The sequence below is a fragment of the Doryrhamphus excisus genome, linkage group LG1, assembly GCF_037039965.1.
Source record: "Doryrhamphus excisus strain RoL-2023G ecotype Guam linkage group LG1, RoL_Dexc_Guam_v1.1, whole genome shotgun sequence".
Taxonomy (NCBI): Eukaryota; Metazoa; Chordata; class Actinopteri; order Syngnathiformes; family Syngnathidae; genus Doryrhamphus; species Doryrhamphus excisus.
This window is the reverse complement of record NC_136357.1, coordinates 25,544,512-26,040,091: the sequence shown is the minus strand read 5'-3', so window position 1 is coordinate 26,040,091 and position 495,580 is coordinate 25,544,512. Positions and strand designations below refer to the sequence as shown.

General features: G+C 40.4%; 1 protein-coding gene and 2 long non-coding RNA genes across 4 annotated transcripts; all 3 read left to right on the top strand.

Annotated features, from left to right (window-relative positions):
- Window positions 1-62,156: 62,156 nt before the first annotated feature.
- On the top strand, window positions 62,157-72,940 carry LOC131132865 (uncharacterized). Its single transcript, XR_013629240.1, has 2 exons — window positions 62,157-62,883; window positions 72,538-72,940. It is a non-coding gene; the product is annotated as an uncharacterized LOC131132865 (long non-coding RNA).
- A 15,562-nt stretch (window positions 72,941-88,502) lies between these two features.
- On the top strand, window positions 88,503-361,686 carry ntrk3b (neurotrophic tyrosine kinase, receptor, type 3b). 2 transcript variants are annotated; one of them, XM_078792752.1, is made up of 17 exons: window positions 88,503-89,133; window positions 135,726-135,800; window positions 144,133-144,204; window positions 197,611-197,679; window positions 217,828-217,982; window positions 220,229-220,371; window positions 220,490-220,631; window positions 234,771-235,076; window positions 237,443-237,457; window positions 243,824-243,879; window positions 247,561-247,663; window positions 300,674-300,862; window positions 323,067-323,197; window positions 327,002-327,174; window positions 336,704-336,947; window positions 354,442-354,600; window positions 361,097-361,686. In XM_078792752.1, the coding sequence occupies exons 1-17, from the start codon at window positions 88,889-88,891 to the stop codon at window positions 361,280-361,282; spliced, it is 2,463 nt and encodes an 820-aa protein (XP_078648878.1). In that variant the 5' UTR covers window positions 88,503-88,888; the 3' UTR covers window positions 361,283-361,686. The 2 variants fall into 2 exon arrangements, with proteins under 2 accessions (XP_078648878.1, XP_078648880.1); XM_078792754.1 differs by lacking the exon at window positions 237,443-237,457.
- A 55,311-nt stretch (window positions 361,687-416,997) lies between these two features.
- On the top strand, window positions 416,998-420,518 carry LOC144901062 (uncharacterized). Its single transcript, XR_013629248.1, has 3 exons — window positions 416,998-417,015; window positions 417,085-417,148; window positions 420,452-420,518. It is a non-coding gene; the product is annotated as an uncharacterized LOC144901062 (long non-coding RNA).
- Window positions 420,519-495,580: the final 75,062 nt, after the last annotated feature.

Below are 495,580 nucleotides of genomic sequence, written 5' to 3'. Positions count from 1 at the left end.
TCATTAGGCCCATTTAATTTTATTTAATTTTATTTAATTTTATTTAATTTTATTTAATTTTATTTTACCCAAAAAAAATCTCTGACAAATTTCATATAATAGAGCAAAAGCAGGCTAATAAGCAATCCAATAAGCAGGCTAATACTAGAAGAAGAATAATGATGATAGTAATAATAATAGGGTAATTAATAATATAATGATTATATTACTAATATAATAATAACGATGATATATATATGAATATTGTAGATTGTGTGTACTTGTGTACATTTAATGGTGGCCTAAAACTATTGATTATCTCTACTAAATCTGTCCAAAAGTGGGAAAGTTATATCCAGGTTCTTGTTCCTTATTTGTTTTTTTGGATTTTTTTTGAATGTCTACTACATTCATTCATATCATGCATATTGAGCTGTGATAATATTATATAGCATAAGTAGCATGTTTCCCGTCATCACAATGAAGTCGTAAAACCTTGTAATTTCTAGCCATTTCATCCAAAAAAATGAATCTGAGTGCAAAACGAAAGCCTTAAAAGGATGACATCAGGGCCTTGGCATCAAACAGACAACCGATCTGCGTGACTCCTTTGCGACCAGCAGCCACGGTGGGCCCATGCAGCCCAGCACCACAGCACACATTAGCCTTCCACTCGCAGGATAAAAAAAAAAACCCAACAAGAAACGGTAACAAATGCGGAACCTGCTGCGCTGCCACAGGCTTCCTAACAGCCAGGGTGGCAGACGGCTGGAGGAGGGGTGAGATGTCGTCCGCTGCGATGCCAGCGTTTGGAGCCATCTGAACCCTGGGCTTACATCCATCCCAGCAGAGAGAGGCACCAGTAGGGACGCAAATACATAAAAATACTCTCTTTGTGTTTGGAATGAACAAACACAAAGATGGGGGCTCTTTCCCCTTAAAGAAAGTGTCTCAAGGTTACGTTTGGGACGTACCATTTGGGAATTAAAAACAATTCTTACAAAACGTTTTTGAGGGCCAAACCATCAAATTTTAGCGCAGATCTGGAAAGGAATTTATTTTATTTTAGTCACAACCCATGAAAATAGGGGAAAAAATGCTACTATGCTAATGTTAGCATACTAGCAATGTTAACATGCTAATGCTGAGCATGATTGTGTGAAGTGTTTAAATATGTCTACCCACGAAAATAGGGAAAAAAAATGCTACGATGCTAATGTTAGCATACTAGCAATGTTAACATGCTAATGCTGAGCATGATTGTGTGAAGTGTTTAAATATGTGTCTACCCACGAAAATAGGAAAAAAATGCTACAATGCTAATGTTAGCATACTACCAATGTTAACATGCTAATGCTGAGCATGATTGTGCTAAGTGTTTAAATGTGTGTCTACCCACGAAACTAGCATAAAATGCTATTGTGTTAACATTAGCATGCTAACACCTAGCATGACAGCGCTCAGTGTTTATAGATGTGTTTATCTATGAAAATAACAAATAAAGGAGCCCTTTATATTCCGGATGCAAATATGGAATATACGGAATACCAATGATGCTTACTAGTGGAGATTCTAACCCGAGGCGTCCGCCCCGAAGTCCAGAACCCTAACCACTACACCACGGCGGGCTCTGTTTAAATGTGTCTCCCCATGAAAACAGCAAAAATTTTATTATGTTAACATTAGCATACTAACGATGCTAACACCTGGCATGACAGTGGCTTAGTGTTTATATACATGTTTACCCATGAAAAAAATGCCCGTACACCGAAAAAATGCTACTATGCTAATGTTAGCATACTAGTAAATGCTAACATGCTAATGCTGAGCATGATTGTGCTAAGTGTTTAACTATGTGTCTACCCACAAAAATAGCATAAAATGCTATTGTGTTAACATTAGCATGCTAACACCTGGCATGACAGTGCTTAGTGTTTATATACAGTACATGTTTACCCCATGCCTGTACACTAACATTAACGTGCTAGTAAATGCTAACATGCTAATGCTGAGCATGATTGTGCTAAGTGTTTAAATATGTGTCTACCCACGAAAATAGCATGAAATGCTATTGTGTTAACATTAGCATGCTAACACCTGGCATGACAGTGCTTAGTGTTTATATACATGATATACTTAGCACGATTGTGCTAAGTGTTTAAATATGTGTCTACCCACAAAAATAGCATAAAATGCTAACATGCTAACATTATCATGCTAACACCTGGCATGACAGTGCTTAGTGTTTATATACAGTACATGTTTACCCATGAAAAAAATGCTAGTAAATGCTAATATGCTAATGCTGTGCATGATTGTGCTAAGTGTTTAAATATTTGTCTACCCACAAAAATAGCATTCAATGCTATTGTGTTAACATTAGCATGCTAACACCTAGCATGACAGTGCTTAGTGTAGTACATGTTTACCCATGAAAATAAAAAATGGCCTTACACTAGCATTAGCATACTAGTAAATGCTAACATGCTAATGTTGAGCATGATTGTGCTAAGTGTTTAAATATGTGTCTACCCACAAAAATTGCATGAAACGCTATTGTGTTAACATTAGCATGCTAACACCTGGCATGGCAGTGCTTAGTGTTTATATACAGTACATGTTTACCCCATGCCCGTACACTAACATTAACGTGCTAGTAAATGCTAACATGCTAATAATGAGCATGATTGTGCTAAGTGTTTAAATATGTGTCCACCCACGAAAATAGCATGAAATGCTATTGTGTTAACATTAGCATGCTAACACCTGGCATGACAGTGCTTAGTGTTTATATACATGATATACTTAGCACAATTGTGCTAAGTGTTTAAATATGTGTCTACCCACAAAAATAGCATAAAATGCTAACATGCTAACATTATCATGCTAACACCTGGCATGACAGTGCTTAGTGTTTATATACAGTACATGTTTACCCATGAAAAAAATGCTAGTAAATGCTAACATGCTAATGCTGTGCATGATTGTGCTAAGTGTTTAAATGTGTCTACCCACAAAAATAGCATGAAATGCTATTGTGTTAATATTAGCATGCTAACACCTGGCATGACGGTGCTTAGTGTAGTACATGTTTACCCATGAAAATAAAAAATGGCATTATACTAGCATTAGCATACTAGTAAATGCTAACATGCTAATGTTGAGCATGATTGTGCTAAGTGTTTAAATATTTGTCTACCCACAAAAATAGCATTCAATGCTATTGTGTTAACATTAGCATGCTAACACCTGCCATGACGGTGCTTAGTGTAGTACATGTTTACCCATGAAAATAAAAAATGGCCTTACACTAGCATTAGCATACTAGTAAATGCTAACATGCTAATGCTGAGCATGATTGTGCTAAGTGTTTAAATATGTGTCTACCCACGAAAATAGCATCAAATGCTATTGTGTTAACATTAGCATGCTAACACCTGCCATGACAGTGCTTAGTGTAGTACATGTTTACCCACAAAAATGAAAAAAATGGCCTTAAACTAGCATTAGCATACTAGTAAATGCTAACATGCTAATGCTGAGCATGATTGTGCTAAGTGTTTAAATATTTGTCTACCCACAAAAATAGCATGAAATGCTATTGTGTTAACATTAGCATGCTAACACCTGCCATGACAGTGCTTAGTGTAGTACATGTGTACCCACAAAAATGAAAAAAATGGCCTTAAACTAGCATTAGCATACTAGTAAATGCTAACATGCTAATGCTAGCATGCTAACACCTAATATGACCCTCCTAAGTGTTTATATACGTATGTGTCTACCCATGAGAATAACAAAAATGATGCTAAGTATGCTAACATTGTAATTACCGCTTTTATAAATAAATAAATAAATAAATATGTCATAAATATGATGATGATAAATACAGTAGAGTACGTGTTAATGCTGGCGGTTGATGTTAATGTATGACAAAATTTAAAACCATAAACAGTACATAAATACTTCATTTGTTCGTGTATTTGCGCAGCTCTCGTGGTCCAATTCCTTTTCAAAGTGCTTTTCCAGCTTTAAAGTGCCCCCAAAAAATCACTTTCTATAAAGTCGTCCCGGTTTTGCAAACGTACGTGCGCGACTCCTGAGATGATTTGCACGAGTGAGTGCACGCCGGCTGCGGTGTTGTTGTTGTTGTTGTTGTTGTTGTTGATGCCGCGCATTAAATCAAGCACCTAAATGTTTTATACTTCACTTGTGGCCAACGGTGACGGGAGTGCATCAACGTGCGTGCACCGCCGTTGATGGCGTGGAAGAGTTTGCAGATGGCACTCGCTCTTCCAGCAGCCTCGCGTCCCCGACTACACTCTGCAGGAGGGTTTGCTCTCCCTCCGTCTTTTTTTTTTTTTTTTTTTTTTTTTTTCCGCCATTGTGTTTCTCTCAGTGAGTAAACATTGTGATGTTGTCATGCAGGATGTAGCATCACGCCAGCAAGAGCACTCGCAGTCATCCACTCAAATCATGTTTTATGAACACGCATACACGCACTTTTATGGAAATACAAAATGGCCACGGATGCAGACGCCCGTAAAAAAAAAAACGTCTATTTGGACACTCTGACAAAAAAACAACAAGAGGTCGTCAAAGCAAAACAATGACAAGCTAGCAGCATATCATGCACTGACTTGACTGAAGATTGAATTTCTACCAACTTCAATAGTTCAGACTTCTTTCATAATTTGGATGAAAATCAATTCCCATTCTGACAGACACCCCCCCGCCCCCCACGCACACACATGACTATGAAGGCCAAAGCCACCCTGCTGTCATAGCAGGCGTGGGAATTAGAATCGCATCCTGCCGAGATCCAGCGGAATTAGAATGACTGGCAATGCGCTTGGTTGCGGGTTGCGTTTTTTTTTTTTTTTTTTGGGAAGCCATGTTAGCATCAGCACCTGGGAATCGACACCGGGGCCAAACATGGCGGGCCGGGCAAGTTAGAGAGATAGGAAGAATGAGTGACACAGCAATTTCCTTGATTTTCTTCCTTTTTTTTTTACCCCTATCCTCCATTGCAGCTTCTCCTCCAGCTAACACCACACACACACACACACACACACACACACACACACACACACACACACACACACGGGCATTGGCAAACGCACACCAGCTCACACTGTTCCTGGCAGGCAGACCTCCGGCTTGCGGGTTCACTCCTCCTCCTCCCTTTCCCGGATCCGCCACCTCCTTCGCATCAGCCGGCTCCTTCCCGTTCCCCGGGAGCTGTCAATCCCAAACAGACTGTGGAGTGGGTGGGGTGGCGTGGATGACAAGTGTGTGAGTGTGGGGAGCGGAAGGGGGGGGTGGATGTCAATGGACAGCAGGAGGGTTTAAGGTCATCTCCTACTGCGCGGTAAGAAGGCATCACGTCAGGATGGCGACCCCTTTCGCTGACCCCCGACTTCTTCCTCCATCAATGACACCCCCTCGCCCCCTTCCCCCACGCGTCTTCTTTTTCTTTCTCGCTTCTTCGGTTGCTGAAGCGGAGCGCCGTCCACACCAACAGGTCAGGGGGTAGAGCATATGGTGCCAAGCCCGGGAACAAATTCACCGGCCCCCGGGTAGCGAAACAGTAAAAGGAAGATGGCCGCCGATTTGATGTGCATATTCCGCCGGCAGTGGTCTGTGAAGGACCCGGTCCCCTTCCAAAGACCTTTCAGATGGCCGTCAATGGCCCCCGTGGGATTTCTAAGCTGTTACACGTTGGCAGCAGCTCCTGCTGCCCGACCGCCCCCCCCCCCCCCCCATGGGGGCGACTGCACAGTTCCCCTAAACATCTGGCAGGAATGTTGGAAATTCAAGGTCTCGTCCGGAGAGAACCAACGACCCGGCGGGTCATGTGACACGGGGCTTTTATTGTTATCCGAGCCGGAGCGGCGTTCCCAAGACGTGGGGCCCTGACTGACGATCCGGGTCTGACTCGTAACCCTCAAAGTGCTTCTGTGAGATTTTGGAGATGATAACGGGCGTGACAGGAGGGCCTGCGGGACCGCGTCGGCCAAGGGCTGCATATGGCGCGTGTGTGGCGGCGGGAAAACTGCTTTGTTGCAAAAGAGCAACATTTGGCACCGGCGGTCCTGGTGGGAACCGGGAATGTGTGCGAGCTGGGAATGGAGAGAAGTCATGTGAAGGCTCAGTCCAGCGGGGGTGGAACGGGACATGGATGCATTCGGAATCGGATTTTTCAGTTACGCAGCATTCTATTGGGTACTGAGGTGTACTTTGTTCCCATATTAAGCAAGGGGGGGGGGGGTATACAGTATGTACTCGTTAAACAAATACAGTAATCCCTCGGTTAGCGTCTTTAATTGGCTTCCACCAAATATGATTCCTTAATAACTTCCTAGTTAGAGTATAGAAAACCATTTGGCTAAGAAAGTTCCCTAAAAGTAAAATAACCATCCACACATTTACATCCGAAAATAAATGTTGTAAACAGAGGGGGTCCAAAAGGTGGCGCATGGGCCATTTTAAGCCTGTACTTTGTTTTTTATTGGACCTTGGCATATTCTATAAATGAAATGACATTAATAATGCAATATACTACCAGTTCGGTTTTCCACAAATGTTTTGTATACTGTTTCATTTCTTGTAAAAAAACACTAAAATAGAAAAAAATAGAAAAATAGAATTAATAATAATAACTATTATTATTATACTAGTATTATTAAAAATAATAAAAAAATAATTAGAAATAGAATCGTAAAATAGATTTGTTTTTGCTTCTTGTAAAAAATACTAAAATAGAAAAAAACAGAAAAATAGAATTAATAATAATAATAATAATTATTATAATATTATTATTAAAAATAATTAAAAAATAATTAGAAATAGAATCGTAAAATAGATTTTTTTTACATTGTCATACAATTCCCTTTTAGATGATTATCCCTTTTAGATAATATGATTTACTGCACAATTACTTGCCCAGCTCCCGGCAGCACTCGTGCAGCCCCCAGACCATGACTTCATGCTTTGTACGGCTGTATTTAAAAGCATCACAGACGCCAGCGAGACCAGTCAGCAAATACGCAAAATAGAAAAAAATAGAAAAATAGAATTAATAATAATAATAATTATTATTAGCAGTATATTATTATTATTATTATTAAAAATAATTAAAAATAATTAGAAATAGAATCATAAAATAGATTTTTTTAACATTGTCATACAATTCCCTTTTAGATGGACATAATTTGATTTACTGCATAATTACTTGCCAACAATGTGCTGCTAATTTTACATTTTATTTTCATAAACTTGCGTTTCAATGAACCGCAGCCATGCTCAGTGTCGGCGGCACTCGTGCAGCCACACGAGTTCCGTCACTGTGGACGATCTGATGTACAGATACTTAGCTGTGCATACCAGAAAGACAATACATGATAGGCTGCATGCTGCATATGTTTCCCTTGAATGAACCCCAGCTCCCGGCAGCACTCGTGCAGCCCCCAGACCATGACTCCATGCTTGTACGGCTATATTTAAAAGCATCGCAGACACCAGCGAGACCAGTCAGCAAATACGCAAAATAGAAAAAAATTAAAAATAGAATTAATAATAATTATTATTATTATTATTTGTATATTATTATTAAAAATAATTAGAAATAGAATCGTAAAATAGATTTTTTTTACATTGTCATACAATTCCCTGTTAGATGGACATAATTTGATTTACTGCGCAATTACTTGCCAACAATGTGCTTCTAATTTTACATTTTGTTTTCATAAATTTGCGTTTCAATGAACCGCATCCATGCTCAGTGTCGGCGGCACTCGTGCAGCCCGTGACGAGCAAGACGCAATTATTTAGTGACCCAAATGACCACACGAGTTCGGTCGCTGTGGACGATCTGATGTACAGATACTTTGCTGTGCATGATACTGTACATGTTTCCCTTGAATGAACCCCAGCTCCCGGCAGCACTCGTGCAGCCCCCAGACCATGACTCCATGCTTGTACGGCTGTATTTAAAAGCATCACAGTCAGCAAATATGCAAAATAGAAAAAAATTGAAAAATAGAATAAATAATAATAATTATTATTATTCATATATTATTATTATTATTAAAAATAATTAGAAATAGAATCGTAAAATAGATTTTTTTACATTGTCATATAATTCCCTTTTGGATGGACATAATTTGATTTGTGCTGCTAATTTTACATTTTACTTTCATAAATTTGCCTTTCAATGAACCGCAGCCATGCTTAGTGTCGGCGGCACTCGTGCAGCCTGTGACGAGCAAGATTATTTAATGACCCAAACGGCCACATGAGTTCCGTCGCTGTGGACAATCTGATGTACACATACTTTGCTGTGCATACCAGAAAGACAATGCATGATATTGAATGAACCCCAGCTCCCGGCAGCACTCGTGCAGCCCCCAGACCATGACTCCATGCTTGTACGGCTGTGAGACCAGCTGATTTTCACCCAAAGAGAAGAAGATGTGTTAGACGTGAAGTGCTAAAATGCAAGGAGATGGGGTCCGACACTCCAGACGTCTTTATTCCATCTGACTTGTCGGCACCCCCCAGCCCCCCCCCCCAACCCCTTTCCCGTGAAGCGTCAGGTTGCTGAGCATACATTCTTATCGGAATCCCTTTTCAAATTAAATTTAAATGACCCCCTCAGCTCATAAGCAGAGGCTCTCCTGACAACTTAATTCATAATTCAGTGCTGAGCCAGGGCCTTGAGGGCCATAATCGCGGCCCTAAATGGAGGAGCCACGCCACTAAATGGGATGTTTGTTTGCACCTAAACCTCTTTACGGGCTGCAAGTCCACAGCTCAGCACTGTGCCGGCGAGCCGGGGGAAACGCATCATCTCACCAGGAGACTTCCCGCGCAATTTGCTGACCGCCTTGCTTCCGTGTCTCCCGGCGCTTCGCCACATCGCTTCACCTGCGCCCAAAAACCAGCCTTCGGCGCCGCCGGGAGGATCCGCACCTGCGAGCCACGCCCCAGTCGCCGTGTGATCACCGCTCGGTGGCAGGAACAAATAATACGTACATACCGTAATATAATAAAACAAACTAAACCAGAAATAAAGCTGGAATATTTGGAAAATTAGGTGGTGGAAAAATTGTTGGAATATTTTTAAAAATATATAGCATAAATGAACAAAACAGCAGTCATTTCACAAGAATAAAGTCCAAATATTATGTAAAAAAATAAGCTGAAATATTAAAATAAGAAGCCATTACTGCTCATGTTGTAGTATTATGGAAAAACAAGCAAAACAAGCAACAACGGCTGGGGAAATTTTTCAAAATAATGTTAAAATATCATGGAAATAAAAGTCATAATTACATCAAAAAAGTTGAAAATATTTAGAAAAAAAGTAAGGAAAAAATTAATTAATTTGTTTTATTCTAGTAAAAACAAGAAAAAAAGTTGATGGTAGCATAGATTTTTAAATAGTCAAATTAATTCATTTAAAAATAATAATCATGAATTCAAAGTAAAAATGTTTAGATTTTAAATATAAAAAATAATTTAAAATAATCATAATAATAATAATAATAATAATAATAATAATAATAATAATAATTGTATTATATATTGGAAATATTTGATAAAATAAAATAAATTCATTTTTACATCAAAATTAAATAATTATTTAGAATTGTTTAGAATTATTATTTATATTATATTATAAAATTGTATTATTATTTATTATTATATAAATTATTTTATATTATAAAATTCTGATTTTTTTTACAAGAATACAACTTATTGCTCTCAATATTTTGACGTTTTCTCATAAAATGTCTGTTTTTCCCCAAAATAGTTTTCATAATGTAATTATGACTTTGACTTTGAGCTAAAAATGGCCAGTAATTGCATTAAAATATATATAAAACAGACATCTTGGGGGGGGGGGGGGGGGGCGTCAAGATGTCAGCGCTTTGGGCACAAGGAGGTCCTGAGAGTAGGGAGGAGGGAAGGCAGCCTTTTAGTTTCTCCCCTCAATGATGAAGTTGCATAATTGGACAACAAAGTGGGGGGTTCATTTCTTTTTACACTTGCGATGAACATTTAAAAAATATTTATTACAAATAGAAAAAATATTGAAATATTCTGTTATAAAAAATAAAATTATATATATTTATATTATATATGTATATATAAAAAATATTATATATAAAATAAAATATTACAAGTAATGTATTGAAATACTATGTATTAAATGCAATTTGTCATTAAATTGATTTGAGCTAAAAATGCATTGTTTTGCATTAAAATATATATAAAACAGACTAAAATCCAAATGAAATGAAATGAAAATATAATGAAAATGTAAAGAATGACTCTGGAAGAGGTCATTTGGGTTGACGTGTCAGGAAAAGCCTCCACGCCGACAGGAAAAGCAAAGCCCAAAGTGATTTCAATGGCGGTACCTTTTCCAAAATGGCTGTTTGTTGTCATGAGCGGGTGCCAGATGTTTGCCGAGGCCCACCGTGAGGACGCACGCTCACAAAGACAACAACATCACGGACTGTGAGGGCGTCCTTGAATCCACTGCAGGACTTCACTTCCTTCCTTCCTTCCTTCCTCCCTCCCTCCGTCAGGACAGGATTGGTCAGTAACTGCAGAGAAATAAGTTGATGATACAGAAATCAGCTCATTTGCTAAAAATCAAATCAATAGATCCACTGGGGGCGGCGGAGCACAGGAAGTACGAGGTACGCCCGCGGCAACACTTTTAGACTTTTTCAACCCTCGCTTTTGAGCATCTCTTTAACGAAGGAAAAAGACATGGAGGCTGAAGTATAAGTTTTTACTTTTTTCATGATGGTTGTTATCAATTATGGCAGCAATAATTATCTTCTCATAATTAGGACTTTCCTATCCCGGAATTTCAAATTTGTATCTCATAATTATGAGTTTTGATCGCATAATTTCCACTTTTTTATCTTATAATGATGACTTTGCTATTTCATCATTTGGACATTTTAGGATGATATTACTTAATAAATGTCCTATTAAGTCATTTAGACGTTTTAGCTCATAATTTGGACTTTTTAATAAAAGTCGGATTAATAACGGTTTTCCAAATAAATAGATTTATGACCATTTGTCTGAAATATGCGCATTTTAACTGTATTTCATTCAAAGAAATCTTGAATTTTTTTTTTAGCTTGATTTACATTTTTAACCGTAGCACAACATATGAATCAACAAGAAGGGGTTGCATTCAAAGACACCATGAATTTACAAGTTTTTAGACGTTTTATCTCATAATTTGGACTTTTTAATAAGTCGGATTAATAATGGTTTTCCAAATGAATAGATTTATGACCATTTGTCTGAAATATGCCCATTTTAACTGTATTTCATTCAAAAAAAATTTTTAAGCTTGATTTACATTTTTAAGAGTAGCACAACATATGAATTAACAAGAAGGGGTTGCATTCAAAGACACCATGAATTTATAAGTTTTGTGTGTATTTCATGGGCCGTTTCCGAGCACACTTGAACGCCACAAACTGTACTTTAAGTACTTGCATTAAGAGTTAACGTTAGTTTGTTATGATTCTTTTTGTTTGCATTGCTCTTTATTTAGAACACACATACACTGAATGAAGACGCTGTTACGTTCTGAGTGTCCATGAATGCATCTACAGTACAGAGAGTATATGCTGTTGGATATAGAGTACATAGAGTAGTAGCAGTAAGACTTCCTGTAATGGTGGTGTTGTCATGCAGGAGCAATTAGAGGGCTTGGCGTCCTGGCTGGAGGTCACATGGTCTCAGGAGGCGGGGTCACACCGCTGACCTTTCCATTAAAAGCTGCCCCTCTCGCCCTTTTGGGATCACAGGCTCACCTCTGATGTCAGCATAAAGACAGTCACCAGAACAGGAAGTTACATTTGCAATATGTCACCTTGCCTGCCTGCTTCCTTCCTTCCTTTCTTCCTTACTTCCTTCCTTCCTTCCCTCCCGTCTTTCTTTCATCCTTCCTTCCTTTCTTCCTTCCCTCCTTCCCTTCTTTCATCTTTCCTTCCTTCCTTCCCTCCCTCGTTCCCTTCCTTCCTTCATTCCTTCCTTCCCTCCTTCCTTCCCTGCCTCCCTCCTTTCTTCCTTCATTCCTTCCCTGCTTCCCTCCCTCCTTCCTTCCTTCTTCCTTCCCTCCCTCCTCCTTCCTTCCCTGCCTCCCTCCCTCTCTCCTTCCTTCCTTCCCTTTTTCCCTTCCCGCCTCCCTCCTTCCCCGCCTCCCTCCCTCTCTCCTTCCTTGCTTCCCTTCCTCCCTCCCTTCTTTCGTCCTCCCTTCCTTCCTTCCTTCCCTCCCTTCTTTCATCCTTCCTTCCTTCCCTCCTGCCCTTCTTTCATCCTTCCTTCCCTCCCTCGCTCCCTTCCTTCCTTCCTTCCCTCCCTTCTTTCATCCTTCCTTCCTTCCCTCCTGCCCTTCTTTCATCCTTCCTTCCCTCGCTCCCTTCCTTCCTTCCTTCCCTCCCTTCTTTCATCCTTCCTTCCTTCCTTCCCTTCTTTCATCCTTCCTTCCTTCCTTTCCTCTCTCGCTCCCTTCCTTCCTTCCTTCCTTCCCTCCTTCCTTCCCTGCCTCCCTCCTTTCTTCCTTCATTCATTCCCTGCTTCCCTCCCTCCTTCCTTCCTTCTTCCTTCCCTCCCTCCTCCTTCCTTCCCTGCCTCCCTCCCTCTCTCCTTCCTTCCTTCCCTCCCTCCCTTCTTTCATCCTCCATTCCTTCCTTCCTTCCTTCCCTGCCTCCCCCCCTCCCTTACCAAATAAAGTGGGCCTTGCTGTCCCAATACTTGTGGAGGTAGAAGAGGAGTAGAAGAGAACATCGCGAGGCTCAATCATTTACCTTTGGGACTTTTCCACAGAGAAACACATCGTTGTTATACTGTTATAATTATGATAATTATTATATTATACAGGCTTTATGTGAGGAGACACTTATGACTTTACTCTACTTTAACATCTTTAACATGCTGTCCAACCATGGAACAACATATTGCAGTCGTAGCTGTGCTAGTCAAATATAGCATAGTGGCATCTATCTACTTGTTGTGTGCTAAAAAGGAAGCCACAGTGTTTTTTTTTTTGGGGGGGGGGGGGGCAGGGGGGGTTTAGTGGGGTGGCCATGAGACCACTCAGGTCCAAAGACAGCTGCAGTGCCTCCGGCCTTAGCGTCCTGCCCCCCCCCCCCCCCCCCCTTCCCAAAACAGTAAGTCCTCCATACAACCCAAAGACAAGTCAGCCTTCTCTGATGCGGGACGGCGTGACCCCTGTACCGATATTCATACATGTGATATCAATGATATTCATATACGTGATATCACCGATATTCATACACGTGATATCGCCGATATTCATACACGTGATATCGCCGATATTCATACATGTGATATCACCGATATTCATACACGCGATATCGCTGATATTCCTACACGCGATATCGCCGATATTCCTACACGTGATATCACCGATATCATACACACGATACCACCGATATTCATACTTGTGATATCACCGATATTCATACACATGATATCACCTATATTCATACACGCGATATCACCGATATTCATACACGCGATATCGCCGATATTCATACACGTGATATCGCCGATATTCATACATGTGATATCGGCGATATTCATACATGTGATATCACCGATATTCATACACGTGACATCACCGATATTCATACACGCGATATCGCCGATATTCCTACACGCGATATCGCCGATATTCCTACACGCGATATCACCGATATCATACACACGATACCACCGATATTCATACTTGTGATATCACCGATATTCATACACATGATATCACCTATATTCATACACGCGATATCACCGATATTCATACACGCGATATTACCGATATTCATACACGCGATATCACCAATTTTCATACACGCGATATCACCGATATTCATACATGTGATATCACCGATATTCATACACATGATATCACCAATATTCATACACGTGATATCACCGATATTCATACACGCGATATCACCGATATTCATACACGTGATATCATGCTGACTCGTGTCCTCCACATACTGAGCACCTGACTCAAACACCCGTGGGTGTCTAGGCATGTGAGTCTGCCCCTTGTCACCTCTGTCCCGTATGTGCTTTCCTATATTAAGCAACATTTTAGCATGAATGGAGCCATGTTTTCACTTTTTCATGCACTCCGAATCATTACATATATATCAGAATCAGAATCAGAAAAGGTTCATGATATCAAAGGGTAGGACATTTCGGATGAAATGCTTGCTTGTAGTCAGCCGTCACCTGCATGGAAAAATCTTTTTTCCCGATTGAAAGGAATAATTGGATCACACCTGAAGCTAAAGTGCTAACTTTCCTCGTCATCCAAAGGCAGACGGCGTCTGTGACAGGCGGATCATTCTCACAAACGGGAATAATATCAGGCCGCGTCGCTCGGGCTCACTCACTCAACGCTCGGCGGACGGCCATTAGAGGAGCGGCGTTTGCCGTCTCGCAGCTGTCACTTTCGGTCGTCAGATGCACGAGACCGAGCACTCGTCGTGGAAGGAAGATATGATGCCTGACGACAAAGCATCGATATCAAAAGCGACACCTCAAATAACAAGAAGCAGCTGTGAAGAAAACGGCGAGAACAGGCTTTTAAGTCGAGTCGGACGCTTATTTTCCTCATTGGAGCGAGGCAATAATTGGACAGATTTAATGATATCATGGTTGTGTTTGTCATAATATTACGACTTCAAAAATATTCTATGCTACAAAAATGACAATTTTTCCTGATAATATTAGGAGTTCATTATCGGAAAATAGCAACTACTTATTTATTCGTATTTGTAAAGTTTTTCCTCATTTTTGCTGTCTATCTCAAATTCCTTCTTGGAATTTTTTTTGTAATTATGACTTTATTCTAATAATAATTTTAACATTTTTCCCGCAGCCTACAAGAAAAAAAATGTAAATTTATGAGAAAAAACTCCTAAATTTGAAAAAAAAACCCTTATGATGTAGGAAATTTCTAAGAAAAAAGACTTAAATTTACAAACAAAAAAGTTTTACATTTCCGAGTTAAAACGAATAATTTCCTGAGACTAAAGTCAGAAATTTACAAACAAGTTGTAAAGTTACAAGAAAAAAAAACTCCTAAATTTGAAGAAAAACTCAGTTTTTTTACCAAAAAAATTGCAATTTACAAAAAATTTACAAAAAAAACTCACAAAAAAAACCTCACATGACATCGTAAATTTTAAGAGAAAAATGACCCACATTTACAAAAAAATTTAAATCACAACTTTATTTGTCGTTTTGCTAATTTGTCATAATATTGTGAATTTCTTGAGGAAGTGTCTTTAGGAAGCCCAGGCGTGTCCAAAATGCAGCCCAGGGGCCATTTGGGTTTATTGGCTGAATATTTTATTGAACAAGAAAATTGAACAAAAAAAACAACAACAAAAAAACAACAAAACTTTTACAAGAATAATCGGAAATGTAAATATTAATAAATGTAATATTATGAGGAAAATTCTTGTCATTTTAGTTGACATGTTATGAGAAATTAGGTTGGGGAAAAAGTCATAATATTTAATATTAATAATTAATTTAATATAAGACAAATGCGTTATTTTTAAGTCATAATATTACAAGAAAAAACATTTTTTGTAGCTGTATTATAGAAATAAAGTCAAAATATTAAGAGAAAAAAAAGTGGTATTCTGACAAGAAAAATTTTTTCATGACAATAATAAGATAATGTAAATTTAGTCGACATATTTTATATATTTTCTTTAATTTTTTATTTTAAATCATAGTATGACTGAAGAAAAAACATTTTTCGAAGTTAGAATATTATGGAAATAAAGTCAAAATATTACAGAATAAAATGAATAATATCAGGTAAGAAAATGTAGAAAAAACTGTTGAAGAAATATTTGGAAAATGGGGGGAAAAAATATTAGATATTGACAGCTTTTTCATTGAAGCTGAGATGAATGTTTATTATTTGTCATAATATTGTAAATTTCTCTGCAATATTTCAGCTATATGCTTCTAAAATTAATTTTTTCCTCATCATATTTTAAGTTATTATAATATTGTGACTTTTTCTCTGCAAATGTGATTTTTTTCCTTGTAAAATAATTTTGAAAATGGACTTTTCCAGGTTGGCTGTAGTTTTCTTGTTAAATAATGTTTGCAGAATACGGCCGCCCGGCCGCCCGGCCCCGGGACGGGGACGGCTAGCAAGAACGCAAAGCGACCATCCAAACAGCATCTGTCCACGTTCGAGTCTTCATGTGGACACAACAACAGGAGAGGCCATCCGGGAGACGCACCCGGCCGCCACCTGAGGGGGCGGCGTCGGCCTCAAAAGAGGCTCCGCCGCACATGTCGGAGCGCGCCATTACCCGCTTTAACAGCGGTGATTTGTCGGGCGACTCCCGCTCGCACTGCGTGATGCGGCTTTGGGAGTGAGCTCTATTAAAAAGTCATTAAAGCCCAGAGAAAGCACGGCCGACTCCAGCTTCTCGCCGAAAGGCGGCTGTGGAAATTACTCCATCCATCATAATTACACCAACTGGCCACTGGCACTGGGAGGGCCAAGGGATGGCGGATCCCCGCCGTGACCTCACCCAGGCAGCTGCGAGCGTGCGGCGAGGAAGAGGAGGAGATAAAGACAGGAAGAGAGATGTACGTTTGAGGCCCCGGAAGGCAAATAAGGTCGGATTTAGAGAAATCCGCCTTCTACGTACGTCTGGCTTCAGTCACGATAACATCAGATAACAACCTCCTCCTCCCGTTTTAGTCCACAACCTCGTGAAAGCTTCGCCCCGCAAACAAAAATGGACGCCAAATCGAGTAAGGGACGCAATAATTGTCATTTTGGTAGCCATATTGACGTGCTGCAGGGGCCCCTGTCAGATACATTTACATCAGCATCACTCAAAATGATATCTTTAAAAGGAGACGCGCTTCTCAGAAGTCAACTTTTTTTTTTTTCCCCTCAAATGTCAACCTGGCACAGCATCGTGGATAAAAAGGGAAAACCTTCCATATTCCGACTTCTCACCCATTTGAAACAAATCTGGTCGTGTATTGGAAGTCTGTCAGCTTTGATGCTGGAATTTTAGACAGGCAAAAGGTGGCTTTAGGAAGCCCCACGCCGTCTGGAGATTTCACGCTAACGGACGCTCTTTTTCCACTTTGGACTTATTTTCACCCGTTGCTGACCCGACCCTCATGGCCAGTTTCTACAAAGTATCATTTATATCACAGGGGTGTCCAAAATGCAGCCCGCGGGCCATTTGGGTTTATTGGCTGAATATTTCATTGAACAAGAAAATTTAACAAAAAAAAATAAAATAAACACCAAAACTTTTACAAGAATACTCGGAAATGTAAATATTAGTAAATTAATAAATTGGGGTCACAGGGTCACCTCTGATCACCAAAACAGGAAGTTACATTTATGTAATATGTCACCTTGCCTGCCGCCTTCCTTCCTTCCTTCCTCCCTCCCGTTCCTCCTTCCTTCCTTCCCTGCCTCCCTCCTTTCTTCCTTCATTTCTTCCCTGCCTCCCTCCCTCCCTCCTTCCCTCCCTCCTCCCTGCCTCCCCTACCTGCCTCCCTCCTTCCTTCCTTCCCTCCCTTCTTTCCCTTCCTTCCTTCCTTCACCTTGCCTGCTTCCTTCCTTCCTTCCTTCCCTGCCTCCCTTTCTTCCTTCCCTGCCTCCCCACCTCTCTCCTTCCTTCCTTCCCTCCCTCCTTCCTTCCTTCTTCCCCTACCTGCCTCCCTCCTTCCTTCCTTCCTTCCCTCCCTCTGTCCCTCCCTTCCATCCCTCCTTCCTTCCTCCCGTTCCTCCTTCCTTCCTTCCTTCCCTCCCTCTGTCCCTCCCTTCCATCCCTCCTTCCTTCCTCCCGTTCCTCCTTCCTTCCTTCCTTCCCTGCCTCCCTCCTTTCTTCCTTCATTCCTTCCCTGCCTCCCTCCCTCCTTCCTTCCTTCTTCCTTCCCTCCCTCCTCCTTCCCTGCCTCCCTCCCTCTCTCTTTCCTCCCTTCCCTCCCTCCCTCTCTCCTTCCTTCCATCCTTCCCTACCTGCCTCCCTCCTTCCTTCCCTCCCTTCTTTCCCTCCCTTCCGTCCTTCCCTCAACCCCCCCCTTCCGTCCCTCCTTCATTCCTTCCTTCCTTCCTCCTTCCTTCCCTGTCTCCCTCCTTTCTTCCTTCATTCCTTCCCTGCCTCCCTCCGTACTTCCTTCCTTCCTTCCCTGCCTCCCTCTTCCTTCCTTCCTTCCTTCCTTCCTTCCTTCCTTCCCTTCTTTCATCCTTCCTTCCTTCCCTTCTTTCATCCTTCCTTCCTTCCTTCCTTCCCTCTCTTTCATTCTTCTTTCATTCCTTCCTTTTACAAGAATACTCGTAAATGTAAATATTAATAAATGTAATATTATGAGGAAAATTCTTGTCATTTTAGTTGACATGTTATGAGAAATTAGGTTGGGGAAAAAGCCATAATATTTAATATTAATAATTATTTTTAATATAATAATAATATAATATTTTAATGTTTTAATATAATAATAATAATATAATTTTTATTATGTATTATAATATATAATAATATAATTAAGACAAATACGTTATTTTTAAGTCATAAAATTATAAGAAAAAACATTTTTTGTAGCTATATTTTAGAAATAAAGTCAAAATATTAAGATGAAAAAAAGTGGTATTCTGACAAAAAAAATTCATGTCATGACAAAAATTTCTTGTCCAATTTCATGACTATAATAAGATCATGTAAATTTAGTCGACATATTATTATTTTAATAACTTAATTTTATTTTAAGTCATAGTTTGACTGAAGAAAAAACATTTTTAGAAGTTAGAATATTATGGAAATAAAGTCAAAATATAAGAGAATAAAATACAAATAAAAAATATTTGGAAAATGGGGGGAAAAAATATTCGATATTGACAGCTTTTTCACAGATATGACAAAGCTGAGATGAATGTTGATGTTTTTTCACTGTGGAAAAAGTTAGGACACCCCCGGCGTTTGCCGTCTCAGAAGCAAAAGCTGATACGTTGGATACGTCTCAAAAGGTTGAAAATTGTCCGTTTGAAAGCAAGCGTGATCATCATTTAAGAAAACGCTGTTGTCAATATCGCCCTTGGCTTCCCGCTGAAAGAGTTTGTTTTTCCGTTTTTTTTTTCCAGCGAGAAGCCAACCTTTGGCTGCACACACACTCACTTGGCATGACAATTAGGATTATTTTACGATTGTTTGTGAAGGTTCGCTATGCGTGTCTGGTTAGCATTTGTAATGGTGCACGATTGATCCCAACCTTCTATGTGGAAATGTCCTCCAGCAAGACGCCCCCGTGTCTCCTGGTGGGCCGTAGCCTTGTTTTTAGTCAAGAGTCAGCGAAAGGTCGTCCAAAAGAGAAGTCTGCTCATCAAAATCCGCTGTAGAAGAAATGAAGTAAATAGGATTGTGAGTCGTCTGCTTCACGGAAGGAAAAAAAAGCTCTCAAGGATCCAATTGGATTGGATTTTCAAAACAGTCACAAAGGGGAAAAAAAAGGGTTATATTGTTGTTGCTCAACAAGGACTAAATTGCTCCACAGAAGTCCAACAAACATGGCGTCCGCTTCATGTATTATACTGAAAAGCCTCGTACTGAACGCCATAAATCAGCTTATTGTCCGGCGTGCGCGTGATGTGATATTTCTTATCCGCTCGTTTTGCCGTTCTTTGTCACTGACGGACCGGCGCCATGGCGATGGGCGGCGACGGGATGGTGAAGTATTGGATATGTAGTGGAAGTCAGGTGGTAAAAAAGATAAAACTACCAATTAATGGATTGGATTACAACATTGATACGGGTGGTAGGGGTGCACCCAAGACCGTAACCCCTGACCTTTGACAAAAACTGCACCCATTAGGTTAGTCAGTCCTCAGAAAGTAAAAAAAAAAACAACAAAAAAAAGAAAGAAAATCAGCTGTAATTTTACAAAAAATAAAATCAAAAATGAAAAAGTTGTAATTTTACAAGAAAAATACCGCAATTGTATGAGTATAAAGTTAAAATACTAGAAAAAAAAACTTTTAGGCCTTTTGTATAGAGTTGTGGTCTCCAATAGAGCAGCTACAAACCACAGAAAGCTTTCTAGATCTTCCAGAATCTGCACCTATTCCAGCCGGATTTACTTGGATTTCCAAAACGCTCTGTTTTTCAAATTATTCCACCCCCAAAACAACACGCCCACTCCAGACTACTGCCACACCCCACTTTCTATCGGTCCCAGAGAGTGGATGTCCTCCATGAAGTCAGGTGGTAAAAAAGACAAACTACCATTTGATGGATTGGATTACAACATTGATACGGGTGGTAGGGGTGCACCCAAGACTGTAACCCCTGACCTTTGACAAAAACTGCACCCATTAGGTTAGTCAGTCCTCAGAAAGTAAAAAAAAAAAACAAAAAAAAGAAAGAAAATCAGCTGTAATTTTACAAAAAATAAAATCAAAAATGAAAAAGTTGTAATTTTACAAGAAAAATACCGCAATTGTATGAGTATAAAGTTAAAATACTAGAAAAAAAAACTTTTAGGCCTTTTGTATAGAGTTGTGGTCTCCAATAGAGCAGCTACAAACCACAGAAAGCTTTCTAGATCTTCCAGAATCTGCACCTATTCCAGACGGATTTACTTGGATTTCCAAAACGCTCTGTTTTTCAAATTATTCCACCCCCAAAACGACACGCCCACTCCAGACTACTGCCACACCCCACTTTCTATCGGTCCCAGAGAGTGGATGTCCTTCATGAAGTCAGGTGGTAAAAAAAGACAAACTACCAATTGATGGATTGGATTACAACATTGATACGGGTGGTAGGGGTGCACCCAAGACTGTAACCCCTGACCTTTGACAAAAACTGCACCCATTAGGTTAGTCAGTCCTCAGAAAGTAAAAAAAACAAAAAACAAAAAAAAGAAAGAAAATCAGCTGTAATTTTACAAAAAATAAAGTTAAAAATGAAAAAGTTGTAATTTTACAAGAAAAATACCGCAAATGTATGAGTATAAAGTTAAAATACTAGAAAAAAACTTTTTGGCCTTTTGTATGGAGTTGTGGTCTCCAATAGAGCAGCTACAAACCACAGAAAGCTTTCTCGATCTTCCAGAATCTGCACCTATTCCAGACGGATTTACTTGGATTTCCAAAACGCTCTGTTTTTCAAATTATTCCACCCCCAAAACGACACGCCCACTCCAGACTACTGCCACACCCCACTTTCTATCGGTCCCAGAGAGTGGATGTCCTCCATGAAGTCAGGTGGTAAAAAAGACAAACTACCAATTGATGGATTGGATTACAACATTGATACGGGTGTAGGGGTGCACCCAAGACCGTAACCCCTGACCTTTGACAAAAACTGCACCCATTAGGTTAGTCAGTCCTCAGAAAGTAAAAAAAAAAAAAACAAAAAAAAGAAAGAAAATCAGCTGTAATTTTACATAAAAATAAAGTCAAAAGTGAAAAAGTTGTAATTTTACAAGAAAAAGGTCTTAATATTATGAGGAAAAATACCGCAATTGTATGAGTATAAAGTTTAAATACTAGAAAAAAAAACCTTTTAGGCCTTTTGTATGGAGTTGTGGTCTCCAATAGAGCAGCTACAAACCACAGAAAGCTTTCTAGATCTTCCAGAATCTGCACCTATTCCAGCCGGATTTACTTGGATTTCCAAAACGCTCTGTTTTCAAATTATTCCACCCACGACTACTGCCACACCCCACTTTCTACTTTTGTGTGTATCGAGCTACTGGTAGATTATGATCTACTGGTTGGGGACCCCTGACTAGGAACTCAAAGATTGGTAGCGGCTGGTGAGAAGCCAGACGTGATGGCGCTGCCTTCACCTCACCTGCCCGAGGAAGAGCACTCATTGTCGGACACGCTTTGTCAGGGATGTCGCTGGTGCTGTGGAGCTGTGGAATTACAAAAACGAACATCGGTCCCAGAGAGTGGATGTCCTCCATGAAGCCATCTTGGTTATCCAGAACTGGATGGCCTTTTGATGAATACAGAACCTCAAAGTTTTAGAATCACTAAAACTTTGGAGGCTTGGTTTAATGATCGATCTTGCTGAAATTTTACACACATTTGATTGACAGTCCCCTCAAGGCGTGTACCAAATTTTCTGGCGATTTGACTAAACACGCTAAAGTCACAGACCTGACCGTTAAGACCTGAACCTGCTAGACTTTTGGTACTGTTGTCATAGTTTTATAGATTGAGTCTACTACATCATGGGAGGCTTTACAGATGGATGAGAAGGAGCAGAGCAGTGGAGAAAGCCGCTGAATGAAGGATCAGGAGCTCAATGCTGGAGAGGAAGTGGAGTGGGCGGTAAGCGGTGGCGTATTGTTCGATAGCCGAGCAGGAGGAGGTGGGAGGCAGAGCGCTGCAGAGGAGGATCTCTTCTGCGTTTTTGTCAGCCTCAAGTTGAGTCACGTCTACTGGGTCGTCGAGAAAGCAAAACGGGAGGCGGGGGTAAAATGTGTGATGCTAACACATATTTCTATTACCATGCAGTGTCAGTGGTCAGCGTGCGAGGCTTCCTGTTGCCTGGTTACCGGGTTGCGGCGGCAGCAGCGGCGGCAGCAGCGGCGGCGGCGGCGGCGCTGTCTGCGTTTGGATGTGTCATCCTCCCGCTGGTGGGTGTCTGCACGACTTCGCTGTCGCCATGTCTGCTGCCGCTAACAAGCAAGAACGCTCTGACAGGGGTTGGGTGGGGTGGTGGTGTGGTGGGCGGGAGGTCGCTCCCGGTGGCAACAGACTGACGGTGCAACAGGCTACGCCGTGGGGGCTGGAGTGACAGCAGCTGGTGCCGAGAAGCCAGCATTCTCTCCCCAGACCCGGTGCCCCCGCGTAACCCCGCCCATCAATCACCGCTAGCCGACAGCCCCAGGCACGGCTTTGGCCTCTACAAAACGTAAATCTGGCGTTCACCCCCACTTCAGGATGATGGACGACTTGGGACAGAGTGCTGTGTCCTGAGGGCGCGATGGCTTCTGTGGGGCGCCGCGCCTCACGGACACGCGGTGCGGATGTTATCAGCCCATTAAGGAGGGTCGTTATCGCTGGCAGAAGTGATATCAGGTAGACTCACCTTGTTGTCCCTCGGAAAGTCACCAATGTTTACACTACAGTGTCTGACACTCTACTGATTAGGAGCAGAACATAAGATGCTTCCGAAAACTAGAAATGGATGGTCAACAGGGGTGCCCGATAGGGTGATCGCAATCTGTCCATCTAAAAAAATAAAAAACAAAAAATAGAATTTGTAGTAGGAGCTATGTTGTGCTCTGGGTTTTGTGTTTTATTAGTGGGCATCGTCCCGTTGTTTATGCTCGCCTATGCTGGAGGACTTTCCGAGGACTGACTAACCTAATGGGTCCAGTTTTTGTCAAAGGTCAGGGGTTACTGTCATGGTCGCTGGTACTACCGTCCTTGAATGTCAAAAACAGTGAAACCTTGCTACGCATCATTAATCCACTCCAGGAGGTCCGACTCTAACCAAAACTCATGCTAACCAAATCAGTTTTTCCCATAAGAAATCATAGACTGGGTAACTTTCTGAATGGTAGGCTAGCTAACTTCCTACTAGTCTGGGTAACTTCCTGTATGGTAGGCTAGCTAACTTCCTACTAGTCTGGGTAACTTCCTGTATGGTAGGCTAGCTAACTTCCTACTAGTCTGGGTAACTTTCTGAATGGTAGGCTAGCTAACTTCCTAATAGTCTAGGTAACTTCCTGTCCTGTATAGTAGGCTAGCTAACTTCCTACTAGTCTGGGTAACTTCCTGTATGGTAGGCTAGCTAACTTCCTACTAGTCTGGGTAACTTTCTGAATGGTAGGCTAGCTAACTTCCTAATAGTCTGGGTAACTTTCTGAATGGTAGGCTAGCTAACTTCCTAATAGTCTGGGTAACTTCCTGAATGGTAGGCTAGCTAACTTCCTAATAGTCTGGGTAACTTCCTGTATGGTAGGCTAGCTAACTTCCTAATAGTCTGGGTAACTTCCTGTATGGTAGGCTAGCTAACTTCCTACTAGTCTGGGTAACTTCCTGTATGGTAGGCTAGCTAACTTCCTAATAGTCTAGGTAACTTCCTGTCCTGTATAGTAGGCTAGCTAACTTCCTACTAGTCTGGGTAACTTCCTGTATGGTAGGCTAGCTAACTTCCTACTAGTCTGGGTAACTTCCTGAATGGTAGGCTAGCTAACTTCTTAATAGTCTGGGTAACTTCCTGTATGGTAGGCTAGCTAACTTCCTACTAGTCTAGGTAACTTCCTGTATGGTAGGCAAGCTAACTTCCTACTAGTCTGGGTAACTTCCTGTATGGTAGGCTAACTAACTTCCTAATAGTCTGGGTAGGTAACTTCCTAGTAGCATGAGTAAATTCTTAGTAGGCTGACTTACTTCCTGGTAGCCTGAGTAACTTCCTAGTATGCCGGCTAACGTTCTGGTAGCCTGAGTAATGGCTAACTTCCTGGTAGCATGGGTAACTTCCTAGTAGGCCGGCTAATGTTATGGTAGCCTGAGTAATGGCTAACTTCCTGGTAGCATGGGTAACTTCCTAGTAGGCTGGCTAATGTTCTGGTAGCCTGAGTAATGGCTAACTTCCTGGTAGCATGGGTAACTTCCGAGTAGGCCGGCTAACGTTCTGGTAGCCTGAGTAATGGCTAACTTCCTGATTAGGAGCAGAACATAAGATGCTTCCGAAAACTAGGATAGGGTGATCGCAATCTGTCCATTTAAAAAAAAAAAAATTAATAAAAAAATAGAATTTGTAGTAGGAGCTATGTTGTGCTCCGGGTTTTGTGTTTTATTTGTGTCAAGGGAAAATCCGCTGTTGGCGAGAGACGAGACAAGTTCTTTGAGAATAACGAGAGGTACAATTTAATAAAGCTTGCATGCGAGGAGACAAATCAATACAACCTGAGCAGACGGCACCTAGAGAGAATGTCTAATGGGCTCCACGCACGGCCGTTCATTTTCCTCGGTCTACGCCCTGGCGGACCGCATGCTAAATTTGTGCGTGTTACAGGAAAAATGCACAAAATTTTTTACCAATTATCCACAATAACTTTTCTGAGCCTTCTAAAGATATACAAACAGCTAAAAAAAGACTTCACGTAATGAGACACAGCTATTCCATCTTCTGAGAAAAACTCCAAAGAACGCCAACAATGCTCCCTTTACATCACGTGACCTGCATATTAACCGAGCGACAGCGGTATTGTTATTATTATTGTTATTAATTTATTAAATCCCAGACTTTTTTCCAAAGTCATCCCTTGTACCGGCCATTTTAGAAGATTCTGACTCATCAAATACTGTGTTCTACGCCGATATGAACATGGATCCTACCAAAAGAAAGATTAAACTGTCGTTTTTTATGAATAATCGGCAGTCTAACAAGCAAAATATCAGTTCTCAGCAGAAAAAACAGGAAAAAAACCACAAAGTTAGACATGTATCATTCCAGCCATATACAGTATACTTAGCCAAGTATTCAATTATTTACAAATATAACACCATGGTAAATAAATAAAGACAAATAAATATGTCTTCGGGATCAGGCGTTTGGATTGAGAAATAGTTAGCATCGATACGCCCAAGAACTACGTTACTGGTGTAGTGACACCTTACCGCTAGTAACTGGTTGGCTAGCGACTAGCTTAACCAAACACTCGCTCACAATGCGTCAGGCACTAGCCAAAGGTCACGCTACATATTGGAGCAGCTGTTTTTTTTACGCTAGGCGTACGATGTCTGAAACAAATAAACATACCATACATACAATACTACACCATGCAGTATCTTACCATACCGCATTTTATTCCCCTTCTTTGGTACTTTTCTTTCCATTTTTATTTAGCCCAGCGCTAACGCTTAGCTTAGTTCTTCCATTTTTCGATGACCTTTTGCCTCCTGAAAAAAACAAACAAACTGCGAATAAATGTTTTCTGATTGCAAGGAAGAGTTTCTGCCACACATTGTGGGTTCCAACCTCACCAGTCCTAACAAGGTAGAGAGAACATTGCGACTTGGTTATTCTACCACGTCTGGTATATTTCCCAGTGGACATCGTCCCATTGTTTATGCTCGCCTATGCTGTATAAGTACTGGAGGACTTTTCCGAGGACTGACTAACCTAATGGGTCCAGTTTTTGTCAAAGGTCAGGGGTTACTGTCTTGGTCGCTGGTACTACCGTCCTTGAATGTCAAAAACAGTGGAACCTTGCTACGCATCATTAATCCATTCCAGGAGGTCCGACTCTAACCAAAACTCATGCTAACCAAATCAGTTTTTCCCATAAGAAATCATAGACTGGGTAACTTTCTGAATGGTAGGCTAGCTAACTTCCTAATAGTCTGGGTAACTTTCTGAATGGTAGGCTAGCTAACTTCCTAATAGTCTGGGTAACTTCCTGTATGGTAGGCTAGCTAACTTCCTAATAGTCTGGGTAACTTCCTGTATGGTAGGCTAGCTAACTTCCTACTAGTCTGGGTAACTTCCTGTATGGTAGGCTAGCTAACTTCCTAATAGTCTGGGTAACTTCCTGTATGGTAGGCTAGCTAACTTCCTAATAGTCTGGGTAACTTCCTGTATGGTAGGCTAGCTAACTTCCTAATAGTCTGGGTAACTTCCTGTATGGTAGGCTAGCTAACTTCCTAATAGTCTGGGTTACTTCCTGTATGGTATGCTAGCTAACTTCCTACTAGTCTAGGTAACTTCCTGTATGGTAGGCAAGCTAACTTCCTACTAGTCTGGGTAACTTCCTGTATGGTAGGCTAGCTAACTTCCTAATAGTCTGGGTAACTTCCTGTATGGTAGGCTAGCTAACTTCCTAATAGTCTGGGTGGGTAACTTCCTAGTAGCATGAGTAAATTCTTAGTAGGCTGACTTACTTCCTGGTAGCATGGGTAACTTCCTAGTAGGCTGGCTAACCTTCTGGTAGCCTGAATAATGGCTAACTTCCTGGTAGCATGGGTAGCTTCTGAGTAGGCTGGCTAACGTTCTGGTAGTCTGAGTAATGGCTAACTTCCTGGTAACATGGGTAACTTCCGAGGAGGCTGGCTAATGTTCTGGTAGCCTGAGTAATGGCTAACTTCCTGGTAGCATGGGTAACTTCCTAGTAGGCTGGCTAACATTCTGGTAGCCTGAGTAATGGCTAACTTCCTGGTAGCATGGGTAACTTCCTAGTAGGCTGGCTAATGTTCTGGTAGCCTGAGTAATGGCTAACTTCCTAGTAGGCTGGCTAACGTTCTGGTAGCCTGAGTAATGGCCAACTTCCTGGTAGCATGGGTAACTTCCTAGTAGGCTGGCTAACGTTCTGGTAGCCTGAGTAATGGCTAACTTCCTGGTAGCATGGGTAACTTCATAGTAGGCTGGCTAATGTTCTGGTACCCTGAGTAATGGCTAACTTCATGGTAGCATGGCTAACGTTCTGGTAGCCTGAGTAATGGCTAACTTCCTGGTAGCATGGGTAACTTCCTAGTAGGCTGGCTAATGTTCTGGTAGCCTGAGTAATGGCTAACTTCCTAGTAGGCTGGCTAACGTTCTGGTAGCCTGAGTAATGGCTAACTTCCTGGTAGCATGGGTAACTTCCTAGTAGGCTGGCTAACGTTCTGGTAGCCTGAGTAATGGCTAACTTCCTGGTAGCATGGGTAACTTCCTAGTAGGCTGGCTAACGTTCTGGTAGCCTCAGTAACTTCTGAGTAGGCTGGCAAACTTCTTGAATAGCAGGCTAGCTAACGTCCTAATAGCCTGAGTACCTTTCTAGTAGGCTAGCTAACGTCCTAATAGCCTGAGTAGGTTCCTAGTAGTTTGGCTGATGTCCTGGTAGCTTGAATAAATTACAAATAAGTTGGCTAACGTCATGAATAGTAGGCTAGCTAACTTCCTAATAGCCCGAGTACTTTCCTAGTAGGCTGGCCAACTTCCTAAAAACGTGAGTAACGTCCTAGTAGGCAACTTCCATTTTATTCAAGCCTTGCTTTTACGGTTTGTGGTTTTTTTTTAGCATTTGCAGCATTTTTCTTTCGCATTGGTGTTTGATCCTGCAGCATTTATGCGACTGCAGCAATTTCCCATTGCAAGTGTGGTATTTTGTTTTGGATGATTTCTGTGTTTGGACCTTGCTGCGTTTGCCCCTGCCGAGCGCGTCGTAAAAAAGGCTAAAAAAAAAAAATAGCCCTGCATATGCAATCCAGCTAATAACACGGAGGAAGATGCTGACTGTAGCCGCCTCGTCTTTGTTAGCAAATAGATGCTGATGACTCAAATGCACTTGAAGGCCAGCAGCCGCGTCACCGCTGCCATTATAAAAAAAAAAAAAACGTTTGAAATACTTCATCTTGCAAACAAATAGCGGTGACCAGTACTTCCCTTGACTGAATAACTCCCACCGAGATGTGCTCCGAGACTATGAAGGAGGGTTCCCCGCAGCCGTGTGAGAAACGGCCATAAATGACAAGTCCTTTGAGGCCGAGCGCCGCTCAACACATTTACTGCTTCATAAATGAGCCGTCTTTATTTGCGGCCTATTAAGACGCGTCGGCGGCATGATTTAGATGGAGCCAAACTCTCCGGCGTAATGAGATCATGATACAATGGACTCCTTAACATCTTTGGCCATCCTCGTCGCTGTAAAATATGGAGGCCCTCGTCAGCCAATGGGAGCTAATTGCGGTCGATCCGTGTGTTTTCATTTAAGACTTTATTGGAGATATTTTCAGGCTCTGTATTATTTTTTTTGAGAGTATCTTTTCAGTTTAGCGATGACAGATTTATCGTCCCAAGTGGAAGGAAGCGAGTGTCAATAAAGTTTTCATTTCGGTCAAATTCAAACACCGTGTGCACCAGTACAGGGCCAACCACTCTAGAGATCCACTCTACCCAATATGGCGCCCTGGGCCACATTTTATATGATACACAAACGCTATACAAAAGATCATATACGACTACACACAAAACTGTGTACATTGGTGCCTTGGTTAACATCATGAATCCGTTCCGGAGAGTCCAACTCAAACCAAAACGGACTCTAACCAAAACAGATTTTCCAGACAAAAAAAAATATTGAAATCCAATTAATCTGTTCCAGACACCCAAAGCGTTAATAATTATAGTTTTACACGAGTGTCGAGTTGTCGAGTAGTTAGCGCACAGGCCTCACAGCTAGAAGACCCGAGTTCAATTCCACCCTCGGAGTTTGCATGTTCTCCCCGTGCATGCTAGGTTAATTAGCGACTCCAAATTGTCATAGGTATGAATGTGAGTGTGAATGGTTGTTTGTCTATATGTGCACTGTGATTGGCTCGCCACCAGTCCAGGGTTTACCCCCGCCTCTCGCCCGAAGACAGCTGGGATAGGCTCCAGCACCCGCTGGCAACCAAACCAACCAACATACACCTTGCCATTTACTGGAGTAGCAGTGTATGCATTTGTTTGTTATCGCTCCAGGACACTGAAAAACAAACGCTGTTGTCCTGAAATGGCGCCCGCGGCCCACAATGCACTGCGCAATCTCGTGGAAGTGTTGCGAGGTTTCATCTTGGCGTAAAAAGAACAGATGGTACTTTGGATGCTAAACAAGCGGGTGAACACAAGCCGGGGCTAAATTTTTGTATGTTAACCAAAAACTAATGTGCTAAAACCAAGGCGGACGTTAACCCAGGCACCATTGTACTTGATTAAACGAGGTTTAATCAATGACACGGGTAGGCTATAAGATTATCTAATAATAATAATTCAGTTTTGATGTCAAATTAGTAAATTATGGATGGATTAAAATGCGAATGTTTGAAATTTTGAATGTTATTTTTAACATCGTAATTTATAGAATTTCTTAAATACGGGAAAAAAAATAGATTTTAACCTGTTAAGAAATGTCAAAAGAGCCGTAGGTTCCCTAGCCGGCATTAATAGGCAGCTAATTGCCTATTTGTTTTGTCACTTTGAACAAAAATTGGCCCCTGCCTAACTTTAATCTTTCTATACGCGGCCCTCGGTTGAAAAGGTTTGGGCACCCCAATACCCCCATCTATGCAACATGTCCCAAAACATTTGCCCATTCATCCGTGTGGCTGATCTTTTCCCTGCTGGATAAGAAAACAGTTTCCTACAACACAAAAAAAAAAAACCAAGTAGATTTCCAATTTATTCCTAAAAAAAATAAAGCACATGTCACAGAGGAGTCATCAGTGAAATAAAAGCTGCAATAAAACGACTCGTGCACTCTCAGATATGAGCACAAACACAAGATGTTGCGGCATATTGTTGTTAGCGTCACATTTAAACCCAAATTGAATCACAATCGCCGAGTCCACTTTTAAGTAATCAAAAAGCCTCGTTCCGCTTCATTTCCTTTTATTCCGTTATTGCTGATGCATCGCCGCCGTAATACATCTCCATATGCAATCTTTTGCTAAATTTCCCGCGCCATCTGACGGCAACCCGCTGCCAGGAGGGGAGGATGCCGATAATGAAACGCCGACTCCCGCGCGCTCGTCTCGGGCGGGCGAGACGAGCGCGGGAAAAATTGGAAGTGACAAGCGACTCGGAGACAGGAAGCATGTTGGAAAGGATTTCATAGCGCGAGGCGAATGCGTTGCCAGTTGTGTAGCTTGGCTGTGACATGCGGCGAGGCTTCCTTTTCTTTTGATTGGAGCGCGCCGCCGCATTAATTGTGTGTCAGCTTCAATTATTTAGGCTTAAAAAAAAAGAGACGACGAGGCGTGTTCCACATCGTGGCAGCGATGCGGCGTTTAGGCGCCGTGTGGATGTTAAATCGTTTCCATTTTGCAATAAGGGAACATATGTCAACATGTGATCATCGTAGATATTACCCCGCTTACTGTGGACTCGGTGGAAGGCTCCTGAGGTCTTATAGCTCTGACGTAGGCCGGAATTCTCAGGGATTGAAAATATGCCTGAAACTTTGCAAGGTTAACATCATGAATCCGTTCCGGAGGGTCCAACTCAAACCAAAACGGACTCTAACCAAAACAGATTTTCCCCACAAAAAATTATTGAAATCCAATTAATCTGTTCCAGACACCCAAAGTGCTAATAATTATAGTTTTACAAGAGTGTTGTCGAGTAGTTAGCGCACAGGCCTCACAGCTAGAAGACCCGAGTTCAATTCCACCCTCGGAGTTTGCATGTTCTCCCCGTGCATGCTAGGTTAATTAGCGACTCCAAGTTGTCCATAGGTATGAATGTGAGTGTGAATGGTTGTTTGTCTATATGTGCCCTGTGATTGGTTGGCCACCAGTCCAGGGTGTACCCCGCCTCTCACCCAAAGACAGCTGGGATAGGCTCCAGCACCCCCCGCGACCCCGCTGCATGGTTGAGTGGTTGTTATGTGTAATATTCCTATCAAGTCCACATACGATGCATGTACATGTTTTTGTTGCGATAAAAATGCACACTTTTTATTTGTAAGTCCCAGTACAAGAGGGTCTGAGACTCTTTGGTTGCTATATTTTGTGGCCCCACACCTTGACATCCTGACTTGTCATCCGGGATAGAAAAAAAATTTCCTAAAAATTCTCACTTTTTTCACATTTTCTGGTCACATTTTGACCATTGAAAATTTGAAAATTGGCAATTCTGCAATTTCTTTAAAATATTTGATATCTCGCTGGTCAGAGCGCAGACCAGGGTTCAATTTCACCCTCGGCCATCTCTGTGTGGAGTTTGCATGCGTGGGTTTTCTCCAGGTACTCCGGTTTCCTCCCACATTCCGAAAACATGCTAGGTTAATTAGCGACTCCAAATTGTCCATAGGTATGAATGTGAGTGTGAATGGTTGTTTGTCTATATGTGCCCTGTGATTGGCTGGCAACCAGTCCAGGGTGTACCCCGCCTCTCGCTCGAAGACAGCTGGGATAGGCTCCAGCACCCCTAGTGACCCTCGTGAGGAAAAAAGTGGTAGAAAATGAATGAATGAATGAACTGCGTAGCTATTGTTGACTTATCGTTAGCTAGTAACAGTTGTATTTTTACACTCATATGACCGTTGAAAAACACACGCCTGCACGGTTAATGAGGCTTTTATGACGGGTGCAGGTGTAGCTGCTGAACGTACGCGGTGCTCCGACATCGGGTTGTACCACCGAGGGGATTTGTATCTGGAAAACTGCAATAACCGTAAAGGGAAATATTATTGATGCAATTCCGTGCGGAATAATGATGCTGCTGCTGAGGGACATTGATTTCCCATGACCACTTACTCATGTTGTCAATTCATGTGCTGCGGGGGCCATTTGTGCTTCTCGGCAGAGCTTAGAAATGATAATAAAAATAGTGCAGTCATAATAGAACATTCAGAGGCTCGCAAATTGCTCGAGTCCTGTTTTGGGACTGCACAAATATGCGGTCCGTGTATCTCTAACTTGAATAAAAAAGATACACAGCATGAACATCGATGGCACTGTAGAGGAAGATTGGACTCGTTAACAGCTTTTTTCGATGCTAGCATCACACTGTTGTAATTTTAGGATGATTCAACATTGCCGTTTGTTGTGATGTTGCTTGATACAAATGGAAGATAATAAAAAAAAACAAACGTCAATGCTAAATATCTATTTTGTATTTACCAAAACCTGCAGAGACCTGTTTCCAGTTCTCAACAGACTCAAACCTTTCCAAAGAACGGCACTGCCTACAATTTCACAAAAAGTAGCCAAATGAGATGAGCATGTTTGTCATTTGGAACGATCTGAATTGGTAATGGTTTTATTTCATTTGAACATGCATCAGATTACAATTGAATGCATCCCATAATCAGTTCACAGTTCCACATGTGCAAAAGGAGTAGGAAGAAGCAAAGCTTATTAAATCCTACCCCTCCCTGTTACATTTGTTCACTTCCTGCTTTCCATAATACAGTTTAAGGTTTTTTTTTTTTAAATAATGTATTTATGATATGACCATACAATGACATAATGTGTACCATAGTAACTGTCACTATAGTGATATATAGATATATATAGCACATCAATACTGCTATCCTTGTATTTGTAATTTAGTTATGAACTGCGAGATATCAAATTCATTCATTTTCTACCGCTTTTCCTCACGAGGGTGGCGGGGGGTGCTGGAGCCTATCCCAGCAGTCTTCGGGCGAGAGGCGGGGTACACCCTGGACTGGTGGCCAACCAATCACAGGACACATATAGACAAACAACCATTCACACTCACATTCATACCTATGGACAATTTGGAGTCGCTAATTAACCTAGCATGTTTTTGGAATGTGGGAGGAAACCGGAGTACCCGGAGAAAACCCACGCATGCACAGGGGAGAACATGCAAACTCCACACAGAGATAGCCGAGGGTGGAATTGAACCCTGGTCTCCTAGCTGTGAGGTCTGCGCGCTAACCACTCGTGCAGCCCATAATGGGAATAATAGTTTTTTTTCCCCAAACTCATATTGGTACTTGTTTGTATATTTCGTATTATTCATTCATTCATATAGACAAACAACCATTCACACTCACATTCGTACCTATGGACAATTTGGAGTCGCTAATTAACCTAGCATGTTTTTGGAATGTGGGAGGAAACCGGAGTACCCGGAGAAAAGCCACGCATGCACGGGGAGAACATGCAAACTCCACACAGAGATGGCCGAGGGTGGAATTGAACTCGGGTCTCCTCGCTGTGAGGTCTGCGCGCTAACCGGCGAGATATCAAATATAAAAAAAATTGCAGAATTGCCAATTTTCAATGGTCAAACCTCAGAAAATGTGAAAAAAGTAAGAATTTTTAGGATTTTTTTTTTCTATCCCGGATGACAAGTCAGGATGTCGAGGTGGGGGCCACAAAATACAGCAACCAAAGAGTCTCAGACCCTCTTGTACTGGGACTTACAAATACCCGTATGTGGACTTGATAGGAATATTACCCATAACAACCAAATTGGACAAATTGGAGTTGCTAATTAACCTAGCATGTTTTTGGAATGTGGGAGGAAACCAGAGTACGCGGAGAAAATTGGAGAATTTTTCCGAAAAAAAAATTCTATCCCGGATGACAAGTCAGGCTATCGAGGCGGGGGCCATAAAAATATGGCAACCAAAGAGTCTCAGACCCTCTTGTACTGGGACTTGTGGACTTGATAGGAATATTCCCCCATAACAAGACTATTTGCAGGTGATGCCGCTTTGATGCCGGAATAACAAAGTCCGAGAAGCAGGCGTTCTCGTGTTCTATATCCTCCATTTGTATTCAGAGCGGACGTCGGTGCAGGTTTTTGTTGTGGAGGCCGCGCTAATGTGTAGCGTCCACCGAACACCACAGACGACTCAATTGCGTGCACAGCGGCAATGCCTCATTGCCTCGTCTCATATCTCATCCCAAGCAGCCACTTCACTCCCTTTTTTTTTCCCCCCTCCCTATGTTAGTTTTCTCATTACCTCGCCGGCGCGTCCGAGGAAATAACACAGAGCTCTTCTATCGCTGGGAAAAAAAAATGCTCCCCCCCCCCCCCCCCCCTCATCTTCCTGTGTGTGTGCCCGACGGTGCGCCGTGCCCCCGCTATATCGCGTCTGCAGCACCCTCTCCTCCATTCGGCCCCCTTAAATAGGCTATTTTCCCCTCTAATGTTGTTTCCCCTCTTCTCTTTTCTATTGATTGGACAAGCTCACGGGATCAATAGATTGCTGTAGATCACAGTGATTGCCGCGCAGGCCCGGCGACCATCACCCAAGTATTCAACGCCGCCTCCCTATAAAGCATTCTCAATTCCTTGCAGCCGGGGTGGTTATGAAATAAGGGGCTGATAAAAGTGGACAGTGAGGCTTGTTTTGCTTTGACCGATGAATAGGTTAACCGCGGTGGCATGCCGGTGCGCCGTCCGCGGGAACCTGGGGGGGGGTCTCACCTCATTGTGGAGCAAATTACCTTGAATCCATGGTCTCTTTATTGCGGCCCACAAATCCTGAAAGTTGTTAGCGCCGGGGCGGCTGCAAAACAGGAAAAAAGGATGGAAGATTGTACACTAATGGCCTCCGTGATGCTGCCGCTTCTTTCATTCTGTCGCCGTATGAAATCATCTGTCACTGTCGGCAACGTTTTACTGAAAAAGGTCTTCTCAGCTTTTTGTTTTTCTTTTTCGCCACCTGCACTTAAACTACCGCATGTTGTGGGTGAACGTTGAGGAACGCGGCACGGACGCTTACGGTGCAGATGCTACGGGTTCAGCTATACATAGCACTATATTGACAGTTACTATGGTACCCATTATGTCATTGTATGGCATAGCATCTCGTACTTTGTACGTGACAAAAATGTAAGAAAAAAAAACCCAAAAAAAAACTTCTACTATATTAGGAAAGCAGGAAGTGAACAAATGTAACCGTTACTGATTATAAAAGTAGTAAAGTAGATTATAAAAGTAGTTTATGTTATTGTATGGTCATATCACCTGGTACTTCGGTACATGACAACAACAACAAAAAAAAACTATTAGGAAAGCAGGAAGTGAACAAATGTAACAGTTGTAAAAGTACCAGATGGAGGGGTAGACTATATATTTTACACATAACAGTCCCCCTGGTATTATTGTATCTGTAAAATTGTCATGCAATCTGCTATTATTATTTATTATTTTATATTTATATTTAAATATTTTAAAAATAATAAAATATTATAATAATTACAATAAAATTAAAATAATAATTACTATATTATTATTATGTAAAATATGCAAATATAACACTAATATATATAATTAATATAATAATTAGCATTAATATAATAATTATAATAATCATAATAGTTCTAATATTTATTATAATAGTTCTAATAATAATCATAATCATAATAATAATAATAATTATTATTATTATTATTATGTGCTTGTGTTCCTTTTTTCAGGAGCACTTTGTAAACAACAGACCATGTCAAAAAACGAAATTGATAAAACCATCAAAAGGTTGGCTCAGGCCATGATGCCAGGTTGTATGTTGAGTTTAAATGAAATACTTTGGAAAGATTGGGCGGGCCGTATTCAAACACTTGGCGGGCCGGATGTGGCCCCCGGGCCGTAGTTTGCCCACCCCTGCTATAGAACAATGTCGAGTGCATTATTGTCCACTTTTAATGCAGTTCAGCGCAGGATCGGATATATCGACAGTCCGGTTATATCGATATTTTTTCCGACTCCCGACAATTTCGATATAACGAGACTTTACTGTAAAACCATTACCATTACAAATAATACCGCTCATCACTCTCAAAGAACTCGTCATGTTTCAAGCCGGCATAAAATGGTCCCTTTACAGAATCACTCAATAGACGCTAATCATACAAACAAAATAAAAATTAATTAGTTAAATTTTTTTTAAACAAAATTAAATAAATAAATAAAAACCTTAAACTGTATTATGGAAAGCAGGAAGTGAACAAATGTAACAGTTACTGATTGTAAAAGTACCAGACGGAGGGGTAGGATTTAATAAGCTTTGCTTCTTCCTACTCCTTTTGCACATGTGGAACTGTGAACTGATTATGGGATGCATTCAATTGTAATCTGATGCATGTTCAAATGAAATAAAAATGGAATGGATTGAGTAAGGACCTCAAACAATGCACAACGATGAGCCGATGATCGCAATCACGGCCACTCGATGAATGAAATGCTACAATCGGAAGCGCGGCTCTTCTGTTTTTATGCTACTCTAATGCCCTTTTATCGGTTTTACACCTAGAAACACTTCTTAGCAGGTTTTGTCTTGAGACCAGGACTTGAATCAGTTGCTCTCTCTGCCCAGAAACGCTCCCAGCGAGCTTTGAGTGTATTCTTCTTTTAGAATCTCTTCAACCCGCTGACATTTTTAGAACTGCTTTAAAATTTTTAGAGGGTCCATTTACTCTAAAGAATAAGCTAATGCACAACAGCTTGTTGCATTCATTTTGTGCAATGTTTTATGCATCAAAATTTAAATGTACTGTATATAATTCATGGCGAGTGCTTCATATTATATTTATATTGTAAAGGTGTATATGCTGGATGAGTGTTAATTTTTACGGTGGAGTCGATGCTAACACGGCGAGCCTTCCGTTCTCTTCTAATGACGATGAGCTGATCAATGTGTCCTGCCCGGAAAACGTATCGCTCTTCTCCCAAACTGGGATTTTTTTCCTCGCTTCCCCGGAAAGCGGCGTAAAGAATCTGCAATGCAGGGTTGACGCCGGGAAAGCAGCGACAGCCTCAACACGGCAAGAAGTCATGTATTAGCAATGAGATGCAGCGTCTCGCCGCGGCCGTCAGCGGGATGAATGCCGGTGGAGCGTCTGGGATTTAGCTCTGAAAATGAACTCCTGACTCCTTTCATGCCGCATTTCCGCTGCGCTGTCTCCATTTGGGGGGGAAGATGGTTTTTCCCGCGTCAAAACGCCATGGCAGGGAACTATACGAAAAAAAAACGAGCCGCAGTGAATACATCAGCTGTAGCAAGACGCACCAAACAACAACGATCCGGATCGAATCCGGATCTGATCTGATCCGTAGCATCCCGACACTACACTTCAAAAACTTTGTGTGTAGTTTGTGCACACCTGGAGGTAAGAAGGACTGGAAGAAATCCGGATTTCACCAAGTGTCCCTGCTGATTTGTCACTACATTCAAGGGAACCAGAGTACAGAGTGGAGTGGAGCCGACTGCTGTGGCCCAGCAAGGTGCACTGTATTCGGGCACACGCTCAGAGCAGCCGCCGTGACGCCACGGAGGTCTCTTTTGCACTTTGGCGTCTTTTGCTCAATGTTTTTGTTAATATTTGGTAGAATCGTTTGAAAATGGTTCGATCATCCCCCCGGTGTTTGCTAGTTTGAGGACAACAAGATCCTCCTCTACTGCACATCCATACTGTGTAACTATCCCCAGGTCTCGCACACATCTTCACCAATCCTCTTACGTACCAAGGGCATGCAGTCTATGGAACTCGCTGCCAGCTCACACCTTTCCCACCTTACCAAATATGGATATATTTAAGAAAAATATTCATCAGCATTTAGTTGCTATTTTGACTTAAAATAATTAGTATTATTTCGGTCCTTAAATGGAAATTAACTTTAGCTTGGTGGACCGCTTTTCATCAATTCTCTGATGGCAACACCAGGCCCCATAGTTATTGTAAAAAAAAAAAAAACAACAAACTTAGAACAAGCTGTCACGGGCAAGACAAAAAAAAAGGAGTGCTTCATTTGCTCACCTGCACAGTACGAGTAATCTCGACTCAATGGAGAGTTTTTTTTTTTAACTTCATCGGTCATCAGAGAGATTTTTTATGTTCTAAGACAGGGGTCTCAAACACGCGGCCCGCGGGCCAAATATGGCCCGCAGGACACTAGTTTGATATGAAAGTTTAATGTTAGTGCGGCCCGCGCAAGTTTGATATGGATGCGGTATGGTATCATGTACCCAGAAAAAATTATTACGTTTGATTAATGTTCATGTTAAAGGTTAAATAACTGTTAATAGTTATCCTCCCTATCCGTGTGGAAGTGGTAAGTTTTTGGCTATTTAAGTTTAAAGGAAATAACCGAAAGGCTACCGTTTAGGTCGCGAGTTAGCATGTGTCTCGAGACCCTGCAGTTGCGCAATATGTTGTAAATAAAAAGAGTATAAATGTGACTATAGTCGTGTTTTGTCATGTCTACAGGGCTCTAATAATGCTTTGTTCATTTTAATCTGAAAAAAATCATTTGTCTACCCACCAACTATATGTGGTTTCTTAAGTTTTTATTATTATTATTATTATATTTATTTATTACTGATCGATGGAATGTTTTATCAGAGCTTTTCTTGTAGAAAATCGGAACCAAAGCAAAGTTTATTCATTTTTCTGTTTTTAATAAATGCGTTATTTTTTTTTTTTTTGAAAACCCAATGTGGCCCAGCCTTGCCCAGACCCTAGCTCCAGTGGCCCCCAAGTAAATTGAGTTTGAGACCCCTGTTCTTTATCGATTTATCGATACAACGTCATAATTCAGCCCGATATTTCGGCCTCAGAGGATGAATAATTAATTAATCACACAATAAAGGAAAATGATAATTTTGCCAACCTCGATATTTTGCTTTTCCTCATCTCCTTCCTGCAAACAGGCATTAGTGCGCTGGTTCCATAGAACAACGGCATGAACGGAGTGAACCCTTTCGTCCGCCGTGCAGTCTCTTGGAGGGTGGAGGCGGGGCCGCTGGCATACACACAGAGTGCAGAAGAGAGTAACGTAGTAGAAATTTAATTAGTAGATTGCAATATAGTGTCATATATTTTTTCATTGTACTTCTTTTTTTAAAGTAATGTCAATATCTCGTCTTGTAGAACCAATATTGTGTATCTTAGTAATGCCAAAAAAGAAGGTCAAAGACTAACAAAATAAATGTATTATGGATGTGTTTTGTTTCCAGGCTTTTGCGGGCCCCATGAAACGATACGGCGGGCCAAATCTGGCCCCCGGGCCTTGAGTTTTAGGCTGTGTTCTAAGCTGATGTAAATACCTGGGAATACGAGCAGAAATGATGCTGTTTGGTCTCCTGTTCATCTTTTTGGATGGACCTGACCGTTCCAACACTTCTGGGGGAGGGGGCGGGGGGGGCCCCGCTGTTTGTGTTTTCAATCCTGGAAAAAAAAAAAAACAAAAGTACAAACAAGCTACGATGACTTTGACGAGGGCGGGGGCAAAAGTGGGCGCCCCGCGAGGGCGCCAAGTGGGACAAAACATTATTATTTGTGACGTGACACAAAATGGTCCATTTATTGCGGCAGGCGGCGTGCAACGGGGGCACCCCTAATGAGGCCCCATCCATCTTTCTCCACTCCAACAACCGACCGCCACTACAAAAAGGCACCGGAGTGCACCTCCGTCCGTTTTTAAAACAAGCTGCCACTTCAACTGCACGAGCGGCAAATGAGACCCCCGTCCCTGTCCCCTCCTCTCGGGCGGCCCGGACCCCGCAGTAATCAGGTGCGATTATGCTGCAAAGCGCTTCCTCAGCAAAGAAATTGACAAGGACGGGGGGGTGCGAGTGGCCAGGGCATGACGGGTGAATTGGATGTAAGGACGCCCGCACTATAAGAGGCGGGTAGAACCTGAAGAGAACATCCGCCCCCCTCCGAGTGAGAAATCTAACAGAATTCCCGACCTTCCGGCGACTGCCATCGCTCCATCTTGACTGCTGAATAGAAAGACTGGCCTAATTCCAGGGGACATATTCTCTTCTGAAGAAATCTTGTTAGCCATGCAAAATATCTGCTTGGATATTTCAATATTTCATCATGGCCTTGCAGCAGCGAGAGCAAGCGAGCGCTGGATCAGTCGCTCGCTTTTCATCTTGTCTTATTCAAGCACGTCGTCTTTGTGTTTGCTCTTGTTGCCGCTAATCTCTGCATTTTGTTGTCCATTGCTAGCTGTGCAACAATGCCGAGCAGGGGCCATTTTTTCTTCCGTAACTTTTTTTGTTTTTTTTTTTTTATCTCCACATTTTAGAAGAAATGCTCTCAATTAAACAATAGAAATATCCCCGTTTGTCATCTCGTTGTCAAACTTTCTTTTTCTGATGAAAGACAAGAGTCTAATCTTCCATGTTCACGTAGCCAAAGAAGATAATATTCCACGTGTCTTAAAGATCTGACTAAACTGCCGCTATTGGATATTGTCTTTTGAAATATTATAACTGGAAAATAAACGCAAGCTGAGGCAAAATTTTCTTCTTCTATTTTTGTGAGAGGGAGGATACAGTTAGGTTACAAAATGCGCTAGCATGAGACGCCGCCGTGCTTCTGGACGAGACCCCTGCCTGTCTGAAACCTAGCTTTTTGTTTTGGATTCCAGATAAAATATTAAATGTATTTTCTCTGTCGAAAACCGCCGCCCTGTGAACATTATTATATAAGAAAAAAAAACCCTCCAATGTGGAGCTGGTCTTATCAAAATGCAGTAAACAAGCACATCCCTTTGTTACACGCGGCATTAAATGTTAGCAGCACATTCATTCATTTTCTACCGCTTATCCTCATGAGGGTCGCGGGGGTGCTGGAGCCTATCCCAGCTGTCTTCGGGCGTGAGGCGGGGTACACCCTGGACTGGTGGCCAGTCAATCACAGGGCACATATAGACAAACAACCATTCACACTCACATTCATGGAGTCGCCAATTAACCTAGCATGTTTTTGGAATGTGGGAGGAATCCGGAGTCCCCGGAGAAAACCCACGCATGCACGTGGAGAACATGCAAACTCCACACAGAGATGGCCCGAGGGTGGAATTGAACTTGGGTCTCCTAGCTGTGAGGCCTGCACGCTAACCACTCGAGTACTGTGCAGCTCACTATATAAACTAATTCATTTATTCATTTTCTACCGTTTATCCTCACGAGGGTCGCTAGGGGTGCTGGAGCCTATCCCAGCTGTCTTCGGGCGAGAGGCGGGGTACACCCTGGACTGGTGGCCAGCCAATCACAGGGCACATATAACCAAACAACCATTCACACTCACATTCATACCTATGGACAATTTCGAGTCGCTAATTAACCTAGCATGTTTTTGGAATGTGGGAAGAAACCGGAGTACCCGGAGAACACGCAAACTCCACACAGAGATGGCCCGAGGGTGGAAGTGAACTTGGGTCTCCTAGCTGTGAGGCCTGCACGCTAACCACTCGATCACTGTGCAGCTCACTATATAAACTAATTCATTCATTTTCTACCGTTTATCCTCACGAGGGTCGCAGGGGTGCTGGAGTCTATCCCAGCTGTTTTCAAGCGAGAGGCGGGGTACACCCTGGACTGGTGGCCAGCCAATCACAGGGCACATATAGACAAACAACCATTCACACTCACATTCACGGAGTCACCAATTAACCTAGCATGTTTTTTGGAATGTGGGAGGAAACCGGAGAAAACCCACGCATGCACGTGGAGAACATGCAAACTCCACACAGAGATGGCCGAGGGTGGAATTGAACCCTGGGCTCCTCGCTGTGAGGTCTGTATGCTAACCACTCGTCCGCCGTGACGGAACACAAAAGAGGCCAAATCAACGCATCGAATGAGTCCTACCGTGTCGGTGTTGTTATTGCAGCATCACGCCACCCCCACCGCCCCCACCCCCTACTCCCCCCATCCAAGCGCGGCGTCTGCACTTAGGCACGCCCCGTGTGTGTTGTCAGAGAAAGTTGAGCTGAATTAAAGTCGGTGCTTGACGGGAGAGGGTTGGCAACACAGGTGTGACATCTCCACAAGGCAATCACCACATAATGGCAGCAATTACACGCACAGCAAATTGTGGTTGGCATTCAAAAAAAAAAAAAAAAAAAAATCCACTGAATATGTACCTTGTGTGGCTTTTCTGCTCCAGTTCTACTTTGCCGTGCGCGGGTTTGATGCCGCACGTCAGGGCTCCTTCACTCGCTGTGATTTCATGTCTCGAAAAGCCGCTGCCAAGAAAGTCAATCATTAGCAACAGCGTTTTTTTTCCGATGAGTCGGCTTGTTCACAAAGCAAAAGAAAACAAAGCATGTGACGTCACTCGTGCGAGACATGAAAAACAGCTGATAGAGGCAGCTAAGAATGCACGTAATGGGACGCACCTATTCCGCTTTCTTCAGGCTCCATTTCCATCATATTAGCCATGCGGTTGTTATTTATAGGTTATCACATGGTTTGTCTGGTATCAGGCCAGGGTATCATGCCCCCAAGTGTCAGTATCACTGATACTGGCACGCGGGGGCATGATACCGGGCCCGATACCAGACAAACCATGTGATGATCTTATTCATTCATTCATTTTCTACCGCTTTTCCTCACGAGGGTCGCGGGGGTGCTGGAGCCTATCTGAGATGATCTGAGAGATGGGGTACACCCTGGACTGGTGGCCAGCCAATTACAGGGCACATATAGACAAACAACCATTCACACTCACATTCATACCTATGGACAATTTGGAGTGGCCAATTAACCTAGCATGTTTTTGGAATGTGGGAGGAAACCGGAGTACCCGGAGAAAACCCACGCATGCACGGGGAGAACATGCAAACCGAGGGTGGAATCGAACCCTGGTCTCCTAGCTGTGAGGTCTGAGCGCTAGCCACTAGACCGCCGTGCCGCCATTGTTTTCTTTGTAATTGTAGTAATTGTTTTTAACTCTAAAGTGCTAAAGTACAAATAAAGTTGATTTGATTTGATCCATGATTAAGAATGTTAGGAACGGTTACGTTTTTTTAGAACGGCCATCGTGGAATTCGAAGTGTTTTGACCTCAGATGTTCCACCCCAAACAAAGACACGTTTTGGTGCTCGGCCCAAAGAGTTGAAAGGTTTCTAAATCTTCATGACCAAATGTTATGACATTTGGAGGACGGCTATGATGAAGATATTCCCAACACTTGAACCGCTCGGCAGTTTGACCTCCAAAAAAAAAGTGGATAAAAAAAGGAACATTTATTCCCACTGTACTTTACAGATATGAAGATGATTCATTACTTGTTTATCCTCCATTAAATGCTTCTTTGGCTGTTGTGTAACGTTTTACAGCGGAGCGGTATTTTGCAGTAGCAACGATGGGTTTAATTCAACAGGTGAAGTTTTCACTTATCGTAAATGTTGACATGTAAGGTTAGCAGCGATTACATTTTTATATCGACTTAAAAAAAAAGTGTAGTTTGTGTACACCTGGAGGTAAGAAGGACTGGAAGGTAGGATGTGACCAAGTGTACCTGTCGTTTTGTCCTAATGGAATATCATGACAAGCAGAGTACACAGAGGGAGGCCCAGCAAGGTGCACTGTACTCGGGCACACGCAACGAGCAGCCACTGTGATGCCGCGGAGGTCTCTGATGGCTGATGATGTTTTTGGTGTGCATCATATTTGTTTTACCCCCCCCACATCGTGCCGCGTTTGGTACAACTAGCACGTCAAATGTCTTCCTTTGTCTTCATTTTCCCTAGTAAATCATGCAAATCCAATTAAAGGGGCCCTATTATGCTCATTTTCAGCCTTTGTATTGATTTGTGGACTCCTATAGAGCAGCTACACACAATAACCCACACAGAAAACCTTCTAGATCAGGGGTCTCAAACACGCGGCCCGCGGGCCAAATGTGGTACGAGTGATCTCGACTCAATGGAGAGTTTTTTTTTACTTGTCTGTCAGAGAGATTTTTCTAAGACAGGGGCCTCAAACACGCGGCCCGCGGGCCAAATGTGGCCCGCAGGACACTAGTTGGAGGCCCCCCGCCTTGATATGAAAGTTTAATGTTAGTGCGGCCCGTGCAAGTTTGATATGGATGCCGTATGGTATCATGTACCCAGAAAAAATTATTACGTTTGATTAATGTTCATGTTAAAGGTTAAATAACTGTTAATAGTTATCCTCCCTATCCGTGTGGAAGTGGTAAGTTTTTGGCGATTTAAGTTTAAAGGAAATAACTTGAAGGCTACCATTTAGGTCGCTAGCTCTCTCGTTTGCGAATTAGCATGTGTCTCAAGACCCTGCAGTTGCGCAATATGTTGTAAATAAAAAGAGTATAAATGTGACTATAGTCGTGTTTTGTCATGTCTACAGGGCTCTAATAATGCTTTGTTCATTTTAATCTGAAAAAAATAATTTGTCTACCCACCAACTATATGTGGTTTCTTAAGTTTTTATTATTATTATTATTATATTTATTTATTACTGATTGATTGATTTTTTTTGGGGTGGGGACCTGATGCGGCCCAGCCTTGCCCAGACCCTAGCTCCAGTGGCCCCCAGGTAAATTGAGTTTGAGACCCCGGTTCTAGATCTTCCAGAATCTGCACCTATTCCAGCTGCATTTCCTTGGATTTGTGCTTCCTGCCAAAACAATCTGTTTTAATTGATTCCACCCACGCCCCCACCTCCCCATTGGTACCGTGGAGGACAGAGAGGCCAGATATCTGCTGACAATCTTGGCACAACATTGGTTGTGGAAATGCGATCATTACATGTTTTTTTTTGGGGGGGGGGGGATTACCAGATTTCGGTGAGGATGAAAATATATTCATCTTGCTGGGAATCACCAAATACAATAACAGCCAAGCCACGCCCATAAGGATGCCTGCTCCTCTGTGATGTCACAAAAGAAGAGTTTTGCTACGTCCTCTGAAACGCAGCATTTTGAGCCATCCCAAACTTTTTTCAGGGCTCACTTCCAAATGCATAAACCTCATTACCTAAAACCTGGGCATGGTTTTACACCAGAATACTACATTCTAACCACATTTATAGGTCAGGAAATTTGAAAAAGCATCCTCTTTAAAAGCTAAAAATATCATCAAAAACACATTTCATAGAGAGTAATTACAGTTTTAAATGCAGATAATCCCTCGCCACGTTCACTTCATGACATTTGTGACGTAGCGAGGGACGACAGTACACCCACAGCAGTTGAAACACAAGTCTCCATCTTTGTAACACACTTTTGCACCACACAAACTAGGCTGAAATCGGCATCAGATGGGAGTTTTATCCACCACGGGCAGGTTTTATTCAGCGTGTTTGCAGCCTCCAATCAGCGTGGTGACCGGGTGCCGTGGCCCCCAAAGTGCCGGGCACCCCTTCCAGGAGAATCAGCCACATGTTAAGTGTCATGGTTCCACTCCGCCTGTTTACGCCGTACACTTCTAGTCGAGTGTTTTGTTTTGGCGAAAAGCTCAGAATAGGAGGAGGAGGAGGAGGAAAACCCCAAAGCTCAGCCGGCAAAATGGCCTCCTTGCAAGGAGCAAATCTTTTCCATCTCAGAATGGAAGACACGGTCAAGGGCTCTTTGCCGCCCCCCCCCATTACAAGCTGCTCTGCACTTATTGTGCTCGCAGCAAACCAGAGGCAACCTGACTGTGAATTATCCAACCTCAAAATGTCTAAATTAGCGCTAACGTGATTAAACGAGCCCATTAATATTGAACTATAACGGCGCCTGCAGGCCTTAACACCCCCCCCCCCTCCTCATTGAACGGGACACGCGTTTTAGCTCGGCAAATGGCTCCATGATTAGCACCAACATGCTGAAATGCATTTTTTGGGGGCGAGCATTAGCATTAGCGGTTGGTTGGAGGAAGGAGGCGCATTAGTTCTATGCAATTATCAGATAAAGAAAGAGACAGGGGCCTGACTTATCAACATGACCTAAGTGCTTGGCGCACCTGCCACCCCCCGCCCCCCCACGGCCCATCAAAGGAACGGTTAGGGGTGTGCTGTTGCACCTCCAGTGCCAATACGGCCGCCACTTATTGCACATATAGGCGGATGCTCATGGACGGTCACGTACAGGCAGACCAGCGTGACATCCAAACTCAGCAGGCGGGCGGCGGCCATCAGACGAGAGCAAAATGGCAGAGAATAAACGGCGTTGGGGAGGGAGGATACCACGGTCTACAGAGACACTGTTTGCCTTTTCATATCTTTTTGAAATCAGAATGATAAAAATCGATTTCTGCCAGAGCGGCCTGACAATGCGTCTGCGGCCGGTCCTGGGAGGGCCCGGGCACAAAAAAAGGGGGGCGAATGGGAGATGAAGAAGGCCCGGGATAGATAAATAGATAGATAGAAGCGGGGAGGGAGCGTAATGGGCAGACACATGAAGGAGGAGGTGGAGGAAGCATGAGGGAGGGGGTCTGCTTGCAGAAATAGAACAACTCCCCAATCAATTGTGCATTGGAGGTCCCGCTGCGGGGCGGCGGGGGCCTCCCTCAGCGGGGGCCCATGAAGAGGAGGTCATAATAGGCTAATACATTAGATAAATGGCGTTTACTGCTATGGAAAACGTCTCCAACCTGGCTGGAGCTGGCCTGCCGCGCTTGGCTTCGAGCCTCGCTTCTGCATCCCTCGCACCTCACATCCAAATATGGCCGCCCCCGTGCCCCCCCCGAGAAACATCCCGCTGTTAATTGGCCACCCAGAGGAAGCAAAGGCGGAGGCGCGGCGATCAAAACAAGTAGAGATTGTGTGTCCGGAGCTGTCAGATACAATTAACCAGCGCCTAATTGATTTATGATCGCTTACCATTTCATGATGGGCCAGCCGAGCCGCGAGGGGGGCGGGGATTGATGAAAGGGTTTGAACTTGAATTGAGCTGATTAGCTCATTTGAACTTCAATTAGTCGCCGTCGGAATGTCCCACGCTGGTAATTTGCCGGATTTGGGAGTAGATGTTGAGGAGAATGACGACTGGACGCTTACACGTTATTCGTTCGCTCGTCCTCGTTTCATGCTTAGGGGGCGCTAATGATGTAAAAAAAACGTATTTAGAAGGTCGGGGGGAGGGGCACAGGTTGACTTTTAGCCGCAAATGTGTTTTTTTCGAGATGATCGATAGTGCCAGTTGTGGGTTCATTCAAAAATAACAATAAATAAAAAAAAGTAACAATATTAGAGGCCTTCAGACATGATATAGCAGCCCTATAGTCACCGTTACACTCCTCTTACCCAACATAGTGGACATAATGTTAATGTAAATGTGTTCCGGTCCTAGGGAAGCTGGGGGGGGGGGGGGCACAGGGTGACTTTTAGCCGCAACAGCAGCTTGTGTGTTTATTAGAGATGATCGATTGTGCCTGTTGTGAGTTCATTCAAAAATAACAGAAAATTATAAAAAAAACATAATATTAGAGCCCTTCAGACATGATATAGCAGCCCTATAGTCACCATTACACTCCTCTTACCCAACATAGTGGACATAATGTCAATGTAAATGTGTTCCGGTCTTAGGGAAGCTGGGGGAAGGGGGGGGGGGGGGAGTTTTAGCTTGCCGTGGCTAACTGCTGCAAAGGTTGACTTTTAGCCGCAACAGCGGCTTGTGTGTTTATTAGAGATGATCGATTGTGCCTGTTGTGAGTTCATTCAAAAATAACAATACATTTTAAAAAATTAACAATATTAGAGCCCTCCAGACATGATATAGCAGCCCTATAGTCACCGTTACACTCCTCTTACCCAACATAGTGGACGTAATGTTAATGTAAATGTGTTCCGGTCCTAGGGAAGCTGGGGGAGGGGGGGGCGGGTGAGTTTTAGCTTGGCTAACGCTTGGCTAGCGCGGCTAACTGCTGCAAAGGCAGTCCTTGTTTTGATTAGAGATGATTGTGTCTGTTGTGAGTTCATTCAAAAATAACAATAAATTAAAAAAAAATTACATTAGAGCCCTCCAGACATAATATAGTAGCCCTATAGTCACCGTTACACTCCTCTTACCCAACATAGTGGGTAATGTAAATGTGTTCCGGTCCTAGGGAAGCTGAGCGAGCGGAGGGGGGTTGGGTGGGGAGTGAGTTTTAGCTTGGCTAACACTTGGCTAGCTTGGCTAACTGCTGCAAAGGCAGACCGTGTTTTTGATTAGAGATGATTGCGCCCGATGCGAGATCATTCCAACCTGCAATAAAATCCTGTTATTCCGCCGATCAAGTCTGGTGCTTGTGTGTCCCGTGCAGCATCATAGTAGCGTTACTGACACCTAGTGACCAGTGTACAAAACTACACACCATCATAAGAGTATTTTAGACTAATAATAGGCTGCGTTCAAGGGGAAAAACATCATGATTTATTCAGTCTTATATTTTGGAAAAAAAAAAACAAGACAGATTGAAGCGGCGAGGGATTACTGGATTTCTTTTTGAAGACAATATGAATGAAATATTAAAAATTGGCTATGGTGGAGGTTTAAGCACGAGTACTTTTTATGTACAATATGTGAAAAAATGGAAAAAAAAAGATGGCCTGGTGAGTTTTTTTTTTGATCTACTTGATCTATTCGGTTTCCGTGAAGGACATCTCCACGTTGCAGCTCAACCTATTTATCGCCTTTCACGTCGGTTTTTCGTTGACACCTAACGAGATTGCAGGATCTATCGTGTGAAAGGAAGCTCATCTTCTCCTCGGCACTCTTTATCTCCTATCAGATGATGAATAATTAATTCCTTATTCAAGGGAAAAAGGCCGCCATATTGTCTCAGAGCAACCACTTAGAAGCCGCAGATTACCATCACAACGCTAGCCGTCCCACGGGAGTAATCGCGAAGCACAAAACTCCGTGCGGCGTTAGAGCGCCGGGAGTCGGGGCCCGCGGTCGCCGCCGCCACGGCAAACAGTCCACTAATGCACAGGGGAGGGGGGGGGGAAGACATGAGGGAAGGTTGCGCTCGCTGGCAGGTAATGGCTCTTAGCGAGGCCTATTCATTAAACAGAGTGTCTGAACAATAGAGCCGTACGTAATGCATCTGCTTTAAAAATGCTGCATTATGTATGAGTCCGAAAACAGCTTTATATTCGTCGCGGGTTAAAGGCTTTAAAGGTTGCAGAGGGACTTGATTCAGCTCGCCTCGCTGGCGTCGCGTTCTTAAAAAAAAAAAAGGACGCTGATTAAAAGCCACAATAACCCAGCAAAAAGATAATAAATAATATATATGTCATTACTCGGGACGTGACACACACACACAAAATCCCTGCTTCTCGCTCGATCAATGCGTTTTTTTTTCCCCCACTCTCCTGTCCAAACAGAACTCTAATCCTAACAAGTGTCCTCCCAGGCGCCATGGCAACGGCTCCTTCCCCAGGGGCCAGGAGGAGGCCACGTTTGAGCTGTAACGCACGGCGATGACGTAAAGCGACGTCCGTTACATCGCAAAACACACATGATTAGCTTTGATTAAGTCGATGTCAATCGGTCTGTTCGAGATTAGCAGATTCACCCGGAAGTGTCCAAAAAAGTGATGTTAGTAGCAAAGTAGCGACGTAAACTCATAGTCAAAATCGACATTTTCGCCCGTCATCCATCAATCCTGATGTGAGACGTCTTTCGCTTTGCTATGCATTCTAATCAGCGACGTCCGTTACATCGCAACACGCTAAAAAACACATGATTAGCTTTGCTTAAGTCGATGTCAATCGGTCTGTTCGAGATTAGCAGATTCACCCGGAAGTGTCCAAAAAAGTGATGTTAGTAGCAAAGTAGCGACGTAAAACTCATAGTCAAAATCGATATTTTCGCCCGTCATCCATCAATCCTGATGTGAGACGTCTTTCGCTTTGCTATGCATTCTAATCAGCAACGTCCGTTACATCGCAACACGCTAAAAACACACACGCTTAGCTTTGCTTAAGTCGATGTCAATCGGTCTGTTGGAGATTAGCAGATTCAACCGGAAGTGTCCAAAAAATTGATGTTAGTAGCAAAGTAGCGACGTAAACTCATAGTCAAAATCGACATTTTCGCCCATCATCCATCAATCCTGATGTGAGACGTCTTTCTCTTTGCTATGCATTCTAATCAGCGACGTCCATTACATCGCAACACGCTAAAAACACACACGCTTAGCTTTGCTTAAGTCGATGTTAATCGGTCTGTTCGAGATTAGCAGGTTCCCTTGGAAGTGTCCAAAAAAGTGATGTTAGTAAGGAAGTAGCGACGTAAAACTCATAGTCAAAATCGACATTTTCGCCCGTCATCCACAATCCCGACGTCTTTCTCTTTGCTGTGCATTCTAATCTAAAGAAAAAGCACCAAGAAGTACGCTAGCTGCTATTGATTGCTATTGGAGTCAAATGCACCCAGGAAGGAAGTTAGCAAATACCACAGATACGACAAGTCATCATGGATGTACTTCTTAGAAAAACCACAAATGCATCGAAAAACCACAAAACCTTCTCAGAGCTTTTGGGAGGTGCTTTCATAGCGGATAGCTGCCTGTCCCGGGGGGGGGGGGGGGGGGGGGTAGGCGTGTCCCATTTTGCCTCTTTACATCGTCCAGAGACGGGAAGGGCGTGTGTTTATGTGCATGATGGGGAAAAAATTCCCCCCAAAAAACAGAATTTTTAACATTCAAGTGCAAAAAGAAGTTAAACACCGCTAACGGCTAATCTTAAAAAAAAATGCCAGTGCAATGTGAGGGTGAGTTTCATTGAAGATGAGCCTCATTTTGTCATTTTTTAAAAACAATTTTATGATAGAGGGAGGTTAGCGCGCAGACCGGAGACCAGGGTTCAATTCCACCCTCGGCTATCTCTGTGTGGAGTTTGCATGTTCTCCCCGTGCATGCGTGGGTTTTCTCCGGGTACTCCGGTTTCCTCCCACATTCCAAAAACATGCTAGGTTAATTAGCGACTCCAAATTGTCCATAGGTATGAATGTGAGTGTGAATGGTTGTTTGTCTATATGTGCCCTGTGATTGGCTGGCGAACAGTCCAGGGTGTACCCCGCCTCTCACCTGAAGACAGCTGGGATAGGCTCCAGCATGCCCCGTGACCCTCGTGAGGAAAAATCGGTAGAAAATGAATGAATTAATGAATTTTACGACAGGGATGTCCGATAATTAGCGGTACAGATATCAGTATTGGTATCAGGTCTATTCCCGATCATTCATTTCTTTTTGACCGCTTATCCTCACAATGGTCGCAGGGGGGGTGGGGGTGGGGGGTAGTGCTGGAGCTTATCATAGCTGTCTTCAGGCAGGACACACCCTGGACCGGTGGCCAGCAGCTTGTGTGTTTATTAGAGATGAAAAAGAAATTAACAATATTAGAGCCCTTCAGACATGATATAGCAGCCCTATAGTCACCATTACACTCCTCTTACCCAACATAGTGGACATAATGTTAATGTAAATGTGTCCTAGGGAAGCTGAGCGTGGCTAACTGCTGCAAAGGCAGTCCGTGTTTTGATTAGAGATGATTGCGCCTGATGTGAGGCAAACAACCATTCACACTCACATTCATACCTATGGACAATTTGGAGTCGCCAATTAACCTAGCATGTTTTTTGGAGGAAACCGGAGTACCCGGAGAAAACCCACGCATGCACGGGGAGAACATGCAAACTCCACACAGAGATGGCTGAGGGTGGAATTGAACCCTGGTCTCCTAGCTGTGAGGTCTGCGCGCTAACCACTCGACCGATCGGCATATCGCTTTTTGGAAAAAAAAAGCCAATATCAGACGTTCCTAATATTTACTAACAAAGGCTGTTAATGGCGAAACATAAAACCAATGAAACTGTCCTTAATCATGAGGAGTAACATCAGTGTGAGTTACGCAAGTGTAAAAAGAAGTTAACTCAGAGTTTGAGGCGTATTTATTTCTGGAAATTTGTGTTGAATTCCACCTCAAAGCTCCTCAAAGATGCATCAGGAGCAAGACTAATCCCTCAACCTTTTATGAAGAACTAACTCGGCTGGTCATCTTGAGCTCTCTCAGCCATGATGAATAAGTCCTGACATCAATATGGCGGCTTGTTGCTTGTGACGCGCACGAATCATGACTCAGTTCTCTGGAACCCGCATGCGACATCAATGTTTACTCACACGGTGGGAACAATATGGCTGCCCGAGCAGACGGCACCGGGCCGCACAGGGCCACCATCTTCCCTAAGCGGCTTGACTCCTCCGCAAGAGCTCCGCCCGCCATCCTTGACCCGCATGAGTCACGGTGATGGCGTACAAGTGTGCGCACTTGTGGGCAATTTTCTCCTCGGGGGCACGCATGCGCTGCACGGCGCTCACTTTCACACAAGAGGCGAGAGTAAAAGTGGCTGACGGGCAGAGGTAGAGAGACCCGACTGCGATGACGTCAGCACCCCGCTTGAGAGGGAATGGCTTTGATTATATCCTACCATGAAGTCATCATTTGCGTTAATAATAAAGTCAGGAAACGCACAAAATGGCTAAATGGCTGGCAAGGCAAGTGAATAGCAGGCGATGGTCTGCGGGCTGCACGAGTGCTGCCGGCACATGTGAAAGGAACATGAATTCCAATACGTACTGTGACAATTGAATGCAGCAGTCCACACACAACCGTATCAGCAATACAATGCATGATATGCCATGTTAGAATCCATCTTCCCACCCGATGAACCGCAGCTCCCCAGTGCCGGCAGCACTCGTACATGCTGCATGATAAACAAAACCCCAGTTTTCAACTGTCAAGTATGTCGACTCATCTGTGCTGCCATACAAGCTGAACACTGACTACTCTAAAAGTATATCCAAGTTGACTTTCGATGGCGTCGCTTTGAGGACGGCGTGGTATAACCTCCAATTAAAGAGGTGTGTCTCACCGCCTTTCTTCACATGCACGGTGTGGTCGCGCAATCGTCACCTCTCGCATCACCTCTCAGCTTCCAGCCGAAGGAGAGAGCGCAACATGCGTGCTTTATGGTGTTAATAAAATATCACACGTGTCACATGCAGCGTGCCAGCGGCGTGATAAACGATGAACGAAAAAAGCCTCAACTAAAATAAACACCTTGGCGACACGGCGTATGAATAATAAGTCAACTTTACATGGCTGTACATTATAAACTGAAAAGGGCGAGGAGTTCATCAGAGTGGGGGCGTTCCTAAATGGTCTCAAACTGGGGCCCACTTCCAGTCGTTTCATTTTGATTTATTTTTTTTACACTTTTATTTTACTTATGTATTATGTATTAATTTGAACAATTTTTATTTATTACTATTTAAGTCAATTTTATTTTATTTACTTTTATGTACCTTTATTAGGTCTTTTTTTTTACAGAATTATTTGGGTCATTTTATTTTAATTGTTATTTATTTTTAGAATTTATTATGCTTTTATTGAAATTACGTTTATTGTTTATTTTTACAGTTTTATATAAGCTGATTGAATTATTTTTACAATTTTATTATGGACATTTTTTTTAGCTTTTATTTATTTGTTTGAATTTCATATGCTATTCTTTAAGTCAGTTTAGTTTTTATATGTATTTATTTATTTATAATTTTTATTTATTTATTTATATTATTTATTTTTTATACTTAATTTTAATACTTATTTGTATACTTAATATTTATGTCAGTTTATTTTATTTAGAGGTCTTTCTTGATTTATATTTTGTACACTTTTATTTCATCAAACCAAGCAAATGTATTGTGTTTTTTTTCATCTTTCATCAACATGAATACCCGTTATTAAATGTCCAGTGTGCATTTTAGGAGAGTGTATGAACGCATATGGTCAAGAAGAGTAGAAAAAAAAAAAAACATGCAGACATACAAATGATGCATCAATTATAATTAAATATGAAATATTCAAAATAAATCAGTTGGATACGACATATTTTTATGCCATTTTGGACTTGCTGTCTGCGACCCACTTTTGCATCCGACCCACCAGTTGAGAACTGCTGCATGAGAGGGTTTTTTCCAGGATAGGACACCAGTGTACCCATTACATATAATTACCGGACTCCAAGGTGACTTCTTGCACCTTTCCCCAGCTACAAATGTATAATGCGCATAATGGTGTAATGTCCCAATAGTTTTGCCTGTGTAGTCTATTTTCTCCTCCTAGAGTTTGCTTCCTCCGTGAATGATTTGTTCAGCAGGTGCGAGCAGGCAAGTCGTGGCCCTTTTTGCACATGAATATGGCATTTTGTGCAGGTTCCTCGGCTGTGTTGTTGTAGTGTTACTTGCTCACAGGCAAACACTGTGCAGACTCTGAATGATTCAGAAAGCCTGGAGCCAAAACGCGTTGAAGGGGGGGGGGGGCCTGCATGCCCAACATGGCAGACAGACAGCGGCGAATGTGTGGCAACATGACTACGAGGACGTCATACGTAATTGTATCCGTGTCTCTAATGGCGCTCATCAGTTAGCACACTTGCAGTTTGGCCGCTTTTGCCCTTTGGATATAATGAGGTGTCGTTAGCCCACTTGTAGGAAATATCCCCGGGCTCGGTGAAGCTGAGAGAAAAACTGGAAAAGAAGAGACTTACTTGCAGCCAATTCCAATCAATCTGGAATTAGAAAGTGCGGCATCAGCACTGCACAGCAGGTGGACCTCCAAGTCCGCAAGTATTTAGGTGGAAAGTGGGCCAGTTTCTGTAGAGCACACACACACAATGCTGGGTTACATGCGGATTTATGCACTTAATTAGACTTTCATGAACCTGAGCTTGCAGTCATGTGAGGTTGAGAGCCAGAATGCTTCTTGGAATGTTGAAATTCTGCACCAAATGAGAGCTAATGAACATTTTCAAATGCGGTGCCCTATTTAGCGTCAGATACAAATACAGTAAGCAAACAAAGCAAAAGGATGTCATGAGTGCACAGACATGATTGCAAATAATGCTCCCATTTATGGGTCACAGATTATTGCCTGGTTAATGGTGAAACATGCTAAATTACATCCACAAATGCACTCACAGGAGGTGGGCCGATTTCAACAGAAGCTCCAGGAATTTACTATACCACTTGATATGATTGTTGTGACGTCACAGCCGTAGAAGCCATGATCAACATGCAGCAGTGTTTGAATTGCTCTCTCTCGGGATACAAATAAAGTTTTTTTCAAGTGAATATGGCGCTAGCATGTACTTACAGTGTTGCCTTGACAAAACCAGTCCACGGTGTAACCCGGTTCTCGGCCGAAGTCAGCTGCGACCCTATTGAGGATAAGAAAAAAAAAAAAGATAAATGGACAGTAAAAGTCCGCAAAAAAGGTAAACGTGTCATTTTGTATGTAAAAGTACTTGTTGAATCGTTCTTGTTCTCTGTAAATGTTAACTCTCATCTCTGTCCCTTAACCATTAGCTATTTCTGGAGGCTTGTACATCAGGTATATGATATATCTGTCGGTAGAATGAAATTTGCCCTGTTTTTGGCTATAATGGCGATAAGGAAAATGGTTAGCATGCGTTTTATGTTAAGCTACGAGCTACAGCTAAACTTGTAATTGTCGGCATTCTCACCATCCAATCACGGGCCGCCAACCAGACAAAGGCATAATCTGATTGGGTTAATAGACTCGCCAGTCACGCCCATTCATTTTCAGGTTTGGTCAAACCACACGTGACTGTTTCAGTGAGTCAACGCAAAATTGTTTTTTACCCGGCAACAAACATCTGAAATCCGATTGGATGACAGCTTAAATAAGACGCAGAGCACACTGTACTTTCAATTTTATAAATAAAAAATATATATGATGTTGGCAAAACATGAACTTATGACTTTTTTTAATCCAATATTAACATCATTAACTATTTAAGGTCCATTTTAGACAAACAAAAACTTAATTAACAAAAGCCAATTCTTCACCTGTTGGGTGTATAAGATCGGTGTTTAATGATGCATTTTCACAATTATTGGGATATTTCAATTTAAAAAGTGTAAATATGTAATTGGAATATAATAAAAAAAATTAATTTTTATTTTGCTCTGCCAGGGAAATGTGTAAGCTACACCTCCCTTGTTATATGGAATATTATTTGACTTTATTTGATGTGGACGGACCGGAGCAGAGGGGTGCCAGATCTACAATCCAAGGGAGAAGTGGACCGCCAAGGGACAACACCCCAGGCCCGCCCAACCGCAGCATCAGTGCTACAACTACAACAGTGGGCGGGCGGGCGTGCAGACGAGCAGCAAGGCAACCCACCGCGCCAGCCGACACCCGCTGGGCAGCAAGTCACAGCCCCAAGCCGCGGGGAGGCCAAGCAGTCCCTGATACATTTCAATGGTATGTTTGCTTTTTCTTTTGTTAATAGATTACATTACATTATAGCGGTAGTTACATTACAGCATCAAACAAATATGGCACCACCTGGATGAAAAGATTTTGCTTTTTACACGTTGACAAATCCAATCCCATGTCAAAGAGCTGCAGTGTGAATAATTGAGAGTGTGGATGTACGGCCACAAAGCAGGGCGCTGTGATGGCGTCTGGCTCAAACAAACCCAAAACAGCAGGAAAGTTGCTGTTTTTTTTTTTTTTTTTTTTGCATGCGGCTTCGGGACTCTCCTCGATGCCACCTCTAGTCTGCCGGGGACGCGCCATCGTGTAACGAGCCTCATTAGAACACCACGCCATCAGCACATCAAAGACTTCCCTTTTCACACCAGGAGTGGGATCACAATCCTTAGGATAGCTCTGCACCTCAGCAAACCCCCTCCGCCCCTCGCCGCCGTCACATCTCCCTCTCAGGGGGGGGCACGAGGAGGCACCGTTAAAGTTTTGGGTCATTTTCAGATCTCTGCTGCAGAGGAAGATTGCTGATTAATGCTGAATTATGCTAATGAGCTGCAGGAGGGCACACGAGGCCTCTGACGAGCTCAACTTAAGCGATGATGGATCTACTCAGCTAAGATGGCACCGGAGGGGAGGGACAGCCGGCAGAGACCCCCCCAATCAGAATCAGCAGGAGGCTTCTTTTTCTGGGACGCCATCACTCAAACGCAAACTAATTGTGTCTTCATCAGGATGCGTCGCCGCCCTCGCGGTGCGTCAAAGTCACACTTTTGTCGTGTGGACTTGACACGATTTCATATCGCCGTGGTTACGCAACAACAAGTATAACAAATATTTTTGTTGGCCGAAACGACAGAGATTTGGAGTTGAAACCACCTAGCCTCACCACAATGTGCGTTTCTATGCTTTTTCTTTGGCTTTTTGTGAAGTGTACCTGTGCTGGCAAGGGAGAAGCTGTGATGATAACCATAGAGCCAGAAATGGAAAAGGAATAGGTGCAGATTCTGGAAGATCTAGAACAGGGGTCTCAAACTCAATTTACCTGGGGGCCACTGGAGCTAGGGTCTGGGCGAGGCTGGACCGCATCAGGTTTTCCAAAAAAAAAAAAAAATGCATTTATTAAAAACAGAAAAATATACAAACTTTTTCAGTGCTTTGGTTCCGATTTTCTACAATGAAAGCTCTGATAAAAAAAATATATTTTTCTGCACAAAATAAGATGAAAAATAAATAAACAAACCAAGAATAAAGAAAATCAATCAATCAGTAATAAATAAATATAATAATAATAATAAAAACTTAAGAAACCACATATAGTTGGTGGGTAGACAAATGATTTTTTTCAGATTAAAATGAACAAAGCATTATTAGAGCCCTGTAGACATGACAAAACACGACTATAGTCACATTTATACTCTTTTTATTTACAACATATTGCGCAGCTGCAGGGTCTTGAGACACATGCTAACTCGCAAACTAGAGAGCTAGCGACCTAAACGGTAGCCTTCAAGTTATTTCCTTTAAACTTAAATAGCCAAAAACTTACCACTTCCACACGGATAGGGAGGGTAACTATTAACAGTTATTTAACCTTTAACATCTCAACCAGGCTTCGCTACACATCTTAAAAAGAATGCTACAGCTTCTGCTCAGTATCACCTATGATGCTAAATTACTTTATCATGACGTTCTAACAGCAATATGCGTCCCTGGAGCCTCCTAATGACCACCAAATGTGAGAACAATCTCAACCAGGCTTCGCTACACATCTTAAAAAGAATGCTACAGCTTCTGCTCAGTATCACCAATTATGGTAAATTACTTTATCATGACGTTCTAACAGCAATATGCATCCCTAGAGCCTCCTAATGAGCACGAAATGTGAGAACAATCTCAACCAGGCTTCGCTACACATCTTAAAAAGAATGCTACAGCTTCTGCTCAGTATCACCTATGATGCTAAATTACTTTATCATGACGTTCTAACAGCAATATGCGTCCCTGGAGCCTCCTAATGACCACCAAATGTGAGAAAAATCTCAACCAGGCTTCGCTACACATCTTAAAAAGAATGCTACAGCTTCTGCTCAGTATCACCTATGATGCTAAATTACTTTATCATGACGTTCTAACAGCAATATGCGTCCCTGGAGCCTCCTAATGACCACCAAATGTGAGAAAAATCTCAACCAGGCTTCGCTACACATCTTAAAAAGAATGCTACAGCTTCTGCTCAGTATCACCCATGATGCTAAATTACTTTATCATGACGTTCTAACAGCAATATGCGTCCCTAGAGCCTCCTAATGAGCACGAAATGTGAGAACAATCTCAACCAGGCTTCGCTACACATCTTAAAAAGAATGCTACAGCTTCTGCTCAGTATCACCTATGATGCTAAATTACTTTATCATGACATCTAACAGCAATATGCGTCCCTGGAGCCTCCTAATGACCACCAAATGTGAGAACAATCTCAACCAGGCTTCGCTACACATCTTAAAAAGAATGCTACAGCTTCTGCTCAGTATCACCAATTATGGTAAATTACTTTATCATGACGTTCTAACAGCAATATGCGTCCCTGGAGCCTCCTAATGACCACCAAATGTGAGAACAATCTCAACCAGGCTTCGCTACACATCTTAAAAAGAATGCTACAGCTTCTGCTCAGTATCACCTATGATGCTAAATTACTTTATCATGACGTTCTAACAGCAATATGTGTCCCTAGAGCCTCCTAATGAGCACGAAATGTGAGAACAATCTCAACCAGGCTTCGCTACACATCTTAAAAAGAATGCTACAGCTTCTGCTCAGTATCACCTATGATGCTAAATTGCTTTATCGTGACGTTCTAACAGCAATGTGCGTCCCTAGAGCCTCCTAATGAGCACGAAATGTGAGAACAATCTCAACCAGGCTTCGCTACACATCTTAAAAAGAATGCTACAGCTTCTGCTCAGTATCACCTATGATGCTAAATTACTTTATCATGACGTTCTAACAGCAATATGCGTCCCTGGAGCCTCCTAATGACCACCAAATGTGAAAAAAATCTCAACCAGGCTTCGCTACACATCTTAAAAAGAATGCTACAGCTTCTGCTCAGTATCACCAATTATGGTAAATTACTTTATCATGATGTTCTAACAGCAATATGCGTCCATGGAGCCTCCTTATGAGCACCAAATGTGAGAACAATCTCAACCAGGCTTCGCTACACATCTTAAAAGAAATACGGCAGCTCAGCCCGCTACCACCTGTGATGCTAACTCATTCAAACGTGAGGAGTGTGCGTCTTCTCCCACTGATTGGCGATGGTATAATACATTACGCGACATGAAAGAAGAGTTGAATTATTGACGACAATTAAAAAATTGTTATCGAAAACTATTCAGCGGCGCGGATCCATCGTCATGAGGACATGAATTATGCAGCGGTGCAAAGCGGGATCTGGTGTCCTATTTTGGACTTGAAGAACTTGGGAGCCGTTTAATACTAATACTAGTAACTGTGGCGACACGATCTAACAACAGTAGGCCGGTCTCATTAACCGCCGGCAATGCCGGTTGCAATGCACGAGGCCTTTGAATGCAATTAAAGAGTCGCAGCGCCGCTAATAGAAGCGGTGTGTTTTACCGACGACTGCGTGAGGATGTTTTTGTGTTTCTGGGTTAAGGTAACATTTGCACCACATCTCAGCATGCAATTGGGAGTAATAGCACCGAGGTATTGTTTGATACGTGTGAAACAGGCAAATCATTTGTATTTGCCGCGAGAGGCCAGACTTAGGTGAGTCTTCACATCGTGATGTGCGATAATGCTCCTCTACCACCGCCGCCGCCGCCGCCGCCGTCCTTGTCCTCACGCGGCCTTGAACGTGTCCTTGCAACCTGCAGCCTACTAATGTTTAGGAAAAAACTCCAAATATATCATCCCAAATGGGAGTTATCCATTCATCTCCTAAAGATTTCCAGTCTGGGTCTTAAATGTATGTTTGCTTTTACAATAACAGTGTAATGGAACTCATGAATCATTACAGTGCAAGGAATTGTCTTCGCTTTTTGGTTTTTGTAGACGTACAATCATTAGCAACAATGTTGAAAAGAATTCCTCCCAGAGGAAATAATGCAATGTGAATGAATTCTCTCCACGGACAAACTTGGGAAAAAACCTTGACGAGCTGCTTTGTTAAATCTTAATCGATTGTGTAAGTCGTAACTAAAATAACTAACGCAACTAAAATAACGTTTTTTTTTGGAGTGAGGTGTGACACCTGTAATGTTCCATTGATGTTACAAGGCGTTGCATTGGCGTTAATGCGCCAATTAACAGCGTTGTTACTTACCGGGGCGGCACGGTGGTCTAGGGGTTAGCGCGCAGACCTCACAGCTAGGAGACCAGGGTTCAATTCCACCCTCGGGCATCTCTGTGTTTTCTCCGGGTACTCCGGTTTCCTCCCACATTCCAAAAACATGCTAGGTTAATTAGCGACTCCAAATTGTCCATAGGTATGAATGTGAGTGTGAATGGTTGTTTGTCTATATGTGCCCTGTGATTGGCTGGCGACCCTCGTGAGGAAAAGTGGTAGAAAATGAATGAATGAATGAATGTTACTTACCGTGTGGGCGGATGCATGGTCCGCGGAAGCAAATAACCTCCAGGGTCTCCACAACATTGGCTCTGTTGCCGCTGTGTTGTACAATAGAGTTGCTACACATTAAAAGGGGGCATATTATGCTAATCTTTCCACCCTCAAGTTGTGGACTCCCATAGAGCAGCTCCACGCAATAACCCGCACAGAAAACTTTCTAGATCAGGGGTCTCAAACACGCGGCCCCCGCCTTGATATATATGTAAGTTTAATGTTAGTGCGCCCCCGCGCAAGTTTGATGTGGATGCCGTATGGTATCATGTACCCAGAAAAAATTATTACGTTTGATTAATGTTCATGTTAAAGGTTAAATAACTGTTAATAGTTATCCTCCCTATCCGTGTGGAAGTGGTAAGTTTTTGGCTATTTAAGTTTAAAGGAAATAACTTGAAGGCTACCGTTTAGGTCGCTAGCTCTCTAGTTTGCGAGTTAGCATGTGTCTCAAGACCCTGCAGTTGCGCAATATGTTGTAAATAAAAAGAGTATAAATGTGACTATAGTCGTGTTTTGTCATGTCTACAGGGCTCTAATAATGCTTTGTTCATTTTAATCTGAAAAAAATCATTTGTCTGCGCACCAACTATATGTGGTTTCTCAAGTTTTTATTATTTGCCGTTTTATTATTATTATTTTATTTATTACTGATTGATTGATTTTCTTTATTCTTGATTTGTTTATTTATTTTTCATCTTATTTTGTGTAGAAAAATAAAAAGTAAGATATTTGAGAACAGTGGAATATTTTATTGTAGAAAATTGGAACCAAAGCGAAGTTTTAAAAAAAAATTTGTTTTTAATAAATGTGTTTTTTTGGAAAACCAGATGCTCAGTCTCACCCAGACCTTAGCTCCAGTGGCCCCCAGGTAAATTGAATTTGAGACCCCTGTTTTAATGTGTATAATATTTGGTAGCAAAGCCTCTTTTCTTCTTTTTTATTTACAAGGTGGCGGGCACATACGTACACAGGGCGGGCTCACCGAGCTGGGCCGCATCAAAGGCGGTATTATGTCGAAAATCCGCAACTTCAAAAGTGAGCCTTTGAGCGCTTCTCCTCCCAAAGAAGAGCAAACAAGTGAGTTTTCTCACGTTTGGAGCCCTAGAGCCTCATACAGCTGTTAGAACATCACTAAAAACGTGACTTTTTCATCTGAAGACAAGATGCGGCGTATCGGATTTCATCACAGCAGAATGGAAAATTGTCCCTCTGGAGGAGGCTCCTTGCATAACAAAGCCTTGGCGGAGGAACAGTACGTTCTTGTCGGTCGTGTCAGCAGCTCAGCTCATCAAGGTCTCAGCCGGTTAAAAATAGTCTTTCAGCTTTTGCACCTGATGAACTTCTGAAAGGCCACACCTGAAAGGGAAGGGACAAAGGAGAAACACGGAGAGATGGAAGTCTCGCAGCGGGGAAAATGAAGCAAGCGTTCCCATGCAGAAGACCACGACGCCTCCATTCTCCTGTCAAGATGAAAAGCACTTAAAGCCAGTGTTGTTCCAAAGTGGACCTTTTGTTGTCGGCAGCTTTTTTTCTGCTGGGGATTTATCACAAAAAAAAAAAAAAATCAAAACAAACGATAAGCTTTGCTTTTTTTTAGGTCACCGCAGACGGGAACCAATGAAACTGTGATGACAACCATAGAACAAGAAGTGGAAGTGACTGCAATGGTGAGTAGCCACATACTGTACGTGAGTCCTGGCTAACAAACAAACAACCATTCACACTCACATTCATACCTATGGACAATTTGGAGTCGCTAATTAACCTAGCATGTTTTTGGAATGTGGGAGGAAACCAGAGAAAAGCCACGCATGCACGGGGAGAACATGCAAACTCCACACAGACATGGCCAATGATGGGATTGAACTCGGGTATTTTAGCTGTGAGGCTAACCACTTTACCACCGTGCAGCCACCTTTGAAACTCATTCATTCATTCATTCATTTTCTACCGCTTTTCCTCACAAGGGTCGCGGGGGTGCTGGAGCCTATCCCAGTTGTCTTCGACCGAGAGGCGGGGTACACCCTGGACTGGTGGCCAGCCAATCACAGGGCACATATAGACAAACAACCATTCACACTCACATTCATACCTATGGACAATTTGGAGTCGCTAATTAACCTAGCATGTTTTTGGAATGTGGGAGGAAACCAGAGTACCCGGAGAAAACCCACGCATGCACGGGGAGAACATGCAAACTCCACACAGAGATGGCCGAGGATGGGATTGAACTCGGGTCTTCTAGCTGTGAGGCTAACCACTTGCCCGCCGTGCAGCCACCTTTGAAACTCATTCATTCATTCATTTTCTACCGCTTTTCCTCACAAGGGTCGCGGGGGTGCTGGAGCCTATCCCAGCTGTCTTTGGGCAAGAGGCGGGGTACACTCTGGACTGGTGGCCAGCCAATCACAGGGCACATATAGACAAACAACCATTCACACTCACATTCATACCTATGGACAATTTGGAGTCGCTAATTAACCTAGCATGTTTTTGGAATGTGGGAGGAAAACGCAGAAAAGCCACGCATGCACGGGGAGAACATGCAAACTCCACACAGAGATGGCCGAGGGTGGGATTGAACTCGGGCCTTCTAGCTATGAGGCTAACCACCGTGCAGCCACCTTTGAAACGCATTCATTTTCTACCGCTTTTTCCTCACGAGGGTCGCGGGGGTGCTGGAGCCTATCCCAGCTGTCTTCGGGCGAGGTACACCCTGGACTGGTGGCCAGCCAATCACAGGGCACATATAGACAAACAACCATTCACACTCACATTCATACCTATGGACAATTCGCCAATTAACCTAGCATGTTTTTGGAATGTGGGAGGAAAACCGGAATACCCGGAGAAAACCCACACATGCACGGGGAGAACATGCAAACTCCACACAAAGATGGCCGAGGGTGGAATTGAACCCTGGTCTCCTAGCTGTGAGGTCTGCGCGCTACCTTTGAAACTGTGAGTATAAAATAATACTAAAGTGCATGCACCCCTGCTATATTACATGTACAATGTACATAAATATTCCTATTTATGGAGGTACAGTATCTCTTTGGGACGTTCAGAATGTTTCTCTATTCATAGTTTGTGCACATGGGGGTCCCCGCACCCCCATTTAAGAATCCCTGGTCTAAAAGACAGGCAAGCATTTCATGGCAGGGCCACCTTGAGTTTGTATACTCTGCTCCAAAAAAAAAACCAAACCATGCAAATGAATGAGCTAGCGAGAGCCAGCCTGCACCTGAAAACACACTAAAAGCGCCAAAGAGGGACATTTGCATTTCAAACGTGCCAACACGAGCGGCCTCTGTCGTGTTGATCCAAAAACATACGGCGCGCTTGTTTGCGCTCATTTGCGTGGCCTGGCAGGTATTGTTTATTTGCGGCGTGAGCGCTGCTTCCTTTTTAACGTCGCTACTAAAAATTCCGGTCGACGCCGCTGCCGCTAAGCGGGCCCGGGGACGCGCAATTAGAGCGCTTTGATACGGCGATAACGTCCAACCTTTCCTTGACAAGCTGTGGCCGCCATCGTGACGTCTCTTTAACACACTCGGAGGCAAATGTTTTTTCAAGCACCGTTTTGGACTGGCGGGGTCCTCCATGCGTGAGCGCTCTAAACCCGACAATCACCCGCCTCGTATAATAGAAAGCAATTAAGTAAGTGGCTTTGCTCAAATCTCCATTTTAAAAAGGAGCTTTATTAAAAAAAAAAAAAAAGAGTTCCAATTGTGGCAAGCCGCGTGCTTAACCTGACTGGTGGCAGAGATACGATAAGGAGTGTAATCCCTGTGGCGGGCCTGCTGCTGATTAGCTTATCCCGTCAGAGGACGCTGAAGAAAAATGGCTGCTGTCTAGGGGACGACCGAACAAACTGCGGAAAATGCTGCCTAAATTGTTGACACCATTTTATTTTTAATGTTAGCAGAAAATCCAGCATAGGAATAATAATAATAATAATAATAATAATAATAATAATAATAATAATAATAATAATAATAAACGACATGAAGGAATTCTGAGAATTCTGAGAATTCCTTCATGTGCGCAGACCTCACAGCTAGGAGACCAGAGTTCAATCCCACCCTCTGCCATCTCTGTGTGGAGTTTGCATGTTCTCCCCGTGCATGCGTGGGTTTTTTCCGGGTACTCCGGTTTCCTCCCACATTCCAAAAAACATGCTAGGTTAATTAGCGACTCCAGATTGTCCATAGGTATGAATGTGAGTGTGAATGGTTGTTTGTCTATATGTGCCCTGTGATTGGCTGGCCACCAGTCCAGAGTGTACCCTGCCTCTCGCCCGAAGACAGCTGGGATAGGCTCCAGCACCCCCTGCGATCCTTGTGAGGAAAATCGGTAGAAAATGAATGAATGAATGAAGGAATTTTAAGTAAAAGTCTATTAGGATCGAACCAGCAACCAGCAGTTGGGAGTCAACCAGGATGTTACATGGAATGTCAAATATAAAATGAATTCTGACCAATAGGGGGCGACATGGAAATTGCCTATTCATTTTCAGTGGGACAAAATATCACAAAAAATATTGAATGCGAAATATGAGCGTAATTAGCACATTAAATAAATGAGAAATTTGAAATATCGGAATATAAAAAGCGGAAAATGATTATTGAAATGTGTAATTATGTTGCACAATTACATGAGGACTGAGGATCGAACCAGCAAGCATACAGGCGAGGACCACTCTATGACCTGAGCTGTGCTACCTTACTTGAAATAGACCCCCAGCTCCCCCACAAATGGGAGGACATTGAAACTGCCAATTATTTTTCAATGGGGAAAAATGTGACAGAAAATGTTGAATTATGGAAAAATTTGGGAATTATTTGGAAAGTCCTGATAGATAGATCGTTTTGTTGAACGATTACACACGGACTGAGGATCGAACCGGCAACCAATCTACCAATTTTGATGTTCTTTTATTGGCTTGACTTGGTCCGTCTTGTCTCTGTTGTATTATCATGTTGTATACGCTGGTGATTCCATAGCTTGTCTTTTAAATGTCAGGTCCAACCGCCCCGGGCTGGACTGATGGAAGGGTGGCTGCTGATTGGCGCCAGCGTTTATACAGTACACCAGTGGGGGCTGCACTGCAGGCAAGGTGGCTTTTGTCTGGTAATGTTACTTCTGATGTCTCGGTCGTTTCCTGGTCTTGTCTGGTTTTGCTGTCTGGCAATTTACCACGTATGTCCGTCTATCTATCAGGGACTCAAGACGGTCGCTAGCTAGCAAGCTAACCGGTTTGCCTCAAATTTTATTCATTCATTCATTTTCTACTGTTTAGGGTCGTGGGGGTGCTGGAGCCTATCCCAGCTGTCTTCGGGTGATAGGCGGGGTCCACCCAGCCAATCACAGGGCACATATAGACAAACAACCATTCACACTCACATTCATATCAGCAGTTAGCCTAGCATGTTTTTGGAATGTGGGAGGAAACCGGAGTACCCGGAGCAAACCCACGCATGCACGGGGAGAACATGCAAACTCCACACAGAGATGGCCGAGGGTGGAATTGAACTCGGATCTTCTAGCTGTGAGGCTAACCACTGTGCAGCCACCTTTGAAACTCATTCATTCATTTTCTACTGCTTTTTCCTCACTAGGGTCGCGGGGGGTTGCTGGTGCCTATCCCAGCTGTCTTCGGGCAAGAGACAGGGTACAGCCAGCCAATCACAGGGCACATATAGACAAACAACCATTCACACTCACATTCATACCTATGGACAATTTGGAGTCGCCAATTAACCTAGCATGTTTTTGGAATGTGGGAGGAAACCGGAGTACCACGCATGCACCGGGAGAACACAGAGATGGCCGAGGGTGGGATTGAACTCGGATCTTCTAGCTGTGAGGCTAACCACTGTGCAGCCACCTTTGAAACTCATTCATTCATTTTCTACTGCTTTTTCCTCACTAGGGTCGCGGGGGGTTGCTGGTGCCTATCCCAGCTTTCTTCGGGCGAGAGGCGGGGTACAGCCAGCCAATCACAGGGCACATATAGACAAACAACCATTCACACTCAAATTCATACCTATGGACAATTTGGAGTCACCAATTAACCTAGCATGTTTTTGGAATGTGGGAGGAAACCGGAGAAAACCCACGCATGCACGGAGATGGCCGATGGTGGAATTGAACCCTGGTCTCCTAGCTGCGAGGTCTGCACGCTAACCACTAAACCACCGTGCAGCCAGAGAGTTGAAACAGTTGGGGAAAAAAAACAGCTGTATCTCTCCAAACTCTCCCACACATGCACGGGGAATTGAACCCTGGTCTCCTAGCTGTGAGGTCTGCATGCTAACCACTCGACCGCCGTGCCGCCACCTCAAATTTATTTCCTCTAAAACTAAGAAGCCAAATACGCACCACTTCCACATGGAACAGGAGGGGAACCTTTTCCACCATCAAGTGGGAACATACTTCATGACTTCCTACAGTGTTAAGGTAATGTCATGTAAGCTAATGTTTGATGTCATTACCGCCACCTAGTGAGCACAAAGCTACATATCGCTTGAGGATCGAACCGTGGTATTTAGTTTTTAGTGCTTGATTGAGAAATACCAGCCAAGATATTAAAAACGGGAAAAAACGCTGAAATGACTCATCCTTGTGAGTTAGTTTGCTTTTTCGTCGTCGTTTTTGTCGTTTGCTTTGTCGCGACAGAATTCAAATCTATCCATCCATCCATGTCATCACAGAGACGCGTCGTGCTGCTGTTATGAAACCTGCCCTTGCCGCTCGCTGTCAATCAAAGAGTGATGTCATGGTAACTACTTCCATCTGGCTGCTTGGGATTGGCTTCTATTTTTTCCCTTTAAGAAAGAAAATTAAAAAAAAACAAAACACGCAGGCTTGCTGTTTGCCTGCTTCTTGTCAGTGTTTATCTACGGATTACAGCTCGTCTGCAAAACACTCCAAGATGGCTAGGAAACCAGAATATTTCATATTTATATAGAATATATATTCATATTTAACATTAATCGTGCACCGTTACGGAGAACGTGTTCTTTTGGAATACTACTTCCTGTAATTGTCCGTGATGAATTATGTCTTGACCTTTCGCTTCGCTCTTAAGTGTTTCGCCTCTCATCAGCTGCCTGTCAGTGTTTCCATAGCAACATAATGTAAACACACAAGCTTTCTTGTCTGCTCTCTACCAGAGCATTCGTAAGCTAATTTTCTTCACACCTTCAATTGTTGATTGTCATTTGTTAGCATATTCAAGGGATCTTGGATTTCACAGTTTTTCTTCCAAACGAACCTGTGCTGGAAATGCTGCGGGGGGGGGGGGGGGCGGCCATGAAAAAATATTTCACTTGATGGCGGCTACGTTTTTCATCCAACGTTGCTCAAATTTCACACACATGTCGTTTTCAGTCGACCAAATGGGTGTATCAAATTTCACCATGATCCAGCCAAATACCATAAAGTAACAGGTCAACGACCGGGATGTTTTGGTGTATGGCGGCCATGTTTGTTATTCAGTCTTGCTCAAATTTGACATACATGTACTCGTCAGTCCTATAAATGGGTGTACCAAATTTCACCATGATCCAGCCAAATGCCATAAAGTAACAGCGATTGCTTATGCCGCCACTCATTGGAAGACATGCTAGCGTAAATGTTATACAGAGGTCCTTAAAGTTGAAAAAAAAAAAACATTGGATGATTGGTCAATGACCGGGATGTTTTGCTGTATGGCGGCCATGTTTGTTATTCAATCTTGCTCAAATTTGACATACATGTACTCGTCATTCCTATAAATGGGTCTACCAAATTTCACCATGATCCAGCCAAATGCCATAAAGTAACAGGTCAATGACCGGGATGTTTTGGTGTATGGCGGCCATGTTTGTTATTCAATCTTGCTCAAATTTGACATACATGTACTCGTCAGTCCTATAAATGGGTGTACCAAATTTCACCATGATTTGGCCAAACACCCTAAGGCCAAACTCAATTTACTTGGGGGCCACTGGAGCTAGGGTCTGGGCAGGTTTTCCAAAAAAAAAAAAAAACGCATTTATTAAAAACAGAAAAATATACAAACTTTTTCAGTGCTTTTGTTCCGATTTTCTACAAGAAAAGCTCTGATGAAACATTCCACTGTTCTCAAATATCTTAATTTTTATTTTTCTGCACAAAATAAGATGAAAAATAAATAAATCAAGAATGAAGAAAATCAATCAATCAGTAATAAATAAATAAATATAATAATAATAATAAAAACTTAAGAAACCACAGTTGGTGGGTAGACAAAATATTTTTTTCAGATTAAAATGAACAAAGCATTATTAGAGCCCTGTAGACATGACAAAACACGACTATAGTCACATTTATACTCTTTTTATTTACAACATATTGCGCAACTGCAGGGTCTTGAGACACATGCTAACTCGCAAACTACAGAGCTAGCGACCTAAATGGTAGCCTTCAAGTTATTTCCTTTAAACTTAAATAGCCAAAAATGTACCACTTCCACACGGATAGGGAGGATAACTATTAACAGTTATTTAACCTTTAACATGAACATTAATCAAACGTAATAATTTTTTCTGGGTACATGATACCATACAGCATCCATATCAAACTTGCGCGGGCCGCACTAACATTAAACTTTCATATCAAGGCGGGGGGTCTCAAACTAGTGTCCTGCGGGCCACATTTGGCCAAATTTAGTGGTGATTCACCTTCAAGTTACACTTATTTTGTAGAGCTCCTTGTCTTATTAGGTCTGTCTTTTTCATAAAAATAACAGCACAGGCAACACAGCAGGGGTCCATGTTTTGACATATACGTATCTGACATTCATGAAAGGAGACGCTGGGACGAAATAAAGCATAATAATTCATGGAAAGCCGTGCGTACGGGTGCCATATTTCATGCGCAAAAAAGCACAGATGTCTACCTGGCGCTGATATTAGAGGGAAAAAGTCAGCAGCTCACCAAAGTCATTTGGAGAAATTGTCAGGGGAGTGAGCCAACGCGCGCCATATTTCATCCTAATCTGTTCAATAGTGCTGCAATTTAATCTCACGGCCCAGGAGAAGCAGTCAGCTGACATCTTGAACAACACAAGACATTACACGTGTCACGGGCTGGGGGGGGAAAGAGAATTAATGATGGCCGCATTCCATTCCACTTCTTCATCCTCACGCTGCTGCCGCTCTCTTCAGCTTAAGGTGTTTTTTTTGTATTATTCTCACAAAATGTGGACATTTTATGTCCGTACATGGTGCACGTGTGAGGCGATGAATCACTTTGACGGAGAGCATTTAGAGAATAAGATGACAGTACGTACGCTATGACATGAATAAACAGCGTGTAGATTGCATACAATGGAGTGCACGGGGTCACTGGCTTTTCCAATTAGTACATTCATACTTCATATTTTATTCCTCATATGTACAAAATAAGCTCAGCTGACATAAGGAACAATATTTAACTGAGCCAGTGTCAGTTTGTGATGTCTTTTTCCACATGTAATGGAATCGGGATCATTTTACCCGTCAAATACTGATCATCTTCTCAGAAAGTAACATAACAAAACGTGGTTTTGCGTAACTTAGCGTGGCAAAACATAGCATAACATGTCGTTAAATAACATAGGTTAGCATAGTATAGTGTAACATAACATTAAATTAATTAACATTAATGCTTAGCATAGCATAACATTACATAGCATAGCATAAAATGACATAGCATAGGTTAGCATAATACTATATAGTGCAACATGACATAACATAACATAGCTGACCGTAGTATAGCATAAGGTAGCATAACATTGTTAAATAACATAGAATAGCATAGTATAGTGCAACATAACATTAAATTTCTTAGCATAGCATAACATAGCATAGCATAAAATTACATAGCATAGGTTAGCATAATACTATATAGTGCAACATGACATAACATAACATGACATAGCTTACCATAGTATAGCATAAGGTAGCATAACATCGTTAAATAACATAGGTTAGCATAGTATAGTGTAACATAACATTAAATTGCTTAGCATAGCATAACATTACATAGCATAGCATGAAATTACATAGCATAGGTTAGCATCACACTATATAGTGCAACATGACATAACATAACATAGCTGACCGTAGTATAGCATAAGGTAGCATAACATCGTTAAATAACATAGGTTAGCATAGTATAGTGTAACATAACATTAAATTAATTAACATTAATGCTTAGCATAGCATAACATAAAATTACATAGCATAGGTTAGCATAGTATAGTGTAACATAACATTAAATAGCTTAGCATAGCATAACATAACATTACATAGCATAGCATAAAATTACATAGCATAGGTTAGCATAGTACTATATAGTGCAACATGACATAACATAACATAGCTGACCATAGTATAGCATAAGGTAGCATAACATCGTTAAATAACATAGGTTAGCATAGTATAGTGTAACATAACATTAAATTGCTTAGCTTAGCATAGTATAACATTACATAGCATAGCATAAAATTACATAGCATAGGTTAGCATAATACTATATAGTGCAACATGACATAACATGACATAGCTTACCATAGTATAGCATAAGGTAGCATAACATCGTTAAATAACATAGGTTAGCATAGTATAGTGTAACATAACCTTAAATTGCTTAGCATAGCATAACATAGCATAGCATAAAATTACATAGCATAGGTTAGCATAATACTATATAGTGCAACATGACATTACATAACATAGCTGACCATAGTATAGCATCAAATAACATAGATTAGTTTAGTATAACATAACATTACATAACATAGCATAGCATAGTATAACATATTATAGCATAGGTTAGCATAGTATATTCATTCATTCATTTTCTACTGTGTAGGGTCGTGGGGGTGCTGGAGCCTATCCCAGCTGTCTTCGGGCGATAGGCGGGTTCCACCCAGCCAATCACAGGGCACATATAGGCAAACAACCATTCACACTCACATTCATACCTATGGACAATTTGGAGTCGCTAATTAATTAACCTAGCATGTTTTTGGAATGTGGGAGGAAACCGGAGTACCCGGAGAAAACCCACGCATGCACGGGGAGAACATGCAAACTCCACACAGAGATGGCCAAGGGTGGAATTGAACCCTGGTCTCCTTGGCTAAAACTTAATCATGAAAAGTATTTTAATTGGCTAAACCTCATAGCTGAACACAAATCCGAATGTTCCAGCTAAAAATGAAAGATTGTGTGTTTTGTACTTTGCTCCAGCATGTCTGAGCCCCAGCTCCCCAAGCATCGTGCATAAATGTGATATTCCATCTTTAGGTGTTACATGGACTCCAGTGTCTCGCTAACGCCACCGCATGACAGCTTCATCTTCTCCTTGGCTCTCGAGGACGAGAGACGAGATGGCAACGTGACGGACATGATGGACGTCTCATTTTGCCAAAGATCCTTCACCTGGCAAAGCGTTCCGTCTCTTCCCGCCTGGACGCATGTGTCTCACCGCATCGCTTTCCTTTGCCGTCTTGGCCGTGTGACTTATCTTCATCTTTTTTCTGCCTCCTGCCAGGCGTCCTGCTCCTGATCACTGAAACAATGGCACCCTGCAGATTGGTGGAGTGCACCTTGGCTGTGACCCCGCCCCCATCACATGACCAGGGGTTTGTCAACAATTCACTAGGCTATATTTTCTTGGTTATTATTTCAAGGCTTACCGTATGAGACACCCCCCCCCCCCTCGTCAAAATAGCATAGAGTTGAAATATTACCCAAAAAATAAAGTCCAAATATGATGAGATAGGTGACATAATTGGAAAATGAAAAAAACAACTGAAATATAAAAAATATATATATATATATATATATATATATGTATATATATAAAATATTCAGAGAAAAATATGGTATTATAACAAGAAAAAATGTCACAAATTTAAGAAAATAAACTCCTAACATTATTATTATTATTATTAGAATACTGATGCAATTTTAGTAGCATAGAGTTGATACATTTTTTTAAAATTGATTTTTTTATTCACATTAGGAGAAATAAACACATTTTTTTGGAAACAAATTGTAATTTTTGGAAAATTTCGTGAGGAAAATGTTACCCAAAAAAATAAAGTCAAAATATGATGAGATAGGTGACATAATTGGAAAATGAAAAAAACAACTGAAATATAATATATATATATATATATATATATATATATGGTATTATAACGAGAAAAAATGTCACAAATGTAAGAAAATAAACTAACATTATTATTATTATTATTAGAATACTGATGCAACTTTAGTAGCATAGAGTTGATACATTTTTTTAAAATTGATTTTTTTATTCACATTAGGAGAAATAAACACATTTTTTTGGAAACAAATTGTCATTTTTGGAAGATTTTGTGAGGAAAATGTTACCCAAAAAATAAAGTCAAAATATGATGAGATAGGTGACATAATTGGAAAATGAAAAAAAAACAACTGAAATATAAAAAATATATTATATATATATATAAAATATTCAGAGAAAAATATGGTATTATAACAAGAAAAAATGTCACAAATTTAAGAAAATGAACTAACATTATTATTATTATTGTTGTTATTATTATTATTATTGTTGTTATTATTATTATTATATGCATTATAATACTGATGCAATTTTAGTAGCATAGAGTTGATACATTAAAAAATTATTTTTTTTATTCACATTATGAGAAACAAAAAATTTTTTTTGGAAACAAATTGTAATTTTTGGAAAATTTTGTGAGGAAAATTTTACCCAAAAAATAAAGTCAAAATATGATGAGATAGGTGACATAATTGGGAAATGAAAAAAACCAACTGAAATATAAAAAGTATATATATATATATATAAAATATTCAGAGAAAAATATGGTATTATAACAAGAAAAAATATCACAAATTTAAGAAAATAAACTCCTAGCATTATTATTATTATTATTATTATTATTATTTTTATTTATTTATTTATTTATTTATTTATTTATTTATTTATTTATTTATTTATTTATTTATTTATTTATTTATTTATTTATTTATTTATTTATTTATTTATTTTATTATATGGATTATAATACTGATGCAATTTTAGTAGCATAGAGTTGATACATTTTTAAAAAATATTTTTTTTATTCACATTATGAGAAACCAACAATTTTTTGGGGGAAACAAATTGTAATTTTTGGAAAATTTCGTGAGTAAAATGTTATAAAATGACAATAAATAAATAATATTAATAATAACATTATAGATAAAAAGACAGTATTAGGGAAAGAAAATCTGTGGTACAAAGATGATTTAATAAAGAAAACATAATATAATTATAGCATAACAACATCGCTTAGCGTAGTATAGTTCATTATATCACAGCATAGTGTATAGCATAGCATAGCATAGCATAGCATAGCATAGCATAGCATAGCATAGCATAGCATAGCATAGCATAGCATAGCATAGCATAGCATAGCATAGCATAGTTGACTTCAGCATAGCTCAGTATGGCATAGCATGTACGGTGTTGCATAACGGAAGGTACCCGGCTGCCTCACATGCGTCCATTTTGAAAGGATGGACTGTAAAGAATCCTGTTGATGGTTTGGAAGAAGAACGCTATTTCTTTTCAACGCCAACTGAACTCAAAGGCCGAGTTCACGCTCTTCCACTTACACGATAGTGAGCAAGAACAATCTTTTTTTTTTTTTTTCCTCTGTGTCCTCTCTTCCACCGTGCTCTTGTTCTTCCATTTCCAGGCCCCCGCTGGAATTGCCGCGTGTGGTGGCGGCGCCGCTTGTGGAAGTGTGAACAAAGCTCGGAGGAAGCCAGGCGAGAGCGGCGGACCTCTAAGTGAGCCGGAACTCAGTCAAGCGGGACGGCTTGGAAATGTCTTTCTCTTTGAGTCCTCGGGGGAACAGAGACAGGAAACAAATGGGGTCCGACTTGGTTATTTTCTCAAGGTCATCAAAGTGACCCCGCCGTCGCTGCGTTGATGTCGGCCACCTGGATGCTGAACTGTCCACCGGGCTGTCAGCGCCGCACAATGGAAAGTGCCCCTAAATGCCGCCGCCGCCTGACAACTCCGCACGCCGCCGACCTGGCAAGTCATCAGTCGGGCGCTGGCGTGGATATGTCGAACAAATAGACCCTCCTGGGGGATCGAACAGTCACAAAAACATTCAAAATAGCCAGTGAATAATTGATAAGAATATTATGCGTCGGCACGGTCACTGCCAAACGCGCTCGCCTCGTTTGGCTGACGGCACACAGAAGAGTCTGGCAACCCATCTCAGCAGCTGGATGGAGGGTTCTGGCAGATGCGCGCGGGGCGTCCATCTTAGCGCCCAGGCACCCTCGGCATTGTGATGATGATGATCGCCCTAAGAAATTCAGTCGCCTGTAGAACACCGCATCATCTGATACGTTACAATACACCATCGCAGTTGCTCCAACCTGTGGCCATGCGGCGTGGAACCTCAAGGCCGAACAAAATGCACCCAAAGGCTGACCGAATGTTCACCGTTACCACAAATTAGAGTGTAGTTGCTCTACCTAGTGGTGATGTTGGTAAATTACGCACTAAATGAAAGGGTTATATCCTTTGGAGGCCACATTTGAAGACAGATGACGCCCAAACTCCACTCAAAGGCTGTCCGAATGTCCACCAATTCCACAAATTAGAGTGTAGTTCCTCTATCTAGTGGTGATGTTGGTAAATTACAAGCTAAATTAAAGGGTTATATCCTTTGGAGGCCACATTTGAAGACAGATGACGCCCAAACTCCACTCAAAGGCTGTCCGAATGTCCACCAATTCCACAAATTAGAGTGTAGTTCCTCTATCTAGTGGTGATGTTGGTAAATTACAAGCTAAATTAAAGGGTTATATCCTTTGGAGGCCACATTTGAAGACAGATGATGCCCAAACTTCACTCAAAGGCTGTCTAAATGTTCACCAATTCCACAAATTAGAGTGTAGTTGCTGTACCTCGTAGTGACGTTGGTAAATTACGAGGTAAATTAAAGGTTTCAAATATCCTTTGGAGGCTGCATTTGAAGACATATGACGCCCAAACTCCACTCAAAGGCTGTCCGAATGTTCACCATTACCACAAATTAGAGTGTAGTTGCTCTACCTAGTGGTGATGTTGGTAAATTACGCACTAAATGAAAGGGTTATATCCTTTGGAGGCCACATTTGAAGACAGATGACGCCCAAACTCCACTCAAAGGCTGTCCGAATGTCCACCAATTCCACAAATTAGAGTGTAGTTCCTCTATCTAGTGGTGATGTTGGTAAATTACAAGCTAAATTAAAGGGTTATATCCTTTGGAGGCCACATTTGAAGACAGATGATGCCCAAACTTCACTCAAAGGCTGTCTAAATGTTCACCAATTCCACAAATTAGAGTGTAGTTGCTGTACCTCGTAGTGACGTTGGTAAATTACGAGGTAAATTAAAGGTTTCAAATATCCTTTGGAGGCTGCATTTGAAGACATATGACGCCCAAACTCCACTCAAAGGCTGTCCGAATGTTCACCATTACCACAAATTAGAGTGTAGTTGCTCTACCTAGTGGTGATGTTGGTAAATTACGCACTAAATGAAAGGGTTATATCCTTTGGAGGCCACATTTGAAGACAGATGACGCCCAAACTCCACTCAAAGGCTGTCCGAATGTCCACCAATTCCACAAATTAGAGTGTAGTTCCTCTATCTAGTGGTGATGTTGGTAAATTACAAGCTAAATTAAAGGGTTATATCCTTTGGAGGCCACATTTGAAGACAGATGATGCCCAAACTTCACTCAAAGGCTGTCTAAATGTTCACCAATTCCACAAATTAGAGTGTAGTTGCTGTACCTCGTAGTGACGTTGGTAAATTACGAGGTAAATTAAAGGTTTCAAATATCCTTTGGAGGCTGCATTTGAAGACATATGACGCCCAAACTCCACTCAAAGGCTGTCCGAATGTTCACCATTACCACAAATTAGAGTGTAGTTGCTCTACCTAGTGGTGATGTTGGTAAATTACGCACTAAATGAAAGGGTTATATCCTTTGGAGGCCACATTTGAAGACAGATGACGCCCAAACTCCACTCAAAGGCTGTCCGAATGTCCACCAATTCCACAAATTAGAGTGTAGTTCCTCTATCTAGTGGTGATGTTGGTAAATTACAAGCTAAATTAAAGGGTTATATCCTTTGGAGGCCACATTTGAAGACAGATGATGCCCAAACTTCACTCAAAGGCTGTCTAAATGTTCACCAATTCCACAAATTAGAGTGTAGTTGCTGTACCTCGTAGTGACGTTGGTAAATTACGAGGTAAATTAAAGGTTTCAAATATCCTTTGGAGGCTGCATTTGAAGACATATGACGCCCAAACTCCACTCAAAGGCTGTCCGAATGTTCACCATTACCACAAATTAGAGTGTAGTTGCTCTACCTAGTGGTGATGTTGGTAAATTACGCACTAAATGAAAGGGTTATATCCTTTGGAGGCCACATTTGAAGACAGATGACGCCCAAACTCCACTCAAAGGCTGTCCGAATGTCCACCAATTCCACAAATTAGACTGTAGTTCCTCTACCTAGTGGTGATGTTGGTAAATTACAAGCTAAATGAAAGGGTTATATCCTTTGGAGGCCACATTTGAAGACAGATGACGCCCAAACTTCACTCAAAGGCTGTCTAAATGTTCACCAATTCCACAAATTAGAGTGTAGTTGCTGTACCTCGTAGTGATGTTGGTAAATTACGAGGTAAATTAAAGGTTTCAAATATCCTTTGGAGGCTGCATTTGAAGACATATGACGCCCAAACTCCACTCAAAGGCTTTCCGAATGTTCACCATTACCACAAATTAGAGTGTAGTTGCTCTACCTAGTGGTGAAGTTGGTAAATTACAAGCTAATTTAAAGAGTTATATCCTTTGCAGGTCGCATTTGAAGACAGATGATACCCAAACTCCACTCAAAAGCTGTCCAAATGTCCACCAATTCCACAAATTAGAGTGTAGTTGCTCTACCGAGTGGTGATGTTGGTAAATCACAAGCTAAATTAAAGGGTTATATCCTTTGGAGGCTGCATTTGAAGACAAATGATGCCCAACCTTCACTCAAAGGCTGTCTAAATGTTCACCAATTCCACAAATTAGAGTGTAGATGCTCTACCGAGTGGTAATGTTGGTAAATTCGAAGTCAAATTAAGGTGCTACATACTACATAGAGACTGCATTTGAAGTCAGAAGGCTGACTTTCTGCCTGGTGAGGTTGGTAAATAACAAGCTGAATGAATGGGTCGTATATATTTTGGAGGCCACATTTGAAGGCAGACGATGTCCTGAATCTACCTAGTTATTAGGTGGCTGTGCTTGAAGGCTAGCATCCTTAAACCCCTGATACTGCCTTCATGTTGGTATGTGTTACCTCGTCCACAACATTGTCCTTCAATTGTGGTCTACTTTTATGCTCCAATATGGAGTCTAAGGGTCTAAGTGCTGAACCGTGATTGAAAATTGCAACAAATCGATGTCTTTCAACGTCCAAGACCAGGATGTTGAAGGGACCTGGTCTCTGGCTAACGTTTTGCTAGCGTTTCAGGTGGTTGACGAGGTTTTTTGTTAGCTTTCTTTTGCGAATTCAAGTTTTTTTTTATCGTAATGATGTCATAATTCCCTTATTATCGTACACTTTTATTTTGCTCGTCAGCTTGTTGTATCATCACCATCACAGCTTCCTCCTCCGTCCATCACGGTCACCCAGGAACTAAAGTTAGGTGGTGACTAAAGCGTACATCCGGTCATGCTTTTCTGAGCTGTCGTTTTCCCTTAAACATCAGAGGACCCCGCCTGCATGTGATCAAACGTGGATTCATCACCCGAGCTTTGCTTCAAATCCACTCGCTTCCATTTGCATCAACGCGACACGTAGGCGTGGCGTGGATGGATGGCGTAGATTTTTAGCCTTACCTTTGGTCCCCATGGTGCGAGGATTCAAGTGAGCTGGTATGTTCCGGGTCACGTGATCCTTGTGGTCTTGCCTGGGGGATTATCCCCCCCATCCCCCCTCCCCGTGTGAGAAGACGCTGCAGGGTGTACCCCTCGCGTCAGCCGGATGACACGGCGTAATACACCTTGACTAATTGAGCAGCGTGTGCAAACAGCGCCAGCATGGCTAACCCTATATTGCACTATAGCAGCTGGGGGGTGCCGGGGTGGGTGGTTGGTTGGGGGCAGGGGGGGTTTGGTCGTTTCTTTCACTTCTGCTTGGCCGCAGCACAGTCGCATCGCATCAAGTCTTGAGTTAGAAGAGCTTTTCATTCATTCTGCCGTACTGAGCAAGGCATCTTGACGCCGTAGCTGAAATCCTGTTCTCAGATCTGCGTTAGTTGGAGATAATCCGTCTCACTCACAGGAAGCTGATTACACAGCATCAATATTGCACAGTTGTGCCTCGGCTGGCCACAATAAAAGGCCCATTTTCATTTCGGCTCATAGAACATGGGTCTCAAACTCGCGGCCCGCTAGCCAAATGCGGACACAGGATGCTAGTTTTAGGCCCCCGTCTTGATTTTTTTTTTTTTAATTTATGTCAGTGTGTCCCACGGCAAAAATGACAGCCATTTTGTCCCGCCTACACCATGATACAGTCTGGAGGCCGGTTCCGACGCTTCTTACCGGGAGGACCTGCTAGCTCGGGTTAGCTAACTCATTCTTCATTTTCTACCGCTTTTCCTCACGAGGGTGGCGGGGGGTGCTGGAGCCTATCCAGAGGCGGGGTACACCCTGGACTGGTGGCCAGCCAATCACAGGGCACATATAGACAAACAACCATTCACACTCACATTCATACCTATGGACAATTTGGAGTTGTTAATTAACCTAGCATGTTTTTGGAATGTGGGAGGAAACCGGAGTACCCGGAGAAAACCCACGCATGCACGGGGAGAATATGCAAACTCCACACAGAGATGGCCGAGGGTGGAATTGAACCCTGGTCTCCTAGCTGTGAGGAACCACTAGACCGCCGTGCCGCCCGGTTAGCTAACTCCAGGCGCTTTATTTCAGCTAAGCTAAGCTGTTTGTTTTGTCCAAATCAATAAATAAGACGGGTGGCACGGCAGTCTAGTGGTTAGCGCGCAGACCTCACAGTTAGTAGACCATGGTTCAATTCCACCCTCGGATATCTCTGTGTGGAGTTTGCATGTTTTCCCTGTGCATGCATGGGTTTTCTCCAGGTAGTCCGGTTTCCTCCCACATTCCAAAAAACATGCTAGGTTAATTAGCGACTCCAAATTGTCCATAGGTATGAATGTGAGTGTGAATGGTTGTTTGTCTATATGTGCCCTGTGATTGGCTGGCGACCAGTCCAGGGTGTACCCCGCCTCTCGCCCAAAGACAGCTGGGATAGGCTCCAGCAAATGAATGAATGAATGAAATAAATAAGACGCTGTCAATGGTCCAACAACAACTCCGACATTGGATTAGCGGTGAAGCTCCATGCTTATGACGCTGGGTACAAAAAAATGCAGGAAATTATTTGGAATAAAACTGTAAATAAAAAAATTATTTTTGTTTTTTTTTTTTAAACCCTGATGCGGCCCAACCTCACCCAGACCTTAGCTCCAGTGGCCCCCAGGTAAATTGAGTTTGAGAACCCCTGTCATAGAAGATGGCAGCAAAAAGTGTGTATGTTTTTTTTTTTGGCGAGCGGACGTCCATCCCATTCCTTCTCTTCATTCTTCATCCCAAATCTCCATCATATTTCTGACATGATACCCGCTTTTATCTCATGCGATGATCTCTGTGCTGAGAAACAGCGGCCTACAGAGCGGGAGTACATTTCATTTCAAATCTAAACTAAAAGGAAAACAGGCTCCCAATCCAATTTGAACCTGCTTAGCTATCTCGGCCATCTTCAGAAGCTCCAGGGTTCTTCTGTTAAACCTGAAGCCTCAAATGTCGCTGACCCAACTCTGATGTTGTTCTTAAGAAATACTTATTTTACCTCATCCTAAATGACGGAAATTCCAGAAATTGGATTAGAAATTCATCACCTCATTCATCTCATCACTAAATGAAAACGGTGTTCCTCAGGGATGGCTTTTAAGACCCATTTTCATTCATTCATTTTCTACCGCTTTTCCTCACGGCGGAAACAGTGCGTTTGCATGAATATCGAATACGAGCAAAGCGTCTTTGCTCCAAAAGCAAAACGGCCAGCATGCAAACACACCCCAGCAAAGAGGCATCGTGTCGGGGAGAAGCTCCAGTTGATCTGTGCCTGTTTTCTCCAGCGCGACGCATCTGAGACCATGTCGTCTTCCAAAGTCTGTTTGAAGACACGCCACAACACGACTTCCTGCTAATTAGCCTTCAGCAGCTTCCTGCTCCTCTGCCGCATGTGGCCCTTCATGCAGGGGCAAGGACCCCCGTGACGGTTCCCCCACTCAGACGCGATCCCTCCGTCCCGGACGGCAGTTGATAGGCTTGGCATGACGGGGAACAATTGAAGGCACCAGATGTTTCAATACGAGGTTGGCCTTCCCACAGCGAGCGGCGGCGACGGGTGACAGCCGCCCCCCCCCAAAGTCATACTTATGAGAAAAAGGTTGACATTTTACAGGAATAAATATTATATACAATATATACTGGTGGCCAGCCAATCACAGAGCACATATAGACAAACAACCATTCACACTCACATTCATACCTATGGACAATTTGGAGTCGCTAATTAACCTAGCATGTTTTTGGAATGTGGGAGGAAACCGGAGTACCCGGTGAAAACCCATGCATGCACGGGGAGAACATGCAAACTCCACACAGATATCCGAGGGTGGAATTGAACCCTGGTCTCCTAGCTGTGAGGTCTGCGCGCTAACCACTCGAACGCCGTGCCGCCCGACTTTAAATATGTTATTTTAAAAAACACTATGAGAATGTTTGGTTATTATTACTTATACAGGAGGAAATTATTATATAAAAATATAAGTCATAACATTATGAAAGCTGTAATATTTGGAAAATGTGAAACTATTCAGGGCATAAAGTTAAAATATTACCACAAAAAAGCTGTAATTATAAATTGCAAACTTGTAATATTAAGAGGGAAAAAAGTTGAAATTGTAATATGAGGAAAAATAATATAGCGTATAAAAAATATCCCATTGTTTGAAAGTTGTAATATCATGACAAATAAATAAAAAACTAATTATTATTTTAATTATATTTAATTATTTTTAATTTAATTATTTTTAATTTATTTTAATTATTTTTAATTTAATTTAATTATTTTTAATTTAATGTAATTATTTTTAATTTAATTTATTTTTAATAGGCTGTGCTTCTTCCTACTCCTTTCCGGGCTTCACGTAAACAATCTCTACAAATACTTCCGTTGTGTGCATCTCTACCTGCGTTAGTGAGTGAAAATCTTTGATTGAGACGCATGTGTAACCCAAGTGAAATTGTTAACATAATTTATTTATATATACTTGTACACTATATATTTATTTAATACCCTTTCATATAATTATAGGTGCATATATATAGATATATATATAAAGTATAAATAGAATGTTTGATATACAACACCCAGCAACCAGGTGATTTAAATCATGAGGGTTGACTCATGTGATTCTGTGCACCCAATCAGGATATCGCTCCTTGATCACATGACACACACTAACCAATAAATAGCCAACAGGAAGACACTCACTAAAAGACACATGGGGAAACACTTGTGCCACAGGTAGGCTTTCAAATGGAGTTCAAACACTGTTGCATCTAAATGCTTAATAGGCACCAACTACCACTGCTGCGCACTACCTATGAGCATTTTATATATTGTAGATTGAACAGAACTGATAAGTGTTGTTAAAATTAGCTTCACTTAGCTTAGCCGCCCAGCCTCATTGTGTACCTATGAAATGCGCACTACCTATGAGCATTTCTTATATTGTAGATTGAACAGAACTGGTAAGTATTGCTAAAATTAGCTTCACTTAGCTTCACTTAGCTTAGCCACCCAGCCTCATTGTGTACCTATGAAATGCTCATAGGTAGTGCGCATTTTATATATTGTAGATTGAACGGAACTGCTAAGTGTTGCTAAAATTAGCTTCACTTAGCTTAGCCGCCCAGCCTCATTGTGTACCTATGAAATGCGCACTACCTATGAACATTTCTTATATTGTAGATTGAACAGAACTGGTAAGTATTGCTAAACTTAGCTTCACTTAGCTTCATTTAGCTTAGCCACCCAGCCTCATTGTGTACCTATGAAATACTCATAGGTAGTGCGCGTTTCATATATTGTAGTTTGAACGGAACTGGTAAGTGTTGCGAAAATTAGCTTCACTTAGCTTAGCCACCCAGCCTCATTGTGTACCTATAAATTTGTTGTTTTACATAAATTGAGTTTTAAAAAGTTGATTTCAAGACTCAAGTCAGTTGTGCGGAAAGTTTATTGTAAAAATGTTAGCATGTGCAGGCTAGATGGCTAATAATGACTTTCTGGACCCCAGTCTGCTACCTAGCATGTTGCTAATTACAAGCCAGGATGCTAAGTCATGTCTTGTGTTGAATTTGTTGTTGTTTTCCATCACTTGGTTTACATTTTTATTCTAAAAATGTTAGCCTGTGCAGGCTAGATGGCTAATAATGACTTTCTGGACCCCAGTCTGCTACCTAGCATGTTGCTAAATATGACCCAGGACGCTAACTCATGTCTTGTGTTGAATTTGTTGTTTTCCAACACTTGGTTTACATAAATTGAGTTAAAAAAAAGTTCCAAAAAGTTTATTTCAAGACCCAAGTCATTTGTGCGGAAAATTTATTCTAAAAATGTTAGCTTGTGCAGGCTAGATGGCTAATGACTTTTCGGGCCTTGTTTTGTCAAAAACATTAGTTTGAACAGGATATAGTGCTAATGGCAGGCCTCGATCGGCTAACCAGTATGATGCTAATTGCTACCCTGGGCGGTAGCTGATGTTTGGTGTTTGTTTTTGTACTAATTTTAGGTACGCTCAAGCACAAAATTGCAAAAAATTGAGTTTAAAAGTTAATTTCCTGACTCCAATCAGTCGTGCGGAATGCTTATTGCCAGTCCAAAAAGCACAATCATGCATTCTGCTTCTCCACACGGTTTCCAAAAACCGTGCGAGTAGATGGCTCTCTGGGACCTCGATCTGATGACTAGCATGGTGCTAATTGCTATCCAAAAACGAGCCAATTACTTAAGGTACTTTATGCTTCTGAAACCAGTCCAAATTTCATTGTCCAAATGACAAAACACGACTATAGTCACATTTATACTTTTTTTATTTACAACATATTGCACAACTGCAGGGTCTTGAGACGCATGCTAACTCTCAAACTAGAGAGCTAGCGACCTAAACGGTAGCCTTCAAGTTATTTCCTTTAAACTTAAATAGCCAAAAACTTACCACTTCCACATGGATAGGGAGGATAACTAACAGTTATTTAACCTTTATCATAACATTAATCAAACATAGTAATTTTGTCTGGGTACATGATACTCTGGGACCTCGATCTGATGGCTAGCATGTTGCTAATTGCTATCCAAAACGCTAAGTGTTGCGTTTGAGCTAATTAAGGGAATGTTTTTGGTCGAAATGAAGTAACAAAAAGGGGCCATTTTAAAGCAGGTGTAGCATAACGAAGGCTGATTTATTTATTGTGAATTATTCTGGCATGCTACGTCTCGCTAATTAGGAGGATTAGCACTGAACTGAAGGTATTTAATGAAGTAGTGGTATTTGTGGATGTAATTGCAAGGTACTTTATGCTGCTGAAACCGGTCCAAATGACAAAACAGGACTATAGTCACATTTATACTTTTTTTTTAATTTACAACATATTGCACAACTGCAGGGTCTTGAGACGCATGCTAACTCTCAAACTAGAGAGCTAGCGACCTAAACGGTAGCCTTCAAGTTATTTCCTTTAAACTTAAATAGCCAAAAACTTACCACTTCCACATGGATAGGGAGGATAACTAAGTTATTTAACCTTTATCATAACATTAATCAAACATAGTAATTTTTTCTGGGTACATGATACTCTGGGACCTTGATCTGATGGCTAGCATGTTGCTAATTGCTATCCAAAACGCTAAGTGTTGAGTTTGAGCTAATTAAGGGAATGTTTTTGGTCGAAATGAAGTAACAAAAAGGGGCCATTTTAAAGCAGGTGTAGCATAACGAAGGCTGATTTATTTATTGTGAATTATTCTGGCATGCTACGTCTCGCTAATTAGGAAGATTAGCACTGGACTGAAGGTATTTAATGAAGTAGTGGTATTTGTGGATATAATTGCAAGGTACTTTATGCTTCTGAAACCGGTCCAAATGTCATTGATTTGAGGGGGGGGACATCTGTTTTTAGGAAGTGTCCCGACGACAAACGACCTTGCCGGGCAAAGTTAACCGTTTATGAGTTGTTTGCTCCCGCCTGCGGCGTGAAAGTGTGGGTTAATGAAAAAGGTGTCAAATAATAAAAGTCAATAATAAAGTCAAACATGTCATCCGCTGAGTGGATACTTGGCTCAGGTATCCTCGTCTCTCTTTCATATTTTACCAGCATTTTAATTTTATTGGCTCCACTTTTATTAGCTGCTGAATGAACAGCGGAGCAGGAAGTAGCCTTTTCGCTCAACTTAGCGCCTCTTCTCTGCCCGGGAAGCGCTTTTTTTTTTTGATGCTTCAAATGCGTTAAGACAACGCCGTGGCACAAAGAATAACAATGCAGTTTAATCTGATCCCAGATAGGCAAAGCTGCCTCCGTAATCACATTCCTACACCAAAACCGCCCGTCATGCTTCCTCCTCAATCGTCTCATCAGACACCCTTAATCCTCCACTCGCTACTTAAACACCACAGATTATTACCACACACAACTTTCAACATTCTCAAACAAATCTGTTTTTTTCCCGTTTGCTTAACTTCTTTTTACACTTGAATGACGCTTACTTATAGAAGATGCGTAATCCACGAGTCAAATGACCGATATCGTGGCAAAAAAAGTGAAGCCAATCATGGGAAAGGGTATTTAAGGTGGCCAATTGCTAGCTCACCATGGTAGCCTCAAAACAGTCACATGACCTGAATACAAAGCTTGTTCAACATCATGGGGGTCTCAAACATGTGGCCCGCAGGACACTAGTTTGAGGCCCCCTGCCTTGATATGAAAGTTTAATGTTAGTGCGGCCCGCGTAAGTTTGATATGGATGCTGTATGGTATCATGTACCCAGAAATTATTACGTTTGATTAATGTTCATGTTAAAGGTTAAATAACTGTTAATAGTTATCCTCCCTATCCGTGTGGAAGTGGTAAGTTTTTGGCTATTTAAGTTGAAAGGAAATAACTTGAAGGCTACCGTTTAGGTCGCTAGCTCTCTAGTTTGCGAGTTAGCATGTGTCTCAAGACCCTGCAGTTGCGCAATATGTTGTAAATAAAAAGAGTATAAATGTGACTATAGTCGTGTTTTGTCATGTCTACAGGGCTCTAATAATGCTTTGTTCATTTTAATCTGAAAATAATTTGTCTACCCACCAACTATATGTGGTTTCTTAAGTTTTTATTATTATATTTATTTATTACTGATTGATTTTCTTTATTCTTGATTTATTTTTCATCTTATTTTGTGTAGAAAAATAAAAATTAAGATATTTGAGAACAGTGGAATGTTTTATCAGAGCTTTTATTGTAGAAAATCGGAACCAAAGCACTGAAAAAGTTAGTATATTTTTTTTTTGTTTTTTTTTTTTTGAAAACCTGATGCGGCCCAGTCTTGCCCAGACCCTAGCTCCAGTGGCCCCGAGGTAAATTGAGTTTGAGACCCCTGGTCTAGAGGTAGGATACTAAAGCTAGCTCGATTTCAGCTGTGTGGCCGGTACAGGTACTGGACATCATCATCAAGTTGAAGGTGGCATCTAATCCAGTCAGTCAGGGAATTTTGAGGTGTCAAAGTAGTTCAGAGGAGAAAAAGCAGTGTTGAAGTATTCATGCTAGTACATGGTCTCACAGAAAGACAGTTTTTTGTTTTTTTTTTCAAAGATGCGTATTTTCCCCATTCGGGTGTTGGAAAAAAAAATACTTGAGAATTGTGAAGGGAGCCACAACAAAGAGGCTGAAGAGCCATGGGTTGCTGACCCCTTAGCTAACCTAGCATGACCTTGCTGCTAAACTGTCGCCCTTCATATTTGTGATTTTTTTTTAGGGGGGGGGGGCTAGAAAATACAGTATGCTATGCATGGCCCGATTGTCATGACATTTTTTTTGGGGTGGTTTGGGTCACCCTAAAGTCTGTGTGTTTACATAAACTCTATAGCGCCACCAACTGGTGGAAATGTATCTGTTGTAACATCAGATAGTAGTCATGATGTGCTATGGTACCCATTATGTTATTGTATGGTCATATCACCTCGTACTTTGGTACGTTACAAAAATAAATAAAAATAAAAATGAATCAAAAAATTTTTTTTTTAATTAAAAAAATATTACGAAAGCAGGAAGTGAACAAATGTAACAGTTACTGATTGTAAAAGTACCAAATGGAGGGGTAGGATTTAATAAGCTTTGCTTCTTCCTACTCCTTTTGGACATGTGGAACTGGGAACTGATTATGGGATGCATTCAATTGTAATCTGATGCATGTTCAAATGAAATAATACCATTACCATAACACTGCTTAACTTCTTTTTACGACCAGTCCATGGGTGTACCCCGCCTCTCACCCAAAGACAGCTGGGGTAGGCTCCAGCACCCCACTGTGACCCTCGTGAGGATGAAATGAATGAATGAACTTCTTTTTATACTTTTAGGAGTGTACACTTCAAATTACCGTAAGGATACAGTGGTACCGGTTTGACCCTGGAACAGATGATTTTTTTTTTGCATGGCCTGTTGTTGTTGGTGTTTCATACGTATCTTTCTGCCCGGAATTGCACTTTTTCTCGTATGTCGTGCAATCCTTCTTCATATTCGTCCTTTTATGTCGAGAAGACTGCACGCAATGATTGAAATTGTGTCGACGATGCATTGCTTTTGTTGTGAGCCAGTGTGTGTGTGTGTGTGTGTGTGCGTGTGTGCACAGCAGCAGTCCCTCCGTGCGTGTAGCTGTAATCACACTTGACTGCATGCAGCTTCTGCAGGTGTCAGTATGACAGCAGCCGGTGGGAGGGACTTGACGCCCCAACTTCTCATTCGGTGCGTCTCTCTCTCTCTCTCTCTCTCTCTCTCTCTCCATCATCCATCCATCCATCCAGAGCTCCAGTCGTCCTGCTCCAGCCCGCCGAGGAGAGCAGAAGAGAGCACGGCTTCGCATGCAGTCCAGTCCTGGAGCCACCATGCACGTTTGTTGCCACCCACGGGAGATTTTTTACACTTGATGCTCGGGTTTTTTTTTTTTTTAATTTTTTTTAATTTTTCATTTTCTGTGTGAGTGTGGTGTTCTTTTTTTATTTTTATTAGCTTGCCTTGTTTGTGAGGGGGTGCAAGGACACTACACAGAGCATCCTCTGTTCACACGCACCATCCTCCTCCTACTCCTCCGCCTCCTCCTCCTCCTCCTCATCCTCTCGGAAAGAAAGGACCTTCAGGATCTTCTCCTGCAGCAGGAGCAGACATGGATCTATGGCTCGACTCGATGCGGATTTTCCGGTGGAGGGTTTTCTTCCTGCTCAGCCTCCTTTTCCGGGACCACCTGAGCTCCATGCTGGACTGCCCGCCGACCTGCAGCTGCTCGCAGACCGAGATCTATTGCAATAAGTCGGACAGCGGCAGGTTCTTCCCGCTGCTCGCCGTGCAGGACACCGGCGGCAACGGCACCGGCGTGGACATAGCGGACCTGTTCAAGAACATCACGTCCATGTGAGTAGACCCGTGTGCGTGTACGTGCGTGTGTACGTTTTGTGTGTGTGTGTGCGCGCTCCTCCTTGGCGCAGGACTTGCGCGCTTCAGACACTTTTGTGCACAACAGCGATCCAAATGGGTGCATGTGTACGTGCGTGGGGGGGCTGCGGGGGGGTGAGTGGGTGGTTGGTTGGCTGGGGGGGGGGGCGTGCTTGTCCCTAAAGTTGCACCTCTGCAGGCCTCATCATTATCATCATCACCATCCTCCTCCTCCATCTCGGATGCTGCGCCTCTCATCGGCATCCGAGCGCGCGTCCAACTGCTCCGACAGATTGCGCCAAATGGAACAGAAATAAATGGCGCAGTGAGGTCAACCAGTAACCCCCCCCCACACCCTCACATATATATATATATAAACTTGAGACAGATGTGTGTTGTGACACACAAAAAACAAACAAATAGGCACTTGTTGTTTCTACGCGCAAATACACTTAATGGTGTGTGTGTGTGGGGGGGGGGGGGTCTTAAAGCCTCCATCCATCCTCACCACATCACCCCCAAAAAGTGCATGAATCTGTCTAATTTGCGTCTAAAGTGTCAACACCCCCTCATATTCATAAACAGTACAACCAACTCTACACAATAATACAGTATATATATATTATATATGTACAGTATATTCATATATGGACAACTTCTTTTGCTCCATCGTCTTCCCACGCCACTAGAGGGTACCCTGCACCCGCATCCACATCCTCCCCCCCCAACCCCCATCCTTTTTTTTTTTTTTTTAGTCAAGAGGCTGCAGATTTAAGAGCATAAAAAAAGGCTAGCTTATACCACCTAATGACTTATTCATTGGGCAGCAACCTGTTAGCATCTTTTACCCCCCCCCCCCGCCCCCATCCCATCCCGTGTCCACCCTGCTAAGATAAAAAAAAATACAAAGTTTCAAGGAAAAAAAAAGTGGTGTAGTCATTAGTGTTTCTTTTTTTGTGTGTGTTTTTTTTAGTGGAACTCCTAATCCGATTGACTCCCGCCAGGCTAATGGCGCGTGTCACGGTCGGGCTCCGGCGGCCGTCTTGTTTTTCCTTGTTTTCTGCTCCGAGCGAGGATTCTGACCCGCGGCAAAAAGAGACAAACAAATGATTCATTTATGTCTCCAAATGTCACTTCCACTGCTCCAGAAACTGGGTGCGATCAATGGTGGTTTTTTTTGTTGTCGTTTTTAACAAGGTGTGGTTGGGTGTGATGCATTCGGGGGGGGGGGCATGCCCCAAGCAGTGGCGGCCATGTGGATGCATGGCGGATACAGGCCCCAAACAGTGGCTTGGAATTGAAACAGTAATCATAAGTCATATTCACGACGATGCAAATGAGCTAACTATCCAGTGAATGGAGTGAGGTTCCCCGGGGTAGTGAAATTAGCATGTTTTTATTTTTGTTGGACGGTCGCGTCCTTGTCGGTTTAAACAAGTACTCTAGGTATAGCAGTACTTGCATTGTTGACTTTTTCCACTTACCGTTTGATTGGGGATGTATGTTCTTTTTTTGTCGTTTTTAACAAGGTGTGGTTGGGTGTGATGCATTGGGGGGGGCATGTGGATGCGGGGCGGATGCAGGCCCCAAGCAGTGGCGGCCATGTGGATGCAGGGCAGATGCAGGCCCCAAACAGTGGCTTGGAATTGAAACGGCTCATTTGCATCGTCGTGAATACGACTTATGATTACTAACTGTCCAGTGAATGGAGTGAGGTTCCCCGGGGTAGTGAAATTAGCATGTTTTATTTTTGTTGGACGGTTGCGTCCTTGTCGGTTTAAACAAGTACTCTAGGTATAGCAGTACCTGCATTGTTGACTTTTTCTACTTACCGTTTGATTGGGGATGTATGTGTTTTTTTTTTTGTCGTTTTTAACAAGGTGTGGTTGGGTGTGATGCATTCGGGGGGGGGGGGGCAGTGGATGCGGGGCGGATGCAGGCCCCAAGCAGTGGCGGCCATGTGGATGCATGGCGGATACAGGCCCCAAACAGTGGCTTGGAATTGAAACGGCTCATTTGCATCGTCGTGAATACGACTTATGATTACTAACTGTCCAGTGAATGGAGTGAGGTTCCCCAGGCTAGTGAAATTAGCATGTTTTATTTTTGCTGGACTTTCGCGTCCTTGTCGGTTTAAACAAGTACTCTAGGTATAGCAGTACTTGCATTGTTGACTTTTTCCACTTACCATTTGATTGGGGATGTATGTTTTTTTTTTTGTCGTTTTTAACAAGGTGTGGTTTGGTGTGATGCATTCGGGGGCGGGGGGGGGGGGGCAGTGGATGCGGGGCGGATGCAGGCCCCAAGCAGTGGCGGCCATGTGGATACATGGCGGATACAGGCCCCAAACAGTGGCTTGGAATTGAAACGGCTCATTTGCATCGTCGTGAATACGACTTATGATTACTAACTGTCCAGTGAAAGGAGTGAGGTTCCCCAGGCTAGTGAAATTAGCATGTTTTATTTTTGCTGCACGGTCGCATCCTTGTCGGTTTAAACAAGTACTCTAGGTATAGCAGTACTTGCATTGTTGACTTTTTCCACTTACCGTTTGATTGGGGATGTATGTATTTTTTTTTGTCGTTTTTAACAAGGTGTGGTTGGGTGTGATGCATTCGGGGGGGGCAGTGGATGCAGGGCGGATGCAGGCCCCAAGCAGTGGATGCGGGGCGGATGCAGGCCCCAAACAGTGGCTTGGAATTGAAATGGCTCATTTGCATCGTCGTGAATACGACTGATGATTACTAACTGTCCAGTGAATGGAGTGAGGTTCCCCGGGGTAGTGAAATTAGCATGTTTTTATTTTTGCTGGACTTTCGCGTCCTTGTCGGTTTAAACAAGTACTCTAGGTACAGCAGTACCTGCATTGTTGACTTTTTCCACTTACCGTTTGATTTGGGATGTTTAGCTCTGAGCTTCAGGTCCTTTTTCATTTGTCCTTTCATTTCTGAGATGCTGAAATAAAAATGATCCTTTCATTCAAAAAGAGCTGTGGGATTTTTTTCTGAAGTTTCAGATTCCACAAGCTCCACCGATGGTTTTTTTTTTTCGAGGCGAGGTTTCATTGTGGAGATACTTGCCGTCTTAAGGGTATGCGTCATGTAAAATTGATACGTAAAAAAATAATTCATAGTGGATCGTTAGCGCTCGTGATGACGGACCAAGGACGTTTCCTGGCATGTTCTTGCCTAATTTATGCGGAGCGACACAATGCTCATTGCCTAGTCGATTTTTGCCTAGCGCCGAGTACGAGGACGGGGGCCGTTCTGTGTTTTTTTGCTAACAAGCCACCTATTTGCTCTCACGATGAGAGAGAGAGAGAACAGCAGATAACCAAGGAATGGACCGACCCGTTCTGATAATGATTGTTTCCAAATGCGGTAGGAGGCATGGGGGTTTGAAGTGGAGATGGCCTTGATGTTACACTTGAAGTAAAAAAAAAAAAAAAAAAAAAGCGCCATTTTCATTGGGAAGCTGAAGTGTCAGACAGGTTGTTTGTTTTTTGCACTTTCCAATTAGCGCCTCCGCTACTGATGCTTCTTCTAAACCATCAAGCTAAATAGCTTCTTTCTTGCTGCTATTCTCCAGAACAGGAAGTAACTTTTAGGGGGATTTTAAAGAGACAGTGCAGCTTTCTTGACTTTTAAAACTATAACTGATTCGTCATTGGGTGTAACTAACAGGCTACCTATGATCAAACTGTCAACACTGATCCTGATACAGTGGCATCTTGGCATCTTTTAACACGGGAATACAACATTGTAACTACATTTATAGGACAGAAACGTGGAAAAACGGACATTTTGCAGGGAAGTGGCTCATAACTTTGATCCTGGTGCATATACAGTATCTTAAAGCCGGCTGGCTAATAGCTAACAGGTAATAGCTAATATCTAATAGCTAAAAACAAATAGCTAATATCTAAAGCTAACGGGTAACATCTAATAGCTAAAAACAAATAGCTAATAGCTAAAGCTAACGGGTAACGGGTAATAGCTAACAGGTAACGGGTAATAGCTAACAGGTAGCGGGTAATAGCTAACAGGTAGCGGGTAACAACAGTACATCTAATAGCTGTAGCTAAAATAGCTAAAAAATAGCATCTAATAGCTAAAAACAAATAGCTAATAGGTAACGGGTAATAGCTAATAGGTAACGGGTAACAGGTAACAGCTAACAGCTCATATCTAATAGCTAAAAACAGCTAATATCTAAAGCTAGTAGGTAATAGCTAACAGGTAATAGCTAACAAGTAACAGGTAATAGGTAATATCTAATAGCTAAAAACAAATAGCTAATATCTAAAGCTAGTGGGTAATGGGTAATGGGTAATAGCTAATAGCTAACAGGTAATAGCTAATACGTAATAGCTAATATCTAAAAACAAATGGCTAATATCTAAAGCTAATTGGTAATAGCTAATAGCTACTATCTAATATTTAAGAGCTAATGGGTGCTATCTAATATCTAAAAGCTAATATGTAATATATCTAGTAATAGCTAATGGTTGCTATCTAATATATGTAATATCTAATAGCTAGCTAATAGCTATAGAGTAAATCGAGTAAAATGTTCCAAAAAGTTCAATTTTCCTTTACCCAAAATTGCTATTGTGGCCCAAAGCAGATAGTTGACAATTCCGAGAATCCGTGTCTGGAGGCTTAAATTCCCTTTAAACTCCCCTTTAAACTTTTTGACTCAGTCATCCGTCCGCTCTTCATTTCATTTACTTTTTCAGGTCCTGGTGGACTCAACCCGTCGACTGCGCTCTTTGACCAAGACATTTGTTTCCGATACGTCGGCGTCATCACCCTCTCCTTATATTCTGTAGCGCTAACCTCGTTAAAGGGGCCCGCATCAATTTGCTTTATACCCGGTGGAAACGCTGCAATAAAAAGCGCTAATATCACGCCGCATCCCATAATAATCCCGCTGGGATTTATCTGTAGTCACACACATCATTAACATTGCATCATTACGTGTGCGACTTACAAAACGGGAGAAGCCAAATAGGTCCTTGCAGAGGTTTGTTTTATCCTTGGGAAGATAAAACGTGCTAACAATGGCCGACACTTTAAGCCGGTGCAGATATACTCCAGATGGGAAGTGGCTATTTCCTGGCGACTACAAGGTTTTAAATGGCATAAATGCATGAAGATACTGTTATATGGACTGAATCGGCGTGTATATATTCCACCTTCTGCTTGCCGTTTTTTTTTACTAAATAGATTCCAATTTGTTCTTTCCTTCAAGGCTCCTTCAGCTCGTCTGGTAAGACCTTTCCTACTTTTATCATTCAAAGCCACCGATCAGTTATGGTTTATTCATGGAAGAACATGCCTGGTGTCAACCTTAGTTAGCTGCTTCATATAAAAAAACCATCACGCTGCACTATAGGCTCAAACCGGAGAACAGGGCTGGGGTTTGGAATGTTTCAAACTCTTTAAAATGATATTTCAGATGCTTTTGGTGAAATCTAAGATGGTAAATAAATACAGCAGGATATAAAAAAAAAATAGGCACATATTCAATATTTGGAATATGTGAGTTAGGTCACGTAATATGTCACTAAAGCTCTTTAGAATTATATTTTAGAAGCTTTTGGTGAAATCGAAGATGGTAAAAATGGCAGACTATATGAATAATCTCTACATATTTACCCTAGCAGATGACACTTTGGTTTCAAAGATGTGAGTTAGGTTACATAATACGTCACTAAAGCCCTTTAAAATGCTATTTTGGAAGCTTTTTGTGAAATCCTGAAATGATAAATCTAGCAGAAAATATAAATAACCAACATATTCAAGCCATCAGATGTTGTTTTGGTTTGGAATATTGGCAGTACGTTCCACAATACGTCACTAAAGCCCTTTAAAATGCTATTTTATAAGCTTTTTGTGAAATCTAATGTTAAATCTAGCAGAATTTAGAAATGACCAACATATTCAAGCGATCAGATGTTATTTTGATTGGGAATATTGGAGTTCAACCCAGCAAATGGGATTGTGGTTTGGAATATGAGTTATGTCACGTAATATGTCACTAAAGCTCTTTAGAATTATATTTTAGAAGCTTTTGGTGAAATCTAAGATGGTAAATAGAGCAGGATATAAAAAAAAATTAGGCACATATTCAACCAGCAAATGGGATTGTGGTTTGGAATATGTGAGTTATGTCACTAAAGCTCTTTAGAATTATATTTTAGAAGCTTTTGGTGAAATCTAAGATGGTAAATATAGCAGGATATAAATTAGGCACATATTCAACCCAGCAAATGGGATTGTGGTTTGGAATATGTGAGTTACTATGTCACTAAAGCTCTTTAGAATTATATTTTAGAAGCTTTTGGTGAAATCGAAGTTGGCCAATATAGCAGGATATAAAAATAAGCCACATATTCAACCCAGCAGGCTCCAATTTTGGTTTCAAATATGTGAGTTAGGTCACATAATACGTCACTACAGCTCTTTAGAATTATATTTTAGAAGCTTTTGGTGAAATCTAAGATGGTAAATATAGCAGGATATAAAAATTAGGCACATATTTAACCCAGCAGATGGGATTATGGTTTCAAATATGTGAGTTAGGTCACATAGTACATCACTCAAGCTCTTTAGAATTATGTTTGAGAAGCTTTTGGTGAAATCGTAGTTGGTCAATATAGCAGAATATAAAAATAAGCCACATATTCAACCCAGCAGGCTCCAGTTTTGGTTTCAAATATGTGAGTTAGGTCACATAATACGTCACTACAGCTCTTTAGAATTATGTTTGAGAAGCTTTTGGTGAAATCAAAGTTGGTCAATACAGCAGGATATAAAAATAAGCCACATATTCAACCCAGCAGGCTTCACTTTGGTTTCAAATATTAGAGTTAGGTCACGTCATACGTCACTGAAGCTCTTTAAAATGATATTTGAGAAGCATTTGGTGAAATTGAAGATGGTAAATATAGCAGAATATATAAAAATACACATATTCACCCCAGCAGACGGGATTAGTTTGGAATATTTGAGTTAAGTGACATACAAATACATCACTGATGCTCTTTAGAATGATATTTTCGAAGCTTTTTGTGAAATCCGAGTAAGTAAATATAGTAGAACATAAAAATAACCTTGTGTGTTCAATCACGCTGCACTATTGGCTCTTTTGTCCCGTTAGAATTGTGTTGATTGATTTTTGGGAGCGGGAGCTGAAAATACAGCAAATGTGATTTTTTTTTTTTAGAGTTAAACAGAGCATCTAAAAATAACAATCAAAAAATACACTTGCTAATTTGTAGATGACACAGACGGCATCTGCTTACTTACTCTAATTATTCAATCTTGGACGGCGACCAGACACAATCGCACATCTAAATTCAGCTCTTGGCAGTACTCTTCAGCCCTCCAAATATCTTAATAAAGACAAAGTTTGCGCTTGCCAAAATAAGTATCAAGTATAATGGATGGCGCAGGATGACAATACGCTTAATTAGCTCTTCACAAAGCGCCAGCGCAACTGGAGATTTAAGCGCCATTTAATATTATAATGTGTTTAGAGGGCCTGAGTCAATTATGGGGCCCACAGAGTCATGGCAGGCCTCCTCCTCCCGGATGCTACTTGGCTGAAATCTCATCATTCCCACGCTCGATACACTCTTTCATATCTACGTGTTTATCGTGGCCGAAACGTACATGACCCAATCGCGCAATATGTCGCTAAAGAGCTTTAATATGCTATTTTAGAAGCTTTTTTTAATCACGTAAGATGATAAATGTAGCAGAATATAGAAATAACCGACATATTCAAGCCATCAGATGCTATTTTGGTTGGGAATATTAGTTGCGTCCCACAATACGTCACTAAAGCCCTTTAAAATGCTATTTTAGAAGCTTTTGGTGAAATCTAAAATGTTAAATCTAGCAGAATTTAGAAATAACCAACATATTCAAGCGATCAGATGTTATTTTGGTTTGGAATATTGGCGTTAGGTTACATAATGCGTCACTAAAGCCCTTTAAAATGCTATTTTGGAAGCTTTTGGTGAAATCTAAAATGTTAAATCGAGCTGAATTTAGAAATAACAACATATTCAAGCGATCAGATGTTATTTTGGTTTGGAATATTGGCGTTAGGTTACATAATGTCACTAAAGCCCTTTAAAATGCTATTTTAGAAGCTTTTTGTGAAATCGAAAATGGTAAATCTAGCAGAATATAGAAATAACCAACATATTCTAGCCATCAGATGTTATTTTTGTTTGGAATATTGGAGTTAGGTTACATGATGTCACTAAAGCCCTTTAAAATGCTATTTTAGAAGCTTTTTGTGAGATCGAAAATGGTAAATCTAGCAGAATATAGAAATAACCAACATATTCTAGCCATCAGATGTTATTTTGGTTTGGAATATTGGAGCTACGTCTCACAATACGTCACTAAAGCCCTTTAAAGCCCTTTAAAATGCTATTTTGGAAGCTTTTGGTGAAATCTGAAATGATAAATCTAGCAGAATATAGAAATAACCAACATATTCAAGCCATCAGATGTTATTTTGGTTTGAGATATTTGAGTTAGGTTACATAATACGTCACTAAAGCTCTTTGAAATGATATTTGAGAAGCTTTTGGTGAAATCTAAAATGGTGAATATTGCAGAATATAAAAGTATTTAACACAGATGTCATTATGGTGTGGAATATTAGAGTTGGAGGCTGCCCCGGTGGGATTTGGAATATTTCGATAAAAGTATATCTTGGAAGATGTTCAACCTTTGGCTACATGCTAAAAATACGGAAGCAAACGTGCCAATATTCGTATCCATATATTCGGAAAAATTTGTGTGAAAAGGTTTTGTTTGAAAGGTCATCTGCGGTGTGGCGACGTTGGCGTGATGGTGATGAGAAGCAGTCGGACATCTGATGAAAGTCTCAACCTTGGCGTCCGGAATTTTCAAAAGCTGGGAAATATGTAAAGAGGGGAAATGTGTGCAGAACTTGCTAATGTAGGATTTTTGATGGCTGCCATTGTGGATTAATATCACGTCGGGCTTCATCAATGAATCATGGACCAGCCGTCAGATGAAACCGCTCGCTAATGGAGTTGGCTTGGGAAAAAAAAAACTTCTCAGATTGGGTTGTTTTTCCACCCTCAAATGTCAGGACGCCACCCAGCCGGCGCTTACTCTATAGGGGCCCGCCCGGGCCCCGCCCTCGCCATCCTGCCTCCATATTGCCAGGCTCACCTCAGGCGCTTTGCGAGCGTATCATCAAGTTTGCATGAACCTGTCTTGCCGGAAAGTGGGTCACGGCTGCCATCCGAGAATTAGGAAGGAGCGAGCGCCTTCATTTAGATGCTCGGCAATGCGTCGGCGCCGCGAGAAGTCCTGGCCATGTGAGCGACCCAGCTTCTCCCACGCCCCAACCGCCGCCGTTGCCGCCGCCTCCACCGGCGCATCTGCGGGTTGCTGAGCGCCTTAACGAAGCATGCTAATGAAGCACCCCCCCCCCCTTCCCGCTCCCGCTATCAAAAGATGCATTGAGGCGGCCGCAGCACTGAAGGCTTCGCTGTTTTGAGGCGGGATTAAAGAAAGGCCTCGCCGTAGCCTTCCAGGGGCTTTCTGTTGACATTTGTGTTGAGCTTCTGTGTTTACAGTGGCGGCTTACGAGGCACTGTTGCCGCTGTCACTTTTAGACAGGGGAAAGCGCTATGGGGGAAGGGGGGGGGGGGGGGGTACATCAGACGCCTTCAATTTCTGCTGCAATTAGTTCCGTAACAACATAAAACACAAAGAAAATGTGAGCGAAATGCTTCCCTGGCGCATACGCCATCAATTTACATCTATTTGCATGCTGCGCCTTTCACTACTAGCGATCCTTGCTAGATTCTATTAAAGGAACACAGCACTGATTTTTTTTATTTCTAATTAGGTAGCATAAGCTTCACTAATGCAGTGGAACGTTCCACAAGGTTAGACCAAAACCAAAATGGACGTGGGACATAACAGAGACGGGAGGAAGTCAGTCCCAAGTCATGACAAGACAGCCAAGATATTGGTGTTCGGTCACACAATACGTCACTAAAGCCCTTTAATATGCTATTTTAGAAGCTTTTTGTGAAATCTAAAATGTTAAAACATTTTCAAGCCATCAGATGTTATTTTGGTTTGGAATATTGCAGTTAGGTTACATAATACGTCACTCAAGCTCTTTAAAATGCTATTTTGGAAGCTTTTTGTGAAATCTAAAATGTTAAATCTAGCAGAATATAGAAATAACCAACATATTCAAGCCATCAGATGTTATTTTGGTTTGGAATATTGGAGTTAGGTCACACAATACGTCACTAAAGCTCTTTAAAATGCTATTTTGGAAGCTTTTGGTGAAATCTGAAATGATAAATGTAGCAGAATTTTTTAGAAATAACCAACATATCAGATGTTATTTTGGTTGGGAATATTGGCGTTAGGTTACATAATACGTCACTAAAGCTCTTTAAAATGCTATTTTAGAAGCTTTTTGTCAAATCTGAAATGTTAAATCTAGCAGAATATAGAAATAACCAACATTTTCAAGCTATCAGATGTTATTTTGGTTTGGAATATTGGTGTTAGGTTACATAATACCTCACTAAAGCCCTTGAAAATGCTATTTTGGAAGCTTTTGGTGAAATCTGAAACGGTAAATCTAGCAGAATATACAAATAACCAACATTTTCAAGCTATCAGATGTTATTTTGGTTTGGAATATTGGAGTTAGGTTACATAATACGTCACTAAAGCCCTTTTATATGCTATTTTAGAAGCTTTTTGTGAAATCTAAAATGTTAAATCTAGCAGAATAAAGAAATAACCAACATTTTCAAGCTCAGATGTTATTTTGGTTTGGAATATTGGAGTTAGGTTACATAATACGTCACTAAAGCCCTTTAATATGCTATTTTATAAGCTTTTTGTGAAATCTAAAATGTTAAATCTAGCAGAATATGGAAATAACCAACATATTCAAGCCATCAGATGTTATTTTGGTTTGGAATATTGGAGTTAGGACACACAATACGTCACTAAAGCCCTTTTAAAATGCTATTTTAGAAGCTTTTGGTGAAATCTGAAATGATAAATGTAGCAGAATTTTTTAGAAATAACCAACATATCAGATGTTATTTTGGTTGGGAATATTGGCGTTAGGTTACATAATACGTCACTAAAGCTCCTTAAAATGCTATTTTAGAAGCTTTTTGTCAAATCTGAAATGTTAAATCTAGCAGAATATAGAAATAACCAACATTTTCAAGCTATCAGATGTTATTTTGGTTTGGAATATTGGCGTTAGGTTACATAATACCTCACTAAAGCCCTTGAAAATGCTATTTTGGAAGCTTTTGGTGAAATCTGAAACGGTAAATCTAGCAGAATATACAAATAACCAACATTTTCAAGCTATCAGATGTTATTTTGGTTTGGAATATTGGAGTTAGGTTACATAATACGTCACTAAAGCCCTTTAATATGCTATTTTATAAGCTTTTTGTGAAATCTAAAATGTTAAATCTAGCAGAATATGGAAATAACCAACATATTCAAGCCATCAGATGTTATTTTGGTTTGGAATATTGGAGTTAGGACACACAATACGTCACTAAAGCCCTTTAAAATGCTATTTTAGAAGCTTTTGGTGAAATCTGAAATGATAAATGTAGCAGAATTTTTTAGAAATAACCAACATATCAGATGTTGTTTTGGTTGGGAATATTGGCGTTAGGTTACATAATACGTCACTAAAGCGCTTTAAAATGCTATTTTAGAAGCTTTTTGTCAAATCTGAAATGTTAAATCTAGCAGAATATACAAATAACCAACATTTTCAAGCCATCAGATGTTATTTTGGTTTGGAATATTGGAGTTAGGTTACATAATACGTCACTAAAGCCCTTTTATATGCTATTTTAGAAGCTTTTTGTGAAATCTGAAATGTTAAATCTAGCAAAATATAGAAATAACCAACATATTCAAGCCATCAGATGTTATTTTGATTGGGAATATTGGTGTTAAGTCACACAATACGTCACTAAAGCCCTTTAATATGCTATTTTAGAAGCTTTTTGTGAAATCTGAAATGTTAAATCTAGCAAAATATAGAAATAACCAACATATTCAAGCAATCAGATGTTATTTTGATTTGCAATATTGGAGTTAGGTTACATAATACCTCACTAAAGCCCTTTTTAAAATGCTATTTTGGAAGCTTTTGGTGAAATCTGAAACGGTAAATCTAGCAGAATATGGAAAAAAACATTTTCAAACCATCAGATGTTATTTTGGTTTGGAATATTGGAGTTAGGTCACACAATACGTCACTAAAGCCCTTTAATATGCTATTTTAGAAGCTTTTGGTGAAATCTGAAATAAATGTAGCAGAATTTAGAAATAACCATCATATTCAAGCAATCAGATGTTATTTTGGTTTGCAATATTGGACTAAGGTTACATAATACGTCACTAAAGCCCTTTTATATGCTATTTTAGAAGCTTTTTGTGAAATCTGAAAGGCTCCTAATATTATACAAGATAGTACACACAGAAAGCAATGTGGATTGTAAATTAGAAATGGATGGAACTTATCGTTGATGCGGAATTGGAAATAATTTGTGTTTCTCACTTTGACACTCGCACCTTTTTTTTTTTGGACCCCATGGCGGGTTATTTTTCCTCACCATTTAATTGCGGTGAGTGTTTCGGTGCTGGAATAATTTGCTCGGTGCGACATTGTAACATTATTCCGGCCATGGCCTCTTCCCAGGTGAGGCCGTTTGGCCGCCATGGCGACCATCACCGCCGCCTTCGTGTCGCCGCATCACAGACACAAAGCCTTCCTCATCATCATCATCATCATCATCACCATCCTCCTCCTCCTTGTTATTCATGTGGGCTGCTTTTTGTGTTTGGCAAACAGGAGTTGGGTATTATCAAGTAGGATGAGTCACCCTGCCTTGTGTCCTTCATGTCCCTCCTTGTCCCTCATTGTCCCTCCCTGTGTGGACGCCACCGACGTCACAGCGCTCCCACTCTTAAAAAGACGACACTCACGGGGGCCTCACATTGGCTTTTTTGATGCAGTGAGAAGGTAGTCATCATGTAGTCCGTACGGGCTCAGCTTTCTCGGCAATACCACTTTCTACCACGGGGGGGGTTCTGCAACACTAAGCACTTTACTGTAGGTGGTGCCCCCTACTGACAGAAACATCGTATTTCCGCTATCAAATGCGTAGGAGTCAGCTATGTAAACCACTACACCAGCACTGTCAGATTTCCTGTCAGATATCTATGTGAACCACTACACTACCACCAAGGGTGCCCAACTGGAGGTTCTCAGTCGATGGCGTCCACTACTGTACGGACTACATCAACAAAATTCCAGTCTGGACTGGAATAGCCCTGCCAGCTATGTGAACAATTACATGAGCAATAGCCTTCTGCATTCCTTTCACAATCATTTCAGCGGTTCACTGCCGACATCCCACTTTGGCTGCATAACAGTCAGCCATGTGAACCACTACACTACTCCCTCAGGGTGGTTTTTTTTTTTTTTTTTTAGTGCTGCCCCCTACCGACAGAAACGTACAAATGCCTCCAGATGGTCCAAATTCCCACACAGGCTATATAAAAAGTCAGTCAGTCTGCATGGAAGTCAGCTACGTGAACCACTACACTAGCAAAGGCTCCGTGACGACATTCACAGCCGTTTCATTGCATCTCCACACTCAAACACCCTTGCAGCTATGTGAACCACTACACTACCCTCCTCTATGTTTACATGTATAAACCCTGCACTTCCGCTCTAGATGCTAGGACTTTCCACACGAGATCCGTAGGAGTCAGCTATGTGAACCACTATACTACCTTACTGTATGTTTACATGTATAAATCCTGCAGTTCCACTCTAGATTCTAGAACTTTCCACACAAGAGCCGTAGGAGTCAGCTATGTGAACCGCTACACTACCCTACTGTATGTTTACATGTATAAATCCTGCAGTTCCACTCTAGATGCTAGCGTTTTCCACACAAGATCTGTATGAGTCAGCTATGTGAACCGCTACATTATCCTACTGTATGTTTACATGTATAAATCCTGCAGTTCCACTCTAGATGCTAGCGTTTTCCACACAAGATCTGTAGGAGTCAGCTATGTGAACCACTACACTACCCTACTGTATGTTTACATGATTAAATCCTGCAGTTCCACTCTAGATGCTAGAGTTTTCCACACAAGATCTGTATGAGTCAGCTATGTGAACCACTACACTACCCTACTGTATGTTTACATGTATAAACCCTGCAGTTCCACTCTAGATGCTAGAACTTTCCACACAAGAGCCGTAGGAGTCAGCTATGTGAACCGCTACACTACCCTACTGTATGTTTACATGTATAAACCCTGTAGTTCCACTCTAGATGCTAGAACTTTCCACTTGATATCCATAGGAGTCAGCTATGTGAACCGCTACACTACCCTACTGTATGTTTACATGTATAAACCCTGCAGTTCCACTAGAGATGCTAGAACTTTGCACCCGAGATCCATAGGAGTCAGCTATGTGAACCGCTACATTACCCTACTATATGTTTACATGATTAAATCCTGCAGTTCCACTCTAGATGCTAGAACTTTCCACACAAGAGCCGTAGGAGTCAGCTATGTGAACCGCTACATTACCCTATTGTATGTTTAGTACATGTATAAATCCTGCAGTTCCACTAGAGATGCTAGAACTTTGCACCCGAGATCCATACGAGTCAGCTATGTGAACCACTACCCCACTAATGCTTCCCTCACTTCAGCTTTATAATCCCGTCACTGGTGCCCGCCTGCTGACTGACTGTTGGTATGCTCCATACTCCAATTTTTGAGAGCCGGCTATGTGAACCACTACACAAGACGACAGGATGTAATTCAGATTTGACAAAAGTCATCTTTTTTTCTGATTGTTTTGCTATTTTGATGCCTTCTTTGGTAACGTGGGCTCTTCCCAGCCTGGGAATAACGTACGTGGAGAAGTGTAGCTGGGATGTAAACACGGCGGCCCGGGCTGATGAATAGATCATCTCCTTGGCGGAGGTCATAAAGTGAATGTTTGTCTTTTGTGGTGTTTTTGATGCATAGAAGAGCAGAAGCCGTTTTCCCAATCAAGTGAAATGTTTGGAGTTCGAGATGCGCTGTGATGTCGGGTAAACACTCATCATCAATTCATGCCGCCGCATCGGAATTGAGCGTCAGCACTGAGATCAGTGCGGCCACTTATCCTGCTGCCTCTCTCTCTCGGAGAGGGTGGGGGGGGGGGTGTGTCTGACGGCCATTCCCGTTTGGCCCCATGTGACTCCCGCCAGCCCCCCGGAGTCATTTGGGAGCCGCTAACACGTCTTGTTGCTTCTGCCAGCAGCGCTAACACGCCGCCTGTTACAGATGCTCTTAGATGGCGGCGTACAGGTGTGAAATAGGACCACCTAGCCCCCCCCCCCCCCCACACACCCCCGAACCCCCCCGGCTGTTAGAAGTCCTCAAGTATCAACAAACACTCGACTTCACTCAAGCCTCCTTTCATGTCACACAATCTCTGATCCGCTTCTACACCAATACTGTCCTACTGTCCTATAGACCATCTTTGACCGGAGACAGTCATCTGTCCTATAGAGAGGATCTTTGACTTGTGTTTTTGCCACAAGTCCTAGGATGAAGGATCTTTGATCTGTGTTTTTGCTAATTGGTCTTGAGCAGAGTGCTCCTGTCTCGGAGAGGATCTTTGGCTGCAGATTTTAAGGAGCTATACATATAGAGGATCTTTGTCTTAGGTTTTTAGTTCCCTGAAAAAAACAGAGGGCTCCTGTCGGATGGAGGATCTTTGATCTATGTTTTGCTAATTGGTCTTGAGCAGAGTGCTCCTGTCCAGATTTTAAGGAGCTGTACATATAGAGGATCTTTGACTGGAGCTGCTGCTGCTGTCCTAGAGAGAGGATCTTTGACTTGTGTTTTAAAGAAGATCCTTTGAGGATCTTTGACTTTTAAAGAAGATCCTCAAAAACAGCAGAGCACTCCTGTCATAAAGAGGATCTTTGACTGCAGATTTTAAGGAGCTATACATATAGAGGATCTTTGACTGGAGCTGCTGCTGCTGTCCTATAGAGAGGATCTTTGACTTGTGTTTTAAAGAAGATCCTTTGAGGATCTTTGACTTGTGTTTTTTAAAGATCCTCAAAAACAGCAGAGCACTCCTGTCAAAGAGGATCTTTGATTAGTGTTTTTTCCACAAGTCCTACAAACCAGCATAGCGCTGCTGTCACATATAGATGATCTTTGTCTTATGTTTTAGTTCCCTGAAAAAAACAGAGGGCTCCTGTCGGATGGAGGATCTTTGATCCGTGTTTTGCTAATTAGTCTTGAGCAGAGTGCTCCGCTCCTGTCACGGAGAGGATCTTTGACTGCAGATTTTAAGGAGCTATACATATAGAGGATCTTTGACTGGAGCTGCTGCTGCTGTCCTATAGAGAGGATCTTTGACTTGTGTTTTTAAAGAAGATCCTCAAACAGCAGAGCACTACTGTCATAAAGAGGATCTTTGATTAGTGTTATTTCCACAAGTCCTACAAAGCAGCAGAGTGCCGCTGCCACATATAGATGATCTTTGTTTTATGTTTTTAGAGGGCTCCTGTCGGATGGAGGATCTTTGATCTGTGTTTTGCTAATTAGTCTTGAGCAGACTGCCCCGCTCCTGTCACGGAGAGGATCTTTGACTGCAGATTTTAAGGAGCTATACATATAGAGGATCTTTTACTGGAGCTTCTGCATCTGTCCTATAGAGAGGATCTTTGACTTGTGTTTTTAAAGAAGATCCTCAAAAACAGCAGAGCACTACTGTCATAAAGAGGATCTTTGATTAGTGTTATTTCCACAAGTCCTACAAAGCAGCAGAGTGCCGCTGCCACATATAGATGATCTTTGTCTTATGTTTTTAGAGGGCTCCTGTCGGATGGAGGATCTTTGATCTGTGTTTTGCTAATTAGTCTTGAGCAGAGTGCTCCTGTCTCGGAGAGGATCTTTGACTGCAGATTTTAAGGAGCTATACATATAGATGATCTTTGACTAGCAGTTTTGCATTAGACTTTTAAAAACAGCAGATCACTCCTGTCATAAAGAGGATCTTTGATTTGTGTTTTTTTTTTTCCACAAGTCCTACAAAGCAGCAGAGTGCTGCTGCCACATATAGATGATCTTTGTCTTATGTTTTTAGAGGGCTCCTGTCGGATCTATGTTTTGAGCAGAGTGCTCCTGTCTCGGAGAGGATCTTTGACTGCAGATTTTTAAGGAGCTATACATATAGATGATCTTTGACTAGCAGTTTTGCATGAGACCCTTAAAAACAGCAGACCAATCCTGTCACATAGATGATCTTTGAGGCATGTTTTTGTAGTTGGTCCAAGAGCACATCTGTCATGTAGAGCATCTTTGAATTGTGCGTCTGTTGTCGGTCTTAAAGAAATAGTTTCCGTCATATGGAGGATCTTTGACTAGCGTTTAGTTGTGGGTGTTTTCCCACACCGGAGTCCATGACGCCCCCCCCAACCTGTCAAGGAGGCAAATAGAAGATGTGTGATGTTTATTTTCATGCGCTGCTTTTAGCATATATTGTATTTGTTTGTTTTTGAAATGGAATCCATGTGACAGTTTGCAGCAGCACATTCTTCATTGTTGAGAATATTCATGCGCTCCTTCTCTTCTCGTCTTGATTTCCGCATAAAAGCTGATGTCACTTTGCCTCCCGGCATCTCAAAAGCCCAATAATTAACTAACACACTTTCCCTTCCTTGGAGTTTTTTTTTTTTTTTTTTTTTTAAACAGGATCTCGTAGTCTTTCCACTCGCAGCAATAAATGTCAAAGTGTTCTTTTCACAGACCTGCCATCATGGCTGCTTTCACCCTCAAAAATGTGCCTGGCTGCTCTCCGGGTCCGCATTTTCCTGCATTTCATTGCTCAGAATTCCTGAATTACACGTGCAAAAAACGTTGACATTTGCAACAAAAAGGACTGTGGTCTGTAGAAACGCTCCCCTTCTCTCTTTGATGACCGTTGTTCGCTCGCCACGATGGAAGCTAAGAAGCTAAGCCATCTTCCGAAGAAGGACCGCCTGCTGTTTGCCGTACAAATTATTCCGTATTTCCTAAACAAGGGCAAAAAAAAATGCTACTATGCTAATGCTACTATATGGTTATGGTGCTACTATATGGTTATGGTGCTACTATATGGTTATGGTACTACTATATGGTTATGGTGCTACCACTATCTGGCTATGGTGCTACTATTATCTGGTTATGGTGCAAATGACTAACGACAGCCGTCTTGCAGAGTTTGTCTCCAAAAACCACATCAGTAGGTCTCCTACAGCCGCAGATAATTAGAGACCCTGGTGGTTATGCGCACCCAGTAAGTGTGGGACACTCGAAGCTACGGGAATATTTACTAAGTACACATAATCATAAATAAATATATATATATTTGTTTTATGTTGTATTTTCTGACATTTATTTTTATTAAGTTTAATACCTAGTAATAATAATAAGTTCAATATTTAATTGGATTATTTGAATAATAACCATTTTGATACTACTACTACTAATTTAAAATAATTTAAATTAATAATATAATAACGTATATACAGTATTTATATTATATAATGTATTTTAAATATAGATTTTTTAATATTTTGTAGCACGTTATTCAATGTTTTATAATTTATATAGAATTTTCACTTCTTAGTATTCACTTCTTAGTCTGTATTTATTTTATTTTTAATATTTTAATGTTAATATTTAATTTTAATAATAATAATTGAATATTTTACAATATTTTATATTATATAACATATAATACATATGATGTAGTAATGATATTATTGATTAATTAATTAATTAATTTAAAATATATTTAAAAAAAATTAAAATAAATAAACAAATTAATATTATGTCATTTTAAGATGAGATAATTCCATGCAATATTAATAAAAAAAGAAAATGCACCTGACTAATAAACATCACGGCGTCTAATCCGCCAGCAGGTGCTCGTCAACGTGAGCATGCTAATTAGCGCCAGGACACAGATGGAGAAGTGTGGCGTGTGTGCGTGATGGCGGCGTAACCTCCCCCCCCCCCCCCCCCGCTCCTCTTCCATTGCGGCGTTGCGGCTACAAATGTAATTCAATGTATCAAAGGACGCCACGGTCCTCCTCTATGGCTTTCATCGTAATTCATCTCCTCTGACTTGTCTAATGTGCTCTCTAAATGGGAGCGGCGTATCAGGAGCCATCTTGCAGAGGTGATTGCAAGGATTGCGGGGGACAATGAAGGAATTGATTGAAGATTCCTCTCGGGGGGAGGGGGGGGGTAGAGCGCAGGAAGAGGGAAGTGAATTAAAGTCTGCCTGTTAATTCATCCATCAGCCAACATGCTGGAATTGCGTGGAACGTCTGTGTGCTTCATTCCCCCGCCAGCGTCACCCGTGATGAATGGAGTCGCACGGGAAATAGTTTGCGCTATTATTACGTCCGAATTACCCATCCTAAAAGTGTCCTCAGACGTCGGCGCCATTGTCATGTTTAGCATTTTATTACGCCTTGTAAATTTTGACTCTGTGTTTTAACTAAAACGCCGCGGCTACATCGGCTACATCGGGACACACATGCTAAAGCGCTAACAGTGAGTCATAAATTATGTTATTATTAACTGTGGGCCTATAGTCCTAACATGAAATTATTATTAAGTGTGAACATTACAGTCCTGTTTTAATAGCAAAATCAAGCTAGGTTAGCCAATAGCGCTAACGTGAAAGTCTTAAGTGTGGTCCCGCCGTGCTAACATTACAGTCATGTTTTAATAGCGACATGAAGCTAGGTTAGCCAATAGTGCTAACATGAAAGTATTAAGTGTGAACATTACAGTCTCCTTTTAATAGCAAAATCAGCGCTATTGGCTAACCTAGCTTGATGTTGCTATTAAAACGGGACTGTAATGTTCACACTTAATAATACTTTCATGTTAGCACTATTGGCTAACCTAGCTTGATGTCGCTATTAAAACGTTACTGTAATGTTAGCACGGCGGGACCACACTTAATAATACTTTCATGTTAGCACTATTGGCTAACCTAGCTTAACATGAAAGTCTTAAGTGTGGTCCAGTCGTGCTAACATTAGTCATGTTTTAATAACGACATCAAGCTAGGTTAGCAAAATAGTGCTAACATGAAAGTATTAAGTGTGGTCCCGCCGTGCTAACATTACAGTCATGTTTTAATAGCGACATGAAGCTAGGTTAGCCAATAGTGCTAACATGAAAGTATTAAGTGTGAACATTACAGTCTCCTTTTAATAGCAAAATCAGCGCTATTGGCTAACCTAGCTTGATTTTGCTATTAAAACGGGACTGTAATGTTCACACTTAATAATACTTTCATGTTAGCACTATTGGCTAACCTAGCTTAACATGAAAGTCTTAAGTGTGGTCCCGCCGTGTTAACATTACAGTCCCGTTTTAATAGCGACATCAAGCTAGGTTAGCCAAGAGTGCTAACATGAAAGTATTAAGTGTGGTCCCGCCGTGCTAACATTACAGTCATGTTTTAATAGCGACATCAAGCTATGTTAGCCAATAGCGCTAACATGAAAGTATTAAGTGTGGTCCCGCCGTGCTAACAGTACAGTCCTGTTTTAATAGCGACATCAAGCTAGGTTAGCCAATAGTGCTAGCATGAAAGTATTGTGTGAACATTACAGTCCCGTTTTAATAGCGACATCAAGCTATGTTAGCCAATAGCGCTAACATGAAAGTATTATTAAGTGTGGTCCCGCCGTGCTAACAGTACAGTCCTGTTTTAATAGCGACATCAAGCTAGGTTAGCCAATAGTGCTAACATGAAAGTATTATTAAGTGTGAACATTACAGTCCTGTTTTAATAGCGACATCAGGCTAGGTTAGCCAATAGTGCTAACATAAAAATATTAAGTGTGGTCCCACCATGCTAACAGTACAGTCATGTTTTAATAGCGACATCAAGCTAGGTTAGCCAATAGTGCTAACATGAAAGTATTATTAAGTGTGGTCCCGCTGGGCTAACATTACAGTAACGTTTTAATAGCGACATCAAGCTAGGTTAGTCAATCGTGCTACAGGTAGAGAATAACAATGCTAACAATGTGCTAACATTACAGTCCCGTTTTTAATAGCAACATCAAGCTAGGTTAGCTAAAAACATGTAGAGAATAATAATTCCTATTTTCCCAGATTCCTCGACCGCAACCTTAACCTTCCACTGCGCTAGCTAGCCTGTTACCATGGCGATGCAGCTGTTGCCATGGCGCCGTGTGACGGACCCCTCCTGACCCCACGGCGTGGTTGTTTGTGGAAGCGTTAGCGGTAATAAAGTGGAACCGAAAAGTTGTGTGAAGATTTGCAAACGCTGATGGAGGTGCGGCAGATTAACATCAGAGACGGACCGGATGAATACGGCTAATTAGCGGCGTCGCCGTATCGCGCTCATCGCCGAGTCTTTGTGTCACGCCGCTTTATCAGCACAGCGGGGATTTAAAAAAAAAAAAAAAAGCTCACAAAGGTAATTAGTGCACCTTAGGCGTGTCCTCCACCTGACTCTCAACTCCCCTGCACAGCTAGGTACGTAGCGGAGGTCAAAGGTCGCGCAAAATACCAAACATAAAAGTGCTTTGCGTTTATAATGATGTTCATTTTTAACATTAGACGTTAAAAAACGGCAAACTTCTACCACGTAATTCTCAACAAGTCCTTCAAAACAGAAGAACGCTCCTGTCAAATAGAGGATCTTTGACCTGCATTCTTGCATTAGATGCTTAAAAACAGCAGGATCACATACAGGATCTTTGACTGGCATTTTTTACAATAGGCCATGTCATGTAGAGGATCTTTGACGAGCGGTTTTGCAATGCTTAAAGATAGCTTAGTGCTTGTCAAATAGAGGATCTTTGACCGGTATTTTTGCAATCTTTAAAAATAGCTCAGCGCTTGCCAAGTAGAGGATCTTTGACTAGCATTTTTGCAGTCCTTAAAATAGCATAGTGCTTGTCAAATAGAGGCTCTTTGACCGGTATTTTTGCAGTCCTTAAAAGTAGCATAACGCTTCTGTCAAAAAGATGATCTTTTGCTCTTGTCATATTGAGGATCTTTGACTAGCATTTTTGCAGTCCTTAAAATAGCATAGTGCTTGTCAAGTAGAGGATCTTTGACCAGTATTTTTGCAGTCCTTAAAAGTAGCACAACGCTTCTGTCAAAAAGATGATCTTTTGCTCTTGTCAAGTAGAGGATCTTTGACTAGCATTTTTGCAGTCCTTAAAATAGCATAGTGCTTGTCAAATAGAGGATCTTTGACCAGTATTTTTGCAGTCCTTAAAAGTAGCACAACGCTTCTGTCAAAAAGATGATCTTTTGCTCTTGTCAAGTAGAGGATCTTTGACTAGCATTTTTGCAGTCCTTAAAATAGCAGTGCTTGTCAAATAGAGGATCTTTGACCAGTATTTTTGCAGTCCTTAAAAGTAGCACAACGCTTCTGTCAAAAAGATGATCTTTTGCTCTTGTCGTGTAGAGGATCTTTGACTAGCATGTTTGCAGTCCTTAAATACAGCAGTACGCTTCTGTCAAATAGAGGATCTTGGACTAGTATTTTTGCAGTCTTTAAAAGTAGCACAATGCTTGTGTCAAAAAGAGGATCTTTTGCTCTTGTCACGTAGAGGATCTATGACTAGCATGTTTGCAGTCCTTAAATACAGCAGTACGCTTCTGTCAAATAGAGGATCTTTGACTAGTATTTTTGCGGTCCATAAAAACAGCAGTGTTTCTGTCAAATAGAGGATCTTTCATTCATATTTTTTATAGTAGATGCTTAAAAAGAGCAGAGCGTTCCTGTCATATAGGGAATCTTTGACTCATGTTTTTGCAGTGGGCCTTTCATAACAGAATCATGCTCCTGTTATATAGACAATCTTTGACAACAATTTTTGTAGAAGCTGCTTAAAAACAGAGTGTTCTTGGCATATAGAGGATCTTTGATGAGTTCTTGTCGTCGGTCTTTGAAAAAAATGCAGAGAGCTCTTGTTATGTAGAGGATCTTTGACTAGCATTTATGGAATAGGCCCTGTAAAACAGCAGAGAGTCTTTGTCAAATAGAGGATCTTTGACTAGTACTTTTGGAGTCTATAAAAACAGCAATGTTTCTGTCAAATAGAGGATCTTTGATTTGCATTTTTTTTTTTACAGTAGATGCTTTGACCACAATTTTTGTGGTAACTGCTTAAAAACAACAGAGTGTTCTTGGCTTATAGAGGATCTTTGACAAGCATTTATGGAATAGGCCCTGTAAAACAGCAGAGCGCCTCTGTCAAATAGAGGATCTTGGACTACTGTAGGCTTAGGTCTTTCCTGTACTCCGTACTAGCCTGTCAAAGATCCTCTATACAACAGGATTGGTTTGATGGGTCGGATGAAAAAAGGTTTTCAAGCTCTGGCTCCCCCCCCACCTGGCCGAACGTGTCCACGTGTTGGAAGTACCCGAAGTTCCAACTGTCGCTGAAAGGTCGGTGATTGAAGATTTGAAGATGATGGAATCTTTGCGGCGTCTCGGCAAAAGCGGAATGTCAGCATGCCGCAGACGTCGTCGTTTGCCGACCTTGGGCGAGTCAGAGCGGCGACGCCCGACCCTTTTGGAGCCTCTAAAAGGAGCGATGAACTCTGAGCCCCCCCCTGAGTCAAATCAATCTGGTGGCGGTCTTCATTACCAGCAGAACCGAGGAGCTCAGCCATCAGCCTTCTAATATCGCCGTGATCCTCTCCTCTTTTCTTACCTAATTGAATTCCACCGCAGACGGACGGGGGGGGGAGGCCCTTTGGCCGCAGATTTATCGTATCCTGAAATTGGACCAGACTCTGTCTCTCTCTGCGAAGGACGTGCTCCGAGCGTTTAATCCCCGTCTTCGTGATCCCTGGCCGGACATCCAGCGATCCCAGCGAGGCCTTCAAAGTCACCTCTTTTTGGCGTAAGTCAGCGGGGGAAGCAGCAAGGGGGCGGCCTTTATTCTCACATCTGCTGGAATCGGGGGGACGTGTCGCAGGACTGCGATCTATCTGTGGCTGCGGGTTGGAGTGGAGTCAGTATGTAGTCGGAAATCAAACTTTTTTTTTTAATCAGACAGGAAGCGCACAAGTATGCTTCTTTGCATGTAAATAATATTTTTTTGCGAGTTATGTCACCATGGTTACACGGAACGCTATGAAATATACACAGCTAGCGATGGTTGCTACTGTGGCGTTGCACGAGGTATGGAGAGAAAAGCCGGGAATAAGAATAATTCCATGTGCATGTTCGGGCTGTGCTATTCCGGGCGAGTGTTTTCACGCCGTTGATGACATCCCCATCCAGGACGGTGTCCCGCGGCCGCCCCCGTGTCGGCCGGAGAGCCCCCCCGAGTATGGCGGGGCCTGATCTGGCAAGGTGTAATGTTCCGGAAGCATCGGCGCGTGTTGTGAAAAAGGTATGAACTCTTTTTCACATGACTAAGCACAAAGCACGTGTGGCCCAAAAGGAAAATGGCTATAATTAACAGCGCCATTTTGCCAAGTGTCATCCGGCTATGATCCTCTCCGGGATTCAAAAGCCTCCATCGCAGAGCCGCTGAGGCGTGACGCAGGAGCCCGCCGCTCGCACACATCAATGGCTGTCACTGGCAACGGCGTGCCCCCCCCTCACGCCCCCATCTGCACCGCGTAATGAGCGGGGATACATCGGCTCTGGTTGGCTCCGTGACTCCGCCTGCATGCGAGCACCAACGTTTAAGTGGCTCATTTGCTAATGCTAACACGGGGGGCCAGGAGCCCAACGAAGGGGTCGTCACATGACAAATAATGGATGTGGTCTTTGTGTGCCGCCGTCACTTGGTTAGCATGGCGACTGCTAAATGACTCAAACGCCCATGTCTTGCCAAATGCACACTCGGGTTGTGTTCAATTACATTATATTACGTTACATTACACTATGTTTATGTGACACTATGTTACGTTACACTATGTTACAGCACATAACACCATGTTACGTTATGATTATGTCACACTATGTTATGTTCCACCATGTCACGTTATGTTCATGTTACACTATGTTGTGTTACATCGCGAAATGTTGTTTATGTTACACTGCGTTATGTTACACTATGTCGCGTTATGTTTATGTTACACTACGTTGTGTTACATCATGAAATGTTATGTTTATGTTACACTCCATTATGTTACACCACGGAATGTTATGTTTATGTTACACTACGCTACGTTACACTATGTCGCGTTATGTTTATGTTACACTACGCTATGTTACACTATGTCGCATTATGTTTATGTTACACTACGCTATGTTACACTGTCGCGTTATGTTTACGTTACACTGCGTTATGTTACACTATGTCACGTTATGTTCATGTTACATTACGTTGTGTTACATCACGAAATGTTATGTTTATGTTACACTGCGTTATGTTACACTACATTATGTTACACCACAGAATGTTATGTTTATGTTACACTACGCTATGTTACACTATGTCGCGTTATGTTTACGTTACACTGCGTTATGTTACACTATGTCACGTTATGTTCATGTTACACTACGTTGTGTTACATCACGAAATGTTATGTTTATGTTACACTGCGTTATGTTACACTATGTCGCGTTATGTTTATGTTACACTATGTTGTGTTACATCACGAAATGTTATGTTTATGTTACACGCCATATGTTACACCACGGAATGTTATGTTTATGTTACACTACATTATGTTACACCACGGAATGTTATGTTTATGTTACACTACGCTATGTTACACTATGTCGCGTTATGTTTATGTTACACTACGCTATGTTACACTATGCCGCGTTATGTTTACGTTACACTGCGTTATGTTACACTATGTCACGTTATGTTCATGTTACACCACGTTGTGTTACATCACGAAATGTTATGTTTATGTTACACTATGTCGCGTTATGTTTATGTTACACTACGTTGTTTTACATCACGAAATGTTATGTTTGTTACACTGCGTTATGTTACACTATGTCACGTTATGTTCATGTTACACCACGTTGTGTTACATCACGAAATGTTATGTTTATGTTACACTATGTCGCGTTATGTTCATGTTACACTACGTTGTGTTACACTATGTTGCATTATGTTATGTTACACCACATTGCGTTATATTTATGTTACACTACATTATGTTACACCACGCTGCGTTATGTTTATGTTACACTATGTTATCTTACACTGTTACACCACGTTTCGTTATGTTTATGTTATGCAATGTTACCTTATGTTTATGTTACACTATGCTATCTTGCACTGTTACACCTTGTACATTATGTTTACGTCAGACTACATTTTGTTACACCACATTGTGTTATGTTACATTAAATTACGTTACCGTTACATTATCTTGCACCATGTCATGTTATGTCACTACGTGACATTATGTCATTTCCTATATTGCTTATCCTCATGAGGGTTGCGTTACGCTACGCTGTATTCCACCATGCCGTATTACGTTACTCCATATTACACAGCACAGTATTACGCTATCCGCACTGTAATGGAGTATGTTTTTTGCTGTCTTTTATTATGTGACACTGCATGACGCTACGCGACATTACGTTGCCGTACTATGCTATGCTACATTTGTCCACGGACATCTCAGGACGGAATGATAATTTTGTAGTGAAACGAAAGGACGAGGACAAACCTTCCTCGATGTCCATCAGTAAGACAACCAATCCTCACATGGGGCATCGCCACGCGGCGATGTGTCACATGTGCAGCACACAGGAAGTTAAAGGCGGTGAGACGTTCCAGATGGGATGTATTGTAAGAACAGCGTGTATCTCGGTGCTAAAGGTCTGCCACACATTTGCATGCGCTCCGGCGGATCTGGCCGCCGTCCAGCGCTAGCGGATCACTTATTTGATTAAACATGATCACGCTCCGCGGGGCCGGCCCTGCAACCATCGCCGTAGAACTGCTGACAGCGGGCGAAAGCCTCGGGAATCGTGCACTTTTTTGTGTTTTGTTAGTGTTATAAAGTAATGGACAGGGCGGCCATGTTAGCAGCAATTCAAAAATATAAGACAGACATATTCAAGTGGCGACCCGTGGGCCAAACTCAGCACATGAAGGACATCAGATCGGCTGTTGTTATAGACAATCTTTGACTAGTGTTTTTGCAGTTGAGCTTCAACAACAGCAGAGCCCTCCTCTAATGTAGAGGATCTTTGATGAGCGTTTTTGTAATTGATTCTCAAAAACGGCGGAGTGATGCTGTCAAATAGAGGATCTTTGACTTGTGTTTAGAGGTACGGTAGATCCTCACAAGAGCTCACCTGTCATGCAGAGGATCTGTGACTAACTTTTTTGCAGTTGATCCTCAAAAACAGCAGAGCATTGCCATCACATAGAGGATCTTTGATGAGCGTTTTTGTAATTGATCCTCAAAAACAGCAGAACATTCCCGTCATCTAGAGGATCTTTGATGTGCATTTTTGTAATTGATCCTCAAAAACAGCAGAGCATTCCCATCATATAGAGGATCTTTGATGAGCATTTTTGTAATTGATCCTCAAAAACCGCAGAGCATTCCCATCATATACAGGATCTTTGATGAGCATTTTTGTAATTGATCCTCAAAAACAGCAGCACGTTCTCATCATCTAGAGGATCTTTGATGAGCATTTTTGTAATTGATCCTCAAACAGCAGCACGTTCTCGTCATCTAGAGGATCTTTGATGAGCATTTTTGTAATTGATCCTCAAACAGCAGCACGTTCTCGTCATCTAGAGGATCTTTGATGAGCATTTTTGTAATTGATCCTCAAAAACAGCAGAGCATTCCCATCATATAGAGGATCTTTGATGAGCATTTTTGTAATTGATCCTCAAAAACGGCAGATTCCCGTCATCTAGAGGATCTTTGATGAGCATTTTTGTAATTGATTCTCAAAAACAGCAGAGCATTCCCATCATATAGAGGATCTTTGATGAGCATGTTTGTAATTGATCCTCAAAAACAGCAGAACATTCCCGTCATCTAGAGGATCTTTGATGAGCATTTTTGTAATTGATCCTCAAAAACAGCAGAACATTCCCGTCATGTAGAGGATCTTCGAGCAGCATTTTTGTAATTGATCCTCAAAACCCCGCAGAGTGATCCCATCATATAGACAATCTTTGATGAGCATTTTTGTAATTGAGCCTCAAAAACAGCAGCGCATTCCCGTCATCTAGAGGATCTTTGATGTGCATTTTTGTAATTGATCCTCAAACAGCAGAGCATTCCCGTCATCTAGAGGATCTTTGATGAGCATTTTTGTAATTGATCCTCAAAAACAGCAGAGCATTCTCGTAATATAGAGGATCTTTGAGCATTTTTGTAATTTATCCTCAAAAACAGCAGAGCATTCTCGTCATATTGAGGATCTTTGAGCATTTTTGTAATTGATCCTCAAAAACAGCAGAGCATTCCCGTCATATTGAGGATCTTTGAGCATTTTTGTAATTGATCCTCAAAAACAGCAGAACATTCCCATCATATAGAGGATCTTTGAGCATCATTTTTGTAATTGATCCTCAAAAACCCGCAGAGCGATCCTGTCAAATAGAGGATCTTCATTAATAGATCCTCACAGTTGCTCTCCTGTCACATATATGATCTTTGACTACCTTCTATGCGGTTGATCCTCAAAAACAGCAAAGCGTTCCTGTCATGTAGGGGATCTTTGAGGAGCATTTTTTGTCGTAGAAACTCAACAACAGCGGAGCCCTCCTCTTTATGTAGAGGATCTTTGATGAGTTTTGTAATTGTAAGTTGTCATGTCAAATAGAGGATCTTTGACTGGCATTTAGTGGGGGTGGGGGGGTTGACTACTGTTTTTGCAGTCGATCCTCAAACAGAGGACTTACTCTGACTGTTTTTGCATCCGGTGCTTAAAAACAGCATTGTTCCCGTGTGCAGCGTCGCTAACGTTGTTTGGCTGAAGCGTAGAAAGACCTGTGGATTTGAAATTGAGTTCCCGGGAGGTTCCCATGAAGGTTCCCAAGCGGCTGTGGCATGTCTCCGCACGGCTCGTTGACTCCCTGAGTCGGCTCTCTTACACGCTTAACAAAATGTCAACAAGAGGAAGTTGCGCAGCGAGAGGCTAACTGGACGCCCCAGCGGTCCAAGCGGGATTTTTTTCCTGGCCGGATTCGAACATCACAAACAAAAAAAAATAAAAAAATTGCTGCAGGACGCTCTCACTTAATGCCCTTGATGGTAACATTTCAGTGAAATGTAAGTCGTTTTCATTTCGCTTTGATCCAAACACACTTCCCTTTTTGCCCAATGTAACCCCCCCCAGCCCCCCCCGCCCCCACCTCCTCGCCGTCTGTCCTCATTTATCTTTGCTTGCTGTTTATCCCCCTGCTAGGCTGCGAAAATCATTCGTAATAAGGCCACCGTTCCGACCTCTCTTTTACATCCCATTCAAAGTCGGCTCTACGTGTACACGCACACACACACTCATGTACACGCACACACACACACACACACACACACACGTGTTTGCATGCTTTTCATGTTGTCGCTGTCCCAATGACTTTCCATAAGGATTTCATGCAAGCTTGTTTGTGGGCGAGCGGGATAAACAGGCGATGCCCATCAGCTGACTCGTGTCGACATAAGCGGCTGTCGACATAAACCAGGTCAGAACTTGTGACAAATTTTTCTGCATTTTTTTTTTTTCTCAATTTAACGATTTGCATCTCGGAAAATGACATCATCCAATTCCAATTGGTAGATTTTCTTTTCATTTTTGTTACATTGTGACTATTTTGCTTTCGGATCTGTTTTCCGGTTATGGTTTTATTTCATTTGAACATGCATCAGATTACAATTGAATGCATCCCATAATCAGTTCACAGTTCCACATGTCCAAAAGAAGTAGGAAGAAGCAAAGCTTATTAAATCCTACCCCTCCATCTGGTACTTTTACAATCAATAACTGTTACATTTGTTCACTTCCTGCTTTCCATAATACAGTTTAAGGGTTCATTCATTCATTCATTTTCTACTGCTTTTTCCTCATGAGGTTCGCGAGAGGCGGGGTACACCCTGGACTGGTGGCCAGCCAATCACAGGGCACATATAGACAAACAACCATTCACACTCACATTCATACCTATGGACAATTTGGAGTCGCTAATTAACCTAGCATGTTTTTGGAATGTGGGAGGAAACCGGAATACCCGGAGAAAACCCACGCATGCACGGGGAGAACATGCAAACTCCACACAGAGATGGTCGAGGGTGGAATTGAACCCTGGTCTCCTAGCTGTGGGGTCTGCGCGCTAACCACTCGACCGCCGTGTTTTTTTTTAAATCATTCATCAGCGTTCATCTTGAAAATTCCCAACGTTGTTCTCATAACGACTTCTTTTTATTTTGCATAAAAATGAATCATTGTTCTGCAAGAACTTTTGTCCTCAAACTTTTTAGTTTTCTATTTTTTTTATTTTTATTTAATTTTTTCCTTGTGAAATTGTGACTTTCCTCATTCTACTACTACTTTATTTTCGTAAAATGTTTAATTTTGGATTTTTGAACTATGACATTTTTTCATAATATTTGGACTTTATTCTTATAAAATGAGTAATTTTTCTGGTAAAATTTTCTCTTTTTTTTCCTTCTCACACAAGTCGTTTTTTTTCCTCCTAATTTGACAACTTCAGAATCATATCACGGCTTTCTTTCACCGTGTCAAATTGCAGTAACAACAGTGTGTTTTTGTCTTGTAATATTGCAGTATTTCCTTATCAACATGATTACTTATTCTTGTAAAATTGCGACTTTTGTAATGATTTAATTTTGATTTAATTTAAGCTTTTTTTCCTTCATAGAATTATTTCTTTTTCCTCATAACTTTAATTTTTGTAAAACTGCAATAACTAAAAATAATAATTTTTTTATCTTTTTGTGACTTTTTTCTAATAATATTGCAAGATCTTTTTTTCCTGTAAAATTACCATAGTAGTTTTTCTTGTAAAATTGTGCCTTTTTCCCCTCATAAAATGACACCTTTTTATCATAATTGGGCACCTTTCATCTTGTCAAATTCTGACTTTATTGTCATAATATGATTTTGATTATGTAAAATAATTTTTGACTTTTTTTCCTCAGAAAATTGCTATATTTTCTCCAAAAAAATTGATAATTTCCCTCTCATTGAAATGTATTAATCCTCCTTTTATCTTGTAAAATTTTTCTATCAACTTTTGCTATTTTTTTCTGTTAAATTTGATGTTTAAAAATAATTTGTGATACAATTGCAATATTTCATAAAATAATATTTAATAAATTAATTACTTTCTGTGGTAGAATTTTTTTTCTTGTAAAATTCTTTTTAAAAATACATTTTTTTCATCAAATTTTTTTAAATTAAAAAATATTTTAATATTTTATTATATTTAATTAAAATTTATTATTTTTCTGGAATATAGTATACAAATTTTTTGTAAAATTTAACACTTTTTTTTTCTTTTTTCGTGTACCACTGCAATATTTTCCTCAAACGCCAATTCTTCTTCCTGTCGCCACGAGGATCACATCCTGTAGGTTCCTCCATCTTTAACTTGCCCGTTTCCCCACCGCACCAAATATTCCAATCCAGTCTGGAGCGGATGTACGCCGTCTTCCAGTCGACCAATCACAGGTCAGCTGGTGGTCACCTGATTGCTAAAAGTTGTGTAGACAACTTTTGGCGAGAAGCTCCGGTGGCCTCAGAAGCAGGGAACAACAAACAAGCGTTAATTGGAATCCATTTTTAATGAAGGCTGGCGGCCAACCACGAGCGTTCCTGCCAGGAAAGCCGCCATTGGCTGGAATTTTCTGTTGTGTTTGCCTTGACAAGCCACCTGCGGTGCGGAGCGGCAGAAGGATTCCCAATGAAGTTGGAAGGGATGGCGGAGCGTGGATCCGCCTTCCTGCCGACGAGGGTCCCCGTGGCGAGAGAAGCGCGTCGTCTGATCGATGTCAGACGCTTCAATCACGGCGAGTGCGACTTGGCGGCCGCGTCCGTCCTCCGGAATGTCGTGGCTGACGCATGGCCGGGATGGCGATGCGGAAGGTAGATCGATATCCGCACACATTGTGTTTTATTAAACATTCTCCCATTACGGTGGCGGCGCCGGCGTTGTACATCATTCCAATAAAGTCGTAAATCACGCCGACATTTTTGTCGCGGGACGGGGAAAATATGGACGCAGTCAACGATTGGACGGGAGGGAAAGAGGGCGTGGTTTCAGCTACAGGTTGGTCCTTCTCGTTCCTTTCTAGGCCGTAAAAAAAGCATCAATAACAAGAGGAGTTAAAAACAACAGCGATTAACTGCCATTAATTATGAGTTAACTATGAATGATGCCATGCTATACGATACGGCCATATTGTCCAATAATCAGTTTCCCGCTCATCCCGATATCAGCTGATATCGATACCGATATATGGAACACATCATTTCTGTATGCAGTACATGGAGTATCTGTACGTATAGTGTACTGTATGCAGTACATGGAGTATCTGTATGTATAGTGTACTGTATGCAGTACATAGAGTATCTGTACGTATACAGCACTGTATGTAGTACATGGAGTATCTGTATGTATAGTGTACCGTATGCAGTACATGGAGTATCTGTACGTATAGTGTACTGTATGCAGTACATAGAGTATCTGGACGTATACAGCACTGTATGTAGTACATGGAGTATCTGGACGTATACAGCACTGTATGTAGTACATGCAGTATCTGTATGTATAGTGTACTGTATGCAGTACATGGAGTATCTGTATGTATAGTGTACTGTATGCAGTACATGGAGTATCTGGACGTATAGTGTACTGTATGAAGTACATAGAGTATCTGGACGTATACAGCACTGTATGTAGTACATGGAGTATCTGTACGTATAGTGTACTGTATGCAGTACATGGAGTATCTGTACATATACAGCACTGTATGCAGTACATAGAGTATCTGTACGTATACAGCACTGTATGTAGTACATGGAGTATCTGTATGTATAGTGTACTGTATGCAGTACATGGAGTATCTGTACGTATAGTGTACTGTATGCAGTACATAGAGTATCTGTACGTATAGTGTACTGTATGCAGTACATAGAGTATCTGGACGTATACAGCACTGTATGTAGTACATGGAGTATCTGGACGTATACAGCACTGTATGCAGTACATGGAGTATCTGTACGTATAGTGTACTGTATGCAGTACATGGAGTATCTGTATGTATAGTGTACTGTATGCAGTACATAGAGTATCTGTACGTATACAGCACTGTATGTAGTACATGGAGTATCTGTATGTATAGTGTACCGTATGCAGTACATGGAGTATCTGTACGTATAGTGTACTGTATGCAGTACATAGAGTATCTGGACGTATACAGCACTGTATGTAGTACATGGAGTATCTGGACGTATACAGCACTGTATGTAGTACATGCAGTATCTGTATGTATAGTGTACTGTATGCAGTACATGGAGTATCTGTATGTATAGTGTACTGTATGCAGTACATGGAGTATCTGGACGTATAGTGTACTGTATGAAGTACATAGAGTATCTGGACGTATACAGCACTGTATGTAGTACATGGAGTATCTGTACGTATAGTGTACTGTATGCAGTACATGGAGTATCTGTACATATACAGCACTGTATGCAGTACATAGAGTATCTGTACGTATACAGCACTGTATGTAGTACATGGAGTATCTGTATGTATAGTGTACTGTATGCAGTACATGGAGTATCTGTACGTATAGTGTACTGTATGCAGTACATAGAGTATCTGTACGTATAGTGTACTGTATGCAGTACATAGAGTATCTGGACGTATACAGCACTGTATGTAGTACATGGAGTATCTGGACGTATACAGCACTGTATGTAGTACATGGAGTATCTGGACGTATACAGCACTGTATGTAGTACATGGAGTATCTGGACGTATACAGCACTGTATGTAGTACATGGAGTATCTGGACGTATACAGCACTGTATGTCGTACATGGAGTATCTGTATGTATAGTGTACTGTATGCAGTACATGAAGTATCTGTATGTATAGTGTACTGTATGCAGTACATGGAGTATCTGTAAGTATAGAGTACTGTATGCAGTACATGGAGTATCTGTATGTATAGTGTACTGTATGCAGTACATGGAGTATCTGTAAGTATAGAGTACTGTATGCAGTACATGGAGTATCTGTACATATAGTATACTGTGCGCAGTACATGGAGTATCTGTATGTATAGTGTACTGTGTGCAGTACATGGAGTATCTGTACGTATACAGCACTGTATGCAGTACATAGAGTATCTGTACGTATACAGCACTGTATGCAGTACATAGAGTATCTGTACGTATACAGCACTGTATGCAGTACATAGAGTATCTGTACGTATACAGCACTGTATGCAGTACATAGAGTATCTGTACGTATACAGCACTGTATGCAGTACATGGAGTATCTGTATGTATACAGCACTGTATGCAGTACATGGAGTATCTGTATGTATAGTGTACTGTATGCAGTACATAGAGTATCTGTACGTATACAGCACTGTATGTAGTACATGGAGTATCTGTACGTATACAGCACTGTATGTAGTACATGGAGTATCTGTAAGTATAGAGTACTGTATGCAGTACATGGAGTATCTGTAAGTATAGAGTACTGTATGCAGTACATGGAGTATCTGTAAGTATAGAGTACTGTATGCAGTACATGGAGTATCTGTACGTATAGTGTACTGTGTGCAGTACATGGAGTATCTGTAAGTATAGAGTACTGTGTGCAGTACATGGAGTATCTGTACGTATAGTGTACTGTGTGCAGTACATGGAGTATCTGTACGTATAGTGTACTGTGTGCAGTACATGGAGTATCTGTAAGTATAGAGTACTGTATGCAGTACATGGAGTATCTGTACGTATAGTGTACTGTATGCAGTACATAGAGTATCTGTACGTATACAGCACTGTATGTAGTACATGGAGTATCTGTATGTATAGTGTACTGTATGCAGTACATGGAGTATCTGTATGTATACAGTACTGTATGCAGTACATGGAGTATCTGTAAGTATAGAGTACTGTATGCAGTACATGGAGTATCTGGACGTATACAGCACTGTATGTAGTACATGGAGTATCTGGACGTATACAGCACTGTATGTAGTACATGGAGTATCTGTATGTATAGTGTACTGTATGCAGTACATGGAGTATCTGTATGTATAGTGTACTCTATGCAGTACATGGAGTATCTGTATGTATAGTGTACTCTATGCAGTACATGGAGTATCTGGACGTATACAGCACTGTATGTAGTACATGGAGTATCTGTACGTATAGTGTACTGTATGCAGTACATGGAGTATCTGTAAGTATAGAGCACTGTATGCAGTACATGGAGTATCTGTAAGTATAGAGCACTGTATGCAGTACATGGACTATCTAAGTATGGAGTACTGTATGCAGTACATGGAGTATCTGTACGTATAGTGTACTGTATGCAGTACATAGAGTATCTGTACGTATACAGCACTGTATGTAGTACATGGAGTATCTGTATGTATACAGTACTGTATGCAGTACATGGAGTATCTGTACGTATAGAGTACTGTATGCAGTACATGGAGTATCTGGACGTATACAGCACTGTATGTAGTACATGGAGTATCTGTATGTATAGTGTACTGTATGCAGTACATGGAGTATCTGTATGTATAGTGTACTGTATGCAGTACATGGAGTATCTGTATGTATAGTGTACTCTATGCAGTACATGGAGTATCTGTAAGTATAGAGCACTGTATGCAGTACATGGAGTAGCTGTAAGTATAGAGCACTGTATGCAGTACATGGAGTAGCTGTAAGTATAGAGCACTGTATGCAGTACATGGAGTAGCTGTAAGTATAGAGCACTGTATGCAGTACATGGAGTATCTGTATGCAGTACATGGAGTATCTAAGTATAGAGTACTGTATGCAGTACATGGAGTAGCTGTATGTATACAGTACATAGAGTATCTCTACGTATACAGTACTTATCACATTTGTATGTTGATATCAGGCCGATAATTATCGGACATCCCATTTGCTGTATATGTACTGTATATACTGTATACTATATACTATATATACTATACTGTATAGCCCCAGAAGATCGTAGTACTTGTCCATGCTTGGAGTGCTGCTGGCCATTAAAGAAGGCTACAGAGTATCTTTAGAGTATCGAGAGAGTATCTCCAGAGCATCAGCGTGGTGTCTTGGCCCTTGCTATGATCTGCTGTGATGTACGCTCCTGCCGTGCTTGTTTGTCGCGTTCTGTCAGTCACGGCGTGCGCGTGGAGGCGTCGCCGTGGGCATCGTCACCACAACAGATGGTCGTGGTCGGGATGGAGTCTGTTCCTGTTTGCTCCTCCGGCACCTCGCCACCCAGTTCAGGCCTGGGCCAGTTGGAGGGCCCACGGCGAGGACACGCGTGTGAACGACAACACGTCGTATCATCATCATCATCATCATCATCATCATCATCATCACGTAGATCATATTCTATTTAGCTTAGCTGGAACGGCTAGCCGTGTACCGATTGGAACACGTTAGCATCCTGGCAAATTAGCCGACGCTGACCTTCTCCTACGATTTTGGATCAACATTTGCAACTAAAGTCTCATAATGTTGGATGAGATTCAGCTCCACTAGCCTCTCCTTCTCTCTTCCATTGCCGTTGTTCCCTCGCGACACCATCCATGATGTATTTATTTAGATACTTTTTTAATAGTATACATAATATATATTATATACTTTATATTTTATTATGGTACATGGTGGGGCCTTGATGGCCAAATGGATCCACTGTACCTGCAGTACATGGAGTATATGTACATATACAGTACTGGATGCAGTACATGGAGTATATGTACATATACAGTACTGGATGCAGTACATGGAGTATATGTACATATGCAGTACATGTAGTATCTGTACATATACACTACTGTATGCAGTACATGTAGTATCTGTACATAAACAGTACTGGATGCAGTACATGGAGTATATGTACATATACACTACTGGATGCAGTACATGGAGTATATGTACATATACACTACTGGATGCAGTACATGGAGTATATGTACATATGCAGTACATGGAGTATATGTACATATACACTACTGGATGCAGTACATGGAGTATATGTACATATACACTACTGTATGCAGTACATGGAGTATCTGTACACATACACTACTGGATGCAGTACATGGAGTATCTGCTCGTATACACTACTGTATGCAGTACATGGAGTATCTGCTCGTATACACTACTGGATGCAGTACATGGAGTATCTGCTCGTATACACTACTGTGTGCAGTACATGGAGTATCTGCACGTATACACTACTGTATGCAGTACATGGAATATCGGCACGTATACACTACTGTATGCAGTACATGGAATATCGGCACGTATACACTACTGTATGCAGTACATGGAATATCGGCACGTATACACTACTGTATGCAGTACATGGAATATCGGCACGTATACAGTACATAAATTATCTGTAAGTATACTGCACTGTATGCAGTACATGGAGTATCTGTAGGTATACACTACTGTATGCGGTACATAGAGTATCTCTACCTACACAGTACTGTATGCAGTACATGGAGTATCTGTATGTATACAGTACATGGAGTATCTGTAAGTATACTGTACTGTATGCAGTACATGGAGTATCTGTAGGTATACACTACTTTATGCTGTACATGGAGTATGTGTAGGTATACAATACTGTATGCAGTACACAGAGTATCTGTAGGTATACACTACTGTATGCAGTACACAGAGTATCTGTAGGTATACAGTACATGGAGTATCTGTAGGTATACAGTACTGTATGCCGTATATGGAGTATATGTACATATGCAGTACATGTAGTATCTGTACATATACACTACTGTATGCAGTACATGTAGTATCTGTACATAAACAGTACTGGATGCAGTACATGGAGTATATGTACATATACACTACTGGATGCAGTACATGGAGTATATGTACATATACACTACTGGATGCAGTACATGGAGTATATGTACATATGCAGTACATGGAGTATATGTACATATACACTACTGGATGCAGTACATGGAGTATATGTACATATACACTACTGTATGCAGTACATGGAGTATCTGTACACATACACTACTGGATGCAGTACATGGAGTATATGTACATATACACTACTGTATGCAGTACATGGAGTATCTGTACACATACACTACTGGATGCAGTACATGGAGTATCTGCTCGTATACACTACTGGATGCAGTACATGGAGTATCTGCTCGTATACACTACTGTGTGCAGTACATGGAGTATCTGCACGTATACACTACTGTGTGCAGTACATGGAGTATCGGCACGTATACACTACTGTATGCAGTACATGGAATATCGGCACGTATACACTACTGTATGCAGTACATGGAATATCGGCACGTATACACTACTGTATGCAGTACATGGAATATCGGCACGTATACACTACTGTATGCAGTACATGGAATATCTGTAGGTATACACTACTGTATGCGGTACATAGAGTATCTCTACCTACACAGTACTGTATGCAGTACATGGAGTATCTGTAAGTATACTGTACTCTATGCAGTACATGGAGTATCTGTATGTATACAGTACATGGAGTATCTGTAAGTATACTGTACTGTATGCAGTACATGGAGTATCTGTAGGTATACACTACTGTATGCAGTGCATAGAGTATCTCTACATATACACTACTTTATGCTGTACATGGAGTATGTGTAGCTATACAATACTGTATGCAGTACACAGAGTATCTGTAGGTATACACTACTGTATGCAGTACACAGAGTATCTGTAGGTATGCAGTACATGGAGTATCTGTAGGTATGCAGTACATGGAGTATCTGTAGGTATACAGTACTGTATGCCGTATATGGAGTATCTGTAGGTATACACTACTGTATGCAGTACATGGAGTATCTCTACGTATACAGTACTGTATGCAGTACATACAGTACAGTACAGTATGCAGTACACAGAGTATGTGTGTATACAGTACAGTATGCAGTCCAGTACATAGTCTGTGTTGATACGTATATAGTAGAGTATACATGCCAGTGTACAGTATACAGTATACAGTATACAGTATACAGTATACAGTATGTGTTGCTATAGTGTACATATCTATAAGTCTGTTTTGACTGAAGATTGTTTATGAAGTTGCGATGCTTCCTCTTGCATTCTTGCATTGGAACATGGGAGCAGTCGGACCGTCCTGTCTCACTCGCCGTCCTTTTCGTCCATCGTCTCCGTGGAGTTTTGGCGGCCCCTCCGAGCGTCTGGGGAAATGGCGGGACAGGAGATTGGTCTTTTGTCGTTCCTTCGCCTCTTCGTATTTCTTTATTTATTTCCTTCCACGACGCGTCCATATTCATATTCATATTCCCACGGTCCGCGGGGAGCCGTCGCCTTCCTCCTTCGTTGCTGTTTTTGTTGACGGCGGCCAGATGAAAGATGAAATTGGAGACGGCGTTAAATGATATTGCAGCGTAAAGTGGCGCATGAAAACAGGAAGTGCACGCGGGAATTAGGTTCTGTCTCTCTTTTCATTTTGTACCCCCCCCCCCCCCCCCACCCACACGCCGCCTCATATAGCACTATTATAGCAATATTTCACCGGGGTGTTCCAACACACAAAAAAAATTCGCCACAACAAACATGGCCGCTATCAGCTCCCAAATGAAGCCCGCAGGCGGGAATGAAATGTGGAAATTAGCGTTTGTGGAGTCCGGAATCAACATAATCAAGGAGTCTCATACTCCGACACATCTTCACTTGAAATGGTTGTACCGGGATCAAATCACTCCGACTCACTCGAGAAAGTCAGTCCTTTGACTCCGCAACTCAGTTCTTTTGAGTATGGCACACTTTAAATGACTCAACACGACCGAATCAGGAGTCAGTTGTCTTTCTGTTGAGTTTCAAGTCAGTGAATCAAACAGGAGTATCATAGGAGTCATGAGTCGGTGGTGTTTCCGGTGAGTCCATAGATTCAAGTCAGCGACTCAACACGGTCGAATCAGGAGTCGGTCGTCTTTCTGTTGAGTTTCAAGTCAGTGAATCAAACAGGAGTATCATAGGAGTCATGAGTCGTGGTGTTTCCGGTGAGTCCATAGATTCAAGTCAGTGACTCAACACAGCCAAATCAGGAGTCAGTTGTCTTTCTGTTGAGTTTCAAGTCAGTGAATCAAACAGGAGTATCATAGGAGTCATGAGTCGGTGGTGGTTCCTGTGAGTCCATCGATTCAAGTCAGCGACTCAACACGGTCGAATCAGGAGTCGGTCGTCTTTCTGTTGAGTTTCAAGTCAGTGAATCAAACAGGAGTATCATAGGAGTCATGAGTCGTGGTGTTTCCGGTGAGTCCATAGATTCAAGTCAGCGACTCAACACGGCCGAATCAGGAGTCGGTCGTCTTTCTGTTGAGTTTCAAGTCAGTGAATCAAACAGGAGTATCATAGGAGTCATGAGTCGTGGTGTTTCCGGTGAGTCCATTGATTCAAGTCAGTGACTCAACACGGCCGAATCAGGAGTCAGTCGTCTTTCTGTTGAGTTTCAAGTCAGTGAATCAAACAGGAGTATCATAGGAGTCATGAGTCGTAGTGTTTTCGGTGAGTCCATTGATTCAAGTCAGCGACTCAATACGGCCGAATCAGGAGTCAGTCGTCTTTCTGTTGAGTTTCAAGTCAGTGAATCAAACAGGAGTATCATAGGAGTCATGAGTCGGTGGTGTTTCCGGTGAGTCCATAGATTCAAGTCAGTGACTCAACACAGCCAAATCAGGAGTCAGTTGTCTTTCTGTTGAGTTTCAAGTCAGTGAATCAAACAGTAGTATCATAGGAGTCATGAGTCGGTGGTGTTTCCGGTGAGTCCGCTGATTCAAGTCTGTGAATCAACACAGCAGAATCAGAGTCAACTCATTTGAGTCACTGAATCATTACTGTAGAATGATAGGAGTCATGAGTCTGGCGAGTCCGCTGACTCAACACAAGGCAACTGAGTCAAATGAGTCATGTGTCAATGTTTTTTTTTCCGTTAGTGCGTCGACTTATGCCTGTGAATCAACACAGCAGAATCAAATGAGTCGTGAATCAGTGGTGTTTTCTGTGAGTCAGCTGATTCGAGTCAGTGAATCATTGCATTAGAATGGTGAGTCAGCTGCGGATCTGTTTTGTCTGCCGATTCCAATGAGCGCATCAACACAGCAAGAATTGTGAGTCACTGTGTGTTTCCTGTGAGTCATCTGATTCGAGACAGCGAATCAACACAGCAGAATCATGAGTCACTGTCTTTCCGGAAAGTCTGCCGAAATGAGTCAGTGATTCACGACTTAGCAGATTTTCTGTTGAGTTTGCTGATTGGAGTTTGTGAACCAACACAGCAGAATCGTGAGTCGTTGTGTTTCTTGTGAGTCATTTGATTTGAGTCAGTAAATCAATTCATGATTCAGCTGTGTTTTTGGTTCGTCTGCTGATTTGAGTCACTGATTCGACAAACTAGCATCACGAGTCTGCTGTGTTTCCTATGAGGTCACTGATTCGATTCAGTGAATCAGTACAGCTGAATCATCATGAATCAATCACGAGTCTTCAGTGTTTCTGGTCACTTTGCTGTGTGAAGTCAGCAGCATCAGAGGACAGTGATGTCATCATCGGGAGGGCGGGGCACCTGTGAGTTTGTCGGTGGGGTTTTAAACGTCAGCAAAAATGCCGGAATGTTCTTGTCTGTCTTTGACCTTTTCTGTAGCCTAACCTGGGTTTGCGTCACATGGTCTGTCACATGACCTTGTGACATTAAAACGTGTGCCAGCAGAGCAGCCGTGTCCATTGTTGGGATTTTTCATTCCTCTAACACTGTTACTTATTGGTGATATATACAACCAATATTTTCAATATTTCAAATTTAAATACATATATACTGTAAATACTCCTTACTGCGTATGCAATATTACAAATAATCAATTTAATAATTTTGAATGATAAATATATTTGAATTTACATGATCCATCCTATGAATGATGACTTTAATATTTAAAAAAATATATATAATCATAGTGAAAATAAAAAAATATACAATAAAATAATATAAATATATTTTAAATGCAACATAAATACATACATTATTATTAATAATGTCATATTGGTACTAATAAAATGTGATTTGCATTATCCAGTCCATTTATGATGAATAATTTTATTTTTTAAAAATGAATAAATGTAATAATTAATTAACAAATATAAATTATACATCCCAAAAATATATCCTAAAAATACAGTACATGAAGTCACCAGTCAAATACTAAACATTGCAATGACAGTACTTTACGAGCAGTACTTTGCATTCGAGGCTGTACTCTACACATACAGTACAGTACTCACATGTAAAAAGTACTACATGAGCGTGTCCCCCAGTATTCTCCTGAGTTGCCGTGGCAACACGTGCAGCGTGTGACTAAAGCAGAGGGAATTACATTAACGGCCACTAAATGGTGCTAAAAAAGGTGCTAATTGCTTCATCTTTTTTACGTACTATTATATCATATACCCCCCCCCCCACCACCATAGAACCTGAAATATTCCTTTGGTTCCGCTAATAATGGACTTGTACTTGTACAATCATGTTGTAGTATTTATCAACAAGAGTACGCAGAGCTGTCCTCCATCAGGTGCTGGTGTAGCAGGTTGCATCCAAGGAGGCGTCACATGTCCTTTGGTGTGAGGTCTCACTCTCCACTGCCAAGCACTCCTCAAAGGAACCTGATGATGATGATTTCCAGGTCATGAAAGAAGGAACAGCACTGTTGGTGTATAGAGGATCTTTGAGTTCAAAACAGCACAGCGCCCCTGTTATGTTTTTAGAGGACCTGTCACTGTTTTTGCAATTGGTCCTGAAAAACAGCAAAGCACTCCTGTCATATAGAGGATGACTATTTGACTATTTTTTTCAGTAAGTTCTTAAAAACAGCAAATCACTCCTGTCATATATAGAGGATCTGTGACTACCGTTTTTGGAGTCGCTTCTTAAAAACATTAGAGCGTGTCTGTTATATATATGGAGGATCTTTGACTAGCGTTTGTGGAGTTGGTCCTGAAAAACAGCAAAGTGCTCCTGTCATATAGAGGATCTTTGGCTACTGTTTTTGCAAGAGGTTCTTAAAAACAGCAAAGCGCTCCTGTCATATAGAGGATCTTTGACTAGTTTTTTGCAGTTGGTCCTGAAAAACAGCAAAGCGCTCCTGTCATATAGAGGATCTTTGACAAGTGTTTTTGCAGTTGGTCCTGAAAAACAGCAAAGCGCTCCTGTCATATAGAGAATCTTTGACTACCGTTTTTCTAGTGACTTCTTAAAAACATTAGAGCGTGTCTGTTATATAGAGGATCTTTGACTAGCGTTTGTGGAGTTGGTCCTGAAAAACAGCAAAGCGCTCCTGTCATATAGAGGATCTTTGGCTACTGTTTTTGCAATAGGTTCTTAAAAACAGCAAACGCTCCTGTCATATAGAGGATCTTTGGCTACTGTTTTTGCAAGAGGTTCTTAAAAACAGCAAAACGCTCCTGTCATATAGAGGATCTTTGACTAGTTTTTTGCAGTTGGTCCTGAAAAACAGCAAAGCACTCCTGTCATATAGAGGATATTTGACTAGTTTTTTGCAGTAAGTTATTAAAAACAGCAAAGTACTCCTGTCATATAGAGGATCTTTGACTACCGTTTTGCTAGTGGCTTCTTAAAAACATTAGAGCGTGTCTGTTATATAGAGGATCTTTGACTAGCGTTTGTGGAGTTGGTCCTGAAAAACAGCAAAGTGCTCCTGTCATATAGAGGATCTTTGGCTACTGTTTTTGCAATAAGTTCTTAAAAACAGCAAACGCTCCTGTCATATAGAGGATCTTTGGCTACTGTTTTTGCAAGAGGTTCTTAAAAACAGCAAAACGCTCCTGTCATATAGAGGATCTTTGACTAGTTTTTTGCAGTTGGTCCTGAAAAACAGCAAAGCACTCCTGTCATATAGAGGATATTTGACTACCGTTTTGCTAGTGGCTTCTTAAAAACATTAGAGCGTGTCTGTTATATAGAGGATCTTTGACTAGCGTTTGTGGAGTTGGTCCTGAAAAACAGCAAAGTGCTCCTGTCATATAGAGGATCTTTGGCTACTGTTTTTGCAATAGGTTCTTAAAAACAGCAAAGCGCTCCTGTCATATAGAGGATCTTTGACTAGTTTTTTGCAGTTGGTCCTGAAAAACAGCAAAGCACTCCTGTCATATAGAGGATATTTGACTAGTTTTTTGCAGTAAGTTATTAAAAACAGCAAAGTACTCCTGTCATATAGAGGATCTTTGACTACCATTTTGCTAGTGGCTTCTTAAAAACATTAGAGCGTGTCTGTTATATAGAGGATCTTTGACTAGCGTTTGTGGAGTTGGTCCTGAAAAACAGCAAAGTGCTCCTGTCATATAGAGGATCTTTGGCTACTGTTTTTGCAATAAGTTCTTAAAAACAGCAAACGCTCCTGTCATATAGAGGATCTTTGGCTACTGTTTTTGCAAGAGGTTCTTAAAAACAGCAAAACGCTCCTGTCATATAGAGGATCTTTGACTAGTTTTTTGCAGTTGGTCCTGAAAAACAGCAAAGCACTCCTGTCATATAGAGGATATTTGACTACCGTTTTGCTAGTGGCTTCTTAAAAACATTAGAGCGTGTCTGTTATATAGAGGATCTTTGACTAGCGTTTGTGGAGTTGGTCCTGAAAAACAGCAAAGTGCTCCTGTCATATAGAGGATCTTTGGCTACTGTTTTTGCAATAGGTTCTTAAAAACAGCAAAGCGCTCCTGTCATATAGAGGATCTTTGGCTACGGTTTTTGCAATAGGTTCTTAAAAACAGCAAAACGCTCCTGTCATATAGAGGATCTTTGACTAGTTTTTTGCAGTTGGTCCTGAAAAACAGCAAAGCACTCCTGTCATATAGAGGATATTTGACTAGTTTTTTGCAGTAAGTTATTAAAAACAGCAAAGTACTCCTGTCATATAGAGGATCTTTGACTACCATTTTGCTAGTGGCTTCTTAAAAACATTAGAGCGTGTCTGTTATATAGAGGATCTTTGACTAGCGTTTGTGGAGTTGGTCCTGAAAAACAGCAAAGTGCTCCTGTCACATAGAGGATCTTTGACTAGTTTTTTGCAGTTGGTCCTGAAAAACAGCAAAGCGCTCCTGTCATATAGAGGATCTTTGGCTACTGTTTTTGCAGTTGGTCCTGAAAAACAGCAAAGTGCTCCTGTCATTTAGAGGATCTTTGGCTACTGTTTTTGCAGTTGGTCCTGAAAAACAGCAAAGCGCTCCTGTCATATAGAGGATCGTTTTTCTAGTCGCTTCTTAAAAGCATTAGAGTGCGCCTGTTATATAGAGGATCTTTGACTAGCATTAGTGGAGTTTGTCCTGAAAAACAGCAAAGTGCTCCTGTCATATAGATGATCTTTGACAATTTTTTTGCAGTAGGTTTTTAAAAACCGCAAAGCGCTCCTGTCATATATAGGATCTTTGACTAGTTTTTTGCAGTAGGTCCTGAAAAACAGCAAAGCGCTCCTGTCATATCGAGGATCTTTGACTACCGTTTTTCTAGTTGCTTCTTGAAAACATTAGAGCGCTACTGTCATATAGAGGATCTTTGACTACTGTTTTTCTAGTTGCTTCTTAAAAACATTAGAGCGCTCCTGTTATGTAGAGGATCTTTGATGAGTGCTTTCACTCGTGTTGTGTGTATATAGAGGATCTTTACCATCTCTCTTTGTGTGACAGGTCCTTAAAAACAGCGTGCCCCTTGCATATAGAGGATCTTTGATGAGCATACACATATTGCTTTCTGGTTTGTGTCTAAGGTTATTTTAGGCTCCATGATGCATTTGGGGAGGTAACATGATTTGTTTTGTTGGTAACATTTCTGATGGACAACCAGTGGGATACGTTGTGGTGGTCTCCAGCCATGGGTGGTGTCAAAGATGGAGCCCCATGGATGCATTGATTAGAAATGTGGCATTTAGGTTGGAAGAGCGTTTATCACCGAGAGATTCCGCCTCTGCGGTGGGAATTTAACCGCTAAAAAGTGTGCTGGTGTTTGCGGTGAGAGGTGAAGCCCACAAGCTGCCTCTCGGCAAATGCGAGGCAGAGCTTCCCGCCACGGCGCTTCCGATCGCTCCAATAATCCAAAATGGAGCTACTTCCTTCCTAACGTTGGACTTTCCTTTCCCTCTGCAGACACATCGAGAACTGGACGGGGTTGCAGACTCTACGAGACGTGGACATGGAGCTCTACACCGGACTGCAGAGACTGTGAGTGCCATTAACGTGGGGCGCAGGGAGGGGGGTCAGTCATAGAGTGTCTGGCGGGTCGCCGCCCCGCCGCGTTCCACATCAGAGAAAGGACATCGTAACCCGCGCCGCTGCTCCAGCTCGTCTGATGTCGGGCCGCCTGCCGACGCTCTGCTGAGAGGTCGCCGAGCAACGGCGGCGGCCATTTAGATTTGGACACAAACGGCCACACAATGTTTGCTAAAAGCATTATAGCTATAGCTATATCTTTGCTAGCTATTATGCTATATTCCAGCATGCTAATGCTGCAAAAGCATGCTAATGGTTGGGTGTAAATTAGACTTTGTAACCTTAATAATCGTTAGTGGAGTTTGTCCTGAAAAACAGCAAAGTGCTCCTGTCGTATAGAGGATCTTTGACTATTTTTTGCAGTAGGTTTTTAAAAACAGCAAAGTGCTCCTGTCATATAGAGGATCTTTGACTATTTTTTGCAGTAGGTTTTTAAAAACAGCAAAGTGCTCCTGTCGTATAGAGGATCTTTGACTATTTTTTGCAGTAGGTTTTTAAAAACAGCAAAGTGCTCCTGTCATATAGAGGATCTTTGACTATTTTTTGCAGTAGGTTTTTAAAAACAGCAAAGTGCTCCTGTCATATAGAGGTTCTTTGACTAGTTTTTTGCATTAAGTTCTTAAAAACAGCAAAGCACTCCTGTCATATAGAGGATCTTTGACGAGTGTTTTTGCAGTTGGTCCTGAAAAACAGCAAAGTGCTCCTGTTATATAGAGGATCTTTGACGAGTGTTTTTGCAGTTGGTCCTGAAAAACAGCAAAGCGCTCCTGTCATATAGAGGATCTTTGACTAGTTTTTTGCATTAAGTTCTTAAAAACAGCAAAGCACTCCTGTCATATAGAGGATCTTTGACGAGTGTTTTTGCAGTTGGTCCTGAAAAACAGCAAAGCGCTCCTGTCATATAGAGGATCTTTGACTAGTTTTTTGCATTAAGTTCTTAAAAACAGCAAAGCACTTCTGTCATATAGAGGATCTTTGACGAGTGGTTTTGCAGTTGGTCCTGAAAAACAGCAAATTGCTCCTCTTATATAGAGGATCTTTGACGAGTGTTTTTGCAGTTGGTCCTGAAAAACAGCAAAGCGCTCCTGTCATATCGAGGATCTTTGACTAGTTTTTTGCAGTAAGTTCTTAAAAACAGCAAAGCACTTCTGTCATATAGAGGATCTTTGACGAGTGTTTTTGCAGTTGGTCCTGAAAAACAGCAAATTGCTCCTCTTATATAGAGGATCTTTGACGAGTGTTTTTGCAGTTGGTCCTGAAAAACAGCAAAGCGCTCCTGTCATATCGAGGATCTTTGACTAGTTTTTTGCAGTAAGTTCTTAAAAAAAGCAAATCGCTCCTGTCATATAGAGGATCTTTGACGAGTGTTTTTGCACTTGGTCCTGAAAAACAGCAAAGCGCTCTTGTCATATAGAGGATCTTGACTAGTTTTTTGCAGTAAGTTCTTAAAAACAGCAAAGCACTCCTGTCATACAGAAGATCTTTGACTACCGTTTTTCTAGTCGCTTCTTAAAAGCATTAGAGTGCGCCTGTTATTAGCGCTAACGTTAGTGGAGTTTGTCCTGAAAAACAGCAAAGTGCTCCTGTCATATAGAGGATCTTTGACTAGTTTTTTGCAGTAGGTTTTTAAAAAAAGCAAATCGCTCCTGTCATATAGAGGATCTTTGACGAGTGTTTTTGCACTTGGTCCTGAAAAACAGCAAAGCGCTCCTGTCATATAGAGGATCTTTGACTAGTTTTTTGCAGTAAGTTCTTAAAAACAGCAAAGCACTCCTGTCATACAGAAGATCTTTGACTACCGTTTTTCTAGTCGCTTCTTAAAAACATTAGAGTGCGCCTGTTATTAGCGCTAACGTTAGTGGAGTTTGTCCTGAAAAACAGCAAAGTGCTCCTGTCATATAGAGGATCTTTGACTAGTTTTTTGCAGTAGGTTTTTAAAAACAGCAAACTGCTCCTGTCATATAGAGGAATCTTTGACTAGTTTTTTGCAGTAGGTTTTTAAAAACAGCAAAGTGCTCCTGTCATATAGAGGATCTTTGACTAGTTTTTTGCAGTAGGTTCTTAAAAACAACAAATCGCTCCTGTCATAAAGAGGATCTTTGACTAGCGTTAGTGGAGTTGGTCCTGAAAAACAGCAAAGCGCTCCTGTCATATAGATGATCTTTGACGAGTGTTTTTGCAGTTGGTCCTGAAAAACAACAAAGCGCTCCTGTTATATAGAGGATCTTTGACGAATGTTTTTGCTCTTGGTCCTGAAAAACAGCAAATCGCTCCTGTCATATAGAGGATCTTTGACTATTTTTTTGCAGTAGGTTCTTAAAAACAGCAAAGCGCTCTTGTCATATAGAGGATCTTTGACTAGTTTTTTGCAGTAGGTTCTTAAAAACAGCAAATCTCTCCCGTCATATAGAGGATCTTTGACGAGTGTTTTTGCAGTTGGCCCTGAAAAACAGCAAAGCGCTCCTGTCACATAGAGGATCTTTGACTAGTTTTTTGCAGTAGGTTCTTAAAAACAGCAAATCTCTCCCGTCATATAGAGGATCTTTGACGAGTGTTTTTGCAGTTGGTCCTGAAAAACAGCAAAGCGCTCCCCAAACGTTGTCTCATTCCACGGGAAGCCCGGCCTCTACGGAAGGTACGATGTCGCTAGCTCGCAATGCTAACAATTGTTGACATGCTTCCGTTCCCATCCTGCAATCTGAGTCGGCAGCTTTTCTAATCCCCCCCCACCCCCTCCTCCCTTCTCAATGGTTGCCTCCTGACCTCCTCTTCCTCTTCTTCTTCTCGTCAAAAAAGAGAAGCTTATTCTTCGACACCCTCTAAAGTCGGAGCGGGCCTCTCCCCTGATCCCACTGATCCCCCATCAGGGAGGCCAAGTGTAATATCACCAGCCGCAAATTAGCATTTTTCTCATTACCGCCCGCTCCCCCTCCCTCCCGATCCCCGGATGAGGCAGCAGAGTATCCGCCTGCCCTCATGCAAACGCTCCCCGGCTATGGCGGCTATGGCGGCTATGGCGGCTATGGCGGCTACGGCGCCCTCATTGCGTGGCCCAGTCATTCGTGAGGATGTTCTAATGAAAGAGGCGCTCTGTTTATTCTTCAATTGGGAAACACATTCAAATAAAATATCCACAGGAGAGCCATCTTATTGTTGTTATTACCGTGGCTGCTCTTCATGATTTCAAATTAATATTCCGCATTTACATTTCAAATCAGCATCAATGTACTTATTGCCATTTTATTTCCTTTTATTCCCAAAACACGGAACGCTGCAATGCTACATCACCGCAAGCATCCCTGGATCATGTCCATCCTTCAACCGGCCTGCTTTTCTACACGGCTGCCAAGTCTGCAATTAGTAGTTATTAATGTTATATAGAGGATCTTTGACTAGCGTTTGTGGAGTTGGTCCTGAAAAACAGCAAAGTGCTCCTGTCATATAGAGGATCTTTGGCTACTGTTTTTGCAATAGGTTCTTAAAAACAGCAAAGCGCTCCTGTCATATAGAGGATCTTTGGCTACTGTTTTTGCAATAGGTTCTTAAAAACAGCAAAACGCTCCTGTCATATAGAGGATCTTTGCTAGTTTTTTTGCAGTTGGTCCTGAAAAACAGCAAAGTGCTCCTGTCATATAGAGGATCTTTGGCTACTGTTTTTGCAATAGGTTCTTAAAAACAGCAAAGCGCTCCTGTCATATAGAGGATCTTTGGCTACTGTTTTTGCAATAGGTTCTTAAAAACAGCAAAACGCTCCTGTCATATAGAGGATCTTTGACTAGTTTTTTGCAATAGGTTCTTAAAAACAGCAAAGCGCTCCTGTATATAGAGGATCTTTGGCTACTGTTTTTGCAATAGGTTCTTAAAAACAGCAAAACGCTCCTGTCATATAGAGGATCTTTGACTAGTTTTTTGCAGTTGGTCCTGAAAAACAGAAAAGCGCTCCTGTCATATGGAGGATCTTTGAGGATCTACCGTTTTTCTAGTCACTTCTTAAAAACATTAGAGTGCTCCTGTCATATAGAGGATCTTTGACTATTTTTTCGCAGTAGGTTTTTAAAAACAGCAAAGTGCTCCTGTCATATAGAAGATCTTTGGCTCCTGTTTTTGCAATAGGTTCTTAAAAACAGCAAAGCGCTCCTGTCATATAGAGGATCTTTGGCTACTGTTTTTGCAATAGGTTCTTAAAAACAGCAAAGCGCTCCTGTCATATAGAGGATCTTTGGCTACTGTTTTTGCAATAGGTTCTTAAAAACAGCAAAACTCTCCCGTCATATAGAGGATCTTGTTTTCTGGAGTTGGTCCTGAAAAACAGCAAAGTGCTCCTGTCATATAGACGATCTTTGGCTACTGTTTTTGCAATAGGTTCTTAAAAACAGCAAAGCGCTCCTGTCATATAGAGGATCTTTGACTAGTTTTTTGCAGTTGGTCCTGAAAAACAGCAAAGTGCTCCCGTCATATAGAAGATCTTTGGCTACTGTTTTTGCAATAGGTTCTTAAAAACAGCAAAACGCTCCTGTCATATAGAGGATCTTTGACTAGTTTTTTGCAGTTGGTCCTGAAAAACAGCAAAGCACTCCTGTCATATAGAGGATCTTTGACTAGCGTTTTTTTTTTAGTCGCTTCTTAAAAACATGTCCATCCTTCAACTGGCCTGCTTTTTCTACACGGCTGCCAAGTCTGCAATTAGTATGTTGACCAAAGTGCGGCCCGGGGGCCGTTGGCGACCAGTGGCTGCTTTTTTTTTTTTTTTAAATTGAGCCACAGCACAATCTAGGAATATAATTTCAAGCATGAACATGGCAAGATAGAAATATAAGGCATTCAGACGTTGGAGGAGACACACAAGCACCAGATATGATCGCCAAAACAACAGGCTTTTATTGCAGGTTGGAATTATCTCGGGCATAATAATCCCTAATCCCTAATCCTTGATAATAAAAATAACGCTCATCTCCACTCAGTTCCTTTGTGGCACTGCTTCCCAAAATCTTCCAGGTTTTCCATGCTATCATGAGTGCGGCAGATCCTGCATGGAAAACCCTCATTGGAGCTTTTTGTTCATGTGTCACATCAGGATTGTGGATGATGGGCAAAATTCCGCCACCCCTTCCAAAAGTGCACGCTTCCTTGAAATGTTCACGTCCCCATCGGTATTCAGCTCTGGAAATTTCTCGGAAATGGGATCGTGTCCAACCCCACGGAGGCGTGATGGGAAGATAATTGGCGGCAGCTGAGTTTAATTAGCAAACACCGCGTCGTTACGAGGCGCACGCTGATGATGTCAATGAGAGACATCTTTCATTACAACTTAGGGAAGAGCCGGAATACCAAAGCAGGGCAGTGGGAATTCCAAAAAAAAACCCCAAAAAAACAGCCAGCCGAGGATGTACTTTGATTTCTTTTTGGTCCGGGGGAAGGCGTTCGAGTGCATGCGGTGCTCGCACAATCCACTCACTTTACATTTTAAGTTTGCAAATCTTTCATCAAAGTGGATTTCTATTTGCGGCTCAGCTCGGGGGTGCCGCCGGTATTCGCGCAGCGGAGTTCCATTTGGAATTAAAATTGGAATTAGATGAGGCACTGCTGCTCGGACTCGCTGCGGCGGATTCTTCTACGGTGAGAAGAGAGCAGACGCCATTTCACCTTCACCCGCCATCCCGTGTGCCCACTTTCGTCCTTTTTTGCGTGAGAGCTGTGATAGCATCCAGATCTGCAGATGTCCACTCATCTCCACAACTGAGACAGAAGTTGCATGAAAAGGAAGTACTTTCTTAGACGCTCGGGTGCCAACATATGGGCCTGACTCGGGGACAGACCTGGAAAGGAAGCCTGATCAAACAATAACACTTTGCTTGAACTCCCCAAATGCCTGTCAGCCCCCCACCATAGACCAGCTCCCTCTGGTAAGCCCGTCTAGTCACACGGAAGACACCATGTGTTGAAACCCCATTATATAAGACACACCCAATCTTGAAAAATCAATTCTAACAGTTCAAAGAAAACCTTTTTAGCATTGTTAGAGCACTCTACACAAGAATAACACCCCTATAGTCACATTTACCCAATATTGTTAACAGAATAAGAGAAAATAAAACTTATAAAACATAGAAATTGTGCTTATGAACTTCTAAATATGCCTTTTAACATTATTAGAGCCCTCAAGACTTGACATAACACCCCTATAGTTACCTTTAAACTCCTATTAACCAATTTTGTCGACATAATAAGAGAATATAAGACATAGAATTTCTGTTCACAACCTTCTAAATAAGCCTTTTAACACAATTAGAGCCCTCAAGACATGATAACACCCCTATAGTCACCTTTAAGCGCCCATTACCCAATATAGTAGACATAATAAGACATATAAGACACAGACATTTGGCTTCCAATGTTTTAAATACGCCTTGTAACACTAATAGAAACCTTCTCCACATGAAATAACACCCCTATAGTCACCTTTAAGCTCCCATTTCCCAATGTAATAGAACTAATGAGCAAAAATAAGATATTTTTTTGCGACCTTCTAAATAGGCTTTTAACACTATTAGAGCACTCAAGACATGACATAACACCCCTATAGTCACCTTTAAGCTCTTAGTACCCAATATAGTAGACATAAGAAAAAATAAGACATATAGTAGAACATAGAAATTCTGTTCACAGACTTCTCAATACGCCTTTTAACATTATTAGAGCCCTCAACACATGACATAACACCCCCATAGTCACCTTTAAGCTCCCATTACCCAATATAGTCGACATAATAAGAGAAAATAAGACATATAAGACATAGACATTTGGCTTCCAACGTTTTAAATACGCCTTGTAACATTAATAGAAACCCTCTCCACATGAAATAACACCCCTATAGTCACCTTTAAGCTCCCATTTCCCAATGTAATAGAACTAGTGAGCAAAAAAAGATATAGAAATTCTGTCTGTGACCTTCTAAATAGGCTTTTAACACTATTAGAGCCCTCAAGACATGACATAACACCCCTATAGTCACCTTTAAGCTCCAATTTCCCAATGTAATAGAACTAATGAGCAAAAAAAAGATATAGAAATTCTGTCCGCGACCTTCTAAATAAGCCTTTAACACTATTAGAGCCCTCAAGACATGACATAACATCCCTATAGTCACCTTTATCCTCCTATTTCCTGATGTAGTAGACATAATACGAGAAAATAAGACATAAGACATCGGCTTCCAACGTTTTTCCACATGAAATAACACCCCTATAGTCACCTTTAAGCTCTTAGTACCCAATATAGTAGACATAAGAAAAAATAAGACATATAGTAGAACATAGAAATTCAGTTCACAGACTTTATTAGAGCCCTCAACACGTGACATAACACCCCCATAGTCACCTTTAATCCCCCATTACACAATATATTAGACATAATAAGATAAAATAAGACATATAAGACATAGACATTCGGCTTCGGTTTTAAATACACCTTGTAACACTATTAGAGCCCCCGAGACATGAGATAACACCCCTATAGTCACCTTTAAGTTCCAATTTCCCAATGTAATAGAACTAATGAGCAAAAAAAATATATAGAAATTCTGTTCGCGACCTTCTAAATAGGCTTTTAACACTATTAGAGCCCCGTAGACATGAGATAACACCCCTATAGTCACCTTTAAGCTCATATTTTCTGATATAGTAGACATTCATTCATTCATTTATTTTCTACCGCTTTTTCCTCGCAAGGGTCGCGGGGGGTGCTGGAGCCTATCCCAGCTGTCTTCGGGCAAGAGGCGGGGTACACCCTGGACTGGTGGCCAGCCAATCACAGGGCACATATAGACAAACAACCATTCACACTCACATTCATACCTATGGACAATTTGGTGTCGCTAATTAACCTAGCATGTTTTTTGGAATGTGGGAGGAAACCGGAGTAACCCGGAGAAAACCCACGCATGCACGGGGAGAACATGCAAACTCCACACAGAGACGGCCGAGGGTGGAATTGAACCCTGGTCCTCCTAGCTGTGAGGTCTGCGCGCTAACCACTCGACCACCGTGGCGCCCAATAGTAGACATAATAAAAAAATAAGGCATATAGAACATTACATAGACTCTCATGTTAGCACTGGGAGAGTCAGTTTTTTGTGTACTGTCCTGTTCTGGACAGTACTTCCTGTGGTGGCTATTGCCTCACGAGTGTGACATCTAGTGGCCGGCGTAGAGTACTACATGTCATCACAGCATCTTTGATAATGATAATGATATTTGTGATAACAGTTGTTTGTTTTTGTTTGCAGAACCATCATGAACTGCAACCTGAAGGTGATCCAGGCTCGGGCCTTTGCTCAGAATCCGCACCTCCGCTACATGTGAGTAAATAAAACATCCCGCCGCCCTCCGAAGATTTATTACGATGCGTGATGCTGCTCGATGAGTTAGCATTGAGGACCAGATGATGTTGTTGATAGGGAGTGGCTTTGGGGTACGGGGGGTGGGGGGTGGTGGCCATTATCGTTGCCTGCGCACATGCGCCACATCTTAAATGAGACATCCATTATTTGGGCCGGGATAATTGGATTCCTATCTGCGGGGGCCTCGACATGCCGAAGAAGACGCGGCTCCATTTAGCCGCCGCTCGCTAAATGGACAATTTGTCCAGTCGGGGCCCAAGCGCCGGAGCGCCGGAGCGCCGGAGTGCCGGGCGGAAGAGCGAAGTCATTTCTTTAACAAAAGGCTGACGTGTTAGCGTATGACAGCCTGTTATCGCCTTGTTATTTTCCCACACGCAAAACTCGGTGGCGGGTCTTTTACCTGAACATGCTGCCATTTGCAATTTGCAGTTGTTGACCCGGGTGCTTTGCTCCCTTTTTTTTTTTTTTTTTACCCCCGCCCCCCCCGCCCCCGGCCCCCATCATCATGGCTGCTCTCTTGCTGAGTGTGTACCATCTATGTGCTGTATGGGTTGTGTTTATGTAATTCGGGCTACACAATCTACACAACATAGCACTGCTTCCCAGCTGTCTTCGGGCGAGAGGCGGGGTACACCCTGGACTGGTCGCCAGCCAATCACAGAGCACATATAGACAAACAACCATTCACACTCACATTCATACCTATGGACAATTTGGAGTCGCTAATTAACCTAGCATGTTTTTGGAATGTGGGAGGAAACCGGAGAAAACCCACGCATGCAAGGGGAGAACATGCAAACTCCACACAGAGATGGCCGAGGGTGGAATTGAACCCTGGTCTCCTAGCTGTGAGGTCTGCGCGCTAACCACTAGACCACCGTATTACCTCATGCTTCATGCGAATTCAAGACTTGAAATTGCTACACAAAATGGACATTACTTTGACCGAAGATGCTAAGGTGTCCAACCTGAGGGGCTACAGATGTAATCGTCTCGGATGTTTACCAAAGCACGTACGTTTGGCTCTACGTTCTACTAAACTGACCAAAAGGTTGGCACAGTACCAGAGCATGTAGGTTAGGTTCCTTCAAGAAGAGTTCAAGATCATTGACACTTCACTAGTTACAAAAAACAGATTCGGTTCTTGGAAGACTTTCATATGAACAAAACCATGTCCATGAGGGTCTTTGAAAAAAAAAAAACCCAAATGTTCCCTGTGCTTAGACGAACATGTATGTTGGGTTCCTTAAAGAACAGTTGAACACAACAACACGTACGTTCAGGTGATAAAGTCGGCCTTGACTGAGGTTCTTTGAATACTCTTGATAGTCTTCAAGGTTAACAAAAGCAGCTACGTTAGCGTCCTTAATGAGCTGAACACAGGAACACGCATGTTGGGGTAATTGAGACGGTCACGGAACACGTTAAGATCTTTGAAGACTGAAACATGTTTCCATTGCTTAGAAAAACAAGTATGTTGTGTACCTTAAAGAACGATTGTTTACAAGAAGGCGCGCATTCGGGTAATTAGGACTGTCTTCAATGTATACACAAAAAAAAGACATAAGGTTCTTTGAAGACTATTAATTGTCTTCGAAAGTTGACGTAGCCATGTAGGTTAGCTTCCTTAATTAGCTGAACACAGAGATAAATGAGACTGTCTTCAACTCGTTAGATCGGAAAACATCTATGTCGAGTTCCATCAAGTCAAAAATGGTCTTTAACCACGTACGCTAGGTCAACGGGAACAAAAACACAGTTGTTTACCAAAAGATATGTTAGCTTCATAGCATTTGACGTAACCACGTAGGTTAGCTTCCCTAATTAGCTGAATACAGAGGTAAACTAAGACTGTCTTCAACTTGTTAGATCGGAAAACATCTATGTCGAGTTCCATCAAGTAAAAAATGTACGCTAGGTCAACGGGAACAAAAACACAGTTGTTTACCAAAAGATATGTTAGCTTCATAGCATTTGACGTAACCACTGAGGTTAGCTTCCCTAATTAGCTGAACACAGAACAAAAAACGCATTCAATGTTTACCAAAAGATATGTTAGCTCCATAGCGTGTTGCTAGCTGTGTTGTGTTCATGGTTGTGTGTGTTTTTGAGTACTCCTCTACCCTCTCTTCAAAGCCTGCTCGTGCTAGCAGCGTGCTTACTTTAGCACAAATATTTTTTCCAATAGCCACGGTAAGTACGGACGGACCATCAGATTCATGACGTGATGGTACAATTTGGTGTGTATTGATCTCCTAAAAGAAAAATCCAAACAAAGTGTGTTGCTGGTTGGTCTCTATCTGCTGGGCTGACGCTGAGAGCTAATCAAAGTCATCTGCATTTAATGAAACCTATTAATCCTCCCTCCACTTTCATTTTCTGGCCAGACGATCTGTTTTGCGAGACACGAGCGTAAACAAATCAACTAAGTTCTCTCCGATAATTGCTGTGCAGACGGACGGCCTCTCAACGGCCCATCGTCGGGCGGTTGTGGACGGCGGGAGCTATTTAGCGCCATCTCGGCGATGTTAACGGCGCCTACTTCCTGTTGATGGAGGAGATATTAAGCGTTATATTGATGTTGATCGTCGCCGTATAGCATACTTAATGACGTGTCTGTTTATTCATAAATGTGCGCGCTCGCCAGCCACAACGTTATTTGCATTACTGCCAGCAGTTGATCAAAGACCGTGCAGGTGGACGGAATAACGATGTGCCCGTCGCCAACGAGCCATTTCAAACCTCAAAGTTTCCAACTGAATTGGGACTCACCGGGTTCTCATCTCTGGTAACTCGCTAGCCGAAGAACACCTGCTCCGCGAAGAACCCGCTTTTAACTGACTCGGGAACAACAGATGAAAATGATCTTGTAGTTAGTATCTCTGTCTGGTCTCTGCGATATATGGACTGTTCCTGCCAAATACAGACTGATACATGGGTTCTAGAAGGAGACTCCAGTTGCGCTGACTCACAGGTTCTAGAATAAGATTCCTGTTGCACTGACACAAAGGTTCTCGGAGACTCCATTTGCACTGATATACAGGTTCAAAAGAAGACTCCTGTTGCACTGACTCATGGGTTCTAGAATAAGACTCCAGCTACACTGACACACAAGTTCTAGAAGAATATTCCAGTTGCACTGATACACAGGTTCTAGAAGACTTCATTTGCACTGATATACAGGTTCTAGAATAAGACTCCATTTGCACTGATAAACAGGTTCTAGAATAAGACTCCTGTTGCACTGACTCATGGGTTCTAGAATAAGACTCCTGTTACACTGACGTACAAGTTCTAGAAGAAGATTCCAGTTGCACTGATACACAGGTTCTAGAAGAAGACTCCATTTGCACTGATATACAGGTTCTAGAAGAAGACTCCAGTTGCACTGACTCATGGGTTCTAGAATAAGACTCCAGTTACACTGATACACATGTTCTAGAAGAAGATTCCACTTGCACTGACACGCAGGTTCTAGAAGAAGACTCCAGTTGCACTGACACGCAGGTTCTAGAAGAAGACTCCACTTGAACTGATACACAGGTTCTAGAAGAAGACTCCACTTGAACTGACACACAGGTTCTAGAATAAGACTCCAGTTGCACTAATACACAGGTTCTAGAATAAGCCTCCATTTGCACTGATACACAGGTTCTAGAGGAAGACTCAAGTTGCACTGATACACAGGTTCCAGAGGAAGACTCAAGTTGCACTGAAACACAGGTTCTAGAAGAGGACTCCAGTTGCAGTGACTCACAGGTTCTAGAAGAAGACTCCAGTTGCACTGTCTCACAAGGGTTAGACCAAGACTCCAGTTGCACTGACTCACGGGCTCTAGAAGAAGACTCCATTTGCACTGACACACAGGTTCTAGAATAACACTCCAGTTTCACTGACACATAGGTACCAGATGAAGTTTGACTGACTTAAGGATGCTTGACTCAGACTCGGGTTTCACTGACTCACAGGTACTCGAAGAGGGCATTTCACCGACTCACGGGTATGTGAAAAAGACTCGGGTTTCACGGACTCATCAAAGGTGTTCCATTGACTCGCACGCATGGCTGCCTTGCTAGCTGAGCATTCATGGGGTGAGCAAGGACTTAATTTGCTTAATTTTGTCTTATTTTCTTTTGTGTTCCGTGTTAATGATCCTGAATAACTGGAAGGAGGAACAATGGCATAATTACGTCTACTTTTTATGACTTATTTCAAGTTGTTGCATCAAGAGGTGCGTTCATTAGCGCACCACCGCGGGCTTTGACTTCTTTGGAGTTGTCGGCTCCGTCTTTATTATGCAAGGTGGTGTTTTTTCATGAATAACTGACAGGGGCATCGACGGCAGTCATTAAAGGACACATGAAGTCGTTCAGTGGCGCATGTGGTCGCGCATGAGCAGCCTCGGCCTGTGTGGCCGACTGCGCGTTGTTTTCCTTTCCACGCTGGATTAACCACAGGTTCTAGAATAAGACTGCAGTTGCACTGACTCACAGGTTCTAGAATAAGACTGCAGTTGCACTGACTCACAGGTTCTAGAATAAGACTCCAGTTGCACTGACTCACAGGTTCTAGAATAAGACTCCAGTTGCACTGACTCACAGGTTCTAGAATAAGACTGCAGTTGCACTGACTCACAGGTTCTAGAATAAGACTCGAGTCACACTGATGAGCAGGTTCTAGAATAAGACTCGAGTTGCACTGATGAACAGGTTCTAGAATAAGACTCTAGTTGCACTGACTCACGTGGGCTAGACCAAGACTCCAGTTTCACTGACTCACAGGTTCTAAAAGAAGATTCCAGTTGCACTGACACGGAGGTTCTAGAAGAATACTCCAGTTTCACTGACACACAGGTTTTAGAAGATTCCACTTGCACTGACACGCATGTTCTAGAAGAAGACTCTAGTTGCACTCATATACAGGTTCTAGAAGAAGATTCTAGTTGAACTGACTCACAGGTTCTAAAAGAAGATTCCAGTTGCACTGACTCACAGGTTCTAGAAGAAAACTCTAGTTTCACTGAGACATAGGTTCTAGAAGAAGACTCCAGTTTCACTGAGACATAGGTTCTAGAAGAAGACTCCAGTTGCACTGACTCACAAGGGCGAGACCAAGTCTCCACTTGCACTGATAGACAGGTTCTAAGAATAAGACTCCAGTTGCACTGACACGTAGGTTCTAGAAGAATACTCCAGTTTCACTGACACACAGGTTCTACAAGAAGATTCCAGTTGCACTGACACGTAGGTTCTAGAAGAATACTCCAGTTTCACTGACACACAGGTTCTAGAAGAAGATTCCACTTGCACTGATAGACAGGTTCTAGAATAAGACTCCAGTTGCACTGACTCACATGGGCTAGACCAAGACTCCAGTTTCACTGACTCACAGGTTCTACAAGAAGATTCCAGTTGCGCTGACATGTAGGTTCTAGAAGAATACTCCAGTTTCACTGACACACAGGTTCTAGAAGAAGATTCCACTTGCACTGATAGACAGGTTCTAGAATAAGACTCCAGTTGCACTGACTCACATGGGCTAGACCAAGACTCCAGTTTCACTGACTCACAGGTTCTAGAAGAAGATTCCAGTTGCACTGACACGTAGGTTCTAGAAGAATACTCCAGTTTCACTGACACACAGGTTCTAGAAGAAGATTCCACTTGCACTGATAGACAGGTTCTAGAATAAGACTCCAGTTGCACTGACTCACATGGGCTAGACCAAGACTCCAGTTTCACTGACTCACAGGTTCTACAAGAAGATTCCAGTTGCACTGACACGTAGGTTCTAGAAGAATACTCCAGTTTCACTGACACACAGGTTCTAGAAGAAGATTCCACTTGCACTGATAGACAGGTTCTAGAATAAGACTCCAGTTGCACTGACTCACATGGGCTAGACCAAGACTCCAGTTTCACTGACTCACAGGTTCTAGAAGAAGATTCCAGTTGCACTGACACGTAGGTTCTAGAAGAATACTCCAGTTTCACTGACACACAGGTTCTAGAAGAAGATTCCACTTGCACTGATAGACAGGTTCTACAAGAAGATTGCAGTTGCACTGACACGTATGTTCTAGAATAACACTCCAGTTTCACTGACTCACGTGGGTTAGACACATGAAGTCGTTCAGTGGCGCCTCGGCCTCCATGCGCGTTGTTTTCCTTTCCACGCCGGATCAAAAAGCGAAGATGTTTGCATCTTTATGCGGCTCGGCAAAGGGCCCAAATAAAGCTCTTTGAAAAGGTGTTGATGTCAAGATAAACCTGCTTTAAATTCATCTTTAAAAAAAAAAAAAACCTAGCCAGCGGCCTTGTGGGTGATGGATGGTTGCTAGGTGACAGTGAGGATGATGGTGATGATGTCAAAACCAGATGAATTAATATGCACAAGCTTCTTCTTGGACTTCATTGATGTCCGTGCGCTCGGGAACATCAGAGGCTCACAGCGAGTTTTTTGGGATCATCATGGGGCCTGAACTACTAGATTCTAGTCTGGGTATGCCGTACTACGTAGCTGGTTCAGTTCTTAGCCTGATACGTCACCATCGTTATTTCTGGACTGGAACTGATTTGCTCAAGAAGCTTGTATTTCCTTTATTTTGTATTTTATTATGTATTGAAATATTACAAACACAAATCATGACACATTTTTGGACTTCGTGAAATATGCTAAACTTGCTAACTGGCTAAATAATGGAAGAATAAATACACATGATAAGCATCACGCCGAGAGATATTTCAAATATTTTTATCCCAAATTATCAACAATTTCTGTTTTGGACTTAGGTATGCTAAACAAGCTAACTGGCTAGGTAGTAGACCCTAAGTAATATGAATAATAAACACCTCACAATTTAATAGCGATGCTAAACAAGCTAATTGCTACCTAGCTAAGACAACAAAATGAAAAATGTGCCTAGCAAAGAACTGTTTGTTCTTGCTTTTGTTTTGTTTTAATAGCAATGCTAAACAAGCTAATTGCTACCTCGCTAAGACAACAAAATGAAAAATGTGCCTAGCAAAGAACTGTTTGTTCTTGCTTTTGTTTTGTTTTAATAGCAATGCTAAACAAGCTAATTGCTACCTAGCTAAGAAAACAAAATGACAAAAAAATGAAAAATTTGCCTCTTGCTTTTGTTTTGTTTTAATAGCAATGCTAAATAAGCTAGTTGCTACCTAGCTAAGACAACAAAATGACAACAAAATGAAAAATGTGCCTAGCAAAGAACTGTTTATTCTTGCTTTTGTTTTGTTTAATAGCAATGCCAAACAAGCTAATTGCTACCTAGCTAAGAAAACAAAATGACAACAAAATGAAAAATATGCCTCTTGCTTTTGTTTTGTTTTAATAGCAATGCTAAACAAGCTAATTGCTACCTCGCTAAGAAAACAAAATGACAACAAAATGAAAAATGTGCCTAGCAAAGAACTGTTTGTTCTTGCTCTTGTTTTGTTTTAATAGCAATACCGAACAAGCTAATTGCTACCTAGCTAAGAAAACAAAATGACAACAAAATGAAAAATGTGCCTCTTGCTTTTGTTTTGTTTTAATAGCAATACTGAACAAGCTAATTGCTACCTAGCTAAGACAACAAAATGAAAAATGTGCCTAGCAAAGAACTGTTTGTTCTTGCTTTTGTTTTGTTTTAATAGCAACGCTAAACAAGCTGATTGCTACCTAGCTAAAACAACAAAATGACAACAAAATGAAAAATGTGCCTCTAGGCTTTTGTTTTGTTTTAATAGCAATGCTAAACAAGCTAATTGCTACCTAGCAAAGACAACAAAATGCCTAGCAAAAGAAATATCAACACCCCTCAATTATGCTTGTTTGTTCTTGTTTTTGTTTTGATTTAGTAGCCGTGCTAACCAACCTAAGCGCTAACTCGCTAAGTACGATTAATAAACACACGTGTTAGCTAGCGTGCGTTAGCGGCACCTGTTTTGGGTGTGATGTTTGGATGTAATGTGGGTGGTTTAGGGACGCCGGCTCGGCTAAATATTTCCGTTTTAAGTCACTGAACCGACCAATGACTGGTTCTGCATGTATTTGATGTGTAGACAGATCAATGTTTTCACGATGAAAGAATGAGTCACTAAACCGACCAATGACTGGTTCTGCATGTATTGATTGACATGTAGATTGATCAATGTTTGCACGATGGAAGAACGAGTCACTGGAACCGACCAATGACTGGGTCTGCATATAATGTCAATGAGTCAAAAGACTGACCAATGACTGGGTCTGTATATAATACCAATGAGTCAAAAGACCGACCAATGACCGGATCTTCATGTAATGTCAATGAGTCAAAAGACTGACCAAGTGCGATTAATAAACACACGTGTTAGCTAGCGTGCGTTAGCGGCACCTGTTTTGTATGTGATGTTTGGATGTAATGTGGGTGGTTTAGGGACGCCGGCTCGGCTAGATATTTCCGTTTTAAGTCACTGAACCGACCAATGACTGGGTCTGCATGTATTTGACGTGTAGACAGATCAATGTTTGCACGATGAAAGAATGAGTCACTAAACCGACCAATGACTGGGTCTGCATATAATGTCAATGAGTCAAAAGACTGACCAATGACTGGGTCTGTATATAATACCAATGAGTCAAAAGACTGACCAATGACTGGGTCTGTATATAATGTCAATGAGTCAAAAGACTGACCAATGACTGGGTCTGTATATAATACCAATGAGTCAAAAGACGGACCAATGACTGGGTCTGTATATAATACCAATGAGTCAAAAGACCGACCAATGACCGGATCTTCATGTAATGTCAATGAGTCAAAAGACTGACCAAGTGCGATTAATAAACACACGTGTTAGCTAGCGTGCGTTAGCGGCACCTGTTTTGTATGTGATGTTTTGGATGTAATGTGGGTGGTTTAGGGACGCCGGCTCGGCTAGATATTTCCGTTTTACCCAAGCCCGCTTTATCTGGAAAGTGTTTGTCTTGTTAATGGCTCGGGTCTAAATGAGTTATTTTACAATGACGGCGCTAAAGTAAACTTGATTACTGAGGGAGAGCAAGAGAGAGCGAAGTGAATTTGGAGCGCATTGAATTCCATCCCTCCGCCGACTAAACTGATTGACGTCAAGGTAAATAGAAATTGCTCTGCGCCGCACTCGAGCATTAAATCGGCGCCACGTACACCTCAATATTTGATCAGTCCTCAGAATGAAGGCGCCGGCAAGATGCAAACATGAAATCAACCAGCTGACACTGTGTTTACTCTCAAGTCTTGTTGGAAGTCTGACTCCGCGCTCGGCAAAGCAAACACGTCCCCCCAAAAAATCATCCGCCGCCCAAACACTTCATCTCCCTTTTTATGACCTCCCTGCTGCTGCTTCTTCTCCTGTTTGTACACAACGGCCGTGAAAGGGGGTCGGTGTTTTTCTTGGGCTTTCATGTGAGGCCCCCCGGGAAAAGTGCAACGATAACCATAGAACAGGAAACGGAACAGATTTTAGTTTTTATTTTAGTAGGATATATTCATTTTTTTGTCATTAAAAATCTATTCAATTAGCCTAAACTCTAATTATCAAACTGTTTGCTTTTCATTTATTTTTTTATTTAATTTGATGATTTTTTTGTTTTCATACTTCAATATAAATGGAAGAATAGACTTGCCTTCAGCAATCATCTGCGTATTTAATTCAATTTCATATTTTATTGTATTTTAGTTTAGTTTATTTTTAAATATTAACATTTTATATTTTAGCTATTTTGTATTAATATTCAATATGATCTGTTTTCTTCATTAAATATTTATTTTAACTTGATTAATTTAGTTATATTATATTGTATTGTATTATATTATATTATATTATATTGTATTATTTTTGACTTCGTTAATCATCTGTTTCAGCGTATTTAATTAAACTTCATATTTTTTTGCATTTTAGTTTAGTTTATTTTAAAATATTAACATTTTATATTTTAGTTATTTTGTATTGTTTAATATTTATTTTCTCCATTAAATATTTATTTTAACTTGATTAATGTAGATATTATTTTTTATTTTATTTATTTTATTTTATTTTATTTTATTTTATTTTATTTTATTTTATTTTATTTTATTTTATTTTATTTTATTTTATTTTATTTTATTTGTGTCTGTATCTGTACTGTATATAGAGGATCTTTGACTACTTATTTTCAGTCTTTCAAAACAGCAGAGCGCTCCTTTTATATAGGCAATCTTTGCATTTGTGCAACAGGTCTTTAAAAACAGTGGAGCACTCCTGGCATATAGAGGATCTTTGACTGGTGATTTTGAATTAGAACATGTGTTACTGTTATGTAGAGGATCTTTGACTGGCATCTCGGTGATAGGTCTTTAAAGACAGCGGAGCACTCCTGGAGAATAGAGGATCTCTGACTCATGTTTTGACAGTAGCTCTGAAAAATCATATAGAGGATCTTTGACCAGCATTTTTACACAACATGTGTGCTGCTGTCATCTAGAGATAGGGGATCTTTGATTAGTATATTTGCAATAGTACTTTAAATATTGTTAGTGTAGTTCCTAGTAGTTTATTGTAGTATAGTATCGGTCTACTTCCAAATGAAGTCCGCCAACAACGGAGCACTGAGAAGGTCTAAAGGCTTTCAAGGCATTCCGGCGGCCCCGCCCTTTCCGCCCGCCGCCCCGGCCTCGTTTACGTCCCGCCAGTGTCAAATTGAAGGTCAGCGTCTGGATGGCAACTCGTGTCTTTATTCTAATGTGGGGGGAGGAGAGAGAGGAGAGGCCCAATAAATCTGGAGGGAACGTTGTCACAAGGGGAGGAGGAAAGGTCAGTCCATGCTGGGGAGGTGGGTGGGGGGTGCGGGGGGGTTGGGAGAGTCCCTCATTAAATCTTCCAGGCCACATTTTCTTATTGCTAAATGTCACTTTCATAGCGGGGTCAGCCGGCCAGCCAGCCTGAGAACACCTTTAATTAGAGCTCGGCTTCTTCTGTGTTTATCTTGTCAGCGGCTATCTGCTGCCTCTTTGCCGCTCCTTCACACAATCCCCGCTTCCGACTGGAGGATGACGCATATGGCCGCCGTCTTTTTGTCATTACGCTTTTTTTTGCGAGGTGGGTGGGTTGATAAATGAGGACGGTTACTGACAGAAATAACACGAAATGTCACGTACGTGTGCTACTGTACACGTGGGGTCGCGATTGACATGTAGACTGACCAATACCTGCATATAATGATTGACATGTAGATTGATCAATGTTTGCATGATGGAAGAATGAGTCACTAAACTGACCAATGACTGGTTCTGCATGTACTGATTGACATGTAGATTGATCAATGTTTGCACGATGGAAGAATGAGTCACTGAACCGACCAATGACTGGGTCTGTATATAATGTCAATGAATCAAAAGACTGACCAATGACTGGGTCTGTATATAAAGTCAATGAGTCAAAAGACTGACCAATGACCGGGTCTGTATATAAAGTCAATGAGTCAAAAGACTGACCAATGACCAGGTCTGCATATAATGATTGACATGTAGATTGATCAATGTTTGCACGATGAAAGAATGAGTCATTAAACTGACCAATGACTGGTTCTGCATGTACTGATTGATATGTAGATTGATCAATGTTTGCACGATGAAAGAACGAGTCACTGAACCGACCAATGACTGGGTCTGCATATAATGTCAATGAGTCAAAAGACTGACCAATGACTGGGTCTGTATATAATGTCAATGAGTCAAAAGACTGACCAATGACCAGGTCTGCATATAATGATTGACATGTAGATTGATCAATGTTTGCACGATGAAAGAATGAGTCATTAAACCGACCAATGACTGGTTCTGCATGTACTGATTGACATGTAGATTAATCAATGTTTGCACGATGGAAGAACAAGTCACTGAACCGACCAATGACTGGGTCTGTATATAATGTCAATGAGTCAAAAGACTGACCAATGACTGGTTCTGCATGTACTGATTGACATGTAGATTGATCAATGTTTGCACGATGGAAGAATGAGTCACTGAACCGACCAATGACTGGGTCTGTATATAATGTCAATGAATCAGAAGACTGACCAATGACTGGGTCTGTATATAAAGTCAATGAATCAAAAGACTGACCAATGACTGGGTCTGTATATAAAGTCAATGAGTCAAAAGACTGACCAATGACCGGGTCTGTGTATAAAGTCAATGAGTCAAAAGACTGACCAATGACCAGGTCTGCATATAATGATTGATATGTAGATTGATCAATGTTTGCACGATGAAAGAACGAGTCACTGAACCGACCAATGACTGGGTCTGCATATAATGTCAATGAGTCAAAAGACTGACCAATGACTGGGTCTGTATATAATGTCAATGAGTCAAAAGACTGACCAATGACCAGGTCTGCATATAATGATTGACATGTAGATTGATCAATGTTTGCACGACGAAAGAATGAGTCATTAAACCGACCAATGACTGGTTCTGCATGTACTGATTGACATGTAGATTAATCAATGTTTGCACGATGGAAGAACAAGTCACTGAACCGACCAATGACTGGGTCTGTATATAATGTCAATGAGTCAAAAGACTGACCAATGACTGGTTCTGCATATACTGATTGACATGTAGATTAATAAATGTTTGCACGACGGAAGAACGAGTCACTGAACCGACCAATGACTGGGTCTGTATATAATGTCAATGAGTCAAAAGACTGACCAATGACTGGGTCTGTATATAATGTCAATGAGTCAAAAGACTGACCAATGACCGGGTCTGTATATAAAGTCAATGAGTCAAAAGACTGACCAATGACCAGGTCTGCATATAATGATTGATATGTAGATTGATCAATGTTTGCACGATGAAAGAACGAGTCACTGAACCGACCAATGACTGGGTCTGCATATAATGTCAATGAGTCAAAAGACTGACCAATGACTGGGTCTGTATATAATGTCAATGAGTCAAAAGACTGACCAATGACCAGGTCTGCATATAATGATTGACATGTAGATTGATCAATGTTTGCACGATGAAAGAATGAGTCATTAAACCGACCAATGACTGGTTCTGGATGTACTGATTGACATGTAGATTAATCAATGTTTGCACGATGGAAGAACAAGTCACTGAACCGACCAATGACTGGGTCTGTATATAATGTCAATGAGTCAAAAGACTGACCAATGACTGGTTCTGCATGTACTGATTGACATGTAGATTAATCAATGTTTGCACGACGGAAGAACGAGTCACTGAACCGACCAATGACTGGGTCTGCATATAATGACAATGAGTCAAAAGACCGACCAATGTCCGCATCTGCATATAATGTCAATGAGTCAAAAGACTGACCAATGACCGGGTCTGTATATAAAGTCAATGAGTCAAAAGACTGACCAATGACCAGGTCTGCATATAATGATTGATATGTAGATTGATCAATGTTTGCACGATAAAAGAACGAGTCACTGAACCGACCAATGGCTGGGTGTGCATATAATGTCAATGAGTCAAAAGACTGACCAATGACTGGGTCTGTATATAATGTCAATGAGTCAAAAGACTGACCAATGACCAGGTCTGCATATAATGATTGACATGTAGATTGATCAATGTTTGCACGATGAAAGAATGAGTCATTAAACCGACCAATGACTGGTTCTGGATGTACTGATTGACATGTAGATTAATCAATGTTTGCACGATGGAAGAACAAGTCACTGAACCGACCAATGACTGCGTCTGTATATAATGTCAATGAGTCAAAAGACTGACCAATGACTGGTTCTGCATGTACTGATTGACATGTAGATTAATCAATGTTTGCACGACGGAAGAATGAGTCACTGAACCGACCAATGACTGGCTATGCATATAATGTCAATGAGTCAAAAGACTGACCAATGACTGGGTCTGTATATAATGTCAATGAGTCAAAAGACTGACCAATGACCAGGTCTGTATATAATGTCAATGAGTCAAAAGACCGACCAATGACCGGATCTGCATATAATGTCAATGAGTCAAAAGACCGACCAATGACTGGTGTCGCATGTAATGACTACCAAGTAGACGTAGCAAACCATGGCTGTGAGAACGTGATGTTTGTGTGGCGCCCAAACGGGGGCAGGTGAATGATGTGTTATGAAATGTTTGGGCTTACCTGACCCGAGGGTGACAAAGGTGTAGGAGTAATACGCAGGTTCCAAGTACGTCGCTTTGGGGCATTTACTGTAATGAAGCGCTAATTATGGCGGCTGTCATAACAACACGGCGTATGCTAGTGGAGCTGATGAAAAACAAGCCAGCCTCTTTTAGACGTCCGTCACGCCAACGTCAGAGTATTAATAACACATTTATAACGCACTCGTTTTATTAGGTTACTACACCATCATCTGCTTCATCCCTTTAAAACAACACAGCACTCCTGTCATATAGAGGATCTTTGCTTAGTGTGTCTGAGGCACAGAGTGCTCCTGTCATAGAGAGGATCTTAGACTTGTGCTTTTGGAGTCGATCCTTAAAAATAAATACAGGATTTTTGTCAAATAGAGGATCTTTGCGCAGCTCCTGTCATATATTGGATCTTTGACAAGATTGCTTGTGACATCCAGAGGATCTTTGACGACTGTTTTTGCAATAAAACAAGAGAGCACTCCTGTCAAGTAGAGAATCTTTGACTAGTGCTTCTGCGGTAGAGCCTTGAAAACTGCTCCTGTCATATAGACAACCTTTGAGTATTCCTGAATATGGGACTTCTTTCATATCAAAGATATTTGCTGTTTTTTTAGACACCGACTGCACAAACACAAATCAGGGTGCTCCTGTCGTATACAGGATCTTTGACTGTGATTATAGAAGAGTTTTGACTAGTGTTTTTGAAGTAGGTGCCAAATAAAGAGCAGAGCACAGCTGTCATATAAGGGATCTTTGATGAGAGTGCTCTTGTCATATTGAAGATCTTTGGCTATTGTTTCTGCAGTTTAAAACAACAGAGCGCGTCTGTCATTTAGGGAATCGAACTAGAGCTTTTCGGGATCTTTGACTGGAATGCTTCTGTCATGCAGAAGATCTTTGACTTGCATCTTTGCAGTCGGTGCCTAAAAACAACCGAGCGCTCCTGTCCATATAGAGGATCTTTGACTACTAGTCTTTTTGCAATATGTCTTTAAAAAAAAAAAACGGCAAAGCACTCCTAGCATATAGAGGATCTTTCAAACACAGCAGAGCGGTCCCGTATCATAGAAGATCTCTGACTAGCGTGTTCCCAGTAGTACTCCATGTTTGTATAATTTCTTCAACTTCGACTAATCACCATTTTTTTCATTGACTACATTTCTTTGCTTTGGAGTTCGGACTCCAAGTTGGTTAGAGTTCTGGATCACGCTGCAGGATGAACGCCATCGTTTCGCCGACATCTACTCGCTTTTCCCCTGAGTGACTCCCATTTTCCGCCTTTGATTCCTAAAAGTTCCAGAAGCATCGAACTCCGGGGGATGCCTCTGCAGAGCCGCGGCAGGCCAACAGGCCACCGTGGGCTCTCGTTAAATGTTTTTGTTTGCGTGGGCGTTATTGAATGACTTTTGCTCCTGCAAGAAATGCAGAGCAGCTGCTTATCTCCCCTCCTCGTCTTCTTCTTTCTCTATTTAGCGTCCATCCGGAGGAGTTCTCCTCCTACACGCAGGCTGCGCTCTTTAGGAGCCCCGGCGCTGCTCGCTGCTGCGCTTTACAAACACGCGCTTTGTACGCCGGCTGACGAGGAGGAGGAAAGCGGAAGACCTCTGCAGAGGCTCAACAATCCTAATTCGGATTAGCAAATTGCCTGAATGGACTTGATTCAAGCAGAGGGCGCTTTCAAACCGGCGCTCTTTAGTCGAGTCTTTGTGGGAGCACTCGTGCGCACATTGAACCTTTTCCCAAATATCACTTCCATTCTGTTTTGTTGAATTTAGGACATCGTATCTGACATATTACGACAAGTATTTCAAGCCAAATAAGTCAGAGGACGCCAAGTACGGTATCAGCGCCAAGTACAGCGATATCAGCATATGGAAGTCCTACTATTTCATAGCACATTGACTTTTATGTCAAAACAAGGCAATTACACAATCTGTCTGACACCATAAGTACAGCCCTTTCCTTTCCATCCTGGAAAGGAACAATACGACCGATGCCTGGCAATATTAGCCAAACGATACTATGGAACGATACTGGATGACATATTAGTTCATATCATTAGGGTTTTTCAGCCAATGTTGATCTATGTGCATGAGTGATGACACTAACTCTATCCTGTCGGGGGACGATATTAGGGATGTCCCATAATATCAGCTGACAGATATTATGGGCCTGTCAGGGGACGATACTAGGGATGTGTGATATCAGCCAACAGATATTATGGGCCTGTCAGGGGACGATACTAGGCATGTCCTATAATATCTGTCAACCAATGTTATGGGCCTGTCAGTGACTAATACTAAGGATGTCTGATAATATCAGCCAACAAGTATTATGGGCCTGTCAATGACTGATACTAGGGATGTCTGATAATATCAGCCAACCAACGTTATGGGCCTGTCAGAGGACGATACTAGGGATGTCCGATAATATCAGCCAACAGATATTATAGGCCTGTCAGGGGACGATACTAGGCATGTCCTATAATATCAGCCAACCAATGTTATGGGCCTGTCAATGACTGATACCAGGGATGTCTGATAATATCAGCCAACAAGTATTATGGGCCTGTCAATGACTAATACTAAGGATGTCTGATAATATCAGCCAACAAGTATTATGGGCCTGTCAATGACTGATACCAGGGATGTCTGATAATATCAGCCAACAAGTACGATGGGCCTGTCAATGACCAATACTAAAGATGTCTGATAATATCAGCCAACAAGTATTATGGGCCTGTCAATGACTGATACTAGGGATGTCTGATAGTATCAGCCAACCAATGTTATGGGCCTGTCAATGACTGATACCAGGGATGTCTGATAATATCAGCCAACAAGTATTATGGGCCTGTCAATGACTAATACTAAGGATGTCTGATAATATCAGCCAACAAGTATTATGGGCCTGTCAATGACTGATACCAGGGATGTCTGATAATATCAGCCAACAAGTATGATGGGCCTGTCAATGACCAATACTAAAGATGTCTGATAATATCAGCCAACAAGTATTATGGGCCTGTCAATGACTGATACTAGGGATGTCTGATAGTATCAGCCAACCAATGTTATGGGCCTGTCAATGACTGATACCAGGGATGTCTGATAATATCAGCCAACAAGTATTATGGGCCTGTCATTGACTAATACTAAGGATGTCTGATAATATCAGCCAACAAGTATTATGGGCCTGTCAATGACTGATACCAGGGATGTCTGATAATATCAGCCAACAAGTATGATGGGCCTGTCAATGACCAATACTAAAGATGTCTGATAATATCAGCCAACAAGTATTATGGGCCTGTCAATGACTGATACCAGGGATGTCTGATAATATCAGCCAACAAGTACGATGGGCCTGTCAATGACCAATACTAAAGATGTCTGATAATATCAGCCAACAAGTATTATGGGCCTGTCAATGACTGATACTAGGGATGTCTGATAGTATCAGCCAACCAATGTTATGGGCCTGTCAATGACTGATACCAGGGATGTCTGATAATATCAGCCAACAAGTATTATGGGCCTGTCAATGACTAATACTAAGGATGTCTGATAATATCAGCCAACAAGTATTATGGGCCTGTCAATGACTGATACTAGGGATGTCTGATAATATCAGCCAACTAACGTTATGGGCCTGTCAGGGGACGATGCTAGGGATGTCCGATAATATAGGGTCGATCTTGCGGCGCCGTTACGGGGTGAGCTCATGTTTGGGAAGTAAGCGAGGCGAGGTGCGGATCCTCCCGGTGTGCCGCGTACTCGCTCCTGATCAGAGGTCAAACAAACAACAACAACAAAACAAGCCAATCAGAGACGATCGCTGATGATCGTAATTGCATGCAGCGTCGTAGGAGGTGAAGACGATTTTTTTTTTAATGCAAGAAATGCGGTCTACTACTCGCTGTAATGTTAGAGGCAGATCTTGAAGCACCCTTCACCCTCGCCGTCATCAGCTATTTCCATCAGTCACACGGCTTCAGCTCTCAGTCCGTGGGAGGGAATCAGGTCCGCGCAACCTTCACCCGCGTCGCAATCTAGCGAGGGAACGCACCCACGCAGTGGGCAGGAAGTGTGAGTGCGATGTCAGCTGAATTGCTGGCGATTTAATGATAAGAAGACGCCGGGGAAAACTCCACAAAAACTACCGCGAGTACTTTACCTTTGCAGCCTGTTTGAGACCTGTCCACTAGGTGGCACTGTGGAGCTTAGGTCTTCTTAAGTTGAATTAGAATGAGATTTTTCCTAATGAAATATCATGGCGTTGCTTACTACCACAATGCAACTACCAGAAGAAGCAGAGCATAGAGCAGGAGGGAGCCACCTGGCGTGGCCCAGCAAGGTGCACCATATTCGGGTACACGCTCCGAGCAGCTGGTGTGACGCCATGGAGGTCTCCGGAAAACTTTTTGCACTTTTTAAACACTGCATAATATTAGTCTGAATGAGGGTCGCCGGGGGTGCTGGAGCCTATCCCAGCTGTTTTCGGGCGAGAGGCGGGGTACACCCTGGACTGGTGGCCAGCCAATCACAGGGCACATATAGACAAACAACCATTCACACTCACATTCATACCTATGGACAATTTGGAGTCGCTAATTAACCTAGCATGTTTTTGGAATGTGGGAGGAAACCGGAGTACCCGGAGAAAACCCACGCATTCACGGGGAGAACATGCAAACTCCACACAGAGGGTAATCAAACTCAGGTCTCCTAGCTGTGAGGTCTGCGTGCTAACCACTCGTCCGCCGGGCATTTGTAAAAATGATTATTTATTGTTATTTATTTTTAATAAACATTTTTATTTTTTAATATTTTTAGATTTATTTTAGATATTAATAGAAAATTTGTAGATATTTTAAAATATTTTTATTATATATTAATTTTTCAAAAAATTGTTTTTTTCTCATATTATGACATTAAAAAAACAATTGTTATTTTTTGTAATTTTTTATTTTTTTAATGAAATCAATACAAACAACCCTTGTGAGGACAAAACCGTATAATATCAATGAGTGAATATTCCATAATTCATATTCCCATATATATATATATATATATATATATATATTCCCATATTTCTTGAATTTTTCGAGGGCATTAACATGCGGGAACACACACCAAAACTTGAAAGCGATATTTCCTGAGTCCAAAACGCGAACCCCCAAAACGTGGTCCCCTTTGAAGTGTTGAAAAAAGTTACAAAATTTGGTCTCTAAAAAATTCGGAAAACTCTTTAATAGCAACGCCATGAGACGGGGGCGATACACAAGATCGGGTTTATGGGATCATGGTGAGATTTGAACGTTTTAAGAACTTTTAGAACTTTTAAGTTCTTTTAAGAACGTTTTTAAGTTTGTTTTAAGAACTTTAAAGTTCTTTTAAGAATGTTTTAAGTTCGTTTTAAGAACTATTAAGTTCTTTTAAGAACGTTTTAAGTTTAAGAAATTTAAAGTTCTTTTAAGAACGTTTTAAGTTTGTTTTAAGAACCTTTAAGTTCTTTTAAGAGCGTTTTAAGTTCGTTTTAAGAACTTTTAAGTTCTTTTAAGAGTGTTTTAAGTTAGTTTTAAGAACTTAAGTTCTTTTAAGAGTGTTTTAAGTTAGTTTTAAGAACCTTTAAGTTCTTTTAAGAACGTTTTAAGTTCGATTTAAGAACTTTTAAGTTCTTTTAAGAGCGTTTTAAGTTAGTTTTAAGAACTTTTAAGTTCTTTTAAGAACATTTTAAGTTAGTTTTAAAAACTTTTAAGTTCTTTTAAGAGTGTTTTAAGTTAGTTTTAAGAACCTTTAAGTTCTTTTAAGAATGTTTTAAGTTCAATTTAAGAACTTTTAAGTTCTTTTAAGAGCGTTTTAAGTTAGTTTTAAGAACTATTAAGTTCTTTTAAGAACGTTTTAAGTTTAAGAAATTTAAAGTTCTTTTAAGAACGTTTTAAGTTTGTTTTAAGAACCTTTAAGTTCTTTTAAGAGCGTTTTAAGTTCGTTTTAAGAACTTTTAAGTTCTTTTAAGAGTGTTTTAAGTTAGTTTTAAGAACTTAAGTTCTTTTAAGAGTGTTTTAAGTTAGTTTTAAGAACCTTTAAGTTCTTTTAAGAACGTTTTAAGTTCGATTTAAGAACTTTTAAGTTCTTTTAAGAGCGTTTTAAGTTAGTTTTAAGAACTTTTAAGTTCTTTTAAGAACATTTTAAGTTAGTTTTAAAAACTTTTAAGTTCTTTTAAGAGTGTTTTAAGTTAGTTTTAAGAACCTTTAAGTTCTTTTAAGAATGTTTTAAGTTCAATTTAAGAACTTTTAAGTTCTTTTAAGAGCGTTTTAAGTTAGTTTTAAGAACTTTTAAGTTCTTTTAAGAACGTTTTAAGTTAGTTTTAAAAACTTTCAAGTTCTTTTAAGAGTGTTTTAAGTTAGTTTTAAGAAAGTTTAAGTTCTATTAAGAACGTTTTAAGTTCGTTTTAAGAATTTTTAAGAATATACGGTATAGCAATCTACTAATATCATTTCCACGACGTTACACGCTTCTGCACTCTGACAAAAAATGTCTCACTCCGTTCAAGCCGTTGTTCTACGGAACAGGCACGCCTTCCTGTCTTCCACTGTATTGAGATATTATTGTTATTGTGAGCCATGAATCGCATATGGTATGGAGTCGTTTGGTATCCTGACATTCCCGACCATTCCCAGCCTCACCAATTGTATATTTTCCTATTCTTCACTTGGAGGACTTTACTCCTCGATGCTTTTCTTGTTCCTGAAAGTCAGCTTTTGTAAACCGCAACAGCCGCTATTAAGTCTCTCAGGACATCAAACCCATCGCATTAAGCGCTTTGCCCGCAGCAAACTTAACAACTAAAATCCAACAAATCGATGCAGCGAAGAGATAAAACAAAAAGCACTCGTCCGCACGACAGATGTCAGAAGTGACCGCAAAAAAAAAAAAAAAAAAAAACGCTAATGGATAATTTGGGTTTTTGTCGAAAGTGGTTGCAGTGCATTAGCAGCGAGGACACACAATTTACTTAGCTCACTTGGAGCTAAAACGCAATCATATCAATAATACATTTATGGCGATATAGGCCTACTTTTTACTCAGCTTCTCTTTGTGGTCTAACGAGCCAACCGCCAATCCATTCTCTGCCCCCCCCCCCCCCCTACCCTCACCCCCACCCAAAAAAAAAATCACTTATCACAAAGTGTGTACAATACGTGTCAGTCTTTGGGAGCCGCACTCAGTCAACGTCAGGACAGAAAGATGTGGGAGTGATGCATTGGCCCGTGCGGTTTCGTCCCGTCGATGAAGCACCGGGGCTCTAATGACGGATGGAGTCAGACTTTGGGAGGAGATGGAAGGCCGCTTTAGTTGCATCAGACATGGAAGTCATAAAAAAACGAAGTCAAGTGGGCACTGATGGGGTTTGTCCGACCCCTTGTTGATTTTTTTGTGTTTGTTTATTTATTTATTTTTTTACTCGCTGTAGTACAGTCCAACCTCCATTTTGGCATGCTCTAGTTTTGTATGTCAAAAATTGACACGTAACAAAAAATTGCTCTGTGTGGTCTTTAAATTGTACCATGTCCTAGTAAACAATAGTAAATAAAAATAAATGAATAATAATATAAATATGAATAAATATAAAATAATAAATTTATATAATATTATTTATATATTTATATATATTATATTTATATTATTCATATAAATACAAATAATAATAAAATAATAATAAATAATAAAATAATAAACAATAATAAAACAATAATAACATATTGTACAATAAAATACATCATCATCTTTTTTTTAACTCGCTGTAGTACAGTCCAACCTCCATTTTGGCATGCTCTAGTTTTGTATTTCAAAAATTGACACGTAACAAAAAATTGCTCTGTGTGGTCTTTAAATTGTACAATGTCCTAATAAACAATAGTAAATAAAAATAAATAAATAATAATAGAAATTAAATATAAAATAATACATTTATATAATATTATTTATATATATTATATTTATATTATTGATATAAATACAAATAACAATTAAATAATAAATAATAATAAATAATAATAAATAATAAACAATAATAAAACAATAACATATTGTACAATAAAATTAATTGTCATCTTTTATTACTATATTTTATATTTAATTTTTTCTTATAGATTTTTTTGCAATATTATTTATATTATTTTCAAAATATTTTTACTTTATTATTATAACATAATAATATGACCCAACCTAATTTCCCCATAACATTAAATTTTTTAAATTAAAATTTGCATTCACTTAATATTATTTTATAACTGTTTTTTTTAGACCCATCCTATTTAAGGGTCCTGTTGCCATTTATTATTATTTTAATAATATTATTTATATTATTATTGTAATTATTATTATTTTGCAGTATTATGTACATCATTCTCAGAATGCTTTTTATTTAACTCATATAACGTTATATACATTTTACCCAACCTAATTCTTTTATGGCTCGATTTTGGAACGTTCAGAATCGTTCCTTACAACTTTAATCCAAAATAACACAACAACGAACTTTAACAATTTATTCGGTTTTGTTTGTTTCTCATAATATTCCATTTTTTAAGGTACATATTTTAGTCCTTAATATTTCAGCTGTATGCAGTTTCTGTAAATATTAGGACTTCCTGTTCTGAAGTTGGTTGGGGTTTCCTGAGTGGACATCTGAAGACGGAACGTGGCTTGCATCCCAACACGGGATGATACGCTCATACACTTCGTGTGGCGGCCACAGCGGTCCGGAAGGCAGCAGGTGGTTGATGGCGAGCCACGGGAATGACGGGCGTGCTCCAGTTAATCCGCCCTGTGTCGGATCTTCGGGGCTGCAGGGACCCCGTGTCAGCCCGGGCGCCGTGATCAATCGCATCCGTAACATGAAAGTCCGATGCTTCCGCTCGGGCGTTCTGTTGCATCTTCTTCACCTTCACAGCTCGCGCTCTTGTCTTTTATCTTGCGAGTGTTTGGCGTCCAAGGGCGGGGGGTGGGGGGGGGGGTGCTTGTGGCAACGCAGCATTTTCCTCACCTGAACCCTCTTGAGCTGCTGCTAAAAATAGCAGCTCTTAACTTGCCAGGATTGGTTTTGAAGGCAGTGTGAAGGAGCCTGTCTGTAGTGCACTGTCCTCCTATTCCAGGAGTGCTCTTCAGTGGCGACATGTGGCATCAGATCAGATAAGAGCTTCGACAACCCCCGGGCCGTGCCCCGCACCGGTCAGTCGGGGCCAAAAAACTCAATTCGGAACGTTCCAAAATCATTGCCACTATCAACCAAAAACTCTCTGATTTCGGAATATATCGAAATCTGGGCTTGTTAAAGTTTGTTGTTGTGTTATTTTGGATTAAAGTTGTAAGGAACGATTCGGAAGTTTCCAAAAATAATTGCCGCTATCAACAAAAACCCTTCTGCTTTCAGAATATATCAAAATCTGGGATTCTTAAAGTGTGTTGTTGTGTTATTTTGGATTAAAGTTGTAAGGAACGATTGGGAACGTTTCCAAAATCATTGCCGCTGTCAACAAAAACCCTTCTGCTTTCGGAATATATCAAAATCTGGGCTTCTTAAAGTGTGTTGTTGTGTTATTTTGGATTAAAGTTGTGAGGAACAATTCCGAACGTTACAAAATCATTGCCATTATCAACAAAAACCCCTCTGATTTCAGAATATTTTGAAATCTGGGCTTGTTAAAGTTTGTTGTTGTTTTATTTTGGATTAAAGTTGTAAGGAACAATTCCGAACGTTCCAAAATAATTCCCACTATCAACAAAAACCCCTCCGATTTCAGAAAATTTTGAAATCTGGGCTTGTTAAAGTTTGTTGTTGTGTTATTTTGGATTAAAGTTGTGAGGAACGATTCGGAACGTTTCCAAAATCATTGCCGCTATCAACAAAAAACCTTCTGGTTACGGAATATATCAAAATCTGGGCTTGTTAAAGTTTGTTGTTGTGTTATTTTGGATTAAAGTTGTAAGGAATGATCCGGAAGTTTCCAAAAATAATTGCCACTATCAACAAAACCCCCTCTGATTTTGGAATATTTTGAAATCTGGGCTTGTTAAAGTGTGTTGTTGTGTTATTTTGGATTAAAGTTGTGAGGAACAATTCCGAACGTTCCAAAATCATTGCCATTATCAACAAAAACCCCTCTGATTTCGGAATATTTTGAAATCTTGGCTTGTTAAAATTTGTTGTTGTGTTATTTTGGATTAATCTTGTGAGAAACAATTCCAAATGTTCCAAAATCATTCCCACTATCAACAAAAACCCCTCTGATTCCGGAATATTTAGAAATCTGGGCTTGTTAAAGTTTGTTGTTGTGTTATTTTGGATTAAAGTTGTAAGGAACGATTCGGAATGTTTCCAAAATCATTCCCACTATCAACAAAAACCCCTCTGATTTTGGAATATTTTGATATCTGGGCTTGTTAAAGTTTGTTGTTGTGTTATTTTGGATTAAAGTTGTGAGGAACGATTCGGAACATTCCAAAATCATTCCCACTATCAACAAAAACCCCTCTGATTCCGGAATATTTTGAAATCTGGGCTTGTTAAAGTTTGTTGTTGTGTTATTTTGGATTAAAGTTGTAAGGAACGATCTGGAAGTTTCCAAAAATAATTGCCACTGTCAACAAAAACCCCTCTGATTTTGGAATATTTAGAAATCTGGGCTTGTTAAAGTTTGTTGTTGTGTTATTTTGGATTAAAGTTGTAAGGAATGATCCGGAAGTTTCCAAAAATAATTGCCGCTATCAACAAAAACCCTTCTGCTTTCAGAATATATCCAAATCTGGGATTCTTAAAGTGTGTTGTTGTGTTATTTTGGATTAAAGGTGTGATGAACAATTCCGAACGTTACAAAATCATTGCCATTATCAACAAAAACCCCTCCGATTTCAGAATATTTTGAAATCTGGGCTTGTTAAAGTTTGTTGTTGTGTTATTTTGGATTAAAGTTGTAAGGAACAATTCCGAACGTTCCAAAATAATTCCCACTATCAACAAAAACCCCTCCGATTTCAGAAAATTTTGAAATCTGGGCTTGTTAAAGTTTGTTGTTGTGTTATTTTGGATTAAAGTTGTGAGGAACGATTCGGAACGTTTCCAAAATCATTGCCGCTATCAACAAAAAACCTTCTGGTTACGGAATATATCAAAATCTGGGCTTGTTAAAGTTTGTTGTTGTGTTATTTTGGATTAAAGTTGTGAGGAACGATTCCGAACGTTCCAAAATCATTCCCACTATCAACAAAAAACCCTCTGATTTCAGAATATTTTGAAATCTGGGCTTGTTAACGTTTGTTGTTGTGTTATTTTGGATTAAAGTTATAAGGAACGATCCGGAAGTTTCCAAAAATAATTCCCACTATCAACAAAAACCCCTCTGATTTCGGAATATATTGAAATCTGGGCTTGTTAAAGTGTGTTGTTGTGTTATTTTGGATTAAAGTTGTAAGGAACGATTCGGAATGTTTCCAAAATCATTGCCGCTATCAACAAAAACCCTTCTGGTTTCAGAATATATCAAAATCTGGGATTTTTAAAGTGTGTTGTTGTGTTATTTTGGATTAAAGTTGTGAGGAACGATTCGGAACATTCCAAAATCATTCCCACTATCAACAAAAACCCCTCTGATTTCAGAATATTTTGAAATCTGGGCTTGTTAAAGTTTATTGTTGAGTTTTTTTGGATTAAAGTTGTAAGGAACGATTCGGAACGTTTCCAAAATCATTGCCGCTATCAACAAAAACCCTTCTGCTTTCAGAATATTTTGAAATCTGGGCTTGTTAACGTTTGTTGTTGTGTTATTTTGGATTAAAGTTATAAGGAACGATCCGGAAGTTTCCAAAAATAATTCCCACTATCAACAAAAACCCCTCTGATTTCCGAATATATTGAAATCTGGGCTTGTCAAAGTGTGTTGTTGTGTTATTTTGGATTAAAGTTGTAAGGAATGATTCGGAAGTTTCCAAAAATAATTGCCGCTATCAACAAAAACCCTTCTGCTTTCAGAATATATCAAAATCTGGGATTCTTAAAGTGTGTTGTTGTGTTATTTTAGATTAAAGTTGTAAGGAACGATTCGGAACGTTCCAAAATCATTCCCACTATCAACAAAAACCCCTCTGATTTCAGAATATTTTGAAATCTGGGCTTGTTAAAGTTTGTTGTTGTGTTATTTTGGATTAAAGTTGTGAGGAACGATTTGGAACATTCCAAAATCATTCCCACTATCAACAAAAACCCCTCTGATTCCGGAATATTTTGAAATCTGGGCTTGTTAAAGTTTGTTGTTGTGTTATTTTGGATTAAAGTTGTAAGGAACTATTCGGAACGTTTCCAAAATCATTGCCGCTATCAACAAAAAACCTTCTGGTTACGGAATATATCAAAATCTGGGCTTGTTAAAGTTTGTTGTTGTGTTATTTTGGATTAAAGTTGTAAGGAATGATCCGGAAGTTTCCAAAAATAATTGCCACTGTCAACAAAAAACCCTCTGATTTCGGAATATTTAGAAATCTGGGCTTGTTAAAGTTTGTTGTTGTGTTATTTTGGATTAAAGTTAAGAACTCGGCATCACGGCATTGAAGATGTCCATTCCCATGTACGTAAATGCTGCTGCAAGACAGAAACAAGATGGTTTTGGCCTCAAAAAGCTGATTTTAGGTCTTCTGGGACGAGATGAGTTTCTCGGAATCCTTGCTCCACCAGGCAGACAGTTGTCCGACTCCTGCCGGCTCTGTGTACACACACGGCGGAGCCCTCCGACACAGGCGCTGTCAATCAAACAGGCTGTGGCTGGTATTTGAACAAAAAAAGATGAGGATTGCAGAAGCACGGATTGCTATCGCTCCGTTGCTCCCTGTCGCTGTGCCGCCTGGCCTCTTGGGTGGAGCCTCCGGCCTCTGACATGCCGATTCCACGCGGTCTTACATCCTGGGTCCTCTTGGGACTGACGGATGGAGGACACCGCCAATGAAGATCATTTGGAAAAGTTTCTTGTTAGTTTGTCCGCTAAAGCTGCTATGGTTGGTATGATCTTTCTTTTCTTGGGTGTTGTCGTGTTTTCAGTGGCTTCTCCTTCGGTACTCTGGCATCCCAAACCATGTTAGGTTCTTTTGAAGGTTCTAGATTGTCTTAAATGTCCATAAAAATACATCAGTTGGGTACAATGGAGACACTGGACAATTGTATTGTATCCATTGTATTTATTTATCTGCTTAAATTTAACATTTCTACTCCTGAACCGTTGCACACAAAAGAGTGAAAATTGGTGAAAATGTGCACCTTGACTCTGTTACCCGTGCTATTATTTTTCAGACCGCTATCAGGCAAAATATCTTTGCTGGGGGGCACAAAAAAAAAAAAAATTCAATAAAACTTCGCTTTTGTTCCGATTTTCTACAATAAACTTACCACTTCCACACGGATAGGGAGGATAACTATTAACAGTTATTTAACCTTTAACATGAACATTAATCAAACATAATAATTTTTAATATTAAACGTAATAACAAGGTGGGGGCTTCAAACTAGTGTCCTGCGGGCCACAATTAAAAAACTAAATTTTACTCCATGGCGGCCATGTTTTAGCGAACAAAAACAACCTTTTTTCAAATAATCTTGCTTAAATTTGATACCGAAGTGCTTATCGGTTCCCTAAAAGTGTGTACCAAAATTAAAAAATGAAATTTTACTCCATGGCGGCCATGTTTTAGCGAACATCGGTTCCCTACGGGTGTGTAACAAATGTCCTGGTGATGCAACGAAACCACCTTTTTTTTTAAAATAATCTTGCTTAAATTTTTTCACCGAAGTGATTATCGGTTCCCTAAAAGTGTGTACCAAAAATTCGGTGGCGATTCAGCTAAACATGCTAAAGTGAAAGTGAGTTTTTTTTGTACGGCGGCCATGTTTTTTGACCAATATCGCTCAAATTTGGCACATGTATTTTTGTCCAGGTCTTGAAGACGTCTACCAAAGTTAATGATGATTGGACAAAACAAGCTAAAGTAACAGTGGGTCCAATTAATGGGGTTCGATACCCGTACCATACAGTCAACGCTGCATGGGTTTGTGTTTTTGGCAAATATTCACGTTTTTTTTTTTTTTGCTAAAAGTAGTCATCTTTAGTGATGAGCTGATAAGCCTTTTCAATGCTATATGCTAATAGCGGCTAAGCACACTCAAGGTGACATTTGCAGGCTTTTACTGATTATAAAAGCGATGTTAACGTCTTCTTAGGATGATTGCTAACGTCACTTCAGACGTCTCGGAAAGTGATCATTCTATGTGTGTGTGTGTGTGTGTGTGTGTTTGATGCCCAAATGAAAAATTGGATTTTGCAGATCAAGAATGAAAAGGCGCTATGTTTTTTATCAATAATCCGCTTAAAATGCAGAAGCAGAAGGCCTTTACAAGATGTTGTCTTCCACCGCAATTAATTTGATTTTGCTGGAGAAAAAAAATGGAGAAACAAGTCATTGCGTCTAAACAAACATGGCCGTGTAAATGATGACTGATACTTCTTGAAGCGTTACTTTTCAAGTTAAAATCCTTCAAAGACAACCAAGAGTCTTCAAGTGAACCAAACACAGGTTTTACATGCTAGCAAATATGTAATACAGATACCCCCAAAGTTGTATAATCATGAAACAAATCACAAATGACACGCGGTGTCACATTTGGCCCGCAGGACACTAGTTTGAGGCCCCCGCCTTGATATGAAAGTTTAATGTTTGATAAAGATGCTGTATGGTATCATGTACCCAGAAAAAATTATTACGTTTGATTAATGTTCATGTTAAAGGTTAAATAACTGTTAATAGTTATCCTCCCTATCCGTGTGGAAGTGGTAAGTTTTTGGCTATTTAAGTTTAAAGGAAATAACTTGGAGGCTACCGTTTAGGTCGCTAGCTCTCTAGTTTGCGAGTTAGCATGTGTCTCAAGACTGCAGTTGCGCAATATGTTGTAAATAAAAAGAGTATAAATGTGACTATAGTCGTGTTTTGTCATGTCTACAGGGCTCTAATAATGCTTTGTTCATTTTAATCTGAAAAAAATCATTTGTCTACCCACCAACTATATGTGGTTTCTTAAGTTTTTATTATTATTATTATTATATTTATTTATTACTGATTGATTTTCTTTATTCTTGGTTTGTTTATTTATTTTTCATCTTATTTTGTGCAGAAAAATATATTTTTTAATCAGAGCTTTCATTGTAGAAAATCGGAACCAAAGCACTGAAAAAGTTTGTATATTTTTCTGTTTTTAATAAATGCGTGTTTTTTTTGTTTTTTTTTTTGGAAAACCTGATGCGGCCCAGCTTTGCCCAGACCCTAGCTCCAGTGGCCCCCCAGGTAAATTGAGTTTGAGACCCCTGGTATTTAGCAACAAGGGATGGTAACGTGAAACACGACAGATTCATTTTCAGATGATTTAGCCAGGAAATAGAACGAATTTCCTTTTAGTGTGAAAGTCGAGTCATTTAATGACCTTAAAAAAAGTCCAAAGAAGAAGACTTGAGGACGCATGAAGTCTGACACAGACAAGTTTTTCTCTTTTCTGGTACAGATTTAATACAGACGAGCTGTACTTGTAATTAAATCTGCAATGCTAACGATCCAATTAAGTCTGCAGAAGTTAAAGAAAGACTATTGCGCTTTAATTAAGTCATGTCAGCCCCAAAGTAAAACATTAGCACAGCCGTGCCCCCCACCAGATCCCAATGTCCTCTGCTACTAAACACGTTTGTCTGGATTTATCTGCTTCAACTTTGGTGAGGACACGGTCGGCCTGGGTGAGGACTTTTTTATGTGAACAAGTTGTTTTTAATAAAAAAACATGCATGTATGTACACGTAGCCCCAGGCAGGTTTATGCTATAGGATGATGTACTAATACATCACACAATATTCATTTTTTTTATATTTTATTTTATTATTTTCTCAGAAAGATTGAGAGACAGGGAGCACAACTCGTACGGATTATGGCTGCTGGTCACCTGGGTCACCTCCAGTCCCCTTCCCCTCTCCCCTGGTGCAAGTCTTGTGCTCATGTTGTAAAAGTGTGCCTAGTTGTCCCAGTTTGGAATTGTCTTTTTAAAAGAACCACACTACACCTGAATAAAAATTAAAATTAAAATTAAAATTAAAATTAAAATTAAAATTAAAATTAAAATTAAAATTAAAATTAAAATTAAAATTAAAATTAAAATTAAAATTAAAATTAAAATTAAAATTAAAATTAAATAAAAATGAAAGGCTACTCCAAATTGTCCGTAGGTATGAATGTGAGTGTGAATGGTTGTTTGAAAAAAAAGCAGTAGAAAATAAATGAATTACTTAAATTAATTAAAAAAATTAAAATTAAAATTAAAATTAAAATTAAAATTAAAATTAAAATTAAAATTAAAATTAAAATTAAAATTAAAATTAAAATTAAAATTAAAATTAAAATTAAAATTAAAATTAAAATTGTCCAAAGGTATGAATGTGAGTGTGATGGGTTGTTTGTCTATATGTGCCCCGTGATTGGCTGGCCACCAGTCCCCATCAGCCCGAAGACAGCTGGGATAGGCTCCAGCACCCCCGCTAACCTTGTGAGGACAAGCGGTAGAAAATGAATAATAATAATAATAATAATAATAATAATGTGGCCGTGGTGTGCTCAGCTGCCCAAGCTAGCTTCCATTAGCGTATCGCAACAATGCTGAGAAGTTGTTGCATTGAGTGAAAATCCACCTTCCTGTCACCTTGGACTCTGCCTGGTCTTGTTGTGATGCCCCCCCACGGCACCAATGAGGAAGCGTCAGTCCTGTTGAGGTCAAGGTTGCCTCCTGCCGGGCTGTGTGCCAGTTTACCAGTCGCCGTTCTCCATGGCCCCTCCCCAGCCGGCGCCATCAAAACAAGTCAGGAACGGACGGCGGCGTTGTATGACAGCTACGGCGGAGGGGGAACGCCGGCAGCGTGCTGGGAAAGCGGCGTGCGGCCGTGGCAATCATCCAGGCCTCCCCGCGCAGGTGTTGTTCTGTCTAAACACCTCAACGCCTCCTCGGTTTGAGACTGCTGCTGCGTAGCAACCTGCTCCCATCACTACGGGCCCTTGATGGGTGGGGTGAGGGGTGGGGGGGTCCAATCAGCTCAAAGGGCTGGCAGGCTGCCGCCATGTAGAAGCTGATGCACTTTCATTGGCAAGCGGTTGTTAGTCTTGCACGTTGTTGCTTAGCGTTCAGAAGACAGTCTCTTCACTCGCTGGTGTACGCTCCCTGCAGATGAGTTCAATGCATCATTCGAGGGTGGTGGTGGCATCATGGGTCTGGGGGCGCACGAGCGCCGCCGACACTGCAGGGGGAGCTGCGGTCAATCAATCCCAAACATGTAGTTTTATGGGGCATCCACGTAACCCGACACCAAACACTTTCTTTGGAGATGTTGTATACACTTCCTGTTGTTTTGGTGAAATATTTGTGTCCTACATTCAAGCCTGTAGTGTGCACGAGTGCTGCTATGATGGCTTTCTGTAATAAGCAGCATGTCCGACCGGGCCATGACGTGTTCCGATTGGGCCGTGGCATGTCCGACCAGGCCGTGGCATGTCTGACTGGGCCGTGGCATGTCCGACCGGGCCGTGACATGTCCGACTGAGCGGGCCGTGACATGTCTGACCGGGCAGTGACATGTCCGACTGGGCCGTGGCATGTCTGACTGGGCCGTGGCATGTCTGACTGGGCAGTGGCATGTCCGACTGGGCCGTGGCATGTCTGACTGGGCCGTGGCATGTCTGACTGGGCCGTGGCATGTCTGACTGGGCCGTGGCATGTCCGACCGGGCCGTGGCATGTCCGACCGGGCCGTGGCATGTCCGACTGGTCCGTGGCATGTCCGACCGGGCCGTGGCATGTCCGACTGGTCCGTGGCATGTTTGACTGGGCTGTGGCATGTTTGACTGGGCTGTGGCATGTCCGACCGGGCGGGCCGTGACATGTCTGACTGGGCCGTGGCATGTCTGACTGGGCCGTGGCATGTCCGACTGGGCCGTGGCATGTCCGACTGGGCCGTGGCATGTCCGACTGGGTCGTGGCATGTCCGACTGGGCCGTGGCATGTCCGACTGGGTCGTGGCATGTCCATCTGGGCCATGACATGTCCGACTGGGCCGGGACATGTCCGACTGGGCATATCTGACCGGGCCGTGGCATGTTCAATCCGGCCGTGGCATGTCTGACCGGGCCGTGACATGTCCGACTGGGCGGGCCGTGACATGTCTGACTGGGCCGTGTCATATCCGAGCGGGCCGTGGCAGCAGTACCAAATCACGCATGGGTCCATAACATGAATTATTGCATCCATTCAGATGTTTGTGGTAATATTAACCTGGCCCAGCATCCTGTTTACATTTCAATGAATGGTGGAACTACCGAGTGTGTGTTTGTGTGTTTGTGTGTGTGTGTGTTTGTGTTTTCTCCTAATCCTCTAATTCCTCTGAGTGGTTGATTTGATTGGCCACAGGTTGCTCTCACTCCAAACAATTATGTACAAATGAATTAAAGTTTTATCCATCGTGCGTGTGTGGCTTTAATTTAAGACCAGCCACTGCGGAGTCGTCCATTCAAACGTCCAATCAGCCGTTAAACGGCTCCAGTAACGACGGTACAGCAGGAGTACCTCTCGCTACCTTCCAAACCGGGGTAACCACACGGGACCAATTGTTGGTCTTCGTAGGGAACTTGGTAGGACCAATTGGACACATAAAAGTCAAGTCTCAAGGGGACCAAAGCACAACTTTTGAGGGTACCAGTTGGTACCAGACCTGAGTAGGATTCCTTATTAATAAATGAAATAGTGTCAAAATTAGAGCAACTTTCCAAAAAATATGGGTTTTAACATTATTATAGGTCTGTAGACGTGAAATAACACCCCTACAATCACATGTACACTACTACTACGACTATTATTATTATTATTGTTGATATGTAGTATTCTACACTGGGGTCATTACTGTTCCACTCATTAGACAATAGCCATAACAAGAACTGCACAGGAAGCCTTTGTCTTAAAATTTAATCTAAACACAAAAATATTAAATTTTCAAATAAGGAAACCACTTCCACAGGGAATGAGAGGAAAAGCTTTTTTTCACTGGATTTCAACCGTGACATGTCCGACCAGGCCGTGACATGTCCGACCGGGCCGTGACATGTCCGACCGGGCCGTGACATGTCCGACCGGGCCGTGACATGTCCGACCGGGCCGTGACATGTCCGACCGGGCCGTGACATGTCCGACCGGGCCGTGACATGTCCGACCGGGCCGTGACATGTCCGACCGGGCCGTGACATGTCCGACCGGGCCGTGACATGTCCGACCGGGCTGTGGCATGTCTGACCGGGCCGTGACATGTTCCGACCGGGCCGTGACATGTCCGACCGGGCCGTGACATGTCCGACCGGGCCGTGACATGTTCGACCGGGCCATGACATGTCCGACCGGGCCGTGGCATGTCCGACCGGGCCATGACATGTCCAACAGGGCCGTGACATGTCCGACCGGGCCGTGACATGTTCCGACCGGGCCGTGACATGTCCGACCGGGCCGTGGCATGTCCGACCGGGCCGTGGCATGTCCGACCGGGCCGTGACATGTCCAACAGGGCCGTGACATGTCCGACCGGGCCGGGGCATGTCCGACCGGGCCGTGACATGTCTGACCGGGCCGTGACATGTCCGACCCGGCCGTGGCATGTTCCGACCGGGCCGTGACATGATCAGACCAGGCCGTGACATGATCAGACTGGACCGTGGCATGTCTGACCAGACCGTGACGTGTCCGACCGAGCCGTGGCATGTCCGACCGAGCCGTGACATGTCCGACCGGGCCGTGGCATGTCTAACCGAGCCGTGACATGTCCGACTGGGCCGTCATATATCCTACTGGGCCGGGACATGTCAAAGGTCATTACTGATGCCAAATACCAGCCAAGATTCCATGTTCCTGTGTCCTGGGTGTCCATGCCCATAAACTCCTGGGTTATGAATTATTGAGACAGCGTAATGATCATGAAAAGGAGCGATGCTTATTCTTCCTAAAAACCCAAAGTAGCCCCAGCCTACCGATAAGCCGTTTCAGGCGGCAGACTGTGAAACAATGATGTTTTTTTTCCAAGGATTGGCGTGCGATTGTTGTATCAAGACACTCCAGACGACCAAGACTCAATTTATTCATCAAACATTGTTTTTTTTTTTCCTTGAGCAGAAGATCGGTGATAAGTCGTCACGCAGCCCGGTGTCCGACACGGACGCAGCTGGCAGCTTCTCCGGGCGGCGTGAGTGGAATTAAAATGACAAAGTCAGCCGCAAGGAAGGACCTCCCGCCTTGCGAGCAAGTGACGTCGCTGTCCGTGGTCCCGGTCGCTCCCCGTTACATAAAAGAACGCGGCGGCATTCAGAACATGAAAAGTAGCACCGCCGATTCCCGGCTGAGGGGTCGGGCCGCCTCGCTCCATTCGGCCGCACAATCAATTTATCCTTTCATGTAGCACCAGCACCACATGTTAGCGCCGCAATGTGATTGGCTGCCCACCAGTCCATGGTGTACCCCGCCTCTTGCCCCAAGTCAGCTGGGATAGGCTCCAGCACCCCCCGCGACCCTTGTGCGGATGAGAAACGGATGGAAGTTAGAGCATCGAAAACCTGTTTAACTTTCCACATAAGAGTTTTAACAGTATTAGAGACCTCTAGGCATGAAATAGCACCCCTATAGTCACGCTTTCACTCCTATTATCCAACATAGAAGACATAATATAGAATAGGGGCGGCCAAACCTTTTCCACCAAGGGAAAGTTTGGTAATATTTGTTTTATATTTTGTAAACAAACCCATGTAATATTTTGAAATTATTTTTAAAAAGTCATATATTTCAAGAAAAAAACTGCCTCTATGTGAAGTTTGTGTTATAGGCGACAAAGTGTGTTATTAATGTCAACTTTTTCTTCTTCGAATACACTTTGTAAGACTGGTTTACTTTCGTTTGCTTCCTGCGGCGGCAGTCTCATCAATAGTACATTACTGACACCTAGTGGCCAGTACTGAATACTACATATCTTTGAATGCCTTGTGTTTGTATTTGAATCCGTGCTTGAAAGTGCTTAAAATTGTTTGTTGCTTTTGTTTTTTTTTTTAGTTTTTTTTTAGTTGTATTCATTATTTTGCTTGGATGTATTTTTAGAATGTGCCATCGCCCCCCCCCCCCCCCCACCCCACCGACGTGGGCTGTGGTGTTCCAAAAACGCATTTTCATCATGAAAACGTACTCCCACTCAAGTTTTTGCGTTTCTGTCACTAGCATCCCTGCAATGTTCTGATTCCGTTCACGTTTCTTTCCCGTGACAACAGCCTTGACATTTTATCCAATTCCGTGAGTTGTCCATCGCCTTTAACCCCAAACACCCTCGTACGTCTTTGTTACGCGCACGCGGCGGCTGTCACGGCGTGGCTGGCGGCCCATCACTTGAAGATAACAAGGCATTATCTGAAGACGCCTGCACGGTAAATCTTCATTCTGCCAACCTTACCTGCATTTCCATAAATTTGCATCCCCGCGCGCCTAAATGGGACGTCGGAATGCGCCTCCCGCGCCCTTGAGGGGCGCCCATGTCGACTTGTCAAGGAGAAGAAACTCGTCTCTTTCAGATTCCTTTTTTTTGTTGTTGTGTTTTGCGGCTAATGAAACGGGTAGGAGCAGAAGTGGTCGGCAAAAGCCGCTAACGGCGCTAATGCCACTAATGCCGCTAACAACGCTAACAACGCTAATGCTGCTAACGCCACTAATGCCGCTAAAGCCGCTAACGCCGCTAATGGCGCTAATGCCACAAAAGCCGCTAACGGCGCTAATGGTGCTAATGGTGCTAACAGCGCTAATGGTGCTAACGGTGCTAATGCCACTAACGCCACTAACGCCGCTACAGCCACTAAAGCCACTAAAGCCGCTAACATTGCTAACGCCGCTAATGCCACGAAAGCCGCTAACGGCGCTAACGGCGCTAACGCCACTAATGCCGCTACAGCCACTAAAGCCACTAACATTGCTAACGCCGCTAATGCCACGAAAGCCGCTAATGGCGCTAACGGCGCTAGCGCCACTAACGCCACTAACGCCACTAACGCCGCTACAGCCACTAACGCCGCTACAGCCACTAACGCCGCTACAGCCACTAAAGCCGCTAAAGCTGCTAACAATGCTAATGCCACGAAAGCCGCTAATGCCGCCAACCCCGCTAAAGCCTCTAACAGCACTAACGCCACTAACTGCTGCTAACGCCGCTAACAACGCTAATGCCGCTAATGCCGCTAACACCGCTAACGCTGCTAACACCGCTAATGCCATGAAAGCCGCTAATGTCACTAACGCCACTAACGGCAATAAAGCCGCGAAGGCCACTAATGGCAATAAAGCCACGAATGCCACTAATGGCGCTAACGCCGCTAACACTGCTACAGCCACTAAAGCCGCTAACGCCGCTAACGGCACTATAGCCCCTAACGCCGCTAACGCCGCTAAAGCCACTAAAGTAACGAACGACACTAACGCCGCTAACGCCGCTAACGCCGCTAACGCCGCTAACGCCGCTAACGCCGCTAACGCCGCTAACGCCGCTAACGCCACTAAAGCCACTAAAGCCACTAACAACACTAACCCCACCATCATCAATTAGTCAGCATTTTCATTTTTACTTCTCTTTCTGCCTTCTCCCTTTCGGCCATGTTGAATTGTGTAAACGTGTTTTTTTTTTGCTTCTTATTTTCTGTCCAGCTTTGCCTCTGAATACCAGCTCCCACGTATCACATATAAAAAAAAAAAGAGATTCAATCATTCTTGCCGCCCCGGTGGTTGCCACGGTAACCGACGCGCACGATGCCGCAGCAGCCTTGCGAGATGAATAAGAGCTGTGTTGTGACGCAGGAATTACATTTCCACTAAGAAGCGCTCGGGCCTCGGCAGCTGGAGCATGAATCCATCTCGCCGTAACACAATAAAACAAGCAGCGACTCGGGCCGCCGCCAGCGTGTTGATGCTGTAAACAATTCATGAAATGAACAAAACCTCGCAGGCTCTTTATGTCCTTTTCGCCGGGGCGCCGGGAAAAGAGGATGTGGCTTGTTTGGTTGCCGGTGTGACGCCGGCCAGGGTAGTTTGTTTTGTTTCGTGGTGGAAATTCATTGTGTCTTTGTGTATCTTCAATTTGCCTACTCGGACTCGAACCTTGACCTAAATCATCACCAAATTTGGTGCACACCTTTAGGGGACGGACAAGCAAAAAAACATGGCCGCCATCCAGAAAAACATTGTCGAAGAGGCATCACTAATATTATTTGTCTAATGATTATAAACCTCTGAGATATTATATGTATGTATGCTGGCATGTGTGCATAAATATTTCCATTCAAGTGAAAAATGTCACCCCCCCAGGATGAAAATTGGTAGAAACCTGCATTTGTACAGTGTTGTTTGTGCTATTATTTTTCACACAAATACACCACATGGTGGCGCTGTTATAGAACCCCATAAGTTGAACTCACTACAGCCACTAAAGCCGCTAACGATGCTAACGCTGTTAACGCCACTAAAGTCACTAACGCCACTAACTCTGCTAATGCCGCTAATGCTAAGGCTACGTCGAAGCTAACTAATTACCCATAAGTCACTGAGCATTTGTCTAACCGACGCCGCTAATGCCGCTAACACCGCTAATGCTGCTAATGCCGCTAATGCCACAAAAGCCGCTAACGGCGCTAACGCCTCTAACGCCTCTAACGCCTCTAACGCCTCTAACGCCACTAACGACACTAACGACACTAAAGCCACTAATGCCGCTAACGCCACTAAAGCCGCTACAGCCATTAAAGCCGCTAACGATGCTAACGCTGTTAATGCCACTAACGGCGCTAATGCTAAGGCTACGTCAAAGCTAACTAATTACCCATAAGTCACTGAGCATTTGTCTAACCAACGCCGCTAATGCCGCTACCACCGCTAATGCTGCTAACGCCGCTAATGTCGCTAATGCCACAAAAGCCGCTAATGGCGCTAACAGCGCTAACGCCTCTAACACCACTAACGCTGCTAACGCCGCTAATGCTAAGGCTACGTCGAAGTTAACTAATTACCCATAAGTCACTGAGCATTTGTCTAACCGACGCCGATAATGCCGCTAACACCGCTAATGCCACAAAAGCCGCCAATGCCTCTAACGCCACTAACGCCACTAACGCCACTAAAGCCGCTAATGCCACTAACGCCGCTACAGCCACTAAAGCCGCTAACGATGCTAATGCTGTTAACGCCACTAAAGTCACTAACGCCACTAACGCCGCTAATGCTAAGGCTATGTCGAAGCTAACTAATTACCCATAAGTCAATGAGCATTTGTCTAACCGACGCCGCTAACGCCGCAAATGCCACAAAAGCCGCTAACGCCGCTCACGCCGCTAACGCCGCTCACGCCGCTCACGCCGCTCACGCCGCTAACGCCGCTAACGCCGCTAACGCCGCTAACGCCGCTCACGGCGCTCACGCCGCTAACGCCGCTAACGGCGCTAACGCCGCTAACGGCGCTAACGCCGCTAACGCCGCTCACGCCGCTCACGCCGCTCACGCCGCTCACGCCGCTCACGCCGCTCACGCCGCTCACGCCGCTCACGCCGCTCACGCCGCTCACGCCGCTCACGCCGCTCACGCCGCTAACGCCGCTAACGCCGCTACAGCCATAAAAGCCGCTAACGATGCTAACGCTGTTAACGCCACTAAAGTCACTAACGCCACTAACTCTGCTAACGCCGCTAATGCTAAGGCTACGTCGAAGCTAACTAATTACCCATAAGTCACTGTGAGCATGTCTAATGATGATAAAACTTTGATGAAATATGTATTACACATATGCTAGCATGATCTTGTAAGCGTGCATTATTGTGTACTGCCCCTTTAAAAAAAAAGGTACAGTGTTTCCTCCATTTTTTTTTTTTTTTACAGTTGTGTGTCGTGTTCTTCTTTATAATAATACATAAACGTCTTAATTATACTCGCTGTCGTCCATTTGCTGCCGGAAGCAAGCACTGTGGCAAAGACACAAGGCCACGCTGCACGGGCCTGTGGCTGGCTCGCCATGTTTTAATTAACTGGAGCTGTGTTAAATCCCCCTCCTCGGGACTATGTGTGTGTGTGTGTGTGTGTGTGTGTACGGTAGAGGCTCAGTGTTGCACTCTGCCCTGCGTGGCTGTTGTCTCCACTGGAGGGTTTTCTATTGCCGGGCTGCTTCCATCAGTATTTTGGAAAAACAGCTTTAACGAGAGCATCCTGGGCCAAGTCGTGTAAGGATCATTAGCTTGCTAGCTTTAAGTCGCCACATGGAATCATCCAATGGCAGACATAAGAACTTGAACCAGCGATTATCAGGTTGCGAGGCTAACATGTGTCCTGGTAGATGTTGGAATGGTTTGAATGGTTTGGGAATTGAACCAGCAACCATCAAGGTGGTGAGACGACCTGAGCCAAGCCACCATACAGAATGTTACATGTAACATTAATTACATGTACAAGGATTTTGCACCAGTAGGGGGCGACATTGAAATTGTCCATTCATTTCCAATGGGGAAAATATCAGAAGAGAAAAAGTGGGAATTTTTCTTTGGGGGGGGGGGTCCCGGAACGTAGCTCGCCTGTCCCGAATGAGCTGATTTATTGATGTTGGAATGTTAACATTGCTATGTTAACGTTAACGTTGTGTGTGAATGCTAACGTTAACGAGTGGGAGAGGAAGCAAATGTTAGCGAGTTGATGCTAAAGTGCTAACATTACACTCACACTGGAACAGCAACATTATGCTAGGTCATGCTAGGTTAGCCTATTCGCTGGAGATAACATTGCTACGTTAACGTTAATGTTAACGTTAACATTAACGTTGTGTGTGAATGCTAACGTTAACGAGTGGGAGAGGATGCAATTGTTAGCGAGTTGATGCTAAACTGCTAACATTACACACACATTGGAACAGCGCCATTATGCTAGGTCATGCTAGGTTAGCCTATTCGCTGGAGATAACATTGCTACGTTAACGTTGTGTGTGAATGCTAACATTAACGAGTGGGAGAGGACGCATATGTTAGCAAGTTGATGCTAAACTGCTAACATTACACTCACACTGGAACAGCAACATTATGCTAGGTCATGCTAGGTTAGCCTATTCGCTGGAGATAACATTGCTATGTTAACGTTGTGTGTGAATGCTAACATTGAGTGGGAGAGGACGCATATGTTAGCAAGTTGATGCTAAACTGCTAACATTACACTCACATTGGAACAGCAACATTATGCTAGGTCATGCTAGGTTAGCCTATTCGCCGGAGATAACATTGCTACGTTAACGTTGTGTGTGAATGCTAACATTAACGAGTGGGAGAGGACGCATATGTTAGCAAGTTGATGCTAAACTGCTAACATTACACTCACACTGGAACAGCAACATTATGCTAGGTCATGCTAGGTTAGCCTATTCGCCGGAGATAACATTGCTACGTTAACGTTGTGTGTGAATGCTAACATTAACGAGTGGGAGAGGACGCATATGTTAGCAAGTTGATGCTAAACTGCTAACATTACACTCACATTGGAACAGCAACATTATGCTAGGTCATGCTAGATTAGCCTATTCGCTGGAGATAACATTACTACGTTAACGTTAACGTTGTGTGAATGCTAACGTTAACAAGTTGGAGAGGAAGCAAATGTTAGTGAGTTGATGCTAAAGTGCTAACATTACATTCACATTGGAACAGCAACATTATGCTAGGTCATGCTAGGTTAGCCTATTCGCTGGAGATAACATTACTACGTTAACGTTAACGTTGTGTGAATGCTAACGTTAACAAGTTGGAGAGGAAGCAAATGTTAGTGAGTTGATGCTAAAGTGCTAACATTACACTCACATTGGAACAGCAACATTATGCTAGGTCATGCTAAGTTAGCCTATTCGCCGGAGATAACATTGCTACGTTAATGTTATCGTTAACGATAACATTGTGTATGAATGCTAACGTTAACGAGTGGGAGAGGACGCAAATGTTAGCGAGTTGATGCTAAAGTGCTAACATTACACTCACATTGGAACAGCAACATTATGCTAGGTCATGCTAGCTTAGCCTATTCGCCGGAGATAACATTGCTACGTTAACGTTGTGTGTGAATGCTAACATTAACGAGTGGTAGAGGACGCATATGTTAGCAAGTTGATGCTAAACTGCTAACATTACACTCACATTGGAACAGCAACATTATGCTAGGTCATGCTAGGTTAGCCTATTCGCTGGAGATAACATTACTACGTTAACGTTAACGTTGTGTGAATGCTAACGTTAACAAGTTGGAGAGGAAGCAAATGTTAGTGAGTTGATGCTAAAGTGCTAACATTACACTCACATTGGAACAGCAACATTATGCTAGGTCATGCTAAGTTAGCCTATTCGCCGGAGATAACATTGCTACGTTAATGTTATCGTTAACGATAACATTGTGTATGAATGCTAACGTTAACGAGTGGGAGAGGACGCAAATGTTAGCGAGTTGATGCTAAAGTGCTAACATTACACTCACATTGGAACAGCAACATTATGCTAGGTCATGCTAGCTTAGCCTATTCGCCGGAGATAACATTGCTACGTTAACGTTGTGTGTGAATGCTAACATTAACAAGTGGGAGAGGACGCATATGTTAGCAAGTTGATGCTAAACTGCTAACATTACACTCACATTGGAACAGCGCCATTATGCTAGGTCATGCAAGGTTAGCCTATTCACCGGAGATAACATTGCTACGTTAACGCTGTGTGTGAATGCTAACGTTAACGAGTGGGAGAGGACGCATATGTTAGCAAGTTGATGCTAAACTGCTAACATTACACTCACATTGGAACAGCAACATTATGCTAGGTCATGCTAGGTTAGCCTATTCGCCGGAGATAACATTGCTACGTTAACGTTGTGTGTGAATGCTAACGTTAACAAGTGGGAGAGGACGCAAATGTTAGCGAGTTGATGCTAAACTGCTAACATTACACTAGGTCATGCTAAGTTAGCCTATTCGCCGAAGATAACATTGCTAACATTAACGAGTTGGAGAGGACGAAATGTTAGCGAGTTGATGCTAAAGTGCTAACATTACACTCACATTGGAACAGCACCATTATGCTAGTTCATGCTAGGTTAGCTTATTTGCTGAAGATAATGGCATATCTGTGGCTGGCTGGCAGGTAGTCGCCGTAACTCTAGTTTGCCTCTTTTAAGATGTGTAGCGAAGCCCTGCTAGCTTGCAAAGCTAAAGACATGATAGCGACTTTTCCTAGAAGGTGTAGCATACCCCCTTGCGTCCCTTCAGGATGAAAACAAACAGTCGGAGTACAACGTAAACACAATAATCACGCTGCGCCGACTCTCTGGCTCGCTGTGCTAGCTAGAAATGTTTTGCTAGCGGTCATCAGAGGGAGAAAAAAAACGCAGAAATCCTCCGGGTGTCTTTATTGGTGTTTTAATCAACTCCAACATGTTATTGATTCCACCAAGAGGCGTTTCATAAAGCAGCCGAGCGAGCGAGCGAGTTCACGGGAGTCCTCCGACGCCATCCAGCGACGCCATCTTCCCGCGTGCCTCTCCGACAAATGCAATCAGACTGACGGCTAAAAGCTGTGAGACCGACGGCGAAGCTTTTGTCTCTCATTAGATTGACAATTTTCATTACGTGGCCGACTCCTCATTAAGCGGCGCTAATCACACTCGGCGCTTTGAGGTTTTGGCCCTTCTCGCCGAGTCCACGATTTTCTACATTGGCGGCGCTCAAATCAATCACGCTACACGCTATTAAGCTAGCTGCTCATGTGGTCTGTTAAGTGCAAGAAGAAGCGCTGCTTAGCAAATTCTGCCTAGCAACTAACTACTGGCTGTGTCTGTATAAATCTACTGCAGTACTACACACAAAAATAAACATCAGGAAGTATTGAAAAAAAAAAAACAAATAAAATAATAATATTATAATAATTTAAAGATATGTTTGTATATCCTTGGTCACATTTGTATTTAAAAATAATAAATAAATAAATAATAATAATAAATAATAAAATAATAAAAAAGTGGTAAAAAATGAATGAATGAATGAATAAAATAATAAAATAAATAATAATAAAAAATTAATCAAATTATACAATTATGAATACATATAATATTACATATTTTTGTTTTGTTTTTTCGGATTTTTCCTGACGAGGGAGTCACCACAGCGGATCTTTTTGATCCGGATGCCCTTCCGGACGAATACCGATGATGCTTACTAGTGGATATTCGAACCCACTACTACTACTACTACTACTACTACTACTACTATTAATAATAATAATAATAATGTACTCCACCTCTTGCCAAAATACAGCTGGGATAGGCTCCAGCATAGCGGTGACCCTAGTGAGGATAAGCGGCATTGAAAATGGATGGATGAATGCCATTTATATTATCTTGGTCACATTTATATTTTAAATTAAAAATAATGCACCAAATAAAATAATATAGAATAATACATCAAAATAATATATATGACTTAATTCATAATAATAATCTTAATAATATTTTTAAAAGGCGTATTTATATGATGTTAGTCACATTTTTAAATAAGTACATAAATTAAATAATACTTATAATAATAATTGTAAAAACATGTGGTCACATGTTCATTTAAAAATAGAAGAAATGATACAAAAATGAAATAAAATGATGTAACACAATGTAACACAATGTAACACGATGTAACACGATGTAACACGATGTAACACGGGCGTTTTTTCCTCGAGATTAAAGAAGAGGCTATTTTTATTTTTACCGTATCACCCCCCCCCACCACCTGCAGTATAATGATATTGTCCGTCCTAATGAAGTGTTGCCGTTTGAAGTTGTCTTTGTGATGGAATGAATTCCATACGGCTCCTGCAGCGCATCCCAACCCTCGGAGGCACCTGGGAAACATTTCACACCTTTTCCCTTTTCCCGTCTCCTTGGCGTATCAAAGCCTCGGCAGCGTAGCAGCAGGCTTCTCCTCCGTTTGTAGGACACCTGACATCAAACATAGCAATCATATGAACACGTTATTGGAACATACTTATGTAGTACAGCTGTGCCATTTATGTAGTACATGTATCTCGTTTAGCTCAACTGAAGCAGAAGTACAGCACCTGCTCTACCTGGACAGAGTACTTCTTATACTTCAAAACACCCTGTTTCTCCATCCATCCTTCCATCCATCCATCCATCAATTCATACATTCGTCCATCCATTCGTCTATCCATTTGTCTATACAGCCATCCATCCATCCATTCGTCTATCCAGCCTCCATCCCACCATCCATTCATCCAACCATCCGTCCATCCATTCAATCATCCATCCATCCATTCACCCATCCCACCAATGATTTATCCATCTGTCCATCCATCCATCCATTTATTCATCCATCCATCTGTTCATCCAACCATCCATCCATCCATCCCAGCAACCATCCATCCATCCATCCATTCGTCTATCCAGCCGTCCATTCCACCATCCATTCATCCAACCATCCGTCCACTCATCCAATCATCCATCCATCCATCCATTCATCCGTTCATCCAACCATCCGTCTGTCCATCCAACCATCCATCTATTTGTCTATCCAGTCATCCATCCCACCATCCATTCATCCAACCATCCGTCCATCCATCCAATCATCCATCAATCCAATCATCCATCCATCCATTTATCCATCCATCCATTCATCTGTTCATCCAACCATCCGACTGTCCATCCAACCATCTGTCCGTCCATCCCACCAACCACCCATCCATTTGTCCATCCATCCATCCGTCCGTCCATCCGACCATTCGTCCATCCATCCATCCATCCATCCGTCCATTCGTCTATCCATTTGTCTATACAGCCTTCCATCCAACCATCCATCCATCCCACCAACCATCCATCCATCCCACCATCCATCCAGCCATCCCACCAACCATCCATCCATCCATCCCACCAACCATCCATCCATCCATCCATCCATCCATCCATCCCACCAACCATCCATCCATCCCACCAACCATCCATCCATCCATCCCACCAACCATCCATCCATCCCACCATCCATCCAGCCATCCCACCAACCATCCATCCATCCATCCCACCAACCATCCATCCATCCATCCATCCATCCATCCATCCCACCAACCATCCAGCCATCCCACCAACAATCCATCCATCCATCCCACCAACGATCCAACCATCCATTCTCTAGTATGCTTCTCCTCCCCAGGCTGGTGGTGGTATGCTGGAGCCTATCCCTGCTGGCTTCTTTTGAATGAATACAAATAATTGCTGTTTTGTATCATTTCCTTCCCCCAAAGCAGTGATCCATAATCAGGCTGTTAGTTCCTCAAAGTGAAAGCTCATTCATTACTTATTACATTTCTTATATTATTTAAACATTTATTTTTCATTTTTTTAAATCTCCTTTTTGAAGCATGTATTTAGCTTACCTGAAGCAGCGATCCATAATTAAAGAGAGACTGTTATTTCCTAAATTTATTATATATTTTTGACACACAATTTATTTTAATGACATTTTATTGCTTCATATTTTCAATTAAAATATTGAGTTACATATATTTAGTCAAAGTGTAGCAGTGATAGGTAATTAAATAGAGTCTGTTATTTACTTAATTACATCAGTCATTTTATTTACTTTTCAAATGTTTGTAATTATTGTTTTAGCATTTATTTACATTAGCTAGCAGTGAGCCATCATTGGAATGAGGCTGTTATTTATTTTTAATAATAGAAGTTTGTTCATTCATTCATTTTCTACCGCTTATGCTGGAGCCTATCCCAGCTGTCTTGGAGCGAGAGGCGGGGTCCACCCTGGACTGGTGGCCAGCCAATCACAGGGCACATATAGACAAACAACCATTCACACTCACATTCTCAGAGCTGGGATAGGCTCCAGCATCCCCATGACCCTCGTGAGGGTAAGCGGTATAGAAAATGGATGAATTAAAAACCTTTTTTTTTTTTTTTTCCAAAGTGTAATATTAGCCACCAACCCTGTAACTCTATCCTGGTGAGTTCAGGAGCAGACCTTTCTGTGGGACAAAAGAGCGCCATTGCCATTTCCTTCCTAGTGAAATGTTGTCTTTTGGCAAATGTCAGCCATCGCGTGAGTTCTAACGCTAACGGTGCGGGATGCTGAGAGTCAAAATGCCACGGCCGCAAAGCAGCAGTATCGTCCCGACGTTGGGTCATGAACATGAATGCATCGCCAGACGGTAGCTAGCCGTGATGCTACGCTAACGAGCTCGGCCCGTGTGGAAGCGGGCGAGCCTTCCCCCGCGGGGCGCTCGCCAAAAGGAATTGTTAAAGACGCACATGGTGGGTGGGGGGGTGCATCAGGGAGGGAGGGGCCTGCGCAGGAGCAAACATAAGGTTTCATTTGGCATTCACTTTGTGGGCCCCCCCGCCCCCCCCATCAATATTTACAGCGAGCTGTCGCTATCACGCTCCCTTCTTACCTCAACACGCATATGGAAATTCTCCTCAACTTCAATGGGACTTTATAACTGAATGATTCCAGGATCAATGATATCAGACACTGGGGTCTTCATTAAGTAATATAAATGCATGCATTCAGGATCAATGATATCGGATATCAATCTGGTTTCATTCAACAATATAAATTCATTTGATATCAGGCATTGTCGTTTCAATTACACGAATAGAATACACAATGAATGATATCAGGCACTATGGTTTCATAAAACAATATAAGAATATGGAATCAGGATCAATGATATCAGATCAATGCGGTCTTTATTAAACTATATGACAGAATGAATTTGGGATGAATGATATCAGACACTATGGTTTTTATGAAAAAAATTGACAGAATGAATTTGGGATGAATGATATCAGACACTATAGTTTTGATGAAACAATATGACGGAATGAATTCGGGGTGAATGATATCAGACACTAGGGTTTGGTGAAAGAATATGATGGAATGAATTTGGGATAAATGATATCGGACACAATAGTTTTGATGAAAAAATTTAACTGAATGAATTTGGGATGAATGATATCAGACACTATAGTTTTGATGAAACAATATGACGGAATGAATTCAGGATGAATGATATCAGACACTAGGGTTTTGATGAAACAATATGACGGAATGAATTCGGGATGAATGATATCAGACACTAGGCTTTTGATGAAACGATATGATGGAATAATTCCGGATGAATGATATCAGACACTATAGTTTTGATGAAACAATATCAGAATCCGAATCGCCTTTATTGTCATTGTATTGCATACAATGAAATTTGAGATATGACAGAATGCATTCCGGATGAATGATATCAGACACTACGGTTTTCAAGACACAATTTGACAGACTCAATTTGGGATGAATGATATCAGACACTATAGTTTTGATGAAACAATATGACGGAATGAATTCGGGATGAATGATATCAGACACTGTGGTTTTGATTAAACAATATGACGGAATTAATTTGGGATGAATGATATCAGACACTATAGTTTTGATGAAACAATATCAGAATCGCATTTATTGTCATTGTATTGCATACAACAAAATTTAAGATATGACAGAATGCATTCCGGATGAATGATATCAGACACTGCAGTTTTCAAAACACAATTTGACAGAATCAATTTGGGATGAATGATATCAGATACTGTGGTTTTGATGAAACAATATGACAGAATGAATTCAGGATAAATGATATCAGATACTACGGTTTTCATGAAACAATATGACAGAATGAATTCCAGATGAATGATATCAGATACCGTGGTTTTGATGAAACAAGATGACAGAATGAATTCAGGATAAATGATATCAGATACTAAGATTTTCATGAAACAATATGACAGAATGAATTCCGGATGAATGATATCAGACACTATGGTTTTGATGAAACAATATGACAGAATGAATTGGGGATAAATGATATCAGACACCGCATGTCTTGCATCCAGGTTGTAAAGAAGTCCTTGTGTACGTGCTGATATCAGTGCTGGTATCTGATCAACGTAATGCGACGCTGTGCCTTTACACTTTCCGGCGTTCAGCACGTATCCTTCCAAGGTTTGATTTAGACGCGGACGGCCATTTCTAAATTCAATAATGATCGTCCCGCAGCACTTGGCCTCTTTCACCTTCCTGTCTTCTGGCATTCGGGTGCCGCTGACGACTCTCTTCGCTGATTTGTTTATATATTTACTAATTCGCTTAGCCCCCCCCCTCCCCCCCCACACACACACCCCACACACGGCCCTCCCTTCCCCGCAATCCAATTTCAGCTGACATTTCTTGTCGAGATGCAAAGGATGACCTTTGAAAAGGGAACGCTTCCTGACAGAGATGTGAAGGAGGTCTCACTTCCTGCTTTCAAAAAAAAACACTCCACTCCATACGTGGCTGTACCCCAACATAGAAAGTATGCACTCAGATATAACAGTAATACCACATCATACTAATATTCATTTCCTTTCATTAGAGTGGCTCCCAACTTAATGACTACGGGAAATGGGAGTCCTGAATTCAGTAGGTGGTTATCTGGCAGTAGGAAACAAAAGTAAGTCACATGGGCAGTAGGAAACAAAAGTAAGTCAGTCAGGCAATAGGAAACAAAAGTAAGTCACACAGGCAATAGGAAACAAAAGTAAGTCACACAGGCAGTAGGAAACTAAAGTAAGTCACACAAGCAGTAGGAAACAAAAATAAGTCACACAGGCAGTAGGAAACAAAAGTAAGTCACCCGGGCGGTAGGAAACAAAAGTAAGTCACCCGGGCAGCAGGAAACAAAAGTAAGTCACCCGGGCGGCAGGAAACAAAAGTCACCCGGGCAGCAGGAAACAAAAGTAAGTCGCACAGGCAGCAGAAAACAAAAGTAAGTCACACGGGCAGTAGGAAACAAAAGTAAGTCACCCGGACAGTAGGAAACAAAAGTAAGTCACACGGGCAGTAGGAAACAAAAGTAAGTCACCCGGGCGGTAGGAAACAAAAGTAAGTCACCCGGGCGGCAGGAAACAAAAGTAAGTCACCCGGGCAGCAGGAAACAAAAATAAGTCACACGAACAGTAAGAAACAAAAATAAGTCATACAAGCAGTAGGAAACAAAAGTAAGTAACTCACACGGGCAGTAAAAAACAAAAGTAAGTCACATAGGGAGTAGGAAACAAAAGTAAGTAAGTCACACAGGCAGTAGGAAACAAAAGCAAGTCGCACGGGCAGCAGGAAACAAAAGTAAATCGCACAGGCAGCAGAAAACAAAAATAAGTCACACGAACAGTAAGAAACAAAAATAAGTCATATGGGCAGTAGGAAACAAAAGTAAGTAACTCACGCGGGCAGTAAGAAACAAAAGTAAGTCACATAGGGAGTAGGAAACAAAAGTAAGTCACACAGGCAGTAGGAAACAAAAGTAAGTCACACAGGCAGTAGGAAACAAAAGTCGCACAGGCAGCAGAAAACAAAAATAAGTCACACGAACAGTAAGAAACAAAAATAAGTCATATAGGCAGTAGGAAACAAAAGTAAGTCACACAGGCAATAGGAAACAAAAGTAAGTCAAGCAGGCAGTAGGAAACAAAAATAAGTCACACGACAGTAGGAAGCAAAAGTAAGTCACACAGGTAATAGGAAACAAAAGTAAGTCACACAGGTAATAGGAAACAAAAGTCACACAGGTAATAGGAAATAAAGGTAAGTCACACAGGTAATATGAAACAAAAGTAAGTCACACAGGTAATAGGAAACAAAAGGCACACAGGTAATAGGAAACAAAAGTAAGTCACACAGGTAATAGGAAACAAAAGTAAGTCACACAGGTAATATGAAACAAAAGTAAGTCACACAGGTAATAGGAAACAAAAGGCACACAGGTAATAGGAAACAAAAGTAAGTCACACAGGTAATAGGAAACAAAAGTAAGTCACACAGGTAATAGGAAACAAAAGTAAGTCACACAGGCAATAGGAAACATGAAGCCAGCCAATGTCAAAGGAATCCTTTGACACTCGCTGAACTGAGGTCTTATTGTATGACAAACACGTGTTTTTCTGGCCCGGAATTGTGAAATTCCAAATGGTTGGAGCAGACAGAGGTTGGTTTAGCCTCTACGTCGGAGCTTGTCTATTTCTGTGAGAGAGAGAGCGAGTGAGCGAGCGAGTGTTGCCATCCGGGCTAATAATGAGATCGTCAGCTGTACTTTATGAGGAAAAGGCAGCGTTAACGTTCCGACTGAGATGCTGTAAAGCTCAGCGAGCGCACGGACAGATGCCTGACATTCATTTTTAAACACATTGTGCTCCGGTGACTCGCTCTCTCGCCGGCTCTTTGCTATTGAATTGTGCGAGGCCCGAGGCGTTCTCCTCCCTCCTTCCTCCAGATTGAATTATTCGACTTAAAAAGCGTTCAACTTTCTTTTATTGAGTTGGCCGGAGCCCCGCAGCCGAGCTCGAGCGGCTCTGTTTGCCTTTTTTTCCCCCACCCGTATCGATAGTCCTTATTTCCATCCCTTAATCCGCGTCCTGCAGATGCGATGCCCCTATGGGCTCTTATTTTCCTGCAGATTGATATTGTGCAGTAAATGGGAGTCCAGTCAAAGGAAAATGGAATTGAAGAGCAAGACAACACTATTAAAAAGAGCCGAGGAGCGTTGTGAGGAAATATCCCGACTGGATGAATGAATGGGTTAACTCTCGTCTCACCAGCTGTCCACTCGAGCTGCTCTTGGAGCAGTCAGCTTCAGGAAGCTTCATCATTCACTAAAACCGTGTGTGTTGTTGTGGCAAGCGTCACAATACGTGACCTTCAAGGATCGATTCCGCTGTTAGCGCTGCAGCTGCACCTCCAGTGACACGACTGTTTACCAAAATCAGCATTGATTTTTGACCCGGTGTGTGCCAAAAAAACAAAAACCTGATGATAAAGATGTAAGGCCGGCTGGCTCTAAGCATCTTCTGTGTGGATGGCTGTGCTTTGATCTTCAGTCAAGACAGTGCATGGTATGCTGACACCAAGTAATGGCGCTATGGAAGGACTAGATCATATGTTACTAGCTGCTATGTCTGCAAGAACCGAGAAGAAAAAAAAGATATCACAGTAATAAGCTTCTTTTGTCAAGATGGTGCATGAAATGCTGCTTGCTGCTATGCTACACTGAACTTACATAACACAGATGATGTTGGACTCAAAGAGCAGACAAAAACGAGATGTGACTACTTTTAATGTTATCACGTTGTTATTGCCTCCATTTGTCAAGATAGTGCATGGTATGCTGACACCAAGTAATGGCACAGTGGAAGGACTAGATGATATTTTACTTGCTGCTATGTCTGCAAGAACCGAGAAGAAAGAAAGTACGATATGTAGATATCACAGTAATACGGCAGTAGGGAACAAAAGTAAGTAAGTCACATAGGCAGCAGGAAACAAACGTAAGTCGCACGGGCAGCAGGAAACAAAAGTAAGTTGCACAGGCAGCAGAAAACAAAAGTAAGTCGCACAGGCAGCAGGAAACAAAAGTAAGTCACACAGGCAGTAGGAAACAAAAGTAAGTCACACAGGCAGTAGGAAACAAAAGTAAGTCACACAGGCAGTAGGAAACAAAAGTAAGTCACACAGGCAGTAGGAAACAAAAGTAAGTCACACAGGCAGTAGGAAACAAAAGTAAGTCACACAGGCAGTAGGAAACAAAAGTAAGTCACACAGGCAGTAGGAAACAAAAGTAAGTCACACAGGCAGTAGGAAACAAAAGTAAGTCACACAGGCAGTCGGAAACAAAAGTACGTCACACAGGCAGTAGGAAACAAAAGTAAGTCACACGAGCAGTTGGAAACAAAAGTCACGCGGGCAGTAGGAAACAAAACTAAGTCACGCGGGCAGTAGGAAACAAAACTAAGTCACGCGGGCAGTAGGAAACAAAACTAAGTCACGCGGGCAGTCGGAAACCAAAGTAAGTCACGCGGGCAGTCGGAAACCAAAGTAAGTCACACAGGCAGTAGGAAACAAAAGTAAGTCACACAGGCAGTAGGAAACAAAAGTTAGTCACACGGGCAGTAGGAAGCAAAAGTTAGTCACACGGGCAGTAGGAAGCAAAAGTAAGTAAGTAAGTCACACGGGCAGTAGGAAACAAAAGTAAGTCACGCAGGCAGTAGGAAACAAAAGTAAGTCACACAGGCAGTAGGAAACAAAAGTAAGTCACACGGGCAGTCGGAAACAAAAGTACGTCACCCAGGCAGTAGGAAACAAAACTAAGTCACGCGGGCAGTAGGAAACAAAACTAAGTCACGCGGGCAGTAGGAAACAAAACTAAGTCACGCGGGCAGTCGGAAACCAAAGTAAGTCACGCGGGCAGTCGGAAACCAAAGTAAGTCACACAGGCAGTAGGAAACAAAAGTCACACAGGCAGTAGGAAACAAAAGTTAGTCACACGGGCAGTAGGAAGCAAAAGTTAGTCACACGGGCAGTAGGAAGCAAAAGTAAGTAAGTAAGTCACACGGGCAGTAGGAAACAAAAGTAAGTCACACGGGCAGTCGGAAACAAAAGTACGTCACCCAGGCAGTAGGAAACAAAAGTAAGTCACACGAGCAGTTGGAAACAAAAGTAAGTCACGCGGGCAGTAGGAAACAAAACTAAGTCACGCGGGCAGTCGGAAACCAAAGTAAGTCACGCGGGCAGTCGGAAACCAAAGTAAGTCACACAGGCAGTAGGAAACAAAAGTAAGTCACACATGCAGTAGGAAACAAAAGTAAGTCACACAGGCAGTAGGAAACAAAAGTTAGTCATTATTTATTAATTAGTTATTGGAACTAAACCTTTAACCAAATGGCGGTGCTAGGTACTGTACATAGTTGCCGTTTGATGCCATTACGGAATAAGATTTGTAAGTGAAGACAGTGCATGATATGCCGTGTGGCGCTGTGTCTCTGAACCTGGAAGGAAAACCAGTCCCATCACGTGATGTCGTGAGGGAAATGAGACGTAAACAATGAACTGCGTTTGTGTATTGTCTCCTGCAGAAACCTGTCCAAGAACCCTCTCAGCACGCTGTCCTGGCAGCTCTTCCAGCACCTTCAACTCTCCGAGCTGTAAGTTGCTTTTTCTTTTTCTGAGGTTTGTCTCTTTATTAGTGCAATTTATCACCGCTCCCTACGCGCTGCCCGTCTCCCGCACGCCGCACATTGTTTGCGCTGCCGTTCCCATTATGTATAATTCCCGTCTTTGTTGTGCAAACCTTCTCATTTGTCTGGCCGCTCGTACAAAAGAGGGAACCTGAAGGCAGCACGCTGATCTTTGTTGACTCAATTAACACGTGGTAAAGGGAATTAACCAGGCGGGGTCGTGTTAGTGTGACCCCCCATCACCACCCACCCCCCCGCACCGCCTCCCACCATTCTCATGTTTGTTATGAATAATTTAGCCATCAGCCGTGTTCCTGAAAGGACTTTCACTGTGATGTGGAGCAACGTGGATGTAATTTACACATCATGACTTGATGCTACCTGTCAGCAATGCTTAGCGTGTCAACCCTCGCTACGTCCCGTCCCTCCTCCCCCGGTTCCTCCTCCTGCGCCTCCTCTTGGCTCAGTCATCATGGCGGCGGCACAAGGAGGTGTATTTCAAGGCTGGGGCTGAGTCGCTGGTCCGTGTGCTACACTGCATGCCCGGCGTTCCAATGTTTTGTTTTGTTTTTTGTCCATGGAATGAGCTTCTTTAGTCAAGATAGTGCATGATATGCAAAACTTGGATGTGAAATCGCGCAGTTGTATAGGTGAATAAGTCAAACTTTGATGCCAGCACAGCACGATCATTAATATAATCATTGTAATTTGATATCACACAAATAAGCGACTTTAGTAAAGACATGACATGATATGCTGCTGATTTATTTGCCTTATTGCTCTGAGAAGGGCAAGTCTGAATTTTTCAAAATTTGAAAAAAATAATAAGGGTTGGAAAGGAAGGGTGCTTTTTTTGCAGCTGTGCTGTAATAAGACCCGCTTACTTGTAGGTATACAGGGACTGCAGATAGGTATTGTTTATTAGGTATTGTTGTCAGGAATACAAACAATCTGGTTCTCATTCTATAAAAGGCCCGGCAGGGAAAGGAAGGGTGCTTTTTTGCAAGACCCGCTTACTTGTAGGTATACAGGGACTGCTTATCGCTCTGAGAAGGGCAAGAGTTGTAAGTTATACTTCCTGTTTGACATGTAGATAGTGAATTTATGTCACAGAAATTAGTCAATGCAGTGCATGGTAAGCTGATGTCAGGTAACAGGGCTATCATGCTGTCAAAGAAATAAGATCTTAAAATTGTTAAGATAATGCATGGTATGCCGATCAAAAAAATCAGAAAAAGCAGAAAGAAACAAACAAAAGTCAAGACAATGCATGGTATGCGGCATGCTGCTGGGCCTCAGTGAACTTTGAGGAATCAGCAATCAAGTACAATAGCTGTATTTCAAGTCGTGGTCATAATAATAAAACAGAAAATGACGTATTAGTCAAGACAGTGCAGGATATGCTTCTTGCTTTTATGCCTTACTGACCCTCGGTGAAAAATGTGCAATAGTCATACGCTGACGTGAAGAAAAAGTCATATTATTGTCACCACAGAAATAAGATTCATTAGTCAAGATAGTGCATGATATGCTGCTTGCTGCTATGCCTCATTGAACTTACAAAAAATAGCATTTTGATATTGCAGCATGATATGCGGCTTGCTGTTACTGAAGTTAGAAAAAGCAAAAGGTACAATAGTTATGTCACCACAGAAATAAGATTCATTAGTCAAGATAGTGCATGATATGCTGCTTGCTGCTATGCCTCATTGAACTTCCAAAAAAAAAATAGCATTTTGATATCGCAGCATGATATGCGGCTTGCTGTTACTGAAGTTAGCAAAAGTTACAATAGTTATGTCACCACAGAAATAAGATCCATTAGTCAAGATAGTGCATGATATGCTGCTCGCTGCTATGCCTCATTGAACTTCCAAAAAAAATAGCATTTTGATATCGCAGCATGATATGCGGCTTGCTGTTACTGAAGTTAGCAAAAGTTACAATAGTTATGTCACCACAGAAATAAGATTCATTAGTCAAGATAGTGCATGATATGTTGCTTGATGTGCAATTGCTAAAAAAAGGGGCTAAAAAGCTAAGAGCCAAGCTAACCTGTTTGAGATGCCATTGCATAGTGAAGACACGTTGATGCTCCTTCTGTGGTGGCGGGCCAAGCAGGTCTATTTCCAGCGCGGTTCTATTTCAAGAGGAAGAAGCAGGGCAGGTCCTAAGAGAGTTGATGACAATGCTGATGCGGGCTAGTACCCCCCTTTGCTTATTAGCTTATTAGTTTACTTTGTCGCCGTCGTCGCCCAGTCGTGTCGGTTCTGCGTGGGAAGCAAATTGTCAGATGGACGCCCTGCTGGTGTTACTGGGTCCTTCCCACTTAGTCTGAGTCCCTTTTTGTGCCGTTTGTACTTTTGTTGTCTGAGCAGCTGTCCACTTGGACTGGATGATTGTTTCCCACGGATTTATCTAGTTTTTGCGCCCTACATTGGAGCCCAAATTTGCACAGTTACTAACAAAAAATAAGACACCAGAAACCTGTGAAGAAATAGAGATGCTATACAGTGACAGTGCATGATATGCTGACTTTTAGTTATCGAGCTAAGAAAGAACTGGATACAAAACCAGCTAGCTTGCTAGGTAACGTATTTGTCACATTACATACTGAATGTACAAAAGTCTTTGATATCAAAATAGTAGTACTTAATAAGTTTCTTTAGTTCAGATACTGCATGTCATGCTGCAGACACAAATAAAAGCAGGTTAGCTGGGTTTATATAATGCTGCATGGTCAACATTTGACGCATTGTACTTTAATGCAAAAAAATATTAAAAAAGTAAGCTTCTTAAGTGAAGACAGTGCATGACATGCTGCTCGTTAAATTGCTCGTTAAATGTGCACGAATGAAGGCTTGGCATGTAGATTGTCTTTCATTGATGCCATCCCAGCAGTAAGATTTATTGGTCAAATTGTGCTTTACATGTTGTCACCGCAGGAATAAGGAATAAAGAATAAGGAATAAGACCCACTTACTTGTAGGTATACAGGGACTGCAGATAAGCCCGGACATCTGTATTAGGTATTGTTGTCAGGAATACAAACAATCTGGTTCTCATTCTATAAAAGCCTGGGCAGGGAAAGGAAGGGTGCTTTTTTTGCAGCTGTGCTGTAATAAGACCCGTTTACTTGTAGGTATACATGGACTGCAGATAAGCCCGGACGTCTGTTTTAGGTATTGTTGTCAGGAATACAACCAATCTGGTTGTCATTCTATAAAATGCCGGGCAGGGAAAGGAAGGGTGCTTTTTTGCAGCTGTACTGTAATAAGACCAGCTTACTTGTAGGTATACAGGGACTGCAGATGAGCCCGGACGTCTGTATTATGTATTGTTGTCAGGAATACAACCAATCTGGTTGTCATTCTATAAAATGCCGGGCAGGGAAAGGAAGGGTGTTTTTTTGCAGATGTGCTGTAATAAGACCCACTTACTTGTAGGTATACAGGGACTGCAGATAAGCCCGGACGTTTGTATTAGGTATTGTTGTCAGGAATACAAACAATCTGGTTCTCATTCTATAAAAGGCCGGGCAGGGAAAGGAAGGGTGCTTTTTTGCAGCTGTGTTGTAATAAGACAAGCTTACTTGTAGGTATACAGGGACTGCAGATAATCCCGGACGTCTGGTTCTTTAAGATTGCCTAACCCACTTAGAGTCCTCGGGGGGGGGGGGTTCTACACACTTTATTAATACTTTAGGGTGTATGAATAATTTATAAATAGGTTGTTCTGCAATTGAAACAGTAAAAAATGTTTTCTTCATAATGAAACGTTTTGTATGAAATCCTACTAAATTCTTTCAGACTGTCACATTAGACACGTTGCACAGAATGCAATGTTGACATAAGGATGGAAATATTGCAGGATTGCATGCATTGTCTCGCCAGCTGTCCACTTGGACGGCGTATTTTATACGCTAATGAATGTTGAAGTCATTAGAGTGGCTACATCCTCGCTCTGCAGGATATGGAATAACATAACATGGAAGTCATAAGCGAGAAGGTAATGTTTTTTTTCTTCCTGTCGTTCCTCAGTCAGAATGGAACATTTAGATGTGACACAACCGCAGACGTGTTTTTCGTTATTGTCAATAAAGTCAAGTCAAGCTGCCATATTGCTTTAATATGACAGACACAACACGTACCGTCGGAAAGGAGGCTTCCAGGGGAGTCATCGCTTGTAGGCGGGCTTCCTTTCACCATTAGGAGAAATATATCCTTCCTTTTTTCTAATCCATTTGTGTGTTTCTGACCCGCAGTGACAGGAGGGATAACACTTCTTTTATTGTCTCCTTTCCAGTAATTATGGATGTTATGGCTTTTTTTTCCCACATACGGCGTGAGTCATATACACAAGCACTGTACCGAAGATAGCTTTTTGGTTTGATTGAAGCGCTGAAGATGACTACATCAAACAAAATGACGGCATCAACGTTCTAAGTGATACTAAAACTAAACTAAAAAGGCAGTGTAGTCATACAAAGTGCATTGCTATCAATATTTACCATAGAAGCATAGCATCGGGGGGGTTATCGGGTCTGTTTGGAGGAGGGGCGGGACCTAGAAAGAACTAGCATCCTCGCCTGCCAGTGCTCAGAAGTGCGTGAGTTTCTGCAACTATGACAACAACACTGACTTAACTAATGAGTTAGTTGATTAATCGCAGTTAACTGATTCCAGTAGCGACCACTGAGCGGATTCAATAGTCATTCATTCATTTTCTACCGCTTATCCTCACGAGGGTCACGGGGGGTGCTGGAGCCTATCCCAGCTGTCTTCGGCCGATAGGCGGGGTGGATATTTTCATTTTAGAACACAGAAAAACAGTTTTACAGGATCACTGCAGGATAGCATAGCAAAAAACGTACCACTTCCACAAAGTATGAGAGGAGAAGCTTTATTTTCACATCACTTTTTTCAGAAAAAATGAGCGCTTGGTTTGCTCACCTGCCTTATTGGAGTGTTTTTGTTGTAAATATTTAAATATTAATAATTATTTGTAATTATTAACTACAATTATTAATTATTAATAATCATTAACAATACATATTAATAATTATTAACCATAATTATTATAATTAATAATGAATTTAAATATTAATAATTGCGAATAATTATTAATTAATTATTATTCATTGTTAGTAATAATTGATAAATATTAATAATAATTAATAATTATTATCATTAATGATGAATTTAGATATTACTAATTATTAATAATTATTAATATTTAAATATTCAAAACAAAACTACTCCAATAAGGCAGGTGAGCAAACGAAGTGCTCTTTTTTCTGAAAAAAGTGATGTGAAAATAAAGCTTCTCCTCTCATTCTTTGTGGAAGTGGTTAATAATTAATAATTAATTAATTAATTAATAATTAATAATAATATGTCTTAATATTTCTTGATATTTAAATATAAAATATTATATATAATATCTATAAAAACATTAATATTTAAATATTTTGTTTTAAATATCAGAAGGTCATTTTTAATGTTATGGGTATAATTCCCTGTTTCTTTGAAACCCCGGTTGGTCGTTATGTAAACATACCCCGAGTCTCCCCCACTTCCTCCCGGTTCTTGGACACACACGCCAATAAGCAGCAAACGTGTTAGCCGAGCAACCCAGAACCGAAGCCCCCCTTCCGGCTCACAAAGCACGACACGCTTCAGCTGTGTGCTTCCTCCGAAGCGAGCATCTCGGACGCATACAAATGGCGTCTTTGTTGTGGTACACGGGGCGGCGCGGCCGGGGTTACGCCTGCGCGTTCCTGATGAATGCTAACGACCGGCCGGCGTTTCATGTCCATATCTTTCTTGCATTAGGAGGTGTCAGTCGAAGCGGGGTGGCGCCGAATAGAAAATGAGTCACCGGATCAAGGGCAGAGTCCCGACACGGTTACTCTCATGTCTGCTGCGTCGCCGAGTGCCAATCATCCGGTCGGGCCTGGTGAGGAGACAGGGGGGCGGGGATGTGCCCGGAGTTCCCGTGGTCGTTAATTATTAGCAAAACACACAAGGCGGCGGCGCTGAGACGTGGCCACCCGCTCCGCTGAACCCACGGATATTATGCTAATGGAGCCGTATGATCTGTCTCACCACCGATTTTTATTGACTTTTATTACGGAGATGCGACAACGGCTACGTCTGATGCCATCAGAGACCATGCAAGGATGAGATGATGCCAAACGTGGAGGTACTCCTTTAATAACCCGTTGAGGACTTTGCTAACAGTGATAAAGGAGGGATTAGCGGACAGTGGATCACCATTCAGCATTTGCGACTGTGCAAATTTAAAAAACTTTTGGTCAAAAATGAACAAAAAATGACATTTTCGTTCTCATTTCATGTTTAATAGATACTTTATTTTATTAGTAACTACGAATTCTTTTAATTAAGTTCCACAAATCTGCAAAAAGTTCATATTAATCAAAAATTACAAGTGAAATAAACTGAAAAGACAAATAATGCAACTGGCAATCAACATTTATAAGTAGAACTTTTAAGAAAATTTTAAGTTAACTATACTCATACCAATTAATTATTTTGAGCTTAAGTGTCTTAAGTTGTTTGTAAACTATGTTTTTAAGTTAATCTTAATCTTAATATAGCCATAGTTCAATTTAATTAAAACATATTAGTTAAAAGTACTCAAAATGGAACAACATGTTAAATGAACTTGACATAATTAAGTAATTTTAACTTTTTTAAGAACTTTGAGTATGCATAATTTCATTTATTTAAGTACTTTGAACATTCGGGTTTACTTTTTTTTACAAGTAACTACGAATTCTTTTAAGTAGGTTACACAAATCTGCAAAAAGTTCATATTAATCAAAAATTACAAGTGAAATAAACTGAAAAGACAAATAATGTAACTGGCAATAAACATTTATAAGTAGAACGTTTAAGAAAATATTAAGTTAACTAGTTATTTGAACTTTTTTAAGAACCCTCGATCCGGAGAGATTCCCGCCCGATGAAGCCAGCAGGACCACACCTGCGAATGAGGATGGCCTGGCGAAGGCTCCTGTGGGTTGAATACGTGTTGAGGTGTACGGAAGCGATGTAGCTAACATAAGACATCATGTCATCTATCGCTGAGATCTCGCCATTGTGTCCGCCGTGAAAAGGCCTCGGCTACCACAATGGGGGAAGCATAATCGCCTGCGCCTCTTTGTCCGCGTGGCCTTTAAGCGCACAAAGATGGCGGCGATGGTGACGATTGCAAGTTCTGGGGGAGGGAGGTGGGCGAGATGATCGGGGATTACGTGAAGCGACGGCGGCCTCGAAGGAAGCTCTCACATTGTCTGGTCAAAAAGAGAAAAACATTCCGTTCCTGAACCTTCTAAATAAAGGTTTATAACATTACTAGAGCCCTCTTGACATAAAATAACACCCCTATAATCACCTTTACACTCCTATTACCGAATATAGTAGACATAATAAGAGAAAATAAGACATATTAGGCATTGAAAAACTGTTTACAACCTTCTAAATACAGGTTTTTAACATTACTAGAGCCCTCTTGACATAAAATAACACCCCTATAATCACCTTTACACTCCTATTACCCAATATAATAGACTTAATAAGAGAAAATAAGACATATTAGGCATTGAAAAACTGTTTACAACCTTCTAAATACAGGTTTTTAAAATTACTAGTGCCCTCTTGACATAAAATAACACCCCTATAATCACCTTTACACTCCTATTACCCAATATAGTGGACTTAATAAGAGAAAATAAGACATATTAGGCATAGAAAACCTGTTTACAACCTTCTAAATATGGGTTTTTAACATTACTAGAGCCCTCTTGACATAAAATAACACCCCTATGATCACCTTTACACTCCTATTACCCAATATGGTAGACATAATAAGATAAAATAAGACATATTAGGCATAGAAAACCTGTTTACAACCTTCTAAATATGGGTTTTTAACATTACTAGAGCCCTCTTGACATAAAATAACACCCCTATAATCACCTTTACACTCCTATTACCGAATATAGTAGACATAATAAGAGAAAATAAGACATATTAGGCATTGAAAAACTGTTTACAACCTTCTAAATACAGGTTTTTAACATTACTAGAGCCCTCTTGACATAAAATAACACCCCTATAATCACCTTTACACTCCTATTACCCAATATAATAGACTTAATAAGAGAAAATAAGACATATTAGGCATTGAAAAACTGTTTTCAACCTTCTAAATACAGGTTTTTAAAATTACTAGTGCCCTCTTGACATAAAATAACACCCCTATAATCACCTTTACACTCCTATTACCCAATATAGTGGACTTAATAAGAGAAAATAAGACATATTAGGCCTAGAAAACCTGTTTACAACCTTCTAAATATGGGTTTTTAACATTACTAGAGCCCTCTTGACATAAAATAACACCCCTATGATCACCTTTACACTCCTATTACCCAATATGGTAGACATAATAAGAGAAAATAAGACATATTAGGCATAGAAAAACTGTTTTCAACCTTCTAAATACAGGTTTTTAACATTACTAGAGCCCTCTTGACATAAAATAACACCCCTATGATCACCTTTACACTCCTATTACCCAATATGGTAGACATAATACGAGAAAATAAGACATATTAGGCATTGAAAAACTGTTTTTAACCTTCTAAATACAGGTTTTTAACATTACTAGAGCCCTCTTGACATAAAATAACACCCCTAAAATCACCTTCACACTCCTATTACCCAATATAGTGGACTTAATAAGAGAAAGTAAGACATATTACGCATAGAAAACCTGTTTACAACATTCTAAATATGGGTTTTTAACATTACTAGAGCCCTCTTGACATAAAATAACACCCCTATGATCACCTTTACACTCCTATTACCCAATATGGTAGACATAATACGAGAAAATAAGACATATTAGGCATAGAAAAACTGATTACAACCTTCTAAATATGGGTTTTAACATTATTAGAGCCCTCTAGACATGATATAACACCCCTATATTGACCTTTACACTTCTGTTACCCAATATAGTAGCCATAATAAGAGAAAATAAGACATATTAGGCATAGAAAACTTGTTTACAACCTTCTAAATACAGGTTTTTAACATTACTAGAGCCCTCTAGATATGATATAACACCCCTATATTGACCTTTACACTTCTGTTACCCAATATAGTAGCCATAATAAGAGAAAATAAGACATATTAGGCATAGAAAAACTGTTACTGTATAACACGTTCCTGAAGCGCCGCTCGTTCCCAATCCTTTTATTCTGTTACTGCTTCTTAAATCCCAGCACGCCAAGTCAAACATTTACGTCTCTGGCCGGGAAATGGATTTCTCTTTTGACTACGGAGAATGAATCCAACCTGTAATCTTCTCATACGGCCGCCGCTGGATAATAATAAATGAAGCACACTTCTTCTTCTTCTTGCAAAGGCCGCGTGACAGGTAAATTACACCGTGTGAACCCGGGCTCCTTATTAGCGCGCCCGTGGCACCGGGGGTAAACTATTAGCGGGACGCCACGCGCACGCTGACGGCACGCGGTGGAAAAAAAAAACATCAAAGAGGCAAAGAGAGAATTAAAATGCTAAATGTGCGAGAAAAGAGCGGATTGAGGGCAGCGGTGGCCTACGTGCTAAAGAGTGTTAAAAGCCACGCTGCCGCTGGAATCAATTTACAGCAATATCGAGAAAAAAAAACACTCAATTATTGTAAAAGGAGCTATTTTAGGGGTTTGAAATAGTCAACCATTTCCAGGTAATAACGTCCTGCCGTTATCGTTCCGTTTCACTGGTTCCACACCCCGTTGTGACAAGTGCCGTTCCACAAAGTAGGATTCCTTACTACTACATCAGATATTTTCATAAATACAACAGAGAAAAACCTGCTTACGACCTTCTACATACAGGTTTTTAACATTATTAGAGCCCTCGGGACATGAAATAACACCCCTATAATCACCTTTACACTCCTATTACTCAATATAGTAGACATAATAAGAGAAAATAAGACATATTAGGCATAGAAAAACTGTTTGCAACATTCTAAATATGGGTTCTAACATTAGTAAAGCCCTCTAAATATAAAATAACACCCCCTATAATCACCTTTACACTCCTATTACCCAATATAGTAGACATAATACAAGAAAATAAGACATATTAGGCATAGAAAAACTGTTTACAACCTTCTAAATATGGGTTTTTAACATTATTAGAGGCCTCTAGACGTGAACTAACACCCCTATAATCACCTTTACACTCCTATTACCCAATATGGTAGACATAATACAAGAAAATAAGACATATTATACATAGAAAAACTGTTTGCGACATTCTAAATAGGGGGTCGAACATTAAGTAGAGCCCTCTAGATATAAAATAACACCCCTATGATCACCTTTACACTCCTATTACCCAATATGGTAGACATAATACAAGAAAATAAGACATATTAGGCATTGAAAAACTGTTTACAACCTTCTAAATACAGGTTTTTAACATTACTAGAGTCCTCTTGACATAAAATAACACCCCTATAATCACCTTTACACTCCTATTACCCAATATGGTAGACATAATCCGAGAAAATAAGACATATTAGGCATTGAAAAACTTTACAACCTTCTAAATACAGGTTTTTAACATTACTAGAGTTCTCTAGATATAAAATAACACCCCTATAATCACCTTTACACTCCTATTACCCAATATGGTAGACATAATACAAGAAAATAAGACATATTAGGCATAGAAAAACTGTTTACAACCTTCTAAATATGGGTTTTTAACATTATTAGAGCCCTCTAGATGTGAACTAACACCCCTATAATCACCTTGACATTCCTATTACCCAATATGGTAGACATAATACAAGAAAATAAGACATATTATACATAGAAAAACTGTTTGCAACATTCTAAATATGGGTTCGAGCATTAGTAGAGCCCTCTAGATGTAACATAACACCCCTATGATCACCTTTACACTCCTATTACCCAATGTAGTAGACATAATAAAAGAAAATAAGACATATTAGGCATTGAAAAACTGTTCACAGCCTTCTAAATACAGGTTTTAAACATTGCTAGAGCCCTCCTGACATAAAATAACACCCCTATAGTCATCTTTACACTCATATTACTCAGTATGCTGGACATAATAAGATAAAATAAGACAAATTAGGCATAGAAAACAGTTTACAACCTTCTAAATATGGGTTTTTAACTTTACTAGAGCCCTCTTGACATAAAATAACACCCCTATAATCACCTTTACACTCCTATTACCCAATATAGTAGACATAATATAAGAAAATAAGACATATTAGGCATAGAAAACCTGTTTACAACCTTCTAAATATGGGATTTTAACATTGCTAGAGCCCTCTTGACATAAAATAACACCCCTATAGTCATCTTTACGCTCATCTTACTCAGTATGGTAGACATAATAAGATAAAATAAGACAAATTAGGCGTAGAAAACTATTTACAACCTTCTAAATACGGGTTTTTAACATTACTAGAGCCCTCTTGACATAAAATAACACCCCTATAATCACCCTTACACTCCTATTACCCAATATGGTAGACATAATAAGAGAAAATAAGACATATTAGTCATAGAAAACCTGTTTACAACCTTCTAAATATGGGATTTTAACATTGCTAGAGCCCTCTTGACATAAAATAACACCCCTATAGTCATCTTTACGCTCATCTTACTCAGTATGGTAGACATAATAAGATAAAATAAGACAAATTAGGCGTAGAAAACTATTTACAACCTTCTAAATATGGGTTTTAACATTACTAGAGCCCTCTTGACATAAAATAACACCCCTATGAATAATAATAATAAAAAATAGATGTAAAAATCAGGCTTCGCTACACATCTTAAAGTCATGATCCAACAGTGAGCCACATGACCATGATGTTCTTCAACGAAGAGCCCCCCCAGCATGATGTTATTAAATAGTGAGTGTAATGTTAGCACTTTAGCTGACATAGTGCAGCCATGCTGGTGGTACGCTCCAAAAAGGTATACTTGGATCCTGGACGTATGGCCCACCTACGCCCCTTTTGCTTTGGCGTTCACAGCAGGGAGCGCTTCACAGTAAATAAGCAGAGAAATCATTTGAAATGTTTTTTGTTCTGCGTGGTTGGCTGCGCGGCGCCTCAGCGGCCACCAGGGCGCCACTTTAGCGCCGCCGCAACACAAGCCCAGCTTGATTAGAGAGGCTGTAAAACGAGTCACACGTAGTCAACTGGAAAGGCATCAGTTCCCCTGCAGCTGCGCTGGCGTGGAAATAAAGACTTTTATTTCATCATTTCACGTCCCCGTGATGCCAAAACCGACGCTTTTAAATAAATGAAGCTTCCCCGAAGAAGAAGCAGCGGCGGCGGCGGCGGCGGCGGCCGGATGCACGCTTTGCTCTAACGTCTCACCTGAAATCAGCAGCATTTAGAAAGATGGAAAAAAGTACCTTTGGAGGCTGGAGAAGCGTATGGACGCCGCTTGCTGATGCTTTGCTAGCGGCAGCCTCGCCTGACCTGCCCCGCCCGCTGCATGGCGGAGAGCTCGGAAGCGGCGAAGTGGACAGCGACGGAGGGAGAGAGAGTCGGATCGGCCGATGTAGCTGATCGCTATTATTATTATTATTATTATTATTATTATTATTGTTATTGTTATTGTTATTGTTATTGTTATTGTTATTGTTATTGTTATTGTTATTATTATTATTATTATTTCATTTTTTATTTTTTATAAATTCTTTATCAATTATTTTTTATAAATTATTTATTATTACTATTATTTTTATAAATTATTTATTATTTATATATACTATTATTATTCATCAATTATTTTTTATAAATGATTTGTTATTAATTGTTTATTAATATTAATATTATTATAGCTAGCGTGTGAGCAGGGTGACTAAAACTCATCACTTGTAACATTTCAAGATGTGTAGAGAAGCCTGCCTTTTGTAAAGCGACAAATCCTGAAGGCCTTGGCCGTGGTCGGCTTTGAGACGGACGCCGTTTGAAACAGCATTATTATTATTGTTATTATTATTATTATTATTATTATTATTATTATTATTATTATTGTTATTATTATTATTGTTATTATTATTATTATTATAGCTAGCGTGTTAGCAGGGTGACTAAAACTCATCACTTGTAACATTTCAAGATGTGTAGAGAAGCCTGCTTTTGTAAATTGACGAATCCTGAAGGCCTTGGCCGTGGTCGGCTTTGAGACAGATGCCGTTTGAAACAGCATTATTATTATTATTATTATTATTATTATTATTATTATTATTATTATTATTATTATATTGTTGTTGTTATTATTATTATTATTATTATCGTAAATCATATTATTATAGCTAGCGTGTTAGCAGGGTGACTAAAACTCATCACATTTTAAGATGTGTAGAGAAGCCTGCTTTTTGACGCCGTTTGAAACCGCAAGACGACGGCGTGGCTCATGAATATTCATCAACATCTGGATATGGACTATTTATAAATAAAACGCTGGCTTTAAAAAACGTGTAAAAAACTTTCACGTAGGACTTTTTGGGGGAACTGGCGCCTCCAGTGGCGATGGCCGTCACTGCAGGGGAGTGTTGCATCACCATGCTGGATGTTTACCACACGGCTTGTTCCCAAGTCGAGCACATTATCTGCTGTTTGTTTAGCCTTGATCAGCCTTGTCCAAAGGGACTATGGGTAATGTACAAGGGTGCTGGCTCTTATTAGCATTTAGCATAATTAGAGAGGATAAAGGGTTCTTGGGGGTGGGGTGGGGGGGGCAGGGTCTGGGTTTGCCCCGCTCTGCTGAGCTCTAATCCTTGATATCCTTTACACAGAAAACACGGCGCATAGCAGTGCAAACAATCGGCGTACAATCAATTATGGAGGCTTTCTTTCAAGTCGCAGTCCATTTTTTTGAACATCATTCTATTTGCCAGCTCTCGAAATATTAAATATGAACAATTATTAAGCCTCTTCAAAGTGCAATAAAAGCTTATTGGATTTTTGACGGCAAATCGCACACAACAGATAAGATTTTATTTACTTCACGGTGCTTTTCCTTTGCTGCGGCCATCATTCAATCAGCAACAACAGAAATGGCTTGGGGCATAAATCATAATAAATCACTGAAATGTATTTTAAAATAAATATTTTTATTCATGTACATGTGACCTAGAACTGGGAAACAAAATTAAAAACTGTTATTTTTGTTTGAATATTATTACAATTTAAAAAAATACAGATGTGTTTAGTATTTTGACTTTTTATTTATTTAATGTTGATACAAAAAAGCTACATAGTTCACTCAAAACTTAAATTTTATATCAATTTAATATAATAAAAAAATATTATTAATATTATATCATTATTATTATTTATTACTAAATATAATAAATGTAGGTAATAATAATAATATTATATTCCTGGGAAGGGGTTATGTATTTGTGCCAGAAAACATTGGCACGGACTGCTGCGGCTGTAGGCAACCTCCTGATATAGTTTTATCCTCCAAAAACCTCTGCTGCTATGACCCAGAACTGGAAAAGATGTATTTATTAATTTGACTTTTTATTTATTATTAATATTAGATCATTATTAAAACTTTAATTGTATATAAATGTTATATAAATTTAGTTTAATTTTATATAAATGTTATATAAATTTAATATAATAAATAAAATAAATTATTATTAATATTAGATCATTATTATAATTTATTGCTAAATATAATAAATGTAAGTAATAATAATAATATAATATTCCTGGGAAAGGGTTACGTATTTTTGCCAGAAAACGTTGGCACAGACTGCTGCGGCTGTAGGCAACCTCCTGATATAGTTTTACCCTCCAAAAACCTCTGCTGCTATGACCCAGAACTGGAAAAGATGTATTTATTAATTTGACTTTTTATTTATTATTAATATTAGATCATTATTAAAACTTTAATTTTATATAAATTTTATATGAATTCAATATAATAAATAAAATAAATTATTATTAATATTACATCATTATTATTATTTATTGCTAAATATAATCAAAATAAGTAATAATAATAATATTATATTCCTGGGAAGGGGTTATGTATTTGTGCCAGAAAACATCACTCAAAACTTTAATTTTATATCAATTTAATATAATAAATAAAAATTATATTATTAATATTAGATCATTATGATTATTTATTGCTAAATATAATTAAAGTAAGTAATAATAATAATATTATGATAATCCTGGGAAGGGGTTACGTATTTGTGCCAGAAAACGTTGGCACAGACTGCTGCGGCTGTAGGCAACCTCCTGATATAGTTTTACCCTCCAAACCTCAGCTCTTTGACGTTCTCCTCCAATTTTGGATCAAAATTTTGCAATAAACGATTCGATTCAGCTCCGAACGACTCCCCCGTCTCTCTTGGATTGCCCCAATTTACCGTCTACGCCGTTGAAACCGGAGCGCCATCCACCTGCAGGAAGCCATTTTGGCGCCTTCATACGCGGCGGCGTGGCCGCGCCTCGCCATACATTATTCATGCCTTCCTCCATCTTATATTGACCTCCGCCAAGGACGTTCGGACGACCATTCATCCCCGGCAAATTGACCAATCACGGCGTAGAGATTGGACATAAGACGGCGAGGCGGTGAGGAATGTGGCGGCGTTCCTCGGAATGTATTCACCCGGGGGAAACCTTAATGACACCCGCCTGCCGCTAATGATGACGGCCTCGGCACTTCAACTTTGACCTTTGCTCACTTGTTGCAGAGGCGGAGTCACACGCTCGATGTTGATTGGCCATGCCCGGCTAGCTTGGTCATCATCTGCAGTACTGCATCTTTGCAGTACAGCACAGGGATCCTGATATATAGAGGATCTTTGGCTCCTGTTTCTGCAGAACACTGCCATAAACAGCAGAGCGCTCCTGTCGCGGAGAGGATCTACGACTAGCGTTTTTACAGCACAGTCCTACTACTAGTGCTACTGTCACATACAGTACTTATTAGCTGGGGAAAGTACTAGTAAATGGTGTGATGGTACAGTACTGTATGTAGTACATATTAGCTGGGGAAAGTAGTAATAAATAGTGAGATGGTATAGTACTGTATGTAGTACTATTAGCTATGAAAGTGGTAGTAAATAGTGTGACGGTGCAGTACTGTATGTAGTACTATTAACTGGGGAATGTAGTAGTAAATAGTGTGATGGTACGTACTGTATGTAGGAATACTAGCTGGGGAAAGTAGTTGTAAATAGTGAGACGGTACAGTACTGTATGTAGTACTATTAGCTATGGAAAATAGTAGTAAATAGTGTGATGGTACAGTACTGTATGTAGTACTATTAGCTATGTAAAATTGTAGTAAATAGTGTGACGGTGCAGTACTGTATGTAGTACTATTAGCTATGGAAAGTGGTAGTAAATAGTGTGATGGTACAGTACTGTATGTAGTACTATTAACTGGGGAATGTAGTAGTAAATAGTGTCACGGTGCAGTACTGTATGTAGTACTATTAGCTGTGGAAAGTAGTAGTAAATAGTGTGATGGTACAGTACTGTATGTAGTACATATTAGCTGGGGAAATTACTAGTAAATTGTGTGATGGTACAGTACTGTATGTAGTACTATTAGCTATGAAAGTTGTAGTAAATAGTGTGATGGTACAGTACTGTATGTAGTACTATTAACTGGGGAATGTAGTAGTAAATAGTGTGACGGTGCAGTACTGTATGTAGTACTATTAGCTATGGGAAGTAGTAGTAAATAGTATGATGGTACGGTACTGTATGTAGTACTATTAGCTGTGGAAAGTAGTAGTAAATAGTATGATGGTACAGTACTGTATGTAGTACTATTAGCTGTGGAAAGTAGTAGTAAATAGTATGATGGTACAGTACTGTATGTACTACTATCAGCTATGGAAAGTGGTAGTAAATAGTGTGACGGTGCAGTCCTGTATGTAGTACTCTTAGCTGTGGAAATTAGTAGTACTAAATAGTATGATGGTACAGTACTGTATGTAGTACTATTAACTGGGGAATGTAGTAGTAAATAGTCTGATGGTACGGTACTGTATGTAGGAATACTAGCTGGGGAAAGTAGTAGTAAATAGTGAGACGGTACAGTACTGTATGTAGTACTATTAGGTATGGAAAGTACTAGTAGTAAATAGTGTGACGGTGCAGTACTGTATGTAGTACTATTAACTGGGGGATGTAGTAGTAAATAGTGTGATGGTACGGTACTTTATGTAGGAATACTAGCTGGGGAAAGTAGTAGTAAATAGTGAGATGGTACAGTACTGTATGTAGTACTATTAGCTATGGAAAATAGTAGTAAATAGTGTGATGGTACAATACTGTATGTAGTAATATTAGCTGTGGAAAGTAGTAGTACATAGTATGATGGTATGGTACTGTATGTAGTACATATTAGCTGGGGAAAGTGGTAGTAAATAGTGTGACGGTGCAGTACTGTATGTAGTACTATTAACTGGGGAATGTAGTAGTAAATAGTGTCACGGTGCAGTACTGTATGTAGTACTATTAGCTGTGGAAAGTAGGAGTAAATAGTGTGATGGTACAGTACTGTATGTAGTACTATTAGCTATGGAAAGTGGTAGTAAATAGTGTGATGGTGCAGTACTGTATGTAGTACTATTAACTGGGAAATGTAGTAGTAAATAGTGTCACGGTGCAGCACTGTATGTAGTACTATTAGCTATGGAAAGTGGTAGTAAATAGTGTGATGGTGCAGTACTGTATGTAGTACTATTAACTGGGGAATGTAGTAGTAAATAGTGTCACGGTGCAGTACTGTATGTAGTACTATTAGCTATGGAAAGTGGTAGTAAATAGTGTGATGGTGCAGTACTGTATGTAGTACTATTAACTGGGGAATGTAGTAGTAAATAGTGTGACGGTGCAGTACTGTATGTAGTACTATTTGCTATGCAAAGGATGTTGTGATGTTGTGCATGCATTGCTAGCACATTTAGCCACAGAGGCTAAAAGGACATTTGAAGGTCAGGCCCCAAAAAAGGGGCGTCGCCATCCAGTACATATACGCTTGTGGCGGGAATGCGGCAGGTACTTCCGTTGGGGCGCCGGAATGAATTTTGATTGCAATTCCCGGTGAAACAAGCAGAGGGGAAAAAGCATCCATTCCTTCCAAAGGCTTTTTGTCATGATGATTGCCGGCGGTGCGCCGGTGCGCCGAACGCCGTAATTGCCCTCGGAGGAGCGCCGTGTCGTAACACGGCAGCTCGCAGCCACGAGAAAGTGTTTGTGTTACCACCTTGATGGGCCAATCAGATTCATGCTCATCTTTGTCACCTAAGCCACACCCTCATGCTGCTGATTGGTCCATTTCTTTTGTATATACAGGATCTTTGACTCGTGTTTTGGCACTCAGTCCTTAAAAACAGAAGTGCTCCCGTCACATACAGGATCTTTGACTGATCATTTTTACAGTAAGGATTTCAAAACAGCAGAGAACTCCAGGCAAATAGAGGATCTTTGGCTATGATTTTACAGTAGGTATCCTGTCATCTAAAGGATCTTTGATCAGTGTTTTTTTTTTTTAGAAAACATTAGAGCACCCCTGTTACATAAATGATCTTTGATTAGCATTTTTGCAGTAGGTCTTTCAAAACAGCAGAGAACTCCAGGCATATAGAGGATCTTTGGCTATGATTTTACAGTAGGTCTCCTGTCATCTAAATGATCTTTGATCAGTGTTTTTTTTTTTTTAGAAAACATTAGAGCACCCCTGTTACATAAATGATCTTTGATTAGCATTTTTTCAAAACAGCAGAGAATTCTAGGCAAATAGAGGATCTTTGGCTATGATTTTACAGTAGGTATCCTGTCATCTAAAGGATCTTTGATCAGTGTTTTTTTTTTTAGAAAACATTAGAGCACCCCTGTTACATAAATGATCTTTGATTAGCATTTTTGCAGTAGGTCTTTCAAAACAGCGGAGAACTCCAGGCATATAGAGGATCTTTGGCTATGATTTTACAGTAGGTCTCCTGTCATCTAAATTATCTTTCATCAGTGTTTTTTTTTTTAGAAAACATTAGAGCACCCCTGTTACATAAATGATCTTTGATTAGCATTTTTTCAAAACAGCAGAGAATTCTAGGCATATAGAGGATCTTTGGCTATGATTTTACAGTAGGTCTCCTGTCATGTAAAGGATCTTTGATCAGTGTTTTTTTTTTTTTTAGAAAACATTAGAGCACCCCTGTTACATAAATGATCTTTGATTAGCATCTTTGCAGTAGGTCTTTCAAAACAGCATATAACTCCTGTCATATAGAGAATCTTTGATCAGCATTTTTTTGCAGTAGGTTTAAAAAAAAAACGCTCCTGTTACATAAAGATCTTTGAATGGCATTTATACAGTAGGTTTAAAAAAAAAAAAACTTCAGTGCGCTCCTGTCTGATAGAAGATCTCTGACTCGCATTTTCGTCAGGGGTCTTTAAAAACAGCCGAGCGCTCATGTCATGTAGAGGATCTTTGATCTGCAAGTTTTTGTCTGAGGTTTTTAAAAACAGCAGAGCACTCCTGTCACATAAATGATCTTTGAATATCATTTTTTTTGCAGTTGGTCTTTCAAAATAGCAGAGAACTCATATGAGATAGATGAGAACTCCTGTTATATAGAGGATCTTTGACTAGTGGGGACATTTTTCACATCTTTTAGTTTGTTTATTTTTCATGATTATGCCTCTGTTCCTGTTTCCCGCTTTTATTTTGAAGTGCTTCCTGTGTTGTCCTGTCTGCTGATTACACACACCTGCTGCTCATTTAGGTTCAGCTGGTGGCCTCATTCTTTGTTGGGGAAGACGGTCGCTGCTTTCCTGCTAGCTTGGTTGATGTCTTCTCTTTGGCGGACATCTTTATTGCTGCTCTGCTTCAAGCCGAGGAGAAATACTTTTTACCGGCACCGGCTCTCATTCCTGCATTCCGGGGTCGTTGCCTCGATATGGCAATGCCGAGGCGTGACAGACGGACTGACGTGCGGCGCTCTTCTCCGCACGCAGGCGACTGGACGGTGTGGTGTTCGACTGCGGCTGCGACATCCGCTGGATCCAGCTGTGGCAGGAGCGAGGGGAGGCGGGCCTTCACACGCAGCAGCTCTACTGCAGGAACGGAGCCTCCAAGATGAGGCTGCACAACATGTACATACACAACTGTGGTGAGTACTTCCTACACTCTAACATGTACATACACAACTGTGGTGAGTACTTCCTACACTCTAACATGTACATGCATAACTATGGGGAGTACTTCCTACACTCTAACATGTACATACACAACTATGGGGAGTACTTCCTACACTCTAACATGTACATGCATAACTGTGGGGAGTACTTCCTGCACTCTACACATGTACATACACAACTGTGGTGAATACTTCCTACACTCTACACATGTACATGCACAACTGTGGGGAATGTACTTCCTGCACACTACACATGTACATACACAACTGTGGTGAGTACTTCCTACACTCTACACATGTACATACATAACTATGGGGAGTACTTCTTACACTCTACACATGCACATACACAACTATGGGGAGTACTCCTACACTCTAACATGTACATACACAACTGTGGTGAGTACTTCCTACACGCTAACATGTACATACACAACTGTGGGGAGTACTTCCTACACTCTAACATGTACATACACAACTGTGGGAGTACTTCCTACACTCTAACATGTACATGCATAACTATGGGGAGTACTTCCTACACTCTAACATGTACATACACAACTATGGGGAGTACTTCCTACGCTCTAACATGTACATACACAACGGTGGGGAGTACTTCCTACACTCGACACGTGTACATACACAACTGTGGTGAATACTTCCTACGCTCTACACATGTATATACACAACTGTGGGGAGTACTTCCTACACTCTACACATGTACATGCACAACTGTGGGGAATGTACTTCCTGCACACTACACATGTACATACACAACTGTGGTGAGTACTTCCTACACTCTACACATGTACATACATAACTATGGGGAGTACTTCTTACACTCTAACATGCACATACACAACTGTGGGGAGCACTTCTTACACTCTATACAACATGTACGGACACGACTGTGGGGAGTACTTCCTACACTCTACACATGTACGTACATGCACAACTGTGGGGAGTACTTCCTACACTCTACACATGTACGTACATGCACGACTGTGGGGAGTACTTCCTGCACTCTAACATGTACATACACCATTGTGGGGAGTACTTCCTGCACTCTAACATGTACATACACCATTGTGGGGAGTACTTCGTACACTCTACACTACATGGACATGCACAACTGTGGGGAGTACTTCCTACACTCTACACAACATGTACATGCACAACTGTGGGGAGTACTTCCTACACTCTACACATGTACATACACCATTGTGGGGAGTACTTCCTACACTCTACACAACATGTACATGCACAACTATGGGGAGTACTTCCTACGCTCTACACAACATGTACATACACAACCGTGGGGAGTACTTCCTACGCTCTACACAACATGTACATGCACAACCATGGGGAGTACTTCCTACGCTCTACACAACATGTACATGCACAACTACGGGGAGTACTTCCTACGCTCTACACATGTACATAAACGACTGTGGGGAGTACTTCCTATGCTCTACACATGTACATAAACGACTGTGTGGAGTACTTCCTGCACTCTGCACATGTACGTACATACACAACTGTGGGGAGTACTTCCTACGCTCTACACATGTACATAAACGACTGTGGGGAGTACTTCTTACACTCTACATTACATGTACATGCACAACTGTGGGGAGTACTTCCTACGCTCTACACTACATGTACATGCACACCTGTGGGGAGTACTTCCTACGCTCTACACTACATGTACATGCACAACTGTGGGGAGTACTTCCTACACGCTCACATGTACGTACACCATTGTGGGGAGTACTTCCTACACTCTACACATGTACGTACATACACGACTCTGGGGAGTACTTCCTACACTCTACACATGTACATACGCGACTGTGGGGAGTACTTCCTACGCTCTACACAACATGTACATGCACAACTACGGGGAGTACTTCCTACACTCTACACATGTAGTACATACACAACTGTGGGGAGTACTTCCTACACTCTGACATTTTTGCCAAAGGACCTCCTTATGTTTGGGAGGTGAAGGAGAGGAGGAAGGGAGTTGAGATGGTGACTCATCTTGTGTGTGTGTGTGTGTGTGTGTGTGTGTGTTGCCATTGTGCTAAATTTGTTTCATTAATGAAAAGCGAATAATTGATTTAGTGTGAAAATGTGTAGACACCAGCAGTGACGGGCACATATTCATAATGCGTGTGTGTGTGTGTGTGTGTGTGTGTGTGTGTGTGTGTGTGCAGACTTGCCAGAGATCAGCGTGAGCCACAGCAGCGTGCTGGTGATGGAAGGCGACAACGTGACAGTGAGCTGTAATGGATCGGGATCGCCGCTGCCTGAAGTGGACTGGAATGTCGGCGACCTGCACTCCATCAACACGCATCTGGTCAGACACGCTCACACGCTCACGTCTCCAAAATGGCGTATTCTTATTCCGCTAGCGCCTTGTCAGCTAGTGTGTGTGTGTGTGTGTGTTTGACTTCCTGTCTCCTCGCCGCACGCAGTCCAACGTGTACTGGCCCAACATCCACTCCATCAACCTGACGCTCTTCAACGTCAGCCGAGACGACAACAACTACCAGCTGACCTGCATCGCCGAGAACGTGGTGGGCATGACCAACGCCTCCATCCAGGTCAACGTCCAATGTGAGTGCTCGCAAGTGTAAAAAGAAGCGAACGCTCAAAGGCAAAGAGTCTTGCGTGAAGAATCTTTGTTGTCGAGGGTTGGGTTAAATTTAACACGTTAGCTTGGCGCGGGTGCGCCGTTATTGGCGCTAATGATTTGGGGGGGGGGGGTGTGCTTAGTGGGGCGCCTCGCCGTCTTCTTATCCTACACACACTGGCTGAAGACTACCCACATGTACTACACTTAGTACATGTACTGTGTATATATATATATATATATATATATATATACTCCAAATACTGTATGCACAATGGGAAGTCATTATATTGTTAGCATAGCCACTGTTTGTGCATGCTAATAATAATAATAATAATAATAATAATAATAATAATAATGTATTTTGAATGCTTCACTACAGTATGCTGGAGCCTATCCCAGCTAAATTCAGGCAAGAGGCGGGGTCCACCCTGGACTGGTCACCAATCAGAATTTGAATACTACTAATAATAAAAAAATATAAAAATTGAAAATGTACAATAATGAGAAACAATATTTTCATAACCCAAATATATAATTTTGAAATTCTAAATATTAGTTATTTTTGATGGTTTTATGCCATTTTTATTTTGTAATTTATTGTATTTTCTATTAAAATATATATATAAATAAATATATATATATATATATACGTATTTCTATTTAAGAACAAAAATTCTATTAAACAAAAAATATATATAGATATATATATTTTAAAAAATATATTTTTTAAAATAGAAAAATACAATAAATTACAAAAATATTCTAAATATTAGTTATTTTTGATGGTTTTATGCCATTTTTTATTTTGTAATTTATTGTATTTTTCTATTAAAAAATAAATAAAATATATATTTTTTCTTAAATAGAAATATATATATATATATTTTAATAGAAAAATAAATAAAATATATATTTTTTCTTAAATAGAAATATATATATATATATTTTAATAGAAAAATACAATAAATTACAAAATAAAAATGGCATAAAACCATCAAAAATAACTAATATTTAGAATATTTTTGTAATTTATTGTATTTTTCTATTAAAAACAAGATATATAAGTATTTTTCTATTTTAAAAAATATATTTTTTAAAATATATATATCTATATATATTTTTTGTTTAATAGAATTTTTCTATGTAAAAAAATATATATATTTTTTAAATATATATATATCTATATATTTTTTTAATAGAAAAATACAATAAATTACAAAATAAAAAATGTCATAAAACCATCAAAAATAACTATTATTTAGAATTTCTAAATTATATATTTGGGTTATGAAAATATTGTTTCTCATTATTGTACATTTTCAATTTTTACATTTGTTATTATCAGTATTCAATTTCTGCTTGGTGACCAGTCCAGGGTGGACCCCGCCTCTTGCCTGAAGTTAGCTGGGATAGGCTCCAGCATACTGTAGTGAGGCATTCAAAATTTATTATTATTATTATTATTATTATTATTATTATTATTATTATTAGAAGTCAGCATGCACAAACAGTGGCAATGCTAACATTATATTGACTTCACATATATTATATTTTACATGTATAAAACATGTGTTTTGAGCTAATATAGAAGCATGAAAAATATATTTACATTGTAAATGTGTGAAATATAAGATTCATAATTTAGACCATAATTTTTATTCTAATTTTGCATGCATCACTTTTGCGTTGAAAGCTGAAACATTTCCTGAAACGTTGAATTATGAATTATGAATGAGTCTGAAGCATCCTATCTAATACTACTACTAATGAAATAATACTCATTTACTGTCTGATGTATTACCAAAATGCTATGCGGTTTTAAAGTACAACAAAAGTATATGTATGAAGTAAAGATGGGGTACATATTTAGGCGTAGTAATACGCCAACACATTATGAGTATTGATTATTTACTGACTGATGGCGAGTGGGGACTTTCCAGGACAGGAAGCGTTCACATTAGGCGGCGTCCACGCCGGATTTGGGCTAATGGACGGATGCTCACGTGTACGTGCCTGATTTGTTTTTTTTTTTTTTTTTACCACCGGGGGGTTTGGGGGGGGGGGGGGGGGTCATAACGTGTCCTTCCTCATGAACGGACATCACATTGACAAGCTGCCATGACCTGTCATAACACTCACCTTCATTTTCATTCCCCAAAGGGCTCACGCCTTCTAATACTAAAAAAGGATGATCATCATGGATGACAATCGGCTTTCTACTTTTCCCTTTCTCACTTCACCAAAATATGATATGATTTTTGATTTTCCCAGATAAATATTGTAATTTTACAAGAGAAAACGGTGTTATAATAGTGAATTGTATAATATTTAATAGCATTAACATATGTTAACCACTCTAATCAAACATTAGAAATATGGGGGGACAAATATATTTTTAAAAAATGTATGGAAAAAAGAAAAATTTTGAAAAAAAATCTGAATTTTACAAACAATTATTACAATTTTCCGAGATAAAAAATTTAATTTTACAAGAGAAAATAATGTTATCGTGTTAAGGAGAGAAGGGCATTAGTAGATGTTAACCACTCTAAGGAAACATTAGCGATATGAGTGAAACATTTATGAAATAAATGAAAAATTCTGATGAGTTAGAATTTTCCCCAAAAATTATAGCAATTTTCCCAGATAAAAATGGAAAGTTTACAAGAGAAAACGGTGTTTATAATAGTGGATTGTATAATATTTAATAGCATTAACATATGTTAACCACTTTAATCAAACATTAAAAATATGAGGGGACAAATATATTTAAAAAATGTATGGAAAAAAGGAAAAACTTTGAAAAAAAAATCAGAATTTTACAAAAAATTATTACAACTTGCCCAGATAAAAATTTTAATTTTATAAGAGAAAATATTATTATTATCATGGTAAGGAGAGAAGGGCATTAGTAGATGTTAACCATTGTAAGGAAACATTTATGAAAAATTTATGAAAAATTCTGATGAGTCAGAATTTTCCCCCAAATATTATAGCAATTTTCCCAGATAAAAAAATTAATTTTACAAGAGAAAACTGTGTTATAATAGTGGATTGTGTAATATTTAATAGCATTAACATATGTTAACCACTCTAATCAAACATTAGAAATATGAGGGGACAAATATATTTTAAAAAAAATGTATGGAAAAAGGAAAAATTTTGAAAAAAAAATTCTGATGAGTCAGAATTTTCCCAAAAAAATTATAGCAATTTTCCCAGATAAAAATTTTAATTTTACAAGAGAAAACTGTGTTATAATAGTGGATTGTGTAATATTTAATAGCATTAACATATGTTAACCACTCTAATCAAACATTAGAAATATGAGGGGACAAATATATTTAAAAAAAAAATGTATGGAAAAAGGAAAAATTTTGAAAAAAAAAATCAGAATTTTACAAAAAATTATTACAACTTGCCCAGATAAAAAAATAATTTTATGAGAGAAATTAATGTTATTATCGTGTTAAGGAGAGAGGGGCATTAGTATATGTTAACCACTCTAAGGAAACATTAGCGATATGAGTGAAAAATATATGAAAAAAATTAAAAATTCTGATGAGTCAGAATTTTCCCAAAAAAATTATAGCAATTTTTCCACATAAAAATGTTAATTTTACAAGAGAAAATTGTGTTATAATAGTGGATTAAATAATAGCATTTATTTAAATGCTTATTTAACCACTCTGATGAAACATTAGAAATATGGGGGGACAAATGTATTTATAAATGTATCAAAAAAAGTCCAAAATTTTGAAAAAAAAATCAGAATTTTACAACAAATTCTTAAAATTTTCCAGATGTAAGTGGCAATTTTACAAGAAAAAAGTTCTACTCCTGACAGACCTTTTTATATTTTTTTATGACAGTGGCATTTTTTTCAAATTTTACAAAGAATTATTTCAATTTTCCCCAAAAAATTAATTTTTACAAAAAACAGCATTGCAATTATTGCAATTTAATGACAGTGTGTCTGTATTGTATTTTTTACAAGAAGATTGTCATTTTCATGTGGGGGGAAAAAAAGTAGGAATATTCTGAAAAAAAATCTGTATTTTACAAGGAATTATTGCAATTTTCTGACATAAAAGTCATATTTTTATGAGAAAAAAAACAGTTTTGTCGTGATTGAGGAAATACTTTTTCATAAGAAAAATGGTGTTTGCTAGATGATACGCTTGTGATACGTTGACTGCAGCTACCGCCATCTTGGGGAGGGTGCCTACAGCCACGGCAGTGGTGAACTGACGGTGGACGTGGATGCATGTCCATATACGGATTTAGGATCATGTGCAGAATGGAAAATAGAATTTCGGATGGATGACGTTACCCTGGCTTGCCCCAAGAAAGTGTGGACGGAGTACTTGTTTAATTTCCTTCCCAGGGATATTAAAATACTGCATCATTTATCTCTGATCAGCTTTCCCGTCTATAGAAGGACCTGGAACTCAATTATCAAGGGAACAAAAGGCCAAAAGCAACATTTATTGGAAAAATAAAACGTGTTGATCTTGAACAGAAATCCAGTTTTGGAGCGTTTGGCCTCAGCTACGGCGACTTTGCGTCATTCAGGGAGGGGGTTGGCTTTCCAACAGGCGAAAAAAAAACAACAACCCTAAACCGAGAAAAAAAGCCAACAGTCTTTCCAAGCGGAACAGCCAAATTATGCAGGTACATTTGGGAGGCAATGAGGTGAGGCGGCGCCGCAAAGCGACTGTAACTGATGGATCTGATTAACCACGGCGTCGCCTGCGGAAGCTCCGCCCTCACGCGTGCACGGGGGCCCCGTCAGCCGTGACGCGGTTTGCCGTGGAGAGACGTGGGTTCAGACCGTGGAAACGACACACGCCTCTTGCGTAACCTGGGATTGATTTTAGCTGGCATGGGATCAAGTGGGCGGGCCTTATTCCGTTTCCTGTTGAGTCTTTTTTCAGCCGTTCTGTGATTGGCTAACAGGATTTAATCCCTTGATTGAAAAATACAGGAAGTGGAACTGTATCATAAAAGCATTTTTAAGCATAAAAAGGAGAGGAACGATACAACAAAAATGGAAATCATTATTAAAAATGAGAAAGTTAAATAAGAAAATAAGTTATAATATAATATTAAAAAATAAAATCAAAAATAGTAATTTTATTCCATTATATTTTGTGAGTTTTACTTCTGCAAAAAAGTCAGTACACATATGATAGTTTTTTATATACAGTATATTAATAGTGTACAATGCTGTATGAAATTATTTTATATTTATGGTATTGTATAATATAATTATATTATACAATAATAATATTATATTAGTATTGTATAATTAATTAATTAATTAATTATTATATATTTAATTTAATTATTTAATTAATTTTAATTTAATTATTAAAATTTATTAAATTTAATTAAATTATTATAATTATAATATTATTATTATATATTATTATTAGAATTTATTAATTTATTTATTTTGTATAATGTATTGTACATTTATTTTACTATAGTATTTTATATTACATTGTTTACATTATATCAATTATTCTATTAATTATGAGCCAATATTTGCATTATGATTGATTATTTAAATATAAAAATCGTATGAAAAAATTGGAATAATTATTTAAATATTTTATTCAAGTAATTTTAAATTAATTTAATAAATTTTATGATACTTAGTTTTAGAATAATTATACAATATTAATTCTAAGTATAATATATAATATTATTAAGATATTTTTTATAAATGAATGATAAAAAAATATTTATTAAATAGTAATAATAATAATTATAATAATAATAATTATTAGTATTTTTCTCCTGATATTGTATGTTCTTATGGCGAAGTCGAGCGTGGCTAACCACGGAGCGTGGATTCGGATGCCGCAGGAGGATTTGTCGCCAACGTGGCGGAATGACAGATTGACTTTGCAACACGCGTCCCCGCCCCCCCACTACCCCCACTTCCCCATTTCTTGCGCTCGGCCACTGTGCGAGCGAGCGTCTCCAGGCATTTCCTTCCCCCGTCGACGCTCTCTGCCGGTGCCGCAAATGAACTTATTAATTTTTCAGCACATGCTCTGCTGGTAATTACATTTCCTGGGCGCTGGCGAGAACCATTGTCTGTGGAAATGTCATAAAACAGCTCAAACCGCCGCTCCCATTAGGGACTCGTGTGATTGACAGGCAAATTAGCAGCCGTCACGACTTGCCGTTCAAAGACGAGTCGAGCGTATTTTCTTCTTTTTTTTTAATGTAACGATTGTAACAATTGTTGCGTGACAATGGAACTTTGTTGTCGTGCGGGATAACGACGACACTTGGCTAAAGAACTAAAAAAACAGGCTTCGCTACACATCTTAAAAGCTGTCAACTGTCATTCATTCATTCATTTTCTACCGCTTTTTCCTCACGAGGGTCGTGGTGGGGGGGTGCTGGAGCCTATCCCAGCTGTCTTCGGGCGAGAGGCGGGGTACACCCTGGACTGGTGGCCAGCCAATCACAGGGCACATATAGACAAACAACCATTCACACTCATATTCATACCTATGGACAATTTGGAGTCGCTAATTAACCTAGCATGTTTTTGGAATGTGGGAGGAAACCGGAGTACCCGGAGAAAACCCACGCATGCACGGGGGAGAACATGCAAACTCCACACAGAGATGGCCGAGGGTGGAATCGAACTCGGGTCTCCTAGCTGTGAGGCTCTTGCGCTAATAACTTGTACACCATGCAGCATAAAAACATCTTATTATGTCTACTATATTGGGTAATGTGAGTATAAAGTTCACTATAGGGGTGTTACTTCATGTCTAGAGGGCTCTAAAATTCATTCATTCATTCATTTTCTACCGCTTTTTTCTCACGAGGGTCGCAGGGGGTGCTGGAGCCTATCCCAGCTGTCTTGGGGGCGAGAGGCGGGGTACACCCTGGACTGGTGGCCAGCCAATCACAGGGCACATATAGACAAACAACCATTCACACTCACATTCATACCTATGGACAATTTGGAGTGGCCAATTAACCTAGCATGTTTTTGGAATGTGGGAGGAAACCGGAGTACCCGGAGAAAACCCACGCATGCACGGGGAGAACATGCAAACTCCACACAGAGATGGCCTAGGGTGGAATTGAACCGTGGTCTCCTAGCTGTGAGGTCTGTGCGCTACCCACTCGACCGCATGACATTGCAATTAAAATGTTAGCGTCATGTTAGCACACTTTTTAGCCTCCATTTGCCTCCCATAAGAACCACGTGTTTGTTATGCTGGATGGAATGTAGATTTGTATAAAAAGCAGGCTTCGCTACACATCTTAAAACAAAATCCCTGCTAATTAGCCTCAGTCGGCTGCAGACGTGAGAGCGTCATTTCGTTTTCCTCAGCCATTATGCTAAGCTAGCATGATGTTGCAGTTAAAACTGGAGTGTAATGCTAGCACTTTAGCATCACACACGCTATGCTAGTGTTGTCATGTTAGGTTTATGTTATTGTAGGTAATATATTGAATTTATTAGGTTGGATAAATGCTAGTGGGTACGTATAAAGTACGTAAACACAATAGATTAGGCGCATTAGCTTTGAAGCTACAAACGCTTCGATGCTAACTACGTGCCGGTCCCTCGTCGGTGGCCATGATGTTGTATCTCCGCCGTGGCGGTGGAACATGAATGGAACGTGGAATTTGAAGCGGGTCGGCCATGTTTGTTACTTATCGCCTCTTGTCATCAACGCCGCCAGGAAGCCATGTTGTCTTCGGCTGCCATGACGACTCACGTCCGTCCGTCCATCAACGGGAGAATTTGTCTTTTATTTTCAATGAGCCGACCCCTCACTTCCTGGGTTTTTACTTCTTCTCTGCCGTGTGGCGACGGCGACCGCGGCCGCGGCCGAGCGCTGGCACGTTTCAGTCGCTAAATGACTTTTGCTAATTGTCACTCTTGTCTGCCGCCGATCAGCGAGGCTATTTGTCGAGTGACAGCTTTCAAATATAAATGGAAAAAAAGCGTGTTTTTTTTTTTCCCGTCTCTTGTTTGCCTTTGACGATCCATCAGCGCCCAATCACACGCGCCGACAATAAGCCGCCGCTGACAGTTGGCACTTTCATCATTTCATTATTCCTTTATCAATCAACTCTCCCATGCGCGTCCATTAGAGACGTTTCCTCAGAAATAATCATTTCCTCCTTTTCTCACAGACCTGCTCTAAGCCCATCCCCCCCCCCCCCCCCCCCCCATGGAATAACACCCCCACGTCGTCTACAAATGCTACTTTTTTCTAGTTTTCTACTTTCAAATATTTGGACATTTATTGTTGAGTGGGAGTTTTTCTCGTAAAAATGCAATATTTTCTCAGTATTTCCATTTTTTTTTCTCTCATAAAATTTGCAATATTTACTTATAAAACTCTCAGAATATTTTGATATTTCCAGACATCCATTTGTATCATTTTGACTTCATTCTTTCTTTAAAAAAAAATTCCTTTGGAAAATTGCAGCCTTTTGGTTTTGTAAAATAACAATTCCATCTTAGAAAATTGCAAATTTTTTTTTGTAAAATTAATTTTTTTCAACAAAATATTTCCATTAAAAAAATATTTCCTTTGTGTTGATTGGGAGTTTTCCTCGTAAAAATGCAATATTTTCTAAGTATTTCCATTTTTTTCCTTGGGAAAATTGCAGCTTTTTTGTTTTTTGTAAAATAACAATTCCATCTTGGAAAATTACAATTTTTTTTTGTAAAATTCATTTTTTTCAACAAAATATTTCCATAAAAAATGATTTCCTTTGTGTTGATTGGGAGTTTTCCTCGTAAAAATGCAATATTTTCTAAGTATTTCCATTTTTTCCCCCTCATAAAATTTGCAATATTTACTTATAAAACTCTCAGAATATTTTGATATTTCCAGACATCCATTTGTATCATTTTGACTTCATTCTTTAACATTTTTTTCCTTTGGAAAATTGCAGCTTTTTCATTTTTTGTAAAATAATTCCATCTTGGAAAATTACAAAACATTTTTGTAAAATTAATTTTTTTCAACAAAATATTTCTATAAAAAATGATTTCCTTTGTGTTGATTGGGAGTTTTCCTCGTAAAACTGCTATATTTTCTCAGTATTTAAATTTTTTTCCCCTCATAAAATTTGCAATATTTACTTATAAAACTCTCAGAATATTTTGATATTTCCAGACATCCATTTGTATCATTTTGACTTCATTGTTTCTTGTTAATATTTTTTTCCTTTGGAAAATTGCATTTTTTTTAATTTTGTAAAATAACAATTCCATCTTGGAAATTTTTTTTGTAAAATTTTTTTTTTCAACAAAATATTTCCATAAAAAATGATTTCCTTTTTGTTGATTGGGAGTTTTCCTCATAAAAATGCAATCATTTCCTTTCAAATTTGGATTTTCTGAGTATTTTCATTTTTTTCCCCTCATAAAAATTTGCAATATTTACTCATAAAACTCTCAAAATATTTGGATATTTCTAGACATCCATTTGTATAATTTTGATAATATAATTTTTAATTTTTTTTTCCTTTGGAAAATTGCAGCTATTTTGTTTTGTAAAATAACAATTCCATCTTGGAAAATTGCAAAAAAAAATTTTTTTTGTAAAAGTCATTTTTTTCAACAAAATATTTCCATAAAAAATGATTTCCTTTGTGTTGATTGGGAGTTTTCCCTCGTAAAAATGCAATTGTTTCCTTTCAAATTTGGATTTTTTGAGCATTTTTAATTTTTTTTCCCCCTCATAAAATTTGCAATATTTTATTTAATTCTCAAAATATTTGGATATTTCTAGACATCCATTTGTATAATTTTGACTTCATTCTTTCTTAAGATTTTTTTCTTTTGGAAAATTGCAGCTTTTTTGTTTTGTAAAATAACAACTTGGAAAATTGCAAAAAAAATTTTTTTGTAAAAGTCATTTTTTTCAACAAAATTTTTCCATAAAAAAAAGATATCCTTTGAACTTTTCTCCCAGACGTACAGTAGCCCCACGTTTGCCATCCATCCAGCCCTGACTGTGATAAATAGATTTCTACAAAGTGCTTATATCTAAATATTTCCTATTAGCCAATATAGCGGACATCATTGATATTGACGTAGTATTATCATTGACAATGCATGTACTATATACTGTACTACGTATATGATGTAGATTCCTGCAAATCAGCATCTTATTGCTGCATATGAAGCATGATGGTGATATGTTTCTATATTCATTATAGTACTATAGGATATGCGTGAGATAAATATATACAGTAGTGATAGTAGAAGTCATGTGATTATATATTTAGTGTAGCGGTTAAAAGACGAGTACTGTTTGGTGTCCTGGCGTACGCATGCTGTTCTGTTCTTACAGGAAAACATGCCTGTGAGTGAGACGAGTGGGGGTGGTGGGTGGTGGGTGGTGGGTGGTGGGGGGGTGGGATATCAGAGCCGGTATTGGGAACAGAGCGGGCGCTCGCCTGCCAGGTAACGCCGTCTGCCAGATAGTTTTGTCTTTGATGATGTAACAGGCCCATTACAAAGACAAACCAGCAGATGCATTGTTGATGAAACACCTGCAAACATGCCAAACTTTGCTTTTTTATCGTTTTTGGACAACTCAAATAGCGAATACATGAGCTGTTTTTCGCTAATTGTCGGCTAAAAAGATAACTTGGCTTGCCGATTACCCTAAATGCTCCATTTAACATTTGGATCCAATTCCGGATGTGTCCGGTCTAAATAAGCAGTAGGTCAAAACACAATAACAGATGTGGCTGTAGGCAACCTCATGTCCTTTTTAGCAATTCAAACTCTCTTTGTAATCAGCAGGTGTCTGGTCTACAACAGCAATTAACCGCCCTGGTCTGTAATTAGTAGCAACATCAGCAGCTGTGGCTGTAGGCAACTTCCTGATGTCGTTTTTGTAATTCATTTTCATTTATTAATTTTCTACCGCTTATCCTCACGGGGGTCGCGGGGGGTGCTGGAGCCTATCCCAAAACACGACTATAGTCACATTTATACTTTTTATTTACAACATATTGCGCAACTGCAGGGTCTTGAGACACATGCTAACTCGCAAACTAGAGAGCTAGCGACCTAAACGGTAGCCTTCAAGTTATTTCCTTTAAACTTAAATAGCCAAAAACTTACCACTTCCACACGGATAGGGAGGATAACTATTAACAGTTATTTAACCTTTAACATGAACATTCATGTCTTCGGGCGAGAGGTGGGGTACACCCTGGACTGGTGGCCAGCCAATCACAGGGCACATATAGACAAACAACCATTCACACTCACATTCATACCTATGGACAATTTGGAGTCGCTAATTAACCTAGCATGTTTTTGGAATGTGGGAGGAAACTAGAATACCCGGAGAAAACCCACGCATGCATGGAGAGAACATGCTAACTCCACACAGAGATGGCCGAGGGTGGAATCGAACTCGGGTCTCCTAGCTGTAAGGCTCTCGCGCTAATCACTCGTACACCATGCAGTGTAAAAATATCTTATGTCTACTATATTGGGTAATGTGAGTATAAAGTTCACTATAGGGGTGTTACTTCATGTCTAGAGGGCTCTAAAATTCATTCATTCATTTTCTACTGCTTATCCTCACGAGGGTCGCGGGGGTGCTGGAGCCTATCCCAGCTGTCTTGGGGCGAGAGGCGGGGTACACCCTGGACTGGTGGCCAGCCAATCACAGGGCACATATAGACAAACAACCATTCACACTCACATTCATACCTATGGACAATTTGGAGTCGCTAATTAACCTAGCATGTTTTTGGAATGTGGGAGGAAACTGGAGTACCCGGAGAAAACCCACGCATGCACGGGGAGAACATGCTAACTCCACACAGAGATGGCCGAGGGTGGAATTGAACCCTGGTCTCCTAGCTGTGAGGTCTGCGCGCTAACCACTCAACTGCTGTGCCGCCTGTTTTTGTAATGATTCATCATAAAAGCCTTAATTTGACTATGCAGACATAATACATAACCCCCGGGGTACTGTAATGAGCAGCAGGTCAAAAGACATTAACAGCTGTGGCTGTAGGCAACCTCCTGATGTTGTTTTTTTTTTTCATTAACACCTTGATTTGATTAACTGCTCAGTGTTTTTAATCACCGGGTTTGTGGTCGAAAATAAATAAAAAAAAAAGTATAACTACCGGGGTCTTTAATTAGCAGCAGTGTAATTTACATTGTTGGCTGTAGGCAACCTAATGTCATTAAAGTTTCTATTCAATTAACTACAGAGTCACTTTGTAGTCACCGGGTGCACTGTATACAAAACATAACCACCAGGGGCTCTTAGGCTATTAGCAGCAGGTCAAAAGACAGCTGTGGCTGTAGGCAACCTCCTGATGTCGCAACACTTCAGACTCTTGTGTAGTCATTCTTCCTCGTAAAACCCAAACCCTCAGTGGGGGTGCAAATAACCGCCGGGGTCTCTAATTTGCATCATTGGCAACACGGGCTTTAAACGATGTGGCTGTGGGCAACCTACCTGTGATTACTTCTTATCATACTAGTAATTTATTCTTGTACATTTTGTCACGGTTTTTTTTTTAATCATAAAAAAAAACTTTTAGGAGGCAGCGGCGTGCAGCTTTACGCGGGAAGGCGGAGACAACATGCAAATGAGGGAAGTCGTCCTGCCTGAAGGACCCTTGATCCTTTTACTCATAATCATAATTTGAAAACTTAATCTTGTGAAAAAAAATTAATAATATTACTACTTTTTTGTCAAATTTTTTTGTTAAATTTGTAGATTTTTCTCCATAACATATAATTTCATGAAATTAAATTTGTGTGTAAAACTTCTAGTATTTTCTTACAAAAATGAGTATAACTTTTCCTCATAAAATACAACTACACCCCCCCCCCCGTGCCCCCCCAACCATTTTTGTTAAATTTGTAGATTTTTCTCCATAACATATAATTTCATGAAATTTAATTTGTGTGTAAAACTTCTAGTATTTTCTTACAAAAATGAGTAAAACTTTTTCCTCATAAAATACAACTAAACCCCCCCGGACCCCCCCCCCCCCCCCCCCCCCCCATTTTTGTTAAATTTGTAGATTTTTCTCCATAACATATAATTTCATGAAATTAAATTTGTGTGTAAAACTTCTAGTATTTTCTTACAAAAATAAGTAAAACTTTTTCCTCATAAAATACAACTACACCCCCCCCCCGGACCCCCCCCCCAAACCATTTTTGTTAAATTTGTAGATTTTTCTCCATAACATATAATTTCATGAAATTTAATTTGTGTGTAAAACTTCTAGTATTTTCTTACAAAAATGAGTAAAACTTTTTCCTCATAAAATACAACTACACCCCCCCCAGCGCCCCCCCCCCCCATTTTTGTTAAATTTGTAGATTTTTCTCCATAACATATAATTTCATGAAATTTTATTTGTGTGTAAAACTTCTAGTATTTTCTTACAAAAATAAGTAAAACTTTTTCCTCATAAAATACAACTACACCCCCCCCCCGGCGCCCCCCCATTTTTGTTAAATTTGTAGATTTTTCTCCATAACATATAATTTCATGAAATTAAATTTGTGTGTAAAAATTCTAGTATTTTCTTCCAAAAATGAGTATAACTTTTCCTCATAAAATACAACTACACCCCCCCCCCCCGTGCCCCCCCCAACCATTTTTGTTAAATTTGTAGATTTTTCTCCATAACATATAATTTCATGAAATTTAATTTGTGTGTAAAACTTCTAGTATTTCCTTACAAAAATGAGTAAAACTTTTTCCTCATAAAATACAACTACACCCCCCCCCCCCGGTGCCCCCCCCCCATTTTTGTTAAATTTGTAGATTTTTCTCCATAACATATAATTTCATGAAATTTAATTTGTGTGTAAAACTTCTAGTATTTTCTTACAAAAATGAGTATAACTTTTCCTCATAAAATACAACAACACCCCAACGATTTCCGAGGAAGGAAGTTTTGGATTTCTGCGTCCAACTCCTGCAAAGCCGGGAATAATATCAATTCCTTTGCAGCAGCAGTGTACCAATAAAGTTTTTTTTGGATGCCACGCATCACAAACTGGACCAGGCAATTGATCCCTCCATGTCCTCTCCTTCCTCCTTCCGCAGTTCCTCCCATCATCCTGAGACTAGCCGAGCCCGAGCAGCGCCACGACACTTGCATCGAGTTCACGGTGCGCGGTTACCCCCACCCCAAGCTGCGCTGGTTCCACAAGAACAAGGAGATCCTCCACAACCAGTACATCCGTACCGAGATGGACTTTTACCAGGACTACCTGGAAGGCTGCCTGACGTTCCAGAACCCCACGCACATCAACAACGGAAACTACACCCTGGAAGCTAGCAATGCTCTGGGAACGGTTAACAAGACGGTGTACGGTCACTTCCTCATGGCGCCGGGAATCGATGACGAAGGTGAGTGAGATGATGATGACGTGCGTTCGGTTACGATTGGGATGCGGATGCGTCGTTAGCGCCGCAAACGCTCCATCTTGCTTAGCATCCCATACGCTTAGCCATTCAAATCCCACCCATCCCATCCATTTTCCGCACTGATTATCAACTGCGGGATCGCAGGTTTTTTCATTCATGAATTTTCTAAAACAGGCTTCGCTACACATCTTAAAAGCTGTCAACTGTCAGTTAGTTTCAAACATAGAAGTTATCATTTTTGTTTGTTTTTTTTTCCAGTGAAAATTCCGACCTAGCATGACATTTTTTTACTATCGCTTTTCTTCATGAGGGTCGCAGGGGAACTAAAAACAGGCTTCGCTACACATCTTAAAAGCTGTCAACTGTCAGTTAGTTTCAAACATAGAAGTTATCATTTTTGTTTGGTTTTTTTCCAGTGAAAATTCCGACCTAGCATGCCATTTTTTTTGTATCGCTTTTCTTCATGAGGGTCGCAGGGGGAACTAAAAACAGGCTTCGCTACACATCTTAAAAGCTGTCAACTGTCAGTTAGTTTCAAACATAGAAGTTATCATTTTTATGTTTTTTTTTTTCAGTGAAAATTCCGACCTAGCATGCCATTCATTTTCTACCGCTTTTTCCTCACAAGGGTCGTGGGGGGAACTAAAAACAGGCTTCGCTACACATCTTAAAAGCTCTCAACTGTCAGTTAGTTTCAAACATAGAAGTTATCATTTTTATGTTTTTTTTTCAGTGAAAATTCCGACCTAGCATGACATTCATTTTCTACCGCTTTTCTTCATGAGGATCACAGGAGGAACTAAAAACAGGCTTCACTACACATCTTAAAAGCTGTCAACTGTCAGTTAGTTTCAAACATAGAAGTTATCATTTTTGTTTTTTTTTCCAGTGAAAATTCCGACCTAGCATGACATTCATTTTCTACCGCTTTTTCCTCACGAGGGTCGCGGGGGGAACTAAAAACAGGCTTCGCTACACATCTTAAAAGCTGTCAACTGTCAGTTAGTTTCAAACATAGAAGTTATCATTTTTGTTTGTTTTTTTTCCAGTGAAAATTCCGACCTAGCATGACATTCATTTTCTACCGCTTTTTCCTCACAAGGGTCGTGGGGGGAACTAAAAACAGGCTTCGCTACACATCTTAAAAGCTGTCAACTGTCAGTTAGTTTCAAACATAGAAGTTATCATTTTTATGTTTTTTTTTCAGTGAAAATTCCGACCTAGCATGACATTCATTTTCTACCGCTTTTCTTCATGAGGATCGCAGGGGGAACTAAAAACAGGCTTCGCTACACATCTTAAAAGCTGTCAACTGTCAGTTAGTTTCAAACATAGAAGTTATCATTTTTATGTTTTTTTTTTTCCAGTGAAAATTCCGACCTAGCATGACATTCATTTTCTACCGCTTTTTCCTCACAAGGGTTGTGGGGGGAACTAAAAACAGGCTTCGCTACACATCTTAAAAGCTCTCAACTGTCAGTTAGTTTCAAACATAGAAGTTATCATTTTTGTTTGTTTTTTTTCCAGTGAAAATTCCGACCTAGCATGCCATTTTTTTTCTATCGCTTTTCTTCATGAGGGTCGCAGGGGGAACTAAAAACAGGCTTTGCTACACATCTTAAAAGCTGTCAACTGTCAGTCAGTTTCAAACATAGAAGTTATAATTTTTATTTTTTTTTATTTACAACATATTGCGCAACTGCAGGGTCTTGAGACACATGCTAACTCGCAAACTAGAGAGCTAGCGACCTAAACGGTAGCCTCCAAGTTATTTCCTTTCAACTTAAAAAAGCCAAAAACTTACCACTTCCACACGGATAGGGAGGATAGCTATTAACAGTTATTTAACCTTTAACATGAACATGAATCAAACGTAATAATTTTTTCTGGGTACATGATACCATACAGCATCCATATCAAACTTTAAACTTTTGGCCCGCGGGCCGCGTGTTTGAGACCACTGGTCTATATCATTTAGATCATACAAACCAATCATTAATGGGCAGTTCTTAGTCCAGAACCCCTGACCTGCCCTCACCAATGGGACAATACCTTGTCCATTTCTTCTGAGGTTGGGGGGGGGTCCGCCGTGGTCTTCTTTTATTAAAGTTTGCCACCACAAGGTTGTTGGTTGGATAAGGCACCCCCCACCCCCCCACGGGCTGGCGAGCCTTGCGGGGTTCAAGCAAAGTTCATGCAGGTAGATTGTTCCGGCGCGGTGCACAGGGGAAAGGGCTTGAACACCCACAAAGCCTGCCAAATTTCTCCCCGTGGTCAATATTCCAAGGTTAATATCCTCCTGTCAGTTTATCCACGCCGCGTGACTCTCTTTGTTTTCTCCCTTGCAGACGTGGTGGAACTGGGTGAGTATTTTGGATTTTCACCTTTAAAACCTGCTTAGATTTTCCTTTTTTTTTTTTTTTTTTAGTCTTAGTTTTGTCTTTTTAAGTGTTGCTTTGCACACACACACACACACACACACACACACACACACACGTACTTATAGCAAGGAAGTGCTTAAGTGAGACGTCGCCATGACGAAATGTGCTCACTTTGTGTGCTGCTGTTTGTGTCTATTGAAGACGTTGAGTGTGTCTTCGTCTGTCATGCTTGGCTCAAGAGCACTCTCCTTTCTCTTTGTTAATATTTTATCGCTGGATGTTTTTAGCTAAATTGTCCCGGATTTCATCCTTTCACAAAGAGCTATACTATACACAGGAGAGTTCTGCTGTTTATGTTTTTGAACGTGACCGCCGTTCGTGAGGTCCTCTGGTAAACAAGGTCAAAGGTCAAGTAGTCTGTTATGTGTCAGGAGCTGTTTTTCAGAACACTTCATAATTCTCTGTGTGACTGTAAGCTTCTATGGTTACTTACCTTTTATAATGCTAGTCAAAGATCATCTATGTGACAGTAGCCTTCCACGGTTACTTACTTTAAACATGTTAGTCAAAGATCATCTATGTGACAGTAACCTTTCACGGCTACTTACGTTAATAATGCCAGTCAAAGATCATCTATGTGACAGTAGCCTTCCACTGTTACTTACTTTAAACATGTTAGTCAAAGATCATCTATGTGACAGTAGCCTTCCACGGTTACTTACTTTAAACATGTTAGTCAAAGATCATCTATGTGACAGTAACCTTTCACGGCTACTTACGTTAATAATGCCAGTCAAAGATCATCTATGTGACAGTAGCCTTCCACTGTTACTTACTTTAAACATGTTAGTCAAAGATCATCTATGTGACAGTAGCCTTCCACTGTTACTTACTTTAAACATGCTAGTCAAAGATCATCTATGTGACAGTAGCCTTCCACTGTTACTTTAAACATGTTAGTCAAAGATCATCTATGTGACAGTAGCCTTCCACTGTTACTTACTTTAAACATGTTAGTCAAAGATCATCTATGTGACAGTAGCCTTCCACGGTTACTTACTTTAAACATGTTAGTCAAAGATCATCTATGTGACAGTAACCTTTCATGGCTACTTACGTTAATAATGCCAGTCAAAGATCATCTATGTGACAGTAGCCTTCCACTGTTACTTACTTTAAACATGTTAGTCAAAGATCATCTATGTGACAGTAGCCTTCCACTGTTACTTACTTTAAAAATGTTAGTCAAAGATTGTCTATGTGACAATAACCTTCAACGATTACTTGCGTTAATAATGCCAGTCAAAGATCATCTATGTGACAGTAGCCTTCCACTGTGACTTATACTTTAAACATGTTAGTCAAAGATCATCTATGTGACAGTAACCTTCCACAGTTACTTACTTTAAACATATTTGTCAAAGATTGTCTATGTGACAGTAACCTTCAATGATTACTTACGTTAATGCTAGTCAAAGATCATCTATGTGACCGTAACCCTGTATAGTTACTTGCCTTTTATAATGCTAGTCAAAGATCATCTATGTGACAGTAACCTTCCACGGTTACTTACTTTAAACATGTTAGTCAAAGATCATCTATGTGACAGTAGCCTTCCACGGTTACTTTAAACATATTTGTCAAAGATTGTCTATGTGACGATAACCTTCAATGATTACTTACATTAATAATGCTAATCCAAGATCATCTATGTGACGATAACCTTCAATGATTACTTACATTAATAATGCTAGTCAAAGATCATCTATGTGACAGTAACCTTCTATGGTTACTTACGTTAATAATGCTAGTCAAAGATCATCTATGTGACAGTAACCTTCTATGGTTACTTACGTTAATAATGCTAGTCAAAGATCATCTATGTGACAGTAACCTTCTATGGTTACTTACGTTAATAATGCTTGTCAAAGATCATCTATGTGACAGTAACCTTCCACGGTTACTTACTTTAAACATGTTAGTCAAAGATCATCTATGTGACAGTAGCCTTCCACAGTTACTTTAAACATATTTGTCAAAGATTGTCTATGTGACGATAACCTTCAATGATTACTTACATTAATAATGCTAATCCAAGATCATCTATGTGACGATAACCTTCAATGATTACTTACATTAATAATGCTAATCAAAGATCATCTATGTGACAGTAACATTATATGGTTACTTACGTTAATAATGCTAGTCAAAGATCATCTATGTGACAGTAACCTTCTATGGTTACTTACGTTAATAATGCTAGTCAAAGATCATCTATGTGACAGTAACCTTCTATGGTTACTTATATTAATAATGCTTGTCAAAGATCATCTATGTGACAGTAACCTTCTATGGTTACTTACCTTTTTATAATGTTTTTCAAAGATCCTCTGTGATCGTAACCTTCCATAGTTACTTTAAAAATACCAGTCAAAGATCCTCTATGTGACCATAACCTTCTATGATGACTTACGTTAATCATGCTAGTCAAAGATCATCTATGTGACAGTAACCTTCTATGGTTACTTACGTTAATAATGCTAGTCAAAGATCATCTATGTGACAGTAACCTTCGATGGTTACTTACCTTTTATAATGTTTGCCAAAGATCCTCTGTGATCGTAACCTTCCATAGTTACTTTAAAAATACTAGTCAATGATCCTCTATGTGCGTGTAACCTTCCATGGTTACTTTTATAATGCTCGTCAAAGATCATCTATGTGACTGTAACCTTCTGTGGTTACTTTCCTTAATAATACTAGTCAAAGATCATCTATGTGACAATAACCTTCTATGGTAAGGCTATAGAGCAAAAACATCAGTCAAAGATCCTCTATATGACAGGAGACTTCCATTGTTTTTGTAAGGACAGATTGCCAAAATCCTAGCCAAAGGTTGTCTATGTGACAGGAACTCTGCTGTTTTGAGTAACAGACTGCAAGACACTAATCAAAGATCCTGTACGTGACAGGAGCTGACTCTCATATGTGAAGTAGTAGTCGTAGTAGTAGTCGTAGTAGTCTGGTACTGAGCGCCATACATTCGGTGTTCCTGCCGTGCGTCGCGGCCTGCTGGCGCTCTGACAGCTCAAACAAAGCGGGCGGCTGTGATCTCTGACCTTCACGGGAGTCGTCATCCATCTCTATACGAGGACGTTCTTCCTCATCAGCCGAGGATTATGAAGCGGCGGCGCGGCGGCGCGGCCCGGGGAGGGACGCATTTAAAGCACTTGACGGCGACCGCGGGAGGAGGCTGCGGAGAGGAGAGGTGTTTAAGTAATGAGAAACATTACGGGGGAAGGTGTGTGTGTGTGTGCGAGGGAGTCGAGGCGTGGAGAGGAGAATGACGGGCTGCTGAGGACGGCAGAAGATGATGATGATGATGATGATGACGATGCCGCCGCGCTATGTGACTGCATGATGCTGCGCGGCGGCCAGTCGTGCAGGCGGGTTATTCGTTTAGTTCTCGTAGTCCTGACTGGAGGTTGGTCTTCATTTCATTTCATGGCTACACCAAACACTTCGCTGCTGCTCGTTCACCCAAAATACTGCTTTGTTGCGGTACTAGTATTTACTAGTACTAGTACTAGGACACCTTTGATGCGACCCTTTTGAAGCCATCATGATCAATTTATGCAATACACATTTTTCATTTGCTTCTTCCTACTCCTTTTTGACCATTTTTGAGCCTGACAAGGTAATACGAATAAGGCAAAACTTATAATTTTTACCGTTTTTTTTTCCTCACAAGGGGGTGCTGGAGCCTATCCCAGCTGTCTTCAGGCGAGCCAGCCAATCACAGGGCACATATAGACAAACAACCATTCACACTCACATTCATACCTATGGACAATTTGGAGTCGCTAATTAACCTAGCATGTTTTTGGAATGTGGGAGGAAACCGGAGTACCCGGAGAAAACCCACGCATGCACGGGAGAGAACATGCAAACTCCACACAGAGATGGCCGAGGGTGGAATTGAACCCTGGTCTCCTAGCTGTGAGGTCTGCGCACTAACCACTAGACCGCCGTGCCGCCCCGCACAACTTATAATAACAATATGCGTAACAGGAGCTATAACGACCATATAACAATCACAGTACCGATGACCGTAACGGTCACACAGTAGAACAAAAACCACCATAAAAATAATTAATATTATGGTATGTAATGTTATGCTGACAGCACACCTAAAGACGACTATAGCGCTAACTGTACCGATAATAGTGTCCGTAACAGTTACAGAACGATAACGACAATAGTAATGGTTAACTATGATGCTAACTATTTTGGGAGCGGTGATGACTACAGTAACGGTACAGAAAATAACGTTAGCTATATCGGCGATCGTACCGATAGCTATAACGGTAGTGATAGCAATAGCGGTAATAATAATAATAATAATAATAATAATAATCATGGTACCATCGCGCTAACTTTACCCATAAAGCTAACAAAAAGCAACAGACCAAAACCGATGATAAAGATAACTGCTAAAGATAAATGAATGATGATGCTAACGCATGGTAATGATAATGCTAACAAAAATGGTAATAGTACCGATAAAGATATAATGTATTGTAAGGGTAACTTTTATGGAAATGGCAATGTCAACAATAACAGATAATGCTAATGCTAACTATAATGAAGTATTCTTAGCACTTTAACGTGAATCCCGGCCCGAAATGTATTATCTTCTTTAGCGGGAATTGGTTAGCTAGTTCTTTTATGGGAATGGCAATGTTAACGATAACAGATAATGCTAATGCTAACTATAATGAAGTATTCTTAGCACTTTAACGTGAATCACGGCTCGAAATGTATTATCTTCTTTAGCGGGAATTGGTTAGCTAGTTTTTTTATGGAAATGGCAATGTTAACAATAACAGATAATGCTAATGCTAACTATAATGAAGTATTCTTAGCACTTTAACGTGAATCCCGGCCCAAAATGTATTATCTTCTTTAGCGGGAATTGGTTAGCTAGTTTTTTTATGGAAATGGCAAATGTTAACGATAACAGATAATGCTAATGCTAACTATAATGAAGTATTCTTAGCACTTTAACGTGAATCCCGGCCCGAAATGTATTATCTTCTTTAGCGGGAATTGGTTAGCTAGTTCTTTTATGGAAATGGCAAATGTTAACAATAACAGATAATGCTAACGCTAACTATAATGAAGTATTCTTAGCACTTTAATGTGAATCCCGGCTCGAAATGTATTATCTTCTTTGGCGGGAATTGGTTAGCTAGTTTTTTTATGGAAATGGCAAATGTTAACGATAACAGATAATGCTAACGCTAACTATAATGAAGTTTTCTTAGCACTTTAACGTGAATCCCGGCCCGAAATGTATTATCTTCTTTGCCAGGAATTGGTTAGCTAGTTTTTTTATGGAAATGGCAAATGTTAACAATAACAGATAATGCTAACGCTAACTATAATGAAGTATTCTTAGCACTTTAACGTGAATCCCGGCCCGAAATGCATTGCCAGGAATTGGTTAGCTAGTTTTTTTATGGAAATGGCAAATGTTAACAATAACAGATAATGCTAACGCTAACTATAATGAAGTATTCTTAGCACTAGAACGGCGATTATATTTGAGAAACGCACATTACACGATATTTACAGGTTTAAAGTTTTTTGGAAATGTTGTAGAACACTGTAAGGATTTTTAAAGTGACATATTCCTGGCACTTTTGGATCGTATGTCAGCGCTACATTTGCACGTGTTAGCTTGTTTTGCGTTCCAGGTTTTTTTTTTTTTCCCTGGTGATTATGGATGTTTTGAGGTTTCTGCTGGAATCGAAGCAGTTGGAGTGCAATGAGTCACTTTTATTGATAAAGAAGAGCGCGTTTAACTGCAGCCATGAACATTTTGCTAAATGCAAACATTTCCTCGGGGCGTCCATATTTGCTTAGTATTTATAGTCCTAATCTGCATCCTCTGAAGTGTTATTTAGACAAAACTGCACTGCACAGATTTGCATATTAAATATGAAAACAAGTCTTTCTCTGAGATGAATGTCTTTACCAAAGAAACCACAAACTTTCCCTCATTAAGAAAAAAAAATCAAAATGAGATTAACTGCATAAATTTGAGTAAGCACCACTCGTAAAAAGTTGGGGATATTATAGTTTGGGTCAACTAAGTTTTTGTGAGTAGTGTGTACTTAATGTACAGTTGTTCTACTACACAGCATCTTGCTTCTGCTTGTTATTAATTATCCCCCCCCCCCCCCCCGCCCCCTCCGTCCAGTAGTTCCCTGCATGCCGTCATCAAACATTACCACAAACTTCATTCTGACTGATTGTTGTGTTTTTTTTTTTTGTGTCTTCCAGTCCCTTCGGCACCGACAGACTCTGATTCGGGACGCCCAGACGAGGACACGTTCGGGGTGAGTTTTTTTAATTTTTTTTTCCCCCTCCCTCCCTAAATGATGCTAATTAAAACATCTGTGTGAAGACGTCGCCGCTGGACTCCGCATTATTTCATTTTTGTCAAAAGAGCGGCCTTGGGGTGTTTGGAATGTGTGGACACAAAGCATCACCCCCCCCCCCCCCCCCCCCTCACCCCCATACAGTATACACTTCTTGCTTTCTTTGTAGCAAAATACTACGAATGTGTATAGTAAAGTCATTGAATTTGACATGAGACGGTGCAGGATATGCTGCATGCTGCCGTGGCTTGCTGAACTGAGGAAAACGAGGACAGTCGCACCCAAATGCCCACAAATTCTGCTGCGTGTCGTTACCTATAGAATATATTACCGTCATCTGTCGGTTTGTCAGAAAAATAACATTCAAGACAGTGCAGGATATGCTGCTGTGGTTCGCTGAACCGAAGAAGAAAAAACAGACAATCACACCCAAAATGGCCACAAATGATGTCGTTACCGATTGAAAACCAGAATTACCACCGTCTGTCATTTGGTCATGAAAATAATATATGTGATAGTGCATGATATGCTGCTTGCTGAACTGAGGAATTTGAAAAATGGAGACATTTGGATCCAAAATGTCCACATTGCTGCTGCCTGGCTCTATCAAAACAACATTTGAATCATATATTTGGGAGAACAGCGATAATCATGACAGTGCATGATATGCTGCTGTGGTTCGCTGAACCGAAGAAGAAAAAACAGACAGTCACACCCAAAATGGCCACAAATGATGTCGTTACCGATTGAAAACCAGAATTACCGCCGTCTGTCCATTGGTCATGAAAATAATGTATGTGATAGTGCATGAAATGCTGCTTGCTGAACTGAGGAATTTGAAAAATGGAGACATTTGGATCTAAAATGTCCACATTGCTGCTGCCTGGCTCTATCAAAACAACATATGATTATCGCTGTTCTACCAAATATATGATTCAAGACAGTGCATGATATGCTGCTGTGGTTCGCTTAACTGAGGAGGAAGTTTGGTTGTGACAGTTTGTCTATTTTATAGTCTTGGTGAAACAATGGAAAGAATGAGAGTTTTGATGCACTATAAAATATTCAAAGACAGTGCATGGTATGCTGCTGCGCCTCACTGATGTAAAGAAAAGGGAAGATAAGCACCCAAAATGTCCACAAATTAGCTGCGTCACTACTAGAATATATTTTGTCATTATTACTATTGCTATTTGTTTGTTAGGTTCATGGAAATTCACGACACTGCATGATATGCTGCTCAAGTCACCAAGGAATTTAAAATGTTTTTGGATTTCATTTTGCTTCTACTCCGCGTTTTGCACGGTGGTGTAGTCGGAAAATGGGAAAACTTTCAAAATAGGATTCCAGACGGTGCATGATATGCTGCTGTATTTGTTAGTTGTCAGGAAAATAAGAATCGGTGATGCATGATATGCTGCTGTGTGTGGCTTAACTGAAAAATGAAGGACCCAAATTTTCCTCCAATCTGTGATTAGCGCCGCTATGCTAGCCTGGTGTGATCGTTTTACTTTGGAAAGTGATTTTGTTGCCTTTTAAACAAAATAAAATAAAACAGATCTAAATGATTCATTTTAAATCAGGCAACATGTGCACGCCAGCGTTTGGACTTAAAAAAAAAACATGCCAGGTGATTAAACGGGTTGGCTGCCCCGCCTGGGAATAATTGCTCTTTCTAGCGGGACAAAACAAAGATGTAATAACCTGAAAATGGCCGATTTCCATTCTGGCCGCCATGTGAGCGATGGCGCTCGGACGTGGCCAGGGAGCAGTCGGCGGCCATTATTCATTTTATTAATCACACCTGCGCTTTCACTGCCGTGAACGGTCCTACGAGTTAAAATAGCCCAGAGTAGCCGTGATGGCTTCTTGGACTGACAGCAGGGATAAAATGGCCACCTTTCAGAAAAGGCTAAAGCGCACTGCCGTTACATAACATTGCAGAGCGCCGGCGTTGCCGTCTACGCACGAGAGCAGCGAGACCACCTCGGGGAACAATTCTGTTTCAAACATCTGTATGCACACACGACACCCAAAACTTTAGCGGAACGCGAGCAAAATTATGCAACAGCTTGAGTAAAGAACTCAAACTGTGTACTTTTATGAGGCAAAGCACGCACACACACACACACACACACACACACACACACACGCACGCTACATGGGCTTTGCATGCTATGGAAAAGAATGCTGACAACCACTGTTTCTCATATCACTTATTCCTCAATTCATTCATTCATTTATTATCTAATGGACATAATGGTGTCATTTATCCTGAATTCATTCATTTATGATTGTGTAATAGATACCATAGTGTCTGATATCATTTATCCTGACTTCATTCATTTATGATTATTTAATAGATACCATAGTGTCTGATATCATTTATCCTGAATTCATTCATTTATTATTATTATGTAATAGATACCATAGTGTCTGATATCATTTATCCTGAATTCATTCATTTATTATGTAATAGAAGCTATAGTGTCTGTTATCATTTATCCTGAATGCATTCATTTATTGTGATTTAATAGGTACCATAGTGCCTGATATCATTTATCCTGAATGCATTCATTTATTATTATTTAATAGATACCATAGTGTCTTTCATTTATCCTGAATTCATTCGTTTATTATTATGTAATAGATACCATAGTGTCTGATATCATTTATCCTGAATTCATTCATTTTTGAATATTTAATATCTACCATCGTGTCTGATATAATTTTTCCTGACTTCATTCATTTATGATTATTTAATAGATACCATAGTGTCTGATATCATTTATCCTGAATTCATTCATTTATGATTATGTAATAGATACCATAGTGTCTGATATCATTTATCCTGACTTCATTCATTTATGATTATTTAATAGATACCATAGTGTCTGATATCATTTATCCTGAATTCATTCATTTATGATTATGTAATAGATACCATAGTGTCTGATATCATTTATCCTGACTTCATTCATTTATGATTATTTAATAGATACCATAGTGTCTGATATCATTTATCCTGAATTCATTCATTTATGATTATTTCATAGATACCATAGTGTCTGATATCATTTATCCTGAATGCATTCATTTATTGCAATTTAATAGATACCATAGTGTCTGATATCATTTATCCTGAATTCATGTGTTTAATGGATACCACATTGTCTGATATCATTTATCCTGAATTAATTAATTGATTATTTAATGGATGCCATGTTGCCTGATATTATTATATTATTATTATTGCCTGATATATTTATCCGTAATTCCTATTTATATTATTTCATGTCTGATATCATTGACATTGACATTGATCATTTAATTTGAAGGACGTGGTGGATGGATTTTAAGATGTGTAGCGAAGCCTGCTTGGCGTTTACCTTTTTGAAAGGATGTTTGTTTCTTTCGGCTTTTTCCTGATTACGAAGTGGCTACAGCGGATCTTTTTGATCCGCATACTGATTTTTGGCTTGAGGCCTCTAAACTCCTGACGTGGAGATTCAAACCTGGGGCGTTCGCTCCAGAAGTCCAGAACGCGAACCACTACAACACCTTTAAAAAGCAAAAATAATAATTTAGCATAAATTATGAAGTCTTTAATATCCTAATGTCTTCTTCTCCACCATGCAGGTTTCCATCGCCGTGGGTTTGGCGGGTTTCGCCTGCGTCCTCCTCCTGGTCCTTTTCGTCCTCATCAACAAGTACGGGAGACGCTCCAAATTCGGAATGAAAGGTGAGTCTGCGTCTTGTTTTGTCTTCCCGTTTTGCTGCACCCCCCAAGAGCTCTCATTTTGGACTTGTCATGTTTTTTCCTGTTTCCATGTTTTTCCCTGCGAGAGGACAATCAGCACACGCTATTGGCTCAGCAGGACGTGTTTGCGTGTTGCGTATATTTTGCTGTGTCCCTCATGCATTTTGGAGCGCAGGATCAATATTGAAGGGCATTGTGTGCGGAAATGAGGTCAATGCGTTGGACAAACACCTCATCTATTTACTGTGGGCTATCTGCAGGGAGGCGCCAACGAGAGCCTGAATTCATTAGCGGACTGTGAGCTGTCCATCACGCCCAGGCACTCGCTTCACTTTGGATTGTTTGGCTTTTTTCTGATGCTTTCATCATGGCGGGTCTTGCCAAATTGTGTCTCTGGTGTTACTCAAACGCCCTTGTGTCATTTGTTGGCCGCCTCTATTAGTCACACTCAAGCTAGCGCCTGCTTTGCTTTTAAACCTGTGCCGCTTGCTGGCGGTAGCTTTTATTACTGGTTAGCCGACTAGCCTGCTAGCTTCCACCAATAAGTGTCTGCTCAAGGGCCTGCCAGCAGCGTCAGCCATTGTTGTTAGTTGGCTAACTAATCTGGCAGACGCTAACAGCGTATGAATCTGTGCTTTTAAAGGATGATTATCTGGGTGGAAAGCTAACCGGCCATTGGCAAGCAATAGCGACTCATTAGCCTGCTAGCGTCAACACCCATTAATGTGTAAATTGCGCTAATTGGTGACCCCACTTCTGCCAAAACTCGAGCAAACTGTCTGCTAGCCTGTAAGCTAACTAGCAATGCAAATATTTTGAACGTTTTCTAGCGAACTAGTCTGGGAGCTACAGTCGCTATAAGTGCTAACTAATTAGCTTAGTAGCCTCTGTCAATGTATAAATAATGTCAATATATAAATCAGTTAGCAACATTATGCTACTTACCTTGATGCTATCTGCGTTTGAATGGGCAACTAAGGTTTTTATGCTGTTTTAGGGCTGTCTTGCTAACCGCTAAATAGCCTGTTGGGTCGGCTTCCCGCAATCTTTAAATCGCCTGCTTTGCTTTTAAACCTGTGCCGTTTGCTAGCGGTAGCTTTTAATCTGTTTTGTTGTTGTCAGCGTTCAAAATGGACTGGTTTGCCGACTAGCCTGCTAGCTTCCACCAATAAGTGTCTGCTCAAGGGCCTTCCAGCAGCGTCAGCCATTGTTGTTAGTTGGCTAATCTGGCAGGCGCTAACAGCGTATGAATCTGTGCTTTTAAAGGATGATTAGCTGGGTGGAAAGCTAACCGGCCATTGGCAAGCAATAGCGACTCATTAGCCTGCTAGCGTCAACACCCATTAATGTGTAAATTGTGCTAATTGGTGACCCCACTTCTGCCAAAACTCGGGCACACAAACCACAGCAGTCTGCTAGCGTGTCAGCTAACTAGCAACGTAAACATTTTGAATGTTTTCTGGCGAATTAGTCTGGGAGCTACAGTCGCTATAAGTGCATGATTGGTGAAGTTCCATTCGCTACCTCAGATAGCTAACTAATTAGCCTAGTAGCCTCTGTCAATGTATAAGTAATGTCAATGTATAAATCAGTTAGCAACATTATGCTACTTACCTTGATGCTATCTGCGTTTGAATGGGCGACTAAGGTTTTAATGCTGTTTTAGGGCTGTCTTGCTAACCGCTAAATAGCCTGTTGGGTCGGCTTCCCGCAATCTTTAAATCACCTGTGTTGTTTCTAAAGTACCATTGTAGCCATAAGCTAGCTGCTAAGCTGACTAGCATGATGGAGAAGGGTGAATTAGCTGAAGTATAAGCAATTGCAAGCTCGGACAATTTTCTTGTTTAAATGGTTTATTTTATACCACTTTGCTACTTCTTATTGTGTTTCTTAAGAACTGGCTAGCTACCGGCTAGCTACCTGCTAGCACCAGCGCCACAGAGTTAATTGAGTATGTCCTCCATTGCATGCTCTTTATCCTCCTACTTGTTTCTTTTAATGACACCCAATGTCACCCCTATAGCCAGCGAGCTTGCTCTTCTTTTCCATATCGTTAGCGTGGTGTGAAGTAGCATTAGCCGCCGCCGTCGCCCGCCACCCTTAATGACCTACTTTACAGGATTAGTTCATTTACTTTATACCTCGCCAAGAAGAAACTCTGGGCTGTAATTATTTAGGAGGTGGCAATTATTGCATTGGCTCCAAGACGGCTCCAATCAAGGATGAGTCTTGCGAGGTAATGAGGCTTTACGGAATGTCACGCTATACGACACACTGGGCGGATGGGAACGGGAATTAGAATGATGAGAAATGGAAAAAATAAAAAATAAAAAAAGAAAAGTGCATGTCTTCATCATCACATGTAGTTTTCTTCGTTTTCAGCGGAACCCGTTTATGTCCATGTCTCTCGGATGGATCAAAATGGCCCCCGCAATCCTTTAGTGGGAAAAGTCTGGGCGCCAGTGGTGTGCGGCGTTGCAGGGAGTTGCAGCCTATTAGCAGCTGGCAACGGGTGAGAGGCGGGGCTGATGGAACCTGACAGGCCAGATGGTCTCCTTCACAGCTTTGACGAATCCAGATGGGTGGAAAACAGACTTGACAGGAAGTCGTGGTTTTAAAAGCTAAAAAAAAAACGATATCATTTTTTGCAACTTCGAAACAAGTTTACCCTCACGCAGGGCTTTCAGGCTTTTATGTAGTTGAAACAATGCGGTATTGGGATCAGGTTCGGATATCAGCATAATCTACATATAGTAGGTCATTTTCCAGATCCATGAGCCATGTCTGCAAAAGAATATTGTAGCCAAAAGAGTGTCAGCAAACATAGCTAGAATAATATCAGCAAAGGTAGCCAAACGTGTATCAGTGAATGTAGTGAGAAGAATAACAACAAACATAGCCAAAAAAAAGTTTCGGCGAAGTAGCTAATGAAATACTAGCAATCCAATAGAGTATTTGTGATTTTACCTGGAAAAAATAACAGCAAATATAGCCAGAAGAATACTCTCAAAGATAGTCAAGAGTATTAGCAAATGTAGCAAACGTGTATCAGTGAATATAGCGAGAAGAATAACAACAAACGTAGCCCAAAAAGTTTCAGCAAAGTAGCTAATGAAATACTCGCAATCCAAAAGAGTACTATTTGTGATTTTACCTGGAAAAAATATCAGCAAATATAGCCAGAAGAATACTCGCAAAGATAGTCAAGAGTATTAGCAAATGTAGCAAACGTGTATCAGTGAATGTAGCGAGAAGAATAACAACAAACATAGCCAAAAAAAAGTTTCAACGAAGTAGCTAAATAAATACCAGCAAACCAAAAGAGTATTAGTGATTTTACCTGAAAAAATATCCGCAACCGTAGCTAGAAGAATACTCACAAAAATAGTCAAGAGTATTAGCAAATGTAGCAAACGTGTATCAGTGAATGTAGTGAGAATAACAAAAAATTTAGCCAAAATTTTCAGCGAAGTAGCTAAATAAATACCAGCAAACCAAAAGAGTACTAGTGATTTTACCTGAAAAAATATCTAGTAGCTAGAAGAATACTCACAAACATAGTCAAGAGTATTAGCAAATGTAGCAAAACAGTATCAGTGTACATAGCCAAAAGAATATTAGCAAACGTGTATCAGTGAATTTAGCGAGAAGAATAACAACAAACATAGCCAAAATTTTCAGTGAAGTTGCTAAAGAAATACCAGCAAACCAAAAGAGTACTAGTGATTTTACCTGAAAAAATATCTAGTAGCTAGAAGAATACTCACAAATAGAGTCAAGAGTATTAGCAAATGTAGCAAAACAGTATCAGTGTACATAGCCAAAAGAATATTAGCAAACGTGTATCAGTGAATTTAGCGAGAAGAATAACAACAAACGTAGCCAAAATTTTCAGCGAAGTTGCTAAAGAAATACCAGCAAACCAAAAGAGTACTAGTGATTTTACCTGAAAAAATATCCGCAAACGTAACTAGAAGAATACCAAAGGAGTATTGGCTAGCATAACTGTAAGAATGTCGGTAAATATACCCACGGTATGTAGTAGTATTGAACATGGCTAGAAGAATATCAGCAAATGGAAGTAGAAGAATGTTAGCTAACATAAACCAAAGGAATATCGGTCAACCTACCAAGAAGAATATCAAACGATTTGTATAAAATGTATAATAGACAATAATGCTAATATTATGCTCTAGTACGGGTATGGAACATGTTTCCTGGTAAATGCTACTACCATGATTACCCGGACACACCGTGCTCATGTTGCCTATGTCGGGATATTGTTGAGGTTTCTCGGAGGCTTGGAATAGAGACATTGTCCGTCGGCTGTCAGGGCGTGATTGAGGATATAAAAGACCCCGAAGAGCTGATGTCTCTATGGTGGGCTATGTCGGTCGGGACCTCGCAATGTTCTCCACAAAAAACCCTGATGGCTTCCGTGTGTTAGCTTGTGTGTGTGTAGAATCAGCTGGAACCCCCAAAGAAGTCATTACCTTGAGACGGAGCCTTAATGGATTTTCGCAGCACTAAATCACAGCGTCTCTTTTGCTTGTTTGATCCCGCATTGTCTGCGGGTCTTCAATCAGAAGTCTTTTATGTGTTTTTGTTGTAGGTTTTGCTAGCCTCGTCCACACAAATGGACGCCCTGCAGTTGCGCATCTCTGACTGTACATAAGAGCGTTTTTTTTTGTTTGTTTTGTTGTTCTTTTATGTGCCGTATATTCGGTCTTGATGTGCGCTAGAAAATGGACTCATGGTGTACCCGTGTCTCAGATCGATACGTCTCGGGCTTACCTTTTAAGCATCGGGCTGGTCTCTTGGCTTTGTGGCTGCAGGCGCTGAGGGGGGACGGAGGGGGGGCGGGTGGCTTTAAAGGAGAGGTTTGTCTGCAGGGAATCGATATTCAGCGTCTTCAGAGAAAGACACTCAGCGTGTCAATAAGGATGATGCTCGTCGTTATCTTCTTCTCTTTTGCTACAAACAACCCTGATGCTGGTACGGGTATTATTATTATTATTATTATTATACAAAAGTGACTTTTAAGGTGCGTTTATGGGGGCCCGCTGTCAGGAAAATATCATTTCCCACACTCGTTTGTCCTCCAATGCTCGCCTTTAAAGCTTTTCATGATGACCTCCTTCCTCCTTCATGACCATAGACGACCTCTCACCCCGTATATATACTGTACACGCTTCTACAGGGGTGAGCAAACTACAGCCTGGGGGCCACATCCAGCCCGCCAAGTGTTTAAATACGGCCCACTTAGTATTTAATTGACACATACAACCTGGCATCACCAACCTTTTGATGGTTTAGGTCGCTTTTTTTTTTTTAATCAATTTGGTTATTTGATGTGGTCTGCACAAGCGCATATAGTAGGTTACATGACACTTTTACAGATACAATAATTCCAGAATAATTCGATAATTATGTGTAAAATATATAATTTCAATTTTGTTAAATCAATGCAGCCCACGAGTCAAAAAGTTTGCCCAACCCTGCTCTACTACTTTGTAAAAAAAATAAATAATAAAATTAAAAAAATACAGGCTTCACTACACATCTTGAAATTTTTTTTATGGCTTAATGTATGAAAATTGGCCTGGATAAAAAAAAAATATTATTTAAAAAATGTGATTGTGCCCTACTTACCTGCTCTACTACTTTGTAAAAAAATAATAAATAAAATTAAAAAAATACAGGCTTCACCACACATCTTGAAAAAAAAATTTTTATGGCTTAATGTATGAAAGTTGGCCTGGATAAAAAAAAATATTTTGTGATTATGCCCTACTTATTTGCATATATATTTCCACACTTTTTACCCTAGGGACCGATTTGGTTCCATTTGACTCCCATGAGAACTATACAGTTTTGATAAATGGGCTTTGAGGGGGTGCTGGAGCCTATCCCAGCTGTCTTCGGACGAGAGGCGGCGTACAGCCAATCACAGGACACATATAGACAAACAACCATTCACACTCACATTCATACCTATGGACAATTTGGAGTCGCCAATTAACCTAGCATGTTTTTGGAATGTGGGAGGAAAGGGGGTGCCGCCCCTAGCATGACATTGCAATTAAAATGATAGCATCATGTTAGCACACTTTTTACCCTCCATTTGCCTCCCATAAGAACCCTGTGTTTGTTTTGTAATTCCATAATCCTATTCTCATGCTGGATGGAATGCAGATTTGTATAAAAAGCAGGCTTCACTACACATCTTAAAACAAATCCCTGCTAACTAGCCTCAGTCGGCTGCAGACGTGAGAGCATCATTTCGTTTTAATCAGCCATTATGCTAAGCTAGCATGATGTTGCAGTTATTTGGAGTCGCCAATTAACCTAGCATGTTTTTTGGAATGTGGGAGGAAACCGGATACCCGGGGAAAACCCACGCATGCACGGGGAGAACATGCAAACTCCACTCCGAGGGTGGGATTGAACCCTGGTCTCGTAGTTGTGAGGTCTGCGCGCTAACCACTCGACCACCGTGCCACCCTCATTTAAGGAGGGATTCACGGAAAACTGCTTTGTCTGTCGGAGTCAAGCCCAACAGCCCGACTTCCGGCATCAAGTCCGTATTTTGGACAACACAGCTGAGACCCCCTGGCAATGCCATGAAATCATTTGCACATGATAGCGTTTATGTGCATAATAGTTTTGTTGTTTTTTGGGCTAGAAAATGTAATAAGTCACCCGATATCATTTGTTGATTAAGTTGAGGATGCTGCTAATATTATGCGCCATTAAGAAAGAGTGTGGGTTTCATAAAAATAATAATAATAATAATAATTAAAAGTAAATGCTGCAATTTTATCAGCCTTTCCAAATGAGATTTTTATGTTATTTAATTTCTCCGACTGAAATGAACGCATCTTGAGTCCATTGTCTTGAAAAGACAATGCATGAGCATCACACGCATAACACGTTAAAACTTCAGCAAGTTTTGTAAACGTTGCATCATCCGCCAGGAAGCCATGGACAACAATAGCCAAGTGAGGAAATGAAGAGTAATATTTGTGAGGACACAAAGCGTGTCACGGATATTTTCCGTCATTTAACGTTTTGGAAATAAAACCATTCTCGGGTGATTTACGAAAGGCAAGGCGAGATTGAACGCCACGTTTGAGCGCTGCGTTGTGGTTAATTCCAGGGTCCCGTCCACAATGGCTGTTGGCAGCTGCGGGGTGTTAACATACGGCGCAGATGATACTCCAGCTATTTTTGGCCGCGTTTCACTACGGAGTTTAAATTATGGAGTGAAGGCAAAAAAGGCTGAGGCAGCACAGCGGGGTCGGGGTGGTCGGGGTGGGGGGAGGGTGGCCGACAAATCATGGAATGAGGGCCACTCAGTTGAAAGATAACCCGGTAAAATCGGTTATTTGCGCCCCCTTTTTTTGCTAGGTTTTGTTACCCTTCTCGTTGGTTGCAGATGCGATGCACATTTATGCACGTTGTACGCTCATCAGCCCGTGATGGAACTCTTCATGCAAAAGCGTAAAAAAATTGGTCAACGGGTGCACGCCCACCACACCGCTTGTGCTGTTATTGTTCCGATAAATGCCCCGCATGGTGGCGCTGTTGTTAAATCCCAAAATATCATGTACATATATCATGTTATCAAATTTGGTGCCCACCTTTTTAAGGGACTGACGGGGTGTGTCAAATTTGAGCAGGATTGGTTGCCAAAGGTGGGCGCCATGGCAACTAATTGTCATTGATCATTGATTGTAATCATGATAAAACATGGAGGGTATCTGTTTTACATGTTACTAAAAATGTTCACCGCAATAAGATGGCACCACAGATTATTCTGAAACGCTCTACACATAAAGGTGACTGTGTGGGGGTGGGGGGGGGCACTAGGGGACTCACTAAGGGGGCCCATGTGTGTAAAATTTGAGCAGGACTGGTTGGAAAAACATAGCCCTTCATCCACCAAAAGGTTTTTGCATTGCCATCTGTATTCCAAATTCATTCACTAATTCATTGGCCAGCCAATCACAGGGCACATATAGACAAACAACCATTCACACTCACAATCATACCTATGGACAATTTGGAGTCGCTAATTAACCTAGCATGTTTTTGGAATGTGGGAGGAAGCCCGGAAAAAACCCACACATGCACAGGAACATGCAAACTCCACACATTGAATTGAACCCTGGTCTCCTAGCTGTGAGGTCTGTGCGCTAACCACTCGTCCACCGGGCACCACTAATTGATAGTTTCAATAATTTGCTGCTATTTTGCATTACAATTCTGACCACAAATGCAGTTTTTCTTATTTTTAGAAACAGGAATGTAGTAATAATATATTTATTCTATAGTCAAACACAAATGGGGGTCATGTCTTTTTGTTTTTTTGTTTTTTTTGTACCCAAGGAGCTGTTGTGACACACATCTGACACTGACATGTCTCAACACACACACACACACACTGACGTGGTTGTACTTCCATGGATGGTAGCCCGCGGCAGCCCGGCTAACCTCCGTGATCCAGACGTGCACGTCAGGACGGCTTACCCTCCTCTTCACTACATTACCTGAACCAGGCCCCGGGATGATGCCCCAACGCCCACCCCCCCACCCCCACCCCCATCACCACACACACACACACATACACACAGCAGTAGTATTTATTGCATCACTGCCTTTGCTCGGCCTCGGCTGGCCAGGGTGAGCTTTATTTTCTTCTGCTGCCGGCCAATAAGACTTGACACTCGCTGATCATGTGATGACGATGGTCCAACATGTGAATTTAGTCATGAAACCCATGCCTCCGAGTCATGTGACCATTTGTAGCACTCTCAAGGCTTCAACAGGCTACACCTTTTTGAAGCTAAATCTTTGGAATAAGTCATTGAGGGTATATCACTTGTGTATACATTAGTTATTATTACCGTATTACCCCCAATAAAGGACGAGTCAGGATGTTTTTCAAGACTTGTTTTTTTTTCCAGATTGCTGGTGTGTGTGAATGACAGGAAGAAAAGCTCCGGCTTTTAGAGAAGTGAAGAGAAGTGTTTTGGCGCCAACTGGGGGTTTGCATGTGTAGATCTGTGGGATATAAGATGACTCGTCTTGTTCCGTTTTCTCATGGACTGTACGTTGGTAAGCTAGGCACTGGACATTGAGTTGACAGTGTTGTGTCGACCCGATCGTCTGTTGAGTTGTGTCGACCCAATCGTCAGTTGAGTTGTGTCAACCCAATCGTCAGTTGAGTTGTGTCGACCCGATCGTCAGTTGAGTTGCGTCGACCCGATCGTCAGTTGAGTTGCGTCGACCCGATCGTCTGTTGAGTTGCGTCAACCCGATCGTCTGTTGAGTTGTGTCGACCCAATCGTCAGTTGAGTTGTGTCGACCCAATCATCAGTTGAGTTGCGTCGACCCGATCGTCAGTTGAGTTGTGTCGACCCGATCGTCTGTTGAGTTGCGTCAACCCGATCGTCTGTTGAGTTGCGTCAACCCGATCGTCTGTTGAGTTGCGTGACCCGATCGTCTGTTGAGTTGCGTCGACCCGATCGTCTGAGTTGAGTTGTGTCCACCCGATCGTCTGAGTTGAGTTGTGAGTTGTGTCGACTCGATCGTCTGAGTTGAGTTGTGAGTTGTGTCAACTCTATCGTCTGAGTTGAGTTGTCGACCCGATCGTCTGTTGAGTTGTGAGTTGTCGACTTGATCGTCTGAGTTGAGTTGTGAGTTGTGTCGACTTGATCGTCTGAGTTGAGTTGTGAGTTGTCGACTCGATCGTCTGAGTTGAGTTGTCGACCCGATCGTCTGTTGAGTTGTGATTTGTCGACCCGATCGTCTGAGTTGAGTTGTGAGTTGTGTCGACCCGATCGTCTGTTGAGTTGTGAGTTGTCGACCCGATCGTCTGAGTTGAGTTGTCGACCCGATTGTCTGTTGAGTTGTGAGTTGTGTCGACTCGATCGTCTGAGTTGAGTTGTCGACCTGATCGTCTGTTGTGAGTTGTGTCGACTCGATTGTCTGAGTTGAGTTGTCGACCCGATCGTCTGTTGAGTTGTGAGTTGTCGACCCGATCGTCTGTTGAGTTGTGAGTTGTGTCGACCTGATCGTCTGTTGAGTTGTCGACCCGATCGTCTGTTGAGTTGTCGACTCGATCATCTGAGTTGAGTTGTGTCGACCCGGTCAAACTTCTTCTTGGGGGCATTTTCAGCCCGGATCTACACGGATGCAGGTCCCTGCCGGGTGCTGTTACCCTCATCCCCCACCCTAACTGTATGTCGCTCTTCAACAGACAGATGGGCTCTGCCGAGTAAAGAACATCAGGTGCGGTGCTAAGTGCGTTTTATACCCCCCCCCCCCACTTCGCTCAAAGTGTTTCTTGTCATATCTCTATCCCCCTAAAGAGAACTCTGTCGTCATCGTCTGCAGCTGTTTTCCCTGACAATCCGCTTCTTTTAGCGTTCCTGTGAGGAAGTAGAACATGTCGGCATCCTCTCAAAGTTTCTTTTTGCATTCTTGATGCGAAAATACAAATACGGGCTGTTGACTTATTTAGCGCGGCGTAAAAGTTGCATGAGCTCTTCCCTCGCCGTTTGGCCGTGCGGCTGCAGAGTGCATGCGGGGCGGTGCGGGCGATCGCGGACAAAATAGCTATTTTGTGTCGACCCTTCACTCTGAGCTATCAGCGGTGGGCATCTAATAGCTAAGTGCCTTGTGTGGTCATGGTGTCTCCTGTGCACACCACTGCGCCGCACATTGTGAAGTCCAAGTAAAAGGTGAGTAAAGTGGCGGTGGAAGATGCACTCTGACCGCCTGCTTTTGGCTGCGTCTCCATTTTAAGACGCGGGGCCATCAATAGTTCAGTGGCTCCTTTTGAGCTCCACAATGGCTCTATAGCCTTTTCTAAAAGTGGAGGTGCGGAGATGTAGGGAAGTGAAAAGAACATTCCGTTTTCCGACACTGACTTCCGGAAAAAATAAAAACATGTATCATGTTTGAAAACAAATGTAACGTAAAGATTTTAAGGTGCACATGTGTTTTTGTACCAAGACCCGCCTTATTCTGGTCACATACTGCCAGTCAATGTGGGTCTGGTAGTCACTGGCGTATACCAACAGTACGACAAGCTGATCCACAATTCGGGTTGAGATTGGTACTTTCTGTTGCCAAACACCAGGCCCCGTAGAAGACCCGGGACACGTTGGAGAGTCTCTCTAAACTGGCCTGGGAACGCCTCGGTATCCGCTGGGTGGAGGCGGACGTCTGGGCTTGGAAGACTATGGATGGATGGTACACAACAGGAGTTTGAGGTGGACTGCATTCAATATCGGTGATACGTTGATCTCCAAGAACTGAATTTTTGAACCAGCTTGTAGAAGTTAAACTAACATCGGGATGCAAAAATGTAAACAAGCGATGTTTTTGTGTTTTTTGGGGGTTTTGGGACATCCAGTTGAGTTGTGTCGACCCGATAGTCTGTTGAGTTGTGAGTTGTGTCGATCCGATCGTCTGAGTTGAGTTGTGAGTTGTGTCGACTCGATCGTCTGTTGAGTTGTGAGTTGTCGACCCGATCGTCTGTTGAGTTGTGAGTTGTCAAACCGATCTACTGTTGAGTTGTCGACCCGATCGTCTGTTGAGTTGTGAGTTGTGTCGATCCGATCGTCTGAGTTGAGTTGTGTCGATCCGATCGTCTGAGTTGAGTTGTGAGTTGCGTCGACCCGATCGTCTGTTGACCTGCGTCAACCCGATCGTCTGCTGAGCTTTGACGACCTGATCGTCTGTTGAGTTGCGTCGACCCGATCGTCTGTTGACCTGCGTCAACCCGATCGTCTGCTGAGCTTTGACGACCTGATCGTCAGTTGATTTGTGTCCACCCGATCGTTGAGTTGTGAGTTGTGTCGACTCGATCATCTGTTGAGTTGACAGTTGTGTCGACCCGATCGTCTGTTGAGTTGACAGTTGCGTCGACCCGATCGTCTGTTGAGTTGCGTCGACCCGATCGTCTGTTGAGTTGCGTCGACCCGATCGTCTGCTGAGTTGCGTCGACCCGATCGTCTGCTGAGTTGCGTCGACCCGATCGTCTGCTGAGCTGCGTCGACCCGATCGTCAGTTGATTTGCGTCGACCCGATCGTCAGTTGATTTGCGTCGACCCGATCGTCTGAGTTTTCTCGACCTGATCGTCTGTTGAGCAGTGACGACCCAATCGTCTGCTCAGTTGTGGGGACCCCCAAACTACAACTGCAATGAAACCGTCCACTCGACCTGAGGTTGTATTTTCACAACATGGTCTGCAAAGTGTATCCCGTACATAAGCTTGGGGACTGCTAATAGTCTTATTTTGGTCGATGGAAGAATGTCCAGATAAGTAGTAAAATCTGGTATTTTTTATCATTTAGAAGTCACTAGCATTCATTTTATGGATGTTACATCACATGACATCACGGCTCCTAGCTTCCACATCTTTCTCCGACCGCAATTGTTCCCATCCTGATGGCGATTACACACTTGCGGTGGGTGACACACATAGCTAACAAACCAAACGTTTGCGCTGACGTCTGCGAACACATCATTAACTGTCACGCCTCACATTCCTTCAATGTCACCTTAGACGCCATCACCCCAAGATTGGAGTAGGAGATTGGCTTGAAATAGTCCACACACACACACACACACACACAGTAAAAAGAAAGGTTTGCATGATGTAATTGGTGTGCAACAGCAGGTGAACGCACACACACACGGAAAAAAGACCGTAGTCTTCAGTGCCAGCTGCAGCTTAACATGGTTGGCGCTCGGGTTCTTAGTGGAGTATCACTGTGCCTTTCCAATCCAGTTAGTTAGTTGGACACACTTAATAGCATGGGACAAATACAAACTTTGCTTTGGCTAGCTCGTGGACGCCAACACGTGTCTGCGTACGTTGTGTTAGCTAGTTTGTAACCTGCCACTTCTCCAGGTATTATATGTCTTTGGAAGGGCTGGACCTTATTGATTTTGGAAGACGTCAAGAAGGCAAAGAGTCGTCTTGAAATTTTGAGCGCTACTATGTCTACGCTAGGGCAAGACCCTATTGATTTTGATGAATATGAGCCATGTAAACAGTCCTCTTGAATTTTTTCAGGGATTCTGTGTCTTAGCTAGGGCAAGACCCTATTGATTTTGAAATATATCGGTCGTTTAACCAATCTGATGCAAACTTTCGGGTAGTGTATATCTTTGCCGGGGCTACACCCTATTGATTTTGGCGAATAAAATCCATGTAAACAGTGTTGTGGATTTGATTTTGATGAATACCAGCCATGGACTTGGTTTTTCTGGAAGATCTTGGGGATTGTATATCTACGCTATGACACAATTGTATCGTTTTACCGATGCAATTGCGATTTTGGTGGAGTCGATGTTTGTTGAGGCTAGTCCCGATTGATTTTGGAAGATGTCGTCACATTTTCACGTATTGTATGTCTTTGTAGGGGCAAGACCCTGTTGAGGTTGGGGAATATTGGCAATGCAAGTGGTTTTCTTTCAGGTTTTTGGGATTGTACATCGCAACAAAATCCTATTGATTTTGAAAGATATCGCCCACTTATCCAATCCGATTTCAAACTTTTGGTGGAGTCGACTTTTCAGGGATTGCATGCCTTCATTAGGACTATTGATTGACATGAATATGAGCCACGTAAACAGTCTTCTAAAAATTTTCCGGGAGTCTTGATCGATTTTGAAAGATACCGGTCACTGAACCAATCTGATGCAAACTTGTTGTTTGGGGCTAAACTATTGACTTTTGAAGATGTCAGGCAGGGAAATAGTCTACTTCCAATTGATCACGGATTTAATATCAACAATGGGGTAACACCCAATACCAGTTACCTGTTACCTGATACCAGTTGAGAAAGTTGTCATTTTGGAGAACTGCATGGACTGCTTGTGTGATGCTAACTTGCTAACATTATACTCGCATTAGAACAACAACATCATGCTAGCTTATCCTGTTTGCTGAAGAAAAGGAAAAAGTCAATGATGAAACTTCCAGCTCTGATTGGCCCGTGGTCGCCAGAGCTTCTGGTAGCCATTTAAGATGTGTAGCGAAGCCCCTTTTTATTATTTTTTTTAAGCTAGGGCATCATGTAAATTACATTTCAACGCAAGTAACAACAAAATATTCCAACAATAATTGCGATACTACAAGAAAAAGTCCTAATTTTAGAAGAAAAACATACTAAATATGACAAAACTAAAGGTCTTGTATAAAATACCATTTTAATATTGCAGTGGAAGAAAATTCCCAATATTACTTGTCCTCTATGGTAGTCCAAATATTATGGGGCTAAAATTTTAATTGTACAAGAAAATAAACTGTCATGTTAAAGAATACAGTCAAAGTATTATGATATTAAAGTCATATTTGGAAACTAAGGGCTGAATATTAATATGAAAAATAAATTTATAAGGAGAACTGAGACAAAATATTAGACTGATCACATATTACAAGAATAAAGTTACATTTTTAGGAAAAAAAAAAAAAAGTAAAATTACATTTTGGACGATACCAGTTGAGTAAGTTGTCATTTTGGAGAACTGCATGGTTTTTGTTTGGACTAGATTCTTGTTGATTTTGGATGATTCCATCCACATAAATGTTTTCTTCATATCTTGAGTGATTGTACTGTATGCCTGTGTTCAGGCGAGACCCTACTGATTTTGAAAGCTATCACTCTTTTAACCTATTTGATGGAAAAGTTTGGGAGTATACGACTGTGACTGATTTTGGAAAATACCAACAGTGTTGTTCATGTTAAGTCCGAAATCATACGGATTTAGATTTTCAGGGATTCTATGTATATGCTAGCACAATTCTCTAATGATCTTGATGGGAATAATGGCCATGTAAACAGTCTTTGTTCAAATTTTGGTCATTTAATGCTTTTGCCCGGGGCAGACCATATTGATTTTGAGAGGATGCCAACCATGTAAACAAACTTTTTCAGGGCTTGTATGGCAACAACAGGGCAAGACCAGTTGACTTGGATGTAAATGAGCCATGTAAACATCCATTTATCCATCCATTTTCCTCCGCTTATCCGGATCCGGGTCGCGGGGGCAGCAGTCTTAGTAGGGAAGCCCCGACTTCCCGGTCCCCGGCCACCTCCTCCAGCTCCACCGGGAGGACACCAAGGCGTTCCCAGGCCAGCTGTGAGACATAGTCCCTCCAGCGTGTCCTAGGTCTGCCCCGGGGCCTTTTCCCGGCTGGGCATGCCCGGAACACCTCACCAGGAAGGCGTCCGGGAGGCATCCGGACTAGATGCCCGAGCCACCTCAACTGACTCCTCTCGATGTGAAGGAGAAGCGGCTGTCCAAGGAGAATTCTGTCCATGAAAATTGTGAACAGAATCGGTGACAAAGGGCAGCCTTGACGGAGACCAACGTTTACCGGAAACAGGCTCGACTTACTACTGGCTATGCGAACCAGACTCCTGCCCCGTTTGTACAAGGACCGGATAGCACGTAGTAACGCACCACCAATCCCGTACTCCCGGAGCACCCCCCAAAGGACGCTACGAGGGACACGGTCGAATGCCTTCTCCAGGTCCACAAAGCACATGTAGACTGGTTGGGCAAACTCCCATGCACCCTCAAGCACCCTCGTGAGGGTATAGAGCTGGTCCAGTGTTCCACGACCAGGACGAAAACCGCATTGGACCTCTTGTATCAGAGGTTCGGCCAACGGCCGTACCATTCTCTCCAGCACCCTGGAATAGACTTTCCCAGGGAGGCTGAGTAAATGTAAACAGTGCTGTCTAATTTAGGCCAAGACCCTACTGATATTTGTAGATACAAGTCTTGTAAAAAAACAAGACGGTTAGTGGATGATCTCAGCAAGGCCCAACTGTTGTTCTGAGACATATGAAGTGTATTATTTAGAAAGATACCATACGCAAGATGGTGATCTGGGATCCATTTACATTTTTTTTTCCGTTGTGTGTGTCGGTGCTTTTCAGTTAATGTAGTTCCCCGTTTGAAACAAACTCACTGCTAATCTGCGATATCAGCACGAGCACGCAGCCTGATAACAGCCTGATAACGATGGTGGAGATGGTGAAGATAGAACACAAAGAAGTGACAATGACACATAAAAGTCCCCGCATGGCAGCGATAATAAGACCGGGGCTGAGAACGATAATAAAAAAGTAAAACGTCTCACGGCAGCTAAGCAGTTTGACAGCCAGATTACCGCAGCGTGATTGTTGTTTTTCGTTCTGGTTAAACACTTGAAATGCATCTTTGTTTTTTGTTTTTTTTTTGCTAACAGCCGTGTCAGCTTTTAATCGGGTCGGTTCACGCTTGTCTTGTTCATTCGTTCGTTCATTTGTTTTCTATCGCAGAGGGGTGCTGGAGCCTATCCCAGCTGTCTTCGGGCATGAGGAAGGTTACACCCTGGACTGGTGGGCAGCCAATCACAGGGCACATATAGACAAACAACCATTCACACTCACATTCATACCTATGGACAATTTGGAGTCACCCAATTTTTTGGAGTCACGAGTTTTTGGAATGTGGGAGGAAACCGGAGTACCCGGAGAAAACCCACGCATGCACGGGGAGAACATGCAGAGATGGCCGAGGGTGGAACTGAACGCTGGTCTCCCAGTTGTGAGGTCTGCTAACCACTAGACTGCCGTGCCGCTCCGCTTTTCTACTAATATTTCAGAAAACACACTCAAAACTAGTACAATACGGTTTATTTGGACGAGTGTGAACGTGGCCACCCCAACTCGGGTGCCGTTCCATCTTCTTCCAGTTTGTGGGGGGCAGCAGTTTTGGCAAAAAGTCCAGATTTTCCAGTCTCTGACCACCTTTTCCAGTTCCACCCGGGGACATTGATGCGTTCCCAGGCCAACTGTGGGACCCAATCCCTGCAACGTGTCGTCGGTTGGCCAGGGTACCTCCTCCTGGATGGTCATGCCCGGTACGCCACACCAGGGAGGCATGCCGACTAAATGATCATTCCACCTGAACTAGTTCCTCTTGATGTGAAGGAGCAGCTCGGGTTAGTCCCGCCAGAGGAAACTCATTTTGGCCGCTTCAGTTTTAGAACCTAAAGAAACCTTTAGAAACCTAAAGATCCATGTTTTCTGACTGAGAACCATGGCCTCGGATACAAAGGTACTGAGTCTCACCCCAGCTGCAAACTGTCCCAGTATTGTCCCCCTGTTGAGGCCATCAGGACCAGATCTGGGAATAGCAGAGATGAGATCCTCAGGCCCCCGCTAGGCACAGCACCTTGGCTAGAAATTCTGTCGATAGAAAATCTGAAGAGAATCTTTGCCAAAGGGCAACCTTGGTGGAGGCCAGTGTTGACTGGGGAACAGGCTGGACTTACCAAGATTTACCAGACTTACCAGACCAAGGACTGAGTGACGGAGTAGCATGCCGGCAACCTTGTACTCCCGTAGAACCTTTCCACAGGACAGTGGAATGCCTTTTCCACGGGACTTTCCGGTTTCTGGCCACCTTTTCCAGTTCCACCAGGAGACATCGAGGTGTTCCATGGCCAGCTGTGGAAGAAAATCCCTCTGGCGTGTCATAGGTCACCTCACCAGGAAGGCATCCCAACTAGATGCTAGCATATGGAAGATTTTGGCTGCTTGGTTTTATGATCTTGTTCTTGGCTGGGCCTAGACGTTCAGGCGACGACAGGCTCAACTTCCTGCTACTGACCCTGTTGTACCAGAACCAAATGGCATGAAGGCACAGAAGAAAGTGAATGCCCTTTCCAAGTCCAAAAAGCACATGTGGACCGACTGGTACCCAATGGTGTACATGAAACCCCAGAGTACCCTTGATTCAGTGTTCTCCATGGATCTCCTGAAGCCAAGGTTGGACTAACCGGTCCATCTACCAAAACGGGAACCATCACCCCGCCATGCCCGTCCAAAGGTACTGTCCCTAACTAAATGACATAATGATCAAAGAACCGATTGGCGAGATTCCAGTTTTGATGCTCTGCTTTAGAAGATTCCCAGCATCTTTGTATTGATTTTTATTACTTTTTTTTTTTTTTGGACCAGGAAAAAAAAAAGATTTGGAATCATCCTCCAACCACTTTTTAATTTAGTGGGAATTTTTGAACGTGGCCCAGCCAACAGCTCGTATTACGTAAGAGCCAAATGTAGAGTGCCTCGTGTTCACTCCCACGCTGGAGCCTTTCATACACACACACACACACACACACACACACACACACACACAGCCTTTGCTCTCAAGTGAATGTCTGCTAAATCAATGTGCATGTATAAATATATACATATCCATCCATATCTATATGTACACGCTACAGTGTACTACAGTATATAGTGATATATACAGTATATATAACCGGGAGCATATTCAGTCCCTCTCCATCCTTGAGCTTCACTCGCATGTATTCCCATCTTCCCATCAACCTTTCCTCACTTTGCCTCAAGACCACCCCCTGTGCCCCCCCCACCCCCGACTCCCGTCCCCGCCAGTTCTCTATCTATAGCCGGAAGCTTGGAAGAGAGAACATGCCTCCATCTTTCATGAGGACGGTCACATTTCATTTCATTGGGACTTTTTTTGTCAGGGTGGCGACAACACAGAAGTACAGTAGTACTATTTGGAGTAGTCTGAGTTCATTTGAGGTAGTATGTGTCTGAGATGGGCCACAGTGTGTCATAGTGCTTAGCGTGTCTGTAGCTTGCGTACTACGATGTACTACAACGTAAAGTTAATGAGGTGGGACAGGAGGACGCAAATGTCAGTGAAACCAGCATAGCTAGCTGTGTGATGCTAACGTGCTAACATTATACTCGCATTAGAACAACAACATCACACTAGCTTATCCTGTTTGCTGAAGAAAAGGAAAAAGTCAATGATGAAACTTCCAGCTCTGAGTCGCCAGAGCTTCTGGTAGCCATTTAAGATGTGTAGCGAAGCCCCTTTTTTATTTTTATTTTTTGCAAATTACATTTTAACGCAAGTAACTACAAAATATTCCAACAACAATTGCGATACTACCAGAACAAGTCCTAATTTTAGAAGAAAAACATACTAAATATGACAAAACTAAAGGTGTTGTATAAAAATAACATTTTAATATTGCAGGAAAAGCGTGACAAAATAATTATGGAAGAAAATTCCCAATATTACTTGTCCTCTATGGTAGTCCAAATATTATGGGGCTAAAATTTTAAATGTACAAGAAAATAAACTGTCATGTTAAATAATACAGTCAAAGTATTATGATATTAAAGTCATATTTGGAAACTAAGGTCTGAATATTAATATGAAAAATAATTTTATAAGGAGAACTGAGACAAAATATTAGACTGATGAAATATTACAAGAATAAAGTTACATTTTTAGGAAAAAAAAGTAAAATTCTGCAGCATTTCTTGTTTAAATATTCTTATTTAAGAATATATATTTAAATATTTCTTGTTTAAATATTCTTATTTAAGAATATATATTTAAGAATATATTTGAACAAGAATATTAATAAGAAAATTAATTACAGTTACAAGAATTACAAGAATAAAGTTGCATTTTTAGGAAAAAAAAATTAAAATTCTGCAGCATTTCTTGTTTAAATAAGAATATTTAAAATTCTGCAGCATTTCTTGTTTAAATATTCTTATTTAGAATATATATTTAAAAATATATTTAAACAAGAAATATTAATAAGAAAATGAATTACAATTACAAGAATTACAAGAATAAAGTTGCATTTTTAGAAAAAAAATAAAATTCTGCAGCATTTCTTGTTTAAATAAGAATATTTAAAATTTTTCAGCATTTCTTGTTTAAATATATTCTTAAATATATATTCTTAAATAAGAATATTTAAACAAGAAATGCTGCAGAATTGCTGCAGAAATTTAAATCAATGTGCAGCATTTCTGCAGCAATTCTGCAGCATTTCTTGTTTTAATAAGAATATTTAAAATTCTGCAGCATTTCTTGTTTAAATATTCTTATTTAAGAATATATATTTAAGAATATATTTAAATCAATGTGCAGCATTTCTGCAGCAATTCTTATATTCTTATTTAAACAAGAACATTTCTTGTTTAAATAAGAATATTTAAAATTCTGCAGCATTTCTTGTTTAAATATATTCTTAAATATATATTCTTAAATAAGAATATTTAAACAAGAAATATATTCTTAAATATATATATATTCTTAAATATATATTCTTAAATAAGAATATTTAAACAAGAAATGCTGCAGAATTTTAAATATTCTTATTTAAACAAGAAATGCTGCAGAATTTTACATTTTTTTTCCTAAAAATGCAACTTTATTCTTGTAATTCTTGTAATTGTAATGAATTTTCTTATTAATATTCAGACCTTAGTATCCGTTGTGGGAAATACCAAAGAATGTTGTGTTCTTTGGAAGCTTTTGATAAAGTCGTCTTTTCTGATTTCCTCATCAAAGTACAGAGCGGGAGGTTTGGCGCCTCTGCGTGTTCTCCACAGGAGCAATTACGCAATCGTTTAATGTCGCCGTGTGATCGCTACCATGACTTTAAAAGCCGTGCAGCCTATCAACTCCTATCCGGTTCTTCAACTCCAAAAGTCTCTCTACTTCTTTTGTTCCTTTGGGTCTCCGGGTGCACTTTTCAACCCGCGTGTCTTCTCCGTTATTGCATCTCATCTCCCGCGCTCGCTCTAATGGAGTTACGCAGCGCCAAGGATAAAACAATTAAAAGAAAATTCAATGGAATGAATTAAAGTTTAGGGAGGGAGAGAGAGAGAGAGAGAGAGAGAGAGAGAGACGCCATCACCGGCACTCCTGCGCCACGGAGAATTAGCCCGCGTGGCCGTCTTGGTAGCGTTTTAGCAAGGCCTTGTCCCACCTCATTAACCTGTGTATTAACCCGTGTAAAAGCACGGTTAGCACGCGGTAATGCAAAACAGAGGGAGGAAACGTTTCCGTTAGCCTGTTGGAGTCCACTACACTTTGCAAACTACAGTAAAGTCTTGTTATATCGATATTCTCGGGAGTCGGAAAAAATATCGATATAACCGGACTATCCATATATCCGATCCTGCGCCGAACTGCATTAAAAGTGGCCAATAATGCACTCGACATTGTTCTATAGTATAGAACAATGTCGAGCAGTTTAAATCAATTTTTGCTTAAGGATTTCAATACCAAAAAAGAACACGGCGAACGGCTGATTCCAGTCAACTTTATTTTTCACACTTCCACCACCAGAGCGCAGCACACACACCGATTCCCACACTTCCTGGTTCACAGGTCATGCAAACTACAGTAAAGTCTTGTTATATCGATATTCTCAGGAGTCGGAAAAAATATCGATATAACCGGACTATCCATATATCCGATCCTGCGCCGAACTGCATTAAAAGTGGGCAATAATGCACTCGACATTGTTCTATAGTATAGAACAATGTCGAGCAGTTTAAATCAATTTTTGCTTAAGGATTTCAATACCAAAAAAGAACACGGCGAACGGCTGCTTCCAGTCAACTTTATTTTTCACACTTCCACCACCAGAGCGCAGCACACACACCGATTCCCGCACTTCCTGGTTCACAGGTCATGCTCAACCCGCCCCACATAGCTGGCCAAACACATGCCTGCAACAGAAGAACCAACTGCGTTTGTGGTTTCTCTCGTGTGTATAGATTCTATACAGGCATGTGTTTGGCCAGCTATGTGGGGCGGGTTGAAATCCTTAAGCAAAGATTGATTTAAGCTGCTTTTGTGAAAAGGGCATCGTAGTAACCGGATTATCATAATAACCGGGTATCGTACTAACGGAACTAATTATATCATAAAAGACTAGAAATTTGCCGGGAAATGAAAATAGTATCGTAATAAGCAGTAATTCGTTATAACCGATATCGATATAACGAGACTTTACTGTATGTCTACTTCATGACTTGGGGCAGGCCACCCTGCTGCCCCACACAGCAGGCACGGAACAGGCAGAGTAAGAGTAGAACAAATACGCACTATGGAAAATATACGGGAAAATTATTCAATTCCTGTTTGTTAACTATGTATGTCCACTTCATGGCTTGGCTACTTGGGGCGGAAGGCTTTGTTGCCCCACACAGACGACAAAGAACAGGGAGGAGTGGCAGGAGCATATATTTAAGAAAGTCCAGACACACGCTATATAAAATATACCAGAAAATTATGAAATTGTATTATTGCTGTTTGATGTTAGCCATGTACAGTATGTCCGCGTTATTCGGCTTCCTGGGGCGGATGACTCTGTTGCCCCCACCCAGCCGACAAAGAACAAAGAAAAGCAGCAGTAAGAAAATCAGACATGAACAACGGAAAATATATCAAAATATTATGAAAATTGTGTTATCGCTGTTTGATGTACACCGTGTACATATAAATAAGTCCACTTTATAACTTAGCTACTTGGGGCAAGCGACTCTGTTGCCCCACCCAGTCAACAAAGCGCATGTAAGAAAATCAAACAGACATGAACGACGGAAAATATATCGAAATATTATGAAAATTGTATTATTGCTGTTTGATGTACACCATGTACAATATGTCCGCGTTATTCGGCTTCCTGGGGCAGGCAACTCTGTTGCCCCACCCAGCCGACAAAGAGAGACTTTATGACTTAGCTACTTGGGGCAGGCGACTCTGTTGCCCCACACAGCCGACAAAACGCATGTAAGAAAATCAAACAAACATGAACGATGGAATATATATCGAAATATTATGAAAATTGTATTATGGCTATTTGATGTACACCATGTACAGTATGTCCGCGTTATTCGGCTTCCTGGGGCAGACAACTCTGTTGCCCCACCCAGCCGACAAAGAGAAGCAGCAGGAGCGCATGTAAGAAAATCAAACAAACATGAACGACAGAAAATATATCTAAATATTATGAAAATTGTATTATTGCTGTTGGATGTACGCCATGTATGTATATGTATGTCCACTTTATGACTTAGCTACTTGGGGCAGGTGACTCTGTTGCCCCACCCAGGCGACAAAACGCATGTAAGAAAATCAAACAGACATGAACGATGGAAAATATATCGAAATATTATGAAAATTGTATTATTGCTGTTGGATGTACGTATATGTATGTCCACTTTATGACTTAGCTACTTGGGGCAGGCGACTCTGTTGCCCCACCCAGCCAACAAAGAGAAGCAGCAGGAGCGCATGTAAGAAAATCAAACAGACATGAATGACGAAAAATATATTAAAATATTATTAAAATTGTATTATCGCTGTTTGATGTACACCATGTACTACGTATGTATATATGTATATCAACATTATGACTTAGCTACTTGGGGCACACGACTCTGTTGCCCCACACAGCAGACAAAGAACAGAGAAATATGGTAAACATTCGTAAATAAGTATTTGGACTTGGAAAATTAATGCTATTTTTTTTAGCTATCTTAAGCTATATTTTGGCCAATAAAATGCGGACCCTGCCTCTTTTTTGAGGCAGGGCCCGCACTTTGGACACCCCTGTAGTAGCATATAGTATAGTAGTGTAACGTTCATAACAGCAGCTGGAGTATCCCATCGGTCGGACTCCTTAGCGTCATTTCTGCGTATTCGTCCATCATTTTTCCTGCGTCGCGGCAGGTGTAGCTCGGCGACGGCGGCGACGGCGGCGGCGGCGACGGCGGCGACGGCGGCAGACTGGTGTCTTGTGAAAGCCTTCAGAGGCTGTTAGCGAAATGCCAAAGCCATCTGTGCTGCTCTAAGAGGGTGTGAAATGAAGATGGAGAGTATGTCACACAGCGATGAGAGGTCATTACTGGATCCTCAAAGGCGGCAGATTATGTCAATTTTACAGGTCACAGTCTCGTGGGTCAGCGCATTTTTTATCTGCTCGCGCTCCGTGACACCTTGACACTCGGTAATGAGTCCTCCGCATGCGTGTGTGTGTGTGTGCGTGGAGTTCAAACGTGCATTAAAAGGCGCAACGTCGAGCAGCCGCCACCGCCACGATGATGAGAAGCGAGCAGATGGCGTCAGGATGTCGCATCTTGGCCGCCGTGCAGCCATCGCTCACATTCCTGGCACATAGTCAGGCATTCTTTTTTTTTTTTTTTTCCCTGCTTCAACATATCAATAATGTCACACTTGACCCGACTCGGTGATGCGGACAAGCTGAGAATGTTTCGCGGTTCTGAGTCACCTGACATTACTGACACCTAGTGACCGACATGTAATACTACACATTACAGCAGCTTTCAATCCATCTTCTGAATGACTTGGGTTGTATTTTACTACATTTTTCTTCTTAAAATGCTTCATTTAGGCCCGGAATTTGCTTATGTATTTGCTTATATGTATTTTTGGATGAATAAAAGGCTCAAAATGTTCAATATTTTTTTGCACGAGAGACAAAATAAGATAATGTATTTCACTTAAGCCAGAAAAACGTTCATTGGATTAGAACTCGCGGCAAGGATCATGTGGACGAACGAATCAGAAAGGAGGAAGTGTGAAATCGTGGAGGAGTGTAGCGTGCAAAAGGTTACGCATTGATGGGAAATTTTCCGAATGTGAAATAGTTGATGGTGTTAGATTTGTAAATAAATAATTTTAATGTTAAACAACTCTTTTTTTTGTGTTATGTTTATGTTGTGGTATAGTTGTTTACATATTTGAACTGCAAAGCCAACCAAAATGGTGTGAGTGTGTAGTTGGGAGCTGATATTTTCCTGAAACTTACCTATGTTGTACTGCTGATTACTAAAGAACTGAGGTTTTTTTTTTTTTACCTGATGAAAGGCAGGAGTGTAACCTATCTTGTGATCCTGTTGGTTCCATGTTCAGCCATGGAACACAATATTCCGTGTGCCTTGAAGGATTAGTCAAATAGTCCAAAATGGTCACCACTGATGGGGGTTGTCTTTGTAACAATGGCTGGTATTGAATGAGAAAGCTGCGATAGAGTGAATTGATACGAAAAAAACTCCCTATAAAACCTTATTTTATATAAAGTGTAGTTTGTGTACACTTGCAGATAAGAAGGACTGTAAGAAATTTGTATGTGAAGTAGTGTACCTGTTCATGAGTCCGAATGAAGTATCCCGACACAACTACTAGAACGTCACTACGAGCGGGAGAACCAGAGTATAGAGGGGGAGAAGCCACCTGCTGTGGCCCAGCACGGTGCACCGTATTCGGGCACAGGCTCCAAACAGCCGCGGTGACGCCACGGTGGTCTCTGGCGAACCTTTTACACTTTTCAAACACGGCGGCGCTGGCGTGAGTTTTTTTTTGCTCCGTGGGCCCCCCCCCCCCTTGTCACGGAGAATTTGGAAAGGGAATGTTAACGTCATAGAGGAGGAAAAAAAAGGAGGGCTTGATTTACTGTCTCGCACAGCACGGCTAATCTTCATAATTGCTGTATCGGCCTGATGATTGTCATGCACCTTTTTACAGTATGTATACAGTACACTGTATATGTACTATATATATATGTATGTATGTACATTATGCGTAGGAAGGCGGATGAACGTGACGCATCCCGTCTGCTTCTCTAAACATCCCATCATGAATGCAGACGGGAACGTTAATTGACGCCAAGGCGACGCCAATGTAACATCATATCACACGCGTGATGTGCAGGATTGCACGCATCGCTTTATGTCCGCTCAGAGTGTTACATATGTATACATCAAGCTGTGTGTGTGTGTGTGTGTGTGTGTGTGAGTGTGTGAGAGAGAGCAAGAGTGTGGGCGCACTTGATTTAACCACCTCCAGGGAGAATGAGTTCTGATTTAAAAGCGTCTCCACGGCGATATGCGGCACTTTCTGGGTCATGTGAGAGCTCGCATCCGTTCGATTTGTATGCACGCACACACACACACACACACGTGTGTACTCTTGTCTATTTCTGCCATGACATTTTTCATTTTTTCTTGTGAGGACATTTTGGCTGGTTTGGATGAGCTCTTTTCACCCTGCAGTAATGTAATGTGGGTGACGGGGTGTGGCTGTAGGCAACCTTCTGTTTATCTACCTCTACATGCGTTTTTTAACATGTTGCTACTCAGCTGTTGGTGTGACAGTGGTGCTTGTTGCCGTACTCTTTTTGCAATCAAATTCCATCATGGCCTCCCTGTTGCACTACTATAGTATGTTTGTGTGCATGTGTGTGATTATTATTTTTGTAATTTTTCTATATTGGTATAATTTTTTTTTTTTTTAAATGAGTTCTTTTGTTATTAATTCCTTAGCTGACATATTATGAGCAGGCAGCTTTATCTAGCTCTACATTCGCTATTAAATGTTGCTATGCAGCTCATTATTTTTTGAACATTTATTATTTTACATATTTTATTGTTTTTGAAAATTTTTTTTAAGATTTTTAATCATGTCATTCTTACAAATTGTTCAATAAATTCTGTATAGCTCTGCATGCACTATACAATGTCGCTACGGGGCTCATTCATATTTTTTAAACATTTATTATTTTACATATATTATTGTTTTTGAAAATTTCAAAACATTAAAAAATCTATTTTTAATCATGTCATTCTTACAAATTTTTCAATAAATTCTGTATAGCTCTGCATGCACTATAAAATATTTTTAATCATGTCATTCTTACAAATTTTTCAATAAATTCTGTATAGCTCTGCATGCACTATAAAATGTTGCTACGGGGCTCATTCATATTTTTTAAACATTTATTATTTTACATGTATTATTGTTTTTGAAAATTTCAAAACATTAAAAAATCTATTTTTAATCATGTCATTCTTACAAATTTTTCAATAAATTCTGTATAGCTCTGCATGCACTATAAAATATTTTTAATCATGTCATTCTTACAAATTTTTCAATAAATTCTGTATAGCTCTGCATGCACTATAAAATGTCGCTACGGGGCTCATTCATATTTTTTAAACATTTATTATTTTACATGTATTATTGTTTTTGAAAATTTCAAAACATTAAAAAATCTATTTTTAATCATGTCATTCTTACAAATTTTTCAATAAATTCTGTATAGCTCTGCATGCACTATAAAATATTTTTAATCATGTCATTCTTACAAATTTTTCAATAAATTCTGTATAGCTCTGCATGCACTATAAAATGTCACTACGGGGCTCATTCATATTTTTTAAACATTTATTATTTTACATGTATTATTGTTTTTGAAAATTTCAAAACATTAAAAAATCTATTTTTAATCATGTCATTCTTACAAATTTTTCAATTAATTCTGTATAGCTCTGCATGCACTATAAAATATTTTGAATCATGTCATTCTTACAAATTTTTCAATAAATTCTGTATAGCTCTGCATGCACTATAAAATGTCGCTACGGGGCTCATTCATATTTTTTAAACATTTATTATTTTACATATTTCATTGTTTTTGAAAATTTCAAAACATTAAAAAATATATTTTTAATCATGTCATTCTTACAATTTTTTCAATAAATTCTGTATAGCTCTGCATGCACTATAAAATATCGCTACAGGGCTCATTAATATTTTTTGAACATTTATTATTTTACATATTTTATTGTTTTTGAAAACTCTAAAAATATAAAAAAAATATTGTTTGATCATGTGATTCTCAATAAATTCTGCATAGCTCTACATGCGCTATAAAATGTTGCTACTAGCTGTAGGTGTGTAGCAGGTGTGTTAAACACATGAATGAATGCGGTCTCCCCGTTATTCCAACATTGGTTCTGTTGTGTTGTACATAAATGAGCATGTGACATTATTCTGGGTCATGTGACAGCCGGCATCCGTTGGATTCGCACAAAGTCTACCTTTGTTGCAACACTGGGTTGTTTGTGAGGACAATTTGGCTGGTTTGCACCACAACAACAAAAAATCCTCGGATGAGCTCCTTTCACCCGTGTGTGTGTGTGTGTGTGTGTGTGTGTGTGTGTAATTTTCTGTAATCGTATAAATTTCAAATTTTTTAATGATTTTTTTTGTTATTAATTCCGAAGCTGATGTATTATGAGCAGGCAGCTTTATCTAGCTCTACATGCACTATTAAATGTTGCTACGTTCATATTTTTTGAACATTTCTTATTTTACATATTTTGTTTTTGAAAACTTCAAAAACATAAAAAAAAATTGTAATCATGTGATTCTCAAAACTTTTTCAATAAATTCTGCATAGCTCTACATGCGCTATAAAATGTTGCTACTCGCTGTAGGCGTGTAGCAGGTGTGTTACGCACATGAATGAATGCGGTCTCCCCGCTATTCCAACATTGGTTCTGTTGAGTCGTACATATTGCATCCTGCGAATAAAGGCATATCTTAATCTTAATAAATGAGCATGTGACATTATTCTGGGTCATGTGACAGCCGGTATTCGTTGGATTCGCACAAAGTCTACCTTTGTTGCAACACTGGGTTGTTTGTGAGGACAATTTGGCTGGTTTGCACCACAACAAAAAAAAATCCTCGGATGAGCTCCTTTCACCCGTGTGTGTGTGTGTGTGTGTGTGTGTGTGTGTGGGCGCACGTGTGTGTGTGTGTGTTGTGGCCACCAGAGACGAAAGGCAGAAAGACGGCATGTAGCTCGTGCGTGCGTTCCGTTGTTGTCAACAGCAAAGCACATTTGAAGCTGAAATCCACGGAGAGAGGCCCCCGCAATATGTTTCACTTTTTTTTTTTTTTTTTTTTTGGGACCTGTTCCTGTGCCAAGATAAGAACCATGCGAGTGCAGCCCACAATCTGATCCTGCCGCCGTGCCACAGGGCACAATCCAATTTCCTCTTACGCCGCAAAAGAAAAGCCAGGGAGGAAAAAGCTGCAAAACGCGGAGAGCAAAACATGTTTTAATCAATGATTAATGCTTTGTGGAGATGACTATTTATCTTCTGCATATTCCAGTAGGACAAAATACATCAGCTGACGTATTGTGTTCTCTCAGGATGGAACCGTTGCCAGATAAAAACCCGGCCGCCATCTTTTAACCTGAGCTTTTGTCTCTCGTGCACCGTGTTTGTGTTCCGAGGAGAGAGGGGGGGGGGATGTGACATTTTCAAATCTGGTGGCCTTTTGGGAGGACCCCAACGCAGAACTCATTCTGACAAGACGGACAAAAGGAGTTTGCCTGATAATGTCCCCACCCTTGTTTATCTATTCGGACCCCCCCCCCCCCCCCGCTCCCCCCCATGTGCTGCGTAGATTAGACCAGCGAGTCCGCATTAAGGAATATTAACGCCAATTAGATGACCATGTGTACCTGTTGGTTAGTCCAGGGGAAATATCCTGACATGACCACTAGCAGTAGCGTCGCTAAGGCTATTTTAGGGGGGCTTTAGACCCCCTAAAATAATTTGATATATTTTTAAATTTATTTTATTTATTTTTTACAATTTTTTTTTTTACAAATTTAATATAATAGGGCAAGAATAGGAGTTAAAATAAATATTCACATTATCTGTCATTAATTTATAATCTACTAGTAGTAGTAGTAGTAGTAGTAGTAGTAGTAGTAATCAGGAGAAGAATGATAATAGTAATAATAATTGGCTAATTAATAATATATGAATATGATATTATTACTATTAATTATACATGAATATTATTTAAATATATTGTATAAATATGTGTTTATTATATAAAAATATTAATTAATATTATATAATAATAATGGTTATTATATACTATAATAATATATTAATATATGTATAATTAATACATTAAATATATTAATTAATAATATATAATAATAATAATAATGGTTATTATATAATATAATAATACATATCTATTATATATGTTATTATATAATATAATAATATATATTATCTATATATATATCCGGTTCTTGTTCGTTATTTGTTTTCCCTCCTTTATCACAGTTGTTCGGTTCCGGATCCAACAGTGATAAGTGAATTTCCACCAAAAAAAGGATTCCTTGTATATAACTGCAATATTTTTGTCGTTAGAGTACAGGAAACTTGTTTACAATCTTCTAAATATTCTGTTTAACATTACTAGAGCCTCTAGACATGAAATAACACCCCTATAGTCACCTCTACACTCATATTATCCGATATAGTAGACATAATAAGACATCATTTTGGCTAGCACATGTTTCTTTTTTACTTCCTGTTCTGTACAGTAAGTACTTCTTGTAGGATGCTACCACATCACTTATGTGAATGCATCTTCTGAATGCTATGCATTTTTAATTTGATGTAATAGCAATGTTATGCATATGCAGTATGTTATGTAAAGGATGACACGTGTCGTTTACGTACAGTATGGCGGTCTCAGTGTCTCCAAACAAGTCTAGCTAGTGATGGCTAGCTAGCTAGCTAGCTAGCTAACTAGTTACTGATGCTTCCAGACCTGCGTTAATGCATGCTAGGCAGGCTTGCGGAGGCAAGTAAACGCACCATGAGTGTATATCAGCTTCCTGCGTACCGCATGGGGCTCGGATGCGTCCCGTCACATGACTCAAAATAAGCAGAAAGCTATGAAGCAGCCAGAGAATCGAACACAAGCACATGTTCCTGCAGACCCTCAGACCCTCCACTAAGGCTGAATTGTGAAGGAAATTGAAAGGGAAGGATGAAACTCATTGACATGCCGGCCTTCCCGTCATTCCGGCTCGGAAGTCACATCCCCGGCACGTCGCACCGCCAGCCTCTGAATTGAAATGAGAGATAAAAGAAGCCAATCAAAGCCGGCTTCTGCATTGCCGCCGCTAATTAATATCTGTCAATTAATATGCCGGCAATCAATGGCGACAAGACGGGCAAAAACAGACGGCGGCGGAATGAAGAAGTTGGCGTTTAAGCAGGAAGGACGTGCCGGGAGCTGCTGATGATCAATAGGATGATCTTCTGGATGACGTCATCTGTTTTATGCTTCAACACGGCCTATTATTATTTTTTTTTTTTATAACTGTCAGTAATGATGAGCCACTGCAGGAAGTACTGAAGTACAGAACAGGAAGTAAAGAAAAATGGACTCTGAGTCTGTTATATCTTATTGATGTCTTCATTCATTCATTTTCTTCCGCTTTTTCCTCACGAGGGTCGCGGGGGGGGGGGTGCTGGAGCCTATCCCAGCTGTCTTCGGGCGAGAGAGGCGGGGTACACCCTGGACTGGTTGCCAGCCAATCACAGGGCACATATAGACAAACAACCATTCACACTCACATTCATACCTATGGACAATTTGGAGTGGCTAATTAACCTAGCATGTTTTTGGAATGTGGGAGGAAACCGGAGTACCCGGAGAAAACCCACGCATGCACGGGGAGAACATGCAAACCCCACATAGAGATGGCCGAGAGTGGAATTGAACCCTGGCCTCCTAGCTGTGAGGTCTGCGCGCTAACCACTCGACCGCTGTGGCGCCTTATTGATGTCTTATTTTCTCTTATTATATCTACTATAGTGGGTCATCAGAGTGCAAGAGGTGACTATAGGGGTGTTATTTTAATGGAAGGGAAGTTCCCCACGCTAACCGACACGTTTCGTTCGAAAGGTTCCGGATGATAACCAAAATGTTTCGTTCAGGGGGGTTCCCCATAATAACCGAAATGTTTTGTTCGGGAAGTTCCCCATGCTAACCGACACGTTTTGTTTGGAAGGTTTCTGATGATAACCGACACGTTTCGTTCGAAAGGTTCCTGATGATAACCGACACGTTTCGTTCAGGGGTTCCCCATGATAACCCAAACGTTTTGTTCGGGAAGTTCCCCATGCTAACCGACACATTTTGTTCGTCAGGTTCCCGATGATAACCGACACGTTTCGTTTTGTTCGGGAGGTTCCCGATGATAACCAAAATGTTTTGTTCGGGAAGTTCCCCATGCTAACTGACACGTTTCGTTTGGAAGGTTCCTGATGATAACCGACACGTTTCGTTCGAAAGGTTCCTGATGATAACCGACACGTTTCGTTCGGGGGTTCCCCATGATAACCCAAACGTTTCGTTCGGGAAGTTCCCCATGCTAACCGACACATTTTGTTCGTCAGGTTCCCGATGATAACCGACACGTTTCGTTTGGAAGGTTCCCAATGACAACCAACACGTTTCGTTTTGTACGGGAGGTTCCCGATGATAACCAAAATGTTTTGTTCGGGAAGTTCCCCATGCTAACTGACACGTTTCGTTTGGAAGGTTCCTGATGATAACCGACATGTTTCGTTCGAAAGGTTCCTGATGATAACCGACACGTTTAGTTCGGGGGTTCCCCATGATAACCCAAACGTTTCGTTCGGGAAGTTCCCCATGCTAACCGACACATTTTGTTCGTCAGGTTCCCGATGATAACCGACACGTTTCGTTTGGAAGGTTCCCAATGACAACCGACACGTTTCGTTTTGTTCGGGAGGTTCCCGATGATAACCAAAATGTTTCGTTCGGGGGGTTCCCCATGCTAACCAACACGTTTCGTTTTGTTCGGGAGGTTCCCCATAATAACCAAAATGTTTTGTTCGGGAAGTTCCCCATGCTAACCGACACGTTTCGTTTGGAAGGTTCCTGATGATAACTGACACGTTTTGTTTGGAAGGTTCCCGATGATAACCGACACGTTTTGTTCGGGGGTTCCCCATGATAACCCAAATGTTTTGTTCGGGAAGTTCCTCATGCTCATCGACACGTTTCATTCGAAAAGGTTCCTGATGATAACCGACACGTTTCGTTTGGCAGGTTCCCGATGATAACCGAAATGTTTTGTTCGGGAAGTTCCCCATGCTAACCGACACGTTTTGTTCGAAAGGTTCCCGATGATAACCGAAATGTTTCGTTCGGGGGTTTCCCATGATAACCAAAACATTTCGTTCTCGGGGGTTCCCCATGACAACCAAAAGGTTTTGTTCGTAAGGTTCCCGATGATAACCAAAATGTTTTGTTCAGTGTGTTCCCCATGATAACCGACTATTTTCATTTAGGGGGTTCCCCATGATAGCCGAGACGTTTCGTTTGACGTTCCAGTCCGCCATTGATGGCAGCCCCTACCTTTGTGGGGAGAAAAAAGAAGAACCTCGACCTGTACCATCAACAGGAAACGCCGGACCTTCACGCAACTTGACTCTTTTACCTTGGCGGCGCTAAACGCCCGGCGTTGCTTCTTGTCATTTTGTTTCGTAAGCGATCGCAATTACCACGCCGGCGCCGGCATCAAAGAGACACCTAAAGGAGGCGTTTTTTTTTTTCCCCAACGGGGAGAGAAAACACCAAACGCCGCTTCCTCTCTTCTGTTTACACTGATAGAGGCTGAGACCTGGGAGGCAGCGCGCCCGCGTGATTGACAGAATGGGATTACACCTCCAGTTTGGGGGGGGGGGGGGGGGGTGAAGGGGAGAGTGTGAGAATGGAGAGGCTTCCAAGTGTGCCGTCAACCACCAGCTTCTCCCTCCTGCCTTGGCTGGATTAGCCACCCGACCGCGTCTCTTTCAGGTTCTCGCGTCCAGCCCGCCGGCGATTACGTACAATGAGACGGCGGCGGGACCATCACTTCACGGAAATACGCGATCTCTCCACGAACTGGTTAGCTGTTTCATTCATTCATCCATTTTCTACCGCGGGGGATGCTGTCTTTGGGCGAGAGGCGGGGTACACCCTGGACTGGTGGCCAGACAATCACAGGGCACATATAGACAAACAACCATTCACACTCACATTCATACCTATGGACAATTTGGAGTCGCTAATTAACCTAGCATGTTTTTGGAATGTGAGAGGAAACCGGAGTACCCGGAGAAAACCCACACATGCACGGGGAGAACATGCAAACTCCACACAGAGATGGCCGAGGGTGGAATCGAACTAGTTGTGAGGTCTGCACGCTAACCACTCGGTTAGCTGTTTTAGATAATTTATTTACATTTTTTTATATATATTTATATTATATAAAAATACAATATTTTTGTTTTTGTTTCATATTACTAAACATTACTAAAAAAGAAAAGCATAGTAAAATAATTAAAACATACACTTTAAAAGGTTATTTTATGAACTTTTACAATTTTTGTTTGTTTAAATATTTTATACAATCATAGTTCTATATTACAATTATATTATAAATTTTATGTATTATTTTTTTATTATTTATATACGTATGTATTATTTTATATATTAAAAATGTATATTTAATTTTTTTATTTTTTTATATTTTATATATTTTATATTATACATTTTTAATAATACAAAAATAAACTGAATAAATCCAGGCACTTTAAATGTATATTTAATTTTCATAATTTTATTTAAATTTTTTTGTACAACAATTATTGTATATATATATATATATATATTATATAACAATTATATACTGTAAACTATACATTTATGCAATATTACAAAATAATAACATTTAAATAACCCAAAAGACACTGAATTTTTTAAATGTATATTTTTTTACTGAAAAAGTGTAAAAATTCTAATGAATATGAAAAATCAAAATGAAAACTAGTATTAGTATATGATGTTGACGTAAAACGTACACAATGAGGTTACGTCCATGAGCGTATTTCCCTAAGATGGCCGCTTCAAGTGGGGATTTATGGCCCGAGGTCAGAGATGATACGCAATACGTAAAAAAATCTAGGCCAAAGATACGCCCCCCCCCCCCGCCCCCCGTCCAGCCATCCATCACTGAAAGAGTTCACGACGTGCCGGCTGACAGTTGGTAGATCACCAGTCCATCATCCGCCAGGCGGCTGACGTGTGACGCCATGTTTACCTCAAGTGACATCTTGTCCATCTCGAGTGGACGACGCCACCGCCGCCGCGTCCGGATGCTGAGCATCGCCGTGAAAAAAAGGAAACCCGGCCGCCGCCCCCCTGACATCCTTTGTCATTGTTTATTCCAACGCCGCTCGCGTCCTTTGTGTGTAAATTATCCCGTCCTGCAGGACAGGAAATGGAGCGACTTTGCAGGAGGGTTTATGGAAAACGACGGCGGGGGTGAAACGTATTCCGTGGAACGAGATGACCCACTTCTTCTCTTTTTCCAACATTCTTACCTCCAGCTGTAAAATAAAAATGGCTCCCTTTTACCCGAGGAGACGGCACAGCTTGCATGAGGTCCGTCATCCGGATCCGGACAGCGTTTTTCCGCACCCGGCGGTTATTGTAGCAGGTCGGGCTTGTGGGCCGCCATAACGCGGCCATCGACCTCTACGACTGTTAACGCCAACTCCAACAGTGGCCTTTGGCGGGGCATCCTCAGCATCCTCAGCATCCTCAGCATCATCTGCATCCTTGTCATCAAACCCAATTTGTGGGCGTAAGCATCTTGAAGGAATCTCGGCTCCAAAATTTGGGCCCTTTTCTCCCACATCGGCATCATTTGAGAGCCTTGCATCCTCCCGCATCCTCAGCATCTTCAGCATCCCCAGCATCCCTGACACCCCCAGTATCCATCATACGTGTCTTTATTGGCTTTGAGGTGTTTTCTCACCATGATGGCCATCATCCTGCCTCCGCATCCTTAGCATCCTCGGCATCCTCAGCATTCAGGCCAAGATGCCCAGCTGTGATGAGCGTCATTTGACGGTCCCCTGCCTCAGCATCCATGGCCTTCCAGGCATCTTCAGCCTCCCCAGCATCCTCAGCATCCTCAGCATCCTCAGCATCATCTGCATCCTTGTCATCAAACCCAATTTGTGGGCATAAGCATCTTTATTAGGTTGAAGGAATCTCGGCTCGAAAATTTGGGCCCTTTTCTCCTGCATCAGCATCCTTTTGAGAGCCCTGCATCCTCAGCATCCTTAGCATCCTCAACATTTTCGGTCTCCCCACCATCCCTGACACCCCCAGTATCCATCATACGTGTCCTTATTGGCTTTGAGGTGTTTTCTCACCGTGATGGCCATCATCCTGCCTCCGCATCCTTGACATCTTCAGCATCCTAGCATCCTCAGCATCCTCAGCATCCTCAGCATCCTCAGCATCCAAGCCTGTTCACAGGCCAGATGCCTAGCTGTGATGAGCGTCACCTTTGACGGTCACCTGCCTCAGCATCCATAGCCTTCCAGGCATCTTCAGCATCCCCAGCATCCTCAGCATCATCTGCATCCTTGTCATCAAACCCAATTTGTGGGCATAAGCATCTTTATTAGGTTGAAGGAATCTCGGCTCGAAAATTTGGGCCCTTTTCTCCTGCATCAGCATCCTTTTGAGAGCCCTGCATCCTCAGCATCCTCAGCATCCTCAGCATCCTTAGCATCCTCAGCATCCTCAGCATCCTTAGCATCCTCAACATCCTCAACATCCTCAGCATCCTCAGCATCCTTAGCATCCTCAACATCCTCAGCATCCTCAGCATCCTTAGCATCCTCAACATCCTCGGTCTCCCCAGCATCCCTGACACCCCCAGTATCCATCATACGTGTCCTTATTGGCTTTGAGGTGTTTTCTCACCATGATGGCCATCATCCTGCCTCCGCATCCTTGACATCTTCAGCATCCTCAGCATCCTCAGCATCCTCAGCATCCAAGCCTGTTCACAGGCCAGATGCCTAGCTGTGATGAGCGTCATTTGACGGTCCCCTGCCTCAGCATCCATGGCCTTCCAGGCATCTTCAGCCTCCCCAGCATCCTCAACATCATCAGCATCCTCAGCATCATCTGCATCCTTGTCATCAAACCCAATTTGTGGGCATAAGCATCTTTATTAGGTTGAAGGAATCTCGGCTTGAAAATTTGGGCCCTTTTCTCCTGCATCGGCATCATTTTGAGAGCCCTGCATCCTCAGCATCCTTAGCATCTTCCCCATCATCCCTGACACCCCCAGTATCCATCATACGTGTCCTTATTGGCTTTGAGGTGTTTTCTCACCATGATGGCCATCATCCTGCCTCCGCATCCTTGACATCCTCGCCATCCTCAGCATCCAGGCCAAGATGCCCAGCTGTGATGAGCGTCATTTGACGGTCCCCTGCCTCAGCATCCATGGCCTTCCAGGCATCTTCAGCCTCCTCAGCATCCTCAGCATCCTCAGCATCCTCACATCCAAGCTCAATTATTCGCCCAGTCGCCCATTGGTAACGTTTTCCTGCCTCGGTATCCTCGGAATCTTTATCCTCATCATTGGCATCCATGGTGGAGCCCAGACGTCCATTTTATGGTGTTTTCCCGCTGTGATGAGCATCACTTGACTGTTCAATTCCTCTGCGTCCTTGTGGTCCGTTGCATCCAAACCCATTAACGCCCTCGACACCGACTGCGGGGGGGTGTCACAGAGGAATGTTAAATTGACTGGATTAGTTCCCCCCCCCCCTTTATTCCCCGTGCAATGATGAACGGGATTAGACGACCTACATTCTGTTTTGTCAGCACGCTTGTGATTTCTTTAAGTGCCCGTCCTGCGGTCCCTCCGTGTTTACGTTGCTGCACATTCGTTGAGAGGGAGTTAAATTTAGCACGCGGGTCCCTATGCACATGACATTGATTGACAGCCGGCGGCGGCCCGTGATGTTTTTTTTTGTTTTTTTTTTTTTTGCACAAGGCGTCGCCCTTGGAGAAGTTTTGATGTTTGCCTTTGTGTGCCTCCCGCACATCCAGTTTGACGTCTCCGACAGCGCGTTCGGGATAGACGAGCGTGCACGCAATATCAGACCCGTTGATTGGTCCCAGCGCTTGTACGGCTTTACCCTTCCTTGTTTTTCCTTTTTGACAAATGTCTATTTACATAAGGAGTGCAGACCCTGCCCCCCCCCCCCACCACCCCCTTCATTCTACTTTCAAATTAGTCTTCTGGGTCGGAAAAATCCAACAACGTGGGTTACGGCGAGGTCGGGACGGTTCAGAGATGCATGGAAGTTATCACTTTAATGGCTTCCGTTCCGCTCAGCCTCCATGTTGGATGTCATGTGCGGCAACGCGTAGGCCCGCCTAGCAACAACAACAACAACAACAACAACAACAACAACAACAAGCCAAGATATGAGGATAGGCATAGCCGATAGAGATCACCCCATGTGATGTCATCATGATATTGGAATATTACTACTATTTTATGGCAATAATCATAATATTACAAGAAGAATACCTACCAGAAGAAAGCTGAAATATTTGGACTTTTTTTATAATGTAATTTTGCAAGCAAGAAATCAATGGAAACGCTGCAGAAAGAGGTGCAGAATCTGGAAGATCTAGAAAGCTTTCTGTGCGGGTTATGGTGTGTAGATGTGCATAATAATAATTATGAGCATAATAGGTTCCCTTCAAGATTTTTTCAAGTGGTAATATTATTATATTATATTGTATTTTGTATTATATTATATTTTATTTTATATTATATTATTGTTAACAAACAAAAAACAAAGTTGTAATATTCGGAAAATTTTAAAATTGTCATAAGTCATAAAATTACATAATTATAGTGGTAATATTATTATATTGTATTATATTGTATTTTGTATTATATTATATTTTATTTTATATTATATTATTATTAACAAACAAAAAACAAAGTTGTAATATTCGGAAAATTAGCTTGGGGGAAAATTGTAAAATTGTCATAAGTCATAAAATTACATAATTATAGTGGTAATATTATTATATTGTATTATATTGTATTTTATATTATATTATATTTTGTATTATATTTTATATTATATTATTATTAAGAAACAAAAAGCAAAGTTGTAATATTCAGAAAATTAGCTTGGGGGAAAATTGTAAAATTGTCATAAGTCATAAAATTACATAATTATAGTGGTAATATTATATTGTATTTTGTATTGTATTATACTATATTTTGTATTATGTTATTATTTTGTATTATATTTTATTTTATATTATTATTAACAAACAAAAAACAAAGTTGTAAAGTTGTATTATATTGTATTTTGTATTATGTTATATTATATTTTGTATTATATTATTATATTTTGTATTACATTATATTTTATTTTATATTATTATTAACAAACAAAAAGCAAAGTTGTAATATTCGTAAAATTAGCTTGGGGGGAAATTTGTAAAATTGTCATAAGTCATAAAATTACATAATTATAGTGGTAATATTATTATTTTGTATTTTGTATTATATTTTATTTTGTATTATAGTATTATATTTTGTATGATATTATATTGTATTTTATATTATATTATTATTAACAAACAAAAAACAAAGTTGTAATATTCGGAAAAATAGCTTTGGGGGAAAATTGTAAAATTGTCATAAGTCATAAAATTACATAAATAAATCTGACATACAGTAGTAGTAAAATGAAAGCGCTGTAATTTTACGGGAATAAAGTCAAAATATGAAAGTTTTATTTCAACACGAGAAGTCACAATATTACAGGAATAAACTGGTAAAATGAAAAAAATATGAATTGTGACAAAATACAATTGAGTTGGACAAAAAGATATAATATTGCACTAAAGTCAAATAGTGAGTTTGAGCTTTTCTTCTCGTCACTCACATGCAAACCGGTTTTGTCTGCACGGCTGCGCCTGTAAGTCAGCAGTCAGGGCTGACAGAGAGTCTGACTCCAACATGAGCGCTTCACCGCACGGCGCGGTGCGGCGTGGACGTCACGGCGGCATAACGGATGTCGACCAGGGAGCCATCCTTCTCCGACCGCGTGTTTTTTATTTGTGCGCTAACGACCTTTGCCCCAACGCGTTGTCGCCTTCACAGTATCAACTTCCTGTCCATCACGCTCAGGTGTCCTCAGGTAATAAATCCATCCTGTTAGAACGACCCGCCGTGCCCTTGCGGTGTTAAACACCACATTGGAGTCTCCTCCTGATGAATATCCCCTCAGCGCTTGGCCGGCAGCCCTCCACGTCGCCACCGTATCGATCCTTCCGTAGGAGCTTTACGCTCGCACCTCTTTAGCCTGCTAGCACTTCCTGTCTTCTTCATAACGCTTTTTACCGCTAGCCAACATCGTCTAGTGTGGAAAGGACTTGCCTCATGTAGTACTGCATGTACTGGATGTATTTCTACTGTAAACGCTCACAAAATATACTATAAGGATATTCAGTATTGTAGTATTTTTGTATTGAATATAAGATATTTTTTTGTAGTTTATTTTTTGTAGGTTTTAAGATTTGTAGCAAAGCCTGTTTTGTTGTAAAATATATAATTTTTAAATAAAAATAAGCGTCAGACTGAAAAGAGTGCTGTCACTTCCTGATGGCAAGCCGTAGCCAACATGCTACATTCAGTCACGTTCAACATTTACCATCGTTACTCCTTCGTTAGCACATTATAGCCTTATGAATAGGGATGGACCCCAAATAGGGATGGACCCCAAATAGGGATGGACCCCAAATAGGGATAGTCCCAAAATAGGGATGGACCTCAAATAGGGATGGTCCCCAAATAGGGATGGTCCCCAAATAGTGATGGTCCCCAAATAGGGATGGTCCCCAAATAGAGATGGACCCCAAAATAGAGATGGACCCCAAAATAGAGATGGACCCCAAAATAGGGATGTACCCCAAATAGGGATAGTCGCAAAATAGGGATGGACACCAAATAGGGATGGACCCCAAATAGGGATGTCCCTAAATGGGGGATGGTCCCAAAATAGGGATGATCCCCAAAATGGGGATGGACCACTAATGGGGATGGACCCCAAATAGTGATGGTCCCCAAATAGGGATGGTCCCCAAATAGAGATGGACCCCAAAATAGAGATGGACCCCAAAATAGGGATGTACCCCAAATAGGGATAGTCGCAAAATAGGGATGGACACCAAATAGGGATGGACCCCAAATAGGGATGGTCCCTAAATGGGGGATGGTCCCAAAATAGGGATGGACCCCAAATAGGGATGGTCCCTAGATGGGGGATGGACCACTAATGGGGATGGACCCAAAATAGGGATGGTCCCCAAATAAGGATAGTCCCCAAATAGGGATAGACCCCAAATAGGGAGAGTCCCAAAATAGGCATGGACCCCAAATAGGGATGGTCCCCAAATAGGGATGGTCCCCAAATAGTGATGGTCCCCAAGTAGGGATGGTCCCCAAATAGAGATGGACCCCAAAATAGAGATGGACCCCAAAATAGGGATGTACCCCAAATAGGGATAGTCGCAAAATAGGGATGGACACCAAATAGGGATGGACCCCAAATAGGGATGGTCCCTAAATGGGGGATGGTCCCAAAATAGGGATGGTCCCCAAAATGGGGATGGACCACTAATGGGGATGGACCACTAATGGGGATGGACCCAAAATAGGGATGGTCCCCAAATAAGGATAGTCCCCAAATAGGGATGGTCCCCAAATAGGGATAGACCCCAAATAGGGAGAGTCACAAAATAGGGAGAGTCACAAAATAGGCATGGACCCCAAATAGGCATGGCCCCCAAATGGAGATGGACCACAAATAGGGATGGACCCCAAATAGGGATGGACCCCAAATAGGGATGGTCCCAAATAGGGATGGTCCCAAATAGGGATGGTCCCTAAATGGGGGATGGTCCCTAAATGGGGGATGGACCCCAAATAGGGATGGACCCCAAATAGGGATGGTCCCCAAATGGAGATGGTCCCCAAATGGAGATGGTCCCCAAATAGGGATGGACCCCAAATAGGGATGGACCCCAAATAGGGATGGACCACAAATAGGGATGGTCCCCAAAATGGGGATGGACCACAAATAGGGATGGACCACTAATGGGGATGGACCCAAAATAGGGATGGTCCCCAAATAAGGATAGTCCCCAAATAAGGATAGTCCCCAAATAGGGATAGACCCCAAATAGGGAGAGTCACAAAATAGGGAGAGTTCCAAAATAGGCATGGACCCCAAATAGGGATGGTCCCCAAATAGGGATGTGAGAGTTGGCATCTATTGGTCAAACAACAACGTGCGCTGTGGTTTGAGCCCCTGCCCACGTCTTGCATCGCGCAGGCGTGTGTGTGTGTGTGTGTGTGCATGTGCATGTGTGCGTGTGCATGTGCACACACTGTGCAAACATGTTGTCTCCTGGGAGCACAATGCAGTAGCTGTCAGTCAGCAGCTGCCGATAAATATTTATAGACAGCGTGTCATTCAGGTTCACTGCCGCCTTTTTGGTTTAGTTTTTTTTTTTGTTGTTGTGTGCAAACATTCCATCCCGCCTGGTGTTCTTCATCCTCCATCCTCTGCCTCCCAGCTGACCGGAGCAGAGTTCTAATGTGGTTGTGACGTCACGGCGAGCTACGCCTCGTGGCGCCCTGGTGAAGACGCTTTGTGTTGTTTGCCTGCACCCTATGACCCATGCTGGTTTTGTGCTAATGATGTGATCTTCTGGTCTTTGTGGTTAATAACGTTCCTTAGCAACACCCCCCCCCCCCACATCCCCCCCCCCCCCCCCCCACATGTTCCTCAATTAGAGCACCAGCACAGCCCGGCTTTGTTTTACTTTGTTTCTACTTGCGTCTTAAAGGGCCACTAACATGCGCTCCTTCTTGATGGACAGGATGCCGCCTTTGACCCGCCCTGAGCTTGATGAGCCCGCCCCCTTTGGACACGCCCATCACTACACATCTAAAAAAAAAATGTAAATGTTATTTATAAGAAACTCAACTGAGATTAGAGTAATTACTATTATTATTTAATGCTGCTGTTATTATTTATTGTTGCTAAAATTGTAGTCTTGAAATTATTTGGTTTAATTTTTTGAAATATATTTCAAATTATTATTTTACATATTTACATTTACCATCGTTACTCGTTCGTTAGCACATTATAGCCTCATGAATAGGAATGGCCCCCAAATGGGGATGGTCCCCAAAATAGGGATGGACCCCAAAATAGGGATGGACCCCAAATAGAGATGGTCCCCAAATAGGGATGGTCCTCAAAATAGGGATGGACCCCAAATAGGGATGGTCCCCAAATAGGGATGGACCCCAAATAGGGATGGTCCCCAAATAGGGATGGTCCCCAAAATAGGGATGGTCCCCAAAATAGGGATGGACCCCAAATAGGGATGGTCCCCAAAATAGAGATGGTCCCCAAAATAGGGATGGACCCCAAAATAGGGATGGACCCCAAAGTAGGGATGGTCCCCAAAATAGGGATGACCCCAAATAGAGATGGTCCCCAAATAGGGCTGGACCCCAAATAGGGATAGTCCTAAAATAGGGATGGGCCCCAAATAGGGATGGTCCCCAAAATAGGGATGGACCCCAAAATAGGGATGGACCCCAAATAGGGATGGACCCAAAATAGGGATGGTCCCCAAAATAGGGATGGACCCCAAATAGGGATGGACCCCAAAATAGGGATGGACCCCAAAATAGGGATGGACCCCAAAATAGGGATGGACCCCAAATAGGGATAGTACTGTACTGTACAAGCCACCACATCACTGAGGACAGCTTTGTTGACAATTATGATTATTAAATATAGAAAAATTCCTCTAAATTATTCTAACTAGGCGGCTAACCTAGCATGATTTTGCTGTAAAAATGTGAGTGCAATGTTAGCACATTAGCTCATAAAGCTATGCTAACATTGCAATACAGGATCAAGGGGGAAACGGATAGCAATAAATAGCGCAGTGTGCGACCCTTGCTAATGTCGTCTTAATGATGATGATGTCACAGCTAGCTTGATGGCGAGTATAGCGTTAGCGGTGCAGTTAGCAGTTCCTACCCGTGAAGATGTCAGCATCAGGTCATGAACGCTAACGTCCTTCCTGACAAACGGCCTCAACATGACTCGTTGGGCACGACAACACCCCCCCCCCCCCCCCGACCCCACCGCCCCCGAATCTCCCGTATGTCCTCTCAGTGTGCGCTGCTGACCCAGTAGCGCTGCAGATGATATTTATCGCCTCACGCAGTTTGTGCTGCCGGAGATTTACGGTGGCCGTGCTCTTCCTTTCGCCGCGTTATGGCGGCAACGACGGCGGCGGGAGGAAGGACGTACGTGGATGAAAACGTAAATCGTAAATCTGTCACCGTCACGGAGGCGTGTCCTCAACATGTGGTGTATTATCTGCAGTGACGTGGCCAATTATAGCAGGCAAGATAATAACAATAATATAAATATATCAAAGCATAACTTACGGTATATTACATCATAAAAAATCATTAAAAAATGGACCTAAAAGAAGCCAATATCTATTTTAAAAAATAAATAATAAAAAATAGAAAAATACAAAAATTGAAAAAAACAAATAATTATAGGGATGGTCCCCAAATACGCATAGTCCCCAAATAGGGATGGACCCCAAATAGGGATGGACCCCAAAATAGGGATGGACCCCAAAATAGGGATGGTCCCCAAATAGGGATGGACCCCAATATAGGAATGGACCCCAAAATAGGATGGACCCCAAATAGGGATGGTCCCCAAATAGGAATGGTCCCCAAATACGCATAGTCCCCAAATAGGGATGGTCCCCAAATAGGGATGGACCCCAATATAGGGATGGACCCCAAATAGGGATGGTCCCCAAATATGCATAGTCCCCAAATGGGGATGGACCCCAAATAGGGATGGACCCCAATATAGGGATGGACCCCAAAATAGGGATGGACCCCAAAATAGGGATGGTCCCCAAATAGGGATGGACCCCAATATAGGGATGGTCCCCAATATAGGGATGGTCCCCAAATAGGAATGGTCCCCAAAATAGAGATGGACCCCAAAATAGGGATGGACCTGCTACATGCTACAATGATTCGGAATGCTGTTTCATGTTTAAGACCGTTTTGGGGGTTCAGGGACCCCCAAAGTGTTAAAGTGTTGTACTTTCCAGTCACGTCTGTGCCGAAGGGAGGGGAAGCATTCGTGTTTAAGAGCAAGCAGCAACAGTGAACCGTTTTAGGGTCCATGGTTGGTGATCAAAGCTTGTAATCAACCATTTGGGGGTTTAGGGACCCCTTGTCGGTTATTATTAAGAATCTGAAAGGAATGACCGCACTCTGTTTATTCTGTGACTCGACTATGTTGCAAGTCTTTCCAGTCACGCCTTTGCCGAAGGGAGGGGGGGCAGTGTTCCAAACAGGGGCCCCCCGAAGACGGCGAGTGCACGGCTGAAATCAGTTCAACCTTTTAGAAGTCGGTGCTTTGGTCCAGCAGCTGATGATTTCCTGTGATCCTCCAAATGCGTCGCGTCCTCTCCTCCATCCTTCACGGGCACATGCGAACTTAATTCCTCTCACATCCATCATTAACGAGAAGCGGGGCGGCGCCTTTGTGAGTTACCCTTCCTGTGTTCTCTTGTTCATGTCCTCCAGTTAATTCCAGCCCTAATTAAGTACCTTTGAAAAGGAATCTGTGTGATAATTACCACAAGGAGGTGGAACGGAAGCAATCACTCTCTGCAAAATTTATTCCCCACCACAGGGATTTTTCTTCTAATAAAAAAATCATTTAAAAATGGACCTAAAAGAAGCCAATATCTATTTAAAAACATAAATAAAAAAATACAAATAATTATAGGGATGGACCCCAAAATAGGGATGGACCCCAAAATAGGGATGGACCCCAAATAGGGATGGACCCCAAAGAGGGATGGACCCCAAAATAGGGATGGACCCCAAATAGGAATGGACCCCAAAATAGGGATGGACCCCAAATAGGGATGGACCCCAAAAGGGATGGACCCCAAAGAGGGATGGACCCCAAAATAGGGATGGACCCCAAATAGGAATGGACCCCAAAATAGGGATGGTCCCCAAATAGGGATGGACCCCAAAAGGGATGGACCCCAAAAGGGATGGACCCCAAAAGGGATGGACCCCAAAATAGGGATGGTCCCCAAATAGGGATGGACCCCAAAATAGGGATGGTCCCCAAAATAGGGATGGACCCCAAAATAGGGATGGTCCCCAAATAGGGATGGTCCCCAAATAGGGATGGACCCCAAATAGGGATGGTCCCCAAAATTGGGATGGTCCCCAAAATTGGGATGGTCCCCAAATAAAGATGGTCCCCAAAATAGGGATGGACCCCAAATAGGGATGGACCCCAAATAGGGATGGTCTCCAAATAGGGATGGTCCCCAAGTGGGGATGGACCCCAAATGGGGATGGTCCCCAAATAGGGATGGTCCCCAAATAGGGATGGACCCCAAAATAGGGATGGTCTCCAAAATGGGCATGGTCCCCAAAATAGGGATGGTCCCCAAAATAGGGATGGTCTCCAAAATGGGCATGGTCCCCAAAATAGGGATGGTCCCCAAAATAGGGATGGTCCCCAAAATAGGGATGGACCCCAAAATAGGGATGGACCCCAAATAGGGATGGGATTTTGACTTTTTTTCTCTTTTTTTGTCCCAAGAATCACCTCCTTCAGTGTTCTTTATAGATGCGGCGACACGGTTCTGTATCTGCACAATATAGAATAATTCGAATAAAAAAAGTAAAAATAAATTACTGAAAAGTAAAATTAGAGCCATAAGCAATAAATCGAGTGAAACCTGGAGAGTGCCGTTAAAAAAAAAAAAAAAAGAAAGGCTGCATTGGCGGAAAAAAAAACCGTTTAAAGTGTCAGGTTACAGCACATTAAGCATATATCGTCATTTGCTTCTTATTGCACTTTTATTTCAAAGTTTCTAGCTGTTCATCCCGTTTAAAGAGGCAGCGCCACGTGGAAAAAAAGATTTATGCAGTATTCTTTAAAAAAAGAAACTGAAATTAAATTATCTTTATTCCCATATTTGAACTTTATTTTCATGTATTGGAACTTTTTTCCGAACTTAATTTTATTTAAATTTCTCATCACATTACCATGTTTTTTTTCTGTAACATGTCAACATTGTACTTGGAAAATTTTATATTTTATAAATTATATTTATTATTGTTATTATTATTTTTATATATTTTTTTTATATTTTTCCCTCTTATTACTACATTCTTGCCAAATTGTGACTTTTTGTTCGTTTTTGACTATTGAATATTAATATTAATTAATTAATAATATAAATAAATATAAATAAATATAAATAAATATAAATAAATATAAATAAATATAAATAAATATACATAAATATAAATAAATATAAATAAATATAAATAAATATAAATAAATATAAATTATACATATAAATATAAATTAATATAAATTAATTAATATTAATATTAATATTTTGACTTCACCCTTACAAAACTATAGCAGTGTTTTTCATTGATGTTGATTTTTTTTTACAATTTTCCAACAATTTCATCTTTTTTTTTTGGTAGATTTTCTTGTGGTAAGTTTAACTTTATTCCCAGAATATTTTGATTTATGCAGTATTCTTTAAAAAAAGAAACAAGTGAAAAATCTGAATTATCAATACAATGTTGGATTACCAGACCTCCATTAAAATTTGATGATTTTTCACTTTGCCTACGCCCCACCCCTCAAGAAAATATAACAGAAATAATTCAAGTCAATATATTCGCGCGCAATCACGCTAGCAAGCAAACTGCATCATTGCCTCCTTGGGGGAGGTAACCGGCAGAAGGAACGAGTACCACGTTACTTACAACTTTGACTGCCATTCCCCTCCTGTTTTTTGCCGAATCGTCTTTTTTTTTTTTTTTTTGCGGTTTAGTTTTTGGAGTGGTTCCCCCGCAATGATTCATTCATACCAGCCCCATCCATCATGGCGGCGTGACACGCTGACGCTGTCTTAATGAACGGCATCCAGGAGGGGGCGTCGACGCTGCCGCTTCCTGTTCTGTCCCGCACCGTAAATCACGCTGATCAATTGATCGGCTTGAATTAGCTAATGCACCCGGGGGCGTCCCAGCCGACGCCTTACATAAACATAAAACACTCGATGGGGGGGAGGGGGGTGTAATCGTACGGCCGAGGGAGGGAACGTTGACGGATGGCGTCCAGAGTCTCGTGGTCTGAGAAATCTTTTTGGCGGCGCATCATCATTCCTGAAGAAAAATAGCAGGACGCGGCGTGAGGGGAAAAATGTGGAAGCAGGAAGCAGGAAGCTCATCACAGCAAACGCCCAAACATCAGCTCATCCCACCGCAGTGTCGCCGCATGCTGCAGTCCGTAAACACGCGTGCGGCCTCATTGCGGCTCCTGATGCTGCGTCATCGCCGGGTAAACGCGCTAACACGCTTGTTTTGCAACGTTGGTCGGATAGTGTTGTGATGGGAGGAGTCGAACTTTCTAAAAATATAACCAAATAAAAATATTGAAAAATAAATCAATTTTTCTCTCAAAATATTGACAGAAAATTGTTGCAAACGAATGAGGAAAAAGTCGCAATTGTACGACAATAATGCCCTGATTGTTATGAGAAAAATGATTTTACTAGCATAACATTTAAATATTAAAGGGAAAATAATGTAAGTAGTCACATTACAAAACAACAAAACGGGTAAAGTTCAAAGTTCATTTTTGGAAAATTAAGCTATGGAAACAGCTATGAGAATGGGGTCAAAATATAATAATAATAATAATATTTATATAGCATATAACATAAGGTCATAATAATAAATAATGTCAGAAAAAATAAAATAATGTCAGAAAGTTGGAAAAATAATAATAATAATAATAATTTGGAATATGAGAACCAAAACTAGCAAGTTAGAATTTTTGGAAAGTTAGGTTATGAAAAATTCTAATATTGCCAGAATAAAGTCAAAATATTAAGAGAAATAATAAATATTTATGAATAATAAATAATAATAAATAATAATAAATAATAATAAATAATAATAAATAATAATAAAGAATAATAAAGAATAATAAAGAATAATAAAGAATAATAAAGAATAATAAATAATAATAAATAATAATAAGTGATAATAAGTGATAATAAATAATAATAAGTAATAATAAATAATAATTAATAAACGATAATAAACGATAAACGATAATAAACTATAATAAACTATAATAAATGATAATAAGTGATAATAAGGATAATAAATGATAAATAATAATAAATAATACATAATAATAAATAATAATGAATAATAATGAAAAATTTGGGATGTCTGATATTGGCTTTTTTTGTTGTTGCCAAAAAACGATATGCAGATATTGTCCAATTTCCCATCCCAATATCAGCCGATACCAATCCCGATGTGTCCCATGACATATCTCCTGTGGTGGAATGAAGACATATGCGATATATACGACATTTTTTAAATATCGGTTGTCATGATCAGAAAAAAATCAGATACCGATAACAACCGATATTACATTTTTGTGCTGATATCGGTCCGTTAATTATTAGATATCCCTATTAAAAATGTATGTTCATGAAGTGGAAATATTATGAGACCAAAAATATTGACGGACATTTTTAAAATAAAAAAAAATGGTGCAAAGTGCAAAATTCATCAGTAATAATGCAAGATTAAAGTCAAAATATGAAGAGAAATAATGTAAATAACCTCATGGATCCGTCACCGCCATCTTTCATTCTTGGTCCCACAAAGGAGCGCCACATAGCGCCACCAGGTTATGGCGTCTCGGCGCCGTCCTGAACGTCCTCCAGAGCGCCTCCACGTTTGAAGCTTGTTTGCGGAGGCGAGCGTTCTTTGTGCGCTTTCCAATAAAGTGCTCGCTCAGTCGAGGTTTGAGGCGTCCCGCAGGAAAGGAGAAACTGAAAATATCATCCTTTGTTGCTTCTTCTCCGAGACGCAACCCAGATCACAGAGGAAGAGCGACTACCTGCAGGGACTCTTTCATCTTTTTTGCAACTTTTACACAAGTAGACTTTTTTTTTTTATTCAGCAGCGGGACAAAAATCAGCTACAGCCTCATAAGCTCTGCCTAGCAACAAGCGACCAATCCGGTTTCTGCTGCACGGTACCTGCTCTCAAAATTACGGCTGGTGATTTTTTTTTTAACAATTATCCAACAATTTTAACTTTGCTCTTGTAAATTATCTTTATTCCCATAATATTTGAACTTTATTTTCATGTATTAGAACTTTTTCCCGGAACTTAATTTTATTTAAATTTCTCATCACATTACCATGTTTTTCTGTAACATGTCAACATTGTACTTTTATATTTTATATTTTTTATATTTTATATTTTTATATATTTTTATATATTTTTTATATATTTTTTTATATTTTTATATATTTTTTATATATTTTTATATTTTATAAATTATATTTATTATTGTATTTATTATTATTATATTTATATATATTTTGTTTATATTTTTTCCCTCTTATTACTACATTCTTGCCAAATTGTGACTTTTTGTTTGATAGTATTTTGACTAATATTAATATTTTGACTTCACCCTCACAAAACTACAGCAGTTTTTTCATTTCTGTTAATTTTTTTAAAATAATTTCCTAACAATTTCAGCTTTTTTTGGTAGATTTTCTTGTGATAAGTTTAACTTTATTCCCAGAATATTTTGACTTTATTCTTGTAACATTATCATTTATTCCCAACTGAAGTTTATTTGTTATTTCTATTAAAATATAACAATTATGCTACTAAAATGTTAAATATAATATATTATTATATTATATTATTATTATATAATTGTAGATTATATTATATTATTATGACTTTTTTTCTTGCTTTTTTCCTCTTAATATTTTGACTTTATTTTAATAATATTGGTGTGGATTTTTCTATTTTTGCTGTTTAGTTTATTTGTTTTTCCTAATGTTATTTCTATTGAAAGATTATTACTACATTCTCGCCAAATTGTGACTTTTTGTTCGATAGTATTTTGACTAATATTAATATTTTGACTTCACGCTCACAAAACGTCAGCAGTTTTTTTCATTTCTGTTGATTTTTTTTTTATAATTTCCTAACAATTTCAGTTTTTTTTTTGGTAGATTTTTTTGTGGTAAGTTTAACTTTATTCCCAGAATATTTTGACTTTATTCTTGTAACATTATCATTTATTCCCAACTGAAGTTTATTTGTTATTTCTATTAAAATATAACAATTATGCTACTAAAATGTTAAATATAATATATTATTATATTATATTATTATTATATAATTGTAGATTATATTATATTATTATGACTTTTTTTCTTGCTTTTTTCCTCTTAATATTTTGACTTTATTTTAATAATATTGGTGTGGATTTTTCTATTTTTGCTGTTTAGTTGTTAAATTATATTTTTAGGCTGTGCCACACCAAAAAATCCACACACCATAAATGGCCCCCAGGCCGCACTTTGGCCACCCCCGATCTTTTTTCCTCTTAATATTTTGACTTTATTTTAATAATATTGGTGTGGATTTTTCTATTTTTGCTGTTTAGTTGTTAAATTATATTTTTAGGCTGTGCCACACCAAAAAATAAACACACCATAAATGGCCCCCGGGCCGCACTTTGGCCACCCCCAATTTTTTTTCCTCTTAATATTTTGACTTTATTTTAATAATATTGGTGTGGATTTTTCTATTTTTGCTTTTTAGTTGTTAAATTATATTTTTAGGCTGTGCCACACCAAAAAATCCACACACCATAAATGGCCCCCGGGCCGCACTTTGGCCACCCCCCGATCTACCAACTCCCTCCTAAAATTTGAGAGGAGAGTGGGTATGATTGTCCATGTAGATCCTCCATCGTGTTGCATTATTAGTTTCCTTGTTATTTTGCTGTCTGTTGCTCGGGGGCAGATTGTTTGCATGTTTTATTCATATTTCTGCTAAAAGATGATTTTTTTTGCGGTGGCCTGGCGGTGTGGAGCGTGCGGGTGTGAAACTTGTGAGTTTTAGAGGATATTTAAGGCCGCTTCTGTTGGTGTACGTTTGATTCCTTAGCAGCGTGAGAGGAAAACCAGAGAGAAATTCCCGCTATTTCTAGGATCATTATTCTGATGTGTCTTTTTCACTAACGAGGGAATGTTTTGGGAGCAAATGAAGTCGGCTTCTGTAAGATGATTCATTTTGAAAGAGGGTGGGGGGGTGCAATTCCTGCGGCGTGCCTGCTCGCTCTGCCCGGCAATTTGTCGGCGCTGATGTGTTTGTGCGTGTGCCTAATAAAGTGAGTGCCATGAAAGCGCCCGCACAACATCGGGCGGCGCTCCTCCATAAATTGCAGCTTTGCCGCGTCCCTTCCTAACATCCCGCTTCCACCGGGCTGTGAGGTCTATTATGGGATGTCACCGGGTCTTGATTGCTACTTGCCGCCTTTGGATTGAGACACTCGGCATTGTGGGTAAACAGATTGACTGTCAATCAGCTACTGTTGACTTCATGTGCTCTCCCTGGCCCTGCCGTCTCGGAAGAGATATCGGGAATTTTTTTTCTCCTTGACCACCTAATGGAGACGTTTTCTCTCCTCGCCCGCGCACCTTGAGGATGTTTTCGGAATTGGGCTAACCGGATTTTCCACGGACAACAGAAGCAACAAACGCGGTCTTAAAAAGGTTTTAAATATGTTCTCACACCAATTTCCCTTCCTCTTAACGGCGGGAAGGATAAGGAAAAATGCTGTTCTTTCTTTTGGGAATGAATCCACTCATTTGCTCGCTTATTTGCCCAAATTTTGTACGCACACGTCTGCATTTCATTTCATGGATTCTCATGCCTTTATTAAGATTTGTCCGAGAACTAAGCGGGACCTGGCATGGTAATGACTTTTTTACGAGGATTCCTCGTTTATGCCGTTTAATTGGTTCCAGACCGGTACTTGATATGTAAATCACCGAGTATAACTCTTTACTTAAATCGAATGATGTAAATTGAATGAATTTATAGTTTAAAAGCATAGAAAACCTGTTTTACGGTCTAAATACACAAAATTATTAGAGCCCTCTAGACATGAAATAACACCCCTATAGTCAACTTTATACTTCTATTAGCCAATGTGGTCGATATAGCTGATATATCTAAATATCGGAGTTCAGTTACGGTCAAAACATGTTGGGGGTTACTGTGTCTGGTACGAGAACGTTCATGTTGGTCTGGTAATCAAGTCTAGTGATTTTGTGTCTACTGACACCTAGTGACCGATATAGAACGCTACATATATTTGAATGTGTCGTCTGAATGGTGATCAAATGATGGCGATGACTAACATCGAACTTCTAACCCTACAGAAAACGAAGGGCGGTCTTGTATTCAGTCCCAAACTGAAACGTACCTGTAAAACCGTCTTGTCTTGTCCCAGGTCCGGTGGCTGTGATCAGCGGCGAGGAAGACTCGGCCAGCCCTCTCCACCACGTCAATCATGGGATCATAACGCCCTGCACGCTGGACGCGGGGCCGGACGCCGTCGTCATTGGGATGACTCGGATCCCGGTGGTGGAGAACCCGCAGTATTTCCGACACGGACACAACTGCAACAAGCCGGCCACTCGTGAGTACATCGGCGATGTCTTTCCTAAATCCCGTTTGTCCAACGGTTGGAGCATCACTCCTAAAAGGCAACGGAAAAATCTTTGATAGAATGATCATTTCATCGCAGAAATGGGTAAACACCAATACAGGTGGTCCTAAAACGGTATAAAGTCGATTTTTTTAAAGCAAGGACGGAGGTAAAGACCAATACAGAGTGCAATCATCGTAATAGCATTCTGACTTGGTTCACTCCAGTTTTAGCCACGAGTTGCTAGACTTTCCCAGAGTACGATAACAGAAGAACCAAACCAATGTCCAGTCGAGAAAAGCGATCATGTCTTCCTAAAACCGCATAAAGTCGACGTTTAAGGCAAGGACGAAGGTAAAGACCAATACAGACTGCGATCATCGTAATAGCATTCTGACTTGATTCACTCCAGTTTTAGCCACAAGTTGCTAGACCTTTCCCAAAGTACGCTAACAGAAGAACCAAACCAATGTCCAGTCGTGGAAAACGATCATGACTTCCTAAAACGGTATAAAGTCGACGTTTAAAGCAAGGACGGCCGTAAAGACCAATACACAGTGCATCATCGTAAGAGCATCCTGACTTGATTCACTCCAGTTTTAGCCAAGCTAAACCTGTGACGTGTTGCTAGATCTTTCCCAAAGTATGGTAACTGAAGAACCAAACCAATGTCCAGTCGTGGAAAAGCGATCATGACTTCCTAAAACGGTATAAAGTCGACGTTTAATGCAAGGACGGAGGTAAAGACCAATACAGACTGCGATCATCGTAAGAGCATTCTGACTTGATTCACTCCAGTTTTAGCCACAAGTTGCTAGACCTTTCCCAAAGTATGCTAACAGAAGAACCAAACCAATGTCCAGTCGTGGAAAACGATCATGACTTCCTAAAACGGTATAAAGTCGACGTTTAAAGCAAGGACGGATGTAAAGACCAATACACAGTGCATCATCGTAAGAGCATTCTGACTTGATTCACTCCAGTTTTAGCCAAGCTAAACCTGTGACGTGTTGCTAGACCTTTCCCAAAGTATGGTAACTGAAGAACCAAACCAATGTCCAGTCGTGGAAAAGCGATCATGACTTCCTAAAACGGTATAAAGTCGACGTTTAAGGCAAGGACGGAGGTAAAGACCAATACAGACTGCGATCATCGTAATAGCATTCTGACTTGATTCACTCCAGTTTTAGCCACATGTTGCTAGACCTTTCCCAAAGTACGCTAACAGAAGATCCAAACCAATGTCCAGTCGTGGAAAACGATCATGACTTCCTAAAACGGTATAAAGTCGACGTTTAATGCAAGGACGAAGGTAAAGACCAATACAGACTGCGATCATCGTAATAGCATTCTGACTTGATTCACTCCAGTTTTAGCCAAGCTAAACCTGTGACGTGTTGCTAGACCTTTCCCAAAGTACGCTAACAGAAGAACCAAACCAATGTCCAGTCGTGGAAAAGCGATCATGACTTCCTAAAACCGCATAAAGTCGACGTTTAAGGCAAGGACGAAGGTAAAGACCAATACAGACTGTGATCATCGTAATAGCATTCTGACTTGATTCACTCCAGTTTTAGCCACATGTTGCTAGACCTTTCCCAAAGTACGCTAACAGAAGAACCAAACCAATGTCCAGTCGTGGAAAACGATCATGACTTCCTAAAACGGTATAAAGTCGACGTTTAAAGCAAGGACGGACGTAAAGACCAATACACAGTGCATCATCGTAATAGCATCCTGACTTGATTCACTCCAGTTTTAGCCAAGCTAAACCTGTGACGTGTTGCTAGACCTTTCCCAAAGTATGGTAACTGAAGAACTAAACCAATGTCCAGTCGTGGAAAAGCGATCATGACTTCCTAAAACGGTATAAAGTCGACGTTTAAGGCAAGGACGGAGGTAAAGACCAATACAGACTGCGATCATCGTAAGAGCATTCTGACTTGATTCACTCCAGTTTTAGCCACAAGTTGCTAGACCTTTCCCAAAGTATGCTAACAGAAGAACCAAACCAATGTCCAGTCGTGGAAAAGCGATCATGACTTCCTAAAACGGTATAAAGTCGACGTTTAATGCAAGGACGGAGGTAAAGACCAATACAGACTGCAATCATCGTAATAGCATTCTGACTTGATTCACTCCAGTTTTAGCCACGTGTTGCTAGTCCTTTCCCAAAGTACGCTAACAGAAGATCCAAACCAATGTCTAGTCATGGAAAACGATCATGTCTTCCTAAAACCGCATAAAGTCGACGTTTAAAGCAAGGACGGAGGTAAAGACCAATACAGACTGCGATCATCGTAATAGCATTCTGACTTGATTCACTCCAGTTTTAGCCAAGCTAAACCTGTGACGTGTTGCTAGACCTTTCCCAAAGTATGCTAACTGAAGAACCAAAGCAATGTCCAGTCGTGGAAAACAATCTTGTCTTCCTTAAACCGCATAAAGTCGATGTTTAAGGTAAGGACGGAGGTAAAGACCAATATATTCGTAATAGCATTCTGACTTGATTCACTTTGGTTTTAGCCAAGCTAAATCTGTCACATGTTGCTAGCCTGTTCCCAAAGTACGCTAACAGAAGATCCAAAGCAATGTCCAGTCGTGGAAAGCGACCATTTCTACCTAAAATAGTTTAAAGTTATTGTTTATAGCAAGGTCAAAGGTAAAAAAGCATCAAAGCGGTTTCTCAAAATCCCCTGGTGCCCCCCCCCCAACTCCTCCATTGTAATTTGCTGCTTCACAATGAGACACGCTGGGAGCCTGCAGGGCCTCTCTCTATATTGCCATATCATTTATTCTACAGAACAATGCAGACGTTGGCTAGCATCTGGCGGCACAGCTTCGTATACAATCAACTCAGTCACATGACCCGACCGCTTAATCAGCCACAATCACCGCAAACCTCCCCCCGTCGATGATCCCAATCAAAGCCGCGTGTTTTTTGTTTACGTCTTGGCCGGCTCCCAGAACGGTCGTGGTTCCGGGGCTATACAATGAGTCGGCGGGCGGGACTGAAGGAGAAGGCGAAGGAAAATCCCATTTAGAGGTGATAAATAAATGAGGGCTCTTATGTATTATGAATGGCATGAATTGTTAATAACCGCTCGTCGGTCTGATTTATAACATCTCATGCTGCGCACGCACGCGTCTGATCGCCGGCTAATGAATAAATGACACTCGGGCTCTGGTTGAAACTTCCGAAAGATGCCAGGATTCTGTTTCGGAGCGTCCGTCGACGGAGCGGTCGGGGGTTATGAGCGCCGTCACAAGGTCGTAATGGCTGCCGCTTTGATTCTATTGGTTGGGAAAACAAAATAGCTCCCGACTGTTTCTGCCTGGGCTGAATATGAATGTGTTGCTTACCCTCAGGACGCACACCTCGGGAAAAAAGTGTGTGTGTGTGTGTGTTTGCCAGCCAGTGTCAACCTGTGAATGAGTGCAGATGTGGGCGGACTGCTAGTGCCGCTTATTTTCGTCGCCTTCCGCGGCGCCGTGACTGCAAGCCCCGGGGTCCTCTGGGGGCCCCGGATTGTGGGGTGTCATGGGGTCCCCGTCCTATTGTCCGCCATAGCGCTTTACAGGGCTCCAAATACAGTAGAGCTGCATTATTGATGGCTGGCCAGTGATCCATAATGTATTCATTCATTTAGTTGAAAGCCTCGTATGTGAGGGAATAGGCTGCTGCCAGTTTTTACACACACACACACACACACACACACACACATACAAGCTCGGCGCTTGTCCATAAGTAATGTGACGGTCAAGTCCACCATCTCCACCAGCAACAACACAAAACGCAAGAACAGCCCTGCCTGACATTCAATATATATACTGCACATACACCATATATATTTATATATATATATATGTATTTTTTTTTTTGTCCCCCACCCACAAATGTTTTATTCATAAGGATTCCATCTTCCAGTCCGTCAGCCCCGGATGAATGTATTCATATTTTTGCATCAGTTAAATATCGCCGCCAAACAAGACGGCTTTCGGCGGCGGCCCTCCGGAAGCTAGCATGTATTATTATCATGTATTATTTTCAAGAAGGGGGGCGGGGGGGGGGGGGGGTGATAAATAAATAACCAGAAGTGTCACATAATTTGCAATGAAACTCTCGATGAACCTGGAACCTGCACATATGCATCACTAGAGGGCGATGTTATGTCTTACCCGCCATCTTGTCCTTTCGGTCGCGTCGAAAGTAGCTAGCAGATGCTAATGTAATAGCATGTAGCTGAGGCTAATGAGTCGCGTGAAAAGCTTTACCTTGAAATATTTTTACCGAGCGGTCTTCACTGGCTTGAGTAATTTTACTCTATTTTACTTTTTTTAGTTTTCCTGATCTCTCTTAATATTTTAGTTCTATTTTAGTTTTATTTAACCATTTCTGTTGTATTTTTATTTTCCAACTATTTCAACATTATTGTTGTAATTCTGACTTTTGTCTGACTTTTTTGAATATTTAGACTTCATTCTCATATGTGTCTTTTTTTTACATTACGGTTTTAAAAACAAATTTTCTTTTAATATTTCAACATTATGCGATATACTATACTAAAATGGTGTTATTTTTCCTTGTAGTATTACGATGTCATTCTTGTAAAGTTATAGTTTTTGTACAATGAGGTTGCTTATGAGAATGGAGTCTAAAATATTCATTATATATATTAAAGCGCTAAGCATTAAATATTCATATTATAGTCTAAATATTCAAAAAAGTCAGAATTACAACAATAATGGTGAAATAGTTGGAAAATAAAAATACAACAGAAATGGTAAAAAAAAACTAAAATATTAGGAGACATTTTTAGAGAATAAAAAAAATAAAATAATTTACTGTAATTGTAATAGAATTGAAAAAAAAAAAGATTGATCATTAATATTTTACCCCCAGTGTAGACTTAACCTCTTTTCCCGGCGGTTGTACGTATTTCAACTACTCATTAGTACTGCATGATTACAGATAGAACCGACGAACAGTCATGGATGAGCGCATCAAGTGCTAATATTTGTTTTTTGTTTTTTTATACCAAAAATGGGCAAACGTGTGGTGTTGTGAGTGCTGAATGGCGAACGTGCGAGGATCCGCTGACGTGTAACTTCCAGCAGCTCAGTCGCTGAGCTCTGTCTTACAGCCGGATTAAAATATTAGCAATAAGTACGGCCAAGTAAGTACTTAAACACCAGGGATCGGGTTTTGTTGTGCATTTGGTGTAAAGTCTAGACTCGCTATAGAGAATAGCGAATGATTTGTAGGAGTTTGGAGTAAATTCTGATTAATTATATAGAATATTTATGGCACAGCTAATGAGGTTGTCTTTGGCTGTATGTCCTCATTGAAGCCAAAGAAATGATGCTTAATGTGAAATATTTACGATGATATGAACGGCCATGTTGTTTCTCGTTGGAATGGCTCGTGCGCTCCCAAAAGAAGCTGGTGTATTTAAACTTTGGACTTTTTGAATAAATATTTTTTTTAATGTAGTTTGTACCTGGAAGTGTCAAGTTGTAGCACATTAAAAGTGCCCCATTACGCAAAAGTGACTTTTTAATGATGTTCTAAAAAGCGATGTGTCCCCGGCGCCCGTTTATGAGGGTCCGACGTGAGGAAAATCCACCATCTCCCTCGCTTGTTTGCTCCACTTTTGAGAGAAGTGCAGATCGATACCGAAATACTGATACTTCCAAATATCGTCTGGAATACCAGAATTCTGTCTCAAAATCAAAATATCGATATTTAGGATCCTTCATTAATTCGTAATCACGTTTGTCTGTTGAAACGTTGACCGATCGTAAACGTAGCCATGTGTCAATTGTCAATAAAGTTTTCATTCTTAAAGTAGTTTTTAAATGGCCTTATTATGTGACTTATTTTACATTGTTTCAAATACCAATTTGACATACATACATTATATGATTTTCCTATAGATACAGTCTGGAAATGACCGGTACTTTTTTTTGGCTAGGTGGCTTTTGAAATTCCACCCCTAGCTAGACGACCCACCCCCTGAATACACCCACCGTTTTGTAAAAAAAAAAAAAAAAAAAGCAGGCTTCGCTACACATCTAAAAAAGCCCTTCCAGTCATCTGTCAAACATAGGAGCTGTGAATTTGATCGTTTGATTGCAGGCTAACCTGCCGTGTTAGCATGTTAGCATCACATAGCGTAACGTTAGCATCACATAGCTATGCTCCATGTTAGCGTTGCGTGTGATACACTGCAACCATTAGCTCGGATAAGAGTTACAGTGTGCATGTAAAAAGCAGGCTTCGCTACACATCTAAAAAAAAGTCCTTCCAGCCATCTGTCAAACATAGGAGCTGTGAGTTTGATCGTTTGATTGCAGGCTAACCTGCCGTGTTAGCATGTTAGCATCACATAGCGTAACGTTAGCATCACATAGCTATGCTCCATGTTAGCGTTGCGTGTGATACACTGCAACCATTAGCTCGGATAAGAGTTACAGTGTGCATGTAAAAAGCAGGCTTCGCTACACATCTAAAAAAAAGCCCTTCCAGCCATCTGTCAAACATGGGAGCTGTGAATTTGATCATTTGATTGCAGGCTAACCTGCCGTGTTAGCATGTTAGTATCACATAGCGTGACGTTAGCGTCACATAGCTATACTCCATGTTAGCGTTGCGTGTGATACACTGCAACCATTAGCTCGGATAAGAGTTACAGTGTGCATGTAAAAAGCAGGCTTCGCTACACATCTAAAAAAGCCCTTCCAGCCATCTGTCAAACATAGGAGCTGTGAGTTTGATCGTTTGATTGCAGGCTAACCTGGTGTTTTAGCATGTTAGCATCACATAGCGTAACATTAGCATCACATAGCTATGCTCCATGTTAGCGTTGCGTGTGATACACTGCAACCATTAGCTTGGATAAGAGTTACAGTGTGCATGTACAAAGTGGATCAAGTACACAATAGCGCTATTAGCATTAAAGGTATAGTCAACCAAGTACTTCAAACCGGTGAAAAATACTATAATATGGAATCTGTAAGACTTTAAATCACTGCATTCTAACATAAATGTCGGCAGCCAATGAACATTTCATTAGGACTTCGTTAAAGCAGAGGAGACAAAGTGGGCGTGTCCTAGCGGCGGCTAATAACATCTCTACTAAGCCTAGCTAGCTAACGCTAACGCGCTCCTCTTCGTCTGAAGAAGCCATTGTGTCACTTTGGCCGCTGGGATGTAACAAATCCGTAATTAAAAAAGCAATCTGAGCGATAAAACAAAGCCACTTGCTGTGAGACAGCGCATCCGCCCAAGATAGCGATCTGTCATTAGGCTAAAGAATTGTCCTTTGCCTTTCTGCCTTTATCTCGCTAATGCCGCTACAGGATTGGCCTTTTATGGAAAGCCGGCGGATTAAAACAAAAAGTGAAAGCCAAAAAAAAAAAAAAAACTCTGAAGGAACATCCTAATCAGTCACGCCTCCTCGCTGGTTTACTCCAAACATTACTCACACCGCTGACTTCCAGATTGTTGTCATTTATCCAACTATTCCTCACATAGCAACTCATGCTATGCTTGCTTTTAGCAACTTTTTGGGAAAAAGAAAAAAAAAGTCAAATAAAGTAAAATTACTCAAGCCACTGAAGACCAGTCAAAAAAAATATTTCAATGCGAATGAAGTTTAAATATTCAGAAAAGTCAAACAAAAGTCAGAATTACAACAATAATGTTGGAATAGTTGGAAAATAAAAATACAACAGAAATGGTTAAAAAAAACTAAAATATAACTAAAATATTAGGAGAGATCAGGAAAAAGAAAAAAAAATAAAGTAAAATTACTCAAGCCACTGAAGACCGGTCAATATGCTACATGCTATTCATTCATAGCATGTAGCATTAGCTCCACTTTATAGCTGCTGAACTGCTAAAATGCTAACAAAAGACACAAAAGCTTTACCTTGAAACATTTTTATTGACCGGTCTTCAGTGGCTTGAGTAATTTTACTTTATTTGACTTTTTTGTCTTTTTCCTGATCCCTCCTAATATTTTAGTTATATTTTAGTTTTTTTTAACCATTTCTGTTGTATTTTTATTTTCCAACTATTTCAACATTATTGTTGTAATTCTGACTTTTGTCTGACTTTTTTGAATATTTAGACTTCATTCTCATAAGTCCTCAACCTCATTGGACAAAAATTATAACTTTGTGTCTTTTTACGGTTTTAAAAACACATTTTCTTTAATATTTCAACATTATGCAATATACTATACTAAAATGATGTTATTTTTCCTTGTAATATTACCATGTAATTCTTGTAAAGTTACGACTTTTTAACATGATATTGCAATTTTTTTCTTAAGATTTTTGACTTTCATTCATTCATAGCATGTAGCACTAGCTCCACTTTATAGCTGCTGAACTGCTAAAATGCTAACAAAAGACACAAAAGCTTTACCTTGAAACATTTTTATTGACCGGTCTTCAGTGGCTTGAGTAATTTTACTTTGACTAATATTTTAGTTATATTTTAGTTTTTTTTTACCATTTCTGTTGTATGTACGACTTTTTAACATGATATTGCAAATTTTTTCTTAAAATTTTTGACTTTCATTCATTCATAGCATGTAGCGCTAGCTCCATTTTATAACTGTTGAACTGCTAAAATGCTAACAAAAGAGGTTTTGGGGGGGTCAAATGCTAGATTTTTTTATATCATCGCTTGTTTTCCGACTTCCCAGAGATGTAAAAATGATATCGTAAAAGGTGAAGATACTTTCAAAGCAAAAAAAACATAGTAGCCGGTTAGCCTATTAGCCTGTTAGCAGCTAAATGCACATCTCTGGTTATTTTATATTACGATTATAATAATATTACGATTATATATAATATTACGATTATTACTTGACAGTTTCAGTCAGTGAATTGATGAGCTTTGCTGAATTTTCATGAACTTTTATTTTTGTGTCTCGTTTTCACAAGCGTTGACCTAACTCTGCTGTGAAAACGGCTTCTAGCATCTTTAGGAAATGGAAATAAGAATAAATCCCAGCCTTTCCCAACATGAAACACTCGTCCTTGCAAATACCTTCCCTGACCTGAAGATGACTACAATACTCCGTGCACACACACACCGACACACGCACACATAGTGACATTGTGAGGCAAAGCAACGCTACACACACTCTGGGGAAACGGGGTGAGTGGTTGCCAAACAAAGCAGCACAAACAAAGTCGGCACAGAAACAGAACAAAGCTCTTCCTGTCCGACCCGACTGAGTAAAATCTTTTCCTGGGAGGACAGCCTTGTCTTCTCAGGTGAACCTGAGAGCAGCGTCAGGATTCATCTCTGCTAGCCCCGGGAAAGTGAAGGCTAACCTAGGAACAAACAGTTACTGAGCTACGTTGACGCACGGCAGGGACAGACGGACGCATGAATAAAAGAAACTGGCATTGGAACGTTGCAAGTAGAAAGTAACGAGCTAATAAACTGGATGTTCACAAGTAAAACACGTTGAACAAAACTAGCATGTAGCAGAATACGTAGTGGCTAATAACTAACATGAAAACATTCAGAAAGCTAATGGCTAATAACTAGCAAAAAAACAGGAAGAAAGCTAATGGCTAATAACTAGCATGAAAAAAGAGAAAAACTAATGGCTAATAACTGGCATGAAAACAGTCAAAAAGTGAATAGCTAAAAACTAGCATTAAAACAGAAAGCTAATAGCTAGCATAAAACAGTCAGAAAACTAATAGCCAATAACTAGCATGAAAACAGTCAGAAAGTGAATAGCTAATAACTAGCATTAAAACAGAAAGCTAATAACGAGCATGAAAACAGTCAGAAAGCTAATAGCTAATAACTAGCATGAAAACAGTCAGAAGACTAATAGCCAATAACTAGCATGAAAATAGTCAGAAAACTAATAGCCAATAACTAGCATCAAAATAGTCAGAAAGTCAATAGCCAATAACTAGCATGAAAACAGTCAGAACGTCAATAGCTAATAACGAGCATTAAAACAGAAAGCTAATAACTAGCATTAAAACAGTCAGAAAGTGAATAGCTAATAACTAGCATTAAAACAGAATGCTAATAACTAGCATAAAAAACAGTTGGGAAGCTGACAGTTACTAACTACCATGAAAACAGTCAGAAGGCTAATAGCCAATAACTAGCATGAAAACAGTCAGAAGGCTAATAGCCAATAACTAGCATGAAAACAGTCAGAAAGCCAATAGCCAATAACTAGCATGAAAACAGCCAGAAAGCTCATCGCCAATAACTAGCATGAAAACAGCCAGAAAGTCAATAGCTAATAACTAGCATTAAAACAGAAAGCTAATAACTAGCATTAAAAAACAGTCGGGAAGCTGGCAGTTACTAACTAGCATGAAAATAGTCAGAAGGCTAATAGCCAATAACTAGCATGAAAACAGCCAGAAAGTCAATAGCTAATAACTAGCATTAAAACAGAAAGCTAATAACTAGCATTAAAAAACAGTCGGGAAGCTGGCAGTTACTAACTAGCATGAAAACAGTCAGAAGGCTAATAACCAATAACTAGCATGAAAACAGTCAGAAAGCTAATAGCCAATAACTAGCACGAAAACAGTCAGAAGGCTAATAGCCAATAACTAGCATGAAAATAGTCAGAAAGCCAATAGCCAATAACTAGCATGAAAACAGCCAGAAAGCTCATCGCCAATAACTAGCATGAAAACAGCCAGAAAGTCAATAGCTAATAACTAGCATTAAAACAGAAAGCTAATAACTAGCATTAAAAAACAGTCGGGAAGCTGGCAGTTACTAACTAGCATGAAAATAGTCAGAAGGCTAATAGCCAATAACTAGCATGAAAACAGCCAGAAAGTCAATAGCTAATAACTAGCATTAAAACAGAAAGCTAATAACTAGCATTAAAAAACAGTCGGGAAGCTGGCAGTTACTAACTAGCATGAAAACAGTCAGAAGGCTAATAACCAATAACTAGCATGAAAACAGTCAGAAAGCTAATAGCCAATAACTAGCACGAAAACAGTCAGAAGGCTAATAGCCAATAACTAGCATGAAAACAGTCAGAAGGCTAATAGCCAATAACTAGCATGAAAACAGTCAGAAAGCCAATAGCCAATAACTAGCATGAAAACAGACAGAAAGCTCATCGCCAATAACTAGCATGAAAACAGCCAGAAAGTCAATAGCTAATAACTAGCATTAAAACAGAAAGCTAATAACTAGCATTAAAAAACAGTCGGGAAGCTGGCAGTTACTAACTAGCATGAAAACAGTCAGAAGGCTAATAGCCAATAACTAGCATGAAAACAGCCAGAAAGTCAATAGCTAATAACTAGCATTAAAACAGAAAGCTAATAACTAGCATTAAAAAACAGTCGGGAAGCTGGCAGTTACTAACTAGCATGAAAACAGTCAGAAGGCTAATAGCCAATAACTAGCATGAAAACAGCCAGAAAGTCAATAGCTAATAACTAGCATTAAAACAGAAAGCTAATAACTAGCATTAAAAAACAGTCGGGAAGCGGGCAGTTACTAACTAGCATGAAAACAGTCAGAAGGCTAATAACCAATAACTAGCATGAAAACAGTCAGAAAGCTAATAGCCAATAACTAGCATGAAAACAGTCAGAAGGCTAATAGCCAATAACTAGCATGAAAACAGTCAGAAGGCTAATAGCCAATAACTAGCATGAAAACAGTCAGAAAGCCAATAGCCAATAACTAGCATGAAAACAGCCAGAAAGCTCATCGCCAATAACTAGCATGAAAACAGCCAGAAAGTCAATAGCTAATAACTAGCATTAAAACAGAAAGCTAATAACTAGCATTAAAAAACAGTCGGGAAGCTGGCAGTTACTAACTAGCATGAAAACAGTCAGAAGGCTAATAGCCAATAACTAGCATGAAAACAGCCAGAAAGTCAATAGCTAATAACTAGCATTAAAACAGAAAGCTAATAACTAGCATTAAAAAACAGTCGGGAAGCTGGCAGTTACTAACTAGCATGAAAACAGTCAGAAGGCTAATAACCAATAACTAGCATGAAAACAGTCAGAAAGCTAATAGCCAATAACTAGCATGAAAACAGTCAGAAGGCTAATAGCCAATAACTAGCATGAAAACAGTCAGAAAGCCAATAGCCAATAACTAGCATGAAAACAGCCAGAAAGCTCATCGCCAATAACTAGCATGAAAACAGCCAGAAAGTCAATAGCTAATAACTAGCATTAAAACAGAAAGCTAATAACTAGCATTAAAAAACAGTCGGGAAGCTGGCAGTTACTAACTAGCATGAAAACAGTCAGAAGGCTAATAGCCAATAACTAGCATGAAAACAGCCAGAAAGTCAATAGCTAATAACTAGCATTAAAACAGAAAGCTAATAACTAGCATTAAAAAACAGTCGGGAAGCTGGCAGTTACTAACTAGCATGAAAACAGTCAGAAGGCTAATAACCAATAACTAGCATGAAAACAGTCAGAAAGCTAATAGCCAATAACTAGCATGAAAACAGTCAGAAGGCTAATAGCCAATAACTAGCATGAAAACAGTCAGAAGGCTAATAGCCAATAACTAGCATGAAAACAGTCAGAAAGCCAATAGCCAATAACTAGCATGAAAACAGCCAGAAAGCTCATCGCCAATAACTAGCATGAAAACAGCCAGAAAGTCAATAGCTAATAACTAGCATTAAAACAGAAAGCTAATAACTAGCATTAAAAAACAGTCGGGAAGCTGGCAGTTACTAACTAGCATGAAAACAGTCAGAAGGCTAATAGCCAATAACTAGCATGAAAACAGCCAGAAAGTCAATAGCTAATAACTAGCATTAAAACAGAAAGCTAATAACTAGCATTAAAAAACAGTCGGGAAGCTGGCAGTTACTAACTAGCATGAAAACAGTCAGAAGGCGAATAACCAATAACTAGCATGAAAACAGTCAGAAAGCTAATAGCCAATAACTAGCATGAAAACAGTCAGAAGGCTAATAGCCAATAACTAGCATGAAAACAGTCAGAAGGCTAATAGCCAATAACTAGCATGAAAACAGTCAGAAAGCCAATAGCCAATAACTAGCATGAAAACAGCCAGAAAGCTCATCGCCAATAACTAGCATGAAAACAGCCAGAAAGTCAATAGCTAATAACTAGCATTAAAACAGAAAGCTAATAACTAGCATTAAAAAACAGTCGGGAAGCTGGCAGTTACTAACTAGCATGAAAACAGTCAGAAGGCTAATAGCCAATAACTAGCATGAAAACAGCCAGAAAGTCAATAGCTAATAACTAGCATTAAAACAGAAAGCTAATAACTAGCATTAAAAAACAGTCGGGAAGCTGGCAGTTACTAACTAGCATGAAAACAGTCAGAAGGCGAATAACCAATAACTAGCATGAAAACAGTCAGAAAGCTAATAGCCAATAACTAGCATGAAAACAGTCAGAAGGCTAATAGCCAATAACTAGCATGAAAACAGTCAGAAGGCTAATAGCCAATAACTAGCATGAAAACAGTCAGAAAGCCAATAGCCAATAACTAGCATGAAAACAGCCAGAAAGCTCATCGCCAATAACTAGCATGAAAACAGCCAGAAAGTCAATAGCTAATAACTAGCATTAAAACAGAAAGCTAATAACTAGCATTAAAAAACAGTCGGGAAGCTGGCAGTTACTAACTAGCATGAAAACAGTCAGAAGGCTAATAGCCAATAACTAGCATGAAAACAGCCAGAAAGTCAATAGCTAATAACTAGCATTAAAACAGAAAGCTAATAACTAGCATTAAAAAACAGTCGGGAAGCTGGCAGTTACTAACTAGCATGAAAACAGTCAGAAGGCTAATAACCAATAACTAGCACGAAAACAGTCAGAAGGCTAATAGCCAATAACTAGCACGAAAACAGTCAGAAGGCTAATAGCCAATAACTAGCATGAAAACAGTCAGAAAGCCAATAGCCAATAACTAGCATGAAAACAGACAGAAAGCTCATCGCCAATAACTAGCATGAAAACAGCCAGAAAGTCAATAGCTAATAACTAGCATTAAAACAGAAAGCTAATAACTAGCATTAAAAAACAGTCGGGAAGCTGGCAGTTACTAACTAGCATGAAAACAGTCAGAAGGCTAATAGCCAATAACTAGCATGAAAACAGTCAGAAAGCTAATAGCCAATAACTAGCATGAAAACAGTCAGAACGTCAATAGCTAATAACACGCATTAAAATAGAAAAGCTAATAACTAGCATGAAAACTGTCAGAAAGTGAATAGCTAATAACTAGCATTAAAACAGAAAGCTAATAACTAGCATTAAAAAAAACAGTCGGGAAGCTGATAGTTACTAGTTAGCATGAAAACAGTCAGAAAGCCAAACTCCTGATGTTTTGAGTAAACATAAAATACTTGTAGGCAAACATTTTGTTGGGCTAACAACCTAGCGTTGTTGGTCTTCCTCTATGGTGTCAAACAGGAAATGGGGAGCGCTAATAGATGACGCCCTGATTTTAGTCTTCAACAGACGTAACAGGCATCAATTTAGTCTCAGTCTCATCCGGCGTACTTTTTTTTTAAATAACAATTTAAGACAATTGAGCGAAGCCGGCATGGTCGTTTTTTTGTAAATAGCGCTAAGCATCGCCATCAGCAGCCATCCACGGCGGCAGCGAGGACGCGGCGAGTCGGCCGCATGATTGATTCAAAGGCACAGAATGTTCTTTAAAAAGAGCGAAAGCTGCTGTCTGCCGCGTCACTCACGTCCTTTCAGGCCCCGTTCAAGCCCATTTGACAGCGGCGCCGCTTGGCTCCCGCCTGGAATGAAAGTTAAATAAAGTTGAAATGGCTTTGAAGAGTTGCCAGATCCAGTGGCTGGAAACTGTTCCGCTGGAAGGAAGGGAAGTGACACCGGGGGTTCCGCCGCCTGATGGAGAGCCCATTTAGCCGCTCAGACATGACGGGATGGCTAGTTAGCACGCTCTGCGATAATGAACTCTTCCAAGCGACTCGGCCAAAACGTGTCACGACTCGCTAACGTTTTTTATGCGCTTGGATAAGTTGGGAACATGAATGCTTTTTTTTGGGTCTTTTCATCGCAAAAGATCAGCCTTTTTATGGCTTTTATGTCGGGGATGATGATTTCTATTGGCATATTTGCTATTCGCTTCCATCTCGCCATAGCGTATGGCGGGTCGTCATCAAGTCGTGATGCGCGGATCGATACTGAAATATTCATACTTCTGATATCCACTTTTCATTCTCAAATCAAAATATAATACTTCAGTCAATATAGAAATCTGTATAATATTTTAATAGTTTAGGTTTAAATAGAATTTGCTGTCTATTTGTTGCTATTGAGATTGATGGAACCTTGGTTAGCGTCATTACGGTCTGGCTCTAACCAAATAAATGTTCATTCATTCATTTTCTACCGCTTTTTCCTCACGAGGATTACGGGGGTGCTGGAGCCTATCCCAGCCGTTTTTGAGCGAGAGGCGGGGTACACCCTGGACTGGTGGCCAGCCAATCACAGGGCACATATAGACAAACAACCATTCACACTCACATTCATACCTATGGACAATTTGGAGTGGCTAATTAACCTAGCATGTTTTTGGAATGTGGGAGGAAACCGGAGTACCCGAAAAAACCCACGCATGCACAGGAAGAACATGTAAACTCCACACAGAGATGGCCGAGGGTGGAATTGAACCCTGGTCTCCTAGCGCTAACCACTAGACCACCGTGCCGCCCCAAATACATGTTTTCGCTACTTAAAAAAAGCAAACCCAATTAACCACTTCTAGAATGTTAACACAAATGGCAAAGAGAGAGACGCCACCTTCCTGTGTTGCCATGACTTATTTCGAGAATTCACCCAAAATTGAAATGACTTCCGCTTCCGGTTGCCATGAAGGACCTGCGGCAAAAACGCTAGTCAAAGATCCTCTATATGACAGGAGCACTCTGCTCATTTAAGGATCTGCGGCAAAAACGCTTGTCAAAGATCCTCTATATCACAGGAACATTTTTCTATTAAAGCACTAAATGCAAAAATGCTAGTCAGAGATCTTCTATATGACAGGAGCACTCGGCTCATTTAAGGACATGCGGCAAAAACGCTAGTCAAAGATCCTCTATATGACAGGAACATTCTTCTAGTTTAAGCAGTAATTGCAAAAACGCTAGTCAAAGATCCTCTATATGACAGGAATGTTCTTCTAGTTTAAGCACCAATTGCAAAAATGCAAATCAAAGATCCTCTATATGACAGGAGTGTTATTCTAATTTAACCACCACTTGCAAAAATGATAGTCAAAGATCCTCCATATGACAGGAACATTCTTCTAGTTTAACAACTACTTGCAAAAACGCTAGTCAAAGATCCTCTATATGACAGGAGTGTTCTTCTAATTTAACCACCACTTGCAAAAACGATAGTCAAAGATCCTCTATATGACAGGAACATTCTTCTAGTTTAACCACTACTTGCAAAAACGCTAGTCAAAGATCCTCTATATGACAGGAGTGTTGTTCTAGTTTAAGCACTAATTGCAAAAATGCAAGTCAAAGATCTTCTATATGATAGGAGCACTCTGCTCATTTAAGGACCTGCGGCAAAAACGCTAGTCAAAGATCCTCTATATGACAGGAGCACTCTGCTCATTTAAGGATCTGCGGCAAAAACGCTTGTCAAAGATCCTCTATCACAGGAACATTTTTCTATTAAAGCACTAAATGCAAAAATGCTAGTCATAGATCTTCTATATGACAGGAGCACTCGGCTCATTTAAGGACATGCGGCAAAAACGCTAGTCAAAGATCCTCTATATGACAGGAGTGTTATTCTAATTTAACCACCGCTTGCAAAAATGATAGTCAAAGATCCTCCATATGACAGGAACATTCTTCTAATTTAACCACTACTTACAAAAACGATAGTCAAAGATCCTCTATATGACAGGAACACTCGGCTCATTTAAGGACATGCGGCAAAAACGCTAGTCAAAGATCCTCTATATGACAGGAACATTCTTCTAGTTTAAGCAGTAATTGCAAAAACGCTAGTCAAAGATCCTCTATATGACAGGAATGTTCTTCTTGTTTAAGCACCAATTGCAAAAATGCAAATCAAAGATCCTCTATATGACAGGAACATTCTTCTAGTTTAACCACTACTTGCAAAAACGCTAGTCAAAGATCCTCTATAGGACAGGAGTGTTGTTCTAGTTTAAGCACTAATTGCAAAAAACGCTAGTCAAAGATCCTTTACCGACGACAAGAATAAACGGCGTGGGACCATTTTTTTTGTTGTTGTTTTTTGTAATCCGACTTTGACCCCCAACAATTGGAAGCCGCAAAGCAGAAATAAAAGAGCCGGGCAGCAAATGTCTGCCTGCTTTATTGGCGGCATTGAGACGCCACAAGGGGACGTTTTATAATGAGACACCGCCTTGTAAAATCACCTCTTCCGGAAAAAGCTTTGCCACCAGCAACACCGACATGAGGAACAGGAGCTCCTTAAAAACTGCACAGCCCTCCTCTTCTATAGAGGATCTTTGACAAATGTTTTTTGCAGTCGGTCTTTAAAAGCAGTAGTGTGGCGCTCCTCTTGTATACTATGGAGGATCTTTGGCTAGCGTTTCTGACACAGGTCTTTAACTCAGCAGAGTGCTCCTATCACACATTGAGGATCTTTGACTAGTGTATTTGCAATTAGTGCTTTAATAGAAGACCATTCTTGTTATATAGAGGATCTTTGACTAGTGTATTTGCAATTAGTACTTTACTAGAAGAACATCCTTGTTATATAGAGGATCTCTGACTAGCCTTTTTGCAATCAGTGCTTGAACTAGAAGAACATGGATGTCAGAGGCTCTTTGACTAGCGTTTTTGCAAGTAGTGGTTAAACTAGAAGAAATGTTCCTGTCATATAGAGGATCTTTGACTAGCGTTTTTGCCGTAGATCCTTAAATGAGCAGAGTGCTCCTGTTATATAGAGGATCTTTGACAAGTGTTTTTTGCCGCAGGTTCTTAAATGAGCAGAGTGCTCCTGTCATATAGAAGATCTTTGACTTGCATTTTTGCAATTAGTGATTAAACTAGAAGAGCATTCCTGTCATATAGAGGATCTTTGACTAGCGTTTTTGCAATTAGTGCTTAAACTAGAACAACATTCCTGTCATATAGAGGATCTTTGACTAGCGTTTTTGCAATTAGTGGTCAAACTAGAGGAACGTTCCTCTCATATAGAGGATCTTTGACTAGCATTTTTGCATTTAGTACTTTAATTGAAGAATGTTCCAGTCAAATAGAGGATCTTTGACAAGCGTTTTTTGCCGCAGGTTCTTAAATGAGCAGAGTGCTCCTGTCATATAGAAGATCTTTGATTTGCATTTTGCAATTGGTGCTTAAACTAGAAGAACATTCCTGTCATATAGAGGATCTTTGACTAGCGTTTTTGCAATTGGTGCTTAAACTAGAAGAACATTCCTGTCATATAGAGGATCTTTGACTAGCGTTTTTGCAATTAGTGGTCAAACTAGAGGAACGTTCCTGTCATATAGAGGATCTTTGACAAGCGTTTTTTGCCGCAGGTTCTTAAATGAGCAGAGTGCTCCTGTCATATAGAAGATCTTTGATTTGCATTTTTGCAATTGGTGCTTAAACTAGAAGAACGTTCCTGTCATATAGAGGATCTTTGACTCGCGTTTTTGCAATTAGTGCTTAAACTAGAACAACACTCCTGTCATATAGAGGATCTTTGACTCGTGTTTTTGCAATTAGTGCTTAAACTAGAACAACATTCCTGTCATATAGAGGATCTTTGACTAGCGTTTTTGCAATTAGTGGTCAAACTAGAGGAACGTTCCTCTCATATAGAGGATCTTTGACTAGCATTTTTGCATTTAGTACTTTAATTGAAGAATGTTCCAGTCAAATAGAGGATCTTTGACAAGCGTTTTTTGCCGCAGGTTCTTAAATGAGCAGAGTGCTCCTGTCATATAGAAGATCTTTGATTTGCATTTTTGCAATTGGTGCTTAAACTAGAAGAGCATTCCTGTCATATAGAGGATCTTTGACTAGCGTTTTTGCAATTAGTGCTTAAACTAGAAGAACATTCCTGTCATATAGAGGATCTTTGACTAGCGTTTTTGCAATTAGTGGTCAAACTAGAGGAACGTTCCTGTCATATAGAGGATCTTTGACAAGGGTTTTGCCGCAGGTCCTTAAATGAGCAGAGTGCTCCTGTCATATAGAGGATCTTTGACTAGCATGTTTGCAATTAGTACTTAAACTAGAACAACACTCCTGTCATATAGAGGATCTTTGACTAGCGTTTTTGCAATTAGTGCCTAAACTAGAACAACACTCCTGTCATATATAGGATCTTTGACTAGCGTTTTTGCAATTAGTGCTTAAACTAGAACAACACTCCTGTCATATAGAGGATCTTTGACTAGCATTTTTGCATTTAGTGCTTTAATTGAAGAAAGTTCCAGTCAAATAGAGGATCTTTGACAAGCGTTTTTTGCCGCAGGTTCTTAAATGAGCAGAGTGCTCCTGTCATATAGAAGATCTTTGACTTGCATTTTTGCAATTAGTGCTTAAACTAGAACAACACTCCTGTCATATAGAGGATCTTTGACAAGCGTTTTTGCAATTAGTGGTCAAACTAGAGGAACGTTCCTGTCATATAGAGGATCTTTGACAAGGGTTTTGCCGCAGGTCCTTAAATGAGCAGAGTGCTCCTGTCATATAGAAGATCTTTGATTTGCATTTTTGCAATTGGTGCTTAAACTAGAAGAACATTCCTGTCATATAGAGGATCTTTGACTAGCGTTTTTGCAATTAGTGCTTAAACTAGAACACTCCTGTCATATAGAGGATCTTTGACTAGCGTTTTTGCGGCAGGTTTCCCATCATATATTGTAGCGGGTGTTTGACTAGAGTTCCTTCAAAATAAGAGGAAAGCAGCCGGAGTGAGAACTCGCTAATCCCTTCATGTCATGTTCAGCCACGTCACCGAGTGTATTTTGGAGAAAACTTCCTCAAATCTCAATCCTTCCTCCATCTGCGCTCTGACGCAGGCTTTATGAGTCACGCTGGTGCATGAGAGTCTTGTTGTCTATCAGATGAGAGACACCAGCTCGTATTTACCGAGGAAACTCAACACGCTCTCGTGTGCCCGAGGTGAACCTTCATTGCAACGCTGTTTAAAATGAATTGGATATTTGTCACCAAAACGCACCATTTCGCTATATCATCCCGCACGGTGATGCTTCTAGCAGTGCTTCTCCATCACTTTATAAACGTCTAACGCTAGATATTATATTTCAAGTTTATTCTCCTAAAATAATGATTTTTTATTATTAGAATATGATTTTTTTTTTAATATTTTGGCTTGATTATTTTGTCCCGTGCATGGTTGCTCCAGTAATGACATCCGGCATAATTCCTTGATGGGAAAAGGCATAAGAAGGAGGGGAAAATGCAAATGGGGATAAAATATTGTGAGGTTGCTTACAGCCACAGCTGCATTGAAAAGAAAGTCGTAGATTATACTCATTTCTGCTCCAAATATTTCAACGTTCTACTTCAATCTTTGAAATTTTTTCATTCTTTTTATAATATTTTATAATATTTTTATAATATTTTTCTTTTTATAATATTATGACTTAATTCCCATAATTTCCCCCAACTTAATATTCCCAAAATTCCATCTTTATTTTATTTTTTAAAATATATATTTTTTCATTAATTCAACTATATGACTTATTTTTTCCTATAATATTACAAGTTTATTCTCCTAAAATAATGACTTTTTTTATTATTAGAATATGATTTCTTTTAATATTTTGGCTTGATTATTTTGTCCCGTGTTGCTGCACGAAGGACATCCGGCATAATTCCTTGATGGGAAAAGGCATAAGAAGGAGGGAAAAATGCAAATGGGGATAAAATATTGTGAGGTTGCTTACAGCCACAGCTTCATTGAAAAGAAAGTCGTAAATTATGCCGTCAATAACTGGTCGCCGAGTCGCCGTAATTACCTAAAACTTATCCTAAAACTGGATTGGTTCCTTTTCATGGATTTTGGTCTTTGATCCGTCTTTACAATTTTAGTAACTTTATGCAGGTTTTCTTTACCTTTTTAGTTTTTTTCCCCATCTTTATTCTTTTTATAATATTTTATAATATTTTTATAATATTTTTCTTTTTTATAATATTCTGACTTAATTCCCATAATTTCCCCCAACCTAATATTCCAAAAATTCCATCTTTATTTTATTTTTTTAAATATATATTTTTTCATTAATTCAACTCTATGACTTATTTTTCCTCATAATATTATTTATTTTAATATTTTAATTCTTTTAATATTTTGGCTTAATTACTTTGTCCCGTGCCTGGTTGCTCCAGGAAGGACATCCGGCATAAAAAATGATCCACAACAACGGACGCAACCCTTGATGGGAAAAAGGCAGAAAAAGGAGGAAAAAATGCAAATGCAGATAAAATATTGTGAGGTTGCCTACAGCCACAGCTGCATCGAAAAGAAAGTCGTAGATTATGCCGTCAAGAACTGGTCGCCGCAATTACCGTTAATAACACAGTGGTCTATTTACAGTAAGTCAATGTTTTTTAATTGGAGACCCTGGCAGTTATTTGCCATTGAAGATTGCGAGACTACTTCGGGAAAACTCGTTAATTGGAGCGTTCACGCTCATTTTAATGATGGGGGGGGGGGGGCGTATAAATACTGTGTGTGAAACTTTATCGTCTCTTTTCCTCTATAACAATTCCATCAAACTAAAACATGTTCATACATAATACCCCCCCCCCCCCCCCCCAAAGTCCCCCCCCCTACACACACAAACACAAGCCTCATTAAGTTAGCGGTTTTCTTTCCCGGTCCAATCAACATCAGCTACTTCCTGATGGTGTGGCATAGGCGACATAAATTTCCATAAACATATTTAAACGCCACCTCGGCTTCTCTGATTGCGTTCTGTTTACCGTCTCTTTTCGCCCCCCCCCCCCCTCCCCGCCCCCTTTCCTCGTGTTTTGGACGCCTTTCCCTTCCAAACATATTTTGAGCGTTGAGTGGAATGTAGCGATGCTGTTTACCCAACGAAAGGTCACACTCTGTCTCCCCCCCCCCCCCCTCCCCTCTTCCCTCCTCGCCGTGGTGGACATGCCAGTGGTCCAGCATATCAAGCGCAGAGACATCATCCTGAAGCGGGAACTCGGAGAAGGAGCCTTTGGGAAAGTCTTCCTGGCCGAGTGTTACAACCTGAGTCCCACCAAGGACAAGATGCTGGTGGCGGTCAAGGTAAGGCTGACGCTTCACAAAAAAACGGTGGGGTACACCCTGGACTGGTGGCCAGCCAATCACAGGGCACATATAGACAAACAACCATTCACACTCACATTCATACCTATGGACAATTTGGAGTCGCTAATTAACCTAGCATGTTTTTGGAATGTGGGAGGAAACCGGAGTACCCGGAGAAAACTCCACACAGAGATGGCTGAGGGTGGAATTGAACCCTGGTCTCCTAGCTGTGAGGTCTGCGCGCTACCCACTCGACCGCCGTGCCGCCTTTTGTTCATTTTCTTGTGAAATGATATTTTCAGAATGTGTCGCCGGCTGAGAAAACAACAGGGCCACATGTTGGACACCCAAATGTAGTCGTAGTAACAAAGTCTGCTCCCGTCCTCAGCTAGCAAGTCGTTGTCCTTAGTGGCTAATACGAGGGAAAAAAAACGTAGAGAATGTGACGCCATCGTGACGCAATCACGGCAAACATCACTGACCGGAAACCCGATTGGTCCTGACCGGCGAAGGACTTTGTAGGAAGGCGTGTGATGGACGAGGGCTTCCACGAAGACGAGGTGTTGCTGCTTTCACCTGCTTAGCCTCATTAACCCGCCCTCGCCGCATCACGCCAGCACTCATTAGCGTCCAAAGCCGTGCAAAGCGCTGAAACGCGAGGCTTTGTCCTATCAAAGCACCGCTGGGAAAGGAAAGCACTTTGTGTGCGCGACACTTGATGCTTAATCGCTTCACATCACGAGACACCTGCTGGCTTTCATGCATAAAAGGAAGGCGAGGAGAAAGCTTTGCCGCCGCCATGTTTCAATTTCCATTTTTTTTTGTTTTTTTTTTTTGCATGCTTGCGTGACGATTTTGCTATTTTTACCGCAAGTCTTCATTTCTACCTGGAAGGGGTTTTTCCACTCTGCCATTTCACACACGCCTTCAAGCTTCTGATTGGATGAAATGATGTCACCGTTGGGGGGTTGTAGCGCCACCTGTTGCCCCCCAGGCAGTGCAGTAATAATAATAATAATAATAATAATAATAATAATAATAATAATAATAATAATAATAATAATAATAATAATAATAATAATAATAATAATAATAATAATAATAATAATAATAATAATAATAATAAACATCAGGGCCACATGTTGGACACCCAAATGTAGTCGTAGTAACCAAGTCTGCTCCCGTCCTCAGCTAGCAAGTCGTTGTCCTAAGTGGCGAATACGAGGAAAAAAAAAACGTAGTGGCCGTTTTTTGAACGACTCCCGCCCCCGTCACCGTTTTTTTCCCCTCCAGTGTCATTTTTTGTTCCCGTCCGCCGCCAAAGACGACTCGCGGACGCGAGCGATCACTCATTGGAGAAGCTTTTAGAGCCATTTGTCCAGCACGGCGTCTCTCAATGACTTCACGCTACTCAACGCTAAATCGTCCTTGGCAGCTCCGAGAGCGAGCGAGCGAGCTAGCGAGCGAGTGAGCAAGCGAGCGCGAATGTGAATCAGGGTGACACGGCATTAAACCACGCCGACTCAGCAAACCCCATTAAGGTTTGCGTCCGAGGGCGGGGGAGGAGAAGACAAAAAAAAAAAAACACCTTGACCTTGAAGAGAAGAAGATGAAGAACATCTGTTGTCTTCAAAATGCATTTTTTTTTTTTTTGCCACATTTCCGACTCGGATTGGGAAGAAGTAGTCGGAACGTACTTTTATGGTCACCAAAAAAAAAATGCCGCAATTTATTGTGGTGGCACTTGATGGTATTGTTTTGGAGGCATGCCCAGAAACGGACACATTTCCTTAAGAGTGCACTTTGATTTGGTCATAGAATTTTATCGCCATTTTACCGACTCGGCTCCGGCACTCTGCCGCATGACAGGAAATGTATTTTCCATCCCAAGGTCTACCCCCCCCCCCCCCCCCCCCCCGTCAACGTCAGCAACAGCAGCTTTTTCATGTTGTTGTTTTTTATCTAGGTGGGCTTTAAAAGGGGCTCAAGGCTCAATCAGGTCTATTATTGCACCTGCAGCGCTGCCTCAAAGCAAAAAGCCGCAGAGATTAAAAAGGAAAAAAAAGGAACAATTATTCCCGGCTCATCCTGTTGCTAAATCACCACAGTCGGAGCGGAGAGGAGCGGAGCAGGGCTTTGGAAAAACAGGATTTTTTTACGTGGAGACGAAGCAACAATCAGGAGGGGGTTTTCACGCTAGCTGATTTATTGATCGGTGTGCTTTTTATGTCCTCGTACTTCCTCTGTCCTTCCGTGCAATAGAAGAAAGGTGGTGGAAAAATAGAAAGGGGGGAGTTCGAACCTGAAAATATTTGGTGGAGAATCACGGCCTTCAGAAGACCAAATGTGGACTGGATGAGATCTGGATGTCGGGCGTTCACACTCTCGGGGTGTCGGTGTTTGTTTTGATGGTTGAGCTTGCATCAGCAAGCAAGGCCTCTGGTGCCGCCATTGCTGCCGAGCTTGGACGCAGTAAGACCGTCACGTCATTCCAAACCGGTGAAGAACATCCTGAGGATCATGGATGGAAAAAGTCCAATGAGAAGATAGAGAGTAGGGTAGTGCTGAGTAGGGTCCGATAACCTGAGGAGGAACATGTTCTTCTCCCCTGACGGCGCCAAATGTTCCTGGCAGGGGCGTCAAAGAGCGGTCAGCGATGTGGAGATCTTCCAGATGATTCCTTCCAGAGGAGTAAACTGACTCTTGAGGACCATCCCATCTTCAGCACCTGGAGGAACATTCCTGCCAGCCTCCTGGAATGTTTGGAGAATGTCGTCTCCTCTCCTCCGTCCTCGTCCGTCACGTCATTCCAAAGAAGAACATCCTGAGGCTCATGGATGGAAAAAGTCGAATCAGAAGATCGATTTCATTGGCTACCTCTGCTGAGTAGGGTCCGATAACCTGAGAAGGAACATGTTCTTCTCTCCTGACGGCACCAAATGACCTGCACCTCAGGTTGTGCAGGGGCGTCAAAGGGTGGTCAGCTATGTGGAGATCTTCCATATGATGAGTTCCAGACAGTGAAGGCATCTTCAGCACCTGGAGGAACATTCCCGCTAGCCTCCTGGAATGTTTGAAGAATGTCGTCTCCTCTCCTCCATCCTCGTCCGTCACGTCATTCCAAACCGGTGAAGAACATCCTGAGGTTCATGGATGGAAAAAGTCGAATGAGAAGATCGATCTCATTGGCTACTGCTGCTGAGTAGGGTCCGATAACCTGAGAAGGAACATGTTCTTCTCCCCTGATGGCGCCAAATGTTCCTGGCAGGGGCGTCAAAGGGCGGTCAGCAATGTGGAGATCTTCAAGATGATTCCTTCCAGAGGAGTAAACTGACTCTTGAGGACCATCCAATCTTCAGCACCTGGAGGAACATTCCCGCTAGCCTCTGGAATGTTTGGAGAATGTCGTCTCCGTCCTCGTCCGTCACGTCATTCCAAACCGGTGAAGAACATCCTGAGACTCATGGATGGAAAAAGTCCAATGAGAAGATCGATCTCATTGGCTACTGCTGCTGAGTAGGGTCCGATAACCTGAGAAGGGACATGTTCTTCTCACCTGACGGCGCCAAATGACCTGCACCTCAGGTCGTGCAGGGGCGTCAAAGGGTCGGTCAGCTATGTGGAGATCTTCCAGATGATTCCTTCCATCATGTCATCCTTTCACTCCTTTATGAACCTCACCAACTGCCAGGTTGCCCCGCATACCTTGCGGCGGAACGATAGCAACATGAAAGCAAGGCCAACATCCTCTGACTGTGGTCTTTGTGTCCCACGTCTTCTCTCCTCCTCCTCCTCCTCCAGACGCTGAAGGACCCCAACCTGTCGGCGAGAAAGGACTTCCAGAGGGAGGCGGAGCTTCTGACCAATCTGCAGCACGACCACATCGTCAAGTTCTACGGCGTGTGCGTGGACGGCGACCCGCTCATCATGGTCTTTGAGTACATGAAGCACGGAGACCTCAACAAGTTCCTCAGGTCAGTTGGTGGATCTAGATCCTCAAAAAGTGCTTCTAGTGATCACCTAGTTTGGTGTGTATGTACCTTTAATGCTAATGAGCTGTCTTTGGCCACGCCTCTCTAAGACTAACTGCTCACTTATCCATCACATACAGGAAGTGGCTAACAGAAGCATCATGCTAGGTTAGCCTGTTTGCTGAATCAAATTTATAACTCCTTTCAAGTGGTGGCGGGCGGAGACTTTGATTTGCAGTCGTCCCTTGTTTATCGCGATTAATTGGTTCATTAATCACGATTAATTGGTGCATTTCTGTGAAGTAGATTAAAAAAGGAAATATTTGCATAGAAAATCGGCTTATTAACATTATGCAAGCTCTCTAGACACAAAATAACACCCCTATAGTCACCCTTATTTTTGTATTAGCATATTTAGTGGATAGAAAAATATGTACATAATAGATAAAAATTGATAAAAATTGATAAAAATGTGTTCCCTCTAGTGGCCGTCTTGCTGAACGCTGACACCTAGTGGCCAATGTAGAGTACGCTACTGCATTGTCAATTACAATGCCTCATATCTTTTTGTATTTTAGTTTGATCGTTTTGCTGAATACGTACTTAAATATGCATATTTGTTGCATTAATAATCGGCCGTATTCAAGTGATCATTTATTAATTGACTCATTTTTGACAAACGACGGCTTTATTAGCTATTTATGACTAAAGTAATCCCTTTGCAACTCAGCGCTTCAGATTTGGTGGCTTCATTCTATCATAGTTTTTCAAAGACATATGAAATAAATCATCGCTGTTTTGGGGTTAAATATGAGCCATTATTAGTCCAATATATATATATGTATATAGCTATCCTCATCCATACAAGCCCCATAGACAGCTGCAAAGCTAGCATGATGACTATTAGCAAGTTAGCATTGTGGCTAATTTATACATGTCTAAAGGCAAATACACACATGGCATGATGCAGGGAGGTTATAGGACAACCTTGGCAGTTTCTAAACTTGAGGCCCTCTTGCTAGGTGCTAGCATGGTAGCCGTTAGCATGTTAGCCTGTTAGCATTTAAGCTAATTTACTCATTTCTAAAGGCAAATACACACATGGCATGATGCAGAGAGGTTATCCGCCAACCTTGGCAGTTTCTAAACTTGAGGCCCTCTTGCTAGGTGCTAGCATGGTAGCCGTTAGCATGTTAACATTTAAGCTACTTTACTCATTTCTAAAGGCAAATACACACATGGCATGGTGCAGAGAGGTTATCCGCCAACCTTGGCAGTTTCTAAACTTGAGGCCCTCTTATGTGCTAGCATGGTAGCCATTAGCATGTTAGCATTTAAGATAATTTAGTCATGTCTAAAGGCAAATACACACATGAAATGATGTCGGGACACTATGGGAATGCCTTAACACTTAATGGACTTGGTGCTTTCTTGCTAGATGCTACTATGCTACCTCTTAGCATGCTAGCATTTTAGCTAATTTACTCATTTATGAAGCCAAATACACACATGGCATGATGTCGGGACACTATCGGGACCGCCTGAACACTTTTGGGAATTGGTACCTACTTGCAAGATGCTACCAAGCTAGCTCTCAGCATGTTAGCATTTAAGCTAATTTACTCATGTCTAAAGGCAAATACACACATGGCATGATGCAGAGAGGTTATCCGCCAACCTTGGCAGTTTCTAAACTTGAGACCCTCTTGTTATGTGCTAGCATGGTAGCCGTTAGCATGTTAGCATTTAAGATAATTTAGTCATGTCTAAAGGCAAATACACACATGAAATGATGTCGGACACTATGGGAATGCCTTAACACTTAATGGACTTGGTGCTTTCTTGCTAGATGCTACTATGCTACCTCTTAGCATGTTAGCATTTTAGCTAATTTACTCATTTATGAAGCCAAATACACACATGGCATGATGTCGGGACACTATCGGGACCGCCTGAACACTTTTGGGACTTGGTACCTACTTGCAAGATGCTACCAAGCTAGCTCTCAGCATGTTAGCATTTAAGCTAATTTACTCATGTCTAAAGGCAAATACACACATGGCATGATGCAGAGAGGTTATCCGCCAACCTTGGCAGTTTCTAAACTTGAGGCCCTCTTGTTATGTGCTAGCATGGTAGCCATTAGCATGTTAGCATTTAAGATAATTTAGTCATGTCTAAAGGCAAATACACACATGAAATGATGTCGGGACACTATGGGAATGCCTTAACACTTAATGGACTTGGTGCTTTCTTGCTAGATGCTACTATGCTACCTCTTAGCATGTTAGCATTTTAGCTAATTTACTCATTTATGAAGCCAAATACACACATGGCATGATGTCGGGACACTATCGGGACCGCCTGAACACTTTTGGGACTTGGTACCTACTTGCAAGATGCTACCAAGCTAGCTTTCAGCATGTTAGCATTTTAGCTAATTTGCCGCTCTCTAAAGGCAAATACACACACACAAATAAGGCATTCATAAGACTCAGTGATGTGTAGTGTTCTACACTGGCCACTAGGGGTCACTAATGTGACGTAATTGAGATAATAGCCACCGTAGGAAGTACTTTACCGAACAGGAAGTGGAGAGAAGAAACTCATCGCAAGCGAAACGCGGTCAGAAAAAGTTCACATGGAATGTGAGCAACACGGCGTGGAAAAACAACAACTCTCCGTTAGCGGCCTCATTTCTTGCATTCTAATTGGCCGCGGGGGATCGAACATGAAGTCGGCCTAACAGGCTTACCCGTTCCGCCATGTTGCTTGTAGTGCTGCGATATGTAAGACGCCGCTGACACCAGTTGCTTTTCACTTTCTGGAGTCGTCTTTGACCTTTTCGAAATGCTTTTAGCAGCCGTTATGAGTCAGTTTATGTTGACAGGCTTGCTAGCGCCTGAAGCGGCTGGTTCTTATTCATAATAGTCACAATGCTTTCATATTGGTCACATGACATTTTTATATGCTTCCATGGCCAGATTGATAGTCCAATTAGACTCCTCCAAATCAAATAGTCGACTATTCTAAGACACCACGTCTTTATATCTACTCTATTGGGTAATAGGAGTGTAAAGGTGACTATAGGGGTGTTATGTCAGGTCTAAAGGGCTCTAACACTGTTAAAAAACATATTGAGATGGTCGTAAACAGGTTGTGTAATTGTATTTACTCTTTTTATGTCCACTCTATTAGGTAATGGGAGTGTAATTGTGACTATAGGGGTGTTATGTTTTGTCTAGAGGGCTCTAATAGTGTTCAAGCATATTGAGATGGTCGGAAACAGGATATCTATGTATATATGTCTTATTTTCTCTTCTTATGTCTACTCTATTGTGTAATAGGACTGTAAAGGTGCCTATAGGGGTGCTATGTCAGGTATAGAGGGCTCTAACACTGTTAAAAAGCATATTGAGATGGTCGTAAACAGGTTGTGTAATCGTATTTACTCTTTTTATGTCCACTCTATTAGGTAATGGGAGTGTAATTCTGACTATAGGGGTGTTATGTTTTGTCTAGAGGGCTCTAATAGTGTTCAAGCATATTGAGATGGTCGGAAACTATGTATATATGTCTTATTTTCTCTTCTTATGTCTACTCTATTGTGTAATAGGACTGTAAAGGTGCCTATAGGGGTGCTATGTCAGGTATAGAGGGCTCTAACACTGTTAAAAAACATACTCAGATTGTCGTAAACTAGTCTTAATTTCCTTTTTATATCTACTCTATTAGATGACGGGAGTGTAAATGTGACTATAGGGGTGTTATGTTGTGTCTAGAGGGCTCTAATAGTGTTAAAGCATATTGAGATGGTCGTAAACAGGTTTTGTAGTCGTATGTACTCTTTTTATGTCCACTCTATTAGGTAATGGGAGTGTAATTGTGACTATAGGGGTGTTATGTTATGTCTAGAGGGCTCTAATATTGTTAAAGCATATTGAGATGGTCGGAAACAGGTTTTGTAGTCATATTTACTCTTTTTATATCTACTCTAATAGGTAATGGGGTGTAAATGTGACTATAGGGGAGTTATGTCATGTCTAGAGGGCTCTAATAGTGTTAAAGCATATTGAGATGGTCGTAAACAGGTTTTCTAGTCATTTTTTCCCTTTTTATGTCCACTCTATTTGGTAATGGGAGTGTAATTGTGACTCTAGGGGTGTTATCTTATGTCTAGAGGGCTCTAAGAGTGTTCAAGCATATTGAGATGGTCGTAAACAGGATGTCTATGTCTTATGTCTCATTTTCTCTTCTCATGTCTACTCTATTGTGTAATAGGACTGTAAAGGTGACTATAGGGGTGCTATGTCAGGTATAGAGGGCTCTAACACTGTTAAAAAGCATACCGAGATTGTCGTAAACTAGTCTTATTTTCCTTTTTATATCTACTCTATTAGATGACGGGAGTGTAAATGTGACTATAGGGGTGTTATGTCATGTCTAGAGGGCTCTAATGGTGTTAAAGCATATTGAGATGGTCATAAACAGGTTTTTAGTCTTTTTTCCCTTTTTATATCTACTCTATTAGGTAATAGGAGTGTAAAGGTGACTATAGGGGTGTTATGTTATGTCTAGAGGGCTCTAATATTGTTAAAGCATATTGATATGGTCGTAAACAGGATGTCTATGTCTTATATGTCTCATTTTCTCTTCTCATGTCTACTCTATTGTGTAATAGGACTGTAAAGGTGACTATAGGGGTGCTATGTCATGTCTAGAGGGCTCTAATAGTGTTAAAGCATATTGAGATGGCCATAAACAGGTTTTTAGTCTTTTTTCCCTTTTTATATCTACTCTATTAGGTAATGGGAGTGTAAAGGTGACTATAGGGGTGTTATGTCATGTCTCGAGGGCTCCAATAATAATCATCATAAAGGTCAACAAACAGATAATATGAAAATATTCAATTTTTAGACATCTTTGCAGGAATTGACTTATCAGGGTCAGGTCTGGAGGACAGAGGGCCTTAAGTGAATACGTCTGTGTAAACGTAGTTTTTCACGGTCCGGCGGGCATTGCTTTTGTAGAATAATGTCAGACCATCCCGAGGGGCGCGGCCGCCGATAAGCATGGACAAAAAGCACCAGGACGTGTTTACACTGGAAGAAACATTTGACTCCGGCACACAAGCTGGCCCCGTCCGTGCCTGCCCGCGTACTCCTTTGTCTTTTCGGGTTCGATCAGTAGTCCAGCAGATGACACGCTCCGATCGAGGAAGGTTCTTCTGTGTGTGTGGGGGGGGGGCAAAAAAAATCCTTCCTGGAATGAAAGGCGAGGCGGCGAATGATGACATGGTTTCACGCCAAGTGTAAGATGTTGGTCTGGCGCTGACGGATGATCATGTAAGGAATCAGAGAAGAAGTCAAAGTCAACTCTGCGATCAGGCAGCAGCTGTACCATTACACTGGGCGAATTCTTCTTTGATAAATTATAATTTAGGCACGGCGGTCGAGTGGTTAGCGCTCAGACCTCACAGCTAGGAGACCAGGGTTCAATTCCACCCTCGGCCATCTCTGTGTGGAGTTTGCATGGGTTTTCTCCGGGTTCTCCGGGTTTCCTCCCACATTCCAAAAACATGCTAGGTTAATTAGCGACCCCAAATTGTCCATAGGTATGAATGTGAGTGTGAATGGTTGTTTGTCTATATGTGCCCTGTGATTGGCTGGCCACCAGTCCAGGGTGTACCCCGCCTCTCGTAAGGAATCAGAGGGAAGTCAAAGTCAACTCTGCGATCAGGCAGCAGCTGTACCATTACACTGGGCGAATTCTTCTTTGATAAATTATAATTTAGGCACGGCGGATGAGTGGTTAGTGCTCAGACCTCACTGCTAGGAGACCAGAGTTCAATTCCACCCTCGGCCATCTCTGTGTGGAGTTTGCATGTTCTCCCCGTGCATGCGTGGGTTTTCTCCGGGTTCTCGGTTTTCCTCCCACATTCCAAAAACATGCTAGGTTAATTAGCGACTCCAAATTGTCCATAGGTATGAATGTGAGTGTGAATGGTTGTTTGTCTATATGTGCCCTGTGATTGGCTGGCCACCAGTCCAGAGTCTACCCCACAGCTGGGATAGGCTCCAGCACCCCCCTGCGACCCTCATGAGGAAAAGCAGTAGTAAATGAATTAATGAATTAATGAATAAATCAAAATTTACCATATATATTTTTTAAAATGACCTCACGGTCGTGTCAAGACATGGCATTGACCGCCGTCGCCCCCAGTGGACAGTTGACAGTAATGCAGCCGTGCTGCGTTGGCGTGTGTGTGCTTTTTGATGGACGTTAAGCGGGATCTGCTTTCTTTTACTGGACTCATTATGTCTGATTGTTCAAAGTGGTTTTCTATAAATGATTATCACGTACAAGTCGCGTGTCGCCTCCTTTTTGAAAAAATAAGTGTTTGACGTTGTATTAAAAAATTTTAATAACACAAAAATCACTTTCCATCCGTGACACCGAGCATGACAGCCGAGCCAAAGTGTGCTGCTCATCTCCTCGTATTAGAGATTCATTATTACACTCGCTCTCACAGCACAAAACATTTAATTGGCCTAAATGTGACAGATGGAAGCACAAAGACAGCCTGTGTGTGTGTGTGTGTGTGTGTGTGTGTGTGTGTCGTCTCGTACTCGCGGTGACGGGAAGGTGATGAGAACAGCGGGAACTTCATGTAGGGATGACAGGGGGGTTGGGGGGGGGGCAGCTTGTCACCCAGAAATGTTAAAAAAATCAAAAAACAAACAAGCTCTCAGTTTGCAGTCAAGTCGTAGTACCGCCAATCACCACCGGGGGCCTCGTTGAGGTTAAATGGCGTGATTAGAAAGTGATAAGCGCAGTGAATTAATGCTGAGTGCTCGCTGTGTAAATATTTCTCTCGGCAATCAGCCGATCCGGTGTGGCTGCTCTTTCCTCGAGCTTTACGACTTGACTCAAGGAAGTCGAGTCAATAAACAAATTAATGATAAGTTAGCTAAAGGTATGCTAGCTTAACGCTGCACACAAAAAAGGAGGAGGTGGTTCCACAGCAGCGCCCCCATGTGGTGTGTGTACTTGAGACATAACAAGGGGGGCAGCGATGGACCAATGTTCACCCAAATGTGCGCTAAGGTGGTCTAACTGTGGATGTTCATCCCGTCCGTCCCGCACACCTTTAGTTATCATTGTCCATTCCATAGGTTAGCTTTAGCAGTCCTTTAGCTATCACTGTCCATTCCATAGGTTAGCTTTAGCACTCCTTTAGTTATCACTGTCCATTCCATAGGTTAGCTTTAGCACTCCTTTAGTTATCACTGTCCATTCCATAGGTTAGCTTTAGCACACCTTTAGTTATCACTGTCCATTCCATAGGTTAGCTTTAGCACTCCTTTAGCTATCACTGTCCATTCCATAGGTTAGCTTTAGCAGTCCTTTAGCTATCACTGTCCATTCCATAGGTTAGCTTTAGCAGTCCTTTAGCTATCACTGTCCATTCCATAGGTTAGCTTTAGCGCTCCTTTAGCTATCACTGTCCATTCCATAGGTTAGCTTTAGCACACCTTTAGCTATCACTGTCCATTCCATAGGTTAGCTTTAGCAGTCCTTTAGCTATCACTGTCCATTCCATAGGTTAGCTTTAGCAGTCCTTTAGCTATCACTGTCCATTCCATAGGTTAGCTTTAGCACTCCTTTAGTTATCACTGTCCATTCCATAGGTTAGCTTTAGCACACCTTTAGCTATCACTGTCCATTCCATAGGTTAGCTTTAGCAGTCCTTTAGCTATCACTGTCCATTCCATAGGTTAGCTTTAGCAGTCCTTTAGCTATCACTGTCCATTCCATAGGTTAGCTTTAGCAGTCCTTTAGCTATCACTGTCCATTCCATAGGTTAGCTTTAGCACTCCTTTAGTTATCACTGTCCATTCCATAGGTTAGCTTTAGCACACCTTTAGTTATCACCCACATTCCATAGGTTAGCTTTAGCACTCCTTTAGCTATCACTGTCCATTCCATAGGTTAGCTTTAGCACTCCTTTAGCTATCACTGTCCATTCCATAGGTTAGCTTTAGCGCTCCTTTAGCTATCACTGTCCATTCCATAGGTTAGCTTTAGCACACCTTTAGCTATCACTGTCCATTCCATAGGTTAGCTTTAGCAGTCCTTTAGCTATCACTGTCCATTCCATAGGTTAGCTTTAGCACTCCTTTAGTTATCATTGTCCATTCCATAGGTTAGCTTTAGCACACCTTTAGTTATCACCCACATTCCATAGGTTAGCTTTAGCACTCCTTTAGCTATCACTGTCCATTCCATAGGTTAGCTTTAGCACACCTTTAGCTATCACTGTCCATTCCATAGGTTAGCTTTAGCACACCTTTAGTTATCACTGTCCATTCAATAGGTTAGCTTTAGCACACCTTTAGTTATCACTGTCCATTCAATAGGTTAGCTTTAGCACACCTTTAGTTGTAGCTAACCTTTAGTTATAGCTAACCAATGGAATGGACAGTGATAACTAAAGGTGTGCTAAAGCTAACCTATGGAATGGACAGTGATAGCTAAAGGAGTGCTAAAGCTAACCTATGGAATGGACAGTGATAGCTAAAGGAGTGCTAAAGCTAACCTATGGAATGGACAGTGATTAAGCTCTTTCCTCAAGCTTTACGACTTGACTCAAGGAAGTCGAGTCAATAAACGAATGAATGATAAAAGTTAGCTAAAGGTATGCTAGCTTAACGCCCCCGTGCGGTGTGTGTGCGGTGTGATGGACCAATGTTCACCCAAATGTGCGCTAAGGTGGTCTAACTGTGGATGTTCATCCCGTCCGTCCCGCACACCTTTAGTTATCACTGTCCATTCCATAGGTTAGCTTTAGCACTTCTTTAGCTATCACTGTCCATTCCATAGGTTAGCTTTAGCACTCCTTTAGCTATCACTGTCCATTCAATAGGTTAGCTTTAGCACACCTTTAGTTATCACTGTCCATTCCATAGGTTAGCTTTAGCACTCCTTTAGCTATCACTGTCCATTCCATAGGTTAGCTTTAGCACACCTTTAGTTATCACGGTCCATTCCATAGGTTAGCTTTAGCATTCCTTTAGCTATCACTGTCCATTCCATTGGTTAGCTTTAGCACACCTTTAGTTATCACTGTCCATTCCATAGGTTAGCTTTAGCAGTCCTTTAGCTATCACTGTCCATTCCATAGGTTAGCTTTAGCACTCCTTTAGTTATAGCTAACCTTTAGTTATAGCTAACCAATGGAATGGACAGTGATAACTAAAGGTGTGCTAAAGCTAACCTATGGAATGGACAGTGATAGCTAAAGGAGTGCTAAAGCTAACCTATGGAATGGACAGTGATTAAGCTCTTTCCTCAAGCTTTACGACTCGACTCAAGGAAGTCGAGTCAATAAACGAATGAATGATAAAAGTTAGCTAAAGGTATGCTAGCTTAACGCCCCCGTGCGGTGTGTGTGCGGTGTGATGGACCAATGTTCACCCAAATGTGCGCTAAGGTGGTCTAACTGTGGATGTTCATCCCGTCCGTCCCACAGAGCCCACGGCCCGGACGCCATGATCCTGGTGGACGGCCAGCCGCTGCAGTCCAACGGAGAGCTGGGCCTGTCCCAGATGCTGCACATCGCCTCCCAGATAGCCTCGGGCATGGTCTACCTGGCCTCGCAGCATTTTGTCCACAGAGACCTGGCCACCCGCAACTGCCTGGTGGGTAACGGTCTGCTGGTCAAGATCGGAGACTTCGGCATGTCCAGGGACATCTACAGCAGCGACTACTACAGGGTACGTGGGCCGGCACCTTTTCTCCTTTTAGCACCGGGAGCGTACGCACGACGAGACGCTCGCTCCGGTAAACCTGACAAAGCGACTTTAAAGAAATCCTCGGGGCCCGCTAACGAGAAAAGATATTTCTAGGCTGCGCTCTTGTGGTTTTCTTTGTGTGTGTGTGTGTGTGTGTGGTTTCCCTATTCCACAGTGAGGCCATGTGACCCCCCCCATCCCCCCACCAGAGTAGAAACATTCAATGACCCATTTTTAACACAATTACCAACCACAAACGTCCCGTGTGAGCTTTAGCACACCTTTAGTTATCACTGTCCATTCCATATGTTAGCTTTAGCACTCCTTTAGTTATCACTGTCCATTCCATACGTTAGCTTTAGCACACCTTTAGTTATCCCTGTCCATTCCATACGTTAGCTTTAGCATTCCTTTAGTTATCACTGTCCATTCCATACGTTAGCTTTAGCATTCCTTTAGCATTCCTTTAGTTATCACTGTCCATTCCATATTTAATATTACAAGAAACCATCCGTTTTCTATGCCACTTATCGTCACTCGGGTCGCGGGGATGCTGCAGCCTATCCCAGCTAGAGGCGGGATACACGCTGGACCGGTGGCCAGCCAATGGCAGGGCACATACAGACAAACAACCATTCACTCCACAAGCGGAGAATCGAACGCAGAGGTCTTCCAGGTCCTCTAACCACTCATCCACCGTGCGGCTGAGAAACAAAGAAAACCAAATAAAGTAGTAATTTTTGGTGGATCAGGTTGGGGGGAAAGCTATAATATTTGTGGAATAAAGTCATCATGTTAAAAAGGAAATATTGGAGGTTATTTGTGAAGATTTTTGACTGCGTTGGTTGGACTGATTGATCCTGCTGTTGATCTTTGCTGGCGGTCAATCAATTGTTCCTGATTGGTAGAAGCAAAACTTCAATTTGGTGTATTCTCACACGGCAACTCATTTTCACCGGTATGTACCGTATCCCTCCCAGAAACACTTTTTCATGTCTTTATGTTGACGTTGTCTCCGCTGTGTATTATTTTTATTTTGGCCTCTTTTCTAAAATAGGACTTGACTGGAGGAAAAAGCAAAAAAAAAAACCGTCAAGAGGTGCCAACGTGTGTTCGTGCGGGTCGTTGCCCCCCCCCCCAAAAAAAAACAACACGTTTATTTAATTGCCTCCTAAGAAGGAGTCACAGCTTATTTGGCAATGTTTGAGTGCACGCGAGGTTACATTCAAACGACGCTCGGCTTGTTCTTGCACGGGCACGCCTATAAATAAAAAGTGGGACGCCTTGGATGGGAACAGGTGCAGCCAGGTACATTTGTTCAGGAACGTTCAAGTGTCATTCCCGCTCAGGAAATAGCAACGCTCTAGATATAGTACGTCGCTGTTGCACAAAAGTGGTAAGGAAAGTGGTAATTACCTTTTTTTTGACCTTCGAAATGCAATTTTTAACATTATTAGAGCCCTCCAGACGTGAAATAACAGCCCTATAGTTATTTTTACACTCTAAAGAGGGCAGGATTACTATTGCAACAGCGCATCATGATTAGGCCGAGACCAATCTCTCTAACGGCGGTCTTTTTGGAGGATGCTAATTGTGATTAATTCATTCATTCATTCACCTTTAGTGAACACACCTTTAGCTATCACTGTCCATTCCATAGGTTAGCTTTAGCGCTCCTTTAGTTATCATTGTCCTTTAGTTATCATTAGCATTCCTTTAGTTATGACTGTCCATTCATAGGTTAGCTTTAGCATTCCTTTAGTTATCACTGTCCATTCCATAGGTTAGCTTTAGCACTCCTTTAGCTATCACTGTCCATTCCATAGGTTAGCTTTAGCACTCCTTTAGTTATCACTGTCCATTCCATAGGTGACCACTTTTTTCTCACGAGGGTCGCGGGGGTGCTGGAGCCTATCCCAGCTATTTTCGGGCAAGAGGCGGGGTACACCCTGGGACTGGTCGCCAGGGCACACATAGACAAACAACCATTCACACTCACATTCATACCTATGGACAATTTGGAGTCGCTAATTAACCTAGCATGTTTTTGGAATGTGGGAGGAAACCGGAGTACCCGGAGAAAACCCACGCATGCACGGGGAGAACATGCAAACTCTACACAGAGATGTCCGAGGGTGGAATTGAACCCTGGTCTCCTAGCTGTGAGGTCTGCGCGCTCACCACTAGACCGCCGTGCCGCCCACACAGTATTTTTACATGAAAAAACATGAAATATATTTTTTTGTTTTTTACAGCCGTCTAAATACAGTTTGTAATATGATTAGAGCCCTCCTATACATGAAATAGCACCCCTATAATCACCAATACGCTCCTATGACCCAATATAGTGGACATAAAAAGACACACAACATATAGAAAACCTTTTTGTGGCCTTCTAAGGTCTGCGCGCTAACCACTAGACCACCGTGCCGCCCTAATTGTGATTAATGATTTTTTTTTTTTGTAGCCACGATAAAAAAATCTTATCTCAAACCGAAAAGCTTTCACATCATGTATGAAACCCGCGTCTCAGGTTGCACAAAAAGGAGTCAAAGGTCAAGCCGTTGGAGGTCTGGATCCCGCCATCGACCCGGCGAGTAAATGCGGGTATTTGATGTCCTTATAAATGTGGCACCAGTTAGCGTGGGCGCCGTGAAAGGAGGAACGTGTTTGCACTCACGGCTACCGAGTTGTTGTTTTTTTTTTTTTCCCTCCTCTTCTCCTTCTTATTCCCTTTATCTCCCTCAGTGGGGAATTTATTGAGGAAATTTTACCCCACTTGAATAATTTATTGAGTCACTTTGCAGATTCTGTGCACGTATTCGCTCGCCGCCACGGCGTACGAGGACGCAACGCGTGTCATCCTCATTTTGTTTGCGAGCAATGATGTGGTTTCTCTTTCAGTATGGAGTCACATAATGTCACTGAAGGATCACGCCAAGCGTGGGTTCTTGTTTTGCTGGTTATTGAGGTCTTTGTGAGGACACACTCACATTCATACCTATGGACAATTTGGAGTCGCTAATTAACCTAGCATGTTTTTGGAATGTGGGAGGAAACCGGAGTACCCGGAGAAAACCCATGCATGCACGAGGAGAACATGCAAACTCCACACAAAGATGGCCGAGGGTGGGATTGAACCCGGGTCTCTTAGCTGTGAGGTCAGCGCGCTGACCACTCGACCACCGTGCAGCCACGTATGTCCTCCCATATTACAAAAACATGCTAGGTTAATTAGCGACTCCAAATTGCCCATAGGTATGAATGAGAGTGTGAATGGTTGTTTGTCTATATGTGCCCTGTGATTGGCTGGCCACCAGTCCAGGGTGTACCCCGCCTTTTGCCCGAAGACAGCTGGGATAGGCTCCAGCACCCCCACGACCCTCGTGAGGAAAAGCGGTAGAAAATGAATGAATGAATGAGTTTCAAAGGTGGCTGCTCGGTGGACAAGGGGTTAGCCTCACAGCTAGAAGACCCAAGTTCAATCCCACCCTCGGCCATCTCTGTGTGGAGTTTGCATGTTCTCCCCGTGCATGCGTGGCTTTTTTCCGGTTTCCTCCCACATTCCAAAAACATGCTAGGTTAATTAGCGACTCCAAATTGTCCATAGGTATGAATGTGAGTGTGAATGGTTGTTTGTCTATATGTGCCCTGTGATTGGCTGGCCACCAGTCCAGGGTGTACCCCGCCTCTCGCCCGAAAATAGCTGGGATGGGCTCCAGCACCCCCCGTGACCCTCATGAGGATAAGCGGTAGAAAACGAATGAAGCAATGTTTAAGTTTAGCACGTCGGAAAAAGTGGTTAGAGGGCAGGCCTCACAGATAGGAGACCCGAGTTCAATTCCACCCTCGCTCATCTCTGTGTGTGTGTTTGCATGTTCTCCCCGTGCATGCGTGGGTTTTCTCCGGGTACTCCGGTTTCCTCCCACATTCCAAAAACATGCTAGGTTAATTAGCGACTCCAAATTGTCCATAGGTATGAATGTGAGTGTGAATGGTTGTTTGTCTATATGTGCTCTGTGATTGGCTGGCCACCGGTCAAGGGTGTACTCCGCCTCTCGCCTGAAGACAGCTGGGATAGGCTCCAGCACCCCCGCGACCCTCGTGAGGTGTCCTCAAACATTGGTCAAAAGTTTAGAGACACTCATTAATGCTATTAAACGAGAAAGTGTCCTTAAACTTTTGTTCAAATTTTCAACAAAATTACAACTTTTTCTATATTCCTGTCAAATGACTGCAGATTTTCTTTTATGTTGTCCCTTCTTTATGTTTTCTTGTTAAATTGTGTTTTTGCGCGGCTGCTTGTCGCTAGGCAGATTTCATAGGGCGCGGCCCCCGGCTTGCCCCACACGATTCACAACCACGAGACTTCCAGCTGCCGTTATGCGAGTCGGTTTCGTGGAAAAGTCAGCCAAGAAGTCAACAGTTAACCACCGAGACTCGCAGCTAAAACATTCCCTGCCATTTCTACGCTTCCACTTTTTTTTTTGCTAGCATGAATTGATACCTCAGGATACATAATTTAGCAGCGCCGACTCCGAGCTGGCTGCTGTATAAAAAAAAAAAAAAAAACAGCCAGCGTTGTCTTTGAAACGCCACCGAGGCTTATCGGGAGCTGGAAGAACCGCAGGATGTGACAGATGGGGACGATTTGGGACAACGCTCGTCTCCTTCTTCAAGTCCTTCCCCGCTCGCCGCCGCCACCGCCGCCGCCGCCGCCGCAGGAGAGCGCCGACAACAACAAGCGAAGGTCTGAATAGTCGTTGACGGCGAGATTGTGTTGTTGGCAAGCCGCTGCTGTTTGGAATCACTCAGCAGCAGCAGCAGCTCTCGTCTCTTATCGGCGGACTGTGTCGATAATTCTGGCGCGTGGGCGGCCGACCGTGGCGGGTTTCCGCCGTCGTGCTCGTCGGCGGAAACCCGCTTGTGTCGACAACCCGTCATCAAGTCCTTGAGAATACTGCAGGTCCCTCGCCACTTTGCACTTTCAATTTGGGACATTTTTTCGAAACTCCGGAAATTAATAATTGATCAAACTTGTTCCACAACAAGAATAAAAAATTCTGAATTTTATATTCAGAAAATTGAAAGAATTTCAAGAATAAAAAATGGCCCAATGAAGTCAAATCCAAATAGAAGCTAGCTAACTGAGAAGCTGAGACACTAGCCAACGCAGGACGCTAACATGTATGCGGCATTTTCTTATTATTGGGCAATACCAGTGACTATAGGGGTGCTATTTCACCATTAGAGGGCTCTAATCATGTTAAAAAAGCATATTTAGAAAGTGGTAAACATTTTTTCTGCGACTTTACAACAAAAATATTAAATTTATAAATAAGGTAGTCTCCTCTGCAGAAAATATTAAAATATTAATAATTAATAATATAATTATATTAATAACATATTACTAATATAATAATATTTGAAATATTTGAAAAAAGGGAGACAGAAATTCCTCACAGAAATCTGAATTTTAAAAAGCATTATTGCAACTTTACAATATGAAAGTCGTCATTTTGAGGAAAAGTGACAATTTTACAAGAAAAAAAAATGCAGTTTTACAAGAAATGTAATTAATTTTTAATTTAATTTAATGTTGTAGTGGTAGGTTACCGGGACACAATTCACCCCGGAAATATCGATAAGGGGAGGTGTTGCCACCCGGCGGGGTGGGCGCAAGGGATGGGGTGAATTATGTCCCGGTAACATTAAATTAAATTAAAAATATTACAATGAATGTATTTATTTTTATTATTATTATTTATTATTATTATTATTATTATTATTATTATTATTATTATTATTATTATTATTATTATTATTATTATTATTATTATTATTATTATTATTATTATTATTATTATTATTATTATTGTTATTAATTATTTTTTATTGTTTATTATTATTTATTTATTGCAACTTTCCTAAATGAGTTATAATTGTATGTGTAAAGTAAAAAATATCTGTATTTTACATGACAGTATGAGGGAAAAATCCCAATTTTACATGAAAACATTGCAATTGTGGAATATTAAAAATGCGTACATATAAATATAATGCACTGTTATCACTTTTGATTAGGGAATGACCTGCTATCAGTTTTGTGACAATTTTACAAGAAAAAATGCAGTTTTACAAGAAATTTAATTAATTTTGAATTATATCCCGGTAACCTACCACTTCAACATTAAATTAAATTAAAAATATTACACGGAATGTATTTATTATTATTATTATTATTATTATTATTAATTGTTATTTTTATTTTTTTTAATTAATTAATTAATTTATAATTATTGTATTCCTAAATGAGTCATAATTGTATGTGTAAAGTAAAAAAATATCAATATTTTACATGACAGTATGAGGGAAAAATCCCAATTTTACTTGAAAACATTGCAATTGTGGAATATTAAAAATGCGTACATATAAATATAATGCACTGTTATCACTTTTGATTAGGGAATGACCTGCTATCAGTTTTGTGACAATTTTACAAGAAAAAATGCAGTTTTACAAGAAATTTAATTAATTTTGAATTATATCCCGGTAACCTACCACTTCAACATTAAATTAAATTAAAAATATTACACGGAATGTATTTATTATTATTATTATTATTATTATTATTAATTGTTATTTTTATTTTTTTTAATTAATTAATTTATTTATAATTATTGTATTCCTAAATGAGTCATAATTGTATGTGTAAAGTAAAAAAATATCTATATTTTACATGACAGTATGAGGGAAAAATCCCAATTTTACATGAAAACATTGCAATTGTCGAATATTAAAAATGCGTACATATAAATATTATTTCCTGTTATCACATTTGATTAGGTAATGACCTGCTATCAGTTTTATTTAAAATATAATTAAAAGCTGTTCATCAGCCGGGTGCTTCCAAGGCGGTAAAAAGGAAATGTGCTTATCGCAGTCGGGTCTGGAACCGGGAGGGCTGACGGTACCGGTACCCGGTACCTGGTACCTGGTACTGGGTACCTGGTACCTAGTATCTGTCTTCCATGTGTGCTGGCATGTCTTCCACAGGACATCCCCCCCCCCACCCATAGATGGCGCCACTGATGTCGTGCGGCATGCTTGCCCGTCTCATCAGGTGTTTTCCGATAGCATGACTGCAATGTTCCCGTCTTTGTAGCGTATGCTAATTTTCCCCCGTCTTGTTTATTTTGTCAAAATAGAATGAAAGACAGACGCGTCTCCGGTAGCCATTAATCCCCGCCTGGATGGAAAATAAAGGTTGCAGGTATTCGACAGCGAGACAAATAAGTTCAGACTCCTCGTTAGAGCAGAAATGACACGCGGTGACACAGAGCTTCCTGGCAGGATAAGCCGTAGTGGCGTGCGTTGTTTGTTGCCACGGGACAACAGCCTCACGTTTCCCCCCCACCCCACCTCTGAGGCTGGCTTGCAGCCCGAGCGCCTCCATTTAAGCACGGCAGACATTTTTTTTTTTTAGCAGTAAATGTGAACAGCAAGCCAAGGCAACAGCAGGAATATTTTGGATACAAATGTTGATGTGTAATTCCCCCCCCCCCCCCATTAATGTTCTTTTAGTCTTTATGGGGCCGTGATGTTGGAATTTCATTCTTTTGTCTTTCATTTTATTTGTCTGTTTTATTTGAGCCATTTTTCTTCTTTGTTTTGGCATGGCTGCGCTATATAACATGTTTGGCTTTTTATTTCACTTTAGTTTTATTTAATATGAATGCATTTGTCTGTGTTTCAATCGGTATTTACGTATAATTGTTTTTATTTAATTGGGGATTTTTTTCATTTATTTTGATTTGGCTATTTATATAACATGAAATGTTTTTTTTCTTATTTTATTTTTATTCGCATTATATTTATTTGATGTTTTTTATTTTATTGTATTTTTTTTATTTTGGCTTGTCCAATTCATATGAAATTACATTTTTATTTTATATTAATTTAGTTTTTGTCATTTGCATTGTGGCAACTGTCCACTTTATATAACATTAAGTTTTTTCCCCTCTTTTTATAACATGAAATGTTTTTTTTTCTTATTTTATTTTTATTTGCATTATATTTATTTGACGTTTTTTTTATTTTATTTTTTCATTTGCATTGCGGCTTGTCCACTTTATATAACATTAATTCTTTCCCCCTCTTTTATATAACATGAAATGTTTTTTCTTATTTTATTTTTATTTGCATTATATTTATTTGATGTTTTTTTATTTTATTTTATTTTTTCATTTGCATTGTGGCTTGTCCACTTTATATAACATTAAGTTTTTCCCCTCATTTTATTGATTAGTTATATTTAACATTTTTAGATTAATCGATTAACTAATCAATGCTGTAATTCAATCATTTGAATCATCTTGTGTGTTTTTATTTCAATTAGATATTTATTTTATTTTATATTTGGAGGATGTTTTGGTGTGTCCGCTTTTATATAATATGATGATTTTTTTTTACTTTAGTTTTATTTTATTGTCCTTTGTTTTTCAGTGTCTTCATTTTATTGTATTCTTTGTTTGGTTTAGTAATATTTTATATTGATTTGTGTGTATTTTGTTTGCATTATATTTATTTGTTTTAGTTTTGAAGTTGTTTTTTTTATTTTGGATTGTCATGACATTTTTCCCTCTTTTCATATTATTTTTATATTATTAATATTATATAATATTATATATTATTTTATATTATTTATTATTTATTTTTTATATTATTTTAGTTTTATATTCTTTATATTTTTTTGTTTTTATTTTATTGTAAACTTTTTTATTTTTGCTTGTTTTGGCACTAAATGTAGCATCTAAATTGCTGCTGTTTTACTTTACTTTAGTTGTATTTGACGTGAAAGGAAGTGGCGTGTGAAGGCAATGCTAGCTTGGGTAAAATGTTGCCATATTTTTTGTTTTTATTTTATTGTTAACCTTTTAATTTTGGCTTGTTCTGGCACTAAATGTAGCATCTAAATTGTTGCTGTTTTACTTTACTTTAGTTGTATTTGACGTGAAAGGAAGTGGCGTGTGAAGGCAATGCTAGCTTGGGTAAAATGTTGCCATATGTAGCGAAAATAAGGATTTTTGGAGCCGGAATGAAAGTGTATTTTCTGCAATAATTAAGGATGAAAGAGTGGAGTTGTTTCAAGGATGCTTGCTTACCTGCTCCGCTTTGAAGAAAAACGGTCCCCAGGTTTTTTCCCTCTTTCAAGGATCAAACGGGCGCTCTTCCTCTGCATTATCTATCAAGCGCCCCACGGAAGCGTGCGCGGCTTTGTGCTAATGAGCACGCAGGTTATATTTATTAGCACTGCGCTATTCTGCCGCTATTGTTTCCTAAAAAAAAAAAAAAAGGGGGGGGGTTGATGTGACCTTCAAAGAACATGGCGTTGACCTCTTCAGCATCCATGCGGGTGCTCCGGTTTCCTCCCACATTCCAAAAACATGCTAGCTTCATTGGCCGTTCTGAATTGTCCATAGATATGAATGTGGATGGGAATAGGCTGGGATAGGCTCCAGCATGCCTATGAGACGCACCAAAGAAAATGGATGGATATCTGAACTCATTTATTCATTTTCTACCGCTTTTCCTCACGAAGGTCGTGGGGGGTGCTGGAGCCTATCCCAGCTGTCTTCGGGCGAGAGGCGGGGTACACCCTGGACTGGTGGCCGGCCAATCACAGGGCACATATAGACAAACAACCATTCACACTCACATTCATACCTATGGACAATTTGGAGTCGCTAATTAACCTAGCATGTTTTTTTGGAATGTGGGAGGAAACCGGAATACCCGGAAGAAAACCCACGCATGCATGGGGAGAACATGCAAACTCCACACAGAGATGGCCGAAGGTGGAATTGAACACTTGTCTCCGAGCTGTGAGGTCTGCGCGCTAACCACTCGACCGCCGTGCCGCCGAATATCTGAACTGTTATTTTAATTCAGTTTTTTTTTTCCCACGAATTCGCCATATCCGTGAAGGCAGCACCCGGGGTCTCCGTTTTTGGTGGGCTTCTTCAAGCCTTCAGACACTCGCAAGTCGCCACAAGCGTTCATCAGGCGAAGCAGATAGTAACTTTATCGCCGCTTGCAGCCGAACAATCCTAACGGACATCAGAGTGTCTAAAAGCAGCTTGTGCGGCGGCGGCGGCGGCGGCGCCGGGAGAGCCGATATAGCAGCACGGAGTGTCGAGATGCTTATCGGGGCGGGGGGGGGGGGGGCCCTCTAAGATGTCCGAGGCCTCCTTAGAGTCCCCCCCCCCCCATGTGGGCTCCTGAGCGCCCATCGACGAGCCCGGCCGGTTGCCGGTAATCTATCCTCCTGCTGTGCCGCCGCACTCTCTCCACGCCGTTAATCCAATCAGTCCCCTGCCACGGTGGGACAGGCGCAGCACTAATCCGGTTTACACGGGCGCGGGAAAAAAAAAGAGCCGGAGACTCATTCCTGGCTCCCCCTCGCCGCCGCCTCAGCCGCGTGACGTCGGCGGAGTAAAAATGAGAATAATTACAGGAATTATTTTATTTTTACTATTTTCCGTGATGGCGGCTAAATATAGGGCCTCGTCACCACGGTGATGGCGGGCGGCGACCAAAGGGTCCTCGGCGGGGTTTTAAATGTTTAGCATGCATCCTTGCAGGAACAGGAAGTTCATTAATGAGCTTGAATGGTTCCAAAGCTCCTCAGGGGGACACCTGCTTGTGTGGGGGGGCTGCCCCCCCCCCACCTCCCAAGCCGAGTCCTGATAAGCACCCCGATCGATCATGGCCTCATGTCACTTCCAATGCGAAAATGGGACCGGGCGACCCGCATTCGGTCATCATGTGACCCAATCCCAAAGTCATCTGGGATAGGCTCCAGCACCCCCGCTACCCTAGTGAGGATGAGCGGTAGAAAATGAATGAATTAATAAATAATCAAACAATTTGGCCGACCACTCCAGGGTGTACCCCGTCTCTCGCCCAAAGTCAGCTGGGATAGGCTCCAGCATACCTGCCACCCTCGTGAGAACAAACGGTAGAAAATGAATGAATGAATGAATGAATAATCAAACAATTTGGCCGACCACTCCAGGGTGTACCCCGTCTCTCGCCCAAAGTCAGCTGGGATAGGCTCCAGCACCCCCGCGACCCTAGTGAGGATGAGCGGTAGAAAATGAATGAATGAATGAATCAAACAATTTGGCCGACCACTCCTGGGTGTACATTTCCTCTTGCCCGAAGTCAACTGGGATAAGCTCCAGCATACCTGCCACCCTCGTGAGGACAAGCGGTAGAAAATGAATAAATGAATTAATAAATGAATAAATAATCAAACAATTTGGCCAACCACTCCAGGGTGTACCCCGCCTTTTGCCCAAAGTCAGCTGGGATAGGCTCCAGCACACCCTGCGACCCTCGTGAGGACAAGCGGTAGAAAATGAATGAATAAATAATCAAACAATTTGGCCGACCACTACAGGGTATACACTTCCTCTCGCCCGAAGTCAGCTGGGATAGGCTCCAGCATACCTGCCACCCTCGTGAGAACAAACAGTAGAAAATGAATGAATGAATGAATAAATAAATAATCAAACAATGCCCGAATTCAGCTGGGATAGGCTCATGCACCCGGCCATTATAGGCGACTGTTAACTGAATGGAGGCGTTAACGACGGTCCAATATCTTTCTCATTAGCTTTAGTAGTACTTTATAGAACTTCAAATTGCAAAAAAAAAAAACATTTTCTATAAACGCTGACCATGTATGAAAGCGACGCCACAGACGAATATACGGTCGGATGGGGGCCTCGGTGACATCATTGATTGGGAACCAACACGAGCCTCACCAAGGACTGACATGTTGCGTTGCGGATGTCAAGTTCGGCCTAATTGCTGTTGAACGACGTCAAAATGAACCGTGTCAAATACCCCAGTGGGAGTGGGTTGTCGTTTTTGAGTGTGGGATTTGTCTGGAAAGTGGCCTGGCAGAGAGAGGAATTTTTTAGCAGGCGAGGATGTTCCCTGTTCCTGTTTCTTTGAGATGCGGCTAATACCTCCGACCCCTCTGGGTACGGCGCCGTGTGACTTTGGGATCTGCAAGAAAAGCCACAAAAAATGTTTTTTTGGCGGCTTTGCAAATCGACACTGGGACACGGCTAAATATGACAGCTAACCCTGGCAGGATTATTGGGAGACGGAGGTGCTTTGAGGGTGACACGCAGGTGGAGATGTCCAAATGTGTTGCTGGGAAGCTAATTGGAGCCGAGGTATACGCTAGCTATATTCCTTACCGGATAGATTAATGTAGCATTCCTACAAATTGTGTGGGATTGGGTACGGACCCTGGTTTTAAGGTAACGGTTGGCTTGGGTTCCATCCATCCATCTTTGATGACGCTTATTCCCACTTAGGGTCGCGGGGGTATACAATTCTGCTAGCCATCCAAATGTTAGCCATCCAATTCTGTTAGCGAACCAATTCTGTTAGCCATCCAATTGTTAGCCATCCAATTCTGTTAGCCATCCAACTGTTAGCCATCCAACTGTTAGCCATCCAATTGTTAGCCATACAATTGTTAACCATCCAATTCTGTTAGCCCTCCAATTCTGTTAGCCATCCAATTCAGTTAGCCATCCAACTGTTAGCCATCCAACCGTTAGCCATCCAATTCTGTTAGCCATACAATTCTGTTAGCCATACAATTCTGTTAGCCATCCAAATGTTAGCCATCCAACTGTTAGCCATACAATTCTGTTAGCCATCCAATTGTTAGCCATCCAATTCTGTTAGCCATCCAACTGTTAGCCATCCAACTGTTAGCCATCCAACTGTTAGCCATCCAATTGTTAGCCATCCAATTCTGTTAGCCATCCAATTCTGTTAGCCATCCAACTGTTAGCCATCCAACTGTTAGCCATCCAATTGTTAACCATCCAATTCTGTTAGCCATCCAATTCTGTTAGCCATCCAATTCAGTTAGCCATCCAACTGTTAGCCATCCAATTCTGTTAGCCATACAATTCTGTTAGCCATCCAATTCTGTTAGCCATCCAAATGTTAGCCATCCAATTCTGTTAGCCATCCAACCGTTAGCCATCCAACTGTTAGCCATACAATTCTGTTAGCCATACAATTCTGTTAGCCATACAATTCTGTTAGCCATCCAAATGTTAGCCATCCAAATGTTAGCCATCCAAATGTTAGCCATACAATTCTGTTAGCATCCAATTCTGTTAGCCATACAATTGTTAGCCATCCAATTCTGTTAGCCATCCAATTCTGTTAGCCATCCAACCGTTAGCCATCCAATCGTTAGCCATCCAACTGTTAACCATCCAATTCTGTTAGCCATCCAATTCTGTTAGCCATCCAACTGTTAGCCATCCAATTCTGTTAGCCATCCAACCGTTAGCCATCCAATCATTAGCCACCCAACTGTTAACCATACAATTCTGTTAGCCATCCAATTCTGTTAGCCATCCAATTCTGTTAGCCATCCAACCATTAACCATCCAACTGTTAGCCTGGTTTTAAGGCAACATGGGTTCCATCCATCCATGTTTGATGATGCTTATTCCCACTTAGGGTGGCGGGGGGGGGGGTAGGATGGAGCCTATCCCAGCCAACTTCGGCAACAGTCAATGGAGACAACAACCATTAACACTCGCATTGATACGGATCCTCTAGATCTGGCCAACATGCTAACCATGCTAACCACGTGGATAGATGGTTGTTTGGTTGTTTTGGTTTTCATAGCTCTAACTTGTAGTCCACTTCCCCATTTCTACTGAGCGATGGCGAGGTATCGCTTACGTCTTATCCAATGGGAAGGCTTTGGCAAGTGTTCCCACTCAACAGAAGACGGTTTCAATGTTTTTTTTTGTGGGAAGTCGCTACGTCTTCGTTCCGTACCGCGATTTCATCCGGCTGACGCAGGACGTGTTTAGACTTGACCCCGTGAGAAAGGAATGGTAAAATGATGCACTTCCTTTGTTTTGCTGAAACACCAGAAAAGTCTGCAAATCAATGGGGCTGTGATTTTTGAGTCACAGTCAGCATTTAGGTGCACTTGAAAGCTTTTCTATAACGGCCAAGTGGACCTCCAGGCTAGCGGCATCAATACCCATTTGTGTAGAACGTAAGGAGAGCGCTAACACCGTCCAACAGCTACTCTGATGACGGCAACTTTTTTTTGTTGTTTTTGTTTTTTCAATGGTGGGAAAATGAATGAGTGGATGTACTATGAAGAAGAAATACACGGGTAGATACATCCATGAACGAGTGTAAGCGGAGATGGACCGATGTGTGAATGGATGTACAGATAGTATATGGATAGTATATGATCAGATATATGTGTGTACTGACTAATATACGGACAACTGGGCAAAACAACGAATGACTTGAATTGATAATTAAATGAGTGGATAAACAGTTGCGACCGATGCATGGATAGTTGGATGGACGAGGATGGATGGGTAGTCAAAGACCGTATGCTGATCCATGGATGGGCAGATGTATAGATGAATAGACGCAGGACTGACTCGTGTGGAAGGAATAGATATGTGAATGGAGAAACAGATGGTCGGACAAATGCATTGATGGATCGGCGAACGGATGAACATACGGATACACGGATGTGTTAATGTTTGGGTAGATCAAGGGACAGATGGATGGATGGATGGTTGTATGGACAGATACGTGAGCTGGATGAGATGATATGAGATGATGGACAGACGGCGATGGAGTGGATCAAATGACGGACAGATGCATGGATGGGTGTACGGTCCAAAGGTTGAACGGCGAAGGTTCATGGTTAAACGTGTTGATGAATGAATGGACGCTTGCATGGATCCATGGATTCTGTAGAAATCCTCCTCCTGAGGACTCCAAGTGGGTTTCGAACAGAGGATAAGGGAATCAAATCACAGAACCAAATCACAGAATGAGAACCAGATTATTTATTCTTGACAACAATACCTAATACAGACGTACGGGCTTATCTGCAGTCCCTGTATGCCTACAAGTAAGCGGGTCTTATTACAGCACAGCTGCAAACAGCGCCCTTCCTTTCCCTGCCCGGTCTTTTATACATTCGAGGCTGGAGTCCTTGGACCAATACCTTCAATTTGCTGGACAGATGGACCCAAAGATGGATGACTCCAAAGACAGATGAATAGAATGGATAGAAGCTTGGTTGGATGCACCAGTGAATCCCATATCATATTGATGTCCAATGAGCAAGCTGCGTTTTATCGATGTCATTCCGTTCATGACCCCCTGTAGAACCCCACGCGGTATTCATGCGTGCTTCAACAGACTGACTTGTGTGTTCGGCGATATGACTCAGATATGTTAATGTGTTGCTAGGAGGGATTTCGAGTAATCCTGTGAGCTCAGATTGCAAAATGACCAAAGACGCAGACGCAACAAAATTCCGAAGTCAAGACCTCCATTGATTGGAATCTTTTCTACCCATCCCACAATTCTCTTACGGATTCATCTTTTGTAACGACAACTTTATTTCAGCATTAAATCATACGACTGTTGTTTGGTTAGCTTGTTTGAACCCATCCAAGATTTCTCTGAGGGGTGGCTCTTTCTTTCATCCAACTGTTAGCCATCCAACTGTTAGCCACCCAATTCTGTTAGCCATCCAACTGTTAGCCATCCAATTCTGTTAGCCATCCAACTGTTAGCCACCCAATTCTGTTAGCCATCCAACTGTTAGCCATCCAATTCTGTTAGCCATCCAACTGTTAGCCACCCAATTCTGTTAGCCATCCAACTGTTAGCCATCCAATTCTGTTAGCCATCCAACTGTTAGCCACCCAATTCTGTTAGCCATCCAATTCGGTTAGTCATCCAATTCGGTTAGCCATCCAACTGTTAGGCATCCAACAGTTAGCCATCCAATTCTGTTAGACATCCAATTTTGTTAGCCATCCAATTCTGTTATCCATCCAATTCTGTTAGCCATCCAACTGTTAGCCACCCAACTGTTAGCATCCAACTGTTAGCCACCCAATTCTCTTAGCCATCCAACTGTTAGCCATTCAACTGTTAGCCATCCAACTGTTAGCCATCCAACTGTTAGCCATCCAACTGTTAGCCATCCAACTGTTAGTCATCCAATTTGGTTAGCCATCCAACAGTTAGCCATCCAATTCTGTTAGCCATCCAATTCTGTTAGCCATCCAACTGTTAGCCATCCAACTGTTAGCCATCCAATTCGGTTAGCCATCCAATTCTGTTAGCCATCCAATTCTGTTAGCCATCCAATTCTGTTAGCTATCCAAGTGTTAGTCATCCAACAGTTAGCTATCCAATTCTGTTAGCCATCCAATTCTGTTAGCCATCCAATTCTGTTAGCCATCCAACTGTTAGCCATCCAACTGTTAGCCACCCAATTCTGTTAGCAATGCAACTGTTAACCATCCAATTCTGTTAGCCATCCAACTGTTAGCCACCCAATTATGTTAGCCATCCAACTGTTAGCCATCCAACTGTTAGCCACCCAATTCTGTTAGCCATCCAACTGTTAGCCACCCAATTCTGTTAGCCATCCAACTGTTAGCAATCCAATTCTGTTAGCCATACAAATGTTAGCCATCCAATTCTGTTAAGGCTGGAAAGAACGCAGCCGGGTAAATCTGCGTATACTAACAGTGAGGATAAATTGATTCTTGGCCGGCAGGCTTGTGTTATTCATATAATCTGCCAATAGTGTAACCCCCCTCCCCACCACCACCTCCACCCTGCACCCCCCACCTCCCCCACCTCGAGAGACTCGGCCATGATCTCTGTGATGAATAATGTCTTAGCGTGTTTCGCAGAATCTGGCAATACTTTGACGATCTTTCCCGCTCAACTCATCTTGTCCAGCTCATCGCCGTTATGATTAAGATGGGGGTGGGGGTTGGGGGGCGGGGGCTTGCAAATGGAAGCTGAGAGGCGAGATGATGAATGGTTGATTGTTTGATCGATTAATATCCAGCCCGGGAGGATTTACAGCGACGGGGACTTCATTTCATGTTCGGCTGCTTTTGAAGCCGTTAAACACAACCAGCCCCCCACCCCCCCTACCCCCTTACCCCCGAGCCCCCATGGATTTGCTGCATCCTGCGTGGATGTAAAGGTATGGTAAACAGCGGCATGCCTCCTAAGCTGACGTCCTGGCGGCTTGGTGAACGTTCTCGCTCCCGTCGGGAACAAAAGTTCCACACGCTAACCTGGAGGCTTTGCTTTAGCACGCGAGGAACAGGTGGCGGATTATTGCTCGCCATTTTGTTTTTTTTTTGCTTCAGTATCGACACCCAGCGGCAAGGCAGACATTCATGAGATGTTAAGCCAGCGGTATCGCTTACATGCAAGGACACTTAATCCCCTGACGCCCGGGAGTTCTGTTGATGACGGAATATTCTCCTGAGTGGGAGTGAGTGTGTGTCTTTGTGTGTGTGTGTGTGTTAAACTCTTCTTTCTTTCTTCTAATCAGGTCGGAGGACACACCATGCTACCCATTCGCTGGATGCCCCCCGAGAGCATCATGTACAGGAAGTTCTCCACGGAGAGCGACGTCTGGAGCTTCGGTGTCATCTTGTGGGAGATCTTCACGTACGGGAAGCAGCCCTGGTTCCAGCTGGGCAACAATGAGGTGACCAAGACACAGTAGTGGCCAGCCAATCACAGGGCACATATAGACAAACAACCATTCACACTCACATTCATACCTATGGACAATTTGGAGTCGCTAATTAACCTAGCATGTTTTTGGAATGTGGGAGGAAACCGGAGTACCCGGAGAAAACCCACGCATGCACGGGGAGAACATTCAAACTCCACACAGAGATGGCCCGAGGGTGGAATTGAACCCTGGTCTTCTAGCTGTGAGGTCTGCGCGCTAACCACTAGTCCGCCATGCCGCCCACACAGTATTTTTACATGAAAAAACATGAAATAGATATTTTTGTGTTTTTTTACAGCCGTCTAAATACAGTTTTTAATATGATTAGAGCCCTCCTAGACATGAAATAGCAACCCTATAATCACTATTACGCTCTTATGACCCAATATAGTGGACATAAAAAGACACACAACATATAGAAAACCTTTTTGTGGCCTTCTAAATACAGTTTTTAACCTAATTAGAGCCCTCTAGACATGAAATAACACCCCTATAATCACCATTACACTGCTATTACCCAATATAGTGGACATAAAAAGACACACAACATATAGAAAACCTTTTTGTGGCCTTCTAAATACAGTTTTTAACCTGATTAGAGCTCTCTAGACATGAAATAACACCCCTATAATCACCATTACTCTCCCATGACCCAATAAAGTGGACATAAAAAGACACACGACATATAGAAAACCTTTTTGTGGCCTTCTAAATCCAGTTTTTAACCTGATTAGAGCTCTCTAGACATGAAATAACACCCCTATAATCACCATTACACTCCTATCACCCAATATAGTGGACATAAAAAGACACACATCATATAGAAAACCTTTTTGTGGCCTTCTAAATACAGTTTTTAACATGATTAGAGCCCTCTAGACATGAAATAGCACCCCTATAATCACCATTACACTCCTATTACCCAATATAGTGGACATAAAAAGACACACAACATATAGAAAACCTTTTTGTGGCCTTCTAAATCCAGTTTTTAACCTGATTAGAGCTCTCTAGACATGAAATAACACCCCTATAATCACCATTACTCTCCCATGACCCAATAAAGTGGACATAAAAAGACACACAACATATAGAAAACCTTTTTGTGGCCTTCTAAATCCAGTTTTTTAACCTAATTAGAGCCCTCTAGACATGAAATAACACCCCTATAATCACCATTACACTGCTATTACCCAATATAGTGGACATAAAAAGACACACAACATATAGAAAACCTTTTTGTGGCCTTCTAAATACAGTTTTTAACATGATTAGAGCCCTCTAGACATGAAATAGCACCCCTATAATCACCATTACACTCCTATTACCCAATATAGTGGACATGAAAAGACACACAACACATAGAAAACATTTTGCGTCTTTCTAAATACAGTTTTTAACATGATTAGAGCCCTCTAGACATGAAATAGTACCCCTAGAGTACAGTGTTTGCTACATCCTGCCCCCCCCCCCCCCCCCCCCCCGGCCTGTAAGTTGTATCTTACAGGCCGATATATTTAGCAACGGTAGCTTCTGTTAGGTATTACTGCGTCAGCTGATTTAAACCTGCAATAAAACTCTGGTGCTTGTGTGTCTCACCCAACATGACAGTGTCAGTCCGCTACTGACACCTAGTGACGAGATGGGGAATACTATGTAGTTGCATTTTACTACCTTTTAGCCATTTGTATGCTTGCAAACGCTTCATTCAGGCTAAAATAATATGTAAATATGCTAAATATGCATATTTTTGTCAAATAATACTGCTGTTAAGGCGTTATTTTTGACAGCCCAAATAAAAAAGACATGAAATGGACTCTGCAGAAGACTTTCTAATGTGCAAAGGCGGACGGGTTCCGCTGTTCAGGAGCCACAACAAGCTTGAATCGATACAAGTCCACCAGAGCGACTCTTGTGGAGTCCCGAGTCGGGAGAATTAGATTGACCCTAAAAAGAGGAAGCCGACGTGCACGTTTCTAAAGCCTTTCAATTCAAACATCAATAAAAGTCTCCTCAACCTTTGCTGTCAGCTTTGCTCCAATGCAGGTATTCAATTAACACCCAAAGCATCGCAGCTCTGGATGGAAGGCCGTAGCAAAAAAATGAAAAAAAAAAAAAAGATTATCACCTGGAGGAGAACTTGTCATTCCTTACCCCCCCCCCCCCTTCCCATCCCACTCCCACATCTCTTGCTGTGACATTTGCACAGCGTCAGACATTCACAGAAACATTTTAGACGGTCTATGAACTCGCCCGCTGCGTAAAAAATAGTCGCTGCGTTCACAGCCCAGACTTTCAACTAAGACGGAAAACCCAGTTCTCTTCCATTATTATTCCATTGTTATTCCATTAGTATTCCATTATTATTCCATTATTATTCCGACACCACGTTAAAATTTCTCTCCCGTTTGTTTGCCTGTGGTTGCCATGACTACCCTTTGAAGTATTATCTTTTTTTTCCTCTTCTTTTTTTTCTCTTTTCTTCTCTTTTTTTCTTCTTTTTTTCTTTTTTTTTCTTTCTTTTCCTCTCTTTTTTCTCCTTTTTTTCTTTTTTCTTTTTTTCTCTTATTTTTTTCTTCTGTTTTCTTTGAAGGGATTACCGTTTTTTCTTCTTTTTTTTCTTTCTTTCTTCTCTTTTTCTTCTTTTTTCTCTTCTTTTTTTCTTTTTTTATTTATTTTTCTTTCTTTTCCTCTCTTTTTTCTCCTTTTTTTCTTTTTGTCTTCTTTTTTTGTCTTCTTTTTTTCTTTGTTTTCTTTCTTTTCCTCTTTTTTTCTCCTTTTTTTCTTTTCCTTTTTCGTTTTACTCCTTCTTCTTTTTTTCTCTTATTTCTTTATCTTTTCTTTCTTTTTCTTCTCTTTCCTTTCTTTCCTGAAGGGATTATCTTCATCGAAAATCACCACAATAGAAATAATCTGCTCCACAGCAAAGCCTTTAATTTACCCTACAGCCATTCCTTTAAGGTACATTTTAAGCTTTTTTTTTTTTTTTTAGCTGTCAGAAAAGTAATTAATTAATAATGACAAACAACGGTAGTCATACAAGTGAAAGAATAAGTTAAGCAGGCTATTATGTAAGCTATTAATAAGATATTATGTAAAAACAATGAAATAGTCACACTTAAAGGTGTTCATGGAATGAAATGAAGTACAAAGGTAATAAATCAGGGGTGTCCAAAGTGTGGCCCAGAGGCCCACAGCAAATTTTAAAAATAGAATTTTACAAGAAAACAAAAACAATTGCAGAAAATGAAAAAATTAGCAACAATTTTACACAAAATAGTCAAAATATGAAGAGGAAAAAAGTTGTAATCTAACAAAAATGTGTAATTTTAAAAGAATCGCATGGAAATCTTGTAAGAAAAAAAGTGAAATCTTAAAGAGAATAATGTAAATATTAAAAACATTTTTGAATGATTTTATGAAATAATTTTGTGTAATTGCAGTATAGGAATAAAGTCATAATTCTGAGAATATATATATTTTTACAAAAGTGGCAATTTTTAAACTGGTAATATTCAGTGGGAAAATAATGTCATTTTAGTAGCATCAACTTGAAGTAGTAAAAAAAATATCTTTATTAATATTTAATATTGAATATATTTTTAATATAAATATATTTAATATATTTTTTTGGCATTTTTCGGAAATCCCAAAACCCTGCGTATGGGGAAACATAATTATGGGAATAAAGTAAAACAAAAAAGTAATGTAAAAAGATTATGTAAATTAGCTGTTAGCTATGTAAGTTAGCTAGTTGTACCTAATTCTCCGTCATGACGGCAAAAAAAAAACGGCAGCGGCAGTTGAAAAGTGCAAAAGGTTCACCAGAGACCTCCATGGCGTCACACCGGCTACTCGGAGTGTGTGCCCGAATACAGTGCACCTAGCTGGGGCATGGCAATTGGCTCCTCCCCGTCTGTACTCTGCTTCTCTGGTAGTATTGATGTACTACTAGTAGTCATGTTAGGATATTTCATTAGCACTCATCAACTTTCTTCCAGTTCTTCTTACCTCCAAGTGCACAGACTACATGTTCAATTCCCAAAAATATGGGTTATCAGTACCGTATTGGTCTTTCAAAGCAGAAAGTTATCATAATGGGTTAAAAAAAAGGAAAGTATTGTGTATTTATTAAAAAAACATGTCCTATACTTCCAAAATGGGAGCATATTAATTATACTTTTCACCAACGCTGTGGTATTTTTGTGTGAAATGACACCATTATGTGTAAGTGTGTGTGGGGGGGGCGTCCATCCTTTCCCCCGCAGCAGCATCAGTGTTGGTAATTAGCCTAAACACACACACACACATACACAGTTAATCCTCGCTTTAGCTTGAAATGGAGACAATTAGGACATTAGGCAAGCGAAAAGAGAGATGGGGGGGGGGGGGGGGGCATGTTGGTTGAAAATAAACCTGCAAGTGTACGCACACAAAGTCAGATTGTCAAAACAGCACTTAGTCATGTGGCTAATTGGAGGACGAGTCCAACAAAGGAAACAATCAGTCACCCTGTTAGCGTCTTCTCGGGTCGACGCCCACGCTTCATTAAGACAAATTTGGGTCTGAGTGCTTTCCATTCATGCGCTTACGAGCCGTACCAAAATAGATGCTTATTGTACTTCCAACATATATATAAATATATATACATACAATGGTTCCTACCTGGATCCACCCCCCCACTGCTTCTCACAAAGAATGCAGAACTAATTCATTTGTACGTTGTGATTCATGTGATGAATACACTCCAATCATTATTATAAACACGTATTTTTACCTTGACAACAGGAAGTTTTCAACTTTTTTTGCAGTTTACTTCAACAGCCTAAAGTGTCCCATGTGGTCTCCACTGGTACTGCAGTACTACTACTCTAATATTAACAGAAGAAGTAGGATTTCTGTTTAGAAATGGGATATTTTTGCAGTTAGAGCGTAGAAAACCTGTTTACAGCCGTATAAATACAGTTTTTAATATGATTAGAGCCCTGCTAGACATGAAATAACACCCCTATAATCACCATTACGCTTTTATTACCCCATATAGTGGACATAAAAAGAGACAAAACACATAGAAAACTTTTTCGTGGCCTTCTAAATGCAGTTTTTAACATGATTAGAGCCCTCTAGACATCATATAACACCCCTATAATCACCATTACACTCCTATTACCCAATATAGTGGACATAAAAAGACACATAACATGTAGAAAACCGTTTTCGTGGCCTTCTAAATACAGTTTTTAACATGATTAGAGCCCTCTAGACATGAAATAACACCCCTATAATTACCATCAGGCTCCTATTACTCAATATAGTGGACATAAAAGAACACACAACACATAGAAAACATTTTGGTGGCCTTCTAAATACTGTTTTTGACATGATTAGAGCCCTCTACACATGAAATAGCACCCCTATGATCACCATTACCCTCCCATTACCCAATATAGTGGACATAACAAAAACACACAACACATAGAAAATGTTTTGCGACCTTGTAAATACAGTTTTTAACATGATTAGAGCCCTCTAGACATGAAATAGCACCCCTATAATCACCATTACACTCCCATTACCCAATATACTGGATGTAAAAAAACACACAACACATATAAAATGTTTTTCGTCCTTGTAAATACAGTTTTTAACATGATTAGAGCCCTCCAGATGTGAAATAACACCCCTATAATCACCATCAGGCTCCTATTACCCAATATAGTGCACTAAAAAACACCCACAACACATGGAAAACCTTTTTGTGGCCTTCTAAATACAGTTTTTTAACATGATTAGAGCCCTCTAGACATGAAATAGCACCCCTATAATCACCATCACGCTCCTATTACCCAATATAGTGGACATAAAAAAACACACAACACTTAGAAAACATTTTGGTGGCCTTCCAAATACCGTTTTTAACATGATTAGAGCCCTCTACACATGAAATAGTACCCCTATGATCACCATTACCCTCCCATTACCCAATATACTGGACATAAAAAACACACAACACATATAAAATGTTTTTCGTCCTTGTAAATACAGTTTTTAACATGATTAGAGCCCTCCAGATGTGAAATAACACCCCTATAATCACCATCAGGCTCCTATTACCCAATATAGTGCACTAAAAAACACCCACAACACATGGAAAACCTTTTTGTGGCCTTCTAAATACAGTTTTTAACATGATTAGAGCCCTCTAGACATGAAATAGCACCCCTATAATCACCATCAGGCTCCTATTACCCAATATAGTGCACTAAAAAACACACACAACACATGGAAAACCTTTTTGTGGCCTTCTAAATACAGTTTTTAACATGATTAGAGCCCTCTAGACATGAAATAGCACCCCTATAATTACCATTAGGCTCCTATTACCCAATATATGTAGAGCACCAACAGTCTATGACGTTACGGACTCTAAAACGGAGGTGTGCGTTTTTTGTGTCTGGGTCCGCAGGTCATCGAATGCATCACGCAGGGCCGCGTCCTGGACCGCCCTCGCATCTGCCCCAAGGAGGTCTACGACATCATGCTGGGCTGCTGGCAGAGAGAGCCCCAGCAGCGACTCAACATCAAGGACATCCAGAAGGTTCTGTTCGCCATGGGGAAGGCCACGCCCGTCTACCTGGACATCCTGGGCTAGGCCCCGCCCACACAGGAAGAAGAGTCAAACACAACCTGCTCCACTGTTGAAGAAACAACAAGGTTTTTTTTGGGAAGGACTTAAGTGCCTGCAACACTTTTGGATATAGTGGATATAAAACATATGAAAAAAATAACTTTTACATTTTGTTTACTTATGAGCGTATGAGCTGTACAGGTTTCAAGACTTGCCCCCCCGCCCCCCCTCACCCATATTTGCCCCCTACCCCAGGTGAAATATCGAGATGAGCGACAGGAAAAAGGGCCACAGTTTGCTACCGACGACAACACAGCTAGAATCTCCCCCGGCTTTGGTTTTATGAATATATATAGAAATATGACATATATTTTATATTTATTTCCTGCCGTGTGTTAAGGGCTGGTCCTCGCCCGAGACGCCAAAAACAAACTTTTGGCAGGGACTCCAGGATGGAAGCCTTACTTGCACTCTCGGAACGCCCAATTAACGCTTGGAAGCAGGAGGAGAGGACCTAGCCAATCAGACAAGTGACAAATCTATTTTAATTTCTAAGAAAAAAATACAAAAAAAAAATGACAAGATTGTACATATTGTAAAGTTCTATGTGTCAAAAGTTATGTTAACTTATTTTTTTCCTCCCCCCCCTCGCCTACACTTTCTTTTCATTCCCGACTGTGATGTCTAGGTTGGATTTCCACGCAGTTAAACCACATTTTCCGACGGCGCTCCAGCAGCTTTTTTTCCACTCCAGAAATCTGAAGCTTTTTTTTTTCATTTTCAGTACGCATTTTTTGTCATATATGTTTTTTTTTTTTTTCCTCCCCAACTGGAAATAGAAACGCTGGTATTCAAACGCTCCCATCCCGGGAAAGAAAAGCTTTTTTTCCATTTTGACGACGCTATTTTTTTTCCCTCGCAAAAAAGAAAGTTTATACGTTAATAATTCAACGCTTCGCCAAGACGCTCACATTCAATGAGAAACTACAGTGCACTTAAAAATTATTTTATTATTAAATTATATTATTATATTATTTTATTATAATATATTATTTTATTTGTTATATATTATGTTTATTTTATTATTTTATTATTTTATTATTTTATTATTTTATTATTTTATTATTTTATTATTTTATTATTTTATTATTTTATTATTTTATTTTTTTATTTTTTTATTATTTTATTATTTTATTATTACGATCAAAAATAAATGGCAACATTTGCGTTGGTAAAGATTTGAACCTTTACATTTTCTGCTCCACGGTGCCCCCTGCTGCTGTGGAGTCGTACATTCATGTGTTTACCAATGAGTATTAGAATCGCTCGTAAAGGTTTAAAAAAAAAAAAGAGTAATTTTTTTATAATTTTCATAATTCATAAGTCATAATTTCATCTGTAAAATGTCCAAAGTTTGTACACATAAATTCATGGTTTGAAAGTAGCAATATTATGAGAAAATGCCGTAATGTTAATTTTTTTTTATTCTGGGAAATCGTTTTCTTGTAATATTACGCCATTAACTGTATTATTGCTGCAATATTTACGTTTCTTGTTGCGTCATATGTGCTCTCACACGGTCGAATATTTTCAGATATTTACGTAAATCTATGTTCTTTTCATATTACAATTTAAATCTCGGATAATTATGACGTTTGCTCATAATATTAAAATTGTTTAAAAATTGTTTTTATGATTTTTTTTTCATTGTATCTTCTTTCCCCGGTAATATTTCTATTTATTATTGTGACATTATGACCTTAATGTCATCAGGGGTGGCTTAATATAACTCGTTGAGTTAGACACCCCCCCCCCACCCCTGAAACCAAACAATGTACTTAAAAAATTAATTTTGTTTTGTGTTATTGTTTTGTGTTGCTGCCCCCTGCTGCTGTGGAGTGATACCAGCGAGTATTCGGGCCACGCCCAACGTCAAAAGAATGTTGTTTTTTTTGTTTTTTCATCATTTTCATAATTTGTAATAGTCATCTTTTCCTCTGGAAAAATGTCAAAATTTCTCACGTAAACATTTCTGCTCTGAAAGTAGCAATATTATGAGAAAATGTCGTAATGTTACTTCTTTATTTTGGAAAAAAAAAAAAGGTTTTCTCGTAATATTCCCACTTTAACTGTATTATCCTAGCTAGGTTGACATAAAACTGTTCTTTTCACGCCAAATTACAAGTTTAATCTTGGAAAATTATGACTTTTCCTTATAATATTAAAATGTTATCTTTGGCAAATTATATTTTTTGGTCCTGATTTTCACTTTCGTAAAATTGATTTAAAAAAAAAAAATGTTACAAATGTAAGCTTTATTTTGATAACAGTGATACATTTGTATCAAATTCCCTTAGTAATATTATTCCTGTGAAATTAGACCATGTTCTCACTTAATAGAAGTCGGAAAACAGGAAAAGGGAAACGTTAGCTAACATTGACACACTCGCTACTCCACATTTAAAAACAAAATATCAAAAGGAAAACAATACAATACAATTTTATTTTTACTGTTGGGGTTTGGTTGTGTTTTTTGTTTGTTTGTTTTTTTAGCTGGAAATGACGAAAAAAATTGTAAAACATAAAAAAAAATTTTATAGTTGCTAAGATTTGCGCTACGGCTAATTTTCTAAATGTAAAAACAGCAACTATGAAGCAAATTTTTGTGTTATTTTTGCTACTTTCTTGTGTCGTTTCCACCTAGAAGCTAAACTATTCAACAAATAAAATATGAATCATTTTTGTGAATAAATCCCGGCTAGATAGTTAGCTACCTGACTAGCTGGCTCGATAGTTAGCTAGCTGACTAGATAGTTAGATAGCTGGCTAGCTGGCTAGATAGTTGGCTAGCTGGCTAGATAGTTAGATAGCTGGCTAGATAGTTAGATAGCTGGCTAGATAGTTAGCTAGCTGGCTAGATAGTTAGCTAGCTGGCTAGATAGTTAGATAGCTGGCTAGCTGGCTAGATAGCTGGCTAGCTGGCTAGATAGTTGGCTAGCTGGCTAGATAGTTAGATAGCTGGCTAGATAGTTAGATAGCTGGCTAGCTGGCTAGATAGTTGGCTAGCTGGCTACATAGTTAGATAGCTGGCTAGATAGTTAGCTAGCTGGCTAACTGGCTAGATAGTTAGCTAGCTGGCTAGCTGGCTAGATAGTTAGCTAGCTGGCTAGATAGTTGGCTAGCTGGCTAGATAGCTGGCTAGATAGTTAGCTAGCTGGCTAGATAGTTAGCTAGCTGGCTAGATAGTTAGATAGCTGGCTAGATAGTTAGATAGCTGGCTCGATAGTTAGATAGCTGACTAGATAGTTAGCTAGCTGACTAGATAGTTAGATAGCTGGCTAGCTGGCTAAATAGTTGGCTAGCTGGCTAAATAGTTAGCTAGCTGGCTAGATAGTTAGATAGCTGGCTAGATAGTTAGATAGCTGGCTAGATAGTTAGATAGCTGGCTAGCTGGCTCGATAGTTAGCTAGCTGACTAGATAGTTGGCTTGCTGGCTAGATAGTTAGCTAGCTGGCTAGTTGGCTAGCTGGCTAGATAGTTAGCTAGCTGGCTAGTTGGCTAGCTGGCTAGATAGTTAGCTAGCTGGCTAGCTGGCTAGCTGGCTGGATAGTTAGCTAGCTGGCTGGATAGTTAGCTAGCTGGCTGGATAGTTAGCTAGCTGGCTGGATAGTTAGCTAGCTGGCTAGATGGCTAGCTAGCTGGCTAGATAGTTGGCTAGCTGGCTAGATAGTTGGCTAGCTGGCTAGATAGCTGGCTAGCTGGCTAGATAGCTGGCTAGCTGGCTAGATAGCTGGCTAGCTGGCTAGATAGTTAGATAGCTGGCTAGATAGTTGGCTAGCTGGCTAGATAGCTGGCTAGCTGGCTAGATAGTTAGATAGCTGGCTAGATAGTTGGCTAGCTGGCTAGATAGTTGGCTAGCTGGCTAGATAGTTGGCTAGCTGGCTAGATAGTTGGCTAGCTGGCTAGATAGTTGGCTAGCTGGCTAGATAGTTGGCTAGCTGGCTAGATAGTTAGATAGTTGGCTAGCTGGCTAGATAGTTAGATAGTTGGCTAGCTGGCTAGATAGTTAGCTAGCTGGCTAGATAGTTAGATAGCTGGCTAGATAGTTAGCTAGCTGGCTAGCTGGCCAGCCCCTGCTACCCTGAAAATTCAAACTATGGTATTCTTTAGCTTTTCTTGTTTTGAAAAGAAAGTTAGCCACTTTCAAACTTTCTTGGGACCCGCGAGGCCGCTAGCCAGCTAACTCCGCTGGGATTAAACAAACCAGATTAGCGGCTCATTAGCCAACTTCAGACCAGCTCCAAGATCATATTTTTGTCTTTTATTTCCCAGATCCAAGGTCGCTGCTTCAGTTTTGCTTTGCAGTTCATTAGCAAGCTGCGGGATGCTTTCCACTCAGCGGGTTTCCTTTCTTGGCTAAATTCCCCAAAAATGTCAAAGTGTAACTTGAGAGTATTTTATCGCTAGCTAGCGTCACCGTGAATGACGGTTGTCCTTTTTGCTTCTTTTATTTCCTTTTCAGCAGGGCTACTATTCAAAAGTCACAGGTTGATTTTTCTTTTTAAGCTCTCTTCCCAATGCAAAACTGACTTTAATTCATTGATTTTGTTCCTCGACATCAGGGGTCTCAAACTCAATTTACCTGGGGGCCACTGGAGCTAGGGTCTGGGCAAGGCTGGGCCGCATCAGGTTTTTCCAAACAAAAAAAAAAAACACATTTATTAAAAACAGAAAAATATACAAACTTTTTCAGTGCTTTGGTTCCGATTTTCTACAAGAAAAGTCATTTTGTTATTATATTATTATTTATTCTGGAAAAAAAATACAATTTTATTCTCATAAATTTTAGCATTCATCCGGTAAAATTAGGACTATTTCCTCTTTTAGTCATATTTTCATTTTTTTTATATTATGCAATACAATTATTTTCTTGATATTATGTAAGACAATTCTTGAAACATCTTAAAATAATGTATTTTTTTCTGAAATTAATTTCCACTTTATTTTTATAAATTATGACTTTTATCCAGTAAAATTGACTTTTTCGTCCTCTTTTTCATCAAATTACGGCAATTTCATTGCAAATGACACAATAACGTGCTCAAAATATACTTTTATATACTGCGTAATACTTTTCTTTTTTGCAGTACATTTAAAAAAAAAAATCGACTTTATTCTCACAAATTCTGACTTTAATCTGGTCCAAATCTTCCGACAACAATATTGCCACTTTACTTTCTTGGAATAAAGACGGAATAAAATAATCATTTAAAATCATAATTTCCTGGTAAAAGGACCACTTTTCAACGCAAACTAGAGAGCTAGCGACCTAAACGGTAGCCTTCAAGTTATTTCCTTTAAACTTACCACTTCCACACGGATAGGGAGGATAACTATTAACAGTTATTTAACCTTTAACATGAACATTAATCAAACGTAATATTTTTTTCTGGGTACATGATACCATATTTTAAAATCATCATTTCCTGGTAAAAGGACCACTTTTCAACTCAAACGTTGTCTTTGTTGTCGTCGTATTTCTTTAGCGTTTGTTCCTAAGCGCTCCTCTGCTGTTGTTACGTCCGTTCGAGTCCATTTTCAGTTTCTGTACGTGGATTGTGATCGCAGCCTCCTGTGGACTTTGTGCATCAGGTATGCGTGGACGTTTTTCCAAGCGAGCTACGCTGGAGAGAAGCAGCGCCCCCTTCCTCCTCCTCCCCCCCTCCTCTTGGCCGTGCGCTTGAAGCTTTTTGTGTTTTATTCTCTACGCCGATGTCGGCCGATTGCTCAAAGACATTCTGACACAGATCGTGATCATTTGCAGGGTAAACGTTTTCTTTTTCTTACACAAACTAACGCCACACTTGTATGTTTTGCTTTTCTTCTTCTCCGAGCAAACGTTGGCTTATAATGATGATGATGATGATGATGATAACGATGAAGACCATGTACATGTTAACAATATCCAAATGTGCGCTATATACGTAAGACTCCATCATAGATCTTTGTATTCATGTGACTCTCTTAAGAAAATGTCTTCAAACAATCCCTATGAGTTTGTGTCCTGTCTTATCAAGATGGCCGATTTTTGGCAATCGATAATCGGACCAATTCATTCATTCATTCATTTTCTACCGCTTTTCCTCATGAGGGTCGCTTGGGGTGCTGAAGCCTATCCCAGCAGTCTTCGGGCGAGAGGCGGTGTACACCCTGGACTGGTGGCCAGCCAATCACAGGGCACATATAGACAAACAACCATTCACACTCACATTCATACCTATGGACAATTTGGAGTGGCTAATTAACCTAGCATGTTTTTGGAATGTGGGAGGAAACCGGAGTACCCGGAGAAAACCCACGCATGCACGGGGAGAACATACAAACTCCACACAGAGAGGGTCGAGGGTGGAATTGAACCCTGGTCTCCTAGCTGTGAGGTCTGCGTGCTAACCACTCGACCGCAATCGGACCAATTATCGGTTCAAATGTTTACTTATGCCTGTCAATCTCTCCAGCGTTACTTTCCTATTCATCTGTCGATCTAATCCACATGACAAGAAGCCCCCCCAACCCCTTCCACCTAAGCCCAAACCCTCAATCCAACCCTTAGCCCCTTACCACCAACCCTTTCAACCCCTAACCTTGTTAGCAGAACCCCTAAGTATAAGCCCAACGTCTTACCCTTGAGCGTAACCCCTTAACCCCTTCCTCCCACCCCTTACCATCCATTTTCCTCCGCTTATCCGGGTCCGGGTCGCGGGGGCAGCAGTCTCAGTCGTGAAGCCCAGACTTCCGGTCCCCGGCCACCTCCTCCAGCTCCACCGGGAGGACACCAAGGCGTTCCCAGGCCAGCTGTGAGACATAATCCCTCCAGCGTGTCCTAGGTCTGCCCCGGGGCCTTTTCCTGGCTGGGCATGCCCGGAACACCTCACCAGGGAGGCGTCCGGGAGGCATCCGGACTAGATGCCCGAGCCACCTCAACTGAAGCCGCTCTACTCTGAGCCCCTCCTGGATGACTGAGCTCCTCACCCTATCTCTTAGGGTGAGTGCAGCTACCCTACGGAGGAAACTCATTTCAGCCGCCTGTATCCGTGATCTCATTCTTTCGGTCATGGTCATGGGTGTCCGGTTCTTGGGACACCCCTTACCAGTAACCTTCAACCCCTAACCTTGTTAGCAGAACCCCTAAGTATAAGCCCAACGTCTTACCCTTGAGCGTAACCCCTTAACCCCTTCCTCCCATCCCTTACCATCCATCTCCACATCCATTTTCCTCCGCTTATCCGGGTCCAGGTCACGGGGGGCAGCAGTCTCAGTAGGGAAGCCCAGACTTCCCGGTCCCCGGCCACCACCTCCAGCTCCACCGGGAGGACACCAAGGCGTTCCCAGGCCAGCTGTGAGACATAATCCCTCCAGCGAGTCCTATGTCTGCCCCGGGGCCTTTTCCTGGCTGGGCATGCCCGGAACACCTCACCAGGGAGGCGTCCGGGAAGCATCCGGACTAGATGCCCGAGCCACCTCAACTGAAGCCGCTCTACTCTGAGCCCCTCCTGGATGACTGAGCTCCTCACCCTATCTCTTAGGGTGAGTCCAGCTACCCTTCGGAGGAAACTCTTTTCAGCCGCCTGTATCCGCGATCTCATTCTTTCGGTCATGGTCATGGGTGTCCGGTTCTTGGGACACCCCTTACCAGTAACCTTCAACCCCTAACCTTGTTAGCAGAACCCCTAAGTATAAGCCCAACGTCTTACCCTTGAGCATAACCCCTTAACCCCTTCCTCCCACCTCTTACCATCCATCCATTCATCCATCCATTTTTTTCTCATTCTTTCGGTCATGGTCATGGGTGTCTGGTTCTTGGGACACCCCTTACCAGTAACCTTCAAACCCTAACCCTGTTCGGAGAACCAATAACCATTTCCTCCCAACCCTAAGTGGACCCCCTTACCCCTAAGCCTAACCCCTGAAGAAGTACTGCGTACTAAGTGATGAGCCCATTGACATAGTATCCAAACTAGAGTATACGCTGTACTGCATGTGGTACTGGGATGTCTCCAGTGGTGTAATTGACTCAATCAGCACGAATCCAAGTTGATATACGAGCAATTTCCTGCTAAAATGAACTTGATGTTTTGATGATTGATGGACGCCGTTTTCTTTCCATTTATTCCCCTTTTTGGTCTCCCATCATTTCCTGCTGGCTTGAAATAGCCGTGCTGTGCTGAGACGCAAGTGGACAGGTCGTTGTTCGAGATCCAACCTTTGCTAATGTGGGTGTTTTATTCTTTTTCTCTGGTTACGTGCATTAGGGACCTTGGGTCTGGACTCCACCATCAGTCACTGACTTGACTTGCTTTTAGAATAAGATGTTGCAGAGCGTCGCACCACTGTCTAGTAATAACAATCATTTGTTCACACTTGGGTGCACCCCCCACCCCCCCACCCCCCCCACAGGACAAAACAGAAACACAATGTATCCATCCAGCGTCACGCCGTCTCCATCAACTATCCCCTGCTATTATTAGAACCATGAAACGGGGTCTTTAATGGTGAAGTCAATTTTCATACAACAATGACGCTAACCACCGTATCTTCTTGGAAGAATACTTTCACAATTGTGTGTTTTATTTTTTTGTATTCCTACCCTAACTCACCTTTTTACAGTTGCAAAATCCCTAATCCCAACCTGTAACTCCTTATTACCTTGAACCCGAACCCCTTAAACCGTAAACCTAAGCCTCTAGGAGAAACCCCAACCCCTTACCTTAACCCTAAACCTAACCTGCAATCCATTACCTTTAACCCTAACCTTTAACCCCAATTCCTTACCTTAACCCTAAACCTAACCTGTAATCCATTACCTTTAACCCTAACCTTTGACCCCAACCCCTTACCTCAACTCAAAACCTAACCTGTAATCCCTTACCTTTAACACCAACACCTTACCTTAACCCTAAACCTAACCTGTAATCCATTACCTTTAACCCTAACCTTTGGCTCCAACCCCTTACCTCAACCCTAAACCTAACCAGTAATCCCTTACCTTTAACCGCAACACCTTACCTTAATCCTAAATCTAACCTGTAATCCCTTACTTTTAACCCTAACCTTTTACTCCAACACCTTACCTTAACCCTAAACCTAACCAGTAATCCATTACCTTTAACCCCAACCTTTGACCCCAACCCCTTACCTCAACTCTAAACCTAACCTGTAATCCCTTACCTTTAACCCCAATCCCTTACCTTAACCCTAAACCTAACCTGTAATCCATTACCTTTAACTCTAACCTTTTACCCCAACTCCTTACCTTAACCATGAGGCTAACCCAAACCTGTAATCTCTTACCCTTAACCTAACCATTCAACCCCCCAACCCCTAACTCCCTTAACCTTTTATCCCTTACCTTAACCTTAACCAAACCCCTTGTTAGAACACTTAACCCAAACCTCAACCCTAAAGTGTAACCTCATAATCCCTTACCCCCGACCCTTAACCTTGTTAGCAAGCTTAACTTTTTACCACCAGCCCTGTACCCAAGCCCTTAGCAGTAAGCCTCAACTCCTAACCCCAAGGAGAACCCCCAACCCCTTACACCTTACCCCGTACCCCATACCCAGTACTCTGTGCCCTGTGCCCCGTGCCCCGTGCCCTGTGCCCTGTGCCCTGTGCCCCGTGCCCTGTGCCCTGTGCCCTGTGCCCTGTGCCCTGTGCCCCGTGCCCTCTGCCCCGTACCCCTTACCCCTTACCCCTTACCCCAACTCCCCAACCCTAACTTTGTTGTAGGATTTAGGTTTTTTGCAGCGTTTTAATGAAAAACCAACACCCGGTTCTGATATTAGCGTGATGCTGACTCCGCCCACAAAGCCCCCGTCTGTCATCTGCTTTTATTTGTATTTTTGTGTGTTTTCTCTTGCATGTCAGATGATTGGAAGCGCCGGCATTGAACATGAAAACCCAAACAAATGTAGACTTCACACTTGGGTGGTAGAAAAGAAAGGAAAGCATTCCCGTGTAGAAGCCGCCGTGTCTCCTGAGGCTGCGTGGGCGGACTTCCACCGGGATCAGGTGACATCTTCTCCGTGATGATTGTAGCAACAGCGCCGGCTCGCCTCCTCCAGACAGGAAATGGAAACACAGTGTGGCGGCGAGGGATTTGAGGTCACTTAGCAGTGTGTTATGATAGCGCTACAGTAATTGTTTATCGATTGACAATTACTTTGGACTGCGTCTTGCATGTGCGGTCTCAAGTGTCCACTTTGCTGTTTCCGCTGCTGGTGTGAAGTACGACGAACACCGCTGCACACTTCATCGGTATTTGTTAACGTGGCGCAGTCACATGACCCATACGTGACACAAAAATTCCCTAATCAGCTTAACTATCCATGCCGCACTCCTGGCATGGACACCAGCGTCAGGAAGACGTTCGCCGGAACGGTCCTACTTCGGTTCATCAGCTGACCTCACAGGATGTTTGGACAGTGCTGATGCGTTCAGGGGCGTGTGGCATCTTCACAATGTCATGAGTCTGTTGTGTTGGATCGCGCGTCCCGACATGACAACGCAAGCCGACTAGACGGGAAGCAACCAAGCGAGAACACGAGCGGGTCGGCTGCCAAAGTGCCAGAAGGAACAGCGGCTCACGGTTACGAGGAAGCGGCCCGTGACCGCGCTTCCTGCTGCAGAGGGGGGGCGGAGTCAACGCCACTGAACCGGCGATGACTTCTATATTAACCTTGGTCTGGTCCCTTAAAAGGCACCGCTAACGATGAGCCGCTTTTGAATCAGTTATGACTCTTTTGGGATGATGGGTGGGTTATGGAAAAATAATAATAATAATAATAACACATTTAATGCGATATAATTATCATGCAATATAATCCGTTTCACATCAGTGGCAATGCATTTGTTCACCTCCTGTATTCTGTATCCTGTACTCTTGCTTAGCATTACACGTACCTAGCAAAGCAATACGGTAATATGGCCATATGGTGCAATGATAATATGATATTTTAAATTAAAACATACAGTTCAAATATCCAATTAATGTAAAATACACACATAAAATTCTTGATATAAAAAATAAAAAATGAAAAATGAAAAATGAAAAATGAAAAATGAAAAATGAAAAATAAAAAATAAAATAAATACATACAATTACAATTTAAATAATAAATAATATTATAATAAATAAATAATAAATAAAATAAATAATAATGAATAAATTTTTAAAAATGTCAAATAAATTAGTTGAAATATTTGATCATTTATATACGAATGGAAACAATGGCTAATATTAGCAAGGGCAAAGCTATTAAATCAAAACTCTTACCCGTCCCATGTGAGATGGTACAACCCTGAAGAAGAACCGCCGTTCTCCGCCCAGCCACGTTTTGCTTAGGGATCAAATACTTACCGCTTTCGACATAACCGACTTTGAGGCCAATTTCCTCCACCAGGGACAGGAAGCAGACGTTTTCAGACAAAACTGCCTTCATCGCTCAAAATATGACAAATCGTGCGCGGGGTCGCGAGGCGCCACGGCGGTGCCCGGGCGGCTCGCAACCTGGGAGACGTCCGCTTGATTAAAAGTCACTCTGATGTCCCGTGGAGCAGAAAGGCTTCACTTTGGTGCACAATTGTCTTTCTTCACGTCGGTCCTCCATAACTTGCAATCCTGTCACATAGAGGATCTTTGACGTGCGCTTTTGGTCCTCAAAAACAGCAAAGCATGCCTGTCATATAAGTGATCGTTGTTTGGATTTTTGCAGTAGAGGATCTTAGACATGCAGTTTTTGCAGTCGGTCCTTAAAAGCAGCAGCTCTTTTTTGTCATATAGAGGATCTTTGACTACTATTTTTTGAAGTAGGTTCTTAAAAACAGCAGAGCAAGCACTCCTGTCACAGAGAGGATCTTTGATTGGCATCTTTGGTCCTCAAAAACAGCAGAATAATTCTAAAACAGCAGAGCAAGCACTCCTGTCACATAGAGGATCTTTGAATAGCACTTCTTGTCGTCAAAAATAAAAAAGCATGCCTGTCATAAAAGTGATCTTTGTTTGGATTTTTGCATTAGAGGATCTTTGACAAGCAGTTTTTGCAGTTGGTCCTTAAAAGCAGCAGCTCTTTTTTGTCATATAGAGGATCTTTGACTACTATTTTTTGAAGTCGGTTCTTAAAAACAGCAGAGCAAGCACTCCTGTCCCATAGAGGATCTTTGATTGGCATCTTTGGTCCTCAAAAACTGCATAATATTTCTAAAACAGCAGAGCATGTACTCCTGTCACATAGAGGATCTTTGACAAACACTTTTTGCAGTCGGTCCTTAAAATGAGCAGCTCTTTTTTGTCATTTAGAGGATCTTTGACTAGTATTTTTGTAGTCGGTTCTTACAAACAGCTGAGCAAGCCCTCCTGTCACATAGAGGATCTTTGACAAACACTTTTTGCAGTCGGTCCTTAAAATGAGCAGCTCTTTTTTGTCATATAGAGGATCTTTGACATGGTATTTTTGAAGTCAGTTCTTACAAACAGCTGAGCAAGCCCTCCTGTCACATAGAGGATCTTTGACAAACACTTTTTGCAGTCGGTCCTTAAAATGAGCAGCTCTTTTTTGTCATATAGAGGATCTTTGAAAATAGTATTTTTGAAGTCGGTTCTTACAAAAAGCTGAGCAAGCCCTCCTGTCACATAGAGGGTCTTTGACAAACACTTTTTGCAGTCGGTCCTTAAAATGAGCAGCTCTTTTTTGTCATATAAAGGATCTTTGACTAGTAGTTTGGAAGTCGGTTCTTACAAACAGCTGAGCAAGCCCTCCTGTCACATAGAGGATCTTTGACAAGCACTTTTTCAGTAGGTTTTCCTCGACTCTCGGTGTGACTGTGACACGGTCGTCCTCCACTGACCTCCGACTTCACAGCCACCAAGTTTTGACTTCGTTAGCACGAAGCATCGCCGCTTCCCCGTCGCCGTGAAGCCAAAGTATGTAAGCATCAACGAGACAGCAGCCGGAGAAGTTGAATTATGTAAAGAGGCTTAGGAGACAAAGCTTTGCCCGCATTACTTATTCGCCACGACCTAGCCTTGCTTAGCCTAGCGCATCATTAGCAGCGTTTCTTCTATGCTAAACACTGCACATACGTAAATACGTAATGTTTCTATGAGATGTGACGTGCGTACATCTGGTTTGAGGCGCGTGGATGTTTTTCATTTATTATTGTTGTTATTTTTTAGACGTGCCGTCAACGTGGAAAACCGATGTCCTGCTGATGCTGCGCGGCGGAAGAGCGGCGTCCTGCCACATCGACATGCCGATGCACCGAAGACACACGTGGCGGAAGAGGAAAAGCTCTTCTTCGTCGTCTATTTCATTTCCAGTCACGCAGGTTAGACCGTTGCTACGCCGGCGGCACAGACCGGCGATTCCGCCAATCCTCTTTGCACCCCCCCCCATTTCTGCCCCCGCTGTCCAAATCCTATGAACATTTATATGATGGCGATAAAGACATGTTGAGCAAGCGCTCCTGTCCCATAGAGGATCTTTGATTGGCATCGTTGGTCCTCAAAAATAGCAAAGCATGCCTGTCATAAAAGTTTTTTGTCATATAGAGGATCTTTGATGAGTATTTTTGAAGTAGGTTCCTAAAAACAGCAGAGGAAGCACTCCTGTCACATAGAGGATCTTTGATTGGCATCTTTGGTCCTCAAAAACTGCACAATATTTCTAAAACAGCAGAGCACATACTCCTGTCACATAGAGGATCTTTGATTGGCATCTTTGGTCCTCAAAAACAACAGAATATTTCTTAAACAGCAGAGCAAGTACTCCTTGTCACATAGAGGATCTTTGATTGGCATCTTTGGTCCTCAAAAACTGCATAATATTTCTAAAACAGCAGAGCACATACTCCTGTCACATAGAGGATCTTTGATTGGCATCTTTGGTCCTCAAAAACAGCAGAATATTTCTAAAACAGCACAGCAAGTACTCCTTGTCACATAGAGGATCTTTGACAAACACTTTTTGTAGTCGGTCCTTAAAATGAGCAGCTCTTTTTTGTCATATAGAGGATCTTTGATGAGTATTTTTGAAGTAGGTTCCTAAAAACTGCAGAGGACGCACTCCTATCACATAGAGGATCTTTGATTGGTCTCTTTGGTCCTCAAAAACTGCATAATATTTCTAAAACAGCAGAGCACATGCTCCTGTCACATAGAGGATCTTTGATTGGCATCTTTGGTCCTCAAAAACAGCAGAATATTTCTAAAACAGCACAGCAAGTACTCCTTGTCACATAGAGGATCTTTGACAAACACTTTTTGTAGTCGGTCCTTAAAATGAGCAGCTCTTTTTTGTCATATAGAGGATCTTTGATGAGTATTTTTGAAGTAGGTTCCTAAAAACAGCAGAGGAAGCACTCCTGTCACATAGAGGATCTTTGATTGGCATCTTTTGTCCTCAAAAACTGCACAATATTTCTAAAACAGCAGAGCACATACTCCTGTCACATAGAGGATCTTTGATTGGCATCTTTGGTCCTCAAAAATAACAGAATATTTCTAAAACAGCAGAGCAAGTACTCCTGTCACATAGAGGATCTTTGATTGGCATCTTTGGTCCTCAAAAACTGCATAATATTTCTAAAACAGCAGAGCACATGACATAGAGGATCTTTGATTGGCATCTTTGGTCCTCAAAAATAGCAGAATATTTCTAAAACAGCAGAGCAAGTACTCCTTGTCACATAGAGGATCTTTGACAAAACTTTTGTAGTCTGTCCTTAAAATGAGCATCTCTTTTTTGTCATATAGAGGATCTTTGATGAGTATTTTTGACGTAGGTTCCTAAAAACAGCACAGCAAGCACTCCTGTCACATAGAGGATCTTTGATTGGCATCTTTGGTCCTCAAAAACAGCAGAATATTTCTAAAACAGCAGAGCAAGTACTCCTTGTCACATAGAGGATCTTTGACAAACACTTTTTGTAGTCGGTCCTTAAAATGAGCAGCTCTTTTTTGTCATATAAAGGATCTTTGACTAGTATTTTTGAAGTCGGTTCTTACAAACAGCTGAGCAAGCCCTCCTGTCACATAGAGAATCTTTGCTTGCCATCTTTGGTCCTCAAAAACTGCATAATATTTTTTAAACAGCAGAGCACGTACTCCTGTCACATAGAAGATCTTTGATTGGCATCTTTGGTCCTCAAAAACAACAGAATATTTCTAAAACAGCAGAGCAAGTACTCCTGTCAGATAGAGGATCTTTGACAAAAACTTTTTGCGGTCGGCCTTTAAAATCAGCAGCTCTTTTTTGTCATATAGAGGATCTTTGACATCACCATTGTCAGCAACAAGCAGGAGGAAACACCTCCCTCACCTCGGAGGAGACCTTCTCCAAGAGACGTTCGGCTCAGGTCAGCAACAAAATCATCAGCAGTCCGTCAGACGCTTCCCTGAAATCAAAGGCCAGAAATTCCCACCGCTTCCTAATTGGCGTGTTTTATGTCTAAAGAGGTTAAATATGCCGTATTGGGATTGATCTGTCATCTACCTGTTGAGCCTTTGAGCCCCCGTGATTGATTAGTTATGCCTGCAGGTCCCAAAGTGGGAACCGATGGCCGGGCTGAGCAATGCTGCAGATTTTGGTATTGACCTCATATGCTGAGGATTAGAGTCGGAAGAAATCACGCATCTTACCAAAGATTGGAGGGAACGCCTCCAATCTGACCCCTAATATTACGATTTTATTCTCATCAATTTACTGCTTTATTCTCATAATATGAACACTTTATTCTCCTAAATTGACCACTTTATTCTCCTAATATTAACACTATATACTGCTAATATTAACACTTTATTTTCCTAAATTTACCACTTTAATCTAACAAATTTACCACTTTATATTCCCAATATATTTTCCCAATATTACCACTTTATTCTCCTAAATTGACCACTTTATATTCCTAATATTACTACTTTATTATCCTAAATTTACCACTAATATATTTTCCTAATATTACCACTTTATTTTCCTAATATTACTACTTTATACTCCGGAATTGACAACTTTATATTCCTAATATTTTTACTTTGCGCTCCTAAATTTACCACTTTATTCCCACAAATTTACCACTTTATATTCCTAATATTACCATTTTAAATTCCTAATGTTACCATTTTATATTCCTAAATTTACCACTTTATTCTCATGAATTTACCACTTAATTCTCTCAATATTACCCCTTTATATTGCTGATATTACTATTTTATATTCCTAAATTTACCACTTAATTCTCCTACATTTACCACTCCATATTCCTAATATAACCTCTTAATATTCTTAATATTACCATTTTAAATTCCTAAATTTACCACTTAATTCTCCTGAATTTACCACTTTATATTCCTAATATTACCACTTTATTCTCCTAAATTGACCACTTTATTCTCCTAATATTACCACTATATACTGCTAATATTAACACTTTATTTTCCTAAATTTACCACTTTATTCTCACAAATTTACCACTTTATATTCCTAATATATTTTTCCAATTTTAGCACTTTATTCTCCTAAATTGACCATTTTATATTCCTAATATTACCACTTGATATTCTTAATATTACCATTTTATATTCCTAAATTTGCCACTTTATTTTCATAAATTTACCACTTAATTCTCCTAAATGTACCACTTTATATTCCGAATATTACCACTTTATGTTCCTAATATTACCACTTTATTCCCCTAATATTACCACTCTATATTCCTAATATTATCACTTTATTCCCCTAATATTACCACTTTAATCCCCTAATATTACCACTTTATTCCCCTAATATTACCACTTTAATCCCCTAATATTACCACTTTATTCCCCTAATATTACCACTTTATATTCCTAATATTACCACTTTATTCCCCTAATATTACCACTTTATATTCCTAATATTACCACTTTATTCCCCTAATATTACCACTTTATATTCCTAATATTACCACTTTATTCCCCTAATATTACCACTTTATTTGTGCTAGATCCCTGCCCTGGATGGAGCGGAACAGACGTCAGAGACCATTGCAGCCGGCCGCCTCATCCGTCAGCGGTGAGTCTCCCCGCTCGTCATGAGGCGTATGTCACACGAGGCCTTCCCGTGGTCGGCTGCTTTGTCACCGAAGAGCGAAGAGCGGCGAACAGCAGCTGCTCAGCAATGCGGCAAGGCGATGTTATCCGTGCCGCTTCCGTGTGCGTGTTTTCTCACCTGGTTGATTTCCCAGTCGTGTCGTCTTCTTGGGAGGCCGCGGCGTTGCCAGATAGTTTGACATAAGAGGATGCCTGAGGGACATGTTGACTTGAATGCCGGCTGACTGTGAAACACGGCGAGCGAGTATAACAATGGAGGCGTTACGAGGCCACCGCCGCCAGATAAATCATGCATGCAGACCTCGGCTAAAAAACTCCTCAGCTAAACATCTGACCCGTAAACCTCGTCTCCCTCAGACTTCTTTGAGTCGGGTGTCGTTCAAAAATAAAAAAAAATATTGACCGCAGCAAAGTGGTAAATTCATCAGAATAAAGTGGTCAATTTAGGAATATAAAATGCTAATATTAGGAATATAAAGTGGTAATATTGGGAATATAAAGTGGTAATATTAGGAGAATTAAGTGGTAAATTTAGGAATATAAAATGGTAATATTAGGAATATAAAGTGGTAAATTTATCAGAATAAAGTGGTCAATTTTGGAATATAAAATGCTAATATTAGGAATATAAAGTGGTAATATTGGGAATATAAAGTGGTAAATTTAGGAGAATTAAGTGGTAAATTTAGGAATATAAAATGGTAATATTAGGAATATAAAGTGGTAATATTGGGAATATAAAGTGGTAAATTTAGGAGAATTAAGTGGTAAATTTAAGAATATAAAATGGTAATATTAGGAATATAAAGTGGTAAATTTAGGAGAATTAAGTGGTAAATTTAGGAATATAAAAGGGTAATATTAGGAATATAAAGTGGTAAATTTAGGAGAATTAAGTGGTAAATTTAAAAATATAAAATGGTAATATTAGGAATATAAAGTGGTAAATTTGTGAGAATTAAGTGATAAATTTAGGAGAATAAATTGGTAAATTTAGGAGCGTAAAGTAAAAATATAAGGAATATGAAGTTGTCAATTCCAGAGAATAAAGTAGTAATATTAGGAAAATATATTAGTAATATAAAGTGGTAAATTTAGGATAATAAAGTAGTAATATTAGGAATATAAAATGGTCGATTTAGGAAAATAAAGTGGTAATATTGGAAAAATATGTTAGGAATATAAAGTGGTAAATTTGTGAGAATAAAGTGGTAAATTTAGGAGAATAAAATGGTAATATTAGGAATATAAAGTGGTAATTTTAGGAGAATTAAGTGGTAAATTTAGGAGAATTAAGTGGTAAATTTAGGAATAAAAATGGTAATATTAGGAATATGAAGTGGTAAATTTAGGAGAATTAAGTGGTAAATTTAGGAATATAAAATGGTAATATTAGGAATATAAAGTAGTAAATTTGTGAGAATAAAGTGGTAAATTTATGAGAATAAAGTGGTAAATTTAGGAATATAAAATGGTAATATTAGGAATATAAATTGGTAAATTTAGGGATATAAAATGGTAATATTAGGAATATATAAAGTGGTAATATTAGGAATATAAAGTGGTAAATTTGTGAGAATTAAGTGATAAATTTAGGAGAATAAATTGGTAAATTTAGGAGCGTAAAGTAAAAATATAAGGAATATGAAGTTGTCAATTCCAGAGAATAAAGTAGTAATATTAGGAAAATATATTAGTAATATAAAGTGGTAAATTTAGGATAATAAAGTAGTAATATTAGGAATATAAAATGGTCGATTTAGGAAAATAAAGTGGTAATATTGGAAAAATATATTAGGAATATAAAGTGGTAAATTTGTGAGAATAAAGTGGTAAATTTAGGAGAATAAAGTGGTAATATTAGGAATATAAAGTGGTAATTTTAGGAGAATTAAGTGGTAAATTTAGGAGAATTAAGTGGTAAATTTAGGAATAAAAATGGTAATATTAGGAATATAAAGTGGTAAATTTAGGAGAATTAAGTGGTAAATTTAGGAATATAAAATGGTAATATTAGGAATATAAAGTAGTAAATTTGTGAGAATAAAGTGGTAAATTTAGGAATATAAAATGGTAATATTAGGAATATAAATTGTTAAATTTAGGGATATAAAATGGTAATATTAGGAATATAAAGTGGTAAATTTAGGAGATTTAAGTGGTAAATTTAGGAATATAAAATGGTAATATTAGGAATATAAAGTGGTAAATTTAGGAGATTTAAGTGGTAAATTTAGGAATATAAAATGGTAATATTAGGAACATAAAGTGGTAAATTTGTGAGAATAAAGTGGTAAATTTAGGAGAATAAATTGGTCAATTTAGGAGCGTAAAGTTAAAATATTAGGAATATGAAGTTGTCAATTCCGGAGTATAAAGTATTAATATTAGGAAAATATATTAGTAATTTAAAGTGGTAAATTTTGGATAATAAAGTTGTAATATTAGGAATATAAAATGGTCAATTTAGGAGAATAAAGTGGTAATATTGGAAAAATATGTTAGGAATATAAAGTGGTAAATTTGTGAGAATAAAGTGGTAAATTTAGGAAAATAAAGTGTTAATATTAGCAGTATATAGTGGTAATATTAGGAGAATAAATTGGTAATATTAGGAATATAAAGTGGTAATATTAGGAATATAAAGTGGTAATATTAGGAGAATAAAGTGGTCAATTTAGGAGAATAAATTGGTAATATTAGGAATATAAAGTGGTAAATTTAGGAGAATAAAGTGGTAATATTAGGAATATAAAGTGGTAATTTTAGGAGAATTAAGTGGTAAATTTAGGAGAATTAAGTGGTAAATTTAGGAGAATTAAGTGGTAAATTTAGGAATAAAAATGGTAATATTAGGAATATAAAGTGGTAAATTTAGGAGAATTAAGTGGTAAATTTAGGAATATAAAATGGTAATATTAGGAATATAAAGTAGTAAATTTGTGAGAATAAAGTGGTAAATTTAGGAATATAAAATGGTAATATTAGGAATATAAATTGGTAAATTTAGGGATATAAAATGGTAATATTAGGAATATATAAAGTGGTAATATTAGGAATATAAAGTGGTAAATTTAGGAATATAAAATGGTAATATTAGAAACATAAAGTGGTAAATTTAGGAGAATAAATTGGTCAATTTAGGAGCGTAAAGTCAAAATATTAGGAATATGAAGTTGTCAATTCCGGAGTATAAAGTATTAATATTAGGAAAATATATTAGTAATATAAAGTGGTAAATTTTGGATAATAAAGTAGTAATATTAGGAATATAAAATGGTCAATTTCGGAGAATAAAGTGGTAATATTGGAAAAATATGTTAGGAATATAAAGTGGTAAATTTGTGAGAATAAAGTGGTAAATTTAGGAAAATAAAGCGTTAATATTAGCAGTACATAGTGGTAATATTAGGAGAATAAATTGGTAATATTAGGAATATAAAGTGGTAATATTAGGAGAATAAAGTGGTCAATTTAGGAGAATAAATTGGTAATATTAGGAATATAAAGTGGTAATATTAGGAATATAAAGTGGTAATATTAGGAGAATAAAGTGGTCAATTTAGGAGAATAAATTGGTAATATTAGGAATATAAAGTGGTAATATTGGAAATATAAAGTGGTAAATTTAGAAGAATGAATTGGTAAATATCACACATCCTGCCCACATCCATCAACAGCTAGAGGTCACATGACATGCACGAGCCTTCGTTAGCCATGCGTGCGGCGTCCACGTCTCCTTTGATGGACGACGGCTCAACTCCGGAGTACATTTCACCGGCTCACTTGACCTTTACCCGCCACGCTCGCTTCGGTACGGCGAGCAACGAAGGGCTCCATCAATTTAACACGCGATTTGCTTCCGTCAAAAACCCCCGCCCTTTTACGGAACGGCGTATTAGCATGTTGCTAAGTGGTGGAAATGACGCCACGGTATAAGATGAATAGGATGATGAATATATGATTAACATTCACGGCCGCTCTAAATACGGGGGCAATGGTGTTAACCCGCGTGCTTAATTAGCACGAGAGGCTAATGCACCTTTTTAATTGCAGAGCCTCGCCATTGATAAGTGTGCTAATGACGCCACCTGCTACAGGCGGAATCGCCGCCGTGCATGCAGAGCGGCTGCTACTGCCTCCCGATTGGTCGGCTCGTTTGAGAGGGCGCTGCAGGAGGTCGCTACCGATCATTCCCGGGAGAAGGAGGCGCATCCTCGTGGTTCTCATCGCTTCTCCAGAACTGACGAAACCTTCTTCTCTGATGTTCTGCTGGGGGGGGGGGGGTTCCAACGCTGACAGGTGATATTACACTCACCGTTTTCACTCGCCACTACTTCCTGCTACCCGCCATATCAATATTTCAGCATTTACTGTACTTCAAAAACAAACTCAATTATTCCTTCCACCCTCACTCCATTTTTTTCTTTTTTTTTCCCAGATAAATATCTTTATTTTTATTTTTATTTTATTTTTTATTAAATAGAAATATGTATTGTACAACAAAATATTAGGGCCACATTGGGGATAAACTCAGATTTTGAAAATGACTTAAATTTAACTTAAATTTACAAGAAAAAGTCAAAATATTTTCTATATAAAGTCGTGATTTTCTGAGAAAATATTTTTAAATTTACACACAAAAAAAGTTGGAATATTACGAGAATAAAGTCGAAAATGAACAAGAATAGATTTGTAAAGTAATAAATGTACGAAAATAAATTTGTAAATTTACAAGAAAAAAAGTTGGAATATTATGAGAATAAAGTCAAATGTTGTCTACATAAAGTCATGATTTTCTGAGAAAATATTTTTAAATTTACAAGAAAAAAAGTTGGAATATTACGAGAATAAAGTCAAAAATTTACATGAATAGATTTGTAATAAATGTACGAAAATAAAAAAATTAAATTTACAAAAGAAAAGTTGGAATATTACAAGAATAAAGTTGAAAATTAACAAGAATAGATTTGTAAAGTAATAAATGTACGAAAAAAAATGTAAATTTACAAGAAAAAAGTTTGAATATTACGAGAATAAAGTCAAAATATTGTCTACATAAAGTCATGATTTTCTGAGAAAACATTTTTAAATTTACAAGAAAAATAGTTGGAATATTACGAGAATAAAGTCTAAAATTAACAAGAATAGATTTGTAAAGTAATAAATGTACGAGAATAAATTTGTAAATTTACAAGAAAAAAAGTTGGAATATGACGAGAATAAAGTCAAAATATTGTCTACATAAAGTCATGATTTTCTGAGAAAATATTTTTTAATTTACAAGAAAAAAAGTTGGAATATTACGAGAATAAAGTCGAAAATTAACAATAGATTTGTAAAGTAATAAATGTACGAAAATAAAAAAATTAAATTTACAAAAGAAAAGTTGGAATATTACAAGAATAAAGTTGAAAATGAACAAGAATAGATTTGTAAAGTAATAAATGTACGAGAATAAATTTGTAAATTTACAAGAAAAAAAGTTGGAATATGACGAGAATAAAGTCAAAATATTGTCTACATAAAGTCATGATTTTCTGAGAAAACATTTTTAAATTTACAAGAAAAATAGTTGGAATATTACGAGAATAAAGTCTAAAATTAACAAGAATAGATTTGTAAAGTAATAAATGTACGAGAATAAATTTGTAAATTTACAAGAAAAAAAGTTGGAATATGACGAGAATAAAGTCAAAATATTGTCTACATAAAGTCATGATTTTCTGAGAAAAGATTTTTTAATTTACAAGAAAAAAAGTTGGAATATTACGAGAATAAAGTCGAAAATTACCAAGAATAGATTTGTAAAATAATAAATGTACGAAAATAAAAAAATTAAATTTACAAAAGAAAAGTTGGAATATTACAAGAATAAAGTTGAAAATGAACAAGAATAGATTTGTAAAGTAATAAATGTACGAGAATAACTTTGTAAATTTACAAGAAAAAAAGTTGGAATATGACGAGAATAAAGTCAAAATATTGTCTACATAAAGTCATGATTTTCTGAGAAAACATTTTTAAATTTACAAGAAAAATAGTTGGAATATTACGAGAATAAAGTCTAAAATTAACAAGAATAGATTTGTAAAGTAATAAATGTACGAGAATAAATTAGTAAATTTACAAGAAAAAAAATTGGAATATTAAAAGAATAAAGTCAAAATATTGTCTCCATAAAGTCATGATTTTCTGAGAAAACATTTTTAAATTTACAAGAAAAAAAGTTTAAATATTACGAGAATAAAGTCGAAAATTACCAAGAATAGATTTGTACAGTAATAAATGTACAAAAATAAAAAATTAATTTACAAGAAAAAAGTTGGAATATTATGAGAATAAAGTCGAAAATGAACAAGAATAGATTTGTAAAGTAATAAATGTACGAGCCTATTATTATTACTATCATCATTCTTTTTCTTCTGATTATTAATACTAGTACTACTAGTAGTAGTAGTAGTAGTAGGCTAGTATTAGCCTGCTTATTACCCTGCTTTTTATATATTTATATTATATTTATATAATAATAATAATAATAATAATAATAATAATAATAATAATAATAATAATAATAATAATAATAATAATAATAATAATAATAAATTATTATGTAATATTTGTCTGATTTTTTGTAATTTTTTTAAAAAATCAATAAAAAATATCAAATTATTTAGGGGGGCACTTAAGAACTTTTTAGGGGGTGCTGAAGTCCCCCTAAAATGGGCCTAATGACACCACCGGGGTCCTTGCTAGGGATGCTCCCATCATCATCCACGAGTGAAATCGTCCGATACCGATCACATGTATCAATTGTACATTTTTCAAATTTTTTTTTTATGATGTGCTATTGGCCAGGGGTGCTACTGTTACGAATTATGAATTCCTGGATGCCTGCTAATGGTTACATAAGGAGACTTGGGATGTGAGAATACCTTGGCGGGTTCCTACGTGACTAAGCCCGGTCATGCTGTCAGATGAATTCTGAAAATATGAATACATTTTTTCGCCTTATTTGCTTAGTATTGTGACGATCGCATTATGAGCCTCAAAAACTGGAGTCGAAGCCTTCTGTGATCGGCATTGAAAGTCGTTTATCAGCAGCCGCCAATCACATGCTTTTTGCATGGAAAGCGTCCGATATTGATCGGCGGCCATCGATCAGAGCATATCCCTGATCTGGTTTAGGTTCTTCTGCATGGAGGTACCGATGCAATGAACACCCTTGTGTTCTAATTGTTATTGTCAACTAGCTAAGCTAACAGGCTAAATCCTTAATGATAGGCCCAGTGAGCTCACTGCCGTTTCAATGTCGCTCTACCCCGACGTAGAACTCGGAACGGGACCATGCAGAAGCATAAATGAGTCTTGACAGAAGAGTGTACGTCGTCTTATCCCCCCCCCCCCCCCCGAGGAAGAATCCATTCCATCTTTTCCGGTGACCTTGGAAACTATCATGCCGACGACTAGTCTTCATCCTTGTTACTTCCCAGACTTTGGATTCAGTGCTGCAGGTCTCGCCGCCTTCCGTCCCCCAAGAGGATCTCCGTCATTCACAGCCCAGCTGTTTGTTTTTTGACCTTTTGCATTCTCTCGGCATCGCTCCGGTCTTTGGTGTGAGCCCAGTCCGCTCCTCCGAGGCGGAGATGAAAGATTCATATACCAGAGAGAGGAAAAAGGGAGAGAATCTCCACCGGAGGAAGTTAATTAGAATCTCGCCGTTCCCAGGCCCGTCGTTCTGTTCTTGACATTTCATCTCACTCCTCGGCCCCTGACAAATCTGCCCGAGACCGCATTGCAAGAGACGGGACGAGAGACTGAGAGGAAGTGCTTGACCTTGGTAGGCGTGGTGATGCATTGCCGGTTTTGGTCCGCATCCGTCTGCCTGCTGCCCACGATAACGTCCGACGTGAAACAGTGCTAACAATCCGCAATTTTTTTTTTTTCCTGCTTTTTTTCACCTGAAAGCAAAAAAAAGTTCCTTCCTTTGTTCTCTCGGCTTCAGAACCGAATACCAAGACTCATAAAAGTGGTACTGATCCTTTCTGACATCGCTCAAGATTCTCGGAATCCTGCAACAGAAAGCTAAAAAAAAAAAAAAAAACAGGTCAGATTCAATTGAATTCCTTCAAAGCCAAACTGCAAACTGACGTGCTAGCTGTTGCTAACCGAAAACCCAACGTGAAGCTTTTTCTACCTTCAAAAGGCCTCATTCTGTTCTAAAAGTCCCTGGCGTGATTCACTAACTATGCTAACTATGTTAGCTGTTGTTATGTCGTTATGTTTTACATTGTCCCAGGTTTGGAAGTCAACTGTAAATTTTCAAAAATGACATTTCTAGCGCATGGTGCCTCCCGTGACAAGCTAGCTAGCTCTTGCTGTTCAGTCTCATTTCCGAAAAGTAACACGATCGGGGGTGACGATTCTCAGCCAAAGCAGAGTAATCAACACTTACCACTTCCACACGGATAGGGAGGATAACTATTAACAGTTATTTAACCTTTAACATGAACATTAATCAAACGTAATAATTTTTTTCTGGGTACATGATACCATACAGCATCCATATCAAACTTGCGCGGGCCGCACTAACATTAAACTTTCATATCAAGGCGGGGGCCACAAACTAGTGTCCTGAGGGCCACATTTGGCCCGCGGGCCGCGTGTTTCAGACCGATGCTGTAGATATTTTATACGTACTGTACATACACAGAGCTCACACAAAACCTTCAGCCTTACTGTATAATATTCAGAATATACATCATATAATATACATAACTATTTATGTTAAAATACAACTACCGTATGAATAAAACGTAGTATTACTTTAATCCTTGCCATTCCGCACTCACCTGCTGTTTGGACACCAAATGTTGAAAAGGCGGGCTGCACGGCGGTCGAGTGGTTAGCGCAGCTAGGAAACCAGGGTTCAATTCCACCCTCGGCCCATCTCTGTGTGGAGTTTGCATGTTCTCCGGGTACTCCGGTTTCCTCCCACATTCCAAAAACATGCTAGGTTAATTAGCGACTCCAAATTGTCCATAGGTATGAATGTGAGTGTGAATGGTTGTTTGTCTATATGTGCCCTGTGATTGGCTGGCCACCAGTCCAGGGTGTACCGCCTCTCGCCTGAAGCTGGGATAGGCTCCAGCACCCCCCGCGACCCTCATGAGGATAAGCGGTAGAAAATGAATGAATGAATGAATAAAGTTCAAATATTAAACAAAAAAAGGCAAAAAAAAGCACAAAAAAATAAAGTTGAAAATTTTTGGTAAATTGGTTGGTCCGAAAATAAAGTCAAAATATCATAATATCAAATAAAGTAATAAATAATAAAAAATATAAATATAAATATAAATATAAATATAAATATAAATATAAATATAAATATAAATATAAATATAAATATAAATATAAATATAAATATAAATATAAATATAAATATTCTAAATATAAATATAAATATAAATATAAATATAAATAAAAATAAATATAATAAATAAATATAAATAATATAAAAAAGGAAATTTAAATGTTAAAATGTGTGCCAAATATTCAGTAAAATAACAACAGAAAAGTGTGATTAATATCACAAAGCTGCAGGCTGTTTTTTCGTACTTACTAAAAAAAAAAATCAACGGCCCATCCAATCTTTGAAAATGAATGAATGTTGAAAAGGCAGTTTAAAGTTTCTTCACAAAGTGGCCACTAGTGGCCTGGCATGCGTATTACAGGTCCGGTCCCAGATTCCACCACCAAACAAAACAAGCTGCTCCTTCTTTCATCAGCTTATGGAACAGGAGACAACATCACAAAGCTCCACTAAATGGAAAAAAAAAAAGTTCTCAGAGGAGGAGATGATCAATCAAGACAAGCTTTCATGTGTGTGTGTGTGTGTGTGTGTGTGTTTATTGTCCCCATCTTGCTGTGCGTCATGTGAAATTGGAGAAAGCAGACTGTATTATTGGACACCAGTGCCGGTCCCAGACGATGATCCGGCTCCATGATAGATCTGTTTAATGCTGGCTTTATGGCTGGCAATCCCCCGCCGAGGATTTTTCAGCGAGCTGTCAGAGTGCTTAAAGGCAACCTGCCCGCGGAGGAAGAGCAAAATTACCCTTCAGAAACCTCTTCCACCCCGAAGCTCAAAGGAGCGACACGCCTCACTGTCCTCACATCCTTCTCTTCCATATCCCTCTTTTTTTTTTTTTTTTTTTTTGGGTGGTGCTCTTTTCGTTGACTCAATTTCCTCATCTTTGGAAGGTTCCATCATGGAGCAAACAGAGGGGAAAAGAAATAGAAGAAGATGACTTGTGGGAACATTTGATTCAAGGTGACTCACTTTGTTGTCGTGACACGTTCACACTCGCTGCCTGGTATGGCAGACACACACACACACATAAACACACACACACACACACACACACTGATCTCAAAGGAATATGCAAAACCACGACACGATTCATTGTTTCCATAGTGATGCAGTGTTGCAAATGTCATTTCTTTTTTTTTTTATGTGAGATCAAATTAGTTGTCATCTCCTCCAAACAGCCTTTCATAGTCAACAGGTCTCGCTTTTTTCGTCACGTCCACCAATTTTCCCCTCAAATTGGGATGCAGTGGACTAAATAGTGTTGGATTTGGCCTCTCATTAGAAGTCAAATTCATGTATTATTCATGATACTAACTCAGGACTGCAACCAGGAGGGGTGGCCTGATCTGATACTGAAACACAATCAGCGACCAGATACTCTGGTCTACAAGCAAAATGCTTCCGGAACAAAAGTAGTGACATTTTTCTTGCACAAGGCCAAAAATGCATAATTAGGTAGAAAAAAAACATACATAAGTCGCACGGGAATATAAGTCGCACAAGGCCAAAAATGCACAATTAGGTAGAAAAAAAAACATACATAAGTTGCACTGGAGTAGAAGTCGCACAAGGCCAAAAATGCATAATTAGGTAGAAAAAAAACATACATAAGTCGCACGGGAATATAAGTCACACAAGGCCAAAAATGCATAATTAGGTAGAAAAAAACATACATAAGTCGCACTGGAGTATAAGTCACACAAGGCCAAAAATACATAATTAGGTAGAAAAAAACATACATAAGTCGCACTGGAGTATAAGTCGCACAAGGCCAAAAATGCATAATTAGGTAGAAAAAAACATACATAAGTCGCACAAGGCCAAAAATGCATAATTAGGTAGAAAAAAAACATACATAAGTTGCACTGGAGTATAAGTCGCTCCGGAGTACACGTCGCACAAGGCCAAAAATGCATAATTAGGTAGAAAAAAACATACATAAGTCGCACTGGAGTATAAGTCGCACAAGGCCAAAAATGCATAATTAGGTAGAAAAAAAACATACATAAGTCGCATGGGAATATAAGTCGCACAAGGCCAAAAATGCACAATTAGGTAGAAAAAAAACATACATAAGTCGCACTGGAGTATAAGTCGCACAAGGCCAAAAATGCATAATTAGGTAGAAAAAAAACATACATAAGTCGCACTGGAGTATAAGTCGCACAAGGTCAAAAATGCATAATTAGGTCGAAAAAAACATACATAAGTCGCTCTGGAGTATAAGTCGCTCCGGAGTATAAGTCGTACAAGGCCAAAAATGCATAATTAGGTCGAAAAAAACATACATAAGTCGCTCTGGAGTATAAGTCGCTCCGGAGTATAAGTCGCACAAGGCCAAAAATGCATAATTAGGTAGAAAAAAAAACATACATAAGTCGCACTGGAGTATAAGTCGCTCCGGAGTATAAGTCGTACAAGGCCAAAAATGCATAATTAGGCAGAAAAAACATACATAAGTCGCACTGGAGTATAAGTCGCACAAGGCCAAAATGCATAATTAGGTAGAAAAAAAACATACATAAGTCGCACTGGAGTATAAGTCGCACAAGGCCAAAAATGCATAATTAGGTAGAAAAAAAAACATACATAAGTCGCACTGGAGTATAAGTCGCACAAGGTCAAAAATGCATAATTAGGTCGAAAAAAACATACATAAGTCGCTCTGGAGTATAAGTCGCTCCGGAGTATAAGTCGTACAAGGCCAAAAATGCATAATTAGGTCGAAAAAAACATACATAAGTCGCTCTGGAGTATAAGTCGCTCCGGAGTATAAGTCGCACAAGGCCAAAAATGCATAATTAGGTAGAAAAAAAAACATACATAAGTCGCACTGGAGTATAAGTCGCTCCGGAGTATAAGTCGTACAAGGCCAAAAATGCATAATTAGGCAGAAAAAACATACATAAGTCGCACTGGAGTATAAGTCGCACAAGGCCAAAAATGCATAATTAGGTAGAAAAAAAACATACATAAGTCGCACTGGAGTATAAGTCGCACAAGGCCAAAAATGCATAATTAGGTAGAAAAAAACATACATAAGTCGCACTGGAGTATAAGTCGCTCCGGAGTATAAGACGTACAAGGCCAAAAATGCATAATTAGGCAGAAAAAACATACATAAGTCGCACTGGAGTATAAGTCGCACAAGGCCAAAAATGCATAATTAGGTAGAAAAAAAACATACATAAGTCGCACGGGAATATAAGTCGCACAAGGCCAAAAATGCACAATTAGGTAGAAAAAAAACATACATAAGTTGCACTGGAGTAGAAGTCGCACAAGGCCAAAAATGCATAATTAGGTAGAAAAAAAACATACATAAGTCGCACGGGAATATAAGTCACACAAGGCCAAAAATGCATAATTAGGTAGAAAAAAACATACATAAGTCGCACTGGAGTATAAGTCACACAAGGCCAAAAATACATAATTAGGTAGAAAAAAACATACATAAGTCGCACTGGAGTATAAGTCGCACAAGGCCAAAAATGCATAATTAGGTAGAAAAAAACATACATAAGTCGCACAAGGCCAAAAATGCATAATTAGGTAGAAAAAAAACATACATAAGTTGCACTGGAGTATAAGTCGCTCCGGAGTACACGTCGCACAAGGCCAAAAATGCATAATTAGGTAGAAAAAAACATACATAAGTCGCACTGGAGTATAAGTCACACAAGGCCAAAAATGCATAATTAGGTAGAAAAAAACATACATAAGTCACACTGGAGTATAAGTCGCACAAGGCCAAAAATGCATAATTAGGTAGAAAAAAAACATACATAAGTCGCACTGGAATACAAGTCGCTCCGGAGTATAAGTCGCACAAGGCCAAAAATGCATAATTAGGTAGAAAAAAAAACATACATAAGTCGCACTGGAGTATAAGTCGCTCCGGAGTATAAGTCGTACAAGGCCAAAAATGCATAATTAGGCAGAAAAAACATACATAAGTCGCACTGGAGTATAAGTCGCACAAGGCCAAAATGCATAATTAGGTAGAAAAAAAACATACATAAGTCGCACTGGAGTATAAGTCGCACAAGGCCAAAAATGCATAATTAGGTAGAAAAAAAAACATACATAAGTCGCACTGGAGTATAAGTCGCACAAGGTCAAAAATGCATAATTAGGTCGAAAAAAACATACATAAGTCGCTCTGGAGTATAAGTCGCTCCGGAGTATAAGTCGTACAAGGCCAAAAATGCATAATTAGGTCGAAAAAAACATACATAAGTCGCTCTGGAGTATAAGTCGCTCCGGAGTATAAGTCGCACAAGGCCAAAAATGCATAATTAGGTAGAAAAAAAAACATACATAAGTCGCACTGGAGTATAAGTCGCTCCGGAGTATAAGTCGTACAAGGCCAAAAATGCATAATTAGGCAGAAAAAACATACATAAGTCGCACTGGAGTATAAGTCGCACAAGGCCAAAAATGCATAATTAGGTAGAAAAAAAACATACATAAGTCGCACTGGAGTATAAGTCGCACAAGGCCAAAAATGCATAATTAGGTAGAAAAAAACATACATAAGTCGCACTGGAGTATAAGTCGCTCCGGAGTATAAGACGTACAAGGCCAAAAATGCATAATTAGGCAGAAAAAACATACATAAGTCGCACTGGAGTATAAGTCGCACAAGGCCAAAAATGCATAATTAGGTAGAAAAAAAACATACATAAGTCGCACTGGAGTATAAGTCGCACAAGGCCAAAAATGCATAATTAGGTAGAAAAAAAACATACATAAGTCGCACTGGAGTATAAGTCGCACAAGGCCAAAAATGCATAATTAGGTAGAAAAAAACATACATAAGTCGCACTGGAGTATAAGTCGCATTTTTTGCGGATAATTTATTATGACAAACTACTTGACCAAAACAGACATTACGTCCTCTTGGAAGGCAAGTTCTAACAATAAAATAATAGAGAACAGGCTAAATAGGTGTAAGATATGCTAACACAATGCTAAGATACGCTAACACAATGCTTATTCAGCTACACCAAAAAATAAACATAAATAGAAAAGGTGTCCAGTGTTTATGTTTATGTAATAAGTTGCTCTGGAGTATAAGTCGCAGGACCAGCCAACCAACCTATGAAATAAAGTGCGACTTGTAGTCCGTAAAATACGATACTATCACATCTTTAAGCGAACCGAGCTGTGATTATGCCGTACAGTTAGCCCGAGTTAAGCTCCGATGGGTCATCAAAATCTGAAATGCACAAGTAGAACCGCTTTTGGTTGTAGAACTCTCCGGAACACGGTCGCTAACGGCGGACAAGCTAATTGTAGCGAGGGAAAAAGGCATAAAAGACAAACGCGTTCAACGCCGCCGTCGTTATCTGAGACAATTAGCTACTTTCACAATGTGTCCCTTATTTCTCTTTTGAGTTCATTTTTCCCAACAAATGACGTCCTAATTAATTGCGAGCGAACCGCTAATCAACGTCGGTCCCCGTTCGGAGATTGGGATTGTTTGAAATATTCTCCGGACAAACGTTTGATGTCTTATCGAGATGAGGCTGAAAATAATCCATTGTGCGGCGATGAAAGGCCGCCTAAATCTGGGGACGAAATAAATGGTGAGAACGTCACATCAAATGGAACGCCACCTTTTAATTGAGGGATTTTTACAGAGAAGCTCGATTTGACTGCGTCGAGGTTGGGAGTAATCCTTTTCTCCGAGCTGAACCGGGCCCATCCATATATATATATATATATATATATAATCGTCATATTTCCATTCTTCCGACATTCCCCAAAAGCCCTCCCTACCTGAACGGGTCTGATTATTCATCTGGCGAGCAAACATCCCATCATCTTCTCCTCTGGGCTCGCTAAAACTACATCAACCTTTTGCTCTTCTTCCCAGTGAATCATCCTAGCTTATCTTTCTTCTTCTCTAATATGCTCTTATCTGTGCCGGATGGCGACGCTTCTTCATTTTTCTCCCTTTCTATTCTTTCTCCTAAGAACCCCCCCCCCCCACTCTCGCCTCACATGATCACTCGGAGGCCACTTTCTGAAGACCGTTTTTGAAATTAAGTAGCTTATTATTACGTTATTTGCTACGTGGACATGAAACCGACTCTGATCTTCTACTTAGACACTTAAGATAAGAGCGACACGTGTAAAGAAGACGTTACCTTCTCTTAAAAGCCCGCTATGCAAAATAGGACGCCAGATTGTTTCCAAGTTCCTGTCTACTTTTCCGAACACGGATAATAATGAGCAGGACTGGAGGTGAGTTTCAGTATGTTCCTAAGATCATCCTCTCGTATCCAAGAATGCCTGATAAATCCGTGAATGAGGGGACGATGAGCGTGGAGTCGTTCTTCTCTTTGTGTCTCCTGTCGCATTATCACGTCAGATTCCCTAAGAAGAGTCAAAAAGTGTTAAATAAACATCACATCATCAAAGCAAACATTTCAGAGTTCAATTTCTAAGACTGTTTATTGCATGTTTTCCCTCCGAGGAACCACAGTATCATTTAGTTTTATAGTATCGCCCTAATCTGGCAGTTAGTTAGGAATTGGGTACATGGAAACCAGTAAATACTCACATCCGCACGGAAACCACAAACAACAGAAGAAGAACGCAAACGCATGTCAGGAGAACCGGAGTATAGAGGGGGAGGAGATAACTGGTATGGCCCAATAAGGTGCACTGTATTCGGGCACATGCTCCGAGCAGCTGATGCGACCCCACGGTGGTCTCCGGCAATTTTTTTGCACTTTTCAAACGCCGCAGCGTTGGAATTTCAGCTGACTGAAAAAAATGTTTTTGTGTGCTCAAAGGGTTGTTTTCATTTCATCGCAGAGTCGGTCATCGCACAAGGCCAAAAATGCATAATCAGGTAGAAATAAACATACATAAGTCGCTCCGGAGTATAAGTTGCACAAGGCCAAAAATGCATAATTCGGTCGAAAAAAAACATACATAAGTTGCACTGTAGTATAAGTCGCACAAGGCCAAAAATGCATAATTAGGTAGAAAAAAAACATACATAAGTCGCTCAGGAGTATAAGTCACACAAGGCCAAAAATGCATAATTAGGGAGAAAAAAACATACATAAGTCGCACTGGAGTATAAGTCGCACAAGGCCAAAAATGCATAATTAGGTAGAAAAAAAACATACATAAGTCGCTCAGGAGTATAAGTCACACAAGGCCAAAAATGCATAATTAGGGAGAAAAAAACATACATAAGTCGCACTGGAGTATAAGTCGCACAAGGCCAAAAATGCATAATTAGGTCGAAAAAAAACATACATAAGTCGCTCCAGAGTAAAAGTCGCACAAGGCCAAAAATGCATAATTAGGTAGAAAAAAACATACATAAGTCGCTCTGGAGTATAAGTCGCACAAGGCCAAAAATGCATAATTAGGTAAAAAAAAAACATACATAAGTCGCTCAGGAGTATAAGTCACACAAGGCCAAAAATGCATAATTAGGGAGAAAAAAACATACATAAGTCGCACTGGAGTATAAGTCGCACAAGGCCAAAAATGCATAATTAGGTAGAAAAAAACATACATAAGTCGCTCCGGAGTATAAGTCGCACAAGGCCAAAAATGCATAATTAGGTAAAAAAAAAACATACATAAGTCGCTCAGGAGTATAAGTCACACAAGGCCAAAAATGCATAATTAGGGAGAAAAAAACATACATAAGTCGCACTGGAGTATAAGTCGCACAAGGCCAAAAATGCATAATTAGGTAGAAAAAAACATACATAAGTCGCTCCGGAGTATAAGTCGCACAAGGCCAAAACTGCATAATTAGGTCGAAAAAAAACATACATAAGTCGCTCCGGAGTAAAAGTCGCACAAGGCCAAAAATGCATAATTAGGTAGAAAAAAAACATACATAAGTCGCACTGGAGTATAAGTCGCACAAGGCCAAAAATGCATAATTAGGTAGAAAAAAAAAACATACATAAGTCGCTCTGGAGTATAAGTCGCACAAGGCCAAAAATGCATAATTAGGTAGAAAAAAACATACATAAGTCGCACTGGAGTATAAGTCGCATTTTTTGCGGGTAATTTATTATGACAAACTACTTGACCAAAACAGACATTACGTCCTCTTGGAAGGCAAGTTCTAACAATAAAAGAATAGAGAACAGGCTAAATAGGTGTAAGATATGCTAACACAATGCTAAGATATGCTAACAAAATGCTTATTAGCTACACCAAAAATAAACATGAACAGAAAAGGTGTCCAGTGTTTATGTTTGTGTAATAAAGAGAACCGGAGTATAGAGGGGGAGGAGATAGCTGGTATGGCCCGATAAGGTGCACTGTATTCGGGCACATGCTCCGAGCAGCTGATGCGACCCCACGGTGGTCTCCGGCAATTTCTTTTTCACTTTTCAAACGCCGCAGAGTTGGAATTTCAGCTGACTGAAAATAATGTTTTTGTGTGCTCAAAAGGTCGTTTTCATCTCATCGCAGAGTCGGTCATCTTCTGCTTTGCAAGGATCGTCTGGACTTACGACTGAGTGGAGTATTGGGTGAGTCGTATGCCAGTCGAAATAATGTCAAAGCTCACTTCTGGTCACATGGTTTTGATATTGTTTTCATAAAGCAGCAGATTGCTTGTTTATGATGAAACAACAAGATATCCTTTTTCAGAATTTCTCACTCTGGAAGCCGTAAAAAAAAAATACTGTTCAAGGTTAAGTTCAAGGTTACCCAGAACCTAATGCATACCTCTACCTCAGTGATTTTCAACCAATTATCCAATATCACTTTTTATAGTTAACATTGATTAATCATCATTTGCAAATATTATGTCAATAGCCATTATGTCAATAGTATACATGGACCCAAATATTCCAATTGCATTTGGTTTATTTGTTCAAACGGATGAAAAATAAATAAACAAATCAAGAATAAAGAAAATCAATCAGTAATAAATAAATATAATAATAATAATAAAAACTTAAGAAACCACATATAGTTGGCGGGTAGACAAATTATTTTTATCAGATTAAAATGAACAAAGCATTATTAGAGCCCTGTAGACATGACAAAACACGACTATAGTCACATTTACACTTTTTTTATTTACAACATATTGCGCAACTGCAGGGTCTTGAGACACATGCTAACTCGCAAACTAGAGAGCTAGCGACCTAAACGGTAGCCTTCAAATGATTTCCTTTTAACTTAAATAGCCAAAAACTTACCACTTCCACACGGATAAAGAGGATAACTATTAACAGTTATTTAAACATGAACATTAATCAAACGTAATAATTTTTTCTGGGTACATGATACCATACAGCATCCATATCAAACTTGCGCGGGCCGCACTAACATTAAACTTTCATATCAAGGCGCGGGGCCTCAAACTAGTGTCCTGCGGGCCACATTTGGCCCGCGGGCCGCGTGTTTGAGACCCCTAATCTAACACAAAAACCCTGACACCTACCCCACTACAAATTCTAAACCTAATCAGAACCCCGAACCTTAACTCTGATCCCCAAACCTTAACTCCTTCCTGTTAATCCCATCTTGAACAGTGTAACCTAAAACCCAAGATGCCTTACCTCTTTGCTAACCCAACCCTATAATCCTGACCTCGACCTAACCATGGGGCAGAGCCCCATCATTCCATTTTGACAAACGTGAAACCAACACCGACACAATTAAATCGCAAATTAAACAAAAACGATAGATCTTCTAAGTAACCGATACGACATCCAAGCTAACATTCAACTCAGCCTTCTTGGGTTTCATATCAAGCTACCATAAAGTGGTCTTGCTCGGACCACGACCATTCTGAGAGAGCGATAATTCCGCACCAGCATCCATTCATTCTAATCGTTATCAACAAGACACTGACTGCAGATTTATGAATGGGTCAGCCACCCGGCGAGTCAGCCCCCCCTTCCATTACCACAGCCCCCGCTGCCAGCGGTCACTCTCCACGGGGCGGGGAGATCAGAGGTGCGTATGTAGCTGCCAATCATCTCATTGACACCTGTCAACATGGCCGCCCTACAACCCCATGACTCCATTATGAGGCTGCGGGATCCTAAGTATGGCTAATCGCTGATTAGATGAGCATCGGACCAACACGGGACAGGAATAATAAAACAGTTTGCTTCATTTTGTCCCACCCTCGGCCATCTCTGTGTGGAGTTTGCATGTTCTCCCTGTGCATGCGTAGACAGAAATTTGTCTGCGTGGCCAACATGCAATGTATCACAAAAAGACATACTGTAGATCAGGGGTCTCAAACATGCAGCCCGCGGGCCAAATGTGGCCCGCAGGACACTAGTTTGAGGCCCCCGCCTTGATGTAAAAGCAAGTTTGATATGGATGCTGTATGGTATCATGTACCCAGAAAAAATTATTACGTCTGATTAATGTTCATGTTAAAGGTTAAATAACTGTTAATAGTTATCCTCCCTATCCGTGTGGAAGTGGTAAGTTTTTGGCTATTTAAGTTTAAAGGAAATAACTCGAAGGCTACCGTTTCGGTTGCTAGCTCTCTAGTTTGCAAGTTAGCATGTCTCAAGACCCTACAGTTGCGCAATATGTTGTAAATAAAAAAAGTACAAATGTGATTATAGTCGTGTTTTGTCATGTTAACAGGGCTCTAATAATGCTTTGTATTATAATATGAAAAAAATAATTTGTCTGGGGGCGTGGTTTGATCCCTCTCTTTTGGCGCGTAAATGTTAGCGCTATATAAGATGTTCCATCTTTGTGATGACGTGGTTTTTTGAGCCGACAAGAAATAAAGCGAACAGTGAGTCTTTCCTGCACCATATCTTTACCATACCTGTTGATTAGTCCTAATGAAATATGACATGACAACTAGCATCACTATGGTCAGGAGAAGCATCATAGACAGGGGAGGGATCCACCTGCTTTGGCCCAACAAAGTGCACTATATTGGGACAGACGCTCCGAGCGGCCCTTGTGACACCACGGAGGTCTGTGGCAAACCTTTTGCGCTTTTCAAACCCCACGCTTCTGGCATTTCAGGGAGCTGATAAGTTTTTCTGTGTGATACATGTTTTTTTTTTCGCCCTCATGGCGGAGTATTTGCTACAACATCAGGACGAAAAAGAAGCGCTTGATTTGCTCATCCAGTCCGTATGTTTTTTGGATGGTTTGGTTTTATGGATTTATCGGTATGATGTCATGATTCCCTGATTTTGGTCAGATAATCATGCACCAAAAGAGTTCTTTGTACTACAGCATACATTTTCAATGACTTTCATAAACAGGAAGTTGCTGCACAAATTTGTGTTTTTATAGTGGTACCCGGTGACCCCCTACTGATATATCAGCTCTAGCTTTACAGATCGTAGAGATATCGACTTATCTCCATGGTGAAAAGAATAAAATACCAACATTGGTTTCATTCTGGCGCTGCCTTGCTGCATCTTTCTCAGACTATCACATACTTGATCTCCGTTGCAGGTCATGGGTCCTCCACCAGGACAATGACCCCAACCATACGACCAAAAACACTCGAGAATGGCTAAGGTAGAAACACTGGACTATATTCGAGTGGACGTCCTTGAGCCCTGATTTCGCTCCAATTGAACTGAATCTGTGGGGAAGGCACCCGTCAACCTAAAGAGAGTTGTCGCAGTTTGCTCAGAATACTTGTCCACAGATCGTAGGAGTCTCGGTAAGAGTTCCAGGAAGACTTGATTGCAGGTCGTGCAACTAAATATTGAATATCGTCATGTTGGAAGTTCTCTCAAATCACAATTTTTTTCAAACTATATTAACTAATACGCATGTAAAGATGACTATAGGTGTGTAATTTCACATCTAGAGATCTCTAATCATGTTCAAACTTAAATTTAGAAGGTTCTAAACCAGGGGTGGGCAAACTACGGCCCGGGGGCCACATCCGGCCCGCCAAGTGTTTGAATACGGCCCGCCCAATCTTTCCAAAGTATTTCATTTAAACTCAACATACAACCTGGCATCATGGCCTGAGCCAACTTTTTCATGGTTTTATCAATTTCTTTTTTTGACATGGTCTGTTGTTTACAAAGTGCTCCTGAAAAAAGGGACACAAGCACATAATAATAATAATAATTATTAGATTATTAGATTATTAGATTATTAGATTATTAGATTATTAGATTATTAGATTATTAGATTATTAGATTATTATTAGAATATAAAATATATGATTATTACAATTATTATATTAATGCAAATTATTATATTAATTATATATAATATTATTGTTATATTTGCATATTTTACATAATAATAATATAATAATTATTATTTTAATTTTATTGTAATTATTATAATATTTTATTATTTTTAAAATATTTAAATATAAATATAAAATAATAAATAATAATAGCAGATTGCATGACAATTTTACAGATACAATAATACCAGGTGGACTGTTACGTGTAAAATATATAGTCTGCCCCCCCCCCCGCCCCCCCCGTATATTTTGTCATATCAATGCGGCCCGCGAGTCAAAAAGTTTGCCCACCCTTGTCCTAGACCATTTTTTTTAACGTCTAAATGAAGTCAAAGATCACTCGCCATCAAACTTCATATGAAATCTGCTTTTTAAGATAAAACACGATTAGTATTTTTCACTTACATTCATCCAGTATGCTAACAATCCAACATGGAGCCGGTGCTACCATGGCAACCACGGGACTCCAACTCCAACATAACGGAGCAGAGAGGCGTTAAATCCAGCCGGCGTGGAACGAGTAATCAGCAATATGACAATGTGATTAAAATGTCATGTTTGTTTATAACCCCGCTAACGCAGCCACCGGCGTCCTGTTTGACAGGTCGCGTGCAATTTAGTGTTACGCCGTAAGCATTGGGGGGATGCGTGAAGGGGGGGGGGGTCACTGTGTAAGAGTCTTAGGACAACATAAAATAATATTTCCTTCACAGACTCTACACCATAACGACACCAAAGGGCCTTTTATTTAACAACACAATCAAACAAAACTACCAAATAGATGCACTTACGAGGTGTTAGCATGCTAACTGCTAACATGGTAGCATTTTATCGACTATACTCATGTCTAAATGCAAATAGACACGACATGATGTAGGGACACTGTAGACTGTCTTGGGGTGTCCAGCACTTACTAGGTGTTAGCATGCTAACTGCTAACATGATAGCATGGTAGCATTTTATCGACTGTACTCATGTCTAAATGCAAATAGACACATGACATGATGTAGGGACACTGTAGACTGCCTTGGGGTGTCCAGCACTTACTAGGTGTTAGCATGCTAACTGTTAACATGGTAGCATTTTATCGACTATACTCATGTCTAAATGCAAATAGACACATGACATGATGTAGGGACACTGTAGACTGCCTTGGGGTGTCCAGCACTGACTAGGTGTTAGCATGCTAACTGTTAACATGGTAGCATGGTAGCATTTTATCGACTATACCCATGTCTAAATGCAAATAGACACATGACATGATGTAGGGACACTGTAGACTGTCTTGGGGCGTCCAGCACTTACAAGGTGTTAGCATGCTAACTGCTAACATGGTAGCATTTTATCGACTATACTCATGTCTAAATGCAAATAGACACATGACATGATGTAGGGACACTGGAGACTGCCTTGGGGTGTCCAGCACTTACTAGGTGTTAGCATGCTGACTGTTAACATGATAGCATGGTAGCATTTTATCGACTATACTCATGTCTAAATGCAAATAGACACATGACATGATGTAGGGACACTATAGACTGCCTTGGGGTGCCCAGCACTTACTAGGTGTTAGCATGCTAACTGTTGACATGGTAGCATTTTATCGACTATACTCATGTCTAAATGCAAATAGACACATGACATGATGTAGGGACACTGGAGACTGCCTTGGGGTGTCCAGCACTTACTAGGTGTTAGCATGCTAACTGTTAACATGATAGCATGGTAGCATTTTATCGACTATACTCATGTCTAAATGCAAATAGACACATGACATGATGTAGGGACACTGTAGACTGCCTTGAGGTGTCCAGCACTGACTAGGTGTTAGCATGCTAAGTGTTAACATGATAGCATGGTAGCATTTTATCGACTATACTCATGTCTAAATGCAAATAGACACATGACATGATGTAGGGACACTGTAGACTGCCTTGAGGTGTCCAGCACTGACTAGGTGTTAGCATGCTAACTGTTAACATGATAGCATGGTAGCATTTTATCGACTATACTCATGTCTAAATGCAAATAGACACATGACATGATGTAGGGACACTGTAGACTCCCTTGAGGTGTCCAGCACCGACTAGGTGTTAGCATGCCAACTGTTAACATGGTAGCATTTTATCGACTATACTCATGTCTAAGTGCAAATAGACACATGACATGATGTAGGGACACTATAGACTGCCTTGGTACTTTCGGTACCTAGCATTATTGTGCTAGGTGCTAGCATGCTAACAATTAGCATTTTTGCTAAGTTACTCATTTCTAAATGCAAATACAAACATGTCATCATGTAAGGACACTAGAACCACAGTTCTAGAACCAAAGTTAGAACTAGCAACAGTCCATTCCAAAAACATGCTAGGTTAATTGGCGACTCCAAATTGTCCATAGGTATGAATGTGAGTGTGAATGGTTGTTTGTCTATATGTGCCCTTTGATTGGCTGGCCACCAGTCCAGGGTGTACCCTGCCTCTCGCCCGACGACAGCTGGGATAGGCTCCAGCAGCCCCGCGACCCTTGTGAGGATAAGCGGTAGAAAATGAATGAATGAACATACATTTGTAATGTTCTGATAAAAATGCAAATTTTAGTAGAGTAAAATTTGGAAAACTTTATTTCAAATTCAGAAATTACTTGTACTATGATTTTTTTCCCCATATTTTGTTTTTATCCTTTTGTGGTGACGTGTCAGTAAAACCCTGCATTGCCATTTTTGGGAAAGGCCATTTGTAGCTACTGATTGTGTGTGTGTGTGTGTGTGTGTGTGTGTGTGTGCACGTGTGCGTGCATGTGTAGGGTTCCGTGCGTGCTCTCCATGAGCCATCCTGTTCAGGATGACTGAAGCTTTCCAAGCTCACAGGTGAGAGATGATTTTTCTGTCCTAAAAGGTTTTCAATATTTCATCCATGCTGACTCCTACTTATTCCAGGTGGCGTTTAAAAGGCAGCTTGGGGGCTAAACCGGGAGTGTGTGTGTTGTGTGGGGGGGATCCAGTATGAATGCTAACATTTATTCCCACATTTTTTTCCCCCCTCAAAAAGCCCATTCTCTGAAAATAGCACCATTCCTGTAATATTAGTAGTTCATTGTCATTCATTCATTTTCTACCACTTTTTTCCTCACAAGGCTGGTGGGGGTGCTGTTAGTTTTGGTTCGGGTCTAGGTCTGTTTCTGAGGTATTTTTGGTTTGGATCTAGGTTGGTTTCGGATTTAGTTTTGGTTAGGGTCTAGGTTGATTTCAAAGTTTGTTTTGGTTAGGGTCTAGGTTGGTTTCGGATTTTGTTTTGGTTCAGGTCTAGGTTGTATTGGGAGTTAGTTTTGGTAAGGGTTTAAATTGGTCATGGAGTTAGTTTTGGTTCAGGGCTAGGTTGGTTTCAGAGTTAGTTTGGATTAGACTCTTGTTGGTTTTGGAGTTAGTTTCGGTTCGGGTCTAGGTTGGTTTCTGAGGTACTTTTGGTTTGGATCTAGGTTGGTTTCGGATTTTGTTTTGGTTAGGGTCTTGGTTGGTTTCGGAGTTTGTTTTGGTTCAGGTCTGGGTTGTATTATGAGTTAGTTTTGGTAAGGGTCTAGGTTGGTTTCAGAGTTAGTTTTGATTCGGGTGTAGGTGTGTTTCTGAGGTACTTTTGGTTTGGATCTAGGTTGGTTTCGGATTTTGTTTTGGTTAGGGTCTAGGTTGGTTTTGAAGTTTATTTTGGTTAGGGTCTAGGTTGGTTTCGGAGTTTGTTTTGGTTAGGGTCTAGGTTGGTTTTGGAGTTAGTTTTGGTTTGGTTAGGGCACATATAGACAAACAACCATTCACACTCACATTCATACCTATGGACAATTTGGAGTCGCTAATTAACCTAGCATGTTTTTGGAATGTGGGAGGAAACCGGAGTACCCGGAAAAAACCCACGCATGCACGGGGAGAACATGCAATCTCCACACAGAGATGGCCGAGGGTGGAATCGAACCCTGGTCCTCCTAGCTGTGAGGTCTGCGCTAAACACTAGACCGCAGTGCCGCACAAATGTCTGTTTATTAAAAAATTATTGACAATGGTTTGGAGCCGATCAGAATGCAGAACACAATGGGTGGGTTCTCCCTTAGCCAATCAGGACTGTCGCTAGTTCTAACTTCGGTTCTAGAACTGTGACTCTAGTGTCCTTATATGATTACATGTTTGTATTTGCATTTAGAAACTTAGCATTGAGTAACTTAGCAAAAATGCTAATTGTTAGCATGCTAGCACAATAATGCTAGGTACCGAAAGTACCAAGAAAGTCTTGGGTGGAATCGAACCCTGGTCCTCCTAGCTGTGAGGTCTGCACGCTAACCACTTTACTATTATTACTAGTAGAGTAACATACTATTTCTGTAAAATTATAATTTTACGACTTTTCCAAGTTATTAACTATGTTAAGGACCAGCTTTGATTGGGTGGCACCTCTAAGGTTGAACAAAATTAGTTCCAGGACGGTTGACCCCTTGTATTTTTTTTGGATGTATTCCCATAGGAAAAGAGTGAAAATGGGAATAAAACAGCAGCATCCCAAATCTCCAGCATGTGTTTACCTGAGCAGCCGTGAGGTCGGGATGGCTACAGGTGCGCCAACATCCCGATGGCGTCGCTCTGTTTGGCTGTTTCATGAGGCAGAAAATGTCTCCGCCAGGCTGACGCTTTATGACGCATCTCCAGCTTGGCCGCCATGTGTAGTAGTGGTGGTGGTGGTTTGAGTGGGGGGGGGTGCACGGTATTAGTTCTTCATTATATCGACATGCATGGACAGACCGCGGTCAAAGTTCATATTTGGCGCCTCTCCTCGTGGATCAATACGCAGAGAGATCTTTCATTTTGCGGTCCGAGGCGCCTCGCCGTACGACATCATCGGTCACGCCGGCCCGTCGTGTGACCGAAAGGCTGTCATTTAGACAAGCTGCTGCGGGTCGATGTCAACCGCAAGCGTTATTTACATAACGACGACAGCGGCACAATGGATCACAGCTCTCGCTGCTGCAAACAACAATCAATGGCTTTTTTGACCCGAGCGCTCCGATCCGAGCGGGACGATTGTATTTTTAATTCACGCGCTGACAAATGCTCCATTTACAACCCCGGATACTAATTCTCTCCGTTTAGTGCAAAGATCCATTCTCTTTACTTGGAAGCATTAGGGAATCATGGAAATCACCCAAAACATGAAGAAAAAAAATACTTTTTTTCGAGAAGAATTATCGTTTTACAAGCAGTAAACAATGAGAAATCGTTCGAAATGACTGAAATGGAAATCTCAGCGGTGAGCATCGCTTGGTTTGTATTTATTGAAGACTCTTGTTGGCGGAGAAAGCCAAATATGTGTGAGCATTACTGCTTCTAATTCCTTCCTCACCTTTGTTACCAAAGTGCTGGCACTCGCAACTTTCTTGGTCCCCATGGCCGTGCGGTGAGTCAGCAACATGGAGGATATTTGCTGGTTAGGGTCTAGGTTGGTTTCAGAGTTTGTTTTGGTTAGGGTCTAGGTTGGTTTTGGAGTTAGTTTCGGTTCGGGTCTAGGTGTGTTTCTGAGGTACTTTTGGTTTGGATCTAGGTTGGTTTCGGATTTTGTTTTGGTTAGGGTCTAGGTTGGTTTCGAAGTTTGTTTTGGTTAGGGTCTAGGTTGGTTTCAGAGTTTGTTTTGGTTAGGGTCTAGGTTGGTTTCAGAGTTTGTTTTGGTTAGGGTCTAGGTTGGTTTCAGAGTTTGTTTTGGTTAGGGTCTAGGTTGGTTTCAGAGTTTGTTTTGGTTAGGGTCTAGGTTGGTTTCAGAGTTTGTTTTGGTTAGGGTCTAGGTTGGTTTCAGAGTTTGTTTTGGTTAGGGTCTAGGTTGGTTTTGGAGTTAGTTTCGGTTCGGGTCTAGGTGTGTTTCTGAGGTACTTTTGGTTTGGATCTAGGTTGGTTTCGGATTTTGTTTAGGTTAGGGTCTAGGTTGGTTTCGAAGTTTGTTTTGGTTAGGGTCTAGGTTGGTTTCAGAGTTTGTTTTGGTTAGGGTCTAGGTTGGTTTTGGAGTTAGTTTTGGTTTGGGTCTAGGTGTGTTTCTGAGGTACTTTTGGTTTGGATCTAGGTTGGTTTCGGATTTTGTTTTGGTTAGGGTCTAGGTTGGTTTTGGAGTTAGTTTTGGTTTGGTCTAGTTTAGTTTTGGAGTTTGTTTTGGTTAGGGTCTAGCTTGGTTTCAAAGTTAGTTTTGATTAGACTCTTGTTTGTTTTGGAGTTAGTTTTTCGTTCGGGTCTAGGTGTGTTTCTGAGGTACTTTTGGTTTGGATCTAGGTTGCTTTCGGATTTTGTTTTGGTTAGGGTCTAGGTTGGTTTCGAAGTTTGTTTTGGTTAGGGTCTAGGTTGGTTTCGAAGTTTGTTTTGGTTAGGGTCTAGGTTGGTTTTGGAGTTAGTTTCGGTTCGGGTCTAGGTGTGTTTCTGAGGTACTTTTGGTTTGGATCTAGGTTGGTTTCAGATTTTGTTTTGGTTAGGGTCTAGGTTGGTTTTGGAGTTAGTTTTGGTTTGGTCTAGTTTGGTTTTGGAGTTTGTTTTGTTTCGGGTCTAGGTTGGTTTCAGAGTTAGTTTTGATTAGACTCTTGTTTGTTTTGGAGTTAGTTTTGGTTCGGGTCTAGGTGTGTTTCTGAGGTACTTTTGGTTTGAATCTAGGTTGGTTTCGGATTTTGTTTTGGTTAGGGTCTAGGTTGGTTTTGAAGTTTGTTTTGGTTAGGGTCTAGGTTGGTTTCAGAGTTTGTTTTGGTTAGGGTCTAGGTTGGTTTCAGAGTTTGTTTTGGTTAGGGTCTAGGTTGTATTGGGAGTTAGTTTTGGTTCGGGTCTAAGTTGGTTTCACACTTAGTTTTGATTAGTCTGTTGTTGGTTTTGGAGTTAGTTTTGTTTCGGGTCTAGGTTGGTTTTGGAGTTAGTTTCGGTTCGGGTCTAGGTGTGTTTCTGAGATATTTTTGGTTTGGATCTAGGTTGGTTTCGGATTTTGTTTTGGTTAGGGTCTAGGTTGGTTTTGGAGTTAGTTTTGGTTTGGTCTAGTTTGGTTTTGGAGTTTGTTTTGTTTCGGGTCTAGGTTGGATTCAGAGTTAGTTTTGATTAGACTCTTGTTTGTTTTGGAGTTAGTTTTGGTTCGGGTCTGGGTGTGTTTCTGTGGTACTTTTGGTTTGGATGTAGGTTGGTTTCGGATTTTGTTTTGGTTAGGGTCTAGGTTGGTTTCGAAGTTTGTTGTGGTTAGGGTCTAGGTTGGTTTTGGAGTTAGTTTCGGTTCGGGTCTAGGTGTGTTTCTGAGGTACTTTTGGTTTGGATCTATGTTGGTTTCGGATTTTGTTTTGGTTAGGGTCTAGGTTGGTTTTGGAGTTAGTTTTGGTTTGGTCTAGTTTGGTTTTGGAGTTTGTTTTGTTTCGGGTCTAGGTTGGATTCAGAGTTAGTTTTGATTAGACTCTTGTTTGTTTTGGAGTTAGTTTTGGTTCGGGTCTAGGTGTGTTTCTGAGGTACTTTTGGTTTGGATCTAGGTTGGTTTCGGATTTTGTTTTGGTTAGGGTCTAGCTTGGTTTTAGAGTTAGTTTTGGTTTGGGTCTAGTTTGGTTTTGGAGTTAGTTTTGTTTCGGGTCTAGGTTGGTTTTGGAATGAGTTCTGTTTTGGGTCTAGGTTGATTTTGAAGTGTTTTTTGGTTCGGGTCTAGGTTGGTTTTGGAGTTAGTTTCCGTTCAGGTCTCGGTTGTATTTAGGGTTAGTTTTGGTTCGGGTCTAGGTTGGTTTTGGAGTGAGTTTTGTTTCGGGTCTAGGTTGGTTTTGGAGTGATTTTGTTTCGGGTCTAGGTTGGTTTTGGAGTGATTTTGTTTCAGGTCTAGGTTGGTTTTGGAGTGAGTTCTGTTTCAGGTGTAGGTTGGTTTGGGAATGAGTTTTTTCGGGTCTAGGTTGGTTTTGGAGTGATTTTGTTTCAGGTCTAGGTTGGTTTTGGAGTGGGTTCTGTTTCAGGTCTAGGTTGGTTTGGGAATAAGTTGTTTCGGGTCTAGGTTGGTTTTGGAGTGAGTTTTGTTTTGGGTCTAGGTTGGTTTTGGAGTGATTTTGTTTCAGGTCTAGGTTGGTTTTGGAATGGGTTGTTTCGGGTCTAGGTTGGTTTCGGAGTGCGTTGTTTCGGGTCTAGGTTAGATTGCGTTCCTGCTTGTGTTGAGCGTGAATAAAGTCCACGAGAACATGACATGAATCATTGTGATGTCAAGACAACATAATAATCCAGGACATAAAATGCGGTTCTTTTGGCGGGCGGCAATACTTTATTTGTGACATTCCCAAGTTCTATCTCCATGCTTTTTTATATCCATGCGACTCTGGGAATTGCCTGAAGCTGATATAGTCCCCATCTTATGCAAAGCGAGGGCACATCTCAATAATAATGTAACATGAAAGAGAAAAAAAGCGGATGTCATGTCTGGCGACGGCGAAATAAGCCATGAAATGAAGCAATTAACAGAATCAGAAACGCTCAAGGTTGCAAAAGGGCGAAGGTGGAGACATCTTTTATTTGTCTTAGCAATCCATTAAAGGACCAATATAGGCTTGCGCAACCAAAAGCGGAGGAAAAGACGGCAAATACGTTGAGTAAACAGCCGCCTAATAATGTCTGCGGCACCTTGGTGATGAGGGAGAGCGAGAGAGAGGGCCCCGCCGGAGTGAGATATGCTCGCCACGCTGAGAAGAATCAAATGAGACGTGTGCTGAGTGGAGGGGAGGATGGAAAATGGAGGAGACGTCATGAATCAATGTGCTTGTCACATCCCTATCCTTTGGGATCCGTGTTTTTTAATCTAATTAGCCCGCCGCCTCTATGTGTTGCCTGTCTATCAGCGCCGGTGTCTCAAGGTCGCAGTCACCTTCTGAGGTCTGAGTGGAAACGCAGAGCCTGTTGCTATTCAATTACAGCTCAGCCTTGTGTGTTGTACTTGTGTGTGTGTGTGTGTTGCCTGATAACGGCGCTCAACACAATCACATTAGAACACCATTTGACGTAAAACTGCAGTACTAGATGCTCAACACAACATCCTGTAGGAAGTACATACATTTACTGCAAAGCTCGTCATGCTGGAGCCTATCCTAGGCGACTCGCGATGCCACGGACTGATCACGAGCCAATCACAGGACACCCCTGATCTCATTAAAATGCTGAGACCAGTTGAAAAATGTTGTTAGCATTGTTAGCATTGGTATTCAGAATCCATAGTTTGTTGAAAAAGGTTAGTTTCTGCATCAGTCGTCATTTGGAAATACAACAACAGGTGATCACATGACCACAAAACATCACAATCCGTGAGATGTGTAACTATGTGTGGACTATGCATTTCCCAGCATGCTTTGCTGTCGTTAAAATGAGGACTTTTTAGCCTGACTCTGGCATCCTTATGAAGAATGGTTGGGAATTTCATGCTATATGCAATATTATGTAATTATGCAACATATTATGTATTATGCAACATTAATAAGGTCCGTGAGGTGCTATTTTCCAAACAGTTCCGCAGGCGGAATGAAATCCTAGTACTGGATTTTGCCCCCCCTGGCCTGACTTTGACATGTGCTCTAAAGGATAAAGAGATTTACAAATAAACAGAGGGGGCTGTCTACAACACCCCCTTTCTCACATATACAAAGCTGTCCTGTTCATCCCTTTTTCGAAAAGGTTGACCCATTTAGCCTCCAGGAAGTAAACAAGGTAGAGCCACCTTGGTTTCAGGTCGGTACATCTGAATGGGATACTGACAAGGTGATACCATCCAAACCGCCAACGCTGGCGCTTTAAAAGCAAGTTGAAAAAAAATTAAGAAAACGACATACTAACCCCTTACTGGGGCCCCTGTTGAGTGTGTGTGAGGTTTCCCCTTTTTTTGACCAGAAAAATGCATTAAAATCAAGTTGAAAAAAAATGAAAAAAACGACATACTAACCCCTTACGTTTTTTGTCAGAAATCACTGCCCTCAAACTCTGGTATTTTATGCCGTTTTTGGGTGCTCATGGGGCCCCTGTTGAGTGTGTGTGAGGTTTTCCCCTTATTTTTGACCAGAAAAGTGCATTAGAAGCAAGTTGAAAAAAACTGAAAAAAAAACATACCCTTACGTTTTTTGTCAAAAATCACCAAATTCAAACACTGGCATTTTATGCCCTTTTTGGGTGCTTCTGGGGCCCCTGTTGAGTGTGTGTGAGGTTTCCTTTTTATTTTTGACCAGAAAAGTGCATTAAAAGCAAGTTGAAAAAAATGAAAAAATACCGACATACTAACCCCTTACGTTTTTTTGTCAGAAATCACAAAATTCAAATACTGGCATTTAATGCTGTTTTTGGGTGCTTCTGGGGCCCCTGTTGAGTGTGTGTGAGGTTTCCTTTTTATTTTTGACCAGAAAAGTGCATTAAAAGCAAGTTGAAAAAAATGAAAAAAACGACATACTAACCCCTTACGTTTTTTGTCAGAAATCACCGGCCTCAAACTCTGGCATTTTATGCCATTTTTGGGTGCTTCTCAGGCCCCTGATGCGTGTGTGTGAGGTTTCCCCCTTTTTTTGACCAGAAAAATGACTTACAAGCAAGTTGAAAAAAATGAAAAAAATGACATACTAACCCCTTACGTTTTTTGTCAAAAATCACCAAATTAAAAACCTGGCATTTTGTGCCGTTTTTCAGTGCTTCTGTGGCCCTTGTTGTGTGCATGTGAGGTTGCCCCTGTTTTTTGACCAGAAAAGTGCATTAGACGCAAGTTGAAAAAAAAAGAAAAAAACGACATACTAACCCTTTACGTTTTTTGTCAGAAATCACAAAATTCAAACACTGGCATTTTATGCCATTTTGGGGTGCTTCTGGGGCCCCTGTTGTGTGTGTGTGAGGTTTTCTTTTTATTTTTGACCAGAAAAGTGCATTAGAAGCAAATTGAAAAAAAATGAAAAAAACGACATGTTTTTTGTCAAAAATCACAAAATTCAAACACTGGCATTTTATGCCATTTTTGGGTGCTTCTGGGGCCCCTGTTGAGTGTGTGTGAGGTTTCCTCCTTTTTTTGACCAGAAAAGTGCATTAAAAGCAAGTTGAAAAAACTGAAAAAAACGACATACTAACCCCTTACGTTTTTTGTCAGAAATCACAAAATTCAAACTCTGGCATTTTATGCCATTTTTGGGTGCTCATGGGGCCCCTGTTGAGTGTGTGTGAGGTTTCCCGTTTTTTTTTTTTTTTACCAGAAAAGTGCATTAGAAGCAAGTTGAAAAAACAGAAAAAAACAACATACCCTTACGTTTTTTGTCAGAAATCACAAAATTCAAACACTGACATTTAATGCAGTTTTTGGGTGCTTCTGGGGCCCCTGTTGAGTGTGTGTGAGGTTTCCTTTTTATTTTTGACCAGAAAAGTGCATTAAAAGCAAGTTGAAAAAACTGAAAAAAACGACATACTAACCCCTTACGTTTTTTGTCAAAAATCACCAAATTAAAAACCTGGCATTTTATGCCATTTTTGGGTGCTTCTGGGGCCCCTGCTGAGTGTGTGTGAGGTTTCCCCCTTTTTTTTACCAGAAAAGTGCATTAGAAGCAAGTTGAAAAAACTGAAAAAAACGACATACTAACCCCTTACGTTTTTTTCAAAAATTTTGTCAAAAATCAACACATTAAAAATGTGGCATTTTATGCCATTTTTGGGTGCACATGGTGCCCCTGTTGAGTGTGTGTGAGGTTTCCTTTTTATTTTTGACCAGAAAAGTGCATTAGAAGCAAGTTGAAAAGAAATGAAAAAAACAACATACTAACCCCTTACGTTTTTTGTCAGGGTAAACAAGAGAACACATCCCTGTGATTGGCTGGCCACCATTCCAGCGTGTACCCCGCCTCTCGGCCAAAGACAGCTGGGATAGGCTCCAGCACCCCCCGCGACCCTCGTGAGGAAAAATGGTAGAAAATGAATGAATGAATGAAAATGAATGTCACCAAATATTCCCGTATGAATCTCTAACAGGGATTTCTTTGCCATTTTCTGCTGTATGTCATTACAGAAATAATCACTAACAATTCCCAGAAACCATTAATCATCTTTTCTCAGAGTCGACTGCAAAGCCATGAAAATATCCTGTAGTAACGCAGGACCGAGTCCAAAACGTAAGGTAAAGGCGAACCCTGTGTGTGTGTGTGTGCGTGGCGAGGCGGAAAGAGTTGAAAATGCATCAGAGAAGCTGTGATCCTGCTCTCTAATTAAGCCGTCTGCTGCTAACCAGACTCCAGGCCTGAAAGGACGGGGGGGGGGGGGGGGGGGGGCGGGGGGTGACAGTTAATGACTACAACGTTCCACATTGATCACACACCAAAGAGAAAAATGTCAAAGCAGCAAACATCGTGCGCTTCCGCTCGCAGATTACACAGAAGCCCTTGATAAACATATAAAGGATTATTTCCGATGTGGACGAGGGGGGGGGGGGGGGCATTCCAGATATAATCCTGATAAGAAATGTGTTTCCAGTGATCTTATTTCAATCTGCTGAAGACTAATTCGTCCGCGGACAGAAGAAAGCGACGGAACACGTCTTTGTCTTCTTTAATCACAAGACAACAGCTCCATTACTTTGGTAGCGAGCTATCTCTCACCCCGCGCTCGCTCTACGGATGTTTGATGCATCGTACAAAACGGCGTGGCGTCTCATCTGCAGGCTAGCGACACGCTCTGCAATGCAACGCAATCAGGATTCGGTCAGCGGCGAGCAAAAAAAGCTACGTATCCTTCGCCCCTGATGGTAATTAGCTGTTCTGTTGCCACTCGGTGTCGGTTCTCTGCAAGGGGGCGAGCGGCCACGCTGGTTTAAATTGATTGGCTCGACACCTGGCGGGCGGGCGGCGGGCGCCCTATCGGTCAGCGAGCCAATCAGGCAGTCCGTCGATTGTTCGGTCATTAACTCAACCTGTCAAGAAACCTCGGAGTCATGGAGTCCTGTGTTGGTAGCGCTACTTAGGAATTAGTAGCCCAACAATCCCGCCACTCAAACGGTGATTTACCGTTCAAAGGCACCCCCAGTCGCTTACCCCGGTGCTGTAAGGGCGCCGTCCCGGGTGATTAATGACACACCGAGCACGGCAAACGATGTGTTTGGTTCTAAAGCACCACAATGAGACTTACGGCCGGTCGTTAACGAGTGTTGCCTTTAAGAGCTCGACGCCGCCGCGTTTAGGTCCGCTTATCTCCCGGCAGGGGAGCGTTTTTTGGGGGCGCTGCATTATGGCTGCAGTATTTGATTGAGTTCCAAATGAGCAACATTGAGCAAGATTTGCACTCAACTTCTTAAAGGGTCCCTGACCTGCTTTAAGCTTTGCTTAAATATGCTAGTTATTGTTTGTAATCAGGCGGCACGGTGGTGTAGTGGTTAGCGCGCAGACCTCACAGCTAGAAGACCAGGGTTTAATTCCACCCTCGGCATATCTCCATGTGGAGTTTGTATGTTCTCCACCGTGCATGCGTGGGTTTTCTCCGGGTACTCCGGTTTCCTCCCACATTCCAAAAAACATGCTAGGTTAATTAGCGACTCCAAATTGTCCATAGGTATGAATGTGAGTGTGAATGGTTGTTTGTCTATATGTGTCCTGTGATTGGCTGGCGACCAGTCCAGGGTGTACCCCGCCTCTCGCCCGAAGACAGCTGGGATAGGCTCCAGCAAATACAGACAACATGAGGCAAACGTCGCCCACTTTGAGTTCTGTTCTTTTTCCCTGATGACTGTCTTGCAGGAACGCCTTTACAAGACGCATATGAATTGGAAAGCATGACAAAACAAAGATAAACCAACAACGTCAAAGTTGCCACAGAACAGAGTAAGTCAAGTCTTGTTTACATAAAGTCTTCTAAACACTATTCCATGATAGCGACAAGGCTGTAAAGCAAGGGGTCTCAAACTCAATTTACTCAGGGGCCACTGGAGCTAGGGTCTGGGCGAGACTGGGCCGCATCAGGTTTTCAAAAAAAAAACAAAAAAAACACATTTGTTAAAAACAAAAAAATGTTAATAAACTTTACTTTGGTTTCGATTTTCTACAATAAAAGTTCTGATAAAACATTCCATTGTTCTCAAATATCTTAATTTTTATTTTTCTGCACAAAATAAGATGAAAAATAAATAAACAAATCAAGAATAAAGAAAATCAATCAATCAGTAATAAATAAATATAATAATTATTATTTTCAGATTAAAATGAACAAAGCATTATTAGAGCCCTGTAGACATGACAAAACACGACTATAGTCACATTTATACTCTTTTTATTTACAACATATTGCGCAACTGCAGGGTCTTGAGACACATGCTAACTCGCAAACTAGAGAGCTAGCGACCTAAACAGTAGCCTTCAAGTTATTTCCTTTAAACTTAAAAAGTCAAAAACTTACCACTTCCACACGGATAGGGAGGATAACTATTAACAGTTATTTAACCTTTAACATGAACATTAATCAAACGTAATAATTTTTTCTGGGTACATGATACCATACAGCATCCATATCAAACTTGAGCGGGCCGCACTAACATTAAACTTTCATATCAAGACGGGGGCCTCAAACTAGCCGCCTGTTTGAGACCCCTGATTTACAACATATTGCGCAACTGCACGGTCATACTAACACATGCTAACTCACAAGCTAGAGAGCTAGTGACCTAAACAGTAGCCTTCAAGTTATTTCCTTTAAACTTAAAAAGTCAAAACATTACCACTTCCACACGGATAGGGAGGATAACTATTAACAGTTATTTAACCTTTAACATGAACATTAATCAAATGTAATAATTTTTTCTGGGTACATGATACCATACAGCATCCATATCAAACTTGCGCGGGCCGCACTAACATTAAACTTTCATATCAAGGCGGGGGACCTCAAACTAGCTGCATGTTTGAGACCCATGATTTACAACATATCGCGCAACTGCAGGGTCTTGAGACACATGCTAACTCGCAAACTAGAGAGCTAGCGACCTCAACGGTAGCCTTCAAGTTATTTCCTTTCAACTTAAATAGTCAAAAACTTACCACTTCCACACGGATAGGGAGGATAACTATTAACAGTTATTTAACCTTTAACATGAACATTAATCAAACGTAATAATTTTTTCTGGGTACATGATACCATACAGCATCCATATCAAACTTGCGCGGGCCGCACTAACATTAAACTTTCATATCAAGGCGGGGGACCTCAAACTAGCTGCATGTTTGAGACCCATGATTTACAACATATCGCGCAACTGCAGGGTCTTGAGACACATGCTAACTCGCAAACTAGAGAGCTAGCGACCTCAACGGTAGCCTTCAAGTTATTTCCTTTCAACTTAAATAGTCAAAAACTTACCACTTCCACACGGATAGGGAGGATAACTATTAACAGTTATTTAACCTTTAACATGAACATTAATCAAACGTAATAATTTTTTCTGGGTACATGATACCATACAGCATCCATATCAAACTTGCGCGGGCCGCACTAACATTAAACTTTCATATCAAGGCGAGGGCCTCAAACGAGCCGCGTGTTTGAGACCCATGATTTACAACATATCGCGCAACTGCAGGGTCTTGAGACACATGCTAACTTGCAAACTGGAGAGCTAGCGACCTCAACGGTAGCCTTCAAGTTATTTCCTTTCAACTTAAATAGTCAAAAACTTACCACTTCCACACGGATAGGGAGGATAACTATTAACAGTTATTTAACCTTTAACATGAACATTAATCAAACATAATAATTTTTTCTGGGTACATGATACCATACAGCATCCATATCAAACTTGAGCGGGCCGCACTAACATTAAACTTTCATATCAAGACGGGGGCCTCAAACTAGCCGCCTGTTTGAGACCCCTGATTTACAACATATTGCGCAACTGCAGGGTCATGCTAACACATGCTAACTCGCAAGCTAGAGAGCTAGTGACCTAAACAGTAGCCTTCAAGTTATTTCCTTTAAACTTAAAAAGTCAAAAACTTACCACTTCCACACGGATAGGGAGGATAACTATTAACAGTTATTTAACCTTTAACATGAACATTAATCAAACGTAATAATTTTTTCTGGGTACATGATACCATACAGCATCCATATCAAACTTGCGCGGGCCGCACTAACATTAAACTTTCATATCAAGGCGGGGGACCTCAAACTAGCTGCGTGTTTGAGACCCATGATTTACAACATATCGCGCAACTGCAGGGTCTTGAGACACATGCTAACTCGCAAACTAGAGAGCTAGCGACCTCAACGGTAGCCTTCAAGTTATTTCCTTTAAACTTAAATAGTCAAAAACTTACCACTTCCACACGGATAGGGAGGATAACTATTAACAGTTATTTAACCTTTAACATGAACATTAATCAAATGTAATAATTTTTTCTGGGTACATGATACCATACAGCATCCATATCAAACTTGCGCGGGCCGCACTAACATTAAACTTTCATATCAAGGTGGGGGTCTCAAACTAGTGTCCTGCGGGCCACATTTGGCCCGCGGGCCACATGTTTGAGATCCCTGCTGTAAAGCATCCAACATGTTATGGAAACATCTCCAAATATTTCTTGCTCTTTTCCTCCTCGAAAACAATGCATACATCACTCAAATTTTGACTCGTACTTGTTTACCCGAAGAGCTAGCTCGTCACAACTGACGCCATCAACTATAAATGTCGCTTTTGCGTTCGCTTTCAATGTAGAACGCTTTTCGCAAACATCCAGTATGTAGTACGTCTTCTTAGCAAAGCTGGTAAATCATGTCAGGGACCTTGAACCGGCCAAGCGAACATCAGCCATTATTTTATGCGTCGGGATGTCTGCTCATTCTGCAAACGTCTAATTAGATTTGAACTGAAAAGAGGCGAGCGAGTGTGATAGCCACAGCTGACAAACACTCCTGACTGCAAAATCCCGTGTAAACATTGCACACCAGTCAAATAAAAACACTTCATTCAACCCTCCACCGCCTCGGTAAACAATGTTTCACGTTCCCTTCTGGAGCAAATGTAGCAGGCCGTAAAAAGGTAAATGTAATAATTATTTATACTCTGTGGAACAAACTCATTTGATGGCCTGCATTGTTTTTCTTTAAGTCCTGATGCTGCTCGGGATGGAAGCCCGTTTCCGCCACTGGAAAAAAAAAAACGTATCCCGATGGTAAGTTGTAATTCATTCATTCATTCATTTTCTACCGCTTTTTCCTCACGAGGAAAAAGTCCGGTTATATCGATATTTTTTCCGACTCCCGACAATATCGATATAACGAGACTTTACTGTACTTTATTATATATGTATCCCTATGTACTCTATATTTTAACCACTGCCATTTGCACCACATCCTGTTCTGGTTCTAACACTGTCCATTGTAATCTGGAGCATGGTAAATACCATTATTGTGTTTTTCTATGGAAATATGTACAGTATTCTCCTTCTCCTTTTACAGTGGAACCTTGGTTAGCATCCGCCCTGGTTAGCTTCTTTTTATTCATTAATTCAATAGTGCTGGAGCCTATCCCAGCTGTCTTCAGGCGAGAGGCGGGGTTACACCCTGGACCGGTCGCCAGCCAATCGCAGGGCACATATAGACAAACAACCATTCACACTCACATTCATACCTATGGACAATTTGGAGTCGCTAATTAACCTAGCATGTTTTTGGAATGTGGGAATGTTGCATGCACGGGGAGAACATGCAAACTCCACACAGAGATGGCCGAGGGTGGAATTGAACCCTGATCTCCTAGCTGTGAGGTACGCGCGCGAACCACTCGGCCGCCGTAAGTCGTAATTATGAGATAAAAAGTGGAAATTATGAGATAAGGAAGTGAAAATTATCAGATCCAAACTGGTGTCGCCTTCTTCACTTGGCAAAAATGGCGATACAGTTGTTGTTAGGTATACGATATGTCTTTTGTAATGTTTCACATTTTTTGCCAAATCTCATGATTTTGATTTTCTAATTTCATAATATCCATTTTTTTTATCTCGTAATCATGACTTACAGGCGGCACGGTGGTCTAGTGGTTAGTGTGCAGACCTCACAGCTAGGAGACCAGGGTTCAATTCCACCCTCGGCCATCTCTGTGTGGAGTTTGCATGTTCTCCCCGTGCATGCGTGGGTTTTCTCCGGGTACTCCGGTTTCCTCCCACATTCCAAAAAACATGCTAGGTTAATTAGCGACTCCAAATTGTCCATAGGTATGAATGTGAGTGTGAATGGTTGTTTGTCTATATGTGCCCTTTGATTGGCTGGCGACCAATCCAGGGTGTGACCCTCGTGAGGAAAAGCGGCAGAAAATGAATGAATGAATGAATAAAAAGAAGCTAACCAGGGCGGATGCTAACCAAGGTTCTACTGTAAAAGGAGAAGGAGAATACTGTACATATTTCCATAGAAAAACACAATAATGGTATTTACCATGCTCCAGATTACAATGGACAGTGCAAATTAGGGTGCAAATTAGGGATCGACCGATATGGTTTTTTTGGGGCCGATGCCGATACCGATTTTTTTTCCATCACCCTTAGCCGATGGCCGATTTTGCTTGTGGCCGATACTGCTTTTGATCCTTCAATTTACATGAAAAAATGACCATGATAACAAATATTCCAGGTCTCATGTTTAAACAAATATTGATTGAAATGTAAACACTGAACACAGTAGGATTCAGCTTTCTTAAACACACATTTAAATATTAAATTAAATTAAATAAATATTAAATAATATCAACTTTAAAAGGAATAAATATTCAACCATGTGCAAAACATTTCTGTCATAGTTTGAATTTATTTAGCATCGATGTGATGACTGCTCCTCCGCGTGACTGTAAATCATGCGGTGGAAAAATACATCGGCGAACCCACGCACGTATCGGCCGATACAGATACAAGGAAAAAAACGCAAATATCAGCCCGATATATCGTCCGGCCGATGTATCAGTCGATCCTTAGTGCAAATGGCAGTGGTTCAAATACATAGGGTACATGTACGTATGTATCCCTACATATATAATAAAGTACTACTAACAGTTGGTGGCTGGGTTATGAAGGGTCTGCAGAGATGTTTGCCGTTCCAGTCTGCCCTTGTCCGGTTTGCTCCCAGAGCCGTACCAAGGTGTGGCGGGGGTGCCGAGAACAGACTGTACTACTTCATTGTTTGCAGTTTCCTCAGGCAGGCTGAACTTCTCAAGAAGTACATCCTCTACTGCGCCTTCTTCCAAACCGTGGGAGGAACACTTCAAGTCCTGGGAACCCCCAAGGCGTCCACTTTAGACACGCGGGGTAGTCAGGTGGGGGCGGGGGGGGGTGAAGAGTGGGCGGGGTGATCGCCTGGAGTCTACCATCATGTGTTCCGTGTTCCGTCACTGTAGAGTTTGACTTTCTTTGCCGCATTAACCGCGGAAAAAAAAAAACGTTGTTGATCCAGGTATCATGATCCCAGACACCTTTCCTCACGTTATCGTCCCATTCTCCTCCCTTTCATACTTTTTGATCCGGGATCCTAAAAGTAGCGAAACCTAATTCCTGTGGAATTACGCCACAAAGCTTTTCCTCTCATCCGCACGCGTCTCACTCCATGTTGAATTTTGTGAAGGGTTGTAAAACTAAAAAGTGGAATCCCCCTCTCGGATGCTCCGATCTCCCGATGCAATCTTTGTTGCTATTATTGTGATATAAATATTTAGACCAGGGGTCTCAAACACACGGCCCGCGGGCCAAATGTGGCCCGCAGGACACTAATTTGAGGCCCCCCGCCTTGATATGAAAGTTTAATATTAGTGCGCCCCCCGCGCAAGTTCGATATGGATGCTGTATGGCAGGGGTCTCAAACACGCGGCCCGCGGGCCAAATGTGGCCCGCAGGACACTAATTTGAGGCCCCCGCCATGATATAAAAGCGAACGCAAAAGCGACATTTATAGTTGATAGGAGGAAAAGAGCAAGAAATATTTGGAGATGTTTCCATAACATGTTGGATGCTTTACAGCAGGGGTCTCAAACACGCGGCCCGCGGGCCAAATGTGGCCCGCAGGACACTAATTTGAGGCCCCCCGCCTTGATATGAAAGTTTAATGTTAGTGCGCCCCCCGCGCAAGTTCGATATGGATGCTGTATGGCAGGGGTCTCAAACACGCGGCCCGCGGGCCAAATGTGGCCCGCAGGACACTAATTTGAGGCCCCCGCCATGATATGAAAGTTTAATATTAGTGCGCCCCCCGCGCAAGTTTGATATGGATGCTGTATGGTATCATGTACCCAGAAAATATTATTACGTTGGATTAATGTTCATGTTAAAGGTTAAATAACTGTTAATAGTTATCCTCCCTATCCCTAATAAATGTGTTTTTTTTTTTGGAAAACCTGATGCGGCCCAGTCTCACCCAGACCCTAGCTCCAGTGGCCCCCAGGTAAATTGAGTTTGAGACCCCTGACGTAGACTTTGTTTTTTGTTTCAAATTAGGCTTCGATGAATATCGGGAAGCTGACCTTCACAGCTGCTTGTCTCCTCGCATATGAAGTATCATCAAGTCCACGCCGAAGCACTTCGATGAACACACGCGTGGCCCGATGCAACGAAGACGGCGCTGATCCAAAAAGGCTGGCCCGTAGTCAACGCCCCGGCCGACGGCTTAATCGCTGGTATTTCAAACGCCACTCGGAATGCCCTTTTCCCCCTGCTTGCCTATTGGGGAGCTGTCAGAAGTCCACAGCGCCGCCCGTCGTGTCGTCCGCCTGATAAAGGTTAATCTGCCCGTGTCAGATATCAACCGGCAATGACGCAACAAACAACGCCATTAAAACATCAAAGCTTTAATATTATGAGAAACTAAGATTTTATTTTGGGAAAATCTAATATTATGGGAATAAAGTCATAATATTATGAGGAAAAATGAAATGAGGATTATTTAATTATTCATAATGGAAAGAAGTTAGGACACCCCGGTCCCAGCGTAGGACTTCTGCAAGGACATGCTTGGCGTGTGATGTGAAGAGTTTATATCAGGGGTCTCAAACTCATTTTACCTGGGGGCCACTGGAGCTAGGGTCTGGGCAAGGCTGGGCCGCATCAGGTTTTACAAAAAAAAAAAACACATTTATTAAAAACAGAAAAATATACAAACTTTTTCAGTGCTTTGGTTCCGATTTTCTACAATAAAAGTTCTGATAAAACATTCCACTGTTCTCAAATATCTTAATTTTTATTTTTCTGCACAAAATAAGATGAAAAATAAACAAATCAAGAATAAAGAAAATCAATCAATCAGTAATAAATAAATATAATAATAATAATAAAAACTTAAGAAACCACATATAGTTGGTGGGTAGACAAATTATTTTCAGATTAAAATGAACAAAGCATTATTAGAGCCCTGTAGACATGACAAAACACGACTATAGTCACATTTATACTCTTTTTATTTACAACATATTGCGCAACTGCAGGGTCTTGAGACACATGCTAACTCGCAAGCTAGAGAGCTAGCGACCTAAACGGTAGCCTCCAAGTTATTTCCTTTAAACTTAAACAGCCAAAAACTTACCACTTCCACACGGATAGGGAGGATAACTATTAACAGTTATTTAACCTTTTAACATGAACATTAATCAAACGTAATAATTTTTTCTGGGTACATGATACCATACAGCATCCATATCAAACTTGCGCGGGCCGCACTAACATTAAACTTTCATATCAAGGCGGGGGGCCTCAAACTAGTGTCCCGCATGTTTGAGACCCCTGATTTACAACATATTGCGCAACTGCAGGGTCTTGAGACACATGCTAACTCGCAAACTAGAGAGCTAGCGACCGCAATGGTAGCCTTCAAGTTATTTCCTTTAAACTTAAATAGCCAAAAACTTACCACTTCCACACGGATAGGGAGGATAACTATTAACAGTTATTTAACCTTTAACATGAACATTAATCAAACGTAATAATTTTTTCTGGGTACATGATACCATACAGCATCCATATCAAACTTGCGCGGGCCGCACTAACATTAAACTTTCATATCAAGACGGGGGCCTCAAAATAGCCGCCTGTTTGAGACCCCTGATTTACAACATATTGCGCAACTGCAGGGTCTTGAGACACATGCTAACTCGCAAACTCGAGAGCTAGCGATCTAAATGATAGCCTTCAAGTTATTTCCTTTAAACTTAAATAGCCAAAAACGTACCACTTCCACACGGATAGGGAGGATAACTATTAACAGTTATTTAACCTTTAACATGAACATTAATCAAACGTAATAATTTTTTCTGGGTACATGATACCATACAGCATCCATATCCAACTTGCGCGGGCCGCACTAACATTAAACTTTCATATCAAGGCGGGGGGCCTCAAACTAGTGTCCCGCATGTTTGAGACCCCTGATTTACAACATATCGCGCAACTGCAGGGTCTTGAGACACATGCTAACTCGCAAGCTAGAGAGCTAGCGACCGCAACGGTAGCTGTCAAGTTATTTCCTTTAAACTTAAATAGCCAAAAACTTACCACTTCCACATGGATAGGGAGGATAACTATTAACAGTTATTTAACCTTTAACATGAACATTAATCAAACGTAATAATTTTTTCTGGGTACATGATACCATACGGCATCCATATCAAACTTGCGCGGGCCGCACTAACATTAAACTTTCATATCAAGGCGGGGGGCCTCAAACTAGTGTCCTGCGGGCCACATTTGGCCCGCGGGCCGCGTGTTTGAGACCCCTGGTTTAGAGGAAATAAACGGTGGCTTTTTTCATGGAAGACGCCAAGCGGCTTGTGGCGGCATCTAAACACGCACTGTGCCAACATCTGGAATGACCAGCTGCTCATCCTGGTGCCTCCTTAATGTTGAGTGCAAACATCTGGCAGCACTTCAGCGCTTGGAAACATCTCACCTGCCCTCACCTTGCCTATTAGAGCTTTTTTGTGCTTCCTGGAACCTTGTTGACTGGAGGAGCCGATCCTCTGCTGGTGGAGTCTGGAAAAGGAGAAGAAAAAAGTGTTTTCCGGAAGGTTACGTCAGGTGATGCACATCGTTGGCTCATTTTCTCCTTTGAGCGACGCCGGCGACAGTTCATAGCGAGAGGTTATGGTTAATATTTGCCGTGGAGATGACTGCACACAGCACTGACCCCCCCTTGCAGGAAAAATGACGGTGTGACCAAGATGATTGCCCCTATGGAGCGGCATCAAACCCGTACACGCAATTATTACCTTCAGGAAGATGGACGCCTTCCCGCCACGCCATCAGTGGAGATATTACAACTAGGAAGGACACAGTGGGGGGGGGGGGGGGGTCCCATCATTACTCTACGTCCACGTCTTTAATAAATCTTCATGACAATGAAAGGCCATAAGCTAGGGGTGTCTAAAGCACAGTCCGGGGGCCATGTCCAGCCCGGAGATATTTTTTTATTGGCCCACATAAAAAGTTTAATTTAACAACAACAACAAAGAACAACAGCAAAAATGGACAAGAAAAAGTCATGATTTTATGAGAGTGGAATTTTTACGCTGGGTGGCACTAGCGCCAGGTGTTGAGGACCCCAGAGCAAGGCAAATGTCGAAAAAAAAGTATTTCATGATAAACAAAGGGCGCTCACAGAGGAGGAAAAACAAAGTACAACAAAAGACGGAAGTGACAGAAGATCACTGGAAGCTAAAAGTACAAACAAAGAAGTACAAAGTACACACGAGTTACAGGGCAAAAAGACAAAAAGGTCAGGAGCAAAAATGAAGCCTGGAATGTGGAGGCAGGACGAGGCATGACAAGGCAACAATCTGGCACGAGAACGATGGAAGTGGAGTGGTATCAGAAGGCCTAAAGACTGATGGGCAACAGGTGTGCAGACCAGGAGAACAAGGCAGGTGTCCGCTGCAGGACAGAACAGAGACAACAGGGGGGCAGCAGATCAAAACAAGAATCGTCATAAAGGAACTGGAAAAAGTCATAAACTGTCCAAATGTTATGAGTGGAAAATGGCATCATTTCGGAGAAATAGTTGGAAAAAAACAGCCGCAATATTCCGTAGAATAAAGTCAAAATACTAACACAAAAAAATTCTAACCTAATGAAAAAAATTTGAAATTTTAGGAGAATAATGTTGTAATATTATGAGGGAAAATACATTTTTTAAAGAGGAAAAAGTCATAAATTGAAGACAATTGTGTTGAAATATTAAGAGGAAAAATGCCATAATTTTAGTAGCATATTACAAGAAAAACATCTGAAATATTTATTTTGAAAAAAAAACCAAAGCAAAAACAAAAGAAAACCCATAAAAAACTGAACAGAATAAAAATGTTAATCTACCAAAAAGAACATTTTAAAAACATTACAAGGAAAAATAATGTATTAATAACATAAAGATGACCTATTAAAGAAAAAAAATATTTTAAAGTTGGAAAAATGCCATAATTATAGTAACATTTTACAAGAAAAACATCTGAAATATTTATTTTGAAAAAAAACCAAAGCAAAAACAAAAGAAAACACATAAAAAAATATGAACAGAATAAAAATTGTAATCTACCAAAAAGAAAACTTTAAAAAACATTTAAAAATAAAAGAAAAAATAATGTATTAATAACAAAAAGATGACATATTAAAGAAAAATATATATTTTTAAGTTGGAAAAATGCCATAATTATAGTAGCATATTACAAGAAAAACATCTCAAATATTTATTTAGAAAAAAACCAAAGCAAAAACAAAAGAAAACACATAAAAAAATATGAACAGAATAAAAATTTTAATCTACCAAAAAGAAAACTTTAAAAACATTTAAAAATAAAAGAAAAAATAATGTATTAATAACAAAAAGATGACATATTAAAGAAAAATATATATTTTTAAGTTGGAAAAATGCCATAATTATAGTAGCATTTTACAAGAAAAACATCAGAAATATTTATTTTGAAAAAAAGCAAAGCAAAAAAACGGAATACACATAAAAAAATGTGAACAGAATAAAAATTTTAATCTGCCAAAAAGAAAACTTTAAAAAACATTTAAAAATAAAAGGAAAAATAAAGTATTAATAACAGAAAGATACAACATATTAAAGAAAAAAATATATTTTAATGTTGGAATAATACAGGGAACAAACAAAAAAACAAAGTTGTAATATTTGTGTAAAAAGTCATAATAATATTATTGGATTAAAATCATAATATTACAAAAAAAAATCACGTCCACGCAATCCCTCCGATGGCCGCCCGATGGCGGTCAGTTGTATAAAACGTATACGTACGTCCTTGGTATTGATTTAGAGAAACGCTATGCTAATAATCCCCGTTAACGGCAGCGGCGTTACGGATAATTATCGCAACAAATGCCGCAGACTCGAACCGTGAGGATCCTCGTCCTCTCTTCAAAAAGAGCGCTTGTCTCGTACGACACGGTTGAGATGAAGTCCCCGCCGATCAATGGCGCGTCGTGGGGGAAATGCTGCGCTGCAATCATTTCAGCCACTTGAGTGCAGGTTATTATGGAGCCGCCATGACTAATCCCACAACAAGGCTTCCTGGCGGAGATAATAATACGCCACCATCGCACGGCTGATAAATCTTGATTGTTGGCAATCCGCTTTGGAGAGATTTGGTGGGGTGGGGAGTTGAAAGGTGGGGGGGTAATCAATAGCATGAGTGGCCCGATCGCCCCTCTGGGTGTGCATAACAGTACTAGTCCTCTGTAATATTCACAAGCACGGAAAAAATGCTGACCGCTCAATTCACCATCCAAATAATATTCTTATGTCAAAATTGTTCTTCTGACATTTTTGCTAAGGACGTTTTTTCACGATGCCGCATTTTATGACCCTTTTGGGTGCTTCTGGGGCCCGTGTTGATTGTGTGTGAGGTTTCCTTTTTATTTATTTTTGACCAGAAAAGTGCATTAGAAGCAAGTTGAAAAAAACTGAAAAAAACTGAAAAAAACAACACGTTTTTTGTCAAAAATCGTCAAATTCAAACACTGGCATTTTATGCCGTTTTTGGGTGCTTCTGGGGCCCATGTTGAGTGTGTGTGAGGTTTCCTTTTTAATTTTGACCAGAAAAGTGCATTAGAAGCAAATTAAAAAAAAATGAAAAAAACAACATACTAACCCCTTACGTTTTTTGTCAAAAATCACCTAATTCAAAAACTGGCATTTAATGCCGTTTTTGGGTGCTTCTGGGGCCTCTGTTGAGTATGTGTGATGTTTTCTTTGTATTTTTTTTTTACCAGAAAAGTGCATGAGAAGCAAGTTGAAAAAAACTGAAAAAAACGACATACTAACCCCATACGTTTTTTGTCAAAAATCACCAAATGCAAACACTGGCATTTATTGCCGTTTTTGGGTGCTTCTAGGGCCCCTGTTGAGTGTGTGTGAGGTTTCCTTTTTATTTTTGATCAGAAAAGTGCATTAAAAGCAAGTTGAAAAAAATGAAAAAAACGACATACTAACCCCTTACGTTTTTTGTCAAAAATCACAAAATTCAAACACTGGCATTTTATGCCGTTTTGGGTGCTTCTGGGGCCCCTGTTGAGTGTGTGTGAGGTTTCTTTTTTATTTTTGACCTAAAAAGTGCATTAGAAGCAAGTTGAAAAAAACTAAAAAAAAACGACATACTAACCCCTTACGTTTTTTGTCAAAAATCACAAAATTCAAACACTGGCATTTTATGCCATTTTTGGGTGCTCCTAGGGCCCCTGTTGAGTGTATGTGTGGTTTCCCTTGTTTTTTTGACCAGAAAAGTGCATTAGAAGCAAGTTGAAAAAAACTGAAAAAAAACGACCCTTTACATTTTTTGTCAAAAATCACCAAATTCAAACACTGGCATTTTATGCCATTTTTGGGTGCTTCTAGGGCGCCTGTTGAGTGTGTGTGAGGTTTCCTTTTTATTTTTGACCAGAAAAGTGCATTAGAAGCAAGTTGAAAAAAAATTTAAAAACGACATACTAACCCCTTGCGTTTTTTGTCAAAAATCACCAAATGCAAACACTGGCATTTATTGCCGTTTTTGGGTGCTTCTAGGGCCCCTGTTGAGTGTGTGTGAGGTTTCCTTTTTATTTTTGACCAGAAAAGTGCGTTAAAAGCAAGTTGAAAAAAATGAAAAAAACGACATACTAACCCCCTTACGTTTTTTGTCAAAAATCACAAAATTCAAACACTGGCATTTTATGCCGTTTTGGGTGCTTCTGGGGCCCCTGTTGAGTGTGTGTGAGGTTTCTTTTTTATTTTTGACCTAAAAAGTGCATTAGAAGCAAGTTGAAAAAAACTAAAAAAAAAACCGACATACTAACCCCTTACGTTTTTTTGTCAAAAATCACAAAATTCAAACACTGGCATTTTATGCCATTTTTGGGTGCTCCTAGGGCCCCTGTTGAGTGTATGTGTGGTTTCCCTTGTTTTTTTTTACCAGAAAAGTGCATTAGAAGCAAGTTGAAAAAAACTGAAAAAAACGACCCTTTACATTTTTTGTCAAAAATCACCAAATTCAAACACTGGCATTTTATGCCATTTTTGGGTGCTTCTGGGGCGCCTGTTGAGTGTGTGTGAGGTTTCCTTTTTATTTTTGACCAGAAAAGTGCATTAAAAGCAAGTTGAAAAAAACTGAAAAAACGACCACTTACATTTTTTGTCAAAAATCATCAAATTCAAACACTGGCATTTTATGCCATTTTTGGGTGCTTCTGGGGCCCCTGTTGAGTGTGTGTGTGGTTTCCCCTGTTTTTTTGACCAGAAAAGTGCATTACAAGCAAGTTGAAAAAAACTAAAAAAAACAATATACGTTTTTTTATTACGTTTTTACGTTTTTTGTCAAAAATCACCAAATTCAAACAACCTTTTGTCATGTAACACGCTTCTGCCTTGGAGACGGCGTCTGTAAGTAATGTGCAACTATTGAATAATGTGATATCTGTGTGGACCAACAACATAGGAGATTTGTCTCATGGGGACCAGGGGGGACACTAAGGTAGGATGTCCTGCTTGGAGACTGGAGATGCTGCATCAACTTCCGTAAAACGGGGTTATCAGGGACAGCGGGGTAATAAGGGACAATTTTTGGGAAAATGTTTTAAATGTAATTCTGCCTTTCTGTCTTCTGTGAGAACATTGTGCTAAGTTTTTAGACTAAGGAGCTTCCACTCTGCAGTATATAGGACAAGGTGTTTCAAATGTTAACTATACTGTTTTCCCAACTTTTTGCCCACATTTAAACAGAGCGCTCCTGCAGGATAGAGATGTTCCAAAAGAAAGAGGCTGTTTTCCCTCAAGTCCTCACATGTAAACCCAACACGGCTCCTTGGGGAGGCGGGATGCAGGATGTTCACAGCAGCTCAAAAAAACAAAAAACAAAAAACACAACTCGACGAATTTACGCCTTCAAGGTTCCTGGTTTCTGCCATTCCTGTGTTGACGTTTCAAATTTACACAAAACATTCCACATTACTGTGGAACTTCTCCATCTACAACTCACACATTCCACACAATATCATGGAGAAGACACCTTCAAACCTACGATGTATTCTATACTCATGAAAACTATGTCTAGGATATTCATGTACACGGTACACATTTTGTGTAATATACTAATATATACTATGTATGGCATACTAATATATACTATGTCTAGTATACACTATGTATAGCATAATAATCGACACTATGTCTGTGTAACACTGGCATTTTATGCCATTTTTGGGTGCTTCTGGGGCCCCTGTTGAGTGTGTGTGAGGTTTCCTCCTTATTTTTGGCCAGAAAAGTGCATTAAAAGCAAGTTGGAAAAAAATGAAAAAAACGCCATACTAACCCCTTATGTTTTTTTCAAAAATCACCAAATTAAAAACCTGGCTTTTTATGCCATTTTTGGGTGCTTCTGGGGCCCCTGTTGAGTGTGTGTGAGGTTTCCTCCTTATTTTTGACCAGAAAAGTGCATTAAAAGCAAGTTGAAAAAAATGAAAAAAACGACATACTTACGTTTTTTCTCAAAAATCAACAAATTAAAAACCTGGCATTTTATGCCGTTTTTGGGTGCTTCTGGGGCCCCTGTTGAGTGTGTGTGAGGTTTCCTTTTTATTTTTGACCAGTAAAGTGCATTAAAAGCAAGTTGAAAAAAATGAAAAAAACGACATACTAACCCCTTACGTTTTTTGTCAAAAATCACCAAATTAAACACCTGGCATTTTATGCCGTTTTTGGGTGCTTCTGGGGCCCCTGTTGAGTGTGTGTGAGGTTTCCTTTTTATTTTTGACCAGAAAAGTGCATTAAAAGCAAGTTGAAAAAAATAGAAAAAACGACATACTAACCCCTTACGTTTTTTTTCAAAAATCACCAAAATAAAAAACTGGCATTTTATGCCGTTTTTGGGTGCTTCTGGGGCCCCTGTTGAGTGTGTGTGAGGTTTCCTTTTTATTTTTGACCAGAAAAGTGCATTAAAAGCAAGTTGAAAAAATAGAAAAAACGACATACTAACCCCTTACATTTTTTTTCAAAAATCACCAAAATAAAAAACTGGCATTTTATGCTTTTTTTGGGTGCTTCTGGGGCCCCTGTTGAGTGTGTGTGAGGTTTCCTTTTTATTTTTGACCAGAAAAGTGCATTAAAAGCAAGTTGAAAAAATGAAAAAAAACGACATACTAACCCCTTATGTTTTTTTCAAAAATCACCAAATTAAAAACCTGGCTTTTTATGCCATTTTTGGGTGCTTCTGGGGCCCCTGTTGAGTGTGTGTGAGGTTTCCTCCTTATTTTTGACCAGAAAAGTGCATTAAAAGCAAGTTGAAAAAAATGAAAAAAACGACATACTTACGTTTTTTCTCAAAAATCAACAAATTAAAAACCTGGCATTTTATGCCGTTTTTGGGTGCTTCTGGGGCCCCTGTTGAGTGTGTGTGAGGTTTCCTTTTTATTTTTGACCAGTAAAGTGCATTAAAAGCAAGTTGAAAAAAATGAAAAAAACGACATACTAACCCCTTACGTTTTTTGTCAAAAATCACCAAATTAAACACCTGGCATTTTATGCCGTTTTTGGGTGCTTCTGGGGCCCCTGTTGAGTGTGTGTGAGGTTTCCTTTTTATTTTTGACCAGAAAAGTGCATTAAAAGCAAGTTGAAAAAAATAGAAAAAACGACATACTAACCCCTTACGTTTTTTTTCAAAAATCACCAAAATAAAAAACTGGCATTTTATGCCGTTTTTGGGTGCTTCTGGGGCCCCTGTTGAGTGTGTGTGAGGTTTCCTTTTTATTTTTGACCAGAAAAGTGCATTAAAAGCAAGTTGAAAAAAATGAAAAAAACGACATACTAACCCCTTACGTTTTTTTCAAAAATCACCAAATTAAAAACCTGGCATTTTATGCCGTTTTTGGGTGCTTCTGGGGCCCCTGTTGAGTGTGTGTGAGGTTTCCTTTTTATTTTTGACCAGAAAAGTGCATTAAAAGCAAGTTGAAAAAAATGAAAAAAAACGACATACTAACCCCTTACGTTTTTTTCAAAAATCACCAAATTAAAAACCTGGCATTTTATGCCGTTTTTGGGTGCTTCTGGGGCCCCTGTTGAGTGTGTGTGAGGTTTCCTTTTTATTTTTGACCAGAAAAGTGCATTAAAAGCAAGTTTAAAAAAATGAAAAAACGCCATACTAACCCCTTATGTTTTTTGTCAAAAATCAACAAATTAAAAACCTACAATTTTATTCCATTTTTGGGTTCTTCTGGTGCCCCTGTTGAGTGTGTGTGAGGTTTCCTTTTTATTTTTGACCAGAAAAGTGCATTAAAAGCAAGTTGAAAAAAAATGAAAAAAAACGACATACTAACCCCTTACGTTTTTTTTCAAAAATCAACAAGTTAAAAACCTGGCATTTTATGCCTTTTTTGGGTGCTTCTGGGGCCCCTGTTGAGTGTGTGTGAGGTTTCCTTTTTATTTTTGACCAGAAAAGTGCATTAAAAGCAAGTTGAAAAAAATGAAAAAAACGACATACTAACCCCTTACGTTTTTTTCAAAAATCACCAAATTAAAAACCTGGCATTTTATGCCGTTTTTGGGTGCTTCTGGGGCCCCTGTTGAGTGTGTGTGAGGTTTCCTTTTTATTTTTGACCAGAAAAGTGCATTAAAAGCAAGTTGAAAAAAATGAAAAAAAATGACATACTAACCCCTTACGTTTTTTTCAAAAATCACCAAATTAAAAACCTGGCATTTTATGCCGTTTTTCGGTGCTTCTGGGGCCCCTGTTGAGTGTGTGTGAGGTTTCCTTTTTATTTTTGACCAGAAAAGTGCATGAAAAGCAAGTTGAAAAAAATGAAAAAAACGACATACTAACCCCTTACGTTTTTTTCAAAAATCACCAAATTAAAAACCTGGCATTTTATGCCGTTTTTGGGTGCTTCTGGGGCCCCTGTTGAGTGTGTGTGAGGTTTCCTTTTTATTTTTGACCAGAAAAGTGCATTAAAAGCAAGTTGAAAAAAATGAAAAAACGCCATACTAACCCCTTATGTTTTTTGTCAAAAATCAACAAATTAAAAACCTGGCATTTTATGCCATTTTTGGGTGCTTCTGGGGCCCCTGTTGAGTGTGTGTGAGGTTTCCTTTTTATTTTTGACCAGAAAAGTGCATTAAAAGCAAGTTGAAAAAAATGAAAAAAAACGACATACTAACCCTTTATGTTTTTTGTCAAAGATCACCAAATTAAAAACCTGGCATTTTATGCCATTTTTGGGTGCTTCTGGGGCCCCTGTTGAGTGTGTGTGAGGTTTCCTTTTTATTTTTGACCAGAAAAGTGCATTAAAAGCAAGTTGAAAAAAATGAAAAAAAACGACATACTAACCCCTTACGTTTTTTTCAAAAATCACCAAATTAAAAACCTGGCATTTTATGCCGTTTTTGGGTGCTTCTGGGGCCCCTGTTGAGTGTGTGTGAGGTTTCCTTTTTATTTTTGACCAGAAAAGTGCATTAAAAGGAAGTTGAAAAAAATGAAAAAAAACGACATACTAACCCTTTATGTTTTTGTCAAAAATCAACACATTAAAAACCTGGCATTTTATGCCATTTTTGGGTGCTTCTGGGGCCCCTGTTGAGTGTGTGTGAGGTTTCCTTTTTATTTTTGACCAGAAAAGTGCATTAAAAGCAAGTTGAAAAAAATGAAAAAAACGACATACTAACCCCTTACGTTTTTTCTCAAAAATCAACAAATTAAAAACCTGGCAACTTATGCCCTTTTTGGGTTCTTCTGGTGCCCCTGTTGAGTGTGTGTGAGGTTTCCTTTTTATTTTTGACCAGAAAAGTGCATTAAAAGCAAGTTGAAAAAAATGAAAAAAACGACATACTAACCCCTTCCGTTTTTTCTCAAAAATCAACAAATTAAAAACCTGGCATTTTATGCCATTTTTGGGTGCTTCTGGGGCCCCTGTTGAGTGTGTGTGAGGTTTCCTTTTTATTTTTGACCAGAAAAGTGCATTAAAAGCAAGTTGAAAAAAATGAAAAAAACGACATACTAACCCCTTACGTTTTTTTCAAAAATCACCAAATTAAAAACCTGGCATTTTATGCCGTTTTTGGGTGCTTCTGGGGCCCCTGTTGAGTGTGTGTGAGGTTTCCTTTTCATTTTTGACCAGAAAAGTGCATTAAAAGCAAGTTGAAAAAAATGAAAAAAACGACATACTAACCCCTTACGTTTTTTGTCAAAAATCAACAAATTAAAAACCTGCCATTTTATGCCATTTTTAGGTGCTTCTGGGGCCCATGTTGAGTGTGTGTGAGGTTTCCTTTTTATTTTTGACCAGAAAAGTGCATTAAAAGCAAGTTGAAAAAAATGAAAAAAAACGACATACTAACCCCTTACGTTTTTTTTCAAAAATCAACAAGTTAAAAACCTGGCATTTTATGCCTTTTTTGGGTGCTTCTGGGGCCCCTGTTGAGTGTGTGTGAGGTTTCCTTTTTATTTTTGACCAGAAAAGTGCATTAAAAGCAAGTTGAAAAAAAATGAAAAAAACGACATACTAACCCCTTACGTTTTTTTCAAAAATCACCAAATTAAAAACCTGGCATTTTTTGCCGTTTTTCGGTGCTTCTGGGGCCCCTGTTGAGTGTGTGTGAGGTTTCCTTTTTATTTTTGACCAGAAAAGTGCATTAAAAGGAAGTTGAAAAAAAGGAAAAAAAACGACATACTAACCCTTTATGTTTTTTGTCAAAAATCAACACATTAAAAACCTGGCATTTTATGCCATTTTTGGGTGCTTCTGCGGCCCCTGTTGAGTGTGTGTGAGGTTTCCTTTTTATTTTTGACCAGAAAAGTGCATTAAAAGCAAGTTGAAAAAAATGAAAAAAAACGACATACTAACCCTTTATGTTTTTTGTCAAAGATCACCAACTTAAAAACCTGGCATTTTATGCCCTTTTTGGGTGCTCCTGGGGCCCCTGTTGAGTGTGTGTGAGGTTTCCTTTTTATTTTTGACCAGAAAAGTGCATTAAAAGCAAGTTGAAAAAAATGAAAAAAACGACATACTAACCCCTTACGTTTTTTGTCAAAAATCAACAAATTAAAAACCTGCCATTTTATGCCATTTTTAGGTGCTTCTGGGGCCCATGTTGAGTGTGTGTGAGGTTTCCTTTTTATTTTTGACCAGAAAAGTGCATTAAAAGCAAGTTGAAAAAAATGAAAAAAAACGACATACTAACCCCTTACGTTTTTTTCAAAAATTACCAAATTAAAAACCTGGCATTTTATGCCGTTTTTGGGTGCTTCTGGGGCCCCTGTTGAGTGTGTGTGAGGTTTCCTTTTTATTTTTGACCAGAAAAGTGCATTAAAAGCAAGTTGAAAAAAAATGAAAAAAAACGACATACTAACCCCTTACGTTTTTTTCAAAAATCACCAAATTAAAAACCTGGCATTTTATGCCGTTTTTGGGTGCTTCTGGGGCCCCTGTTGAGTGTGTGTGAGGTTTCCTTTTTATTTTTGACCAGAAAAGTGCATTAAAAGGAAGTTGAAAAAAATGAAAAAAAACGACATACTAACCCTTTATGTTTTTTGTCAAAAATCAACACATTAAAAACCTGGAATTTTATGCCATTTTTGGGTGCTTCTGGGGCCCCTGTTGAGTGTGTGTGAGGTTTCCTTTTTATTTTTGACCAGAAAAGTGCATTAAAAGCAAGTTGAAAAAAATGAAAAAAACGACATACTAATCCCTTCCGTTTTTTGTCGAAAATCAACAAATTAAAAACCTGCCATTTTATGCCATTTTTAGGTGCTTCTGGGGCCCATGTTGAGTGTGTGTGAGGTTTCCTTTTTATTTTTGACCAGAAAAGTGCATTAAAAGCAAGTTGAAAAAAAATGAAAAAAAACGACATACTAACCCCTTACGTTTTTTTCAAAAATCACCAAATTAAAAACCTGGCAACTAATGCCCTGTTTGGGTTCTTCTGGTGCCCCTGTTGAGTGTGTGTGAGGTTTCCTTTTTATTTTTGACCAGAAAAGTGCATTAAAAGCAAGTTGAAAAAAATGAAAAAAAACGACATACTAACCCCTTACGTTTTTTTCAAAAATCACCAAATTAAAAACCTGGCAACTTATGCCCTTTTTGGGTTCTTCTGGTGCCCCTGTTGAGTGTGTGTGAGGTTTCCTTTTTATTTTTGACCAGAAAAGTGCATTAAAAGCAAGTTGAAAAAAATGAAAAAAAACAACATACTAACCCTTTATGTTTTTTGTCAAAGATCACCAAATTAAAAACCTGGCATTTTATGCCCTTTTTGGGTGCTTCTGGGGCCCCTGTTGAGTGTGTGTGAGGTTTCCTCCTTATTTTTGACCAGAAAAGTGCATTAAAAGCAAGTTGAAAAAAATGAAAAAAAACGACATACTAACCCCTTACGTTTTTTGTCAAAAATCAACAAATTAAAAACCTACCATTTTATTCCATTTTTGGGTTCTTCTGGTGCCCCTGTTGAGTGTGTGTGAGGTTTCCTTTTTATTTTTGACCAGAAAAGTGCATTAAAAGCAAGTTGAAAAAAATGAAAAAAAACGACATACTAACCCCTTACGTTTTTTTTCAAAAATCAACAAGTTAAAAACCTGGCATTTTATGCCTTTTTTGGGTGCTTCTGGGGCCCCTGTTGAGTGTGTGTGAGGTTTCCTTTTTATTTTTGACCAGAAAAGTGCATTAAAAGCAAGTTGAAAAAAAATGAAAAAAACGACATACTAACCCCTTACGTTTTTTTCAAAAATCACCAAATTAAAAACCTGGCATTTTTTGCCGTTTTTCGGTGCTTCTGGGGCCCCTGTTGAGTGTGTGTGAGGTTTCCTTTTTATTTTTGACCAGAAAAGTGCATTAAAAGGAAGTTGAAAAAAATGAAAAAAAACGACATACTAACCCTTTATGTTTTTTGTCAAAAATCAACACATTAAAAACCTGGCATTTTATGCCATTTTTGGGTGCTTCTGGGGCCCCTGTTGAGTGTGTGCGAGGTTTCCTTTTTATTTTTGACCAGAAAAGTGCATTAAAAGCAAGTTGAAAAAAATGAAAAAAAACGACATACTAACCCCTTACGTTTTTTTCAAAAATCACCAAATTAAAAACCTGGCAACTTATGCCCTTTTTGGGTTCTTCTGGTGCCCCTGTTGAGTGTGTGTGAGGTTTCCTTTTTATTTTTGACCAGAAAAGTGCATTAAAAGCAAGTTGAAAAAAATGAAAAAAAACGACATACTAACCCCTTACGTTTTTTTCAAAAATCACCAAATTAAAAACCTGGCAACTTATGCCCTTTTTGGGTTCTTCTGGTGCCCCTGTTGAGTGTGTGTGAGGTTTCCTTTTTATTTTTGACCAGAAAAGTGCATTAAAAGCAAGTTGAAAAAAATGAAAAAAAACGACATACTAACCCCTTACGTTTTTTTCAAAAATCACCAAATTAAAAACCTGGCAACTTATGCCCTTTTTGGGTTCTTCTGGTGCCCCTGTTGAGTGTGTGTGAGGTTTCCTTTTTATTTTTGACCAGAAAAGTGCATTAAAAGCAAGTTGAAAAAAATGAAAAAAACGACATACTAAACCCTTCCGTTTTTTCTCAAAAATCAACAAATTAAAAACCTGGCATTTTATGCCATTTTTGGGTGCTTCTGGGGCCCCTGTTGAGTGTGTGTGAGGTTTCCTTTTTATTTTTGACCAGAAAAGTGCATTAAAAGCAAGTTGAAAAAAAATGAAAAAAACGACATACTAACCCCTTACGTTTTTTTCAAAAATCACCAAATTAAAAACCTGGCATTTTTTGCCGTTTTTCGGTGCTTCTGGGGCCCCTGTTGAGTGTGTGTGAGGTTTCCTTTTTATTTTTGACCAGAAAAGTGCATTAAAAGGAAGTTGAAAAAAATGAAAAAAAACGACATACTAACCCTTTATGTTTTTTGTCAAAAATCAACACATTAAAAACCTGGCATTTTATGCCATTTTTGGGTGCTTCTGGGGCCCCTGTTGAGTGTGTGCGAGGTTTCCTTTTTATTTTTGACCAGAAAAGTGCATTAAAAGCAAGTTGAAAAAAATGAAAAAAAACGACATACTAACCCCTTACGTTTTTTTCAAAAATCACCAAATTAAAAACCTGGCAACTTATGCCCTTTTTGGGTTCTTCTGGTGCCCCTGTTGAGTGTGTGTGAGGTTTCCTTTTTATTTTTGACCAGAAAAGTGCATTAAAAGCAAGTTGAAAAAAATGAAAAAAAACGACATACTAACCCCTTACGTTTTTTTCAAAAATCCCCAAATTAAAAACCTGGCAACTTATGCCCTTTTTGGGTTCTTCTGGTGCCCCTGTTGAGTGTGTGTGAGGTTTCCTTTTTATTTTTGACCAGAAAAGTGCATTAAAAGCAAGTTGAAAAAAATGAAAAAAACGACATACTAACCCCTTCCGTTTTTTCTCAAAAATCAACAAATTAAAAACCTGGCATTTTATGCCCTTTTTGGGTGCTCCCGGGGCCCCTGTTGAGTGTGTGTGAGGTTTCCTTTTTATTTTTGACCAGAAAAGTGCATTAAAAGCAAGTTGAAAAAAATGAAAAAAAACGACATACTAACCCCTTACGTTTTTTTTCAAAAATCAACAAGTTAAAAACCTGGCATTTTATGCCTTTTTTGGGTGCTTCTGGGGCCCCTGTTGAGTGTGTGTGAGGTTTCCTTTTTATTTTTGACCAGAAAAGTGCATTAAAAGCAAGTTGAAAAAAAATGAAAAAAACGACATACTAACCCCTTACGTTTTTTTCAAAAATCACCAAATTAAAAACCTGGCATTTTTTGCCGTTTTTCGGTGCTTCTGGGGCCCCTGTTGAGTGTGTGTGAGGTTTCCTTTTTATTTTTGACCAGAAAAGTGCATTAAAAGGAAGTTGAAAAAAATGAAAAAAAACGACATACTAACCCTTTATGTTTTTTGTCAAAAATCAACACATTAAAAACCTGGCATTTTATGCCATTTTTGGGTGCTTCTGGGGCCCCTGTTGAGTGTGTGTGAGGTTTCCTTTTTATTTTTGACCAGAAAAGTGCATTAAAAGCAAGTTGAAAAAAATGAAAAAAAACGACATACTAACCCTTTATGTTTTTTGTCAAAGATCACCAAATTAAAAACCTGGCATTTTATGCCCTTTTTGGGTGCTCCTGGGGCCCCTGTTGAGTGTGTGTGAGGTTTCCTTTTTATTTTTGACCAGAAAAGTGCATTAAAAGCAAGTTGAAAAAAATGAAAAAAAACGACATACTAACCCCTTACGTTTTTTTTCAAAAATCAACAAGTTAAAAACCTGGCATTTTATGCCTTTTTTGGGTGCTTCTGGGGCCCCTGTTGAGTGTGTGTGAGGTTTCCTTTTTATTTTTGACCAGAAAAGTGCATTAAAAGCAAGTTGAAAAAAATGAAAAAAAACAACATACTAAGCCTTTATGTTTTTTGTCAAAGATCACCAAATTAAAAACCTGGCATTTTATGCCCTTTTTGGGTGCTTCTGGGGACCCTGTTGAGTGTGTGTGAGGTTTCCTCCTTATTTTTGACCAGAAAAGTGCATTAAAAGCAAGTTGAAAAAAATGAAAAAAAACGACATACTAACCCCTTACGTTTTTTGTCAAAAATCAACAAATTAAAAACCTACCATTTTATTCCATTTTTGGGTTCTTCTGGTGCCCCTGTTGAGTGTGTGTGAGGTTTCCTTTTTATTTTTGACCAGAAAAGTGCATTAAAAGCAAGTTGAAAAAAAATGAAAAAAACGACATACTAACCCCTTACGTTTTTTTCAAAAATCACCAAATTAAAAACCTGGCATTTTTTGCCGTTTTTCGGTGCTTCTGGGGCCCCTGTTGAGTGTGTGTGAGGTTTCCTTTTTATTTTTGACCAGAAAAGTGCATTAAAAGGAAGTTGAAAAAAATGAAAAAAAACGACATACTAACCCTTTATGTTTTTTGTCAAAAATCAACACATTAAAAACCTGGCATTTTATGCCATTTTTGGGTGCTTCTGGGGCCCCTGTTGAGTGTGTGTGAGGTTTCCTTTTTATTTTTGACCAGAAAAGTGCATTAAAAGCAAGTTGAAAAAAATGAAAAAAAACGACATACTAACCCCTTACGTTTTTTTCAAAAATCACCAAATTAAAAACCTGGCAACTTATGCCCTTTTTGGGTTCTTCTGGTGCCCCTGTTGAGTGTGTGTGAGGTTTCCTTTTTATTTTTGACCAGAAAAGTGCATTAAAAGCAAGTTGAAAAAAATGAAAAAAAACGACATACTAACCCCTTACGTTTTTTCTCAAAAATCACCAAATTAAAAACCTGGCAACTTATGCCCTTTTTGGGTTCTTCTGGTGCCCCTGGTGAGTGTGTGTGAGGTTTCCTTTTTATTTTTGACCAGAAAAGTGCATTAAAAGCAAGTTGAAAAAAATGAAAAAAAACAACATACTAACCCTTTATGTTTTTTGTCAAAGATCACCAAATTAAAAACCTGGCATTTTATGCCCTTTTTGGGTGCTTCTGGGGCCCCTGTTGAGTGTGTGTGAGGTTTCCTCCTTATTTTTGACCAGAAAAGTGCATTAAAAGCAAGTTGAAAAAAATGAAAAAAAACGACATACTAACCCCTTACGTTTTTTGTCAAAAATCAACAAATTAAAAACCTACCATTTTATTCCATTTTTGGGTTCTTCTGGTGCCCCTGTTGAGTGTGTGTGAGGTTTCCTTTTTATTTTTGACCAGAAAAGTGCATTAAAAGCAAGTTGAAAAAAATGAAAAAAAACGACATACTAACCCCTTACGTTTTTTTTCAAAAATCAACAAGTTAAAAACCTGGCATTTTATGCCTTTTTTGGGTGCTTCTGGGGCCCCTGTTGAGTGTGTGTGAGGTTTCCTTTTTATTTTTGACCAGAAAAGTGCATTAAAAGCAAGTAGAAAAAAAATGAAAAAAACGACATACTAACCCCTTACGTTTTTTTCAAAAATCACCAAATTAAAAACCTGGCATTTTTTGCCGTTTTTCGGTGCTTCTGGGGCCCCTGTTGAGTGTGTGTGAGGTTTCCTTTTTATTTTTGACCAGAAAAGTGCATTAAAAGGAAGTTGAAAAAAATGAAAAAAAACGACATACTAACCCTTTATGTTTTTTGTCAAAAATCAACACATTAAAAACCTGGCATTTTATGCCATTTTTGGGTGCTTCTGGGGCCCCTGTTGAGTGTGTGCGAGGTTTCCTTTTTATTTTTGACCAGAAAAGTGCATTAAAAGCAAGTTGAAAAAAATGAAAAAAAACGACATACTAACCCCTTACGTTTTTTTCAAAAATCACCAAATTAAAAACCTGGCAACTTATGCCCTTTTTGGGTTCTTCTGGTGCCCCTGTTGAGTGTGTGTGAGGTTTCCTTTTTATTTTTGACCAGAAAAGTGCATTAAAAGCAAGTTGAAAAAAATGAAAAAAAACGACATACTAACCCCTTACGTTTTTTTCAAAAATCACCAAATTAAAAACCTGGCAACTTATGCCCTTTTTGGGTTCTTCTGGTGCCCCTGTTGAGTGTGTGTGAGGTTTCCTTTTTATTTTTGACCAGAAAAGTGCATTAAAAGCAAGTTGAAAAAAATGAAAAAAACGACATACTAACCCCTTCCGTTTTTTCTCAAAAATCAACAAATTAAAAACCTGGCATTTTATGCCCTTTTTGGGTGCTCCTGGGGCCCCTGTTGAGTGTGTGTGAGGTTTCCTTTTTATTTTTGACCAGAAAAGTGCATTAAAAGCAAGTTGAAAAAAATGAAAAAAAACGACATACTAACCCCTTACGTTTTTTTTCAAAAATCAACAAGTTAAAAACCTGGCATTTTATGCCTTTTTTGGGTGCTTCTGGGGCCCCTGTTGAGTGTGTGTGAGGTTTCCTTTTTATTTTTGACCAGAAAAGTGCATTAAAAGCAAGTTGAAAAAAAATGAAAAAAACGACATACTAACCCCTTACGTTTTTTTCAAAAATCACCAAATTAAAAACCTGGCATTTTTTGCCGTTTTTCGGTGCTTCTGGGGCCCCTGTTGAGTGTGTGTGAGGTTTCCTTTTTATTTTTGACCAGAAAAGTGCATTAAAAGGAAGTTGAAAAAAATGAAAAAAAACGACATACTAACCCTTTATGTTTTTTGTCAAAAATCAACACATTAAAAACCTGGCATTTTATGCCATTTTTGGGTGCTTCTGGGGCCCCTGTTGAGTGTGTGCGAGGTTTCCTTTTTATTTTTGACCAGAAAAGTGCATTAAAAGCAAGTTGAAAAAAATGAAAAAAAACGACATACTAACCCCTTACGTTTTTTTCAAAAATCACCAAATTAAAAACCTGGCAACTTATGCCCTTTTTGGGTTCTTCTGGTGCCCCTGTTGAGTGTGTGTGAGGTTTCCTTTTTATTTTTGACCAGAAAAGTGCATTAAAAGCAAGTTGAAAAAAATGAAAAAAAACGACATACTAACCCCTTACGTTTTTTTCAAAAATCACCAAATTAAAAACCTGGCAACTTATGCCCTTTTTGGGTTCTTCTGGTGCCCCTGGTGAGTGTGTGTGAGGTTTCCTTTTTATTTTTGACCAGAAAAGTGCATTAAAAGCAAGTTGAAAAAAATGAAAAAAAACAACATACTAACCCTTTATGTTTTTTGTCAAAGATCACCAAATTAAAAACCTGGCATTTTATGCCCTTTTTGGGTGCTTCTGGGGCCCCTGTTGAGTGTGTGTGAGGTTTCCTCCTTATTTTTGACCAGAAAAGTGCATTAAAAGCAAGTTGAAAAAAATGAAAAAAAACGACATACTAACCCCTTACGTTTTTTGTCAAAAATCAACAAATTAAAAACCTACCATTTTATTCCATTTTTGGGTTCTTCTGGTGCCCCTGTTGAGTGTGTGTGAGGTTTCCTTTTTATTTTTGACCAGAAAAGTGCATTAAAAGCAAGTTGAAAAAAATGAAAAAAAACGACATACTAACCCCTTACGTTTTTTTTCAAAAATCAACAAGTTAAAAACCTGGCATTTTATGCCTTTTTTGGGTGCTTCTGGGGCCCCTGTTGAGTGTGTGTGAGGTTTCCTTTTTATTTTTGACCAGAAAAGTGCATTAAAAGCAAGTAGAAAAAAAATGAAAAAAACGACATACTAACCCCTTACGTTTTTTTCAAAAATCACCAAATTAAAAACCTGGCATTTTTTGCCGTTTTTCGGTGCTTCTGGGGCCCCTGTTGAGTGTGTGTGAGGTTTCCTTTTTATTTTTGACCAGAAAAGTGCATTAAAAGGAAGTTGAAAAAAATGAAAAAAAACGACATACTAACCCTTTATGTTTTTTGTCAAAAATCAACACATTAAAAACCTGGCATTTTATGCCATTTTTGGGTGCTTCTGGGGCCCCTGTTGAGTGTGTGCGAGGTTTCCTTTTTATTTTTGACCAGAAAAGTGCATTAAAAGCAAGTTGAAAAAAATGAAAAAAAACGACATACTAACCCCTTACGTTTTTTTCAAAAATCACCAAATTAAAAACCTGGCAACTTATGCCCTTTTTGGGTTCTTCTGGTGCCCCTGTTGAGTGTGTGTGAGGTTTCCTTTTTATTTTTGACCAGAAAAGTGCATTAAAAGCAAGTTGAAAAAAATGAAAAAAAACGACATACTAACCCCTTACGTTTTTTTCAAAAATCACCAAATTAAAAACCTGGCAACTTATGCCCTTTTTGGGTTCTTCTGGTGCCCCTGTTGAGTGTGTGTGAGGTTTCCTTTTTATTTTTGACCAGAAAAGTGCATTAAAAGCAAGTTGAAAAAAATGAAAAAAACGACATACTAACCCCTTCCGTTTTTTCTCAAAAATCAACAAATTAAAAACCTGGCATTTTATGCCCTTTTTGGGTGCTCCTGGGGCCCCTGTTGAGTGTGTGTGAGGTTTCCTTTTTATTTTTGACCAGAAAAGTGCATTAAAAGCAAGTTGAAAAAAATGAAAAAAAACGACATACTAACCCCTTACGTTTTTTTTCAAAAATCAACAAGTTAAAAACCTGGCATTTTATGCCTTTTTTGGGTGCTTCTGGGGCCCCTGTTGAGTGTGTGTGAGGTTTCCTTTTTATTTTTGACCAGAAAAGTGCATTAAAAGCAAGTTGAAAAAAAATGAAAAAAACGACATACTAACCCCTTACGTTTTTTTCAAAAATCACCAAATTAAAAACCTGGCATTTTTTGCCGTTTTTCGGTGCTTCTGGGGCCCCTGTTGAGTGTGTGTGAGGTTTCCTTTTTATTTTTGACCAGAAAAGTGCATTAAAAGGAAGTTGAAAAAAATGAAAAAAAACGACATACTAACCCTTTATGTTTTTTGTCAAAAATCAACACATTAAAAACCTGGCATTTTATGCCATTTTTGGGTGCTTCTGGGGCCCCTGTTGAGTGTGTGCGAGGTTTCCTTTTTATTTTTGACCAGAAAAGTGCATTAAAAGCAAGTTGAAAAAAATGAAAAAAAACGACATACTAACCCCTTACGTTTTTTTCAAAAATCACCAAATTAAAAACCTGGCAACTTATGCCCTTTTTGGGTTCTTCTGGTGCCCCTGTTGAGTGTGTGTGAGGTTTCCTTTTTATTTTTGACCAGAAAAGTGCATTAAAAGCAAGTTGAAAAAAATGAAAAAAACGACATACTAACCCCTTCCGTTTTTTCTCAAAAATCAACAAATTAAAAACCTGGCATTTTATGCCATTTTTGGGTGCTTCTGGGGCCCCTGTTGAGTGTGTGTGAGGTTTCCTTTTTATTTTTGACCAGAAAAGTGCATTAAAAGCAAGTTGAAAAAAATGAAAAAAAACGACATACTAACCCTTTATGTTTTTTGTCAAAGATCACCAAATTAAAAACCTGGCATTTTATGCCCTTTTTGGGTGCTCCTGGGGCCCCTGTTGAGTGTGTGTGAGGTTTCCTTTTTATTTTTGACCAGAAAAGTGCATTAAAAGCAAGTTGAAAAAAATGAAAAAAAACGACATACTAACCCCTTACGTTTTTTTTCAAAAATCAACAAGTTAAAAACCTGGCATTTTATGCCTTTTTTGGGTGCTTCTGGGGCCCCTGTTGAGTGTGTGTGAGGTTTCCTTTTTATTTTTGACCAGAAAAGTGCATTAAAAGCAAGTTGAAAAAAATGAAAAAAAACGACATACTAACCCCTTACGTTTTTTTCAAAAATCACCAAATTAAAAACCTGGCAACTAATGCCCTGTTTGGGTTCTTCTGGTGCCCCTGTTGAGTGTGTGTGAGGTTTCCTTTTTATTTTTGACCAGAAAAGTGCATTAAAAGCAAGTTGAAAAAAATGAAAAAAAACGACATACTAACCCCTTACGTTTTTTTCAAAAATCACCAAATTAAAAACCTGGCAACTTATGCCCTTTTTGGGTTCTTCTGGTGCCCCTGTTGAGTGTGTGTGAGGTTTCCTTTTTATTTTTGACCAGAAAAGTGCATTAAAAGCAAGTTGAAAAAAATGAAAAAAAACAACATACTAACCCTTTATGTTTTTTGTCAAAGATCACCAAATTAAAAACCTGGCATTTTATGCCCTTTTTGGGTGCTTCTGGGGCCCCTGTTGAGTGTGTGTGAGGTTTCCTCCTTATTTTTGACCAGAAAAGTGCATTAAAAGCAAGTTGAAAAAAATGAAAAAAAACGACATACTAACCCCTTACGTTTTTTGTCAAAAATCAACAAATTAAAAACCTACCATTTTATTCCATTTTTGGGTTCTTCTGGTGCCCCTGTTGAGTGTGTGTGAGGTTTCCTTTTTATTTTTGACCAGAAAAGTGCATTAAAAGCAAGTTGAAAAAAATGAAAAAAAACGACATACTAACCCCTTACGTTTTTTTTCAAAAATCAACAAGTTAAAAACCTGGCATTTTATGCCTTTTTTGGGTGCTTCTGGGGCCCCTGTTGAGTGTGTGTGAGGTTTCCTTTTTATTTTTGACCAGAAAAGTGCATTAAAAGCAAGTTGAAAAAAAATGAAAAAAACGACATACTAACCCCTTACGTTTTTTTCAAAAATCACCAAATTAAAAACCTGGCATTTTTTGCCGTTTTTCGGTGCTTCTGGGGCCCCTGTTGAGTGTGTGTGAGGTTTCCTTTTTATTTTTGACCAGAAAAGTGCATTAAAAGGAAGTTGAAAAAAATGAAAAAAAACGACATACTAACCCTTTATGTTTTTTGTCAAAAATCAACACATTAAAAACCTGGCATTTTATGCCATTTTTGGGTGCTTCTGGGGCCCCTGTTGAGTGTGTGCGAGGTTTCCTTTTTATTTTTGACCAGAAAAGTGCATTAAAAGCAAGTTGAAAAAAATGAAAAAAAACGACATACTAACCCCTTACGTTTTTTTCAAAAATCACCAAATTAAAAACCTGGCAACTTATGCCCTTTTTGGGTTCTTCTGGTGCCCCTGTTGAGTGTGTGTGAGGTTTCCTTTTTATTTTTGACCAGAAAAGTGCATTAAAAGCAAGTTGAAAAAAATGAAAAAAACGACATACTAACCCCTTCCGTTTTTTCTCAAAAATCAACAAATTAAAAACCTGGCATTTTATGCCATTTTTGGGTGCTTCTGGGGCCCCTGTTGAGTGTGTGTGAGGTTTCCTTTTTATTTTTGACCAGAAAAGTGCATTAAAAGCAAGTTGAAAAAAAATGAAAAAAACGACATACTAACCCCTTACGTTTTTTTCAAAAATCACCAAATTAAAAACCTGGCATTTTTTGCCGTTTTTCGGTGCTTCTGGGGCCCCTGTTGAGTGTGTGTGAGGTTTCCTTTTTATTTTTGACCAGAAAAGTGCATTAAAAGGAAGTTGAAAAAAATGAAAAAAAACGACATACTAACCCTTTATGTTTTTTGTCAAAAATCAACACATTAAAAACCTGGCATTTTATGCCATTTTTGGGTGCTTCTGGGGCCCCTGTTGAGTGTGTGCGAGGTTTCCTTTTTATTTTTGACCAGAAAAGTGCATTAAAAGCAAGTTGAAAAAAATGAAAAAAAACGACATACTAACCCCTTACGTTTTTTTCAAAAATCACCAAATTAAAAACCTGGCAACTTATGCCCTTTTTGGGTTCTTCTGGTGCCCCTGTTGAGTGTGTGTGAGGTTTCCTTTTTATTTTTGACCAGAAAAGTGCATTAAAAGCAAGTTGAAAAAAATGAAAAAAAACAACATACTAACCCCTTACGTTTTTTTCAAAAATCCCCAAATTAAAAACCTGGCAACTTATGCCCTTTTTGGTTCTTCTGGTGCCCCTGTTGAGTGTGTGTGAGGTTTCCTTTTTATTTTTGACCAGAAAAGTGCATTAAAAGCAAGTTGAAAAAAATGAAAAAAACGACATACTAACCCCTTCCGTTTTTTCTCAAAAATCAACAAATTAAAAACCTGGCATTTTATGCCCTTTTTGGGTGCTCCCGGGGCCCCTGTTGAGTGTGTGTGAGGTTTCCTTTTTATTTTTGACCAGAAAAGTGCATTAAAAGCAAGTTGAAAAAAATGAAAAAAAACGACATACTAACCCCTTACGTTTTTTTTCAAAAATCAACAAGTTAAAAACCTGGCATTTTATGCCTTTTTTGGGTGCTTCTGGGGCCCCTGTTGAGTGTGTGTGAGGTTTCCTTTTTATTTTTGACCAGAAAAGTGCATTAAAAGCAAGTTGAAAAAAAATGAAAAAAACGACATACTAACCCCTTACGTTTTTTTCAAAAATCACCAAATTAAAAACCTGGCATTTTTTGCCGTTTTTCGGTGCTTCTGGGGCCCCTGTTGAGTGTGTGTGAGGTTTCCTTTTTATTTTTGACCAGAAAAGTGCATTAAAAGGAAGTTGAAAAAAATGAAAAAAAACGACATACTAACCCTTTATGTTTTTTGTCAAAAATCAACACATTAAAAACCTGGCATTTTATGCCATTTTTGGGTGCTTCTGGGGCCCCTGTTGAGTGTGTGTGAGGTTTCCTTTTTATTTTTGACCAGAAAAGTGCATTAAAAGCAAGTTGAAAAAAATGAAAAAAAACGACATACTAACCCTTTATGTTTTTTGTCAAAGATCACCAAATTAAAAACCTGGCATTTTATGCCCTTTTTGGGTGCTCCTGGGGCCCCTGTTGAGTGTGTGTGAGGTTTCCTTTTTATTTTTGACCAGAAAAGTGCATTAAAAGCAAGTTGAAAAAAATGAAAAAAAACGACATACTAACCCCTTACGTTTTTTTTCAAAAATCAACAAGTTAAAAACCTGGCATTTTATGCCTTTTTTGGGTGCTTCTGGGGCCCCTGTTGAGTGTGTGTGAGGTTTCCTTTTTATTTTTGACCAGAAAAGTGCATTAAAAGCAAGTTGAAAAAAAATGAAAAAAACGACATACTAACCCCTTACGTTTTTTTCAAAAATCACCAAATTAAAAACCTGGCATTTTTTGCCGTTTTACGGTGCTTCTGGGGCCCCTGTTGAGTGTGTGTGAGGTTTCCTTTTTATTTTTGACCAGAAAAGTGCATTAAAAGCAAGTTGAAAAAAATGAAAAAAAACGACATACTAACCCCTTACGTTTTTTTCAAAAATCACCAAATTAAAAACCTGGCAACTTATGCCCTTTTTGGGTTCTTCTGGTGCCCCTGTTGAGTGTGTGTGAGGTTTCCTTTTTATTTTTGACCAGAAAAGTGCATTAAAAGCAAGTTGAAAAAAATGAAAAAAAACAACATACTAAGCCTTTATGTTTTTTGTCAAAGATCACCAAATTAAAAACCTGGCATTTTATGCCCTTTTTGGGTGCTTCTGGGGCCCCTGTTGAGTGTGTGTGAGGTTTCCTCCTTATTTTTGACCAGAAAAGTGCATTAAAAGCAAGTTGAAAAAAATGAAAAAAAACGACATACTAACCCCTTACGTTTTTTGTCAAAAATCAACAAATTAAAAACCTACCATTTTATTCCATTTTTGGGTTCTTCTGGTGCCCCTGTTGAGTGTGTGTGAGGTTTCCTTTTTATTTTTGACCAGAAAAGTGCATTAAAAGCAAGTTGAAAAAAATGAAAAAAAAACGACATACTAACCCCTTACGTTTTTTTTCAAAAATCAACAAGTTAAAAACCTGGCATTTTATGCCTTTTTTGGGTGCTTCTGGGGCCCCTGTTGAGTGTGTGTGAGGTTTCCTTTTTATTTTTGACCAGAAAAGTGCATTAAAAGCAAGTTGAAAAAAAATGAAAAAAACGACATACTAACCCCTTACGTTTTTTTCAAAAATCACCAAATTAAAAACCTGGCATTTTTTGCCGTTTTTCGGTGCTTCTGGGGCCCCTGTTGAGTGTGTGTGAGGTTTCCTTTTTATTTTTGACCAGAAAAGTGCATTAAAAGGAAGTTGAAAAAAATGAAAAAAAACGACATACTAACCCTTTATGTTTTTTGTCAAAAATCAACACATTAAAAACCTGGCATTTTATGCCATTTTTGGGTGCTTCTGGGGCCCCTGTTGAGTGTGTGCGAGGTTTCCTTTTTATTTTTGACCAGAAAAGTGCATTAAAAGCAAGTTGAAAAAAATGAAAAAAAACGACATACTAACCCCTTACGTTTTTTTCAAAAATCACCAAATTAAAAACCTGGCAACTTATGCCCTTTTTGGGTTCTTCTGGTGCCCCTGTTGAGTGTGTGTGAGGTTTCCTTTTTATTTTTGACCAGAAAAGTGCATTAAAAGCAAGTTGAAAAAAATGAAAAAAAACGACATACTAACCCCTTACGTTTTTTTCAAAAATCACCAAATTAAAAACCTGGCAACTTATGCCCTTTTTGGGTTCTTCTGGTGCCCCTGTTGAGTGTGTGTGAGGTTTCCTTTTTATTTTTGACCAGAAAAGTGCATTAAAAGCAAGTTGAAAAAAATGAAAAAAAACAACATACTAACCCTTTATGTTTTTTGTCAAAGATCACCAAATTAAAAACCTGGCATTTTATGCCCTTTTTGGGTGCTTCTGGGGCCCCTGTTGAGTGTGTGTGAGGTTTCCTCCTTATTTTTGACCAGAAAAGTGCATTAAAAGCAAGTTGAAAAAAATGAAAAAAAACGACATACTAACCCCTTACGTTTTTTGTCAAAAATCAACAAATTAAAAACCTACCATTTTATTCCATTTTTGGGTTCTTCTGGTGCCCCTGTTGAGTGTGTGTGAGGTTTCCTTTTTATTTTTGACCAGAAAAGTGCATTAAAAGCAAGTTGAAAAAAATGAAAAAAAACGACATACTAACCCCTTACGTTTTTTTTCAAAAATCAACAAGTTAAAAACCTGGCATTTTATGCCTTTTTTGGGTGCTTCTGGGGCCCCTGTTGAGTGTGTGTGAGGTTTCCTTTTTATTTTTGACCAGAAAAGTGCATTAAAAGCAAGTAGAAAAAAAATGAAAAAAACGACATACTAACCCCTTACGTTTTTTTCAAAAATCACCAAATTAAAAACCTGGCATTTTTTGCCGTTTTTCGGTGCTTCTGGGGCCCCTGTTGAGTGTGTGTGAGGTTTCCTTTTTATTTTTGACCAGAAAAGTGCATTAAAAGGAAGTTGAAAAAAATGAAAAAAAACGACATACTAACCCTTTATGTTTTTTGTCAAAAATCAACACATTAAAAACCTGGCATTTTATGCCATTTTTGGGTGCTTCTGGGGCCCCTGTTGAGTGTGTGCGAGGTTTCCTTTTTATTTTTGACCAGAAAAGTGCATTAAAAGCAAGTTGAAAAAAATGAAAAAAAACGACATACTAACCCCTTACGTTTTTTTCAAAAATCACCAAATTAAAAACCTGGCAACTTATGCCCTTTTTGGGTTCTTCTGGTGCCCCTGTTGAGTGTGTGTGAGGTTTCCTTTTTATTTTTGACCAGAAAAGTGCATTAAAAGCAAGTTGAAAAAAATGAAAAAAAACGACATACTAACCCCTTACGTTTTTTTCAAAAATCACCAAATTAAAAACCTGGCAACTTATGCCCTTTTTGGGTTCTTCTGGTGCCCCTGGTGAGTGTGTGTGAGGTTTCCTTTTTATTTTTGACCAGAAAAGTGCATTAAAAGCAAGTTGAAAAAAATGAAAAAAAACAACATACTAACCCTTTATGTTTTTTGTCAAAGATCACCAAATTAAAAACCTGGCATTTTATGCCCTTTTTGGGTGCTTCTGGGGCCCCTGTTGAGTGTGTGTGAGGTTTCCTCCTTATTTTTGACCAGAAAAGTGCATTAAAAGCAAGTTGAAAAAAATGAAAAAAAACGACATACTAACCCCTTACGTTTTTTGTCAAAAATCAACAAATTAAAAACCTACCATTTTATTCCATTTTTGGGTTCTTCTGGTGCCCCTGTTGAGTGTGTGTGAGGTTTCCTTTTTATTTTTGACCAGAAAAGTGCATTAAAAGCAAGTTGAAAAAAATGAAAAAAAACGACATACTAACCCCTTACGTTTTTTTTCAAAAATCAACAAGTTAAAAACCTGGCATTTTATGCCTTTTTTGGGTGCTTCTGGGGCCCCTGTTGAGTGTGTGTGAGGTTTCCTTTTTATTTTTGACCAGAAAAGTGCATTAAAAGCAAGTAGAAAAAAAATGAAAAAAACGACATACTAACCCCTTACGTTTTTTTCAAAAATCACCAAATTAAAAACCTGGCATTTTTTGCCATTTTTCGGTGCTTCTGGGGCCCCTGTTGAGTGTGTGTGAGGTTTCCTTTTTATTTTTGACCAGAAAAGTGCATTAAAAGGAAGTTGAAAAAAATGAAAAAAAACGACATACTAACCCTTTATGTTTTTTGTCAAAAATCAACACATTAAAAACCTGGCATTTTATGCCATTTTTGGGTGCTTCTGGGGCCCCTGTTGAGTGTGTGCGAGGTTTCCTTTTTATTTTTGACCAGAAAAGTGCATTAAAAGCAAGTTGAAAAAAATGAAAAAAAACGACATACTAACCCCTTACGTTTTTTTCAAAAATCACCAAATTAAAAACCTGGCAACTTATGCCCTTTTTGGGTTCTTCTGGTGCCCCTGTTGAGTGTGTGTGAGGTTTCCTTTTTATTTTTGACCAGAAAAGTGCATTAAAAGCAAGTTGAAAAAAATGAAAAAAAACGACATACTAACCCCTTACGTTTTTTTCAAAAATCACCAAATTAAAAACCTGGCAACTTATGCCCTTTTTGGGTTCTTCTGGTGCCCCTGTTGAGTGTGTGTGAGGTTTCTTTTTTATTTTTGACCAGAAAAGTGCATTAAAAGCAAGTTGAAAAAAATGAAAAAAACGACATACTAACCCCTTCCGTTTTTTCTCAAAAATCAACAAATTAAAAACCTGGCATTTTATGCCCTTTTTGGGTGCTCCTGGGGCCCCTGTTGAGTGTGTGTGAGGTTTCCTTTTTATTTTTGACCAGAAAAGTGCATTAAAAGCAAGTTGAAAAAAATGAAAAAAAACGACATACTAACCCCTTACGTTTTTTTTCAAAAATCAACAAGTTAAAAACCTGGCATTTTATGCCTTTTTTGGGTGCTTCTGGGGCCCCTGTTGAGTGTGTGTGAGGTTTCCTTTTTATTTTTGACCAGAAAAGTGCATTAAAAGCAAGTTGAAAAAAAATGAAAAAAACGACATACTAACCCCTTACGTTTTTTTCAAAAATCACCAAATTAAAAACCTGGCATTTTTTGCCGTTTTTCGGTGCTTCTGGGGCCCCTGTTGAGTGTGTGTGAGGTTTCCTTTTTATTTTTGACCAGAAAAGTGCATTAAAAGGAAGTTGAAAAAAATGAAAAAAAACGACATACTAACCCTTTATGTTTTTTGTCAAAAATCAACACATTAAAAACCTGGCATTTTATGCCATTTTTGGGTGCTTCTGGGGCCCCTGTTGAGTGTGTGCGAGGTTTCCTTTTTATTTTTGACCAGAAAAGTGCATTAAAAGCAAGTTGAAAAAAATGAAAAAAAAACGACATACTAACCCCTTACGTTTTTTTCAAAAATCACCAAATTAAAAACCTGGCAACTTATGCCCTTTTTGGGTTCTTCTGGTGCCCCTGTTGAGTGTGTGTGAGGTTTCCTTTTTATTTTTGACCAGAAAAGTGCATTAAAAGCAAGTTGAAAAAAATGAAAAAAACGACATACTAACCCCTTCCGTTTTTTCTCAAAAATCAACAAATTAAAAACCTGGCATTTTATGCCATTTTTGGGTGCTTCTGGGGCCCCTGTTGAGTGTGTGTGAGGTTTCCTTTTTATTTTTGACCAGAAAAGTGCATTAAAAGCAAGTTGAAAAAAAATGAAAAAAACGACATACTAACCCCTTACGTTTTTTTCAAAAATCACCAAATTAAAAACCTGGCATTTTTTGCCGTTTTTCGGTGCTTCTGGGGCCCCTGTTGAGTGTGTGTGAGGTTTCCTTTTTATTTTTGACCAGAAAAGTGCATTAAAAGGAAGTTGAAAAAAATGAAAAAAAACGACATACTAACCCTTTATGTTTTTTGTCAAAAATCAACACATTAAAAACCTGGCATTTTATGCCATTTTTGGGTGCTTCTGGGGCCCCTGTTGAGTGTGTGCGAGGTTTCCTTTTTATTTTTGACCAGAAAAGTGCATTAAAAGCAAGTTGAAAAAAATGAAAAAAAACGACATACTAACCCCTTACGTTTTTTTCAAAAATCACCAAATTAAAAACCTGGCAACTTATGCCCTTTTTGGGTTCTTCTGGTGCCCCTGTTGAGTGTGTGTGAGGTTTCCTTTTTATTTTTGACCAGAAAAGTGCATTAAAAGCAAGTTGAAAAAAATGAAAAAAAACGACATACTAACCCCTTACGTTTTTTTCAAAAATCCCCAAATTAAAAACCTGGCAACTTATGCCCTTTTTGGGTTCTTCTGGTGCCCCTGTTGAGTGTGTGTGAGGTTTCCTTTTTATTTTTGACCAGAAAAGTGCATTAAAAGCAAGTTGAAAAAAATGAAAAAAACGACATACTAACCCCTTCCGTTTTTTCTCAAAAATCAACAAATTAAAAACCTGGCATTTTATGCCCTTTTTGGGTGCTCCCGGGGCCCCTGTTGAGTGTGTGTGAGGTTTCCTTTTTATTTTTGACCAGAAAAGTGCATTAAAAGCAAGTTGAAAAAAATGAAAAAAAACGACATACTAACCCCTTACGTTTTTTTTCAAAAATCAACAAGTTAAAAACCTGGCATTTTATGCCTTTTTTGGGTGCTTCTGGGGCCCCTGTTGAGTGTGTGTGAGGTTTCCTTTTTATTTTTGACCAGAAAAGTGCATTAAAAGCAAGTTGAAAAAAAATGAAAAAAACGACATACTAACCCCTTACGTTTTTTTCAAAAATCACCAAATTAAAAACCTGGCATTTTTTGCCGTTTTTCGGTGCTTCTGGGGCCCCTGTTGAGTGTGTGTGAGGTTTCCTTTTTATTTTTGACCAGAAAAGTGCATTAAAAGGAAGTTGAAAAAAATGAAAAAAAACGACATACTAACCCTTTATGTTTTTTGTCAAAAATCAACACATTAAAAACCTGGCATTTTATGCCATTTTTGGGTGCTTCTGGGGCCCCTGTTGAGTGTGTGTGAGGTTTCCTTTTTATTTTTGACCAGAAAAGTGCATTAAAAGCAAGTTGAAAAAAATGAAAAAAAACGACATACTAACCCTTTATGTTTTTTGTCAAAGATCACCAAATTAAAAACCTGGCATTTTATGCCCTTTTTGGGTGCTCCTGGGGCCCCTGTTGAGTGTGTGTGAGGTTTCCTTTTTATTTTTGACCAGAAAAGTGCATTAAAAGCAAGTTGAAAAAAATGAAAAAAAACGACATACTAACCCCTTACGTTTTTTTTCAAAAATCAACAAGTTAAAAACCTGGCATTTTATGCCTTTTTTGGGTGCTTCTGGGGCCCCTGTTGAGTGTGTGTGAGGTTTCCTTTTTATTTTTGACCAGAAAAGTGCATTAAAAGCAAGTTGAAAAAAATGAAAAAAAACAACATACTAAGCCTTTATGTTTTTTGTCAAAGATCACCAAATTAAAAACCTGGCATTTTATGCCCTTTTTGGGTGCTTCTGGGGACCCTGTTGAGTGTGTGTGAGGTTTCCTCCTTATTTTTGACCAGAAAAGTGCATTAAAAGCAAGTTGAAAAAAATGAAAAAAAACGACATACTAACCCCTTACGTTTTTTGTCAAAAATCAACAAATTAAAAACCTACCATTTTATTCCATTTTTGGGTTCTTCTGGTGCCCCTGTTGAGTGTGTGTGAGGTTTCCTTTTTATTTTTGACCAGAAAAGTGCATTAAAAGCAAGTTGAAAAAAAATGAAAAAAACGACATACTAACCCCTTACGTTTTTTTCAAAAATCACCAAATTAAAAACCTGGCATTTTTTGCCGTTTTTCGGTGCTTCTGGGGCCCCTGTTGAGTGTGTGTGAGGTTTCCTTTTTATTTTTGACCAGAAAAGTGCATTAAAAGGAAGTTGAAAAAAATGAAAAAAAACGACATACTAACCCTTTATGTTTTTTGTCAAAAATCAACACATTAAAAACCTGGCATTTTATGCCATTTTTGGGTGCTTCTGGGGCCCCTGTTGAGTGTGTGTGAGGTTTCCTTTTTATTTTTGACCAGAAAAGTGCATTAAAAGCAAGTTGAAAAAAATGAAAAAAAACGACATACTAACCCCTTACGTTTTTTTCAAAAATCACCAAATTAAAAACCTGGCAACTTATGCCCTTTTTGGGTTCTTCTGGTGCCCCTGTTGAGTGTGTGTGAGGTTTCCTTTTTATTTTTGACCAGAAAAGTGCATTAAAAGCAAGTTGAAAAAAATGAAAAAAAACGACATACTAACCCCTTACGTTTTTTCTCAAAAATCACCAAATTAAAAACCTGGCAACTTATGCCCTTTTTGGGTTCTTCTGGTGCCCCTGGTGAGTGTGTGTGAGGTTTCCTTTTTATTTTTGACCAGAAAAGTGCATTAAAAGCAAGTTGAAAAAAATGAAAAAAAACAACATACTAACCCTTTATGTTTTTTGTCAAAGATCACCAAATTAAAAACCTGGCATTTTATGCCCTTTTTGGGTGCTTCTGGGGCCCCTGTTGAGTGTGTGTGAGGTTTCCTCCTTATTTTTGACCAGAAAAGTGCATTAAAAGCAAGTTGAAAAAAATGAAAAAAAACGACATACTAACCCCTTACGTTTTTTGTCAAAAATCAACAAATTAAAAACCTACCATTTTATTCCATTTTTGGGTTCTTCTGGTGCCCCTGTTGAGTGTGTGTGAGGTTTCCTTTTTATTTTTGACCAGAAAAGTGCATTAAAAGCAAGTTGAAAAAAATGAAAAAAAACGACATACTAACCCCTTACGTTTTTTTTCAAAAATCAACAAGTTAAAAACCTGGCATTTTATGCCTTTTTTGGGTGCTTCTGGGGCCCCTGTTGAGTGTGTGTGAGGTTTCCTTTTTATTTTTGACCAGAAAAGTGCATTAAAAGCAAGTAGAAAAAAAATGAAAAAAACGACATACTAACCCCTTACGTTTTTTTCAAAAATCACCAAATTAAAAACCTGGCATTTTTTGCCGTTTTTCGGTGCTTCTGGGGCCCCTGTTGAGTGTGTGTGAGGTTTCCTTTTTATTTTTGACCAGAAAAGTGCATTAAAAGGAAGTTGAAAAAAATGAAAAAAAACGACATACTAACCCTTTATGTTTTTTGTCAAAAATCAACACATTAAAAACCTGGCATTTTATGCCATTTTTGGGTGCTTCTGGGGCCCCTGTTGAGTGTGTGCGAGGTTTCCTTTTTATTTTTGACCAGAAAAGTGCATTAAAAGCAAGTTGAAAAAAATGAAAAAAAACGACATACTAACCCCTTACGTTTTTTTCAAAAATCACCAAATTAAAAACCTGGCAACTTATGCCCTTTTTGGGTTCTTCTGGTGCCCCTGTTGAGTGTGTGTGAGGTTTCCTTTTTATTTTTGACCAGAAAAGTGCATTAAAAGCAAGTTGAAAAAAATGAAAAAAAACGACATACTAACCCCTTACGTTTTTTTCAAAAATCACCAAATTAAAAACCTGGCAACTTATGCCCTTTTTGGGTTCTTCTGGTGCCCCTGTTGAGTGTGTGTGAGGTTTCCTTTTTATTTTTGACCAGAAAAGTGCATTAAAAGCAAGTTGAAAAAAATGAAAAAAACGACATACTAACCCCTTCCGTTTTTTCTCAAAAATCAACAAATTAAAAACCTGGCATTTTATGCCCTTTTTGGGTGCTCCTGGGGCCCCTGTTGAGTGTGTGTGAGGTTTCCTTTTTATTTTTGACCAGAAAAGTGCATTAAAAGCAAGTTGAAAAAAATGAAAAAAAACGACATACTAACCCCTTACGTTTTTTTTCAAAAATCAACAAGTTAAAAACCTGGCATTTTATGCCTTTTTTGGGTGCTTCTGGGGCCCCTGTTGAGTGTGTGTGAGGTTTCCTTTTTATTTTTGACCAGAAAAGTGCATTAAAAGCAAGTTGAAAAAAAATGAAAAAAACGACATACTAACCCCTTACGTTTTTTTCAAAAATCACCAAATTAAAAACCTGGCATTTTTTGCCGTTTTTCGGTGCTTCTGGGGCCCCTGTTGAGTGTGTGTGAGGTTTCCTTTTTATTTTTGACCAGAAAAGTGCATTAAAAGGAAGTTGAAAAAAATGAAAAAAAACGACATACTAACCCTTTATGTTTTTTGTCAAAAATCAACACATTAAAAACCTGGCATTTTATGCCATTTTTGGGTGCTTCTGGGGCCCCTGTTGAGTGTGTGCGAGGTTTCCTTTTTATTTTTGACCAGAAAAGTGCATTAAAAGCAAGTTGAAAAAAATGAAAAAAAACGACATACTAACCCCTTACGTTTTTTTCAAAAATCACCAAATTAAAAACCTGGCAACTTATGCCCTTTTTGGGTTCTTCTGGTGCCCCTGTTGAGTGTGTGTGAGGTTTCCTTTTTATTTTTGACCAGAAAAGTGCATTAAAAGCAAGTTGAAAAAAATGAAAAAAAACGACATACTAACCCCTTACGTTTTTTTCAAAAATCACCAAATTAAAAACCTGGCAACTTATGCCCTTTTTGGGTTCTTCTGGTGCCCCTGGTGAGTGTGTGTGAGGTTTCCTTTTTATTTTTGACCAGAAAAGTGCATTAAAAGCAAGTTGAAAAAAATGAAAAAAAACAACATACTAACCCTTTATGTTTTTTGTCAAAGATCACCAAATTAAAAACCTGGCATTTTATGCCCTTTTTGGGTGCTTCTGGGGCCCCTGTTGAGTGTGTGTGAGGTTTCCTCCTTATTTTTGACCAGAAAAGTGCATTAAAAGCAAGTTGAAAAAAATGAAAAAAAACGACATACTAACCCCTTACGTTTTTTGTCAAAAATCAACAAATTAAAAACCTACCATTTTATTCCATTTTTGGGTTCTTCTGGTGCCCCTGTTGAGTGTGTGTGAGGTTTCCTTTTTATTTTTGACCAGAAAAGTGCATTAAAAGCAAGTTGAAAAAAATGAAAAAAAACGACATACTAACCCCTTACGTTTTTTTTCAAAAATCAACAAGTTAAAAACCTGGCATTTTATGCCTTTTTTGGGTGCTTCTGGGGCCCCTGTTGAGTGTGTGTGAGGTTTCCTTTTTATTTTTGACCAGAAAAGTGCATTAAAAGCAAGTAGAAAAAAAATGAAAAAAACGACATACTAACCCCTTACGTTTTTTTCAAAAATCACCAAATTAAAAACCTGGCATTTTTTGCCGTTTTTCGGTGCTTCTGGGGCCCCTGTTGAGTGTGTGTGAGGTTTCCTTTTTATTTTTGACCAGAAAAGTGCATTAAAAGGAAGTTGAAAAAAATGAAAAAAAACGACATACTAACCCTTTATGTTTTTTGTCAAAAATCAACACATTAAAAACCTGGCATTTTATGCCATTTTTGGGTGCTTCTGGGGCCCCTGTTGAGTGTGTGCGAGGTTTCCTTTTTATTTTTGACCAGAAAAGTGCATTAAAAGCAAGTTGAAAAAAATGAAAAAAAACGACATACTAACCCCTTACGTTTTTTTCAAAAATCACCAAATTAAAAACCTGGCAACTTATGCCCTTTTTGGGTTCTTCTGGTGCCCCTGTTGAGTGTGTGTGAGGTTTCCTTTTTATTTTTGACCAGAAAAGTGCATTAAAAGCAAGTTGAAAAAAATGAAAAAAAACGACATACTAACCCCTTACGTTTTTTTCAAAAATCACCAAATTAAAAACCTGGCAACTTATGCCCTTTTTGGGTTCTTCTGGTGCCCCTGTTGAGTGTGTGTGAGGTTTCCTTTTTATTTTTGACCAGAAAAGTGCATTAAAAGCAAGTTGAAAAAAATGAAAAAAACGACATACTAACCCCTTCCGTTTTTTCTCAAAAATCAACAAATTAAAAACCTGGCATTTTATGCCCTTTTTGGGTGCTCCTGGGGCCCCTGTTGAGTGTGTGTGAGGTTTCCTTTTTATTTTTGACCAGAAAAGTGCATTAAAAGCAAGTTGAAAAAAATGAAAAAAAACGACATACTAACCCCTTACGTTTTTTTTCAAAAATCAACAAGTTAAAAACCTGGCATTTTATGCCTTTTTTGGGTGCTTCTGGGGCCCCTGTTGAGTGTGTGTGAGGTTTCCTTTTTATTTTTGACCAGAAAAGTGCATTAAAAGCAAGTTGAAAAAAAATGAAAAAAACGACATACTAACCCCTTACGTTTTTTTCAAAAATCACCAAATTAAAAACCTGGCATTTTTTGCCGTTTTTCGGTGCTTCTGGGGCCCCTGTTGAGTGTGTGTGAGGTTTCCTTTTTATTTTTGACCAGAAAAGTGCATTAAAAGGAAGTTGAAAAAAATGAAAAAAAACGACATACTAACCCTTTATGTTTTTTGTCAAAAATCAACACATTAAAAACCTGGCATTTTATGCCATTTTTGGGTGCTTCTGGGGCCCCTGTTGAGTGTGTGCGAGGTTTCCTTTTTATTTTTGACCAGAAAAGTGCATTAAAAGCAAGTTGAAAAAAATGAAAAAAAACGACATACTAACCCCTTACGTTTTTTTCAAAAATCACCAAATTAAAAACCTGGCAACTTATGCCCTTTTTGGGTTCTTCTGGTGCCCCTGTTGAGTGTGTGTGAGGTTTCCTTTTTATTTTTGACCAGAAAAGTGCATTAAAAGCAAGTTGAAAAAAATGAAAAAAACGACATACTAACCCCTTCCGTTTTTTCTCAAAAATCAACAAATTAAAAACCTGGCATTTTATGCCATTTTTGGGTGCTTCTGGGGCCCCTGTTGAGTGTGTGTGAGGTTTCCTTTTTATTTTTGACCAGAAAAGTGCATTAAAAGCAAGTTGAAAAAAATGAAAAAAAACGACATACTAACCCTTTATGTTTTTTGTCAAAGATCACCAAATTAAAAACCTGGCATTTTATGCCCTTTTTGGGTGCTCCTGGGGCCCCTGTTGAGTGTGTGTGAGGTTTCCTTTTTATTTTTGACCAGAAAAGTGCATTAAAAGCAAGTTGAAAAAAATGAAAAAAAACGACATACTAACCCCTTACGTTTTTTTTCAAAAATCAACAAGTTAAAAACCTGGCATTTTATGCCTTTTTTGGGTGCTTCTGGGGCCCCTGTTGAGTGTGTGTGAGGTTTCCTTTTTATTTTTGACCAGAAAAGTGCATTAAAAGCAAGTTGAAAAAAATGAAAAAAAACGACATACTAACCCCTTACGTTTTTTTCAAAAATCACCAAATTAAAAACCTGGCAACTAATGCCCTGTTTGGGTTCTTCTGGTGCCCCTGTTGAGTGTGTGTGAGGTTTCCTTTTTATTTTTGACCAGAAAAGTGCATTAAAAGCAAGTTGAAAAAAATGAAAAAAAACGACATACTAACCCCTTACGTTTTTTTCAAAAATCACCAAATTAAAAACCTGGCAACTTATGCCCTTTTTGGGTTCTTCTGGTGCCCCTGTTGAGTGTGTGTGAGGTTTCCTTTTTATTTTTGACCAGAAAAGTGCATTAAAAGCAAGTTGAAAAAAATGAAAAAAAACAACATACTAACCCTTTATGTTTTTTGTCAAAGATCACCAAATTAAAAACCTGGCATTTTATGCCCTTTTTGGGTGCTTCTGGGGCCCCTGTTGAGTGTGTGTGAGGTTTCCTCCTTATTTTTGACCAGAAAAGTGCATTAAAAGCAAGTTGAAAAAAATGAAAAAAAACGACATACTAACCCCTTACGTTTTTTGTCAAAAATCAACAAATTAAAAACCTACCATTTTATTCCATTTTTGGGTTCTTCTGGTGCCCCTGTTGAGTGTGTGTGAGGTTTCCTTTTTATTTTTGACCAGAAAAGTGCATTAAAAGCAAGTTGAAAAAAATGAAAAAAAACGACATACTAACCCCTTACGTTTTTTTTCAAAAATCAACAAGTTAAAAACCTGGCATTTTATGCCTTTTTTGGGTGCTTCTGGGGCCCCTGTTGAGTGTGTGTGAGGTTTCCTTTTTATTTTTGACCAGAAAAGTGCATTAAAAGCAAGTTGAAAAAAAATGAAAAAAACGACATACTAACCCCTTACGTTTTTTTCAAAAATCACCAAATTAAAAACCTGGCATTTTTTGCCGTTTTTCGGTGCTTCTGGGGCCCCTGTTGAGTGTGTGTGAGGTTTCCTTTTTATTTTTGACCAGAAAAGTGCATTAAAAGGAAGTTGAAAAAAATGAAAAAAAACGACATACTAACCCTTTATGTTTTTTGTCAAAAATCAACACATTAAAAACCTGGCATTTTATGCCATTTTTGGGTGCTTCTGGGGCCCCTGTTGAGTGTGTGCGAGGTTTCCTTTTTATTTTTGACCAGAAAAGTGCATTAAAAGCAAGTTGAAAAAAATGAAAAAAAACGACATACTAACCCCTTACGTTTTTTTCAAAAATCACCAAATTAAAAACCTGGCAACTTATGCCCTTTTTGGGTTCTTCTGGTGCCCCTGTTGAGTGTGTGTGAGGTTTCCTTTTTATTTTTGACCAGAAAAGTGCATTAAAAGCAAGTTGAAAAAAATGAAAAAAACGACATACTAACCCCTTCCGTTTTTTCTCAAAAATCAACAAATTAAAAACCTGGCATTTTATGCCATTTTTGGGTGCTTCTGGGGCCCCTGTTGAGTGTGTGTGAGGTTTCCTTTTTATTTTTGACCAGAAAAGTGCATTAAAAGCAAGTTGAAAAAAAATGAAAAAAACGACATACTAACCCCTTACGTTTTTTTCAAAAATCACCAAATTAAAAACCTGGCATTTTTTGCCGTTTTTCGGTGCTTCTGGGGCCCCTGTTGAGTGTGTGTGAGGTTTCCTTTTTATTTTTGACCAGAAAAGTGCATTAAAAGGAAGTTGAAAAAAATGAAAAAAAACGACATACTAACCCTTTATGTTTTTTGTCAAAAATCAACACATTAAAAACCTGGCATTTTATGCCATTTTTGGGTGCTTCTGGGGCCCCTGTTGAGTGTGTGCGAGGTTTCCTTTTTATTTTTGACCAGAAAAGTGCATTAAAAGCAAGTTGAAAAAAATGAAAAAAAACGACATACTAACCCCTTACGTTTTTTTCAAAAATCACCAAATTAAAAACCTGGCAACTTATGCCCTTTTTGGGTTCTTCTGGTGCCCCTGTTGAGTGTGTGTGAGGTTTCCTTTTTATTTTTGACCAGAAAAGTGCATTAAAAGCAAGTTGAAAAAAATGAAAAAAAACAACATACTAACCCCTTACGTTTTTTTCAAAAATCCCCAAATTAAAAACCTGGCAACTTATGCCCTTTTTGGTTCTTCTGGTGCCCCTGTTGAGTGTGTGTGAGGTTTCCTTTTTATTTTTGACCAGAAAAGTGCATTAAAAGCAAGTTGAAAAAAATGAAAAAAACGACATACTAACCCCTTCCGTTTTTTCTCAAAAATCAACAAATTAAAAACCTGGCATTTTATGCCCTTTTTGGGTGCTCCCGGGGCCCCTGTTGAGTGTGTGTGAGGTTTCCTTTTTATTTTTGACCAGAAAAGTGCATTAAAAGCAAGTTGAAAAAAATGAAAAAAAACGACATACTAACCCCTTACGTTTTTTTTCAAAAATCAACAAGTTAAAAACCTGGCATTTTATGCCTTTTTTGGGTGCTTCTGGGGCCCCTGTTGAGTGTGTGTGAGGTTTCCTTTTTATTTTTGACCAGAAAAGTGCATTAAAAGCAAGTTGAAAAAAAATGAAAAAAACGACATACTAACCCCTTACGTTTTTTTCAAAAATCACCAAATTAAAAACCTGGCATTTTTTGCCGTTTTTCGGTGCTTCTGGGGCCCCTGTTGAGTGTGTGTGAGGTTTCCTTTTTATTTTTGACCAGAAAAGTGCATTAAAAGGAAGTTGAAAAAAATGAAAAAAAACGACATACTAACCCTTTATGTTTTTTGTCAAAAATCAACACATTAAAAACCTGGCATTTTATGCCATTTTTGGGTGCTTCTGGGGCCCCTGTTGAGTGTGTGTGAGGTTTCCTTTTTATTTTTGACCAGAAAAGTGCATTAAAAGCAAGTTGAAAAAAATGAAAAAAAACGACATACTAACCCTTTATGTTTTTTGTCAAAGATCACCAAATTAAAAACCTGGCATTTTATGCCCTTTTTGGGTGCTCCTGGGGCCCCTGTTGAGTGTGTGTGAGGTTTCCTTTTTATTTTTGACCAGAAAAGTGCATTAAAAGCAAGTTGAAAAAAATGAAAAAAAACGACATACTAACCCCTTACGTTTTTTTTCAAAAATCAACAAGTTAAAAACCTGGCATTTTATGCCTTTTTTGGGTGCTTCTGGGGCCCCTGTTGAGTGTGTGTGAGGTTTCCTTTTTATTTTTGACCAGAAAAGTGCATTAAAAGCAAGTTGAAAAAAAATGAAAAAAACGACATACTAACCCCTTACGTTTTTTTCAAAAATCACCAAATTAAAAACCTGGCATTTTTTGCCGTTTTACGGTGCTTCTGGGGCCCCTGTTGAGTGTGTGTGAGGTTTCCTTTTTATTTTTGACCAGAAAAGTGCATTAAAAGCAAGTTGAAAAAAATGAAAAAAAACGACATACTAACCCCTTACGTTTTTTTCAAAAATCACCAAATTAAAAACCTGGCAACTTATGCCCTTTTTGGGTTCTTCTGGTGCCCCTGTTGAGTGTGTGTGAGGTTTCCTTTTTATTTTTGACCAGAAAAGTGCATTAAAAGCAAGTTGAAAAAAATGAAAAAAAACAACATACTAAGCCTTTATGTTTTTTGTCAAAGATCACCAAATTAAAAACCTGGCATTTTATGCCCTTTTTGGGTGCTTCTGGGGCCCCTGTTGAGTGTGTGTGAGGTTTCCTCCTTATTTTTGACCAGAAAAGTGCATTAAAAGCAAGTTGAAAAAAATGAAAAAAAACGACATACTAACCCCTTACGTTTTTTGTCAAAAATCAACAAATTAAAAACCTACCATTTTATTCCATTTTTGGGTTCTTCTGGTGCCCCTGTTGAGTGTGTGTGAGGTTTCCTTTTTATTTTTGACCAGAAAAGTGCATTAAAAGCAAGTTGAAAAAAATGAAAAAAAAACGACATACTAACCCCTTACGTTTTTTTTCAAAAATCAACAAGTTAAAAACCTGGCATTTTATGCCTTTTTTGGGTGCTTCTGGGGCCCCTGTTGAGTGTGTGTGAGGTTTCCTTTTTATTTTTGACCAGAAAAGTGCATTAAAAGCAAGTTGAAAAAAAATGAAAAAAACGACATACTAACCCCTTACGTTTTTTTCAAAAATCACCAAATTAAAAACCTGGCATTTTTTGCCGTTTTTCGGTGCTTCTGGGGCCCCTGTTGAGTGTGTGTGAGGTTTCCTTTTTATTTTTGACCAGAAAAGTGCATTAAAAGGAAGTTGAAAAAAATGAAAAAAAACGACATACTAACCCTTTATGTTTTTTGTCAAAAATCAACACATTAAAAACCTGGCATTTTATGCCATTTTTGGGTGCTTCTGGGGCCCCTGTTGAGTGTGTGCGAGGTTTCCTTTTTATTTTTGACCAGAAAAGTGCATTAAAAGCAAGTTGAAAAAAATGAAAAAAAACGACATACTAACCCCTTACGTTTTTTTCAAAAATCACCAAATTAAAAACCTGGCAACTTATGCCCTTTTTGGGTTCTTCTGGTGCCCCTGTTGAGTGTGTGTGAGGTTTCCTTTTTATTTTTGACCAGAAAAGTGCATTAAAAGCAAGTTGAAAAAAATGAAAAAAAACGACATACTAACCCCTTACGTTTTTTTCAAAAATCACCAAATTAAAAACCTGGCAACTTATGCCCTTTTTGGGTTCTTCTGGTGCCCCTGTTGAGTGTGTGTGAGGTTTCCTTTTTATTTTTGACCAGAAAAGTGCATTAAAAGCAAGTTGAAAAAAATGAAAAAAAACAACATACTAACCCTTTATGTTTTTTGTCAAAGATCACCAAATTAAAAACCTGGCATTTTATGCCCTTTTTGGGTGCTTCTGGGGCCCCTGTTGAGTGTGTGTGAGGTTTCCTCCTTATTTTTGACCAGAAAAGTGCATTAAAAGCAAGTTGAAAAAAATGAAAAAAAACGACATACTAACCCCTTACGTTTTTTGTCAAAAATCAACAAATTAAAAACCTACCATTTTATTCCATTTTTGGGTTCTTCTGGTGCCCCTGTTGAGTGTGTGTGAGGTTTCCTTTTTATTTTTGACCAGAAAAGTGCATTAAAAGCAAGTTGAAAAAAATGAAAAAAAACGACATACTAACCCCTTACGTTTTTTTTCAAAAATCAACAAGTTAAAAACCTGGCATTTTATGCCTTTTTTGGGTGCTTCTGGGGCCCCTGTTGAGTGTGTGTGAGGTTTCCTTTTTATTTTTGACCAGAAAAGTGCATTAAAAGCAAGTAGAAAAAAAATGAAAAAAACGACATACTAACCCCTTACGTTTTTTTCAAAAATCACCAAATTAAAAACCTGGCATTTTTTGCCGTTTTTCGGTGCTTCTGGGGCCCCTGTTGAGTGTGTGTGAGGTTTCCTTTTTATTTTTGACCAGAAAAGTGCATTAAAAGGAAGTTGAAAAAAATGAAAAAAAACGACATACTAACCCTTTATGTTTTTTGTCAAAAATCAACACATTAAAAACCTGGCATTTTATGCCATTTTTGGGTGCTTCTGGGGCCCCTGTTGAGTGTGTGCGAGGTTTCCTTTTTATTTTTGACCAGAAAAGTGCATTAAAAGCAAGTTGAAAAAAATGAAAAAAAACGACATACTAACCCCTTACGTTTTTTTCAAAAATCACCAAATTAAAAACCTGGCAACTTATGCCCTTTTTGGGTTCTTCTGGTGCCCCTGTTGAGTGTGTGTGAGGTTTCCTTTTTATTTTTGACCAGAAAAGTGCATTAAAAGCAAGTTGAAAAAAATGAAAAAAAACGACATACTAACCCCTTACGTTTTTTTCAAAAATCACCAAATTAAAAACCTGGCAACTTATGCCCTTTTTGGGTTCTTCTGGTGCCCCTGGTGAGTGTGTGTGAGGTTTCCTTTTTATTTTTGACCAGAAAAGTGCATTAAAAGCAAGTTGAAAAAAATGAAAAAAAACAACATACTAACCCTTTATGTTTTTTGTCAAAGATCACCAAATTAAAAACCTGGCATTTTATGCCCTTTTTGGGTGCTTCTGGGGCCCCTGTTGAGTGTGTGTGAGGTTTCCTCCTTATTTTTGACCAGAAAAGTGCATTAAAAGCAAGTTGAAAAAAATGAAAAAAAACGACATACTAACCCCTTACGTTTTTTGTCAAAAATCAACAAATTAAAAACCTACCATTTTATTCCATTTTTGGGTTCTTCTGGTGCCCCTGTTGAGTGTGTGTGAGGTTTCCTTTTTATTTTTGACCAGAAAAGTGCATTAAAAGCAAGTTGAAAAAAATGAAAAAAAACGACATACTAACCCCTTACGTTTTTTTTCAAAAATCAACAAGTTAAAAACCTGGCATTTTATGCCTTTTTTGGGTGCTTCTGGGGCCCCTGTTGAGTGTGTGTGAGGTTTCCTTTTTATTTTTGACCAGAAAAGTGCATTAAAAGCAAGTAGAAAAAAAATGAAAAAAACGACATACTAACCCCTTACGTTTTTTTCAAAAATCACCAAATTAAAAACCTGGCATTTTTTGCCATTTTTCGGTGCTTCTGGGGCCCCTGTTGAGTGTGTGTGAGGTTTCCTTTTTATTTTTGACCAGAAAAGTGCATTAAAAGGAAGTTGAAAAAAATGAAAAAAAACGACATACTAACCCTTTATGTTTTTTGTCAAAAATCAACACATTAAAAACCTGGCATTTTATGCCATTTTTGGGTGCTTCTGGGGCCCCTGTTGAGTGTGTGCGAGGTTTCCTTTTTATTTTTGACCAGAAAAGTGCATTAAAAGCAAGTTGAAAAAAATGAAAAAAAACGACATACTAACCCCTTACGTTTTTTTCAAAAATCACCAAATTAAAAACCTGGCAACTTATGCCCTTTTTGGGTTCTTCTGGTGCCCCTGTTGAGTGTGTGTGAGGTTTCCTTTTTATTTTTGACCAGAAAAGTGCATTAAAAGCAAGTTGAAAAAAATGAAAAAAAACGACATACTAACCCCTTACGTTTTTTTCAAAAATCACCAAATTAAAAACCTGGCAACTTATGCCCTTTTTGGGTTCTTCTGGTGCCCCTGTTGAGTGTGTGTGAGGTTTCTTTTTTATTTTTGACCAGAAAAGTGCATTAAAAGCAAGTTGAAAAAAATGAAAAAAACGACATACTAACCCCTTCCGTTTTTTCTCAAAAATCAACAAATTAAAAACCTGGCATTTTATGCCCTTTTTGGGTGCTCCTGGGGCCCCTGTTGAGTGTGTGTGAGGTTTCCTTTTTATTTTTGACCAGAAAAGTGCATTAAAAGCAAGTTGAAAAAAATGAAAAAAAACGACATACTAACCCCTTACGTTTTTTTTCAAAAATCAACAAGTTAAAAACCTGGCATTTTATGCCTTTTTTGGGTGCTTCTGGGGCCCCTGTTGAGTGTGTGTGAGGTTTCCTTTTTATTTTTGACCAGAAAAGTGCATTAAAAGCAAGTTGAAAAAAAATGAAAAAAACGACATACTAACCCCTTACGTTTTTTTCAAAAATCACCAAATTAAAAACCTGGCATTTTTTGCCGTTTTTCGGTGCTTCTGGGGCCCCTGTTGAGTGTGTGTGAGGTTTCCTTTTTATTTTTGACCAGAAAAGTGCATTAAAAGGAAGTTGAAAAAAATGAAAAAAAACGACATACTAACCCTTTATGTTTTTTGTCAAAAATCAACACATTAAAAACCTGGCATTTTATGCCATTTTTGGGTGCTTCTGGGGCCCCTGTTGAGTGTGTGCGAGGTTTCCTTTTTATTTTTGACCAGAAAAGTGCATTAAAAGCAAGTTGAAAAAAATGAAAAAAAAACGACATACTAACCCCTTACGTTTTTTTCAAAAATCACCAAATTAAAAACCTGGCAACTTATGCCCTTTTTGGGTTCTTCTGGTGCCCCTGTTGAGTGTGTGTGAGGTTTCCTTTTTATTTTTGACCAGAAAAGTGCATTAAAAGCAAGTTGAAAAAAATGAAAAAAACGACATACTAACCCCTTCCGTTTTTTCTCAAAAATCAACAAATTAAAAACCTGGCATTTTATGCCATTTTTGGGTGCTTCTGGGGCCCCTGTTGAGTGTGTGTGAGGTTTCCTTTTTATTTTTGACCAGAAAAGTGCATTAAAAGCAAGTTGAAAAAAATGAAAAAAAAACGACATACTAACCCCTTACGTTTTTTGTCTGTGTATAGTCTACTAATGTACCGTGTGTGTATTACTAGCATACATAGTGTAATAGTCCAGGTCCTAGATGTAGTTCCATCAGGAGAGTTGGTCAGCCGACGTTCTTGGGATGATCATCAGCCAAAATGGGGCCCCTCCATTGCAGCGCCGAGGTGGACCACCTCCCATCTTGTCCAATTCTGCCAGAAACTGGAAACCTTTGCTAGCGCTGCTCTCCCACGTGGGGGTGGGGGGGGGGGGTTATTTTAAGACACGGGTCGTGCTCCATCCTTCTTGGGTGTTAAAAAAAGAAAGAAATCAAAGAGAAGCCACGTCAAGCTATGTGTGAGCACCTGATGTCTCTCTCAGGGGGGGGGAGGGGGGGGCACAGGTGATCTGTCACAGAGCCTGTTGCTGTTTTGTATGCTGCTTGGGACCAAAGTCTCTGGCCCTGCCGTCTATCTATCATGTCCCGGTGCTACCTGAGTATCAGGGGCGGGGGTAGCGGGTACAGTCGGGGGGGGGGGGGGGGGGGGCGCACAGGAGACAGTAAGCCTGTGAATATGGATGGCGCCTATGGCCGCCTCTCCTTGTCACGGGGACTTAATGAAAAGTCCAAAAGAGCTGTGATGGCGCGGGGACACTAGCATGAAGATTAAAGTGGGCTAAGCCCCCAAAGTGTCTGCATCTGTTGAATTTTACATCTCATGGAGCCCGAGGCCCCTTCTATTCCTCCGACACACTCCACCGCTCTTTTGGGCTAAATCGAAAGCACGCCGCACTGCCTCCAAAGTCACACAAGCTGTCTCCATGGCGACGCCGGACCGGGGAGCCCATGTGGCCCTCACAGGTGGGGCGGCCAGACTCATCCAATAATTATGACATATAGTAAGACAATGCATGAAATATGTCAATAAATTCAATATTTAAGGACAAATTTTCAGTATTTTTTCCATTTTCTAATTTCACAATTTCCCCATAGGAAACAATGGAAAGTCAGTTGATTTGTATTGGACAAACACACCATGGTAATGAAAACAATGCACAGAGTGAACCCTCTTCCTTCAGCAATGCACAGAGTGAACTCTCCTCTATCTTCAGCAATGCACAGAGTGAACTCTCTTCCTTCAGCAATGCACAGAGTGAACCCTCCTCTATCTTCAGCAATGCACAGAGTGAACTCTCTTCCTTCAGCAATGCACAGAGTGAACCCCTTCCTTCAGAAATGCACAGAGTGAACCCTCCTCTTCCTTCAGCAATGCACAGAGTGAACCTTCTCTTCCTTCAGCAATGTACAGAGTGAACCCCTTCCTTCAGAAATGCACAGAATGAACCCTCCTCTATCTTCAGCAATGCACAGAGTGAACCCCTTCCTTCAGAAATGCACAGAGTGAACCCTCCTCTTCCTTCAGCAATGCACAGAGTGAACCCTCCTCTTCCTTCAGCAATGCACAGAGTGAACCCTCCTCTTCCTTCAGCAATGCACAGAGTGAACCCTCCTCTTCCTTCAGCAATGCACAGAGTGAACCTCCTCTTCCTTCAGCAATGCACAGAGTGAACTCTCCTCTATCTTCAGCAATGCACAGAGTGAATCCTCCTCTTCGTTCAGCAATGCACAGAGTGAATTCAAATGTTTTGCCCATCCTTAAATGCCTGCCAATCATGGCGTGTTTCCATGCGTGTTCAGTAGCCAAAACGTCCGGTGACGGCGCTGACACCACCTTGTTTGTTGAAGTTTGAAAAGTGGACCGCGTACTGGTGTGTAAGTTAGTGTTAGCAGGCTACAGAGAGACAACAAAAAATAACAACGGATGGCCCAAATACATCTGGTCCACTTTAATGTGGACACTTGATGTCCTGTGTTGCTTCAAATTCAGAGTGTTTCTGGGTAAATGGGCCAAACCTTTGGGGTCCTCATTAGCATTGCAGGCAGGGGAGGAGCGAGTGCTCTGCAAACAAGCCAGGTGCTTTTTTTTTAATACATGATGAATTTTAGCGGTGAGGCCGATGTCATCAAGACTGAACAATATACGCCGCCCACGCAAGGACGGGGATGTTGCAGCGAGGAGGCCAATCTGGTTACCTTTGGAAGGAATAGAAAGTACATACGTATATACATTATACACATACTATACACTCCTGATCAAGATGGAGGAATTTACATTGTACTGTTGGTTCTAAGTCGTGGGGGGTGTTGGGGGGGGGGGGGGGGTAGTGCGCCCTGGAGGCCATTTGCGGCATACGGCTGTTGGGTTTTTTGGGGGCCCGTTTTGCATTTTGTACTGCACATTCTAAAAAATACATTTTAACACAAAAACAGCAAAAATCAGCAATAATTTTACCAAAAAATGCCAAAATATATTGTAAAAAAGTTTTAATCTACTGAGAAAAAGTCATAATTTTGTGAGAATAATGTGGTCATATTAGGAGAGACAATAGCATCATTTTAGGAGCGTTAAGTTGGAATACAGTATTAAAGAAAACATGTTATTTTTTAGAAATTATTTAACAAAGTTGCAATTTTTGGAAAATTAGCTAGCTAGTTGAAAAATAAAAAAAAATGTAAAAGTCGTAATTTTGTGCGAATAATGTGGTCATATTAGGAGAGACAATAGCATCATTTTAGGAGCGTTAAGTTGGAATACAGTATTAAAGAAAACATATGTTATTTTTTAGAAATTATTTAACAAAGTTGCAATTTTTGGAAAATTAGCTAGCTAGTTCAAAAATAAAAAAAATGTAAAAGTCGTAATTTTGTGCGAATAATGTGGTCATATTAGGAGAGACAATAGCATCATTTTAGGAGCGTTAAGTTGGAATACAGTATTAAAGAAAACATGTTATTTTTTAGAAATTATTTAACAAACAAAGTTGGCGTTTTTGGAAAATTAGCTAGCTAGTTGAAAAATGTAAAAAAAAAATGTAAAAGTTGTAATTTTGTGCGAATAATGTGGCCATATTAGGAGAGACAATAGCATCATTTTAGGAGCGTTAAGTTGGAATACAGTATTAAAGAAAACATATGTTATTTTTTAGAAATTATTTAACAAAGTTGCAGTTTTTGGAAAATTAGCTAGCTAGTTGAAAAATGTAAAAAAAAATGTAAAAGTGGTAATTTTGTGAGAATAATGTGGTCATATTAGGAGAGACAATAGCATCATTTTAGGAGCGTTAAGTTGGAATACAGTATTAAAGAAAACATATGTTATTTTTTAGAAATTATTTTTCAAACAAAGTTGCCGTTTTTGGAAAATTAGCTAGCTAGTTGAAAAATGTAAAAAAAAAAATGTAAAAGTTGTAATTTTATGCGAATAAAGTACACACAGATTTCGAGATGGTCCACGTCTATCCATGATTATTATTGTTCCATAATCTTCCTGTTGGAATCTCCAAGGCTGCATCGGCCATATTAGCTATAAGGACGCAGAGAATGGAAGCATCTTGTAAAATGTTGGCAACGTCATTGTTTCTTGCCTTCTATCAGCGGCTATGAAAATTGATTGCGGAAGTAAATTCCGACTTTACGGTGTAAATTGAAGTTGTAGCCAGTCAGGCCATCTCATTAAAATAAGAACTTGAATAACTTTGGAAGTGCTTTCATTTCTTTGGATGCCACATCTAATGTAACATACGTGACAAAAAAAAACACACCGTCTCCCGCTCTGGGCTTAACGAGGAGTCATCATTTGCTCGCTGGCTAATTTATCCGAACGGCGCCAAGACGGATGGCCCTCCTCGGCCCGAGCCTAATTATGACGCCTTCATTTGTCACGCTGCCGCACGTCCGCCGTGTTAAGTGTTGCTTTTTCGTTTCCCTGCAAGAAGCGGATGGAGCGCTACCTTGTCGTTCATTACAGCTCATGCAAGAAGTGCACATGCATAACAACATCCTGTTTTGATACCGGCGAAGCCTGGGTGCTGTATGGGGGCGCCGCCATATGGAACGCCGGCTGGCTCCTCCCCCTACAAATACTCCTTTCATTTTGCAGCGTTTCATTTTGCAGCGTTTCATTTTGCAGTGTTTCATTTTGCAGCGTTTCATTTTGCAGTGTTTCATTTTGCAGCGTTTCATTTTGCAGCGTTTCATTTTACAGCGTTTCAGGTTTCAGCATTTTGAGACACATATTTCCCGTAAATGATTAATACTGGGGGCCAGATATTATCATTAGCATCGGTTGGTATCCGATTTTTTTTAAATGCTGTATACAACACATACAGTATGTGTTCCATGGTTACAGCGTTTCATTTTGCAGCGTTTCATTTTACAGCGTTTTGAGACACATATTGCCCGTAAATGATTAATACTGGGGGCCAGATATTAGCATTAGCATCGGTTGGTATCCGATTTTTTTTTAAATGCTGTATACAACACATACAGTATGTGTTCATTCCACCATGGAACGTATATCAGTATCAGCTGATATCGGAAATTGAGAGTTGGACAATAACGGTTTTCGTCAATAAAGCCAATATTTCGGATCACCCTAATTAATCCGGTAAAAGAAAAGGATAACTAGTTTGGTAGACATAGTAATATGTTGTGGCACGTCTCTACGCTGGGGAGGAATGGCATCAAATTTGATTGTTTTTAAGTTAACTTTTTCTCTCTCGAACCTCCAGGATGTCTCCCAAACAAAGCAGTTCGGGTTACAACATTTCGGTTTACAACATTTTCGATTTACAATATTTCAGTTTACAACGTTTCGGTCTGCTACATTTCAATTTACAACGTTTCGGTTTACAACATTTCTGTTTACAACATTTTTGGTTTACAACATTCCAGTTTACAATGGTTCGGTCTGCTACATTTCAATTTACAACATTCCGGTTTACAACATTTCTGTTTACAACATTTTTGGTTTACAACATTCCAGTTTACAACGTTTCGGTCTGCTGCATTTCAATTTACAACATTTCGATTTACAACGTTTCGGTTTACAGCATCTCGAGTTACAACATTTCTGTTTGCAACGTTTCATTTTACAACGTTTCGGTTTGCTACATTTCAATTTACAACATTTCTATTTGCAATGTTTTGTTTACGACATCTTGAGTTACAACATTTCAGTTTACAACACTTCACGACTAGCTTGCTGTGAATATCCTCCGATTTCACATCAACATTTGCGATAATTAGATCAGACTCAGCTGCAGATCCCTCCCGTGTCTCTTTAATTGCCGTTGTTTGTAGAAAATGCTTCATTTGTCAAACTATCCGTATTTAGTGAGTAATAACAGGATGTATTCACGGCAGTGATGGAATGATAATGATAATATATTTTTAAATAAACGTTTTTCGATTTACAACCTTTCTGTTTACAACATCTTGAGTTACAACATTTCCGTTTACAACATTTCATTTTACAACGTTTCGGTTTGCTACATTTCTATTTACAACATTTCGGTTTATAACATTTCGGCTTACAGCATTTCAGTTTACAACACTTCACTGCTAGAAAATGCTTCATTTGTCAAACTATCCGTATTTAGTGAGTAATAACAGGTTGTATTCACGGCAGTGATGGAATGATAATGATAATATATTTTTAAATAAACGTGATGGAGCGACGCCATTGGACGGGGAGGGATGACTGTATCTGCATTGAACTTCCTGCCTTGGCGACCAAAGAGAACCTGTGATGTATTTTCCCATTGAATGCCAGCTTCTTTGTTTGTATGAGGATGGCTTCCTGTGTGGTGGCCGTGAAGACTTTGCATGTTCGCGCATTAAAAGAAGATGATATGCGTTACAGCGTTTCATTTTACAGCGTTTCTGTTTGCTACATTTCGGTTTACAACATTTCGATTTACAACCTTTCGGTTTACAACATCTTGCGCTACAACATTTCATTTTACAATGTTTCTGTTTGCTACATTTCGATTTACAACGTTTTGGTTTACGACATCTCGAGTTACAACATTTCTGTTTACATTTCAGTTTACAACACTTCACTGCTAGCTTGCTGTGAACATCTTCCGATTTCACATCATTTGCAATAATTAGTTCAGACTCAGCTGCAGATCCCTCCCGTGTCTCTTTAGAAGACTTTGCATGTTCGCGCATTAAAAGAAGACGATATGCGTTACAGCGTTTCATTTTACACGGTTTCATTTTACAGCGTTTTGGTTTGCTACATTTCGGTTTACAACCTTTCGGTTTACAACATTTCATTTTTACGATGTTTCAGTTTGCTACATTTCGATTTACAACGTTTTGGTTTACAACATTTCTGTTTACAACACGTCACTGCTAGCTTGCTGTGAACATCCTCCTCCGATTTCACATCAACATTTGCGATAATTAGTTCAGACTCAGCTGCAGATCCCTCCCGTGTCTCTTTAGAAGATTGCATGTTTGCGCATTAAAAGACGATATGCGTTACAGCGTTTCATTTTACAGCGTTTCATTTTACAGCGTTTCATTTTACAGGGTTTCATTTTACAGCGTTTCGGTTTGCTGCATTTTGGTTTACAACCTTTCGGTTTACATTTCATTTTTACAATGTTTTTACAACGTTTTGGTTTACAACATCTCCAGTTACAACATTTCGGTTTACAACACTTCACTGCTAGCTTGCTGTGAACATCCTCCGATTTCACATCAACATTTGCGATAATTAGTTCAGACTCAGCTGCAGATCCCTCCCGTGTCTCTTTAGAAGACTGCATGTTCGCGCATTAAAAGATGATATGTGTTACAGCGTTTCATTTTACAGTGTTTCATTTTACAGTGTTTCATTTTACAGGGTTTCATTTTACAGCGTTTCAGTTTGCTACATTTTGGTTTACAATATTTCAATTTACAACCTTTCTGTTTACAACATCTTGAGTTACAACATTTCCGTTTACAACATTTCATTTTACAACGTTTCGGTTTGCCACATTTCGATTTACAACATTTCTGTTTACAACATTTCAGTTTACAACACTTCACTGCTAGCTTGCTGTGAACATCCTCCTCCGATTTCACATCAACATTTGCGATAATTAGATCCAACTCAGCTGCAGATCCCTCCGGTCTCTCTTTAATTACCGTTGTTTGTAGAAAATGCTTCATTTGTCAAACTATCCGTATTTAGTGAGTAATAACAGGTTGTATTCACGACAGTGATGGAATGATAATGATAATATATTTTTTAAATAAACGTGATGGAGCGACGCCATTGGACGGGGAGGGATGACTGTATCTGCTCGGCTGAGCTCGTCACATCGCGCCCGCAAACCGGCGGTACAACAAAACCAAGCAAATATGATATCAGTTTGATCGCCCGAGGATTCTACTTTGTATCAATCAATGGCCAATCAAAGGTTTCTCATGATGATAATGATCATTTATGTTTATGGATATTATTCTCCAGCACGTGTGTACCGACACACGGCGGATTGTTGGTTAGTTTGCAGTATATTAATACTTTCATCTTATCGGATTAGACTCACAGACTGTGACAGGTTTTGTTTTCCATTTGCCAAAAATAATCAAATAATACGCTGATGCTGTTTATTGAAAGCAATCCAAGCAGCAACAATATTTTAGACTTTCCAAGGAAAAATCATCCTGTCGTGTTCTTTACGCCTCCTCGCTCCAATATGGAAGAGAGCGATGGTCTTTGGGAATATCTCAGACGAACTTCACTTGCTGCTTTGCAGTCTTGTTTTTTTTAAGTTAAGATGGAATTTAAGACGTTTCTCATCTCGCTGGAAGCCCCCTTTCGTGCCAGCGGGGGGTCAAAGATGAAGAGTGCCAAGTGTGAGCACATTTCACTTGCAGGCGAGTCAGTGTGTGTGTACGTGTGTGTGTGTGTGTGTGTGTGTGTGTGTGTGTGTGCACGCTTTTTCCACCTCTGCTGCTGCCTTCAATGCATCCTACTTCATAAGGAGTTCCTAAAGTGCTGGGAATTTTCAGGGTGTTCAGTGTTCATTACTCGTTTTACGTGTCATTTGTCCGTGTTTTGGTTTACAATGTTTCAGCTTACAACACCTCAGTTTACAGTGTTTCAGTTTGCAACATTTCGCTTTACAAAGTTCTAGTTTTCAGGATTTTGATTTGCAACATTTCAGCTTGGATCGTTTGCGATAATATTTCAGTTTACAGCATTTTAGTTTCGAATGTTTCAGTTTACAACATCTCTGCTTCCAACGTTTCGCTTTACAAAGTTCTAGTTTTCAGATTTTGAGTTTGCCATTATGTTTCAGTTTACAGCATTTTAGTTTAAAGTGTTTCAGTTTATAACGTTTCTGCTTCCAATGTTTCACTTTACAAAGTTCTAGTTTTCAGGATTTCGGTTTGCAACATTTCTGCTTCCAACGTTTCGCTTTACAAAGTTCTAGTTTTCAGATTTTGGTTTGCAACATTTCTGCTTGGACTGTTTGCAATTATATTTCAGTTTACAGCATTTTAGTTTCCAATGTTTCAGTTTACAACATTTCTGCTTCCAATGTTTCGCTTCACAAAGTTCTAGTTTTCAGATTTTGGTTTGCAACATTTCTGCTTCCAACGTTTCGCTTTACAAAGTTCTATTTTTCAGGATTTCGGTTTGCAACATTTCTGCTTGGACCGTCTGCGATAATATTTCAGTTTACAGCATTTTAGTTTCCAATGTTTCAGTTTACAACCTTTCTGCTTCCAATGTTTTGCTTTACAAAGTTCTCGTTTTCAGGATTTTGGTTTGCAACATTTCTGCTTGGACCGTTTCTAATTATATTTCAGTTTACAGCATTTTAGTTTCCAATGTTTCAGTTTACAACATTTCTGCTTGGACCGTTTGCGATAATATTTCAGTTTACAGCATTTTAGTTTCCAATGTTTCAGTTTACAACATTTCTGCTTCCAACGTTTCACTTTACAAAGTTCTATTTTTCAGGATTTCGGTTTGCAACATTTCTGCTTGGACCGTCTGCGATAATATTTCAGTTTACAGCATTTTAGTTTCCAATGTTTCAGTTTACAACATTTCTGCTTCCAATGTTTTGCTTTACAAAGTTCTCGTTTTCAGGATTTTGGTTTGCAACATTTCTGCTTGGACCGTTTCTAATTATATTTCAGTTTACAGCATTTTAGTTTCCAATGTTTCAGTTTACAACATTTCTGCTTGGACCGTTTGCGATAATATTTCAGTTTACAGCATTTTAGTTTCCAATGTTTCAGTTTGCAACATTTCTGCTTCCAACGTTTCGCTTTACAAAGTTCTATTTTTCGGGATTTCGGTTTGCAACATTTCTGCTTGGACCGTCTGCGATAATATTTCAGTTTACAGCATTTTAGTTTCCAATGTTTCAGTTTACAACATTTCTGCTTCCAACATTTTGCTGAGTGTTCCGTGGTCGCCAGAGGAAGTCCCTGGTGGCGTTGCGCACGGCAATCAAAAGTCACATTATTGACTTTAGGTCGTAAAAAGCAGCAGGAGGCCACAGATGAAATACGAGGACATGAAGGTGTTTGCTGGTGTGGCGGACCACCCGCGTTTGGACCTTCAAGACGTGCACGGTGCTGCACCGCATTGGCGCTGCACGGCGCTGCACGCGTGTCCACGTCGCGCTTGAATAACAATAACAGATGTTGGCTGACAGGCGGGGCCATTTGTCATTTAAGCGGGGAAGCCAAAGAGGCTGGGGGGTGTCGCCATAAGTCAGTGTCAACTGGCCGCCGCGGCCACAACAGATCCAAACATTTCAATAACGTCTGAAGCCTCCGAGACACGCGGCCTGTTGTCGCTATCGTCTGCGTTCACCGTCTCCAGTGTTTGGAAAATAAATCCTGGAATGTTAGAAAGCCATTCTGGGGGGGGGGTTATTATCTAAAAACATAAAAGTACAAGATTAAGGATGTCCGGTATTGACCAACTCTCAATTCCCGATACCGATGTGTGTCACATTGGAATTATATATATGTTAAAAGAGAAATATAAGATAATATAATTATTATTATATAAATTACATCAAAAGGATCATAAAAATCAAATTGTAATGCAAAAAAATATTATAATATAATTTGGGTCAAAACGTAAAAGTACCAAATGATATTATATATATGTTAAAAGAGAAATATAAGAATAAAATTGGAATGAAAAAATATGGAACACAAGTCAGAATTTAAATACAAATAAATGTGGGCATATAAAAAATTATTATGATATTAATAATGGTATTAATAATATTATTATAAAATAATAATAACTAATTATTATTATATAAATTATATAAATTAAATCAAAAGGATCATAAAAATAAAATTGTAATGAAAAAAATATTTTAATATAATTTGGGTTAAAACGTAAAAATACCAGATGAAATTATATATATGTTAAAAGAGAAATATAAGAATAAAGTTGGAATGAAAAAAATATGGAACACAAGTCAGAATTTAAATACAAATAAATGTGGGCATATAAAAAAGTATTATTATATTAATTATAACATTCATTCATTCATTCATTCATTTTCTACCGCTTTTCCTCACGAGGGTTGCGGGGGTGCTGGAGCCTATCCCAGCTGTCTTCGGGCGAGAGGCGGGGTACACCCTGGACTGGTGGCCAGCCAATCACAGGGCACATATAGACAAACAACCATTCACACTCACATTCATACCTATGGACAATTTGGAGTCACCAATTAACCTAGCATGTTTTTGGAATGTGGGAGGAATTAATAATATTATTATTATAAAATAATAACTAATCATTATTATTATTATATAAATTCAATCAAAAGGATCATAAAATTAAATTGTAATGAAAAAAAAATTATAATATAATTTGGGTCAAAACGTAAAAATACCAGATGATATAAGTCATTTTAAACCTACATATAAACATAAGTCATTTTTATACGTAATGAAACTTTTTAACAAGACAAACTAATTTTACGATGAAGTTGCATTTTGCACAAAAGGTCGTGGAATAAAGAATAACGTTGTACGACTACAAGAGAATTTTTTTTCATTTTTGTCATAATTTTCAAATAAAGAAATAAATACTTTCATAAAATAACGTTTCAGTATTGTAAGAATAAAGTTGTCATTTTTTTTTTCATCTGCAAACTGTGTTGCAAATACGGAAGGCCGAACTGAATAAGGATTTTCAGGATTTCAGTTTGCAACATTTCTGCTTGGACCGTTTGCCATTATATTTCAGTTTACAGTATTTTAGGTTCTGGTGTTTCAGTTTACAACATTTCTGCTTCCAATGTTTTGCTTTACAAAGTTCTAGTTTTCAGGATTTCGGTTTGCAACATTTCTGCTTGGACCGTTTGCCATTATATTTCAGTTTACAGTATTTTAGGTTCTGGTGTTTCAGTTTACAACATTTCTGCTTCCAATGTTTTGCTTTACAAAGTTCTAGTTTTCAGGATTTCGGTTTGCAACATTTCTGCTTGGACCGTTTGCCATTATATTTCAGTTTACAACATTTCTGCTTACAATGTTTTGCTTTACAAAGTTCTAGTTTTTCAGAATTTTGGTTTGCAACATTTCTGCTTGGACCGTTTGCCATTATATTTCAGTTTACAGTATTTTAGGTTCTGGTGTTTCAGTTTACAACATTTCTGCTTACAATGTTTTGCTTTACAAAGTTGTAGTTTTCAGGATTTCGGTTTGCAACATTTCTGCTTGGACCATTTGCCATTATATTTCAGTTTACAACATTTCTGCTTACAATGTTTTGCTTTACAAAGTTCTAGTTTTTCAGAATTTCGGTTTGCAACATTTCTGCTTGGACTGTTTGCTATTATATTTCAGTTTACAGTATTTTAGATTCTGGTGTTTCAGTTTACAACATTTCTGCTTCCAATGTTTTGCTTTACAAAGTTGTAGTTTTCAGGATTTCGGTTTGCAACATTTCTGCTTGGACCGTTTGCCATTATATTTCAGTTTACAGTATTTTAGGTTCTGGTGTTTCAGTTTACAACATTTCTGCTTCCAATGTTTTGCTTTACAAAGTTGTAGTTTTCAGGATTTCGGTTTGCAACATTTCTGCTTGGACCGTTTGCAATTATATTTCAGTTTACAACATTTCTGCTTCCAACCTTTTGCTTTAGAAAGTTCTAGTTTTCAGGATTTCGGTTTGCAACATTTCTGCTTGGACCGTTTGCGATTATATTTCAGTTTACAGCATTTTAGTTTCCAGTGTTTCAGTTTGCAACATTTCTGCTTCCAATGTTTCGCTTTACAAAGTTCTAGTTTTCAGGATTTCGGTTTGCAACATTTCTGCTTGGACCGTTTGCGATTATATTTCATATATATTTTTTATTTCATAAAATAACGTTTCAGTATTGTAAGAATAAAGTTGTCATTTTTTTTTCCATCTGCAAACTGTGTTAAAAATACGGAAAGGCCGAACTGAATGAGAATAAAGTCGTACATACAATAAAAAAAAACATACCTGCGACTCGTGCTTTTCGTTTCTTAATATTCCGACTTCTTGCAACGCAACTTTACTTCCAGAGGATTCTTCTTCTGCGGCACATGGAATTGTGTAAAAGCAGCCAAGACTTTTTCTGTGGCGGTAAATCGTGCCGCCATGGCGCCCACCACGCTGCGTCCTGCCGAGACAAAAAGAAGAGTTCACCGTACATTTGAAACAGCACGCCGACTTTTTACGGCGCCCTCCCAGCGTCTGCTCCCGCAACGGCGAGATTTAGAGGCAGCGTTTAAGCAACTCAAACGCAACTGTAAATCTCCATATTTTACTACGACGGCTTGAAATGCATACGCAGTTAAAGGAAACGGCGTTCACTGAACTCCTCTCCTCTCCGCACCGCGCCTCTAATAAACATCTGCATGGCCTGGAGGCGCTTTAGAGCCAAATGCCAAATAGACCATTCATAGCCATAAAAGGCTCTGTTGGCTCATGATGGAGCGCCATTTTGCTGCTTTTGTCTTGGAATAAATGTCACAAAGATACTTCCTGTGTAAACACATCACACCGGCTTTAGGTTGCTGCTTTTTTTTTTTTTTTAAGTGTCCAGTGGAGAGTGATGGCTTCTTTTATTAGCAAAACAACAACAGAGGCGCATCGCTCATGTTGACAGCACTCCTTACTCACCTCGGTGCTTCAGGGCTGCCATCAGCTCAAGGTCAAACTTTACACTCACTGACCACAGCATTAGCAACACCTGCACGGTACGGACCCCAATCCCCCCCCCCCCCCACCCCCCCACACACACAAGCACACTCAACACAACATTGGTGCCATTACAGCCATACCACTACCGGGCCATAGCACTTCTTTTTATCCATCTGTACCCGCAGCAAACCACACAGACTAAACGATATCAATGGCATCATACACGTATCCATCTGATACCAGGACTGATACCGGGACTAACTAACCTGGTATCCATCTGATACAGGGACTAACCTGGTAACTAACCCAAAGAACAACCAGGACTATGTCTCTCCAGCGGAACAAGAAGGACAAGCGGAAGAAGATGGATGGATGGATGGATGGATGGATGGATGGATGGATGGATGGATGAATGGTTGGAAGGATGGACAGATGGACGGACAGTTGGATGGATGGACAGATGGTTGGAAGGATGGATGGATGGACGGACAGACTGATGGATTGACGGACAGTTGGATGTCTCTCCAGCGGAACGAGAAGGACAAGCGGAAGAAGATGGATGGATGGATGGATGGATGGATGGTTGGATGGATGGATGGACGGACGGATGGATGGACAGTTGGATGGATGGACGGACGGACGGATGGTTGGAAGGATGGACAGATGGATGGTTGGACGGATGGACGGACAGTTGGATGTCTCTCCAGCGGAACAAGAAGGACAAGCGGAAGAAGATGGATGGATGGATGGTTGGAAGGATGGACGGACGGTTGGATGGATGGACGGATGGTTGGAAGAATGGACGGATGGACAGATGGATGGATGGATGGATGGATGGTTGGTTGGAAGGATGGACGGACAGATGGACAGACAGTTGGATGGATGGACGGACGGACAGATGGACGGATGGTTGGAAGGATGGACGGATGGATGGTTGGACGGATGGACGGACAGTTGGATGTCTCTCCAGCGGAACAAGAAGGACAAGCGGAAGAAGATGGATGGATGGATGGTTGAAAGGATGGTTGGAAGGATGGACTGACAGCTGGATGGATGGATGGACGGACGGACAGACTGATGGATGGACAGACGAACAGATGGACGGATGGACAGATGGATGGATGGACAGTTGGATGGATGAACGAACGGACAGTTGGATGGATGGACGAACGGATGGATAGACGGACGGCTGGATGGATGGATGGAAGGATGGACGGACGGATGGATGGTTGGAAGGATGGATAGACGGCTGGATGGATGGACGGACGGACGGTTGGAAGGATGGACGGACAGCTGGATGGATGGACGGACGGCTGGATGGATGGACAGATGGTTGGAAGGATGGACGGACGGACAGATGGACGGATGGTTGGAAGGATGGACGGATGGATGGTTGGACGGATGGACGGACAGTTGGATGTCTCTCCAGCGGAACAAGAAGGACAAGCGGAAGAAGATGGATGGATGGATGGTTGAAAGGATGGTTGGAAGGATGGACTGACAGCTGGATGGATGGATGGACGGACGGACAGACTGATGGATGGACAGACGAACAGATGGACGGATGGACAGATGGATGGATGGACAGTTGGATGGATGAACGAACGGACAGTTGGATGGATGGACGAACGGATGGATAGACGGACGGCTGGATGGATGGATGGAAGGATGGACGGACGGATGGATGGTTGGAAGGATGGATAGACGGCTGGATGGATGGACGGACGGACGGTTGGAAGGATGGACGGACAGCTGGATGGATGGACGGACGGCTGGATGGATGGACAGATGGTTGGAAGGATGGACGGACGGACGGATGGTTGGAAGGATGGATAGACGGCTGGATGAATGGACGGATGGACGGTTGGAAGGATGGACGGACGGCTGGATGGACGGACAGACTGATGGACGGATGGATGGACGGACGGACAGACTGATGGACGGATGGACGGATGGATGGACGTCCCACCACTCCTGGGGAGATTCTGTACCTAATCATGTGGCAGAAGAAGCTACAAAGCTAAAAGGTACTTTTCTTCACTTCCTGCCTGACTAAACTCCATCTGCTTAGCGTCGGCCCTGCTATCGACGAGGGCTGACCCTTGACCCCCGGCGTGAAGGCCCAGTGAGGTGATTGTGATGAGAAGCTAATGGGAACATCGCTTTCCCGCCTCCCCCGCCGCCAGGAAACTAATGAAGTATGTAACGTCGTACAAGAGCTTCTATTATTTGCCCTGACACTTTTTCTTTTCCTAGCGTGGTCAAAGTGGGGGGGCGCGGGGGGGGGGGGGGGGGGCACTACCATTAGAAACCTGCTTGTGACCCCGTTTTAAAAAGGTGTCATCTGCTAGCGTCAATGGAGGAGTGCGTCTCCTGAAGGCTTCATTGATTGGAGCTGGACTCCACACAAGCCCCCCCCCCAACCCCCAACCCCCCCCCCACTGTAAGCTTGGCCCGCCTCCTGTCTTTCAATTCCCTCCGCATCAGCGCACACGCTCAATACGGCTTCACGTCGATAGGCGAGAACGCCAAACATGGAGAGCACCTTCTCCAACCATCAACTCCTCCTGACGACCAATCAGCATCTCAGCTTTAACGACTCTAACGTCAACAAATCAGCTTTAAGGGCTGTGATTGGCCGGCACTTTTCGTACATGATTCACTGGACAAACCTTTGCAATAAACTGCTGCTCTCTTTAATTACCATTGCTCACCAGCGGTGAAGGAAGCTATCAAGCCAAACATGAGCGCACCCTGGTGGCGCCCCTCCCTTACGCCTCAATACACGTAACAAATGTTCAGTGCAAAAAAAGTGGGATTCTAACGTATCCTGGGTTTCATTATTAATTTGTTCCCAAATGTTTTGACGAAACTAATATAGAAAAAGCGAAGAATAAGATTTTTTTTTACACGCAGAAAATATAAAAGTCAAATATTGCTAATTAGGAATAAATTATTGTTGATAGTGTACACGGCAGTTTGTTATGTGCCATATTGTTCGAAACCCCGGACAAAATTCTGCCAACAATTGTCAAAAACGAGCATACAAAAACTTTCTAATTCCAGGATGTCTGTGAATATTCTTTCTTTTTTTTTTTTTTTCAAACCGATACCGCTAACTTTTTTCGCCTCATCGCGGAACATTTGGCACCTAGCAAAAGACCGTTGCTAGGATACGTTGGAGTGGGGCTTTGTTCTGTGTAAAAGTGTCAGCCGAATCCATCTGTGACGGCTCCGATGCAGGAACATAGCGGGATCTCTGTGTGAAAAAGAGAGTTTGACACTGGAACAGACTATTTTTACACGGTTTTCTTGGAATTTCTTAAAAATGTTTCCAAAGCTGAAAGCGAATGTTTGACTTTGGAGGTTCAGCTGTAAACCGTCTAACTGTCACGTCAGTCAAATCCGCGGCTTTCCCGAGAGGGAACACGTTGTCTGGCGTCTGGGAGGGAAGGGAGGGCGGCGTGATGTTCCCGTTTAATTTCACCGGCGTCCCAAAGGTAGCGTGTATTAAATTAAAAAGGCTGACGCGCTACAAGAGGCGAACGCCGGCGCCTTCGCTCAAAGCAGGGAAGGAGTCACTTGATGGAAAAAGTCTGCGGAGGGAAAAGAAGGCAAGATAAAAAAAATAAAAAATGGAGGAGATAAATATCCCATCAACCTCCCGCTCCAACTTTCATTCTGCTCCGTGGACACTAACGCTCCTCCCGCCTGAGGCAAATTGCTCAGTGCCTCCTTGCACCCTCAACTCCACAAGTTGTGGGATCGATCCAATCCCAAAAACAATCAAACATCGATTTTGGTACGCCCCAGTTTTCATACGAGTCCCTTTTCGTTTTGGTGCAAGATGGCGCACAGCAAACGTTTGCCCTCTTCTGGTCCTTCCGCTAAATGGTTTGGCCCAACTAAGCACCTTGTACGCTGCTGGCTCACATCACCCGCCATGGGGCCAAAGGTATATTAGGAGCATGGTTATGATGCTGGGAGGCTAGTAATGATATCAGTAACACAGTTATCATGATGTAGGTCATGATATCAGGAACATGGTCACCATGGTGTAGTTAATGATATCAGTAGCATGGTATGATGATGTAGGTGATGATACAATGATGTAGTTGATGATACAATGATGTAGTTGATACAATGCTGATATGATGATGTAGTTGGCGATACGATGATGTAGTTGGTGATACGATGATGTAGTTGATGATACGATGATGTAGTTGATGATACGATGATGTAGTTGATGATACAATGATGCAGGTTATGATATAATGAGATAAAGATACGATGACGTAGTTGATGATACGATGATGTAGTTGATGATACGATGATGCAGTTGATGATACAATGATGCAGGTTATGATATCATGATGCAGGTTATGATATCATGATGCAGGTTATAATATAATGAGATAATGATACGATGATTTAGGTGATGATACGATGATGTAGTTGATGATACAATGATGTAGTTGATGATACGATGATGTAGTTGATGATACGATGATGTAGTTGATGATACGATGATGTAGATGATGATACGATGATGTAGATGATGATACGATGATGTAGTTGATGATACGATGATGATACAATGATGTAGTTGATGATACAATGATGTAGGTAATGATATCACGATGCAGGTAATGATATCATGATGCAGGTAATGATATCATGATGCAGGTTATGATATGAGATAATGATACGATGATGTAGTTGATGATATGATGACGTAGTTGATGATACGATGACGTAGTTGATGATACGATGATGTAGGTGATGATACGATGATGTAGGTGATGATACGATGATGTAGGTGATGATACGACGATGTAGGTGACGATACGACGATGTAGGTGACGATACGACGATGTAGGTGACGATACGACGATGTAGGTGACGATAGAACGATGTAGGTGACGATACAACGATGTAGGTGACGATACAAGGATGTAGGTGACGATACAATGATGTAGGTGATGATACAATGATGTAGGTAATAATATGATGTAGGCAATGATCAGTAGCATGGTTATCATGATGCTGGAAGGCTAGTAATGATATCAGTAGTGGGGTTATCATGATGTGGGTCATGATATCAGGAACACGGTTATCATATGGAGGTCATGATATCAGTAGCATGGCATGATGATGTCGGTGATGATATGATGATGTAGGCAATGATATCATGATGTAAGTGATGATATGATGATGTAAGTGATGATATCAGCATGTTCAGGTGCTGGGGTGAAGGCATTGGTGATGGTATTGGTATCATGATATGGGCCATGATGAACCTTTTAAGTGTAGTCTTGCTCGTCAAAAGGAAGGAGGGAGCATCTTAACAGTTTTGTTGGTGAGGTGTGTGTTTGGGGGCGGGTTGGGGGGCCGGGGGTGGTGGGGAGGGTGGTTGGTGTTTAAGGCAGAAGTACAGAAGAAGATAAGAGGGAGCGTGTCGCCTTGTCGGGAGAAACAGACTCCCATGTTTCACTTTGTTTGGGCATTTCATTCCCCGGAGGTCTCATTTGGCGAGAAGTGATCTGATTAGCCCGACTCCCCGGGAGCCGCTCTCATGGGAGCCCCCGCCCAGGGCCGCACTTGAATCCTAATCAGAGGATGCAGGAGACAAATGATGCAGCTTTTAAAAAAAAAACGCATGGAGAGAAAGAAGCTTTTTTTTTTTTTAATCTTTTGGATAAAACACCTTCCATCCATGTGATCACCATGGTAACCCCGCCTCCCCAGCAACAGGAAGTGGTTTAAATGTAACTACACGACTTCTGTTGCTGTTAAGCGGTCGACAAATGTAGGCTAACGTCAACGTAAGCGGGTACCTTAGTAGTAAAATGAGTTGTTAGGATTATTACTATGACTCTACTACTCTACTACTGCATCACTAGAATATTCGCTGTATAGTTTGTATAGCATAGTTTCAAGGATTTACTCTGCAGAGATAAAATACACAAATAATGAATACAAATCATGACAATTTTTTTAGGCTTCATTAAAAAAATAAAATAAAATAAAATCATAAAATGGCCTTTCCTCTCTTTGCATGCAAAGGTGTCGTTTGTTGTGGTGTTTTTTTCTCGTCAGGTGATCTTAACGTGAGGAGATTGTTTTCCGCCGCAGCGTGAACGCAGGCCCGTCAGGAAGCGTTGCTTCTGAGCTGACGGCCGCATTGATTGAACACGCATGAGCGATCGGAGTAAACGTTACGTCTGCAGCGCCTGTCACAAGACGGCGTCTCGGGGAAATACACAACAGCTTACACGTGACCCTCAGCTGAGGCCACGAGGTTCTGAGGACGGGGGGGGTGGGGGGCGGGGGGGTGCACAGGATCCAAAAAATAGTTTTAGACCACCATTAAATGTACACAAGTACACACAATCTATACTGCAAAACCAGTGTACAGGGATTAATGATATAATAATCATTATTATATTATTCATTAGCCTATTATTATTATTATCATCATTATTCTTCTTCTGATTATTACTACTATTACTAGTAGTAGTAGTAGGCTAGTATTAGCCTGCTTATTGGCTTGCTTATTAGCTTGCTTTTGCCCTATTATATGAAATTTGTCAGATTTTTTTTGTTAAAAAAATTGTAAAAAAAAAGAAAAAAAATGTAAAAAAAAAGAAAAAAAATGTAAAAAAAAACATTTTTTGTAAAAAAAAAAAATCTATAAAAAAATGTATAAAAATATAAAATTATTTAGAGGGGGGCTAAAAGGTAAAAGCGGCTATACTGTCCAACTGTCCCTCCTAAGTGCATTTATGCTAACATATTAACCCGTGGAAAAAGCAAAACATCCTTGCCAATCAACTCTCCTTTCCACTTCCTGTTCCTGTTCCGCCAACCTAAACCAACCATGGTGACCCTGACTTGGTTCAGCCAGTAGGTGGACTCGTTTCTCGGGTGACCAAGACGCAAGACGTCGAGCTCTGAATCGTACGTGGGCCTCGCCGCCATGTTGGATGCGACAGGGGAGCACATGGGGGGGGGGGGATGCCTAATTCCTGCCGTGCAGGGAATTGCACCAACCACTTCACAGACCAAACAAGGTGTCACGGTTGACAGGTTAAGTGTATTTGGCCGTTAGGAGGTCCTTTTAGCAACACACTCGATGCCTCGGTGGAATCGGGCTGTGGATTCCTGCGGTGAAAGCAGCCTCTTTCTAGTACAGGGGCCTCAAACACGCGGCCCACGGGCCAGGACACTAGTTTGAGGCCCCCTGCCTTGATATGAAAGTTTAATGTTAGTGCGGCCCGCGCAAGTTTGATATGGATGCTGTATGGTATCATGTACCCAGAAAAAATTATTACGTTTGATTAATGTTCATGTTAAAGGTTAAATAACTGTTAATAGTTATCCTCCCTATCCGTGTGGAAGTGGTACGTTTTTGGCTAGTTAAGTTTAAAGGAAATAACTTGAAGGCTACCGTTTAGGTCGCTAGCTCTCTAGTTTGCGAGTTAGCATGTGTCTCAAGACCCTGCAGTTGCGCAATATGTTGTAAATAAAAAGAGTATAAATGTGACTATAGTCGTGTTTTGTCATGTCTACAGGGCTCTAATAATGCTTTGTTCATTTTAATCTGAAAAAAATCATTTGTCTACCCACCAACTATATGTGGTTTCTTAAGTTTTTATTATTATTATTATATTTATTTATTACTGATTGATTGATGTTCTTTATTCTTGATCTTATTTTGTGTATAAAAATAAAAATGAAGATATTTGAGAACAGTGGAATGTTTTATCAGAGCTTTTCTTGTAGAAAATTGGAACCAAAGCAAAGTTTATTCATTTTTCTGTTTTTAATAAATGCATTTTTTTTTTTTGGGTAAACCTGATGCGGCCCAGCCTCGCCCAGACCCTAGCTCCAGTGGTAAATTGAGTTTGAGACCCCTGGCGTAGTAGAACATCACGTTTAGTGTACGTGGATGATGTACCACGCGAGTACAAGCTACTAGAAATACTTCCGATGTTGATTTATGACGACACGCTCGCACCATGAAGAGAAAGCTTTTCAAGCGGCGAGGACGCCAACTGTCACTTTGCTATTTATGGTGTTTTCCGTCCATGCGAGTACGGACATAAAAGCCACGCTATTGTTTCCCAGATAAGCTAGAAGCCAGCCGAGGGAGGACGGAGAACGGAGAGCGAGAGCGCGTGTGTGCGATAGAGACGTCAAGTTCCCGAGCGTCCATAAATCAATGGCGGTGATGAATATGATCGTGTTAGCGTTTGGAGCCGACTGCAGGACAGCGTTCATCTGCTTGTCACTCTGGGCCACCTTCGCCCCTCAGACAACAACATTTAATGCACTGTGTGTATGCTAGTGGCCCCGCCTCCGCCCACCAAAACTGACAGACCGGCTCACTCCGTTCATGCCGTTGTTCTATGGAACAGGGACTAGAATCGAGGCGGCACAAGCCCTGTAAATATACATACAACATGTAGCATGTAGCAACTACTCCTGGCAGAAAAAGGCCAGGGAGAGTCGGCAGGAACAGTTGGACATATAGCTAGTATCGATATCATGGGTCGTATCAGTATCGGCTCGATTCTATGGCGATGAGATCAATATTTTTCCGGTGTGATTTTGATTATTTTCACAAATATCTAACCCCCATCAACAAAATTCAGTGGAACCTTAGATAAAGTCCGCCCTGGTTAGCATTCGTTTCGGTTTAGGTCAAAAATGTAGGCCAAAATCTGTCGTGTTATTAATACACTGCGTGAGTCCACCTCTGTTCCTCATGTCTTCTGATCACAAAGCAAACTTGTTAGCATCCTTAGCTTGCCGTTGTTCTATGGAACAGGGACTAGAATCGAGGCGGCACAAGCTCTGTAAATATACATACAACATGTAGCATGTAGCAACTACTCCTGGCAGAAAAAGGCCAGGGAGAGTCGGCAGGAACAGTTGGACATACAGCTAGTATTGATACCATGGGTCGTATCAGTATCGGCTCGATTCTATGGCGATGAGATCAATATTTTTCAGGTGTGATTTTTATTTTGATTAACCCCCATCAACAAAATTCAGTGGAACCTTAGATAAAGTCTGCCCTGGTTAGCATTCATTTTGGTTTAGGTCAAAAATGTAGGCCAAAATTTATCATACATGTCCTGTCGTGTTATTAATACACTGCATGAGTCCACCTCTGTTCTTAATGTCTTCTGATCACAAAGCAAACTTGTTAGCATCCTTAGCTTGCCATTGTTCTATAGAACACGGACTAGAATTGAGGCGGCACAAGCTCTGTAAATATACATACAACATGTAGCATGTAGCAACTACTCCTGGCAAAAAAAGGCCAGGGAGAGTCGGCAGGAACAGTTGGACATATAGCTAGTATCGATACCATGGGTCATATCAGTATCAGCTCGATTCTATGGCGATGAGATCAACATTTTTCAGGTGTGATTTTTATTTTGATTAACCTCCATCAACAAAATTCATTGGAACCTTAGATAAAGTCCGCCCTGGTTAGCATGCGTTTCGGTTTAGGTCAAAAATGTAGGCAAAAATTTATCATACATGTCCTGTCGTGTTATTAATACACTGCATGAGTCCACCTCTGTTCTTCATGTCTTCTGATCACAAAGCAAACTTGTTAGCATCCTTAGCTTGCTAACAAAATGGCGATGGATGTCGCCATTTTAGGGGGGCTGAAGATCCCCTCAAATAGGCCTAATGACGCCACTGGCTGAGGCCAAGCTCATTTAGCCTGCTGTTTTATTCCTCGGGTTCCCTGCTGTGCTAGCTAAAAGCTAAAAGCTAAAAGTGGCTAAACTGTCCAACTGTTCCTCCTAAGTGCATTTATGCTAACATATTAACCCGTGGAAAAAGCAAAACATCCTTGCCAATCAACTCTCCTTTCCACTTCCTGTTCCTGTTCCGCTAACCTAAACTCCTTTGCTAACGGCGACCTGAGCGAATGGTGATCTCGGGTGACCCTGACGCGGCGTTGAACTCTGAATCGTACGTGGGCCTCGGCGGCCATGTTGGATGCGACAGCGGAGCACAGGGAGAACTCCGTTCATGCCGTTGTTCTATGGAATAAATATACATACAACATGTAGCATGTAGCAACTACTCCCGGCAGAAAAAGGCCAGGGAGAGTCGGCAGGAACAGTTGGACATATAGCTAGTATCGATACCATGGAATTCAGGAAATATCTGCTGGTGTCGCTTCCACGTGGCGTCTTCGGGAACAAGTCGTCAGTGAAGGTATACGGTCACGGTTAACTAATTTTGCTGGACGATGATTGGCGTCCAAGTGATTAGCTATTATTCGGAGACCATTTTGTATAAGGCATAATAATGCCAGTAATAATGCCGGCGTATATCAAAAGCAATAAACATTCATTTCTCAGGAGTATTTAACATTGTAATTGGAATGTCACAAGCTCTTAGGTAACATTAAAATAAACGCACACGGAAACAAGGTGGAAAACAATAGTTCCCCAAGGTGCGTTGATTTAAAAAATACACAAGTAGAAATCCTGAAGGTAACACGGACGTCATGGACGATACACCGTATTTTTGTTTTTCCATCTCTGGCACTTTCCTTATTGTGTGAATATTGACAAAAAAATCATAATGAGGAAGAAATAAGCTGCAAACACACATTGTGTGTCAATGCTAACAACAGGAAGTCCTATTTCCTGTCCTGTAGAAAGTGTCAGGAAATGATATCGGAATGGGTATTGGCAATCCTAGCCCTGTATCAACTTGTCATGATGAAAGCTAAGGTTAGCCAGGTACGCCATATGTGATCTAAGTCATTATTTACGTTGTTCCAGAGGTTAGCGTGGCTGATGCTAAACCTTTGATATGCTAATCCCGCCATATGCTCTACCTCTTGGCGACAGCTGGATCATCGCTTGATCAGCCTGACGAGGCGGGTGGGGCGAGGGGATTGAGACCTACTCGCCGCCGCCGCCGCCGCCGCCGCCGGATGCTGACCAACATCTTCAACGCGCGCCCCGGCAAGTAAATCATCCCGCTTCCACTTCCTCCTATTCTTAGTTCCGATCCTTCCCGCTTTGCTCATCCGTCTTCATCTCCTCCTTCTCCCATTTTAAGCTCCAAAAATCCATCAGAGATGAAAGTGAGGATATGTGGGCCAGCTCCATCCATCACACCAGCGCCGACACGCCGTACAGTACGCTGCATTACAGTCGCTACCCAGCGCCGGGCGCCCCCGAAAGCAGCGCATTTATCATTATTAGGGTTAGTAGTGGCCCCAGTGATGGTGGAAGTACATTAAAACTGCATATCATGATGTAGTACTACTCTATATACGTCAGGGGACAATACTGCTTCAGTCGGGTACGCGGCTTGGACACAAAATGTGTCAACACGTTTGGCGTCTTAAGCAAGGGAGCGGCAAAGAATTGTGTTTAGTCAAACACGGGGCTGCACGAGTGCTGCCGGTACTATGATGAGCTGCGGTTTAATTCAGGAAAACATGGATACTAACATTTACATGGATGACCATGCTGTCCTACCGGGTTAATGAGGGAAAGCAGCATGCAGCATATCATGCATTGTCATTGAGCTTAGCTTGATAGCTTAGCTTAGCAACAAAACTGGCCACTTTTTCAGCTTTCTTACGTCCAGTCAGTCAAGACGCGTGTGCAGCGCCTGGAGATGAGTATGTGGCCATCACGTTATTGGGTCCAACGTAAACACCAACGCCAGCGTGCCAATAAAGATTAGACGCGTAGTCGGGACTGGCAACAGTCAAATTCCCCAAACAAAACAAATAGCGGCTTATCGCTGCTGTCAGCCATGTTTGTTTGTTTATGTTTGACTTGGAACATTTTGAGCCGGGATTATGTCATCTCAAAGACTTTTCTCCGATGCGACACGCGACGGCGGGATCCCGACGGAAGTCGACGGCCCTCGGATCGACCCGATCAACAACCGCTTGTGTCGATATAACTGAAACCAGCCACACACACATATATAATATATATATATATATATATATATATATATATATATATATATATATATATATATATATATATATATATATATATATATTCAATAAAGGAAGTTGTAATTTTTTGAAAATTTGGTTATAGAAAAAGTTTTGGATTACAAGTATTAAAAGTACGAATTAAGTATGTCACTGAATTTTAAAAATGCCAAGAAAGTTGAAAAACAGCCAAAATGGCAAAAATACAAGAATTTTACAAGAATAAAGTCAATGTATTAACAGAAAAAAGTCATATTCTACAAGAAGAAACCATTCATTAAAAAAAATAATAATTATTTAAAATTATTAAAAAATTGTAAACTATATTTAGTCATTTTAGTAGCACGGAGTTAGAATATTAAAATATTAATATGTGTTTTTTAAAAGTCATAATGCTGCAAAGATGGAAAATAAAGTAATTTTACAAGTCAAAATATAGAAAAAGTAGTACTCCATCAAGAAAAATACTGCTGGTCCCAGGTGGTGTAATGGTACAGCTGCTGCTTTTTAAAGGGGAAGTGCACTTTTTGGGCGATTTTACCCATCATTCACAATCCGTGGAGCATGAACGCATATTTATTTGTCTTTTCTATGCCAGGAAATGAGTTAACATGAGCTAGCTAACAATACACATCATTGGGATACACCTATTTCGACGACAAAAAATTAGCATTTTATGGTTTGATGTCTCTCTCAAGGGAGACCGGGGATCGGGAAGTCTGGGCTTCACTACTAAGACTGCTGCCCCCTGCGACCCGGACCCGGATAAGCGGAGGAAAAATGGATGGATGGATGGATGGATGGTTTGATGTACTTACTGTGATGGTCCTGTGCCCCGGGGTCCCCGTGCCCCGGGGTCCCCCTGACCCGGGGTCCCCCTGACCCGGGGTCCCCGTTCCCCGGGGTCCCCGTGCCCCGGGGTCCCCCTGAACCAGGGTCCCCGTGCCCCGGGGTCCCTGTGCCCCAGGGTCCCCGTGCCCCGGGGTCCCCCTGAACCGGGGTCCCCCTGAACCGGGTCCCCGTGCCCCGGGGACCCCGGGGTCCCCCTGACCCGGGGTCCCCCTGCCCCGGGGACCCCGGGGTCCCCCTGACCCGGGGTCCCCCTGCCCCGGGGACCCCGGGGTCCCCCTGACCCGGGGTCCCCATGCCCCGGGGTCCCCCATGCCCCATGCCCCGGGGTCCCCATGCCCCGGGGACCCCGGGGTCCCCATGCCCCGGGGACCCCGGGGTCCCCCTGACCCGGGGTCCTGTGCCCCAGGGTCCTGTGCCATGACCTAAGAGTGAGATGGATAAGGTTGAGATGTTTGAGCAGCATCCCCACAGAAAGGCTGAGAAGAAGTCAGGATAACCGAACGCAGGAAATGAAGTCAGACAATTCGGGAGGGCTGAGATGGAAGTGTGTCGGCGCACCCCCGCCTCCCGACTGCAACGGCAGTGTTGTTCCGCCATGTAAAGACACAAAGACAAATGCTCGGGTATCTAAAGACACATCATCCTCTCATGGCAGCCCACCTTTTTGTCTCTTCCAAGCCTGCATGAAGCTGATTGAAGGCAAACATTCCGCGTTCCCAACGTTTGCCATCTCCCACGAAAGTTAAAAAGCAGGCAGCGTACGGTGGCGGCGGCGGCGGCGGCGGCGGCGGCGGCGGCGGCGGCGGCGGCGGCGGCGGCGGCGGCGGCGCACCGGGCCGCTGTGATGTATGCACCAGGCAGACGCACCCGTGTGTTCTCACACCAGCAAACATTTGCTTTGCTGCTTCTGATGAGGCAAGCCCAGCAAAAGCCTCCGGGTGCACAACGGCGACAAACAGATGGTCCGATCCAATTTGCGTCTCGGCGTGGAAAGGAAATGCATGGGACGGGAAAGCGTGGATGTTCTACATGACGGGTGTCCAAAGTGCAGACACTCGCAGCCCGCGGCTCGTTTTTTTTTTTTTTAAGGCCCCCGCGGCGCATCGTTACAAATACAATGAAACCGATTACAACAAAAAAAACAAAAACCTTCAGAGGTGTTTCTATACGGAAACAGCTCTGGGTGGGAATTCATCAACACAAGCCGTCTTTGTTCCTTCTAGTCCTGGGAGAACACAAATGAGTCCTTTTCTCGGAATAAAAAAAAAACACATACAGTGTAAGTACATCCGGCGGCTCACTAAGAATCAAAAGACGCCATCTTTATACGATGTCAAAGACGTCTGCTTTCATGTTCCCTTCCTCGCCATTATGCGCTCTCGTCTCCGAGGAGCTTTAAGAGCAAACGCTGGGGCTTTGGCGAAGGTTAAAAAGATGGCAGTATTTTTAGACGATGCAGATAAAACACTTTCATCGCCGGCACGTCGTAGGGAACGCACCGATGCACTCCCCCAAGAAATGTGCAGCCAATCAGCAGCGATTTGCATCGGGTCTGCAGGCAATCACATGCTTTACATTGGAGAGCAGCGACAACGCCACCTTGGACAGCGCCACCTTGGACAGCGCCACCTTGGACAGCGCCACCTTGGACAGCGCCTTGGTCGGGAAGTAGAATTAAAAAGTATACACTTACAGTATGACATCATGGAGTCTGAAAGAAGGAAAGTACACACATCCTGTACGGAGGAAACACCAGCCATGTAGTTGCAGTTGTTGCTGTTCTTCTTTTCTATCCCCTCCTGCTCCGGCCGCTCTAAATTAGCATAACAACAACAAAAGGAAAGTGAAGATTACAATGATCTCTGAAAGAAACATGCATAAAACAGGAATACTGTATGTACACAGGCTTTGCTACACATCTTAAAATCAAGCATTTTCAGGTTGGTTTGACTTGAAAAAAAAATTCTATTTTATGTTTGGGAAGAAATGACATTATTTTCCATCTTAATATTATGTTATTATATTAAATTGTGCCTGTTCCCTCAATAGAATATAACTTTATTTTCATAAAATTGCAGCTATTTTCCAAATATTTTAACTTTTTTTATTTCAATAGTTTTTTTCCTGCAACTGTAACTTTATTGCCATCATATTATGAATTTATTATAGGAACATTAGAACACAAGAATGACATAACAACAACAAAGGGAAAGTGAAACTTACAATGATCTCTGAAAGAAACATGCATACAACAGGAATACTGTATGTACACAGGCTTTGCTACACATCTTAAAAATCAAACATTTTCAGGTTGCTATGACTTGAAAAAAAATTATATTTTATGTTTGGGAAGAAATGACATTATTTTCCATCTTAATATTATGTTATTATATTAAATTGTGCCTGTTCCCTCAATAGAATATAACTTTATTTTCATAAAATTGCAGCTATTTTCCAACTATTTTAACTTTTTTTCCTGCAAC

Bases quoted from the DNA above. Each gene is read 5' to 3' on its own strand.
- ntrk3b (XM_078792752.1), top strand. From the start codon at position 88,889: ATGGATCTATGGCTCGACTCGATGCGGATTTTCCGGTGGAGGGTTTTC. The intron at 220,372-220,489 runs GTCAGACACGCT...CGCCGCACGCAG, and splicing joins ACTCCATCAACACGCATCTG to TCCAACGTGTACTGGCCCAA. The intron at 300,863-323,066 runs GTGAGTACATCG...TGGACATGCCAG, and splicing joins CTGCAACAAGCCGGCCACTC to TGGTCCAGCATATCAAGCGC.